Here is a 576,716-nt window from a genome sequence, read left to right as displayed (position 1 = left end):
AAGCAACGCTTAAGTCTGCCCACCAAGGACCAAGCCCTTCACCTGAGAATTGAAGGATGAGTAGGAGTTTGCCAGGCAGTCAAAATGGGCAAAGGCATTCCAACAGAAAGACAGGCATGAATGAAAGACACAACGACCTGAGAAAATGGGTCAGGGTCAAAGAGCAATTAGCTGGGAGTAGACCCTACAGTGTGGAGATTCCATGGAACATGAGCCTAGATAAGTGAGCAGAGGACAAACTAAAATAATGATTCATCATTGAGCACTTATAATGTACCAGGTACAATGAGAGGTATTTCACATAGATTATTTGATCTCCCAAAAAACCCTTTAAAATAAGTACTATTATTATCACCCCAATTTCACAGATGAGGAAAGTGAGGCACAAAGAAGTCAAGTTACTAGTTCAAAGTCTCATAGCTACTCAATGACTTTGAAGCAACATCTTCGTCTCTAGAATCCACAGGTTTAACCACCTTTCAAATTTTGAAGGATCTTGCAGACCAAACATAGGAGCTGAAAAATACCTTTTAAGCAATGGGGAGGTACTGATGAATACTGAGCATGGATACTGAGTAACATCATCTGATACGTACAATAAAATGATCACTGTGGTGCTCTAAAAGATAGATATTTCAGTTTTACTTGTTTGTGTGTTGGGGCAGGGGTAGCAGGAGGAGGGCAGAGCACAAAGGCTAGAATCCCTGTAATGAGGAGAATGCAATTCTTAGTAAAAGAGAAAGCAAAGGCCTGACTTGGGCAGTAGCAGTGTAGATAGGGGCAAAAGGGGTAGATACACAGATTTTTAGGAAGTGGAGAAAAGGAAGACTTGGATATTGGATATAGAACAGGTGTAAGACAGGTAAGTGAGATGCGTCAACTATTAGGAAGGGAACATCTCTTTCCCACTCCAGATATTTCCCTAAATGTGAAAGAACATCAATTAATATAAACTTTCTGGCTTATGTCTGTCCTCCTACTTCCACGCCCTTCCAGCTATAACATTTTATATGATGGTGAATTTGGCAGAAAAAAAAAAAGAGGACATTCCTCTTTCTTCTCTCTTGGTGGCAACTTGCCCTCAGAAAGCACATTTTCTACTCTGCATTTCAACAGAGAAAGGAGCCTTACAATTTTAGAAAATAAACTCAACGCCATCCCCCTCAACCCCTACAACTGATGCATGAACCAGGAATATTGAGAAATGAGAAAAAATGGTGACAGCTGAGGATGCATAAGTCCCAAGCCTTTGGTGATCCCCACGATTTGGGGCTCTTTGGTGAGTAGAGAAGCTTAGATGTTCCATGTAGCAGGTTTTGACAGTTAGGCAGCTGGTTTTTAACTGCCCCACAGGACAAGAGGCCATATGCAGTTTTCCCCTTGGCTGATCTTTGCTTCTTGTGGCTTATTCCACAAACAAGAGACAGAATGGCATGTACAGAACCCTGCAAAGGCCCAGCCTCATCACAAGAGAGCAACAGACCATGGTGGGGGGGGCAGAAAGAGGAATGATTCTTCTTTTTAACTGCACCTTTTAAACTGCAAAGCAACTAAGGTCCATATATACAGAAGAGTCCCATGGAAGTCTGGGTATATAGGGGTATGTTTTCCAGGTATGCTAAGTTTCTAGTGCCCAGATCAGTCGACTGCTAGCTAGAATATTTTTCCCACTGTAATTGCATTTAAGGTCACAGACCGTAATATGTTTATGTATTATTATGTAATATGTTTCAGTGTCTTGTAGGCAGGCAGTACAAAAGGGGAAAAGAAATTTTTAAAAAGTTTCAAATGTATGAGATAACAAAAAGAAAAAATACAGCTCTATTAAGATCCAATGATACGAGTTGTCTCCATTGCACATTTTTATTCTTTTTCTGGGGTCACCAGTGTCTCAAACAGCATGTCAAAGGGAGGAGACAGGTGTTCAGGAAATGTTTCCTCTCAGGTATGCTAGGTTCGCAGTGCCCAAATTAGATGACCTCTTGCTGGAATATTACTTTCATTGCAATTGTATTTAAGGTCACAAGTCGTATGCTTTGGACAACTGATATCAACTGACTGGCTTCCTGACACAACTGAACCCTTCCTCTTTTGGGACTCCACGCAGTTACCATTGTATCTCTAGCTTGTGACAAGTCTTAAGTAAAATACTGTGTCCTGGGAACACAATTTTACCAGGGATAGGGAGCAACAGTTCAAAGGCTAAGGGATGGCTTATTTTCTAACTAATGATCTTGAATACCCTATTCACTTGAGATTCTTGACAAGAGGTACTCATGGAGACTTGGAACTCTATCAAGGCAACTGCTAAGGGACAGAACTCCCCCGTTCTACTTAGATTCTACCTGGGCTACAGTCTCTGGAAAATTCCCAATCTATTCAGAATCCAGAACTCCTCTCTCTGAAACTAATCAAAATAACAAACTGAGGAGGATGAAATATTGATTTTAATTTCCTTGGACTTTCAAATCACTGTAGCAAGAAAATACGATTTTGGACTTGAATTCATCTGGATTTATTAAGGCTTTAGATTTTCATTTCTCCCTAGACATCTCATAGGGAATTGATATTCACTTTGGATGCATCTTTATAATGTTGGTATTTTGGTTTTGAAGTATGGTAATGCTGTCCTTTAATCCCACGGCAGGACATGAGCTATGTGCCATCATCATCTGTGATAGAAAATAGACCAAGGGCAAATAGATGGCCTTGAAGATAGTGGCCTAGGAGTTAATTCTAAGGAACTTGTCTGATCCATGTTAGAGCCTTCTCAGAGCAAAATCTTCATTGCCCACCTGCGGCTCCAGGATGATCTCCCAAGAAGAAAGGGAAGCAGGGAGGTGATGCTTTGCCTCTGAGGACTGGGAGAGCCCTGCTCTAGCTTAATGAACCAAATCGTTCATTAAGACTAATAGAATAAAAATATGGTAACTAATGGAAAAGGAATGACTCTTCCCCACTATTGATGTTCCCCCTTAAGTGAAGGGCCATCAGTTAGAATAACATACCTGGCTTTGTTCTACTTCTTGACTCTTTTAGCGTGAATCTCACCCTAGACCTAGCATCAGAATCTTCTGGAGCTGGGGTCCAGACACCAGTATGTTTTAAAAGCTCCCCAGGTGATTTTAATGTATAGGGAGCGCTAGGAACCAATGAACTAAATGATCTCTAAAGATACTTTCTAACTCTTTTTTTAAAAAAATGCTATGATACTACCAGCAGTTAGAGAAAATGACTTCAAGGCCCTTGGGACACCCTTTTCTAGCAACCCCAAGGCTCCAGTGCATAGTGTGCAATCAGCCTTCTAATGGGAGAAAAACAATACAAGGCTTCGTGTGTTGGTCCCAAAGCTTGCCTCTTCTGTCTGCCCCACCATGTCACTGCCATACAATCAATAGGAAAACTGTTCTTTACCGTAACTTGAGAGGGAGATAATCAGGAACAATCCAGCTACACCATAGCCTAATTACAATGACTGATATTTCTAGGGCTGCATTAATCAAGCCTTCAAGTAGACAGACTTATGGTCAGACCGATTCTAGAATGATTCTGCCTTCATGGTGGGAATCTTTTATAAACGGAAATTCTCCATTCAGCCTTCCATCTCACCTAAGTGCAAAATCCCTCCTAATGGTAGCATCTGTTGTCTGCAGCAAACAGAGTTGATTACAGATGCTCTGAAAGGAATTTAAGTCTTTTCTCTTGCTACTCAGGAGGTGACGGTGTGATGGGAAACAGTAACTCTTTTTAGAAAATAAAAAATCTTTGGCTAAACAGTGACTACAATAATAAGGTAGAAGATACATCGTTGTATAAAATATTAATATTTGCTGGATTTTTATCTCTTTCTTCAGTACTAAATACGGCCAATAACCATACATGCACTGTCTCTTATAGCTACAGAGCAGGTGTGCAGGTAACTGGTTACCAAGCAACGTATTGGCTGGGGATTAGAGCACACACTTGCATGGGCATAACTCTGAATAATGCAAACCTTGTTAAGTGATACATTTTTCATTATCCTAGTATCACATCAAGTTCTATACCACCTTTTTTTCTTCTTCTTTAACGTAGGAAACATATTTCTATTAAGAACCTTGAAGAAACCTTACCATCAGATATTTCTTTTTTATTAAAAACAATGAAAAGAACAGATTCATTATATCTTATCCATCAAACTTGTTATCTACCTAAACATCTGTTCAGTTTTTGTTGTCGTGTTTAGAAAGAATAATTATCCAGCAGACCTTATAAGAAATGAATTCCGATGGAGCGAATGAACTTTACTAATGACTTGCATTTATAGCTCCTTGAGGAAAAAGTTACCTATTCTCATAATCCTGTTTGTTCTTTCAAATTAAAATGTCTTTGGTGGTTATTTTAGAACTTAGAGGGTTTTTGAAAACTAGCTCTCAGAAGCCCTCTGATCCTTAATAAATATGATCAAAATATATTTAAAATGTTTATAACTCCTCAGTCTCTGAGTATAGAAAATGCCTCTGCTCTTTCCCTTTAGCTTCCTAATTTAAATAGCTTGCATGAAGAACTCTAAGTAACAACTAGAAAATTCTTAGTTTATAGGAAATTTCTCTGACATTTGTGGTGACATTATTTTTCTTTTTTAAGTTATAATTAAATGTCATGGAGCAAATTAGCAGAGTATGGAAGGAGGGAGACAAGAAGGGAAGGCAGGAAATAAAGAAAGAAAGTAAAAAAGAAGAAGAGTATTTAAAAGGGGTCTTGATTCCTCCTTTCTTTGGAAACACTAAACAGGTGGGAGATCTGTTTCTGTGACTCTTCTATATATTTCATAGAATGGCTTGGTTTCCTAAACCTCACTTTGCAATTGTTGAAGTGATTTGGCCACTCTAGAGAAGGTATATGAAGTGGAAATGGAATATGAAGAGATACTCATACAAGTGAACAAGGTGTGTATGCCTAGCCTTAATCTTAAGGTTATATGTCTGTGATACTAATTTTATCACAAAAATGGACAAGTTCATTTTTCTAAACCTGGAAAGATGCCAGTGGGGTTCTGTCTTAATTATGAGGACAGAGAAAAAAAACATTTTACCCAGCACTTGGTGCTAAGGTCTTAGTTATGAATATAGAGAAAAGATACATTTTACAGCCTTTGGAGTTCATGCAAGGCTGCATGCAATTGCTTGCCTCAGAGAACGGAGCAGTGGGAACTTGCTTCTGACCTGGTGGCTTACTGAAGCTCAAACTGGCAATTTTATGAAATTTCCAACAGCTTTGTAACTGTGTCTATTATTTATGATTCAGCATCTTCAATTTTTTAATGGTATACTTAACTTGAGCTGAACACTAAAAAATGACAAAGTTCGCAGCTTTAAATTTTGTAGGGAACAAGCTATGAAAGCTATTCCTACTCCCTGTATCTACTCTTTATTTTAGAAAGGTAATACAATATTCTCCATTCTAGGGGTAGGATGGAGAGTCAACACATAATTCCTTGATGTGAAATGGACATTTCTTTTATTTAAATTTAAAATTCATATATTTAATGCTATCCTTATATATAAAATAAGTACCTGGAATTGGTACCTCTACAAAAAAGCAAGGTGAAATAGCTTTTATTCTTCAAGACCCTGCCATAAGATACACACAGCTACGTTTCCTCCATCGCTGTTTTTGTTTGGTTATTTTTTCTCCCAGATCTTTCCTGATAGAATTGTCGTGTGAAAAGGTCTTTTGAATGCTAAGTCATCAGAGTTGTTTTAAGAAAAATACTGGTAACTATAGGCTACCAGATACATGCAGCTTTAATTTTGTTCTAAGGTCTTTCTGTTAAATGGAAAAAAAATACATTGTTATCAACCTATCTTTACTATTTTGGGCATTTTAAACACCATATCTATATACAGAGTCTTCTTATAATCTTAGCCAGTTTATATCAAAAAGATAATTTCCCCAACAATATTATTTCAAGCAAAATCACACTTGAAAGATATTCATTGCAAGGAACTCTAACTTCCTATCACAGATATTTGTGCTGACCCAACACAGACAGATTTATACACATACATCACTGACACCCCAATTCATATACTCATAGAATCTTATAATAATCATATAATAAAGACATCACACAAGCTAGGTAAAATTTTTAAAACTAAAATTTTCTAAAATCATTGTCTGTCTAGTATGTCTTGATTGGTACTATTCTTTACCCCAAAAAGAACTTTTTCTAATTTTGTTTGCCTAAATTTGTCTCCATTTCTCAGAATCCAGTAATAAATGAAAAGGAGAAAAGATGGTCTATAAGCCTCTTTTCTTTTGAAATCTTTCCTGCTGAAAACAATTGTGTTACACTTCAGAATTGAGCCTTTAGATATATTAGCCAATATTGCCTAGCCTGTTGTTATTTAAAAGGGCTATATATACTTGCTGTTTTCTTTACAATAAAAACATCCACATTTTAGATTTGCAATATGCAAAAATAAGTAATAAATTCACATTCTATATCAATTTCAAAACAAAAAAACACATTTGTGAGACTCAAAATGAATTAACAGCTCCTGCTGTTAGTTTCTCCCCTCTTATGAATCACCTGTTCTCCTCTTCTTGTGCCTCCAGACTGCTCGAGAGCCACAGCCAAACTAGTTTCTTTGTTTAGCAAAGAATATGCTCAGTTTCACCTTGAAATCTGAATTTATTAAAAGGTATAGAACTTTCTACTTTAAACATTGTTTTCCAACTCTTTTTCCCTGAGAAGTTGAAATGTAATCTAAACACTATTCTCAGAGTGGACACCTACATAATTACATTTGCAGTTTATTGCATTTTCTTAGGCTGTTTGAATCTTTTCAGAACTCGTGTAGGCCAAATATTTTATTACTGAGAGAAAATTTATTAGAATGTCTACTATGCCTGTATTTAAAATGTCAGCCTCATGATTCATTTTCTTTTGTCAGTTCTCCTATGTGCTTGAACACGTAATTAACAAAGTCTTTCTTATTTGTTTATTTTGGGATGGAGTCTCACTCTGTTGCCCAGGCTAGGGTGCAGTAATTTGATCTTGGCTCACTGCAACTTCCACCTCCTGGATTCAAGCAATTTTCCTGCCTCAGCCTCCAGAGTAGCTGGGATTACAGGTGCCCACCACCACACCTGGCTAAGTTTTTTTTTTTGTATTTTTAGTAGGCATAGGGCTTCACCATGTTGGCCAGGCTGGCTTCAAATTCCTAACCTCAAGTGATCTGCCTGCCTCAGCCTCCCAAAGTCCAAGGATTACAGGTGTGAGCCACAGCGCCCACCCATTAACAAAGTCTTTCTTAACAAAATCTGCTGGCTGGGAGGGCAAGGGTGTCTAGAAGGAAGAAGTTTGAGGGGTAGGAGGGATGCAGATCTGGGATTAGGCCAGGTTAAGACTAAAGGAGGGGTCCCTGGGCCAGCCCTCAGGACTGGAGAACCCCTGAGCTAGACAGGAGCAATGCCCCATCACCCTTACCCCAAATACACCTGGAGGATCTGAGTGTTGTCCTTCTCCTTGACTACTGAGAAAGGAGAACTAGTCCCTGGAGAAACAGATAAAAGAGGTCAGTACCCTGGATTGCATCCTTAGACTACCAGTACTATTTTATCATCTACTAATTAATTCTCTGGGCTCTAGAATGTGTCTTTTCCATAATCAGCTACAAGTTTAGTTTCATATGTGGGTACTTAACAAATATGTATAAAAGGGAATCAGTGTTTAAGTACATTCTTGTACCTGATGCTTTATTTTCATTTCCTTATTGAATCTCCTCTACACCCACGTGTAGTTGTATTCTTACCCATCTATTGTATGAGAGAAACAAAACTCAAAAAGGCCAAGTAGCACACTTATGCAAAGGAACACACTTGTGAAAAATTGGTCTGGCATTCAAATTTAGGTCAGATTCCAAAGCCCCTGCTCTTTCTACAATTGCCTCGTGGAGGCTGGTGAGATGTAGATTTCCTCACAAGCTGAGGAAATTGAATTTGGCATTGAATAGCGTCATCCAAATTCTTACCTCTGAAAATAGTTCTGGCAGCTCCTCAAGTAACTGCTTTGTAATTTGTTGCCTAACATTCATTTTTGTTTGATAACATTTCCAATATTTAAATACATTGAAGATTTTGTTGATCTGCTGACATTTAAATTAGTTTTTGCATCTTTCCTTCTGACAATTTTAGGTCATTGAATTTCAGAACAGAGTCATGATCATAAAAAAAGAGTTTCCACCATATGTAAAAAGACTATGATATTATACACAGAAAAAAAGACCAAAGACGAAAGTTCTGAAACTATATACTTCTCAGAGAGGAATTCAACAAACGCCTTTACCAAATCATGTTGAGAGCTGGTTAGAATGCAGAATCTTGAACCCCACCCTAGAGATACAGATCTGGACATGGGACTTTATTACCTACATTTTCAACACAAAAGTTCAGGAGTCACCGCTATAAACAATGCACTGTGAAAGAAATTATGTTGTAAAGACCCAAACCTTGGAAGTTTTTATATCTGGAGAGTTCCAAAGAGTGCCACTTCCAGTTCCAGAGGTCTTGGATTTGAAATGGACATAAGTGAAACCGACTGGACTTTTTCTGTGCAAATACACTATTTCTATGGGAAAATAAGAGTTTTGAGCATGTTATTATTGGCATTAAGTGTGGTAAATAAGATTAACCAATCTACATTTATCACAAATCAGCAAACTAGCACATGTACAAAAACTAAGAAAGGTCCTAGGCCTTAGGCAACTGGCTCACTGTCTTCCTCTCCTTCCTGTTCTCCCTGAATTAATCTTATCCTTCTATCACTGTGATTATGTCTGCTTTGCTCCCCCCACTTTTTCCTGTTTCATAGTGATTATACTCAAAACCTCATATGTCAACATAAAAGAATTTTTGCCTTATGTATATGACATGTAAAACCACTGGTTTCACACCCCTGTCAACTCCACGCCTGCATCACCTTCCAGCTTTGCTAACCTCTCACTTCAACCTTGCAACAATGCCAGACTGTAGTTCCCTGACTACCTTATGCTCATTCACACTGCATCCTTCACTTTTGGCAAAATGACCTTCAACTCATCACCTTCTTGACCTGATTGATATCAACTTATCTTTCAACAATTACTTCCTGGAAGCCTTCCGTGATGCTCTGGTCCCATTGTGGGTAAAGTGAGGTGTTCTCATTTCTGACTGCACATCAGAGTCATTTAGGTAACTTTCGATAATAAATACAGCCTCTAAAACTCTCTTATGGTTACTGTTTGCAAGGTATATCTTTCTCCATACTTCTATTTTTAACATATTTATGTCTTCGAATCTAAACTACGTCTCTCAAAGACAGGATATAGTCAGGTCTTGCTATTTTTACATAATCTAAACATGTTTCCCTTCTGATTTGAGTGTCTGTTCCATTTACATTAATGGGATGATTGTTATGGGTGGATATATTTGTTTTTCCACTTAATGTAGTAGATGTATTTGCTTTTAGATTGATTTTTTAAATTTTAGTGTAATTATTGATATACTTGAATTTGTTTTTAGTATGCTTCATCATTTTTGTTCCTGTTTCTCCATGTACTGCTTTCTTCTGTGTAAAGATTTTTTAGTATACAATTACTATTCTTCTGTTCGATTTTCATGCATAATTTTGAGTTATTTTCTTAGTGGTCATTCTAGGGTTTATCATATACATCTTTGACTTACCCCAATCTACTTCAGATTAATAACGACTTAATTTTAGCAACATATATCAATTTAGCTTTTGTAGAGTTTTATTTCCTCCTCCCTACTTTGTGCTATTATTCTCAGACATATCACACTTCATCTGTGTTATAAAGCCAAAACTACATTGTAATAGTTATTGGTTTAAATAATATTTTTTTAAAGTTAAGAGAATACAAGAGAAAACAATTATACACACACACACACACACACACACACACACATATATATCCATCCTATATTTACCCACATGTTTCCCATTTCTGGTTTGCTTACTCCTTACTGTGTATTTATGTCACCATCTTATGTCATTTCTTTTCATGAAGGACTTCCTTTAGTATTTGTTGTAGGACAGGGCTGCTAGCAATGAATTTTCTCAGTTTTGGTTTATCTGAAAATGTTTTTATTTTATCTCTATTTCAGAAGAGAATAGTTTCACTGACTATAGAATTCTTTGTTTACAGGTTTTTCTTCTTTTAGCATTTTGACTATGTCACGCCACGGCTTTCTTACCTCTCATGTTTCTCATGAGAACTCAACCACATTAACTGTGTAATGGTTTCCCTGTACATAAGTCAACTTTTTTTTTTACTGTTTTTAACACTTTACCTTTTTGTCCTTCAGTAGCTTAATTGATGGCATATACACCTCTGAATCACATTGTATTTTTCCTTCTTGGAGTTTGTTGTGTTTCTCGTATCTATAGATTAATGTTTTTTTCTCAAATTTAGGAAGTTTTTGGTCATCATTTCTTCAAATATTTTTTTCTGACCCTTTCCCTCATTACTCCCTTTATGGGACTTCCACTACCTGAATATTGTTTGCTTATTGGTTGGTTGGTTGGTTGGTTGGCTGGTTGGTTAGTTTTTTGAAACAGAAAGTCTGTCACCCAGGCTGGAGTGCAGTGGTAAGATCTCAGCTCACCGCAACCTCCACCTCCTGGGTTCAAGCAATTCTCCTGTCTCAGCCTCCAAAGTAGCTGGGATTACAGGTGCACACCACCACATCTGACTAATTTTCGTATTTTTAGTAAAGACAGGGTTTCATCATGTTGGTCAGGCTGGTCTTGACCTCCTAACCTCAAGTGATCCTCCTGCCTCGGCCTCTCAAAGTGCTGGGATTGCAGGTGTGAGCCACCATGCCCTGTCTATATTGTTATTTTTGATGTCCCACAGATCTCAGATCCTCTTCATTTTTTTCTGAAAATTTGTATCTCTGCTCTTTGGATTGAATAATTTCTATTGCTCTGTCTTCAAGTTCACTGATTCTTTCTTCTGTCATCTCAAATCTATTAGGCCTATTTAGTGAATCTTACACTTTGGTTATTTTACTTAACTCTAAAATGTTCACCTTTTAAAAATACAGTTTCTGCTTCTCTGTTCGGATTTCCTATATGTTGAATCATTTTTGTAATATTTTCTTTCAATGCTTTGAATATATTTATAATAGCAGCTTTGAAGTCTTACATAAGTCCAACATCTGGACCCATTCAGAGTCCATTTCTATTGATAATTTTTTTCCTCTGGTGTATGCATGCATCACACTATGCTTTTCTTGACTCATAATTATTTTGTTTTAACTGAAATTTTAGATCATATATTGTAGCAACTCAGGATTGTGATGTATTTTTCTAAAGGCCTTTTTTTTTCTTTTAAGTAACTTGCCTGTGCTTAAACTGTGGACTCTATCTCCCCTGTAGTATGAAGAAGTTAATTCGTAACTCAGTTTTTAAGCATTTATTTTTATTTGTTAGCCTGACTTCTGATGGTCCATCCTTTTATCCACATACTTTAGTGGTGGGCCAATGATTTAGCTGGAGGTTGTGGTCAAACATCTCAAGTGTGTAAAACTTCTACACTCCACCAATCTGTGTATATGTTGAGGAATGCATTCAAAGTTCAACAAGTTTTCAATTCTTCATCGACTTCATTTTCCTCTGGACTCTCTTAGGTCTTCCCTGTGCATGTGCATAGTTTCCCAGTTAGCTAGCATGTGTGGAGAGCTTATCCTAACCTTTCTATTCTGTGTCATTTCCAAGTTTCTTCAGTTAAACGTATGGATGGTCTATCGCTCACCCAATCAGGGCCACAACTTCAAGCTAGCAAAGCTACAGGTTTTCCCCATTTGCTTACAACTAAGTTGGTCACCTTTAACTGACAAAGCTTCAAGTTTTTGCCCTCAGTCCAAATCAAGTCTAACCCTCTGTTAGAAAAAAATGATGGGTATTGTTCCAGCCCTGTACTGGTAAAACTGCTGTTCTTGCTAATCAAGCTTAGATGGAGAGAATGAGAACCTTATAATTTTTTTTCTTGTAAACATGACAGTTAATATTAAATTCACATCTGACTGAAACACAAAGTCAGGCTTTACAGGTGAACAGGTTAATGAACTAAGATGTCTTCGTTTTGGGGGAAAAAAAATAAAAGTACAGGCTCTGATTATTTATCATTAGAAATATTTTAGTTTTTTATTATTATTTTGGCTATGAGGTATTTTTCCTTGTTATTTCCTCTGTAATTTAGCAGTTAGCCAGTTTCCACCTGCCTAATATTCTCCCACTGTACACACCTGGTTGTTTATTCTGACCAAATCTATTGATGATTTTACATATAACCATCATACAGATGGTAAAAGTACTAGGAAAAAATGGGTCAAGTGAACTGGATTCTAGTTTCCAGCTTAGTTGCTAACAAAGCTAAACCATCTCAGCCAAAGTAGACAACATATAGAGGTTAGTTCATGTCCTCTAGTCCTTTCATGCAAGGAACAGCCATTTGTTGGCTCCACTGAATAGCCGAAGTGGGTAAGAGAAGGTGAGTAGTAGCAGTAAACCAAAGGTAAAGAAAGAAAATACTAGTACAAAGTGGCAGTCATAAAAAAAAAAAAAAAAAATCTTTCCCTTTCTGGCTTCCTTTAGATTCTACCTTTTTTTTTTTTTTCAAAGAAACCAAACATAATAGATACGATAAATGCATACATAAATATAAGCCAATGTAGTCAGTGCAAAAATGTATCATGAACTAAGACAGTCAAAGGAAGAAGAGATTGCTTTTTGAGGTGGAGATGAGAGTTGAGAAGAGGGTATAATGGAGCTTAGGGACAGAAAAAAAAATTTAGTGATGTTCAAATTAGAAATGAGTCTTTGTATTAAGGTAAAACTAGATGACTAGATAACAAATGTAGATGATGTCTTAGTGGGCTAACACAACAGAATCATAAATCTCACTCATGTGAGAAACCAATCAGGTGGGAGAAAGAGAGGTCAGGGTGGACTTTGCTTCACATGATCATTAACATTCAAGGATCGAAGCCGATGGAGCCTTCAGCAACTTCAGTATATGGCTTCCAAGATTACTCTGGGAATCAATATCTAGCTAACAGTTGGGGAAAGAGAGGAATGTTTAAGGGAGAGATTTGTAGAACAGACTTTTACTCACATCCTATCATTAGAAAATGAGTCATTTAGGTCCTCCTAGAGGGTAGGGGGATGAAGGAAGAGGACTTGTTGCTACATTTAGTCCCTGGTAAGTCAACTGCTTCCTAGCAAGAATTCTTTCCTTTAAGAGAGGCCCAAATTATGTGGACAGCTAACATTTCTGCCACAGCTTTAAATAACTAGTAGACTTCAGATGATCAAGGATTGGGAAACAATGAGACGCATCATTGCTATTTATGGTTTTGTCTGTATTTGATTTTGATTTTCCTTTACGGAAATAACCTTTACTCTTCCCAGTCCATGTGATTTGATAAGACTCATACCAGGGACAGGTATGGAAACCATGCTTGACCAATCAGTACATTCCACCTCCAACTACTTTGCTTGATTCAAGGGTGGGTAGGGATGTAAGCCAATAAGATTCACATCCAAGATTTTTACAGAAGTTATCAAGAAGGCATCTGAGAGGTGTTCTTTTTTCTTTGTTCCAACAGTTGCTAAGCTGGTGGGATATGTTTGCAACTCCTGGTGCCTACATATTACCTTTCATGGAAGAGCCTATCTAGAAATAATAGTCATACAAAGGAAATCAGAAAAAAAGAGATAGAATAAAATGGCTTTCTTGATCCAGGAATGCCTAATACCAAGGACATTAAATTCCCCTTTTTCTCAAATAAATTCAAGTTGGATTTTTTTTAACTTGCAATTAAGGGCCCTTATTAATATAGGTGAAAAATAGGAGCCATTTGTTTTAAAAAGCAGTCTAATTTGTGTGGAATTAGGAAACATGGAGGAGAATAATAAGGGATAAGACTGAAAAGTCAGTTTCGCTTTGAAGCATAGAATTCTTTAAAAGTTAGGTTAGGAATTTGGGATTTAATGAAAGCCTACTAAACTGAAGCCAGGAGAGGAAAGTAACTCAGGTCACAAAGCTAGAAGGTAGTGAAGTTAGGATTCAATGCATACCTCTGATTCCAGTGCTGCATGTCTAATACAGTAGCTATTAGCCACAGGTGGCCATTAAATTTAAATTTAATTTAAAATTCAATTCTTTATTTGTCATAAACAATTTCAAGTACTCAATGGCAATACAAAACTACTGGATGCAGCAGCGGCCTCCAACCTTTTTGGTACCAAGGACCAGTTTCATGGAAGAACATTTTTGCACAGGGTTGGAGTGGAGGATAGTTTTTGAATGAAACTCCTCCACCTCACATCATCAGGCATTAGATTCTCATAGGGAGCACACAACATAGATCCCTTGCATGCACAGTCCACTATAGAGTTTGCACTCCTGTGAGAAGCTAATGTCGTCGCTGATCTGGCAGGAGGCAGAGCTCAGGCAGTAATGCTCACTTGCCTTTTGCTCACCTCCTGCTGTGCAGCCCAGTTCCTAACAGGCCAAGGACTGGTACTGGTTTGTGGCCCGGAGGTTGAGGACCCTGGGGCTACAGTATTGGACACTACAGATGGGAAGCATTTTCATTACCAAAGAAGATTCTGTTGGATAGCTGTTTTCTAGAGGGGTGTGTGTGTGTGTGTGTGTGTGTGTGTGTGTGTTCATGACTAAAACAGGAAGCCAGATTACCATTCATTTAAGTTACTGAACTATATTTGGGCTGAAATCTCTATTTAGAAAACCTAATCCACAACTTAATATTTTCACTTCGGAAAGTCTTATTTATTTATTTCTTTCTTTTCAAAATGTGGTATGATTTATTATTCTTGGCAACTGTTGAGATTCTTTTTTTTTATTATTATACTTTAAGTTCTAGGGTACACGTGCACAACGCACAAGTTTGTTACATATGTATACTTGTGCCATGTTGGTGTGTTGCATGCATCAACTCATCAGCACCCATCAACTCATCATTTACATCAGGTATAACTCCCAATCCCATCCCTCCCCTTCTACCCTCCCCATAATAGGCCCCGGTGTGTGATGTTCCCCTTCCCGAGTCTAAGTGATCTCATTATTCAATTCCCAACTATGAGTGAGAACATGCAGTGTTTGGTTTTCTATTCTTGTGATAGTTTGCTGAGAATGATGGTTTCCAGCTGCATCCATGTCCCTAAAAAGGACACAAACTCATCCTTTTTTAATGGCTGCATAGTATTCCATGGTATATATGTGCCACATTTTCTTAATCCAGTCTGTCACTGGTGGACATTTGGGTTGATTCCAAGTCTTTGCTATTGTGAATAGTGCCGCAATAAACATACGTGTGCATGTGTCTTTATAGCAGCATGATTTATAATTTTTGGGTATATACCCAGTAATGGGATGGCTGGGTCATATGGTAATTCTAGTTCTAGATCCTTGAGGAATCGCCATACTGTTTTCCACAATGGTTGAACTAGTTTACAATCCCACCAACAGTGTAAAAGTATTCCTATTTCTCCACATCCTCTCCAGCATCTATTGTTTCCTGACTTTTTAATGATTGCCATTCTAACTGGCATGAGATGGTATCTCATTGTGGTTTTGATTTGCATTTCTCTGATGGCCAGTGATGATGAGCATTTTTTCATGTGTCTATTGGCTGCATGCATGTCTTCTTTTGAGAAATGTCTGTTCATATTCTTTGCCCACTTTTTGATGGGGTTCTTTGTTTTTTTCTTGTAAATTTGATTGAGTTCTTTGTAGGTTCTGGATATTAGCCCTTTGTCAGATGAGTAGAATGCAAAAATTTTCTCCCATTCTGTAGGTTGCCTGTTCACTCTGATGGTAGTTTCTTTTGCTGTGCAGAAGCTCTTTAGTTTAATTAGATCCCATTTGTCAATTTTGGCTTTTGTTGCCATTGCTTTTGATGTTTTAGACATGAAGTCCTTGCCCATGCCTGTGTCCTGAATGGTATTACCTAGGTTTTCTTCTAGGGTTTTTATGGTATTAGGTCTAACATTTAAGTCTCTAATCCATCTTGAATTAATATTCGTATGAGGAGTAAGGAAAAAATCCAGTTTCAGCTTTCTACTTATGGCTAGCCAATTTTCCCAGCACCATTTATTAAATAAGGAATCCTTTCCCCATTTCTTGTTTTTCGCAGGTTTGTCAAAGATCAGATGCCTGTAGATGTGTGGTATTATTTCTGAGGGCTCTGTTCCATTGGTCTATATTTCTGTTTTGGTACCAGTACCATGCTGTTTTGGTTACTGTAGCCTTGTAGTATAGTTTGAAGTCAGGTGGCGTGATGTGTCCAGCTTTGTTCTTTTGACTTAGGATTGTCTTGGCAATGCAGGGTCTTTTTTGGTTCCATATGAACTTTAAAGCAGTTTTTCCCAATTCTCTGAAGGAAGTCATTGGTAGCTTGATGGAGATGGCATTGAATCTATAAATTACCTTGGGCAGTATGGCCATTTTCAAGATATTGATTCTTCCTATCCATGAGCATGGTATGTTCTTCCATTTGTTTGTGTCCTCTTTGATTTCACTGAGCAGTGGTTTGTAGTTCTCCTTGAAGAGGTCCTTGACATCCCTTGTAAGTTGGATTCCTAGGTATTTTATTCTCTTTGAAGCAATTGTGAATGGAAGTTCATTCATGATTTGGCTCTCTGTTTGTCTGTTACTGGTGTATAAGAATGCTTGTGATTTTTGCACATTGATTTTGTATCCTGAGACTTTGCTGAAGTTGCTTATCAGCTTAAGGAGATTTTGGGCTGAGATGATGGGGTTTTCTAAATATACAATCATGTCATCTGCAAACAGGGACAATTTGACTTCTTCTTTTCCTAACTGAATACTCTTTATTTCTTTCTCTTGCTTGATTGTCCTAGCCAGAACTTCCAACACTGTGTTGAATAGGAGTGGTGAGAGAGGGCATCCCTGTCTTGTGCCAGTTTTCAAAGGGAATTTTTCCAGTTTTTGCCCATTCAGTATGATATTGGCTGTGGGTTTGTCATAAATAGCTCTTATTGTTTTGAGATACTTTCCATCAATACCGAATTTATTGAGAGTTTTTAGCATGAAGCGCTGTTGAATTTTGTCAAAAGCCTTTTCTGCATCTATTGAGATAATCATGTGGTTTTTGTCTTTGGTTCTGTTTATATGCTGGATTACACTTATTGATTTGCATATGTTGAACCAGCCTTGTATTCCAGGGATGAAGCCCACTTGATCATGGTGGATAAGCTTTTTGATGTGCTGCTGGATTCAGTTTGCCAGTATTTTATTGAGGATTTCTGCATCAATGTTCATCAGGGATCTTGGTCTAAAATTCTCTTTTCTTGTTGTGTCTCTGCCAGGCTTTGGTATCAGGATGATGTTGGCCTCATAAAATGAGTTAGGGAGGATTCCCTCTTTTTCTATTGATTGGAATAGTTTCAGAAGGAATGGTACCAACTCCTTTTACCTCTGGTAGAATTCAGCTGTGAATCCGTCTGGTCCTGGACTTCTTTTGGTTGGTAGGCTATTAATTATTGCCTCAATTTCAGAGCCTGCTATTGGTCTATTCAGGGATTCAACTTCTTCCTCGTTTAGTCTTGGGAGAGTGTAAGTGTCCAGGAAATTATCCATTTCTTCTATGTTTTCTAGTTTATTTGCATAGAGGTGTTTATAGTATTCTCTGATGGTAGTTTGTATTTCTGTGGGGTCGGTGGTGATATCTCCTTTATCATTTTTTATTGCATCTATTTGATTCTTCTCTCTTTTCTTCATTATAGGTCTTGCTAGTGGTCTATCAATTTTGTTGATCTTTTCAAAAAACCAACTCCTGGATTCATTGATTTTTGGAGGGTTTTTGTGTCTCTATCTCCTTCAGTTCTGCTCTGATCTTAGTTAATTGTTGCCTTCTGCTAGCTTTTGAATGTGTTTGCTCTTGCTTCTCTAGTTCTTTTAATTGTGATGTTAGGATGTCAATTTTGGATCTTTCCAGTTTTCTCTTGTGGGCATTTAGTGCTATAAATTTCCGTCTACACACTGCTTTAAATGTGTCCCAGAGATTGTGGTATGTGATATCTTTGTTCTCATTGATTTCAAAGAACATCTTTATTTCTGCCTTCATTTCATTATGTACCCAGTAGTCATTCAGGAGCAGGTTGTTCAGTTTCCATGTAGTTGAGCAGTTTTGATTGAGTTTCTTAGTCCTGAGTTCTAGTTTGATTGCACTGTGGTCTGAGAGACAGTTTGTTATAATTTCTGTTCTTGTACATTTGCTGAGGAGTGCTTTACTTCCAACTATGTGGTCAATTTTGGAATAAGTGTGATGTGGTGCTGAGAAGAATGTATATTCTGTTGATTTGGGGTGGAGAGTTCTGTAGATGTCTATTAGATCCACTTGGTGTAGAGTTGAGTTCAATTCCTGGATATCCTTGTTAACTTCCTGTCTCGTTGATCTGTCTAATGTTGACAGTGGGGTGTTGAAGTCTCCCATTATTATTGTATGGGAATCTAAGTCTTTTTGTAAGTCTCTAAGGACTTGCTTTATGAATCTGGGTGCTCCTGTATTGGGTGCATATATATTTAGGATAATTAGCTCTTCCTGTTGAATTGATCCCTTTACCATTATGTAATGTCCTTCTTTGTGTCTTTTGATCTTTGATGGTTTAAAGTCTGTTTTATCAGAGACTAGGATTGCAACCCCTGCTTTTTTTTTGTTCTCCATTTGCTTGGTAGATCTTCCTCCATCCCTTTATTTTGAGCCTATGTGTGTCTCTGCATGTGAGATGGGTCTCCTGAATACAGCAAACTGATGGGTCCTGACTCTTTAACCAATTTGCCAGTCTGTGTCTTTTAATTGGACCATTTAGTCCATTTACATTTAAGGTTAATATTGTTATGTGTGAACTTGATCCTGTCATTGTGATATTAGCTGGTTATTTTGCTCGTTAGTTGATGCAGTTTCTTCCTAGCATTAATGATCTTTACATTTTGGTATGTTTTTGCAATGGCTGGTACTGCAATGGCTGTTCCTTTCCATGTTTAGTGCTTCCTTCAGGGTCTCTTGTAGGGCAGGCCTGGTGGTGACAAAATCTCTAAGCATTTGCTCGTCTGTAAAGGATTTTATTTCTCCTTCATGTATGAAACTTAGTTTGGCTGGATATGAAATTCTGGGTTTAAAATTCTTTTCTTTAAGAACGTTGAATATTGGCCCCCACTCTCTTCTGACTTGTAGAGTTTCTGCTGAGAGATCTACTGTTAGTCTGATGGGCTTCCCTTTGTGGGTAACCCAACCTTTCTCTCCGGCTGCCCTTAACATTTTTTCCTTCATTTCAACTTTGGTGAATCTGACAATTATGTGTCTTGGAGTTGCTCTTCTCGAGGAGTATCTTTGTGGCATTCTCTGTATTTCCTGGATTTGAATGCTGGCCTGCCTTACTAGGTTGGGGAAGTTCTCCTGGATGATATCCTGAAGTGTGTTTTCCAACTTGGTTCCATTTTCCCCCTCACTTTCAGGCACCCCAATCAGACGTACATTTGGTCTTTTCACATAATCCCATATTTCTTGGAGGCTTTGTTCATTTCTTTTTCCTCTTTTTTTCTCTAGACTTCTCTTCTCGCTTCATTTCACTCATTTGATCTTTAATCACAGATCCTCTTTCTTCCAGTTGATAGAGTTGGTTACTGAAGCTTGTGCATTTGTCACGTATTTCTCGTGTCATGGTTTTTATCTCTGTCAGTTCATTTATGGCCTTCTCTGCATTGATTATTCTAGTTATCCATTCTTCCTTTTTTTTTTTTTTTCAAGATTTTTAGTTTCTTTGCGCTGGGTACGTAGTTCCTCCTTTAACTCTGATAAGTTTGATGGACTGAAGCCTTCTTCTCTCAACTCTTAGCAAATGGCACAGCAGGAGATTATATCCCACACTTTGGCCGGGAGGGTCCCACACCCATGGAGCCGCCCTCATTGCTAGCACGGCAGTCTGAGATCTAATTGCAAGGCAGCAGCCAGGCTGGGGGAGGGGTGCCCACCATTGCTGAGACTTAAGTAAACAAAGCCACCAGGAAGCTGGAACTGGGTGGAGCCCACAGCAGCTCAAGGAGGCCTGCCTATCTCTGTAGACTCCACCTCTGGGGATGGGGCAAAGCTAAACAAAAAGCAACAGAAACTTCTGCAGTTGTAAAAGACGCTGTCTGACAGCTTTGAAGAGAGCAGTGGATCCCCCAACACTGAGGTTGAGATCTGAGAACGGACAGACTGCCTGCTCAAGTGGGTCCCTGACCCCTGAGTAGCCTAACTGGAAGACATCCCCTAGGTGCAGACCGACACCCCCCACCTCACATGGCAGGGTACACCCCTGAGATGAAGCTTCCAGAGCAAGAATCAGACAGGAACACTGGCTGTTCAGCAATATTCAATCTTCTGCAGCCTCCACAGCTGACACCCAGGAAAACAGGGTCTGGAGTGGACCTCAAGCAATCTCCAACAGACCTGCAGCTAAGGGTCCTGACTGTTAGAAGGAAAACTAACAAACAGGAAGGACACCTACACCAAAACCCCATCAGTACGTCACCATCGTCAAAGACCAAAGGCAGATAAAACCACAAAGATGGGGAAAAAGCAGGGCAGAAAAGCTGGAAATTCAAAAAATAAGAGCGCGTCTCCTCCTCCAAAGGAACGTAGCTCATCGCCAGCAACAGAAAGTCTTATTTATAAGCCTCCAAAGAACTTATAGTAATTGTAAATATAAACGAAAAGAAACCTGGTTGATAGCATATAAAGGAACTATAACAAAATTTTGAGAAACTAAAAAAAGGCATTTTATACTGGCAACTATAGAATGATCCTATGACTTCAAAATGTAAAAAAAAAAAAATAGTGATGCCAAAGGTTTTCATTGCTGTCTGACCCTTTTCTTGTTAAGGATGATCTATGCTTTGCCCAACACCTGTTGCCTTCATCATCTTTCCCAAAATTTCCTCTCTGAAATTTTCCAAAGAAGCCATATTGGATCACATTTCACCCTCTTGAAACAATGAGATAATTTACATGAATGAAGCAATGCATAAAACAAAGTACCTCCCATTGCCATGAATTACATATCCAGTGAAATGAAATGAAATGCATAAGTATGCACACGCTAAAAAGTCTTTTCCATAATGAAGACTGACTCATCCTTTGAGAATAATTTCCTACCAAACATTTTTAATCTACTTAGACTTATGGAATAATCACATGGTTCAACCTTTATCTTCACCTAGTTCAACAAGGCCACCTTCATGCTCTCGAGGACCTACATGGCATGCTTTCATAGAAAACGCTTGGACCCACATGTCAAATGCACATTTGAATTGATGACCAAGATTTGAAAAGGGCAGTCCAGTATTACACTCATTCTGCCTCCACTTCTAGAAGAAAGGATGGGCAAGATTTATGCAGTGCTCAACTCTGTTGTAAAGATTTTTTTTATATAATAACTTACAGTTTCTTTCAGTTCCAAGTCTTGACAAAGTCAGATTCTCAAATAATTGGCTTTGAGGTTATATAAGACATCACATGTTCAGCTCTATTCCCTGTGCTCCTGCCCCATAATCTGGGTTTATGTCACAAGAATAATTGGGGGTAGAAACAAGGCTAATAATTGTACATGTTATCATGCCCAGGTAAACAGACTTGCAGCTGGTAGGTTCCAGTGGATTTCTTTTATGTTGTCTGAGAACTTCAACGCAGGTTTTAAGAGACTGGAAATAAAAATTACCTGGCTTGATTGAACCTAATGATTGCTAATGATTGCACAGTTTGTTTAATTATCATCTTAATCCCAAAGTGTGATGGAAGGTGAATTTCCAGTGTGGGAGGAAAAGGAATAAGATACTACTAAGAGAATATTATCATGCACTTACTGTTCTCACCTCTCCTCCCCCGCATAATCAGCTCTTGAGCCTGGGAGGACCTTCTGACCTACCAGAGTGGCACTCCAGAATCACTTTACTGTGACAGTTAATGAGCCTCATTTCCAGAGGACAAACACAGCAGGCTGTTCTAGACTAACGATGATGTTCTTACCTGATGCAAATGCAGAACAGCGCAGCTTTATGAAAAATCACCCCAAGGAAAAGAATCCTCCAACAAAATAAAGTCAGGTGATGCCACAACCCACAACCAATAATCAGGGAAGGCCACTCATGATACCTGTTCTGTCTTTGATGGTCAGGCTCCCTGCTCAGTTTAAGAACAGTAAGTAAAGTTTATCTCAGCTATCTGCTCATCCTCAACGGCATCTCCATCTCTTTGTGTGTGACAGCCACCTACTCTTCCTGGTTATCCAGGAGGGGTCTTATTCTGGTGCCCATGTCTTTCCATTCCCCTCTTTGCAATAAAAAGTTATCCTTCTTCCTATTCCATCCAGGCCCTAGATGACAGGTCCACTCACTGAGCCAGGACACTGATGGCTGATAATTGCTTCGTCTGATTTCCCCTTCCTAAGATACCTGTCTATTTTTAAAAGTCACTGCCAATATCTTTACCTAAAGAAATAAGTAATGTGAAAACTCCTTATAACCCAGCATGATATATTTGACAGGAGAGAGGGAAGAGTTTCTATTCATGTCTCTCAAATCATAACCAGAATGTCTCTCAAATCATCCCTTATACACTTGTACTGTATAAGGGATGCCCAAGCAATAGGACATCCCTGCCCACTTCATATGCACCAAGGCCAAACTCATTTACTTACCCACCTTTGAGATTCTATGGGGCTAAGGACCTAAAGTAAGGCAGAGTATGAGCTAATCAGAGACACAACAAAACTGGGTGTTGGAAGCTAACATTACATGGCCTGTATGTGCCCCATTAAGTTCAATTAAGTGACATATCTTTGCCAGACTTTCTTACAAATTGTCACACAGCAAAATAGCACACATGATATACCATTTCCTGGTATAGCAGGAAAACCAGCCAATGACTATCTGGGTGAGTTCAGCTGGGCAGACATCAAGTCTAAACCCCAGACTCCAGGTACACAAACTAGGAATAACAATATTCAACATCCAGGGCTGTTGGAAAGATTAAATGAGATGGTCCTGGAAAAGCAGCAAGCTCCTCCTGGCACACAGGAGGAGCTCAACAAGTGCTCTTCATTCATCTTGGCCCCCAGCTTCAGGATTAATTTCTTATCTAAAGCCCTTTTAATGTGAACTTGAATACCCCCCAAAAGTACCTATTTTTCTCTTTATCATAATCACTCACTCTCCTCCTTGCACTATTTGGCCAGCCTCTGGGGAGAACCAATTCCTTTCCCAGGGTTCTTTCATGCTGGCTATGGCAATACATGTGAAAGACCTTATGCAAACTCACACTTAGTCAATAAGAATCTTGTGAGAACAGACCCCGAGCCTTGCACAGGTACTATGAGGGCTCCACCAGAGTAAAGACAAGGACCTGTTCCATACAGAGCTTCCACCAGTTGAGAGAATAGGCTAAGCATATGAAAGACATACATATCATAGGACAATGTGAGACTGTTTATTATTTTTACTATGTGTTGTGGGTTGTAGAATCTATATAACAATAATAATAGCTAAAGTTTAATGAGTGCTTACAGCAAACAAGGCACTATTCTAGATACTTTACATATATGTGTGTATGGGACTGTTGTTATTTTTGTTTTATATATAAGGAACTTGAAGCAGAGAAAGGTCAGGTAATTCACTCAAGATTATGCAGTGGAGGGGCTGCCATCATTATTCAATTCAATAGAGAACTACAGAACACTGCACTGAGCACAGGGCTGAATGTGCTGAATTAATGTGAGATCAGGGCAGGAATCACCTCTTCCTGATCTTTATTTCCAGTTTGTTGATTAACTGACTCATGAATGAAAGAAGGCTTGTTGGAAGACACAGGGTAGACTATAGGTAGACCATAGAAAGGCAAAGTGGAGCTTACACATAGTAAGCAGAGTAGGAAGCCCACATGCCCAGAGACTAGATTGAACATCACAGTAGACAGGAACCAAGAAAATTGACCTTAATGAAGCCCCAGGCTTCTTTTGAGGATAATAATGGATACAGGGAGATGGATGAGATAGAGGGAAATAATGAGAATGCCTTCAACACTAAGTAATGAAGTATAGACTTCATGGGCAATAGGGGACACCTACAAATTATTCAGCAAGGAAATAATTTGAGAAAAGTGGTATTTTAGAAAGAACGGTCTGGCAGGAGTGAAAAATTGGAAGGGAGTAGAATAATCCAGGTATGAGGTCAGGATGGGATGAATTTGATTTTGCCAAATGGTTGACTTGGAAGGAAGAGCTACAAGAGCCAAAGCACAGAGAGAAATGGCAATCCAACAATTAGTGAGTACCTTTTATGTGCCTCAGAAAGGGGATGAGGATAAAAGAACAAGGAAAACATAATCCTTGGTGCCCAATCACTAAGAAGACAAAAACAAAGTTGAGAGAGATCTGCCAAGGTGGTCTCAGGCATCAGACTGGGACGGCACCACTAATGCCTAAGACCAGATGTAAGATCAGAAGGGTGAGATACCCATTCCAGACATGCAAACTGATGGAGATACAACTCACATTCTTCTCTAAACCCTTTATAAGTATTTATCTCCCTGATGAGATTTTAATCTTCTCAAGAAAGGAGCTGTATTATTCATCTCATTCAAGGTCCCCAGGGCACTATTAAAAATAAGGAAATCATACAATGAATATCTATCATCAATTTGCTAAATATCTTTAAATCCAATAGGAATTTCTTTCTAAAACTGTTACAATAACCTAGTCTCCATTCCTCCATTATCATTTTACAGTGTCTCCTACCTTTTCTCTTTTCCTTTACCATTCTCTCTCTACTCCTGATGAGATAGGCCTCCTACTGCTCCTGCCATCTGGCATGCTGAGCCTCAGACAATTTATCAACTCATAAAATCATTTTTTTTTAACTTTGAGAAAATTAACATGAAGAAAGAAAGAACTGTATGTGAAAGCTGAGAAGTTGATAAAATACTGTGTGATAGGTGTTAGAAAGGTATATTAGGTTGGTATTGAAGCTTGGGAAGCCGGGACTCCCTCTTGACTTTCTGCCTTATGCCTATACATTTATTTTCTTGGTGCCTAAATTGTTCCATCTGTAAGTGGACTACACTCCTGTCTGACAGACTCTACAAAGAATAAGTCCAGAACCCAGCACAGGCTTCAGCACAGTGTTGGATTAATGGGGAAAGTCCAGGGTGGGTAGGAAATAAATATCCAGCACCCCATCTCATAGATGATTATAAATTCAGCACAGGAACGACAGGAGCTGTTAAAGCAAAGCACTACCTACTCAGTAATAATCTACAGATACATGATGGATGATAAGACTCCAGTTAAATGGCTGATTAAGTTCCTCAGAGCATTCATGCCCACTGCAATGACCCCAAAAACAAAAGAAATAGGGGTACAAACTCCTGAAGGGATGAAAAGTAGGTTTCAATTCTCTTACAGAACCCAGTTGATTGACACTAACTGCCTAGATCCCTGTGTTAGGGACTTGGAGGCTGGTCCTGGGATCATTAAGAATACGGTGCTGTAACTGATGGGTGATACCTAGCACAGAGAAGGAAGAGGTGGTGAAGATATGTATGCAATCAGGCTTGCCTGGTCCTGTCCAAACCCCACCTCCATAATCAGCATAAATATTCTAAAGGATTGAATAAAACTCAGAGAGTGACAGTGAACCTAATCTATGAGTGTTTCCTGAGTCATTACTAGACATAGGGCACCATACATTACAAAGGGAAGCCTTGTGGTGAAGGAGAAAGACTACAGAGGAGAAAAATCTTTAAAACCTGCACATCTACTGCAAAATGGCTTTACAACCTTAAGGAAGACATTTTGCCCCCTGGATTTCCATATGCTCCTCTGAAAATGGGAGAGGGGGATGCACATGCACTTTCTGTTACAAAATCCAATTTTGTTGTTGTCATTGTTTTAATTTCCAGTATTTACTATTTCTTCACCAAACAAAATTTTTTAAAATAAAAAGTTGCATCTCATCAAAATGCATGGATCACTTTTGGGCAAATAAGTCTACCTTGAAGACAAAAGTGAGAATGATCATAGTTTAACCACACTATCAATGTATCTGACATCCCTAAACCTTAACTTTTATCTCTTTTCCCTTCTTATAAAGCATCCTGTATTTATCTTCCACAAAGGCTAGACTTGAGAAATATAAGTAATATTGGCAGTGGCTGGTGAATTATTAACACCTGAGTAGGGGCTGAAAGTGCTGATGGAGAAAGAGATTAGTACTGATTCCCAGATTTCAGCTTTTATAGATAAGAGAATGGTTGGGGAAAAAAAGATAAAGAACTTGAAGAGGAAAGAGCCCCCTTAGTTTCAGATATTTTGATCTTGAGGTGCTTATGAGATACCTAAATGAAGCTGTCCAGTTTGATATGTAAGTCTAAAGTCTGGAAGAAAAATCTGGGCCAGAGATAAGATTCAGGAGTCCTTGGTATATTGATGCTAATTGACATAATGAGAATGGATTAGGGCAGCCAGGCGAGAAAGTATACAGAAAGGGAAAAGTAGTTTGCCTAGGATGAAAAGAATGCCAGAAATTAACTAGCAAGCAGTAGGGGGGTCCCCTGAAGGAAATCAAGAAGGAAGAGTCTTTGAGGTGTCATGACAACCAGGAGAGTGAGGCATCAAGGAAGCCAAGAGGACAGAGATCTTGTTAAAGTAGTGACAAACAGCAGAAAAAGCCAGAAAGGGGATTTTTTAAAAGTCCAGTGGATTTGGTGATTCAAAGACATCAGGGCCGTTAGTATTTCAGCAGAATAGAGTAAGTGGGTACAAACTAAAGTGAAGAAAATCGTATTTTACTTTTATTTGGAGGAGGATGCAGGATTACGCCGATAGAGTCCAAAGATGGAGAGAGAATAAATTCTACATACTTGCTCTTTTCTGTTGCCTGCAACTGGATAAAGGTGAGCTATTTTTTTACTTACTGGTATGAGTCTATCACAGGTTAATTTCAACTGACTCATTGCTGGGAGAACTGACAGACCACACTAAGAAGAAAATAACATCTCAGGAAGGGGAAGCCTTCTAAATCTCATTTCCTTGTCTGCCGTGTTACCTCTGTCAGATTTTAAAACAGTCATTCAGCCTCTTTGTTGATCCATTTCCTTAGCTGTAGAACAGAAAATAATTCCCTTTTAATTGGATCCTAAAGTGCTAAAGGCCTTTCAGACTGCCCAAGACTGCAGTGTTTAGAGACAATATCCTAGCACACAAATTTTCGAGCTACTTTATTCTATTACTGAGAAAACCAATTCTTTCTTCATATGAAATAACCCAAATGTTCAAGACGTACATTTGTTTTTGTGGGTTTATTTGGCTTTGGACCCTAAACTATCTCCTTGTGTCTACCATATGTATCTACAAAAGTAAAGTGGAGAACTGAGGAAATGATCCAGAGAATTCAGCTCCCAGTTCAATGTTTGCCTCAGCCTGTTCATTTGTTCAACCAGAAAACTTTATAAAACCAAATTCCTCCTGCATAGGTTACAGCCTCCGGTTTATTGGGTCTGTGCAGGTTCATTTGCATTCTCTGTTTCTTTCCTCTTGAATTTCAGCCTCTACCAATTTTGTATCCCCCAGGAGCTGTCGTTAGCAGCCATACATCCTCTCTTGTAAATAAACCCCAACTGTCTGCTGGAAATTTCCACTCGCATATCCAGCCATCTCACCAAATGCAACACACCTAAAATCAAATCCATCAATCTCTCCCACAAACCTTGCTCCTTCTCAGATGCCCCTATTTTTGTCAATTGACATCATTCTCCTCATCACCCTGGCTCAGATCCTCAACAACATCTCTGTGCCCTCGCCCTCCCTTGTCTTCTACATCCATACCCCAAGTTCTAAAATTTTTCCATTGAAATGCTCAACCCATCTGTCCCTTCTAGCTTCCAGTTTTTGTGTATGTTCCATGTGTCAGACACCATACTTGGTACTTTACACACCTCACCTCACTTAACTGTGATGACAACCCATTGCAGAGGTTGATGGAATTCCCCCCGCATTCTGCGGAAGGTAGAATTGTGCTTCAGATGGTTATGAGAACAGTTATATACTGAAGGTTTGCATTCCTCCAAAATTTGTATATTGAAACCATAGCCCCCAGTGTGACTATGTTTGGAGATAGGGTCTCTGAGGAGGTGATAAAGGTCAAATGAGGTCATGAGGGTGGGATTCTAATTCAATAGGGATGGTGTCCTTTTAAGAAGAGGAAGAGACAACAGAGTTCACTTTCCCTACCATGGGAGGACATGGAAGGCAGGGGACCATCTGCAAACCAGGAAGAGCATCCTCACCAAGAATCAAGTCAGCCAGCATCTGGATCTTGTACTTCCCAACCTCCAGAATTGCGAGGAAATAAATTTTTGTTCTATAGGCCACCCAGGCTATCATATTATGTTATGGCAGCACGAGCAGACTCAAACAGGGGCTATGCCTGACCCTCTACTAAGGAAAAGAGCTAGGATCCAAACCCAAGACCACCTCTCTCTAGAGAGTGTGTCTGGAGCCAGCAATCTGCACAGCTCCCTGGGCTGCTGTCTAGCACAGGCCTCCACCACCTCACAGGGAAGGCTCAGGAATAGCTTCTTGTTGCCCACCTTGCTTCAAGTCTTCCTTGTCCTCCTCCAGTTAACCTGTGCATGTCACATTTGCTTTCTTCAAACACCACTCAGGTCACAACATTCCTCTGATCAAAGCTTTAGGTGGCTCCCCACTGGCTACAAGATCAGGTTTAATCTCTTTTGGCGTCCAAGTTCCCTTTAGTCTAGCCCAAGCCTTCTTATCCAGAAGGGGCCGACTCCCCTCACAGCTTATCCCAAAGGTTCACTGCTGTGCTTCCAAGTGCCACGAGTTATTTGTCAGTGAGTTGCAATGAGGGCAGGGGCCTTGTCAGTCAAATGTCTGCTTGTCTAGAGTCTGGCACATAGTAAGTGCTCAATCAATAGCTGTTGAGTGAGTAAGTGAATGAATTGGTGCATGCCATTCCTCTGACTTGCTTGCCTATAGCACCAGTCACTCCTCCCATCTGCAACTTGCCAGGCAGCAAGACCAAGCTCAGATCCACCTCAACAGTAATGGCCTCTCCAGCCACCCCAGTCTACCATGATCTCCCCCACCTCCAAGCCCCTCCTCAAGGACTTTCTGCCCTAGTAACTCACTCAACATGTGTCACTTACTGATATGAACCAGCATGGTTATCCATGTCCAAGAATGTTCATTTTACATTGTTTGTAATAGCAGAAAATTGACAATGATCTGTGGCAGAGACTGTCAGCTGTCTCCCAAAATCTCTATCCTTTTTCCTTATTATAAAAACACTGATGTTTAGCTGAGCCCATTGCTGCCCAGCTAAACAAAACAAACAAACAAAACAAAACAAAAATCCAAGTGTCCCATCTTTCATTGCAGCTACTTATGGCCACAGGGACTAAATTTTGGTCAATGAGATGTAAGTAAACATGTATGTACAACATCTGGGAAGTGTCGTTAGGGACACAGCTTTCTCTTTCCTATACTCGGTCCCATTGCCTGGAATTCAGGTGTGGCCGTGGAACTCTACAAACCATATTGGACCATGAGGACAAGGACAGGAAAGGGCAGTGAGCTGAAAAGAGCTTGGGTATCTGCCAGCCTCTTGAGTTGTTACAGCATCCCTGTGCCACCTGCCTCGGCACTTCTTTTTAGGAGAGGGAAATAAATCTCTATCTTGTTTGCACCACCGTTATCTGGGTTTCTCTATTTCATGCTACCAAGCTGGCACACACTGCAAATGCCCATTAGTAGAGGAATGAAAAAATAAGATTAAGTAGATTGATATGAAGGTAGTTGAAAGAAAAGAACTAGATATATCTATCCACTTACCTCTCTATTTACCTGTTTGAGAGAAAAACAGGCCATATGTACATTACAATATTCTTAAGTAAAAGAATAGATTCGGCTGGGTGTGGTGGCTCACACCTGTAATCTCAGTATTTTGGGAGGCTGAGGTGGGAAGATCACCTGCGATCAGGAGTTCAAGACCACCCTGGAGAACATGGCAAGACCCTGTCTCTACGAAAAATATATTTTTAAAAAATTAGCTGGGTGCGGTGGCAAGTGCCTGTAGTCCCAGCTACTCAGGAGGCTGAGGCACAAGAATCGCTTGAACTCAGGAGGCAGAGGTTGCGGTGAGCCAAAATTGTGCTACTGTACTTCAGCCTAGGTGACAGGGTGAGACTTTGTCTCAAAAAAAAAAAAAAAAAAAAAGGAATAGATTCATGTATTACTTGTATAATAACAAATGACAAAAATTTTTATTACAAAAATTGCTAATTATTTCTACTCTGTATATACCTTGCCCACTCAACAATCTTTCAGACTTCCCAGGGGCAGAGAAAAGAACTATTATTTTTCGTGTGCCTGTTATTCTCCCTAGCACATAATAGATCCTAATATTTGACTGGTGAAAACCTTAGGAAATTTGTCAAACATGACTATGTTTACAGAAACACCAGCAGTAAATAGGAAATGAAAATGGGGACATCATTCTCAGCAAACTAGCACAGGAACAGAAAACCAAACATCACATATTCTCACTCGTAAGTGGGAGTTGAACAATGAGAACACATGGACACACGGAAGGGAACATCACACACCAGGGCCTGTCGGGGGGTGGGGAGCTAGGGGAGGGATAGCATTAGGAGAAATACCTAATGTAGATGATGGGTTGATAGGTGCAGCAAACCACCATGGCACGTGTATACCTATGTAACAAACCTGCACGTTCTGCACATGTATTCCAGAACTTAAAGTATAATAATTGTTTTAAATCTGCTTATTTAACAAAAGTCCCAAATATAATATGATTTTATAAATTATAGCCCTCATATTGTACATTAAATCTGTAGACTTGTTCATCCAAAAAAATGAGATCCCTCATCCTTAATAATTGTATAATCTGAAAGATCATTCACTTTCTGTTACCAGCTCTAACATAGATGATATTATGCTCAATTGAATATTAAAACGTTTCACTTGTCTCCCAGTCCTCTACCCTCCACCAAATTTAATTCAGTTTCCAGTTTAAAATAAATAAGTGTTTTGAATTCTAAAATGTTGGTGGTGAAGCTCAATTGTAAGAGAGGCTGAGGGAAACAAAGGCATGAAAAGGAATAACATGGCATTTTTTATAATGTATGCTTTGAGGGATATAATTAAGACTCATCTATAGATCTGCCAGATTCACATCTACTCTTACTCTACGTATTTAGTGGTTATGTTCCAGAGGACAAGATTTGCTTCTACCGACTGTGAAAATCCATCTTAATTTTATACTGTTCATCAGCAGACTTTGTTTGGGGCCCATTGAGAGGTAATAGGGCACAGCATAGAAGTTTATTGGAAAGACCTCCTCTTGTTTATTTCATAATTATACGCTTGACATTTGGAAACTCCTGCTTGTTACTAGTCACTTAATTAGGTGCCCCAAGGTTCATAAAAAATCATAGGTTTAACTTCAACTTAAAATATCCTTTAAGTCCTCTTGCTCTGCAATTCGATCTCATCCACTGTAAATGCAATTACATCCCTGACAAATGATTGCTGATGATAATAGACCTGATTTAAGGGAGAGAAATCTAAGCACGCAATAACCTGATTTTTTAAAAAAAAATCTGTGTGTCCTCAGAAAGAGGGTGTGTAACAGATAAATCAATAATAATTTAAAAACCTTAATCGTTGACTTAACATTCAGCATATCATTATATAAAGCTTGCATTAATGGAAATTTATATAAATAGTCTGAATGGTGGGTGACCTTCAGGAAAATTGCTATAAGACAAAGGTCTTTGCATATCTCTTCAAAGATGCTTGACAAGAGGATGGCTTTCTGCTGCATGTCTTCATTGATTATAGGTTTCATTCACTTCACCAGGAATTCTCCTGAACTATATCTCTTAGCCAACAATATCTGGTGATTTTTGACAGTTTACAAACATACATACATACAATACCCAAAATAATTATGTCTATGAGTGCAAATTAGAAAACAGAATTTTTTTTGTTTTCTCATGAGCAGCCAATGATTTTCAGAGAAAAACGAGAATGACCTGAAAGCACTTTTGGTAACAAAGGGTACTATAAAAAGGGAATATGCTACTCTGAATTAGTATTTCCCAAAATGCATTACTAAAAACCCTGGTTCATCAATATGCTTCACAAAAAAAAAAAAAAAGTTCAGTCGTCAAAAGAATATGAAATATGATGCTTACGACCTCCTTTTAAAGATAGGTCACGTTAGCACATGGCATTCTATAAGCATATTAAAGACTCTGAAAAGCCCTGCAGTAAAGCAATCTATGTAAAGATAACCAGATGTTTTCCCCCCAAATAATTCGTATCACTATTCCACCTTGAGAAAGTATGCTCCAAATTAAGAGTCTAAGGTTGGGTTTTCACTTTGCATTATAAGCCTCAACTGCATGCTATTTATTATGAAGGTTATTTACCAAATACTTGCCATAGTTAAAGTACCACAGGGAACAAGAGGTGAAAAAAGTAAGATCATTAGTCTCCAGGAGCTTACACTCAAGTAAAAAACCCAACATGCAAACACCAAACTAAAATGTATCATGGTAAATGCAGGCAACAATTGCCACACTTAAGTTCAACAGGGAAGGTTTCAGAGTCAGTGGCATTTTGAGCTGAATCTTCAAGAACTAATTGGATTTCATTTGGGAAGAGATTGAGGTTTGGAAATACAAGGCACAAAGATGAAGGGACAGAAAACTCAAGATGTTCTGGGAAATAATGAATTGACTAATTGGCTAGAGTAGAGATTTGGGGTAAAGGGTCAATAGACGAAATGCTGGAAAGCTCACCAGCAGTTTCAAAGAGAAGTCAGATCCTGAGGATGCCTGAATGAAAGGCTAAGGAGGGTGGACATTATGAGGTAGGCAATGTAGAACACAGAAGAATTTTGAGGGCAACACAATTAAAGTCCTTTGAAGAATAGTTTGTAATGCTGCTCTCGGTATGGAAATGCAGCCACCAGAGGGTTCTCAGCCTCCGCTTGGATCACAGCAATATATAATTTGAGATCTTAAACAAATTTGTGTTACGAGGGTTCAAAGAGTGCACATTTTATCAGATATACTCAGAAGCAACCAAGAGACTAGAAAATTATAGTTAAGGAATACCAGAGAAGGATGATAAATTTCTGCTGCCTTTCATAAATCCACTATGATGGTACCACAAATGAGCAAACCTGAAATATCACCTTCTGTAACTCCCACTCTCACTTGGGGAGGTAACCATGGAGTGTCCTGCAAAACTGATGAGATCAGTTTTGCCACTGCAACTTGTATTGGTTATAAGAAGTTACCTTTAGCCCTCAAAAGCCACACACTATTCTAAAAGTCTACATGGGACAGAATTACAGGTTGAGCATCCCTCATCTGAGAAGCTGAAATCCAAAATGCTCCAACATTTGAAAATTTTTGAGCAATCATATGACACCACCAGTGGAAAATTCCACACCAGATCTCATGTGACAGCTCACAGTCAAAACTTTGTTTTATTCATAAAATTATTAAAAATCGTATATAAAATTACCTTCAGGCTATGCGTATAAAGTATACATGAAACATAAATGAACTTCATGTTTAGACTTGGGTCTCATCCCCAAGATCTCTCATGATATATATGCAAATATTCCAAAAATCTGAAAAACTCCAATATCCAAAACACTTCTGGTCCCAAGCATTTCAGAACACATTTCAACCTATTTTTCATGCATAGAACAAACTGGCAACTCCATATACTTGAAGACCAAAAATAAGAAATATACTATTCGACTTCTAAAACCCAGTGACATTGCTTCAGAAAACAGTTTCACTACCAGAATTGCCTGCCCCTCTACCGGGGTAGTTTAAGTGACTAGGACTTCATAATTGTGCTTCATAGGAGAGTGAAAAAGATTGAAATAAGACATGGACGTTTCTTTCAAAATTATAATAAAACATAGGCAGTCTGTTCTTAATATCTAGGGTGGATCTCTTCTTGCAAGGTGTGTTTCACTGGGAAATGAAGCACTTTTATCTAGGAAACACTCTATGGACTTTCAAAACAACTGATCGCAGAACATATTCAAAGTCTTGATTAATTCAAAAATTGGTGTAAACAAGGGTTTGGGTTAATTTACTTTACTAAGTAACTAAAGATCACTCTTTTGTTCTCCTAGTCCTTTGTACTCACATCTTCTTGAAATGAGTTAACTTGTATTGCTGCCTTATCCAGCACATCACCTAGATCAGTGATTCCCAAACGACAACTGACACTGGACTGTCTATATCTGAATCATGATCAGAGCTTCTAAGAAATGGAAATTCCTGGCCTGCATCTATCCTGGCCTGCCCCACGCCCATCCTGATTCTGTGAGAGTCTAAGTGAAGTTTCAGAGATATGTTTTAATTATCCAGATTTTAGAAACCACTCATCTTGATGATCATTGGATTTTTCTTAGATGGTTCACAATATTGGAAAGGCCATAAGAACTCCAGAAGAACTGTAACATTACTGCTATGACAGAGACAGGGCTGGGTGGATACCAAACCCTATCCCTTTTTCTTCCTGGGTACAGAGCTAGGCTACATTTCCCAGCCTCCCTTATGGTTAGGCAGTGTCATGTGACTGGGTCCTGGCCATTGAAATCTGGATGGAAAAGCTGTGTACCATTTCAACCTTGGCCCCAAGAAACTTCCCAGAGAATCTTCCAACTGGTTGCCTTCCTTTGTTTGCCAGTCAGGTTTCTTGGTCTCAGGGGAAGCTGGTGAGATCCTAGAGGAATATTAGAGCCAAAGGACAGAAATAGTCCACGTACCCGCATGAGTATGTGGAGCAGAGCAACCACCACCACCGACTACCATTGGATTGTGGGTGAAGAAGATATCAACTTTTACAGCTGAGCTACTAAAGTGCAGGGATTCTGTCACAGACATTAGCTTACCCTTACTAAAACAACCACGTTCATGTTTTTAGCAGATTTTGCAATAGGCCAAGCATTTCAAAATCAGAAAGAAATATGCTCATATTTTAACATCGAACAAAAAGGCGTAAGACCATAGGCCACATTTAGCCTTTAAAAGAAATGCTGATATGAGCTTATTTTTTCTGTGTTTTTCCGTTTTCTTTTAAAAGTGGAGTATGGAAAAGGTGGGGGGAGTCTAGCTAATTAAGAGTTTTGGGTAATTAGATTTTAATCTAATAAGTTTTTGTAACAGTTATAGGAACAAAAATGAAATAAAGTAACTAATAAATCTGAATTTTCAGAGACCAAATGGATACAAAATGAAAGCCTGTAGAAATCTAAGAATTAATAGAATCACATAACCTGGAGTATTCAAAAGGTCGTGATATTTATTTCCTTTCGAAAAAATCTGTAGGAAGAAATTCTACCACCACTGAGCTCATCATTGTCCTTATTTAGGTGGTGGTTTTACAGTATAATGTAGAATTATGTATTAATATAATGTACCTCTTTCAACCCTTGCCCCAAATAACTTCCCAGAGAATCTTCCAAACTGGCTGCCTTCCTTTGTTTGCTATTCAGGTTCCTTTGACTCAGGAGTGAACAGTGAGATCCTAGAAGAATATTGGAGCCAAGGGACAGAAATAGTCCAAGTACCTGAATGAGTATGTAAAACCCTTGTTAAGAGGACAAGGTCAGGAGTCAGGCAGAGCTGCATCAAAATTCCAGCACTTCTGCTTACTGGTTAGGAAATCATGAGGAAACTCACTCCCAGCATCTGCACAATGTTGATGATATTAACTACTTCATTGGATTAATACTAGGTTTAAATGGGCTCTAAGGCACATTGTAAATATTTAATATTTGCTTGTATTAATATTAATATAGTAGTTACACATGTCTTCTTTTTTAGGAAAACTAGTTATTGCCTCCATACATAAGGAAGATCTTGAGAACCTAAGAGCCAAAATTAGCTAATATTTTTCCCAAAAGAAAGAGGAGAGCCCTGGTGGTGGCAGTGCCTGGAATTCTATAGATTAACACTGTCTTAGTAAAGCAAATAGTGTGCTAATGTCTGTGCATCTTTATCCTTTATCTGCCAACAGTGAAGACCAATAGGTCTTGGGCAAGGATCACTGGTGCTTAAAGCTCCTCTGAAAATGGTAAAACTCTCCCTGTTCTTGGGGAGAAGACTGTCTGCCTGTAATGGTCCTCCAATCTCAGCAAGCTTGAGCTCATACCAAAGACCCTCTCAAACACGCATGATCCATGAGAGGGAGTCGAGATAACTTGACGGGGCTGCATCTGCCTCCCTCTGCCTGGCCAGCCGGAGACAGCAGTGGGAGCTGCCACCTCATTTCTTTTGATAAGCTACTGAGGAGACACAGTGTCTTCCTCAGTTTTCTAAGTTTTAGTTTGAAAATTGAATTCAGGAACTTGTCAACTCTGACAGCAGAGCTTTAAAATTCAGTTCAAAGACAATCTGCTTGTACTTTATAAAATCTGTCTTCTGACTTCAGAGCAATAGGATTTTTCAGAATCTTCACTATGTAGGGAACGAAAAACTTCAGTTTTTCTTCTTTCCAATTAAACTTGGTTCTTTATAAAAAACCATTACGATTTTTTTCTCTTCCTATACCAGTTCTTCTCCTCTAAACTGCCTCTTTCAGCAAACAGAGCTCAGCCCTACATTTCAAAAGCAAAGCTGAGACTTCTGTGCAACGCAGCCCTTTTTCATGGGCAAACACTGAGGACGAAAATAGATAATACACACGAGATTAATCACAAGCCAACACTGTACAAGTGACAGGATTCATGACACTTGAGGTTTTAAAAATAATAATAAGCAGTCTATCAAAGAAATCACTTCCTTCCCTAAAGTTACAAAAGTCACACTTGGCAGCAGAAGCTTCCATCGGAGGCTATATTGAGAGGTAAAATTACCAGGACTCAAAGGGATAGGTCAAAACCCTAAACATGGCAGGGAACCAAAGGTAAAACCATGATCCAATGACAGATGGCAAAGGCCTGTCAATGCCTGGGAAATTACACGGTGAAATTTTTTTCTGACATTTCATTCACACAAAAATAACAGGACCCTGAAGTTAAACAATGACATTCCGAAAGGAAACACCTCCGCGGATGACACTTCTTGCATAGTTCAGCCTCCAGGGTATACACCCAAACCAGAATTTCATATTGCTCAGGTGTGTGTGGGAGGCAGTGGGGGGAGGACAGAAGGGAAGGAGAAAATGGGGAGAGAGCAGAGAAAGTGAAAGCCAGTATCTCTGCAGAGGGAGGAGGTAGGAGAAAGGTGACAGTTAGTTCATTTCTGTTCCTTTCCAAAGGACTTGAGCTTTCAGTTCATAGATTTTTTTAAGTGACATTTGAAAGGTGCCGCTATCATCCATTCATTTGGGTTCTGTTTGGCCTTTAAATGTAATATTTCAACTGAGAGTTCAAGCAGGTGGGGGCAGGGGGGAGGGTTAAGATGTTTTCATGAAAAGCAACCAAGCCAGACAGTTCCTATTGTCAAGAAAACCCACTGAAAGCAGAAAGCTCTAAAATTAACCACTTAAGCTAATTTTACCCCTCAGGTCGAGGGGCACAAGCCCAGTTGTCCGGCCTTCTAGACTGTTTCATTCTTCTGAGCACGAAGGAATCAAAGGGAAGCAATACTGTGATCCAGAAAAATCCACTGAATGTTGGAGAGGGAAGGGTAGCTGTTTCCATTTAACCAACATGGGAGGGAAATATTTTTCAGTAATTGGGACCTTAAGAAAGACAGAGCCCCATTAGATTCCAAAGGCAACTCCTAAGTTTTAGTTGTTAATTTCTGTCACGTTGCCTTGGTTGGAATGATGATCATTAATTATTCCTTTATGAAGATTTACTTTTAAATTTGTCTCAAAATGTCTTGAACAATGGATTCTAACTGAGTATAACTAATATATTGTATTAAAAATCAATTCCTAAAATATGAAAAGTAACAGAACAGATTTTGCATTGTACAGCATAACAAAACACACACATGCACACACACACACACACTCTTACACCTCCAAAAACTTCACATTTGTTTTCTTCTTCTTTAGATAATAAACAGAACTGCTTCTTCCAGATGATACTGAATGGCCCATGCACCTCCCTTCACGCCAGCATAGGCACAACCATTTCAAAAAGGTGATTATAAACAATATTTTATATTCTGATGTTCCTTCCCTCCTGGAACTTCAAACTAAAGAGATTGAGTTTCCCCAGTGAGTCTCAGAAACACAAAACAGGATGTTTAATTTTTTAAGTTTCCAGAGCAATTTACTGGAGACAAAAATAAAATACCATGGCATTTTGCTGGCATCTTAAAAAAAAGAAAGCTTGTCTTGGAAGTACAATGAACCTCGTGAGATCTCAAACACGAATCCCCTATTTGTATGCTCACATATTTTTATGATTTTGTTCACTGAAGAACAGTTTAACATATTCCAACCCATGCACTTAGTGAAAGAAAAGCCTGCAACAAAACAGGTCATTTTATGAGGCAGCCCCCAAGGTCTCCGACAGCTAAACAGATGCAAGTAGCCATGTACAGTCCCTATTCTAACCGCGGTAATCAAATGACTACGTTCACTGGATCATCTTAATTTGAAAAAAGGTTCTCCTGTTTAATGAAATAGAGCACCAAGCTCAGTGTCAGCCCTGATTTTAAAAATCTTTAAAAAAATGTATATGCCTGTGAGTAAGGTCCCATCATCTATGCTTTCATTATTTTAAAATGAAACTTAAAATCGGAAGAATTTTTTTTTAAAGAAAAGAAAGTATTTATCTGCAGCCCCTAGTTTAGATATTGTGCAAAACAGCCCAAGGAGATCAAAGGCAGACATTGTTTAAAAGACGGTAAGTCACTTTATTATTATTATTTTTTAATCTTACTCTTCAGGATTTTCACTTGATCTGCAGCCACTGATGCCCTACCAGCCTGGAAAATGTTTTATTTCCTTGCTTTGGAGTGAATTCTCAGGCAATCATTTGCTTTATTGATTCTGCTCATTATTGCAGTGGTTGCTTGCCCCAGGTCCCTGGAGGTCAAGGCAAGAAACCTAATATATATGTGGATCTCTTTTCTACTGCTTCTGCTTGCTCTAACTTGACCCTCAACCACCAGAAAGTTATGTAAGGACCATATTTAGGATTTGTAAAATACTGTCTATTTAGAAGGTGCCAGTTGACACATGTATGTTAACAAACTGTCCATTATTCCACATCACTTTAGAGTTCTTTGATTGCAAGTAACAGAAAATTTCCCTGGATAATCAAAGGGAAACAAGACTGTATCAAGAGCAGGTAAAGTGGAGCCCACAGAACAGATTGAAAGGCTGAAGACCCCAGCACACCCAAAAGTAGCAAAGAAGAAAGGTCTGAGGAGGTCTAGCTATCAGGAACAACTTGACAGACTTAACGAGGCATTGCTACTCGAATAAATAAGTCAAGTCATTTTTTTGAGTTTGTCACATATTATATCACTGAAGTTTCTGAATTCCAGAGGAGAAGGTCCCGTTGGCACTACTGACATTTTGGACTAGATAATTCCTTGTTGTGGGCTGGGGGGTGCTGTCCTGTGCATTATAGGGTATTTAGTGACACCCCTGGCTTCTACACACTAGATGCCAATAGCACCCCCACTAGCTGAGACAGAATGTCTCTGGACTTTGCCGAGTGTCCACTAGTAGGCAAAATTACCCCCAGGTGAGAACCACCGGCTTAGATTTAATCTAAAACTGCCCACCTCAGGGCTTACGAAAGGCCAGGTACCTTGATGTACAATCCCATAAGACAAAGAAAAGATGGATCGGTTTCCAAAACAGAACCTGGGATATTGTTTTCCAAAAGATAGGGGAATTAAAGCTTGCTGTCCATTTCAATATTGGTAAGTAGAAAGCTGAAGAAGATTATGGTTTTTTAGCCCATGTATTCAGAGAACAGAAAAAAAACTGGAATTAAAAAATATTTGAAAACAAATCATAGAAAAAGTAATGCATCAAAATGCTGTATCAGTCCTTCACAAAGCTTTGATGGTTAGAATTCGCGTGCTGAAAAAGCACAATCCTGGTAAAATTGGTGTTCTTTTCTATTTTTATCCAAATTATCTGTGTTTCCCTATCTACTTTCAAATCCTGCCAGATCTTTTTCCAACTCTTGGTGTCTATGGACTTGTGGTAATTGACATGCCTAATTTAAGGGAAACTGATTCCAAATCCCAGAGAACACCCAATACATCTCTGTATTAATTAGTCAGCTAACTCTGTTGGTTCCAACATGGTGCTAATGAGACCAAAAACATAAAAGCAACCGTCATGCCATATGGGCTTGTTCAGCAGCCAGCCTGAAACCCCACTCTAACCAGCCAACTGAAAAATGTGCACGACTATGGGTGGGGACGAGGTGGGAGAGAGCACGGATGTGTCCAGACAAATCCATCCCCATATCCACATCTCATGTGCACACCTTCCCAGGGAAGGAGCTGTTCTTTTATCCATATAAAATACAGAGCCCGGCACATGTTCATCATGGTACCTCTTTCCTAGCACGTATGATACCACATCTTTTCCTCTTCCCTCTCCAGCTCTTATAACTACTCACATCAGATGCCTTTGCTGCTTCCTTTTTCTTCCATTCATTAACATTTCTTTAAAATTGGAGCACAGAACTTCATCTCCAATCGGCCTTGACTCTAAATTCCCTGATCCTACCATCAGTAGCAAGACTGGACCTGTCTCTCCTTCCATTATCATTTCTGACAGCCCCAAAGAAATCACTTAATATTCATTTCGGTCTTCTTTTTCAGACAGTCTTAAAAATCAATTTCAAAATTTTTCTTCTTGATCCTGTCATTTAGCACTGAAATGGCCCAAACTGATGACTTGGGACATTAGCGTTTCTCCCCTCTACCTTCAGGATGTCAGCTCCACTTTGTGAGTCTGTTTTGGTCTGACTGAAGCTGCCTTTCATTTCAGGGTTGTTGTTTTTCACTGAGAAACATGATTTTTTAAAAAGCTGTATATGTAGAACAACTTTCAATTATCCTTTTCTTTTAAAAAAAAACCTTCAGTAAAAAAAAATAGGCCAAACACTCTGGCTTAGAAAAAAATCAGTTTCGATGGGAGAAAAAAGAAAAAGAAGAGACTTAAAATTGTAATTATTCTAAAATCTTCAAGAATACCACTCTAAAGCTTCTATTTTCAAATAGTAAATTAGTAACAGTAACATCATCTTATTTACTGATAAAAAAGAGAAGTTAAAATAGCCATTCATGAAAAGATGCTAAAAGCTGCAAGGAAGCCAAGAACAGGAAGAAAAGGGTCTGAAAGAGAGGAAAGGTAATGGCAGCTTTTCTAAAGCAGAAAAAAAGTTCTTTGTCTTTGCTGCCATTCTGTGAACAGCCTAGAGAGCTCAGTTCATTGTCATTGTCGCTGCCCTTCTTCCTTGCATTGTTTTGCTTTTTCAGGTTGTCTTGAATTATCCAAGTAACATTATTAGAGAACTAGAGGGGTTGAAAACCACCAGAAGGACCAAAGGGTGAGGGAGGTACCTAACTAAATGAAACACATCCAGCTCATTTTATTCCTTAGCCTGTGTTTTCTCTTCTTAGCAAGCAGAAGAGGGTTTTAAAAGTAAGGAATGCAACAGACATGACATTAAAAGAGAGCCCTGGACCATGCTAAACAGTCCTCCAGCTTGATAACCATAACCAATTTTTGCTCTAAGAATCACTCTGCTATCTTTGTAATTCCACCAGCTTGTTATTTATATATATTATTACAGTGTCCCCCTTCCATGACTCTGGCTTGCTTGAGAAAGAAAATACCTGCTAAAACGATGAGAGAACAAAAGCCATCAGCATGAACTGCAAGAGAGAAAAACAATTGGATTTTTTCTTACAGGATCAAAGAGTCAAAAATCATTCTTTCTGGAGCTGTGGAACATGAAACATGGGGACTTAAAAGTGTCACCTCAGGAATTAACAAACACAAAAATGTGTGCCCAGCCCCAAACCACTTTCTGAGACATAAGATAAATTGTAGGAACCTGTCCACATCACAGCACATGTAATCAAATAGACTTTGAAAAGGCATGATGTGACTTGAGGATCCTAGATCCTGGATCTTTTCTGCCTGCCAAACGTGTGGCCTTTCTGTGCAAAGGAGGTGTCCTGCTAAAGCCACCAGGAGGCCACTCACATTAAACACGAGAGGACTGTCCTGGCTTTCAGGTTCTGATTGCATGAGGTCAGCCCATGAGTACATTGGGCTAAAATCACTGAATGTAACCAAGGGAAGGTGATAGTACTATTGTTTGGATGTTTATTGAACACCAATAATGCATTACACTCCATCTGCAACACAGAATTAGATGCTGCCCCTGACTAGGAATTCATTAATCTACATGGATATACAGGCAACTAGGGGATGCCTTGACAACAAGAAGGGAAAAATAGGAACTGTTTAGATTATCGACTTTTTAAATAAATGAATCGTCTTTAGAGACTGTGGTTGTTGGGAGAAGAAAAACTTTAAGACAGATCCTGAACTAAGTCAGACAGTGAGAACACAGGTTCTGTATCTACACCAGAATTCCCGAAAGTTCTGCCAGACTTTAAGCAAAGTTAGTAGAAGAACATCCAGGCTTTTTAAAATTAGGTTATGATTTACTCTACCAAAGTTCCATTTATTTTAGTAAGGAATTTACTTCTAAATTCTTGCAAATAACATTAGCTCTTTGAATGCATTTCTAATTGAATTAGAATTATAAACACTGCAAATTAGACTCAACTGCCAGAGACAGAAAATTTGTACTACTCATGTAATTAACACACATCCTTAGGCTCACAGGCAGTACTGGCCAAGAAATAAGACCCTGAATTAGGATAACCCACCCTTAATCTAATGATACTATGCTTTTAGCTTGTTGGTCTTCATCTCACATTTCCTTATGATGCTTCAGCATTTGTAAAGCTATCTTAGATTCTAATAAAATGAATGTAATGCAAGTTCAATAAACAATCACAAAACATATTGACAGGTGACTTTAGATGTCACCTAATGAAACCTTCCTCCACAGTTGGGAAGCACCCCAGACACATTCCTGATAACCTCTGCTTAAGCACATCCACTGACAGATGTCCACTTCTCAAGGCTCTCCCGAGTCACTCAACTTCAATGGTGTAGGATCTCATATGGAACAGGCAACATTTACAGATGAATAAGTAAAGTTCTAAAATATATTAATGGGGGAAGAGTAAGAGGGAGAGTATATGTTTATTTTAGTACTCTCTGCTGTGCTGGAGCATTTGGTTTTCTGACCCTTCCATTTCAAACATTCTATGTAACTTCATCTTCTTGTGAATTCTTTCTACTATACTACCTTCAGATTTATTCTCTAAATCAAAAGAATGGTAGCACCAAAAATCCCAAATGCTTATGATAGTTCCTTGCAAATTGCCTATCAGATTTCAATTCCATATCTATTCAACTAAGGAAATGCATGCCATGAGCCTCATAGAGACAGAATGGAGAAAAGCACTTTGGATTTCATATATGCCTTAAAATGTCAAGTCTGGCATTCTCTAACTGGGAATGGTCCTGATCAACAATTCCATAGGTTACCAATGCATTGATACCTATTTATGGGAGATATTTTTGGTTGAACACAAGGCTACTTACTGGTGGAACAGAGGAAAAAATCATCAGATGTGCCTTCTTGTTATAGAAGATCTTCCACAGTCTCACTGACTAGGCTAATACATGAGAAAACTAGACCAATACAGGAGGCCATGTAATAAATCATTTAGCTAACATTTAGTTTTTTGACTTGAAATGGAAGAGGGATACATGCATGGATTTGCTAATTACACTTCTGCTCCATACAGATTAGCTCTGAATAGTTCATCTATGACTTAACTTGACTTCGGGGATATTTCTTCAAGCCCTCTCTAGATTCCTCTCTACACATTTAGCAAACACCATTCCCAAAGCATGGTTTCTCACAGAACACACTCTGTCCTGATGGCTGCTCTCTCTCTTTCCCATTTTAGAAGACACACACATGAGAGTTAAACGCTTTCAACACCTACCCTGTATTAGTTACCACAATTTTCCATGCCAATATGGAAATGAGCTTCCAAAACCTAAAAATCTTTTTCTTATAAATAGATGTTAAACAGTTTTAAATACTTACAAACAGCCCCTTTCACACCCTGTTGCCAGCTTCTTTATGTATACTATTAACTGGGGGCGGGGGGGGGGGTGGAAGAAGTAAATAACAGGAAAAGAAAAATAGCCCAAAGTGAGCAGCAAGTGAAAGCTAGAAAGAAAACATAAGAAATAAATATATGTAAATCATTGCCTGAACCCTTCGTGCTTTCTCTTCTTAGATTTTAGCTTTACACAATTCAATTTCACACTAAACACAACAGAGATGGCTGAGACAAAGGAGGGAGACAGTGAGTTGTTTAATATACATTCTGGAAGAAAATAATGCCATTCTTTTCTGAGCAAATTCATATAAACTTTCCCACCTCTATAAATGAATAAAATCATTTTTGAATAAATAGTCACCATAAATTTAAATGTTGCAAAAATAAATCCCCCAGATGTTTTGTGTAGCTTCAAGAGTAACAAGCTGCCATACTCTGAACATAATATCATACTCTACAAGAATACATTGAGCACCAAACACAAAATATTATTATACAGAAGATACAGCACATTTCATACTTTTTAAGGGGACCTAAGGCCTTGAGTGCAACCTCTCGGGAATATAAAGTCAGACAAATAAACTTTTAAAAACATTTAAAAAATGGGTGCTGTTTGCTTGACTCTGGAGTTAAAACTGAGGAGAATTAGAGATTTTTAAGTCAGGGGCAAATTAACAACATCGGGTTTAATTTTTCAATTTTTTAAAATAAAATATTATAAATGTTAGTTGTTCGCAAATAATAGATTTCCATAACATCTAAATAGATATTAAATATATTAAATAAAAGTATTTCTAATTTGGATACTAGGAATCACAATTACAGACTATAGAGACCCCTTACTCAACAGCTTGGCAACACTGTAGAAACTCAGAAAAAAAAAAAAAAAAAAACCAACAAATTTTTTTTGAGACAGCTGTGCCCTCTGGAGGTGGCACTTGGGAATTGAGTAAATCGTCCCTAAACCAATAACAATGACTTTCCTAAAGAATTGAACACGCACTTGGAAATGCAAAGAAGGCTTAGAAGGTTTCATTCATGTTCCTTTCTTTGTGTCAAACCAGTTTTCAATGAATACTAATTTAGAATTTCAATTTAAAAGTGTTCAAATGGGCACAAAACATTTTGGTAGACGGGATTAAAAGCTTGTGTTCAATATCTGGAATACAATGATTAGGAACATGCTGGATATTATGAAAAGAAAGAACAGTGGTTCCAAATCAAATATCCTCAAAACTGCTTTCGGTGAAATGCATGGAGCTATGGCCTAGCCTCTTCCCATCCCTCTTCCCCCAACTCTCAGAGGCAACTGAATTTTTTTTTTTTTTTGTCCTATCTTTTCAGAATAATTCACCACCTCTGCTTTTTCTATCTGTCTTTGTATACCTGATTCCTAATAAATGGAGCTAAATTTCACCATCTAGGGAATATATTATTCCAATGGGAAAAGTAAGAGATAAATATTTCTTGATGGAGTTTTAGAGAGAAATTAATAAAGTTGGCTTTGTGTGCTCAGAATTTTAATAGGCCAAATAAAAGATAAATAATAGAAATAATTATGCGGGTGGGGGGAGCGAAAAACATTCCCCAAAGTAGATTTTACTTGATGTTAAAAGCAGAACAAAGCCGCCACTTTTAAAGAAAGAAGGTATCTTCTTGATTGTAAGTTTTGCCTTGGATGTGGGGAAATGTGTTTTTAAAGAAACTAGAAGAATTAAGTAAAGGTGCCACACCGGTGGAGAGTCTAATTACGTCGGCGTGGAGGAGAATAACCCAAATATCAATGGGATGCGATAATCTTAAGCAAACAGGTTCCCTGACGCGCTGGGAGTGCACGGCCTGGGCTGCCCGGCAGGACTGGAACAAAGAAGGTTCGGAACGAAGGAGCGAAGGTCCTGGATTCCCATTCATTTGGGCCGCGCTTGCGTCGCAAGTTCTGGCCGTTGTCCCAAAGGCAACTTCACACCCCAAGCCCACTTCCTCCCTCTTCCCCAAAGGCAAGCGATGGACCTAGAGTTCCTAGAAAGAGCCTCGCCCTTGCTGGCTTCCGGCTGCCTCTGGTTCCAACCCGGGGGACAATTCTTAACTCAAGTTCTCCTGCTCCTTCTCCCGAAAGTGCGCCCCCTACCCCTGGCTCCTCAAAGAGGCCAAGAGGTCTCCCGAGGAACAAGAGGTCTTGAAACTCACAGGTGATATCCAGGTCGCACTGAAGGTGCCCGCTCAGCACTTCCAAATATGAAAGCAAACATATAAGGACGCGCAGATAGTTTGGGGCCGACGTGGTCAGCCCTCGCCCCTCTCCCCTACCCTGTCCCCCAGGGCCGCGCACCTGCCCGGCATCCCCGCACAGGTCCGCTCACCTGCGCGTCTGCTCACGGGGCCGCTGCGCCGTCACCCGAGCGCCGACAGAGGGCGCCCGAGGCGAGCCTCGCCGCCCGCTTCCGGCGCTACTGCGGGCTTGGGATCCAGGTGGGGTGCCCAGTAGAGCCAGGGAGATGACAGTGTGATCTGATGGGGGAGGGAATCTGGGTTTTGGCTATCGGAGATGAATTATTTAAATGGTCTGAAGCCTCAGGTTCCTCATCAAAGGAAATGGTCATAACACTAATATCTAAGCCACAGTTCCCAGGTATGATCGTATATTCATTCATTCATTCATTCATTCATTCATTCATTCATTCATTCATTGACAAGAAATACACTTTGAGGTCTTCACAGTGTCCCAAGCATTGTGGAGACACAAGGGGTGCCCTAGAAATCAAATTAGACCCAGCCCCTGCCCTTTTGAAAAGTACAGGGATTGTATGGGATTCACCTGGGGTAGCGCAACGGGTCTTGGCAGGTGGGTCTTCTTAGCCCACCTCCTACGACACGCTCAGCCTTCGGAAAATGTTGGTGCTTATTAATTATTATGACGTGCTAGTGTCGACATCAAGTGCTTCCTCCTCCTGCAGTACAGGAGTTTAGTTCATTCCTGGTCCCCTAGAGCTGAGCACAGCCTTCTTTACGTTAATAGCTCAGTGAGAGTTTGATGAATGAATGGTGTGATTGAATAAGCGCATACCTTGAATCTCTAGAGGAGGGTGGAAGTAATGGAAGGGAAAAAACTTGCCACCTATAAAGCAAATAGCACTGGGGCTGGAGTGGAACCTTCAAGGTAACTTTCCTTCTGGAAGGGGCCTTGTATCTTTGAAAGACTAGCCACTTTCCCAAGAAAAATGGAAGGTCTTTCAGCTAAGAGAGATGTGGACCTGCTCAGGGGCCAATCTCCAGTCCAGATCTTCCTCATTAACAGCTTTCAATGACATTCTCGGTGTTAGCTGCCTCCTGCTCCCTTTTTAGGTATGTTTAGGGGTTTCCAATGGGTTCAGGAGACCAAAAAGCTTTCCCTTGGAATTCTCCCTCAAAGGAACCGATCAGAGATGACAACTTAAACTACTGAAGGGAGTCGTATGTTTGTAAAAACAGATCTTGGACAAATGGGAATGTTCCTTTCAACTCAACTCATTATTAAATGTTTTAGGGTATTCACTTCTCAAACAGCATCTGAAAAAAGGCAGAGTCTGTCTCCTTTTTTCTATCTAGCCCAGCTGAGACTGATTTTTTCTTTAAAATACATTTTATAAAGACATATTCGTCTTCCATTGCTATGTAGCAAATTACCACAAATTTAGTTTAAAATACCACATATTCACTATCACACAGGGTTTATGGATCAGGTATCTGGGCACCAGGTTCTTTTTGCAAGGTGTCACGAAGCTGCACTAAAAGTGTTGGCTAGCTGCATAGTCATCAGGAGGCTACACTAGGTAAATAGGCACTTCTGTGGTCCCTCAGGTTATTAGCAGAAGTTATCTCCTCGAGGTTGTATGGCTGAGGTCTCACTGTCTTGCTAGCTGTTGGCCAAGGATTACTCTCAGCTCCAAGAGGCCACTCTGGTCCTTGCTATATGGTCCCTTCTATAGATCCTCTCACACTCCCAATCTCTCTCTGTGTTTTTTTTTTTTTTTTTTTTTTTTTGCTTTTAATGTTTTATTTTATTTTTTATGTTCCAGGGTATATGTGCAGGATGTGCAGGTTTGTTACATAGTTAAACTTGTGCCATGGTGGTTTGCTGCACCTATAAACCCATCACCTAGGTATGAAGCCCAGCATGCATGAGCTCTTTTCCCTCATGCTCTCCCAATCTCTCTTTTAAAACTCACCTGATTTGATCATCTCCTTTTTGATTAGTTCAATGCAAAATCCACTGATGAGGAGCCTAATCATGGGAGTGGTATCCCATCATATTCATAGGGGAGAGGATTACGTAGGTGTCTTAGGCAGTTCAGGCTGCTATAACAAATGTCATTGATTGGGGGCAAAAGAAACATTTCTTTCTCACAGTTCTGGAGGATGGGAAGTCCAGGATTGAGGTTCCCTAAGGGCCAGCCATTTGGGTTCCTATTGAGGACCTTCTTCCTGCTTTGCAGAGGGACCTCTTGTCACTGTATCCTCCCAGGACAGAGGGAGAGATTCTCTCTCTCCCATCCCTTCTTATAAGGGCCCTAGTCCCATCCTGAGGGCTTTACCCTTATGGACTAATTGTCTCCCAATGATTCTGCCTTCTAACACCATCATATTGCATATTAGGGCTTCAATATATGAATCTGAGGGTCACAAATTCATGTATTGATTATATTCAGTCCATAGCAACAGGACAGGCATGCCAGCGGGTGGGAATCTTGCAAGTCATCTCAGAATTCTCCCTACCACAGAAGAAAACAGAGAAAAATAAACCAAGAAAATAGAAAGTTCTAGGGATGTGCTAATTTACAGATATCAGATTTCTACCTAAAATAACAAATGTCTGAAAGCCAGGGTGCCCACAGGGCCTAAAACACCCCTGCTTTCTACCTGGTCTCGAGCCCCCTTGGCACCCTCCAACCTCTCGTTCCCCTCCTTCAGGCCTGTGCATGACTGGGAGTAAGAACCAATGCTGGAGCTCAGAGGAAAAAGGCATTTATTGGGGGATCAGAGGGAAAAAAGGCCACTGACCTCCCCCTCACAGTGCCTCTGACTCCAAACCACAGCAGCAGTGAAAAGTGGAGAGGTCAGGAAGCCATGCCTGGATTCAGAGCCCAGCTTTGCCACTCATTCACCATGTAACCTTTGAGGCCTAATTTCTGAATCTTCATTTCTGCATCTGCAAAATGAGAAAAAGATTTCCCCCAGGGTTATTGTCAGCTTTGGGTGATGTAATACACCATGCTTAACACACACAGCACCTATATGGTAAGAGTGAAATTGTTGGAAAAATTTAAATCCACTAAGGAAGCAGCTTAGAGAAGGAGGAGCTGCTGTTTCTCATTGCATCTACTGGATGCTCAACACAGTGCTGGAAAGCATGAATTTGGACCTTTAGACATGTATGATCTAGTTGGAAAGACAAGGCAATTTACCCGGTGAACAGCTTAACTTTCACAGAGAGATGGATTATGAGGGCCAAGAGTTTTCTTTCTCAGGAAGGACTTTTCACCCAGGACCTGGATGTGCTAGGCCTCAGCAGATGTTCAAGCCAGGACTGTGGAGGCCTGTTCTGCCTCAGCAGCTCACCTTGCCGTGGCCAGAACCCTCATGGCGATCAGACCTAAAGTCCTGGAAGTCTCACACAGAGAAAGACCTACCCAAGGGACCCTCAGAGACACACAGCCAGCCAGAAGTGCTCAGCCAGCAGTCGGGGGATGGCTCCGTTGGCCTCTGCTGGGTAAGAAGGCCTTGAATCAGGCTGCCTCAGAAAACCTGGTGGGACCAGAGATGGCTAAGGATACTCTATTGTTTTCCTACTAGCACTGTAATAAATTGCCCCAGGGGCGGAGCAAGATGGCCGAATAGGAACAGCTCCAGTCTCCAACTCCCAGTGCGAGCGACACAGAAGACCAGTGATTTCTGCATTTTCAGCTGAGGTACTGGGGTCATCTCACTGGGGAGTGCTGGACAATCGGTGCTGGTCAGCTGCTGCAGCCTGAACAGCGAGAGCTGAAGCAGGGCGAGGCATCGCCTCACCTGGGAAGCGCAAGGGGGAAAGGAATCCATTTTCCTAGCCAGGGGAACTGAGACACACAACACCTGGAAAATCAGGTAACTCCCACCCCAATACTGTACTTTAAGCAAACTGGCACACCAGGAGAATATATCCCACACCTGGCCGGGAGGGTCCCATGCCCATGGAGCCTCCCTCATTGCTAACACAGCAGTCTGCGGCGATCTAACCGCAAGGCAGCAGCCAGGCTGGGGGAGGGGCGCCCGCCATTGCTGAGGCTTAAGTAGGTAAACAAAGCCTCTGGGAAGCTCGAACTGGGTGGAGCTCACAGCAGCTCAAGGAAACCTGCCTGTCTCTGTAGACTCCACCTCTGGGGACAGGGCACAGCTAAAAAACAACAGGGGAAGCAGCAGAGGCCTGTGCAGACGCGAACGACTCTGTCTGACAGCTTTGAAGAGAGCAGTGGATCTCCCAACACGGAGGTTGAGATCTGAGAACGGACAGACTGCCTGCTCAAGTGGGTCCCTGACCCCTGAGTAGCCTAACTGGGAGACATCCCCCACTAGGGGCAGTCTGACACCCCACACCTCACAGGGTGGAGTACACCCCTGAGAGGAAGCTTCCAAAGTAAGAATCAGACAGGTACACTCGCTGTTCAGCAATATTCTATCTTCTGCAACCTCTGCTGCTGATAGCCAGGCAAAGAGGGTCTGGAGTGGACCTCAAGCAATCTCCAACAGACCTATAGCTGAGGGTCCTGACTGTCAGAAGGAAAACTATCAAACAGGAAGGACACCTATACCAAAACCCCATCAGTACGTCACCATCATCAAAGACCAGAGACAGATAAAACCACAAAGATGGGGAAAAACCAGGGTAGAAAAGCTGGAAATTCAAAAAATAAGAGCGCATCTCCTCCTGCAAAGGAGCGCAGCCCATCGACAGCAACGGATCGAAGCTGGTCAGAGAATGACTTTGACAAGATGAGAGAAGAAGGCTTCAGTCCATCAAACTTCTCAGAGCTAAAGGAGGAATTACGTACCCAGCACAAAGAAACTAAAAATCTTGAAAAAAGAGTGGAAGAATTGACAGCTAGAATAATTAATGCAGAGAAGGTCATAAATGAAATGACAGAGATGAAAACCATGATAGGAGAAATATGTGAAATATCCACAAGCTTCAGTAACTGACTCGATCAACTGGAAGAAAGAGTATCAGCGATTGAGGATCAAATGAATGAAATGAAGCAAGAAGAGAAACCAACAGAAAAAAGAAGAAAAAGAAATGAACAAAGCCTGCAAGAAGTATGGGATTATGTAAAAAGACCAAATCTACGTCTGATTGGGGTGCCTGAAAGTAAGGGGGAAAATGGAACCAAGTTGGAAAACACTCTTCAGGATATCATCCAGGAGAACTTCCCCAACCTAGTAGGGCAGGCCAACATTCAAATTCAGGAAATACAGAAAATGCCACAAAGATACTCCTCAAGAAGAGCAACTCCAAGACACATAATTGCCAGATTCACCAAAGTTGAAATGAAGGAAAAAATCTTAAGGGCAGCCAGAGAGAAAGGTCGGGTTACCCACAAAGGGAAGCCCATCAGACCAACAGCAGATCTCTCGGCAGAAACTCTACAAGCTAGAAGAAAGTGGGGGCCAATATTCAACGTTCTTAAAGAAAATAATTTTAAACCCAGAATTTCATATCCAGCCAAACTAAGTTTCATCAGTGAAGGAGAAATAAAATCCTTTACAGATAAGCAAATGCTTAGAGATTTTGTCACCACCAGGCCTGCCTTACAAGAGACCCTGAAGGAAGCCCTAAACATGGAAAGGAACAACCGGTACCAGCCATTGCAAAAACATGCCAAAATGTAAAGACCATCGAGGCTAGGAAGAAACTGCATCAACTAACGAGCAAAATAACCAGTTAATATCATAATGGCAGGATCAAGTTCACACATAACAATATTAACCTTAAATGTTAATGGACTAAATGCTCCAATTAAAAGACACAGACTGGCAAACTGGATAAAGAGTCAAGACCCATCAGTCTGCTGTATTCAGGAGACCCATCTCACATGCAGAGACATACATAGGCTCAAAATAAAGGGATGGAGGAAGATCTACCAAGCAAATGGAGAACAAAAAAAAGCAGGGGTTGCAATCCTAGTCTCTGATAAAACAGACTTTAAACCATCAAAGATCAAAAGAGACAAAGAAGGCCATTACATAATGGTAAAGGGATCAATTCAACAGGAAGAGCTAACTCTCCTAAATATATATGCACCCAATACAGGAGCACCCAGATTCATAAAGCAAGTCCTTAGAGACTTACAAAGAGACTTAGACTCCCATACAATAACAATGGGAGACTTCAACACTCCACTGTCAACATTAGACAGATCAACGAGACAGAAAGTTAACAAGGATATCCAGGAATTGAACTCATCTCTGCACCAAGCAGACCTAATAGACATCTATAGAACTCTCCACCCCAAATCAACAGAATATACATTCTTCTCAGCACCACATCGCACTTATTCCAAAATTGACCACATATTTGGAAGTAAAGCACTCCTCAGCAAATGTACAAGAACAGAAATTATAGCAAACTTTCTCTCAGACCACAGTGCAATCAAACTAGAACTCAGGACTAAGAAACTCAATCAAAACCGCTCAACTACATGGAAACTGAACAACCTGCTCCTGAATGACTACTGGGAACATAATGAAATGAAAGCAGAAATAAAGATGTTCTTTGAAATCAATGAGAACAAAGATACAACATACCAGAATCCCTGGGACACATTTAAAGCAGTGTGTAGAGGGAAATTTATAGCACTAAATGCCCACAAGAGAAAGCAGGAAAGATCTAAAATTGACACTCTAACATCACAATTAAAAGAACTAGAGAGGCAAGAGCAAACACATTCAAAAGCCAGCAGAAGGCAAGAAATGACTAAGATCAGAGCAGAACTGAAGGAGATAGAGACACAAGAAACCCTCCAAAAAATAAATGAATCCAGGAGTTGGTTTTTTGAAAAGATCAACAAAATTGACAGACCGCTAGCAAGACTAATAAAGAAGAAAAGAGAGAGGAATCAAATAGATGCAATAAAAAATGATAAAGGGGATATCACCACCGACCCCACAGAAATACAAACTACCATCAGAGAATACTATAAACACCTCTACGCAAATCAACTAGAAAATCTAGAAGAAATGGATAATTTCCTGGACACTTACACTCTTCCAAGACTAAACCAGGAAGAAGTTGAATCCCTGAATAGACCAATAGCAGGCTCTGAAATTGAGGCAACAATCAATAGCCTACCCACAAAAAAAGTCCAGGAACAGATGGATTCACAGCTGAATTCTACCAGAGGTACAAGGAGGAGCTGGTACCATTCCTTCTGAAACTATTCCAATCAATAGAAAAAGAGGGAATCCTCCCTAACTCATTTTATGAGGCCAACATCATCCTGATACCAAAGCCTGGCAGAGACACAACAACAAAAAAGAGAATTTTAGACCAATATCCCTGATGAACATCGATGCAAAAATCCTCAATAAAATACTGGCAAACCGGATTCAGCAGCACATCAAAAAGCTTATCCACCATGATCAAGTGGGCTTCATCCCTGGGATGCAAGGCTGGTTCAACATTCGCAAATCGATAAACGTAATCCAGCATATAAACAGAACCAAAGACAAGAACCACATGATTATCTCAATAGATGCAGAAAAGGCTTTTGACAACATTCAACAGCCCTTCATGCTACAAACGCTCAATAAATTCGGTATTGATGGAACGTACCTCAAAATAATAAGAGCTATTTATGACAAACCCACAGCTAATATCATACTGAATGGGCAAAAACTGGAAAAATTCCCTTTGAAAACTGGCACAAGACAGGGATGCCCTCTCTCACCACTCCTATTCAACATAGTGTTGGAAGTTCTGGCTAGGGCAATCAGGCAAGAGAAAGAAATCAAGGGTATTCAGTTAGGAAAAGAAGAAGTCAAATTGTCCCTGTTTGCAGATGACATGATTGTATATTTAGAAAACCCCATTGTCTCAGCCAAGAATCTCCTTAAGCTGATAAGCAACTTCAGCAAAGTCTCAGGATACAAAATTAATGTGCAAAAATCACAAGCATTCTTATACACCAGTAACAGACAAACAGAGAGCCAAATCATGAATGAACTTCCATTCACAATTGCTTCAAAGAGAATAAAATACCTAGGAATCCAACTTACAAGGGATGTAAAGGACCTCTTCAAGGAGAACTACAAACCACTGCTCAGTGAAATAAAAGAGGACACAAACAAATGGAAGAACATACCATGCTCATGGATAGGAAGAATCAATATCGTGAAAATGGCCATACTGCCCAAGGTTATTTATAGATTCAATGCCATCCCCATCAAGCTACCAATGAGTTTCTTCACAGAATTGGAAAAAACGGCTTTAAAGTTCATATGGAACCAAAAAAGAGCCCGCATTGCCAAGACAATCCTAAGTCAAAAGGACAAAGCTGAAGGCGTCACGCTACTTGACTTCAAACTATACTACAAGGCTACAGTAACCAAAACAGCATGGTACTGGTACCAAAACAAAGATATAGACCAATGGAACAGAACAGAGTCCTCGGAAATAATACCACACATCTACAGCCATCTGATCTTTGACAAACCTGAGAGAAACAAGAAATGGGGAAAGGATTCCTTATTTAATAAATGGTGCTGGGAAAATTGGCTAGCCATAAGTAGAAAGCTGAAACTGGATCCTTTCCTTAATCCTTATACGAAGATTAATTCAAGATGGATTAGAGACTTAAATGTTAGACCTAATACCATAAAAACCCTAGAAGAAAATCTAGGTAGTACCATTCAGGACATAGGAATGGGCAAGGACTTCATGTCTAAAACACCAAAAGCAACGGCAGCAAAAGCCAAAATTGACAAATGGGATCTAATTAAACTAAAGAGCTTCTGCACAGCAAAAGAAACTACCATCAGAGTGAACAGGCAACCTACAGAATGGGAGAAAATTTTTGCAATCTACTCATCTGACAAAGGGCTAATATCCAGAATCTACAAAGAACTCAAACAAATATACAAGAAAAAAATAAACAACCCCATCAAAAAGTGGGCAAAGGATATGAACAGACATTTCTCAAAAGAAGACATTCATACAGCCAACAGACACATGAAAAAATGCTCATCATCACTCGCCATCAGAGAAATGCAAATCAAAACCACAATGAGATACCATCTCACACCAGTTAGAACGGCAATCATTAAAAAATCAGGAAACAACAGGTGTTGGAGAGGATGTGGAGAAATAGGAACACTTTTACACTGTTGGTGGGATTGTAAACTAGTTCAACCATTATGGAAAACAGTATGGCAATTCCTCAAGGATCTAGAACTAGATGTACCATATGACCCAGCCATCCCACTACTGGGTATATATCCAAAGGATTATAAATTATTCTACTACAAAGACACATGTACACGTACGTTTATTGCGGCACTATTCACAATAGCAAAGACTTGGAATCAACCCAAATGTCCATCTGTGACAGACTGGATTAAGAAAATGTGGCACATATACACCACGGAATACTATGCAGCCATAAAAAAGGATGAGTTTGCGTCCTTTGTAGGGACATGGATGCAGCTGGAAACCATCATTCTTAGCAAACTATCACAAGAACAGAAAACCAAACACCGCATGTTCTCACTCATAGGTGGGAACTGAACAATGAGATCACTTGGACTTGGGAAGGGGAACATCACACACTGGGGCCTATTATGGGGAGGGGGGAGGGGGGAGGGATTGCATTGGGGAGTTATACATGATATAAATGATGAATTGATGGGTGCTGACGAGTTGACAGGTGCAGCACACCAACATGGCACAAGTATACATATGTAACAAACCTGCACGTTATGCACATGTACCCTAGAACTTGAAGTATAATAAAAATAAATAAATAAATAAATAAATAAATAAATTGCCCCAAATTCAGTGTCTTGCAACAACACAGATTTGTTTTCTTACAGTTCTGAAGAGCAGAAGTCAGAAGCCAGTTTCACTGGGCTAGCATCAAAGTATCAGCTGGGCTGCATTCTTTTTTTTTTTTTTTTGAGACGGAGTCTCGCTCTGTCGCCCAGGCTGGAGTGCAGTGGCCGGATCTCAGCTCACTGCAAGCTCCGCCTCCCGGGTTCACGCCATTCTCCTGCCTCAGCCTCCCGAGTAGCTGGGACTACAGGCGCCCGCCACCTCGCCCGGCTAGTTTTTTGTATTTTTTAGTAGAGACGGGGTTTCACAGTGTTAGCCAGGATGGTCTCGATCTCCTGACCTCGTGATCCGCCCGTCTCGGCCTCCCAAAGTGCTGGGATTACAGGCTTGAGCCACCGCGCCCGGCCGGGCTGCATTCTTTCTGTAAGCTACATGGAAGGATTGGTTTCCTTGCCTCTTTCAGCATTTAAAGGCTGTTTGCACTACTTGGCTCTCAGCCCCACATCGCTGGGACCTCTGCTCCCTTCATCACATGCCCTTCTCTGACTTTGACATTCCTGCCTCCTTCTTGCAAGGACCCTTGTGATTACATTGGGCTCTCGAAAATAATCTAGGGTATTCTATCTCCAGATCCTTAACTTAATCACACTGGCAAAGTCTCTTTTGCTGTAAGGTGACAGTCACAGGTTTCAGGGACTGGGATATGGACATTACGAGGACTCATTGTTTTGCTTAGCACAAGTGCCAATTTCTTTCTTTGCGTCCTTCCTACACCCACCACTAAATGATTCCAAAAAAAAAGAAAGAAAGAACTCACCTCTAGCCATTTACCTGATCTACCCCCTACAAACAAGCAAGTGGGGGATTCAACACATTTTCAAAGAAGTAGGTTTGTTGAAGTTTTCAAGAGAAAAAGATGCTGTGCTGCAGACGTCACAAGGGAATAACTGATCACTGAAGCGTCCTTCTAAACGCACCTGATCGGGCACCATTTAATAAGATTTGAAGACAGAACCTGTATTTTAACAGCACTCTAGCTTTCTTCACTCCAATGTTTGCAAACAAGTGTGATCATTGCTAGCACCTATGTTTCCCCACCCTGCCTTCTAACTATTCTGTAAGTTGACTTGATACTGCATTTTTTTTTTTGACAGTTCAGCGACAGGCACAAATTAGTTCACTGTTACCATGGTAACAAAGGCACCTCAAAACAGAGGGAACAAAATAAGATTACAATAAAAGGAGGAAAGGATAGTCCAAACTGGCATTCATGAGTCATTGTCCAAGTGTATTCGAGCACCAGCTGGCCACGCTTTGGGAGCTGTTTCAGTAAGCACCCCCTGAGTCAGTCAGTCAGCAGGGGAAGCCTCCCACATGAACAAGAATGCTTTTCTCCTGCAAGCGGCAATGGTTCAAAGTTTCTCGAACCTTCTACTCTCCTTTACTTATGCATTTCTGTTATTTGGATTGTCTCCTTTGTTTTTCGTCTCCTCCTGCTCTTCCCCTTCTGAACACATTAGTTACTATGGAAACATTGGTGTGAATGTCAGAAGGCTCAGCTCAGAAATGCTTCATAAAGTCAATTTATAGAATGGTCTGACATTTATCTCATGTTTGGGAAATTTAGAGAATTTGTTATATTCATACCACGGACAGAGGTGGGTGGTAAACACTGCGCTATATGTGGATTTTAAAATTTGTTTTATATACACTAAGAAAACACTAGGTTTTGTCTTTTAGGAAAAGAATAGCAACAAAAACAGGAGTCTGGTTTGGGATTTGAAATTGGACTCACTTTCCATCAGTTTGAGAAGGATTTCCACTTTCTAAGTTTGTAAGGCTGACAGGAATCTCTTGTGCCTAAATAAAGGCCTTTTCAAAAAAATATGGTTAGTTGTGTTTTTTTTTAAACTTTAACTTGGCAATAAAACAAATGGTATTATCCGTAGTAATATACACAGGGCAGCCGAACACAGAAATGTTAATGTTCATGCTGTAGAAATTCTCACTTTACTAATGGGAATTTTAGGGTTAGTGTTACAGTAAAGAATAATAATTATAGCTGACAATGACAGCACATTTACTGTGTCAGGCTCCTAGGTAATTGATGTGTATTAATTCGTGTTCTCTTCATAATAAACTGATGAGGTATGTACTATTGTTGTATTATTTTTACCCATGAGGAAACTGAGGCACAGAGAGGGTAAGTAACTCATCGAAGTAAGCAGTGGAAACAAGAGTCACACCAAGGCATCCCAGTTCCAGAGCCTGTGTGCTTCACCATCGTGCACAATTGCTTCTACATGAAAAAAGTAAAATAATACTAACAACATATCCAGAGAGAGGGCTTTGGTTATCAGTTCTGGACTGAAAAGACATCTGGGCATGGGCTTGAAGTATGGCATCTCTGAAGCTATTGCCCAAAACCTTAAGGCACGCCACGTGGTAGCTGAAGATACGATGGGTTCCTAACGAATGACGGTTTGATGATGAGTACAGTTTAGCTTCAATTTGGTTTTAGACTCGCAGGCTCTTACATATTTTGTTATATAAAAGAGTAAAAATAGTTTGCTACCATAAGCCGGAAAGCTAGAAACAGCCTAAAATATATTGAACGTAATCCCATTGTATTCCACCAGAAGAATTTTAATTACAAAGAAAATCCAGGGTCAGTCTTCTCCGTTTTTTGCCACCCAGTGTTTCCCATTTCCTCTCACCACAACTCCTGGTTTGTCTGAGAAAGCTCCACCTGCTCAGTCCACCTGCTTGACCTGCCTGGGCCCAGGATGAATCAGGTGGCCCAAGCCTAAACCCAATCAGGACCTCACATACTCCTGACCTCAGTGATTGGTTCAAACGTGGTCATGTGACTCAATCACAGCCGATAAAATGCCACAAGGTTTTTGCTGGGAATGTTAAAACAAGAATTAAATTGAGGCAGGTCCCAGTGTAGTGCTATTTACAACTAGTTAATCACAACCAGTTACAGATTGCCTTGTTTCTTCTCCACTCCCACTGCTTCACTTGACTAGCCTAAGAAAAAAAGAAAAAAAAATTAAAATGAGAAATGAGCCGCTTTAGCCATGTTTGCCACCACAAGGGGTGACCTAAAGCATACAGACAGAGGCCATTCGACGGAGAGACTGAAACCTTGGGAACACAAGGCTAGTGAAAGATTAAGAAAACCCCAGCCAAAGGCATCATTGGAGCCCTAAATACAACCGTGTCCAAAATCTGCCTGCTAGACTTTTACATTATTGAGACAGTTAGTCACATCCACTTTTTAAAAATTTAAATCTGAACACATTTGAGCTGATTTACAACAAATAAAGAAAGGCCGAATGGACACAATATGAAGCAAGGCAGACCCTACGTTTTGTTCACCTTGTTCACAAGCCAGCAAACCTGTCCTTATCTGAGATTCCAAAATCCATAATCTTGTGAAAACCAAAAATTTTCTTGCAACTCATTTGATGACAAAACAGACATGACAAGTATAAATATGAGGAATCTTTATCCCACTTAATGTCACTATTCCTATGTTTTGTTGCTGAACAATTAATGTTTCTGATTACAGGATGCTGCACAGACCTTATCAAAAGTGTCATGGTGCTGGCTGAGCACAGTGGTTCACACCTGGAATCCTGCACTTTGGGATGCTGAGGCGGGAGAATTGCCTGAGCCCAGGAGTTCGAGACCAGCCTTAGCAAAATGGTGAGACCCTGTTTCTGCAAAAAATTAAGAAATTAGCCGGGCATAGCAGCACATGTCTGTGATCCCAGCTACTTGGGAGGCTGAGGTGGGAGGATTACTTCAGCCCAAAAGGTCGAGGCTGCAGTGAACTGTGTTTGGACCACGGCACTCCAGCCTGGATCACACAGGGAGATCCTGTTTCAAAAAAAATAAAATTGTTTAAAAAGTGTCACGCTGTACAAGGTATATAAACTCTTATCTTTAATAAATCCCCAAAAATTATAAATCTGAAGCTGCACAGACTTCAGATAAGACTGTGAATGTCTAGCCACATTATAAATTGAATGAATTCATCTAATAAATAAGCACCTAATCTCTAAATAGGATGAAACCTGAGTTAGCTAATGACATTATTGTGAACCACAAGATGAAGGCATCCTTTATACCAAAATCGTATTGAAAGTCAAATTATGCTTGCACGCCAACAGATATACATCAAACCAAACATCAGCTTGACAAATACCAGGACAAAGTGAAAATCCTTAAGTTCAGGACAAAAGGAAAAGGAATCAAATGTCTCAGAGAATAGCATCAAGGAAGAGCTTTGAGAACAGATAATCTGGAAAAAGAAGACAGCCCATTGCCTGACTCCACACCAAGTTATACCGTGCTCTACTATCATTAAATCTAAAATAGAAAAGAATTATGGGCCCAACATAGTGGTTCACACCTGTAATCCCAGCAATTTTGGAGGCCGAGGCGGGTGGATCACCTGAGGTCAGGAGTTTGAGACCAGCCTGGTCAACATGGTGAAAACCCATCCCTAACTAAAAATACAAAAAAACTAACCGGGCATGATGGTGGATGCCTGTAATCCCAGCTACTCAGGAGGTTGAGACAAGAGAGTTGCTTGAACCCGGGGAGGCGAAGGTTGAAGTGAGCTGAGACTGTGCCATTGCACTCCATCCTGGGCGACAGAGTGAGACTCCCTCTCAAAAAAAAAAAAAAAAAAAAAAAAAGAATGATGATGCTGAGTGAATGTGCTTATGACATTAACTAAACCTTGAAATACATATTCCATGTCCATGTGGGATTTATTCTAAGTCCTCCTGAGTTCTCATAAGTATAAAAAATGTTATTTACTCTTTATTTGTATCTCCAGCCAAGAAAACTATCATGCTAAGTAATATCAAAAAGAGTCCTGGAAATTAATTAAACATTAGGGTCATAACTCATGTGTTATTCAGCACCCAAAACAGTAGCTAGTACATAGTGTGTATTTCATATGTCCTTCATTAATAAATGAAATAAATGCTACATTCTGATAACTTTGCCATCTGACAACATGGACGAATTGTCAATGGGACAACTGACAGAGGGAGGAAAAAAGTCTGAAGAAGGAAAAAGACTCTCAGAGTTGGTAACTCTGCTAACATGGAAAGATCCTTCTGGGTCTCCCATGGTTGCAGAAAAAAAAAAAAAAAGTTTAGATCAATGATCCCTAAGATGCCTTCTAACCCTATAATCACATAATTTTTTGCATTAAAATCTAAAAGGGTACAGCTGGAAGTCTATGTGACTTACTTAAAACACTGACTAATACAGTATGGCGTAATCCCTAAATTTGGAAAAGACTCTTGAAATTTGAAAGAGAAATGCACACGCACACACAGACATACAGACACACACACACACATATAATAGATATCCATCTTATCTATCCACATATATTTATATATTTAAGAAAAAATTTCTTGCATTTAGTATCTTACTACAGCTAAGAAATGGTACAAACCTGATAATTTGTCTGGCTCAAAATGGCCCACACAGTAGTCTGAGAAACACTGAATCCTTATCTTCCTGTTCATGAAACTTCCAGTGACAAACCACCAAGTTATAAGAGCCCATCCAGCTGTAAGACCTCCACTCTCTCTAGCCATCCTCAGCACCCTGCCAAATTTTTCTACCTCCATGACATTGCTCCAATCCAACCTCTCTTTTCCATGGAATAGTCCTTAAGGGCCACACCCTACTCCAGGCTTCCAATCTTCCAATCTGCCTTGCATATAATTTTTTCCTCCCATCTTCCTTGCACATAATTGTTAAATTGATTTTTCTAAGAAAAAGCTTTGATCCCACCACTTTGTTTCAAAACATCCAGTAGATGCCCATGACCTCCACATTTTCTTGTTTTCTCTCTTACTTCCCCAGCTGCCCCTTTTCAACGTCCAGTACTGAAGCACTCTCCTCTACCTGCCCTTAAATTGTTAGAATCCCTTAAACCCTGGTCATAGCTCCTCTTCTTATTCTATTCTGTCTCCCTAGGTGACCTCATTAAAAGGCCTTCATCAGCATCTAGATGCCACTGAATCTCATTGTGTATTTTTAAAATTATGGTAAAGTACACACAAAATTTACCATGTGAAAGTGAACTATTCACCATCATTGAGTAAATTCATAGTGTTGTGGGACCATCATGAATATGTAATTCCAAAATTTTGTCATCATCCCAAATAGAAACCCTGTATCCATTAAGCAGTCACTCCCTATTCCCCCACCCTGCTAACCACTAATCTCCTTTCTGTCTCTGTAGAACTGACTATTCTGGATATTCCAAATACAATGTAAATGGAATAATACAATATATAGCCTTTTGTGTCTTACTTCTTCACTTAGTAGAATGTTTTCAAGATTGATCATGTTGTAGCAGGTATCATCACTTCATCCTTTGTATGACTGGACAATATTCCATTGTACAGATATATCATTTTGTTCATTCATTCATCTGTTGATGGACATTTGGATTGTTTTTACCTTTAAACTATTGTGAATAATGCTGCTATGAATATTAGTGTACAAGTTTTTGCTTGAATACCTGTTTTGAATTATTCAGGGTATATACCTAGCAGTAGAATTGATCAGTTACAATAGCATTTCTATGTTTAACATACTGAGGAACTGCCAAATTGTTCTCTACAGTGGCTGCACCATTATACATTCCTACAGGCAAAATATGAGGGTTCCAATTTCTTCACATCCTTGCCAACACTTGTTATTTTCTGCTTTTAAATTGTGGTCATTTCAGTGATGTCAATTGTTATCTTGCGGTTTTGATCTGTACTGCCTTAATAACTAATAATGTTGAGCATCTTTTCATATGTTTGTTAGCTGTTTGTATATCTTCTTTGGAAAAAATGTCTTTTTCAATCTTTTGCCCATTTTAAAATTACGTTGACTTTTTGTTGCTGAGTTGTAAGAGTTCTTTATAAATTCTGGGTACTAGACCCTTATTAGATATATTATTTGCAAATATTTTCTCCCTTTCTATGGACTACCTTTTCACTCTCTTGATAGTGTCTTTTGATATACATGATTTTAACTTTGACAAAGTTCAAATTATCATTTTTGTTGTTGTTGTTGTTACTTGTATATTTGGTGTCATATATAATAAACCATTGGCAAATCCAAGGTCATGAAGATTTGCCCCTCTGTTTTCTTCCAAGAGTTTTAAAGTTACAGATTCTAAATTTAGGTCTTTTGAATTCTCATTTTGAGTTCATTTTTGTGTATGACATGAGGTAAGGGTCCAACTACATTTATTTGCATGTTAATATCCACTTGTCCCAATACCATGTGTTAAAGAGACTGCTCTTTTCCCCAGTCAATGGCCTTGGCACCCTTATCACAAATCATGTTACCATTGATGTGTGGGAAATGTCATTTTCGCTCACACAGACTTCTCCTCTGAGCTTAAGACCCACATGTATATAGCAAGCCACTCAACCTTCCCCACAGAAACCCTCCCTTCGTCTCCAAACTTTCCGAACATGCCCATGCTTCATTGTCCTTTCTGAGCAACACCACTCATCTAGTTGTGGAAGCTACAAACATTCCACTCTCCTCCACACTCCATAGCCAATTCCAGCCAACTTCATCCCTATAAATTATCTTGAATCTGCTCAGTTATCTCAAGTTCCTCTGCCCCCCATAGTTCAAGCTACTGTAGTCTAGCCCCTTGCACCATTAACATGATCTCCTAAGTAGAGTCATCTCCCTGGGTCCATTCTGGTGCTCTTTTAATCTATTCTCCAGAGACCTTTCTTTAAACGATAAATTATTTCTCTCTCTTCTCTGTCTTTCTCTCTCTATCTCCCTCTTTCTTGTATCCTTTCCCCAAGTCTACCTTCCTTAAACTTCTTCAATGTCCTTCCATTACTGTAGGATAAAGACCAAAATGTCAAAAACAGTTTGAAAGGCTCCACAAGACCTGATTCTGACCTTCATCTCTAGCCAGATCATATAACTCTCTTTACACTTCCACTTGGTAACTCCTACTCAGCCTTCAAGTCTCACCTCAAATGTAACTTACTCAGGTGACCCCTGCTAGATTAGGGCCCTTTGCTAATTATTATTATAGCAAATATAGCATTTATTTGCTATATAATATAGCATTTTCTTTACAGAGCTTTTCACAATTTGAAATTACATATCTGTGGGATTCTTTGGTTTCTATCTGTTCCCCTCTGGATTCAAATCTTCATGAAGTTCACATTTTCTAGCCTGACAAATTCAAGAAGTTTCACGATTTAGCCTTTCTAGTCTTATTCACAGCTCTTCTCTTTCGCATTCTCATCCTCAAATTCTGATAAAACCCTGTAAAATTGTCATTGTATTCTATTCATGCTGTTGTTTACCTGTTTCCTCTAACTCTCATTTTTCCTATAATTATATTGTTATCACTCTAGCCCATTCTTATAATTTATTCATTCATTTAAATTTAATTTATGGTGTATCTACTCTGTACCAAGTCCTGTGCTGGTGATATGGGACTGGAGATATGGAACAGAGTAAGCCTTGATTCCTGATACAAAGGAAGCAGGGAATCAGGCCTACAAACAGCTTCAACCTCAGAGAAAAGCTGGTATGAAAATGACTTCTGCAAATGATTATGAGAACAGAGAAGGTCATAGCTATCTCTGTCTGAGAAAGTCAGCAAAGTTCCAATACAGAATGTGTCATTTTTGCTAGGTCTTGAAAAATGAGTACAAATGGGAAAGGGAAGATGTTCATGCATAAGCATTCATGCAATGGTAAGTCATGATGAAACATGTCCCCACACCTGATGTGTGTGGGGAAGAGTAAATGGTCCAAGGTGTCTGGCACAAAGAACCTGGGCAGAGGCAGGAGGTCCAAACAAAATGTCCATGGCATTATCCCTGGACACAACTGATAGGTTCAGTCCCAACTAACTATTCTCTTCCCTCACACTAAAAGGAAATGTGTAACTTCGTAATCAAATGTTAATGTATTATAAGATAAAACAAGGGGAGTGTCTTGTAAAGTAAAACTCTGGCTGGATAGATCCTAGGACAGCCCCTCTGAATTCTGCTCCCTATGTTCTTGCCCTCCCTTGATTTTGGGTGGAACCTGTGACTTACTCTTAGACAAAACAATATGATAAAGGAGAAGGAATTTTGCTCTATAATTACTGTCATAAATCAGTTGCTTTTGACTTATTAAAAGGGAGATTATCCTGGATGTAGGGATTGATTTATTCAGGTGTAAGTCTTCAAAAGAGAAACTAGACCCTCCCAAAAGCAAGAAACTCTCCTTACAAGGTTGATAGTGCAGCCAGCCATGTTGGAGAAGCTCAAATGTCAAAAACTTCAACCAGCCTCCAGCTGACAGCCAGCAAAATTCCAGGACCCTCAGTCATGCAGCCACAAGGAAATGAATTCTGCCAACAACCTGAATGACCTCAGAAATTAATTTCTCCCCAGTCAGGCATCCAGATGAGAATGCAGCCCCGGCCAACACCTTAACTGTGGCCCTGTGAGACCCTGAATAGATCATTGAGCCATCCCAGACTCTTGATCTAGAGAAACTGTGTGATAATCTATGTGAGTTGTTTGAAGATTCTAAGTTTTGCCTGATTCATTATGCAAATATAAAACATGAATACAGACTCTAAGTTAAATAAGATGTTTTTACTGTTGTGTTGTCATGTGTTTTTTACATTTTGTCAAAATGGCTTAAATAACTAACCCTTTAGATATTTAACTGACAGAATACACTAGTTAGAACAAAATTTAAATGTGTTTCTAGCCAACTCCCAGATAATGTAGTGACAATATAATTCTTCACCTTGATGTGCTTTACTTTACATTAGGATGTGTAACTTTTGGTATTGTTGTTCAGACTCATTCTTAGCAGGATTTTTTCTTTTTGTTGTTGTTGGGTTTTAATGAACCAGTTGCTCTCAGATAAAGAAAAAAACAAATCAGAAACATAGCAGCTTTAGGGATCAAAACACAGCCATAACGACACAAATAGGAGAGCACATTTACTGCACAACACACGATAGCACATAAAATAGTCAACAGCCTGTTTTTATCTCAGTGTGGTCCTTGCCTTTGCAATTTGAGTCAGTTTCTTCCCATATGAATAATTTTATAATAGGGAGTTGATGACCCAGTATCAAAGAAATCATTGCTATGACTGATATGATTAATTTATATATAATAACAGCAAAGAAGGGATTCAGAACCTCTATGATAATTTTAAATGAAAATATTATGTTTCAGGTTATATTGCTCATCTTGATTACAAAATAAACTCACAAGTAGATAATAAACACATATTCTACAAGTGTTTATTTTATAACATTATAAGTTTGTAACATTCCTTATAACTTTATGACATTCTTTTCATCTTTCATAACGTTGTAACATTCTTTTCAGCTAATACTCTAGACTTGATAAACATTTATTGTTTAAGATAATTTTGTTAAGAAGCTTATACTCCCTGTACAAAAACCTGGCAAGGACAATTTGTAACCTAGATTGTTTATGAAAAATAGCATTGGAACTCTGAAATAAAGTACCAGAGAAAAAGATGCAACAGTAGAAAAGAAGACTAATCCTCTCCAACCATGTTATAGTTTAACCCCCAAACTAAAAGATGAGTCAGTAGTCAAAAATAAGTCATAGAAACTCACATCCATAGGTTCATAAAGGAGAGGACAGCTCGATAGATTTTGGAAGCTGTTATTCCTGTACATATCTTTAATGCTTAAAACTCTGAAAACTAGAGCTAGTGGGAAAGTTATTAAGCATAAAAGTGACTTCTCAAACCAATAGGCCACCTGATGTTTAACAGGTAGCTTTTAGATGCATTTCAGTTTATTTACTACATTTATCCACTATATTTAATCAAGGTCTGCTTATTTTACCTTCTAAACATTTGCTCCATTCTTTTGCTGGTTCAGGCCCATTTCCTACCTAGACTATCAAACTGTCTCCTCCCTGCCCTTGGTTTAATTCCTTTCAAATCTATTCTCCTCACTGTGGTCAGAATTATTTTTCTAAATTTGATCATGTTACAATCTGCTTAACCTTAGATTGGTTCCTGTTTGTCCTCAGAAAGGAACACTAGTGCCTTGGCCTGCACCAGAGACTGCTGGTGATCTGACCTGGTTCATCTCTGCAACCTATATCCTGCCCTCCTGGCTCTTGCAGATCCTGTGCATGACATCTCCAGCCTCCTCTCTGGAAATAGCAGCCTCCTTCCTCTCCCTCTTCACTAGGCCTGTTTCTTCTCATCTCTAATCCCCGGCTCAGCTCTTTTACCTTCTATTTTACCTCCTGCTACCTCTATAAAGCCTTCTCAGATATCACTCTGCCTTTTCAGGTTGCATGTAATATCCCTCTCTGCTGCCTGCATGATACCCTGTGTGTATATTCATTCCCTGCTCCTGGCACGTTTTTATTGTATTGATATATCTGTCTTCTGTAATCAATGAGCATGCTTTTTGGTATGATCCTGTGTTTAGCACATAGGCGGTGACTACTGTTCACTAAATGAATAAATGAATGATGAAAAATGAAGGTGAGGGAACAAAAGAGAACCCTGTCAACTGAAACCCGACTACTGAAGCATAGGTTGAAACAGAATCTCCTGCAGGCATTGCCCAAACCAGGAGAAAATGCTTTTGAATATTACCTACCACTAATCTTGAGAGAAACTCCAACAAAGCCAACCTTACAAATCTCAGATATACTACTCACCTACCAAAATCATTTTATACCCGTACTCAGAGGATATGCTATTCTCCTTTCAAACTTAAAATACAAAATGAGTGTCAGCTACGTTTACCTAACAAAGCTGAAGATGGTGGCCCTACTTAAGAATCCACATTATCTTCTAACAAGAAGAGTGAGGATAGAGATAGCTGCTCACCTCATGCTGTAATGTACAAGCAAATGTGCCTCTGCTTTGTAGATAAAGTCTAAACTTACCCATGTCATACAAAACTCGTTCTGATCTGCTCACACCTATATCCCCAGTCTTCTTTTTCACAGGGTCCTTTGTGTGGCAGATGTTCCAGCAATTTTCTACTATTAAATTTAGACAACTTTGTTCTTTGTCAACTTTGTAAAAGAGAGTTCAATCACTATAGTAATATTTAGACATTCTGATATTCTTCAGCCTCATTTTGGCAGATAAAGATTTAGTGTGATGATCATTTTTAAAATGAGAAATAAAATGTTTTCTCATTTTACTAGTATTCAAAAAATAGAGTAGGTGTCTTTTGACATAAGATGTGCTTCAAATAAATTTTGAAAAGTTCAATTTGTCTGAATGCAAAGTGAAGCATAATTGATTTTTGACATTTTAATTTTAAGTGTGCTGGTTGTCAGATTTCACTTGAATATATCTACACATCACAATATCTACACATCAAGGGCATGTCAACTATCTTCAAATATTGTCATTTTTCTATGTTCATAATTTATTCTACTACTATAAATGCTATTATTTGGTGTGTAAAGAAGGAAAGATTATGATTAATCAAATTTCAGTTTTATCAGGAATACCGTATACACCACACAGAAATCAATAATTTACAACAATCTTTACATGTGTTTAACATTATTCAATAATTGATAACATTTGATCTATATGAGATAATATTGCACCTCAGCAGAGGTCAAAGCATCATGCTAGACATTGTACATATAGAGAGAATTCAGAGACAGCCCCTGTCCAGTGAGACAAATCACCCTGATCCTATAAGAACTGTAATAATGGTAGAAAATAAATGTTTGGGTGCAAAGAAGAGAACATGATTACCTTTAGGTCAAGGAAAAATATCACAAAAGAGGTGACATGTAAGAAGTGTCCTGAAGGATTTGTAGAGTTTTTCAGGCAGAGAAAATAGTGAAGGTGATGGTTCAGAGACACGAACAAGGATGACATTCTCTGGAACCTGAGACTGGAATATGAGAGTGCAGCGTATGTGGAATAGTAAGAGATACATTTTCAAGGAAGGATCAGGAGGCCATGCCAAGGACCATGGATCTTTCTTGTAGACAATCACATTTGCATTTGAAGAAGACAACTCTAGTAGAGTGTACACAACAGACACAAAGGTAAAGGGGAAAATAGGAAATCTAGTTGGGAGACTCTTGGAAAAATCTCAGTAAGATATGATGAAGCTCTAAACGACAACAGCTGGGATAGAGATGAGTCAAGAAGTTTACCTCTTTCTGCATAATAAAAAGGCTAAAAAAAAATCTGTGGCATGTAATGGTATGTTTATTCTTAGCTGGACTGCACTGGCTGGGTTTGGCTTAGCACCTTAGCCAAGGCATCTCTGCTTCACATGTTTCTCATCTTCTTTGTGGGACTAGCAGCTAGCCAAGGGAGCTTTGTGTGTTTATGTGTGCTCTTTTAATGTCCATGTCAGAAGTACAAGAGAGCAGGTGAAACATACAAGACCTCTTCAGTTCTAGGCTTGGAACTGGCACACCATCACTTTTCCTTTATTGGCCAAAGGAAGCCACATGACCAAACTCAAAGTCACAGAGTTGAGAAAATATACTCCACCTCTTTAGTAGTAGAAACAATAAAGTCAAATGGCAAAAGACAGGAATACGGTAGGAATGAAGGATTGGAGATAAAAATGTGACATAATATAGTCTGCCCCATAGGGAATGACTATTCCGGTTCCTCCCAAATGCAATATATGCCCACTCCCATCCATCAATTCTCAAAAGTCACACCTAATCACAGCAGTAGGCTCCAAGTTTAGGATCTTCTGGTCTATAATCTTCATTAGGTCCAGAGGTCTCTTATCTTAATGAGAATGATTGCTGGCAGTTCTTTATAGCAGCATGAGAATGGACTCATACAAGACACAGAACAATGGAATATTTTTCAAAGTAATGAAAATAAATGATCTATGAATCTATATCCAGTGAAATCATTATTTTAGAATTAATTTAAAATAAAGACACTTTCAGATAAAAGCAGTGCATTTACCATCAATAAATCTATATTAAAAGCAAAAGAAAACTCTCCTGATGGAGGCTCAGGCATCTATGAAGAAATAACAACCTCCACAAAGGGTAAATCTGTGTTCAAATCTAAATGAATATTGACTGTATACAACAAAAATAATGGGTAGCAGGGTACGATATATAGAATTAAAGTACTTGACAACACTAATATAAGTCAGAGACATATGGTTAATATTAAGGTTTTTAAAAGTCCTTGAATTGCCCAATAAAAGAAATATACCATTTATATTAGACTTTAAAAGTTAGATACACAATTAATAGAGAAGTTTATATCTAAACCTTAAAAAGTTTGTATTTATAAATAATATATATATAGTATAAACAATATATATAAAACTATAAACTTATTATGCAAGCATACATATAGAATATATATATTCTCTTAACAGTAGGGAACAGAAAATAAAAAAATAATTTTTTTAAAAAGGAAAAGAGAACAAGAATAGGTAGCATAAGAATTTTTGCTACTAAGAAGAATGAAGTTGCTTGCAGCAGACCAATGCTATGGAGAACTAGAGAAGTTGATTTTTCAAAAAATCATCTGTTTAAAGGCATTAGATTGATCCATAACCAACAAGGATTAAAGGAGATATGATTCTTGAGAAAATCATGAAGAACTAATAATGATCTACAGCTACTTTTTCCCTGGGAAATTTTCAATTCTAGGCATGGACAAGAAGCTGAGAATCCTAGTTTTGCCTAAATAACAGAGACACCAGCAAAGCTTTTATCATTTCTCAGGAACAGAGACAAAATTGAAGACTTGAGGAACCTCATACATATGGCTGGTTTTTCCTCAAGACAGTTCCTGAATTTTGAAGCTAAAGCCTGGATGGAATAATATTTTTCAAAGTAATAAAATCTTCTGCAGTTAATGATGTTGAAAAGATGAAGATTACAGTTTAAGACCCACCAGTTGAGGGATCCCAGAGAAAAAATTGAGTTTTTAGTTGACATCCTTGGAGAGTTATATAGAAACAGGGTGAACTAGAGGTAGAAGGAGCCCCACCAAAACCAAAATTCAGCCTTGGCTCACCTAGAACAAAGGGAAAATCCACTCTTGAGAAGGATAAATCATCTCTAGCCTCTAAGTTTATTATGAGTATTGCATCTTTGTTTCTAATAACATAACCTTGATAGCATACTTGATAAGGATATTCTAAAAAAAAAGATTAATCTCTTTCATAAACATAGATGACATAATCTGAAAAACAGCAAAGCAAATCCAAGATAATGAGGATTATTCAAAGAGTGTAAGGATGATATAACATTCAAAAATCAATATAAGTCACATTAATAAATTTAATATCATATGTAAAAGCATATGATAAAACTCAGCACCCACTCATTATTTAAAAAAAAAAAAAAAAACCTCTTGGTGAACTAAAAATACAAGAAAACCGAATATTCCGTGTCTTTCTTCTATCAATTACTTAAATGTATTAAAATTTTCCACAAAAATTGTTGTGAAATTTGTCTTTTTTTCATGGCTATAAAATCTGTTTTACGTATTTCAAGGCTATGTTATTAAGTGCATGAAACATTAGAATTTTTGTGTCTTCCAGGTGAATTTAACCTTACAGCATTATGAAATATCTTCTTTATCTCCAGTAATACTGCTTGCCTTAAAATTAGTTTTCTATTAGTGCCAGCTTTTTGCTAGTTTTTGCATGGTATACCTTTTCCCATTATTTTAATTACTTCTTTCTGTAGCCTAATATTTGAAAATATGTCTCATAGTTAGCGCTTAGCTTGGTTTTGTTTTTTATCTAGTCTGTTGACCTTTCTCTTTTATTAATTTATTTTTTGAGACGGCGTCTTGCCCTGTTGCCCAGGCTGGAGTGCAGTGGCACTATCTGGGCTCACTGCAAGCTCCGCCTCCTGGGTTCAAGTGATTCTCCTGCCTCAGCCTCCTTAGTAGCTGGGATTACAGGTACACATCACCACACCCGGCTTATTTTTGTATTTTTAGTAGAGATGGGGTTTCCCCGTGTTGGCCAGGCTGGTCTCAAACTCCTGACCTCAGGTGATCCACCCGCCTCGGCCTCCCAACGTGCTGAGATTACAGGCGTGAGCCACTGCGCCCGGCCTTGGTCTTTCTCTTTTAATTGGAGTGCATTTTATTTACATGTAATGTGATTACTAACGTACTAGATTTAAGTAAAGTACCTTACCACTGTTTCCTATTTATACAACCTATTATTTTGTTTTGTTTTGTTTTTTGAGACGGAGTTTTGCTCTTGTTGCCCAAGCTGGAGTGCAATGGCGCGATCTCGGCTCACTGCAACCTCTACCTCCCAAATTCAAGCAATTCTCCTACTTCAGCCTCCCTAGTAGCTGGGATTACAGGCAAGCGCCACCATGCCCGGCTACTTTTTTTGTACTTTTAGCAGAAACAGGGTTTCACCATGTTGACCAGGATGATCTCGATGTCCTTACCTCATGATCTTCTGCCTCAGCCTTCCAAAGTGCTGGGATTACAGGTGTGAGCCACATGCCTGGCCCCTATATCTTTTGTTATTATTAAAATATTTTTAATTTTATTGCCTGTGCTTTTGATGTCATATCTAAAGAATCATTGTCAAATCCAATGGCCCAAGGTTTATCCTCAATATTTTATCCTGGGAATTTAATAGTTTTCTGTCTTACATTTTGGCCTTTAATCCATTTTAATTTTTGTATATGGTGTAAGGTAAAGGTCCAGCTTCTTTGTTTTGCATGTGAATATTCAGTTTTCTCAACACCATTTGTTGAAGAAACTGTCGTCTTCCCATTTTGTAGTCTTGGGACTACATTTTTCCATATATGCAAGAGTTTATTTCTTGGCTCTCTGCTCTGTTCTACTGGTTTATATATATTTATGCCAGAAACACTAAATACTGTTGCATTGTAGTATGTTTGAAATCAAGAAGTGTAATACCTCCAACTTTGTTCCTTTTTTTAAGAATTTGTTTTTTTTTTTTTCTATTCAAACCCTTGAGATTCCCTATGAATTTTAGGGTACTTTTTTCTATTTCTGCAAAAAGTTCCATTGGGATTTTCATAGGAATTGTGTCAAATCTGTACATTTATTTGGGTAGTATGGGCATTTTAACATTTACTAAGTCTTAAATCTGTGAGCACTGTATGTCTTTCCATTTATTTCTATACTGTTTGATTTCTTTTAGCAATGTTTTGTATACAAGTATACAAGTCTTTTGCCTCCTTGGTTAATTTATTCCTAAGTATTTTATCCATTTTCATGCTACATAAATGCAATTGTTTTCTTAATTTCCTTTGGGGATTGGTTGTTGGTGGTGTGTAGAAAAGCAACTGATATATGCATGGTGACTTTATATCCTACAGTTTTGCTGGAATTGTTTATTAGTAATAATTTTTTTTTGCATGAGGTCCTTAGGGTTTTGTACATATAAGACCATGTCGTCTCTGAAGAGAGATAATTTTACTTCTTTTGCCATTTGGATGCCTTTTGTGTCTTTTTCTTGTCTAATTGCCCTGGCTAGAACTTTCATACTATGTTGAACAGTAATGGTGAGAGTGGGTATTCTTGCCTTGTTTCTGATTTAAAGAAAAATCTTTCCGTCTTTCATCAATGAGTATAATGTTAGTTATGGACTTTTCATGGATGGCTTTCATTGTGTTGAGGTAGTCTCCTTCTATTCCTAGTTTGTAGGGTATTTCTATCATGAAGATGTTGGATTTTGTCTGAAGTGTCTTCTGTATCAGTTGAGGTGAACACAATTTTGTTCTTCATTTTATGTGGCATATTACATTCATTTTATGTGGCATATTGATTTTTGTATGTTGAACCATCCTTGTGTCACGTATAGATTACACTTGATCATGATATGTGACACTTTTAATGCGCTGCTGAATTTGGCTTCCTACTATCTTTTAAAATTTGGCTTGCTATTATTTTGTTTAGTATTTTTGCATCAACATTAATCAGGGAGGTTGGTCTCTAGTTTTCTTGTCTTTGATCGGGATATCAGTTTAATTCTAGCTTCATTGAATAAGTTTAGAAGTATTCCCTATTTTTTATTCTTTTAGAAGAGTTTTAGTAGAAGCAATGCTAACTCTTCTTTAAATGTTTAGAAGAATTATCCATTGAATTCATCTAGTCTTGGATTTTCCTTTGTGGAAAGGTTTTTGAAGACTGCTTTAATCTTCTCACAAGTTTTACAGATCTATTCAAATTTTCTGTTTCTTTATGAGTCAGTCTTGGTAGATTTTATGTTTCTAGGAATTCATTTTTTCTAGGTTATTCAATTTATTGGTGAATAAAACCCAACTCTTGGTTTCATTGATTTTTTCTATTTGATATGACATTTATCTCTGACCTAGTCTTCCTTTTCTTCAGCTAAATCTGGGTTTGGTATGCTCTTGTTTTTCTAGTTCCTTGGGTTATAAGATTAGGTTATTGATTTGAGATTTTTTTTTTAACATAGGCATCTACCACTATAAGTTTCCCTCTTAGAACTGCTTTGCTGCATCCCGTAAGTTTTGGTATGCTGTGTTTTCATTTTTATTTGTCTCCAGATATGTCTTTTTCCATTCCTTTGTCATTTTTTCTTTGACCCATTGATTGTTTAAAAATACGTTGTTCAGTTTTTATATACATACATATATATATTTTTTTCCTTCCGCTATGGATTTCTGGTTTTATTTCACTGTGGTCAGAGAAGATACTTTGTATGATTTCAGTCTTCTTAAGTGTATTAAGACTTATTATGTGATCTATCTTGGAGAGTGTTTCATGTGCACTAGAAAAAAGTATGTATTCTTCTGTTGTTAGGTGGAGTGTCCTGTATTTCTCTGTCATGTCCAATTGGTCTATAGTGTGTTAAAGTCCTGTTCCTTTATTGATCTTTTGTCTGATTGTTCTATTCATAACTAAAAGTGAAGGATTAAAGTTCCCTGGTCTTGTTTTTTGTTGTTGTTGTTGTTTTGGTTTTTCCATTTTGTTTTGTTTTGTTTTTGTCTAATTTCCCCTCCAGTTCTATCAATGTTTGCTTCATATATTTGGGTGTTCCAATGTTAGGTGCATATATATTTATAATTGTTATATCATTTGGGTGAATTTAACCTTTTATTATTATATAATATCCTTTTTATCTCTTGTTACAGTTTTTGCCTTAAAGTCTGTTTTGTCTGATATAAGTATGGCTGTCCCTGCTCTCCTTTAGATTCCCATTTGCATGGAATATCTTTTCACTCTTTCACTTTTGGTCTGCGTGTTCTTAGATCTAAAAGGAGCCCCTTATAGACAGTATAAAGATCTTGTTCATGCATTCAACCAAACTATGGTTTTGGGGTTTTTTGTTTGTTTGGGGGTGCTTTTTCTTGAGAGAGGGGAGTCTCCCTATGTCACCCAGGCTGGTGTGTAGTGGTTATTCATGGGCAAGATCATGGCACACTGTAGCCTTGAACTCTTGGGCTCAAGTGATCCTCCTGCTTCAGCCTCCCAAGTAATTGCAAACTATTTCTTTTAACTGATACATTTGATCCATTTACATTTAAAGTAATTATTAACAGAAGGCTTACAATTGCTATTTTGTTAATTATTATTACAATTGTTACATAGAACATCTTAAAGTTATAAAAATTTATTTTAACCTGATAACTTCAATCATATATAAAAACTCTATATCTCTGCATCCCCTTTTATGTTATTGATGACACAAATTTCCTTTTATATTGCAAATTTGATAACATTAATTTATGATTATTTTTCTTTTTAAATTTAATTTTCTTGTGATAAAACATTTAACATGTGATCTACCCTATTAACAGATTTTTAAGTATATAATACATTATTGTTTACTCTAGGTACAATGTTGTACAGCAGATCTCTAGAGCTTATCATCCTGCTTAACTAAAACTTTATAACAATTTTTATGCTTTTTAAAAAAGATGTTATGCCAGATTTAAGTGATTTACATACCCATATTACTACACTACAGAATTCTATATATACCTATGTATTTACCTATACCAGGAAGTTTTAATTCTCATATGGTTTTGTGTTGCTGTTTATCGTCCTTTGCTTCAACTTGTCAGGCTCTCTTCAGCATTGCTTTTTGGGAAGGTCTAGTGATGATGGACTCCCTCAGTATTGATTAACTTTTTATCTGGGAAAGTCTTAGTTTCTCCTTTGTTTTTGAGGGACAGTTTTTCCAAATGTAGTATTCTTCATGGCAGGGTTTTGTTTTTTTGTTTTTTCCTCCAGTACTTTTAATATATCATCCCACTCCCTTCTAGCCTGCAAGGTTTCTGCTGAGAAATCCACGATAATCTAATAGGAGCTCACTTACATGTAGAGTTACTTTTCTCCTTCTGCTTTCAAGATTGTGACTTTTAAAAACCTGATTATAATGTGCCTTGGTGTAAGTCTCTTTAGATTTATCCTAGTTGGAGTTCTTTGAGCTTCTTGAATTTGTATGTTCATTTCTCTCCTCAGGTTTTGGAAATTTTCAACCATTGTTTCTTCAAATAGCTTCTCTGCCACTTTCGCTCTCTCCTGGGACTTCTATAATGCATTTTTTTTTTCACTTTATGATATCCCATATGTACCTTAAGCTCTCTTCCACTTTTCTTCATTCTTTTTTTTTTCTGCTCCTCTGCCTCAGTAATTTCAAAAGTTTGCCTTCAAGTTTACTGATCCTTTCTTCTGCCTGATTAAGTCTGCTGTCGAATCCCAGGAGTGAATTTTTCAATTTGGTTATTGTATCCTCCATTTACACAATGTGTTTGGTTTTTCTTCATCATTTTTCTGTCTTGCTATTCTCATTTTCTTTATGCATTGTTTTCCTAATTCTGTTTAGTTGTTTAACCATGTTCTAATTCATTGAGCATCCTATGACTATAATTTTGAATTCTTTTCCTGGCAATTAATATCACTGTTTTAAGGCGTCAATGCCTGAAGATTTAATTTGGTCTTTTAAATGTGCCATGTTTTCATTTCTTTGTGTCATTACTTTTTGTTGGGATTTTTGGCATCTGAAGAATCAGTCAACTTTCCCAGACTGCTTTCACACAGGATAGGCTTTCTCCACTCATTCCATATAGGGATTCTGAAGATCTCCCAAGCTTTTCTGGGTATTGGTCCTCTCTGGGTTTGTGTATGTTATCTCCTAGTTGAAGAGGGTTGCTTGTTTCTTCTTCAAAGTTCACTCTGGATCTGTCTACTGCAGCTTCTTGAATGCCATAGTGAGCCATGACACTGGAGCTTCATCTAGAGTATCTCTTCGGTAATGCATACTCCTGTGCATTTTGATAGTCTGTTTTCAGAGCTTCAGTATGAGGCCTGGTTCTTGTCAGTACTTGGATTTGGGCAAGACAGAAACCAGTCCTTGGGCAGCCACCCTAAAGGTCAGAATACTGGACATACCTGCTACTAATTTCCCTCCCAGGGAGAAGATGGGAGTTGAGGGCTTCCTCTCCATCACACAGTACCATGCTGGAAGAAGGGGCTCTGTTGACAGTGTCGCCAATTTATTTTTCTACTGGGCTTTGATGTGCTTGGCTTCATGCTCCCCTGGGTTGCAGGAATATTTTAACTGGTTCTCGGATTTTTCACAGAGGCATTTGGCCTCTTTACTATCGTTAAATCCATATGTGTATGAAAAGGAGAATTTGGTGCTTCCTATTCTGCCATCTGGCTAACATCACTCCAACTCTTGCTTTTTTAAACCCTCCAAAAATCACAAACACAAGCCACAATCTTATAACAAGCCTCTCCGGAGTTCATCTCACTGAGATGCCCCATGGTTACTCTTGATGTGTGTTCTCCATAATTTTGACTACAGGCATGTGTCTGGTGGTCTTTGACTTTTATATTTTATTAAAAAGATAGATATAAAATGTTTAAGGCCACTAGCTTGAAGGATATTCAAACAATCTGATTCTATAAGATACTGAAATTTCTGATGTTTAAAAGTAAGAAAGAGAACATGTTAAGAAATCAGTAACTTGGGAGGAGGGAGTTGAGGCACTCCTCATGAAGAAAGACAAAAAATAAGACATTAAGTAGAGAATAATACCAGATAATTCCAGCATATCTGGCAAATCACATTATTCTGGCAATATTAAAACAGAGAAAACAATAGGAGACTGAGGCAAAAATTCAAATAAGAGATACAATAGGTCCTTAACCAAGGTAATACATTTGTGAAAAGGAAGAGACTTGTTTCCTGAATAGAAATGCTATTAATTACCTTATCTAGCCTAGAGGACATTATTCTGGCACCTTAATATTAAGATAGAGCATTTCTACCTTCAAAACTTTAATCAATATGTTGCATAACCCTCATTAAGTACTAAATTACATGTGAATTACTACTGCAGAAAGTCTCCAAAAAGAGAATGAATTATTCTTAACTTGGCTGTATATTTGTACTGGTGTTTAGATCATAAAGAGGCATAGATTTCAATTTACATTAATTCTTCACATAGATGTAAAATTTATGGAAAAGTGGCAGGGTAAATACACCATTAAATTTATCAACACATTTACACAAGCCATCAATTTTGGCCTATCTTTACCTTTTTATTAAACTTTGTTTCAAAAATCAGACATTTTATGACTTTTATGATTCCAAGGTCAAATTAAAAAGTCTGCCTAATGTATTGATCAGTACTTTCAATTAAAAAAAATTACATCTGAATTTGTTTGGTAACTTCATCAAACAGAATAAAATATAGTTTGATAGACTACTGGGAGAAGTATATGCAGATATCATTCAGATGACATCAGGAGATAAAATAGACAATAATGCTTGAATTTGTATAACTTTTTGAAGTATTCTCATTTCATGCATCATTGAAGTCTGTAATGACAGTGATGGGCAGTAATTAACAGATAAACCCACGCTTCCCTAATGTTACCACCACTCTTCCCCCACCCTACCACCAAATGCCCAATTTATAAATGCTTGGGAAGTTTTTGCACTACGAAATGTAAAGTAAATTAGGTAGTTGTTAGTGAGAGTGCTACAGCGCTATTATTTGCAAAGGATCTTTCCTTCTAAAAAAATCTAGTTTTTTATTTCTGAAATTAGATCTTGTAAATTTTATGAATAACAAATATGTGAATTTTCATGTTCAAAATTTCATGTTTCATTGGTCTAGATAATTTCAGATACCTTCCTCAGCATATCTGTTAGAAATGGAAATAATATTTACTAACATGTAAACAATTTATTTCAATAAATGATCAAAATATAATCAATAATATCATAGGTGCTTAAGCTTTTTAGTCATTTTTAAGTTGTCAAAACTGTTCTTCAATCTCAAAGGACGGTCTGGTCCAAAGTAATTCTTTTTTTTTTTTTTTTTGCTTGAAATATGTTTTGAATGGTAAAACTCCACAATTTACTGGATAACAAAACTTAATGATCTCCACTAAATAATACTCCTATCTTCCTAACAAATGTCATTATCTACAGTGCCAGGCATTCAATAAATATGAAAAACAAACTTTAGTAAGAGCACTAACATAGTTTCTTGCCTCTATTTCTCTGACAGTGTCTTTAGACCACACCTAGATTTTACCTTTTGAGAAAATACTGCCTTTAGACATGTAAAACTATATTTGATTGCTTTTCCTCTTTAATAATATGTGATCAAAGAAATTTGCTTATTTATAAATATCAAGCATCTGAGTTTCATAGGAAAATATATCAACTTCATATAGAACTTTGTAATTTTCTCTATTCAAAATATTGAACTCATTATTGTTTACTTATAAATATATACCAGGTTAGCTCCAAAAAGAACTTAAGGAAACTAAAAATCGATTAACTGTAGAAATTATTAAACTAGGTAAAATATTCCAAAATAAAATTTTAAGTGAATAGAGGCCTCTAATATAAAGTGCTATTCAAATTTTTAGAAACCAGAAAAAAGGTTTTCATCATAGTTCAGTTTCGTATTTCCAGATGATCCCATTGCATTTCACATTTCTTTAAAACCAGAGATTCAGGAATGCTGAAGTTGTTTACATACTCTGTATTTGTATGAGTATTAATGAAAAATGAGTAAGAGTAGACATTATCTGAATGTAATCCTTACAAGTTCAATACTGATGACCCTCTTACACCTTAGCAGCTATAAATGAAACATGTACAGTGCTACATTGAACCCAAATTATTTCATATTTTGAAAAATATGAAGTATATGAGACATAGGGGGAAAATGGTTCCAACAAACCAATAATGTCATATAATATTAGAAGTGGTCCCTCTTTTATAGAAAAACAGATTGACATAAAATAAACTACACAATTTAAGGCATACAATTTGGAAAATTGGCGTGCATACTCTCATGAAACTGTCATCACAATCAAGATAATAAACAGTAATCACCCACAAGTTTCCCTGTGACTTTGTACAACTTTTTTCCTGCCCTTCCTCAACTGTTTGCAGGCAAACTAATGGCCGTCTCTGTAGTTAAGTTTGCATTTTCTAGAAAACTAGAATCATATGGTATATACCCTTTATTGTCTGGCTTCTATTAGTCAATACAATTATTTTGCAATTCATTCATGTTGTTTACAAAATATAGTTTATTCCTTTCACATAGCCGGGTGGCATTACACTGTATGTACTACAATTTGTTTATCCATTCATCTGCTGACAGATACGGATTATTTCCAGATTTGGGCTATTACAAATATATCTGCTATGACCATTCATGTACTAGTCTTTGTGTGGGCATGTGCTTTTACTTCTTGTAGATAAATACTGATGGAGTAGAATGCCTAGTGTGAATGGTAGGTATATGCTCAATGGTTGAAGAAACTGTCAAAACATTTCCCAAAATGTTTGACCATTTTATATTCCCAGAGTATGAAAATTCCAGTTGTTCCACATCATAGCCAACACGTGGTATGATCAGGCTTTTTAGTTTTAGCTATTTTAATAAATATTCAGGAGTATCTCCATATGGTTTAGCCTGCATTTCCCTAAATGACAATGATTACAAGCATCTTTTCATTTACATTTGCCATCTTCATGTCTTTTTTTTTTTAAGTTTTAGAGATAGTCTCACTCTGCCACCCAGGCTAGAATGCAGTGGCATGATTATAGCTCACTGCAGCCTTAAACCCCTGGGCTCAAGCAATCCTCCTGCCTCAGCCTCCTGAGTAATTGAAACCATGCCACCACACCCAGTTTCATAGCTTCTTTGGTGAAGTGTCAATCTCAATCATTGTCTATGTAAAAAATTGGATTTTTCTTCTGTCTTGAAATCCCTTTATATATTCTGAATACAAGATCTTTATTAGATGTATGATTGGCAAATATTTTCTCACAGTCTGTTATTTGTTGTTTAATTATCTTAACGGTACCTAAGGCCATACTTTAATTGGTCTTTGAAAATCCAGTTTGTATCAATTTTTACTTTTGGAAATTATTCATTTGGTGTCGCATACATGAAATCTACTCCAAACATACGAAGATCTTTGTCTTAGCTTCCAGAATTTTTTTTTTTTTTTTAGGTTTTACATTTAGGTCTATCTATGATCCACTTTGAGTTTATTTTTGTAGATGGTGTGAAGTATGCATCAGGGTTTTTGTTTTTGCATGTGTGTTCCAGCACAGTTTTTTGAAAAATTTATCCTTTTTCTGGAAAGGATTACCTTTCACGTTTTAGGTTTTGAATTACCTTTACACGTTTGTCAAAATCAGTTGACTATATATGTGTGGGTGTATTTCTGAACTTTATTGTGCTACACTGATCTATGTGACTATGTTCATGCACTTTTGCGTTAATAGCTATGCAACGAGTCTAGAAATTACAGCGCTGTAATTTCTAGACCTCTACTGTCAGTTTTATTTTCCCAAAGTTGCTTTGGCTATTCTAGGTCCTTTATATATTTCCAAATTTTAGTATCAGCTTAACAAGTTCTACCAGAAAAATCCTACTGAAATTCTTACTGGGATTTTGCTGAATCTACAAATCAATGTGGGGGAAACTGACACTTAACAATTTTGAGCCTTCTGTGAACATGGTCTCTCTCAAGTTTACTTTCTCAGCACTGTTTCGTAGAAATCAGTGTACAGGTCTTGCATGTATTTTATCAAATTTACACTTAATGATCTCATATTTTTATGCTACATTTTTAGTTCCATTTTCTGATTGTTGCAAGTATATAGAAATGCAATCGAGTTCTGTAAATAGACGTATCCTGTAACGTTATTAAACTTTAATCAGCTATTTTCATGTATTCCATTGGATTTTCTATAGTCAAATGTTATCTGGGAGTGGAGGCTTTTTAAAACTTATTCCTTTGTAATCTGGATGTTGTTTCTTTCTCTTTCTTGCCAAATTGCCTCGGCTAGAAATTCTAATAGAATGTTTAATAGAAGAGAAATATACATTCACTTTGCCTCTGATCTTAGGGAAAAAAACATTCAGTTTTCCAGCATTAAGTTTATTGTTAGCTGATGGGGGTTTTTGGATGCCCTTTTCTGGTTGAGGAAGTTCTCTTTTATTCCTACTTTGCTGAGTTTTTATCAAGAATGAATGTTGGGTTTTATCAAATGTTCTCTCTGCATCTCTTGAGGTGATCACATAATTTTCCTGTTAGTCTGTTTAATATGGTGAATTACAACTGATTTTTAATGTTAGCCCAAATTTGCATTCTTGAGATAAACCTCACTTGGTCATATGTATTCTTTTACCCATCACTGGATTCAAACTGCTAAAACTTGTTTAGAATGTTTACATCTGTCTTCATGACAAATATTCTTCTCGTTTTCTTGTCATGATGCTGCCTTATTTTGGTATGAGGGTAATGTTGGTCTCAAACAATGAGTTGGAAATTATCCCCTCCTATTTCCTGGAAGCTTTTGTCAAAAATTGGGATATTGTCTTCTTTTAATCTTTGAAAGAATTCACCAGTATAGCCATTTAGGTTGGGCATCTTATCAGAAATGTCTACAGAAATTGTGGTGATGTAAATTCTCTCATCCCTGATGTTGGTAATTTTGTCTCTTTTTCTCATTAGTCTAGTAAAAGGTTTATCATTTTTGTCGATCTTAAGGAAACAAAGGCGAAGCAGGGTGGCTCACACATATAATACTAGTACTTTGGGAGGTTGAGGTGGGAGGATCACTTGAGGCCAGTTTTGAGACCAGCCTGGGCAACATAGTAAAACGCTGCCTCTATAAAAATTAAAAAAAAAAAAAAAAAAAAAAGTTTTTAATTGCACTGATTTCCTCAACTGATTTTGTTTTCCATTGATCTCTTTATTCTCTTTTTTTAATTTTGAGGTTCATCTGCTATTATTTTTGCAACTTCTTAAGGTGGACGCAGCGTTGGGCATAGTGTCATGTGCCTATCGTCACAGCTTCTTGGGAGGCTGAGGTGGAAGGATCACTTGAACCCAGGAGTTCAAGGCTAAAGGTAGCTATGATATGATCACTTCAACCTAGGCAACAGAGTGAAATTCCTGTCTCCTTAAAAGAAAAAAAAAGAAAAAGGTGGAAGCTGACATCACTGACCTGAGATCTTTCCTTTTTTAATATATACATTTAATGCTATAAATTCCCCTGTAAGTACTGTTCTAGCTGATTCCTACAAATTTTGATATTTTCTGTTTTCATTTGCATTCTGTTCACTATAAAGTAGGTTTCTTATATTCAGAACAGTTGGATTTAAAAAAAGCAAGACTCAACTGATTATAAAGAAAGGATAACTGACAATTTACATTTAATTATTGATACAGCTATTTAAATCTACTATCTTAGTGTTTATTTCCTATCTGTCCCATTGACTCTTTGTTCCTCTTTCGGATTTGTTTATGACTTCATTTTATCACCTTTACTGGCTTACTAGTTATTTACTCACTGATTTTCTTTTTGTGGTTGCTTTAGGTCTTCTAATACACATTCTTATCAGTTTACTCTCAGGGAATGTTATACTGCTTCACAGTCAGTATAAGAACTTTAGAGCAGTATACTTTTGTTACTATCATCTCAATCTTGGTACTGTCATACATTTCACTTTATGTATGTTAACCACACAATATCCTATTATTATTATTTTGCTTTAAATAATTTATTGTCTTTTAAATCAATTTAAAATAGAAAAATAACTTTTATATTTACTCACATACTTACTTTTGGTGTTCTTCATTCCTTTGTATTGTTGCAGATTTCTATTTGGTATAATTTCCTTCTAAAGGCATTTTTTTTAATCATTTCCTGTGGTGCGAGTCTGCTTGTGACAAACTCTTTTAGCTTTCTAAGTCTGAAAAAGTTATTTCATTTTTGTTTTTGAAAAATATTTTCACTAGGTATAGAATTCTAAATTGAGCTTTTCTTTCAGTAAAGATGTTGCTCCAGTGTCTGACACTCTTCTCTCTGTCCTATGTCTTTTTTCTTTAGCTACTTAAAAAAAAATTCTCCCTTGTTGCTGGTTTTAAGGAATTTGATAATGATATGCCTTGGCATAGTTTTCTTATTTCTTGTGTTTGGGGTTCGTTGAGTTTCTCTCAAGGATTAATATCTGACAATTGCTTCACATATTTTCTTTTTTAATTTCAGGTGGGAAGGTAAATCTCTCATGTCATTTTGGCCAACAATGAAATTTCAATTTCATGTTCCCTATTTTCTGCATCTAAAATTTTATTTTTTATACTTACTTAGCATTTAAATTCCATGACAAACGTTTCATCTGTACACATAATTACTAAAATTATTTTATCCCACCTCTTTTAATAGACATTATGCGCATTTATTTTTCAAAAAAAGCAATAGGAAAATATTAATAGATTTAAACACATCATGTAGGCAAAACACACTAACATTTATGTCTTCTAAACCTGTTAGATAGTGATATACAAGTAAACTTGTTACAAGTCATAATGCTTTCATAATCTGTCAGGAAAAGATCACATTAACATCCCTATATGCTTCAGTACAAATGTATTCTATAAACCACACTGGGTAAAAGTAATATTCCTGTTTTTATTTTTGGAAGTGATTATTAGTAAGTTTATGCTTATTAAATATATCCTTGAAAATTTCCATCACTTCAGAAACCCATAAAGTTAGTAAGCTGAAGTTTTTTTCTTTTTTTTTAAATTTTAGTACACACTTTCATCTCAGAAGTCAAAATGGGGCAGGAGAGCTATACAAAGGTACATAGTTTAAATCTTTGGGACAAGAGACAACAAGAAGGTAAACAAGTCAGTAGCCCTCCCAAGCTTCACTTAATCTAAAATTGTAGATCACCGTAGGTAGATGTATACATCTGTCTATTGCCAAAGAGGTATGAATTATTCTGACAACCTTTCTAAATAATTTTATGGTAAGGCCAGTAATATAAAAATATTATACACAGTACAGAAAGAATTAAAGTTAATGATAAAGACCACAAAATAAAATAAACCATACTTCTTACTTGGAAAAACAAAATAGCCATAATACTATAATATTTAGTGTCTAATATGAAATCTCCACTCATTATAAGTTGTCATGTTGATTGAAATTTTACAGTACAACGTTGCATATTACTAATGAGATAATCAGCAGATAGATAGCTCTTGTCGAGTCCTATGAATCTTAAACATTTTTTATAGGTAAAGATATCTAAAAAATACCACCCAGGAATAAAGATTTGTCAGAAGTACAATATAGTAACATAAATGCAAAAGATATCGTGTAATTTGTGCAATTCAAAATTCCAAAAATTGTCTTATCAAATGTATAATAAATAATGGTCATACTTGACTTCATCAAGTTAACAAAATAATTACTAGCCAACCCTATGCTTTATTAATCAATGGCTTAGAAACACCAATTGCCATTTTAAAATTACTTTCTCCATAAAAATAGAAGGCATATCAAAGTCTTTAAATCTCAACTAGCCCCAAAAATTTGAAAGGCAATTTGTCAATAAAAAATATATGTTAAAAAAAAAGATGACTAAAAAACAAACATAACCAATATTTATGCACAATTTTCTTCTCTTAAAAAGGGCACTTAGTGGATGGCTAAAGCTTTCAAAAAAATAAAGATCCTGTTGACTTTCCTATTGGGAGATGACATACTGTACAATTTTTAATATAAAAATATACATATTTTAAGATGAAACAGTGGTTGGTATAAAATCCCATCACACTTTCACTTGAAAAATTTTTTTCCCTGGAAGCCATGAAAACAATACTGATTCTATGTAGTTCCGTGTTGCCTGAAACTTCCCAAATTATAGAACATTAAGGTATTCACTGGAACTTCAAAAGTGGGCCCGTAGTCTTTTGTTTTCTTCTCGTAGTCTTTCAATTTCAGCCACTAAACCTTCATTCACTGAGTATCTTTCCAGCAAAGAATGCATTTCATTCTAGAAAAAGGGGAAAATGCTTTTTAAATTATTGATGTTTCACATTTATTTGGCAGGCTATGTTTAATATACTTTCAGCTATCATTTCTCTCATGTTCAATTAACTAGGTGAATGATACTTCTTGTACTTAACAACTTACTACTTTGTTAATATAAATGGAAGATCGCTGGTGAAATTAATGTATTTGGAAAATTTGTATTCGCATATTTAAGATGCTTTTTTGCTTACTTATCAGGAAGAAACCCATGGAAAAAAGAAGCCTTAAGTACCTCAGAGGTTAAAAAGGAGGTGACCAGTTAAAATCTATTTTACTTATTTAATTTCTAAAACTACCTATTTACTTATCTTAGAAACTAAGTAAAACAACTAAAATATATTACCTTTAATGAATTTTTAAAAATTCACACAACTCTACTTTCATTTAAAATATTAAAATAAAATTTGCCATACATACCAATTGCATATGAAACTGTTTAATCATCTCCACTTGCAAATTCACAATGTCCCTATGGCATGCTTCTCTAGGAAGAATGGAAAATACTTTTTAGAATTATAATAGTTTAACCAATTCTAGGTCATTCAAGAAACTCACCAAACTTTTTCATTTGCCAAATTACTGAACGTTAATAATTGTTATAATAATAAAAATACCAATGCACTGAGCATTTATTTACTATGTGCTAGGCACTGTTTCTTTTACTTTAAATGTAAATTATCTTCTTTAATTTATATTTAAAGTAAATTTAATATTTACTTTAAATTTGAAATATCTTCACAAGTAGGCGCAATTATTACCTCCATTTTACAAAAGAAATAACCACAGAGTAGTTATAACTTGTTCAAAGTCACACAACCAGTAAATGATGAAGCTATGATGTAAACCCAGGCTATTTACCTCCTGAACTCTCTGATACTATATTCTTTTATTTTATTTTATTTTATTTTATTTTATTTTATTTTATTTTTTTTTTGAGACGGAGTCTAGCTCTGTCGCCCAGGCTGGAGTGCAGTGGCGCGATCTCGGCTCACTGCAAGCTCCGCCTCCCGGGTTTACGCCATTCTCCTGCCTCAGCCTCCCGAGTAGCTGGGACTACAGGCGCCCGCCATCTCGCCCGGCTAGTTTTTTGTATTTTTTTTAGTAGAGACGGGGTTTCACCGTGTAGACCAGGATGGTCTCGATCTCCTGACCTCGTGATCCACCCGTCTCGGCCTCCCAAAGTGCTGGGATTACAGGCTTGAGCCACCGCGCCCGGCCTATATTCTTTTATATAGAAATTGTCATTAAGACACAAACTTATCTTACAATGAAATACACAAAATTCACTAGGTTAGAAAGATCATTTTATTATTATCAGTCTAGCTATTGAAAAAATATACTTTCAGTAGAAAGTGGCAATTTGGGTGGTTATAGCATGGTTTACTCAATAAAATGCAATTAATTCATGTCTACAAAATATATAAAAATTATGAAGTATAATAACAAAAGAAACACTCGGTCACCCACCACATAACTTAGGAACTAAACGTTGCCAAATCATAGAAGCTTCCTGTGTGTTCCTGTCTGATTCTGTCACTTAACTCTTGGGGAAAAGCCCAAGCAAGAAGTCATTACTCTCCTGAATTTTGTCGGACAAAGAAATGCTTTTGCTTTTTTAATACATTTGTATAACATATAATCTGTAGTCAATGTTTTCATTGTGCATGTTTTTGAGCATGTAAGCATTACAAAAAAAGGGTACCATATAGCTTATATTTAAGAAAGAATTCAATATTGTTTTGAAGATTCATGTTTTATATATCCATAAATCAGTGGTTTGTACTGGTGTATCTATTTTCCTGTTAATATTTTGATTGTTTTCAAGGTTTTACTATTACAATGTTGTTATAAACAATCATGTATTATCTCCCAACCCACATGTGCCAATGTCCATTGATGATATAACCAAGTGTAACTCAAATGTATACTTAGTTTTACAAAATCATGCAAATTGTTTTCCAAAGGTAATGTCAACGGATGTCACCAGTATAACAGAGTTCTTCTTGCTCTATATCATCATCAAGGCTTAGTATTACCAGATTTTTTATATTTTCCCATTTACTGGGTGTGACATGATATCTCATTGCATTTTTAGTTCTCTAATTATGAAGTTAAATTATCTTTCCTGTGTTCATATACCATTCCTCTTCCTTGAAATGCTTTTTCATATCTTTTTCTATTTATTTATTTATTTTATTTTATTTTATTTTATTTATTTATTTTTTTTTTTGAGACAGAGTCTCGCTCTGTCGCCCGGGCTGGAGTGCAGTGGCCGGATCTCAGCTCACTGCAAGCTCCGCCTCCCGGGTTTACAGCATTCTCCCGCCTCAGCCTCCGGAGTAGCTGGGACTACAGGCGCCCGCCACCTCGCCCGGCTAGATTTGTTTGTATTTTTTTAGTACAGACGGGGTTTCACCGTGTTAGCCAGGATGGTCTCGATCTCCTGACCTCATGATCCGCCCGTCTCGGCCTCCCAAAGTGCTGGGATTACAGGCTTGAGCCACCGCGCCCGGCTTTCATATCTTTTTCTTACTCATTTGTAAGCGTTCTTTACATAATCTGATCCTTTGTTATTTATATGAGAACTGCAGATATCTTATCCCTTCACTCTGTGATATCGTGTGATAAACAGTTCTTATTAATGTGCTCAAATACACTAACCTAATAATGCAGTCAAATTTACCAATGTATTTTTATAGGCAGTGCATTATTTTATTTTTAATGATTTCCTACCATGAAGTTATAAACTTTTATAATGTCAACTTTTAATCTACATGGAACTGATTTTTCTCAATAGCATGGAATAAGGATCTATACTTATTTTTTACAGGAAAAAACAGATGTCACAACACAACTTATTGATTATTCCATATTTTGCACATAAATCTGCAATGCTACCTATCATTTCCATATATGCATAGGTTTCCTTCCAGCTTATTTCATTCCTTTGGCCAATATGTCCTCCCTGTGCCATGCTATATATCTTAATTATATTTTAATAATTAAGCGTATTCATCTGACAAATAAGTCCCCTTCAGCCTTATTCTTCTCTGAAGTGTCTTAGTTATTCCTAGATTTTTTTTTCCTTCCATACATATTTCAGAATCACTTCATCTTCTTCCAAATCCCAGCTGGGATTTTAATTGGAATTGCATTCAATCTACTGACCTATTTAGGTGAACTAATATCTTTATAAAATCTCTCCATTTATTTAAATATTAATGCTTTTGAACAAAAAATTTTTTTAATGTTTTTCCATAAAAATCTTCACTACCATTGGTAGATTTATTCCCAGGTAACTTATTGTTTTTCTGTTGTAACTGCGAGGGTATTTTTAAAAATTTCCTCTTCTACTTTCAGTTATAGTAAAAACTGTATTAAAAACAAACAAAAACACTGTATCAGGGAACCACCAAGGTGGCCAGGACTTGAAGGGCCATGATCTTGCAAAGGAAAGACTACCAGGTAAGCTCTATATTTGCTTCTGTTTTTCCTTCTAGATTATGTGCTGATTCCACAGTGTGGAGAAGAAACTGAGCTGAGGCAGTGGCATGGAGGTTGAGACAGTCTCACTGGGTGGGGGAGTATTAAGAGTTTGGGCCTACCAAGGTAGTCAATGCTGTAAGAGCCAAGGTCTTGAAGAGGGGAGGCCTGCAGAAAAGTAAGCCTGAAACTGTAATTTCCCCTCATGACAGCTGTTGACTTCTAAGCAATGCTTGCACTGGGTTCGACGGCAAGAAACCAACCATAAAACAAGCAACTAAAGAGCAGAGAAAGATCTGGAAGCCTCGTGATGCTGGCAAAACAGAGGCTGAAGTCTGGGACCCACCAAGGTGAAAAAGACAGTGAATACTCCAGACGTTCAGCTGATGCCTAGAAGAGAAGACTACACACTAGGAATAAAGGCAAACTGGAAACAAACCAGTGCTAAGAAAACCTGAAACCTACTAACTACAGGATCAAAGGGATCTGCTTGCCAAAAGAAAGTTAAATATTCTTAATAGACAACAGAAACAGACGCAGAGATTTCCACTTAGGATGTATTAGGTTGGTGCAAAAGTTTAATTTCTCAACTCTAACAACAAAAACAAACCTGATAACCTACAAAATCATATTTTAATTTCAACTGAGAGCTGAGAATGGAAAGAAATCTAAATGAACTAAAATCCAGAAAATGAGGAGTTCCTCCTAGGAGAAAAGAGACCCATGACTAGGAGAAAAGAGACCCAGCTTCATGCCCTCGACAGAGTAAAAAGAATTAGCTGAATTTTTGGTAAGATTTTTAAAAGCCAAGTTAACACTGCTTGATAGTTTAGAATTCCAAGGGGTCCCAGACACAAAGTAAGTCTGAATTTACTCACCAACTTTTTCCCACAAGCCTTCATTCAGCACTCATGTAAAAAAAGTAGGGACAGGTATAACAGGAGGGGCAAGGGACTCCCTAAGATACAGACGCACAGAGCCTGGTGAAGCCTTACGGCGGTAGAGAAAAACTGAGAGTAATCCCTCTAAGGCTTTCCAGGCTCTTACGGAGAACATGGCAACCACACTATACTGCTCAGGGAGGATGGCTGAGAAAGAGGCCCTCAATACCCTCTCTGTCCTGCCAATGATAGGTGTAGATGAACACCTAGTCTGATGAACACCTAGGCGAAGAGCAAAACAAGTGTATTTACAGAAATCCTCCGAGCTACTCTAGGTCCTCAGTGAGTCCCAGGCAGAGGCTGCCTATGGTCGTAGGGCAGAAGAGCTGAGAGAAGTCCCTAGCCACCACCCCTAGTTGCAGACATGCAACACAGGGCAACAGAACGAAGAGGCACTGTAGACCTTCACCAAACATGCTGCGGCAGCTCTGCAGGGCTGGAAGCGGGACAGACACACTTCTCCTGAGGCACAGAAAGCCAGGAACAGACCAGAAAGTGAAAAACAACCTCTGGCCACCCCAAAAGCTGACAGCAGGGCAGTAACGCACAGCCATTTCAGAGCTGCTCCAGCACTCAGATCCCTGGGTCTGCTGAAGGAAAGGCCCTGAGCCCACTGTCCTCAAATCATCTGAAGCCAGTGGAGAACTGACACCCAAATGCTTGTTGAATAAATGGATAATAAACAGACAGCACCCATTACTCCTGTGCTTAAAAACTCTGATGGCTCTCCATTACCTGTGTGTTAAGACCTTGACAACTGTTTTTTAGGCCTCGTCTCTTACCACGGTGCCTTCTCTCTGCAAACATTCCTAGAATGTATAATCATGTCTCTGCTCAAGCTGTTCCCACAAACGTCAGTATAAAATAAAGTCTCTTCAGTGTACCTTTCTAAATCTGCCCCCGCAGAAGAACTGCTCCCTTTCTGTGATTTCAACATCACTTTGCTCACACTGTATTACAGTCAGTTGTATCTAGACAGTTCTGCTATTATGCCATAAATATTTATGCATTCCTGAAAAAAACGTTATTCTTTAACACTGTGTATTAAAAATAACAGAACTTCGGGAAAAAGGATTGGCAAAGCACTCAAAAACCTATGTATGCAACTTTGTAAACAGAGCACAACAAAAACAATTAAATCCTAATAAAAATACTAGCATAGTTAAAAAGACATAGTAAAAATCTAATAGATAATTATTGAATAAACCCTTACTGTGAAGAAGTGATGGTCACTTAATGGAAGAGAACAGAAGGATTGGGGCTATCCAGTTACAGCTGTGTTCATGTGTACTTTATTTTGGCTGCTATTACATGAACAAACAAAATTTCCTCATCATATTGTCAACACTGTTCTATTTTACTGAACCCAAATGAATTAATTCACATTAAGAGAAACCCACATAGCAGAACACACTGCACCGAGCCCAACTAAATTATAAGGCCTTTGTGGGCAGATCATTCATTTTTGTATCCTTAGTATCTGGTACATATACTAGGCTGGGTAAATGCCAAAATTATAATTTTTCTTTTTAAAAAGTATTTTTCAACATGTAACAATATATTTTACAAGTATTTTTAAACATTAAAAGGAAGCATGCACCAACAAAAACTGCACATTGTCTCCAACATTCTTGCTTATGGTAATGCAAATCTGAGCTAGAATTAACTATTGGTTAGAAAGGAAAAAAGGCACCAATGATTTTAATAATTGAAGACAGCTTCCAAAAATATCGAGATGGTAAGAGAAAGCAGCACTGCAGAACACATTCTGACAATGTTCACAATTCGAAGGATGAGAAAGACAAGGATAAGTCTGAGAAAGAATTTTTTTTTAGATTAAGTATTACATTCTGATGCATTCTATTGGAAAATATTCAGAATTGCTCTTTAAAATATCTTTTTCTACTACATTATTGCACACAGCATACCTAATAGATGATCTCTATGAATATACTGCAGGTAAGAACCCAATTTAAGCTTACCAGAACTTGTCCACATTTTAATAACAAAAAAAGTTCACAATGGCAGTCTGCCTACTAGACTGCCCTGCTGAGTTATCTAATAATTGCCTTAGGTAAATGTGCATTTTCCTGGCTCATAATCAATAAACGCAGTATGAAAAGATCAACAAAACTCATCATGTTTTCTATGGCTTTACGGTTACCAGAACCCAGACAACAGTAACCAACAACATTATCTATAGTTCTGGTTTTACATCTAGAAAAAAACAAGTAAGGTCTAGATAGAAGGAGTAGTTTCTCAATTACTACCTAAAGTCATCCAACGTTTCCTGTATCATGTTCTGAATAAAACGAATTTGAATGGAAGTCAATGGTGCATTTTGCCGGTTATTTCCAATGGTATCGGCTATTTTTTCTGAGAGTGAACTGGCAACTCCAGCAGTGACAGAAGATGCTATCTTTGGATCTAAAATAAAGAATGAAGAAAATATTAATAGTCAACTTGGACTGAGAGACATCAAACATTTCTAAATAAGATTTGGCATGTGAAAACTTGAAAAACTGGCAAAGAAGAGTGTTCCTGTGACATTTAGAAAAATTCACTGTCTGGAATACAAATCTTAGAAACTTTCTATAACATTATTTCTAATAGTCATTCATCTATATATAAACTGCCAGCTGTCTAATGTAATACCACATGACAGAGGGATTAATCTTGAAGAATCTATGAAACATTTCCTCTTATAAAAGATGAATGTGACAAGCTGCACCACAAACTAGATAAACCAAGACTATTAAAAACAAACAGAAGGAAAATAGGAGTAAAGTACTGCTACAGGAAAAGCCTTTGAGTTTAAGCTAATGCAATATCTATCCACAGAAACCTTCAAGTAAAATATAGATATTTATATAAAAGTTGATTCTAAACAAAGAGTTGCTTTGTGTAGATAACTCTTAGAGTTAAACCAAATATTCCTTTAAATGTGATCAAGTCTGTATGGGTCTGTAGCACAAACTCTAAGGATAAGACTTGAATATGAAAGAGAAAAAGACATTTTGAGGTAGTTAACCACCCCTTTTCAAAGGGTCCTACATAATAATTCTATCTCTACCATATTAAATAAATATACATGTTACACTGAAAATGTAATTCACACCAAAAGATCAAATCAATGTACCTGAATTTAACCATTCATATCCATTTCACTGTCTTTAGTAAGACTCACACTATAAAAGTGTGCATAAACTTTAAACTCTTCGAACATTTTTAGTCTATTAGTACTCTATTTCTCCTTTACAAGTTAAACAATTGGGATGATTTTTCAATTAAACACTTTCAAACATCAGAAGGTTCATGTACGTACTTGGAGTTGAGGATCTATTGATTGGGGGTTCACATATCAACTGGGCTTCAATTTCATTCTCTGGCTTTTCAAATTTCTCAGAATTTCTTGTTTGGTTAGATGATGGAGAGGTATTTAGGTTTCCACTTTCAGCACCAGATGTGACCAACTTTGCTAACTTTATATTTAAAATAAACAATGACTTTAATATACAATTTTTTGTTTTACTCATATTACCCATATAATTTTTGCCTACTTCTCTCTTTCGTCCCAGTATGTAGGTTCAGGGAATTGAAGGAAAATAGGAAGGGATATAGAATAAGAAAAAAAATATGAGAACTAGAGGCAAAATAAAGTAACATTTACTAATCAAAAACAATCTCAACAATAACATGATGAGGAAAAGCTCATTTACTAAACACCTGCTTTTGAGTATCATTTAAAATAGACATAACTGGCAAAAAAACCAAAACAAAAAAACAACCATTCATGTGGTAACTAGTCAATAGTATTTGTAAAATAAATCAAAAGATGTTTTTGTACTTCTTACATGGTATCTTTTCAATATCATTCTAAACAATAAATAAGAAAATACAGACATATTGTACACCTAACTGGCTTGGCCTTCCTGGTAATTTTTGATCATTCTGAACCCTTACATAAGAAATTAAATTCTATATTATACACTATATTTTAGCAGAAAGTAACAATGATAAATTCCATTCTTAGCACCATCAGTTTGCTCTAATGATTTAACCACCAACTTGATGTTGCATACTGCAATGAAATACACTTTAAAAGGATTCAGGGATAAAGTGTTCTTGCACACTTCATCAAGCTATATGAAGTATCTCATCTTAGAAAAATAGTGCAACTTTCCATCTGCTGTAACTTTCAACATATCCAAAGCGAGATTTCAAAGTATTCTGTAGTTATTAAAAACTGGCATCAAGACTTAAGAATAAGTGCACAGCACTGTTAATAATTAGGATACATACACTGGCAGCCACCCGCTTTCTACTGATAAACACATACAGTGAGTTCGGTATCATTTTCAGGCATATACCTGTTTGAAGGATTCTTTAGATTCCTGTTTTCCCATATATATTTTCTTAGACTCAGCTGTCAGATCATGATTTTCACTTTCCTCTTTCCCTGGAGATCCCATAAAGACATTAAGAGGACTAGAATGCAATACTGAAGTACTTGAAGTTACTGGATTCTTTCTTGGAGGAAACACTGAGTTCAACTGCGGTAGAAAGTCAAAGCCTAGAAAAGAAGAGGAAAAAACTGCATGTGCACATGGTGTCCTCCAACCTTGGACACTGAAGAGAAGCATTTAATATGATAGGCAGATTCACATGGGAGAAGATATGGATCTGCATTCTGAAGACTGGTTTGTTTCTCAGATATACCCCATAATTGATGTGTATTCTTGGGCAAAAGTCTTAAACTTTCTGTGACTATTTCCCGATCTGCAAATGTGAATGATGATATCCATCTCCCAGAGTGGTAAGGCTTCAAAGATATTATTTGTGAAAATACTTTGAAAACAGCAAAACACAATGTTTTAGTCAGTATTAGTTTTTGATAACTGAAAATTGTTAATTTGGTATATATCTGTGGTATGTATCTTGGAAGGCAATTTCTGAGATGGCTTCTAATGACCCCTGCTTTTGGCGTCCCCATCCTTCAGTAATCTCCTCCCTTTGAACATGGCTTGGACCTAGTAACTTGCTTATAACAAAAGTAATATAAAAAAGTGGTGAGATGTCACTTCCAAGATTAAGGTTATTAACATATTCTTAAGAGAGGGCTTCTATTTTGGATGCCTTCTCGAATTCTCTTGCTCACCGGCTCTGAGGTAAGCCAGCTGCCATGTTGTCGGCTGCCTCATATATAGAGAAACTCATTGGCATGGAACTGGTATCTCCAGCCAACAGCCATAGGAATGAGCATGGAAACAGTTCCCTGCCCAGGTGAGCCTTAAGCTGAATGAAGCTCTGGTTGACATCCTGATTGAAGCAGGAAGACAGACTTGAAGGCAAAGGTACTCAGCCAAGTTATGCTCTGTTCTTAAAACACAGGAATTATGAGATAATACACGTTTTTTTTTTTAAGCCTCAAAGTGTTAGAGTGATTTGTTACACAGCATAGATAATACAGTATCACTTTTCATTTTCACGAAAATACATCTAAGTAGTTCTTACCATCTCCTTTGCCTATGGACTCATCACCTCCCTTGTTAACTACAGCATCTATAACAAAATTAGAAAATCAAATTTTAAAACTAGTGAAAGAGAAACCATATCAATTTAGGCTTCCTATTCATTCCCCAAAGAGTTCAAAGACTAACAATCTTAAAAAGCTAAATATGAGTGAGGTTAAAGGTAGGAGAGTACTGATTTAAATTTCTCTTTTACATTCTTTTAGCTTCATTCATACTTTAGCAGCAAATATGAACAGATAATTCTATAGTACAGTCATTTAATGAGGCAGCAAGGTATAGTGTAACAAGCCCCGGGGTAGGTTATGGAGAGCTATAATCCAGTTCTGCCTATACCACTTAATAGCTTTGTGACCTCGGACAAGTCTCAAATGCAATTAAGTTTCAGTTTCTGCATCTATAAAATGGGATAACATCCTGGTAAGCTCAGAAAATTGCTTTGAGGATCAACTGAAATAATACAAAAATACTTTGCAAAGCAGAACAATGTTATAAGAAACAAAGTTTTATTAGTGTTTATTTCAATGGTAGAATATGTATAAGACTATTTTAATCCTGTAATATTCATTTGCCAGTCCATAACAAAAATTGTAAAATTCAACTTTAACAGGTCAATAAAAAATGAACAAAAGTCATTAACAAATTCACCAGAAATTCAAATGGCCAATAAACACACAATTATATCGGGAGAAATATCATCTATGTGCATGTGTGTATATGTACCCAGTAATTGCACAGCATGTACATGCACACTTTTAGAAGTTATTAGCTTCCTTATCAATACTATGGAACCATAATGAATCTGGAGGGCATATGACTCAAATGCTAATAACATTTTTAAACATAGCAAAAGTAATTAAAGAAAAAAGTAATTTATTCATGTCTTAAAAACTATTAAAGAGAATTTAATTTATAACTCAAACACTTCCAAAAAGCCCCTTTGTACATTCTTCAATGCAAAAGTTGCTCCAGAGGAGTCCCACTGGCCAAAACTCCCAACTCAGCACTAACCCCAGAAATCTTTCTCAACTCCAGCACTAGTCACTTTTCTCTCCACTCACATCCGTCCTCTCTTTATCCTTTACTATGTAGTTTCATTTCTCTTCACTCTTTAACTATGTAGTTTGACTTCTCTTCATCATGAAAGAAAAGAATCCTTCCTCTTTCAGTTTGACTTAGCAATTTAAATAGAAATTTGCAGGCCAGGGTAAGGCAGAAGATCCTCAATAATTTTGTACCATCACGTATGTATTTATTCCTTCTGACTATAAAATCGTAGAAAATTTGGAAAAGAGACAATTTTAAAGTAAAAAATGAAATTGTGTAAGATAATGAGTGGATGAAGCAACTTTGAGATCCTGCTGTTGACACGGTACACTTATAATAAATACACAAATCTTTGTGGGCTTCTCAGTATTTTCTGAGATAAATTTGTAGAAATGGAATTACAAGGTCAAAAAGTATGAATATATTAACTCTGTCATCCATGTTACTGATAATATTGCTGTTAGCAATGAGATAATTCCATTCCACTAAGAAAAACATTATGGATGTTAGTACCAAAAAGACACACCTAAATAATGTACTTAGTTCAGACACTATGAAGAATAACATACATCATCCTTCTATTTATCCAGCTGGCAAAATTTGCTTTTTATTATGGCAACTTTTTTTATGGGATGCGGGGAGGTGTACACCTATACACACACAATTTTTTAAATTAGGAAGACTTTTTTGCATATCAAAACATCTAAAATTTTAGGAACATTAATTTAGAAGTAGATACAAGGGACAGATTGCCTATGAAGGTAAAAACTTCCTTCAAGGAACTTTTGTGAATATTAAAATGCTAACTTGAGAGCTATTTGCATAACTCCCATGTGAAAATTACCAGCATATATTTTAGAATGATAACATTTAAAATATCAGGGCAAAGAAAAAGATACCACCCCAGGGATGGAGAAAATGAGCAAACTGATCCATGAATAGAGTTGGACTGAAGCTATTATTCACATCTTTTAGCCAGAATAAAAATACTGACTACCTGCAAGAGAACAGGATCCTCTGAACAGACTTACCATCTCTAATAGGTGAGAACATGTCACCTAAACTACTTTTCCCAGTATCATCAAGGCTGGAGAAATCCTGATTCTTTCCACTGTCTGTTTCCTTAGATAAAGTGTCTGTGTTTATGCTTCGAGGCAAACCTTATAGGAATTAGATATAAAAATCAATGTCATTACATCTAAATAAATTTTATCATCAGAAGCTAGGTTGTAAAAATCAATGTATCACTCATATTGTTGGTAATATTGTAACTATGAGCATAAGGAGAATAAAACAGAATATGACAAGAGCTAAAGTCAACCAGGATTTTCATGGAACAAAAGGTTCCTCAATAGAAAACAGCTTATTTGTTCATAGAGCAATACCTTATTTTAGCCATTTTGTTGGAATTTTTCTAAAATAATTTATATACTTTGCTGCTTTCTTAAAGTACACTGAACACAACTTACTTTTGCTATTAACTGACTCTTACGATCATCTACAAATGTGATTTTTTTTTTCAGTCTGTAAAGCATATAGAGTGATGCCTAACATACCGCGGGATTCAATTAATGTTACTTTTCTTCCCTGACTTGCAGTGAAGGGGTTTTCTGTCTTCTCTTTTACTAACAGTGGGAGTTTAACATTGCCCTCAGCATTATGGATCTCAAATGACTTCACTAACCTCTGTATTTTCAAAGAGGAAGCAAACCAGAACACCAAACTCATAAAGAATAGTATGGTAGACAACAATAAAGAAGACGGCAGCAGTGTATTTTTTCTGGCAGTATATAAATGCATGGCTTTAGGGTAAGGACCTTTTAAGAGGAGCTCAGCAGGCTCAGTAGCTTCTGTTTCATTACTGGAGTAAGGACAAAGTTTTAGAGCTTCAAAAATTTTGATTAAAGTCTGTCATCAGGACTGGTAGCACGTTATTGTATTACGTTTTAAAAAATGCTTTATTTGGCATCTCAGGCCCAAATGAAAAACTGAAAAGTCTGAGATGAAAACAAAGGACTGCATATTCAAAAATGCCCAAGACTGGCTAACAAACTTTTCTAGTAATAACTGCTATAAAGTTAAAATATTACCAAATCATTTGTACTATTGTTGAAGAGTGTCTATAGCAACAGTTCAGTTGTTATAAGGAAGAAATTTCCTCTCCTTTTTTCTAGGTCCTTAACATGTTTGAATGCATAACTCCAGCCTCTGAAACTTGAGGAAACAGAAGTTTGGTATCATTTGAAAACAGTGCTAAAGTCTTATTCTTTTCTTTTTAAATGATGATTTCCTTCTAAAACTGAGTACTAACAGCAAGTTTAGAGAAGTTCTTTGGAATAACTAAATCTGGACAACTTCAATATAAGCAACAGAAATTTTTTCTAAACTTTAATTTTAATCAAAGCTTAAAATAGTAATAGTGATGATCATGATGACCACAATGGTAGTATCAACACCATAATGTACTGAGCGCCTACCATGTGCCAAGTACTTCTAATACATTTTCTCTGATTTTCATAATAACCCTAAAAGTTAAATATCATTTTAAATGTGTGCAGGAAAACAATGAGACTCAGAAAGGTTAAGAAAATTGCCTAAAGGCATCCTGGCCGGAAGTGACAGATCAGAGACTGAGTCTACTATTCTCAGTGTTTCAGAGGCAAAGAAAAATGTGTGTGTGTGAGTGAGAGAGAGAATGAGAGAATGAGAGAGAGAGAAAGAGAGAGGAAGAGACAGAGAATGATGAAGCAAATGTGGCAAAATTTATAAAGTGCATCTGCCAAAGGGTAATGCTCATGAGTTGTCTGTAGTATTCTTAAACTTTTCTGTAAGATGACAATCATTTCAAAATACAATTAATACACAAACATTGTTAACTTTGTGGGGGCAGAGCACTCACTCACTTTGCCAGAAATTTTGTGAATCTACCAAGAGTTATCATTAATCCATGACCCTGAAAGATCCAAGTCTTTGATTTCCAAATTAATGCTGTCTTTGTTAAACAAGAGCTTTCTTGTTATAAAACTAAATGAATAATGGAGAGACTTCAGAGAGTTTATAGTGAATGACGGAATCTTTATTTTAATTTTTGAAAATTATGAAAAAAGTTAATTTTGTAAGATAATGGCAATTTTCATAATTAGTTAATTCAACATGTTGGCAGACATTACTCAAAGTTATATTTCAAAAATAATTTCTCCTTAACTAGATATGAATTATCTTTGTCTCCAGGAGTTCCTAAATAAGAACCTAATTATTTTTCTAATATATAATGGCTCTTATATAAGGATGATATAGATATTCACAGGAAATTTATAGTGAACATACTTTAAAATACTACTCTACACTATCAAGATCAACAAAGTTTTGCTTCTACTTGGAAATGGCAAAATCATGCTACAAAAACACCAATAAATATTTTTGCCCAAGTATTTATCCTGAAAAATTTAAAAGACATCAATATATGTATTTCTACTGAGCACAATATTTTGGAAACATACTAGTATACCATGTAGACTTTTTAAAGTATTTGCTGCACGTTGACAGTATAGCATAACTTCTTAAAATAAAAATGAAAAGGTTTTCAGGAATTTACAGAATATTTTCTTTATTGTGAGCAAGAAATATTTTCTACAATAAGTATGGGAAAACTTATCATATAACACATCAATAAAGTCTAAATGAATCCTGTTTCAGATCTGTTTCATCAATTATATCAGAGAAGAAATAATTAACAATTGCAACATTCTCATTTGTTTTTATTTAACAAATTACGAATATACTGCTTAATATGTGCCAGGCACTATTTAGCACTTTAAGATATTCATTTCATCGCTTGACTTACTTTTCATTCTAAAATGTGAAATAAAAAGAGCCATTAATAGCTTTTTTTTTTTCAATGAAGAGATCAAATCATAAGACAGTGTCAAAGTTTCATATTCTCTACTGGTTAATCTGAAGACACAATGAAAAGCCATTCAGTATGTAGTAGTATTAAGGATGAATAATTTGAGTTAGCCTTCTTCCATTTTTAAGATAATATTTCTCACCAGAGAAGTTTAGCTAAACAATACGGGCCTTTTAACATTTTTGAAATTAATAGCTAAAGTTACTATTTTCACTTCTTCAATGATTTTCACTTCTACTAATTTTACCTAAATACTCAAAGAAATTTGAATTCTAGGTTCTTGAAGAATGTGCGAATTATATGTAAGCCAAAAAACAAAAAACAAAAACAAAAAAACCCTCCAACAATATATAAGCAATATTTACCTCCTTTTTCTTGAACAGCAACTGTTCCTTTCCCCACAGCTGACGTCATAGGCTGTGGTAGAACTGTGGCAATGGACGTGGTGGGTGCTTCTCTCACAATTCCGGAATTCTGAACTCCTCCACTAGCAGCATTCACATTAACACTTCGTTTGTTCACTGTTGTGGGCTTATTTGAACAGCCTTTATTTAAACTTGACTGAAATGTAATGGAATATTTAAAAGCTCAGGTTACTAATGTTTCATACTATACATTAATATTTTATAAATTCCCTGTTAAAAAAAAGGTATTTTTTTTCCTTGCAAATCTTAAGCTTACTGGCAGATCTGAGTTTCCCTCTAAATCAAAATGTCATTTAAAATACTTTTAAAGAGAGAAATATATAAGAATAAAAAAAAGAAAAAAGGTTTTATACTAAATATCAAATGGCTTTGTACTAAAATTATTATATAATATTACATGTAAAATCATTATGTAATTATGAAACAAAACTATACTGTGTTTGACAACATATAATTTCCATATTCTGAGTTAGACTTATTTAATAAAATCAAAAATGCTGAAAAGAAAATGTCTCACCTTAGTAAGAACAGTGGAGTACTGAAATGCTATACATTGCACAGATGTCTTGTGAGCACTGATGGTCTTAACTGGTGATTTCAACATTCTTAAATCATATTGATATATTTTCCCTCGGGAAGATCCAATAGCCAAAGTGGCTCCATCGGGCATGAAATCTACTGCAGTTAGAGGAGTGTCAGCCACTAAAGTTTTCACCAGCCTTTGGGAAGGAGAACAAAGTATGTGTAGTATGTTATTGTGTACGGGCATATTAGCTTATATAAGTAACTATACCAAAACCAGAGTTAACACTTCAAACTGATCAAAGAGCACACATTTCCCAAATATTTGTTTAAAGCATAATTTCAGAATTTGACTTAGAGACATTTCTAATAAAATGGCATGTAGAGAACTGCCAAACATTCCATCTTACTTTTCTATTCACTTCCAATAAGTACATTCCGCATCTTACAGAAGCAGCACCTACTTCTTGAATTATTACTCTGAGAGTGAATGTAGCAGAACTGTCTATTACGCCACAAACAGGGGCTCTGGCCTCAGGGTTGAGGAGGACCTAAGTATCCACTTTCCATTATTGACCTGCTTAGGCCTCATGAGGACTATAACCTTTCACAGGGGTGCAGCTGTTACTTTGTTCTTAGTTGTGCAGTTTTGACCAAAAAGCTAAGAGAAACACAGTTCACATGCTTGATCCTTAGGAAGCTAATAAAGAAATATGGATGGTGATCTGCTGAAGCTGAGCTCTTTACTGGTGTGTCTAGTATAAGAGAATAATGGCTTACTGGGCTCTCAGTAAATTGTTCCATAAAAGAAGACAGCAAATAAGTCCTAACAGTAAAAATTCTAGCATCATAATAAAGGCTGACAGTGGGACCTTCCCTTGTAGTATCATTCATACTCCACATGATCTACAGACAGTGTTAAGCATCTTGAATACAACTGTATCACTCTTGCATTCTTTTTTGTTTCTTTCAGCTAACTAAGCATACCTAAATTTAACAAGAAGAGGGTACAGTGGGCCCGAATGCTTAGAAGATTATGTACACCAGTACACAATCAGTATTTCTCAAGTGGGAGCAACCAGGGGATATCTGGCAATGTCTGGACACGATTTAGGCTATTTGTATTTAGTAAGCAGAGGCCAGGGATGCTGATGAATATCCTACAATACCCAGGACAGCCCCTCACAACAAATAATTACCCAGCCCAAAATGTCAATGGTTTCTAAACCTTCCTCTAGATAATTAATCAGTCTTAAAGTAAATTAATCATTTGGGTTAAAAACATATGCATTTTATCATATTTTGAAAAAGATTCTAAAATTAAAATGTGAAATCATTAAGCTTTCATCTATGTTCATGTTTCAGAAGTACTCTAAATACTACCTGCAATCCATCTATTTTTTTCTGCATGAAAAGAAAATTCTTTCTTACTAGATTCATCAACTGTACAAACTTTAGGACCCCTGGACATTAGTCAGAGGTCTATACAAATCACAAACATGCCTGCTAATGGAATAATAGCTATTTGTTACCAAATTAAAAAATAAGCATGTCACACTTACTTCTTACTTGAAGTGTCATAGAGGATGATTCTTTTATCCAAGCCTATGGTTACACAGAGCAATTCATTGACAGGAGAAAAACAGATGCCTGAAGCTGGAGCTTTGTGTACACTGTCAAAGTTATGGTATGGACTCTGACTATTTACATCCCAGAGAGTTACTATTCCATTATCCGAAACACTGCCCAGCAGTGATTTCTTAAACAAGGAGTACTTCAACTGCCGAACAGACTATAAAAATGAAAGAATAAATTTTATGTAACTATAAGCATTCACAAGGACATTTTATATAAGCCATATAAATTATGGGGTTTAGGATTTCTCTGATGTGTAAGAGTGACACATCACGCCTGTAATTCCAGCACTTCGGGAGTTTGAGGCAGGTGGATCATCAGAGGTCAGGAGTTCAAGACCAGCCTGGCCAACCTAGTGAAACCCTATCTTTACTAAAAATACAAAAATTAGCTGGGCATAGTGGTGGGCACCTGTAATCCCAGCTACTCGGGAGGCTGAGGCAGGAGAATCACTTGAACCCAGGAGGTGGAGGTTGTAGTGAGCCAAGATCACGCCATTGTACTCCAGTCTGGGTGACAGAGTGAGACGCTGTCTTAAAAACAAAACAAACAAAAACAAAAACAAACAACTCTGTCTTAAAAAAAAAAGAAAAGAAAAAAAGAGTAACAAACTTCAATCATGACAACCACCGTGTCACTCAGTGGACCATAAGATGACATACCAATAACTGAAACATACCAATCAATAGTCTATTAATATTCGCCATTTTATTATCTTGGAGTATAGCTACCTCAATCTTCCCCTTTTAGAGGAAAAATATAATACACTGAGATTATCTACATGAATTCATCAGGGTTAGAACATTCACTATATATAAAAGGCCTAGTCACAGTCAAATCACGAACAAGTAAAAGGGAATACTGGGGGAAAAAAAAGCAATAATATTTTGTATTTGTTTTTTATATCTTAGATAATTGGATGCATTCGTTTGAATCTGAGCATCTGATGCACTGATAATTCAACACTTGAAGCATAATTTAAAAAAAAAATTAAACCACAAAGGAAAAACTGGCAACACTCTAGACTGGGAATGGACTATATCCACTGTTTCAAAACCATCAGCCTGAGGGCAATGCTGGCCTTTCTCTAAACACAAATCCCTGCGGGTAGTGGAGATATTCTCTCTTCTTAGTTTCTATGGACCAGAATAAACAAAGATTTAGTTTGAATAAACTGATATTAGATTAAAACTAACTGAATTTTATCTACTTTTTTAAAAATTAAAATGTTACTCTCAAACTTGTATTGATGCTGTCATTTACTAGGCTGAGAATTAAGTACTTTACATTTAAGCTATTTTTTTCCCTACAAATTTATATTCTACTTAACTCTAAAATGTCTAAAATAATATATATCAGATCTCAATAACAAAAAAAAAAAATTGTCTAGGAAATACAGACTTTTTTTTCGTAAGAAAAAAAAAAGGAGTATTAGTCACCTGGCACCTAAGTTAAGACAATTGATATGTTAACCCATTAAATATGGCTCATTTTCAATGGCTAAAGTACAAAGAGAAAATGTTGGTTTATATAGTTTTTATTTTTGTTGGGAAAAAGTATATCCAACTTGAATAATCAAATCTTTTCTCTGGTCTATATTCAAGAAAAATAAACTACATGAATGTTAACTTTGTAAAAGACACAGAGCTCCTTAGTGCATTATGTTAATGATTACAGAGTCATACACAACATACCAAAATATAAGGCAAAACATGATTTCTAAAAAGATTTCTACAGCACTTTAGGAGTTCATATAGTTATGGTCCTTCACATGATCTAAATTTAGACTAAATATACAAGTAGAATTTTTTAAAACACCATAAAAATCATAGACCTGGTAGATTCTCAAAGTTCATAAAGTTTAACCTTTTAGCAACAGCAGCAATTTTCCTAAAACATCCTTAAAACATGGTTATCCAGAATCTGCTTGCATGTAGCAAGGAACAAGAAGTTTACCACTGTCTATAATACAACTTGATAACCAGTTAAAAACACATTCTTGATCAAGACAAAAAAAAAAAAAAGGCTAAAGATAATGATAAATTTTCCTTTCAGATAAACCTAAGTTCAGTGAACACTCAGCAAACCTCTGTATGATTTAAGTGAATTACTTAAACTCTCCAAAACTCAGCGTTCTCATTTACATAACAGAAAACACTCTTGTTTTCCTGTCACAATTATTTTAAGGATTAAATAGCATTTCTGTAAAGAATCAGGTACACAGCAGCTGTCACCACAATTTTCAGAAGTTCATAACTTACTTGCTCACCACTGCTTATGTACCCACCATTCAAATATCTTTTACATATATTTTAAAAGACCCTTAAGTAACCACACTGAATTCTTTAAATGCCTCCAATTATTTCTGTGATAATACTAACAGAATTTCATTTCTTAACTTTCTACATCTATTAAATCTTCTCTTTAGAATATTATAAGATATTAGCTAAGAATCCTGGATAAACAAAACACTGATTTACCACATTATATATATATATATAATTTATATATATATTTAATTGTGTGTGTGTGTGTGTGTGTGTGTGTGTGTGTGTGTATTTTCTTTTTTTTTTTTTTTAAGCGACAGGATTTCGCCATTTTGCCCAGGCTGGTCTCAAACTCCCAGATTCAAGCACCCCACCTGCCTCAGCTTCCCAAAGTGCTGGGATTATAGGTGTGAGCCACCACGCCTGGCCTCCAAATTATATTTAAAATAAATATTAACTTATTTTAGTATCAGCAGCACTTAAGTCATTAAGTCCCTATCTTGTTCCAGACTAAACTATTTATAAGGAAAGAATTAAATCAAGAAGCTTATGGGGGGAAAAAAAATCCCGGCACTATAAGCAACAATGCTATTTTTTCTTGTAACACATTATTGGGTAAGAATGTTGCGTGTTTATGGAGGAGGGAGACTGTTTCTAAATATAAAAAGCATACCACTCACTACAGGTGAGGGGAAGGTTTCAAAAACTTATTCTTAAAGGGCCAGACAGTAAATATTTTCTGCTATTGTACTGAAAAGTAGTCACAGATAATATACAGATAAAAAGCATGGCTGTGTTCCAGTAAACTTTACAAAAATAAGTAGGCTACACCATTGGTTATAGTTTGTCAGTCTCTACTAAGATAACTATTTAATAGAAAAAAGGTTTTTTTTGATCACAAAGAAGAAAAATCATCCATAATCCCACCACCCAGAGAAAAGCTGGTTGACATTTTGAGGGGATGTCCTTTAAGTATTTTTCTGTGTGTATGTATGTTTCTGTGTATTCAGTATAGTATCAACAGAAAACCTGGAATCACACTTTATAATAAACAGTCATGTTAATGTTTTCTACATGATTTTAATAGCTGTTTAAGATATGAATGCATGAGTACACCAATTTATCTAAATAATGTCAGACATTTGGGTTACTTCTGATTTGCAAGTACTCTGATTACTATGCTTTTTTAAAATTATTAATTTATGAAAAAAATTGTAATTCATTGTTGTTCATGCCTTAAAGGTTCTCAGTTGAAAATATGAAATGACTATTTTGTCTTTCTTCTTTTGCAAATTGCTCATTATTCTACTTTGCCTATTTTCTATCGGGGTATGAAGATTTTTAAAATACTAATTTGCAACTTGCTCTTAATACAGGAAGAACATTAATGCTCTCATAGATTGTAAATACCTTCCCCATTTCATTTAAATTTTGTGAATTTTTGTCTTGCTTTTTGTCAGAAGTTTTAAATTTTTATGTATTTAAATGTATCAAACTTGTTGCCAGTGACTTATGACTATACTTCTTTATATTTATGCTTATAAAAGCCTTCCCTTTGCATAGATAAAAATACACAGTCACATCATTTTCTTACTATGCACTATAAAGCAGTGAGAAATTAATATAAACATCTTAACATACATATGTACATACACACATATATACGGTCATAAATATACATAGTGTTCCTTTGACTCCATACTAGCTTCTTGATTCCCAGAGCCTTATTTCAAGCACAAATCATCTGTCACCTAAGCCACTGCATAGTTATCCTATTTCCATTCTCAGTGGCTTACTATCCATCCTCCACTCTGTTGCAATAACTAACATCTTCAAACCTGAAAATCTCAACATATTTGTCTTTTGCTTAAAATCCTTTCAATGGGAGGTCTCTGAGAAGTTACTGGTTATGGTGGTGGCAGAGTTTCTGAATGGCCGTCGATACTGTGAATGCATGCGCGAGTGTGTGTGTGCGTGTACGTATGTGTGTGCGTATATGCACGGGTATGCAGAAAAGCAGGCCTGAGACTGCCTATCTTTAAAAAGTCCTGCACTCAGGGTTGGTCCTTGGCTAGCATCTGCGAACTTGGGTTTTGGAAGGGGTCCCACTGCCTTAACTGGTAAGAGTGGCTCACTCACTCTGCCTAAACTTATTTGTGACAGATACGGTTTAAGGCTGAACCACAGCTGAATACCTAATTTCCTTCTGGGAGTTTGGAATTTTGGTATGTGCTAGGCAGTGGGCTCCTAGATACAACCAGCTCGCCAGTAAAAACCCTGGGCACTGAGGCTCTAACAAGCTTCCCTGGTAGATAACATTTCATATATGTTGTCACAATTTGATCCTGGAAGGAGTTAAGCACATCCACTCTAGGAGAAGACTCTTGAAAGCTCACATCTGGTTTCCTGTGGCCTTCACCCCATGCACTTTTCTCTTTGCTGGTTTTGCTACTTTGTATTCTTTCACTATAAAACAAATCATAGCCATGAGTATGACTATACACAGAATCCTGTGAATCCTCCTAGAGAATGACCAAATTTGGTCTTAGAAATCTCCAGCACAGCATGAGTGTGAGCATGTGTGTGTTTGTGTGTGTTTTACAACAGATAATAAACTAGATGACCAAAAACTAAAATCCCACGGAAAACATTTACAACAAATTAGATAATCAGGTATCCCCCACGAACCCCCAAATACATGCTGAGAGGTCAAACAATTAATAGCCATAAGTCTTTCATGGTATTGGTGTCTCTGCAGAAGGAAGTAGAAGGAGATAACAAGGGGTCTGAGATCTGAGAACAGAAGCAGCCCATAACAGTCAAAAGGTATTCACAAAAAAGCATGTTGGCCAATTTTACAACCTCAGCCGAAACCCAGAACATCCACTTCATTAACGGGTCTGTGCTACAGGTTTGCAGGAAGGTCAGAAGGACAAGAGCAGTCCAGCCAGAGAATTCCAAAACTGACGAGCCAAAGTGTGTCCCTCCCAGGTCACAGCCCCACACTGAGGAGATCTGCTATGAGTGGAAGCAAACCTAAACAGGTTGGAGGCAACAGAGCTGAAGGAAACAAAGGTTCACAGATAGGTGGAAAAGCAGAGCAGAGCCAGGGAATCCCAGAAAGCAAGCAGCCATTAAAAAATACATATATACACTTTTACATATATATGCACACACATATATATACATAAACATATATACATATACATATGTGTATTTTTTACATATATTTATTTACATATATACATATACACACATATATATATATATAAAAGAAAACAATGGGGAACTCTGTGAAGTTAGAAAAGCCACTTGACCCCCTTCTGTCTAGAAGTTCAGGGAAACTAAAACTAATTTCACAGACATATCCCACACAAACTTACGAAAACAAAGAGAACAAGGAGAAAAACGTTCTCAACAGATGACCAGAAAGAAAAAAAAAAATACAAGACATTAAGAAAAAAAACATAAATTTAAAACTCAGAAACTAGATGTCAGAACTTGGGAAAGAATTAGAAATTTTTAAAATCTCTTCAAAACTGAAGGCTAATTTAGAAGGAATTCAAAAATGAATAAACAACAGACAATACCTTAAAGACAGGTTAAAAAGGAAGAAATTTTTAAAAATCAAAAAGAAGTAAGAAAAAAGTTTAAAAACACTTGAGAAAAAATGACAAACCACTGAAGAAAATGCAGCAACAAAAAATCCAAAGAGAGAAAAAGAATACTAAAAAATTATAATTTAAGAAAAATTTCCAAAAATAAAAGATTTGAAACTACATATTAAGAAACATACTATGAGCCAGGCATAGTGGCTCATGCCTGTAATCCCAACACTTTGGGAGGCCGAGGCAAGCAGATCACGAGGTCAGGAGATCGAGACCATCCTGGCCAACACGGTAAAATCCCGTCTCTACTAAAATAAATACAAAAAATTAGCTGGGAGTGGTGGCGGGCGCCTGTAGTCCCAGCTACTCGGGAGGCTGAGGCAGGAGAATGGCGTGAACCCGGGAGGCAGAGCTTGCAGTGAGCCGAGATCATGCCAGTGCACTCCAGCCTGGGCAAAAGAATGAGACTCTGTCTCAAAAAAAAAAAAAAAGAAACACAAGCTACATGCCTAACAATAGCAATATATATGAACAACATCAAGATCTATTCTAGAAAAATTAAAAATTACTTGGCTTTAAAGAAAAAAAATTCCTTCGAATAACCTAGGAATAAAAAACTAGTGATTTAGTGACTTAAAAGGGTTTCAAAAGCTATGAAATCACATGACACATTTGAGACCAAAGATAATAGAGTAACACTTAAGCTCCTTAAAGAAAATGTAAGCCTGCTACTAAATTACATTTAAAGAGAACTTGTACTCTCAAAGAAAAAAGTCAAAAAGCAGAAGATACATACTTATGAAAACAATATTGACATGCTCATTTTTATTATAAAAATTTGGAAAATAAAACAATAGAGGACTGTTTAGGTAAATGATGGCACTGAATAATGAAATACATGCAGTCATTAAAAAGTATGGTTATGAAGACTAATAATATCTTCATATCACTAATGAGAACAGGAAGAACAGGGTAGATCACTAATGAGAACAGGAAGAAAACATGACTGGACAAACAGAATGAGTATAACTATATGGATGGAAGACAGGAGATATACATAGAAACACTGTAAGAAAATATCTTTCAAGTACCTTTCCATTAAAGAAAATTTAGAAGAGAAAAATAGAAGGAAAAAAGGCTTTAAGAAGAAATATACAGATCATCCATTTATTTTATGCCTAAATGTCAATTATAAAACTGCTCAAGAACATATTATATAGGCTTGTCAAGTGTATACAAATACTATGGAAATATACTGAGAATCAAAGAAATGTTATCATGAAAACATTTTATACCAATGCTCCTATATAACATAAAAGAGACCACTTCTAGATAAAAAGTCTTTGTAGTCCAAGTTTTTGAGTGCTGCAATTCTGGTATAAACAAAACCAGTCAATGAAACAAACCAATTTAGAATAGACTCATTCTTGAGAAAACTGTTATTTCTAAATATGTAATTAATATTTACATTTACCAGATCCCCATACTCAAGCAGACTATTAATGCTTACAAAATCTATACATAAATATTTCATTTAGGAAAAGCAAATGGATTTAACATATACTGAATAATATATACTGAAATGTCACACAAAACCTACATTTAAAGATCGTTTTTTAATCCAAGGAATCAATACAATAGATTGACATTTGTAATTGCTTTGCAAAAGGCTGCAGCTTGAGAAAGGTAACACAAGTTAACCTATTTGTGAGCCTAAGATGCTGAACTTGCCAAAGAGTGACATGCAATTATAACCTAAGCAGTCTGTCAGCCCAGCAGTTCTGCAGAAGCACCAAGGCTCTTTTCCCCTGCAGAAAGACACTGTGATCCACATAAAGCGAATAACTTTAATTCAGCTCAGACATTTCAAAGCTGGATTCTAAATATACTCAGGAAATCTTATTTCCAATATAAAATTCAGTATGATGCAGATTCTGTGAGATTCTACATTCCTGTCACTTTCACTAAGACACTAATTTGACTAATTTTTAAAGATTTCAAATTCATGATTGTTCATAGAGACAAAAACAGAAAAATTTTTATTTAATCATAGATGTGCCCCATTTACCATTTTCTCAGTAAGTAAAACTTATCAACACAGAAATTGGGCTTAAGTAACAGACTGAATTCAATTATGTCAACTTTTTGACAGATTTGAAGTTGTTATAAACATTGTTTAAACTTGAATGAATATGACATATATTATACACACACACACACACACACATTTTTTTTTTTTTTTTTTTGAGATAGGGTCTCGCTATGTCACCCAGGCTGGAGTGTAGCAGCACAGTCATGGCTCACTGCAGCCTCAATCTCCCAGGCTCAATCCCTCCTCTCACCTCAGCCTCTTCAGTAGCTAGGACTACAGGCGTGCACCACCAAACCTAGCTAATTTTTGTATTTTTTGTAGAGGTAGCATTTCACCATGTTGCCCAGGCTGGTCTCCTGTGCTCAAGCAATCCACCTGCCTTGACCTCCTAAAGTGCTGGAATTCCAGGTGTGAAACACTGTGCCTGGTCACAATATTTTTAAACTGAACTGAATTGAGAAATTTTAATAAAAGTTTTTTTAATGAATAAACATTCATTAAGTAGCAATTTGATGCTTTGGGCCACAATCAGATAAAACAGGCAGTACTACTTATAGGAAAAACTAATTTGAAAAAAAAAAATTCCAAAGGTTTAAATTATGCTGCCCATAAAAAGGAAACATAAGTATGTAAAATCATGAAAACTGTCTTTCCTCACTAAGAAAACTGGGACTGCATCCTTACCAGCAGAAGCCAACTTATATTTCTGAGCCCATGTATTCTGTTTTAATGGCATAACTTATTGAAGAAAAACAAAATAAAATGGTATACACAACAAATATAACCATTTGTTCCAGGGAAAGGGGAAAAAAACCAACAGACTCTAGTCAAATTTTTCACCATCTTTCATGCTCTCATTTTTAAATCAGTCTAAAACACAAAATAGGATTACCGGGGTCAACTTGCAACTGGGTTTGGAGGGAACACATTAAATCTAAAGATGTTCAAATCATTTTAGAGAAGTAAATCACAAAAGGTATTTTAATAGATTGGTATTCATTAAAAGCTCACAATAACAGCTAACACTCACTGACCTCTTACCAAATGGTAGGCAAAGTGATAAACACACTCACCATCTCATTTAGCCATCAAAAAAAAAAAAAATCCCATTGAAAGTATATTATTCTCACTTGACAGATAAGGAAAAGGAGGCTTGAGAGTTAAGTAACTTGTTCAAGTTCACTCAGCTAGCTAAGGTGCTTTACTCCTAGTGCTCTCCAAATAAATGTGGGACTTACCATGTAAAGCTACATCAAAAGATCCTACAGAGATGCAGAATGCCCAAGCAGGAGGCAGCAGGCCCATGAAGATCTCAAGTTCTAGTTTATCTGACCTTAGATAAGAGATAAGCTTTGAGCATTACTGTTTTCCTAAACTAAAAGATACATTTAATTCAGTTCCCTGTGCAAAGTTATCAATGAAAATCCTTTCAAAATCAGTAATACAGCAACCTATCACCTAGAATTTTAGAAGATACTTGTGTGAGGAAGAGGTATAAGTACATATTGGACTCCTGCACAAAGAGACAAGAAAATACTGTAAAGTTTCCATAAGCTTTTCATCCTCAAATCCTTATACATTCAGCTGCTCCTGAGCTAGATATACAAAAGAAAATGCTACCAATTCTGAGGAGCTGATATGTAAAATAGTCAATTAAGAGTTGTATGATCTGAAAGTCCTGGAATCTGTTTTCTCATTTGTAAAATGAGAACATATACCTCACAAGTTAGTAGCAACGATTAAATGAGAGAAGGTAATATAATGCAATGATCACAGTGCTGAAACACAATATATGGTGGTAAGCATTCTATGCAGTGATCACTTCTGCTTACAGTGCTCTCCAAATCCTCTCACCACTTTCTCTGGTCCCTCCCCAACAACCCAGGTCTGAATAACTTGCACCCTTCCTCAGGCTGCCACTGAGACATCATTTCCTTTAAAATGCTTTTCCATTCTTCCCAAATGGCTTAGGTGTCTCTCCTGTATGTTCCCTTGGAACTCTGCAGTTTATTGCTTTCACAGCACTCAACATTGTATTTGGTTAACTGTATACTTACTTGCTTATTGCTACTTTCATCTAGGATGGATAAATATGAATTATAGGAGCTAAACAATGTAAAACTTCCAACATAAGTAGTAAAATTTACCCACAATATACAGCACCCTAGTAAGATAAAGGATATCTACAACACAAACCTTACAATTACTATCATGCTTGGTAGTAAACTGTGAATGCTTCTTCCTGAATTTGGGGACAAAATAAAGATGTCCACTATCATCAGTTCTATTCAACACTGGATTGGAGAGCCTAGTCAATGCAATAAAGAAAAAGTAATAACATCTATAAAGATCAGGAAATAAGAAATAAAAACTTATTATTCACAGATGACAGACATGATAGTGTATAAACTATAAATGCAAAAAAAAAAAAAAACTACAAATTCTTTCAAAAGAATCAAGACTGTCCCAGCTATTAAGTGAATTTAGCAGAATTTTTGGATGAAATGACAAAAGACAAATATCAACTATGTTTCTCTACAAGCCACAAAGAATTGGAAAACAAAATTTAACAAAAAATGCAATTAAAATATATCATCAAAAAATCAAATGCATAGTAATAAATCTACTAAAAGATATGCAAGACTTCTACAGTAAAAACAAAACACTGCTAAGAAAAATTAAAGACTTAAATAGATAGTTATACCATGTTCATGGAAGAATTAATATTGTTAAGATAGTAGTTGTTCCTAAATTGGTCCATAGATCCAATATCTCAATCAAAATGAAGCAGATTTTTTGCTGGAAATGGGCAAGCTGATTCTAAAATTCAGCTAGAAATGCAAAAGGTCCAGAGTAGTCAAAGTGAAGTTAAAAATATCACGATTTACCATAAAGCTACAATAATCAAAACTAGTAACAAACTAGACCAATGTAACAAAATAGAATGACTACAAACTAACAAATACAGTTATCAGTTGTGTAAGACGGCATTACTGTAATTCAGTGGGGATAGGTTGGTCTTTGTAATAAACAACACTGGCACAATTAGATATCTACAGGGAATGTAGGACCTTCTCTCACACAATACACAAAAATTAATTTGAAATGGATCATAACAAACATAAATAAGAAAGATAAAACAACAAAGCTTCTAAAAGAAAACAGAATAGTATCTTCAAAACCTTGGGGCAGGCAAGATTCTCAAGAGAACACAAAAAGCAGCAAACATAAAAGACTGACATATGAGACTTGACTTCATTAAATTTAAGAACTTCTGTTCATTAAAATACACACACACACACACACAAAACCAGGTATTAAGGAGTAAAACGGCAAGCCGTGGCTGAAGGAAGACATTTGCAACATGCATATCCCCAAAATGAATCTACCTGCAATACATAAGAAATCATAAATAAATTTTAAAAACACATATAACCCAACATAAAAACAGGCAACAGATTTGAAAATGCCTTCACAAAAGAAGGCATATAAAAATTTACTTAACATCATTCAACATGGACAAATGCAAATTAAAACCACCATGAGACAGCACTAAATAACCATCAAAGTGGTAAAAATAAGACAGATAATGCCAAGTATTAGCAAAAATGTGGAGCAACTCGATCTCACATCCAGTTGGATTTCACTTTAGAAAATGTTTTGGCAATTTTTCATAAAGTAAAACTGTATGCCTATGCTACAATCCAGCAATTCCACTCCTAAGTATTTACTCAAAAGAAATAAAAACATAATCTTAAAAAAAGACTTGTACAAAAATATTCACAGTAGTTACCCTGTAACAGCTAAAACAAGACAATCCACTGCTCATCAACAATAGAATGGATAAATGGTGGCCCATTCATATAAGGAAACACTACACAGTATTAATACAGTATGAACTACTATTCCACGCAACAAAGCAAACGTAATGATGACTAAAGAAACCAGACACATGATATTCCCTGTTTTTCTTTTCTTTTGAGACAGGATGTTACTCTGTCACTCAGGCTGGAGTGTAGTGGCACAATCAGAACTCACTGCAGCCTCAACCTCCCAGGCTCAAGTGATTATCCTGCCTCAGCCTTCCAAGCAGCTGGGTCTACTGGCATGCACCACCATGCCTGGTGAATTTCTTCATATTTTTAATAGAGATGAGGTTTCACCACATTGCCCAAGGTGGTCTTAAACTCCTGGGCTCAAGTGATCCGCCTGCCTCAGCCTCCCAAAGTGCTGAGATTACAGGTATGAGCCACCACGTCTGGCCCACATATGATTCCTTTTATAAAATACGAGGTAGTGACTGGAAAAGGCAAAATTAAGTCCTCTGGTGTGCTGGCAATGTTCTATATCTTGATTTTGTTAGTAGTTACACCAATGTATTTACATATACATAATTCAACAAGCTGTACACTTAAGATATATGCACTGCACTTTATTATAAAGTTACACCTCAATTGTTTTAAAAAATGTAAATCTTTTACACAAAATTAGGCCAAAAGGTAGAGTCAAACCTAATGTTTTCAGGAATATTCCTTCATGTCTGATTTTAATAAGAAAATTATCTAGCAAGATATAATAAATATAAAAATTGAAGTATAAGAATATACATAGTAGTATCTGGTCTAATTTTTATGGTATTGAAAGGTCAGTCCAAAATTTATAAAATTTATAAATTTGTCATGCTTCTAACACACACAAAAAAGAAAGTTACTCTACGTCCTTAAAAAAGGTACTTGAACATTAATGATTTTTTTCACAATAGTTTCAAAGTTTACACTTTATGGCTCCCCTTTATCAAAATATAAATAAAAAAGAAATCACCAAAACAAAATATAAGTTCCTGCTTCTATGACAATTTAGTACATTCTAAAGAGCATCCCTTTGGCAAATCATTTATCTTCATCCATAAAATGCAGAAAGCGAGATTACCTCTAAAGGCTATTTTTAATGTTCAAGGATTCTATGATTCTGACATTCAAGTAATTAAAAACTCTGATTAGTTTCCCTAAATACCTTCCAAAACAGAAGTCTTTTGTGTGACATTCAGTCTTAAATCAATACTATATTCATATTTACCCTTTTCCAATCTTTTCTCACATTGGCCCTATATAAAGCCCATGCAATTTCCTTTCTCCTTATTTTTGTTAATGTGATTTCCTCCATATAAAACATCCCTCTCCCAGCTGGGTGTGGTGGCTCATGCCTGTAATCCTAGCACTTTGGGAGGTCGAGGCAGGAGGATCACTTGAGGCCAGGAGTTAAAGACCTGCCTGGACAACATACTGAGACTCTGTCTCTAATATTAAAAAAAGAAAAAGAAAAAAACTTAGCCAGGCTCCTGCTTGAGCCCAGGAGTTGGCACTGCAGTGAGCCATGATCATTCCCCTGTACTCCAGCGTGGGCAACAGAGTAAGACTCTGTCTCAAAGAAAAAGAAAAAAAGAAAGAAAAAAAATCCCTCTTCTAAAGCTTTATATTTGCCTAACAAAATCTTTGTCATCTCTAAATATACTCATACATTAAAATATTCATTATGCATCTTCTCCATGTAAGGCAAGAAACTAGACAATAGACTGAGGACAAAGAAACAGGCCATGGTTCCAACAATAATGTGGACATGTGAAAAAGACTAACCCTGGTTGGGTGCGGTGGCTCATGCCTGTTATCCCAGCACTTTGAGAGGCCAAGGCGGGTGGATCACCTGAGGTCAGGAGTCCAAGACCAGCGTGGCCAACATGGTGAAACCCCATCTCTACTAAAATACAAAAATTAGCTGGGCATGATGGTGAGTGCCTGTAATCCCAGTTACTTGGAAGACTGAGACAGGAGAATTGCTTGAACCTGGGAGACGGTGGTTGCAGTGAGCTCAGATTGCGCCACTGCACTCCAGCCTGGGCAGCTGAGCGAGACTCCGTCTCAAAAAAACAAACAAAACAAAGAGTAACCCTAATACAAGTTAGAAACAAATATTGGCAAAAAGGCCAATTTATATTGTCATAGTAAAAACAAAATAAGTAAGCCTTAGACCTAGCTGCAACTCCCAACCCTTTCAATTTTCCCTATTTTATTCTGAGATAGTCTTCTCTCAACTGTTCTGTATCACCATAAGACTGTTTTATATCACTTACTCATAATACCATTTATATATCTGTATTATTCCCCCAATATATATGAAACTTAAAAAAGACTTTTTCCTGTATACTTTTCATATCCACTAAATTTTTTAAGCACTAAATACATTCAAGTAATAATTTTAAAAACTACTTGCCAAAAGTGAAGATCTCCCATATTTTATCTGATAATAATTATGGCCAAAGAGATTATAATTAAGTAAAAATTAAAAGAATTTGCACCTCACTGGAAATTTCTAAGGCAAATTTTATGGAAAGTTAACCAAGAGTTAGGTTCCTTGAAAAACTGAATTTATTCTTTTAAACTTTTTCATAAAGGGAAAAATTGACTTATTTTCCTTTTAAAAAGTTTCCCAAAACACTATTATATTAACCTGAAATATATAAGCTTTGATACTTTATCATATACCTACAAAAACAAAAATACAAAACTTAAATTACCCTCTGCCTAAACAAACTCAATCATTCCATGTTCACAAAACAGTATTTCTGAGTGTATCTGTCTTGCAGCTGACAAAGTCTGAGCTATGTGACACATTTCTATAACAGTAGTGCTATAGAAAGATTAATATCCATTTTTTACATTTAACCTATTAACAACTATTTGTATTTTATTATGCTGTATATAGTTATAGTCTAGAAGGATGTGACTATTTGATCACATAATCAAATTTACATAAGCACCATAATCTAGTACGAATTAGCTTGCTATCTGAATATTTCAAAACACTACCATTTAAAAATAGCTAAAGTTTTTCCATCAAGCATTTCAAAAACTTAAAATTCATAGCCTTATGTAAGATACAATTCAAAATCTATCTCACCAATTTTACTCTGAATAAACTCATACTGTACCTGGTTGCTACCATGGCCAAAAGGAGTACTAGATAAATTAGTGGTTACACTGTGCAAAATAATTTCACCACTAAGAGATCCAGAAGCAATGTAGCAATCATTCCAATTGTATGTTACACAAGTTACTTCATCTTTATGATCCTGAAAGAGAGAAATGAAAGTAAGTAGGCTGCCCCATAACCCTCGAACAGCCCATTTTCATGTTTCTGTAAATACCATATATTATGTACTTATCAATCTAATATTTGCTTTAACATTTTCCTCAAATACACAGAGAATTATTTTCAATAATGAAAAAAATGGTCCAGGCACTTTACAAAAGAAAGAGAGACATTATGGAAAGGTAATTTTCTACATGGCATTATGTCTACTTTAAAGAATTTACTTCCTCTGACAAATAACAGGTATTGCAAGTTGACTATTTTGAGTTCCTGCTTTAACATGAAAATGGCAGAGAATATGCTAAATGAATGATGGAGGAAAGTGTCAGAGGAAAGAGAAAGAGCTACTGCGAATGAAGTTGGCAGAGGAAGCTTTATGGAAGACATAAAGCTGGAGTTCAACCTTAAAGAAAAGAGAAAAATCATGGGAAGGGGAAAGAAACCAGACATTGCAAAACGGAGGAGGGGGAAGAACAAATGAGCGAGGCATCTGTGAGATAACAGCAGCTGCTTCCATTTGCTCAGAACCTACTAGTGCTAGGACCTTTATACATTATTTAATGCTTAGAAAAGCCTGAGGGGCAAGGTTATTTTGCCCATTTTATAAACGAAATACATGAGACACAGAGAGGTTAAGAAACCCGTGCAAGCTCACATAACTGCTAAGTGACCAGGATTCAACCCCATGTCAAACTCCAAAGCCTCTGTTCCTTCCACTATACCAGGCTGCCTCTCAAATCCAATTAGGAATACACTTTGAGGAAATAAAACTTTCAGGTTTTAAACAAACTGAGTTCACAAGGACTATGTTTTCCAACATCAAATTAGAGATGTCTAGCAGGAGCAGAGAAGAGTTATCAAAATTGGGAGAAGAGTTTTTAACAGGAAGATGCCATATCTCAATAATAACAACAAACTAAGCCCTGTATCTAATAATTACTTATGTAATGGCAAGAATAATAGCTATGATATTCCACTTACATTACAACTTTTTCAAGTGGTCCTTCAAGTATTTTCAGAGATTTCTTTACCTTTTATTCCATTCCTAAAACCAAGGAACGCTTGCTATCTTGAGGAAAAAATGTTTGATGAAAAGAAAAAAGGAAGAGCAGACATTTTGGGTATCGTTCCCATTTGGGAAATTAAGAACATGGGGTCCAATGTAATTTCTATGACTTTATAAAGAGGCAAGTGTCTTCCTAATTTCAACTGTGGAAAATAAGTCATTCAGCCAACATTTACTAAGAACCTACCAAATGCCAGAAATTGTGTTAATCACCACAGAGAGGACTGTAGAGATTCAAAGGTAAAACATTAGATTTCCCACTATCACAATTAGTCAAAATATTCATTAACAGAATGAATGAGGGAGCTAAACATTACAAATTTCACACCCAAAAGACAGAAAACCATCCAGAGTAACTGGGAAAGCTGAAAATGGAAAAGTGTATCAAATTTTGCCATGCAGGGATGGGGTAATTGAAGCTTACATGGGTGATGGGTTAAAGAAAGCTCTTCCTCTGTGTATGTGTCTAGATATATGTTTATATTTTTCATATTAAAACCTTTTTAAAAGACAAAAATTAAATTTAAGATCACCTTCTAAATATTAAAAAGACAATATAATGAAAAGTAGAATTCCAAAAATATAACCAGAGACTTTGTTGTGCTAAATACTTTATTTTCTGAAACTACCAAAAGCTAATTATTAAAGAAACATTAATTGTAAATAGTAAATCAGTTTACAAAATATTACCAAGTTAAAAATACAAACAGATAAAAAATAACACAAACAACAGCAGCCAAATATACTACATAACTAAAAAGCTGATCCCCCAACTCTGATTACTATATTGAATACTATCATCCCAAAACAACTCTCATTTTTTCCAACTTGCCCTAAGGAAAGATCCCTGATGACCACAAACCATAGTTTAGAAAAAAATGAGTAAAGTGGTTCATTCAAATAAGAGTAGAACTAAATGAAAAAACAAGAAAAAAGTTTTAAATGTTGATCATAGGCATTAATTCTATACATGGAAGAAAAAAGACATAAAAACAAGCTTCCGGCTAAATAGCACCTTTATTTTCCCTAACAATTCTGAAGCCCCTTATTTTTATCATAAAAGCTCAAAAATAAAAGCTTGGTAAGTACTCTAAATGCATTAAGATATCCATTTTTTGTAAAGATTTTTTTTTAATTGCTTACCTTAAGAGATCGATGAATTCTTTTTGACTTTAAATCCCAAATATTAACAATGTTATTTAGGCCTCCGCTTACCAAATACATAGATGTAGAATTTAAGTTGACACATGTCTGCTTTTGCTATTTAAAAAAAATAAAAATAAAAGTTACCTTAATTTAACAGAGCTCAGAGCTGACTTTCAGGTCTCATTCAACACTTAGTAAGCATGTGATAAATATTTGTTAAATTAAATACCAAAAACATGCTAATCTTGTACTAAAGAGCCACTCTCTCATTGTCTTTCTTCCACATGGATCCAACAGCTTTTAAGGGGGTCAAAAATGCTTCAAGGAAATCAAATAGATTTGCGTTCACTTCTGTGGACTGGTGACAACACAGGAAGCTTAGGAGACACTGGCAGTCCTGGTCTCCCATCACGGCTTGTTTGCCCATCCTATCTCCCCTTGATAAAGCCTGTTCTTGTATTTCCACAGAATATCCTACATTAAAATCAATCCCCAGCTCAGAAATGCTAAAAATAGAAGAGACTTCAAAGAATTTCCAGTGTAGAGTCCTCATTTTACTGATGGGGTAAGTTTTTTAAAAGAAGTCAAGATACTTCCCCTAAGTCTCCCAGCAAATCTCCCTGTTAAGGAGACCAAGTCTCAGACATCAGGTCATCAAAGTCCAACCTCACTTGTTCCCCATCTCTGTAAAGACACCTCCAGTTTCTAAAGACAAAAACCCAGAATAACCCTTGATTTCTTGTTCTCCCTCCCCTCCAATCGATCAGTAAGCTCTCTAAACCCCAACCCAAGAATGAATCCCACATGGGCTCCCTTTATCTATAGCTACTACTAACACTAACCCAAACCTTGCCAAACTATGACAGCAGCTTCCTAACTGGTTTCCCTGTTTCCACTCCTGCTTTCCTATATTCTGTTCTTCATAAGTAGGGTGGACTTTACAAACATAAATCAGATCATGTCTCCTTCCTGTTTAAAAATCTTCAACGGCTTCCAATCACACCACGAATAAACTCCAAACATTTACCTGGCTTTCGAAGTCCTATTATCTGGGCCCTACCTCATCTGTTACAATTTTCTTCCTCATCCACTAATTCTCCAGCCATACTGACCTTTCATTCCTTAAATATACAACCCTATATTTGCCTCAAGGCTTCTACACATCTATTCTCCTTGCCTAGAAAGCTAAATTCTCTGAACCTTGTTTGGAAGACCTTCTGGTCAACAGATCAACTTAAGTGCCACCACACTTCAAGGGAACTCCACTGGCTACTTAATGTAACTTGCTATTGCAATATCTTATTTTAGTTATCCGCATGATAACTTATCAATATCTGGGTATTTTTTGTTTACTAGTTTACTGCCTGTCCCCTGCCAGAATGTCAGTTTCACTAGCACAAAGCTATATCCATGCTCGATCTTTATAGAATGGCTAAAATACAGATGTTATCAAGTTCTTCTCAATGAGTATCTTTGAGTGTCACCAATCTGGTGGTGCCATCAGTAACTATGCTACACAGAACACAATGGTGCATTTTTTTCCTATGTAACCTTCAGATGCACTACCAAGTTACATTAGTTGTAACTTCCACAGTGCATCCTTGGATTCTTCAAATTCAAAGGGGACATTTTATGACTTCGCTAAAAGTTAAAAGGCAAGCTATGTAGGTTTACGCAAATCATCTCACCTTTCTGAGCCTGTGTTTCTGCATTTGAGAAACGAAAGGTGAAGACTAGATCTACTTTCTTACTTTGAGAGTCTATGCTTCTCAGAAATATCCTCTGCTCAAAAGAGATTCTTTAAAGGGTGCAGATGGTACCCTTCCTCTAGTCCTTCTCCCCCATTGCATGTTTAAGTACTATAAACATGCTAATCTTGTACTAAAGAGCCACTCTCTCATTATCTTTCTTCCACATGGATCCAGCAGCTTTTAAGGGGGTCAAAAATGCTTCAAGGAAATCAAATAGATTTGTGTTCACTTCTGTGGACTCCAGGGTTCCTTCTAGCTCTGAAATTTTGACCAAGAGTATCAACTAACATATACAAATAGCAAGATGCATACAACATCAATGTTTCAGTACAGTTGCTGTAATTCTCCTGCAGATACCATTCTAGGAATTGACTTTGGTGGAAGCAGACTAAGAAGATTTAAAATCTGGTTGTCACTGCAAATCAGGACAGTTTGCTAAGAACTATCAAAACAGCCTTTAAATAAAAGAGAAAAAGATGGTGTCCACTGAAGATCAATGTATTGGGACTCCAATCATCACAACAACTACAATTACTCTTAAGGGCTCAAAATAAAACTTATATTTAGAGCTGGCTAACCCTAATGATAGATCTTTTTTAATGATAGTGTATTATTAATGCAACTAATGAACTTAAATAATTAATGGAAATTGTGTGGTTAATACAGGAATCCTGTACTGCTCAAGGTGCAAGGCAAAGGTACATTCTACTTTAAAGAGGTGAAATACAAAATCAAAGAAAATAAATATGAACTTAAAGTTCCACTCTAAAATTTTTAAATGAGTAGGATCATAATTTATTTTCTCAAGTAGAAAAGGTCTAATGCCTCAAACAATACACGAGTAAGAGGATTTGGAAGTTACAAAAAGGTTATTAGCACATAAATATGTTACTTTAAACATTACTAGTAAAAGCTAAAAAACCAATGTTTGCAAATATTTTTATAGCTAAATTAAAACAGACTGAAAATTTGAACTCAACTAATCTTACTTTTATCTACCAGCATTATGGTATGATTTGTTAACTATGGGAAAGAGGGCTAAGACTCATAGCAACTAATTTGGAATATTCACAGAACTCTTAGAATTATGGAACACTTGTAAATACCATCTGTTATTTTTATACTTAAAAAAAAAGCTCCCAAACACCGATTCACTGATTTTAAGGCATAATGCATAACAGTAGTACATATATATAGTGGTAGAGTAGAAGTTAAAATGGTTTTGACGTTGACATTAACAAGTGTTTTTTGAACATCTTAGGATACAAAGATCCAAAGATGGTTAAGATGTTTTGCCTGCTCTTGAAGACTTCAGTTTGCCTTTTATTGACCAGGGACATTCTATGCCTTGATTTCGCTTAAGTCAGGTTAAACAGAGTGCCTCAAACTCCATTTCTACTGTTAGCAGATGTTCTCTCTGTCCCAGTCTCCAACATCTGTGGGTTAGAACTGAAGTTCAGGTCAATCCCACCGGATACCTTTAGGAGAGGATTGATAAAAATCATGAGTCCTCTTTAAATTAGTTGAGCTTTTATTCAATTGTCCTGCTGCTTTCTTTCTAATTGGGCTACCTTACCTATCCCAGTGTGTAAAATTATGACAATCCATAATAATTTAAGATTTGCTATAAAAACTTTGAAACAAACAAACAAACAAAAAACAAGCTATCAACTACTCATACCTTTTTATTTAAATCCTATTCTATTTAAAAAAGAAATAGCTTTCAAGGAATGTGACTGGAAATGAAGAAGCCAGTATTATCCTCAATCAGAGGGATTAACTTATAAAACAAAAGGATAGGCTGCCACGCCTGTAATCCCAGCACTTTGGGAGGCAGAGGCAGGAGGATCACAAGGTCAGGAGTTCATGACGGGCCTGGCCAACATGGTGAAACCCCGTCTCTACTAAAAATACAAAAATTAGCCAGGTGTGGTGGTGGGAACCTATAATCCCTGCTACTTGAGAGGCTGAGGCAGGAGAATTGCTTGAACTCGGGAGGTGGAGGTTGCAGTGAGCCAAGATTGCGCCATTGCACTCCAGCCTGGGCAACAGAGTGAGATTCCATCTCAAAAAACAAAACAAAACAAAACAAAACAAAACAAAACAAAAGGATAAGGCAACAGTATGCAGTGACAGCTTCATTTAAATGCCCTGGGACCTAAGCTTATTTTGACAAAAAAAAAAACCTGTTTAAGGAGCGCATGGGGAGGCTCAGACAGGCCCCTCAGTACAGGTGGACAGAATCTGAAGCAGAGGGCTACCATCAGCTATGAGTCTGTTCCTGATGGTCCTGAGCTCAAGATCAGTAAAGTAGTGCTGTGTCATTAGAGTTCATCTGCTCAGGTCAACCTAGCAACCTGTGTGGGACATCGTCCTAAAATAGCAGCAACAGGAATCCTCTCCCACAGAAGGAAAATGAAGAAATGAAGGGCCTAGTTAACAAAATTCAAGTCTTCAATTGTTCCCCTAATATTCAAAACTATTTTACCTAAAAATACCTCAGTAAGTACACATATCTCACTTTTAAGAGTTACTGTATTATTTTGAGCTTAAGTTAAAAATGATGCTTTTAAAAACCTTTATATTTAGTTGCAAGCACCACAATAAACAACCAATTGCCAGTCAAGCAAAACTAAGATTTTTAACAGTTTAAAAAAAAAAAATCACTTACCCCTTCAGCAAGCTCTAAAAGTGGAACAGGTTTACATTTGCAACTTGAGACAACTATTTTGTCGCCACTGGAAGATGCTGTTACTAAAAAGTTATCTAAATGAAGAGTTATGGAGCATCAAACAATCCATGAACATCTATAGCACTAGAGACTATTATAAGAATTGCAATTATAAAAGCAAACACACTAAGAAGACAATGAATGAGTAACGCTTATAGAGTAGCTTTCAAAAGTAGCTCACATTACTATTAATAATTACTAAGACTAATTCTCTTTGCTACTACTGCGGGGAAGAACTAGCCTTCCTTCTGGCTCTGCTATCAACTCAAAAGCTATTTAACCCATGTGAAATACTACTCTGTTTTCAACGAGTAGGCCAGAAGGGCTAATTTTATCCTTCAAGAATGAGAGCATGATAAAAGCAGCATCAGCAAATATCAATCAACCTTTTCATCTACAGAAACTGTTCAAGATATTTATTAACCTAGTGCTTGGTACCAATCTAAACTAGGCAGCAAACATCCACACTAGTCCCGTTTTTCTATTTTTTAAAAAAAAGACCTGATATTTTCCCAGAACATGAATTTTTGTGATAGAATGTTCCAATTTTAAATTAAGAATGGATATTATAGTAACTTGCAAATATTTTACAAATATGTATGGTTAAATAGGAATTGTTTGTGTCATGAGTTTTAATTTTTAAATAAAATTTAATTGAATCTTAATTTAAAATTTTATTTACCTTCTGTTACATGAATCATAAGTGGAACAATCAGTAAACACAAAACAGTAAGTATTTTAAAACTAAAATGATTAAGTACAACAATATAACCAAGAATAAGAGTCTGATTTTGAGAGCCATAACAAATTAAAATATCAGAAGTTTAAATCTGTGCTTTTCAGCAATTAAAATGTGAGTAAAAGTAATGGAGAAAGGTTAATTAGACACTAAGAATCCCTAACTGCATTAACTTTTGAATGTTCTGCATAACTTTCAGGTATTTTGTAAACAGAGCATAGACTGTAATTTTATTATGATACATGATGCAAATCAAATCATTTCTACCTAGATATTACCATAGTGAGAAAAACCATTTCCCTTTCCTTGACTTCTTCCTCTGTTTACCACTACTTTTCTCCTTAGAATATAGAAAAAAAAAAAAGAAGTGAAACATAATGTGGGTGGCTAATCTAGCTACTTTTGTATTTCTCTTGTAGTTTTAGAAATCATGAGAAAGTGAGGAACATAAGCTAAATGACAAAAACCAAAAAACTAATCTCTCTGGCGTCCCACATTAACCCCATTCTTGGAATCTATGCTATGTGGACCCCAAGCTGCTAAGGCTGGGAACTCTTTCATCTTCAGTAATTAACCTTCATGGAAGTGATCAAAGCCTTATTAAGAGTAAGACTGTGTGAAGGCTTTCAGTGCACATCTGCTCATGCAAGAAAACGATAAGACCAATTTCCAAAAGTCATACAACACTATCTCATAGCTACATCAGTTTTGTTGTTAGACTATTAAGTAGCACATTAGTAAATGCCAACTCCTAGTAAAACTCCTTAAAACAAAAGTCAACCAAAAAATAATCTTACTACAAATTGCTACTTTTATATAATAAGAGGGAAAATTAAGCTCTAAACATAATGAAAATCTAAAAATAGAGAACAGCAACTTCATACCCTTGTCACTCTCTTTAAAATATTTTCCCTACTAAATATCTGGAAAGTCCTTCAAAAATGCAGTCATTTCACCATGAGTTTGACTAACAGAGTACCAAAGTAATTTGTTGTACTGCTTTAACACAAAATATAGGAATGATAAGGAGGTAAATTTAATTCAATAAGAAAATTTGTCCTTCTTGTTATAGACATGCAAGAATAGTAAGGCTCACATAAAACTTTTAATATTTTTGTTCCTGAACCAGTCGTATTTTAAAGCTTTGATTTTTTTCCTTTCATCAGAAAGTAGAATACTTTGGTGTTGATAAAAATCAGACAAATGTTAAAAATTTGTTAAGAAATTGCATATGAGTTTCACAAAAGAAAATTTCTAACATACCAGTTATATAAAACATTTTCATATAAAAGGTGATAGGAGTACTGTGGTTACAGCAGTGGTTCTCTACTGGGAGTGATTTGGGTGATTCTGGAAATATTTTTGGTTGTCACAACTAGAAGCTATTAGTACCTAAGGAGAGAAGACCAATAAACCTTCTCCACATGGTACAACATACAGGAAAGATCCACAACAAATTTCCTGCCCCAAAAAGTCAATAGCACAGGGTTCAAAAACCCTGGTTTACAGTCTTCACTCCCTCATTTTATTTTATCCACATTTAGGAGCTCACCAAGACAGGGAAGGTGTCAATCAGAAACATAAAAAGCTTAGAAAAATTCAATCTAGATAACTTTACTATGTCTGTTTAGGAAATAATGTAGTTTTCATCATACACAGAGAGGAAGGAAGATATGGAGAGTACATCAGTAAGATGAACATACTGGACAATTTTTTATCTCCTCCCAAACTTGCTTCTGCTTTCATGTTCTGTCTTTAATTTTCAGTTCAGATCCACAAATACCTAAATGCAGATGCAAAAACTCATTCCAAAACCTTTTGGAATTATTTCCACAATTACCAACCTTATTCCATTTGGTTCAATAAGAAACTTTTCATAACTAATTCTATGGTGTAGACAGAATATACTTTTTTTAATAGCAATGTTTTCAAATGAAGTGGGCTGTAACTAAATTTTTTTTAAAATGAACCCAACACATAAAATCAGAGTGCATTCATATGATATATTGTTTTGTAAATTACTATTTTACTATCCTTGGTAGCAATGCAAAATACATTACTCAGTATGAGTCACATGCAAAAGTTTCATTGACAGTGGCTGTTTAACCTAATAAGTGGTTTGTGTGTGTGTGTGTTTTTTTAAAGGATACTATTGCTGCTCCAACATATTGAGCTGATTCCATGTGGTGATGTGTGTGGGTTGAATTTATCCACCAATGTCATAGATGAAGCATCCCATATTTTAATATCATCTCCTGATGAAGCAAATCTGAGGTTTTCCTGCATGACTGCGCCTACAAATAGTTTAAAACAATATATTTTTAAAACATTTAAAAAGACACACTCAAAAAAAGGTCAAAATCTAATCTAATACAAGTGGCTCTAACTCATCCATTTTTGTTCCAAACAGTGCACTCACCAAAGTAGTTGAAGTGATCTTCCTAAAACAAAAGCCAGATCACATTCTCTCAGTTGACCCTTCCAATGGCTCCTCACAGTAATGATAATGAAATTGAGCCTCCTTAGCCTGCCTTACATGTCCTGGCCCCCATGTAACTCTCCTCTTTCTTTTCACTGGCCTTCTCTCTGCCTCATGCAAAGGCAAGGTTATTCTCACCTCAGTGTCTTTTCATTTGCTGCTCCCTGTGCCTAAGATGCTATCCCCAGATTCCCACGGTCATCTTCTTCTCATCATTCAGGTCTTAACTCAAATGTTTCCTCCTATGAAAGACCTTTCCTGACCACCCTGACTAATGCAGCCCCTTCCTTACCTGGTAAGGGACTTACCAGATTACCCTATATCCCAATACCTGATTTCATTTTTTTCATAGCACTTCCTACTATCTGAATTTTTTTTTTTTTTGAGACGGAGTTTCACTCTTGTTGCCCAGGCTGGAGTGCCAGGGCGCGATCTCAGCTCACCGCAACCTCCACCTCCCAGGTTCAAGCGATTCTTTTGCCTCAGTCTCCTGCGTAGCTGGGATTACCGGCATGCACCACCACGCCTGGCTAATTTTGTACTTTTTGGTAGAGACGGGGTTTCTCCATGTTGGTCAGGCTGCTCTCGAACTCCCGACCTCAGGTGATCTGTCCACCACAGCCTCCCAAGGTGTTAGGACCACAGGCGTGAGCCACCGCGCCCAGTCATTATCCGAAATTTTTATTTGTTCTCATAATAATGTCTGTCTCCCCACACCAGTCTTGAAACATTCCTGGCACACAGCAGTTTCTCAACAAATAACGATTAATAAGTAACTTCCTAATTTTTTAAAAAAATGTATGATAAAGTAGCATTTCTGCAGGTCAGAATCCAGTCACACCAGTTTTTCCAAAACTCTAAAATTAGCAATATGGTCAAATGAGATGCCACTAAGTCCCCACACCAATTCTTGGACTACAATACCTTCAATCATTTATTCAGAGTATACAGTTGAAACATGTAATTCTAACAAGGTGATTTCACAAACCAAGGAAGTCTAGAAAACAGAAGGCAAGGAAGCCGCTCTAGGCAGGCACCTTAAAGAGCAACAGGTAGTAATGAACGATAGGTGAGAAAAGAGAGGCTCAAAAGTACATGGGAGAAAAGGAAAGCAAGAGTTCACAGAATTATACCTCCCCCACACCTTCCTAGTATGGAAAGTGCAAGACTACTACACAACATTAGTGATGTCACAGACAGGTCCCCGAGTCACCAATACACGTCTAGTATAAGCCATTTCAGAGGACAAGTTAAAGACATAATTATAGAAACGTTTCCTTCTCGAGACAAAAAGTTAAGGTAATTCACTCATGTGCTTCCTTACGCTCCATTCATCTAACAAAGTGCTACTAAAAGCCATTAAAGTCACCTGTCGAAATGTAACACAGTGTTTGGATTTGGAGCCTTAAACATGTGTAACACGTTCCTCCTTGGTTCCCAAGTCAAGGAACAACGAATGAATTGCTGGAAATGCGATCTCTAAGCCCTGTAAACACAACTGCAAGCTGTGTCTACCTGCATCTTACACCAGGCCTATTGAGATGCGGGGTGTAGTGGGTAGATCACTGAGGCCAGGGCTCCGAAAAACTGTGTTCAAAAAACCCGCTCCAACTTAGGAGACAACTCGCTGAGTGATTTAATGTTTGTTTCCCGCTCTTAAAGCGGGGCAGGGAAGAGGACTATCCGCCCACCTACTCCGGTCTTCTAAGAACTGAGCACATTTAAGGAAGACGCTTTACATCAGTCCCACAAAGAGGGTCCCATCGAAAGCGAGACGTCGGCCTGGGTTTAGGGACAGCTGCTACAGGAACCAATTCAACTACACTACTCAGCTGAAATGAAAGTTCTCCAACTTTCAATCACCAAAACTGCACTTTACTTGCAGGACAACCGCTCAACTGAGGCTACCCTGTAAAATGCATCCGAGTACCTGCCAAAAGAGAAGTACTTGAGGTTGACAAAAAAGAAGACAGACTTGTGGAGACGAGGCAAACTTTTCGGGGGCAGCACAGCCACCAGGGCCGCCACCAACCTACCCTAGTTGACCTGGGCCGCCTCTCGGGGAGGTGTGCGACCCCGGCCCGCGGCTCCCCAAACACTTCCCAGCTCAACGCGCCGCCGCGCCCCTGCCCGCAACCGCTCGCGGCGTGCGAAGCCCAAGGACCTCCGCCCCGCCCTCTAAGGGAGACGGAGGGGGTTTTGGGATACGTAGGGTGCACGGACGCGGCGGGCGGGGCCCCGCTGACCTCAGGGCCTCCGGAACCTCACCTCTCCGCAGCAACACAACAGGGGGCCGCGGCCCGCTCGGCGCTGGGCTTCCGGCTCCCGCCTGGACTGTTAAACTTCGGCGGCCGGAAGTCCCGCCCCGAGTGACGTCAAGGGGCGAGGCGCCGCGTGCGGCTGTGGCTCCTGGCCGGACTGGACTTGGGGCACAGAGGGTCTGGCCAGGGCGGCGCTGGGCATCCGCGGGAGAAGTTATCCCAGTGCCAGGGCGGGAACTGCGGGCCGGGGCGACTCTCTCCACGTCCCAACGACGGAGCTCCGGCCACTGTCAACTGCTCCTTTGTCATTCACTTGCTGACTGTCGACTGTGTGCCAGCACTGTGCTAGACTCTTGGGTGTACAGTGAAGGTTTAGCCTGGGGATACAAGAGTACGGTGAATTCTCGTGGTCCTTGGCCTCGTGGAGCTTACAATCCACTATAGGAAGCTGACGTTATTACTTAAATGAGAAGTGAAACTATGATAATGAAAGGTATAAGATGCACGAAGACCCATAATAAGGGAAACTATTGTGGATGTGGATTTAGGAAAGGATTCCTATATGCAATTTACAAGCCAGGAAACGCGCTCAGGCTGAGAAATAACCCGAAGAGTAGGCGTCTGCACTAACCTACTTCAAAACCCATGATCTTTTTTTTCATCATGCTGCGAGCTCGGTCAGGAACATCAAACATCATCTGGTTGGGAATTCTTTTGAAGGGGATGCTTCAAGGTGGAAAAGGAAGTTGCTGAGCCGAGTTTTCAAGTGCCCTTCCAAAGGGCCTTTTATAGCTCTACTGACAATTTTTGCTGAGAATATTTATCATAAATATGGAGCATTTCTTGTGCAAAAAGTGTTATTCTTTCATCACAACTACATGGGGTGTGTTTCTGAACTAGGTACATAAGCCCCAGTTATCTGCATTCATATTGCAGATAATTGGAAAATTTTAATAAGTGCATTTTTTTCAGAGCAGAAATTGAAATCGTAGCCAAGTTATTGAGGTTCATGGGGGAGTGGGAAAAGGAGAAAGATAGCAAGCAGCAACTACCTTAATTGTACAGTCTGCAGTTCTTGAGGCTATGAAATCCAATTTGGGCAGGGAGGAGGCCCAGAAAGTTAGGAACTAAGAAAGCAGAGTAAGGGAGTGGGGCCAGGGAGAATGGGAGCAAATGGAGAAAAGAAAGCTTCAAACAAAAAGAACAATTAAATCTCTGAAAATTGAAGCCAGTAGGAAAATTGAGACGACTCTATGAAAATACATATAATAATACTTGTAATATAATATATACATATGTAATACTATACATATAAAAATAAATATTGAACACTTTACTAAGCACTGTATTTGTGTGTATACATGTAATGTGTATGTATGCTATATATATATATAATTTCATCTTTCTGAAAACACATGAAGTATGTGCCATTATTTGTCTCCGCTTTACATATGAGGAAATAGAGGTTAAGTAACTTAAGTCACAAGTTTAATAAATGGTAGATTCAGAAGTTAAACCTGGGACCATAAGACTGCAAAGACTGTCCCAAACCATTCTGCTATACAGTCAAGAGCCATAATACAGTGTAAAGGGCCAAAAGGAAACTTCCACTCCTCTGTCCCCACTGATGCTACAGCCTCATCAAATCTTACTGGCCTTGGAACAGTCCTGTCATTTTTGTCCCTGCCTCTGTGCCTATGTACATACTGTATCCTCAGTTCTGTATAATAGTTTAACGAACAATAGATGCCAAATGTTGGAAGCCTTGCTAATATGTGAATTATATAAACATATACAGATTTCCAAAAGTAGCCATCATGACAAAGAATATTTCTAGAAACAAAGAGAAATATTTCATAATGATAAAATGGTAAATAAAACCACAAGCCATTATCAATTTTAAGTGTATATGTGAACATAAGAGAATTTTGAAGCATATGAAGAACAAGTACCAAAGCTGAAAGGGGAAAAAGGCATACCCATAGTCATTGTTGGAGACACTGACAGAATTTTCTCAGTAATTCATAGAACATCCAGATAAGAAAAAAAAAATCAGAAAAGATGTAGAAGATCTGTATACTACCAACTATTTTAACTGACATCGGTAGAATACTAGAGCCAACTACTTCAGGATAAACATTCTTTTCAAATTCACATGAAGATGGAGTATATATTGGGCTATAAAGCAAGTCAATAGATGTTTAACAGAATAAGTCTTACAGAGCGTGCTCTCTGATCACAACAGTATTAAATATAAACTAAAAAACAATAACACATCTAGAGAAGCCTCAAACGTGAAATAAAACAACCTTACTTCTAGTAGCCCATAGGTGAAGGAAAAAAATCAAATCACAAATATTAATAATAATAGAAAATATTTGAACTGAGTGATAAGTAAAATGCAACAATAAAAACTCATGGAAACAGCTAAATCAGTGCTTATATTATGAAATCAGTGTTTATATTATGAAAAAAAGTCCAAAATCAATGATCTATGCTGTCTGTTAAGAAACTTAGAGAGAAAATTAAACACCAAGTAAAGATTAGAGTACAGAACAATGAAATTGAAAAAAGATGAACAATAGAGAAAAATCAATGCAACCAAAAGCTGGTTTTTGAAGTGATTAATAAAATTGAGAAATCTCTAGCTAGACTTATTAAGAAGCAAGAGAAAACACAAATTACCAATATCAAGATTGAAAGAGAAGCCATCAATACAAATCCAAAAGATATTTACAAAAATAAGGGAATAGGATAAACAACTACATGTTAATAAATTTGGTCACAACTAAAACAATTGAATACCTTGAAAGATGAATATTAAAACTGACACAAGAAGAAATAGATAATATGATAGCCCTATATGCACCATAAAAATTGAATCCAAAATTAAGAAAGCCATCTCACAAAGGAACCCCAGGATCAGATGGCTTTACGGTTGAATTCTATCAAACACATGAAGAAATAATACAACATTTTAGGAAAACAGAAAAGAAGAGAATATTTGCTAAATCCATTTTTTAGAGGTGATGTTACTCTGATACTAAACCAGAAAAAGACATCACAAGAAATAACCATAACTCATATCCCTTATGCATGGAGACAAAATTATATAGATACACATATATATGCAAAATAAATCCAATAATTTATAAAAAGGATTATGATCAAGTGAGATTTATTGGAGAAATCCAAGATTGGTTTTACACTCAAAAATCAATTAACATAATTCACCATATTAACAAAATGAGGAAGAAAGCCCATATAATTATATCAATAGATGAAGCAAAAACATTTTTCTAAAATTTAACATCTACCCATGATTTTAAATGCTCGACAAACTGAAAAAAATGAAGGAAGGAAACATCCTAAACTGGTTCAAGGGCCTCTACAAAAAGCCTGCAGAGAGCACCTTAGTTAATAATGAAAGACTGAATGTCTTCTCCTAAGATTAACACAAGAATACCCAGTCTTACTAGTACTCCTAGTCAACATTCTTCTGGAGGCCTTAGGCGGTGCAATAAGACAAGAAGATGAAAAGAAAGAGAAGAAGAAATAGGAAGAGGAGAAAGGAGGAGGAGAAGGGAGAGAAGAAGAAAACACAAGTATACATAATGGAAGGGAAGAAATAAAACTCTCTTTATTGCAGACAGCATGATTGTGTACTGTAAAATCATAAGGAATCCAGAAAAAAAAACTCCTAGAGCTATGTGAACTCAGCAAGGCCTATGGAAGGTCAATATACAAAAACAGAGTTCTATATACTAGCAATAAACAATCAGAAAAATAAAAATTACAATTTCATTTCCAACAACATCCAAAAGTATGAACTATTTACACATAAATGTACTAAACTATATTCAATAATTGTACATTGAAAACTACACAACGTTACTGAGGGAAGTTAAAGACCTAAATAATGAAGAGCTGTATCATGTTCATGAGATAGAAGACTCAATATTGTTAAGATATCAGGTTTAAATAATGCAATTTGTTGTTTGCATATTATGCACCAATAATTTTATTTTTAAAAAGATCTCAGGAACAAACAGTTCCTAATTATTAAGAAATAAAGTGATGTTCTTCACTTGTAAGAGAAAAACAAAGTCTTAAAAAGAAAGACACAACAAAACAAAAATTTTCAAATTTAATAACACTGGCTTGAAAGCCCTTAAATATTCTCAAAAAAAAAGTTGCTAAACAAGTTTCAAATATCAGAATGGCTTTTTCACAACGGGTTTCCTGCCAGAACACAGGTATTGTGAAAACCACTCCTAAAGGCTAAAATGGGAAAGGAAAAGACTCATATCAACATCGTCGTCATTGGACACATAGATTTGGGCAAGTCCACCACCACGGATCATCTGATCAACAAATGTGGTAGCATCAACAAAAGAACCATCAAAAAATCTGAGAAGGAAGCTGCTGAGATGGAAAAGGGCTCTTTCCCATGCCTGGGTCTTGGATAAACTGAAAGCAGAGACTGAACTTCGTATCACCATTGATATCTCCCCATGGAAATTTGATGTCTCAGGACACAGAGATTTTTATCATAAACATGAATCCAGGCACATCTCAGACTGACTTTCCTGTTCTGATTGTTGCCGCTGACATTGGTGAATTTGAAGCTGGCATCTCCAAGAATGGGCAGACCCATGAGCATGGTGTTCTTGCTTGTACACTGGGTATGAAGCAACCAATTGTTGGTGTGAACAAAATAAATTCCACTGAGCCACCCTATGGCCAGAAGAGGAAATTGCGAAAAACGACAGCACTTATATTAAGCAAACTGGCTACAACCTGGACACAGTAACATTGGTGCCAATTTCTGGTTGAAATAGTGACAACATGCTCGAGCCACATGCTAACATGCATTGGTTCAAGGGATGGAAATTCACCTATAAAGATGGCAATGCCAGTGGAACCATGCTGCTTGACACTCTGGACTGCATCTTACCACCAACTCATCCAACTAATAAGCCCTTGGGTCTACCTCTCCAGTATGTCTGCAAAACTGATGGTAGTGGTACTGTGCTTGTGGGCCGAGTGGAGACTGGTGTTCTCAAATCCAATATGGTGGTCACCCTTGCTCCAGTAAATATTATAACTGAAGTAAAGTTTGTTGAAATGCTCCATGGACCAGGTGTGGTGACTCACGCCTGTAATCCCAGCACTTGGGAGGCCGAGGAGGGCAGATCACATAAGGCCAGGAGTTTGAGACCAGCCTGGCCAACATGGTGAAACCCTGACACTACTAAAAATACAAAAATTAGCCAGACATGGTGATGCATGCCTGTAATCCCAGCTACTTGGGAGGCTGAAGTGGGAGGATCACTTGAGCCCAGGAATGACCCACCAATGGAAGCTGGCTTCATTGCTCAGGTGATTATCCTGAGCCATCCAGGCCATATTGGCGCTGACCATGCCCCTCTAATGAATTGTCACACAGTTCACATTGCTTGCAAGTTTGCTGAGCTGAAAGAAAAGATCGATTGCTGTTATGGTAATAAGCTGGAAGATAGCCCTAAATTCTTGAAATCTGATGATGTTGCCATTGTTGGTATGGTTCCTGGAAAACCCATGTGTGTTGAGAATTTCTTGGACTGTCCTCCTCTGGGTTGTTTTGCTGTTTGTGATATGAGACAGACATTTGCTGTGGATGTCATCAAAATAGTGGACCAGAAGGATGCTGGAGCTGTCAAGGTTACCAACTTTGCCCAGAAACCTCAGAAGGCTAAATGAATATTATCCGTAAGACCTGCCACTCCAGCCTTAATCAGTGGTGGAAGAACAGTGTCAGAACTGTTTGTTTCAATTGGCCATTTAAGTTTAATAGTAGAAGACTGGTTAATGATAACAATGCATTGCAAAACCTTCAGAAGGAAAGGAGAATGTTTCGTGGACCATATTTGGGTTTGTGTGTGGTTTCTTTTGTTGTTGTTTCTTCTATTTTTGTGCATGTGGCAGTTTTAAGACATTAGTTTTTAAAATCAGTACTTTTTAATGGAAACAACTTGACTAAAAACTGTCACAGAATTTTAAGACCCATTAAAACAAAGTTTAATGAGGAAAAAAAAGAATAAGAATGACTTCCATTCTTAATAGTAACACTAGAATTTACAAGACGGTAGAACAATACTTCGATATTTCTGAGCAAAAATGATTACTACTCTAAAATTCTCTAGCTGTCTTATCATTCAAGTGTCAAGAAGGAATAAAAACATTTTCAGACATGTAAAGCCTCAACAAATTTTCCTTCCGTGTACCTTATCAAGGAGCTACTTGAGGCCAGGAGCTGTGGCTCATACCTGTACTCCCCACCACTCAGGAGGCTGAGGTGGGAGAATTGCTGGAGCCCAGGAGTTTGAGACCAGCCTGGGCAACATGGTGAGACCACATCTCTAATGAAAAGAAGCAAAGAAGCTGCCTGAGGAACTGGTACACTGAAACAAAGGAGTGAACCAAAACAGAGGAAGACAGGACATATGGTCTCAGAAAGGTGAAGAAAAATCCCAGGATGACAGGTGAGCACTGGGCCCAAAGAGCAACCAGGGCAAGTAGCAGGTCGAAAGATTCTAGTAGTGCTATCATCAGGACACACACACACACACACTTCACATGTCTAATTGTATTAGAAGAAGTTACAGGACTGGGAAACAGTAGACTAGAAGCTTAATTCATGACAGACACAGAAAACTAGAAAACCAACCAATTAACCAAATGACAATAAATAAATAAATAAATAAATAAAACCACCACTAGGGAAACAAAAAGTTGTGCAAGAAAGGAAAAGTGGTAATAACAACCATAATATACCACATAACCTGGTGTGAATACTATTTACATAGCCATTAAAATGTGAACCTGCAATGTTAATTTAACCAAAATTATGACACAGCTATAATGGGTTGGTAGGGATATGGGCAGTGTGTATATGTGTGTAGTTCAGGTGGAGGAGGGTGTAAAGAGAAGTGATTCTTCATCTTCTATGATGGAAAGTCAATAGGTAAAACCTAAAATTGAAAAAAAAATCACAAATTAAGTTATTAGAGAGATGGAGATGAATACCAAAAGATGTCAAAGAGAAATACGTAAAACTACAGGGCTTTAAAACATAAAGTTGTTTTTTATTTTTTTTTATTTTTATTTTTTTTTATTATACTTTAAGTTCTAGGGTACATGTGCATAACGTGCAGGTTTGTTACATATGTATACTTGTGCCATGTTGGTGTGCTGCACCCATCAACTCGTCAGCACCCATCAGGTCATCATTTATATCATGTATAACTCCCCAATGCAATTCCTCCCCCCTCCCCCCTCCCCATGATAGGCCCCAATGTGTGATGTTCCCCTTCCCGAGTCCAAGTGATCTCATTGTTCAGTTCCCACCTATGAGTGAGAACATGCGGTGTTTGGTTTTCTGTTCTTGTGATAGTTTGCTAAGAATGATGGTTTCCAGCTGCATCCATGTCCCTACAAAGGACGCAAACTCATCCTTTTTTATGGCTGCATAGTATTCCATGGTATATATGTGCCACATTTTCTTAATCCAGTCTGTCACAGATGGACATTTGGGTTGATTCCAAGTCTTTGCTATTGTGAATAGTGCTGCAATAAACATACGTGTGCATGTGTCTTTGTAGTAGACTAATTTATAATCCTTTGGGTATATACCCAGTAGTGGGATGGCTGGGTCATATGGTACATCTAGTTCTAGATCCTTGAGGAATTGCCATACTGTTTTCCATAATGGTTGAACTAGTTTACAATCCCACCAACAGTGTAAAAGTGTTCCTATTTCTCCACATCGTCTCCAACACCTGTTGTTTCCTGATTTTTTAATGATTGCCATTCTAACTGGTGTGAGATGGTATCTCATTGTGGTTTTGATTTGCATTTCTCTGATGGCGAGTGATGATGAGCATTTTTTCATGTGTCTGTTGGCTGTATGAATGTCTTCTTTTGAGAAATGTCTGTTCATATCCTTTGCCCACTTTTTGATGGGGTTGTTTGTTTTTTTCTTGTATATTTGTTTGAGTTCTTTGTAGATTCTGGATATCAGCCCTTTGTCAGATGAGTAGGTTGCAAAAATTTTCTCCCATTCTGTAGGTTGCCTGTTCACTCTGATGGTAGTTTCTTTTGCTGTGCAGAAGCTCTTTAGTTTAATTAGATCCCATTTGTCAATTTTGGCTTTTGCTGCCGTTGCTTTTGGTGTTTTAGACATGAAGTCCTTGCCCATGCCTATGTCCTGAATGGTACTACCTAGATTTTCTTCTAGGGTTTTTATGGTATTAGGTCTAACATTTAAGTCTCTAATCCCTGTTTGCAGATGACATGATTGTATATTTAGAAAACCCCATTGTCTCAGCCCAAAATCTCCTTAAGCTGATAAGCAACTTCAGCAAAGTCTCAGGATACAAAATTAATGTGCAAAAATCACAAGCATTCTTATACACCAGCAACAGACAAGCAGAGAGCCAAATCAGGAATGAACTTCCATTCACAATTGCTTCAAAGAGAATAAAATACCTAGGAATCCAACTTACAAGGGATGTCAAGGACCTCTTCAAGGAGAACTACAAACCACTGCTCAGTGAAATAAAAGAGGACACAAACAAATGGAAGAACATACCATGCTCATGGATAGGAAGAATCAATATCGTGAAAATGGCCATACTGCCCAAGGTTATTTATAGATTCAATGCCATCCCCATCAAGCTACCAATGAGTTTCTTCACAGAATTGGAAAAAACTGCTTTAAAGTTCATATGGAACCAAAAAAGAGCCCGCATTGCCAAGACAATCCTAAGTCAAAAGGACAAAGCTGGAGGCGTCACGCTACCTGACTTCAAACTATACTACAAGGCTACAGTAACCAAAACAGCATGGTACTCGTACCAAAACAGAGATATGGACCAATGGAACAGAACAGAGTCCTCGGAAATAATACCACACATCTACAGCCATCTGATCTTTGACAAACCTGAGAGAAACAAGAAATGGGGAAAGGATTCCCTATTTAATAAATGGTGCTGGGAAAATTGGCTAGCCATAAGTAGAAAGCTGAAACTGGATCCTTTCCTTACTCCTTATACGAAGATTAATAAAGTTGTTTTTTAAAAAAGCAATCCCTTGTTCCTACTTATCACCAACCACTTACCACTCCCCTAGACATCAGTTTTACCTTCGCTGTGTCCTGTTGTTTGTCGTTATTGTTCTGTCAACACACATTTGTGGACTGGCTCCTGACACACTGTGCTGATTATTGAGGTGACCAAGATGAACAGCATCCCTAACTTGGAGAAGCTCAGATTATACCAAGGTAACAAATACTAGTGATACAAAGTTGCCAGTGCTATATTTATCAGAGGCTGGGAAGTGATGGTGGAGGAAGAAATTAGTTCTAGGGTTGGCTTCAAAAGGAAGCAAGATGATACACTCGAGACATCAAGGTTTTTAGGTACTGTTAGAGGTCCTATTGTGGGAACATCTGCATCCCTTTCCCCTCCCCCTCTTTCCCACAGCCTCTGCCACCCATTGCTTAGGGAGCCTGCTGTCCCACATGGTTCTTCTTGCATATTCTTCCCTTGAATGTTCCCATGGCTCCCTCTGGCACTTCGTTCAGGTTTGTGCTCAAATAGCACCTCTTGAAAGATGCTTTTCCATGGATGCCCTTATCTAAAATATCCCTCACACCCCATCACACTTTGTCTCCTTGCCCTATCCTAATGTATTTGTCTTCAAAGCACATATCAAGAGGTCATTATGCATTGCTTTACTTGTGTGGTTTGTTTAGTTTCTTCACTGGAATGAAGGTGCCACAAGAACAGGAATTTTGTCCTATTTGGTTGCCACTAGAACAGGAATTTCATCCTGTTTGGTTGCCACTATCCCTGTGCTTAGAACAGTGCCTGGCATGTAGTAGGCACTCAACACCTATTAACCAAATGAGTAAATGGATGAAGAATGAATGCCTCCAGTCCAAATCTCTCACCTGAATGCAGACCATGTACTCAACTGCCACCATCTTCCCTCTACCAAGCCATTTCCCGTTCCATAACCTCTCATAGCTTCCCAAGGGCTCAAGCCAGACATTTGTGAGTCAATTCTGACTTTTTCCCCTTCCTTCCTTCTCACAAACATCCAAATAGGCAATCACTAAACCCAGTCCATTTTATTGTTGAGTTCTTCCAAATCTGTCTGCTGCTCAGCACCCCTACTGCTCTTACCTTGATTTAGGTTATCCTCATGACCAAATAGTTGAACCAGCCTCTTCCTAACCTTATTTTCAGTCTCCAGTCTTTCATCCCTCCAGCTCTCCTCCAAACTCCTACCATAATGATCTCCATAAAATGCAAATCTGATCTCATGACCACTGTTCTTAAAACATATGTCCTCAGAATAAAGTTTGAACTCCTTTGCGTGGCACCCGTAGGCCCTGTGCCACTACCTGGTGCTGACTCCTGTAAATCTTCTCTGACCGCCTGGCCAGTCACACTCACCACACACACCATGTACCACCCTGCTTAGCTTTGGCCCTTGCTACTCCCTCTGCTTAGAACATCTCCTCCTGTCTCTTAACAGTTGGACCAGATAGCAAGGGCTCTGGGGAAATTTTCTTCCCTGATGGATGCTGCCAGGGCATCCTGTGCCCACCCCTGTACACTGTAAACCATGTGTCTACTTGATGGCTTCCTGCACTGAACTCTAAGCTCCAGAAACATAGTGCCTGCCTATGAAAAATTAGTATTTGTGTCCCCAGTTCCTAGCATGATGCTTGACACAAAGGAGATACTTAATGAATGTCTGATGAATGAATGAATGGAGGCATGAATCTGTTTTTAGAATTTAGCAGTAAAGTAGAAAATGGATTGCCAGTGGGGAGTCTGAAAGCACACGGACTAGTTAAGAGGTAATTGACATATTCTAGACAAGATGAAGAGGGCCTGGACTCAGGCAGAGGCAATGGGAATGGAAATGAGGAAGCAGAATCAAGAGACTTTTGTTAAAAAAAAAAAAAAAAAAGATATTTTATGAGCAAATGCAATTGATTGAGCACTGTGTATTTTCTGAAGAATGGCTCCAGTGTTTTAAATTTAGACAAAGGGCTGGAAAGCCAGTCGTATCCATGAGAAGCAATCAATCAACAAACTTCATCAAAGTGAGAAGAGGTGATTGAAGTAGACAAAGAGGTTAGGGAAGCACACAGAGTTTCTGATACAGAAATAAAAGAGAGTGTTTTAACTGCTGAAGAATCAAGAGACTGACAAGGAGAGTGAAGATTTTACTGCCGAGGATGTAATAACTGGAAAAGTTTGCTTCAACCCTTAATATAGTAATAAAATTTGTAGACAGCCTACAATATTACACTGACTGGGAAGTTATACATTATACAGGCTGCCTTCCATTTTGATGAGACATATATAAAAGTAAGCAGGCAAGTTTCTGGGATTTATTGGGGAGAAATAACTAACTTCCAGGGCATGTCACAGGATCAGTGTAGCCTCATCCCATTTACATTTGACATCTCTAGAGCCATAACGTGATAGGGATGCTTAAGGGATCTCTGAAATGTGGAAAGATTCTATTATGACATCTGTGCTCTTAGTCAAAGTGTGGGGAAGGGAAAGAAACAACTATTTCTTAGGAACCTACTACTGTGTAAGGCCTTGTGATTTTACATCCGTCTTCCACCTTCACATAGCTGACTTCAGGAAATTCTTTATAAGAATTGTTTTCTTCAAAGACAATGAAAACTTGTAAATACAGGTTTTTTTCTAAATAGGTTATGAATACATGTTGCAAAACATTTAATCAATACAAAAAAGTAGAGTTAAAAATAAATCTTCTCCAGCCCCTGATGGTGAGCCACAATTTCCTCTCTCTAGAACAATAACTAAAAACAATTTCTTGTGCATCTTCCAAGAATATTCTATGCATAAGTACAATTTACATAATTCATTCAAAATTCATTTAATATACACTGAACACCAACATTAACTCACTACACATCTATTCCATGCTTTATTATTTTTTTTAACTGAATGATATCTAGCGGAAAGCTCCCCATCTTAGGGCAGACTGTTCTCATTCTTTTTTCAGTCCACATAATATTCTATTGTCTGAATGTATCATATTTTATTTAGCAAAGACTCTATTGGTGAATATTAAAGATTTTTTCAGATATTCTTTATACATACATAATTTCTTATGTATGCAAGTAGAACTATATATGCTAACAAGGTTCAAAAGGAATATAATGTGAACAACATATGTAAGTTTCAATGTTCTAGCAGCCACATTTTTAAAAGTAAAAGAAATAAGTAAAATTAATCTTAATAGTATATTATATTTAACTCATTATATCCAAAATATGTCATTTCCAACATGCAATCAATTAAAAAATGAAATATTTTACATTATTTTACTTATACTAAGGCTTTAAAATTCAGTGTGTGTTTTACACTTAAATTATATGTCATTTCAGATATACCACATTTCAAGTGCTCAGTAACCAAATGTGGTCACCGGCTGCTATACCGGAGAGCACAGGTGTGTACATTCCCAGATGGGAAATTGCTCAGAGGAGTAGTATATGGTTAAATTGTTATTTAAAAAATTGCTGTTGTCAAATTGCTTTTCAGAAAAAGTTGTACCAATTTACACTTCCCTTAATAATACGCTTACTTCCCTTATCATTTAGGAGTTAGGTGAAAATAGTCTATTATTGAGTTTTACTTTGCATTCATGTTATATTTATGTTACATTACAAGTGAGGTTGAGCATCTTTTTTTTTCCCCCTTTGAGACAGAGTCTCTCTCTGTCATCCAGGCTGGAGGGCAGTGATGTTATCTTGGCTCACTACAAAGTCTGCCTCCCGGGTTCATGCCATTCTCCTGCCTCAGCCTCCCTAGTAGCTGGGACTACAGGTGCCCGCCACCACGCCTGGCTATTTTTTTTTTTTTTTGTACTTTTAGTATAAACGGGATTTCACCATGTTAGCCAGGATGGTCTTGATCTCCTGACCTCGTGATCCACCCACCTTGGCCTCCCAAAGTGTTGGGATTACAGGTGTGAGCCACTGCCCCTAGCCCGAAGTTGAGCATCTTTTTATATGTTTACAAGCTATTTGTATTTCATTTTCTATGGAGTATTTTTATGTCTTCTGTCCATGTTTTCAATAAATTGGTCTTTTTCTTCATCGATATATGAGAGAATGAAAGTAATTTATCTGTCATAAATGCTACAAAAATGTTTTCCAGTTTACCCTCTTATGGCTTTGGTTATGCAAAATGTTTACATTTTATGCAGTCAAAATAGTGATCTTTTATGGCTTCTAGGTCTTGTCACGTGTATAGAGGACTTCCTCTCTCTAAGATCATTAGAAAGTCTTTTGCATGACTTTCTTCTGATCCTCATAATAAAGTTATGAAGCTGATGTCATTATTTTTCATTTTGCAGATGAAAGAGTAGATTCTTAGAGATATTAAATAAGCTGCCTGAAGGGACCCAGCTAATAAACAGTAGAGCTAGGATTCAAATACATTTTGTCAAATTCTAAAGATTGTGTACTCTTTTGGCTACTCTGTAATCGATGTAACCTATGTTAGGTGTCTTATTATTGTCCACTTTTTAAAATTCCTTGCATTATACTAAATATATCATTGCTATTAATAACTAAAACGATGCATTAATACTGACACTATATTCCCACAAAACCCTATGTAATCGAAATGAGGAGTTTGGGCATTCCTGTGGCAGGAGGGTGACGGGTTTATCTTGGGTAGAAGAAGCCAAGGATATGGAACAGGATTGCAGCAATCAGGGAAGCCTAAATGGGCTTAAGGACATTCACTCAGTGTCTTAAAAGAAAGGTAGAAATTAGACATGGAGAGAAAACAAAAAAATAAAAAACTGTATTAGTCTGTTTTCACATTGCTGATAAAGACATACCTGAAACTGGGAACAAAAACAGGTTTAATTGGACTTACAGTTTTGCATGGCTGAGGAGGTCTCAGAATCATGGCAGGAGGAGAAAGGCACTTCTTACATGGCAGTGGCAAGAGAAAATAAGAAAGAAGTAAAAGTGGAAACCCCTGATAAACCCTTCATATCTTGTGATACTTATTCATTATCACGAGAATAACTCAAGAAAGACCAGCCCCTATGATTCAATTACCTCCCCCTGGGTCCCTCCCACAACATGTGAGAATTCTAGGAGATACAATTCAAGTTAAGATTTGAGTGGGGACACAACCAAACCATATCATTCCACCCTGACCCCTCCAGATCTCATGTCCTCACATTTCAAAACCAATCATGCCTTCCCAACAGTCCCCCAAAGTCTTAACTCAATTCAGCATTAACCCAAAAGTCCATGGTCCACAGTTTCATCTGAGACAAGGCAAGTACCTTCTGCCTATGGGCCTGTAAAATAAAAAGCAAACTAGTTACTTCCTAGATACAATGGGGGTCCTGGTATTGGGTAAATACAGCCATTCCAAATGGGAGAAATTGGCCAAAACAAAGGGGTTACAGGGCGCATGAAAGTCCGAAATCCAGCAGGGCAATCAAATTTTAAAGCTCCAAAATGATCTCCTTTGACTCCAGGTCTCACATCCAGGTCATACTAATCCAAGAGGTGGGCTCCCAGGGTCTTGGGCAGCTTCGCCCCTGTGGCTTTGCAGGGTACAGCCTCCTCCCTCCCAGTTGCTTTCACAGGCTGGCATTGAGTGTCTGTGGCTTTTCCAGGTGCACAGTGCAAGCTGTCAATGGATCTACCATTCTGAGGTCTGGAGGATGACGGCCCTCTTCTCACAGCTCCACTAAGCAGTGCCCCAGTAGGGACTCTGCATGGGAGGTCCAACCCCACATTTCCCTTCCACACTGCCCTAGCAGAGGTTCTCCATGAGGGCCCCACCCTTGCAGCAAACTTTTGCCTGGTCATCGAGGTGTTTCCATACATCTTTTGAAATCTAGGTGGAGGTTCCCAAACCTCAATTCTTGACTTCTGTGCACCCACAGGTTCAACACCATGTGAAAACAACCAAGGCTTGGGGCTTTCACCCTCTAAAGCCACAGCCTGAACTATATGTTGGCCCCTTTCAGTCACAGCTGGAATAGCTGGGACACAGGGCACCAAGTCCCTAGGCTGCATACAGCACAGAGACCCTGGACCCAGCCTATGAAACCACTTTTTCCTCCTGGGCCTCTGGGCCTGTGATAGTAGGGCTTGCTGTGAAGGTTTCTGACATGGCCTGGAGACATCTTCCCAAAGATCTTGGAGATTAACATTAAGGTCCTTGCTACTTATGCAAATTTCTGCAGCTGGTTTGAATTTCTTCCCAGAAAATGGGTTTTTCCTTTCTATTGCATAGTCACATTGCAAATTTTCCAAACTTTTATGCTCTGCTTCCCTTATAAAACTGAATGCTTTTAACAGAGCCCAAGTCACTTCTTGAATGCTTTGCTGCTTAGAAATTTCTTCCACCAGATACCCTAAATCATCTTTCTCAAGTTCAAAGTTCCTCAGATCTCTAGGGAGGACAGGGGCAAAATGCTGCCAGTCTCTTTGCTGAAACATAACAAGAGTTACCTTTACTCCAGTTCCCAAAAAGTTCCTCATCTCCATCTAAGACCACCTGAGCCTAGACTTTATTGTCCATATTGGTATCACCATTTCGGGCAAAGTCATTCAACAAGTCTCTAGGAAGTTCCAAACTTTCGCACATTTTCCTGTCTTCTTCTGAGCCCTCCAAAGTGATCCAACCTCTGCTGTTACCCAGTTCCAAAGTCGCTTCCACATTTTTGAGTATCTTTTCAGCAACACCCCACTCTACTGGTACCAATTTATTGTATTAGTCTGTTTCCATGCTGCTTATAAAGAGATACCCAAGACTGGGAAGAAAAAGAGGTTTAATTGGACTTACAGTTCCACATGGCTGGGGAGGCCTCAGAATCATGACAGGAGGAGAAAGGCACTTCTTACATGGTGGTAGCAAGAGAAAATGAGAAAGAAGCAAAAATAGAAACCCCTAATAAACCCATCAGATCTCATGAGACTTGTTCACTATCACAAGAATAGCACGGGAAAGACTGGCCCTCATGACTCAATTACCTCCACACTCAGTCCCTCCCCCAACACGTGGGAATTCTGAGAGTTACAGTTCAAGTTGAGATTTGTGTGGGGACACAGCCAAATCCCATCAAAAACCATAGAGAATGAACAGAAAACATTCAAGAGTTCAGTTTATTGGGCTGAAAGGGAGGACAAGTAACAAGTTTCAGTAAGAATGGAAAGAACCTAGACTTCCAGACCAAGGGGTTTAGACATTTTTACGTGAGTACCCCGAAGTTACTGACAAGTTTTGAAAAAGATAGTGACATGATTGGAATTACGCTTCATGAAGATTAGTCTGGCTGGACTATGCAAGAGCTCCTGGAAAGAAAGGGAGGGAACGAGAGAAAGGCAGGAAAATGGAGCAGATCATTAGGGCCCTAAAGAGGAAAAACAATCCATTTTCTTATAGCATGACATGATTGTGTTTCATTATTGTCATTTACTTTTTCCACCAAACTTTATTACAAACAACAACTTGGATTGTTTTCAAAACTTAAATTTGTCTAAAAATATGAACTTTTACCCTTTCAAGCTGAGGCAAATTCAAAAGAGAATCTTCCAAAATGTCTTGTTCAGTAACATCCTTGCTAGGATAGATGTACAGCCTCCCAAAGTGAATATCTTAGCAAGTCTCCTGTTTTTATTTTATTCTTTTAAAAAATGAGTCACTTGATAATCTTATCTGATACCAAAAACAAAGTTAAATTATCATAAGGGAGAAGAAATTCTACCTTTCTTATGTGTGGCTTGTAGGAAATGCATACATCTTAATACATATGCTTAGTTACTTTAGGGGTACACCAGCAGCTCAGTATCTGGAGAGCTTAGGCTCTATGAATGCTGCAGCTTCCCCTGCCAAACAGAGAAAAGCTTAGGTTCAGTTCCCCTTCTGGGAGTAGGGGTACATGGGTCCCTGATCCCAGCTAGCTTGGTATCCAGGTATCCTAGAATAAATACCCACGGTCATTTGTGGGCAATCCTGTTCCTTGTGTCAGTATTTTTGTCCTCTGCTCAACCTCTAAATGTCTGTATTGCCTGTGGTTCTGCCCTCAGCCCTCTGGATTTTCATGCTACACCTTTTTTTTTTTTTTTTCTGTGAACAAAAACATCAAAACCCATGGCTTTAATAACTGTTTCCACTCTACTGATTCTAAATCAGACATCCTATAGGCACCTCAAGCCTAAAGAAGCTACTGTAAACTCACTGTATTTGATACCTAATCTGTTCCTCCCACTACTGCATTTTTTACCTCAACCATCTGTCCCATCACTCATTCAAAAGACCAAACCAGAATCCCAAGAATCATTTTTAGAGTCCTCCTCTAGTATTTTCTCTCTCCCTCCACATTCCATCAATGACTAGATCACATAGATTTTACTTTTTAAGTATCCTTTAAGTCAGTTTCTACTTTTCACCTTAACCTGTGCAACCTTAGTTGAGACTATCACTTATTCTAGTCTGGACTAGGACTATTGCCTCCCAGTAATACCTCCTGGTCTGTTTCTCTAATATATGCTCCATACTATTGCCAGAAGGAGTTACCTATAGAGGAAATCTGGTCATGTCACTCATTTCCTGAACATGCTTCAACGGCTCCTAATCATTTTTAGGAGAAAGTTCCACACAATCATTCATTCAATTATGAAATATTTATTAATCAATTACACTGTCCCAAGTGCTGTGGGAGATGCCACAGGTAGAGAAAGAAAAAAAAAATCCATGGTTTTTACCTTAAAAAGCTCCTAGTTATGTTTATGTGGAATTAGGTTTCAGATTCTTTGGAGAAAGTTGTGAAACAATGGAGACTTTACTGAAATTGGCAACACAAATGCTAGGATTCAAGCTTTCTTCACCCTTTCTAATTCTCCAGAAAAAAACAGCATCAAATCGATGATCCATGGGGTCCCAGTCTGAGTTCTTTGCCTACTGAAGATCTACTCTTACTTTTACTCATTCTGTTTGAATTGTGATGAGGATTTTCTCAGAAGATTAAAGGAGGACCTAGTGCAAAAGTGTCTTTAGTATTTCCTGTAGCTACTGATTGATATTATCACTCAAGGAGACTTAAACATCATTCCTCTGAATTCCTATACCTCGATGGCTGCTTTGCCTGTCGGTATCCACATTGATTCACCTTTGGGTCAGATAGCTGTCCTGTGCGTTCTAAACATAAAATAAAAGATTCTGTACATCACTTGGTTTCTAATAACATGCCACAGCTTTGATGCAACATTATGAGGTTATAGTATCTAATTGGTTCGGTGCGTGTTTCCTGTCTACTACCGTAATAAAGACTGCATTAGGTTTGCTTTATGTGTATGACTTGACTTTAAATAAGAACAGCCGAACTCATTTTAAACTAGAGAAAAGGTAGGAATTATGTTTGAGGGAATAACCCTTTATGTGATGAACTAATGAATATTTTTTTCTTTCTAATTTTCTTTTTCTTTTTTCTTTTTTGAGACGGAGTCTCGCTCTGTAGCCCAGGCTGGAGTGCAGTGGCACGATCTCGGCTCACTGCAAGCTCCGCCTCCCGGGTTCACACCATTCTCCTGCTTCAGCCTCCCGAGTAGCTGGGACTACAGGTGCCCGCCACCACACCCAGCTAATTTTTTGTATATTTTTTAGTAGAGACGGGGTTTCACCATGTTAGCCAGGATGGTCTCTATCTCCTGACCTCGTGATCTGCCCGCCTCGGCCTCCCAAAGTGTTGGAATTACAGATGTGAGCCACCGCGCCTGGCCACTTTCTAATTTTCATGAGTCTAGACACATCTTTTGTGAGGAAAAAAATGCTTTCTCACTGTTAATTTGACAGCTGGAAATTTTTACTCTGGTTCACCTGGACGTTAATCACTGTTTAGCTTGTGAGGAGGGAGAGAATTGTCTCAGAGAAACTATTTTTGAAGGCTAATAATGGTCTGAGTGACTCATGATGCAGGAAGGTATGCATTAAGCAGATTGTTGAAACAGAAAAAAAAAGTTGTTTGATGTACTTCCTCCCCTCTGCGAAAGTGTAGACAAGAAAAGGGATTCTTGAGTGCTAGTAAAATTCTGTTTTTTTCATCTGGGTGCTGGTTATAGAGTTCAATTTTAATAAATTCATTAAGCCATGCACTTAGGATTTGTGCAATTTTCTTCACATGTTCTACTTAGTACTTTTTAAAAACTATAGCACTCCCTCTTCATCTGGAGGATGAATAGACCTATGTGTGTATATACACACAGGCACACATACATGCTTCCCCTGCATGCAAAGGGTTTATATTTCTAAAAGCAGCTTTTTGTTTTATTATGTATTTTTAAATTTTAATAGAACAAGGTCTCACTATGTTGCCCAGGCTTGTCTCAAACTTCTGGACTCAAGCAATCCTCCCGCTTCAGCTTCCCAAAGTGCTGGCATTACAGTCATGAGCCACTGTGCCTAGACTTATCTTCTATCAGACTATAAATTTTCTCTTTTTCATTAGACTTTAGGGCAAATGTCTTATTTAGTTTGTACTCTCTATTGGAGCTAGCACATAGAAAATACTTCATAAATATAGGCTGAATGAGTGAGCAAAAGAACATATAAGTCAGGGATTCCCAACTCCCAGGCTGTGGACTTGTATTGGTCCATGGCCTGTTAGGAACCAGGCTGCATAGCAGGAGGTGAGTGGAAGAGGAGTAAGCATTTCCACCTGAGCTCCATTTCCTGTCAGATCCATGGCATCAGATTCTAGAGGAGCATGAACCCTACTGTGAACTGTGCATGCGAGGAATCTAGGTTGCGCACTCCTTATGAGGATCTAATGCCTGATGATCTGAGGTGGAACAGTCTTATTCTGAAACCATCCCCACCCTGGTCTGTGGAAAAATAGTCTTCCACAAAACTGGTTCCTGGTGCCAAAAACATTGGGGTCCGCTGATGTACATGACAAAACTAAAGACATTAGAAATAGATTTTAGTGACTCAGAATAGAAATATAGTAAATTAGTATTCTCTACATTGTAAACGATAAATTACATCCGTGTCTATCTTAGTTGTTGGCCAGGTTCAATAGGCAGTTTGAATTTCATAATCCTGGTTAAATATTTTTATTTTTTATTTTATTATTTATTTTTATTTTATTATTATTTTTTGAGATGGAGTCTTGCTCTGTCACCCAGGCTGGAGTGCAGCATTGCAATCTCGGCTCACTACAACTTCTGCCTCCAGGTTCAAGCAATTCTCCTGCCTCAGCCTCCGGAGTAGCTGGGATTATAGGTGTGTGCCACCACCACACCTGGCTAATTTTTGTATTTTTAGTAGAGACGGGGTTTCACCATGTTGGATAGGCTGGTCTCGAACTCCTGACCTTGTGATCTGCCTGCCTTGGCCTCCCAAAGTGCTGGAATTACCGGCATGAGCCACTGCACCCAGCCAGTAATGCTGGTTAAGTATTAAATATGTTTGACCAACCAAACCAGCCTATTCCTCAATATTACCATATAAATATCAAGAAGAGTAAGGTCTCTGTGACTTAGCAATAGGCTTTAAGGAGTGTTGGAACCAACTACTGTAGGGTTAGAAGGGCTTAGTGCTGGAGTGGAGGGCACAGCACAGCATCACCCTCCATGTACAATCTGCATGTATGCCATGAGAGAGACCTGATATGATATGTGTCCAGTTTAGTTAGCCTGTAAGGTTTTTTTAGTCATTGTCTTAAAATAATTGGTGCTTGTACTATTAAGGAACCAATAGAACAAGTTATGACCTTTACCATTATTTTCTATTCTATTAGGTTTTAGAAAGTCCCTCTGGAATAATGTATATTATACCATGATTTCAAAAGTGAGGTGGGGTGATAATACATTAGTTATTCATTTATGTATAACAAGTTACTCCAAACTGTAATGGCTCAAAACAACCATAAACATTTATCTCCCATAGTTTCTGTGAGTCTAAAACTTAGGTGCAATTTTGCTGAGCAAATGAAGGTTCCAGAGAGGTTAAGTCACTTGCTCAAAGTTATATGGCTAATAAGTAGTCAGGCTAGGATTTGGAACCAGTTTCTAATGACCAGCAGTGACACTGGTGGCCATGATATCAGTTAGGAAGCTATAGCAATAGCCCAAGTAAAAAATAACTTGGGGAAGTTCCAACTTATAGTACAGGTAGCAGAAGTGGACATATTTTGGCAGTTGTTTGTGAGGCCACCTTGAGAGCCAGATAAGAGGGTGTCTGGCTCAAGGCACAGTGCTTTAGAAAGCTGTGTTCTGGCCACTGCTCTCCTCCCCACAGAACCAGGTTCACAGGTCTAAGGGGACTGAACTGCCTGGAGCCCACACTCTGCCTTTTTTAAACTCAGGTACATAAATTCCTGGAATTCTCTGCCCAGACTGCCACAGGATTCTTAGATTTTCCCTGCAGAGGCCAGACTTGCTATTTGTACACACAACTCTGAGGCCTGAGGAGTGGCCAAGGGTGGCTGTTGGCCAAGGGTTTGGACAGAGTTTAACATTGGGAGAACGGTGGGAGGTCCACATGCCTGGGTAGGCCTCACAGTGCTGGAAGGAGCCAGTGGTAAAAAGAGAAAGAAAACAGGGCACAGCTGGGGGCCATCTCTCCTCAGGTAGCCTAGTCCTCTGCAGAACACCAAGGAATGTGAGAATCTTACATTATAATCTGACCTTCTAGGTCATTATGCAGTGCATTTGTCAAGTTAGGAGGACTGAATACATTTTAGTTAAAAATAATTAGAGCTTCCTTTGTAACTTTTTTTTTTTTTTTTTTTTTTTTTTTTTTTTTGAGACGGAGTCTGGCTCTGTCGCCCAGACTGGAGTGCAGTGGCCGGATCTCAGCTCACTGCAAGCTCCGCCTCCCGGGTTCACGCCATTCTCCTGCCTCAGCCTCCCGAGTAGCTGGGACTACAGGCGCCCGCCACCTCGCCCGGCTAGTTTTTTGTATTTTTTAGTAGAGACGGGGTTTCACCGTGTTAGCCAGGATGGTCTCGATCTCCTGACCTCATGATCCACCCGTCTCGGCCTCCCAAAGTGCTGGTATTACAGGCTTGAGCCACCGCGCCCGGCCTCCTTTGTAACTTTTAAGCATTTGGATATACACTTTATAGTGCCTCTTGTTTGTACCCTGGTTGATCCAATGGGATCATATTGGAGATGTATTTTTCTGACCATATTGTTGACTAGTTAATTCCCAAATTTGCACACTGTGAACTCCTAGAAGTACTGGATAAATATAAAAAATATTCCTTTAAATTACAACTAAGCTTGTAAGAAAGAAAAATAAATCCCCAATGAAAGAAAGGAAGAAATAAAATCCAAGGTGGTGAGGGAAAGAGGAGGAGGAAGGAAGAAAAAAAAGAAGAAGGAAGGAAGAAAAAGAAGAAGAAGGAAGAGGAGGAGGAGGGAGAAGAGGAGGAGAAGAACAATTCAGAATAAACCAGATTGAGCAGACACAATAAACAGCAAGATCAATATCCCAAAAGTATCATATTATAGAAAAATATGACAGGGAAAGAAAATTAGTATGTTTTAAATGATCGGCTGCATAAAATAAATAATCCAAAACACTAGACAAGATGCTGTGAGAAAAAAATGGGCAGATTTAGTGGAGAAGCAAATAGAAATTCCAGAAATAAAAAGTGAAGCCTTTGAAACAAAAAATTCTATGAATAGATTAAATAGCAGTGTTGACAGAATAAAAAAGAAAATCATCAAACTGAAAGATAAATTAGAAATCACTATCCAGAATGCAGCCTGACAGAGGAGAAAATGATGGAAAATAAAGAAAGATTAAGAAACAGAGGGCTGGTGCAGTGGCTCATGCCTGTAATCCCAGCACTTTGCGAGACTGAGGCAGGTGGATCACCTGAGGTCAGGAGTTAGGACCAGCCCTGCCAACATGGTGAAACCCTATCTCTACTAAAAACACAAAAATTATCCAGGTGTGGTGGCGCACACCTGTAATCCCAGCTACTCAGGAGGCTGAGGCAGGAGGATTACTTTACCCTGGGAGGCGGAGGTTGCCGTGAGCCGAGATCGTGCCCACTGCACTCCAGCCTGGGCGACAGAGTGAAACTCTGTCTCAAAAAAAAAAAAAAAAAAAAAAAAAGATTAAGAAACAGAAAGAATACAATGAGACGATCCAAAACATATGTAATAAGAGTCCCCAGAAGAGAGACTAGAGTGAATGGGGGAGAAAGAATATTTGGAGAGCTTATTGTATATGTCTTAACTCCAACAACCATATCAATTAGAGACCAGTGAAGAAAATGAGATGGTAACAGTCTCTTGACATGCATGATTAAATTAAATAAAAAACCACAAATTGAATAATTATGCTCATTCTTTTCTATACTGCATACTGTGTGTTTATTCCCTGTCAAAGTATAATTTTCAAAAGTTAAAAACATGATACCTTTTAAAACATAAAATAAATATGGGTTAAAAGTTTTATTCAGCTCATTAATTAGAGAACTTGTAAATGGCAAGGTTTATTGAAAGAGCATATTTTAAGCATAAGAATAATGATAGTAGGTTAGACACAAAACCTACAATAAATGATAACCTTTGGGTTGTATTCACATCGCTTGCATCTCTTTGGGACAAAATTTGTTTATATTATTATTGAAAAAGAATCACTTGAATTGTCATCAGTTTTTTTACAAGCTTACCTCTGTCCTTAAAGAGATGTAAGATTTCCTATTTAATAGCAAATAAAATGTCAAACAAAAGTTTGGGAATCAGGTAGCCCCCCTTGTAATGGTTAACTTTATGTGTCAACTTGGCTAGGCTCTGGTACAAAGATATTTGGTCAAACATTAGTGTAGATGTTGCTGTGAAGGTATTTTTAGATGAGATTCACAATTAAATCAAAAGTCTTTCAGTGAAGCAGATTTTTCTACATGAGTGGATCTCATCTAATTGGTTGAAGGCCATCAAAGAAAAGACTGAGACTGCCCAGGGAAGACGGAATTCTGCCTCCAGATTGCCTTTGGGTTTGAGTTGCAGTGTGAACTCTTCTCCGGGTCTCCGGACTGCCAATCTGCTCTGTAGATTTCAGGTTCATCAGTCATCACACTTGCATGAGCTAATTTTCTCTCTCTCACTTATATATATATATATATATATATATACACACACACACACACACACACATGCACACACACAGTTATGAACAATATAACAACATTTTGGTCAATGATGAACTGCATACACAATGATGTTTCCATAAGATTATAAGGGAGCTGAGAAATTCCTATCCCCAAGTGATACTGTAGCCATTGTAACATCATAGGGCAACACATTACTCACATGTTTGTGGTAATGTGGTGGTGCTGGTGTAAACAAATCTACTGCCCTGCCAGTAGTATAGAAGCACATGCAATTCTATACAGTGCATAATACTTGATAATGAATATGTTACTAGTTTACATATTTACTATGGTATACTTTTTATTGTTATTTTAGAGTGTACACCTTCTACTAAAAAAGAAAAGTTAACTGTAAAACAGCCTCTGGTAGGTATTTCAGGAAGTATTCCAGAAGAAAGTGTTATCACAGGCGATAACAGTTCAATGCGTGTTATTGCTCCTGAAGATCTTTCAGACGAACAAGAGGAGGAGTTGGGAGACAGTGATATTGATGATCCTGATCCTGTGTAGGCCTAGAATAATGTGTATGTTTGTGTCTTAGTTTTAAACAAAAGAGTTTAAAAAGTAAAAGAAAAAATTAAAACTAAAAGCTCATAGGATAAGGATACAAGGAAAGAAAATATTTTTGCACAGATGTATAATGTATCTGTGTTTTAATCTATGTGTTATTACAAAAGAGCCAAAAAGTTAAAAATAAAATAAGAAGTCTAAAAAGTACAAAAATTAGTCAGCTAAGGTTAATTTATTATCGAAGAAAGAATTTTTTTTTATTATTATTATACTTAAAGTTCTAGGGTACATGTGCATAACGTGCAGGTTTGTTACATATGTATACTTGTGCCATGTTGGTGTGCTGCACCCATCAACTCATCAGCACCCAACTCGTCAGCACCCAATTCGTCATTTATATGAGGTATAACTCCCAATGCAATCCCTCTCCCCTCCCCCCTCCCCATGATAGGCCCCGATGTGTGATGTTCCCCTTCCCGAGTCCAGGTGATGTCATTGTTCAGTTCCCACCTATGAGTGACAACATGCGGTGTTTGGTTTTCTGTTCTTGTGATAGTTTGCTAAGAATGATGGTTTCCAGCTGCATCCATGTCCCTACAAAGGACGCAAACTCATCCTTTTTTATGGCTGCATAATATTCCATGGTGTATATGTGCCACATTTTCTTAATCCAGTCTGTCACAGATGGACATTTGGGTTGATTCCAAGTCTTTGCTATTGTGAATAGTGCCGCAATATACATACGTGTGCATGTGTCTTTATAGCAGCACGATTTATAATCCTTTGGGTATATACCCAGTAGTGGGATGGCTGGGTCATATGGTACATCTAGTTTTAGATCCTTGAGGAATCGCCATACTGTTTTCCATAATGGTTGAACTAGTTTACACTCCCACCAACAGTGTAAAAGTATTCCTATTTCTCCACATCCTCTCCAGCACCTGTTGTTTCCTGACTTGCTAATGATTGCCATTCTAACTGGTGTGAGATGGTATCTCATTATGGTTTTGATTTGCATTTCTCTGATGGCCAGTGATGATGAGCATTTTTTCATGTGTCTGTTGGCTGTATGAATGTCTTCTTTTGAGAAATGTCTGTTCATATCCTTTGCCCACTTTTTGATGGGGTTGTTTGTGTTTTTCTTGTAAATTTGTTTGAGTTCTTTGTAGATTCTGGATATTAGCCCTTTGTCAGATGAGTAGATTGCAAAAATTTTCTCCCATTCTGTAGGTTGCCTGTTCACTCTGATGGTAGTTTCTTTTGCTGTGCAGAAGCTCTTTAGTTTAATTAGATCCCATTTGTCAATTTTGGCTTTTGCTGCCGTTGCTTTTGGTGTTTTAGACATGAAGTCCTTGCCCATGCCTATGTCCTGAATGGTACTACCTAGGTTGTCTTCTAGGGTTTTTATGGTATTAGGGCTAACATTTAAGTCTCTAATCCATCTTGAATTAATTTTCGTATAAGGATTAAGGAAAGGATCCAGTTTCAGCTTTCTACTTATGGCTAGCCAATTTTCCCAGCACCATTTATTAAATAGGGAATCCTTTCCCCATTTCTTGTTTCTCTCAGGTTTGACAAAGATCAGATGGCTGTAGATGTGTGGCATTATTTCTGAGGACTCTGTTCTGTTCCATTGGTCTATATCTCTGTTTTGGTACCAGTACCATGCTGTTTTGGTTACTGTAGCCTTGTAGTATAGTTTGAAGTCAGGTAGCGTGATGCCTCCAGCTTTGTTCTTTTGACTTAGGATTGTCTTGGCAATGTGAGCTCTTTTTTGGTTCCATATGAACTTCAAAGCAGTTTTTTCCAATTCTGTGAAGAAACTCATTGGTAGCTTGATGGGGATGGCATTGAATCTATAAATAACCTTGGGCAGTATGGCCATTTTCACGATATTGATTCTTCCCATCCATGAGCATGGTATGTTCTTCCATTTGTTAGTGTCCTCTTTTATTTCACTGAGCAGTGGTTTGTAGTTCTCCTTGAAGAGGTCCTTTACATCCCTTGTAAGTTGGATTCCTAGGTATTTTATTCTCTTTGAAGCAATCGTGAATGGGAGTTCACTCATGATTTGGCTCTCTGTTTGTCTGTTACTGGTGTATAAGAATGCTTGTGATTTTTGCACATTAATTTTGTATCCTGAGACTTTGCTGAAGTTGCTTATCAGCTTAAGGAGATTTTGGGCTGAGATGATGGGGTTTTCTAAATATACAATCATGTCATCTGCAAACAGGGACAATTTGACTTCTTCTTTTCCTAACTGGATACCCTTGATTTCTTTCTCTTGCCTGATTGCCCTAGCCAGAACTTCCAACACTATGTTGAATAGGAGTGGTGAGAGAGGGCATCCCTGTCTTGTGCCAGTTTTCAAAGGGAATTTTTCCAGTTTTTGCCCATTCAGTATGATATTGGCTGTGGGTTTGTCATAAATAGCTCTTATTATTTTGAGGTACGTTCCATCAATACAGAATTTATTGAGCATTTTTAGCATGAAGGGCTGTTGAATGTTGTCAAAAGCCTTTTCTGCATCTATTGAGATAATCATGTGGTTCTTGTCTTTGGTTCTGTTTATATGCTGGATTACATTTATTGATTTGTGAATGTTGAACCAGCCTTGCATCCCAGGGATGAAGCCCACTTGATCATGGTGGATAAGCTTTTTGATGTGCTGCTGAATCCGGTTTGCCAGTATTTTATTGAGGATTTTTGCATCGATGTTCATCAGAGATATTGGTCTAAAATTCTCTTTTTTTGTTGTGTCTCTGCCAGGCTTTGGTATCAGGATGATGTTGGCCTCATAAAATGAGTTAGGGAGGATTCCCTCTTTTTCAATTGATTGGAATAGTTTCAGAAGGAGTGGTACCAGCTCCTCCTTGTACCTCTGGTAGAATTCAGCTGTGAATCCCTCTGGTCCTGGAATTTTTGGTGGGTAGGCTATTAATTATTGCCTCAATTTCAGAGCCTGCTATTGGTCTATTCAGGGATTCAACTTCTTCCTGGTTTAGTCTTGGAAGAGTGTAAGTGTCCAGGAAATTATCCATTTCTTCTAGATTTTCTAGTTGATTTGCGTAGAGGTGTTTATAGTATTCTCTGATGGTAGTTTGTATATCTGTGGGGTCGGTGGTGATATCCCCTTTATCATTTTTTATTGCATCTATTTGATTCCTCTCTCTTTTCTTCTTTATTAGTCTTGCTAGCGGTCTGTCAATTTTGTTGATTTTCTCAAAAAACCAACTCCTGGATTCATTGATTTTTTGGAGGGTTTCTTGTGTCTCTATCTCCTTCAGTTCTGCTCTGATCTTAGTTATTTCTTGCCTTCTGCTAGCTTTTGAATGTGTTTGCTCTTGCTTCTCCAGTTCTTTTCATTGTGATGTTAGAGTGTCAATTTTAGATCTTTCCTGCTTTCTCTTGTGGGCATTTAGTGCTATAAATTTCCCTCTACACACTGCTTTAAATGTGTCCCAGAGATTCTGGTATGTTGTATCTTTGTTCTCATTGGTTTCAAAGAACATCTTTATTTCTGCCTTCATTTCGTTATGTACCCAGTAGTCATTCAGGAGCAGGTTGTTCAGTTTCCATGTAGTTGAGTGGTTTTGATTGAGTTTCTTAGTCCTGAGTTCTAGTTTGATTGCACTGTGGTCTGAGAGACAGTTTGTTATAATTTCTGTTCTTTTACATTTGCTAAGGAGTGCTTTACTTCCAATTATGTGGTCAATTTTGGAATAAGTGCGATGTGGTGCTGAGAAGATGTATATTCTGTTGATTTGGGGTGGAGAGTTCTATAGATGTCTATTAGGTCCGCTTGGTGCAGACATGAGTTCAATTCCTGGATATCCTTGTTAACTTTCTGTCTCGTTGATCTGTCTAATGTTGACAGTGGAGTGTTGAAGTCTCCCATTATTATTGTATGGGAGTCTAAGTCTCTTTGTAAGTCTCTAAGGACTGGCTTTATGAATTTGGGTGCTCCTGTATTGGATGCATATATATTTAGGATAGTTAGCTCTTCCTGTTGAATTGATCCCTTTACCATTATGTAATGGCCTTCTTTGTCTCTTTTGATCTTTGATGGTTTAAAGTCTATTTTATCTGAGTCTAGGATTGCAACCCCTGCTTCTTTTTGTTCTCCATTTGCTTGGTAGATCTTCCTCCATCCCTTTATTTTGAGCCTATGTATGTCTCTGCATGTGAGGTGGGTCTGCTGAATACAGCAGACTGATGGGTCTTGACTCTTTATCCAGTTTGCCAGTCTGTGTCTTTTAATTGGAGCATTTAGTCCATTAACATTTAAGGTTAATATTGTTATGTGTGAACTTGATCCTGCCATTATGATATTAACTGGTTATTTTGCTCGTTAGTTGATGCAGTTTCTTCCTAGCCTTGACAGTCTTTACGTTTTGGCATGTTTTTGCAATGGCTGGTACTGGTTGTTCCTTTCCATGTTTAGTGCTTCCTTCAGGGTCTCTTGTAAGGCAGGCCTGGTGGTGACAAAATCTCTAAGCATTTGCTTATCTGTAAAGGATTTTATTTCTCCTTCACTTATGAAACTTAGTTTGGCTGGATATGAAATTCTGGGTTTAAAATTCTTTAAGAACGTTGAATATTGGCCCCCACTCTCTTCTGGACTGTAGAGTTTCTGCCGAGAGATCTGCTGTTAGTCTGATGGGCTTCCCTTTGTGGGTAACCCGACCTTTCTCTCTGGCTGCCCTTAAGATTTTTTCCTTCATTTCAACTTTGGTGAATCTGGCAATTATGTGTCTTGGAGTTGCTCTTCTCGAGGAGTTTCTTTGTGGTGTTCTCTGTATTTCCTGAATTTGAATGTTGGCCTGCCCTACTAGGTTGGGGAAGTTCTCCTGGATGATATCCTGAAGAGTGTTTTCCAACTTGGTTCCATTATCCCCCTCACTTTCAGGCACCCCAATCAGACGTAGATTTGGTCTTTTTACATAATCCCATACTTCTTGCTGGCTTTGTTCATTTCTTTTTCTTCTTTTTTCTTTTGGTTTCTCTTCTTGCTTCATTTCATTCATTTGATCCTCAATCGCTGATACTCTTTCTTCCAGTTGATCGAGTCAGTTACTGAACTTGTGGATTTTTCACATATTTCTCATGTCATGGTTTTCATCTCTGTCAAGAAAAACATTTTTTATAAACTTAGTGTAGCCTTTGTACAGTGTTGATGAAGTCTATAGAAGTGTACAGTAATGTCCCAGGCCTTCACATTCACTTCCCACTCACTCAGTGAGTCATCAAGAGCAAGCTCTAGTCCTGCAAGTTCTGTTCATGGGAAGTGCCCTATAACAGGCATACCATTTTTTATCTTTTATATCACATTTTTACTGTACCTTTTCTATGTATATATAAATTTAGATACACAAGTACTTACCATTATGTTATAATTGCCTACGGTATTCAGTACAGCAGGCTGTGCAGGTTTGTAGCCTCAGAGCAATAGGCTATACCACATAGCCTAGGTGTGTAGTAGTAGGCTATACCATCTAGGTTTGTCTACATACACTCAGTGATGGAACTGGCTAATGATGCATTTCTCAGGATGCTCTAGCCATTGCATGACTGTATACACACTCATATCCTATTGGTCCTGTTTCTGTGGACAACACTCACTAGTACATCCTTCCCTCAGCAAGTTAGACAATGCCAAATACTAAACTGAAAGGATTTCCAGAAATCCATTTTGCCTATTTCAACACTTCAGATAATTCTTAACACCCCACAGGGTTAGAAAGGCTCCCAATAAATTCCATTTAAATATTTATTAACACCAAAATTAGCCCTTTGTTGTAATTTTGAGTCAGTCTCATAGTAACTTTAAAGAGAATTATACTTGAATTGGTAGTAAGAAATAATATGATTGGACTATTTAACTAAAATTGGTATAGCTAATGTATAATAGGCTACTTCCATTATATCATAACAATTAACACCAATACCACAACCCTAGTGTGCCTTTGCAAAGATTACAACATCTTCCCTGCTCACTTACAGTCCAACCTCCCTATTGCAGCCAGTGTGATCTTAAATGCAAATCTGCCCTTGTCACTCTTTGGCTTCAAATCCTTCTGTAGCTTCCAAGCCTCCTTCTCATGGCCTACTCAGTACTTTGTGAGCAGATATACCTCTATCCTCTTCTCTCACAACCCCTACACTATCACCCTAGGTTTATTCTCTAGCCAAAGTGAACTTCCCATTTCTTGAAGTTCCAGTGCAATGAACTAAGTTTTTATGTTCTTCTAAAATTCGTATGCTGAAATCCTAACTCCCAAGGCAATGGCACTAGGAGGTGGGGCTCATGGGAAGTGATTAAGTCGTAAAGGTAGAACCAACATGATTGGATTAATGCCCTTTAAAAAGAGACCCTAGAGAGCTAAGCAGTCCCTTCCACCAAGTGAGGACACAGCTAAACGTCCCATCTATGAACCAGAAAACAGGCTCTTACCAGACACCGAATCTGCTGCACTTTGATCTTGGACTTCCCAGCCTTCAGAACTGTGAGAAATCAATTTCTGTTGTTTACAAGCTACCCAGTTTATGGTATTTTTTCATAGCAACCTGAATAGACTAATATAAAAACCCACACTCACTTTGCCTTTAGGTCTCCAGATATACTATTCTGCAGGCTTAGGATATTTTCCTCCAGTTTCACCAGGTTATTTCTTATTTATGTATCTGGTATTGGTTTAAAAATCAGTTGTTTTAGCCCAAGTTTCCTAGACAACAGAGCCTAAGGCATGAAATCAGTGTGATGCTTTATGAAGGGGGCAAGTGTGTGTAATCTGAGGCGAGCAAGTGTGAGAAAAAATTGAAAGATGCAAGAAAGGATGTGAAACATGTTACCACACTTGCCACTGCTTCATGATGAGCCTTGAAGAGATACATAAGTTTTCTCATCAGATGTTGGGTACTCAGAACTTCTCAGGGTAACTGTACACAGAGAAACCACGCCTCAGAATGCGAAGAATGGAGAAATGGAATCGATTTGCCCTGATCCTTCCTGTCTCTTGTTTCCCACTGGACAGAATTCATCCACGTGGAGTTAAATCCTTTACTCCTCAAGGCCATGCCATCTGATCCTTCCTGCAGCCTCTCAGGATACCGGATCCTACACCCAACAGTATAGTGTGTAAGGAATCAAAATTAACACCTTGGCATAAGGATTATTTTCAGCTGAAGACATTTGATATTCAACAGATACAGAAAGAAGCCTTCCTGGAGCTTCCTTTATTTGACTGAAAGTAGAAATTTCTGAGAAATGAGGAGCTGCCATAAATCTCTCTCGTGAAAGTTTTATGTCCAAGAAGATGGAAAGTCAGTGCCGAGAGATGGCCCCACACAAACAAATGTTGCTCCATGAGTTTTCCCCGTACATTTATCTTCCCACAGTTTGCCACTCTTGGAAGCCTAAAATCTTTTCCTTTGTCTTGTCACCTCTCTACAGATTTACTGTTCTTCATTAAGATGCCATATATACCCATATTCTAACCATATCTGTTCTGTGGGGGGCAGGCCTATACAATTATGCTCCCAAAGTCCAAGGAAGCTGAGAGGCCAACCAAAGAGGCTGACCTATCCATTTTCTCAGAAAGAAACATTTAATAAGGACTTATAAACAGAAGCCATGTCTGTGTCTTGGCCGGCTTCAAGACAAGATGGTGGATCCCTGTGCCATCACCCCCAAACCTGGAGCTTATATAGCATAGGAAAGGGGTGACTCTGAAGGGATGTGTGGGACAATTAAAATGTGATAACATTAAGGTTGTCTGACCTAAGGGCAAGGTAACACAAGGAACAATAGATAAACTATAGATCTTAGAGGCCTTTGAGGAACTGGGATTAATCAGAAGTGAACACAGCAGATTAGCATCAAAGATGCTTTCGCCTCCACCATCTTTCAGTGACTCATCACTGTGTTTCTCCTATATGTATTCACACTACAGGCATTCATAAATTTTGTTATTTTTCTCTTGTTATTCTGTCTTTTGTCAGTCTAATTTGCAGGGCCCAAGCCCGTGGAGAACATAGGAGGAAAGGAGAATTTTTTTTTTTCTTTCCCTAAGTGTTCCCAAAGCGAGTGGTAAAATGTGTTGATTTGGGTCCTCTGAGAAGCAGACATCAAGACTAGATTAGAGGCCTGGCGCCGTGGCTTGCGCCTATAATCTCAGCACTTTAGGAGGCCAAGGAGGGCAGATTGATTTGAGCCCAGGTGTTTGAAACCAACCTGGGCAACATAGCAAAACTCTATCTCTACAAAAATTACAAAAGTTTAGCCTGGCATGGTGGTGCATGCCTGTAGTCCCAGGTACTTGAAAGGCTGAGATGGGAGGATCAATTGAGCCCAGGAGCTCCAGGCTGCTGCGAGCTGTGATCACGCCACTGCACTCCAGTCTGGGTGACAGAGCAAGACCCCATCTAAAAAAAAAAAATACTGGATTAGATATCCAAGATATATAAGAGATTTACTTGGTGAAACAACTACAAGGGAGAAAGGAGAAGGAACTTGAGAAAGCAGGGAATGTCAAACCATGATAGAGACAGGGAAGGAAGTTCCCTGGGGCACTAGGGAAGCCTGAAGCCTATGCCCAAGTCACCCCACAGAAGGGTCCTACATCTCACAGATATGGGCCTGCTTTGCTATCCCTGCACCACTTAGTCCCTGGCTGGGTACAGACTGGGGAGGCAGGCATCCGCATTAACACAGTGGGGTTTCGGAATACAGAAGCTGTGGTCATGTCACTTCCATTCCCCTCAGCCTGAGATCTGAGTGGTGCATTTCCTGGTCACCACAAAGAGCTGCAATCTCTAGGTGAGTGACGGAGGCCAAGAGGGAGGGCCTGGCACTCTCAGGACCACTGAGTGGTGGGTCCCTGGCATTGGCAGCACAGTCCAGGGTAAAGACTGAGAAAACCTGAGGTGGCAGGCGATTCCTCTAGGAGGCCTGCCCTCATGCATACTGATCTTTCATCCTAAGTTACGGGCTCCTAGTTTGTGCTGTGATTCTTCTATCAAAGTATTATTACACTTTGTTGTAATTGTGTATTTGTTAGCAGTCATTCCTGATAGTACAAGCTGTAAGGGGGTAGGGGCCATATGTGTCTTGTTCATGGTCCTCAGAAGGGGTACATCAAAGAGAGAGTTGAACAGATGAGAGGCAGAATCTCTGGTTTCTGTCACTCACACTTTAAAGACTATGCAATGATCTGCAAACTGTTTTATAGCTAACATTCTGTCTTTAAAATGAGTCACCTTTAGAGGCTATGAAGTATAAGATTATAAAAACATGTGCAATGGAATTTCTGTATTCTCAGAATTTTTACTAAGCCCCAAAGATAAGACTAGTCATTAATCACATTCGATTCCATTCCCACTCTAAAGAATGCAGAAAAAGAGCTTCTCATCACCCCCTTCCAAGACTTGCCAAAAAATGGCATACGGGCCCTCCCACCTCACTCGTTCCTGCCACCCCACACATCCTATGCAAGCAAATGAGAGCTCATTTAATAAGGAAATTTGTTGGAAGTGGAGTGCTGTGGCTTTTTGTTCTTCTCTTGTCTCTCCATGGGTTGGGGGTGATGGAGAAGAGTGTTCTCTCTGCAAATTGAGGGCTCTAGAGAGTAGCACAGTAGAGATTAGAGTGCTGGCAATAGGGTAAGACTGTAGTCACTTGTCAGCTTCATCTGGGGCCATCAGGTGTGGGCAGAGATATTGGGAAGAAGGATTTGTTATCTCTTGAGGTTGGGGCTATATGTGAACATGGAGTGTGTACTCCCTGCCTGCAGAATTCTGAAGGTGGAAGGCTGCCCAGGGCAAGGACAGAAGGCAGTGGTGTGCGCAACCTGCATACTCGGTGTTTGGTGAGATAGGATGCCACAGAAGGGACACCAGCTCTGAGCATCTTGAAGGAATCCCACTCAAGAGGGCAGCCTTCTGGAGCAAGGGGACCCCACAGTAAAAGGCTATGGGTGTATCACAGGGCAGGGATGTAGAAGCTGAGGAGGGATTGCCGAAGGTCAGCTGGAAGTGCAATGTTCCTTTCAGGAGACATGCCCATGTCCCAGCACAGTTTCAGATGGACCCAAAGATCCTCCCTGGCTCTCTTAGGACCATTGGTTTGGGGGCACCTGGGAGTGTGATGAAGACCAGGGAGAGGCCATGGGAGGGATCCACGTCTGGGGGGCCACTCAGAGGGCACAAGCAAGCTCTAAGGGCATACGTCATGTGAGACTTTCACCCTTATCTCATGTGGCTTGTGTCCTCCTGGGCCTCACAAATGGAAAAAAAGAAAATATTTGTGTTGGATGTAAGACTGAAATTTTGATTTATACTGGACTGGACCTCATAATACATGGAAGTAAATCTCAACTCCCAAAATGGGATATTGAAAGTGACTGGAAAACATTATGAGGATCCTGGCAAGAAAATATCCACAGTCAAGACGGGAGATTGGACAGAGCTCATCCAAAGGTAGCAGCTGGAGTAAAATAACAGGTTAGAAGGATAAGAGAATAGTGAGAAAAATAAAATATTTAAACAAATGAAATCACTATGCAAATTTCCATTCTAGCTGTCAGAAAACAACTTCCTATTGCATTTAAAAAACACATTTAAAAAATTATATATGTTTCTATTCCTGTCTTCTGCAAAGATTTTCAGAATAGAATCTTTTGAAGTTGTAGAGTTTTGATAAGGTACTTTGGAGTTTGCTCCGTAGAATTTATAGACATATTTTAAATTTGACTGAGAACAGCATCTCTAAATGGTCCTTGTGCAGCAAAACCAAACTCATATTTAAAATCTATATGTCACACTAAAGTAACAGCCAAGCCAAAATTAAAAACCGTATTTCAGTGTGCACTCTTAGGTGAATGACCTCATCATTAAGGAGTAAACTTGGCTGCAGTTGCATCCAGCACACAGCAGGATCACTGTCACCTGTCCTCCCCACTGCAGGTTGATTTCTGCCTACTGCATGCCCTGTGTAATTCCAACACTCTGGGATTGAAATGTAGTTTAGCATTTTTATATCACCTTTGACTCACAGTCTCTATGACTCTCAATTGACTCACAGTCTCTATGACTCTCAATCGGTTCAGTTTATGGTTCATCCTTCCTCATCAGGCTCTTCCCTGACTCACCCTAAACACGGATCAGCCATGTGTCCATTTCTCACAGAAGGTATCTGCGTGTAGCAGAGGAAGGGGGCTTTATGCCGCTCTGTTGCTTCTCATCTATTGTCCCTCCAGGCTCTTCCTTTTTCTATTGGCCTTCTCCATGGGTCTCCCCAAGAAATTAATTTCCCTTTACCTTGTCCTATAAAACAATTTAGACTACCACCTCCCACTTGCTCAGGGCTTCCACTTTTCTATACATAAAGTGTTCTGTCAATAATGGCCATTTTGTCCAAAACTTCACCCTTGAGCAGCACTAAGAACTGTTAGAGGCTTTGCAACTTCAGCCTCTTTCTCCTTTCTCTGCTACCAGTCTCTAAAATCATTCAGCTGAAGCAAAACATTCAGAGCTAATGGGAAAATAATGGATAAGCCGCTTCCCTCCTCCACCCTCCCTAGCTTCCTGGAGAGGTTGGTGAGGGGGCACGGTGCCCCCATTATGTTTAGGATGCATCTTTAGGAGACCTCAAAGGGGAAGAGAATAATCTATTTGTTTACCCACTAGGTAAACTAACCTTCCCACTCCCACACTTTTGAAAGCAGATAATGCTAAGACAATTTTGGTTTTAAGTAACACGTTTTCATCCTCTTCATTTCACATTTGTCACTTGAACTATTCCACATACATTTAATAAAGAAGTCTATGCTAATAATTATGATACCAATATACCCATTGTATTTTATTCTAATGTAACTCACACTTGTGGATTTCAAAGAATTTCCCTAGATTTAATTAATCCTCAGCTTTGCTAATGAAAAGCATGGCTTCTAACTGGCATGAGTGTGGGTTTCTAATCTGTTCCTTAAGGTCACCTCATTTTTCATGAAAATGTACATTTATAATTTAACATTGCAGATCTTTCACATTCCCTATTAAGCAATTATTTTGATTACTTTATTATCTTTCTTTTTTTTCCTAGGCTATTTAGGTTGGTTTCTGCCTATCATGAGCCAAGTATAATTCTAAGATTCTCTTTTACTTCCTTTATTAGCATGATCTGCATTAGCAAGGGATTCATTTTCATTCTGAAGACTGAAAACAATTTCATTATCTGATAAAAATTATCTTCTCATATGCTATAAGAGGCAATTCTCGTCATTTATGGTCTCATTAGGTATTTCATCTACCCAATACATCTCCTCAATATTTCTTCCCGGAAGTAATCAACTTGTGGCTCAACTAACAATATTTTGGACTAGGGATTCTTGTTTCTGTCTTCCTTCTTTCTTTTTTCCTATGCTTCCGCCCCACCCCCACCAATATAGTTACTGCATCATCTCCCATGAATCCTTGCTATTTCCCTGTCTTCCTAAAACATTTTGTGGAGGTTTCATGTTAACATCTATCTGCATTGTTGTACTGTGAATTGTAAGTTTGCATTTTTGTTGCCTTTAATATACTATCATCATCTTAAGGGATGGGCCACAGCTTAAGGATCTTTGTGTTTTTAGAGCCTGGAACTATGTCTAATACAGAGCAAACCTCCAAAAATGCATATTGAATAAACAAAGGACTAAATACACATGCATGCTCATTTTTATCAGAGTGTAGTTTTAATTTACTGGAGAATTTATTCTTTTCAAAACACAGGGAGAGTAGGGAAGCCAAAGCAACTTGACAAAGAAATAGATCAGCTGGACAAATTGAGAGCAAGCTGAGGAGATATACAGGCCTTGAACTCACAGAAAAGATAGTAGTTAAACTGTCCTACTGGGAGCTAAAGCACCTATGAAGCTGCAGAAGGCCAGTGATCAACAGCAAAATCTCAAAGCAATATCTAGAGTATTTGTATATATCAGAAGAAATCAGATGGGGCAAGATCCAAGTTTGAACTGGAGGCTTCTGTGCAAGCAAGACATTGAATCATGACCACTTCTTCTCGCCAAATTTCCAAAGGCTGACAGATATTGCTGAAAAAGTCCTCAGTTTGTTGTCACACTCTTGATTTATTTCTCAGTTTTATCATCCCTAGAGGAGGAAAAAAGAGTAATACCTTGAATTTCATATAATTTTCCTCATTTCAGAAAGTGCATACTTCATTTCACCTCACCTGTTAAAAATTATGCTCCTGCGCTAGTCCCCAACAGACCTGACCAAACCACAATGGAGTCACTCATGCTGAATGCCACATCATCAAACCAAAACTTTTAAAAAGCAGAGATCCCAAAACAGAACAGAACAATTTTTCCTGAAAACAGAAGATTCCAGTTTACCTGAGTGAGTGTAATAGGGAAGTCCCTCTGTTTGAACTCTTACAAAAAAGCAGCCTGATATTAACCAATCAGGTTTTCTTTTCTATTCTTCTGTTTCCTTGTTCCTACCTTATAAAACCCACTGTTGCGCCATTGTCCAGTAGGAGATCTCATTCTGTTCTGCAGAATGGAGGCTGTCCCTGATTCATGACTTGCAAATAAAAGCAAATTAGATCTATAAATAACTTTGTTGGAATTTTGTCTTTTGACACTATATGCATATTAGAAATGTAAAGAATGTTGAAATACCATACTGCGGAAATGAGATCAATTGCACGGGAGTGTCAACGTGCCCCTACTGGCTGCTTGGAGCTGGATCCATTTTAAGGAAACAGAGTTCCCCAGAGGATTTTGATCATGTTAAGTTTAAAATTCTATTAAACTTCTAAATGGAGACGTTAAGTAGGCAGGTGGGGCTACAAGAATCTGGAGATAGGAGAGCACTCTGGGTTGGAGATAAAAGACTGGAGGATTTTGGCATATAAATGGTACTGGATAGGGTTATCTTGAGTGGGAGTATGGAGAAGACAAAAGAGAACATATGCTATGGAGAAGCGAATTTTTTGTAATTAAAGTCAAGTAATCTTTGAAGTCTTCGGTCAGCAAATCATAGCCCCCAGGTTAAATTTGGACCACTGCCTGGTTTTTGTTCAGTTCCTGAGCTAAGAATAATTTCAAATTTTTTATGGTAGGGAGAAAAATGCAAATAATATTTCATGGCACATGAAAATTATAAGAAATTCAAATTGATTTTTAAAAGTTTTATTGGAACACATCTATGCCTTTTGTTTATATGTTGTGTATGGTTGCTTTTGCACTGTAATGGCAGAGTTGACTATTTGTAATAGAGACACAAAGCTAGACGATTTACTATCTCACCCTTTATAGAAAAAGTTTGAAGACCCATGTATTGTGTGAGAATGTGTCTTGGAACTGCTGTGACCACTGTTGCTGCCAGCAGGAAAACTAGACTGAAGACAAAATGTCACAAGGAAGAGGGTTGCTGAGATAACTGCTGAGAAATGAATGACAGCTCAGATGTGAATCATGTACTTCTGGATTGAGTCAAGCCAGAAGCCCACCTTACCTCCGGAATCTTCAGTTACATGAACAAATAAATTTCCTTTAGTGTATGACCCAGTTAAAGGTAGATTTTCTATTATCCAAAACCGAATGATTCTTAACTAATACAGTTGTAAGATCCAGATATAATCTCAGTTCTTTTTGCCCTTAATATACCCAAACTTGACTCAAACCTCCCATTTCATAACCTATGAAAGTCTAAAACTATTTCCATGATTCCTACAAATTCCCCAAAACTTAAGTTCTCATGATCCTTACTCCAGAAATACCATGTTCAGGATGCATGCTACTTTTCAACCATTATCCCTCATTACTAGCTTCTCAAACATACAAACACATTTTACAACGATCATTTTTGTGAGTTTAGTAATTTTACTTAATGTTTGAGGGATCACTGTAATGGGTCACTTAATCCACTGTACAACCTTCTGTCATCTGATGGCTATCTATTCTTTTCTTCCCTTTCTCTTTTATTTCTCCAATTTCCAAAGCAAATAAATTCTTCTCTTTGCAGGATAGGCAGCCATTCCAGTTTACCTGGAGCTGTCTCAGTTTGGGGATAGTCCCCGATTTTGCACCGAAAGTCAATCTCAATTCTGGAAAAACTGGGAAGATTTGTGACCCTATCTCCTGTCTCAAGTAATTTTACCTGCTCCTCTGAAGCATCAAAGCTACCCCACATCAATGGCTCATAGAGACCACTTATTCCAATAGACTTATCAAAATACCTTTCTAACCAAGGCACCTCTGTCCTAAATGAGAATTACTGTACCAGATGTTTAAAAAATAAAATATCTCATCATTAAATGCAAACACATTTAGAACTATGTCATCTTAACAAAGTGATGCTTTCATCATTATAAAACATTTTATTTCACCTCTGGCAGTATCCATTTTTGAAATATACCTTAATGACGATACAGCGACACCAACTTTCTTATGCTCAGTGTTCACATGGTCTCCACTTCTCCATACTTCTATTTTCAACCTGTTGGTGTCTTTTATTTAAAATAGAACAATCTCTGCTTTTAAATGAAAGTTGTGGTCAATTTACACAACATAATTAATAATATGGCTAAATGTAAGTCTAGTGTAAGTTATCTAGATTAATAGGCTGACTTTTTTTTTCTTTCAGCACTTTTAAGAAGGCAACTCATTATCACTTGGTCTCCAATGTTTCTGATGAGAAGTCAGCCTTTATTCTTATTGCCCCCTTCCTTAGGACTCTGTTTTTTCCTTCTGGTTGATTTTAAGATGTTTTTCCTATTTTTGATTTTCAGAACTGTGACTATGATTTGCTTGGGTGTGGTTTTCTTTTTACTTATCTTGCTTGGAGTTCATTGAAATTCCTAAATCTAAAGTTGGTTAATATTTTAAATCAAATTTGAAAAAAACTTTTACCATCCCTTTTTCAAAGGACTCTTTCCTTGCTATCTAGAACTTCAGTTGCTTCCTATCTGGGACTCTTTTCTATCTTTCCTTCCTGTCTTAGACTTCAATTTCACACATGTTGAAACATGAACAAGCCATCATAGCTCTGAAAGTTTTGAAAATAATTTTTTTCTCAGTGCTGAGTTAGATAATTTCTACTGATCTGTTCAGAAGTGTACTGTTTTTTTAAAAAAAAAATTCTGTAGCAACCTAATTTGCTAAGTCCATTCAATGAATTTTTAAATTTCAGATATATTTTTCCAGTTTAAGGATTTCCATTTGGTTATTTTTCTATTTCCATATCTATCCCGATATCCCCCATCTCTTTATCCATTATAGCAATCTTTTTCAATGGATTATTTTACATGTAAAGTATAGTTATTTTAAAGTCTCCATCTGCTAATTCTAACACCTGGGACTTCTGGAAATGTGTTGACTGTTTTTTCCCTAGATTGTGGATGATATTTTCCTGCTTCTTTGTATATAAAGTAATTTTTAATTATTTAAAGTACATTGTGGGCAATATTGTTGAGTTTTGTTCTAGCATACAGTTAAATTACTTTTATCTTATGGAGGTTTGATGGGTGGGCGTATTTTTGGTTTGCTGTCAGTTCTCATTTGTAGTCCTTGGTTCTAAAATTCTTCTTCTTAAGGTAGTCCCCTACTAGGGTTTTAATGAAAAGCACAAATAATTTCTTAAGTCCCTTTTCCTTGACCGGACTTAAATTACAAAATGTGTCTCTCCAGTACCATGCATCTGTTGAAATCTCTGGGGCTTAGTTCTTTTAGTCTTTCAGCTATGACTCTGCATTGAATTCTCTAGAGTCTCATCATGTGTATGTATTTTTGGTAGTCAGCTAATAGTTTTAGGAGAATTTGTGCACAGATTTTGGGGCTCGCCACACTGTCTCCCTCCTTGTTGAAACATCCCCTCCTTTATTTCTAACTACTCTGGCAGACCCACACCCTGACTTCTGAATCCTCAGTCCAGTCATTCAGTCTCTTCCTGATTGCACTCTGTCCCTTACGTATTTTGCAAGATGAGGTGTGCCCTCAGAGAAAAAGCTGTTTAAATTTGAACCTCACTTAGTTTGTTTCCATATTTCAAGGATTACCATTCCTCTGGTTTCTGCCTATTTTTAGTCATTCCCCAGGGACTTCAAACAATCATTTTAATTCTGATTTTATGATTGTTTGCACTGTTTTTAGATCCAGAGTTCAAAATTGCTATTGGCAAATGGTAGTTCAATAAAAGCCACTCTGCTATCACCAGAAATGAACTCCTATCACTATCATAAAAAAAAAAAACCAACACAAAACAATAAATAACCTCTGATCCTTCTAGATAGAAACGAACTTCCCCCAAAGATGTATGTAATAATATAAGAATGTAATAATGGTAAGAGCTACCTGTTACTGACCATCCAATATGTGTTGGACATTGTTCTAGGTGCTTTATATATCCTAAATTTACAGATGAGAAAACTAAACTACAGAGAAGTTAAGGAACTTGGCCAAATTCATGCAGGTGGTAAAAGGAAAGCCAGGACTATCCGATGTCATAGCTAACTCCCTCATCCATGATGCTATACTGCTATTCAAAAAACATAGGGTAATTATCCCTTGATGGAAACAACTTAGAGGAGACTTAACCTTGTAGTACAGAATTCAACTAAATAACTTTTATAGTTCCTTTAAACGTAATAATCTATTTTTTTCTTTTTTTTTTATTTTTTTGAGGCGGAGTCTCACTCTGTCGCCAGGCTGGAATGCAGTGGTGCGATCTTGGCTCACTGCAACCTCCACCTCCCAGGTTCAAGAGTTTCTCCTGCCTCAGCCTCTGGAGTAGCTGGGACTACAGGCGTGTGCCACCACACCCAGCTAATTTTTGTATTTTTAGTAGAAATGAGGTTTCACCATGTTGGCCAGGATGGTCTCGATCTTTTGACCTTGTGATCTGCCGGCCTCAGCATCCAAAAGTGCTGGGATTAAAGGCGTGAGCCACCATGCCCGCCTAAACGTAGTAATCTCTTTTCTTTCTTTCCTTCCTTCCCTTTTTTCCCTTCCTTCCCTTCCTTCCCTTCCTTCCTTCCTTCCTTCTCTCTCTCTCTTTTTGACGGAGTTTCGCTCTTGTTGCCCAGGCTGGAGTGCAATGGCACAACCTCGGCTCTCTGCAACATTTGCCTCCCAGGTTCAAGCGATTCTCCTGCCTCAGCCTCCCAAGTAGCTGGGATTACAGGCATGCACCATCACACCCAGCTAATTTTGTATTTTTAGTAGAGAAGGGGTTTCGCCATGTCGGTCAGGCTGGTCTCCAACTCCCGACTTCAGGTGATCCACCTGCCTTGGCCTCCCAAAGTGCTGGGATTACAGGCATGAGCCACTGTGCCTGGCCCATAATAATCTATTTTCTTACAAAAATTATAATTTCAAGTCAACTAAAAGTATTAATTTTCATGTCAGAGAAATTAGTTTTCCTCAATCACCAATCCAGAAACGTATACATCAAATAGTATTCCCATATCAACTCAGCTCCTGCAGAACTGTTTCTCTTTTCTCTACTTTTGAATTTGAGTTGTAGCACCTCAAGCAGAACTATGTACTTGCAGTTACCTGAACTGCTGAAGCACTACTTGTATACTGTGTTTATTCTGGATGCAATGTCAAGATTGATCAACCAACTTATTGCAAGCAGTTCGAAGATTCAGCCTTTGAAGTCTTGAGAAATAGCCATTTTGGTGTGTTTTTTCTATACAACCCAAAATATACTTGAAAAATATTTTTAACCAGCAAAATTGTTCTAAGAAAAACAAAAAACACATTATTTTTCCTCATACAAAAATTAAACTGTTTTTAAGGTCAATAAAAACATTTGTTTCCTTGATATCCCTCCCTTGCTACATGTCTCCCAAATAGTTTTAAACTAATTAGTCAGAAATTAATATTGTTTTGCAAAAATAAAATACATGACAAATCCTTGAAAGAAAAGTCTACAGTCCTTGAAATGATCTATAAAATGTGTGTTATTTTCCTGGGGGCTGCTATTGAAGACAGTTTTTTTTTTTTTTTTTAATGGGATGTTATTATCAGGATTCACAGGAAAACTCATTTTCTGGAATGAGTACCAGGATCACTAATAGCAATGCATCTCCTAAGTATGTGGTCTGTTTTTTCCTTAAAATGCTGTTGATCTTATAAAGCACTGTATTTACTTGTTAACAAGTGCTGCAGGAAAGCATACAGCCAATCTATGGTTGACTCCTAGTGAATGTAAAGGATGAATGGCACGTTTAAAAAATTAAAAGAAAAAGAAAAGGGCTCAATTCCTGGCTCCATCTTACTTTTCTACCACGTTGTCTTTGCTTAATTTTTCTTGTCTGGTTTTAATTAATCTTACCATTATTTTGAATGCATACTTATAAGCTACCTTAAATTTTTTGAGCAAGTTCAAATATGAATAACTAAATGGTCTGGATAAGACTGCCACAATTTAAAAAATAAGAACCACTGAACCATAAACAAAAATGGAAAGGAAAATGAGAATGTAAAAAAAAAAATTCACAAAAATACATAAAAAGAGTTTGTATTCTTGTTATTGAGGGATCTTGGAAATCTCAAAAAAAAAAAAAAAAAAAGATGAACATGCAAGTAAAAAATTGAGCAAAGATCCTGAAGAAGCATGACAACAGAAAAATATATAGTGGACCAAACAATGTGTAAAACATTCAACCTCAGAAGTAGTCAAATAAATATAAATATAAACTTAAGAATAAATTTTTGTACAAAGTGGAAACATAAATTTATTTGTTTCCTTGAAATCTACCTACTTTGGTTCCTGACCTCAAGGAGAGGACAGATATGCAAACAAGCACATGCAAAATAGAACGAGTGTGATAAGAGCACCTATGTGTTACATGGAGACACCAGGGAGGAAGTGGTACGGACAGGCTCCGTGGTGGAGGAGACGCCTGGGTTGAGTCCGGAATGAAGACTTGAGGCCATTAGGTATGAGTCTTTTTAAAAAAATTGATGAATAAAAATTGTGTATATTTATCATGTACAAACATGTTATTCTGAAATATATATATACATTGATTATTATTATAGAATAGCTAAATTGAGCCAATTAATATATGCATTTCCTCACATATTTTTTGTGGTGAGAACAGTTAAGATCTTCTCTCAGCAATTTTCGAGTGTACAACACATTGTTACTAACCATAGTCATTATTTTGTACAACAGAACTCTTGAACACATTCTTCCTGTTAAATGGTAATTTTGTATTTTTTGACCAACATCTCAACAGCCCCTCCCCTAGTCCCTGGTAACCACTCTCTACTTCTATGAGTTTAACTTTTTTAGATTCCATATATAAGTGAGATCATACAGTATTTGTCTTTCTGTGCCTGCCTTATTTAACTTAGCGTAATGTCCTCCAGGTTCATCCACGTTGTGGCAAATGACATAATTTCCTTACTTTTTTTTTTTTTTTTTTTTTTTTGAGACGGAGTTTCGCTCTGTCGCCCAGGCTGGAGTGCAGTGGCCGCATCTCTGCTCACTGCAAGCTCTGCCTCCCGGGTTTACGCCATTCTCCTGCCTCAGCCTCCCGAGTAGCTGGGACTACAGGCGCCCACCACCTCGCCCGGCTAGTTTTTTTGTATTTTTAGTAGAGACGGGGTTTCACCGTGTTAGCCAGGATGGTCTCGATCTCCTGACCTCGTGATCCACCCGTCTCGGCCTCCCAAAGTGCTGGGATTACAGGTTTGAGCCACCGCGCCCGGCCAATTTCCTTACTTTTTAAGGTGGAATAATATTTCATTATGTATACACACACATTCCACATTTTATTTAGCCATTCATTCATTGATGGAGACTTAGTAGATTCCATATGCTGGCTATTGAGAATAATGCTGCAATGAACACAGGAGGGCAGATATCTCTTAGACATGTTGATTTCATTTCCTTTGGATATATAGCCAGTAGTTAGAATGCTGGATCAGATGGGAGCTTTCTGAATAAAAGGACTGCCTAAGTGTCACTGCTTGTGTGCACAGTCCCTGGCATAGTACTAGAATTTGATACATATTTTTTAAAATAAAGAGAAAGGACATTTTTGCCAGCAAGCAAAGGACCAGACTAATGAATAAGATCTATCAAATGAACAAATGTATGCTTGAATGAATGAGCTCAGTTTGTCAGAGAAATACTAATGTATCTATGAAAAAGAGATTAAATGACCAGCCTCCAAAGGACAAAATGAAGATTTAATTTTTTTCCTCCTATGGATCATTACATATACTTTATTACTAGGAAAACAAACTCTGGACAATTCCTTTGGCCCTAATTATATCTTGATCATTCTAACTGCATTTCATCCAAACCCCAGCAGGTCTAAACATTTTCAACTTCAGCATTTTCCCAGTCAATAAGCTCTGAAAAGGCCTGTCTATGTTACACTCAGGGAATATAAACAGTTGACTCAAATCTCAATACTTTTCTGAACATTGTTTTGTTTTATTTCTGGCTATTAGGGAAAATAATTAGATAGGCTATAGAAAATGTATTTAAATATTAACAATGGTTATTTTACAGTGGTCGACTTCTGGGTAACTTATTTTCACCTTTCAATATTTTGTAGATTTTCTACATTAGTTCCAAATTGCTTTTATAATAAGAAATCAGTCCAATAAATTCTTGTGAATCTTGTGGGGAAAAATTAAATTAGGCAAGTTTTGAAATTACTTAGAAATACTTGAATTTTCTAGAAATCTACTCAGTTTTCACATCATGTACAATTTAAAGGGATGGTTCAGGGTGGTTTGTACTTGGGCAGAATCTGGTTTTAGACCTATTCCATTCTAAGCTGTTAAATACAAAATGTATTAAAGTTATCTTAAATATCAAACAGGAACAAAAGCAATTAATTTTGAATAGTCTCCAAAGTTCCAGTTGAAAATGGTTATTTTTACAGGGCTCATATATTACAGGTTATGTTACAAATTATTACTTGTTGTAAAAAAAAATTCCCATGCCTCTTAACCCAGCTTTTTAACTAATGAATTTAATTATGAAGAAAACTGCTGTCACTGAAACCTTCTTCTTTATCATGCCTGTACTTATAACAAAAAATATCTGTTGCTATGGAAATTTTAGAGTCAAAGTTGCAATTCATAAGGCTCTACTGAAGTGAAAAGTGGAAATAGAAAATGAGTGTTGGTAAAGAGAAAATTCTTTCTTAATATATTTTTTAACATCAATATTATGGATGATAGATGGATTTTACAAGTAAATCTCATTTTGCATAACAGTCGTGTAAAAAGTTCTGCATATATCTAATTTTGGAAAATCAAATAATTTAAAGTATAATGATGAACTTACAATGGATAGGAATTGAACAGGGAATCTGACTCAATTTAATTAAACATTTATTAAGGCTCTACTATCTCATATTAAAATTTAATATTTTCATAGCTTGAGCTTTCTAAAATTGGGCATATGTATATAGTTTAACATTAGTTTCGAAATGATTTTAGTTGTCATTAAAACCCAAAATAATGAAACCAGATGTGAACTACTCAGTTCCAGTCATACAATGAGATGAGAATCGTAGTTCAATTTATTAGTTATTTACTGATAGGTGAGCCAATAACTATACAAAGCTTGCCAGCCAACAAGATGAAGGGAATCGATGTGTTTGTTTTTAATTTATGAGACACATTATGCATGCAAAAGAAGTAGAGACCAGTATAACAAACATTCAGCTTAAGAGAGAAAATTTTACAAAGACAAGTGAAACCTCCTGAGCATTTTTCCTAGAGTTCATCCTCCCTCCTTTATCCAAGAGGTGACCACAAACCTGAATTTGGTGTCAACCATTAATGAACTTGTGTTAAAAATATTTTTAGTATATATGTACTCAGCCATAAATACTATATTATGTGTTTTGCCTGTATTTAAGCTTTATACAAATGGTATATTACATATATCCTGCAACACTTGATTTTCTTTGACTAAACCTGCTTTTGAGATGAATCCAGATTGACATATATCTCTGTTATTAATCCATTTATGAATGTTGTTTAGTATTTCATTATTTATTTATAACTTCTATAAAATATTATCCTGTATGACTATGCCACTATTTCTTTATCCATTCCACCTGATGGATATTTCATAGGTTTTCCTTTGTTTTTACTATTATAATCAATGCATCAGAAATTTGCACAAGTCTTGTTGGGCAAATAGGTCAGAGCTCATTTTGTAGAATATACTATAGCATTTCAAATGAGAGAAAATGGCAAAGAGTAGTTAAGCAGTGGACTTCTGGGTTCACTGTTTTCTCCCCTAACCCCATTAGGCGCTTGTTCAATCCTATGCATACGTAGATAATATTAAATAAATAATAATATTCAAATCTTTTTTATGGATGAAGATGTGCTGGATGACATGTATATTTCATTTAAGTTTTCAGGTACCCTATAAGTTCCATGATGCATTAGGAAAAACAATGTGCCCAGTCTCAAACTGAATGTAACCTAAAGTAATGTGGAGCAGGTTCACACACTTATGACACTCTTGAGCTACTGTTTTAAGGTTGTTATATGAAAACACATACAAAACTATGTGTCCAAGGACACTGTTAAGAGCCAAATGAGCAGGGCACCTTGAAGTGCTCTAGGAGTCCTTGGAGGCAGACACCCTTCTGCATGGTCATTTGAACTGGATGGAGGGATTTGCATGATGTTGCTCAAAAGGGGAAGGAAGGGCAATGCAGACTGCAGGCAGAAACCAAGTTTCTGGACAGTACATTTCTACTCTCCAGAAATTTACCATTTCCCCCCTGCAATTCAGTGACGAACAGGTCGGCTGAGCTGGGGACTGTGAAGTGCCTATGCATGAAGTGAACCAAGACCACCACATTTAAGCCTCTGAATAGCTGGCAGGTGGTCAATTTCTAAAGCAATCTCTTGGAGGTTGATATGGAGAAAGATACGGGAAGTGCTGCAGTTTTATTACCTATCACTTAGCTGCTGGCATGGGCTTCTCTTCCCTCTTTCCTGACTTCCCTCCCCTGTGTCTGCTCCCCTTCTTCTCCCCCTTTCAGCTTGCCTCCTGTCATTCTCTGTTATAATTAAAACAAATAGAAAACATTGCAGGTGTCTACTATAAAGCATTTGCAGATACTGTATATTTTTAAAAACCAGCTGCAAATTGTGTAATTTGGTCTTTAAAAAAAACTCTGAAAGACATTTCTGGAAATAAACACATCTTTCATCCTGCAGATTTTGAATTTTCTTTTTGTTTGTACTTCAGCCCAGTTCATCGTCATTTCCTTACTGCCTTGCACAGAAAGTTACAGCTTTAACTAGTGACTGTTGCTCCTATTTTAGAAAAGATGGGGAATTTTGAAATGATGGTTTAAAATGGGGAAACTGTTACTGTATGGTCTGGTGCAGTTTTAGACAGTATTTTTCTCAGGCAAAACAACACTCAAGAATAACAGCATCTGTAAGAACTGAAAGTGAAGAAAAAAATAAAAGAAAAAAAAAAGTGCTGAAATGTTATCCGCAATAGTTGGAAGGGATCTGCCTTCCCCAGAGGAAACCAATATATTAGCACAGATAACAGATAACATTGGGGACCCCCTTCCATGGATTCTTGGGGCATCCATTCAGATCTGCAAGTCATTTTTTAAAATCTGCCCCCAGGGCAGATGACAGGTGTCCCAGTTTTAGCTTGAACCTCAGCTATGTCTTCCTCTCCCTTTACTATCCAATTTCCTAGAGCTATGGAGTGGGTAGAAGAAAGGTGCAGAGGAGCCCAACTTAATGGTGAAGAGCTCAGATTCTTCTGGGAGGATTTAAATCCTGGCTCTACTTCCGACTAACTGTGATTGTTAGCCAAGTTATTTAACTGCTTTTTGTTTTTGTTTCCTTGTCTATAATATGGGGTCAGTAATACTATGTGCATCATGGTCATTATTCTTGTGAAGACAGAGGGAGAAAATACACTGAAGCACTTACAAACATGTGCCTGGCAGGTAAATGCTCCAGAAAGGGTTGGCAATAATGGTAGCAGTAATGATGGTGGAGTGTTGGTGATACCTCCACCTCCTTCCTTTTTTTAGAACTCCACAGTGCCATCTTTCCTGGATTATATCCATCCATTCATCCATCCATCCATCCATCCATCCATCCATCCATCCATCCATCCCTCCATCCATCCAACAAATATTATAGACCTATATGCCAGGGTTCTATGTTCTAGGGTTCTATAAAAATAGTACAAGCACTTACGTTCACTAAAGTAAAGAAAAATGAAAGTATCTAACTAGTAAAGACTTATTAGTGACAAAAACCAGAAGATGGGCATTTGCATTCACAGGAAATTAGCATGAGGTTGAGGTAAGTGGTCTTGGTTATGAGTCACGCTGTCTCCATACCTGTAATAAATGTGTAGGTACTTTGTTGCACCTTTCTTGACCTTGGTAACTAGCTTTGCATAATAAATTAAACTCCCACCATTGAGAAATGCAAACTCTTCAATGTGATCTCTAACCCAGTAAAGAAATGTGCAAACCCCAGTCTCAGACCAAAGGACTCAGAAGCCATCTTTGTATAAGAGCCACTACCATCCAAATGGCTTTTCTGTTTGAATCAAATTTTATTTCATATGAGGGTATAGACATCAGGCAACAATTTTTCCCTTTGAATTCATGAGTAAATATTTCGTTCTTCTTCTCGTTCATTAAAACATGGTTTCCTATCGGTCTTCTTGTCTTTTGTTTCTTTCCCTTTCATTATATCTTGCATTCTTATCTGCCCTGGAGACCAGGCCATCATTCATTCCACTCATTCCTTTCATTCATCCGATATTTATTAAATGCATACTAGTGTCAGGAACTTGTCACTTCTCTCCTCAGTCACTTGTAATGGCACCCTATCATCTACTGATTCAATCCTGAAGTCTTCATTCTAGTGCTCCTTACAGTTTATTTTCCATCATGACTGTGCACACTCCAGGTAAGTCACAGTCAAGTCCTTTGAATATAAACCATGTGTATTTTTATTTTTATGCCTCTGTTCTCCTCTAGTGCGCCCCCTTCTAGCAAAATTTTTTAGCAAATTTTCACCTACCAAAATCCTTCTTATCCTTAAATGCTTTGCTAAAGGCTTGTTTCCTCTACATTGTATTGTAGAACAATTCTACCTTCGCTGTTCCCAGACTTTAGAACTTCATAGATGTCTACATTTAAAAGCTTAGGGACTGACATAAAGTTGCTATTTTTTCTTATATTATCAAAGGAGACTATTTTAAAATGCCAATTGCCAGCTACTATTACTGTTGCTTCATTTTTTTAAAAAAAGGTCTTTTTAATACTAGCAGGAAATTCAGAATAGAGGATGATACATTAAACCAATTTAGCTTTAGAAAAACACATTTGTGTTGTTATTTTTTTTAAACTAGGAGTATTCATTCACTGACTAGCATGTGGGAAGAATTCGCATGTGGCATTTTTAGATGATAGACAAAATGAGTCAGAAATGCAGGTCCTTTTCCAATTTGGCAAGGAAACAATGCTCCCAGCACTCTATTATTACATCAGGCATTGTGCTAAGCACCTTATTACTTCAACTCACCTAACTAACACACACAGCAATCCTATAGGATAGATACTAACATCCCCATTCTACAGATGAGAAAATAAAAGCTTACAGAATTTAAGTTAATTCCCCAAAGTAGCAAAGCTAGCAAATGGCAAAGTTACTATTTAAACCCAGGTTTATACAAAGTTCTAAAGCTGGCACCCTAAAATTCTATGCAATATTGCCTCTCAGAAGTATAAAATATAGAAGGTCTCATTTGCTTCCCAAACCATTTAGAGAATTTCCAAAATTGAAATTAACACATGTTGGGGTTTAATCGAGGGTTCTTCAAGACTAGCGTTAGTGACATTCTGGACTTGATAATTCTTTGTTGTGGGAGCCGTCTTGTGCATTGTAGGATGTTTACTCACTGGATGCCACTAGTACTCTCCAGTGCTAACAATCAAATACATCTCCAGACACTCTCAAATGTCACCTAATGGACAAAATCACTCCCAATTGAGAACTACTGGTTTAATCCAATCTTGCTTTATGGACCTGTCCAAAAACAACCTAAATGACTCCAAACGTGAAAACAGTTGCACTGTGCAAAAACTTGTTTTCTATGAATAGCTCTGTAATACAGTTTTAATAAGCAACAGCAGTGTCATTTAATTCAAGTACAATTTAAGACATTCCTCAAAATAATAATTTTTTAAAAAAATTTAGCTTGTGTAAAAAAACGATTTTATTTTTGTTGTTATAAGAGGACCATCCCCAAAACTTAGTTCAAACCATGAGAAACAACAATTAAATCCTTTATAAGGTTACCGTATAATGTTCAGGGAATAATTGACACTATCCAGTTGAAAAGGCTTCCTCCTGATAAAATGCAACCATTAGCCAGATCAAAAAGTCTCTCAAGATTGAATATAGATGGCAGCGAGATATCAAATGGGACCTGAGGAAAAGCATAAAAGTGTTCATGAAATGCATTGTTTCAAACTGTTGACAAAGTTTTCAAAATACCCAAATACCAATTTCTAATAATTTTATATGAAAGATAGTTAACTTGTGTGCCTCAGGTAAGGCACAGTTTCATACCTCTAAACTGCCGAAATGGCACATATATCATTCTACATCCTATTAAGATTCACACATGAGCCTATAAAACAGCAAACACTTCTAAAAATATAGACTACTTGTATTTAGGTAATCACTGTACATGGTTCTAAATGTAAGACTTTTGGCCCTTCTCCTAATAAACGCTTTCCTGCATAACAGACTGACCAGCTGACAAATCTCCCTCTCTCATTTGGAGCATAAGTCTTGACACAGTGAAGAAGGACGCAACAGGAAATTATGTTTGGAGATCAATGCATCTGAAAGAGGCACCGTGTTACCCCGAATGAGAGCTAGTACAGCCAAAGTCATTCTGGGCAGGCTGAAAAATGGAAAATAAAGACTGCTTTTGTGGTCATAGCATTGGTTATTGATTGGCAGAAGGACAGGGAGGAGAGAACAAAAATGAAGGAAAGAAAACAAATGTTTGCTGGGGACCCACTTCATGCCAATCTAGGTATATACTTGTGTAGAATGACCACAATGAGTTACAGCCTTGTGGGTCCAAATCCTGGTAAAATAATAATAATAATAATAATAATAATAATTAGAGAACAAGTTTTTATTAATTTCTTGTCTACCTGTTAAATGAACCAGTCATTCGTCTTATTCTTAAAAAAACATAATGAGGCCGGGCGCGGTGGCTCAAGACTGTAATCCCAGCACTTTGGGAGGCCGAGACGGGCGGATCGCGAGGTCAGGAGATCGAGACCATCCTGGCTAACATGGTGAAACCCCGTCTCTACTAAAAAAAAATACAAAAAGCTAGCCGGGCGAGGTGGCGGGTGCCTGTAGTCCCAGCTACTTGGGAGGCTGAGGCAGGAGAATGGCGTAAACCCGGGAGGCAGAGCTTGCAGTGAGCTGAGATTCGGCCACTGCACTCCAGCCCGGGCTACAGAGCGAGACTCTGTCTCAAAAAAAAATAAATAAATAAATAAAAATAATGAACCTAAATGTGGATATTCCATTTGGAGGCTGGTTTTTGTTAACTTTTTTGTCACTTTATTGGATTAAAAAAAAGATGAAGTATTCCAGTGTTTTCCATAACTACAAACAATAAAGAGGTGAATAAATTAAAAATTAATAATATTTGCCTTCCTTGATCAATCCTAATACAATCAATGTTTCCAGATTGGAGGGTATCCTTTCAGATGTTTTTTTTTCTTTTTTTTAAAAAAATTGAATTATTAGGTCCATTATTTGCTTTTTCAATTAGCAATATGTAAGATAAATCCCTCCTTAATCAATTCAGGGAGGCAGAATAATTACATGGTGTTAAGAATGTGCATCCTGGGGTCTGACGTGGTGGCTCACACCTGTAATCCCAACACTTTGGGAGGCTGAGGCTGGAGGGTCACAAGGTCAGGAGTTCAAGACCACCCTGGCCAACACAGTGAAACCCCGTCTCTACTAAAAATACAAAAAATTAACCAGGGCATGGTGGTGGGTGCCTATAATCCCAGCTACTCGAGAGGCTGAGGCAGAAGAATCGCTTGAACCCAGGAGGCGGAGATTGCAGCAAGCCAAGATCATGCCATTGCACTCCAGACCGGGCGAAACTCCATCTCAAAAAAAAAAAAAAAAGAAAAAGAAAAAGTGTGCATTCTGGAGTAGGACTGCTTGGTTCAAATTCAGACCTTACCACTTACCAGGTATGCGAAACTGGGTAAAATGTTTGATCTGTTTGAACTTTAATTTCCACATGCACAAAATAGGAATTATCTATTTTGAATTGATTTTTGTATATGGTATAAATAAGGGGTTCAACTTCAGTCTTCTGCTTATGGCTAGCCAACTACCCCAGCACCATTTATTGAACAGCAAGCCTTTTCCCCTTGCTTGTTTTTGTCACCTTTGTTGAAAATCAGATGGTCATAGGTATGTGGCAATATTTCTGGGTTCTCTATTCTGTTCCATTGGTCTATGTGCCTGTTTTTGTACCAGTGCCATGCTGTTGTGGTTACTGTAGTCCTGCAGTGTAGTTTGAAGTCAAGTAACATACTGCCTCTAGTTTTGTTCTTTTTGCTTAAGATTGCCTTGGCTATTCAGGCTCTCTTTTGTTTCCATAATTTTAGTTCCATTAATTTTAAAATAGTTTTTTCTAGTTCTGTGAAGAATGTTGTTGGTAGTTTGATAAGAATAGCATTGAATCTGTAAATTGCTCTGGACAGTATGGCCATTTTAATGATATTGATTCTTCATATCCATGAGCATGGGATGTTTTTCCATTTGTTTGTATCTTTCCTGATTTCTTTAAGCAGTGTTCCATAATTCTCATTGCAGGGATCTTTCACCTCCACGGTTAGCTGTATTCCTAGGTATTTTATTCTTTTTGTGGCAATTGTGAATAGTATTGCCTTTCCAAAACTATACAAACCCTGAAAGATAACCTAGGCAATACCATGCTGGACATGGGAATGAGCAAAGATTTCATGACAAAGACACTAAATACAATCACAACAAAAGCAAAAATTGGCAAGTGGGATCTAATTAAACTTAAGAGCTTCTGCACAGCAAAAGAAACTATAAGAGTAAACAGACAACCTAGAGAATGGGAGACAATATTTGCAAACTATGCATCTGACGAATGTCTAATATCCAGCATCTATAAGGAACTGAAACCAAATTTACAAGAAAAAAACAATCACACTAAAAAACAGGCAAAGGACATGAACAGACACTTCAAAAGAGGACATACATGCACCCAAGAAGAATATAAGTTCAATATCACTGATCATTAGAAAAATGCAAATCAAAACGATTATGAGATACCATCTCACACCTGTTATATTAAAAAGTCAAAAAATAACAGATGCTGGTAAGGTTGCAGAGAAAAAGGGAACATTACACACTGTTGGTGGGAGTGTAACTTAATTCAACCATTGTGGAAAGCAGTATGGCGATTCCTCAAAGAGCTAAAAGTGGAACTATCATTAGACCCAATAATCCCATTACTGGTTATATACCCAGAGAAATATAAATCATTCTACCATTAAGACTTCAGACAAGCACACAAATGTTCATTGCAGCACTATTCACAATAGCAAAGACATGTGTATTGGTCCATTTTCATACAGCTGTAAAGAGCTGCCTGAGACTGGGTAATTTATAGGAAAAGAGGTTTAATTGACTCACAGTTCCACATGGCTGGGGAGGGTTCGGGAAACTTATAATCATGGCAGAAAGCAAAGGGAAAGCAAGCAACTTATTCGCAGGGTCAGAGGAAAGAGAGAACAAAGAAGGAAGAGCCACTTTTAAGCTATGGGATCTCATGAGAACTCACTATCACAAGAACAGCATGGAGGACACCACTCCCATTATCCAATCACCTCCCACCAGGTCCCTCCTTGACACATGGGAATCACAATTTGAGATGAGATGTGGGTAGGGACACAGAGCCAAGCCATATCAACATGGAATCAACCTAAATGCCCATCAATGACAGATTGGATAAAGTAAATGTGGTACATATACACCATGGAACACTATGCAGCCATGAAAAAGAACATGATCGTGTCTTTTGTGAAATATGGATGAAACTAGAGGCTATTATCCTCAGCAAACTAACACAGGAATAGAAAACCAAATACCACATTTTCACTTATAAGTGGAAGCTAAATGATGAGAACTTATGAACACAAAGAAGGAAAAAACAGACACCAGGGTCGACTTGTGGGTGGAAAGTGGGAGACGGGAGAGGAGCAGAAAAGATAACCATTGGGTACTGGGTTTGATAAGGTTTGGCTGTGTTCCCACTCAAATCTCATCTTGAACTGTAGTTCCCATAATCCCCATGTGTCACGGGAGGGACCCAGTGGGAGGTAACTGAAACATGGGGACAGCTACCTCCATACTGTTCTTGTGATAGTGAGTTCTCAAGAGATCTGATGGTTTTATAAAGGGCTTTTCCCTCACCTCACTCTGCACTTCTCCTTGCTGCTGCCATGTGAAGAAGGATGTGTTTGCTTCCCCTTCCATCATGATTGTAAGTTTCCTGAGACCTTCCCAGCCCTGCAGAACTGTGAGTATATCAAACCTCTTTTCTTTACAAATTACCCAGTATCAGGTATGTCTTTATTAGCAGCGTGAGAACAGACTAATATAGTAAGTTGGTAACAGAAGTGGGATACTGGTGTAAAGATACCTGAAAATGTGGAAGTGACTTTGGAACTGAGTAACAGGCAGAGGTTGGGGACAGTTTGGAGGGCTCAGAAGAAGACAGGAAAATATGGAAAAGTTAGGAACTTCCTAGAGACTTGGAGGGCTCAGAAGACAGGAAGATGTGAGGAAGTTTGGAACTTCCTAGAGACTTGTTAAATGGCTTTGACCAAAATGCTGATAGTGATGTGGACAATAAAGTCCAGGATAAGGTGGTCTCAGAAGGAGATGAGGAACTTCTTGGGAACTAGAGTAAAGGTGATGCTTGTTATGCTTTAGCAAAGAGACTGGCAGCATTTTGCCCCTGCCCTCCCTAGAGATCTGTGGAACTCTGAACTTCAGAGAGATAATTTACGGTATCTGGCAGAAGAAATTTCTAAGCGGCAAAGTGCTCAAGAGGAAGCAGAGCATAAAAGTTTGGAAAATTTGCAGCCTGACAATGCAATAGAAAAGAAAAACTCATTTTCTGGAAAGAAATTCAAGCCTGCTGCAGAAATTTGCATATGTAACAAGGAGCCAAATGTTAATCACCAAGACAATGGAGAAATGTCACAATTTATGCTCCAGGGCATGTCAGAGACCTTCAGGGCAGGCCCAGGGCCTAGGAGGGAAAAATGGTTTCAGGGGCTGGGTCCAGGATGGCTCCTGCCGTGTGCAGCCTAAGGACTTGGTGCCCTGCCTCCCAGTTGCTCCAGCCATGGCTAAAAGGGGCCAAGGTACAGCTCAGACCATGGCATCAGAGTGAAAGCCCCAAGCCTTGGCAGCTTCCACATGGTGTTGAGCCTGTGGGTGCACAGAACTAAAGAAGTGAGGTTTGGGAACCTCCACCTAGATTTCAGAGGATGTATGGAAACACCTGGATGTCCAGGTAGAGTATGTTGCAGGGGCAGGGCCCTCATGGAGAACCTCTGCTAAGGCAGTGCAGAAAAAAAATGTGGGGTCAGAGCTCCCATACAGAGTCCCCACTGGGGCACTGCCTAGTGGAACTGTGAGAAGAGGGCCACCACCCTCCAGACCCCAGAATGGTAGTTCCACTGATGGCTTGCACTGTGCACCTGGAAAAGCCACAGACACTCAACACCAGGCCATGGGGGTGTTGGGGGTCTATACCCTGCAAACCCACAGGGGCAGAGCTGCCCAAGGCTGTGAGGGCCCACCTCTTGCATCAGCAAGCCCTGGGTGTGTAACATGGAGTCAAAGGCGATCACTTCAGAACTTTAAGGTTTAATGACTGCCCTATTGGATTTTGGACTTGCATGGGGCCTGTAGCCCCTTTATTTTGGCCAATTTCTCCCATTTGGAATGGGTGTATTTATCCAATGTCTGTACCCCCATTGTATCTAGGAAGTAACTAACCTGCTTTTGATTTTACAGGTTTATAGGTGGAAGGGCCTTGCCTTGTCTCAGATGAGACTTTGGACTTGGACTTCTGAGTTAATGCTGGAATGAATTAAGACTTTGGGGGACTGTTAGATGGGCCTGATTGTGTTTTGAATTGTGAGGACATGAGATTTGGGAGGGGCCAGGGGCAGAATGATATGGTGTGGCTGTGTCTCCACCCAAATCTCATCTTGAACTATAGTTCCCATATTCCCCATGTGTCATGAGAGGGACCTGGTGGGAGGTAATTTAATCATGGGGGCAGTTACCATCATACTGTTCTTGTAATAGTGAGTGAGTTCTCATGAGATCTGATGGTTTTACAAGGGTCTTTTCCCCCACTTCGCTCCACACTTCTCCTTGCTGCCCCCAAGTGAAGAAGGACATGTTTGCTTCCCCTTCTGCCATGACTGTAAGTTTCCTGTGGCCTCCCCAGTTCTGCAGAACTATGAGTCAATTGAACCTCTTCCTTTACAAATTACCCAGTCTTAGATATGTCTTTATTTAGAACGGACTAATAACAGGCTTAATTCCTGGGTGATAAAACAATCTGTATAACAAAGCCCCATGACATGAGTTTACCTATGTAACAAACCTTCACATGTATCCCAAATCTAAAATAAAAGTTAAAAAAGAAATTATAATAGTTCTTATACCATTTTGTTACAAGGATTAAATGAGTTTATTCAAATAAAACACAGAATGGTACCTGGCACACAATGATGACTCAATAAAGGCTACATATGATTATTATTATTGAACATATCCTTTTAAATGGCTACCTAATACTTCATGGACTGGCTGTATCCTGATTTATACAATCATTTTCTATAGAGGTTTTTTCTAGTTTTTGTACATGCTTGCTTATTTATATATATTCTTGCGTACAAATGCTTTCAATTTTTGTACTATTGACTCTCTAAAGTCATTTTATTTAGTCATATGCCATTTACCTTTTGCACTTTAACATGTATTACCAGAACTACTTTCCAAATACGTTGGGGCAATTATCACTTCAACCAGCAATATGTGAGGGCTTCCCTACACTCAAGGTAATATATTAGAGAATGTTACACATCTTTGTTGTTGTTGTTGTTTTGCTATTTTGCTACTATTTTTTATTCAGAAAAATACAATAAATATTTTGGCAAGCTAATGTTAATTGGTTTATTAATATGTTGAAATTATATGTGTTTACCATGATTATTATGGTTGTATCTCTTTGCTACTTAACCGCACTAAATAGTCCACCTATTTTACAGTAACGAATTATCTCATGTCTGACTTAATCCTTTTAGCAGATAATCAAGGTAAAACAAAGAAATAATAATTAGCATTAATATATTTGTATTTTGTTTTGTGCTCTATTGCTTTCACTGTGGAATTCTTTCCATGTTAAAGATAGGAATGGCTTTTTTAAAAAAATCAAGTGGCTACATTAATTTTACTTAACATTAGCGTTATCTTCATGACATAATTTATATATCAGATACAAATAGAACATTTTGGTCTTTGACTTTGTCACTGAACCTCCAGAAACAAGTGGTCATTTGTCAAAGGATGAAGATTAATTGCTTAGTTTATTTATGGAGGCCATGAGTGAAAGCTACAGATTAGAAAGATAAAATAAAGCAGTTGTCACCCAGGAGTTATTCATCCTTGTTGGTCCTCAGGAGAACACAAACTACCCTAAAATATCAGAACCAACCCTTGTGTTATTATGCCTTCCTTTCTAGACGTTCCAGGCATTTTAAGCCCCCTGGTAGACAAATCAGATACTTCAAATTTTAGTTATTTCTATCATGCTAAAATACAGTGTTCTATATTTTCCTCTTGCCAAACACAATTCTTTTAAGTAAAAAGCAAAAATTCTTTTAAGTAAAAATTCTTCTGATTGGATTATAACATGTAGACAGAAAAGTAGGAGAAGTCATAAATGTGCAACTTGCATATACACTTTTTTTTCAAAATGAACATATTCATGTAATCATCACCCAGGTCAAGAAATAGAACATGGTCAGCACTCAAGGAGTCTTCCTGGTGCTCCCTCCTAGTCACTGACCAGGGGTCTGTGTGTGTGTGTGTATATATATATATATCTTTGTTTTTACTGTATATGAATAGAATCTTGCAATATGTAATCTTTCCTGTCTGGCTTTTTTGAGTTTCATCCATGTTGTTGAGTAAAGCAATAGTTTGTTCATTCTTATTGATACATAGTTTTCATTGTATGAATGTGACACAATTTATTCATTTTTGCAGTTGATGTTCAGTTGAGTTACTTCCAATTTTTTGGTGTTATGAATAAAAATATGTTTTGATGCATACATGTCACATTTCTATTAGGCATATACATGAAAATGGAATTTGCTGGGCCATCAGGTACATGTATATTCCTCTTTAAGCTGATTCTACGAAACAGTTTTCTATTTTATATTTTCCACCATCTCCAGTTTTTCCACATCTTCACAAACTCTGACAATTTCTGTTTAAAACTGTCACTATTCTGGTATGTTTTGCATGTGTCATATACCATCGTACTATGTTTTAATGTCACATCCCTGAAAACTAGTAACACTGAACTTAAGTATAGGTCTCTGTTGACATACAGGTCTTTGGTCCAATTTATATTGAGGTGTCCTTTTCTCATTCATATAAATAGGAATTCTTAATATAATCTAGAAACAGGTCCTTTTTGGAGTATATATAAAAATTTCTCCCACTCTGTGGCTTGCCATTTTGCCCTTTTGATGGTATCTTAAAATATAGTCCAATCCTTCAGTCTTTTCTTTATGATTCGTACTTTCAAAAGTATATCCTATTTATGAAAGCTTTGCTAACACCAAGGTCATGAAGATAATCTCTTATTATTTCCTCTAGCTTTATTGTTTTATCTTCCACGTTTATTGCCACAATCAATTTGGAATTCACTTTGTATATTCGGTAAAGTAAGGGTTGAGGTGCATTATTTTTAGATATCCAATTGACCCAACTCATTTATTGAAAAGATGAGTTACCTCTGTCATAAATCATGGGATTGCATATGTATGGATCTCTTCCTGGACTTATTATATATAAATACAATTAGAGAGTCCAGATAGATGAAGAGAGAGCGTCTCTATTCTATAAACATATAAAGACTATCTACCTACCTACCTACCTATCCTCTCTAAATCTATTTATCTATACTTCCTGCAATCTCACGCAGTGTTACTGTAGTTCTTTAATGAGATTTGATAGGTAGACGTTTAAGTCCCTCCACTTTGTTCCTTTTAGATGGTCTTAGCTGTTCTGGGTCCTTTATATGTCCATGTGAATTTTCTGGTACTACTATAAATGAGAGTTTAATTTTTTTAATTTCTGAGTATTGCTTCTGCTATATAGAAATAAAATTTATATTTCCAGTGATAGTACAGATAGCAACTTTGCTAAATTCACTTATTCATTCTAAGAGTTATTCTGAAGACTATTTTGGATTTTCTATGTCTGTGAATAATGAAAGCTTTCTTTCTTTCTTTCCCATACTTACACCTGTTAAAAATTCTTCCTTTATTTCACAGGCTAAGAACTCCCATACAATGTTAATTAGAAGTGATGATAGAGTATTATTAACAAATGATTAGCTGATTTTACAATTCAGGAGACAGGGGAAGGTTTTTTAAATGAACAGTACAGAAAAATTGTCTGTTATTAAAACTATATCTTTATCTTTACTTATATCCTGTACTATTTTTGTTAAATTTATTCCTAGGCATTTTATAATTTTGCCACTATTTTTAAAATTTCCATTTTAAATTATTTTCCATTTTAAATTATTATTCCTAGAAGAAAGAAATTATTAATTTTATATCCAGCCACTTTATCAGATTCTCTTAGTTCAAATCATTTCTAAAAACTCTTGGGTTTGGGTTTTAAAAAGATAGTATTTACAAATAAATACAAGTTTACCTGTTATTTCTTAATATTTATGTTTACAGATTTTATTCTCTTGCCTTATTACAAGAGCTAAAACTTCCAAAATAATCTGGATTCACAGAGGAGATAATGAGCCTTATTATTTGTAAAACCGCTACTTAAATTAGGAATAGAATTAGAATTAGGAAACCACCTAAATATAGTCAGGATACATTTATGAAGCAAACATTTTACTAAATATTAAAATTAAAAAGCCACTACCTTCAAAATCATGAAGACAAGTTTTTAGAAAGTTAGGTGAAAATGCTAAATTTATTTCGTAGTCACAGCACATCAATGTCATAAATATTAAGTGAACCTGAATGTGCTTTAGGAAGTCAGAGTTATACCTTCTCCTCCAGAGTTCAAGACTTTTTAAAAAATAATAAAATTTACATAATTTCAAATAAAATAATAGCATTAAAAGGTAAAGTATTTCTTTCAGGACATTTCTTGACCTGTATTAAAGTGAGCCCACATAACTTTTCACAAAGTGATACGGTTTTTACACTGATATGGTTTGGCTCTGTGTCCCCACCCAAATCTCATCTCAGATTGTAATCACCACCTGTCAAGGGAGGCACCTGGTGAGAGGTGATTGGGTCATGGGGGTGGTTTCCTCCATGCTATTCTCCTGAAAGTGAGGGAGTTCTCAGGAGATCTGATTGCTCAGTAAGTGTCTGGCATTTCCCCTGCTTGCTCTCTCTCTTGCCTGCTGCCATGTAAGATATGCCTTGCTTCCCCTTTGCCTTGCGCTGTGATTGTAAGTTTCCTGAGGCCTCCCCAGCCATGTAGAACTGTGAGTCAATTAAACCTCCTTTCTTTACAAATTACCCAATTTCAGGTAGTATCTTTATGGCAGTGTGAAAATGAACTACTACACACACCCATGAGACCTGGAGACTTGAAGGGACTTGCCCAAGGTCCCTCAGCTATTTAGTGTCAGAGCCAGGATCCACACCCAGGCAGACAGGCTCTCAGAACATGTCCCTCTCCAATCTGCAGCACTGCCACTCCCCTACCTGACAAATACGCTCTGAGTTCCCTTTCACCATGTCTGTCAACCATTGGCCAGTCCAAGACTCTCCATGAAACACTCCTGCTTCGTGCAGCCTCTCCCACTCCCCTGACTGAGACTCCTGCTCCGCCCTTGGCTCAGTGCTCTCTGTTTTTGTTTGTTTGTTTGTTTGTTTTTGTTTTTGAAGACGGAGTCTCACCCTCTGGAGTACAATGGCACGATCTTGGCTCACTACAACCTCCGCCTCCTGGGAGGCCATTCTCCTGCCTCAGCCTCCCAAGTAGCTGAGATAACGCACCCAGCTACTTTTTTTTTTTTTTTTTTTTAGTAGAGACAGGGTTTCACCATGTTGGCCAGGCTAGTCTTGAACTCCTGACCTCAAGTGATCTGCCCACCTTGGCCTCCCAAAGTGCTGGGATTACAGGTGTAGCCACTGTGCCCGGCTGTGCTCTCTTGACAAGCTTTTCCAGCTCAGCTTTTGGAAATTTTACAGTTGACTCTAGGGTTGCCATAGGGAATTAGAAATCTTTTATGTTTGCTTGCTTGTTGTAAATATATTTGGGCCCAAATTGTCCGGGAAAGGGTACAAAGGTTCCATTCCCTAGGTCAGGAAAGGCTTTGTGGAGATGAAGGAATAAAACAGACTGGCAGATAAAAGACTGTGCATTAGTTAGCTCAACTAGGTTACACTTGAAGGAGCTATTTGAAAGAAATGGTGATGATTTTGTCTGCCTAGAGAGGATGAAAGTCTGAAATAGTAAGAAAAAGGGAAAGGAAATTAATCAAGTGGGGGCATACTGAAGGGGGTTCATTAATATCTGGCCTGAATTGAACTTGTTTGGAAAAGTTTTGAAAGCCATTAGAGAGTTAAAGGTTATTTGCGAATGCTTTATTTTATATGAGTTTCTACATGATTACTAGCTTCTATCATAATAAAGATTTTATTACTTGTGCTCTTGTGTTCCAACAATTTTCCTTAATCAAAAGGAAAATCATGTAGTCTTCAAAGAATCTATGATTTTTCTCAATCCAATTAGATTTTGTTGAGCACCTCCTCTGAGGCCTCTTCCTTCTCTCTGCACACTGTCAGTTACCTTTTCATCAATTCTAAGCGTTCCATGACCAAAAAAAAAGAGGGGGAGGAGCCAAATTCTTACTAATCAATTAGGCTTGCCTATTCTTTTAATTGATAAGTGCGATATTGAACAACTGAGAGATTTGTGATATGGATGGATTTAACTTTGCCTCCTTTCAAAAACCTTAAAGCACAGGGAGCAAGAGCCATGAAAAAAACTTTAACAGCTTCAAGGTAAGAAAGCAAATAGTATTTTCATCCAGCATTCTCACATATAAGTTTCTCTACCATGTTTTCTATTTTTTCCTAATACATCACTTTTCTCTGAAGTTAATGATTTATTGGATTTTTTTCTAGACTCGGGAAAAAATGCATTCTAAAGTAGAAAGGATAATATGACACTAGCTTACTTAAGAATCAATATCATGAATGACTGGTGATCCATCTCACAAAAGTTCCAGATGAGAGGGACCTAGATATATTTGCTTCACTGCACTTTATATGATTAAGAAAAATCCCAATACCAGCAATAATAGATATTATTCTCCCCAATCTAACAGGAATAGCATCCAACTCTTAGGAAGGTAACGGCTTTTCCACAGCTCTGCCAAACCACAGAAATTTCACACTTTGTGAAGAAAGAGATTATCTTTTCATCACTCTAACTTTTGTGTTAATAAAACTTTAAACATGACAAAAAAGGTGTTTTATTTAACATAATATGAGATCAAATGGTTATATTGGTGAGATGGTAGAAATCTTTTTTTTTTTTCTTGAGACAGAGTCTTACTCTGTCGCCAGGCTGGAGTGCAATGGTGCGATCTCAGGTCACTGCAACCTCCGCCTCCCAGGTTCAAGTGATTCTTCCTGCCTCAACCTCCCCAGTAGCTGGGACAACAGGCACATGCCACTACACCCAGCTAATTTTTGTATTTTTAGTAGAGATGGGGTTTTACCATGTTGGTGAGGATGGTCTTGATCTCTTGACCTCATGATCCACCCGCCTTGGCCTCCCAAAGTGTTGGGATTACAGGCGTGAGCCACTGTGCCCAGCCAGTAGAAATCTTTTAATATTAAATATTAAATAAATAACATTATTTTGGTTGGTCACGGTGGCTCATGCTTGTACTCCCAGCATTTTGGAAGACTGAGGCAGGCAGATCACTTGAGGTAAGGAGTTCAAGACCAGCCTGTCTAACATGCTGAAACCCTGTCTCTACTAAAAATACAAAAACTAGTCAGGTGTGGTGGTACATGCCTGTAATGCCAACTACTCAGGAGGCTGAGGCAGGCAAATCACTTGAACCCGGGAGGTGGAGGTTACAGTGAGCCAAGATTGTGCCAGTGCACTCCAGCCTGGGCAACAGAGCAAAACACCGTCTCAAAAACAAAACAAAACAAAAATAACATGATTGTAAAAGGCATTTTGCAGAGTATAAGAAAATTGGAAATTAGAGAGAAGATGTAGGAGAGAAAGCATTTGTACAGGGAATTGGTTCAAATGTTACATTATCTAAGAATAGAAGAATAGATTATTCTTGAATCATCATCACCATCACTATCATTGTCATTGTCACTTTACAACAACTGAGCCACAGCTGGGCCTGGCATTTCCTTGAGCTCTAGAGCAGAATGCATCTATTAATAAAGGACAGTTCTTGCTTAGACACATCATCCCACATTGCAGAGATAACCAAACATTTCAGCCAAATCCAAAACATTTCAACAACATGAGGGGTTCTGTCTCCCTTCTCACATCTAAGTGGATGCTTTGAACAGTGGCCTCTTTATTGGAATGCATGAGAAGCACCTCCATGAGACAAGATACATTGCAGGAAACTGCAGCCACTGAAATATATTTTTAAAAACCAATTTCAAGTTATGTTCATTGTTTAGAGTTGTGGTATAATAAAGAATAAACATTTGGTCTTTGTCATGGGTTCCTGGCACAGAGCTCCTAAAACAGCTGGAATTGACAATCTTTTATATACTAAGGGGTAGGGGGAGTGATTAAACCCAATCACTAATAGCTGATGATTAAATCAATCATACCTACGTAATAAAACTTCCATAAAAACTCATAAGGATGGGTTTGGGGGCACTTCTGGGGTGGTGCACAAGTAGAGCACTGGGAGGGAGGGCAGCTCACCAGGAGAGTGCTGGGAGGAAGGGCAGCTCACCAGGAGAGTGCTGGGAGGGAAGGCAGCTTACCAGGAGAGTGATGGGAGGGAGGGCGGCTCACTGGGAGAGGGCATGGCTGCACCTTGCCCCTTTCCTGTGCTCTGCCCTATGCATCTCTTTTATCTGGGGTTTCTGTATCCTTTATAAATTGGTCATCATAAATAAAGCACTTCCCTGAGTTCTGTCAGCTCTTCTATCAAATTACTGAATCTGAGGGGAGGGTCCTGGCAACTCCCAAATATGTAGTTGGGCAGAAGTGTGGGCAATCTGGGCACCTCATTTGCAGCTGGCATCTGAAGTGAGGGAAGTTTCATAGGACTAAGCCCTTAACTGTGGGGTCTGTGCAAATTCTGGGTAGTTAGTGTCAGAATTCAATGGAATCATTGAACACCCAGTTGGTGTCAGAAAATCACAGAATTGCTTGGTGTCAGGAAAAGCTGTACAACTGTCATATCTGGTATTATGCAAACCAGGGCAGTGCTCAGCTAGAGAATACCTTTGGGGTCACTGGTGCCTTTCCCTCCTTGGCACCCAGTCTGCACGCACAGTCCTTCCTGCCCTATTCCAGGCTCAGCCAAGGCACCACTTGATGAAAAGTGATAGAGTTGACAGTATCACCTCCATCATGGGTATATGCTCTTTATAGGGGACTATTTAAGAAAACGATTCTATAAGACCAAAGGAGACCCTTAAGAAAATAGTGAAAGTTTAGGCCGTACATATCCAGACTTATTCTGACTGCTCCAGACTCCCAGGCCCAGAGAAAAAGGCCTTTGAAATCTGACACCCTATTGTGCAGAAGGAACAGCAGCTCTCTTTCCACAGGAAAGAATTTTTCCACCTGTACAGAACTAATAAAGGGTCCCAAATAGGGAACATTCCCTTTAAACCACCAAAAGCTCCAATTAGGCAGGAAGCATGAGTTACACAACCAACCCTACAATAAACTGCACAGGGTGTAGAGGCCTGATGCAAGTTCAGGGCCAGTGGTTCAGGGCTCATAACTGGGGGCAAAGGAAGAGTTAAATGAAATGGTTTCTTGGACGGAATATTTAAGAGAAATGGCTATATTCAATGTGTTAAAAAACTCAATGTCTATTCCTCATTCTCTGTGATTAGATGTGATTAATTACATCTTTACCTTTATTTTCAGGGAATGGTTTTAAAACTTTGCTAAGACTTCATTTTTATACTCTGAGAAAATAGTCTCTGTGAGAAAGGAAGCCTGAGTTTATTGACTGGATACAGACCAGGGTCTGGTTTATGGAGTTTTATTTCATTCATAAATTAACTGTTATACTGGAGGTCAAAAGCGAATGTGATTGAACTATGGGTCATGTTGTATAATGTATTTTTAATTCCAAGTGAGTGACATGTGTATGTTTCCCCTTCCTTCTACATTACAGATAAACCTTAAGCCAGGAAGCATGTTTCCTAGTTCCTTTAGAATCTTCTAATTCCAATGAATAGGGATTACGTATTCATCACCAGTCAGGGATCTTCATTTTCTATTTTTTGAGTTCATTGCTGAGAAGCAGACTCTGACATGGAACTTAGCTGTCAGAGAGTTTATTAGGATTAGGGAATACCCTTGAGATCACAAGCCATGGGGAAAGGGAAGGAAGCAGAGTTAGGCAGAGGGAGAAGCTAGGCTGCAATGCAGTCACAACAAAGGGCTCAGCCAACCCCATGGGGAATTTTGAGGCTGGGGTGGCCCTTCAGAGTGGTCCTGAATTGTGGTGGTGGTGGGGTTGGGTCTTTGTACTCCCACATCAACCAGTAATTGGATGTGGGCTTCCCTCCAGAAAGAGTTCATGTCCTTCAGTTGAAATAAGTTGCTAGAGAGGGTTGAGAGTTGAGGGCTGTCAGCCATCACATTCCCAGAGCTGAGAAAATGAAGTTTTCAATCCTCAAGGGGGAGGTTTGGGTGGCTCAATGCAGGAGCCACGACAGGCACGAATATTTAATGTAGTGGTTATACTACCATTAAACATATAGCAATATGGCTACATGCATAGTACTATATAACCAATACAAGCTATAAGAGATTTAAAGTAATAAATAAGAACTAATACCAAATTTCCAGATGCTTCTTTTCTGGGTCATGGTAAAACAAGCCCAATACATTCCCAGCATCACTTCTATTAATCTATTATTTGATTACCCTTAGGAATACTCCATGCTCTAGAGTGTAAGAGGAACTAGAGATTAAAGAGGAGTAAAAATTAGATTCAAACATAATATCTTCCTGTAAACTTAAATATGAAGAAATTCAATAATTCCACCTGAATTCTAACTTTACTTGAGAAGTTCTGTATGGAAGCTCTAGAACTTTCCATAACATTTCCAAAAGTTGAAGCTAGAAAAATATGGGTGTCCAGAGAGCACTGAGCCAAGGGAAGGAGCAGGAAACTGAGTCAGGTGGGAGCCGGAGAGGCTGCACAGAGCAGGGGCATTTCATACAGAAGCTTGGACTTGCCAGTGGTTGACAGGAGCTGGGGGAGTGCCCGGGTGTGGATCCTGGCTCTGACACTAACCAGCTGAGAGACTCTGGGCAACTCTTTAGGCCTCAATTTCTCACATGTGAAAAAAGGATGATAACAGTATCTATCTTAACTAGAAAAAGGAATTTGAAGTCACAGGCTTAACTTCAGAATGTACTTGTGTATTCATTTCCTACTGCTGCTGTAACAAATTTACCACAAACTTAGTGGCTAGCAACAATACAAATTTATTATCTTATAGCCCTGTAGGTTGGAAATCTGAAATCATTTCACTGGGCTAAAGTCAGCAGGGCTGGTTCCTTCTGGAGCCTCTAAGGGGAGAATCTGTTTCTTTGCCTTTTTCAGATTCTAGAGGCTGCCTGTATTTCTTGACTTGCACCCCTTTCTTCACCTTCATGACTCATCACTCCAGTCTCTGCTTCCGTCATCACATGGCCGTCTCCTCTTCTGGTGTGAAAACTCCCTCTAGCTCCCTCTCATAAGGATACTTGTTATGATATTTCGGGATCACCTGGCTCATCTGCCCCTCTCCCCATCCTTAACTTGATCACATCTGCAAAGTCCCTTTTGGCATATAAGTAACAGGTTCTGGGGGTTAGGATGTGGACCACTGTGGAGGGCCATTGTTCAGCCTACCATGACATGTATGAAATGTAATGGTTCAGTCAATAAAAATATAATATTTATATTACATTTGCTCCAAAGAGCTTTGGTAGTTGAAGTTATTGAATTATTTCTATTTACAAATTCATGGCATGCCTGCAAATGCCTATTGTGCCAAAAATTATTAGGTCCACTAAAGTATATACTTGCACCTCTTCAATGCTCTAATTACATCCTTGTGTGTTAGATTGAGACTGATAGGGTATAAGCAAAAACTCTGACAGCTACTCTAGGCAGCCTCTTAGAAATGTTCACCCTAATTTATTGTCTAAACTAGGATTTTTTACAGAGTAAAAGGAACTTACGTACTTATGAATCACAACTCCAACTTGACACACGTAAATTGTGATTGTGCCTGGCAAACTGGGATGTATGGTCACTCGATGTAAAAATATCCTATAAAATCTTCTATCCCTCTTTTCTCCTGCAGTGGTTTCCTTAGAGGTCGTGCAGTGCAGACAGCACAGTTATAAGTTGAAGGAGAGTCACCCAACCCTCACTAGACTTTGCATGAGAAAGAAACAACCCTTTATTGCCACTGAGATTTGGTGCTTATTAGTTAGCACAGCAGAACCTACTCTATCCCAACTACAACTTATGCCCTGGCAAGCTTGTTCTATCCTCACTGTATTTCTGAAAAGGGGGAAATTCCATTACAGTAAAGGTTTAGTTCCATTTAAAGGTCAGGGATTTGAATCCTCAGCAGCAAAGTTATAGGAAGAAATGGTATTACTGGTCTCATAACTGGGTTCCCTCCTGAAGGGCTCTGTGGGCTCTGCCTGTGGGTTTTTGACCTGGGATACAGAAATGAAAACGCCAGAGTTCTTACAATACTTGGCATTTCTCGATGTTTTTTTATGAAGGAGCTCACTGGGCCTAACTTCTAGCAACTAGGAAAGGGAGGTTCTGTTTTAGAACAAAGGCTTTATAAAGAACATGAACTAAAGTTTGCATTTTGTTCCTGGGACTTTGTTGCCTAGAATCAAAGCATGACAGGCTTTGTTAGCAGCTCCCACTGCAGTAGCAAACCAGAGGACAGACCTTGTGTGTCCAGTGGAAAGAAATCCTGCTCATGCTGACTTCTTTATTCACATCAGTATACACCACCAGAAGCTGCAAACTTTTCTTATAAGGCAGCCAACACCAACTGGCAATATCTTATAGCAACTCTGGTAGAGTCTACAACTTACAAAGAAATTGCACATAAATTATTTCGTTTAACTTTAGTATTTCTGACTTGAACAATTAGTCTTTGAAAGTTAATATTAATAAGACGATGTAGAGAAGTAAAGGGCAAGAAAAAAGTAGTAGGAAGGAGAGAAGAGGAAGCGGAGGAAGGGTAGTAGGCAGAAGAGAAGCACCCTTGCTGAGTGCCACTGAACATTCATTATTTACTATGTGCTAGGTACTGCATCAAGCACTTCGGGCTCATGATAATTCTGTTGCCAAAATAAAATGTGATAATATTCTTAATTTCTTTTTGTTCATCAAAAGAATAGTTTAATGGCTTTCCACAGTATTTAGCTGAATGAAAAGAGGCCAATCTCAAAATGTTACATACTGTACAATTCCTTTCATGTAACATTCTTGAAATGACAAAACTGCCAATATGGAGAACAGATTGGTGGTTGCCAGGAGTTAAGGAGGGGACAGGACTATTAAAAGACAACAGAGGGGATCCTTGCTGTGATGGAAATGTTCTGTATCCTGATTGTATCACTGTCAATATTCGGGTGTGATATGCAACACTTTTCCTAGATGTTACCATTGGAAGAAACCGAGTAAAGGATACACAGTCACTGTATTATCTCTTGTGACTACATGTGACTCTTTACAATCATCTCAAAATAAAGTTGAATTTTAAAAGGATGGTTGAAAAATAATATCAAGGATACATGTGTTACCTGCCACAAATACTTACCAAAAAAATGATGATACATATCAAAATGGTCATTTACTCTTTGAAATTTACAAACATTTAGATAGGCTAAGTAAGAGTTACTAATGAAGGGAGTTGTTAAAGGTCAAATGAACAAATGATTCACTTCACATTATTTTAAGGCTGGAAAAATAAAGATGACCACGATGTACTGAATGCTTACCACTGGCATTGTACTGGCGCTATACTAAATGTGTTAAATATTGCTTCTAACATAATCCTATGGGAGAAACAGCTTTCACCAATTTATAGATAAGAAAGTGATGCATAGGGAAGTAACTTGTCCAAGGTCACACAACCAATAGGTGGCGGAACCAAGACTCAAACTATGTTTTTGTCAACCAAGATACATTGCTTCAGAGACTTTCAACAGAATCTAGTTGACCTGAGGTCTTTCAGGACTACTGACTTGTTCACAAGGGCAAAACTGGGATTAGAACGTGTGCTGAGTGCTCTTCCTAACGTACTATGCTACCACAAGTGGTTGAGAAAAGGACATAATGGCATTAGCAGCTTAAGATATAGGTAGAATAGATGCAAAAATCTCAAATGGCTCATGCCCAAAGTCAACAAGGGAAATGGGTAAATTCATGCCTGCTTCTTTTTTATTTATTTAAATTTAAAAACATCTGTCAGGAGACTTTCCAAAGCTTTGCCAATTGACTCAGCTCTATGAGGCAAAAATCAAACATCCTCCTAAGAGGAAAATATAATTCCATTGGTAAAGGTCCAGTTTTCCAGCCAAGGTGAAACTATTTGGTAACCTGAATGAAGGAAAGGAAACTAAACATTGAACTTGATTTCCAGCAAAATAGAAAGCAATGAACAGATTTGCTAATGACTCCCCTGTCTCTCACCTGCTGTGAAGGTACACAAAATGACTAAACTTCAGGAAAGTGTGCCTTTGAGGCTGCAGTGCAGTTGTATCCAGAATGAGACCAGACTTGGTTTATCAAGGCGTGCATATACTTCTCATCACGTTCACAGTAAACACACAGTATCAGGTTCTTCATGATATCTCAGTTTAAATTATATCCAAGTATTATACCCCCAAACTGCACATCTAACAAAAGTGGAACTGCTACTTTGAGCACAGATAACACAAAGGCTCCAGGTTCCTTGATGAAGGACAGCATATTTCACCCTGACACCATTGCTGGCCAATCTCTGAGAGATGAGAGTTTTGGACATGCTATAAACAGCTTAGCCTTTTCTTAGCATTTTGAAAAGCACATTAATAGCCTGGCCTTTTCTTAAGGTCTTTCTTTTTGCCTTAGCCAAATTTGACAGTTAGAAGTGAACAGTAAGTGGATGGAATCAAAGTCAGTGCTGTGTTTTAAAAGTGTGTGGAATTGATGTCATCTGGCATTGTCTTCAAAAGAATATAAGAATATTAAGTGGATGTCTCATGAACTTACATACAAAGGATACTCTTCACTTGAGGACAGAATGATAATGTCTCACAGAAGAAAGATGTAATTATAGATGCCCATAAAATTTATTCAGACATGTCTTGGTTCATACAAAAAAAAAAAAGAAACAAAGAAAAAGAAAGAAAGTCTGTAGCTCTCAACTTAACCGAAGGAGGTATATTAATATAATTAATTTTTAAATATTTACTAATTACCTACTACAGAATATGTGGAAGCTTGTAAATGACAGTTTAGAGAGTACTGTCATTACTACCATTTGGGAAATCTTGTTTCAAAGAAACCGAGGGTCATACAGTAATGTAATGAAATTTGCCAATGGATATTAAATAGCCTAGCACCATCCTCCAGGATTTTACATGCTAGAAAAAAATGAAGTGGAAGCTTTTCCACATCAATAGGGGTACATGCAAGCAAACCTCATCCAGCACCCAGAAAAAACTGCATAGATTATTTCAAAGGTTGCTTTGAGAATCCATCTAGTTTATCCTGTGGGTCTAAACACACTCAAAAATTGCCTAAGCAGGTTCCTAAAAGACCCCCTTGCTCAGAGGAGGAAAAGACCTAGTTTTTTTGGATGTCATGGTAGATTGCATTTTTCCCAAATGGCTGCAACAATAGTTTGCAAACCACATTCCCTTCTTAAAAGTTGACTACAAGCCCTCCGGTGAAGGAGTAGAATCTATGTCCAACCTTGAATCAGAGTGGATTCTGCACTACTGAGGAAGAGTCATTATGTGATTTTAAGGCTAGGGCATGGATGGTGATAGAGCATCTTCCTCGTTCTCTTGTGAGGCTCACTCTTGAAACTCTGCTACCACGTTGTGAGGAGGCCCAACCAGTCACAGAGAGAGGTCACGAGTTATGTTCCAGACCACAGCCCAAGTCTGTTCTCAGCCCCCAGCCAACAACCAACAGCTGATGGCTGACAACCAGCATCAAGCACCAAACTAAATGAGCCTTCAGTAATTCCAGCCCCCAGCAGTTGAATCATCCCCAGCTTTCTAGTTTTCTCAGCCAAACTATCTCATATCCCAGATACTGTGGAGCAGAAATAACTTACTCTACTATGCCCTTCCCAATAAGTAACCCACAGAATCCTTGAACTAATAAATGGTGGTTGTTTTACGCCATTAAGTTTGGGGTGTCTTGTTACATAACAAAAGGAACAGGGACAGATGGGAGTGGGAATATGCGTGGTTAAAAGTGATGCATGCAGCCATTCCTTGCACTTGCATTATTCTAGCCCTGTTTCATGAGTATACTCAGGGGCTTCCTCCTACACTTGGTGGTGTTCTTCTGCCACAGCCACTCCTTAGGGAATTAAATCTACTTGTAAGGGTCTCATTCCAAGTGAAATCAGATAGCTCTTCAATGAGAGTAATAGTAACTAACTATTTTGCTTACATTGTGGCAGGCACTGTTCTAAGAGTTTTACATGGATTAACTCATTTAATCCACACAACAACCTTGTAAAGTAAGCACTATTTTCATTCTTATTTTACAAACAGAGAAATCAAAGCATTGAGATTAAACAAGTTGCCTAAGATTATACAACTAGAAAATAGAGCTGAGGTGGGATTTGGAGCCAGGCAACTCGGCTCTCCAGAGTCTGTCCACTAATCACTATGCATATTGCTTCAGAAATCCTGATTCTAACTCTCTCTCAGGGACATACTATTAATCTAGCCCCTCCATTTGAATAAGCAAGAATCCTCAGACTGAAAAGGCTCAACAGAGCTATCTTAAGTATATTGACAACAGTTAACAACAGGCTCTGGAGTCTGCCCGACTCGGCTATGACAGTTACCAGCTGTGTGGCTTTGGGCAAGTCTTTTCACCTGGCCCACCTCATTCTCCCCATCTTTGTGCAAAACAATCATCCATTTTAAACACAAAACCATTGTCTTTGTAAGTAAGCACAAGCCACATCCCTTCTTTCTAGACTGTCAGCCTTTTTGGGTCAAGGACTCTGTCTTTCCCATCTGATATCATTAGGCTTTGTGTCCCCACCCAAATCTCATCTTGAATCATAATCTCTAGGCGTTGAGGGAGGAACCTGGTGGGAGGTGATCGGATCATAGGGGCAGTTTCCCTCATGCCATTCTCATGGTAGTGAGTGAGTTCTCATGAGATGTCATGGTTTTAAAAGGGGCTCTTCCCCCCTCACTTTTTTTTCTCTCTCCTGCCACATGTAAGATATGACTGCTTCCCCTTCTGCCATGATTGTAAGTTTCTTGAGGCCTCCCAAGCGATGTGGAACTGTGAGTCAATTAAACCTTTTTTCTTTATAAATTACCCAGTCTTGGGCAGTTCTTTATAGCTGTATGAAAATGGACTAATACACCACCTCTGATTCCTCCAGTGAGTCCAGCCTAGTGCCTTATACTCAGCTGCAGCTTGTAAACTGAGTTGACTTTTTTTTTCTAACTTCTCTCTTACTTTGTCTTTGCATCCAGGGCTTTTAGGATTTGTCTCATTATCTTCATCCCCTGAGCAAAACCATAAATTATACCCTCACCACTGAGCCTACTGCCAAAGCTAAGGCTTATTTTCTGCTTCGTCTTCCAAAAGTCTTCCTAATCAGAGGAAAATGCTTTCATAAATGCCCTGATCATGTGTGTATCTTTCTAAGGATATTCTACTACTTTCCAATCATTTTCCAAAGCAATTAAAATTTGTAATGATGGGCCATAAGAGCACCCACTAACTTAACTTCATAGAGGGAACTAGTGAACCCTTCTAAAAACATATCAGAAGTGTATCATCTGCAGAGAAATGGTGAAAGAATGCTAGAAGAACCATGGAGTGCTGCTTAATTCTCAGGCCTCTTTTCCCAATCATGTACTGTAATTGCTTCTATAATTGTCTGTCTTTCCCACTAATCTGTGGGCCCTCTTGAAAGCAGGAACTCTGGCTTTTACTCCTGTACGCCAGTATCTAGCCCAATGGCTGGTACAAAGGTGGCACTTCACATATGTTTACTGTACAAATAACTGAAATCGATGGCCTCAAAATCACTGTTAATGGCAGGACTAGAACTGCAGCCCAGGGCTATCTCTAGAAGATGTATCATGAGTCATTCATTCATTTAACAAACATTTTTTTGAACATTTGTTGGAGACTAAACACTGGGCAAAGCACTGAGAATAAAACATAGCAAGACTCTATCTCATTGTGTAAGACCCAACCTGCACTTGTACAGGAGACAAATATGGAAGCACATCATAATAACACATTTATTTTGATAAAAACAATTAAGTACAAAGTTATAAACCATGGGCTGGAGAGGAAACTGATGAAAAGAAAGCTGTTTGAGTTAGGTTAAAATAGACTGGATGTGTTATTACTAATTTTTACATGGTAACTCACTACCAGATAAGATGCTAGCACTGCAGAGCAATCACTGCAGCTGACAGGCAGGAGTCATAGAGGTTATGGGGGGTGATAAGATACAGATAGTCACATGATAGAATCAACATACGAGACATAAAATTAAAGGTGCAAATGCCTAAATAAAGTATGTTAACATACTGGAATAGTAATTATTTTAGTAACCAGCATGTGGTTATCAATATCTGATCATAAACATATCAAATTTATAATTTTGGGTTGGCACAGTGGCTCATACCTGTAATACCAGTGCTTTGGGGGAACAAGGTGGGAGGATCACTTGAGACCAAGAGTTGGAGACCAGCCTGGGCAACACGATGGGACCCCATTGCCATAAAATAAAATAGCTGGGCATGGTGGCATGTGCCTATAGTCCTAGCTACTCGGAAGGCTGAAGCAGGAGAATTGCTTGAGCCTAGGAGTTTAAAATTAAAGGGAGCTATAATCACACCACTGCACTCTAGCCTGGATGACAAAGTGAGATCTTGTCTGTAAAAAACAAAACAACACAAAAAACATAATTTTAAAAATCGGAAATAAGAGACCATAAACGTACTAAATTCAACCATATAAAATGGAACGCACATTAATAATGCACTTGATAATGTACTGTAAATCAGTAGAATTTAACCATTATTAAGGATGTTTAGATTAAATTCAAAAAGAAAACATACTGCATAAATTAATTTATGTTCAACAGGAGTTTGAGAAAAAAATGGAGATATTACGTTGTAGTGATGTTTTTCAGAGTAAAGGACAGGCATTTTTTATTTATCACAGCACAGATTCTTAGCTGCTCCGTTCCACCTCAGCCTCTCGCACACTGTCAACTGTCCTGCTAGTAATCTTATCTCCACGTGCCTCTGCTTTCCTCTTGCACCTGCCCAATAAAACAACATGCTTCTACTGGCATTTTCAACTCCATTCCTACACTGAGGAAGCTAAGTGTAGTTAAAGAAATATCAAAAGCCAGGAAGCCTAATGCCCCAACCAATTTACGACTTTTACATTTCAATGTGGCCCTCAATCCTTATATTTTCCCAGGATCAGCTTCCTCACTCATTACACTCAATGACTATGAGATTCAAGATCTTCATCTCTCTGAAGACCATTCCCTCAGCCCATTGCCTGACTCCAACAGTAGATAAACTTGCCTCTAGTTCACTGAAAAACTGAAAACCACTGGGTGAACTCCCCAGCTTCTCCTGCCCTTTTGTTACAAACTTACATCTTTTTCCACCTTGATCTGCCACTCAGAGACCTAAAGAAAGAGATGTTTTTCCTCTGCTTCTAGTCAACTATCCTACTTGTGCTGTGGCTGTCTTTCTGTTCCCTACCATGTCACTTAGGGCTCTGTTCCATCATTTGTCCTTCTCTCCCCTATACAGGTAATTTCTATCTCTCCTAATTCTTTTCCCTTATGACTGCTCCTATCCTAATGATGGCAGCAACCACTCCAGATCGCCTACCACTGCCATCACACCAGCTGCAGCAGGGAGGCATGGCTGGGGCTGCACATTCCATGGAGCCAGTGGGAGCCCCACACTCTCAGGGATAGCTGCAGCTGCCCAAACCAGGGCTGTAGACCTGGGCCTCTCACTCCATGGAGCAGGCAGGATCCCCACTCCAACCTCCACCCTCCTAGCACACCTGCAGCTGCCCAAACTGCAGCTGTAAACTCAGGCATCCCTACACTCTTGGAGGCCCAGGCAGTCTTGGAAGTGCCTGCTCCCACTGCCTGGCTTCTCCTTGCTGTTGGCATCTGCTCCAATCACAGAGCAAAGTCAGGGCCAAGCCTGGATGTAATGAATGGCAGCAGGAGGCAGACAGGTTCCTGGGCAAAAGGGGGCAGGTCCCTGGCAAGGTCCCACTTTCAGGCCAGGGAGGGCCTGAAGGCTGGGGGCTGGGTTGCCAGTACCATTCACCAGAGTGGGGACTTGTGGTGCCTTTTCTGGGCCCGCCCATGGCCACCTATGGACCAACTGGCATGTGCTTCCTTCCCTCTGAGGCCCATACAAGCCCAGGGTTCAGCCAGGGCAGAGTAGATGATAGGACATCCAGGTGCAGAGAGGAGCTACCCTCTCTGCTGATAGCAGGAGACATCAGGATGACCAACAGCAGAGAGAAGCTACCCAATCTAGGACCTCTTCTCTGCTGAGAGCTTCAGAGACCTGCAGAGACGTTGGGACTACCCACTGCAAAGAGGAGTAACCCACTCCAGGGCCTATTCTCTGATAAGAGCTGCAAACATCAGGCCAACCTGCCTACAGAGAGGAGCAACCCAATCCAGAGCCTCCCCTCTGCTGAGAGTTGCAGAGACGACATGATGACCTGGTTGCAGAGAAGAGCTTCCCACTCCAGGGTCTCCCCTCTGCTAGGAGCTGAACACTCATTGGGACACCCTGGCTGCAAAAAGGAGCCACCTGCTGTAGGTCTCCTGTGAGCTGTTCCATTGCTCAATAAACCTCCTCTTCATCTTGCTCACCCTCCACTTGTCTGCCTACCTCATTCTTCCTGGTCATAGGACAAGAACTCAGGACTGCCAAGTGGCAGGGCTGAAAAAGCTGTAACACAAACAAGGCTGAAACATGCCCTTTGCTTGCCATGTTGCAGAAGAAAAGAAGAAGAGAAGAGCTGCGTTCCTTCTGGGAGCCCAGGCCTGGGAGATCCCCAAGCCAAGGCTGTTACTTCCTCTTTGAGGTCCTGCAGTTCCTGGCATCTCCAGGCTTCTGGACACCACTTTTTTCCCCACTGACAACCAACGAAGCTGCTTCTGGTGTGCCTGGTCCAGCTGCAGCCTTGCAAAAAGCTGGTGCCCATCCAGCACCTAGAGCTGCCCGCCACACTGCAGCAGCCAGCATGTCTGACTGCACAGTGGCCAGACCCCATGCTTGCTCAAACGCTCCTTGCTGCTCCACACCTCACTTGCCCTTGGCAGGCATGGGATCCAGGTCAGTAGCATGAGCCAAGCGCAGCCTGCTATTGGACAGAGCAAGCCCAGTGGGCCCAAGCAAAACTCAGGCAAAGGCACCATTGGCCAAAGGTTTCAGGCCGGAAAAGCGATACCCCAAAGATCTGTAACACTAACAGCCTCCCTTGACTGCTACTATCCTAACACCCTCCCATGACTGTGTCTCTCTCAAGCTGTTTTCTTACCCTCTCAAATCTTCTTAAAGACTAATCTACACTTTCAACCTTCACTTTCTCACCCCTACTTTCTCACCCCTTATTTATTCCTCAATTCCCTGCAGTGTCTTCTCCTACTATTCTAGTAAAACATCTACTGAGTGTAGTCTAGTTAGAAGTATAGAGTTAAGCAGACCCATATTTGACTCCTGCCTTCTACTTTTATCAAGCTGCGAGACCTTGTACATTCTGCTAAATTTTCCTATGCATCAGTTTCCTCATCTCTAAAACAAGGATAATAATGATAACCAACGTCATACGGCTCTTGTCATATTAAATATTTAAAATATTAACTTATTTAAAATAATGTCTGCACATGCCATGTGCTCAATAAGTATTTAGTATTAACTATTAATATTACTAGCTGTAGAAATATTTGCATTTTCATGACTATTATCATTATTGTTTGTCACGCACTATGCTAGGCCTGGCAAAAAATCTTGAATTAAAAAAGAAAATTCTACCAAACTCAAGCAGCCAAGAAAAACTGCTTTGCAATCTCCTTATATAATATATCTGATATCTTGACCTAGGATAACCTTTTCCACTTTCAAATCATGATCTGCTCCTAGGCACCTCCTCTCCATACTGATTCTGTATGAATCCAGTTCGTTCAAATCTCACACACACACACACACACACACACACACACGTATGTGTGTGTAACTGATTAGGCAAATTTATCTGTATCATGGGAACAATATGAAACTATTTCATTTTGCTAACTACAGGAACCTTAATCTACACCTCTTTTGCAGCCACAAAAGTATCTATACCAGTGTTCTATATGCAGCTGGTGGTCAATAATTACCGACAGATAGGAGATTCTGTTAAAGAACTTAGCCCATTCCATGGTCAGTCACCATGAGAACAAGAATATTTTTAGTGTCATGTTTGAATCCTACCTGACAACTTAGAAACTGCAACAATTGGAACCTACACAGGCAATTAAAAATGCTTTTTATTGCTGCCTTACCAGAAATCATATGTAATGGTTATTGACATTCCATGATTAATCACTAACAAGGAGAGCATGGGGCATTTGTTCCCTTCCTTCATCTTTTTGCTATTCTCAGTTTCTTTTTGTCACAGGCCGTGCATGTCAATATTTATTTTAATTAGGAAGAGTTAACATAGGCAAAGGTAATTTGCAATAGGTATGTTCAGTAAGGAACCAAATTGCACAGCAAGAGCTCCTGCTAGTGACAAAAACAGCTTCACGAAGGCGTGTAATTTCATTTGCCTAACCATTTACCATCCCAGCACTGTTGGTGAGTCTTGTTTTCAGTGGAAGTTAGCTGGAAGCCATCTTCCATCTTGGATGGGCAGCTCTTTCACCGCTGGGATCTCATGTTGGGATCCTGCACACAGACCTAATTCTTACAGGATTCAACAATAATCCAAATTACAGGCAAAGAAAATAGTACCTTTCACATTTGTCCTCTCCTTTTCTATAAATATTTCAAAACAAACTTGGATTCTAAAATTGTTCTTAAAACTAGTTGACTAGGGGATGAAGAATTCACACATGGAGGGTAAAACCATAGTGGGGATGATGATAATAATGATGATGATTATTATTATACAGCTAATATTTCCTAAACAATTATTTTTACTAGGCCTTATGACAAATTCTGAAAATATATTATCTACTTTAATCTTCACAACAACTATGAGAGGTTGGAATCTGTACTTTTTTACATATGAGAAAACTGAGGCTTAGAGAAGTTAAATAACGTACCCAAGTTCACAGAATTAACAAGACTCAAGGCTGAGATTCCAACCTAGACCTGTCAGAAACCAAGGTCCATTGACATTATAAATCATATATTTTATTATAACAAATTATTCTTTATAACCTATATTTTTTTAACAAAAGAAAAAGCTTTAAATAACTTATAGTTTCATGTGGCTGGGAGGCCTCTCAATCATAGTGGAAGGCAAGGAGGAGCAAGTCATGTCTTACATGGATGACAGCAGGCAAAGAGAGAGAGCTCGTGCAGGGAAACTCCCATTTTTAAAACCATCAGATCTCATGAGACTTATTCACCATCAGGAGAACAGCACGGGAAAGAACCACCCCTGTGATTCAATTACCTCCCACTGGGTTCCTCTCATGAAACATGGGAATTGTGGGAGTTACAATTCAAGAAGAGACCTATTTTTAACTGCAATTTATCCAAAATTAGACTTAAGCTTGATTTTATTATCAGTGGTCTACCACAGTAAGTCTATACATTTCCATAATAAACAATTAAGTTCCCTGTTTAAAAAGTGGGAAAGGACATAAATGGCCAAATGAATAAGTGAAGCAAAGATTAAATTTCAGATGTTCAAAATGAAAGGAAATTCAATTCAATTCAAGAACCAATGACCAAGAGATGTGGTGTACAAGGCACTGTAAGAACTCAAAAGATGAAGATAGCATCACCTCTGCCCCCAGGAAGCTAATGAGCTAATGGGAAAAAATACAGTATAATATTTCAGGTCTTACTTCAAATGTCACCTCCTCAGAGAAGTCTTCAGTCTTCCCTAACCACCCTATATAAACTGTGACTCCATTCCCTGTCACTCTCTGTCACAGGGACCAGCAAACCTTTTCTGTAAAGGGTGAGATAATAAATAAGTTAGGCTTTGTAGGCTATACAGTCTCTGCCAGAATTACCCAACTCTGCTTTTGTAATGTGAAAGCAACTATAGATCATAAGTAAATGAATGAACAAGGCTGTGTCCAATAAAACTTTATTTATAAAACAGGGAGTCACCAGATACAGCTCATAGGCTATAGTTTGCTGACCCCTACTCTAACATATCACTCTGTTTTCTTCCTGCATAGCACTTAACAAAATCTAAAATTATCTCGTTTATTGATTTGTTTACTGTCTATTTCCTGCCACGAAAATAGTAGCTCTAGGAGAGTGGAATCTTTGTTGCTGGTTCACAGCTAGCTCTTCAGTGCACAGAAAGGAGTTACTGACACAGAGGTAGTTCATTCTAAACATCTGTCAACTGAGTAAATGAATAAATACCATTTTGCTAAAGGAGAAACACGAATGCCAACCAACATAAGAACTATTAACCAAAAAAATACAATAATGACATACTATTTTTCATTTGTCACGCTTTCAACCATTAGAAGAGGAGGAGGAAAACTAGTGTAGATGGGCTGGGCACAGCAGCTTACACCTGTAATCCCAGTACTTTGGGAAACCAAGGCTGACGGATCACTTGAGGTCAGAAGTTCAAGACCAGCCTAGTCAACATGGTGAAACCCTATCACTACTAAAAAAAATAAATATATATATACAAAAATTAGCCAGGTGTGGGGTGCTTGCCTACAGTCCCAGCTACTCAAGAGGCTGAGACAGGAGAATCACTTGAACCAGGCAGGTGGAGGTTGCAGTGAGCCAAGATCGCACCACTGCCCTCCAGCCTGGGTGACAGAGCAAGACGCTGTCTCAAGAAAAACAAAAATCCAAAAACAAACCCAGAAAACTAGTAGAGATGAATATGTGGGTAAATGGTCTTCTCATCTACTATTGACAGGAGAGAAATGTTGGTGCAACATTTCTGGAGGATTAATTTGCTGTAATACATCAAAATGTATATACCAATTTTAAAAGGGGTGAATAATTGAAGAGATATTTATCTAAAGAAGACACACAAATGGTCAATAAGCCCATGAAAAGATGCTCAACATTATTAGTCATTAAGGAAATACAAATCAAAATCACAATAAGATACCACTTCACATCCACTAGGATGACTACTATTACACACACACACACACACACACACACACACACACACACAAACCAGAAAATAAAAAGTGTTGGAAAGAATGCAGAGAAATTAGAACCTCTATGCATTGTTGGTGGTAGTATAAAATTGTGCAGCTGCTTAGGAAAACTATTTGGAAGTGCTTTGAAAGGTTAAACATAGAATTACCATATGATTCAGCAATTACACTCCTAGGTATATGCACTAAAGATCTGAAATCAAGGCTTCAGATTTGTACACTAATGTTCATAGCAATATTACTTACAATAGCCATAAGTGGAAACAACCCAAATGTTCATTAACAGGTAAATCCATGAAGAAAAGTGGTATATACATACAACGGAATATTAGTCAATCTTAAGAAGGAATAAAATAGTAGGACATGTTACGACACGGATAACTTTGAAAACATTATGCTAAGTGAAATAAGCCAGACACTAAAGGACAAATATTGTATGATTCTAATATGAGGTATCTAGGACAGACAAATTCATAGAGACAGAAAGTAGAATAGAGGTTACCAGGAGCTGGGGTGGTGGGGGAGGAGGAATTGAGGAGTTATTGTTTCATGGATATAAAGTTTCTATTTGGAAGGATGAAAAAGTTCTGGACAGTGACAGATAGTGGTGACAGTTGCACGACATTGTGAATATACTTAAGGCCACTGAACTGTATACTTAGAATGGTTAAAACTTTAAATTTGTATTATATATATTTTATAATAAAAATGTACATATACTTTTTCACTCCAAATCCAATCCCTAAGAATTAACTCTGAAGAGGTAATACAGAAGAATGAAATATGTATGTACAGGATCAATCAACTACAGGACCCATCAATAAAGATCTAGCTATGTAAATGGTACCTGACACAACAAATACATAAAAGAAACCATTATGCAGGCATTAAATACGACAAAGTAGACTTTTCACATAAAAATTTATCCACAAAATTATTTGATGAAAAAAGCAAGTGACACAATGCATGTAAAGCATGATACCATCGATATAAAAATTCTAAAGTTTATCTGTACATAAGGAAAATTCTAGATATACTCTAAATGTTAATAGGGGTTATTCTGTGAATGGTAGATTTGAGGTGATTTTAAAAATTATCCTGTTTATAGTTTTTTGTATTAGTTAAATGTTTTTTGAATACAGAATATTTTAACCTAAATAACGTGCTATTGTAAACTCATGTTTATCACTTTTTCTCATTAATAAGGAGGGTTAGGCTCTTGATACTTACAATTAGATGTTTTCTATATTTCCTTTTCCATAGCAATAATAATTGTGAGTGAATTTGACACAATTTAAAAGGAGAAATACATACCTCAGATAGAGGTGTTGGCTCTTTATCATTCAAAAACAGAGATGCTATTTCAGAGCAACATTGAATAATCATGTCCTAGAAATAAGAAGATAGTAATACAGTGAGGTTGATATTATTAGAAACCTAAATATTACCTATTTAATTATAAACTATTTCATTTGTCTTTTCTTGATCATCACCTAACCTTTGTTTCCAGGATAAGACAGAGGGCTCAGAAGTCATAACCCCTTAAGTAATTAGGCTTGTTTGAATTGTATCTAATTGTACAAAATAAGATTTTGAAAATAATTATTTTTCTAAATAAGGTTTTGAAAAATTACTTTTCTTCTGAGAAGAGAGCCCTGGAATAAAGAGTTTCAGATGCCTGAAAGGGTTTGCAGCAAAGAATGACTGGGGATTACGGAAGACAGGGGAAGAGCAAATGAAAAAGGAAGAGAGTCAACAGCATGATGACACTGCCCACAACCCTGCTGCAGCCATGTTCACGTGTGGACACCCAATCCACAAGGGACCTACCCATAGACAGTTTGAATCCATCAGATTCCCTATCATATGATTTCATGTAAGGAAGAACAACATGAGAGACACACAGTCAGTATTGACAGCATGAACTGAAAGGTCCAGGTGCAGGGTTGGAGAAGGCAGCCATTAGGCCAATGTGGGAGAGGACAGAGGAGAAAATGGAGATGAGTGAGAACTCACGCCCCCTGCAGCACTGAGCACAGTCTTGGCTCCTGATCCACCAGTTCAAATTTCTGTGAGGCCACTGTTTCAGGTTCCAGTCTTTGTCTATGCATGACCATACTCAACTCATCCTGACAAACACTACCTACCTACCAAACCTAATTGACTTGAGTTAGTGTGAGTAGTTTTTTCCTCACTTACAACTGAAGAAGTCATAACTACATGATTGTCAGGGATTAACTATGCCTACTTCACAATGTTGCCAGTGTCTGACTGAAGGAAGCAAAAATTTGCTTTCTGATAATATATTATATATAATACACACATATATATAATATATATACACATTTACCAGCATTTAGAATACTAAAATGATAAAAGTACATTAATTTTTAAATAACTGAGCAATACTGGTAAAAACTTGAAATAAAAAAGCAAACAACACCTGAACTCAAAACCCCAAAACTCCATTATATCTAAGTTTAAACAAATGCAAAAACAAGGAAAAGGCCAAATTTCAGGGTTCTAAAACCATAGATAATTCAATTCAATTTAACAGACATATTCAAGGCATTATATTAGGTGCTGTGGAACACAAAGATGAAGAAACAGACCTTCTCCTCCAAATATTTATAATTACTCAGAAAAACAGATTCATATATAACTAAATAAAATACCAAGCAGAATGTGCTCAGAACACAGGCAGTTATGACAGGGTCTAGGATTCTAGATGTGGAAGAGAATAATTCTTAGTACTATAAACATGGAAGACTTCCTGGAGTAAGGGTCATAGGAACTAACCCTTGAAAAAAATAGTGCAATTTCAACTGGTAGAGACTGGGGACCAGGGCATCGTGGGGCCGGTGGGGTGGGGAGAGTCATACACAAGCAACGAGCAGGGGACATTCAAGGAACACAAGGAATTTGCTGATATGGTGATATGATCTTCATTGCAGGTGTGTATAGGAACCATGGCAGTGAGAGTTCTCACCGGAGAGGTAAATTTTTAACAGGTCATGTGAAAGTAAGGAATTTGGATTTTATTGTATAGAGAACAGAGCAGGACTGGTCTGAGGGCATAATGGTAGAGATTGCTTTGAAAAGATAATTTGACCACAGTTTAGCAGTGAACTGCACTGGAAAGAGACAGAGAAATCAGCTAGGATGCCACTCAAACAGTTTGGGTAGGAAGTGATTACGTCTAGAAGTGGGCTGGCTTCTGTGGATCTAAAAGTGATGGAGGGCAAGCAGACTACCCAGCACTAGTCAGGGTACACCAGTGTCCTGTGCTGATCTTGCCAGGCCCCTGGTCCACTTTGCCAGATAGAGAGGAACACACATCCACTCCTATATATCCCTTATGGATCTGTATTTCCAACTGAGTGCTTAGGTAAGGTATGCTTTCAGTCTAAATAAAAGAGTTCAACAGCATGATGGGTTACTGTAAGGATTTCATCAAGAGCCATGAAACAAAATGGACACTGTCCATGAAACAAATGGACACTGTCCATGTCGTTAATCAATTCACATCACAGATGAAGAGAGCAATGCTACCTGAAAAACGCCTTTGCCTGCTTCAGCTCAACATTTTGCAAACAGAAATTTTCAAACAGAAATTTGCTTCAATGACATACTTTTACTCTGGCATTACTTGAGGTAAACTGCATACACATGTTCTGAAATTGGCTGACTTGAGGTTGGGGCTGTGAGTTCCTTGTGCGACCTTGCTACCATAGAGATGAAGAAGGGGAAGGCAGGGAGCTCTCCAGTCCCAGCCGGAAAGCGGTTGGATGCACGTGTGCTGCAGCTAGCGAGGGGCTGGGAGGCACAGAATGACCCTTGCTCAGTCTTTGCCATTTCTCCCTTAAAAAGAGTATCTGCTATTTCTATGAGCAGTGGCCCTCTGGGTGACTCCAAGATACTAAATCCAATTCTTAGATTTAGTTGAAATCATCATTCTCCTCCTTCTATAATATGTGTGGGAGGGAAATACTCCCTAAGTTGCTTTCTAGCCTCCAAACTCTTGCTTCCCTCATCTCTCCTTCACATGCCACCATGATTGTCTTGGCAAATCACAGGGTGGATCATGAGCTGCTCTTCCAGGTGAGGTGCTGCCCCTACCTTGTCCTAGCCCCCAAGATCCAGTCCTGCTTTCCCACAGCCCTCTCTTACAGAACAAAATCTTTTTCACCATTTATCCATTCAACATCAATCAAATTCCTCCTACAGGCCACAAAAGAGGAATAGGAGATGAAAAAAACACAGAGATCACATAAGGAGCTCATGGCCTAGTGAGGGCAATTGGAGAGACAGTCTCTTATAGCACTTGGTGGTGAGATCAGAGCAGAGGAGGCACATAATTCCACCCAGTCTTCCTGCGCGATCATCTCCCACTACATTCACCCTGTACTTCTGCCACAACTGATGTCTTATTGTTCCCTGAATATGAGATTCAGTTCCACGACTTCATATCTCATCTCTTGCTGTACCTGCAGTCTGGAATGAGTTTTCTCCACAGGTCTCCAACTAGAAGTTTCACAAACAACTATTAAGGAAGCACTAAGGTTCAGTTACTGGGCTAGATATTGGCGATATAATGATGAATAAACCCTCTGAGCAAATCACAGTCAAGAGAGAGGAAGAGACAAGTAATCAGCTAATTGCCTAAACAGTATAGGATATTTGGGTATGCAAGGAAACATGGCCTTAATTTCCATCTAGAAGGGCTAGAAAATGCTGCTGAGCTATTTAAGCAAGCACAAAGTCTAGCTCAACTTTCTCTCTCAACACACACACACACACACACACACACACACACACACACACACACACGATCTATGTAAATGAGACTTTAAATACAATCGGTTAGAAGAGTTTGCATCAATAACCCCACTGCCAAGAAGGAAGGATTCTACAACTCTACCCTTCCATACAGTGCAGAATGAGGATAATGGGGAAATAGGAAAACTGGAAGAAGCCAGAGGTACTAAGTTGAATGACATAATAAATTGCTGAGCCAGACTGGGAAGGAGAAAAGAAACAAAAATCTCTGTATAGACTAAGTTGGAGGAAAAGGTGTAGGAGTTTCAGCCAAATGAGACAGATGTTAGAGACCTGCTACGGATGCCAGAGAGCTGTGAGAGCAAGATAGCTGGGGAAAAGAGGATTTAACAGAAACTTTTCTGTGTATTCTAAAGGATTCCCCCTGAGATGTTCCTATAAGAGACTGGAAAGATTTAGATTATTTTCCATGGTTCTGGATGTCAGACTGACTGCCACACTTTCTTAAGACAGATCTACTGGGTGGCTGGGCTCATTAGGAATGACATCTGGGTAACTATGGCCATATTCGTACATTGATTAAGCTCCTCTGTGACAGGGACCTGGCTATATTGATTTATGTACATTCTCACCTCCTCAAGCCTGGAAATAGTTTGCACATAATAGTTCCTCAAAAAGAATTTGTTAATGATGCCAATTTCCAATTGTATCTTGCTCTGCGTTCTCACAGTACTTTAATAGTTGGGACATACTGCCTATATATTAATTTTAATTGTCTTACAATCAGGCATTTCATAAATGTTTGCTGAACTAACCTTAGGTGACTTGGCAAACATATTTCAAACTTTTCATATCAGTATGCTACCATTCCAAATAAGGTGTATGCATCTTAAAATCAGGGTGGTTTGCATCTTCCATACACTTTAGAACACCTGACAGGCTCTGAACACTCCCGTAAACTATGAATGACAGATTAAAGTAACTCAGCCATTCAGAGCCAGTGTTGTTCACTTTAGAAAAAAGGACACACAGGTTTTCAAGCCAACAGTGATTGGAACAACTGTTCTGTAGTCCTCCCAATACATCTTAAATTAATATATGTGTTCTGAAGTTCTTGGCTTATTCTGGACCCCAGGGTTTTGGGGGAAAACCATAAAAGGGAGTGAGTAGGAAAATAAGATTCACTACCTTCCCCCCATATCAATCAAAGACACATTTTCTGCACCCTTATATTCAATAACCCACCAACAATCTACACTGTAATAGAAATAAATATATTAGATTATGGAGGCTATGAAATCCTGTCCAATTCCAGACCAGAATCAATCTCTTTAGAAGTGTCCTAGTTAACTTCTAATTAGCTCCGTGTGAAGGTTGTCATGACAACAAACTAGCAGATTTAGTCCATGGAATTTATTTGATACAGCCCAGAATCGAGCTTCTTTTTTTAAAAAAATTAAGTGCTCATTAGTATTGTGGAAAAAAGAAAAATTTATATGTAATTTCATTTCTCAACTTTCAAACGCTGTGAGCTAATTTGCTTGCCAATTCACCTAAATGAATATTAGCGTTCCTTCTTTCTGGTGACATTCTTCTGTATATAGAACTAACAGAGCCAGAAAATATCTAAAACACCCCACGTTAAAGCTGAAGAAACATTTTCTAGGTCGGAGAATAAAACAAATTCAAAAACACAAGGAAGAACATCAAGAGTGAAAAGAGTTTGTTCTACTTGAGGGTTGACCTATGCATGCCCACCATTTCAGCTGGAACAGGAAAGCAAACCATAAGCCTTTGTTAAGGCAAGGTAGGCCCTCCAGATTCCTCCCTCCACTTCTCTTCAGACACCATCATACCCTCGACCTCATTTATTTCCTATTTGTTCATATTTATAGTCAACCTCTTGGCTCAGATGCTGGGTTAGTTGTGATGAATTCGATATCTACATCTGCCCACCAAGGATGTTTTGGTGACTCTCAGTCCACCCAAAGAGCCCGTCTCTCCATCTCAGAGCAGGATTTGAATGTAAAGATCATTTTGGAGTTGAGAGGAAAATTAGCTCCAGGAAAAGCTAAGAGACAGACCTTCAGTAGTAAAGTTGAGCGGCAGAGGGCACAATCTACAATCCTTACTCTAACAGATGCTCACTCTCCTGCCTCAGACAATCTAAGCTGAAAACGGGTTCAGAGGAAAACAATAATTTTCCATACATGAACTATATAGTAGTGAATTTAGGGACGATTTCAGCAAAGAATATTCTAGACTATGACTCAAAAACAGCAATATGGTAAATTTGGTATGTGGCTTAAAAACTGTCATTGTAGGTATTCTACCAAAGAAGAATAAAAATAGAGAGCTGAATTCTTTTTGGAAATAGACATGAAAGGGCAATCACGCACTTTATAAAATAAGTCTGTATCTACAGCTATAGCTATAAAACCTACCAAGTTTGAGATAGTTTGAGCTATCTGATATATTGAGGGATTATAAGCACTCAGTACATCATTAAGCATCATAATTCATATTGCAACATTTGAGGACACTGAAAAGGATGTGCAACCAAAATTCTAAGACATCTGCTCCATGATATACCCAGGCACAGAGCACAGAAAACATAAATGCTGAAAAGTGGCATTTTGCAAAGGCTAACTGTGATTGCACAGTAGATTCTCTTATGGTTAGGCTTGCTGTTTTTACAGTAATGAAAAATGCATTCATTCACTCTACTGATGAATTCAGACTAAAAATGCCAACAAGTATCTTCTAAAAATCAGGAAAGTTGCTGATTTTTACACTTTCACATAATAAAAGTGTATAGATGAGGTAAATAAGAAAACAAAGCCAAACCAATAATATTCTTTCAGAATTAAAAATGTTTTGTTATTGACACCCAATTAAATATTCCTAGCAGAAAATGATTTAAGTAAAAAAGATATACTAGACCAAAAATAAAGAGAAGATCCTAAAGGCAGGAGAGATGGGTAGAATTAAGTACTTTCTCTGCTCTGATATCAGCAGAGTGAGGCAAGAGTCTGCCTCTCCCATTGCTCTCACTAGACCATAAAGCTCCTAAGGGCTCTCTCTGTGTCTTGCTCATCCCCGATTCCCACACCATGGCAAGTAGGAGGCATTCAAAAGATGTTGAATGAAGAAATGATGAATAAACTTTGTTTTGTAGGCAAGAGTTGTGGAAAAGTGAGACCGGGACCCAAGTAGCTGGGAACTCAACCCAAAAAGTGTCACAAGGAGGGCCCAGAAGCAGGGCTATGCAGCAGGCATGAAAGCATTCAGTCTTCAACTGGGTGGGAGGCTTCAGAGGAAAATGAGTTTGAGACATTATTTGATAAGTATGAATACTTGAGTAAAAAATCTATAGATGAACATATGAAAGTTCTGATATAATGACTGAGAAAACATTAAGAATAAAAGACAAGTCAAGAAAAATTCAAACACAAAAGAAAGGAAAATAACTATAGTACACTACTTGACTCAGTTGTGAACATCATTTACAGGGTCATAACACTGAATATTGATTTAATTAAATTTTGTGATGTAACAATATATAGAAGGGAAGGGAAAAGAAGTTGGGGAGAAGTATAAGTGAGCTAAATCCATATATATCAGACAGGGATTCAATACATATTGTCTAAAATTGATACCTCCAGAAATAGACAATAATTTCTGGCTTTCAGCATGATTCTTCATTTTGTCTGGCTTTCTGTCTTCCAAACTGGTGGCACAATTGTTGGTACAGCATATAAATTATTTGGCTAATGAACTAATTGTTAGTGGAAGTGATATGATGGAAGTTTTATGAGCCAGTGTGTAATGTGCCCCTTCTTTCCCTCCTGCCACAGTGACTGGTGATGTTTCATGATGAATGTGCCACCCACCTTGATGCTGGCATGAGGAGACATGAAGCAGGTCCCCAGCTGACTCACTCAGATTTGGAGGCTTTTTGTTACCCCATCTTTCATGACTGATACTGAATATTATTTGTAGATGTGAAAGCAAATAACAAAAGCAGCAGCTAAAAGTGGAAAGTGGTTGCCTCTGCAGAGCAGAATTGTGGAGTGAGCAGAGGTTGGGCAGCAGATTGCTTTTTTTCATTTTAAGCCTTTTAGATCTATCTTTTAAACAGCTACAATAAGTACAGAATATATTTCTCAAGAAATTAAGGTACAAATGGTAATTTAAAGAACAGGTAATTAGGGGAGAGCATATATTACCAACCCTTCTCATTTCCATAAAGGGTAAGGAATTTCCATATTTCTCCCAAAGAAGGCAAGACACTTCCAGCTTCTTTTGGATTTACCCACAAAAGAGTAGAGTGACTTATCAGTGAGTTTGGGAAAAGCAACAGAGCATGCTAGGCTCAGCTCCTTCTGGGCTATCTTTGTTTATACTTTTTGGAGACACCCTACCTGCAGAACTATTATTCTCTGCTCTCCATGCAGTAAACTTGAGTGGGGCAGAAGAGAAATAGGGAAACCCTGTGGTGACACAGGTGTGCCAGATGACTACATGACTAGGTGGGCAAGTCTGGCTAATTCAGGGGTAAAATATTAATGTGCTCATTTGGCCACACATCTAAAGCCAAGTTCACCAATCAGCTTTATCAGTAATGATGCTGACATTTTGGTCTCCATATAACTGTCTCCTGTGCCCCAGGACAACTCAGAACTCAGGACGGGACAGAAAACCCCCATCTCCTCCAAAACACAAACATTGGTCATCAGAAAAACAACTCAGCTTTGTGATCAGACTTAATAGCATACTATGTGGATAACAGCCTTTTTTGTTAGAAAAATATATATACATATAAAAATTCTGAAAAAAATATGCTTATCTATATTTTCTAGTTTTCCTTCACATATTATTTGGGTAATAAAAGTGTTTCATAGATTTAGAGTGAAAAAAGATAAAAGTAATATTGCAAAGTCACAAAGCATTATTTATTAGGATTCACAGTTATAGCAGAACGATTAATCTGGATTGGTTTGTGTTCATTCACCATCAAATTCTTGTAATTCATATGCTTAGAAGACCCTCAGACCTTCAGAAGACACACTACATATGTGTCAAAAAGTTGAGTCATGTCTCATACTCTGAATAAACTAGAGGCAGAAGAATCACAGAGTTCAAGTCCTGTCACACAGTTCTGCTTTGAGGATGTAAAAGGTAATCTACAGCAATGTCATTTTCCACTATTTAACAACTTACTTCCATTTCATTATCAACTGATTCCTCTTCCACTTCCATTTCATATATATTTTCATTTGAGGTAATTTCAGGAGCTGCAGGCAATGATATTTCAGCTATTTGAGCAAGATTAGATAATTTCTCATGAATTGCAATAACCCTGAAAATAATATATACGTATTTTATTTGAAGAGTTAAGAAAGGTATTTGTTTATTTGCAGAATCAATAACTTATATAAAGTAAGGCCTCAGTTATTTAACGAATAGATTTCTGATACAGCCAAGTTCAAGAAACATGAGCAAAGAGACAGTCTTAACTTTCATTATGTTTATACATGCAGATAAAAACATAATTAGAAACTGCAAAAGCACAATGAAAAAAGCACACATCTAAAATATTGCTGAAGATGAAAATAAAGAAAATAATTATCTATGTGGTGAAACAAAATCTAGGCAATAACAAAAGACTGACTCCTGTGGAAGTCTTAATGCCATGCTCTGACTGTCTGGCTGACCTGCAGGTAAGAATTATGACAAGTTAGCAATGACTCTAAAAGGTCAATTAAGGGACCCACAATAATTCAGTGTATTGCATGTGTGTTGGGAATAGGAGTGAAGAGGGTGGAGAAAGGGAGGTGGGGAGAAGAATCAAGAAAAATGGAAAAGTAACAGCCAAAGGAGGGCACCAGCAATGATGCTGAAGACAGGGTTCACAGGCCAGCAAACAGTGATGCCTGAAGGCAGAGTGGACCAGGGTAGTGGAGGCAGAAGGTGGAAAGGCTTACAGTTGAAGAAGGCAAACAGCCACCTGCATGGCCTCGGTGACTCCACACTACAGGCACAGCACACATATGTTTACATATGTGTGTGCACATGCATGTCTCCATTCAAGGAAGGAAGAAAATTTTTATGCAAAAGAAGCAAATGATCCCAAAAACAAACTGACATCAGGAACATAGGCAAAAAATTGTCAAACTTCCAATTTTCCACAGCATCCTCATCTACAGCATTGTGCAATACTTGATTATCCTAATGATAGTTCTCAGCACTAAAAGGTTAAAAATGTAATTACATATGAGAGGATGTGAATTTATATAGTATGCCTTAGAAACTTTTCTGTTAAAAAGGCAACAGTTAAATGCAAAGATTTGTTGTTAAAGTTTACTTGAAAAACTTACCCATTAAAAAATGGGTCATCCTATACACCAATAATAGACAAGCAGAGAGCCAAATCATGAGTGAACTCCCATTCACAATTGCTACAAAGAGAATAAAATACCTAGGAATACAACTTTCAAGGGACGTGAAGGACCTCTTCAAGGAGAACTACAAACCACTGCTCAAGGAAATAAGAGAGGACACAAACAAATCTTAAAACATCCCATGATCATGGATAGGAAGAATCAGTATCATGAAATTGGCCATACTGCCCAAAGTAATTTATAGATTCAATGCTATTCCCATCAATCTACCATTGACTTTCTTTACGGAATTGGAAGAAAACTACTTTAAATTTCATATGGAACCAAAAAAGAGCCCGTACAGTCAAGACAATCCTAAGCAAAAAGAACAAAGCTGGAGGCATCACGCTACCTGACTTCAAACTGTACTATAAGGTTACAGTAACCCAAACAGCATGGTACTGGTACCACAACAGATATATAGACCAATGGAACAGAACAGAGGACCCAGAAATAACACCATATATCTACAACTATTTGATCTCAAACAAACCTGACAAAAACAATCAATAGGGAAAGGATTCCCTGTTTAATAAATGGTGTTGGGAAAACTGGCTAGCAATATGCAGAAAACTGAAACTGGACCGCTTCCTTACACCTTATACAAAAATTAACTCAAGATGGATTAAAGACTTAAATGTAAAACCTAAAACCATAAAAACCCTAGAAGAAAACCTAGGCAATACCATTCAGGACACAGGCATGGGCAAAGACTTCATGACTAAAATACTAAAAGCAATTGCAACAAAAGCCAAAATGATAAATGGAATCTAATTAAACTAAAGAGTTTCTGCACAGCGAAAGAAACTATGGGCAACCTACAGAGTGAACAGGCAACCTACAGAATGGGAGAAAATTTTTGCAATATATCCATCTGACAAAGGTCTAATATCCAGAATCTACAAAGAACTTAAATTTACAAGAAAAAAAACAAACAACCCCATCAAAGAGTGGGCGAAGGATATAAAAGACACTTCTCAAAAAAAGACATTTAGGCAGCCAACAAACATATGAAAAAAAGTTCATCATCACTGGTCATTAGAGAAATGCAAATCAAAATCACAAAACCACACTAGTTAGAATGGCAATCATTAAATAGTCAAGAAACAGCAGATGCTGGAGAGGATGTGGAGAAATAGGAACACTTTTACACTGTTCGTGGAATGTAAATTAATTCAACCATTATGGAAGACAGTGTGGCAATTCCTCAAAGATGTAGAACCAGAAATACCATTTGACCCAGCAATCCCATTACTGTGTATATACCCAAAGGATTATAAATCATTCTACTATAAAGAAATGTGCACACATATGTTTACTGCAGCACTATTTACAATAGCAAAGATTTGGAACCAACCCAAATACCCATCAATGATAGATGGGATAAAGAAAATATGGCACATATACACCATGGAATACTATGCAGTCATAAAAAAGAATGAGTTCATGTCCTCTGCAAGGACATGCATGAACCTGGAAACCATCATCCTCAGCAAACTAACACAGGAACAGAAAACCAAACGCTGCATGTTCTCATTCATAAGTGGGAGCTGAACAATGAGAACACATGAACAAAGGGAGGGGAACATCACACACTAGGACCTGTCAGTAGGCTGGGGACAAGGGCAAGGAGAGCATTAGGACAAATACCTAATGCACGTGGGGCTTAAAATCTAGATGACAGGTTGATAGGTGCAGCAAACCACCATGGGACGTGTATACCTATGTAGCAAACCTGCATGTTCTGCACATGTATCCCAGAACCTAAAGTAAAACTTAAAAAAAAAAAAAAAAAAAAGGGTCATCTCCAATAATGCTGGAAAAGCTGCCTGATGCATTGGAGAGAAAAGAAGATGAGGAGGTGAAAGAGTTGGTGAGTCATGCTTGGTTCCTTCAAACTCTAGCCATGAAACCTTCGACTACTCACTTAACCTCTCTGACCCTGAGGTTCCTTCTACTGTAAGACTGGAATAAGAAAATCCACTTCATCCAATTCATAAGGCTTTTGTAAGGATGAAATGACATAAGTATGTATGTTCTTAACCACAAGGAACTACATGAAGGAAAGATAGTATTCTAAAATGCCATTTTTTAAATTCTAATACGTAGAGAAAGAAGTCTTACTTGTCTTCCACAAATAGCATAGCTTTCCTTTATAATACCTGGGATTCTAGGAAGGATAAACCATTCTTTGACATTTGAGTTGCAGATTGTAAATGAGTGTCCAGCACTTCACTGCCTGTGCTGGCAGAGTAAATGGCCCCATCTAGCTCCACAAACAGCCATCTGGGACCAGGCAAAGCAGGCTGAGTCCTCATGCAAAGAGCTACATCGGATGACCTGAGTCTTGGTGTGAGGCCTGGACCCCATGACTGCACCTGCCTACATCTTGCTCCCTCCCTTTGCGTTCTGGCATGCATTTGCCCCTCACCTCCCTGTCCTCCCATGTACTTCTTCATTTCTGTCCTCTAGGTCAATGCCTGCTCCAGCTTTTTAAACCTTGGCATCACCATCCCGTCTGGGCTCCCCACAGCCTCTGCTCTCATTTATTGACTCCCAGGCACTCTTTCCCAGAGTCTGCCATGGCCTGGAGTGCAGGACCAAGTTGCAAGTAGAAACATGGATGACTGGAAGTTTAAAGGCAGAGACAGTAGGCAGGGAACTTCATCTTGGTCACAACAGCACAATTTAGATAGAACTACACACAAGGCTTTATGTCTGTTCATTAAGAACACTATTGTTTCCTTTGTTGCTGTAAAAAAAATGCAAAGGATTAAAATATACTTTTTCTTATGCGCACTTAACTAGGAGATGAGGAAGTGAATTATAAAAGGAGGATTTCCCAATTTGCAGGTTATCCAAGTTTCTTCTTCTCTGGCCTATGTTTTTCTGACCTGTTTTACTCCTACTTTGCTTTACTCCTACTCCTACTTTGGTCCAAAGGATGATTAGGACCAGTTTCCCATGTACTAATCTCGAGCCTCATAAGAACACAAGGAATGCCACCCAGGATGAGAGAAATAGTTTATTTTCACAGTGCCACCAAAGGACAAGGAGATAAAAGATTGTTAGGCATGGTCCTCTGTGATGGCCTCAGTGGCTGGGGCTTGTCACTAATTTTAGTAACCCTACTATTGATCAGAAATACACCAAAATTCAAAACTTTTTGGAATAAAAGAAAGAAACTTATCAGTTTGATGACTTTCTACTTTATAGAAATTATAATCATTTTCATCATGTGGGGCTGGAAAAAATCTACATTTCTGGATTTACAAAGCAAGTGCAGAATTACCTGATTTTGTTGCTTAGCTAGGCTGCTCTATAGCCTGTACCTAAGTTTTCAATCATTTCACTTGGAAAAGAAGAAAGGAAATGTAAAGGAAAAGGAAAACAAGGAAGAAAATAAATTGAATGAAAATATAGAGGAGAGGAGTGCAGGGAAGGAAAAGAAGAAGAGGAGAGAAGAGGAGAAAAGAAGGAACAAATAAATTGACTGAATAACTGAAAATATGCCAGCTCTTGAAACAGCCTTTGTCTCTTTCATGGTGATGCCAAGAAATCATTCAAAATGAAAATCATGGAACATAAACAAGACTCTCAAAGGAAGGACAGAGAAGCACTAATTCTCTGTTTACCAAGCCATTGATGGAATAGCCATTAGTGGTTAAGCTTTTCAAAGCATGTTCACACACTGTCTATCTTGGTCCTAAAATAACCCTGAAAGGCAGGCAGAGCAGTTATGATCATTTCCATTCTAAATGAAGGAAATGGAGGATAAGGTCAGAAGGGCAATGAACAGTGAAGTCAAAAATAAACTAAGTAATAAATTAAAAAACAACAACAAGGAAATTTGTAAAGTGAAACAGGAAGAGAGAAATGAGGCATGAGCAAAAAGAGAGATATGACCTGTTTGATGACCTGTTTGATGGAGAGGGAGGAAAACAACCTAGATGAAGCACAGACTTTAGATTGGGCACAGAGGGAAAGGTGGGCCAAGGGCGGTAGTAGAGCTTGGGCTTAATTTTGAAACTCCATACAAAGCCACATTAAATTATTTTTTAACCACACTGAAACTACAGGCAAAATATAGTACAGACAACATCCTTGTGCTCTCTGTAATCTCTATGAAGCATGTATGAACTGTTCCTTCGGCAACCCTCTGTACTATTATTAGTATTATTCCCATTTTACTAATAGGAAACTGAAGTACAGAGGTGACATAAACTGCCCAAGGTTGTGAAGAAAATAAGGGGCACAACTGGTATTTGAATGAAGCAGGCAGGATTCAGAGTTCATGCTCTTAACCGCTGCAATATAATATTCCTCTAAACAAAAGGAAGATTCTTCTAGAAGTGCCTTTTAGCAGGTCTCCTACACTACACCTTGCCAATTACTGAAAGAGTCTATTCTCATGAGAAATAACAACAAAGACAATTGGAGTTGTGGAATTTTTACTTGCCTGTTCAGTGGAATCCATAAAGAGCCAACACATGTACTGTTACAAGTGGAATGTCTAACATCTGAAATCTTCAGAGGCTTCAAATTATATGCATACAATAATAAAACCTATAAGAAAAATAAAAGGGGTATACAATGTGACATCAAAATTAGAGTTTACCTCAGAAAATACAGCAATAGTTCACAAAATAGTATCACTGTACGTTAAAAAGTATTTGTTTAGAAGAGAAAAATTGGGTTTTCAATTCACTCAAAAGAGAAATGATATGAACCAGAATTATACAAAGGTTGTAGGATGAAAATAAATACTATTTGGTAAAAATATGATATTATTTTTTGAAGAGTGACATTTTGTATTGCAATTAAGTTTATATTTCAGCCTCTGAAGGCCCTCTACAGTAAGTATTAAACATACACCTGGTAAATAGCCAACTTTGTTCCTTGTTACTTCTCAATATGTACCATTCCCATAAGTGGGCATAGTCATTTCTATGAGTTCACTTATGCCGTTCCCTTCCTCTTCTCTCCATTTATCCAATCCACATGCAGCTTTCTAGCCATCACGGCTAAGATGAAATGTCCCTTGATGATTCATGCTCCAGTAATTTCCCTGTTGTTCGGATTCTGACAATTCTTAGAGTCAGTTGCGTATGTTATAGCACCTACTTAGTTACGGATTTGTAGTGTTTGAGAGTCACAGAACCTTAGAGATAATCTGGTCTCATTCTTTCATTTTAGATATAAGAAAGCTATTGTCCAGAGTCACAAATCAAAACCGAGTAATTAGGCATATTGAGGCTCAGAGAACAGAGCCCCAAAGTAACAAAAGACATTAGAAGGTCTTAGAAACTATCTCAGAACCAAGACTTTTTAACCCAGCACAGGTAGGGGCTCTCTCAGGAGGTTCCTGAATCTGCCTGAGAAAACTTCTTCCAAAAGAAGTACAATAGTCTTGAAGCTCCCTTTCTAGGAATCTCATTAAATAACCACGAAAGATTAAGCACCAGAGAGGAGAAAAGACTAAACGTCATCACCTTGCTCACACAGAGATTTTGTCTATTCTTCTGAGGGCAGCTTGGAGAGATTGCCTGGGAGACTCTATCTGCATAATCAGACAACCTTTGTTTGCAGTGTTGTGCTACCCCTCTTCTTCCCATAACTTCCCACAAGCTATTGTCATTCTTGGTCCCTTTACACAGATCATTTAAAAACTATGGTCTGCCCTTTGGGTCCATTCAGTTCTGGTAAAAATCAATGATGACTCCTCAAAATTGCCCATATCCCCAACTTCCTCTCCCTGAAGGAAGAAACCTGAAGAAGGGTATATAAGCTTCTGAATCTCTCTGGGTAATTGGGTAATCATTCTTTTGTTATCTTCCTGTGCTTACACACATTACTAAATTTGTATGCTTTTTCTCCTGTTAGTCTATCTATTGTCAGTATTATTTTGGTAGACTTTAGACCCAAATCTTTAGAAGAGGAAGAAAAAAACTCTCTTCACCCCTAAAGGTACATGCCTTTACCTCTGCTTCCTCACAAAGTAAACTAAGATAAGAGTAAAGGTATTTTTAGGTATTTTTAAAAGGCGTAAGTCCACAAGGACAGAAAGAACACAAGAGGAGATGAAGCAGACAAAAGATGTTAGCAACACTATGAAGGGCAGAAAGCACCTAGAAGAACAAAGCTGACTCAGCAGAGAGGAAAGGCTGTGTCCTAAGTGTTTTCAGAGGGGTTGCCAACAACAAGCATGACTGAGATCCCTGACAAGCTCAGGAACTGAAGGCTTAGGTACCTTTAAAGGCAGGAATAGGTGGTACTGCAAACAAGGAGTAACATTAGACAACCTCCCTTTCATCTGGGTGGGTACAACCTGGAGACTCCTCCTTTCCCTTGCCTCCTCTCTCCTGGCTGACCTTCTTCTATTTTGCTCTCTGCTCATGTTAAATCAGAGAGGATCTATGCTGAGGGACGTTAGGTACAGGGCTCAGGTGCTTTACTAAAAACATTGTAATTAAGTGCAAGTCTGCATTCTGAATGAGAGACATCCCCCTACCCCACAACAGCCACTTCTCAGAATGCAGTAAATTAGGCAGGTGTATAAGAGAATCGTCTTTGGGGAAACTGATAGGTCAAAAAGAAAAGACCTACAGATACTGAAATGTCATCATCCTCCAGTGAAACTACTGGCTCCTTCCGCAGTTACCCTATAATGAGGCCCACAAATCAATGTCTAACCAAATATGCTTTTTAGTGCTTCACTTCAAACATAAATGGACAGTCAAGAGTCACTAGACAGGAAATGAAAGGCAAAAACTAAAACTAACAGAAGGGAAATTGCAGAATAAGATATGACAAAGATCAGGAGAAAACTCCAATGAAACCATAATTAATATCCTCAGATAGAAGAAAGACAATATTGCATCTGTGAAACAAGAACAGGATACTATCAAAATGGGACAATCAGAGAACAAGGAAGACCACTTAAAAATAAAAATATGATCAAAACAACTAAATAATAAAATATTCAAAATATAAAGTTGAATCCATCTCCCCAAAAGTGAAACCTAAATTTAAAAACATAGATAATAGGGGAAAAATGAGAAAAGTAAACACTTAATCCAATTGGTTCAATATCTGAATAAAAGAAATTCCAAAAGGTAATAAGATAATCAGAGGGAGGAAATCATTAAATAAAAAAAATTTCCATGAACTGGAGAATATTAGTTTTCATTTTGAAAGGGCCACCCTAAATATCCAGCACAACAGATGAAAGACTCACACCAATGCGCATCATGAAATCTCAGTACATACTGGACAGACGGAAGACTCTGAGAGCTGGCAGAGTCACAAATAATGAACTAGGAACCAGAATGGGATCAGCCTTCTCAACAGCAATGCAAGATTGCCAGAGACAGTGGAATAATACCCCCCATGTTTTCAGGGAAAATAACTGTCAGCCTAGAATTTTAGGCCAAGAAAACAATGAATTAAGCATTAAAATAAAGATATTTTGTTAGACATTCAAGGTCTTTTTACCTCCTGGGTAATCTCAGTTAGTTTGCTGCAACCCTGTTACCATATAAGGGCAATGTAGTCATGATATTGGCCTTTGGCCAAAACTGAGTAAAATGTGTTAACTAGTAATTAATACAGTCCTGTTCAAGGGTCTGAAACAGACCAGAGAGCAGCCTGTAACATCTGGTCTGCATTTTTTATAGAAAATGTGCATACTGATGATTGGCAGCTAGATCTATTATCTTCAATTCTATTATTGAGTCTGGGCCCACACGTGTTTTTGACTACACAAATAGAGATAGAAAAGGCTCCTCCTCAGATAAGAGAGCAGCTTGAGACGAAGATATGCCAGATTTTGGTGGTTTATAATCCATAAATGAACTGTGTCCTATGTGACTGAGACACATGAAAGCTGCCCCGGATATCCTGAGTCTCTCGAATGATTACCTGTGCTTTCTTTAGCCTTCTATGCCTTATCCTTTCTTTGTGAAGTCTCATGAATACTCTGAAAAATTAGAACCTCTAATACACCCTTTTTCAGGAAGCTGAAAGACATGTTCATCTGACCCAAGAGAGCAACTCAAGACAGAAACAGGAGACCCAGGGAACCCAACTTAGAGAGAGGGGAAGGAATACGCAGTAGGGTGATGAATGGGACTCTTAAGATGATAGTTGAGCCATAAAAGCAATCAATGTGGAGCATGTCTCTGAAGAAGAAAAACAAATGGAACTGAAAGATAAGCTGATGAGTTGGACCAAATGAAGAAGACTGTATAGTTCTTTGAAAGTTTGGGAAGAATTAGAGATCCCAAAATAAACAAAAATAAGACAAAAGACTGGTTCTAAGTTAAAGGTAACTTTTTTCTTCAGGAAAGAAGAAGGCAGAAATAAAGGAAGCAGTAACCTACTTGGCTCAGCCATCAATGATACTTACATAGTCATAATGCAAATGCAGACTATGGGCAAGTCAACATTCATGCCTCTGGCTTCCTCATTTGTGAAATGGAGATGTGTAATCCCCATTCCATGAATTGGTAGTGTGAGGATTCAATGAGTCCATGTGAAGTGCTTAGAGCAATAATAATGCTCTAAGGCATTATTTTAGCTCATGATCATTCCTGGCTCCTTACTCTTCCTTGGTGCCTCATTCTTCATATTCTCTTAGACCTAATGCTAATCCCAAGATGACTTCCCATTAGATCTCCCAGCCAGTCCTTGCCTAATCTACTAATCCTTAGTTCTATTCCGGCTTGTCTTCACTCTTCAAGGGACAAGATTCACCCTATATCACCTTCATACTTCAGGGTGGATTCAGGAGGAGACAATACACTCATGATGGAACTTTCAATGCTCTCTTACTTCTGCAAAGACTAGTTTTCCAATGGCAAAGAAGTGATATGGTTTTGAAAAACACTGAGGACTATTGTATTTAAAATGTGTCTTATGTTCAGAATTCCTTACAGCCCAGGAATGAGTGAAAGAAGAGCTCTCTTGTACTAGATGGAGTTGATTATCTGACTTCCTCATCTTTGTATCTTAATCACCTAACAAAATACCTGGCATATGGTATGTACTCAATAAATCTTTTATTACTTAGTAAGCAGCTAAATTATATGTGTTTGTAAATAAATCAATAGTAGGGATGAGAAGAGTTTGGTTCTCATTCCTATTTTTGTCACTAACGCGTTGTGGCATTGGTCAAGTCACTTTACCCACATGGGACCTTGCTTCTTCCTCTGTAATATGTGAGCATTGAATAGATGTTCTCTTAGTTTCTTTTCAGTTCTGAACTTTGCCTTGGGTAGTACCAATAGAAGTCAGAGAAAGTTTCCAATGCAACCTACTATATGATGCAGCAGTGGAGAATCAACATTAGAACTGTAAGCTGCATTAGTAGCAATGGCCCAGACCATTGCTTCTCAAACTTGAATGTACATAATAATACTTGGGAGATACTATTAAAATGCATATTCTGACTCAGTGGGTCTGAACTGAGAGTCTACATTTCTAATGAGATTCCAGGGGATGCTAGTGCTGCTGGTTCTCAGCCATACTTTGTGTCGCAACAGCTATTTCAAATGTCAGTCCCTATCTCCCTTATACAGCACAGCTTTTGCCTTTCCAAGCTCCCTGAAGCTGGATGTTATTTTGGGCCCCATCTGAAGGACCAGGCTCTAGCTAATCACATGGTCAACAAGGCCCAAAATCCAGAGCACCTCAGAGGGACTCCCTGGGCCTCTGCATGATCCCTGAGTTACAGCACTCCCAACATCTAGGTTGGTCATTGGGCTTCTGCTTTTATTATGACTTGGTAGCTTTCCCAGGAACCCTAACTCTTCCTTCAGTATCTTGCTAGGACTGAACTGTCTTAAATGCACAGCTTGTTTATTTGGAAACCTGAAACAGAGTCTAGCTTTTATTAGGGGCATAAAGTCTTCCAGAAAAGAGTACTAGGTCCACATATCTTGTTCGTAGACTGGCTGGATTCCTGCACTAAATAAACATACCTCCAAATACCATTTCAGTTGCATTCAAGTTTGTGTTTTCACTTGGCAGAGTCTTGCTCTTCAGTGATGTGCTTGCTCAAACTTCCTGCCCTTGATCATCCTTATCCATCTGAGTCTTCTATGGCCTTTGAATACCTTGCCTTGGACTGTCCAACTGCACTCAATAAAACGGCCTTTGTTTTTTGCTTTTTTCCAAGTTTATTTATTTTTTCCAACTTTATATATAGAGAGAGTTTGGCTAGTGACAAAGTCTTGGCTTTTAGAGTACTCATCACCTGAATAGTGAACATCGTACCCAATAGGTAATTTTTCAGTCCTCACCCATCTCCCACCCTCCCACTCTTCGTCATTTCCAATGTCTATTATTCCACTGTGCATGTCCATGTTTACTCATTGTTTAGCTTCCAATTCTAAGTGAGAACATGTAGTATTTGGCTGAGTTATTTTAGTTAGGATAACGGCCTCCAGTTATACCCATGGTACCACAAAAGACATGATTATTTTTTATGGCTGAGTAGTTCTTTATCCAGTCCTCTATTGATGGACACGTAGGTTGATTCCATATATTTGCTATTGTAAATAGTGATGCAGTAAACATACAAGTGCAGGTATCTTTTTGATATAATAATTTATTTCCCTTTGGTTATACACCCAGTCATAGAACTGCTGAATCCAATGGTGGTTCAATTTTTAGTTACCCGAGAAATCTCCCTACTTTTTTCCATAAAGATTGTACTAATTTACATTCCCACCAAAAGTGTATAAAAGTATTTCATCTTGTCCAATTCTGCAATTCCATCGTGCCAATATCTGTTTTTTTTTTTTTTTTTTTTTTTTTTTTTTTTTTAGTTTTTAATAAGTCATTCTGACTGGTGTAAGATTATATCTTATTGTCATTTTAACTTTCATTTCTCTGATGATTAGTGATGTTGAGTACGTTTTTGCATGTTTATGGAAAACTTGTATATTTTCTCTTGAAAAATAAATGTTCATGTTTTGAGTCCACTTTGTAATTTTTTTTTCTTGTTGAGTTGCTTGAGTTCCTTGTAGATTCTATTTTTTATACCAGTACCATGTTGTTTTGGTTACTATAACCTTGTAGCATAATTTGAAGTGAGGTAATGTGATGCCTCCAGCTTTGTTCTTTTGGCTTAGATTGCTTTGGTTATTCTAGCTCGTCTTTTTGTTCCATATGAATTTTAGGATTTTTTTTTTCTAATTATCTGTGAAAAACTTTGAACCTGTAGATTGCTTTGGGCAGTGTGGTCATTTTAATAATATTGATGCCTCCAGACCATGAAGATGAAATGTCTTTCCATGTTTGTGTCATCTACACTTTCTTTCATCAGTGTTTCGTAGCTCTCTTTCTAGAGATCTTTCATGTCCTTGGTTAAATATATTCCTAGGTATTGTTTTATGTAGTTATTACCAATGTGATTGCCTTCTTGATTTGGTCCTTGGCTAGATCATTATTGGTATATAGAAATGCTACTGATTTCTGTATGTAAAAAGAGGTTTTATGGTGGAGTCTTTAGGATTTTTAGTTATAAGATCAGCAAACAGAAGTGATTTGACTTTCTCTTTTCAAATTTGTATGTCTTTAATATTTTTCTCCTGCCTGATAGCTGTGGTGAGAACTTCCAGCACCATCTTAAATAAGAATTGTGAAAATGGGCATCCTTGCCTTGTTCCAGCTTTCAGAGAGAATGTTTTCAACTTTTCCCCTTTCAGTCTGATATTGACTGTAGGTTTGTCTTAATGATGTCTTCATCATGTTGAGGTACGTTCTTTTATGCCTAATTTGTTGAAGATTTTTATAATAAAGGTATGCTAAATTTTACCAAATGCTTTTTCTACATCTGTTGAGATGATCATATAGTTTTTGTCATTAATTTTCTTTATGTGATGTATTACATTTATTGATTTCCATATGTTGACTTATAATGGCATCATTGGGATAAATCCCACCTGATCATGGTGTATTATCTTTCTGATGTGCTATTGGACTTGATTTGCTAGTATTTGGTTGAGGATTCTTGCAACTATATTCCTCAGGATATTGGTCTGTAGTTTTCTTTTTCTGTTATGTCCTTGTCTGATTTTTGGTATCAGGGCAATACTGGTCTTATACAATGAGTTGGGAAGAATTTCTTCTTACTCAGTTTTTTGGAATAGTTTTAGGAGTATTGGTATAATTCTTCTTTGTATGTTTGGTAGAATTTGGCTATGAATCCATCTAATTCTGGGTTTTTTGTTGATGCTTGGAGATTTTTTTTTTATTACTGATTCAATCTTGCTACTTACTATTGGTCTGTTCATGACTTTTATTTCTTCCTACTTCAATTTCAGGAGATTGTATGTTTCCAGGATTTTATCCTTTTCCACTAGGTTTTCTAGTTTGTCACATATAGTTGTTCATAATAGTCTCTGGTCATCTTTTGTATTTCTGTAATATCAGTTGTAATGTTGTGTCTGGAATTGGTGGGTTCTTGGTTTCGCCAACTTCAAGAATGAAGCCGTCGACCCTTGCAGTGAGTGTTACAGTTCTTAAAGATGGTGTGCCTGGAGTTTGTTCCTTCTAGTAGGTTCGTGGTCTGGCTGACTTCAGGAGTGAAGCTGCAGACCTTCACGGTGACTGTTACAGCTCTTAAAGGCAGCATGACTCGAGTTGTTGATTCCTTCCGGTGGTTTTGTGGTCTCACTGGCCTCAGGAGGGAAGCTGCAGACCTTCGCAGCAAGTGTTACAGTTCATAAAGGTAGCACATACGGAGTTGTTCATTCCCCCCATCCAGAGTTGTTCTTCCCTCCCAAGGGTTTGTGGTCTCGCTGGCTTCAGGAGTTAAGCTGCAGACCTTCCTGGTGAGTGTTACAGCTCTTAAAGGCGGTGCAGACCCAAAGAGTGAGCAGCAGCAAGATGTTTTGTGAAAAGCAAAAGAACAAAGCTTCCACAACATGGAAGGGGACCCCAGCAGGTTGCCCCTGCTGGCTTGGGCAGCCTGCTTTTATTCCCTTATCTGGCCCCACCCACATCCTGCTGATTGGTCCGTTTTACAGAGAGCTGATTGGTCCATTTTTGACAGAGTGCTGACTGGTGCATTTACAATCCCTGAGCTAGACACAGAGTAATGATTGGTGCATTTACAATCCTTTAGCTAGACATAAAAGTTCTTCAAGTCTCCACTAGGTTAGCTAGACACAGAGTGCTGACTGGTGCATCCACAAACCTTGAGCTAGACACAAGAGTGTTGATTGGTGTGTATACAATCCTCCAGCTAGACATAAAAGTTCTCCATGTCCCCACCCCACTCAGGAGCCCAGCTGGCTTCACCTAGTGGATTGTGCACAGGGGCTGCGGACAGAGCTGCCTGTCAGTCCCACAGTCCCACCCTGCACCCACATTCCTTAGCCCTTGGGTGGGTGGTCGATGGGACTCCATGTCCTGGAGCAGGGGGTGGTGCCCGTTGGGGAGACTCGGGCCGTGTGGGAGCCCACGGGGCGCGGTGGGGTGGGGGCAGTCATGGCGGGCTGCAGGTTCTCAGGTTCCTGCCTGTGCCTCTCCCTCCACACCTCTGGGCGAGCAGAGGGAGCCAGCTCTGGCCTCGGCCAGCCCAGAGAGGGGCTCTCACAGTGCAGCCGCAGGCTGAAGGTCTCCTGAAGTGTGGACAAAGCAGACACGGAGGCCAAGGAGGCGCCAAGAGCCAGGGAGGGCTGCTAGCACATTGTCACCTCGCGATGTCTGCTTTTTAAATTATGATTGTGTTTATTTGGTTCTTCTATTTTCTTAAGTCTAGCTAGTGCCTCATCAATTTTGTTTATCTTTTCAAAAAAAAACCCTTTGTAGTGTTTTTTAGTCTCTACATCATTTAGTTCTGTTCCGAGCTTTGTTATTTGCTTTCTTCTGCTAACTTTGAGTTTGGTTTGTTCTTGTTTTTTTAGTTCCTTGAAGTGTAACATTAAGTTGTTACTTTGTGACTTTTCAACTTTTTTGATGTAGGCATTTAATGCTATGAACTTCCCTCTTAGCACTGCTTTTGCTATATCCCACAGGTTTTTTTCTTTTTTTTAATGTTGTTTTCATTTTCATTCATTTCAAAAAATTTTAAATTTCCATCTTTATTTCTTCATTGATCTAGTAATCTTTCCAGAACATGCTGTATAATCTCCATGTGTTTGTAAGATTTTGGAGCTCCTCTTAGTATTGATTTGTAGCTTTATTCTATTGTAGTCTGATAAATTCTTTGACATGATTTTCATTAAAAAAGTCTGTTAAAACTTTTTTTTATGGTCTAATAGGTGGTCTATCTTGGGGAATGTTCCATGCACCAATGAAAAGAATGAATATTCTGTAGCTGCTGGATAAAATATTCTGTAAATCTCAGCAAAATGAATTTTGTATGAAGTCCAACATTTATTTGTTAATTTTCTGTCTTGATGATCTATCTATTGCTATGAGTGGGATGTTAAAGTTGTCCACTATTATTGTATTGCTGTCTATCTCTTTCTTTAGGTTTAGTAATATTTGTTTTGTGAATTTGTGTACTCTGATGTTGTGTGCATATGTATTTCAGACTGTTACATCCTCTTGCTGAATTTACCCCTTTATCATTATATAATGATCTTCCTTGTCTTTTATTACTGTTTTTTTATTTAAAGTTGGTTTTGTTTGGTATAATGTAGCTACTCCCACTTGCTTTTGGCTCTTATTCCTTTGGAATATCTTTTTTCTCCCCTTTACTTTCAGTCTATTATGGGTTTTTATAGATAAGGTGAGTTTCTTATAGGTAGCATATAGTTGGATCATGGTTTTGTTTTGCTTTTTAATCCATTCTGCCAATCTGTATCTCTTGGAAGAGTGAAAGTGGAAGATTTAATCCATTTATATTCAAAGTTAATATTGATATATGAGGCTTTGTTCCTGTTATATTGTTAATTGTTTTCAAGTTGGTTTATAAATCGTTTCTTTTTCTCTTGTTGTTTTGTGGTTTGATAAGGTTCTGCCATGTTGCCACTTGATCCTTTCTCTTCCTCTTTTGTGTGACTGTTTTATAAGAACTGCAAGTAGTAAGTGGTAAGTATCAACCTTTTGTTTCCATGTTTAAGACCCATTTGGGCATTTCCTGTAGGGCCAGTTTAGTAATGACAAACTCCATCAGCATTTGCGTGTCTGGGAAAGATTTTATTTCTCCTTCATTTATAAAGCTTATTCTGGCAGTATATAAGATTATTGACTGACAGTTTTTTCTTTCTGTACTTTGAAAATGCCACTGCATTCTCTTCTGCCCTGTAAGATTTATGCTGAAAAGGCCACTGTTAGACTAATGAGATTTCCTTTATAGATGACTAGACACTTCTCTTTTGCTAATTTTACATTTTTTTTCACTTTGACTTTTGACTTTCCGAAGATAATATGCCATGATGAAGTCCTTTTTGCAATGTATTTGCCTGAGGATCATTGGGCCTCCTGTATCTGGATGACTGACTCTTTGCTATATTTGGAAAGTTTGCATCAATTATGTCCTTAAGTAAGTTTCCTAATCTTTTTGATCTCTCTTTCTCCTTGGAAATACCAACATTCATAAGTTCTGGTGATTTACATAGTCCCAGATCTCTCAAAGACTTTGTTCATTCTTCTTCATTCTTTTTTCTTATTTTTGTCTGACAAGAGTATTTCAAAAGACCTGTCTTCAAGTTCTGAGATTCTTTCTTCTGCTTACTCTAGTGTGTCACTAAAGCTTTCAAGTGTATTCTGTATTTCCTTCAATGAATTTTTTAGTTCAGAAATTCTTTGTTTTTAAAGATATTTATCTTCTTGGTAAATTTTTCATTCATACCCTGAATTGATTTTCTGATTTCTATGTATTGGTTTTCAGATTTTTCCTGCATTTCACTGAGGTTCTTTCACACCAATATTTTGAATTATTTAGCCAGCATGTCAAGGCATTTTTTAAATTAGGATTTATTGCTGGATGATTGTTGTGGTCCTTTGGTTGTATCATATTTCCTGCTTTTTCATGTTTACTATGTCCTTCCATTGATATGTGCATCTGATGCGGCAGTTGCTTGTTCCAATTTTATGAAATTGATTTGGAGGGGACAACTATTTTTTCCTGAGGGTGTACATATGTTGTTGATTGAGTAGTCTATTTTGGCTTTGATTTTGGGTGACTGCAATAGTGTGAACTTTGTGTTACTTCTTTGACAATACACAAGGTCACTAGTATCCCTGATTTCCTCGGTGGCTTAGGATAGAGTTACTAGTTGAGGATGCAGTGAAGTTTTGCTGCAGATTTGGACACAAACTGAGCCATCTCCAGACCCCACTGGTGGCAGCAGTGGGGTAAATGTGCTTGTTTTTAAGCCTCAGAGCAGGTTACACAGGCTCCAGTGTTAGTGAATCCTGGAGGGCTGAATCATGGGCTTCTAGGTGGCTTGCTTAGAAGTTAGTAGTGGGAATGAGATTCCATCTCATGCCAGCTAGAATGGTGATCATTAAAAAGTCAGGAAACTACAGAGGCTGTGAGAAATAGAAACACTTTTACACTGTTCATGGAGTGTAAATCAGTTCAACCATTGTGGAAGACAGTGTGGCAATTCCTCAAGGATCTGGAACCAGAAATACCATTTGACCCAGCAATCCCATTACTGGGTATATACCCAAAGGATTATAAATCATTCTACTATAAAGACACATGCACACGTGTGTTTATTGTGGCACTATTTACAATAGCAAAGACTTGGAACCAACCCAAATGCCCATCAATGATAGACAGGATAAAGAAAATGTGGCACATATACACCATGGAATACTATGCAGCCATTAAAAAGAATGAGTTCATGTCCTTTGCAGGGACATGGATAAAGCTGGAAACCATTTTCTCAGCAAGCTAACAGCACCAGAAAACCAAACACCACATGTTCTCACTCATAAGTGGGAGTTGAACAATGAGAACACATGGACACAGGGAGAGGAACAGCACACACTGGGGCCTGTCTGTGGGTAGGGAGCAGGGGGAGGGAGAGCATTAGGACAAATACCTAATGCATGTGGGTCTTAAAACCTAGATGGCAGGTTGATAGGTGTAGCAAACTGCCATGGCACATGTATACCTATGTAACAAACCTGCACGTTCTGCAAATGTATACCAGAACTTAAAGTATAATAATAATAATAATAATAATAATAATAATAATAATAAAGAAGTTAGCAGTGGGAGTAGTGGGCTAGATGTGTGGGCAAGTTCTCAAGCCCCTAGGCAGCTGGTGTCATATGGGTGGTGGCTATAGTACTGATGGAGCGACCTACTGGGACCCGAGGAGTCTGTGTTGGTGTTCTTGGTAGCTGCAATGGATTGAGTGGACTAGTCCTCAGTCCCACAGTTGCCCATAGCAGGGCAGTGGGTATTGTCCTAAGTGTGCTTAGGATAGTTTGATCTCCCCTGTTCCTCCCCTGGTTGGGTGGCAGCTACAGCTTCATTGCCTCGAACTCAGCCCAAGAGTAAGGTAGAGCCCAACATTCAACTCTCAAAATGGTGCCAGTTGTGGGTTTGTGACCAGAGTGGGTGGCCCCGACCCCCCTCAGGAGAGCAGCATGGGCAAGAATCAGTAAGGTATGCAGTCTGCTTGAGTCTTGATCTCACAGCAGCCTGTAGCAGGGTAGTGGGTATTGTCCTAGGTATGCATAGGAGAGATTGGTTTTCTTGTTCCTCCTTGGTCAGGCAGCAGCTGCTGCCACATCAACTCAAACTCAGTCTGAAGGTGGGGCACGGCCCAGCGTTAAACTCTCAAAACAGCACCTTAGGCCTGCAGTCAGGGAGGGCAGGACCCTTTCAAGCCATGCAATGTGAGCAAGAAGCTGTGGGAAGTGTGGTCCACTCACTTTTCAGTTTCACAGCAGCCCATTGGAGGGCAGTGAGTATTATCCTAGATATGTGTAGGAGAACCTAGTTCCCTGCCCCTTCTTGGCCAGCTGGCAGCTACAGTCATGTCAGCCCAAACTCAGACCACACAACAACCTTTGTAGCAGCAATGATTCCCTCCAAATTAGTTCTCAGGCGCCCAAAGGAAGGGCCAGCTACTGATTCCTTATTATCCCTCCTCCCTATTAGTTGTGACTTGTATTCCTTGAGCCTTCCCAAGTTATAAACATAATTCAAATTTATTCTGTTCCTCAAATGGGCTAGATCCTCCTAGGAGTGCTGGATTCTAAAAAAAGCAGGAAGATGAGACAGGATAAACTTAAAAGTCCTAAGGTACAATCTGGGGACAAATTTGGGCAATCAAACCTTTAGCCATGCTTACATCTTCTTACAGTTAAACTGTAGTAGTATGTTTCTCTGACTTAAATAAACCACTCTTTGCAGCTATTTTTAAAGCCAGTTGTCTGGGAGGTTCATTAAAATGATAGTCCCTGGCAGCCTAGTTGGTATTTGTCCCTATAAGATTTTGAAATTGTTCAAAAGATGTTTAGTTTGTACAAAGTTCCAATGAATAACTTGTAATGTGGTTCTATTATATTCTATTAAAGACAATTTTGTCAACCAGGAGAGAACAATTTCTACCTTGTATACTCAAGAAGCTAAGATTTTCAAAGTTGTGAACTTAACTCCGAAGTATTGTGTCATGGAGTATTAGCCCTCTGAATTATTGAAAATTTTCATATCAAAATCCCCAATGCTAGAATTTCAACTCTGCTGCCGCTAGCATCCCTAGTTCCTATTGGTATTTATGCTTCAATGTGGTGAATAAACTAAAGGGACCAAGTGGGTGGATCAAGGGATGTTAAATTGCATTGTCACACCATGATTCTTTTTGTCCCTGAAAACTCCAAACTCCAAGTCAGTTATTAATTTTCATTACCATCCTTTCAAGAAGCTAGAAGCGCCCATAGCCAGGAGCATCATCTGAGGACTCAATACAGCACCATGCTCAGATGTGCAGACTCTGGAGTCAGATTGCTTCAATCCTGACTCCTTGCCCACTAACATTCTTCCATCCTGTGCCTCACTTCTTTTTTTGTAAAAGGGGGCTAATGAAAGCGTTTATCTTATAGAGTTGATGTGAAATGATGGAAGTAAAGTGCTTGGAACATAGTGAGTTCTACATAAGTTTTCTCTCTTATTATCTTGTGGGTTTCACGAGCTTCAGCCAGTTATTCAACATTAAACTCAATGCTAAAATCCTGAAACAATGAGTAGATGAATGCTTAAATACACCCATATTTAAATCATCAAACTAATTTCAGCTTTTTTTTCCAAAACAATAAAATCTGCAGTCTGAGATCTAGTGCATCTAGGTCAGTGTTTCTTGACTTTTTGACTGAGCATTATGGCAGCAACTACATCTTTTATCATGACCCAATGCATACATGCTTATTGTCAAAGAGGAAAAATATTCTCAAACTAAAAAATGGAAAAACTGTGTGTTCTGCATCTTTTCTTGTGACTAGAGAAAATCACTCAAGCAATTTGCTTAAATCTGAATTTTTTAGTTGGTGTTCTGCTTCTAATCTCTGCCTGACACTAGTTCATGTTTCTATGTTAATTGTCAGACACAATTGTTGATGGATAAAACCTTGTTACTCGAATTATCAGCCACAAAGATATTCTTAGCATTTGCTTCTTAGATATTGCTTTGTTTTGTTTTTCCAATAGCAGCATACAGACATCTCAAATTATCCTGCCACAAACTGCCCTTGTAATAACTGATATGGATATGATGTTTCTGTGACCTTGTGAAATAAGCTTTATGCTTTCTTCCTCTTTTTTAAAACTAACTGCTTAGCTAAACATTCTGTTTCCCAACTATGTATTCCTCCCATTTTAAACCTTCTCTGAATGGATATAATCTTTTATTAGCTCCTTGCCAGTAAGTAAATAAAATTTGACATATGCTGAAGACCAACCTAAGAAATTTTGTCTTTAACAGTATATATCATAAAACAAAAGTTTCAGGAAACATTTTTATATGCAATGCGTTCTAGTGTTTTTTGTGTTTCATTTCTTTTTAAAAAATTCTATTTATGATCCACTATACTCCTTGACCCATTAGTATTTTTAATCATAATTTGAAAACTACTGCACTACATTCCCCTAAAAGACACTACAGATTCATTATTTTTAAAATGTATGTGGAATATCTGGCAAGGATTTAACTGGCAAAGAGTGGAAGGGACAGTACTTTTAAAATATGGGAAATAGCATGAAAGGTATCTGGAGAGTTATATGCTAAAGTTTCTCTTTTGTATCTAGATAGGAACAGAATTATAATTGACCAAGAGTTAGTAGCAGATTTCCAGCCTAAGGTAGCAGAATGAAGGGGCCAAAGTGAGAAATGGTGCTGGAGAACAAAGAGAGGCAGGCCCGGGAGGTTTCATGATTTGACATGGGTCACATAAGTCAAGGAGTTGCAGAAGCTACCAGAGGCACAGCTAGAGGGGACAGCACTCAAGAGCTGGGAAGTGTAAGAACAGACCAATGCAGAACACAAAAAGCAAATAAAAATGCTGAACAGGGCAAAACTATAAGGCAAATGTTTTATGGAAAAAAGCCTGAGGCTCTTCTTACCCAAAGCAGCAATCAAAGGAATTCTATAGTGGAATGTCCCTCTGTGAAAGGCTGTATTGACCAACTGCTGGGTTTTTAAAAGCTTGACCCATTTTCAAGGCTATCCTAAAATGTGAATTACTGTTCAATCTCCAGTAATTCATGGATTGATACTGAACTGCTCCTAAATACTTGTCCCCTTCTTCCTTCTGTCCCCCAATTAGCCCTAATCAAATGCCCATCCATATGGATATAGATATGAATAAATATATAGATAATGGATATAAATATAAGGATAACATACATTAAAATGAATTATATATATGATACAAATTTATAAACCGCATTTAGAGGCAAACTAAGGTTTTCTTTTATTTGCTATGTACTTAAATTTTGCTGGTTAGGCACAGTTTACTCTTTTCTGCAGAATGTTGGAAGCTAAAGTATCTATAAGGAGATATTACTGATAAACATTAAAGGTGCCTTTAAATAATGATTACGAAGTATATTTAATGTATATTTGAAGCTATTAAACTTTAAAAGCATAATAATTTAAAAATAATTTCACATAATAATGACAACTACTCTTTATTGAGTTTAGGAGTTTATAGTTATGTCTAATTACAGATGAGGGTAACCTTGATGCAGAAAAGTTAACTAATCTACTCAAGATCACAAAACTGTTAAGTGGCAGATATGAGATTCAAACCTAGGCAGTTTAGTTCCAGAGAATGTGTTCTTACCCACTAAAACAAATAGAAAGAAGACCAGTCCCAGTAAAACTGTGCAAAAAATAAAGAGGGAAATCTCAAAAGAAACTGGTTAAAGAAGTCCTAAAACTTCCAAAGCAGCAGTGGCTTTCTTCTCAACAGGAACAATGGACATGAGCAGATGAGGTTTTGAATGTGTTGAAACGACATGATTTCTGAAAAATTACCCCATGAAAATTTATTTCACAAATAAATGTAAAATACTGACATGTATAGGCAAACAAAAATTGGAAGTGTTTGCTTCCAGAAGATCCTCGCCAAAGGAAATTCTAAAGCATGTACTTCAACAGAAAGAAGTAGTCCTAGAAGAAATGTCTAAAATGCAAGAGGGAGTAAAAAACAAACCAAATGGTAAATGTGTACGAGATTCATCAAAATAAAAAAAAAATTTCTTGTATAAAACAAGAAAAACAAATACATAAAAATAATATTATTTTGAGTTAAAAAGGAAAATGTACAGTAATGCCATGTAAGCCATTAGGGGAGTAAAGGTATACATCAATGTAGATTTTAATAAGTTAAGTATGTATGTTATCCTGAAGGTAACCACTACAAGCACAGAAAGAGTGCATAATTTCAAAACTTACAGTGAAAAAATGAATGATAAATAAATCAATCCAAAAGTAGATATTAAAGGAGAGGAAAAACAAAATCCAGGACAAGCAAAAGCAAGGTAGATTTAAACCGAATATATTAGTATTTACATTAATGGATTAAATTCTTCAGTCAGAAGGTAATATTGTTAGACAGTTTTTTAAATATCCAAGAACATACCTTTTGTAAGAAGCAAAATTAAAACACAAGTACATGGAAGGGTTGAAAGAAAAAGGCTGGAAAAATATTACCACAAAAATAATAAGCAAAATAAAGCCACTTTCCTATGTTAACATCAGATAAAGCAGGCTTTATGGGAAAATGAACATTATTACAAAAAGGTCATGTAATTTAAAAAGCATAATTAAGAAAAGTGCTATTATCAAAATGATAAAATGTTCAATTCATCAAGATGATATAGCAGCTATCAATCTGATTGCACCTAAGAACACAGCCTCAAATTAAGTAAAGCAAAATTTGAGAGAACTATAAGAAAAAAACTAAACAATGACAATCATAGTGAAAGATTTAAACATACTTCTCTTAGTAATTAATTTTTTTAAAAAAGGCAGACCAAATGGAAAAATCAGCAAGCATATAGATGACTTGAACAAGACTGGCCAAACTGACCGACTACACATAAATACTTCCTCAACAGCTGAAGAGTATATATTCTTTTAAAGAGCAATAGATTACTTATACAATTAACACTTTCCTGGTGAAAAAAAAAATCAAGTTTCAACAAATAGCAATCACACTAAGAATTTTTTATTACCACAAAACAACACAACCTGGGAATAGATAACAAAAGATAACTAGAAAAGCTCCACATAGTTTGGAATTTTAGAAACACATGTCAAAATAGCCCATGAGCCAAAGGAGAAATCATAATGAAAATTTTACAAAACTATTTTTAACTGAATGATGATGATGTCAACACTATAATAAAAAACTTGTGTGATGCAGCCAAAATAATGTTTAGAGATAAATTCATAGCTTCAGAATGCATTTATTAGGTAAGAAAAAGCTGAATACTGAAACAAACATCTATTGCAATAAGTCAGCAGCTAGGAAAATAACACAAAAAAGTAGAAAAAGATATATTAACCAAAACTAGCTAATTAAAAACTTCAAGAAAAAGAGGAGAATGCACAACCAATATAAAAAATGAAAAAGGGTACATCATTACAAATACATTAGATAGACTTAAAATATGAGAGAAATTTTAAATAAAATGGTCAAATTCCTAGAAATATCAACTTAAAATTGACTCAGAAGAAATAGACAACCCAAAATGTCTTATAAACAAAAATGATAGAATATTTAAAACTTGGTTTAACATAGGCACAAACTATCAGAGAAAATACTGGCTCAATCAGAACTGACACCAACTCTGAAAACCAGTACACTAGTACTGTTGCTTATAGACTGCATAAAACTATTAAGAATGATATCGCTATTTATCAGAAAGAAAACATTAGTTTCCAATGGCTTTACGGATGAGTTCTAACAATCAAGTAAAACAAGGTACTCCAAATTTACACAAACTTCACAGAAAATAGTAAAATACAATATATTTATCAATTCATTTTATGATTCTAGCAAAATCGTGATACGAAAAACATCTAACAAGAATAGTATAAAAGCATAATGAGAAAGAATGGCAGATAAGGGATAGGCCGAACTTGCAGTTTCCACTCAAATGGACAGAGCGACCTGTGGAGGCTCACATCATTAACTTTTGCTCCAAGAACTAACACAGGAACATACCAGGAATTGAGAGAATCCACAGACCCTTTGAAGGAAGTGGGTGGCTTGCTGCTACAGGCTCCATAAGATAGCCAAAACTGTGAGTGCCCAATGTGTGAAAGGGGGAATGTCCACCCTCAAACAAACATCCTTACTGGGGTATCTGAGAGTTCATATCACAGGAGAAGGATTTGACCTTACCTGGAGCTGAGATAAATTTAGAGAGCCAAGCAAAATATAGGGTGGAGGAAGCAGCAGAAAGAGCCCTGTGGGCAATCTCAGTCCCCAGGGAAGACATTTCTAACTTGATCTCACAGGGATCCTTGGGGAGGGCTGTCAGTGGAATTGGGGAAAGACCACAGGGATAAGGAAACTTCCATCTGAACTTTGTAACAATTTCAACCAAATATAAAGTTTCCTGGACAGAATCTGGAGGAGGGGGCAAATGGGGAGTGCAGATACAAGCACAGAAGCCAGGCAGGTAGGGGGACTCAAAACCTGAAAGCCCTGCTTTTTTTCTCAGCAGGGAGGCTTGTAGTCTAGGGCATGTTCTCAGCCCTGCTCACCAGCTGCCTAGAAATAAACTCAGTGCTGTTGGGAGGGCATGGTGGGAGTGAGACTGGCCTTTTGGGCCATATGGGAGCTGGGTGAGGCCTGTCACTGCCAACTTTCCCCCACTTCCCTGACAACCTGTATGATGCAGCAGAGGCAGCCATAATCTCCCTGAGAATGTTACTCTATCCACCTGCGAACCACACCATCATCTCCCACAGCAGCCACAGCAGCCACAGCAAGCCCTGCCCAAGGAGAGTCTAGGCTTAGACACGCCTAACTCTGCCCCCACCTAATGGTTATTCTATACTGCTCTGGTAGCCAAAGACAAAGGCCATAATCTCTTCAGAGCTCTATGGCCCCATCCACCACCTGAGAAACCCAAATACTTATCCAGACAACCCTAGGGCAACCTTGTGTCTTACCTATACTATCACAGCTGATGCTCTCTTGAAACCACCACCTCCTGGCTGGAGGCCAACCAACACAAAACCTGTGCACTAAACAAAAATACAACCAAGGACCTTCACAGAATCCACTTCACTCCCCTACTACCTCCACCAGAGCAAGTGCTGGTATCCATGGCTGAGAGACCAGAAGATGGATCACATTACAGGACTCTTTGCAGACACTCCTCTGTACCAGCCCAGAGCTTGGCAGCTTCAATGGGTGGCTAGACCCAGAAGAGAAATAACAATCACTGCAGTTCAGCTCTCAGGAAGCTCCATCCCTCAGGAAAGGGGGAGAACACCACATCAAGGGAGCACTCCATGGGACAAAATAATCTGAACAGAAGCCCCTGAGTCCCAGATCTTCCCTCTGACACAGTCTACCCAAATGAGAAGAAACCAGAAAAACAATTCTGGTAAAATGACAAAACAAGGTTCTTTAACACCCCCAAAAGATCACTCTAGCTCACCAGCAATGGATCCAAACCAAGAAGAAATTTCTGAATTGCCAGAAAAAGAATTCAGAAGGTTGATTATTAAGCTACTCAAGGAGGCACCACAGAAAGGTAAATAACAATTTAAAGAAATGTTTTAAATGTTACAGGATATGGATGGAAAAATATTCAGAGAAATAGATAGCATAAATAAAAAACAATGACAAAGCCTGGAAATGAAAGGCACACTTAAAGAAATACAAAATACAATGGAAAGTCTCAACAACAGAATTGAACAAGTATAAGAGAGAACTTCAGAGCTCAAAGACAAGGCTTTCAAATTAACCCAATCCAACAAAGACAAATATAAAAATAAAAAAAAGAACAACATCTCCAAGAAGTTTGGGATTATGTTAAACAACGAAACCTAAGAATAATTAATATTCCAGAGAAAGAAGAGAAATCTAAAAGTTTGGAAAACTTATTTGAGGAAACTATCAAGGAAAATGTCGTTGGCCTTACTAGAGATCTAGACATCCAAATACAAGAAGTTCAAAGAACACCATGGAAATTCATTGCAAAAGTATCATCATTTAAGCACATAGTCATCTGGTTAGCTAAAGTCAAGATGAAGGAAAGAACCTTAAGAGCTGTGACACAAAAGCATCAGATAACCTATAAAGGAAAACCTACCAGATTAACAGCAGATTTCTCAGCAGAAAACCTACCAAGCTTGGGGTCCTATCTTTAGCCTCCTTAAACAAAAACAATTATCAGCCAAGAATTTTGTACCCAGTGAAACTAAGTTTCATAAATGAAGGAAATATACACTCTTTTTCAGACAAACAAATGCAGAGAGAATTTGCCACTACCAAGTCAGCACTATAAGAACTGCTAAAAGGAGCTCTAAATCTTGAAACAAATCCTCAAAATACACCAAGATAGAACCTCCTCAAAGTATAAATCTCACAGGACCTATAAAACAATAATACAATGGAAAAAAACCAAGGTATTCAGGCAACAAATAGCATGATGAATAGAATAGTACCTCACATCTCAATACTAACTAATATAATACTTCTATGGCCTAAATGCTCCACTGAAAAGATACAGAATGGGAAAATGGATGAGAATTCACCAAGTATCTGCTGTCTTCAAGAGACTCACCTAACACATAAGCTTAAGGTAAAAGGGTGGAAAAAGATATTCTATGCAAATTGACACAAAAAGTGAGCAGGAATAGCTATTTTTATGTCAGACAAAACAAACTTTAAAACAACAATAGTTAAAAAAGACAAAGAGGGACATTATATAATGATAAAAGGCCTTGTTCAACAGGAAAATATCACAATCCTAAATATATATGTACCTAACACTGGAGCTCTCAAATGTATAAAACAATTGCTACTAGACCTAAGAAATGAGATAGACAGCAACACAATAATAGCTTCAATACTCCACTGACTGCACTAGACAGGTCATCAAGACAGAAAGTCAACAAAGAAACAATGGATTTAGGGGGCGGAGCAAGATGGCCGAATAGGAACAGCTCCAGTCTCCAACTCCCAGCGCGAGCAACACAGAAGACCGGTGATTTCTGCATTTTCAACTGAGGTACTGGGGTCATCTCACTAGGGAGTGCCGGACAATCGGTGCTGGTCAGCTGCTGCAACCTGACCAGCGAGAGCTGAAGCAGGGCGAGGCATCGCCTCACCTGGAAGCGCAAGGGGGAAGGGGATCCGTTTTCCTAGCCAGGGGAACTGAGACACACAACACCTGGAAAATCGGGTAACTCCCACCCCAATACTGCGCTGTAAGCATACAGGCATTCCAGGAGAATATATCCCACACCTGGCCGGGAGGGTCCCACGCCCACGAAGCCTCCCTCACTGCTAACACAGCAGTCTGCCGCGATCTATCCGCAAGGCAGCAGCGAGGCTGGGGGAGGGGCGCCCGCCATTGCTGAGGCTTAAGTAGGTAAACAAAGCCACTGGGAAGCTCGAACTGGGTGGAGCTCACAGCAGCTCAAGGAAGCCTGCCTGTCTCTGTAGTCTCCACCTCTGGGGACAGCGCACAGCTGAAGACCAACAGGGGAAGTAGCGGGAGCCGGTGCAGACGCGAACGACTCTGTCTGACAGCTTTGGGGAGAGCCGCGGATCTCCCAACGCGGAGGTTGAGATCTGAGAACGGACAGACTGCCTGCTCAGGTGTGTCCCTGACCCCTGAGTAGCCTAGCTGGGAGAAATCCCCCACTAGGGGCAGTCTGACACCCCACACCTCACAGGGTGGAGTACACCCCTGAGAGGAAACTTCCAAAGGAAGAATCAGACAGGTACACTCGCTGTTCAGCAATATTCTATCTTCGGCAACCTCTGCTGCTGATACCCAGGCAAACAGGGTCTGGAGTGGACCTCAAGCAATCTCCAACAGACCAACAGAGAGTCCTTCTGACTGTCAGAAGGAAAACTATCAAACAGGAAGGACACCTATACCAAAACCCCATCAGTTCGTCACCACCATCAAAGACCAGAGACAGATAAAACCACAAAGATGGGGAAGAAGCAGGGCAGAAAAGCTGGAAATTCAAAAAATAAGAGCGCATCTCCCCCTGCAAAGGAGCGCAGCCCATCACCAGCAACGGATCAAAGCTGGTCAGAGAATGACTTGGACGAGAGGAGAGAAGAAGGCTTCAGTCCATCAAACTTATCAGAGCTAAAGGAGGAATTACGTACCCAGTGCAAAGAAACTAAAAATCTTGAAAAAAGAGTGGCAGAATTGACAGCTAGACTCATTAATGCAGAGAAGATCATAAACGAAATGACAGAGATGAAAACCATGACACGAGAAATACGTGACAAATGCACAAGCTTCAGTAACCGACTCGATCAACTGGAAGAAAGAGTATCAGCGATTGAAGATCAAATGAATGAAATGAAGTGAGAAGAGAAACCAAAAGAAAAAAGAAGAAAAAGAAATGAGCAAAGCCTGCAAGAAGTATGGGATTACGTAAAAAGACCAAATCTACGTCTGATTGGGGTGCCTGAAAGTGAGGGGGAAAATGGAACCAAGTTGGAAAACACTCTTCAGGATATCATCCAGGAGAACTTCCCCAACCTAGTAGGGCAGGCCAACATTCAAATTCAGGAAATACAGAGAACGCCACAAAGATACTCCTCCAGAAGAGCAACTCCAAGACACATAATTGCCAGATTCACCAAAGTTGAAATGAAGGAAAAAATCTTAAGGGCAGCCAGAGAGAAAGGTCGGGTTACCCACAAAGGGAAGCCCATCAGACTAACAGCAGATCTCTCGGCAGAAACTCTACAAGCCAGAAGAGAGTGGGGGCCAATATTCAACGTTCTTAAAGAAAAGAATTTTAAACCCAGAATTTCATATCCAGCCAAACTAAGCTTCATAAGTGAAGGAGAAATAAAATCCTTTACAGATAAGCAAATGCTTAGAGATTTTGTCACCACCAGGCCTGCCTTACAAGAGACCCTGAAGGAAGCCCTAAACATGGAAAGGAACAACCGGTACCAGCCATCGCAAAAACATGGCAAAATGTAAAGACCATCGAGGCTAGGAAGAAACTGCATCAACTAACGAGCAAAATAACCAGTTAATATCATAATGGCAGGATCAAGTTCACACATAACAATATTAACCTTAAATGTTAATGGACTAAATGCTCCAATTAAAAGACACAGACTGGCAAACAGGATAAAGAGTCAAGACCCATCAGTCTGCTGTATTCAGGAGACCCATCTCACATGCAGAGACATACATAGGCTCAAAATAAAGGGATGGAGGAAGATCTACCAAGCAAATGGAGAACAAAAAAAAGCAGGGGTTGCAATCCTAGTCTCTGATAAAACAGACTTTAAACCATCAAAGATCAAAAGAGACAAAGAAGACCATTACATAATGGTAAAGGGATCAATTCAACAGGAAGAGCTAACTCTCCTAAATATATATGCACCCAATACAGGAGCACCCAGATTCATAAAGCAAGTCCTTAGAGACTTACAAAGAGACTTAGACTCCCATACAATAATAATGGGAGACTTCAACACTCCGCTGTCAACATTAGACAGATCAACGAGACAGAAAGTTAACAAGGATATCCAGGAATTGAACTCATCTCTGCAGCAAGCGGACCTAATAGACATCTATAGAACTCTCCACCCCAAATCAACAGAATATACATTCTTCTCAGCACCACATCGCACTTATTCCAAAATTGACCACATAATTGGAAGTAAAGCACTCCTCAGCAAATGTAAAAGAACAGAAATTATAACAAACTGTCTCTCAGACCACAGTGCAATCAAACTAGAACTCAGGACTAAGAAACTCAATCAAAACCGCTCAACTACATGGAAACTGAACAACCTGCTCCTGAATGACTACTGGGTACATAACGAAATGAAAGCGGAAATAAAGATGTTCTTTGAAACCAATGAGAACAAAGATACAACATACCAGAATCTCTGGGACACATCTAAAGCAGTGTGTAGAGGGAAATTTATAGCACTAAATGCCCACAAGAGAAAGCAGGAAAGATCTAAAATTGACACTCTAACATCACAATTAAAAGAACTAGAGAGGCAAGAGCAAACACATTCAAAAGCTAGCAGAAGGCAAGAAATAACTAAGATCAGAGCCGAACTGAAGGAGATAGAGACACAAAAAACCCTCCAAAAAATCAATGAATCCAGGAGTTGGTTTTTTGAAAAGATCAACAAAATTGACAGACCGCTAGCAAGGCTAATAAAGAAGAAAAGAGAGAGGAATCAAATAGATGCAATAAAAAATGACAAAGGGGATATCACCACTGACCCCACAGAAATACAAACTACCATCAGAGAATACTATAAACGCCTCTACGCAAATCAACTAGAAAATCTAGAAGAAATGGATAATTTCCTGGACACTTACACTCTCCCAAGGCTAAACCAGGAAGAAGTTGAATCCCTGAATAGACCAATAGCAGGCTCTGAAATTGAGGCAACAATTAATAGCCTACCCACCAAAAAAAGTCCAGGACCAGATGGATTCACAGCTGAATTCTACCAGAGGTACAAGGAGGAGCTGGTACCATTCCTTCTGAAACTATTCCAATCAATAGAAAAAGAGGGAATCCTCCCTAACTCATTTTATGAGGCCAACATCATCCTGATACCAAAGCCTGGCAGAGACACAACAAAAAAAGAGAATTTTAGACCAATATCCCTGATGAACATTGATGCAAAAATCCTCAATAAAATACTGGCAAACCGGATTCAGCAGCACATCAAAAAGCTTATCTACCATGATCAAGTGGGCTTCATCCCTGGGATGCAAGGCTGGTTCAACATTCGCAAATCAATAAACGTAATCCAGCATATAAACAGAACCAAAGACAAGAACCACATGATTGTCTCAATAGATGCAGAAAAGGCTTTTGACAAAATTCAACAGCCCTTCATGCTAAAAACGCTCAATAAATTCGGTATTGATGGAACGTACCTCAAAATAATAAGAGCTATTTATGACAAACCCACAGCTAATATCATACTGAATGGGCAAAAACTGGAAAAATTCCCTTTGAAAACTGGCACAAGACAGGGATGCCCTCTCTCACCACTCCTATTCAACATAGTGTTGGAAGTTCTGGCTAGGGCAATCAGGCAAGAGAAAGAAATCAAGGGTATCCAGTTAGGAAAAGAAGAAGTCAAATTGTCCCTGTTTGCAGATGACATGATTGTATATTTAGAAAACCCCATCGTCTCAGCCCAAAATCTCCTTAAGCTGATAAGCAACTTCAGCAAACTCTCAGGATACAAAATTAATGTGCAAAAATCACAAGCATTCTTATACACCAGCAACAGACAAGCAGAGAGCCAAATCAGGAATGAACTTCCATTCACAATTGCTTCAAAGAGAATAAAATACCTAGGAATCCAGCTTACAAGGGATGTAAAGGACCTCTTCAAGGAGAACTACAAACCACTGCTCAGTGAAATAAAAGAGGACACAAACAAATGGAAGAACATACCATGCTCATGGATAGGAAGAATCAATATCGTGAAAATGGCCATACTGCCCCAAGGTTATTTATAGATTCAATGCCATCCCCATCAAGCTACCAATGAGTTTCTTCACAGAATTGGAAAAAACTGCTTTAAAGTTCATATGGAACCAAAAAAGAGCCCGCATTGCCAAGACAATCCTAAGTCAAAAGGACAAAGCTGGAGGCGTCACGCTACCTGACTTCAAACTATACTACAAGGCTACAGTAACCAAAACAGCATGGTACTGGTACCAAAACAGAGATATAGACCAATGGAACAGAACAGAGTCCTCAGAAATAATACCGCACATCTACAGCCATCTGATCTTTGACAAACCTGAGAGAAACAAGAAATGGGGAAAGGATTCCCTATTTAATAAATGGTGCTGGGAAAATTGGCTAGCCATAAGTAGAAAGCTGAAACTGGATCCTTTCCTTACCCCTTATACGAAGATTAATTCAAGATGGATTAGAGACTTAAATGTTAGACCTAATACCATAAAAACCCTAGAAGAAAATCTAGGTAGTACCATTCAGGACATAGGCATGGGCAAGGACTTCATGTCTAAAACACCAAAAGCAACAGCAGCAAAAGCCAAAATTGACAAATGGGATCTAATTAAACTAAAGAGCTTCTGCAAAGCAAAAGAAACTACCATCAGAGTGAACAGGCAACCTACAGAATGGGAGAAAATTTTTGCAACCTACTCATCTGACAAAGGGCTAATATCCAGAATCTACAAAGAACTCAAACAAATATACGAGAAAAAAACAAACAACCCCATCAAAAAGTGGGGAAAGGATATGAACAGACATTTCTCAAAAGAAGATATTCATACAGCCAACAGACACATGAAAAAATGCTCATCATCACTCGCCATCAGAGAAATGCAAATCAAAACCACAATGAGATACCATCTCACACCAGTTAGAATGGCAATCATTAAGAAGTCAGGAAACAACAGGTGTTGGAGAGGATGTGGAGAAATAGGAACACTTTTACACTGTTGGTGGGATTGTAAACTAGTTCAACCATTATGGAAAACAGTATGGCAATTCCTCAAGGATCTAGAACTAGATGTACCATATGACCCAGCCATCCCACTACTGGGTATATACCCAAAGGATTATAAATTATTCTACTACAAAGACACATGTACATGTATGTTTATTGCGGCACTATTCACAATAGCAAAGACTTGGAATCAACCCAAATGTCCATCTGTGACAGACTGGGTTAAGAAAATGTGGCACATATATACCATGGAATACTATGCAGCCATAAAAAAAGATGAGTTTGCGTCCTTTGTAGGGACATGGATGCAGCTGGAAACCATCATTCTTAGCAAACTATCACAAGAACAGAAAACCAAACACCGCATGTTCTCACTCATAGGTGGGAACTGAACAATGAGATCACTTGGACTCGGGAAGGGGAACATCACGCACTGGGGCCTATCATGGGGAGGGGGGAGGGGGGAGGAGGCAGGGATTGCATTGGGGAGTTATACATGATATAAATGATGAATTGATGGGTGCTGACGAGTTGATGGGTGCAGCACACCAACATGGCATAAGTATACATATGTAACAAACCTGCACGTTATGCACATGTACCCTAGAACTTAAAGTATAATAAAAAATAAAAAATAAAAAAATAAAAAAAAATAAAAAAAATAAAAAATAAAAAAGAAACAATGGATTTAAACAATACCCTAGAACAAATAGACTTAACAGATACTTAGAGAACATTCTACCCAACAACTGTAAAATATACACCCTATTCATCAGCACATGAAACAATTCTCCATGACAGACCATATGATAGGCCACAAAACAAATCTCAATAACTTTAATAAAATCAAAATTATATCATGTACTATCTCAGACCAGAGTGGAAGAGTTGGAAATCAACTCCGAAAGGAACCCTCAGAATGCAAATACGTGGAAATTAAATAATCTGCTCCTGAATGATCATTGGGTCAACAATGAAAGATGGAAATTAAGAAATTCTTTGAACTGAATGACAATAGTGACACAACCTATCAAAACTGTGATACAGCAAAAGTGGTGCTAAGAGGAAAGTTCATAGCATTAAATGCCTACATCAAGAAGTCTGAAAGAGCACAAAACCAAACCCAAATCCATCAGAAGAAAAGAATAATGAAGATCAGAACAGAACTAAATGAAACTGGAAAAAAAGTACGAAAGATAAATGAAACAAAAAGCTGGTTCTTTGAAAAGATAAATAAAACTGATAGACCATTAGTGAGATTAACCAAGAAAAGGAGAGAAGATCCAAACAAGCTCAATTAGAAACAAAATGAGAGATATTATAGCCGATTCCACAAAAGATCATTCAAGGCTACTATGAACACCTTTATGCACACAAACTAGAAAACCTAGAGGAGATAGATAAATTCCTGGAAATATACAGCCCTCTTAGATTAAACCAGGAAGAAACAGAAACTCTGAACAGACCAATAACAAGCAGTAAGATTGAAATGGTAATTAAAGGGCCGGGTGCGGTGGCTCACCCCTGTAATCCCAGCACTTTGGGAGGCCGAGGCAGGTGGATCACTTGAGGTCAGGAGTTCAAGACCAGTCTGGTCAACATGGTGAAACCCTGTCTCTACTAAAAGTACAAAAATTAGATGGGCATGGTGGCACATGCCTGTAGTCCCAGCTACTTGGGAGAGTGAGGCAGGAGAATTACTTGAACCCGGGAGGCAGAGGTTGCAGTGAGCTGAGAGCATGCTGTTGCATTACAGCCTGGGCAAAAGAGTGAGACTCCGTCTCAAAAAAAAAAGGAAAGAAAGAAATGGTAATTAAAAAACTGCCAACAACAACAGCAACAAAAAGTCCAGGACCGGGTGGATTCACAGCTGAATTCTATCAGACATTCAAAGAATTTGGTGGGTGCAGTGGCTCACACTTGTAATCCCAGCATTTTGGGAGGCCAAGGAGGGCCAATCACTTGAGGCCAGAAGTTCAAGACAAGCTTGGACAACATGGCAAAACTCCCATCTGTACTAAAAATACAAAAATTAGCTGGTCATGGTGGTGCAGGCCTATAATCCCAGCTACTCAGGAGGCTGAAGCACAAGAATCATTTAAACCTGGGAGGCAAAGGTTGCAGTGAGCTAAGACCATGCCACTGCACTCCAGCCTGAGTAATAGAATGAGACTCTGCCTCGAAAAAGAAAAAAAAGACATTCGAAGAAGAATTGGTACAAATCCTATTGACACTATTCCAAAAAATAAAAAGAGAATCCTCCCTAAATCATTCTATGAAACCAGTATCACCCAAATACCAAACCCAGGAAAAGACTTAACAAAAAAAGAAAACTACAGACCAATATCCCCAATGAACATAAATGTAAAAATCATCCAAAAAATACTAGTGAACCAAATTCAGCAGCACATAAAAAAGATAATCCACCATGGTCAAGTGGGTTTCGTACTAGGGATGCAGGGATGGTTTAACATACACAAGTCAATAAATGTGATATACCACATAAATAGAATTAAAAACAAAAATCACATGATCATCTCAATAGATGCAGAAAAAGCATTTGACAAAATCCAGCATCCCTTTATGATTAAAACCCTCAGCAAAATTGGCATAGAAGAGACATACCTTAAGGTAATAAAAGCCATCTACAACAAACTCACAGCCAACATTATACTGAATGGAGAAAAGTTGAAAGCATTCCTCCTAAGAACTAGGGACAAGACAAGGATGCCCACTTTCACCACTTCTATTCAACATACTACTGGAAGTCCTAGCCAGAGCAGTCAGACAAGAGAAAGAAATAACGGACATCCAAATTGGTAAAGAGGAAGTCAAACTGTTGCTGTTTGCTGATGATACGATCATATCTCTAGAAAATTCTAAAGACTCATCCAAAAACCTCCTAGAACTGATAAATGAATTAAGTAAAGTTTCAGGATATGAAATTAATGTACACAAATCAGGAGCACTGCTATACACCAACAACAACTAAGCTAAGAATCAAATCGAAAACTCAACCCCTTTTGCAATAGCTGCAAAAAAAATTACTAAGGAATACGCCTAACCAAGGAGATAAAAGATCTCTACGAGGAAAACTACAGAACACTGCTGAATGAAATAATAGATAATAAAAACAAATGGAAACATATGCCCACAGAGAGGTAGAATCAATATTACAAAAATGATCATACTGCCAAAAGCAATCTACAAATTCAATGCAATTCCCATGAAAATACCACCATCATTCTTCACAAAAGCAGAAAAAGAAAATCCTAAAATTTACATGGAACCAAAAAAGAACCAGCATAGCCAAAGCAAGACTAACCAAAAAGAACAAATGTGGAGGCATCTCATTACCCAACTTCAAACTATACTATAAGGCCATAGTCACCAAAACAGCATGGTACTGGTATAAAAATAGGCACATAGACCAGTGGAACAGAATAGAGAACACAGAAATAAAGCCAAACACTTATAGCCAACTGATCTTTGACAAGGCAAACAAAAACATAAAGTGGGGAAAGGACACCTTCTTCAAAAACTGGTGCTGGGATAACTGGCAAGCCACATGTAGAATAATGAAACTGGATCCTCTTCTCTCACCTATACAAAAATCAACTCAAGATGGATCAAAGATTTAAGACCTGATATCATAAAAATTATGGAAGATAACATCACAAAAACCCTTCTAGATACTGCCTTAGGCAAATACTTCATATTCAAGAACCCAAAAGCAAATGCAACAAAAACAAAGATAAACCGATGGGACTTAATTAAACTAAAAAGCTTCTGCACAACAAGAGAAATAATCATTAGACAACCCACAGAGTGGAAGAAAATCTTCACAAACTGTACATCTGACAAAGGACTAATATTCAGAATCTACAAGGAACTCAAACAAACTAGTAAGAAAAAGAAAACAATACCATCAAAAAGTGGGCAAAGGACATGAATAGACAATTCTCAAAAGAAGATATACAAATGGCCGACAAACATGAAAACATGCCCAACATCACTAATTATCAGGAAAACACAAATCAAAACCACAATGCAAATACCATCTTGCTCCTGCAAGAATGGCCATAATCAAAAAATCAAAAAATAAATAGACATTGGCATGGATGTGGTAAAAAGGAAACACTTTTACACTGTTGGGGGAAATGTAAACTAGTACAACCACTATGGAAAACAGTGTGGAAATTCCCTAAATAATTAAAAGTAGATCTACCATTTGATCTAGCAATCCCACTACTGACAATCTCCCCAGAAGAAAAAAAGTCATTATACCAAAAAAATACTTACACGTAAACATTTATAGCAGCACAATTCACAATTGCAAAAATATGAAATCAGCCCAAATGCCCATCAATCAGTGAGTGGATAAAGAAAATGTGATACATATATGCACACATACACACCATGGAATACTAATGAGCCATAAAAAGGAATGAAATAATGGCATTCACAGCAACCTGGATGGAATTGGAGACTATTATTCTAAGTGAAGTAACTCAGGAATAAAAAACCAAACGTCATATGTTCTCACTCATGAGATAGGAGCTAAGCTATGAGGATGCAAATGTATAAGAATGATACAACAGACTTTGGGGGCCCAGGGGAAAGGGTGGGTGAGGGGTGAGGCAGGGTACAGCATACATTGCTCGGGTGATAGGTGCACCAAAATCTCAGAAATCACTACTAAAGAACTTATCCATGTTACCAAACACCACCTGTTCCCCAAAAACCTATTGAAATTAAAAAATAATAAAATTTTAAAAAGAATAGTATAAAATTAGCCCAGTATTACTCTGGAAAACAGAGGCAAAAATCTAATACAAATAACAGCAAACTGAATCCAGCAAAATAAATATATCATGACCAATCTGAGTTTATCTCAGAAACACAAGGTTGATCTAACATTATAAAATCAACTAAATATTAAAAAGAAAAATTATAAAAATCATCTTGATACAGTAAAATATTCATGGTAAATATTCTTAGCAAAATAGCAGTAAAAACATTATTTAACATGATAAAGAATAACTACCAAAAAAAAGTTAAACATCATATATAATGGTGACACACTGAAAATTTTCCCTATGGGATCAGGAAAAAGAAAAATGATCAGCCTGAATCAGACTTTCCCAAATTTCTTGGTTATTTTCAAATTTATTCTACTAGACAATATAGATTATATATTGCTACCTGTTCTCATCTATATGATAAGAGAATGTCCTCTACTCTTCAAGTTATAATGGCCTAGTTAAGCTTTATATCTAAATGAAAGATTGAGTTCTATAATTATATTACATACCATAGGTTCTGTCTCCTTGGGAGGTCTATCCAAGGGAGGAATGTACCACTGAAAGCAAAGTTCTTTGTTTGAAGCTTGTGTTACCATTTCTATTGGCATTATTTCCACATAAGATGAGCTTGAAACAGGCTTAAAAGATAAAATGGATTGTAGAGAACTATCACGATACAACTAGGGAACAAACAAAAACATCAGTTTAATTACTGGTTACATTTGTTACATATATAAAACAAATTATTTGGCTATACTGAAAAATTCTGGGATTGTCTCAGCTTGTTTTATGGAGGTAAATCTTAAAACTAACCCTGGCTTACTAGAGAGAAGATTCTCCTACAGTAAAAATATGCTGGCCAGGCACAGTGGCTCACGCCTGTAATCTCAGCACTTTGGGAGGCAGAAGCAGGTGGATCACACAGTCAGGAGTCCAAGACCAGTCTGTCCAACATGGTGAAACCTCATCTCTACCAAAGAAATACAAAAATTAGCTGGGCATGGTGGTGTGCACCTGTAATCCCAGCTACTCAGGAAGCTGAGGCAGGAGAATTGCTTGAACCTGGGAGGCAGAGGTTGCAGTGAGCTGAGATCGTACCATTGCACTCCAGAATGGGCAACAGGACAAGACTTCGTCTCAAAAAATATATACATAGATATAGATATAGATATAGAGATCTATCTATCTATATATAGGTATAGATATATATAGAGAGATATAGATATATATGCTTCAGAACCCAGTGAACTCAACAAATCTCTTCCACTCTGGTAAGTCTTACAGGATGAAGATCTAGCAGGGAAAATGCCCATGCCACCATTTCAGTCTCAACATCACCACTGTTTCTAGGAACACCTATTTGGTTTCTGGTTTTTTCACTGGTGAATATACTAAGGGTGTGGTTATAAATTACTATTATTTTTCCAATAGTATTTTTTTTGCAATGCCATATGGAAAATAAGACAAATTTTGCTCCAAAGTCTAAAATCCATTCCTCTAAAATCCACTTGCTCTGAAAATTTAAAATCCTCCTCTCCTTAAATGAATGTGGCTGATTTGTAAGTTTGGTCCGTGATGAATATGAGCCCAGCTTCTTTTATGTAATTTTGGTCACTGACTGAGGAATCTTCAAGACATATAAATGTATAGAATGCAATTGCCAAGTTGGTAAATTACTTAGTTTTTTAAGGTAACTGAAAAAGCAAAGCATGGTTGCTAATGATCAACAAAACAACAGGCTAGCCATAGAGATAATAATGGTAAAAACAATATTTCAAGTCTAAAAAGGACCGTCTGAGATTGCAGTGAGCCAATATCATGCCACTGCACTCCAGCCTGGGCGACAGAGCGAGACTCAGTCTCAAGAAAAAAAAAATGACCTTCTTCAATGAAGTGCAAACTACTTTCAATATTAACTTCTTGTTATGCCCAAGATTATAGCATGACAGCTGGGAAGTGGTCCCTCTATTTCAGTCTTTTTGATATCTAAGGCCTGTCAAGGTTTGATGACCAAGGAGTATTTGTCAGTGGCCAAAAAGAAATGCCTGGCGTTTCTATAAGGCTTTGTCCTTCCCATTATTTCTGAGCCTATTCAAGATATAATATGACTGTGAATGTAAGTCTTCAAAATAAAATAAAAACGGAAATAAAAACACTGACCTTTCAAGTTGTCTACTGATAAAAGAAAAAATGTTTTGACTGAAAGGTAATATTAAATGTGAAAAGTTTTCTAAATGTCTAGAGACAATCATAAAAGGCTATTATAAACCAGAATCCTTGCTTCTAAAAGCATGACCAAAATACACAATAAGCAAGATTAGCAGGGTTAAACAATCATTTGTAAGTGCTTAATTAAGAGTAATTTTATGTCAGGCAGTTCATCAAAAGAGAAAAAAACAAATAATTGATTCAAAAAATAATTTCTTAAATTTCTTCATATCTGAGTGACTTTCAGAGGTTCTGACAACTATTTTAGCAAATACTTCATATTCAATAACTAGATAAGTATTGAAAAGTAAAAATACCTTTTATTTCAATATGTGCATTGTTTATTAGCACAGCAGTCTAATAATGATAAATTATAAACATAAGTCAACATCAAAATAGGTATTTAATTTTCCATTACCTTTCAAATACTATAATATGTAGTTGCCAAGAGGACTCATTACATATGCTAATTGATGAATTATACACTGAGTACTTTTATTCTATTTTTTTTATTCTTTGAAAGAAATAAAACAACAGGCCTACCAGGAGAACCCTGGTTTGCCACAGTCCTATAAACAATAAAGCAGCTCACGCTAGTCAGATATTTAACCTTACACTGACTGTCACAGGCATACAGTCCAAGCATGAATAACTCAGCATTACAGACAATTTTAATCATATTCTTTTTGGGGAATTTTTAATGTAACTTGTTTGCCACCTTTGTTTTTCCATCACAAAGCTCCGAAAGACTTCACAACATGCAGAATCACACCACTGATGAGCACAACACAGAGCAATGATTGTTCTGGAAAGGCATCTACTTCTTTGTGGGGGAAAGTAGGTTTAAGTGTCAAATTATGGAACGAGTTTGATTGAAAATAGCCTCCTGAGTGATTAAAGGTTCAAAAATGTTATTATAAAAATCAGCCAAGCTTGGAGTTTATATATATATATATATAAATCCAAAAGGCTTTATGCTCATTAGCTGTCTACCCCAGTGAAACGAACACATGATGAGGTGGTTTGCACCTGTCAGGCAAGAGACAGTGATCTCCAGAGCTGATTATCCTGGGGAGTGTTAAACTAATTATATCAAAAAAGAGCAAACAGGGTGAAACAACTCTTTGATAACACTGCTGCCATTAGAAATATCACATGTATTTACAATGTATTCAAGCTTGAACATTTGGAGCATAATCTTTGGGAAATGGGTAATGATAGACTGCCCTTAATACTAAAATACTCAAGCAGAGTTCCTTTTAGAATAGTATTTAAGAAATCACACCTATTAGTTTCTGAACTCTTAGATAATATTCACAAGAATAGATCAATTGAAACTATTGTTCTCAGTCTTCCTGTCCTCTGCCTCCTACTCCAAAATGCCTGAGGTATCTGTGACACCTGGCAGTAATCCTCAAAGACAGTCTCAGTTCCCAGGAGGGGTGAATCTGAATCTGGTGTTAGATGGCAACGATGTCATTCTACTCCCACTGAGCGCTTCTGTGTGCAGGGCCAGACATTAACATGACCTTCCCGGCCTGCTCACCTCCTCACTCACTCCTTCCCATGGAGGAGTGTTGCTCGATTGCTGAATCTAGGAAAAAGAACTTTGGGCATGCCTATTTCTGTGTTTTCTTCCTGGGAGTAAAATGTTTGCAGGAAGTGAACACTCTCTGCTCCTCATGTAACAGATTTTAAGGAGCCTGTCCCCACGTGAGGAGCCTGAAATGACCCAATAATATGAGGCCAGATTAGTAAATCTGTCTACTTCGGTACTCATTACTATGAAGATCATTTCACCAATAAATATAAGTGACATCCTATAATATCAACTTCATGACTCCTAAAGATGAGCACTTTTAAATCCCAATCTGTTTTACTCTTTTATCTTATTTCCTGAACGATTTAGAATCTGGGCACAGAATGGGGTTGCTAAGCATCGGGCATGCCACAATATCCCAGTATCTGGGAAGAGAGAGGAAGTCGTTTGAAAAATCTTCCAGTGTGCTTTCAATACATTGCACTGAGGGCCACTGCATGACCCCAACTGAGAATCATTTCTTTAACTGGATTCTTAAAAATATCTTAATAGGTCTTTCCACTACTTTTAAAAACTTACAATTTATTAACAGTCATCTGACTCTCTTGAGTAGGGAAGAAATGTTCAAAAGAGTGATGTTTTTAAAAAAATGTATAATTATTGGCCAGGTGCGGTGGCTCATGCCTGTAATCCCAGCACTTTGGGAGGCCGAGGTGGGTGGATCACGAGGTCAGGAGATCAAGACCATCCTGGCTAACATGGTGAAACCCTGTCTCTACTAAAAATACAAAAAATTAGTTGGGCGTGGTGGTGGGTGCCTGTAGTCCCAGCTACTCAAGAGGCTGAGGCAGGAGAATGGCGTGAACCCGGGAGGCAGAGCTTGCAGTGAGCTGAGATCGCGCAACTGCACTCCAGCCTGGGCGACAGAGCAAGACTTCGTCTCAAAAAAAAAAAAAAAAAGTATAATTATCTACCCAAAACATAAGGCTGCTATATTCTAGTAGGATAAGATAAGCAAGGGTCACCATTCTGGAACAAGCCACATTATCAGTTCTCTGGGAACTTCTCTGGGAGAGCTGGCAACAGTAACATGAATTTATCTTATATGGGAAAATCTATAGCTTTAAAAATTAAAGAGTTCAATGGTAAAGTCCAAAGTAGAGATAATTCAAAATACATCAGTGATTTTTTTTCTAGTTTTGAAAGAATTCTGTACAACTTACTCATTTCACAAATATGTATTGGAAGTTTACAATATGCTATATCCACTTGAGTTTTCTACAAGAATCTCCAATTCTGTATCTACAAAGCAGAAAAATGCGCTCATCCTCCTGCCTCCCCTGTATGTGCTAATGATGTCACCATGCACTAATGATCACAGATAGAAGTTCCAAATGGTACAAGAGGCTCTAGTCATTTCCTCTTCACTTTCCAGGTTCAAAGAGTCACAAAACTGTTGTTGTTGTTTTCTTTTTTTTTTTTTTTTTTTTTTTGAGACGGAGTCTGGCTCTGTCGCCCAGGCTGGAGTGCGGTGGCCGGATCTCAGCTCACTGCAAGCTCCGCCTCCCAGGTTCACGCCATTCTCCTGCCTCCGCCTCCCAAGTAGCTGGGACTACAGGCGCCCGCCTCGTCGCCCGGCTAGTTTTTTGTATTCTTTAGTAGAGACGGGGTTTCACCGTATTAGCCAGGATGGTCTCGATCTCCTGACCTTGTGATCCGCCCGTCTCGGCCTCCCAAAGTGCTGGGATTACAGGCTTGAGCCACCGCGCCCGGCTGTTGTTGTTGTTTTCAATGTTACTTAAGCAAATATGTTTTACAGCCATCTCTTCCTTTCCATTCTTGTGTCATAAGCTTCATAACTTCATCACCTGTCTCTTAAATAACTCACTTTTTCAGGAGGCTGAGACAGAAGAATCACTTGAACCCAGGAGGTAGAGGTGGCAGTGAGCCAAGATCACACCACTGCACTCCAGCCTGGGCAATAGAAAGAGACTCTGTCTCCAAAAAAAAAAAAAAAAAAGCCTCACTTTTTCATCTATCCTTTGCCAATCAGCCCTATTGAAAGTAAAACTAAGATGTACTAATTTTCACATTATTTCTGCTAGTATTAATCCTGCCATTTTCTCTTAAAAAACATCTCTGAAATAAAGTAACTTTCCTCTGTTTTAACCCTGTCACTGTTTCTCTACCACCACACTAAGACTATATGTACAGGGACTATGCTTTATCCATCCTTTGTTTCTCCACCAACTAAGAGTGTCTCTGGCACATAGTAGGTATTCAACATAGGTTGGCTGAATACCAATTTCAAATACATATTCTTATTTTTAAATAAAATCCTTTACTTTTTCAGTATCTTTTATCACATTCATTTTGGAAGTTTATCCAAACTACTATTATTCAAGACTTTAGTAGCTTTAATTTTTAAAAATCTCCATTTATATTCCTCTTTCTATGTCTCTACAATCAGTATCTTAAAATGTTTCCATATTACATATCTTGGGAAAATGTATCCAATTTAATAACACTTTTCCAAATAAAAAGCCTTTGCACTTTTATTTTAAAGTGTTACCTCTATTATTTATTCACACTCACGATTGCAAAAAGTACCCACAATGAAGAATTTTTATCACGCATTTAAAACCAAGGTACAGAAATTGGGCACGGATTTAGACACTCTCAGTCTAGCTTTCTTATAGGGTGATGATACTGAAATTTGTGTAACTTCTTGGCAAAATGGTCGCTTGAGAGATGCTGTTTTGTGCAGAATACAGAGACTTCTGAGGCACTTTAAAAGACTCATGAAAACAAGACTGAACAATTGAAATGTGAACTGTCCTAAAATCCCAGGATGTTTGGTTGGGCTATCCACATGGCAACACAGGAAAGAGCCTTCCCTAGAACTGTGAGGGAACTAGAAATCTTTGTGCCAGCATGGAAGCTAATGTGCTTCCTTCTGAAATATAAGGATGATTCCAATAAGTTTTATGTAAACATATGATATTTCAAAACATGTTACCTTGGCAGATGATTCACGTAATTCTTTTTCTGAAAGAGGGGGATTTTCCAGTTGACAAAGAAGTTCTTTTGGAAATTCATCAATACAAGAAGAAGAATACAGCTGTAAGAATTTTTTAAGGAAAAAATGCACTTCTTTCTGGCGCAAAATCAACTCAGAGTTGTAAAGGGATGTGAGAAGTGTATCATCTGGCAAAGAAATTCCAGATACTGGTGTTGCAGATGCTTAGGAAAGAAAAATACCTTAGTTTAGGTTAATGTTAGAAAATGGGATGATCTCAACATTGTTGGTATTTGCTCACTAACCACTATCTTTACATATTCTCACCTCCACTAAAGGCTGCTAATGACCTTCCTCTGTTTTTAGGGCTTATACACTAATGGAATTGTTTCTTGCCACGGAAGGAAAGAAAACTTCAGGCCAGGTGCAGTGGCTTATGCCTATAATCCTGGCACTTTGCGAGACTGAGATGGAAGGATCACCTGAGGTCAGGAGTTTGAGACCAGCCTAGCCAAAACAGTGAAACCCTATCTCTACTAAAAATATAAAAATTAGCTGGGCATGATGGCACATGCCTGTAATCCCAGCTACTCAGGAGCCTGAGGCAGGAGAATCACTTGAATCTGGGAGGTGAAGGTTGCAGTGAGCCAAGATTGCACCACTGCACACCAGCCTGGGTGACAATAAAAAAAAAAAAAAGATTAAAAAAAGAAAATTTCAGAGGCACATGAGGCTAATGCTTAGTTTTAGGTATTAACAATGGTGTCATATATTCCATGTAGCTATTTTCTTTTGGGTTCCCCCTAAAACAGATTCTAAGGTAAGAATTTGTAGACAGTTTATTTGAAAAGTCATTTCAAGAAGCACAAGTGAGGGAATGGACAAAATGTGACAGAGAAAAGAAAAAGAGCCAATAAGGGCGAGTAAATGAGTGGGTTACAGCCTTGGGCAGTGAGGGCTCAGTCCCACTGGGGACCTTCTGACAAACCACGTACAACTATCCCATCGAGAGACTGAGAAGCTGGTATGTTTATCTAGGAGCTCCCTACCTCAATAGTTGAAGGTTACTCCTGTGTCTGTGGAAACCCTGTCTGCAGGCTGGTCAAACCTCAGTAGCTTCAAAGAAAGCCCAGGGCAGAAAAGCAGTACGACATGGCACTTGTGGTGGGAAGTGCCAGCAGGTGAATTCAGAGGTGATCAGAGTGGCTGAAGGGCAAGGGATCACCAGAGCTGGCTGCACTGGCTCTTCTTCATGTCCTTTCCCTCTGAACTTCCCTTGCTCTAGCCCTCGTCACCATGAACCTTTTTGTCCTGACACCTTTCAGAGGGCTTGTTAGTTCCTGGTAACTGTGCTTAGCAACTCTGTGACTCAGCCTATTTGCCCTGCTGGTTTCCCCATCACAGTGTCCTGACATGGGTCAAATTACCTATTCTGACTGTTTGCACTGATGGGTAACACTGGATCACCAACATCATGAGCACAGATAAAACAACAATGTCACACAATCACAAGGGGGACTGATGTGAAGCAGATTTTATCAGTTTTTCTGGATATTTTTTAGATAGCACCAATGATTTAAAAAAAAAAAAACTCCATGGAATTAATATCCCATCTGAAGTCTTGCATTTCTTCCCTTTGACATACTGGCTACTGGACCACTCTTTCTCTAAAGCCAAAATGTCATCTTGTTCATTTCATAAACTGTCACATTGGAATCACTAGTTCTTAACTGCTCTGAGCCATGGACCACTTTGGCAGTGGTCTTAGAAAGCCTCTGGATGCCTCCTTATCATAATGTTTTTAAACATATGAAATAATATATAGAGAATTTCTAAAGAAACCAATTACATTGAAATACTATTCTATCCAAAGATGCATGTATCCCAGGTTAAGAACCCATGAAATTTTCATCTTCTGATGACAGTCACTCAGAAGGATGTCAAAGTATCTTATAATTCTCAACAAGAAACACGACTTAAACAGGAATTAGAAAGAAATATGTTCTCTCTTAACACATCAAAAACCTACCTAGCAGTTTGCTCAGATTATTAATCCTCTGAAGGTGAATATAGTAGCGCAGTAGAAGGATCCATGTAATATCCACTTTGGTCTGAGTCTTTTTTCTACCATCTGTGCTGTCACACACATCATCATTTTGGTACAAAAATGTACAGGAAGTCTGGAAGAGGACTTGGTAGTTGTCTGAAAGTGAAAAACTTTTTTTTGTAATACAATGGTATGCTTTCCTTGAAAAACAATCATGAACAGAAAAAAAGCACAGCTCATAAAGGAAATGCTGACACATGATACTACATTCAATAAAAGTCTTTTGTATCACTGCAGACACCAAACACCAAGTTAAAAGACCAACCACAGACTGAGAAAAAGATATTTAATATATATATGTGAATTATCCTTCTCTAATATGTGTAAACACCTTGTACCAATCAACAAACAAATGTCAAGCAACACAATTTCAACAGGCAATTCATAGAAAAAGTGGGCAAAGAATATCAACAGGCAATTCATAGAAAAGTAAACCCAAATGACCAAAATTTTTAGCATCACTAAAAATTAGAAAAAGGCAAATTAAAATGAATTACCATTTCATATCCCTTAGGAACTGATAGATACCAAAATCTGAAAATAATAAATATTGGTAATAATGTGAAGAAATTGGAATGTTCACACATTACTTGTGAGGGCAACTATTTGGAAAGCAATTTGGCAAGATCTAAGAAAACTGAAAATGCAGATACCCATAAATGTGTACCAAGAGGTTTCCACAAAGTACTGTTTGCAATATTAAAAAAAGGAAACTTTAAAATATAAACAGGAGTCTAATCATTTGAAGCCATTTAAAGTGAATGAATTAGATCTATATGGGAGAAAATATAGCGTGGAATCTCAGTTCAGATCCCAGCTGTACACTCACTAGTGTGTGACCTTGAATCTCTCTGTGCCTTGGGCCTCTCTGGGCTTTTGATTCTCCTCTCCTCCCCTCTCCTCCTCTCTCGTCCCCTCTCCTCCCCTCCTCTCTCCTTCCCCCCGCCCTTTTTTTTTTTTTTTTTGAGATGGAGTTTCACCTTTGTTGCCCAGGCTGGACTGCAATGGTGCGATCCTGGCTCACCGCAACTTCCTCCTCCTGGGTTCAAGCGATTCTCCTGCCTCAGCCTTCCGAGTAGCTGGGATTGCAGGCATGTGTCACCACGACCAGATAATTTTGTAATTTTGTGTTTTTATTAGAAACGGGGTTTCTCCATGTTGGTCAGCCTGGTCTTGACCTCCCAACCTCAGGTGATCCGCCTGCCTCGGCCTCCCAAAGAACTGGGATTACAGGCATGGGCCATTGCGCCTGACCTCTTACTTTTCTTTAAAATGGGCATTATAAGAGTAATGATGGATAGATCCTGACAACATATACTGAGTCAGCACAGGTTCCAGGCAATATAGAGTATGATACCATTTGTGTAAGTTTGAAAACAATATGATTATTTGTATCATTTACATGCAAATAAATAATATTTGATTAGAATAGTGGTTGTCTCTGGGAAGCGATAAAAGGAAGATAAATAGAATCTTCTATGGTTAATGGCCTATGCATGTTTTCTTGAATAAGATGAATCTCTACATACTCACCATCCACCTTGGAATACAAATTCCCAGTACTTTGGGAGTATCTTATAAGCCTCTCTCTACTTCCATTTCTCTCTCACTGCCTGAGCTCATGTCCCAGAAATAATCCCTATCCAAAATTTTGTGTTACTAATCCCTTATCTGTCCTTTACTCTTTAAACATATACATTACATAACATGTAATAAATAAAACATTGCTAACTTTATCTTTTTAGAACTTTATAGGAAGAGAATCATATTGAGTGCATTTATCTATTATTTTCTTTTTCCTTTAAACACTAGGCTTTGAAAATTCAGCCAGGCTACTGCAGGTAGATGTTATTCACTTTTTTTTCTGTTATTATGTAGTATTTCAGTATAGGAATATACCACAATTTATGTATCTATTCTACCATTGGTGGACATGTGATTTCTTTCTAATTTTGTTTTATTTTGGTCTTTACTGTTATGAACAAGGCTGCTATAAATTTTGAGTACATATTGTCTGGCGCATACGTGCACAAATTACCTGGAGGTGGAATTAGTAGGTTGTTCTTTTTTAGGTGTCTTTTGATCAATCTTGCCTTTTGTCCTTTTATATAAATTTTGACCAATCTTGCCTTTTGTTCTCTTATATAAATTTTAGCATCAGTTTGTCAAATTCCACAAAATAGAACCTATTACTAAACTACATTAAATCTATCAATCATTTTTAGAATACTTGGCATTTATCAATACTGAGCCTTCTTAACTATAAACATGGTATGTTTTCTTGTCTCTTTCAATGAAATTTTACAATTGTTTCACAACTTTCATTAGATTAGTCCCTAAAGGTCTTATGTTTTTTTGTAGTTACTGTAATAACATCTTTTAAAAATACATTTTCTGTTAAAAATGTATAGAAATAAAATCTTACATCCAGCAACCTTGCTAAATATTTTTTATTGCCTATACATCTTGGGAAGTTTCTATGTGAATAATCTGTAGTGAAAGATGGATTTTTTTCTTCTTTCCCATTATTTGTACTTTTTATTTCTTTTCCTTATATTATTCTGCAGGGTAGGACTTCCAGAACAATTGTGAATCAAAGTAACAATAGCATTTTTCTTACTCTTGATTTTAAAGGTAATAGTTTTAGCATTTGAATATTGATTTTAAATACAGTTGGCATGTTTTCCCACTTGTAACTTTTTCAAATTAATATTTTTTAATTCCCAGTTTTAGAATCATAAGTGGTTGTTGAATTTTATTGAATTTTTCTGTACCTATTTGAGATGATTATTATTTTTCTCTTTCAATCTATTAAAGTAGTGACTTAGTTCAACAGATTTTCTGATGTTGAATTACATTTGCATTTCTGGAAATAATCCAATTTGACATGATGTGTCTTTTAATATGCTGCTTATTTTGATCAAAGTCAAACATTTACATAATCAAAAATAAAATTCCCTCTCCCAGAGACAAGCATTTTTAACCATTTGTACTTCAGTTCTTCTAGCAGTTAGTTCCAACTCTTAAAATAATTTCCTTATAGCATTTTCCTAAACTATCAGTTTTAGAAAACATATCTAGTGACTTTTTCTGTGACAGATGAAATATGAGCTCATAAAACCATTCCTCTTCACTTCAAAATGTTTATAGTTATATCACCATTTTTAGTTCCCCTATTTTTATACATCAACAATGTTCTAAAAGCTCTTTCTGGTTCCACCAAATACAAGTCGTATCTCTTGATGTCTTCCTTTGTATTCTAATAGTACCTGCATCCCTTTATGGCCTTCTCCTTGCTCGGCTTTCTATTTCCAAAGTTGGTAACATTTACATTCTGTTCTATACTCATAACAAACCCTTCATTGTTTTGTCAATAAGTTGAAAATCAATAAATAATACATTATTATGATTGTATAGGAATTGTTTGCTTCAATATGATTAAATTACTTTCACTAAGGGTCACTGTCAAAACTTGTGACCCACAAAGGGTAAAATTCTCAGCATAAAGGTCAAAGGGATCGTTTTTACTCACACCAGTCTCTAAATCAGGTCATATTCTAATTCACTTCATATTTGGACTATGAATACTTAAAGAATATTTTTCCCTAGAATTTCTGAATGTCTTTTCTTCCTTGTTGAGAGAAGTAATATTTGCACTCTTCACCGTATTCCTAATATCATCTAGCTTTTTAGTCATTCTATCTGCTGCCTAGAATCCATTCATGCTATTGGAGACATACTTGAGATCACAAACTTGCCACTCCAGTTTGTACTGATGTATTTCTAGACTACTGCACAGCTGGCAACTCTGATGGCCCTTTCCTCTCTTCCTCTTTCTTTCTTTTTTCTATATTACATCTACTTCTTTCTTCATTTGCAACTCTGTGTGCTAGGGTGCATTCCCAAGTAACTTTTTTTTTAAAAGTTCACCAAAAGTTAACCACTGGCATCTTTACAAGGCCCTTGTACTTGATTGATCATTTAGTGAAATATATAATTTTAGTTGACACTCATTTTTCCCTTAAACTTCAAAGGCCTTGCTCTGTGGCTTTCCAGCATCTACTATTGCTGGTGAGAAGCCTGATGCTAGTCAAATTCTCATTCCTTTCTCATTGGACTGAACTTCCCCATCTGGAATATTTTTTGTCAACTCCTCGTTATCTGTGATTATTTAAAATTTCATTTTGGATCTAGGTATAGTCTTTTTCATTCATGCTGCTTGGAACACAATAGGCCTTTTCAACTTGAACTGATCTCTGTTCAATCCTGCAAACTATTCTTGTATTTGTTTCTGTAATGATCACCTCCTATTTTTTCCTTTATCTCTATCTTGAATATCAGTTAGTTGAAAGTTGAAAATTCTTTGCTGAGTCAGTCCTTTTCTCTTTCTCTCTCCCTCTCCTCTCTCTCACCCCACATAGTGGACACTTGATTTATGACAGAGGTAACACTGCAGTGTTGTAAAGAAGGGGTTTTCTAAAATACACTGTTCTGGGTTAAATGTGTATACATACAGAAAAAAGTTAATATTAATTTCAGCCTCACACCACACACAAAAATAGACTCTGGGTGAACTGTAGATCTAAATGTGAAAGATTAAAAATGATAAAAACATAGAAGGTACCTTTATGATTTTTGTTTAGGAAAAGATTTCTGAAACTGAACACAAAAAGCATACAAACCATTATAAGGATTAATTAATTTGGCATAAAAACTATAAACTTTGGATAATCAAAAGAAACTACTACTGAATAAAAAGGTAAAACAAAGAATGGGAAAAGATATTTGCAATAATCTACCAAAGGGTCATATCCAGAGTATATCAAGAACGCCCCCATATCTCTAAATCAAAGACAGAAAACTCCCAGGAAAAGTAGACATCATTTGAGAAAAAGTTCACCCCCCAAAACTATGCAAGAGCCAATGTACCATATATAATAGTGTTCAATCTCTTTTTTTTTTTTTTTTTTTTTTTGAGGCAGAGTCTCACTCTGTCGCCCAGGCTGGAGTGCAGTGGCCGGATCTCGGCTCACTGCAAACTCCGCCTCCCGGGTTCACGCCATTCTCCTGCCTCAGCCTCCCGAGTAGCTGGGACTACAGGCACCCGCCACCTCGTCCGGCTAGTTTTTTGTATTTTTTAGTAGAGACGGGGTTTCACTGTGTTAGCCAGGATGGTTTCGATCTCCTGACCTCGTGATCCGCCCGTCTCGGCCTCCCAAAGTGCTGGGATTACAGGCTTGAGGCCAGTGTTCAATCTCTTTTGTCATCAAAATAAATTTCAAATTAAGACCACTTAATCTTAATTGCAATCTGGACTACTGCATAGCTGGCAACACTGAGGGCCCTTTCCTCTCTTCCCTTCTTTTTTCTGTATTACATCTACTTCTTTCTTCATTTGCAACCCTGTGTGCTGGGGTGCATTCTCAAGTAACTTTCTTTTTAAAAAGTTCACCAAAAGTAAACCACTGTAGTCTTTACAAGACCCTGTACTTGATTGGTCATGTAGTGAAATATATAATTAATATACATGTTAATATATAAATTAATATATAAATAATAAATACATAATTAATATAAGATTTCATGTAGTGAAATCTTAATTGCAATTAAGATTAAGTGGTCTTCTTGGCAATACCCACTAAAGCTAAAATCATCTATGTCTTATGACCAGCAATTCCACTCCTTGGCATATTATAAAAACACATACATCTGTGCACAAAAATGTCACATACAAATATATTCATAGCAGCATTATTCATAACCCCAAATGTTTACCAACAGTAGAATGGACACTCAATTGTGCTATTATGCCCACCAAAAGAAAGAATCACACAAACATAAGGGTGAACAGAAGTCAGACAGAAAAGAATACAGACTATATGATTTCATTTATACAAAATTCAAAAGCTGGCCAAACTAATCTATCCGTTACAAATCAGAAAGAAGAGAGGTTACTAGGGGCCAGAAGGGAACACGATGTAGACTTTTGGAGTGCTGGTCTTATTCCATTTCTTGACCTAGTGATGGTTACATGGGGTTTCCTTTGTGATAATTAATGAAGCTGTAAATTCGTAATTTGTGAGGTATTTTTGTTTTTTGTTTTTTGAGAGGGAGTTTCACTCTTGTTGCCCAGGCTGGAGTGCAATGGCATGATCTTGGCTCATTGCGACCTCTGCCTCCTGGGTCCAAGAGATGCTCCTGCCTCAGTCTCCCGAGTAGCTCGGATTACAGGTGCCTGCCCCCACGCCTAGCTAATTTTTGTATTTTCAGTACAGATGGGGTTTCACCATGTTGGCCAGGCTGGTCTTGAACTCCTGACCTCAGGTGATCCGCCCACCTTGGACTCCCAACGTGCTGCGATTACAGGCGTGAGTCATTGCGCCTGGCCATGATTTGTGTTCTTTTCCGTATATATTGTATAATAGAGTAAAACGCTTAGTTCTTAAAAAACAATTTTGTGGTGACTTCCAATCTGAAGACGTTCATATAATATTGGCACATCCCTTTTTCCCCTGAAAATTATCCCAAAACAACAAAGAAAACAAGTAACAAAAACACAAATTCCATTTTCAGTAAATCAGAGAAGAGCTAAAAATCCTAAGCCACAAAATGTGTAGAATAATGCCCAAGGCAGTTGTTATCAAGTAGAATGTACAAAGAAGGATGCAGGTGATGCTACTAAGATGTAAATCTCAGGAAGAAATTGCAAAGTATACTTCTTGATGATGAGCTGTGCATTTTTGAAAAGTATTATAGTGACAGTCAAGCTGAAGAATTGTTTTGAGACCAATTGTTCATAGTTTAAAGAAAAAAGATTTTAAAATTGTAAACCTATATGTGATGAGCCAAAAAAAATTATTTGTTGCAGCCTTTCAAACTAAAAGCTAGATAAATGCATTAGAGAAATGTACACAAAAACCTAGAGACTAATAAAATTTTATATAGTTGATACTGATGAATGCACATTCTGAGGTCTAAGACCAAAATATTCCATTTGCAGTAATCACCCATGGATAAAAATTTAGTCGATGAAATCATGGCACTTTCCAATAATAAAATAACTTGCTAGATTTTAAATGTAGCTGCAAACATAAAGACTCAGTTCATAACTCATCTGCAAAATTATACTTTTGCCTTGTAAATGGCTGAAAACTTTTTAAAGAAGCATGATTAGATTACCTTTTGTTTTTATTTTTAAAATTTGTATGAGTACATAACAGATGTACTACAAATGGCTCACATTTACAGATGTGGCTAGACTTGCAGTTTTGCTTATATTTGTCTAACAGTATCAGCATACACTATTCAAAGAAGATCTCTTCCTATGTGAATGACTGGCAACTTTTTTTGAATCTAATGGTCTATCCTGGAACACCTGTGTTAGCATTTGGCATTGATGGCACAAAAGCAATGGTAAATTTAATGGCCAGTGCCTTAGCAGGAATGTAGGAAGGTAGTGGCACCAAACCATCCTAGCAGTGCTTGCATTCTTCATTGCCATGCCCTCACAGTAGAATGAACACATTGATTTAAATGTCAGTTTCATTTAAGAATATCCTTGACAGGGCGGGCGCAGTGGCTCACACCTGTAATCCCAGCACTTTGGGAGGCCAAGGCGGGTGGATCACCTGAGATCAGGAGTTCGAGACCAGCCTGACCAACATGGAGAAACCCCGTCTCTACTAAAAATACAAAATTAGCCAGGCGTGGTGGCGCATGCCTGTAATCCCAGCTACTCGGGAGGCTGAGGCAGGAGAATCTCTTGAACCCGGGAGGCGGAGGTTGCGGGGAGCCGAGATCGCGCCATTGCACTCCAGCCTGGGCAACAAGAGCAAAACTCCATCTCAAAAAAAAAAAAGAATATCTTTGATGAAGCAGTAAAAGTTGTTAATGTTATTAACTATTGACCCTTGAGCACACACCTTTTTGATCTTTTCTGTGATAAAATGGGAAGCACACAAAAAGCACTCCTGCTGCATACTGAAGTACAATGGCTGTCTCCAGGAAAAGCACTTAAGTGATTCTTTGAGTTGCAAACTGAATGACTACTTTTACTTTTTTTTTCATGGACAGCCATTTTTACTGAAAGAACAGCTGACAAGACAAAGTGTTTTCAGACTTAGGTAGGAGGCAAACATTTGTTCAAAAATGAAAGAAGTATTCCTGACTTCCAGGGAAATAACTGACAGGTGTGCTGCCAAAGATAAAATTCAAGTTTTGAAGTAATGGAAAACTTATATCTACCACTATGAACGTTTCAATACTTAGAATTTTCTGATAGGAATTGTGGTGACATTTTCACATGTTTTATATTGTTCAATAAAATGTATACATGTTTAGAAGACCTGCATATTTGAAGTCCATATTTTCCAAATGCATAATACACACTGTTACAAAATCATGCATGGGTAAAAGATGTCATTCAATTACAAGACAGACTAATGTATTTTGATATAACAGAGTTCAAAAAATTTAATGATATAGTTTCAGATTCTACTTTGGAACTAACTTTTAAGAAACTACCACTTATCCAGCTTCTGGTTTAGTTTCAAAGAAGACTATCGATAATTATCTGAAAAGGCTGTTGAAATACTCCTCCATTTTCTAACTACATATCTGTGTGAGGCTGGATTTTTTTTTTAATTATTTCAACCAAAACATCATATTGCAGCAGATTGACTGCAGAAGTAGGTATGAGAATTCAACTATCTTTTATTGAGTCAGACATTAACGAGATCTATAATATGTTATTTATGTTAACTTGTAATGAGTTTATTACTATACTTTTCTTTTTTTTTTTTTTTTGAGACGGAGTCTCGCTCTGTCTCCCAGGCTGGAGTGCAGTGGCCCGATCTCAGCTCACTGCAAGCTCCGCCTCCCGGGTTTACACCATTCTCCTGCCTCAGCCTCCCGAGCAGCTGGGACCACAGGCGCCCGCCACCTCGCCCGGCTAGTTTTTTGTATTTTTTAGTAGAGACGGGATGGTTTCGTGTTAGCCCACGATGTTAGCCCACTGTGTTAGCCCGGATGGTCTCGATCTCCTGACCTCGTGATCCACCCGTCTCAGCCTCCCAAAGTGCTGGGATTACAGGCTTGAGCCACCGCGCCCGGCCTACTATTCTTTTTAAATTAGTTAATAAACTTTAATTTTTTAGCTTTAATTTCTAACAGAACTGTATATTTTCTATACTAATAGATTTGTCTAATTATTTTACCTAAAGTAAATCTGGGTAAATTATATTTTCCCAGGAAATTACAAGTTGCATAGAAGTTTTCAAATTTGCTTAAAGTTGAACCGAAAAATCTTTAAAAATTTAATTTCTTAAAATCAGTGATTACTTTTTTCTTATCATTTGTGAGAGGTTTTCTTTTTGCTATAACTAATTTTCCTGAAAAAGTTGGCTAATAGTTTTTCCCCTAAAATTACAACTTTCTAATTTTATTGGTTTTGTTTCCTAATTTAATGTATACATATTGTAAAGTTATCTGAAATAATAACATCAAACATACCCCACATATCAATACATTTACATTTAAATCACCTATTACAAGAAAAATACTATCAGGCCTTATAAGAAAGAAAACCCAACTCTATGCCCTATATAAAAGCATATTTAAAATAAAATTATTTCAACAGTTTGAAAATAAAAACATGGGAAAATGTGTAGCAAGAAAATGTAAACCAAAAGAAAGCAATATTTGTGATCTCAGTACTAGGCAAGGTAGAATTATGGCCAAAAAGTGAAACAAAAGTCGGGACCTTTATAATGTTAAAGGGTGTCATTCACAATAAAGATATAATACTTAAGAATATTCACAGTCCAAGTAACATCTTGTCAATAAAAACAAAAACTAGAGATATAATAGGAGGAACAAGTATGTGAGCAGCAGAGGACCTCTGTTCACCTTGTCCAGGTGTTGTCAAACTCTAGCCCATGGGCGAAATCTGGCCACACGTGTTTACGTGGGACTCATGAGCTAAAAATGGTTTTTACATTTTTAATGGTTGGAAAAAAATTAAAAGAATAACATTTTGTGTTACACGATAATCATATGAAACTTAAATGTCAATGTCCACAGTGAAGTTTTTTTTTTGGGGTGGGGGACGGAATCTCACTCTGTTGCTCAGGTTGGAGTGCAGTAGCGCCATCTCAGCTCACTGCAACCTCCGCCTTCTGGGTTCAAGCGATTCTTCTGCCTCAGCCTCCCAAGTAGCTGGGATTACAGGTGCCTGCCACTATGCCCAACTAATTTTTTGTATTTTTAGTAGAAACGGGGTTTCACCATGTTGGCCAGGGTGATCTCGAACTCCTGACCTCATGATTCGCCCGCCTCAGCCTCCCAAAGTGCCAGGATTACAGGCGTGAGCCACCGCGCCCAGCCCACAGTAAAGTTTTAATGGAACACAGCCATGCTCATTCATTCACACTGTGACTATGGCTACTTTCATGCTACAACAGCAAGTTGAGTATGTTCAGCAGAGACCATAAAGACTTAAATAAGTAGACTTAAATATTTACTATCTGACTATTTACAGAAAATAATTGGTGACTACAACCTTGTTCATGGATGATCAAGTGGAGAAAAATACCTAAGGATAATAAAGTAAATATAGTGGCATCAATAACCTCTGTACATAAAAACAACTAATAGAAATAATTTTTTGAATTACAATACAATAAGAAGACAACATCTCTAAAAATAAACCTAACCAGAAAAATACAACATTTATTTGAAGAAAATGTTAAAACGCCCTAAGGGATGTGAACTAGAAAATACAAAGGGCATATAATATTCTTGGTTAAGATCTTTCAGTAGAATAAAAATGTAAGTTATTTCTAAGTTAATGTCTAAATATAACATAATCTCAATAAAAATACAGCAGGACTTTGCTATTATGTACACACAGATGTATGTAATAGCAAAAGAGTAGAAACAACATAAATAGCTATTTTTTTGAACTAGACAAGCTGCTTCCAGACTTAACACACAAAAAAGCCACAAAAGACAATTCTGAAAAGAGAGAGTAATTAATGAGGACTTACCCTTATATGAAGTATATTATTATAAGGTTACAAAAATTTTAAAAATGTATTGAAGCCAGAATGGACAGATCAATTAGAACTGAAAGAAAAGTACAGAAATAGGGTAGCCACCTGGAAAAATTAAATTTATATCCACTTGTCACACTTTACATATTCCAAATAGATTTCTGTGAGTTAAAGAATTTGAGTAGGGAGGACTTTTCTAACTATGACAGAAATTCAAAATCTATCAAAAAGATTAATAATTTCTACTATATAGAAATAAAAAACTTCTTCATGAAACAAATCATGTAAAATGTTAAGTAACAACTGAAAAATTAGAAAGATATATTTACAAATATCACAACTAAGATGTTGATTTTCATAATAAAGGACTTCTACAAATACTTAAAGGCCAAATTTTTTTAATGGGGAAAGATTATGAGCAGAGAGTTCACAAAAACATGTTCAACCTTCATCCTCACCAGAGATGTGCAAATTAAATCTGAACCTTTTGTTCTCCCACCATGTCAACAAAAGTTTAAAAAAGGTTTATAATGTACCTCTGTCAGCAAGGGTGTTGAAAAAAGACCATTTATTAACTGCTGACAAGAGTACAAAGTGGCATAACCTTTTTGGAATGATTTTGGCAAAAATTACCAAATTTACAAATGAAACTACCCTTTGATCTAGACATTTGCTTTATGGGAATTGACCCAATAGATATACTGGCCTATGTACAAAATGATATAAATGTATAAGATGTACAGATGTACGTAATAGCAAAAGAGTAGAAACAAGACAAATAGCTAGCAAAAAGAGACGAATGAATTTAATTATGCTGTACCTATATAAAGGAATATTATACAGCCATAAAAAAGCTGCTTATGTGATGATTTGAAAAAATTGTTGATACATTTATATTAATTTAAAGAAAAAAGAGCAAGGAGCATTATTATGTGTGCAATTATACCACTATTTGTATTTTTATGGGAAAAATCTGTCAATGTATCAGTGTATATACCAGGTTGGTTCACTCAACATCTGTCTTAACTTCCAAATGTGCTGTTCTATACTGTAGAAATTATGAAGATAAAAATGACACTTCCCCGATTTCCTTGCAGCTATTGTCCTGGATGGGATTTTAGGTATTATAAATTCAGTGCATTCATGCAAAACTTGGAGGTGGAACTGGGTTAAGTGGTGAAGGGGACAGGTGATTAAATGTATCTCTTCGGCTGGTGTGATTCTAGCAGAGGAAGTGTGGTTCTTAAGCCTACAGCTGAGCAGAGGCTTTCTACCTTGCAGACAAATTCCTGATCTACAGTTTCCTTTATAGAAAATAAACAAAAGCTGCACCTTGGTGGTCCAGTTACATGTGGCTTAGTCATTTCTGGACACTTAACCTAGAAACTGTTTCTTTAGCCCTCCCATTGACTTTGAAAGTCCTTTGATAAATCTCATTCTATTTGAGTGAATTGGAGTTCATTCTGACCTCTGCCATGGAACTCTGACAGGTGATATAAGCACATAATATCTCTGGTGGGGAACACAAGAAAATGACTCTGGTAGGCAGAATGATGGTCCCCTAAAGATGTTCATGTCTAATCCCCAGAATCTATGAATATGTTAGATTACAGGGCAAAGGAGAATTAAGATTACAGACCGAGCTGGGCATGGTAGCTCATGCCTGTAATCCCAGCACTGTGGGAAGCTGAGGCATGTGGGTCACCTGAGGTCAGGAGTTTGAGACCAGCCTGGCCAACATGATGAAACCCTGTCTCCACTAAAAAAACAAAAATTAGTTGGGCATGGTGCTGGGTGCCTGTAATCCCAGCTACTTAGAAGGCTGAGGCAGGAGAATCGTTTGAACTCAGGAGGTGGAGATTGCAGTGAGCTGAGATTATGCCATTGCACTCCAGCCTGGGCAACAAGAGCAAAACTTCGTCTCAAGAAAAAAAAAAAAAAGATTTCCGACCAATCACCTATCAACTGACTCTGAAATAAGGAGATTAGCCTGGGTTATCCAAGTGGGCCTAATGTAATCACAGGGTCTGTATACGCAGAAACGAAGTCAGAGGAGTATGTTTCCGGGTCAGAGAGATTTGGAGATGCTACACTGCTGCCTTGGAAGATAAAGGGAAGGGCCATGAGCCATGGAATTCAGGTGGCCTCTAGAAGCAGGGAAATGCAAGGAAACAGATTCTCCCTCAAAACTTTTAGAATAATGTATCCCTGGTGACACCTGAATTAGCCCAATAAGACCTGTTTTGGACTTCTGACCTCCAGAACCATAAGACAATAAATTTGTGGTAATTCGTTATAGCAGGAATAGGACACTAATAGACTGGTAATTGATTGCTTCTGGGGGGAACTGAGAACTGGACACCTGCAGAGAGGATGGAAAGATACCCTTTTGTATCGTTTGAGTTTTGATTCTTGAGAATAAATTACCTATTCAAAAAATTGAATTAAACTAAAAGGAAAAAATACTCCATACATATTTGACCAATGTAATCCGGTCTTTAATGCTGCAGAGAAAAACTAAGAACAGTTCAATGTTTGTTCCTTTTTATTCTGACTGAATATTACAATTATTTTCTCTTCCTAATCCAAAGATGTTACCAGAGTTTGTCCAGATACAATTTGTACTATAACCATCGTCAGAAGAATTGGGGAGGATGGAGGAAGAGTCCCTTATGCCCTGCATGGAGGAGGATCCCTTTGCAATAGCTTCCTATCAGCCCAGGCCAGAGCTCCCTGATTCTGGGCCAGTATTTAAAATGCCAGTTTCCATGTATCATTCAGGTGGTGTGAATTACAACCTTACGACCTAAAGTGGGTTTTAATGTGGGCACTTGTCACGTTTCCCTGAATCTACTCAAGCCAGTGGACAGTGTATTTCCAGTCCTCAGTTTCTGGAGAAGCCCATTCTGAATCCCCATTTATACAGTTATCTTGTTTCTGACTTTCCCTACCTGCAGGGCCCTCTTTCCCGACTGCTCCATGAGTCTGGTACTGAAGTCCCAGTTCCATCTGTTAAAGCCTAATTCTAATCCCTCTCCAGTGAAGTCCTCAGGTTCAGGCCCTGCCCTGCCACAAATCCCCAATTTGCTTTGGCAATTTGGAATTTTCCTTTCCTGGTTTCCAGCTCAGCTACCAATTAAAAAAAATTTTGTACTATTTACCCACCACCATTATGTGTTTGGATTGGGTAGGGCAGAGGCATCGCTCATGTCAGCTCCATCCAAGCAGTCCAGCAGGCTGACTAGAAGCATCAATTCTGCATTTTGAGTTCCTGGCAATACTTGTTTATCACACCTAACATAAAGCTTAACAGCACAGCCTTTAGAATTGGATAGATCAGGATTTGAATTAGTAGTGGAATAGTATGCAAGTTACATAACCTCTCTGAATGAGCACCTTGCCTCATTTATAAATGTGCATAATGACACTCCCACAGGATTTTCCTGAAACGTAAATGAAATCAAGTAAGACAGTGCTGGCACACAGCATCAGGTGCCACTCATCCCATTATTATCTGGTACTTCCTGAGTCATCGCTTTCTGCCGTTGTGTAATGGCCTGCGCCCTGCTAAGGGTAGCAAACAATCTTGTTATGTCTCCTCCAGTTCAATGAAGGGTAATCTATCTCTCAGTCTCCAGGACAGCATTCCACCGTGCTCTTCTGAGAATGTTTTCTCTCACATGAGCCATTTGTTGTTTCTCGTTTTACCTTGTTGACTCTGTCTAGAATAAACATGGTCTCCTCCTACCTAGTGCCTGACAATTGATAGGGTGTGTGCTCTCCTCTTAGCCATGGTACTGTCCCTTCTCAGATTTAAATGATCAATGTATGAATCTCTGAGGGGAGTTTCTGGACTCTTGCAGGCATTGGACCAGGACAACTCTGCTTCACTGAGGCTGGTCCTTGTCATGACCCAATTGTCTCATCTCTAATACTCGGATGCAACACACACACACAAATTCTCACACACACACACACACACCACCTTCACTAGCACAGATGGTTTTTCTCCATTCCCACCTATAAGTAGTATAATTATTTGGGATTTGAGTAGTAATATGCCAATCCAGTTCCGCTACTATGGGGAATTGTGTGTTAGAGGAATAGGAAAACAGAAGATAATAGTAGAGGAATTGCATCCCACTTTTTAGTTAGTTGTCATTGACCCTGTATCTCTGCACCAGGGGCAAGATGGCATGGGAGGGAAAAATCAGATTTATTTTCAGGTTGGAAGCTTTGCTCTGTTTCAAGAGGCAAAACATACATTAAAGCCCAGTTGTGATTCTCGGCTCTGCTCCGTAGATCTCTTTTTGTATTCTGACAATAGGTTCACTCTAAGGTAATGGATGTGCTTTGGTCAAGGATAGGGCAAAGCAGGATGTTTACATCCTGTGTGACTCAGCGAGTTTAGAGCGCAGGTGTATAACTCCACTTGTTATCACAGCCATGTAGTCATAACATGGGAAGGCTCATCATTTGGCTCTAAGTCACTGCTGTCTGTAAAAGGTATAATTGCCATGTTGACACTGTATAGGTGCACTCATGCCCAGAGAAAGAAAGAGTTAAGCTGCTAACCCTGAAGGGAGAGCTGGCTATGCAGCTGTGTGTAGCAGTGGCCAGAGCAAGAAGCCAAGACAGAGCAGTCTGTGTAAGAGAGTTGCTGATGAGACAGCTGCTGAATAAAGCTGTATTTCATGTACCTACAGCCCCTCTGAATGTTCTTTCAGCTCCCTGTTCCACGCTCCCCGCTCCCCATCCACCCACACCCCTCCGACCTCAGCATGGTCTGGAACCTGACCCTGGACCTAACATTCACTGACATTACTTTTTAGTATGACAGGCATTTGTAGTTTTCTGTATATGTGTTTATGTAGTAGTAAGAGGCTGCATCTTAGACCAGTAATCCTAAATGTTACTTTGAATTCAAAATTTAAATACAGAATTTAATAATTTTAATCCCAGCTGAATTTTTTATCAAGGCTACAAGAAAATCAAGACAAAATGATAGAGTATATACTTGAATATAACTGGACCCAAAGTAGGTAGCACGAAATAAATGTTTCTTTGCATTGAATTTAAACATGGCCCCACATTGCCAGTGCCATCATTTCAAAGTGTCTGTTCCTACAGAGAATACCTCAGTAATTGTATTAGGTGCATCACTTCAACTCTCTTACTGTGCTATAGGTGTCATACAATTGCTCTCTGGTCCTGGCAGGATGATCTATAGCTCACTCTCCACACATGACTAGTCCATTCTGTCATGATGCTCCTGTCATCAATTGCTCTGTTGATAAAATTTGCTTCCCCTGCGTCAATTTACACCTGCCCCATAATATACCTCTCCCAGAAAACAATGTTCTTAATTAACTCATATGCCATCCTGCCTGTGTCCAGCTCCCCTAGAAGGCATAGATGGATTTAGCTTGTGGCACTTTAATTTGCCTTCATTACTATGCGCTCCTTTTTTTGTTTTGTTTTGTTTTTTGAGATAGAGTCTCACTGTGTCACCCAGGCTGGAATGCAGTGGCGCGATCTCGGCTCACTACAACCTCTGCCTCCCAGGTTCAACCTATTATCCTGCCTCAGCCTCCCTAGTAGCTGGGATTACAGGTGCCCACTACCATACCCGGCTAATTTTTGTGTTTTTAGTAGGGATCAGGTTTTGCCATGTTGGCCAGGCTGGTCTTGAACGCCTGGCCTCAAGTGATCCACCTGTCTTGGCCTTCCAAAGTGCTGGGATTATAGCCGTAACCCACCGCCCCCAGCCTATTATGCTCTTCTTAAAAGATGAATTTTGTTTTTTATATTTTATTTTTTGAGACAGTCTTACTTTGTCACTGAGGCTGGAGTGCAATGGTGCGATCTCAGCTCACTGCAACCTCTGCCTTCTGGGTTCAAGCGATTCTCCTGTCTCACCCTCCTGAGTAGTTGGACTACAGGTGTGCACCAACACACCCAGCTAATTTTTGTATTTTTAGTAGAGATGGGGTTTCACCATGTTGCCCAGGGTGGTCTCAAACTCCTGACCTCAAATAATCCACCCACCTCAGCCTCCCAAAGTGCTGGAATTACAGGCATGAGCCACTGCGCCTGGCCAAAAAATGACTGTCTATCATTTCAGGGTATATGCCTGTTCTGATTGCCCATGACTAGAAGCTCATGGAAGGTAAGACCTGCTTCCTTGATGTGTTCTCTGATTCTTCCTTCTCTCTGAATATGAGTATCTGGTACAGTACTCTGCATACAATAACAGTAAATGTTGTTCATCACCTCATGTGTAGATCAATGCTAGTATTGTTTAAAGCTAAGATTACTGAGGAGGTTTTTTGCTGGGTGCTAATTTATGCTAACGCAAGGAAAATCAAACAAGTTTTATTTGTTGTTGTTAAGGAATTTTGCCCTTTAGCAAGCCATTATAATATGAACCTCATTGCCATCTGGGTATTTGCGGCAACCAAGTGGGAATTCAGAACCTCCTTCTAACCCAAACACTGAAGTGAGGGAAGTCATCAGCATGAATTAATTATCAGCCTGCCAGGAAAGGACTGGAGGGCAAAATTATTATTCTTAAGGCAAGGCAAAATGCAAAACAGATTGGATTTTAAAATTTGGTAATTTCATAGTTAAAATAGTAAAGAAGGGCTAATGGTATAAAATGGAAACTGAAAAAATGTAATATGCTATGAAAACCACTGACACGGAACAAGAAAGCTTAGGTTCTAGTATTAAACTGAGATGAAGACTACCTACTCAACTGGATCAACAAACATGGTTTGGTTTAGAAGATGCCATTTTCCCCTGTGCCCACGGCTGAAATCATTAATTAATCACAGCACCTTTTTCATGTCTTTCCTATGGTTCTCTCCTCTGAACCATACAGAGGTTCTTCTCAGGTAGCCACTGGCCATTGAATTTGTCATACGCGATAATTTCAATTATCATTTGGCAAACATCCATGCCTCTCTCCCTTCCTGCTCAAGCAGTGTATATTTCCCTAGCTCACTGATACTGGACTTGGCCCTATGACTTGCTGTGGCCAATGGGATGGGATGTGAAGAGAGGCGTTAAATGCATTTGAGTGATTTGTTTTGTGGTTCTTTCGCTCTGGTATCTACCATGAGAAGATCATGCCCCAGCTAACCACTGTATCTTTAGCTTGGGCCTACGACAAATGGTACGTAAGAGTGCACCTGAACCCGACCTACAGCCTGAAGCAGAACACATGAGCTGAGTGGAAGAATGAGTTCCTGTTGCCGTAAGCCACTGAGTTTTAGGGTGGTTTTTGGTCATCCCTGCCCTAAAAATTGGGAGGACACAAGGAAATGATTAGGATAAAGTAGACACATCATTCAGAAGTAATAAGGAGGCAGTATGAAAAAGAAATAGCCATACTGGAAGTTTGAATTATCGTCTAAGATTTTGACTAATCTCTCAGTCTACAGACAAGAGACTGAGCAACTAGCCTCAGATTCTACAGTAGATTAGTCTCTAACGAGGCTGAGAGAAATGAAATGGTTTGGCAGAGTTAGGATGTCAACTGAAGTCTCTTGATTATTAATACTGTACAATAATGTGTGCTTCTAACAGGGATGCTTTCCGGGCATTCTGAACCAGGAAGAATTGAGCTGCCAAACAGTGTCAAGCAAAAGTGGGCTGCCAGACTGCCCTGTGTTGGGTCAATGGCTTTGTCCTCAGAGAACCCATCTATGGGGAACTTAAAGAAGAGCAAGCACCCAGTCCGACGTTCAGGCTGTGGCTCAGAAAGTCGATAAAGCAAAATTCTACCAGGCACGATAAATAAGAAAACAAAGCTTCAGCGTAAAAAAAAAAAAAAATCTATAAAATAGTTCACAAAATAATTTGGGACACAAATGCTTCAGTAAAGAGCCAAAGAAGGGGACGTTAGACATTAACACCTTAACTAAGGCTGACCCAACAATGCAGCAAAGTAAGCCGCTGTCTACAGATGTGATTCCAGAAGTATTAGGATGATCACTCCCACCCCTGTCAGGTTAAAACTCTTCTCCTTTGGTTCAATGCTGACCTAGCACCAAGCAAAATTAGAGATGGATGTTAGTGAAATTCCAGTCTGGAAGTAAGACTAGTATCTTACTTCTTAGCACCTATCCAAGTGCTTAGCACACAACAAACACTCGATAAATGTTTTTTGAGTGAAATAATGGAAAAACACATAAATGAATGTTAAATGCCTGTTACCAGTTATCTGATATAGAGGTTTATATTATAGTTTACTATCAAAGGAGTAACTAAGCAAAAACATAAACAGTATTGCAGTCAAGTTTAAATTTTGCTAACCTCTTTCATTAATTCTTTTAACAAATGTTGATATTGAATGTCTGCTATGTGCAAGCACTGTGCAATCTGCTGTAGATGAAAATTGAATAGATGAAGACCCTGCCCTCAGGTAGCTGATGATAATTTAATGAGAGAAAGAGCTTAAAGATACAATCAAACATACATACAAATACAAAATAACTGAGGAAAAGAGGAGGGAGGCATATGAGAGTGGGAGAGTCAGTGTAGATTTTGGATTAAAGAATCAGAGAGGCAAAAAGGTCCCACTTGATATGTGTGAACTGGAAAAGAAACATGTAAAATATCATTTTTTACAAGAACATGCATCTGAAATGCAGCAGCTGACTAACACGTACACATGTGCAGTGAGCTAAGGGCTCTCTATTTTGGCCCTAGAACCCCTGTGATCCCCTGGAAGTACCCCCAAACATTACCGCCATCTAAGCTAAAAGCCAACAAATTATAATTAAATCTTTGAAACTTGATTCTATATTACATATGTCAGTTTTTTGCATAATATGTAAATCTCCAAACATACCAAGCAAATAATCTGTATACGAAGACAAAAGATCCAGAGCAGCAAATTCTGGGATATTTGGCAATGCCACTTGGTTAACTTTATGGGTTCTAGTATTCTTCTTTCCAATAAGTAAGTTAATTGCCAGCACAGCTTCACTGACCTACAATTAATGCATAAATTAGAATTATAAATGTAAGCTTTCTAATTCATAGATTATCTATTAGGTAAATAATGTGAAAAAAGTGAATTCATAAAATAATATTCCATATACATTGGAAGAAAAAAAGGACAACCTGAAAAAATAATATGTGATCCCTGACATGTAGAATATATCATAGTCAAACAAATAATTTAGGGTTGACAATTCAATTAATGGATAAGTCACTTTAAATAAGCTACCTCACCTAGCTATAACAGATATCTGCCAAAATGTCAAATATGTGCACATGTGTATCTGCCAATAGTTTCATTGAGAAAAGGTGAAACAAAGGGAACTAAGTCTGGCTAATACAGAGATTGAAAACACTAAACATAACTAGTATTTCTAATCTTTCCAAAGAAACATAATTGGCACAAATCCCAAATAATGTAATTTTTTTTTTCTTGTTTTCTTTAGAGACAGGATCTCACTCTGTTGCCCAGCCTGGAGTGCAGTGGTGAGATCTCAGCTCACTGCAGCCTCGACCTCCCAGAGTCAAGCGATCCTTCTGCCTCAGCCTCCTGTGTAGCTGAGACTACAGGCATGCCACTATGCCCAGCTAATTTTTAAATTTTTTGTAGAGCTAGGCTCTCACTATGTTGTCCAGACTGGTCTCGACCTCCTGGGTTCAAGTGATCCTCCTGCCTCAGCCTCCCAAAGTGCTGGGATAACAGGCATGAGGTACCACACCCTAACTCCTTTCTCTTTTATGGGTATACTGTTTTCCTTAAAGGCAGAGAATACAGATAAGACGGTAAAAAGAAAGATTAAACAAAAATCACACTAACCTGTGCAGCAGCTCTTATTGCAATCCAGGCTAATGAACTGTACATTTCAAATTTACTTGCTGATGTTTCTTTAACAGAACTACTTCTTCTGAGAGGAGGCTAAAAATATGGCAAATGTGTTACGATATAAAGTTTTGTAATAACTCTTCTCATCTTCTAAAGATGACATTTTAGTGAAATATTGTGTAGTCACTAAGGATAATAACGTACCTATTGACATGAAAAGATATTCAAAATACATTGAGGAAAGAAAAGTGTAGGTTACAAAATTGTATGAAAAGTACAATCCTTCTTTTTAAAAAATATGCACACGCATACATTCCCTGTACATAAATACAGGGAAAATTATTAACAGTGGTTATCCCAAATTTTAAGGTAAATTATTCTTATCATTTTTTTCTAATTTTCTATAATGAGTTTGCATTATTTGTGTAATAAGTTAATAAAAATTATATATATATATTTGAGACATAGTCTTGCTCTGTCACACAGGCTGGAGTGCAATGACACGATCTCAGCTCACTGCAACCTCTGCCTCCCAGGTTCAAACAATTCTGCCTCAGACTCCCAAGTAGCTGGGACTACAGGCATGCATCACCCCACCCAGCTAATTTTTGCATTTTTTATAGAAACAAGGTGTCACCATGTTGCCTAGGCTGGTCTTGAACTCCTGAGCTCAGGTGATTGGCCCACCTGAACCTTCCAAAGTGCTGGGATTACAGGCGTGAGTCACTGTGCCCATCCAAAAATGGCATCTTAAGTAAAATTAAGTGCCATTATAATAGAAGACCTATAAATTGAATATATTGTGTAACAGTGTCAGAAATTAGAACGTTGCTTAAAGATTTTTGGCAGTATTTGCTGTCATATTTCCTGCTAAGAAAAATACTAAAGAGACAGTATTATCATAAAGTTCCATAGAATAACAAAACAAACAAACAATGATTGAGGATTTTTTTTACCATGGGGGTTTCTTTAATAAAGAATATATATATATTTTTAATATACATTCAGTTTTTAAACATAAGTCAATGCTACAGAAGTGAACAGAACAAGTAGCTAGTCCACCAGTAGCTAGTATCTGTTGTACATTTTGATAGACAACTAAAATAAGTAGTAGTAGTTTCTTAAGATTTAAATCATCTGGATGGAGCTAACTATTCAATTAGCCCCACAGGTGCTAATTCTTTGATGCCCATATTTTGACCAATTCTTTAATTTTCAATGAACCTGCAGAATAAAACAAACAATAACAAAAGTATATTTCTTTTACTTCTGGCGAGAAGAGGCCCAGAGAAAAAGAAAGGCTGTGTACAATGCTGATGCCAAAGCAACAAGTATAAGGCATAAATGTGGCCTTGCCTAGCTCTAGCATTAAGCCTGGCAGAAGATGACACCTGGAAAGATCTGCCTATGGGTAAATCTAAGCAATATAGCCCCATTCCAAGATAAAACAAACAAACAAACAAACAAAAAATCCTAATCATTAGCTGCAATGGGACTAATCTGGGGTAACAATTACTAGCCTACTGACTACATAAGCATGGGTAATTTATCTACTTAAATTCTGGAAACAAGACTAATAGGCATGTAATGAAGAATAGAGAACAACATTAAATAACTATAATGTAAGACCAACTAGTGACCCAGGCATTTAAAGAAAAAAGAAGTCATCTCGAATGGAAAGGAAACCTTTATTGAGGAAGCTGGGCTTGAGCCCACCGTAGAAAAATTTGGAGTGGAGAAACAATATGGTGGGCATTTTCCAGTTGGGGGAGATATTCGACATTGCACAGGAGATTCTAGGTTATGTAAACAGGAAAGAAAACCCAGGCAGGGGGTGTGGAATGCATGTAGATTGGAAATGAAGAAGTAAAGTGTCTTTGTTTGCAGAAGACATGATCCTATACGTAGAAAATCCAAAGGAATACACAAACAGACACACAAACACAACTAAAATTAATAAACCTGTTTAGCAAGGTCACAGGATACAAAACTCAATACATACAAATCAACTGTATTTTTATATGCTAGCAATAAACAATCTAAAAATTAAAATAAAAATTCCCTTGACAATAGAAATAAACAACAAAAATGTGTAAGACTCATACACTAAAAAGACATATCTTTGTTGAGAGAAATTAAGATCAGAATAAATGAAGAGACAGTCCATATTCATTAATTAGGGGACTTAATATTGTTAAGATGACGACAAAAATCTCCTTAGTTTTTTTTTTTGCAGAAATTGACAAACAGATCCTAAAATAGACAGTGAAATGCAAAGGAGTCAAAGTAGCCAAAACAGTTTTGAAAAAGAAGAATATAGTTGAAACATGTACTTTACAATTTCAAAATTTGCTAAAAGCTACAGGAACCAAGACAGTAGACACTCAAGTAAAGGTAGACTTATAGGTCAGTGAAACAGGATTGAAAATCCAGGAATAAACATTTACATATATAATTAATTTTCAACAAAAGTGCCAAAGCAATCCAATGAGAAAAGGATAGTCTTTGTAACAAATGGTACTGAGACAACTGCATATTCATGGACAAAAAGATGAATTTAGAGTTTAGAATCTTACCTCACACCCTACACAAGTATTAACTCAAAATGGATCATAGACTTAAATGTAAAAGTTAAAACTATACAACTTCTAGAAGAAAACATAGAAAATCTTCAACATCTGCAGTTAGACAAAAGGTTCTAGAAATGCCACAAAAAAACACAATCTTATAAAAGAAAAAAGACAATTTGGACTTCATTAAAATTTAAAACTTTTGTACCTCCAAAGACACTACTAACAATATGAAAGAACAAGCCACTAACCAGGAGAAAATATTTGCAAATCATTTATCTCATAGGGGGCTTGTATCTAGAATATATATATATTTTTAAAAAGAAAACTCTCAAAGCTCAATGATGAAAAAAGACAAATGACCCAATAAAAATGGGCAAAAGATCTGAATAGACATTTCCCCAAAGAAGATATACAAATGGCCAACAAGCACATGAAAAGATCTCAGCATCATTAGCCACTAGAGAAATGCAAATCAAAACCACAATGAGATACCACTTCATACCTACTAGCATGGGTACTATCAAAAAGGTAGACAATAACAAGTGTTAGCAAGAATGTGGAAAAATTGCAACGTTCGTATACCACACTTCTCCACCTTGACAACTTGTGATTATAGTCCTTGTCACATTGCAATACAATTATTTATCTCTCTTGCTAGCCTCTGTGCTCCTTAGGAAAAGAAAGTGGTTAGCATACATTATGCCCTCAGTAAGTGTTCGGTTCATAAGTAAATAAATGAATGTTCAAGAAATAGTCAATTCAACTTAGCCATCCATTATTGAGTACCTGCTATTAACAAAATAGAAAGAAGAATAAAGATGTTTAGCTGATGTTACATAATGAGAAATAATAGTTCCATTTATATAAGTACTTATTATATACTAGTCCATTATCTTGTTTAATTCTCAGAGCCACTCTAAGAGGTAAGGATCCTCATCTCCATTTCACAGGTGAGGAAACTAGGCTTAAAAAGACCTCAGTTACATAGCTAGTAAGTTGTGAAGCTAGGATTCAAACCCACACAGGTACTATGGTCACTCTGCTATATGGACACTACATAAAAGAGCAACAATAGTGCTTTCTTTTAAGGGCTTATAATGTGTTATCTTTATTAGGACATATTTCAAATGTTATATTTCCATGGTCTGAATATGTCTGCATGAATTTTTTTAATTGGTTTTGGCTGTTTTCTGTGCTTCTAATAATTCTATGACTTGCTAAAATATTTACACTATGTCAAAACATACAGAAAATAATGATCATATTGTAAGGAGTTACACTACTGTTTTCATTCAGATCCTAACTTCTTTATGTTCTTAATTATAAGCACTTCTCTAGTAAGGGCCAGAAAGGTGATATATTATCATCCTAGCATCCTATTAATTTGTATTGCCACCTGCTATAAAAACAAGGGTTTTTTTCTGTTACTGGAAATAAACATGTTTATCAAACAACAAAAAGTAACTTTTTCTAGTTTGTAATTATTTCGATTTAAAAAAGTGGGGCCATTTACCTAAGGCAGCTGCCATATGAATAATTCAATTGACTGAGAGTCTAGTTGCCTAAAGGTTTTAAATCATGTTTATGCTGTCTCAAAAATTAAAGATTTGATTCCAACATTTTCTGAAAAGATCTCTTGGAGGGTGAAATGATTATTCAATAAGGATGAAACAGAAAAGCCCACTAAAATTTTAAAAACAAAAAATAAAATTACTGGGTTCATATACCTCAAACCCACCCAAATTATTCCTGCCTCTGGGATCTCCCTCAGTCTAGACCCTTGGTCCTCATGTGTGAACCACAGACCAGCAGCATCAGCATCACCTGGGAGACTCATTAGAAATGCCAAATCTCAGAGCCCATCCCTGATTTACTGAATCAGATTCTGTCATTTCACAAGATTTTCAGTGGTGTTTCCACACCTTAGTTTGGAAGCACTGCTCTAGTTAGAAGACGCGACCCCTCTGCAACTCTTTGCTGGGGTCCCTCCTCATCCATCAAATCCTACTTCAAACATCACCCCATTCTCAGGTCATTCATTGAAAATCCCACCTATGCAAGTTATTCCTAGCTCCAAATTTCACTACCTAAGTCACCCCCTGACATGGTTTGGCTGTGTCCTCACCCACATCTCATCTTGAATTGTAGCTCCCAAAATTCCCACACATTGTGGGAGAGACCTGTTGGGAGATAACTGAATCATGGGGCAGTTTCTCCCATACTGTTCTCGTGGTGGTGAATAAGTCTCAGGAGATCTATGGTCTGATAAGGGGAAACCCCTTTCACTTGGTTCTCATTCTTTCTTTGTCTGCTATGTAAGATGTGACTTTCGCCTTCCACCATGATTGTGAGGCCTCCCCAGCACATGGAACCATGAGTCCATTAAACCTCTTTCCTTTATAATTACTCAGTCTTAGGTATGTCTTTATTAGCAGCGTGAAAATGAACTAATACACGCCCTTCCCCTCCTTCTCCCTCATTTCCTCCCACCTTTCCTCCTCTGGCGTCCTTTGCTTTACTGGTTTATTATATTTTCCTCTACTGAAAGGTAAGCTCCATGAGAACAGTGACCAAGTTTGTTTTAGACACTGCTTTAATATCTTCCTCTGGAAGAGTGCCTGGATCATAGTAGATGCTAAAAAGATATGTGATGAATGAATGAATGATTCCATCAAGAGGAAATCTATTTACAGGCCATATCAGTATTGAAAACTTCACTTGTCCGTTTAACCAATATGTCATTTCTTGAATTTTCCTGATCAATACTAATGACTCACTCATTGCCTTGCATTTATATGTTATCCATGAAATATAACTGTATATTTATATATTAATATTAAGTATATACTTATGTACTCTTACATTTCATGGATAACATTTTCACAGGCAGAAATGTGTATATAAAAATAATTTCCAAAGCCCTATATAAAATGTCCAAAGAGGTATCTCTTTGTAACATATAGTTACAAGTGTAACTACAAAGCAATGAATTAATTTCTCCAAGCCACATAGGAAAATCAGCCTCAATGTTACCAAAATAGCAAGCTCAAAGGCAATTAACTCATAATTTCAAATAAAATAGACTCTTACCTTAAGTGTTAATGGTGATCCTGAAATTTTTATCTTTGGCTTCTTCAGATGAAAATACAATAGAGCCATTTCTAGGTAGGAGTCTCTTATCAATCTAAAATGATATAGCAATGTACTTATTAAATAGCTTCACCATGCATAATCACTGGTATCATTTGCCAACAATTTCTGAGCTGATGAAAGGAAAAACTGGCAAAACCAGCATCTGTCACAAACACACTCTCTTTTCATAGCCCTTTTGACCATAGATACTAGCATCTTCCTCCCTACTAAAATTGGAAGTTCTTGAAGAAAGCTCAGCATTCTGCCTTGTCCTGTGCTGGCAACACTCCATGTTATAACTGCCATGAAGCCTGGCATCAAGACCATTCTGGAATATTCTAGCACACAAGACACTAAATAAGTGAAGGTCAGGGCTGGAGGACTTTGCCTTGAAAATGTAGGCCCCTCTCTATCCTCCTCCACTAATTAAAATAGAAAGAAACACATAGAGCTATGCAACGCCAAAAGCAGAGACTTGCTATGGGTTAGGTCTATGTATTTACTATCAAATCTGTCAGCTGGGGATCAGTGCACCTGGATCAGTGCCGTTGTAACAAAGGCAGCTTACTCAACATTGAGGTTATATTCACACAGAATTAAGTTGACCGGTCCTGGTCCTGATGACCAGAGTGAATAGCCACACGAACCTCTTCTAGACACAACTGCACATTTAGGGAAGGATCTTCCAGTTTAGAAGCCAGTCATCCTGAGGAGGCCCTAGCAATCCTGGGACTGACAGGAGATCTGGGTACAGGCCAATATGCCACTATGAGGACGGTCATTTACCATTATTTTAAAGGAGGCTTTTGGTCAGAACAAAGAGCAACAAGCTTGAGATGGACCCCATGAACTAGCCTGCTTTGAGAAGGCATCCCAATCAATCCAGCCTTGAGTGGTCAATATACTACCAGAACACAGGGTTCAAGCCAAACACACACAGCTACAACAATGGAATATCCTTTTACCCTGAGTTTTGATCATTTTTCAGGCTTAGTTGTATAGCTTCATATAAACTCTCAAGTTGAAAACTTGGAGATTTCTCTTCCATTAGTATTTGACGTTCTATTTTGCCTGAAAGAAGAAAAAGATACAAAGATGGTTTTCCCTTTTTCTAGCACTTAGAACTTAAGAACAAATATTTCATGTTGGAAATTCAGAACATTTGGTGTGCTGTCCTTTTGTATGTCTGTCTATTTCTTCCAGAAGGTAAGCCAATAAGGAAAGACCCATTGCCGCCTCCTTCAGAACTCTCAGGCCTCCCCTGCATTCAGGAAGCAACGTGAGGCAAGCCTCCTTTGGCTTGCCCTGCACAATGGTCTTCCCATCTTCCCATCTAACTTTTCTCTCCATTCCCTTATGCTTCTCCCTCCTCCTGTATCTTACATTCCCTTTTTTGACATGCATTCTCCTCTTTCCCCTGTCTCCTTCACAGATATCAGAAAACATCTACCCTCTCATGTTCATTGTAGCATTATTCACATTATTCACAATAGCCAAGATATGGAATCAATCTAAGTACCCTTCAACAGGTGCATGGATAAAGAAAATGTGATATGGCTGGGGGTGGTGGCTCATGCCTGTAATCCCAGCACTTTGGGAGGCTGAGGCAGGTGGATCGCAAGGTCAGGAGTTTGAAACCAGCCTGCCCAACATGGTGAAACCCCGTCTCTACTAAAAATACAAAAATTAGCCGGGCATGGTGGTACATGCCTGTAATTCCAGCTACTCAGGAGGTTGAGGCAGGAGAATCGCTTGAACCTGGGAGGTGGAGGTTGCAGTGAGCTGAGATCATACCACTGCACTCCAGCCTGGGTGACAGAGTGAGACTTAGTCTCAAAAAAAAAAAAAAAGAAAGAAAGAAAATGTGATATATATACACAATGGAATACTATTCAGCCATAAAATAGAAAGAAATCCTGTTATTTGCAGACATCATGGATCAACCTGGATGATCTTATTCTCAGTGAAATAAGGCAGGTACATAAAGACAAATATTGCATGATCTCACTTAACTGAAGAATCTTAAAAAGTCAGGGATGGTGGGGAAATAGGGAGATATTGGTCAAAGGGTACAAAGTTTAAGTTAAATGGGAGGAATAAGTTCTGGAGACCTATTGTACAACATGGTGACTATAATAATAATTACAGATTTTAAACGCTTTCACCACAAAAAAAGATAAGTATGTGAAGTGATGGATATGCTAATTAGCTTGATTGAATCATGCCACAATATATATATGTATCAAAAACATCACACTATACCCCATAAATATATACAATTGTTACATCAGTTAAAAATAGATTGAAAACACTTTTAAAATTTAAAACACACACACACACACACACACACACACACACACACACAAACCTAAGGAGAAAAAATAAATCCCAAAAAGTCAGCAAATGGCTGAAAACTCTCTATGATAATGCAAACGCGCTAGCCCTCGCAGCTCCCAGTCCTCATGGTGAGCTGCAGCCTTCAAATATAGGCACTAGCAGGCCAGGCCTGGTGGCTCATGCCTGTAATCCCAGCACTTTGGGAGGCCGAGGCTGGTGGATACCTTGAGGTCAGGAGTTCAAGATCAGCCTGGCCAACATAGTGAAACCCCATCTCTGCTAAAAATACAAAAATTAGCCAAGTGTGGTGGCACATGCCTATGGTCCCAGTTACTCAGGAGGCTGAGGAAGGAGAATTGCTTGGACCCAGGAGGCGAAGGTTGCAGCGAGCCAAGATCATGCCACTGCACTCCAGCCTGGGCAACAGAGCGAGACTCCGCCTCAAAAAAAAAAAAATGTAGGCACCAGCAGGGCACACGGGTAGCAGCAAGAATAGGAAGGGAAACTTCTATAATCACTGCAGAAAGGATTCACAGCTTTCATGCAGCCAGTGGAAAGGGCACAGAGCTGGCCAGCATTGAGCTCACATCTGGGCACTATCATTTAGTGGCTGTTGACTTTCGGAAAGTCTCTTAACCAGACCTCACCTAATTTTCCTCATCGTCAAGTGGGATTTGTTATGCCTACCTTGCAGAGCTATTTTAAGAATTAGCACTATGAGATGTAACATATTCAATACAGCACCTAGCATCTAGCAGACACTCAGTAAATCATAGCAGTCATCCTCATCTTTTTCTCAGACGTAAAATGGCCACAATAAAAGTATATAAATGTATTAAGTAAATAGGTGTTATATATAAGTTATAAGTATAGGTATGCTGTAGCTATTTAATTTCAATGAGTGTGTATCTCTTATTTATAAAAATTAATCAAAATGTTTAGCTAAGTAATGAAATGATGCAGAAAAAAAGTCTTCCAAACATTATTTAAGTAATATTATTTATAGCTAAAAGGCTATGCTGCCATTTTTCAGTCAAACATGAAACTTTGTATAAGAAGAATCAATTATAATTGTAAACAAAATGAAGTAGTCGTACGTTTTTCTTTCTAGACATAAACTTAAAATAAGCAGTGTTCTTTTACCTAAGACTGGATTTGGTGGAGGTACCATTGTGTTAACCATCTCTAAGCCCTTTGTATGTCTGTAATTTTTATAGTCAAGGACCAAATTTTCAAGAATTCTGTTGTTAATAGAAAAAAGAATTCCACAAATTTTATCATAGTTCTGACCCCAGCTGCATTTTACCTTTCTGAAAAAGGATTTCAGCTTCCACCTCATGTTCCTCCACTGCTGTTGTTCTACAGAGCTTCAGTGCCACATCAAACAGACGAAGAGCAGGTAACCACTTCGAGGGGTCCTTCCTTTTATTCTTGTAATATACTTGCTTGGCCACTGTATGTCCTAAAAGAAAAACGGTTGGGTGGGGAAGAACAATACAATACACAGCGTTTATATAACAAGCCTCCAAGTTACCAGACTGCTCTCACAGTAATGAAATCTATCAAGAACTTTGGTAGTTTTTACAGGTTTTAGCATCCAATAAATGTTTTAAAGACTTATAATACCCAGTATTTCAATGAATTACAGTAATAACCCTTTGAAATTTTTTCTCTGATACATTTCTAACATGTTTTCTTATTTTTTAAATGAAGGATAATCTCTCAAAATCCTTTCTTTCTAAAATTTCACAATGCTCTACACAACAACTTTCATGCTGCTAAGATGAGGTTGTTAATAGGGAAACACCCAGAAATTTTATGTTGTTCCCAATAAAATGTGCAAATAGTAACAGGCAGTAATTTTCTTTCTATTAAGCATTATAGTGGTTACTTGCTTTGTGTGTTTTGTTTTGGTTTTTTGTCATCTCCACTAGACAGCAAACCCATGATGGTCAAGGGCTACATGCTACGTTTTTATTAGGCCCCATCATTATTTAACATGTTTTTACTAAAAAACCATTGTATGGAAGAGACATTAGACTTTATCTGTGTGACCCCAGAGCCAGACAGGCAGACACTTATTCAACAAATATTTTCTAAGTGCTTAGGTACTTGATAAAAACGAAAACAGAAAATAGTAAGAGCTAAGATTTATTAAACATGTCCTACGTGCCAGTCACCCTCTGAAGGACTTAAATGCATTATTCATATGATCCCCACAACTCTGAGTGGGCACCATTATCAAGCTTATTTGACAGAGGACAAAGTAGTAGTTCAGTGAGGTTTCAGCAACTCTCCCAAGGTTAGATGGTTAGTAAATAGAAGAGCTATAATTTGAACCTAGGTAGTCTGGCTCCAGGCCCACAGTCTAAACTACAACATTGCACTATCTCTTAAGAGGGAGGTCATGAAGCCTAGTGTTTTGTTTAATGGAGAATATGAATAGCCAGACAGGCAATCAAAATACTGCATGGCCAATTGTGCAGCAGATAAAGCACGGGGTACTTTGCTAGCAGGCCCAGATTGGGGAAGGTCAGGGAAACTGTCTCAGAGAATGTGGCTGTCTAGGCTGAAAGCAGATTAACAACTTCTCTTTGGTAATTTTAATGAACAAAAAAGTTGGCATAAAGAGGAGAAGGCAAGTAGGGGAAATAATTAATTGATAGGATAATGGAACACACGATAAAGCAATATAAACAGAAATGCAGTGTAGGACTCTGATACAGATACTGAATTCTAGCTGAAGCACTGGATCCTGGCCAGTCATTGGTGCTACCACGTCACTGAGGCTTTAAACAAGTCCCCACATGCCTCTAAACCTTGAGCGTCCTCTGAAAAAATGATTGAAATATTGGGTATTATATGTCTTTAAAACATTTCTTGGCTACTAAATGATAAAAAATAAAATGCAGCAGAACTACAAAATCGTGAGGTATCTTTAGGTTCTGAAATTTTCTAATTCCAAGCTGCTATGCCCTACAAAGGATGTATTTTTTTAAACCTAGAACTTTTTGTAAACGTTTAATTCAGGAATGTGCTATGTGAATGGCAGGATGATGGACAGCCTCAGTCTCTCTCTCTGTCTCTCTTTCTCTCTCATCCAGGAAGAAGTTACTGAGTCCTTACTCTGAACCAGGCAGGAGGGCAGCACACTGATGAGAATACAGTGATGACAAAGTGAATACGGAGAAGAAGAAGAATATGCAGATGAAAAGCCCTGCTTCTAGGAAGCTCCCAGAAGAGTAAGGAGGCCAGGCACGGAACAGGAAGAACAGCTGACATCTACAAAGCTCTTAAAACAAGGGAGGAGGTGCCCTTCTAAATATGTTATGCATGCCACTCACATCATCCCAGAGGCCAATGACATTGGCACTCACCCACATTTTATAGGAGAGGAAACGAAAACAAGGGAAGTTAAATGACTTCTTCAAGGAATTGAATAAGAATTCCTTCTTAGAGCCCACACTCTTAACTTCAACAATTATCAACTGTGATTGGATCCCAGGTTAGAAGGGAAATAAAAGATATGCCAATTTGTTCAGCACAACCATATTTCAACATCTCCCCTTTTAGTATATTTCACTTATTGTTTCCAATTATACCAAATATCAATGTAAGACAAAAATAACAAATACTTTATGTCATCATGCCACATATATGTATATATAATGTATATTAGTATTATATAGTTTATATTATATATTAGTGCCATATGATGAGATATATATGATATGGTATTATATATAATATGATAATGTCACTAATATATAAAAATAATACTTGAATTGTCTTCTAGATTTTTGTTAAAATTAGAATTGTTACAGAAATTATGAACTATTTTCTCTCCCTCCCTAACCAGATAATAGGCTTCCTGAGGGCAGAGATGAGGACTGGCTTCCTAGTACATCCCCACTCCCCAGCATCGTTCTTGCATATAAGTGGCCCTCAATGAATGTTTGCTGATTAAATAAACACAAGAAATGCAAGTAACTTTCATTCACTCCTATTATACAATCAGTAATCTACTTTTTCATGTAATAAGGAAGCTCAAGGTTCAGTCATTAATTTTAAAAAGATTTTAAATAACCATGATGTTTATTTTTGTATTATAAAAATAATCTCTAAATGCCTTTTTCTATCAGAGACTTTCACATGAAAAAATTTTTAAGTGGCCCATTCGTGTGACATAATCTATACTATAAAGGAAAATTGTCAAGAAAGCATCAAGCCACAGCTGATTTTATGCTTTATAATATTTAAGTGCTCCTTTTTCCAGTAAACATCAACTCTGTGAAAAAGACGTTATAAAACTGATGTTGTTTTGACAGAAAAGCTGCTTTGGGTTTTGTTTTTTAAGTCTGTGTTTAATATAATACACCAGGACGCAAGCTGTTCAGCCTCAAGTGACTCTAAAACATAGCAACAGTATTGTCATTGAGTGGTGACACATCCTCAAGATTAGTAAGTCAGAAAGTACAGAATATATTTGATTTAACACAATCTGTACAATTTAACACAATCTGTACCTTAAGCTCCTGCAGAAATCAAATGTCCTGATAATTGAAGAAACTGTAGACTGAAAATACAGAAAAATAGCTCTCATGAGATCAGCAGGCTGGAAGGAATTCAAGAGGCCAATTAAGTCAGCCTAACTTCATAAAGGAGGAAACGTAATATAAAGGGGAAGCAATGCATGTAAAGTAATAAAATTCATATCTGATGATGATCATCAACATATAATAACAATGATCAATAATAATAATGAGAGGGAGGAATAGAAGGGAGTTGGGAGATTCTGCACAGATGATAGCTTGGGCATGCCCTTGCTGCCCTCCCTTTCCCAATCCAATCCAACAATCAGCTTCTCCAGAGCTGCTGCTGCTGCTGCTACTGCTGTTGCTGCAGGAGGCAGGTGGGTCATAGAAGGTGACAGGTAAGAACAGATAGAGCTGGTACAGGATCTTCTGCACTCTGGGATGGACAAGACCCTGGGAACCAGGTGCAGGCAGCCATGGATCAAAGATCAGGGACAGCATCCAAAAAGAGCTTGGAACAAGGTCTCTAGTTCCAAAGAGTGACAGCTCTGGCTGGCTGCCTTCTTGGTTTCTCAGGACCTGTGAGGGGCTTGAAGGTGGCCTGAGTCCTCTCCACTCCTGAAACTAAAGAATATTGACCTTTGCTGCTTCTCCTGGTGCCTTACAGGGAATTGAACTTTTGAAGTCTGGTATAGAACTAACCCATATAGGCAGAATTAGCTATTCTTAACCACCACTTGCAGCATGGCCACTACTGAAATTAATCCAACAGCTAGACATGACTCACAACAAATGGACAAAGGGAAACAGCCCAGCAAAAAAGATCCAGCAGCTGGCAAGAGGAAGAACAAATACAACCCCCAGAAAAGGTGGCAGCAGTAAAATAAAACTATTAAAATTCAGACAACAAATCAAAAAAGTAAGAGTATGTATAGAGATATAAAGTTTTCAGATAATTTTGAGAAGATGGTCAATACTGAAACCTAAATTAATAATCAGAAAGATCAAGTGGAAGTAAAAGAGTTCAAGTTATAGATGATAAAAATAAATGGAAATTATAAAGGAAAACATAATAGACTTAGAAGACAGATCAAGACTTGACATATAAATTATAATAGTCAACACTCAATAGTGCTTACTATGGTCCAGGCACTGGTCTAGGCATTTAACATCTTCTTAACAATCCTATCAAGTAAGTGCCATTATTAACCCCTGAATGTTTGTGTCCCCTTAAAATTCTCATGTTGAAATGTAACCCCCACATGATGCTATTAGAGGTAGAGACTTTGGGAGGTGATTAGGTCATGAGGGCTCTGCCCTCCTGCATAAGATTACTGTCCTTATGAAAGACAAGAAGACAGACTTGTCCTTATAAAAGACAAACTTGAGAAAGCCCATCTGCCCCTTCCACCATGTAAGGACACATAGAAGGTACCATCTATAAAGCAGAGCCATCCTTCACCAGACACCAAATCTACCATTGCATTATTCCCTTGGACTTCTCAAACTCCAGAGCTGTGAAAAATAGGTTTCCACTGTTTATAAATTACCCAGTCTAAGGCATTTTGTTACAGCAGTCAAACAGACTAAGACACTCTCATTTTTGAGATGAGGAAATTAAGGCATAAAGAAGTTAAGTCACATGCTTAAGATCTGAACCTAGGCCAGATGGTTCTCGATGTACTAGTAACTGAAGAAGAAGAAAGAACAGAGAGTTACTAGGCAATAATTAAGCAAGAAGAAATTTTCTGACAGCTGGAAAGAGATTTACCTGCAGATTGAAAGTGCTCACTGATTTCTAGGCAGAGAAAGAAAAGGCATATACCCAGACATATGCTGGTAAAATTACTGAGCTACAGAGACAAAAGAGAAAATCCTGTAAGTTTTCAGAAAGAAAGAACAAATTTCTTACCAAAAGAAAATGGAAATTAGACTGACACTGCAGTTCTCATTTGAGACACTCAAAGCTAGAGATGATGGAATAATCTCTAACAAACCCTGAGAAAAAACAGCCACACCCAAAAATTCTGGTACTGAGTTGAGAGCACATCACTCACCTGGTAGGGTTCAAGAAAGGTATTTGCGGAGAACATGGAATCAGAATATAATCTGAGGAAAACACTTAAAAAGAAAGAGAAAAGGATCCAATCAATAACCTATGAAGCAGAACAGAGACTGAAAGACTCTAAAGGCTTTGAAGATGAATGAAAAGAAGGAGGCAGGAAGAACAGCAGCACTTTCTCAGTGGTATAATGACTAGGATTAGATATTAGAAATTAGAAATAGAGTTTCTTTAAAAAGGAAAGAAATAGTTCAAAGGAAAAGCATCAGGATACTTTGATTAAAAAGTACTAAATTATCTCAGTAAAATCTAGGAGATAGAGTAGAGAGGAAGGAGCAAAAATTCTAGAGATTTCTAGATGGTGAGATTAATGTAGGAAGGTAAAATTCATCACAGTCTCATCTAATTGGGGATGGCCTATGAGGGAAACAGGTAAGAGCCTCTTGGTGAGAGGAAAGTTGGATCGGGTATTACAGTAGGGAACCACATGTCTGAGTCTGCAGAATGGGAAAGGAAAAGTACAATGAATGTCTAAAATAACAGAAAAAAAGGTCATAAAAACAACTTGATCAAACTGACAAAGATAAAGAAAATAAAGTAAAATAAGTAGTAAAGATAAAGTAAGATGTAAGAAATAACAACAACTGTACTACCATTTATTGCATGACTGTTGTGTGCCAGGCACTGTTTAATACTACATATATTTGATTTTATTTCATTATTTCAAATATATAGGGCATATAGCCTACCTCCATTTTGCAGATAAGGCATGAAGTCTAAGAGCTTGGATAACTTCTAAGATCAGACAACTAAGAAATAGTAACGCCAAGATTCAGGCCTAGGTCCTTCAGATCCCAAATTTTCATCTAACCAGCTTGCTCTGCAGTTTCCTATTTCTAATAACCTGCGCGTTAGTTTTTTTTCCACAGCCCCGTCCACTAGATCCTTTTCAAATATTTGAAAAGGAGCTAACATTTACTGAGCACATACTATCTGCCGGAAATGGTAATTGGTGCTAAATGCTTCATTTTCATTAGGTTTATACCTTCACTGAAACATTTTTCTTGAGCAATTTTTTGTTACAAAAGTTAAATGTATTCATTGTACTTCACTGTAGCAGATTAAAGGACAGAGAGAAGCAAAAGAAGACAATAAACATCATCCATAATCACACCTGCCAAGGGGAGTCCCTATTTTCCAATGATCTTTTGATGTATACAATGAATATTTTATAATTTTGTGTTATATATGTTCCAATGTAGTATGAACACCTTTCCATTGTGTAAAAATTATTCTGCAACATTATTATTAGTGGTTGCATAGTAGTCTAATGATGAATGAAATCTGAAAGCACCATTATTGATTGATTGCTTGATTTCAGGCACTGTGCTAGGTGCCCGGGATATCAAGTGAACAAAACAAAATCGTTGCCTTAAGAAGCTTATGTTGTAATGGAGGCTTCAAACAAGCAAGTAAGTTGTCCTTAACAACCAACGTGGTGAGCGTTACAATAAGAATAACCAGTTAGAAGGGGGGTGAGACACCTCAACCAGTCTTGGGGTTCAGGTAAAGCTTCCTGGAAGAAGTGATACTTAACTGAAATCTGAAGGATGGACAAAGTTTAAGGAAATGTATTTGCATGAGTGGGAGCCAGTGGGTAGTGGGGAGGAGAGGGAAAAGAATGATATGGTAAGAATGAGATTTTGGGGGAAGATTATTCCTAATGGAGAAAATCACATGTGCAAAGGTGTAAAGCAAGCACACATCACCACATGCATCATGTGCAGTCACAGTGATTCAGTGTGACCAGAGGGTTGGGTGGGAAGGGGCACATGTCACCTTGGACCACATCATAAGAAGCCTTTTAAGCTAGAATAAATAGAGATCATTTACTTAAAGGATAGCCTAGGGAAATAGAAAGGTAATTATGGGTAGGAAACCAGAGAGGGAGATGGAAAATTGGGAGAATGCAGCACCTGAGAATCCAGAGAGAGCAGAGTTTCAGGAAGTTGTGATTGGTGTCAGCAATGTTAAATGCCTTGGAGGGTCTGAAAACTACTTGTTGGAATTATAGATTAAGTCCTTGGTGACCAACTCAAGAGTGATTTCTCTGGTCCAAATCCAGAATGAAGTGGCATTAGGGGTGAATGAGAGGGGAGGAAAGAAGAGGAAGAGAGCAGACTCTACCCTTAAGGAGTCCGGCTGGAAGGACATTTTGTGAGAATGACAGAGGCTTACAGTAGGTTTGTTATTGTTTTGCTGTTGTTGTTGTTCGTGTGTTTGTTTAGTTTGGTTTTTTACTGGTGGATATTTGAAAATATTTACAAACTGAGGGAAGGAGGGAAAAGGATGTGTTGAGTAAGGAAGGTAGAAAATATGTGAGAGAGGGGTAAAAGTGCCACAGCAATGTCTCCAGGAAGGACAGAGCCAACTAGGAGCTACAGCAAGGCCAAAAGGCTCAGCAGCATTGATAAAGAGGCAGGCTCCTCCCCTAAGAAAAGAGAGAGGCAGAAGGAGGCTGGAGTCATTAACCATGATCACAAAACAGAGTTAGGCCGATACATGGTTTTCCCACTGCAGGGAAACTATACCACCCACCTGGGATTGAAAATACTATTATCAGCCAGTCCACTAGTTAAGGTACTAACTAGAGTATTGTGAAGGAACATAAGATGCTGTCTCTTCAAAGGACCTTGACTCATAAAAATATGAAGACTTTTGACAGTTCCTATATTTGTAAGATACAATTTTATTTCTTAAACTTTTACAAACGAATTATCAGAGCTTCCAAAAAAATGAATATCACATTCATTAACACATTTATTTAAGCTATTTTTATTGACAAATGGTATCTAATTAAACTAAAGAGCTTCTGCACAGCAAAAGAACCTATCATCAGAATGAACAGACAACCTACAGAATGGGAGAAAATCTTTGCAATCCACCCATCTGACAAAGGTCTAATATCCAGAGTCTACAAAGAACACAAACAAATTTGCAAGAAAAAAAAATTTAAAAATGGGCAAAGGACATAAATAGACATTTCTCAAAAGACATGCATGCAGCAAGCAAACATGAAAAAAAGCTCAACATCACTGATCATTGGAGAAATCCAAATCAAAACCACAATGAGATACTATCTCACACCAGTCAGAATGACTATTATTAAAATGTCAAAAAACAACAGATGCTGGCAAGGTTGCAGAGAAAAAGGAACGCTTTTACCCTGTTGGTGGGAGTGTGAATTAGTTCAACCACTGTGGAGACAGTGTGGTGATTCCCCAAAGACTAGGGGCAGAAATACCATTTGACCCAGCAATCTCATTACTGGGTAATATCCAAAGGAATATAAATCATTCTATTTTAAAGATACACGCAAGCATATGTTCATGGCAGGACTATTCACAATAGAGAAGATATGGAATCAACCTAAATGCCTGTTAATGATAGACTGGATAAAGAAAATGTGGTACATATACACCATGGAATATTATGCAGCCATAAAAAGAAACGAGATCATGTCTTATGGATGGAGATGGAAGCCATTATCCTCAGCAAACTAACACAGGAACAGAAAACCAAACACTGCATGTTCTCACTTGTAAGTGGGAGCTGAATGATGAGAACACATGGGCACATCGGGGGGGATGACACACACTGGGACCTACTGGGAGGTAGAGGGAGGGAGAGCATCAGGAAGAATGGCCAATGGATGCTGGGCTTAATACCTAGGTGATAGGATGATCTGCACAGGAAACCATCATGGCACACATTTACCTAAATAACAAACTCGCACATCCTGCACATGTGCCCCTGAATTTAAAATAAAAGTTGAAGAAAGAAAATAAATAATAAAAATAAACTATTTTTTTTGTTCACAGGCATTAAATTAGCATTTTTAAAGATATAAGTACTTCATGGCATCAGTTATAAAATACATAATGCATTTAACACATTCCTTTCCAAAATCTTCTTTAACAGTTAGTTATAATTTAAATATGCTAGATAACAGATTAGTGAACAAAAAAAGTTTTATTTAAGAAATGTATTTTGTGTTTGTAGGATTTTTTTCAGTAAAGTTACTGAATTGCACAGCAATTTTGAAGTAAATTCTGTGGGCATAATTTTAATCCAAAAGACTGATGACCTGGATAAAGTGTGTAGACCAAGTAGTTACACATGTTATATTAAGGTAATCAACCACATACTTTATTCAAATATAAAGACCATCTATACATCACACAGTCTGGCATATGATAAGTGATCAAAAACTATTATTGGTTAAATAAATGGAGCCTGAGCATTCATAAATATTGCCTCTTTTAAATGCACTCATATGATAGCCTGTCTAAAAATAACTTAAAATTTTTTATCAGTTATTCTAGTGCAATATAAGCTTAAATGTTCTTACCAATTCTCATTTTTACTTTGGCCAATAACATGACATGGGGAAGATAGATATTTTTCAAAGGCTGTAATGGATTTGCATATTTAGTGTTTGATGAACAAAATTCAATTGTTTCTCCAAAAGTTAGCATCTATTAAAAAAAATTGTAATGAGCAATTAGTTGATGTGGTTTGGAATAGGAAGAAAGAGAGAAAAGTAAGTTTCCATGTCTTGTGGACACAAAAGGATTCTCACCTGTTCAGTTAGAATGCGATGAGCCCGAGTCAACAAATTTAATTTTCCTGTTTTTGAAAAGGGAGATTCCTTGAATTTCTCAGCTTTGGTTAAGTCATCCAGCAAAACTAGGCTTCTTGCCAGGGTTAGCCGTGATTGAGGAGAAATAAATTCATTTCCTTCCAGCAAATGTATTATATCCTATTAAAATAAAATTATTCATTGTGATAGTACTGTTTCCAATTCACTGAAACAAGAGCTGGTCATGTTAATTGTTATGCATTCAGTACCTAATGGAATTTGAAATTCTCTCCTTTTGTTCTAACAGGAATCCCTCCCTGACTATAAATATGAACAAAGCTTCCTTTCTACCTGAAGGTTTGTTATGATTTCTGCCCTTAAATGCTTTTCTTGTAGGCCAAGAATTACAGCTTGAGTCAAGAATTCAGCCTGCAGTTCCGTGTCGCCTGCACTTTTTGCCTCCATACACACTTCATTGATGAGGCTCCGGCAATCTGTCATATCATCCTCTAAAATAAACAAATGCAGTTATTTAAAATGCATTGAAAGAGTAAGAAGTTATACATGTGTAATAGCCCCAATTTTCATCACTGAAATATTGTATAATATCAAAGAACAGGACAGTATATTAAGATGGAAAACAGACTCTACATGAAACATAGAAAATAAATGTGTTGTACTTTGTGGGAAAGTACTTTAGGAGTTTCTAGTGCTCCAAAAATGATGATATCGCATGAGATAATTTAATTTGGAAGATGGATAGAAATGAGTGAACAGATAGGTATACAAATAAATAATGATTAATCACTCCAAGAACTAACATTTACATGTGCCAAGCTGTGATCTAAGACAGTATAAATTTAACCCATTTAATTCTAACAATAATCCTAGAAAGTACGTACAATCATCTCCATTTTACAGGGTAGGAAACTGAGTAAGGAGGATTTAAGAGACTTGGCTAAGAAAGGCTTGGCAAGGAAGTGGTGGATCCAATATTTGAACCCAAGTGGGTTGGCTCCAGTAATCTGTGCTCTTCGCTTCTACACTAGTTGCCTTCCCAGATGACAAGAAGACCTGGGCATTCGTATTTTGAAATTGCTTTACCTGTTTTGCATACATTAGTAAGATATATGCCACTTTCAATGATACAAAGGGCTGTTAAAAATATTCTTATATATTAATAACCTGAATTTTTAATTCTATAAGCAGATCAAGCTAGAAAGTTATAAAAAGTTAACATAATAAAATACATCCCAATAAACCCCTCTTCACCTATGTAAAATTAATTTTTATGAAAACATTCAATAAGCAAATGTTTATACCTTTCACAATTCCAATGCCATGAATCTGTGCAACAAACGCAGTCACCAATGCTAAGCGGCACCTCAACCACAGATGAATATTGAAATACTCTCGGGCATTTAGGGAAATAGGATCTAAAAACTCATTGTCATCTTTATTTTCAGTGGCCTAAACAATATTAAAATGATAGTTATCTTTCCATTTAATAATGTCAAGGTTCTAAACTAAGACTAAATGTAAGTTTAAAAGGCATCTGGTATCATTCCACAGTATCAAAATTTTTAATTTAGAAATGATTCTTGCACATTCTATAAAATATAAAAAATATTCAAAACAAAATCATCCACAATCCAACAATCCTCTATTAACATTTTAGCATACTGTTTTTCAACTTTCCTTTTCTCTCTGTACCCATTGTTGAAAAATAGTTTTGCAGTGTGAATTTCTCACTGCAAATTATATTATCAGCAGTTTCTATGTCATGAAAAGTTTTTGTAAATGTCATTTTAAGGGCTAAAAAATAAATAATATTCACTAATATTCATTTAGTTATTATGTGTCAGGTACTGTGCTACATGCTTTGTATATATTATCTCATTTAACCCTCCTAACAGCCAAAGAGGTATTATAATCATTTCCATTTTACAGTTGGGAGAACTGAGACCTAGGAAGGTTAACTATCTTGCCTAAATACTGTCGTATTTTGATGGAGGTGGGATTCCAACCTGTGTCTTCCTGCCTTTAGAGTCCATAGTCTTAATCCACTGTGTCATGTTACTGTATGCTGCTCATATTCCAAACAGGTATTGTAATTAATTTGCCACCCTCAATATTACACTTTACAAAGAGGTGACAAATGTCCAGAGCTGAGAGCTAGGAGAGATGTGCAAAGAAAGCTATTTCTGGGGGAGTAGAGTCCATTGTAGACACTGGAAACTTTAAAATCGTTTAGAACAACTGCCATTTGTTCTAAGTATTTCCTGCTATGCATTTCTGACAGCTCCTTGTGTACAACCAATCAGCAACACGTGCTAGCCAGGAGTAGCTAATAGGGCCTAAAGGGGCTCAAATGCAGGTGGGTAGTACAGGAAAAGTAGGGCAAGCTGTTCCCTGGAAACAAGGGTAAGTAGTCAACAGGCCTGGCACCATGGCTCACACCTGTAATCTCAGCACTTTGGGAGGCCAAGGCAGGTGGATAACCTAAGGTCAGGAGTTCGAGACCAGCCTGACCAATATGGTGAAACTCTCTAAAAACACAAACATTAGACAGGCATGGTGGCAGGCTTCTGTAGTCCCAGCTACTCTGGAGGCTGAGACAGGAGAATTGCTTGAACCCAGGAGGCAGAGGTTGCAGTAAGCTGACATTATGCCACTGTATTCCAGCCTGGGCGACAAAGCAAGACTCCGTCTCAAAAAAAAAACAGAGTAAGCAGTTGACAGAGGCCCACAGGGAGGATAGTGATTCGAATGGGCACAAGAAGTACTCAAAGAGTCTAGTATGTAGATTAGCAATACAGAAAAAAATGCCCATCAGTATAACTTAATCACTCAAAGCTCAGATTTCCTGTCACTAATGAAAAGACAGGTCACATTAATCTTAATCAGGGTTTCTCAACCTCAGCACTACTGACCTATTCTGGGCCAGATAACTGCTGTGGAGGGCTGTACTGCAGATTATAGGAAGTTTAGCAACTTCCCTGGCCTCTACCTAATAGATGCCAGTAGCACCCCTCTCCACCCAGTTGTGACAACCTAAAATATCTCCAGACATTGCCAAATTTCCCCCAGGAGGCAAAATCACCCCCAATTGACAATCATTATTCTAAGTCAATTTTTAGAGTTAGATTGCTTTTAGCATTTTTATTGCTTTCAATATAGTAAGAAATGAGTCTCTACTGAGGACAATTAGTTTTGCTAATTTGTAATGATGCTAGATATTAGCGATTTTATTAGTAATGCTTGAAATAATGAGCAAGGGTTCTATGTGATGAATCTCTATATTTCAGTCCTAAACAATCCTGTATTGTTAAATTACTTGGTCTTATCAAAGCCTAATCAGAGAATATGTGACATCAGTTGTCAGATTTGAGAGCTTAAATGGAAGACTCTAACTATGAGGAATCCAAAGCAGGAAACAGCACAGGTATCTGACTGGCAACGCTAAGGCAATAGATTCAAAAGCGGAATGAGGAGCAAGTCTTGGGAAACAACTTTATTTGCTAGGTAGATCAAAGCTAGATTAATATAATGGTACATCTGGGACTTTGGATGGGACTTTAGTAATTATTATATCCCAATTCCATCAGTTCACAAATGAGATTATAAGTTTTTTTAAATTAAGAGATTTGTCCAAAGTATGCCAATAAATAAATAGCATTAATAGGACCTAAATCTTTTTACGCCAAATTCAATGTTTTTTCTACTTTACTCCTTTGCTTCATCTAAATAATTAGACAATTTCCTAGCATGCCAATAGTTCTTATATGATAAGTATTGTAAGGACAGACATTAAGTCATACTTACAGAAGTTCCTGGAGAGACAGGATTCTCTGTGTCATCCTGTACTACCTTCTTTTTAAAAAGTTTTGAATCCTGGAGAAGTGTAAGTGTAGAAAATACTATTGCAGCACTAAAATATAGAATATATTTTAAATGTTATCAGTATTATATTTGTGACATCTGTATGTTATTTCCTAAATCTCTTTCTCCAAAAAACATTCTCACACGCCCCCCCAATAACCCCCAAAACTGTCAGGTGCCATTTCTGCAGGCCCTAATAGCACCCTGGTCTTAACCACACACTAGTACTTGTCATATTTCATTGTCTGAGTATTGCTTCACAGCTAAATTTGTCTTATTCCCTATTGAAATCCAGCATCTAGCATAGTGACTGAGACATAATAGAAACTAAAAAATATTTTTAAATGAGTGAATAGAAGAATAAAGGAGTGACATTTCCAAGATCTAAAACAAAATGTATTGGCAATCACATTTTAATATTTTGTATTTTATGTACATCGGAACGTGATTCTCCAGCTTTCTGAGGTTATAGAACTGTGTTACTTAATGCTATTACACTTAGAAACTCAAGCTTAATTATTGCTTAATCTGTGTCTAGCAGTGCCAGAAAGGAAATGTACTCTATCAAAAAAATGGAGACCAGGAGTTAATAATTTTTTACTTCCTGTTGCTCCATGCATAAATTTGTCTGCATTTTAAGCCATTATATCCTCCTCCCCTGTAGAATAGTAAATTTAACATTGGCATCACACTTCTTCAAAATATTTTAATGGTATATATTAAGAGCCATCTTCTTTTGAAAATGTATTCCAAAACAAAATTCAAAATACAGAACATTCTGTATGTCTGAAGATGCTCATCATACACACATCAAAAAAAAAAAAAAAAAACTGGATGAAGGCCTATGGACAATATGACAATATATCCATCCAATTTCCCCATTTAACAGCTCCACTTGAAAAGTTAAACGACAGTCACATTTAACAGGTGTTATGAGTTGAATTTTGTCTCCCCAAAAGGTATGTTGAGGTCCCAAGCCCCCGTACCTCAAAATGTGACCTTACTCGGAAGTAAGTTCGTTACAGAAGCAATCAAGTTAAAATGAGAACATTAGGCTGGGTCCTAATCCAATATGACTGGTGTTTCTATAAAAAGGGAGGTTTGGGCCGGGCACGGTGGCTCACACCTGTAATCCCAGCACTTTGGGAGGCCAAGGCGGGCAGATCATGAGGTCAGGAGATCGAAGCCATCCTGGCTAACATGGTGAAACCTCATCTCTACTAAAAATACAAAAAATTAGCTGGGCATGGTGGCGGCACCTGTAGTCCCAGCTACTCGGGTGGCTGAGGCAGGAGAATCGCTTGAATACAGGAGGCGGACGTTCTAGTGAGCCGAGATCGCGCCATTGCACTCCAGCCCGACGACAGAGTGAGACCCCGTCTCAAAAAAAAAAAAGGTGGGGGGGGTTATTTGGACATAGAGAGACATGCACAGAGGGAAGGTGATGTGAAGATATACAGGGAGAAGACGGCCATGCAACAGGACTGATGCACCTACAAGCCGAGGAACGCCAAGGACTGCCGGCAAATGCCAGAAGCCAGAAGAGGCAAGTAAGGATTCTCCCCTAGAGCCACCAGAACAAGTGTGGCCCCATTGACACCTTGATTTCAGAAGTCTTGCCTCGAGGACTGTCAGACAATGAAATTCCTAGCTTTCAGCCACCCAGTTTTTGGCACTTTGCTACAACAGTCCTATGAGACCAGTAACAGCAAGTTAAAAGCAGACCCCTCTCGCTTCTATCTCCTCCACCCAAACCCACTCCTCATCCCTGTCCTCCATCCCACAGGCAGAACCCAGGAGTTGCCATGACTTCCTCTCTGTGAGTCGCACTTTACATTCAATCCCTCAACAGACTTCGCCTTCCAAATAGGGCTCCCTCATCTCCTCCACTGCTAACGCCTTCATCCAAGCCGCCATCATCTCCAGGCTGGATGACCACAGTAGCTTCCTAACCAGTTTCCTGCTATGACTCTTGCCCTTGCAGTCCTGGTCTCCATACAGCACCCACAGTGATTTCTTCAAGCTGTAAATCAGATTTACACATTCCAGGGCCCTCCCAATCCCCAGGCTGCAGTCCGTGCTCCATCCTCCTTTGGATCAGTCACTGAGATTCTGGTGCAGTATATGTTCACCTTCATCAGTGTTCATGGATCCTGTAAGAAGGCTCTCAGAATGGGTACATATGCTCAGTGTTTAAATTACATTTCTAAAGCCTATATTTTTGGTCAATATGTTATATTAAAAACTGAAAATATTGTGCTAACATTGGCCACAGAAATGGTCTTTTTTCTCCAAAATGCTTAAAAAAAAAATCATAACTGGTATTTACAAAGTGTTTCCCACCTGACAGGTACTCTATTAAGCACTTTCTGTGAATAAATTCATACACTCCCCACCACAAGTCTACAAGGAATATAAATACAAGTTGAGTATCCCATATCCAAAAATCAAAAATTCTTCAAGATCTAAAGCTTTTTGAGTGCTGACATGACACTCAAAATAAATGCTAGTCAAGACATTTCAGATGTCAAATTTTCAGATTTGGGATGCTCAACTAGAATAATACAAATATTCCAAAATCCCCCCAAAAAATCTGAAATCTGAAACACTTCTTCCCTCAGGCATTTCGGATAAGGGATCCTCAACATGTACTATTATCATCCGTATTTTCCAGATTAGAAAATGAAGACACAGAAATGTTAAATAATTTGATCCAAGTCACACAGTTAGAAAGAGGGGCCAGGTTCAAAACTCAGGCAATCAGCCCCTGACCCTGTACCCTTATTCGTTATTCCATGACACCATCTCTGTCTTTTCACAGTTTCTAACAAGTTTGGTTTTGTTGAATTTTTGCTATCCATATAGAGTTAGTGCCATATTTATGGCTGTTATATAGTCACTGTTGACTGTATCTTTCATCAATATCAATGGTACTCTTGGTGCAGTTCAATGCTTTTTGCCTTGCATCCTATTTAGCATAATACTGATATTGCCATCTTTGCTTCTTTACCTTTTCTTAGTATCTTTGATAACTAAAAATCCTTTTAGTATTAAAGATGTCTGGACCATTTTTGACAGTGATTTATAGTTCAATTTTATATTTACTACTTTGAGTAGCATTCTTCTTCTAAGAAAAGCATCAAACATCCCATCCTTCTGGGACATTATTCTCCTTCTTTTGCCTACCCCCTCTTCTTAGTTCTTAGTGAGGGCTTCCATATTCTTTCATGACCCTGCCTCCTTGGCCATGGTGCTTGGGACCAGGGATGAGCACATGAGCCAAGCTGGGCCAATCAGCTTCCCTGGTATCTGAACCTGAAGCAAGAGACAGTCTTGTGCTCTCTCTGTGGTAAATTTGGGAGCATTCGAAGTCTTGATCTAGTGGCAGACATGTATCCAGTACTGTAGAGGAAGCCAATCTGATCAAATAAAGCTAACACATAAGGCTGAAAGAAAGAAGATGGAATTAGGTGATTCCAGGAGCACTCAAGCCTTTGCTCTCAGTAAACCCTCAGGCCCATCCTTACATCTGTCTTCACCAGCTTTGTAGTCACATGAATCAGAAAGTTTCCCCTTTTGGCTGATTTGGCAGAAGTTGGGATTCTGTCACTTGCAAACAAAACATCCTCACAAATCAAGTGTGTTTCAACAATTTTACATTTATGGGCATAATTAACATGCCTTGTTTTCTTCTATTATTTTATGCTTTCTGAGTGTATTCTTCCTTTTTCCTTTCTTTTGTGTCTTCTGCCATGAGACTATTTCCCTTTTATTTTCCACACTGATTTGAAATATATATATTCTGGTTTAGATTCTAATAGCAGTTATGTTTAATATCTTCCAAAACACACTTCTCCATTAATCCATCTTAAAAACATAATTTCTCTACTCTGCTTCTCTATTTCTCAGTGCATAAAATGAACCAACATATTTTGATTCCCTACACATAGGATGAAGAATTTCAGAATTTTTAATTACCCTATCTCTCCCACATCCACTTGGTTACTATAATCTGATATATTATCCCCAGGTCATTGTTAGTTATCTTTATACTTTATCACCTTTTTCAAGAATTAGTTTTGACATCTGTTTTCAGTTTTGCAAACTTATCATTATTTACACTGAGCCCAAACTAGCTCCAGTACCCACCACTAGTCATTTTTACAGAATCACTGCCTCATTCCTCAGTCTTAACTATGAGACGGATCTCTTCTGTTGGCTGGAGTAGTTCCTTAAGCCCCCACACAGTGTTAGGGTACCTGCCCAGGTTTTTGGATGGTGAATCCCTTCTGAGTTATGCGCTTAGAAGGCAGAGGGACCACTCTTCCTTCCTGGCCCACGATGCTGCTCCTTTCAGGGAATAAAGTGGATGTAGATGATCCCTTGTGGTTCTGACTCCCTCTTCATCTATGGGTACCATTTGAAAAAAAGTTTTCCCATTTCTTACAAAAGTTGAATTACTATGCTTAGTTTTCAATTCTATTAAAGCTTTTGTATTTTTCTATCTCCATGGGGCAACATGTCTTTCAATGGGAAGTTGGTAGAGAACCTATCAGGGAATACTACCCCAATGCTATTTTTCAGGTAGAAATCTGAACCTCATTCATTGCTTTAACTTCACTTTGTAAGTGGATAGATATTTTTCCAGGTGTATACATACTAGTTATAATTTCTTCTTTTTGATGAAAAGTTTATGGTATTTGACCATTTATCAACAGTGTCTTTTTATCAATTTTATCAGCAATTTTATGTAAAAATGAAAGGAACTAGTTGTCATATTTACTGGAAGTAAAGTCTTGTTTTTCCATGTATTGTTGGTGTAATTGTTTTTGTTGTTATTGTACTTATAAAAATTAAAATATTTCACAGATTAAATCAGTTGACATTTTTCTTTCTAGTCAGTTGTAATTTTAGAGATGTATCTTTCTAGAGATTCTCTTATTTAATTGTATTTTTTTCTACTTAAAAAAAACTTTTTAGTTCATGTGAAATAACCTAATTTTTAAAAATTCATACACTGGAGAGAGAGTGGTCAAATCCCACTTTTGCCATACATTAACTGTGTGATCTTGGGAACCCCAATTAACAATCTCATCATCTATAAAGCGGTAATGATGATAATAACAGTGCAAACTTCATGACATGAGATTATTATAAGGATTAAATAAGATCTTTCATAAAATAAAGATCTTATTTAATGCTTATAATAATCTAAAAGTACATATTGAGTATCTGCTATGGGCCAGGAAGAAATCTAGGGGCTATGAATACAGTAGTAAAGAAGACAAACAAGAATCCCTGTCTTCATGGAGCTGACATTCTAGTAAGCATGGAGTGTGCTTAGCAAATAGGAGTGCTTGGCAAACAGAGGCACATAATGCACGCTAGCCATTATCATTATTAGTGTATTGAATTGCTCAGGAGAGGTGGGGAGAGACTAAATTGATTTTTTTTTCTAATTTGTTAACATCCCAATCTCTTAGCAGTTACTGAATTTTAAACTCTCAAGATTTTGCTGAGCCATTAAAACGGTTTAGATGTTTGTAGAACATTTTCTAAGATATCATAATTAACTTGTTTTTTATTTAAAATAAAACTAACCAAGAAAATAACAACAACAACAACACACATAGCATGGAGACAGTGTGTGCACAGGAAACGTGCCCTCCCCACACTCTTCCTCCCTCAAGGCTACACACATTTCGGAGGCACCTCATTTACTCAGTAGCTTCCAAGGCTAACTCAGCATGGCTGATAGAAAACCCTGGAAAAAGAAAATGGTACCCATTCCATTCTTCTCATTTTGAAACCCAAATTCTGATTTTAAGAGAAACAAGCTGTGAGGTATGGCATGTTGCTAACCCAAAAATTTAATGAATAAAATATAAGACAAACAGTATGTCCTAATCCACTTGGTACTGCTCAGTTGCAGAATGGATAATTTCTTGTTTCTCCACTACACTAGACAGATAGAAAGTATGCAAGGATTACCTACTGCCAACAGTCTAAAATCCCAAAAGAAAATTTCATTCTGACACAAAATTAAAAGGCCCAAATATTTTTCCATTTAAACAATAGATTAAATATAAAGGAGAATAGGAAGGAACACTTATTAAAACAAACCCCACAGGATTTTGAAAGAAAGAGGCAGCCCTAGAAGAAGTAGAAATACAATTTGAATAACTTTGATCCCATTTATTTCTTATTAACATTCATGACAAAAATGGTCAGTTTGTTCTCATAAAATCTATGCGGCTCACTCTACCTGTCACCCTAGGGAATGTGCCTTTCAATTTCTTTGACACATAGTTTTATTAGAAGTATCATGAAATGTCAAGCTAACCATCATTTGGAAAAGAGACTGTCCAACACTCTCAGCAGTGCCCAAACAGAAGCTCACAGGGGGTAAAGTTCACATGAGAAAAACTCATTCATCTTGACAGTAGGCTTCCCCTAAATGACAACTCTGCTCCAAAAAGGCAATAACATCAAAGTTTTTTGCAGGTTTGTCCCAAGGGCCAGGTTCATGTATTTAAAATAGGAGCTATTCTGATATACTTGAACACTATTTGCATATGTCTATCTGGTTTTCAAATTAAAGTTCTATTATGACAGTCCTTTCTACGGCCATTTTGTAATTTTTAGTTTCTCATTTCATTCTTCCTCCCTAAAAAGAATAAAAACCACTCATATCCTTCATATCAAAAGGGTATAGGATACACAGAGAGCTGAGGAAAGAATGAAGGTAAATGATAAATATTTTCTAGGGCTGCTGTTGCTCTCTGACACATAGTTTAGAAAAAAAAAATGTTCTATAGAGAATTATATAGTAAAAATTTATTCTCCCTTCAAACTCCAATGGGGAAAATGGTATGTTATTACGCTAAGCCTATTCTACTATCAACTATCATATGTCCTTAAAGATAGCTATACATGTGACAATATTCTAAGCCAGTGGTTCTCAAGCTTTTTATTCTCAGCACCTCTTTACACCTCTAAAAATTATTGAGAACCCAAAAGAGCTCCATCAACATTTGCCAACATTAGAAATTCAGCTAAAAATGTCTTAGTTTCCTTAACATTAAATCCTCTTCAAATAAAAATAGTAAACCTATTACATGTTAACATAAATAAAATATTTTATGCAAACAATTATATTTTCAAAAAAGTTCATGAGAAGAATGCCATGGATCTCTCTAATGTCTGGTTTAATAAAAAACAAACTACCAAGTGGCCAGACATGGTGGCTTATGCTTGTAATCCCAGCACTTTGGGAGGCCAAGGCAGGTGGATCACTTGAGCTCAGAAGTTTGAGACCAGCCTGGCCAACATGGTGAAACCCCACCTCTACTAAAAATACAAAAATTAGCCATGCGTTATGGTGTGCACCTGTAGTCCCAGCTACTGAGGAAGCTGAGACATGAGAATCGCTTGAACCCGGGAGGCAGAGGTTGCGTGCGATCAGCTGAGATCCTGCTACTGCACTCCAGTCTGGGTGACACAGCAAGACTCTGAACACACACACACACACACACACACACTCACCCCTACTTAACAGAAGATTGTTCATATCTTTTTCTACACTCAGTCTTTTGTAAAATATTGTTTTGGTTGAAGTGTATGAAGATTAGGAGTCACACAGTCATTGGAAATGGGAGAAGTACATTAACAGCTGCTTCAAATAACTGTTTTAATATTCTTCTTTGATACTACACCAACGTAGTATCAAAGTGACAATTATCATGCGACAAGTGATAGTTTTTTTTTAAGTTTGTTGCAATGTAGAATCTAATACCACATATTGATGAACTTTTCCTACTTTGTTCCATTAAAATCTACTGCTCTATCTTGTTCACTGGGATTTTGTAACATTATGCATCAGTCATTTAGGAAATATTGTCTCCCTGAGTTATATAGATTCACCAAATGTTGAAGTATTTTATTATACAATATTTTTAAAAGTCATGTTTTTAGTATTTTACCAATCTGACAGAAAAAAATCTAAACATTAGAAAATTGTCAAGCTTGTGGTGGCTCATACAAGTCTCCCAAACTTCTAGTTTTCCTGTGAAAGTTTAAATTCTATCATTGGCAACAAATACTATCAGTTCTTTCCCTAGAAGTGGCATACTCACTTTGCTCATTTTCAATAAAATGTTTGCCAAATACTCAAGTCTGAATAACCACAGTTTGTCTGTTGTTTTTCCAATGAAAATGGTATTCCATGTAGAAAGCAGCCTGTCCAACTCTCAATTCAATCACACACATTCTTCTTCAAGTCAACCATCAGCTTTCATAAGCAGCAGACATACCTAGGCATATTTCCCCTATAATATTCCCATAAGATGTTAAAAATATATATCCAAGGAGAGAGACTTATAAGCTCAAGATTTTACTGCCTCACCAGGGGCATTCTTAAGTGAAACTGGCATTTTTTTTTAATTACAAGTGTGCAGGAGTGAAGACAGCAATGACTACTAGTACAGTTTGGGGCTGCTGCTTTGATTCATGGTGAGGCGCCAGAAGTCTTATCATTGTTGCTTCTGTAGCATCAACGTGAAATACACAGTGAATAAGGCAAACGCTGTCTTAGTTTTATTCATACGGTTCTGACCTCATGTACACCCCCATGCCCACGGGGTCTGGGAGACACCCCCAGAGATCTGCAGAGCACACTTTGAGAATCACTGTTCCAAACATTCTTTACAGATTTTCATCACTGTTTAAAAACTACAAAAACTTATAAATCTCCCAACACCTCTGCTGTCATCTAGATTTAGATGTGGTTAGTCATGGAACAGTCTTTAGTCAAAGCTTGTAGGCTCATACTGATGAGATGATTATATGTTTCCAATCAAAGCAAACGAGGATTTCTGCTGAATTGATTTCCCCTTTGGGAAACACATAAGTGGGATTCTCCTGTTTAAAGAGAATGACAGTCAAAGTCTTAAATGTAACTCCTCTTCCAAATTTCAGTTTGAATGGGGTTTAATGTATGGAATTTCATTACAAATGAAAAAAATAAGGAGAGAAAAAAATATTTTTCATCTAACTTGATCATTTCTTTTCTCATTCAGTGACTATATTTTTTCATTTACAGAATTTCTATTTGGCTGTTTTCCAAATTCATTTTATGTTGTCTCATTGTTGCTTTGTAGATTCTCTTCTATCCTTCCTATCTTTGAACAGTTTATTTCTTGGGCTGTGAAGTCTGCCATTTATTGTGTCTGCTAACTCTCTGTTATGACTGTTTCTTCATCTGATTTATAATATTTGACTCGGTGCTATCTTTAATGGGAGTTATTTTCCATAGAAGTCTTGCATTTCCTGGGTTAACCTCTATGAGACTGTTCAGGGTTTACCTCTGCTCCAGCTCTATGATGTCAGGACCATTTTAAACTAACTTCTCAGGGTTTCTGCATTTCATGGATGCTGCCAATTTCGACCCCACAATTTCTAATGGCATCAGCCTGGGGAACTGATTTATCTTGGGTGACATTTTGCAACTGTGTTCCTGGCAGGCAGCTAGTCTCCTGGCTAGCCCCCAGAGACTATTCTGTATTCCCAAAGTAGAGGATAACTTTATTCTGTATCAGAGAAAAAGAGAAGACTGGACTGGCCTCCTAGTCTGCTGTGTGCCAATCATATCAGAACATCTGTACTGGGTCTTTTTCATTATCATCTCTCTCATCTCAAGAGAATTTGTCTTCACCCTACTTCTACCAATTGCAGTCACCATCTTTCTCTACTCTCCTTCATAGTAAAACTCTTCTAAAGAATCATCTTTATTTGTGGGCTCCGATTTATCTCTTCCCACTCTCTCATAAATCACTCTAAACATAATCTTTCCCAAGCATCTTCTAAAGTTACTCCTGTGAAGGTCACCATTGGCCTCCATGCTAAATCCAGGGGTCCAAACCTCTATCCTTACCTTACTCAATCTATCAGAAGTTTGTGGCACAGTTGGAGAATGTGGTCACTCCATTCTCCTCGATCACTTTCTTCACTTGGCTTTCAGGATTCCATAATCTCTTGGTTTTCTCCTATCTTACTGGTCACTTCTTCTCAGTCTCCTTTCCTGGTTCCTCATTTTCTCCCCAGTCTCATAAAGTTGGAATACGAAACTCAGGGCTTGGTCCTTGGTCCTTTTCTCTCTTCCATCCATTTATACTCCCTAATGGAACTCATCCAGTATTAAAATGCTGTCTTTATTTTTTTTTTTTTTAGTTGTTATACTGTACTTTTAAATTTGTATCATTTTTATCACTGTATTTTTTATTGATGCTTAATAGACATATATATTTCCAGGGTACATAAAATATTTTGATACATTACATAATGTGTAATAATTAAATAGCGGTGATTGGTATATCCATCACCTTACACATTTATCTTCTCTTTGTGCTGGGAACATTTGAATAACACTGCGTATATTCTAAAGACTCTCAGAATACTTGACATCTTCAATTGTACATCTAAGGGACATCTCAAACTACATGCATTCAAATTTTAACCCCTGATGTTTCCGCTAAATAAGCTGCACCCCCACAATCTTCCCATTTCAGTTAACGACCACTTCTTTTTTGACTCCTCTCTTTTTCTCACAACTTATATTCAGTATCTGTAAAATCGAATGGTTCTACCTTCAAAATTTACTCAGAATCCAAGTACTTCTCATTACCTCCATGGCTATCACACTGGTAAGAACCACCACCATATTTCCGTTATTATAATAGCCTCCTTAATTCATCTCCTTGCTTTCACACCCTTTTCCTCTTATAATCAATTCTCATACTAGCAGCAAGAGCCATCCCTTTACAATGAAAATCAGATCATGTCCCTCCTCTGCTCAAAACTCTACAATGACTCCCCACTTCACTCAAGGTCAGTCTTTACCCTGGCCAAAAGGTCCTATGTAATGTTCTTGTACACCAGTTTTCTCTCTGCAGATCTCCCTTGCAACTCTGCCCCTCACTCACTCCACCCTAGCCACAAGAGATCTTGAGCTATCCCTCAAACATGTATCAGGCATGTTTCCATGGCCTGTAACACTTTCTCTATAGATATATTTGCATGGATAATTTTCTCATTTAAGTACTTTGTTCAGATGTCACTTCATCAATGAAGCCTGCCTTGACCACCCAAAATGTGGTTCAGATGTCACGACTGATCCCACATACACACACGTCAAGAGGGTATGAAAGAGGGTACTGCTCACATAATGAGACCTTCCAAGAAGATCAGAGCAGGTTCCCAAACAGGTGGGAAAATGTATGGAGAGAGCAAGGAAAAGAGACTGGCTTGGAGTTTTATGGTGGTTGGTGGGTGGCACTGGGGTAAGAGTTCCTGCACATGGGCCAGGACTTACATGGCTTGAGCTTTCCACTAACACCAAAGGAGGGAAGAGATGGGCTTTCTTATCTGCTTGCTCAGGTCGGGGGCAGAAAGAGAACGGGAGTGGTCGGGCTTGAAAGCTGGCAGCCATCGAACATCAAAATGGAGTCACACTCTTTATTACAACCATACAATTTTAAAATGATAACTCCTCGCCCTCCAATCTCTACTCCTTATATTCCCCATAGCACTTACCATTTTTGTCCACACTCTGTAATTCACTTGCGTTTATAGTTTATTGTCAGCATGTTTATTATCTATTAGAATACAGGGCAAGATTTTGGAAAGTATTGTCATATATTTTGTCTAGATTGTATATATGAGTATTGGGCCACTGATACCTGCCAGGAGCTTGGAACAGTGCCTAGCATATTGAAGGTGCACAAACTTATTTTTTAATGAATTAATGAATAAGAAATGTATGCATTATTAGATGAATCATTATTGAATGTGTCAGAGGACCTCATGATAGAAGTGTTTATCACAAATGGCATGGAGAAACTCTTGAATGTAGATTTCCATATTATTAAATATGAAAAAAGCACTATAGTATTATTTTACTACTCTACCTGACTGCTTATATATCTGTGAGCATATGGATACAGAAATTGTATTCTATGCATCTTTATATCTTCACTGCCTAGATCAGATTCTGGCAGTGACAGAGTTAACAGATACTGGTTGACTAAATAAATAGGTCGATGAACAAACTAAATGAAAGAGCTGACACTAACAACTGCAGCACATTTAAATATTTAGCCACCTACAAGTTTCTTAAATAGTTCAGTGCAATATGATGCAGAAACTGTTACTTTTTCAAAATAGGTTTGTTTTTAATATTTTAATTCAATGTTTTAGAAAAAAAATTTTAGGCTTTATTTGTAAAAAGGTTTAGTCTTTTTAAAAAGTAAATTAAATGTATTTAAAAAATCAAAGCATTGTTAATTTGTTCATTCTTTTTTTATATACTTTTTTTGTTTTGTTTTACTTTAAATTCTAGAGTACATGTCCACAATGTGCAGGTTTGTTATATAAGTACATATGTGCCACGTCGGTGTGCTGCACCCATTAACTCGTCATTTACATTAGGTATTTCTCCTAATGCTATCCCTCCTCCCTTCCCCCACTCCCTGGCAGACCCCGGTGTGTGATGTTCCCCACCCTGTGTCTATGTGCTCTCATTGTTCAATTCCCACCTATGAGTGAGAACATGCCGCATTTGGTTTTCTGTCCTTATGATAGTTTGCTCAGAATGATGGTTTCTAGTTTCATTCATGTCCCTATAAAGGACATGAACTCATCCTTTTTTATGGCTGCATAGTATTCCATGGTGTATATGTGCCACATTTTCTTAATCCAGTCTATCATTGATGGACATTTGGGTTGGTTCCAAGTCTTTGCTATTGTGAATAGTGCCGCAATAAACATATGTGTGCACGTGTCTTTATAGCATCATGATTTATAATCCTTTGGGTATATGCCCAGTAATGGGATGGCTGGGTCAAATGGTATTTCTAGTTCTAGATCCTTGAGGAATCGCCACACTGTCTTCCACAATGGTTGAACTAGTTTACAGTCCCACCAATAGTGTAAAAGCATTCCTATTTCTCCACATCCTCTCCAGCACCTGTTGTTTCCTGACTTTTTAATGATCGCCATTCTAACTGGTATCTCACAATGAGATGTATCTCATTGTGGTTTTGATTTGCATTTCTCTGATGGCGAGTGATGAGCATTTTTTCATGTGTCTGTTGGCTGCATAAATGTCTTCTTTTGAGAAGTGTCTGTTCATATCCTTCATCCACTTTTTGATAGGGTTGTTTGTTTTTTCTTGTAAATTTGTTTAAGTTCTTTGTAGATTCTTTGTCAGATGGGTAGATTGTAAAAATTTTCTCTCATTCCGTAGGTTGCCTGTTCACTCTGATGGTAGTTTCTTTTGCTGTGCAGAAGCTCTTTAATTAGATCCCATTTGTCAATTTTGGCTTTTGTTGCCATTGCTTTTGGTGTTTTAGTCATGAAGTCCTTGCCCATGCCTATGTCCTGAATGGTATTGCCAAGGTTTTCTTCTAGGGTTTTAATGGTTTTAGGTCTAACAGTAAGTCTTTAATCTATCTTGAATTGATTTTTTGTAAGGTGTAAGGAAGGCTTCCAGTGTCAGCTTTCTACATATGGCTAGCCAGTTTTCCCAGCACCATTTATTAAATAGGGAATCCTTTCCCCATTTCTTGTTTTTGTCAGCTTTGTCAAAGATCAGATGGTTGTAGATGTGTGGTATTATTTCTGAGGGCTCTATTCTGTTCCATTGGTCTACATCTCTGTTTTGGTACCAGTACTATGCTGTTTTAGTTACTGCAGCCTTGTAGCACAGTTTGAAGTCAGGTGGCATGATGCCTCCAGCGTTGTTCTTTTGGCTTAGGATTGACTTGGCAATGCGGGCTCTTTTTTGGTTCCATATGAACTTTAAAGTAGTTTTTTCCAATTCTGTGAAGAAAGTCATTGGTAGCTTGATGGGGATAGCATTGAATCTATAAATTACCTTGGGCAGTATGACTATTTTCACAATATTTATTCTTCCTATCCATGAGCATGGAATGTTCTTCCATTTGTTTGTATCCTCTTTTATTTTGCTAAGCAGTGGTTTGTAGTTCTCCTTGAAGAGGTCCTTCACATCCCTTGTAAGTTGGATTCCTAGGTATTTTATTCTCTTTGAAGCAATTGTGAATGGGAGGTCATTCATGATTTGGCTCTCTGTCTGTTATTGGTGTATAAGAATACTTGTGATTTTTGTACATTGATTTTGTATCCTAAGACTTTGCTGAAGTTGCTTATCAGCTTAAGGAGATTTTGGACTGAGACGATGGGGTTTTCTAAACATACAATCATGTCATCTGCAAACAGGGACAATTTGACTTCCTCTTTTCCTAATTAAATACCCTTTACTTCTCTCTCTTGCCTGATTGCCCTGGCCAGAACTTCCAACACTATGTTGAATAGGAGTGGTGAGAGAGGGCATCCCTGTCTTGTGAATTTGTTCATTCTATATATGAAATTAAACAACCCAGTTGTGTGCCTTCATAAATAATCACTTTATTGAGAACTGTAATTTTTTTTTTTTTTTTTTGGAGACAGACTCTCGCTCTGTCACCCAGGCTGGAGGGCAATGAGGCGATCTCAGCTCACTGCAATCTCTGCCTCCTGGGCTCAAGTGATTCTCCTGCCTTAGCCAACCCAAGTAGCTGGGATTACAGGCGCCGCCACAAAGCCTGGTTAATTTTCGTATTTTTAGTAGAGATGGGGTTTCGCCATGTTTGCCAGCCTGGTCTCCAACTCCTGGCCTCAAGTGATCTCCCCACCTCAACCTCCCTAAGTGCTAGGATTACAGGCATGAGCCACTGCACCCAGCCAGAACTATAATTTCAAGTGTAATCACGTATGAACACTTCCCTGAATAATAAAAAGTAAGCAAACTATGGATACAGGAATTTCTAAAACTTACATAAAATTTAAGTCTATTTAACAAACTAGGGTGAGGAAACTCTCTTCAAAGGTATCCCTCCCCTGTGCATGGAGAGACGTACCTGTATGCTGCCTGGTGCCTCTGCAGAGCAACCACAGCCAGCTGAAGCCTGGCCTCCACCACAATCTCCAGTTCGCCAGCGGAGCACTGAGACAGGGTCTTCTGTTCCACCTCGGACAGAAGGAAGTTTAACCTGTCCTCAGCTTCCATCAGTAACATCGACTAAGGAAAGGATACCATACATCACGTGAGTTCAGAAATAATACAAATAATGTCTCTTTCTTCTTTAGCAAATATTTTTCATGTACTGAAAAGTAACAATGAATGGAAGACCAAAAAGGAACTCGGTATCTAATCATCAGAGAAGAGAGTTCAGCAAAAAGGAAAAAGGCAACAGAAAATGAAAAGGAAAGTGAAAGCAAGCGTCAGCATGAATGACAGTGACCTTTTCTTTTATGCACAGCTGGTGCTTACTATTCACAGTAGTTATGTTCTATAAAGTTCTCGCAAACACTTATTACTGGACACTGAGCCATTGCTCCTAGGGGAGATATGGAGAAAAGTACCTGAGAGCCTCTGGTCACAACATTTTCATTAACTGCTCAATACATAGCCTTGTTTAATGTGTGTTTATGGCTAAGGATATGTAACAGTATATTTAACATACACTGTTAATTCGCTAACCTTCAACTCACAGCCAATAGCACTCACTTCTGAAGGAAACTTATCTAACACACATAGTTTCTCCGGGTCATCACAGCCCTCTTAACTTAGAAATGCTCCACAGCACTTCAGCACTATGCTGGAGGGTCACTGTAAATATTGACAAAAATGCAAAAAGCATGGTACTAAACAGACCATGAAAAGGACACTTGTTTACAGTACGAGAGTGGCAACAAAAAGTCAGAGCATCTCCTTGTTCGACTCAGCTGGGAATGTGTGATTGGGCAGCTCAAATTTTTCTATGCTCTGTATGTGTTCACGAATAGTCACCTAAGTGCCAAGAGTATTGATTTTCAGACTACAAATAAATTTCAGTGGATCCGTAAATTAGCAAACACAGAATCTGTGAATAATGCGGATCAACTGTATTTCAAGTTACAGTATGGTCACCTAGTTGGTAATGTGAAGATAATGAGATTTTTACAGTAGACAATCAATAGTAAATAGCAACGTGACATGGCAGAAGATAAAGGGACCAACCAATCTTTCAAGTGACAGGCCACTAAAAATGTACTTGTGCAGAGCAGTGAATATTACATAAATATTAGGGCAATTTAGCATAATGTTTAAGAATGTGAATGTGGATTTTGAATCAAAAAGATACAGTCCTCCTGGATCTATATTTTATTAGTTGTATGATGTTAGTCAAATTGTTAGACGTCTAAGTCTCAGTTTTCTCACGGTTCAGCACACCACAGTTCAAAACTGATTACTACCTACGTCATAAAGTTATAAAAATTAAATAATCATGCAAAAGCTGTTGTTGCCATTGTCATCACTATTATTGGGAAATGATAAACAGGGCATTGAATACTCATATTCCACCAAATAATGAATCATGTTTTTTTTGAAATGGAGTTTCGCTCTTGTTGCCCAGAGTGGAATGCAGTGGCGCGATCTTGGCTCACCGCAACCTCTACCTCCTAGGTTCAAGTGATTCTCCTGCCTCAGCCTCCTGAGTAGCTGGGATTACAGGCATGCACCACCACACCCGGCTAATTTTGTATTTTTAGTAGAGACGGATTTCTACATGTTGGTCAGGCTGGTCTTGAACTCACGACCTCAGGTGATCTGCCCACTTCGGCCTCCCAAAGTGCTGAGATTACAGGTGTGAGCCACCATGCCCAGCCAAATCATATTTTCTGAAGCACTTTAATCAGGTTGTGAAGTCAAAGCTGGACATCCACTTTTCTCATGAGGAGTAAACTCCATCTCTGACTCCAACCCATTCTTACGCAAGAAAAGGTAATTGCTCTCACAAGAGCAAGAATAACTGATAGCACGCCCATCCAGGGCCTAATAGTGCATTTTTGGTAACTAACTTATTATGGTTTGAAAACAATTTCAAACTTACCTTTAGCATGCTAAGAGTGATCTCATCTTTAAGTTTTGTAAGATTATAAAATGAACTTCCATCATCCTTTGAATATATCTCTATAAAGACACAAAATTTTGGAAGGACCAAGAATACCTATAGTTAGTGTAAATATTAATTCTAGGTTTATTTTTTTGAGACAGGGTCTGGCTCTGTCACCCAGGCTGGAGCACAGTGTCACAATCTCAGCTCACAGCAACCTTTGCCTCCTGGGCTCAAGCCATCTTCTCATCTCAGCCTCCCGAGTAGCTGGGACTATAGGCCACCACCATGCCTGGCTAATTTTTGTATTTTTTGTAGAGATGGGGTTTCACCATGTTGGCCAGACTAGTCTTGAACTCCCGAGCTCAAGTGATCTGCCCATCTCGGCCTCCCAAAGTGCTGGGATTATAGGCATGAGCCACTGCACCCACACTAATTCTATTAATAGTTTTTTTTTTTTTTTTTTTGAGACGGAGTCTCGCTCTGTCGCCCAGGCTGGAGTGCAGTGGCTGGATCTCAGCTCACTGCAAGCTCCGCCTCCCGGGTCCACGCCATTCTCCTGCCTCAGCCTCCCCAGTAGCTGGGACTACAGGCGCCGCCATCTCGCCCGGCTAATTTTTTGTATTTTTTAAGTGGAGACGGGGTTTCACTGTGTTAGCCAGGATGGTCTCGACGTCCTGACCTTGTGATCCGCCCGCCTCGGCCTCCCAAAGTGCTGGGATTACAGGCTTGAGCCACCGCGCCCGGCCTATTAATAGTTTTTAAAATTCATCATTCACAGGAAAACTATCCATAAGTTTAATAATTTTTTTAAAAAACACAATGATAATATAGAAACACAGGAATATAGAAGCATATTCCTACATCAAATAGTCCCTAATGTCATATATTAGAAGGCTGAAGCTGATTCTTACAACAAATCAGACAATTCTGAAAGAATTCTTTAGGTATTTAGTGATGTTATTCAAGCTACCGGCTACTGATAAGTTTCTCCTCTAATATTTCAATAAGATCTCTGTGGAAGCACCAGTTCTTCTGCTGTGCACATGCCCCTCAGTCTAAGAGCTGAGCGTGAGACCAGTTGGAACAGCATAATCCACAATACTCGAATATCTCTTTCAAAATCTCCATCCACGATCCAAAGTCTGCTTTTATTCTGAACTGTGGAGAAGTGAGAGAATTCAGATCACAGTCTTTGCCTGCTTCATTCAACTGGGCTTCTAGACTATGGGAGAGAAAGATGAACCACAAATCATTTTACTACAAATAACAGAAAAATATATCCACCTGAAAAAATTAAGTTTGTTAAGTGCGTAGAAGAATTCTAAAATAACATGGAACTTAATACACCTAACTTCCTCTCCTCTTTCAACACCAACCTTCCCTACCTGGCTAGTCTCCTAAATTATGAGGGTCTGAATCTAGGGGTTAGCTGAGGATGAGGGAGGGCTAGGGCTCTTGGAAGGCCCAGCAGGAGGATCTGGGACTGGGCTTTCTCACCTAAGGGAGAAAGTAAGAATGAGAGAGACAATGATGGAGAGAAAACAAATGCTGGAACATGGTACAAAAGAAGCCTGGAATGCATGTTACCATACAAAAGACCCTAGGAAGAGTTTAACCTAGACATTTTGATGAACCTGTGTGTGATAAAATTAACACGGGTCCCATATGAGTGTTCCCCTGTAGAATAAAAAGAAGAGCTAGACAGGCCATCCATAGGCAAAGAGATATAGGAGTCCTGATGTCTTAGGAGAGGCTGGTTACCTGCCTGCCACTGTACATCTCACTGACTTCACCTTCTCCATTGCATAGCTGATGCCAACATGACAGGAACTCCAGTGGGATGACCAGTAAAAATAACACCATATCCAGGATCTGTGGTTCAGACTAATCACGTTCACTTAATGCATGCTCCTCTCCTTTCTGAGCACTTGGCAAGCCATACTTCCTCCCCTCTTTGCACTTAAATATGGTCTTATCCAATTAAATAAGAATTCCAGACTAAATTTCAGAGTTCCATTTAAGGCCTCATGTGCCACCCTATGCCTTTCTATGCAAGGTCAGAGCAGAGTGTTTCAGATGGTGCGCCTCCAAGATAGTAGCACTTGGGTACCTGAGTGGCTTTGCAAAATACAGCCCCTTGTCAATCTGAGCAAACACTAAATCCTTGCTGTGGTAAGCTATGATATTTAAAGACTAATTTGCTACAACAGACCAGCTTAGCCCGACTTTTACAGGGGCTCAGTAGGCAAGGAGAGGAAACTCAAATGGGAAATAGAACTGCTAGGAGGCATGACAAATTGAAACCAAAATAATAAGAACACTTAGGGAAGTGCAAGCAGAGTACCAGAAAATGCTTTCTGGAATGAAATGCTTTGTCAACATGCAGATTCTTTCAATGTTTAGGCAGGTATCAGGCAGATGTGCTTCCAATCAAATCCCTGATCTAAAAGAATTAAGAGAAACATCTCCAATCAAAAAATCAAATTTTCTAAAACAAAAGAAATAGATCTCTTATCTGCTTTTATGGAAGCCAGAAGACTAGGAATACTGAGGAAAGCATAGAAAATCTACATATTTAATTCTAAACAGGTAATTATGTATGTAAAAAGGTAGTACTAAATAAAGTTATTGAAATAGAATGGACATGCTAAAGGAAAACTAATAAGAATCTAGAATTAAGTTGGATGTGAAGTGAGGTGATGTCACCTGCTGAAGGGAAAAGCATGGGAGAAAAGGGGAAACTGAAAGTTTTTCCAGGTCTTTGATTTGAGTGGAGTAGCTTGGTAAGTGAACTAGCTGCTATGTTATATACAAATGATAGTAGAGAATATGGGCCTAATTGTAAACTCCAGGAAGGGAAAATTAAAAGGGCACAAAATATGAAAAAATGAGAAAATATGTTCTTGGACAGGAAGACAATAAAAATATATAAATTACATTAAAATTAATATAAGCATCTTAATGAATTCCAATGAAAAAGCCAAAAGTGCCTTTTGTCTTTTGTTATCGCAGTTTTCTTGTTTAGAATCAGATTGAATTACCTTGAAGTATGCAGGTAGAATATTCCTAAGAATATATAAGGAAAATAGGAAAAAGTGAAGGGTGAATAGTGATGACCTTAACAGACAAAAGTACTAATATTTTTCCAGATTGTTCTTTCAGGAATCATGAATCCAGCAATATCTCACCCCTTCTAGAACCCACAATCCATTGACACTACCAGTGTTTCACTGTTCCCTTTCCCTCTCTTCCCCCTGCCATCTCATCCCTCCTTACCCAGCTTTAGTTCCTTAGTTCATCAAACATAATCACTCTTGCAAACACCTTAAATTTCCTTACCCATCTCTCCTTTATGGCACCCACCTGGTCAATCTCCAAGCCCCAGCAAATCCAATTCTCTGTTGACATCAGCACCCCTGAATTTTAATGTGGCTAGGAAAAACACCATGCTAACTCTTCTCACTTTAAATTCATACAGAAATACAAAAAGGCTCTGCAAGCTGCCCAGCAGCCCTGCTCCATTTCCCTAGTCCATCTGCCCTCCTATGCTCTCAGACAACTACTTCATCCCTTCTCTTCTCTCCTTAAATCTCCAACACTTCCTCCCTGGTTCTCACTCAGTTGACGTCTTTGTTTCCTATTCCAATGAAGAAACCAAAGAAATTACCAAATAACTTGCAAACATATGTACAACACATCTATCCATCCATTAGCATGTGAACCTATACACGCTGCCCTTCAACTTGTCATTATAGGTGAATTTTATGTTGCCATGTATGGCCAAACCCTCCACTTGAGTGCTAGTTCCATTCCCATCTTGCCTACTAAGGGTATCAAGTTAGAAATCTCCTCACTCCACACCTTGCATCATCATTATTTTCCCTCTTTCTATTTGATGATTCCCATCAAAACAAAAACAGACTGCTACTTTTTCAGTTTAAAAACAAAAACAAAAAACCCTCTTTTGTCCCTTTCAGCAGCCTCCCCATTTATCTCCATTCATTCTGATTCCCCTGCACACATTCTGTTTGATTCCACTCCAATAAGGGTTAGTTCAACAAAGTTCATCTTCTAGATTCTTCAATGACATTCTTTTTGTTAAGTCCAACCTCCATCTTCCTTGGCCTTTTAATTCAATTGATCACTCCTTCCTCCTCAAAACACCTTGTTCACTCATCCTTTCTCAGTCTCCTTTGTGGGTTCTCCCTCATTTATTTGATCTCTTGTTGACGAAACCAAGCATTTCTCCTGTCTCTTCTCCATCTAAACTCATTTCCATGGAGATGACGCGCGGTCTTAGGCCTTTAAATACCATCTATAGGCTAATGATTGAGAAACATTTCTTCAGTGTGCACTTCTCTCCTGAGCTCCAGAATCACATCTCAAACTATCTACTCTTTAGTTCCATTCAGGTGCTTAAAAGGCATCCCACACTTAACCTGCCCCAAAGTGAACTTCTGATCTTCCCTTTCAAATCTTTGTGACTCCACCTTCAAGGTATATCCAGAATCTGGCTACTTCTCACCACCTCCACTGCAACTACTCTTGTTGAAGCCATCATAAGCTCTAATTGCATTATTCAATAGCCTTCTAAAAAGAAATATGATTATGCTCTTCAAATTATTCACCCTGTTGTTTCCCCTAACCCCATAGCCTAACCTAGTCTCAATACAGAAACCAGAGTTAGGCTTTAGAAACTTTTAGTTCTTCCTCTTAAAACTTTTCCAGTGGTATTCCAACTTGCTCAGAATAAAAGCCAAATATTTTATAATGACCTTCAAATCCTTTCATAATCACTCTGTTATCTCCCTGACAGCATCTCCTAGAACTTTCAACTTTGTTCACTCTGCTCCAGCCATACTGGGCTCCAGCTGTTCCTCAAGCATGCCAGCCACATGCCCATCTCAGAGTCTCGGTATTTGTTCCCTTAATCTAGAATACTATTCCTCAGAAACTCACATCTCATTCCCTCTCCTCTTTTAGACCTGTGCTCAAATATCACCTGCTTATTAAGACTCTTCCTGACAACCCTATTTTAAATTACACCCCACTCCTGTACTCCCTAACCCCCTTTCCTGCTTTCCAAAGCACTTGTTACCATGTAACCCACAATGCCTTTATTCATTTAATTTACTGTATTTTTCTATCATAACAAGTTTTAAGAGAGTATTTTTGTGTGTATTTCCACTGTTACATTCTCAATTCTCAAACAACATAGGAGGTAATAAATAGTTTTCAGTTATAAAATCAAATTAACTATTTTATTAACACAAGAAGCCAGGAAAATCAGTAGTAGAAATAGAGAATCAAGAATCATACCCTATTTCACTTAACATAATGTCCTCCAGCTCTATCCGTGTTGCTACAAATGACCGGAGTTCATTCTTTTTTATGGCTGAATAATATTCCATTGTGTATATATACCATATTTTCTTTATCCATTCATCCATTGCTGGACACTTAGGTTGATTCCATATCTTGGCTATTGTTAATAGTACTGCAATAAACATGGTAATGCAGGTATTCCTTTGATAAACTGATTTTCTTTTCTTTTGGATATATAGAAAAGATTTCTGGATCATACAGTAGTTCTACTTTCAGTTTTTTGAGGAATGACCATACTGTTTTCAATAGTTGTACTAATTTACATTTCCACCAACAGTATATGGGCATTTTCCTTTTTCCACATCCTCACTAGCACTTGCTATTTTCTGTCTTTTTGGTAAAAGCCATTTTAACTGGGGTGTGATTACACCTCATCGTGGCTTTGATTTGTATTTTCCTGATTATTAGGGATGGTAAGTGTTTTCTCATATGCTTTTTGGCCACTAATATGTCTTCTTTTGATAAATATCTACCCAGGTCTTTTGCCTACTTTTTATTTTAATTACTTGTGTTTATTTTGCTGTTGGGTTGTGTGAGTTCTTTATATGTTAAGTGAAACAAGCCAGGCACAGAAAGAAAAACATTGCCTGTTCTCACTCATATGTGGGAGTTAAGAAAAAAATTGTTTTCATGGAGGTAGAGAGAATGGTGGTTACTAGAGGCTGGGAAGGGGAGATGGGAAGGAGGGATGAAAAGAAGTTCATTCGTGGGTACAAACATGCAATTAGATAGAAGAAATAAATTCTGGTGTTTGATAGCACAGTAGGGTGACAACTGTTAACAATAATTTATAGTATATTCCAAAACAGAAGAGAAGATTCAGAGTGTTCCCAACACAAAGAAATGACAAGTGTTTGAGATAAGGGATATCCCAATTACCCTGATTTGATCATTACACATTTTATGTGTATATAAAAAAAATACCCCACATATGTGTACAACTATTACATATTAATTTTTAAAACTGTAAAATGAAAACAGAATCATAACCTAGTACATATGAGAATTTATTATATAATGAATTTCTTATTTCAGTAAGGAAAGGATAGATTTTTTAAATAAATGATAATGACACACTAGCTATTCATCTAAACTTACAAACGATATAACATCTCAGAGAAAAGAGATGTCCAAAGTCTGAAACACAATAAGTAATGGTGAGCAAAGAAAACAGCAAATAAGTAGGTAAAGCTAAACAACTATTGAGTGGAAAAAAAAATAATATAATGTCTAAATATCAAATTAACAAAAAAAACTCTAAAACCTAAAGCTATCAAATTATAAAAGTAGGAAGGGGTGATCAGAGTAAAATGATCTATTAAGAGGGTAGAGATACTAATTAACTTTAAAGTTTAAGTTAAATATGACACATCAATTTCATTCCTAGATATACAGAAGCTCTTACTCATAAGGACTCAGAGACATGTACAAGAATGTTTATAGAAAACAGTCTAAATGTCTATCAATCATCAGTACATGAAACAAAATGAAAATAAAGGAACCACAGCTACAAATATAAATATAGATAAATCTCAAAAACGCATTGTTCAGATTAACTTCTGGCATCCCAATGTGAAGAGCTTTCCCATTAAATTAGTAAAAATTATTGGTTTTTTTTCCCATTAAATTAGTAAAAATTATTGGTTTTTTAATGCTTGAAGTCTCTGGAAACGATTCTAAAGCCATACAGCAAATGATTAAACATCTACTCAAAAACACTTACTAAAATGTGGTGAGAACAGTACTACAAGTCTGCGGTATTTGGAGAAAGATGACTACTTCTCTTCCCCCCGCCTGTTTAGTGAGATGGAAACTTCACTTCAAACCGGCACAACTAAGAAGACGGGGTTCCCTTGTTCCACCCAGCCCCACCACCTTGTGGGACAGAGTCTCTAGCTTAAGCAAAGTAACACTGATAACACAGGAGCCCCTCTAAGTTTTTTTCCCAACTCGTAAGGGTAGTTAACAAAGAAAATAATAAAGACTGAAATATATAATAATAAAATAGAAAACAGAAGAAAAAGTAGAAGAAATCAACAAAATCGAAAAACCTATAGCTAGACTGAGAAAGACAAAAGGAGAAAAGACTCAAATTAATAGAATTGGAAATGAAAGAGGAAACATTACTGCTAATCTTACAAATTTCAAAAAAAGAATTATAAAGGAAGACTATGAAAAACTGTATGCCAATAAATTAAATAACACAGATGAAATGGATGAATTCCTAGAAAGACACAAACTATCAAAACTGAGTCAACACTCATAGGTGGGAACTGAACAATGAGATCACTTGGACTCGGGAAGGGGAACATCACGCACTGGGGCCTATCATGGGGAGGGGGGAGGGGGGAGGAGGGAGGGATTGCATTGGGGAGTTATACATGATATAAATGATGAATTGATGGGTGCTGACGAGTTGATGGGTGCAGCACACCAACATGGCATAAGTATACATATGTAACAAACCTGCACGTTATGCACATGTACCCTAGAACTTAAAGTATAAAAAAATAAATAAATAAATAAATAAATAAAATTACAAAAAAAAAAAAAAACTGAGTCAAGAAATAGACAATTTTAAGAGAACTACAAAAAGAGATTGAATTACTAATCAAAATGCTATCCACAAATATAAGTTCAAGCTCAGATGTCTTCACTGTTGAATTCTACCAAACATTTAAAGAGTTAATATCAATTCTTCACAAACTCTTCTAAAATATAAAAGAGGAGGGAATACTTCCCAACCTCATTCTATGAGGCTACATTAATTATGTCTTTACATTTTCTGTACATCTCAAGACCAGCCTGGCTAACATGATAAAAACCCATCTCTACTAAAAATACAAAAAAACTATCCAGGCATGGTGGCAGGCACCTGTAAACCCAGCTACTCAGGAGACTGAGGCAGGAGAATTGCTTGAACTCGGGAGGCGGAGGTTGCAGTGAGCCTAGATTGTACCATTGCACTCCAGCCTGGGTGACAAGAGCAAAACTCTGTCTCAAAAAAAAAAAAAAAAATTCTGTATGTCTGATGCAGAAATGACAACATTTGGGGCTTTGCTGACCTCCCAGTTCCTAGAGATGGTAAAAGACTCACCTGTGAGCACACCTTTCGTGTGCAAACTAAAGAGCCCATGCCCTCACCACCTCCTTTATTAGGCTCTTACTCTAGGCCACTCTTCCCCTAATCACCCCAAGCCCAGTTATCAGTTATCTAGAGACTGCACCTATCCTGTCAGGGCTCACTGAAATTATTCAAACTAAAATTATTCAAATACTAAGCCTGTTCATCCTGCCTTACCCATTCATTTACATAGCAACCACAATAAAGGCTCTTGCTCATGTTTCCCTCCCACTGCCCTCTGCCTCCTGAGACGCAGCCCAGCTCTCCTATGTTTCCTTCTCCCACAGTGGTGTGGCACACCCTTCCTCTTGGAAACTGTAACTATTTTTTCTATGGCAGTCATCTGATCTGTTGGTCTCACCATAAGAAAAACCTACATTTTAAAATAGAGGCCCCAGAATTACTCTGATATCAAAACTAGACAAAGACACTACAAGAAAACTAAAGACCAATATGTCTTATGAGTATGAATGCAATAATGTTTAACAAAATGCTAGCAAACAGAATCTAACAAGTAAAAAGAACTATAGGCCACACGCAGTGGCTCACACCTGTAATCCCAGCACATTGGGAGGCAGAGGCAGGCAGATCACTTGAGATCAGGAGTTTGAGACCAGCCTGGCCAACATGGTGAAACCCCATCTCTACGAAAACTACAAAAAATTAGCTGGGCATGGTGGTAGGCACCTATTGTCCCAATTACTTAGGAGGCTGAGGCAGGAGAATCACTTGAACCCGGAGGCAGAGGTTGCAGTGAGCTGAGCTTGCACCACTGTGCTCCAGCCTGGGCAACAGAGTGAGACTCCATCTCAAAAAAAAAAAAAAAAAAAAAAAATTATAAACCATGATCAAGTGGGACTTATCCCAAGAATGTAAGGTTTGGTTAAACGTCCAAAAACCAATTAATGTAACACACCACATCAACAGAATAAAAAGCAAGAACCACATAATCATCCCAATAGATGCAGAGAGAGCATTTAATAGAATTCAGCATTTCATGATAAAAATCACTTGACAAATTAAGAATAGAAGAGAAATTGCTCAACCTGATAAAGCATATCTATGAAAAACCCACAGTTAATATCAAACTGAATGGTAAAAATCACCTATTTTTAAGGCAACATCTAATACCATTGAAAATTTCTCTATGGCCCATAAATCCCACCCATGGGTTATATACCCCATGGAAAGATACACTATGCCATCCGGGTATGTTGCACAGTGGCAATGTTCCTTGGAAATGAAGTGCACGTGCACTAGTGGAGGGGCACATTCCTTCTTATTCAATCACTCCTCTATTGGTGCACATGCACTTTGTTTCTAAGGAACATACATGGGGGATGATCATGGCCTAGAATACTATACAGTCAATATAACAGACCAAAGCAAAGCAGTAGACTTGGAGTGATTTCAACGAAGTTTTTCTGCATGGGAAATACCAAATGCAGAAAAATGTGAACATACCATTTTGTAAATAAATGATAAATCCTATCATGTATGTGTGTGTATATATATATGATAGTGTATTATATATAAAGTATATGAATATGGATATATATAAACAGGTATGTATATGCATACACCTAGATATAAGTACATATGTGTGTCATTATATGAGCTTAGAGAAAGATGTGGAAGAATATATACTATATCATTTATATAGATTAGTGGGGGCTGGGAGAATAGTTAGGGAAAGGGAGGAGAAAGGGAAATAAGCAAAAAATAAAACAACTACCTTTCAAGTTTGGTAGGTTTGGTTTGCTCCTGTCGGTAATTACTGTCTTAAATTTATTTTCTGGGACACAATTTATTGTCGCAGCCACACTTAGGAAAAAGTATGCTTTAACAAAATTAAACTTATTTAAGAGATGCGGCTGGCCAATTGTAACCAGAACTGCAGGCAAGCCTTTATTTCTTAATTCATCCATTGCCTAAAAAAATTGGAAAAAAGGAAAAAGAGCAAGTTAGAAAAATACTTTTTCAGATATTATTAGCTTCATTCTTTTGCAGTCCACATTTGGTGTTGGATGAAGGAATATAGGGCTGGGCACGGGGTATTGTAAATGGGAGGTCTATTGAGAGAGACATGTCACGTTGGAACCATCTCAACAGTTCAACAATGCTTCTGCTGTTCCCCACCAATTTCTGACCTGTGCCTCATGAGGCCAGTTCTGCCATCATGGCAGAGTAAACCTGGTGCTCAGAGTGAAGGATGGGATCCTTTATCAAAACAGATAAACTGGAAGCTCATTAGACACATACACCGGCTACTCTGCTTTAGTGTGAGTAAATCAGAGATACTATGACAGGAAGAAGAAAAGATGGGCAGACAAGCAATCTCCCTACCCTGCTTAGAGTCCACCATCAATCATTAGAACCCCTTCTCATATACACCCTCAACCCCCTGGGTCCTTGCCTATCCAAACACACTTCCTTAGCAAAACCGCAGCTCCAACTCTGAAATCCAACTCTGAGCCCTCTTAGGGTCTGCGTCCCTGGGGTGGAAAAGGGATGGAGAAAAATCACATAATCACACAAATTATCCCATTTTAAGTACCCAACCAAACCTCAATGCTGCCTGGTAATATTCCAATATTTTGCCAGTCCATTCACCCTCTCTTTCTTTCTTAGACAATGATTTCGCACCCTTCTCTCCTCCGAATTCTAACCTTTCCTTCCCTGGTTTCCTCCCAGCCAATGGCCTTGCTTCCTCCACTTCACTAGGAAAACTGAAGCAGTCAGAATAGAGCAAACTCCTCCATCTGTTTCACCCACCTGAGCATCTGCCCCCACAGCTCTACCTTCCTTTCTGCTATCTAAGGCTGGCATTACCACTTAGGCCATCATTCCTTTCTCCAATGGCCTACTCAGCCATTCTCTCCTATATCATAAATATGCCACTCTCTACAGAAACATTCCTATCAGCACACAGTCATGCTTCATCTCCTCCATTTCAATAACCCCAAAACTCTCTATACCCCAACTTCCTTCTCCAGCCACTACCCCATTCTTTCCTCCCATTCACAACAACACTCTGAAGAGGTCCAGTTTCTCTCCTTTCATTTGCTCCTAAACCCACTCCATCCCTACATCTTAACCCTTTGGTCAAATTCACTGATAGCCTACACTTGGCTAAATCCAATGTTCAATTATCAGTCTTCAAATACCATGTTACTTCTGATCTGATGCCATTATTTTATATGCCAATTAAGCTGTCACATGCCATCAACTGTAAAATGCATTCTGATTTTAGAGACATTAAAAGTGAAAAAAATTCATGTTTAAGATTCAGTATATTATTATGTTTGATTCATCATCAAAATTTGATACTACTGATCACCCACTCTTTCTAAACATGCTTCTCCTCTTGGCTTTCAGGCCACCACACTCCCTTGATTTCCTTCCTATCCCACTGGCCTCTCCTTTTCTGTCTTCTTTGCTGGTCCCTCTTCTTCTCCTATACCTCTTAATATTGGACTGTCCTGGAACTCAGTGCTCTTCCTTCTCCTCACTCCCTCCCCTTAGGTGATCTCAATCAGGCTCATGGTTTTACTCTCATCTGAATACTGATGAAATCACAACTTTTTCGCTGTAGCTCCAACCTCTCTTCTGAACTCCAAATTCACAGAATCAACTTCTGACTCAATTCCTTCACTTGGATGTCTAACAGATATCTCAAATTCAACATCTCTAAACTCAATATCTCCAACACACACACACACACACAGAGGCAGAGGGAGAGAGAGAGAGAGAGAGAGAGAGAGAGAGAGAGAGAGAGAGAGAGAGAGAGAGAGAGAGAGAGAAATGTAAGCGCTTTGAGGTTTGGGAATTTGTATTATGGTTGACTGATGTATTTGATTGACAGCATCAGAACAGTACCTGGCACATGGCGGGCACAACAGATTAGGAAAAGTAATCCCTTTATGGCATAAATCAATCAGGACACACTACTGCTCAAAACTCTCCTGTGACTCTTCATTTTGCTCAGATAACAGCCTGGTTACAATGGCCCTACAACCCCTTCTCAATTTGACCTGTCTGACCTTATCTCCTACTACTCCCATCATTCACAGAGCTCTAGCCACACTGGCTTAGATGTCCCTCACCAAGCTAGGCAATCTTGTCTCAGGGCCTTTGCACTTACCTTTCCCTCTTTTTAGATTGTTCCTTCTCCAGATTTCATATGACTCGCACCTTAGGTTGTTTCAGGTCTATTCACAAAAGCCACTTCAGCGAAGACTAACCTGATTACCCCATTCAAAATTACCATCTCCAACCTAGCCCCATGCTCCCAATTCCCTTTAGGCACAGCTGCATTTATTTTCTCTCATAGCATGGTTCTCCTTCTAATGCACTATATAATTTATATATTTATAACATATTCACTTATATATCATGCTTTATTACTAGTCTTGCTCATTAAAAAACAGGCTCCATGAGAGCTTGGAGTTTGTCTGTATTGTTGATTGATTAGTGTTGATTGACAGCATCAGAACTAATGTTGATTGGCAGCCTACCGCCTTGCACACAATAAGCTCTTGATTTTATTTGTTGAATTAATACGTAAGGCAGATGTTGGGGCTATCTATTCTAGAAAAAAGAGAAACTATTTGCCTTATGTAAACAAAAAAAATCCATTGTAGCACTCGCTTCTTTCCCTCTATGCAAAAAAACATAAAGTATAATCTGAAGAGTCTTAAGCAGACCAACAGTACTGTTTTAACTAATTAGCTAATAGAAACCGAGTTTCCATTATACTGTTAGTCTCTTTTTGCATAAAAAGAAATCATCAGACAGACATTCTTTTTATACCAAAAACCACTCCCTAAAGAAGTGTTTTAGGATGCCCTGGCATTTAAGATAGGAAAGGAATAAATATTCTTAGATATCCAAAGGTCTTGGAACACTAAAATGAAATATGAATATGTATTTCTATCTTCCTAATACCAGTTATTTCATTTCAGGCAAATTGTTTATAAATTAAAACAAATTTTTATGAAAATAAAAAACAATGAATCATCTGAAGGATAATTAAAAGTGAACTTTGTGAAATAAAATGCACAATAATAGAAGAGTAATAAGATTACATGTAATAAAAGTTAGATATATTCCTATTAAAATTATGGAAGACAAAAATAAAGCAATTTTGAGAAAATATCTCTCAAAATTATTTAATTAAAAATAAATACCTTACTTAATGCTGTTTCTTAGCACTTAAAAAAATAAAAACCATGTGTATCTATCTGCATTAACTGTCGCCTGGTTCTATGAACTCCTTCCTCATCCATAGCCCCCTTTAACAATGGTTGTGCCACAACTCTCCTGCTCTAACACTTCCTAGGAGAGACAGACTTCCAATACTCCTAAGATTTTTAAAAATTATTATTTCAAGATATTCAAATATTACTAGGTCATCAAGTGCTTAAGTCCCAATCATTCCATTTGTGACAGGAACAAATGTATTTAGATGGCCAGTAGAATCCTCTTTTTGTGAAAGAAACTGGGCAAAAAAAAGAATATTACACAGCAGATTTTCAGAATCAAAGACTGTATCAACCAAATAGATTAGAATGACTCAAAAATTATCCACACTTAGGAAAACCACGTTTATAAAATATTATTATCCTTACCTGTATATTTTCTTTACTGGTAAGAGGTTTTCCTGAGTCAAATGATTGAAACATCTGTCAAAATACAAATAGTAACAGCAAGAACAAGATTGAGTATTCTTTTAAATAAAACATTTAATGTGTTCTAAAATTATTTTAATTATCATTTTTATTGAAAAAGTAATTTATGCTCTAGTCAGAAAAGATAAGCATAGTATAAAGAAAGTAAAAATCATACATACGCCAAATTCCTTTAAGAAATACAATGTTAATATTTGATGTTTTTCCTACTAATGTCTTTTTGATGTATTTTAAATTTTTAAAAATAGATTTGTATTCCATGTTCACTAAACTTTTACATCATAATTTTCTTCACATATCATTAAATTATTTGTAAACTTCAGTCTAATGAGTAGGTGATACTTTATCCTATGAATGCAGCCTAATAATCTCTTTCCTATTGCTGGACATCTCAGGGAGCCACTTCCCCATCATTATCCCATCATTCAGCCCTAGTTTAAATAACACTGATGACTATTTTGTCTATATTTCTGATTACTGCCTTAGGATAGATTCCTGGAAGCAGAATTTCTAGGTCAAAAGATATGAATATACTAAGAAAATTGAAAGAATTTGGCTCAATTTACACTCCCACCCACATTGTATGAAAATGTCAGAATTATTGCACTTTTAACAACAGTATTATCACTTAAAAAAAATCTTTACCAGTTTGAGACAAAATTGTATTGCTATTCAGAATAAATATTTTTGGTTGTTTTTTTCCTTTTTTGGTATATTATTTGTCATTATATTTGGCCTTAAATATAATGTTGCATTAGGAAACATTTAGTTTATTTGCCACAGGAGACTGATGTATCTAGTAGGATGCATCTCTCTTGGTATAGAAGACCCTTTTTAAAAGATTCCCATTGGTAGAGTCCAACAGCAATGTCCCTCTGCCCCTTCCTCAACCCCCTTCGTCACCAGGAAGTCACTAACAGCTTCCATGGACAGGTTGCTCACATGTAGATGGTGTCCTACTCAAGTACCTGTACCTCTTTGCCTGACCATAAGAATGTTCAGGAGAGACTAGAAGTGCAGAAAATAAACCTTGCCAAAGAAGAACAACAGAAGTGTTCTACCTAGTCTCTCTGAGAGCCCCAGTTACCCATATTGGTGACCTTCTCATTCACGCTGTCTGGATTGGTTTTCCCCACTTCCCTATCTAGCTTTCCTACTAGCTCACCTTACTTCCTTGAATCACTTCCCAAAGACACTATTGTTCCCAAATCCTAGTCTCAGGATCTGCTTTTGAGGGAACCTCCCAAAACAATACATAACAGATAGCTTTTATTGAAAAAGTATTGGTAAGTGTTTTAAAATTTTTTCCCTTCTTTGAAGATATTTTTTATTATCCATAATACATTGAAAAGTGAGTAACTGAATCCAAGGGGAAATCCTTGGTGGTATAAATTAAAGAGAGTTTAATAATGGGACTTTAGATTCGGTGATAAGAGCAGAATACCAATATAATGCTAAAATAGAGAATTTTTTTAAAGGCCTGTGAAAAGTTCAATAGTAATCTGTAGGACTTTTTCAGTTACTTCCTTTACAAGTGAAACTTCATGCATTAATCCCTTCTTTAAATAACTAGCCCGCAGCTTAATACCATTGGCACCTATTTTAATTATAAATCTTGAACACATTTTCTCTTTTAATTACACTTTTTAAATTCCCAACTGAAGCTGGAAAGCTGCAAATTAACTTTGAGAATACAAAATCTGAAATCAGAATCTATCGGGAGATAGATTCACCCATACATTTATCTTATGAAAACTAGTTGATAAAAATGAAGTTTGGAATCTATTTGTAAAAATTAGTTTCTGACCTTTTCATTTATTTCAGTGAAAGCAGTGACCATTGAAAACTCTCTCTTGTTTCTCATCCTACCCAACTGGTTTCTCTCCTTCTCATCCTCCCGGACTCTAAATGTGACTGACCTTAATGTCTAGTCCTCCGACTTCTGCTTTTCTCTATCTGCCTCATCCCCAGCTGATTTCATCCAGTTCTCTGATTTTAAATCTCTCTTCTAGCATTCCCAAATGTGTCCCTGCAACCCCAACCTCTCCCCTGAATTCCAGACCCTATATGATCTGCACCTAACTATGCTGCATTTCCACCTGGATGTCTACTGGGAATCTCATACTTAACATGTTCAACCCCTATCTGGAGCAGTATTCCCCATCTCAGTACATGAAAACATCTTCCTACCAGTTGCTCAGGTTGAACACTCTACAGTAATCCTTGCCTCCTTTCTCTTACATCCTGTATCCAAACCATTATCAGCAAATGCAGCTGACTGTACCTTCACAACACACCCAGAACCGGACTGCTGCTCACTCCCTTCACCACAATCATCTCAATCATTATCATGCCCCACCCAAATTATCTGCAACAGCCTCCTAACTGGTCTCCAAATGTATACCCCTGCCCACCCGCAGCCTCTTCCCCAATAGTAAGCAGTGTCCTTTCAAATGTTTAATTCCTATCATGTCGATTCTCTGCTCAAAACTCTGCGCTATTTCTCATCTTATTTAGAGAAAATTCCAGTCCTTATCAAGCCCTATGAGGTCTTACATGATCTGACTCCTAGGTCCCTCCTCCTCCTCCTCCTCTTCCTCCTCTTCCTCTTCCTCCTCCTCTTCCTCTCCTCTTCCTCTTCCTCCTCCTCTTCCTCCTCCTCTTCCTCCTCCTCTTCCTCCTCATTGCAGCCTCACTTTGCCTACTTGGCTTTCCTTAACCACTTCTTGCAAGCATCCCTTTTAGAACCTTTGCCCTCACAGTTCCTCCTACTTGGAAGGTTGTTCCCTCAAATCTTTCCATGGCTCACTTCCCTCAAAACTTGCTTATTATAGAGATTCTCCAAACCACTTTGGATAAAACAGCACCTCACTGCCCTGGTCACTCTCCATCCCCTCAACTCTGCTTGATTGTCCTTGACAGCTGTGTATATACCTGACATATACTTATGTGCTTAATGTATTTGGTGTTTGTCTTCCTCACTGGACTGTAAGCTCCAGGAAAGCAGGAGCCTCCCTGTTGTCTTTCATCTGCTCTATCTCCATGCCTGGAATGGCACCTGTGTTCAGTAAGCACTCAAAAAATATATTTTAACTAAGTAAAGTGTAATTAACTGAGGAGCAAGCAAGAAAATATTGCTAATTTATTCCAGGTAAGATGATGCTTAATTTATGCCACAGAAAATGAGCAAAACAATCAACCAACTGACACCAATCTCACTCTCTGTCCCCTCTCTGTGTATATCTCTCTATCCATCTATCTATCAATCACACAGATATATGCATACATATGGATGTATATACATACATACCCATGCACATGCATGTGTCCAATTGCCTAATAAACATCCCTCTTGAGATGTTCTGTGGATAGCCTCACACCCTATTACAATAAGTTATAATGCTGTAGCAGTCATATGGAGTAATAAGAAGGTACATTTTAGGAGAATACTCTGAAGTAATTATCATATTATATGTAAATATGATGTCAGCTTATGCTAGTTGTTTTCAAGACTTATAGCTCATTTCCCAGGTTGCTTTAGGTCCTCCAAATTTGAATCCAACCAGCTGGTATTGTGCCTATCAGTCTCACTCCTCACACATACACTCTCTCCCAAGCAAACCAATTTGCTACCTTCTCCTATTTCCTTTATTGCTGGTCTAGGAGGGTCCAAGCATCTGCCTGAAGCATGATCACCCAGCGATTCCCAGATCACCATGAAGACCAAAAGAGAGGAAAATAATAGCTCCTTCTGATTTAATTTATGCTTTAAACATCAACTCCAGTATTCATTTTCAAGGGTGCTTCAATTATCCAGTTTATAAATATAAATTAAACAAGCCAGGTAAAAACTATCTCCTAAAATCAAAAAAGGTTAGACAATATGGAGGAATGTTCTCTCCTCACAGAAATCAGAAGAAATTTGAACACATTCTTAAAACTTTGGTATAAAGTATGAAAATCAAAGAGATCCAAATAAGACATAAGGAAAGACTATTTTGATTTAAAATATTAACCAGAAATTGTAATGTCAGACCCAAAAAACTAAGCAGTAGTGGCTGATAAATGTGCCTAGTGAGACTGCCCATGGTAACTATAATAAAAAGCAACATGCAGCATTCCTGAGCCAGAATTTGACTGCAAAAACTACTTCAAAACCAGGCTCCCTCCCCCATGACACCCTTCCAACCCAGACCAATGAAACCTCATAAAATCCTGATGTTAGTTGTAACCAGACTTAACAAAGAGGTCTAAAATACCAGAGATTGTAAATACACTTTCGTGGGAGTGTTCCCTACATTTTAGGAACGTATCCCTCACAGGTAAAGAAATTGCTTTGAATCAAATTGTCAGGTTACCTTTGTTTTTCCAGTAGCTTTATAGCCTGCGGGTATTGAACAAGGCATGTTTTTTCCATAGAAAATTTGGGATATCTCATAAAAGGCTTCAGAAAAGAATCTCAAATCTATAAGGACTTCTATCTGTAAAGGAAAGGAAACAATGAGGTACTTAATTAAACAATTTGTTTTACTTAGAAAACAAAGTATAGAGAAAATCATCAACTTTCTGAGATCCAAAGTTTCTGCTTAATGTTGGTAATGCATTATGAATTAATGTTTACTAGACATAGTGGAGAGAGATCCAAGTGTCTGTGTGTGTGCCCACATACATGTGCAATGGACCAAGAAGCTAACAACAGCAGGCGGCTGTTCAAAACAATGGACATTTATCAGATGCTGCTTACTTCATCAGAGGCAAACACATTGATATTTTTATAATATGATAGCTGTATAAAAGTTTTTTTAATGATTTTTTTTTTGTTCCCATTAACTATAGCTCAAAAGAAAAACAAAACAAAAACACTCCTAATGTTCTCCAGCCCAACGAGGAAAGTCAAACTGGGAGACTAACTCCACAATGTATCAACATAGAGACAACTACTAATTTTCTTTTATTTTTAACTTTTAAGTTCAGGGGTACTTGTGCAGGTTTGTTACATAGGTAAATTGCATGTCATAAGGGTTTGGTATACAGATTATTTCATCACCCAGGTAATAAGTATGAGGTAGGAGAATAGGGTCTGGAGGAAGGGAATCGAAGGCTGTCTCACGCCAACTTCCTCGAACTAAATTGAAAGGAAAACCCTAACCTTCCACACCTAAGTAACAAAAGGACCAGAGGCTACTCCCTTTGCAAACCCCCACCTTTCCTGCGCGGCAGATAGGAAATTGGCTGTCCGCAACCAATCAGACTGATTGCAGGTGAGTCTTCGTTTCCATAGAAGTATAACTTTGTAACTTCACCCTAGCCTCTGATTGGTTGCCTTTTGCAACCAATCAGATGTTTGCACAGGACAGTAACCTTTGTAACTTACTTCAGTCTCTGGTTGGCTGCTTTCTGCAACCAATCAGACTGATTGTGGGCCACCACTTCATTTACATGGGGTGAGCACGAAGTGGTCAATATGAATAGGGGACGTGTGGACCCAAGAAAATTCTAGGGAATATTTGGACCCAAGAAGATTCTGTATCCAGGCCCTTGAGCCGCTGCTCACGCCCACTCCCACACTGTGGAGTACTTTCATTTGCAATAAATCTCTGCTTTCATTCTTTTGTTTCATTCTTTCTTTGCTTTGCTGGGCGTTTTGTCCAGTTCTTTGTTCAAAACGCCAAGAACCTGAACAACTTGCAGTCACAACCCTCTACTGGTAACAAGTATAGTACCCAATAATTAGTTTTATGATCCTCACCCTCCTCTCACCCCGTACCCTCAAGCAGGCCCCAGTGTCTATTGTTCCTTTCTTTGTGTCCATGTGTCCTTAATATTTAGTCCCTGCTTATAAGTGAGAACATGTGGTATTTGGTTTTCTGTTGCTGGGTTAGTTTGCTTAGGATAATGGCCTCCAGCTCAGCTCCATGCAGGTTGCTGCAAAGGATATGATCTCATTCTTTTTTATGACTGCATATTATTCCATGGTGTATATGTATCACATTTTATCTAGTCTATCGATTATAGTCATTTAGGTTTATTTCATGTCTTTGATATTGTGAATAGTGCTACAATGAACAATTTTCTTATCCATAATTAATGGCCACTGTTAATTTTAAATACATATATTTAATAATATTAATCAATTTATAGCTATATATTTTATACAGCTTAATTTGAATATAATCCAGCAGGATCATCAATCAGAAAATTACAGAAAAAGTCGTTCTTATTTAAATTCGTTCAACATATTTATGGAGTACCTCATATGTACCAAGTCCTCTTGGAGGTTATATTCCCTCTTGGAGGGATGCATGTTTAGCTAAGTTTCAGTGACACATGAAGATATACACAAATACAAAGGGATACAAGGCACTCCAAATGCTATTTTCAAGACTGTGGTCAGGAAGGAATTCTCTGTGAAGGAAACCTTCAAGAGAAGATTTGGGAATGGCATTAAAGGAGACAGACATGAAAATCTGCTAAGGGACCTTAGTGTAGAGGCCATATGGCAGGACTCAGGGAGCAAGGGGAGGAGGTCAGGAGGTGAGTGTGAATGCTGGCCAAAAAAGGTCAAGTAGAACCTGAAGACCAGAGTAGGGATTTTGCACATTCTTCTTTGTGTGATAAGGAGTTACTGGAGAGTTTTAAACAGGACAGGGCTCTAACCTGACTTAAATTGTGAAAACTATCTAATGACTTTGTAAAGAGCAGAGAAGGGTAAATGTGGAAGCAGAGAATAAAGTACGAAATTAGATGAACATGTAAATATATAACATTGGAAAAGAAAATTCCATTTATCCTCAGCATGTCCACCCATCATACTCTCTGTTTCCCATTTGTTATTATCTTAGGAATCTCAAGAGTGTGCGAATTTTAAAGAAATAAAAAGGTGTGCTAGTGGGAAATTGGATACATAAATAACATGAAAATAAAATATAAAAGATCAGGAAAATATTTTTAATAAGAAAGAGAAAATTGCTTGTCTATCGAGTTGCATACTTTGGTCTTTGACTAAGGTACCTTGATGTCTAATCTCCCCAGTGCCATATAATATCAAAGGAGGCTCTGGGGGAGACATATAAACTCTTTCAGGTTTCTAGATGACCATTTTTCTCATTACCCCTAAGAGGAAACACTTCCCTATATCTGTATGTGGTTAGTTTCCTTGAGTCTTGACTATAAGATTGCTGAACATGGACTCTTTCTGGCTTCAGTTTATCATACCAATCTGACCATTTGAAAAAGCAATTGGGTAAATAATGGACATATATTTTCAGAGGTGACCGACACTGCAAACACAAACAAGCCAGAGAGCAAAAAGAACTACCCATAAATCAACCATTCACTCACACAAATATAGAATCACTGGTACCCTTCCTAGGTTTGATGTGTTGAGAGTGACAAATCTTTCAAGATGTTGGCAGTTCTAAAGTGAAGCCAGGCCAGCTGATCATGAAGAGGTCTTAAAGCTTTCCCTGAAAGACACTAGGACACTACAGAAACTTCAGTGTGTGATCGATTGCTCTTTGATTTGTCAGGAATCATCACTGCGTGTTATTTCCCAACTATGACTTTTCTCTCTTCCCACTCCCTGACCCCAGTTTACTTCAGAAAGGTCAGGCAAACTCTGCTCACACAGGCTGTCATTCCTTCCTCTGTAGGATCCATCATTTGTCCTCTTTCATTGCTCTGTCAAAACCCTAGTCTGGTTTTTCAATCCTACTATGCCAATAAGATCCCACTGCTCACTCTACTCCTGACATTGGTACCAGACACCAGATAAGATCATGTCATTCTCCTGATCCAAATTCTATAATTAGTTAATTATATAAATAATAAGATTCTATATAAATTCTGTAATTAATTATCCAACCCAGTTCTCCAGAATTGAGTCCACAGTTCTTCTCTGGTTTTTATGCTACTCTAGGACAAAAACAGCTAACAAGTGCTAACAATATGATTTTAAAAAAAAGTCATCTAACCACTTTGTTCCAGATTATGTCTTTTGGTGCCCCTCTAGATCTCCTCTTGATGAGTTATGATCATTGTAACCCTTTCATGCTTCTTGCCTCTTAAGGACAGACCAGATTGTACATGTTACAAAATTCGGATATTGCAATCTCTTAATTTCTCTTATGGCTCCACCTCCAAATTACATCTCTTCAGAGTTGGGAATTCAAGACTAAGTCCCTGGTATTCTCAATGTCATTGACCTCTAGTATACTCATGTTATCTTCTACAATCTGCCTACCTAAAACCTCCACTCTAGTGTAACTGAAACACCCCTGGCCCCTAAACAAGTCAGTTATTTTCTCACCTATCTTTCACACTGACGGCCAAGAAATGTTCCCTTTTTCCTCTCTCCTGCTCCATGAATTCTACTCTTTTCAAGCCTAAATCTTACCTACTTAGTGAAACCTAAAGACTCAAAGCCATTTTTTCCTCTTTCAAACTCCTGGAGAGTCTTCATCACACTCATTTGGAAATGATCAAGTGGCAGGTGCCAACATTATTATCTTGGGTATACGTCCTGTCTTTCTTCTTAGTTTTCACTTCCTTATAAGCAAGGATCATTGGTTACATTTCTTCAACTGGAGTTACTAACGTTGTGCTTTTAAATAGGAAGTACTCAATAACTGTTGTTTTAGAGTTAAATCAATAAATATCTGCCAAGTATTTTCTAGGTGAGTTCCCACTAAACACTAGAGAGAGTGCACGTAGGCACTTGAAAAATGTCTGCAGATTTTAAATTCAATAGTTAATTACTGAATTTCACCTATGTGAATGTATTACTCAAGACACTACAGGGAATTAAAAGATGAATAAGATACAGATCCTAGCCTCAAGAATTTTGCAATATTGAAGAGAACATTATCTTTTGGAAAAAAGAGAGAAAAGTTACATTCAGTTTCTTTTAAAAGTGTTGGAATTAAAAAGCAATAGAACTCATAAGAGTTCAGTAACTCAGAGAGGGTGATTCAGAAATTTTCATGATCAGTAACAAATTATTTATTCCCAGGTTAAAATCATTAATAATCAGCACCAGAATTCTTCATTTCTTTACTTAGAAATAGCATGCCACAAACTATTTAGGTCTGAAAATATAGGCCCCAGGGCAGGGTTTAGACACGAAGAGAAATTCAAATGGAAGTCTAATTTTCCCTTATTAGAAAATGGGAGAAATTTGGCAACAAAAGGCAGAGAGTATTTCCACAAAAGCAGAAGTATAAATTAAGCCAGTGGTGTATTGGAGCCCACTCACTCCAACTTGCAAGAGCTGATCGTGCACATCTTGTCCCTGATTCCATCATTAGTGATGTCTAGTCGGTAGCTTGAAGTCAGACATAGAGGGAGTATTCACACCATGGATGGAAATTGAAAATGCCACAAATGAAAATTTTGAGGTGTTTTTTTGTTTTTTGTTTTTTTTTTTTGAGATGGAGTCTCACCCTGTAGCCCAGGCTGGAGTGCAGTGGTGTGATCTCAGCTCACTGCAACCTCCGCCTTCTGGTTTCAGCGATTCTCCTGCCTCACCCTCCAGAGTAGCTGGGATTTCAGGTGCCCGCCACCACACACAGCTAATTTTTTTTTATCTTTAGTAGAGATGGGGTTTCGCCACGTTGGCCAGGCTGGTCTCGAACTCCTGACCTGGAGATCCATCCGCCTTGGCCTCCCAAAGTGCTGGGATTACAGGCATGAGACATCACGCCTGGCTTTGAGGTTTATTTTTTTAGCCAATTGTGATGTTTACCAGCCCATAGCTGATTGCTCCATTCAGTAGGTGGCAAAAGCATGAGATGATGGCCAAGAAAGATTTTAAGCTCAAGAAAGCCAAATGTTCTATCTTCAATTGTTTGTTTTGCCTCAACTTAAATTTCTGTCTTCCTAATTTTTAGTAAAGTCCACTATAGAAAAAAGCGTGAATACACATTGTGTGTGTGTGTGTGTCTGTGTGTGCGCGGGTGTGTGTAAAATATAAAATAGGGTTGAACTCCATATTACAGTTGAGGAGGTACAGAACTGGGAGCAAATTTGCTGGATATTGAGATGATCCATGTACAAAACAAATTCAACAAAAGTGGGAGCAGGCAACATGAGTGATTAGGAAAGAGAACAGAGAGCATAAGGTGCTTCCCATCCCATGTGGTGTTCAAGTCAATCAATTGCACATGCATCTCAAAAGCAGAGAACCTTAACTGACTTCTGGATTACAGGATTTTTTGTAATTTAGCATCTATCTGATCTTGTTAATTCAATTACCTCTTCATTGAAAAATTCTTGTGTACCATGATATCCATAAAGGTTCTTAGGAATACATTCACAGAAGCTTCAGAAAACTGGTTCAGTTGGTCTTCACCAGGAAGCCAGTCTCTCAGAAGTGGCAATTTCCAGGTCAATTGGTGTTGGGTGAACCTTATTTCCATGTGCAGCTGTTCCTCACTTTACTGTGGTCCAAGCATAAAATAATCTATACCTTTCTAACTGGCTCTTTCTCATACTTTATTATAATAATGGCTAAGTCATTTCTTATATCAGTGTAATGCCATATTATTATCAACTTGTTAATATAAGTCCTAGAATCAAATTAATACATGACAATATCTTTAAGAGTTCAAGAATATCAAATGTCTTAAAAGCTTGTAACATACCTTGAGGATTCTTGCTTCTAGACTTCTGATTATGTCTTGACAAATTCCAGAAACAAAATATTGATACAATGCAAGGAGAGGAAGAACCTGTGAGGAGAAAAACACTCATTTCAAAATATATTTTATCAAACTAATAACCTAATAATCAAATTTAGCCAAATATTAAATATAGGATATGTTATATATTGATTTACTTTCCATGCTAGGAAACTATACTGTTGAAAATAAGTGAAATAATCTATCTAGCACATGCTTCATAAGTTTATCGGAACTTTAAGGTGCTATCAGAGACTTACAGTTCCCAGTAGATGCCATTTGGTACCCCAAATCTAGGTTGCACATCTCTTTAAGCAGGAAGAGGTAAAAATCCAATCAATTATCTTCCTTGAAAACAATTAACTCAACATAAATATACTAATCACTGTGGCCTGTGGAAAAATTCTAGCAAATGAGCTACCAAATAAATGCAAAATTTAAAGCAAAGGAACTCAATCTCTGCCCCCAACTGGATCCTACTTGCTCATTTTAATGCCAGTTGCTTTTTGTCTTCAATTAGAATTTTTCTATCAACAAAAAATATTTATAACATGCCTATTATGTGTTAGGCACTGTTGAATGAGAACAAAATCTAACAAATCCCTGCCTTCGTATAGCATATATTCTACTGATTAAAACCCAAGCTTACTCTTCACATAATATTTTTATTTTCCTAGAATTCACCCCAAAGTTCAGTTGCTCTTGAAGTCCCATGGATATATGTGAAGGCTTATAGACCATCAGTATTTCAAATGGCCCAACCACAATCCATCCAGAGAAAGATGTGGAGAAGACAGTTTTGCCTAACATTGGAACAGCTCCTGACCTCAAATCAAACCTTAAGCTCAGTTCCTGCAACTGTAGCCTTCCCTGCCAAAGGAAGATGGAGTGGAAGGAAGATTGTGAACCCCATTACTTAGCAAACTATTTCCCATAGCTCCATAGCTCTGGGTCACATAGCAAATTTTATATTCCACAGAAGTCCCCTTAGCCACTGGGCTTCTTCTGGAGAAGTTAATGTAATACAAAATGGAAATTGTTTACTTCTTGCAATTTCAGCTGGGGAACCTCTAATTGTCAGGTAACTGGCAGCTGCTAATAGCAACAGCTTTTTTTAAAGGATTAGAACTGGTCTTAAATGATTTCAAACATAAAACATTTTTCTATAACTATGCCTAACAAACATAACACAATACCTTTTTCCACAATTAATGCAGCACAAAACATTAAGAGTTGGCGATTACCTTTGAGATTTAGTTTCTTTTTCTTTAGTGAGAAATAAAAACACACCATTTTATTGCTGCCAATTGCTCAATTATTCAGAAAAACATTCTCAATTTCTTCAGCTTTAGAGAAAAAAAAAATCTCATTTCTTTTCCAGCACAGTGATATGTATTATATATGAATATGACTAGGTAGCTAAAGGTTACCCAGGGGATAGAACTATTTCTTCAGCCCAGAAATGAATCCCTTTAACAGTGAGAGGGGCACTATTTTGTTATTTTTTAAAAATAAACAATTTCTCACCAAGTCCACCAAGTGTTAAATGCACTTATCAATCTGTTTACTTTAATACATGGTTTTATAAGCTAACAATTCATATCAGGGGAAAATAAATATTTTAAATATAAAGACAGAGTTGAATTTAGAAGGATAAATATACCAAGAGAATAGAAAACAATATATGGGAGAAAAAGTAAGTAGGTATGAAAATCACGGAGGAAAGGGAAAGAAGCAGAAAAAAGAAAGAATAGATATAAAGAAGCAAACAAAGGGAAAAAAGAGATGTGAAAAAATAGAGGAAAGAACATAAAGAAAGTAAAAAGGCAAAATAATGGAGGAAAATATAAAATGGCCAACAATTCTAATAGAACATATTAATTTTTTAATGCAACCAGCTTCAAATGTATGACATATACTGCGATTTCTTTCCCCAAAGGAGAGGAGAGCTGTATTTGGATTTTTTTATTTTCTAGGACATTAAGAAATGTCTGTCTTTTATCTCATGCTTAGAATCTGTTTTCCTCTTAGATGCACCATTGACAGAGAAAAGATAAGAGACATAAAGATAAACTTATCTCAATAAAGAAACACTCTCACAGTTTTGGGATTGATATAACCTGAACAACTTAATGCAGTGGCTTACAAATACACTAGATTTTCGTGTTTGAGATCAGTGATTCATTGTGATTGATTTCACCAACTATCTTAAGAAAAAAATATAAAGTAACACAGTAAAAGGAGAAAAAAACAGTCTGCTTTTGTATCCAAAATGACAAGAAAGAATATTAATTAATACATTTTAGTTTGAAGTGTAATTAAGAATCCTACATATGCAGAGTTTAAAAGTTAAACAGTAACTGACCAAAAGAATATTAGCAAAATTTGAAAAGTATGAGGTAAGTGGAGCAAAATATCCCAGTGATACATATTTTTTAATTTTACAAACTACTTACTATTAGATTTTGCCTAACAAAGTGCAGTTCACGTATAATGTAATACAGACTTGCAATTACGGAGCAAATGTCAGCCCTGTATCTATCTGAAAAGAGTTCGATGCCTGGGAGAAGCTGAGTGATTTCATATTGAGCATAGCAACGTTCAGCTTTGGGATGTGGAAGTGTGGTTCTAAGCAAACCCTGAAAATGAAAAAAAAGTGAAATATAAAGAGCTATAGATTGCATTTTCAATAATGAAACAAAAAATGACAAATACATGTAGTGCTTTATAAAATGCTTAGTATATACCTACTTATCATTTATATTATCATCATTACAGGTTCCAAATGCTTTTATCACTCCAGATGGGCTTTTTAAATTCCATGGTAGTTGGATACCTCTTATTTTCAAAGAAATTATCATTATATTAAATTATCTTTTGTTGAGGGTCAATGTTATGTTAAGTACTGCCGGTAAGTTCTTTATAAACATATCTCATTTAATGTTATTTTAACCTGCTCTTAGAAGGGAGGATTATATCACAAATGATATAATTGAGGCTTAAACAATTTATCTGAAGTCACACAGCTAACAATGGCAGAAAGGAGATTCAAAGTCATGTCTATTTAGCTAAAAAAAAAAAAAAAAAACTATGTTCTTTCCACTATACCAAGCTATAAGTAGAGGAAATGACTACTTGTTTCAGAAGTCTCAATCACGCAGAGGTAATTCTAAACTTCTAACTGCTTAAATGAAAAGACTATTGTTATAATTTGACCAATAGTTTTTGGTAATTTATGTAACCAACATTACACTAGATGTTGGGGAGACAAGATGAATATGTAAAACCACATTTTTCATTTAAGGGTGCTTCTTTTGTTATTTTAACAATTAAAATTTCTTAATGACAAACGCATTATGAAATTATTTTAATGTATATATCAGAAAGAATTTCAATCCAATGGCTTATTAAGGTCATGAGATATCCTACTCTAAAATACTTTGTAGTTGTCGAAATTTTTACTATTATACATTTGTTTTAAAATCATAAAAAGAATTAATAGGCTTTTAAGATAAATCCCACCAGCTAATTTTTATTTTAGGTATAGTATTACTAAGAAATAATACACACATTATTGTCCACATTAAGCAAAAAGTTAAATATTTGTTAAAACACATACTTTCTAAAACATAAACAGCATTATCTTCAAGAACAAGGAGTATCAGAAAGTAAAGAATGCGATGTAAGAAGTCAGAGTTGGGTCATTTCCTTTATACCTTTGCCTCTTGTACTTCTTCCCTTTGAAGCCCAGACAAGAGGTATAAGGAACATAAGAAAATTGAAAAGTCTGGCCTTACATTCAGAGAAGCCCTTCCTGAAGAACTCACTTATTTAGATTTCATAAGCTATGAGACTTCTCTGATACACAGAACAAGAGTGCCCATCCTTCCAAGTAAATAGAACCTTTAGTAGATTGCAAAGGTCCCTGGTTACATTTTGGAATTTCAAAATGTCTTGTATTTCAGATAAAAGCTCCTTTCTTCTTCAGTGAAGTAAAACCAAAATTCTGAGAACTGCAAGAACACCTCTCCTGTAGTCTTCAAGTTATTTCTCACCTTCATCATAAGATAGATTTTATATCATATAACCAAGCAAAACTGAATTTAGAGATGAGGTAACCTAAGGCAACTATTGAAGTCAAACAGACTGGCTTCATACAGATTACTAGTAACATGATCTTCCTAATGACAGAAGACTCAGTTTCCCCATCTGTAAAATTCCTTCTTCTGTAGTGTAAAGGAGAAAACTGACTCTGTTAAATATTAAAGGTGGGCCAGGCACGGTGCCTCACACCTGTAATCCCAGCACTTGGGGAGGCCAAGGTGGGTGGATCACCTGAGGTCAGGAGTTCAAGACCAGCCTGGTCAACATGGTAAAACCCTAGCTCTACTAAAAATACAAGAAATTAGCTGGGTGTGGTGGTACGTGCCTGTAGTCCCAGCCACTTGGGAGGCTGAGGCACACGAATCGCTTGAACCTGGGAGGCAGAGGTCGCAGTGAGCTGAGATTGCACCACTGCACTCCAGCTTGGGCGACAGAGTGAGATTCCATCTCATAAAAAAGAAAAAAAGAAATTAAAGGTGAAGGTCTCACAGGGGTTCAGCGAGCAAGAGAAAGATGGGCTTGTGATATTTAATCAAGATTCATGCTATTTTGCTACCTGAGTTTTCTGAATATGATAAACTTTTTTTACCGATCCAATGAATGGTTGTGCTACCATGGAAAAACATACATAAATAAAGCGTTACCTGAAAGAGTAATGCAGACAAAATGCAACAGTCAGTTTTCTTTTCAACATTCAATGACTTAATAAATCTAAGTAAGTATAAGAAAAATAAACTGATTAGTGGAAATTTTCCAAAAACATTTTGATATAAATACATCTTTACATACATATTTAGAACACAAAATGTATAAGAAAAAATATACATATAAATATATAAGAAAATAAAACGAAAATACATTAAAGAAGATAAAAAAATCCCCTGTAATCCTACCGCCTAAACATGATTACTAGTAACATTTTAGTCTATTTCCTTATATATATTTTTTCTGTATATAACTATACACACAGAGAAACACATACATACACATTAAGAGTAGAATTAGGCAATACATACGACTTTATAAACAAATTTTTCATTCACAGACATAACGGACTATATCATTATTCTAAAGAACTTTAATGCTTTATCATACAGATGTGCCATAACATAAAAATATGAATCTCCACTTTGGCGTTTTCCAGTGCTGAGGTAAACATTGTTATGCCTACACTTTTGGGCACTTATCCTGCTGGTTCTACTGAATGAAAACCTGGAAGTGAAAGCTTTTGGTAAAAGAGGGTGCACAGTAAAGGCTTTTGATGAGTGCGGTTAAATAATTCCACCTGAAGACTGAAGCACTGTATTTTCTCTCTAGCTGTTTATTATGGAGCCATTCACAACATTAAGTATCTCCACCAAACATTAATGTCTCTCCATTTACAACTCTTTCATTTTATGTCCCTTACAAGAAGAGTTTGAGTTTTCTATATATGAGTCTTAAAATTCACATTTGCAACTACAAACCACATTACCTTCTCCTAAGTCTTTCTTAGATAAAACCAGTCAGGTTCACTACATTAATAACAATGTCTACCTCAGTTCAGCTTCACTGTGTGGATCTTCAAGTGTGGTATTTTACAGCGGGGAGAAGAGTTTCCTCTACTCAGGGAGTCTAGGAAAACATCTAAAGCCCCTGTAGAATGACATCTCCTATGACAGTCAGACTTCCAGCTGGGAAACCAGGAAATGACTTTCTGTTTGTTGAAAATCACTAGGTAATAACTTCAGAAGCTCAGAGAAGCGGAGGTGCCCTCTGGCAGGAAGGCTGTAGCTGTTCCTTTCCAAGCTGTTCCTTTCCTTGGCTTTTCCATTCCCAATTGCCAAGCTTCACTAAGTCATAAGCTCAAACTTTGTTTCGGGAGACAAAGAGACAGAGAGAGAGAGAGAGAGAGAGAGAGAGAGAGAGAGAGAGAGAGAGTTCTATCCCAGGAGCACAAAAAAAACTTGACAGAGGTCTAAATCTTTGACATTTAATACTTTTAAAGCAGTACTTTCTTACTTCCCCGACTGAAGATGCGAATCTGAAAGCAATGTGATCACTACCTAGGAACAGTTAAGTGTTTTAAGTGTGCTCTACAGCTTAAAACACTATGCAGGTTGTTGCTCACCACCTCCGATAGGTCAGCTAAAGAAGTAACTGGAGAGGTGAAAGAAACCTATACCTCTAATCCCTCCATACTTTTCAAATTACTCATGTTAATCAGAAATTTGAAATACTGAAGATATTTGTGAGTGCTAGCTATGCATAAGCCATTGTTAAAGACATTCACATGTGTGATGTGTGGTAGGCTAAATAATGGTCCCCCAAAGATATTCATGACCTTATCTCCAGAACCTATGAATATGTGACCTTATAGGGCAACAAAGACTTTGCAGATGTGATTAAATTAAGGCCACTGAGATAGGGAAGATTATCCTGGATTGTCACAATGGCCTTTATAAGAGAAAGGCAGGAGGGTCAGAGACAGAGAAGGAGATGTGAATATGGAAGATGTGAGAGACAGACAGAGAGGGGCAGGTGTGGGGGAAAGATGCTAAGCTGTTGGTCTTAAAGATAGAAGGTGGGGTCATGGACCAAGGAATGCAGGAGGCCTCAAGAAGCTGGAAAAGATAAGGAATCAGCTTCTCCCCAAGAGCCTCCAGAGGAAGCACAGCCCTGCTGACACACTAATTTTATGATTTCTGAACTCTATAACTGTAAAAGAATAAATCTGTTTTGTTTTAAGCCACTAGGTTTAGGGTAATTTGTTACAGCAGCAAAAAAGGACAGTAATACAGTATGTATTATGGGCTAAATTGTGTCCCCTAGAAATTCATATGTTGAAGTCCTAACTCTTAGTGATATAGTTTGAATATACATCCCCACCAAATCTCATGCTAAACTGTAATCCCCAGTATTGGAGGTGGGGCCTGGCAGGAGGTGGTAGGATCACGGTGGTGGATCCCACATGAACGGCTTAGTGCCATCTCCTTGGTGATGAGTGAGTTCACATCACATCTGGTTGTTTAAAAAGTGTGGCACCTCCCACTCTCTCTCGCTCCCATTCTTGCCATGTGAGATGTGGGCTCCCATATTCAAATATGGCCTTCTGTCATAATTGAAAGCATCCTGAGGCCTCTCCAGAAACCTAGCAGATGCTGGTACCATGCTCTCTGTACAGCCTGCAGAATCAAGAACCAATCAAACCTCTTTTCTTTATAAATTACTCAGTCTTGGGTATTTCTTTGTAGCAAAGCAAGAACAGCCTAACATACCCAGTAACCTCAGATTGTGACCATGCTTGGAGACAGGGCATTGAAAGAGGTAAGTAACTAAGTTAAAATGAGGCCACAGAGTTGGGCCCTAATCCAATACGACTGGTATCCTTATAAGAAGAGGAGATTAGGACATTGACAGGCCGAGGACAGACCACATGTGGACATAGTGGTCTTTCTACAAGCCAAGAAGAGAGGCTTCAGAAGAAACCGATTAACAAACACTTTGTTCTCCAACTTCTAGCCTTCAGAATCATGAGATAACGAAGTTATGCTGTTTAAGCCACCCAGTCTGTGGTACTTTGTTATGACAGCCTAAAAACTGATACAGTATGGCATGTAATTTTTACCACCTTGGCTTAGAGATAAGGACACTGAGTCTCAGAAGGAATGTGAAACTTGTTGAAAGTAACGGATTTCTAGTACACTTTCGGATGAGGCCCATGCCTGACTGCCTCTACACTGTTTTCCTGCTCTCTTACCAATTGCTCATTCATTTGACCACTCAAAAAGTCATTGTTGAGCCAGACGCCATGGCTCACGCCTGTAATCCCAGCACTTCGGGAAGCTGAGGTGGGCAGACCATTGGAATTCAGGAGTTCCAGACCAGCCTGGCCAACGTGGTGAAATCCTGTCTCTACTAAAATTACAAAAGAATTAGCTGGGCATGGTGGTGGGCGCCTGTAATCCCAGCTACTCAGGAGGCTGAGGCAGGAGAATCTCTTGAACCCAGGAGACGGAGGTTGCAGTGAGCCGAGATCAAGCCACTACACTCCAGTCAGGGTGACAGAGTGAGACTCCGTCTCAAAAAAAAAACCAAACAACAAAAAAACCAAATAGTTACTGAATGCATATCTGGAACCTGGGATCCATGAGTAAGCAAAGCAAACACCTGGGCCCAGGTGGCACTGCTATTTTGCGGCAAGAGTTGTGTTACAGGAAAAGGAGATAATCATAAGCAATAAACATCACAAATAAGTAAATAAACTGTAAGGCCCTTTATGATATGGATATAACCTCCCAGAAATCCAGTGTGCATGAGGCACTGCATTTTGCATGGCACAGGGGGGCACCCTGCAAGGAAGCTGTTAGCTAGTATGCGGATCCTTCAATCCTCACACTCACTGTGCTATCTTTGCTGATATGACTGCTCCTTGTAAACACCCCCAGATGCCAACTCTTGACAGAAACTCCTCACTGTAGTCTTTGAAACCCAGAGGTGAATGGTTGTTGGTGACAATGGTGAGCGAGGAGCCAAATTCTTTCCATGTGTGCAGCACGTCTGGTTTTCTGAATATGTCATCAAGAGCTTGACACCAACACTTAAAAGCAGCCCTAAAACAGAGACAAAGCATCAAGCAGTACGTTTTCTGAGACCCATTATTAAATCTATCTTCCAGAAGGGAAAGCAAGTACACCGAAGCAACATCAATTAACATATGTATAACTATATATACATTCACTGTTCTTAATGGTTTCTCTCAGGTAGCATTTGATGAATAAAATGTAGCAATGAAGTATTGTTGAAGAACTAAAATTTATGAATGACAATGTTTTTTCATAATCATTGAAAATTTCTTCAAACAAGAAAATAAAAAACTTTTGCCCTTGTTCTACAGACTTCTAAAAATCTACCTTTTCTTTTCTGCGAAGATGAGAAGACTTCCAAGTGAATGCAACGCCTGAACTTTAAGACTTCTTTGATTGCTGGCTTGGAGAACATCTATATTTTTAATCAAGTAAAAGAACAAATGTCAGTTCCTAGAAAAATATTTTCTTTATATTTGCAAGAATATTTTAAACTGCACTATTCCTTATCTGTGTAGATTGCAGTAAGCAAACTCCAAGTTAACAGCGCCTTCAAATGTCACACAATATATATACACAGGGAGCAAGCAAATGTTCTATTTGATTACAGAATGAAAGACTGGCTCTAACAGATAGTAATAATGGGGCCTCTTGGAGAATAAAAGTCATACAGGTAGAGACAGGAGAAGAGAAAATTAGAAATGGCATGTAAGGGAAAATGGCTGGGTATGTATAGGAATGATGGGCATGACTGGCGTATGGTTTTCTGGAGAGGGTGAACTGAGTCTGAAGTGGGAGGCAGTGGTCAGACTGAGGGCCTCTGACTGCAGCTTGGAGAAAAGTGGATGTTATCCTATAGCAGATGGGAAGGGTCAAAGGGTTTGTTTTTTAGCAGACGTGACAAAATCATCACATATCAGATTTCTCCTTTTACCTGAAGGCAGAAAATATCTTTAATATCACCTAATTGGACCAGCAAGGTGCTCATGCCTATAATCCCAGCACTTTGGGAGGCCAAACCAGGCAGATCACCTGAGGTCAGGAGTTTGAGACCAGCCTGGTCAACATGGTGAAACCCTGTCTCTACTAAACATATAAAAATTACCCAGGTGTGGTGGCACACGCCTGTAATCCCAGCTACTCAGGAGGCTGAGGCAAGAGAATTGCTTGAACCCAGGAGGTGAAGGTTGCAGTGAGCCAAGATCACGCCACTGTACTCCAGACTGGGCAACACAGTGAGACTCCATCTCAATCAAAAACAACAAAAAAAAATCACATACTTTTTTTTTTTCTAGTGAATGCATCCATTCTGGGATGTGTAGCCAAAAACCCCAACCAACATGGCAGTGGTTTCTAATGAGGACAATACTGTCCCCTAGAGGATATTTCAGAAATGTGAGAAAGGGTTTTGTTAGATGTCACAATGGGGGCATCTTTTGGTAACTCATAGGTTAAGACCAAAGATGTCAGATGGCCTGCAAGGCACAGAAACTTCCCCTACAGTGAAGGAAAAGATGAGAAGCCTGTTCATAACTATCTGAATCTCACATCGAACTTTGTTTTCCACATAAAAAGCGTATTTCTGCATGATTTCTAAATGTCCATGATTTCTAAATTTTCCAGACATTGCAATCACTGTAGTACTTTGTTTTGCTCAGGACTTTACCAAGATTTATTTGCCATTTTAGAAAATGTCACAAAACTTAACCATGTTGATAGTATTTGAGTCACCAATACAACATACTTGTCTCTGTCTGCATACGCAGCTGTCACATTCATGGTGATTCCATATCCAGGATATAAGCATCTGATTATTTCTTTACAGCTTCTAATGCCTGAGCATTTACATACCAACAAACTGATTCTTTTATGATAAAGTGAAGCTATTTCTCCCCTATTTTTATATTTAGAGCTTCATAATAATTTTTTTCAAAATAATGTGTATAAGAATATATTAAACATAAATTTTATTTGAGGAAGTAAAAGTGGCATCATAAAATGTCTGTTAGAAAGAAAGAGGACATTGGGTCTATTGTATGGGTTGGAAATATACTACGGAAGCTGTAGAAAAGCCAAATCAAGGGAAAGACAAGGCAAATGGAATTAGCTGGGACTAGAAAAAAAGAACATCGTCTCCATCCCCACAAGGGGCTCACAGCTCCAATGAAAGAGGAATAAACAGAAGGGTGGCCTAGAATTTCACAATGGTGATGGCCAAGCTAAGAAAATGGGTAAAGGGAGGAGGCTCGAAGCTTCTTCTGTCTCCAGGCTGTTCTGTCACTGCTGCAGGGGTATAGGTTCTTTTATCTTTCTTTTAAAGGTAAGATTTCAGGACCAGATGCAATCTCAGCATTAATGTAGAAGATCATATAGAAAATGGAGACATAGCCAGGTACAGTGACTCACTCCTGTACCAATATTTCGGGAGGCTGAGGCAGGCTTATAGCTTGAAACCAACAGTTCGAGATCAGTCTGGGCAACATGGCGAAACTCTATCTCTACAAAAAATATGAAAATTAGTCAGGTGTGGTGGTGTGAGCCTGCGGTCCCAGCTGCTCGGGAGACTGAAGTGGGAGGGGATAGATTGAGCCCCGAAGGCTGAGGCCGCAGTGAGCTGTGATAGCACCACTGCACTCCAGCCTGGATGACAAAATGAGACCTCGTCTCAAAAAAACAAAACAAAACAAAACAAAACAAAAAAATTAAAGAAAATGAATACATAATGGCTAACTCTTACCAATAGTTTGATGATAAGAAGAAATTACAAGTCCAAGTTGTGAATATGGAAGTTTGCTTTTCTCCACGGAACTAAAAACTCTAAAGTGCTCCTGAGAAAGGTCAGGGGGTATTGACATATGCATCTCCTCTGTCCCCAGGCAAAATTCCACCTTTCCAGAAGTACCTTTTGAATTGTTTATTCCTCCTCTCTCTCCTATATTCATGAAAAAATAAGAAGAAATAAATTTAAAATGTAGAAAGAAGGGAAGTTGGGAGGGAAGGTAGAGAAAATGGAAAGCAAAAAGAAAGGAAATATTTTGTATAGAGCTGAGACATTTTTGTAGTTTGAGGGACACTATGTCCTTAAACTTAGTATCCAGGATCATATCTAAAGATCCTAGGTATGTGTGGAGAGGCTCCATGTCTGCCTTATTTCATCAAAAGCACTACAGAGGGGCCAGGCACAGTGGCTCATGCCTATAATCCCAGCACTTTGGGAGGCCGAGGCAGGTAGATGACCTGAGGTCAGGAGTTCAAGATCAGCCTGACCAACATAGTGAAGCCTCATCTCTACTAAAAATAAATTAGCCGAGCATGGTGGTGCATGTCTGTAATCCCAGCTACTCTGGAGGCTGAGGCAGGAGAACTGCTTAAACCCAGAAGGCAGAGGTTGCAGTGAGCCGAGATCGCCGCATTGCACCCCAGCCTGGGAAACAGAGCAAGACTCCATCTCAAAAAAAAAAAAAAAAAAAAAAAAAAAAAAAAATCGCGCTACAGAGGACGGTCAGCCAGAAAGCAAATATTGAGATAATGCATTGCTCTTGGGGGACTGGTGGAAGTTGCATAGTCTGAGTTTGCCTTTTTTAAATAGCTTCCAACAGTAAGGTGTTAGAGTGCCTCTGGGGCAGAAACCTCTGGGATAGAAGCAACACACGGGCAGTTCTGGCATGAGACCAAAAAAAAAAGAAAAGACTTGTCTCTTTATAAGATCAGAGAACACATGGGAAAAAAAAATCTATATTCTAGGGGAAGCAGTTAAAAGTAATAGAGAAAGAAGCTAGTATAGATTTTGAAGTCTACAGCCTGAGGACTAGAGATAAACTACTGAAAATATTTTGGTACCAGGTGAGATTCAGAGTGAGTTGGTGTAAACCATTCCTAGGAATTGTATTTGCCTTTTTATTTATGCCCTTACCCACTTTTTTTTTTGTTGGGCAGGGGGGTGCGTTTCTGTTTTGCTTTCTTTTGTTTTGAGATAGTCTCGCTTTGTTACCAGGCTGGAGTGCACTAGCACAATCTCAGCTCACTGCAACCTCTGCCTCCCTGGTTCAAGCGATTCTCATGCCTCAGCCTCCCGAGTAGCTGGAATTACAGGTGCACACCACCACACCTGGCTAATTTTTGTATTTTTAGTAGAAACAGGGTTTCACTATGTTGGCCAGGCTGGTCTCGAACTCCTGACCTCAAATGATCTGCCCTCCTTGGCCTCCCAAAGTGCTGGGATTACAGGCGTGAGCCATGGCGCCCAGCCAGTCTTACCCACTGTTAATGTATGGAGCAATTAAAAGAAGCCAAACAGGATATGGAAAGCTAATTTAACATAATGTGAGTCTGCAGACAATATAACCAAAAACTATAGATACATATCATAGAAAGTGTGGGGGGTGGGCAACAATAACAGACAAATAAATATGTAAATAAATAAAACTCTGCCTGTGGTTGTAAAAAAAAATTGGTCAAATTTCTAAAAGATCATTTCAGTGGAAATTAGCATTTTAATTAAGTAGAAGTCTAAATCTATTTTTAATAACTTTATACTATTTTACATGTATTTGTCTATTATTTAAATGTATTCTTATTATTCTGACCAATTTGAATAGTGAGAATCATAAATATAAAATAGGATTTTTAAAAATTTTAAATAACTTAAGAATAGATAGTTCAGGATTCTTCCAGCCTAAATTTGAATGCACTCTTCTCTGAGGTTACCATTTAATCACTCAAAGCCAGCTTTGCTTGAATTCACAAGCAGATAGATGTTAAAAGAGAAAACAAATAAATGCAATGCAACCAACAATAGTGAATATCTTACTTTAAGCTAAAATAAAACCCCTAAGATCAAAATCTATAGTATTAATAAGAAATCTTGTTGATGCTTGTTTTAAAAGGTATCCATTTCTTTGCCACTGATAAAGTAGTGTTTTGGTAAAAGGTTCTAGTTAACTCAGTATGATTCAATCCATCTACTCATGAAGTAAAACAAGACTATAGTGCCACACCTTCAAAGAAAACTGTAAGAAGAACATAAATGTACAGAGTCTAAAATTAATGAATATTGTCATATCTACTGCACTCAAGAGAGTTTGCTAGTTTCACAGAAAGCATAAAAGTAAGTGAGTGAGAAAGCACATTGGTTAATGTATAAGACAGAGACTAGATCCACTAGACAAGAGGAAAGTGAAAGGCATCAGGGAGTGTTGCATGTACATGGGGGGAAGAACGAGAGGGCAGAAGAGGGATATCCGCAGGGTGGTCACCCCACATAAAGAAAGATTCAGAGATACAGAACGTGCATTTTACCTTGTGTCTGTGCAAGAAATAATGAAAGCAACTTTCTGCTGTGTCGCATTGATCTGTTATGGTATTTGGATTTTTCCAGTGTCTCTCTAAAACACCTCAAGGTGTCTGTCACGTCCACGGGCACGCAGACAAGCGCTTTAGCTCGGCTGTATTCTGAAAGGAAAGAAAAGAGGAACGCTGGGGATGAAATGCTGCACCAAGCCAAGGTAACAGCCAGTAAGTTTCGAATTCAGAGAATTTCTTGGTCCCAACCTAAAGCCGCTAAATTCAAAGCCCCCGGATCTGCAGCAGGTGTTTCAACATTAGGATCAATTTTTTTTCTTTTTGTATACTTGAAGGTCCTTTAAAAAAAAAACTTGGAAAACTTTTGATTCCTATGAAATGCAAATAACTTTAGATCTTGCCAATTTTCCCCATGAAGCCTCCTTCTTTTTCTTTTGCTGATCATAAAAAATGAAATATTCTACTCCTTTTCAGCAGCCTCTTCAAAGCAAAGGTGTCTTGGGAAAGAGACGAAAAGAAGAAACAAAGAAAGGAAGAAATAAAGTTGCTTGGAGATGGGCATCCGCTCTCTGAAGGGAAGGAAAAGACAGGTTCCTAATACTGGAAGGTGCAGAGGAAAGGAAGAGGGGGACCCAGGAGTGGGTATAGAACTAACTGTCCTGAAAAGTGCCCAGAAAGGGGAGATAGTGGGAGAGAGTTGCTTCGAGGTCTCTGAAGAGTGAGTGAGGGCCTGAGATTTCAGCTGCAGAATTGCTGCATACATCATGAAGCAGGACCAAGACTGAGGAATCACAGTTTGCAGAATTGAATAACAAAAGAATGTGTTTCTTCAGCAAGTTGAACAAGTAGAAGCCCCCCCGTAAAATCTAAGGTCTTAGCAGTATAGCAACTCACACGGTAAGCTGGAAGAGGCTAAGAGGCACAATCTTTGCCCTCAAGAAATTCACTATCTAGCTGAAGGGATGGGACACTCCAACATTGGAGTAATAAAGTCACATTTGCAGGGAATATTTGGTTACATACCAAAATAAGGGAAAGATGGAAGACAGAGATCAGTGTAGGCAGGGAAAGGTGAGCAACGAAGACCTTGTGGAAGAGAAGATAGGCCAGCTGTGCCTTCAAGGATAGGGAAAACTTGATTAGGACAAAAGAGGCAAGGGGTTTTAGACAGTTAGAATAAGAACAGGAACAGTTAGGCAGGGCGAGGCAGCTCACACCTGTAATCCCAGCACTTTGGGAGGCCGTGGCAGGTGGATCACTTGAGGTCAGGAGTTTGAGATCATCCTGGCCAACACAGTGAAACCCTGTCTCTACTAAAAATACAAAAATTAGCTAGGCATGATGGCACATGCCTGTAATCCCAGCAACTGAGGAGGCTGAGGCAGGGGAAATCGCTTGAACCTGGGAGGTGGAGGTTGCAGTGAACCAAGATCCCGCCACTGCACTCCAGCCTGGGTGACAGAGTACGTGAAGACTCCATCTCAGAAAAAAAAAAATAATTAAAAATATTTTTAAAAAGGGGCATAGAAGTTAACAACTTCTAAAGGTTAATCTCAGTTGATCCTCACAGCACCTTAACCCCTGTCACAATAACCCCTGTCTTCATAAAGCTTACATTTTATCAGGAGGAACAGATTAGTTATCAATAAATACAAAAAAACAAACAAAACTAAATTATACCATATAATAGATGGTGAGAAGTCCTTCAGAAAAAAAGAAAACATATGGCAGAGTAAAGGGAATTGGGAAGAAGCAGGCAGGGTGCAGTTTTAAACTGAATGCTCAGGCTGGGTGCAGTGGCTCATGCCTGTAATCCCAGACTTTGGGGGGCCAAGGCAGGTGGATCGCTTAAGGTCAGGAGTTTGAGACCACCCTGGCCAACATGGTGAAACCCCGTCTCTACTAAAATATAAAAATTAGCCAGGTGTGCTGGCATCTACAGGGGTTCACCATATGCCTCTCTGTATATACTCCTAGAAGGTAACATTAAAATTATGTTTTCTGACTTAGAAACAACCCACAGAAGCTTGCACCAAGACAGAGATTCCATCGTGATGAGCAGCCCAGGATTCAACCTCACTGAACACAGTAGCATGCACAGGAAACAGACTTTCCTTTGTGTTAAAGCTGAGTGTTATCTCAGTTACTCAGGAGGATGAGGCAGGAGAACTGCTTGAACCCAGGAGATGGAGGTTGCAATGAGCTGGGAAAGCACTACTACGCTCCAGCCTGGGTGACAGAGCAAGACTTCGTCTCAAAAAATAAATAAAAACTGAATGCTCAGGGTAAGCCTCATTGAAAAGATGGAGGCACATAACAACATAAAGGAGATGATGAGCTCATTAGTCAGACACCTAAATTGAGAAAGAGCATTTTAGGAAGTGAAAACAGCTAGAACAAGGCCCTATGTTGGCAGTGTCATAGCAAAAAGGCCAGTGACAATGACCACCTAAACTGCCAAACAAAACAGTCTGTCCTCATCTTATGTGACTTATCTCTCTCTCTCTCTCTCCTCTCTCTCTCTCTCTCTCTCTCTCTCTCTCTCTCTCTCTAAGATAGTGAACTGCTTTCTTTTCCTTAGCACTGCCTCTTGCCTTGGCCTTGTTTATATCACTCTCCTGTTACATTTCCCAGCTCTTAGGCCTCATCCCAATCTCTTTCAAATCCTGCTCTTCCTCTGTTCATTCTCATGACAGTCATTAGGGCCTTCACACACTCTGTACCTCTTTATCCTGAGCACAGCATAGGAACATACTTATCTACCCCTTTTGAAGTTAGGTGTGGCCATGTGACTGTGGCTAATGAAATGTCAACAGATACGACCTGTGTCACTTTCAAGTCACAGCTTTAAGAGCTAGAGCAAGATTTACAACATCTTTTTCCTGCCTGAAAAATAGAGACAATAACGAACCTACCTCATCAGGTGACTGTAAGCTAATATTCACAAAGCATTCATAAGAGTCCCTGATGTGCAATGCATAATTATAATTCTTTTATTGGGGTTATTACAGTAATTAAATATGATAATTCATGTAAAGCCCTTAACATAAAGCATACAGTATATGCACATATGGTCTGGCAAAGGCTGTGCCCATAGCCCATGCCTCTACAGGGGTTCACAATATGCCTCTCTGCATATACTCCTAGAAGGTAACATTAAAATTATGTTTTCTGACTTAGAAACAACCCATGGAAGCTTGCACCACGATGGAGATTCCATCGTGATGAGTGACCCAGGATTCAACCTCACTGAACACAGTAGCATGCACAGGAAACAGACTTTCCATTGTGTTAAAGCAATGACACTTCTTTGTTACTGCTGTATAGCTGAAGCCTATTTTGACTGACACAGTTTCCTAAATGTTGGTGCTATCCAGGATGTCATCCTCAAGTTTACGCTCCACATTACTCTCCCTGGGTGACCTCATCCAAACCCCTGACTTCAACCACCACCAGTATATTGCTGACTAAAATACAAATCTCCAACCTGCTCTCTCCTAAGTGCCGCATTAGTATATCCAATCATACACTGGATAGCTCTACTCATTGTCATCCACAAGTTTGGATGAACTACATCCAAGCAAGTAATTCCAAAGTGACCTTTTTCTCTAACCTGCCCCTCTCTTCAGTTTTCCTGTCTGGGTGAAGGCATCATCATCCATCTGGCTACCCAAGCCAGAAACCAAGATGACTTGAACTCCTCCTTTCCTCACCCATCCCCCACCTCCAGCCAGTGCAGACCACAGTCCTGTGGACATCTTCTATCTCTCCTTCACATCTGTCCCCTCCTCTATGCTGACCACCCAAGTCCAGGTTTTCATCATCTCTGCTGTAAGACATAAGCAAGCAGTGGCCACTCTCCTACTTCCATTTGGTCTCCTTTCAATCTGTTTCCCATGCAGCTGACAAAGGTTGTCAAAAACACACAAATATATCACTTCTTGGCCTTTGGGCTAAGATCAAGTGAAAAGAATGCCAATATGATCATTTCACTTTCTTTCTTTAAATCATTTTAACTAGCTCCCCTCAGTTCTCCAGATAAAACTAGATCTCTATCCTTCCCTCTAAGACAGTTTATTATCTAATTTCTGCCAACCTTTCTAACCTTAGCTTTTGCCTTTTCCTTTGATGTTAGCCCCACCAGATTTCTTGCAGTCTCACAAAAGCAGATGCTAGCTGTTAGCTATTATTGTTTATGGCAGCAGCAGTAGTAATAACATCACATATCTTATCACTGTATACTATAATCTCTGGGTTTTTTATTCATCTCTTTTAATGGATCATAAACTCCTGGGCAACAAATCTTTAGTCTTATTCATCTTTATATTCTCAGTACCTAGTACAGCACTTCACACATAGCAGATACTCAGTAAATGTTTGTTGAATGACTAGCTGACTGACTCCATAAATAAATGAATGAATGCTTACATTTATACACATATACACACATAAAAGGAATAGATGAATAAGTGAAAGAATCCTAACACTTCAAAGGGAAGACTTACATGGCTTTTTGATACCAGAAACAGAGACACATGAAAAGTGTAATTTAGAGAAGGTATTGTTTCCATTTTCACCTCATTCTATAGAATCATTCCTACAAGCTGCATGGCCAAAAACATTCCAAAAGGGCTTAATATAGTTTGGTATGTCCCCACCCAAATCTCATCTTGAATTGTAGCTCCCATAATCCCCATGTGTCATGGGAGGAACCCAGTGGAAGGTAACTGAATCATGGGGGTGGGTTTTTCCCCTGTTGTTCTCATGATAGTGAATACGTCTCATGAGATCTGATGGTTTTATAAATGGGAGTTCCCCGGCACACGCTCTCTTGCCTGCCACCACATAAGATGTGCCTTTGCTCCTCCTTCTCCTTCCACCACGATTGTGAGGCCTCCCCAGCCATGTGGAACTGTGAGTCCACTAAATCTCTTTTTCTTTATAAATTACCCAGTCTCGGGTATGTCTTTATTAGCACCATGAGAACGGCCTAATACAGTAAATTGGTACCAGGTAGTGGGGTGCTGCTATAAAGATACCTGAAAATGTGAAATCAACTATGGAACTGGGTAACAGGCAGAGGCTGGAACAGCTGGAGAGCTCAGAAGAATATAGGAAAATGTGGGAAAGTTTGGAACTTCCTAGAGACTTGTTGAATAGCTTTGACCAAAATGCTGATAGTGATATGGACAACAAAGTCCAGGCTAAGGTGGTCTCAGATGGAGATGAAGAACTTGTTGGAAACTGGAGTAAAGGTCAACCTGGCTATGCAAAGAGACTGGCAGCATTTTGCCCCTGCCCTAGAGATCTGTGGAACTTTGAACTTGAGAGATGATTTAGGGTACCTGGCAGAAGAAATTTCTAAGGAGCAAAATGTTCAAGAGGTGACAGAGCATAAAAGTTGGGAAAATGTACAGCCTCACAATGCAGTACAAAAGAAAAACCCATTTTCTGAAAAGAAATTCAAGCAGGCTGCAGAAATTTGCATAAGAAACAAGGAGCCACATGTTAATCACCAAGACAATGGGGAAAATGTCTCCGCATCATGTCAGAAACCTTCGCAGCAGCCCCTACCATCACAGACCCAAAGGCCTATGAGTGAAAAATGATTTCCTGAGCCAGGTCAAGGGCCCCAGTGCTATATGCAGCCTAGGGACTTGGTGCCCTGCATCCCAGCTGCTCCAGCCATAGCTAAAAGGGGTTAAGGTACAGCTCAGGCCATGGTTTCAGAAGGTGCAAGCCCCAAGCTTTAGAAGTTTCCACATGGTGTTGAGTCTTCAGGTGCACAGAAGTCAAGAACTGAGATTTGGGACCTCCACCTAGATTTCAGAGGATATATGGAAACACCTGGATGTCCAGGCAGAAGTTTGCTGCAGGGGTGGGGCCCTCATGGAGACCCTCTGTCGGGGCAGTCAGAAGGGAAATGTGGGGTTGGAGCCCCCACACAGAGTCTCCACTGGGGCACTGCCTGGTGGAGCTATGAGAAGAGGGCCACCGTCCTCCAGACCTCAAAATGATAGATCCAGTGACAGCTTGCACTGTGCACCCAGAAAAGCCACAGATACTCAATGCCAGCCTGTGAAAGCAGTTGGGAGGGGGGGCCATACTCTGCAAACCCACAAGGCTGTAGGAGCCCACCTCTTGCATCAGCATGACCTGGATGTAAGACATGGAGTCAAGGGTGATCAGTTTGGAACTTTAAGGTTTAATGACTGCCTTATTGGATTTTGGATTTACTTGTTTTGGCCAATTTCTCCCATTTGGAATGGGTGTATTTATGCAATGGCTGTACCCCACTGTATCTAGGAAGTAACTAACTTGCTTTTGATTTTATAGGCTCAAAGGCTGAAGGGACTTGTCTTGTCTCAGACGAGGCTTTGGGCTGTGGACTTTTGAGTTAATGCTGAAATGAGTTAAGACTTCGGGGGACTGTTGGGAAGGCATGATTGGTTTTGAAATGTGAGGATATGAGATTTGGGAGGGGTAGGGGCAGAATGATATGGTTTGGCTGTGTCCCCACCCAAATCTCATCTTGAATTGTAGCTTCCATAATCCCCACATGTCGTGGGAGGGACCCAGTGGGAGGTAATTGAATCATGGGGGTGGGTTTTCCCATGCTATTCTAATGATAGTGAATAAGTCTCATAAGATCTGATGTGTTTATAAAAGGCAGTTCCCCTGAACATGCTCTCCAGCTTGCCGCCATGTAAGATGTGCCTTTGTTCCTCCTTTGCCTTCTCCTGTGATTGTGTGGCCTCCCCAGTCACCTGGAACTGTGAGTTCATTAAACTTCTTTTTGTTTATAAATTATCCAGTCTCAGGCATGTCTTTACGAGCAGCATGAGAACTGACTAATCCAGGACATATCAGTTAAATGCAAAGAAGTCATGACATTCCCAAATCTTCTCCTGTGCTTTAGTTAAAAGATCTACAACTTAACCATAGTAAAACCAATAGAATAATCTATATTGATTATGGAAATGGAAGTTATTATGGGAGTCAAAACAGAATAAAGAAAATAGCAAAAGGCCAAATAGCAAAAGCATTCATAAGTAAGATAAAAAGGAGAAAAAACATGTGTAAAACAACCTTTTTCCATCTTTCTTTTTTCCCATCAATTTCTCTTTTCATTTTATTTGTCTTATCTAACATACAGATTGAATGTTTTAAAAATGCATTTTAAAAAAGGAATAAAATATTTAGGAATACAGCTAACTATGGAAGTGAAAGATCTCTATAAGAACTACAAACCACTGCTCAAAGAAATCAGAGATGACACAAACAAATGGGAAAACATTCCATGCTCATGGATAGGAAGAATCAATATCATTAAAACAGTCATATTGCCCAAAGTGATTTATAGATTCACTGCTATTCCTATTAAACTACCATTGAGATTCTTCACAGAACAAGAAAAACCTACTTTAGAATTCACGTGGAACCAAAAAAGAGCCTGAATAGCCAAGGCAATCCTAAGCAAAAAGAACAAAGCTGGAGGCAACACACTATGCAACTTCAAACTATGCTACAGGGCTACAGTAACCAAAACAGCATGGTGCTGGTACAAAAACAGACATGTAGACCAGTGGAACAGAATAGAGAGCTGATAAATAAGACTGCACATCTACAACTATCTAATCTTCAACAAACTTGACAAAACAAGCAATAGGGAAAAATTCCCTATTCAATAAATGGTGCTGGGATAACTGGCTAGCTATACATAGAAGATTGAAACTGAACCCCTTCCTTACACTATATACATAAACTAACTCAAGATGGAATAAAGACTTCATTGTAAAACCCAAAACTATAGAAACGCTGGAAGAAAACCTAGGCAATACCATTCAGGACATAGGCACAGGCAAAAATTTCACAACGAAGATGTCAAAAGCAATTGCAACAAAAGCAAAAATTGACAAACGGCATCTAATTAAACTTAACAGCTTTTGCACAGCAAAAGAAACTACCAACATTGTAAACAGACATATCTCCCTATGATGGGAGACAATTTTTTCAAACTATGCATCCAACAAAGGTCTAATATCCAGAATCTATAAGGAACTTAAGCGAATTTACAAGAAAAAAAAAACCATTAAAAAGTGGGCAAAAAACATGAACAGACACTTCTCAAAAAAGAACACACATGTGGCCAAAAATCATATGAAAAAAAGCTCAGTATCACTGATCATTGGAGAAATGCAAATCAAAACAGCAATGAGATACCATCTCACACCAGTCAGAATGTCTGCTAGTAAACAGTAAAAAAAAAAAAAAAAAAAAAAAAAAAAAAAGATGCTGGCAAGGTTATGGAGAAAAAGGAACACTTATAAACTGTTAGTGGGAGTGTAAATTAGTTCAACCATTATGGAAAACAGTGATGCAATTCCTCAAAGACCTAAAGACAGAAATACCATTTGACCTAGCAATCCCACTATGGGATATATATATATATCTCTCTACAAAGGAATATAAATTGTTCTATTATAAAGACACATGCACACATATGTTCTTTGTAGAGCACAGCTGGAAGAACATTAGACAAGTTATGTAGAGCAATTAGCAAAGAAGTGGAATGAACCTAAATGCCCATCAATGATAGGCTGGATAAAGAAAATGTGGGACATATATACCATGGAATACTATGCAGCCATAAAAAAGAATGAGATGATGTCCTTTGCGGGAACATGGATGGAGCTGGAGGCCATTATCCTTAGGAAATGAATGCAGGAACAGAAAACCAAATACCACATGTTCTAACTTATAAGTAGGAGCTAAATAATAAGAACACATGGACACATAGAAGGCCTATCAGAGGGTGAAGAAGATGGAGAAGATCAGGAAAAACCACTAATGGGTCCTAGGCTTAACAGCTGGGTGATGAAATAATCTGTACAGAAAGCCCCCATGACACAAGTTTACCTATGTAAACTTTCACCTGCACATGGACCCCTGAACTTAAAAGTTTAAAATAAAAATAAACAAAATGTGTTTTAATCCCCCTTAAGTAACATTTATAGCAACATAAGATGGCAAAAATCAAATGCATTATTTTCAGTCAACTAAACCTGCAAAAGAAATTTTTACAAACATACTAATTATGGAAGGTTTGACATGCAGAACACAATGGCAAATCTTGATTTAGAGAAAATAAACCTTCAAGCTAAGACTGGTTCTGACCTGAAGAGATAAGCATTTTTAGTAAATCTGTGCAGTTGCTTGTTTCTTCAGTGGTTGAAGAATTAATCTTAAGCTGCTTCCCAACGAAATTTCGGCAGGTTATCTTTAAAAAGAAAGATGAAAATAAATATTAGTCGGGTATTTATAGTTAAAAATTTGGCTTACTTGAAATGTTTCTCTCATTTTTTATTTATCAGAATAAAGAGATATATAACAATGCTACAAGTAAAAGCTGGCAGAATAGCATCTAATCATGAGAACTTTCATGAAAAAAAGCAGCTCCATAATTTTTGTATTTCTTTTGTACAGCACAGCTGGAAGAACATTAGGCAAATTATGTAGAGCAATTAGAATATGATTTTCTAATATTCTATAAATTCACTGGTCTAAATATATCTTCCATTATATAAGTTAAAATATAATCTGCTTTCCCAATGGCAGATTTTTCCACCCTACTTATAATTAATGCAATTTTAATTTCCCTGGTGAAGTTTTTCAGAACTAACTTCCTCTGTAGTATTTTGATAATTTATTTTCTAACAGATGTATGAGTCCTAAGATAATAAAATATCAGAAAACAGAAAAGTTTTAAAGAGAAAAAAATATTTTAAAGGGCCCAAGACCCTCTTCTCTCCATTTCTTCACTCCCATCCCTTGAACTAACCTATCACTCTAAATGCAGCCCTCCTGGAACCCCAGTCTGATATAGATGCTTCTTCTTTATTGTCCTCTGTGGGTAGTACTTTTATAATGAGACGTAAATGCAGCCTAATAAAATACAAATTCCTTCCCACAACCTCATAAGGCCCTACTTGATCTAATCTTTTCTATTTCTCCGGGTTCATTAAACGGATCTTTACTGAACACCTATTATGTGCCAAACACTGGGACAAGAAGAAGGGATGATGTAGCAGAGAACAAAATAAACAAAAACTCTTACTCTTGTGAAACATCTTAGTGGGAGAAGAGAGATAATAAACAAATAGTGTGGTACATTATATAGTATATTAAATAATTACAAATGATCTAGCGAGACATAGAGCAAAAAGGTACATAGTTGTAAATAGAGTAGTACGGAAAGGCCTCACAGAGAATGTAAAATTTAGCAAAGATTGGGAAAAGGTGAGGGATTCAATGTGGATGTTTGGGGAGCAGCACTCCAAGCAGGGGCAACAGCAAATGCAAAGACCCTGAGGCAAGAACACCTTATGCAACAGTGTGGTAAAAAACCTGCTGGGGAGTAATAGGAGTTACTGGAGAGATCAGGGGGATATGTCATATAGGATGTATTATATTAAGATCATGACAAAGATGTTCACTTTACTCTAAATAGGGTGGGAAGCCACCACAGGGTTTTTAATAGAGGTGTGACAGGACCTGACTTGGGGTTTAAAAGGTCATTGTATCTGCTGCATTAAGAATAGATTACAGGCTGGGTGTGGTGGTTCACACCTGTAATCCCAGCACTCTGGGAGGCCAAGGCAGGTGGATCACCTGAGGTCAGGAGTTCGAGACTAACCTGGTCAACATGGTGAAACCCCATCTCTACTAAAAACACAAAAATCAGCCAGGTATGGTGGCTCCCACCTGTAATCCCTGGTACTCAGGAAGCAGAGGCATGAAAATCACTTCAACCTGGGAGGCAGAGGTTGCAGCGAGGCGAGATCGCTCACTACACTCCAGCCTGGGGACAGACTGAGACTCCATCTCAAAACGACAACAACAAAAAGAATATATTCTAGGCTGAAAGTGGGGTTGCAGGGTGATTAGGAAGTCACTGCATTAACCCAAGCAAATACAACAAGGTCCTGGATAATAAACAAATAGTGAGGTACATTCCATAGTATATTAAAGAGTCAGTGTTGGAGGTAGTGAGCAGTGCTCCAGTTTGGATTGTATTTTGAGGGTAGAGCTTTTGGTTACCAGTTGGAAGGTGGTGTGAGCACAAGAGAGAAGGCAGGGATGTCTCCAAGGTGGCTGGCAGCCAGGACAGGGGGCTTGTCCTTGAAGAAGACTTAGCAGAACAGGCTTGTTTGAGATGTGTTAAATTTAAGAAGTGTATTCCTCATCTAAGAAATGATGTTGATTGGCCAAGTTTCATGGATCAACTTGGTTTCAGATAAACTATGAGGAGGAAAGAGAGGGAAGCATCCACTTTCTGGCATACACACACTTCACCCCAGTTATTCAATCAAACTAGGTGCTACTGTGAAGGGATTTTTGAAGATACTAATTAAATTGACTTTAAACAAGGGAGATTACTCTCAGTGGACCTGACCTAAGCAGATGAGTCTGACATGCCCACAGTCTCCAGGACTTCAAACACCAGTAGCAGCTGCTTCTACAACTGTCCTCTCCTGGCTGGATCTTCCCTCACTGACCGCCTATGAGTAACAGCCTCTGTCCATCTGGGGTTCCTTCCTGCTCATGATCCTGATTGCCTGCCCTATGGATTTGAAGCTTGCTTAGATGGCCTCCACAATCATATGAGCCAAATTCTTATAGTAAATCCTTTGATGGATAGCCAGCTAGCTAGCTAGACAGATGTGATACTGTAAAATATATATTTGGTCTTGTCCCTGTTTCTTGACATACAACTCCTAAAATCCTTGGAATCTCCAAAGTGGTATATTTTTGTATGCTAATAAGTTGATTGATGGCTGGCAGCCCCTAAGTAGCTTCAGGATAGGGGCTGCTCACCAGAAAGACCACGGCAGGATAAGAACTTTCAGCCCTATTTCCCAACCTCTGCAAAGAAGAGAAGGGTGGGTTAAGTTGATCATCAATGGCCAATGATTTAATCAATTATGCTTTCATAATGAAACTCCATTAAAAAAAACCAAAGGACTGGGTTTAGGGAGCTTCTGAATAGCTGAACACGTGGAGGTTCCTGGAAGGTGGTGGATCTGTGAAAGCTCTGTGCCCCTTCCCCTCTGCCTCAGCCTATGCATCTCTTCATCTGTATCTTTTGTAATTTTCTTTATAATAAACTGGTGAATGTAAGCAAGTGTTTCTCTGAGTTCCGAGAGTCACTCTAGCAAATTAATCGAACCCAAGGAGTGGGTCATGGGAACCCTAATTTGTCGCCTGTCAGTCAGAAGCACAGGTCACAACCTGGGACTTGAGATCGACATTGGAAGTCAGAACAGAGCTCCCAACCTCTGGGATCTGATGCTATCTCCAGGTAGATTGTATGGAAATTGAATTGAAAGACACCCAGCTGGTGTCCACTGCAGAACTGATTTCTTGCTTAGTGGTGGGAAGAAATCCCCACACATCTGGTGTCAGCATCATGTTGTAAGAACATAGTGGGAGACACTGAGTTTATTTTTTCCCCTAGATTCTATCTAGATAAGATAGACCTGTCTTACTAGTTTTGCTCTTCTGGTTGAACTTTGGCTGATAGAGGCAGTTAGATATATCAACACAAAATTCAGGAGAAAGGTTTAGAGTGCAGATGTAATTTCAAAATTCATCATCATAGAGATGGTACTTAGACACACAGACTGAATTAACTCACTATGGGAGAGTATGTGGATGGAGAAGACAAGGAGTCCAAGAACACAGTCTTCGGGCACACTCACATTGGGACATTGGGGAGAAGAGGAAGCAGCAACAAAAAATCCTTGGAAGGAGCAGCCTCTTCTTTCTCCCATGCCCCTTGTTTGCTACAGGCCTTCTTTCTGTCCCACTCCAGAGCATGGGCCATTCTTCTTCTCTTGGGCTACAATGCTCTTTCCCTAGATCATTGTACAGCTGGCCCCTCTCATCAAATGCCATCATCTCCAAGAGGTCTTCTAGATCATCCTTACTAAAGTTAGCACCTCTCACCCAGTTCATCTCTATTCCATTGACTTATTTTCTTCAGAGACCTTATAATGATTATAAGTCTTTCTACTCATCTGTTTACATGTTGATTTTCTGGCCCTATTTCTAACCCTCTGAAATTAAACTTTATGAAGCAGGAACTCAGAACTGTATTCTCACCACATAGAATATGCAGGAGGCAAGGCTACCACTGGGCCACAAGGAACCTTTGTGAGAAGAAGAAAACGGAGCCCTTGCTGGCTGGATGCAACACCTCAAGCACATAGGCCGGTGTGGCAAGGAGGGGTTGGATTTCAGGCCCCACATATGCCAGGGGCCCTTGGGCAGGTCACACACAGTACAACCATGTGCAATGGGTCTGACTGGGTAGTCAATGTACTTTGTTAAATTAGTCAATGGAAGAATGTTTTTATCTCTTTTCTCTGCCAGATTCAAGATATACCATGACTTTCAAGGGCCCTGGGTACTTTTGCCTTCGTGAGTCTGTTTCTCCATTGAAAAATATTAAAAATGGTATTTTATAATTGTGTTGATATAAATACAAGAATATGAAAGTAGAAATTCAAACACTTTCTTTGCCCTGAAAGTTATTTTTTTCTTCTTATTTTAAAAGAAATTAATACATTTAGTGGGCCCCTGAAAGCATTGTGGACTCTAGATTACAGGGGCTCACGCCTGTAATCCCAGCATTTTGGGAGGCTGAGGTGGGAGGATCACTTGAGGTCAGCAGTTCAAGACCAGCCTGGCCAACATGGTGAAACCTCATCTCTACTAAAAATACAAAAATTAGCCAGGCATGATGGCAGGCTACTCAGAAGGTTGAGGCAGGAGAATCACTTGAACCCAGGAGGTGTTGAGATCAACATTGGAAATCGGGGCAGAACCCCCAGCCTCTGGGATCTGATGCTATCTCCAGGTAGACTGTGTAGAAACTGAATTGAAAGACACCCAGAAACCCGGGAGGCGGAGGTTGCAGTGAGCCAAGACCGTGCCCATTGCACTCCAGCCTGGGCAACAAGAGTGAAACAATTTCAAAAAAAGAAAGACACCAAGCAGGTGTCCACTGCAGAACTGATTTCCTGCTTAGTGGTGGGGAGAAATCCCCACACATCTGGTGTCAGAATCATGTTGTGAGGGCATAGTGGGAGACACTGAATTTATTTCTTCCCCTCCAGAGATAAAATAGACCTGTCTTTAGAAGTTTTGCTCCTCTGATTGAACCCGGCTGATACAGGCAGTTAGATATATCAACACGAAATTTAGGAAAAAGATCTACAGTGGAGATGTAATTTTAAAAGTCATCATCATAGAGATGTACTTAGAGCCACAGACTGAATTAACACACTAAGGAAGAGGTGGAGGTTGCAGTGAGCTGAGATTATGCCACTACACTCCAGCCTGGGTGACAGAGCAAGACTCAGTCTGAAAAAAAAAGCAAAAACAAAAACATTACAAAAGTATCATGGGCTCTAGACTCCATCCCCATTGTGCTTTATGGCTAAATTAGTCTTGGCCTGATATGAACTTATTGTGGAAAGGGAACTACTGTTTGCCTTGATTGCAGGCTCTCAACAATGTTTGTTGATTTGAATGATAAATGCCAGTAAGTAGAAACACTAAAGCAGAAATAATAAGATTTATCTGATTTCTAAATCCTCGTACTTTGTATGTGGACTAATTAGAAATCACAACAGCATGAATAATAGAACTAACTTAAACTTACCTTCTCTCCATATTCAGCCTCATACCTTGCACAAGGTTGCTGGGTAATATCTGGGCCCTTGAACTTGTGTATTCTCAGCAGAAGCTGGCGCTGTGCATACACCAGGAGTGGTGTCACTTGTTCTGTATACCTCTCACTAGACAGGGGAAAAGAATACATTAAAAAGAAAACATTAGTTAAAAGACTTTTCTTTTTCAATGAAGTCTGTTACTTTTAATTGTCCTTAGATGAGTACTTACTGTGAAACCGTATTGAACTGAATGGCAAGCGATACTAGTGTTTCCCATTTTTCCACTTGATATAAAACTTCCAGAGATTTTAATACAAAGTCGTGGATCCATTTCAAATCAACCACATTTACATCATCCAAAGGATGCTCAAAAGTAAGACTAGAACCACCGTTATCATTTTTAATATTCCCATAACAACTTGGAACACTGAATTCTCCTTTCTCTTCAATAGGCTGCAAGTAGCACAGTGAAAAAAAAAATGTGTAATTTCAGATTTTACTCCATATTTTTTCTGAAAACTGAATGTGATAAAAATGTAACATGGAAAAGAACTCAACTGAAAAGAAAAAATATTTTTCTCATGCAAGGCAAAGCTTGATAATTTGATACAGTATTATCCAACAAAGCTTGCTGTGATGATGGAAATGTGCTATATATTTGTGCTGTTCATTATCGTTCCCTATAGCCACTAGACACCTGCAGCTACCAAGCTTTCGAAATGTGATTAGTGCAACTGAATTTTTAATTTCATTTAATTTTAATTAATTCAAGTTTAAATTTAAATAGCCACATATGGCTAATGTTTACCATATTGGACAACACAGATTACCGTCTATAGTTCTTGGTATACAGTCACTATCCATTTAAGTAAGGATATGAAATCAACTACGGTAAGATTTTTAGGAAAAAACAGACTTTAGTATAAACACATAACAAAGTCCCCTAATATACATTGGTTACATTCATAAATTTATACAATAATATGTCCATTCCTAGATGCAAATGTCACACCTATGGAGGATGAAAGCATCAAGGAGACCCTCTTTTTGACTAAAGAGTTACTATGTAACAATCGTGTTCATGTCCTATGAGTTCCTAACACATTTATGTAGACCTCTGGAGATTAATAAGGTAAAACAAAGCCTCTTAGATCCATATAAGGGCCAGATTATAGCCCAAAACAGTTGGGTAACTCGAGTCCAGCCTTCCCATCCCAATAATACCATTAAAAGTAACCTATATACACGGGTGGGAAGTATCAACAAAAGTAAAGGATAAACATCCCCTCTAACAAGAGCTGTAGTCTTGGAAGTTAGAAGAGACTTTGTAAGTCATCTGGCCGTGAAATGCAGTATGCATACCTGAAGTCAGGCTGTGTAGGTATGAATAGCAGGTATAGCACCAGTGACTTACATGAATTTGCTTCCTCAGCATCGTGCCCAGCACATGGGACATACTTTTAGAAAGTAGTTGACATTTTATTTATGCTATGAGTTCAATACTTGTAATTCACTGATTCTACAGTAAGTCTTCTAGGAGCACAGACCTGCTATCAGTTAGTCATGCCTATGCTTTATTTCTGGGATGAAGGACAGGGAAGTCCTCTGTAGTTATTACATTATCTCATATAGTGTTTATCAACAACGAAGCTGAGGGCCAGGCATGGTGGCTCACGCCTGTAATCCCAGCATTTTGGCAGGCCGAGGCGGGCAGATCAACTGAGGTCGGGAGTTCAAGACCAGCCTGACCAACATGGAGAAACCCTGTCTCTACTAAAAATACAAAATTAGCAGGGCGTGGTGGTGCATGCCTGTAATCCCAGCTACTCAGGAGGCTGAGGCAAGAGAATCGCCTGAACCCGGGAGGCAGAGGTTGTGGTGAGCCAAGACTGAGCCATTGCATTCCAGCCTGGGCAACAAGAGTGAAACACAGTCAAAACAAAACAAAACAAAAAGCTGATATTTTATCTCAATTGTCTTGTTCAGCACCTATCTCTCAGTTGATCGCAATCCAAAAGGGGGCGGGGGGGAAGAGAATTATCTATTGACCTCCTAAATTTGGCAATATTGAGAAATAAACAACACTGAGAAGAAATAAACAAGACTGATACTTGGAGATCAAAATAGCATATGGAGATTGAGGATTCTGGCACAGACAAGGCCAGACTCTTTTAAAATTTTGAAGATTTTGTATGGGCCATGTGTGATTTTTTAAAAACTTTTTATTAGAGAAAATTCCCAACACTTACAGAAGTAGGGAAAGTAATATAATGAAACCCATGTGCCCACCACCAGCTGCAATAATTATCAACTCTTAGGACACACACACTTACCCCATTATTTTGAATTATATCCCCAAAATTATATGAATTAATCTATTAATATTTTAGTATGCATCTCTAAAAAAGTAAAAATTAGTTTTACAAAAACATAACCACAATACTATAATCCTACCTAAAAAAAGACATTAGCAGAAGTTCCTTTAAATCATTATTGAATAATTACACTGAAGAGTGTTTCTATTTTCCTTATTGCCTTACAGCTTTATTTTTTTAACTGTATGTGTTAGTTTGATTAAAATAAGGTCCAAACATTGCAATTGGTTATATCTCTTGTCTTTTTTAATTTATAGATTTCATCTCCTCCTTTATTAAAATTTTTTGTTAAAAAAATTTGATTGTTTTCCTGTAGAGTTCCCACAGTCTGAATTTTACTGAGGATATTACCATAATTTCATTTAAAATGTTCTTCTGTCCACTGTATTTTCTACAAATTGTGGGATAAATGTAAATATTCTATCTGATTCCAGTTAGATTTCTGTTTTTTGCAAGTATACTCCATAAGGTGTTCGTGATCCTCCAATTCATTCATTAAGAATCACAGAAACCTAATAATTCTAATTCCAACATCCTTTCTTCATTTATTACTTGGATACTTTTGTAAAGAAAAATTCCCCTTCATCAACTATTTGGTCATCCTCAGATATAGTTCATACAGGAGGTAAGGTAGTCAAGCATTTTTTTTCCCAAAGAAGTCCTGTTTCCTTTAGTGATAAATGGTTTTTAAAGGCAACAACAGTCTAGGTCCTAGAGTTGACATTTCTTTTTGAAACCTCTGAACTGCTTTGACTTCTTTGGTGGAAAAAAATCGTATGTATGGGTCTATTTTCAGATTCTCTATTTGTTGCATTGATATATTTCTCTCTTTAGGACAGTATCATACTCTCTTAATTACTGTAGCTTTAGTATGCCTTGATATCATATATATATAGTGAGTCCTCCAAATTTGTTCTTTTAAAAATTTTTTTTGGCCATTCACATTTTTTTGCATTTGCTTATAAATTTTAAAATGAATTGTCAATTTATACACCAAAGAATGCCTATTGGGATTTTCATTGAGATTTCACTGAATTGACAAATCAAATTGGGAATAATAGGTTTATTGATATTAATATATGTCTCTTCATTTATTTAAGTCTTCTTTAATTTTTTGTAATGTCTTATAGCTTTCAATGTAGAAATATTGTGTAAATTATACATATTTCTAGATATTGATATTTTGGATGATATTTTAAATGAAATTGTTTTTAAGTTTTCATTTTCTCATTTTCTGCTAGTATATAGAAATACAATTTATTTTTGTATATTGACCTTATATCCTACTTTTTTAGTTCTAATCATTGCTTTGTAGAACACTGAAGAGTTAGAATTCTCTATGTAAAAAATTATGTTATCCACAAACAAAAACAGTTGTATTTCTTCCTTTCTAATCTGTGTGCCTTCTGTTTCTTTATCTTGCCTAATCGCACTGGCCAGGATTTCTGGCATGATGTTGAATAAAAATGCTATGAGCCGACGTCCTTGCTTTGTTCCCATTCTTACAAAGAAGTTCATAATATTTCACCATTAAGCATTATGTTATCTGTAGATACTCTTTTTTCAGTTTGAAAGAATTATCCATTCCTCGTTTGCTGAGATATTTTAACATGAATGGACACTAAATTCTGCAAATGCTTTTGACGCATCTACATCAAAGGCCATATTTTTTTCTCCTTTATCCTGTTGTATTGCTCCATTTTCACACTGCTGATAAAGACATATTCACACATGGCTAGGGAGGCCTCATAATCATGGCAGAAGGCAGGGAGGAGCAAGTCACATCTTACATGGATGGCAGCAGGCAAAGAGAAAGAGCTTGTGCAGGGAGACTCCCCCTTATAGAACCATCAGATCCCACGAGACTTATTCACTATCACGAGAACAGCATGGGAAAGATTCAATTACCTCCCACCAGGTCCCTCCCATAACACGTGGGAATTCAAGATAAAATTTGGGTGGGGACACAGCCAAACCATATCACCTGTTAATATGGTGAATTATATTGATTAATTTTTTTTTTAGATGGAGGTTCACTCTTGTTGCCCAGGCTGGAGTGCAATGGCGTGATCTTGGCTCATTGCAACCTCTGCCTCCTAGGTTCAAGTGATTCTCCTACCTCAGCCTCCTGAGTAGCTGGGAATACAGGCATGCACTACCATGCCCGGCTAATTCTGTATTTTCAGTAGAGTCAAGGTTTCAGAATGTTGGTCAGGCTGTGCCGCCCAGTTCCCAACAGCAGTTGGGAGTCCTGTTTAGAGGGGGGACTGAGAGGAGGTGCCAGCTGGGCTTCCTGGGTCGAGGAGGGGCTCAGAAAGCTGTGAAACTCACTCATTTCCTGCATCACGACTTACTTCAGTCCTGGATGAATAATATTGAAGATATATGCTTAAAATATTCCTAACACCAGGATGTGTGCATGTGTTTTCTTCCCCAAGAAAGCTATAAACAGCAAAAATTTTGCTGTAAGTTTCCCTGTGTCCTCTCTCCCTCTCTCCCTTCCCCCTCCCCTGAAACTAAAGTAATAGGAATGTTAACTGCCCATTTTTCTGTGACCAGCGGACCTTATCTATACTCCCAATTTCAATTTCTTGCAAACATACTTTGTACAGTCCTGTAAGATCCTGTCTCCTTTGCCATGCCGCTGCAAGGTCATAAAGTAGATAAAACCTAAGTTGCAATTCCGGTTTTCCTCAAAATCTAAGACATGTCACAAAATAATTTACTGCCTTTGTTTCTCATTCTGGTTAACATCTTCCTGCTGCATGTATTTCCCGCTTTAAAGAGTTTAAAAGGCAATCGTATAATCTAACTCTGGCTACCCATTCAGGACCCCTTACACGCTGCAGAAGATTTGTACTTTCACTCTCTGCTCAATAAAGCCTACAGTTTAAAAAAAAAAAAAAAAAAGAATGTCGGTCAGGTTGATCTCGAACTCCTGACCAAAGGTGATCTGCCTGCCTTGGCCTCCCAAAATGCTGGGATTACAGGCATGAGCCACCACATCTGGCCTGATTGATTTTCAAATGTTAGCCTTAATTTCTGGGATAAACCCTACTTGATCATCATTTGCATATATTTTATATATTATATCATCATTTGCATATTCTATATATTGCTACAATTGATTTGCTGACATTTCATTTAAAAGTTTTGTGTCTATGTTCATGAGGGATATTAGTTCACACTTTTCTAGTTGATATCTGTTAGGGTTAAGCTGGTCTCATTTCTAAAAAATAAAAAAAAAAATTAAGTGAAATAAGCCAGACACAAAAAGACAAATATTGCATGCTCTCACTTATATGTGGCAGCTAAAAAAATGTAAGCATATGGAAGTTAACACTGAAAAGGTAGATAACAAAGACTGGGAAGGGTGGGGGCTAAAGGTGAGAGGAGAGGATGAAGACAAGTGAGTTAAAGGAGCAGTAAGATAAAAGGAATAAATGCAATGTTTGATAGATGAGGATGACTGTACTTTACAAAAATGTACTGTACTTGGGTGATGGACACCCTGAATACCCTGGCTTGATCACAACACATTGTAGACATGTAACAAGTTTTCTCATATACCCCATAAATTTTCACAAATAAAAATCATTGGTATAAAATTTATTATTTCTTCCACGTGTGTTTGCTCAAATTTTCCAGAGAAATACTGTGGGTCTGGAATTTTCTTTATGTGAAGGTTTCTGATTATGAAGTCAAGTTTGTTATAGTATATTTAGGGCAATTCATATTTTCTGTTTCTTCTTGTATCAGATTAAGTTGTGCTTTCCAATAAATATGTCCATTTCACCTATCAAATTTGTTAACAAAAATTGATATTTCCTTTTTTTAATATGTATAGGATTTGTAGTTATATCCCTCCTCCACTACTAATATGAGTAATTTGTGCTTTTCTCACTTTTGTTCTTCATCAGTATTTCTGAGTACACCAGATTTAATAATTTTAAATTTAAAAGATCAAATTTTGACTTTATTGTTTTTGCTTTATATGTATCTAATTGATTTCTGCTCTTATAAATTCCTTTATTTCTTTTTATTATTTCCTTTCTTCTCTTTATTTAGTTTAGCTTTAATTCACTCTTCTTTTTCTACATATAAACACTTAGATAATTGATGTTATATGTTATTAAGCATTTAAAGCTATAAATTTCCTCTATGCCCTGCTTCATTTGAATGCCATACATTTTGATGTGTTATTATTAGTTTCAAATATTCTTTAATTTCTCTTGTGTTTTCTTCTTTGACTCACGGGATATTTGGAATTGTATTATTTAATTTCCAGATAATTGGAGATTTTTCTTCCTATATTATGGCAATCCATTTATAATTTAATTCTGTAATGGTCAAAGAACATACTCTTCAAGAGTTCAGTCTTACATTTTTGAAGACTTATTTTTGCCTCTGCATATGACGCATCTCGGTGAACACACCACGTGCACTTGTGCTCTGTTTCCATTCCACCTGGGTTTACTGTACCACAGTTTTCACATTAACTACCCAGAGTTAGCATCAGACTCCACAGGTTTAAGGGCTCCAGCCTCCATAAGACTGCCCTCACTTCAGATACCAGCCACAAGTCTCAGGTCACCTAATCTTCTGACAGACCAGCTATAAATTCATGGATTTCCATAGCCCCTTCAAGTTGATAATTCACTAGAATGACTCACAGAACTCACTGAAAGCACTGTACTTAAATTACAGTTTTATTATAAAGAAAACTCAGGAACAGCCTAGTGAAGAGGTACATGGGGTGAAGTCTGAGAGGGTCCCTGACACAGAGCTTCCATGCCCTCTCCCTGTGGAATCAGTGCATGTCACCCTCCTGACACATCAATGTGTTTATCATCCAGGAAGTTCTTCAAGCTTTGGATGTCCAGAATGCATTTTGAATTTTTCTTATCAGATGCATACATATTTATGATTGGTATGTTTTCCTGATTAATCGATGCTCTTCTTTTTTTTTTTTTTTTTTCCTTTTTTTTTTTTTTTTTTTTTTTTTTTTTTTTTTTTTTTTAATTATACTTTAAGTTCTAGGGTACATGTGCATAACGTGCAGGTTTGTTACATATGTATACTTATGCCATGTTGGTGTGCTGCACCCATCAACTCGTCAGCACCCATCAATTCATCATTTATATCATGTATAACTCCCCAATGCAATCCCTCCCTCCTCCCCCCTCCCCATGATAGACCCCAGTGTGTGATGTTCCCCTTCCCGAGTCCAAGTGATCTCATTGTTGATGCTCTTCTTAACACTAAATGTCCCTCTTTATCTCTCATTTGCTCCTTGATTTATATTATCTTGTCTAATAATATAGACTCATCAGCTTTTTTATCTTTACTGTTTTCATGGTATATCTCTTTCCCTACTTTTATTTTCAATCTATCTGTTTATTTATATTCAGAGTGCTTCTCTTAGTAGACAGGTACATGTGTCTTGCTTTTTTATCCAGTCAGACAATCTCTACCCTTTTTTTGGCATCTTTAACCCACTTATATTAAACATAGTTATTGATATCATCAAGTTAGAGTGAATGTTTTCTACTTGTTTTCTCTTTGTCCCATGTTTTGTGTTCTTCTGTTCCTTCTTCCCTGCCTTCTTTTGAGTTAATTGAGCATTACTTAGTCTTCCCTTTTACTTCATTGACTTTTCAGCTATATCTCCTTTTTACTAGTTACTCAAGGGATCATCAAATATATCCTTATCACTTAGAGTTAATATTGTGCCACTTTATATAAAGTGTAAAAGCCTTAATAATTTGCCCTCTTTGTCTTTTCTGCTATTGCCAAATATTTTCCTCTAGAAATGTTGTAAGTCTCATGGTGCATCGTGTGTATGTGTTTACTAATCTTCAATGTGTTTAGGTTACATTCTATTTATATTACTTCTATTTTATTTCCATGCTTTAAACTACAGTGTGATAAATTTTAAATGGCTGTAAATTCTAGCAGACCAGAACAATAGAACAGGACAGAGAAGCAGTGGAATAAAGATCAACCGATCACATCTTTATTCAAGCTATGTGATCTTCCTTGGAATCTATTTCTTTATCTGGCAAAAAAATGTTATAAGGATTAAGTGCATTAAGGCTAATTTATGTAGGGGCTGGAGTTCAATTAATGTTACTTTCCCTTCCCTATAACAAACTAGAGTTTCAGGCTAAGCTATTGTTAGTTAACATCAATGCGAGTTATATATTGTAAACAAAATTATAATGAGAAGCAAATGAAATGTACACAAACCAAATGAGAAATCAAGAAAAATATCAGTTTCTACTTACACTGAGATGCACAGTACAATGATATTTTTAACTGAACATAATAAAAATAATTACCAAAGTGTCCTTACCTTAATAGAATTGGTATTTTGTAGTTGTATTAACATGTCAATAAGTAATTCCGCTCCCAAATAGAATGGTAAAACAGAGGTGCAGAGGAAACCATCTTGGCTAATAGGAAATGTTTTATCAAGATCCACTGCCTGTTTAAGAAGTATTTGTAGTTCCTGAGTAAAGTTCCATAAGGCCCGACAGCAGTTCTGAAGCAGAGTCCAATAGCCACCACGATGAGCAAGAACCTATGACAAACACAAAATTTAAAAGACCTCAAAGTTCCAAAAGTTAGAGATCTCTGAACAAACTTCATCTTTTTGCAAATATTATACGTCAATAGTAAAAATAATTAACATCATTTGTTAGTGTCACTTATATGAGTTAGACACCGTTATATGCATTCTCATTTAATTCGAACAAAAATTTCCTTAAGTAAGTGTGCACTAGGTACCAGTATTTTACCCAATTTACAGATGAGGAAATGGAGCCATGGGTTCAGCATTGATAACTTGCTGAAGGTCATGTGACTTGGAGTCATCTGACTCCAAAAATCCCATTGTTCTAGGTGTGAGAATTCAGCAGCGAGCAAGGGAAACTGGGTCTGCCCTCACGCTGCTTATGTTCATTTCGGGAGACAGACACTAGAAAAGTAGACCTATGAAAGCATAATTTCAAGCAATAAGAAGTTTTATAAAGAAAAATAAAGCAGAAATGAGTTTGAACCTGACAGAGCATGACAAGACAGTTTGCTTTAGACAAGGTGGTCAGGAAAGAAGTCCTCTCTGATGAGGTAGCATTTAAGCAAACATCTGAATATTGAACAAGTCATGTGAAAGTGGCAGTGAGGGTGTTGGGTGGAGAAGAACATTTGAGGCTCAGGGAACAACAAGGTGAAACTGAGGGCTGAGGATGGAACAAACTAAGTGCTTTCAAGACTGCTGACCCATGGGAGTGGGCTAAACAACAGCAAAAGCAAGAGGAGCTGAGTTCTGCAAGGTGCTCAGGACCAGCTCTTACAGGGCCCTGAAGCTGGAGGCCAGGATAGGATTCAATGCTCATGGTCAAAGCAGGTGATCCAGGTTTACATTACATTATGTAAAAATCACTGTCCACTCCATGGGGCATATGAGAACCTGTCTTCCTTTCTTATATAGAAAGGATAGATTTCTCCTTACCTCTTGAGGAGTTTAAAGTATATGCCCTTCCTGCCACGAAAAAAAGAAACTGATTTCTCTGTAGCTAACAATTCCAATTCTGGGTTTAATCATGTCTCATATAATATTTAAAAAGAAAAAGAAAGAAAAGTATCTGAGAGAACATGGAAGTGATGGGAAGAAGGAGACCGGGGGCAGGGGCAGGGTTCTCCTGTAGCCTAGAAAGATCTTTCCCTGTGCTAGAAAGAAGAGAGAGATCTATGGTACCCCCAAGAGAGATCAAGTCCCCATAGAGGAACCCCTTGCATTATGAGCGAACCCCATGTCTCGGCAGAGAGGTGCACGCATATTCATAGGAACTGCATGAACAGGGACAAAGGCCACCTGGGCTCTGGGTGGATGGATGACAACGACTAAAGAAGCTTCCCTGCTCTGCCTGACAACTGGAAAACACATGCCCTCAGTATCACTGTAAGTACACCTCAAAAGTGACTTAGGCTACACCCAGCAAGATGAGGTCTCAAAGTCACAACTAAAATTATGTATAGTAAGAAAATAAACACAGTGTATCTTACACGCCCGAGTTCATGGGCTGAAATTTCGGTCTACAACACTGCAAACAAGAAAGATTGCATTACCATTGCTCTCCTGCAGTATAAAAAGATTTTCATAAAATGATCCATTACACACAAATTTGCTCCTCGGTCCTTTTCTTTAGCACTAGAACCTGATTGAGAGTCTGAGTCATAAACTGTTTGTGTCTTGGACATATTTTCATCACTCATTTTGGAATTAATAAATGTAGAAAATTCTTCAGCATCTACAGTACAAAAATAAGATATGACATGATTAAAAACATAGAATTAAGTTCCAAAAAACACAGTAGGTGATAAGGATCAAATGAGTAATTCAGGTAACAAATGGTACACAAATTTGGAGAAAGGACAAGATTATCAGAGATACAATGAACCAGGGAAAGTTTCCAGAGAAGGAGACATTTGGGTCTTAAAGAATGAGCATGATTTAGCTATATGGGCAAATACAGAGAACGTCATTTCAGACAAAGTCGATGGCAAAAGGAACAATGCAGAAGTAGGAATGTACATGATTTTGAAGGGAACAATAGAAAATACCACTGTCCTTTCATTTCCTGCCAAACAGGCCATTCCTAAGACACATATATCAGAAAGTGAGCTGCACCTCTGGAGTTAGGCAGTGCAGCAACCTCGGCTATGCATTCCCCTGCTGGTGTGACATAAAAAAGAAGGCTTTCTCCTGCCACCAACTTCCTCTTAGAACCCTACATTAGACAGTAAGTCTCAGTAGCAAAATATTCCATTGCCAATTTCATGGTCGGTCTTAGGTAGAGAGCCAGTTTAAAAAAAAAAAAAAAACTCAAGAAACTATATCCTACAATCTATATTCAAAAATCAGACTCTACAGCTATGGAATTCACTTTCAAATACTTCACTATACGCAGTTGATATGCACATACCTGTGAAGTCTAATCTATATCCTACAAGAAATCAGAAAGCATGCCAAGTACTTCAAACATAAATTAACACTCCTGGGGCAGTTAACTGGCATACCAAGAACTCTAGTTGGCAATAAATCCCACAGCACTTAAAATGTCATTACTAAAAGTCTATATAAGTGAGTCTGTAAGAGCCTAAAGGTATTAGAAATAAATTTTTATTTGTGAAATGAACCATATCATTGGTTAGAAAGTGTCCAGGTTCCACCATCTTTGCAGAAAAGTGGTGTGGGAATTAGTCAGGTTTGCTGGACTACAGTTTCCAGAGCGCACCCTGATCAAGAACCCTGTTTTTGGCCAGGCACGGTGGCTCACGCCTATAATCCCAGCACTTTGGGAGACAGAGGCAAGTGGATCACAAGGTCAGGAATTGAAGACCAGCCTGGCCAACACAGTGAAACCCCGTCTTTACTAAAAATACAAAAAATTAGCCAGGCGTGGTGGCACGTGCCTGTAATCCCAGCTACTTGGGAGGCTGAGGCAGGAGAATCGCTTTAACTCAGGAGGCGGAGGTTGCAGTGAGCCGAGATCGCCACTGCACTCCAGCCAAGGTGATAGTGCGAGACTCTGTCTCAAAAAAAAAAAAAAAAAAAAAGAACCCTGTTTACCTGCATTGCATGTTTCTACATTTTGGAGCCCCCTGTCACCTGACTAGATAACAAGGCTTCATTCATTTTAGAGGGAGCTTTCTTAAAAGATGCTGGCTGGAAATCCTAGGGCAATGGTGGATTCTCCTGAATACAAAATCAGCTATCATGATAGTTTGGGTGCCTGCTTGTAGTAGTATGTTTGTAGCAAGTCTTCACCTATCTTGAACCACCAATATTTAATTTAAAACATTATATTTGCTGAACAATCAAATCGGCTAAGGTTGAAATACAAAATAGATATTTCCAAATATATGTAATATCATAAAACTATAGAAATTTTTTAAAATAGAGCAAACAAGAATCTCCTACAAAATATCAAAACTCAACTAAATTGCTGGTCCTCTGGAAAACTGTGCGTATACCTTTGTGTGTCCACGATGTGTATGTGTGTTGTGTTGTTTAGTGAATAAAAATCTAGAGGTAACTTGATAATAAACTAACGTGTTTATTTTACCTGATGGTAAGTTGGCCTTTCTTTTTTTAGCTGTAAGGAGGAAATCAAGCATTGCTTTATAATTTTCCACAGTCAATTTTCTTGTTGGTAATACTGTTCCTGAATTATACAGTGAGAATATGTTAGGATCAAATGATCGGAAACTGCAAGGGGGGAAAACATCACATTAAAAAACAATATAAGCAAAATTGAATTAAAACTGTCAAATGCAATCTATTTTTATTTTAAAACATTTGTGAGTACTCCCAAATTTTAAATCATGAAGGATTTTGGCACTTAATCAAAGCCCAACATGTTTTCATTAACTTTTAAAATTATACAATGTAATTTTGCCCTTAGGAATTTTAACATCAATATATATTTCTCTGAAAGGGCCCTTGAAAATGGAAATAAAAATATCTGTGCCCACTCTGTGAGCTCTGAAAGAACAATTTATTTCAACTTAAAACCACCTGATTTGAACAGAACTCAGTGACAATGATTACTATATAGAGCAATGTGTCCATAATTAAGGTCATTTCTTTTTTTATTTTTTATTTTTTTTGAGATGGAGTCTCGCTCTGTCACCCAGGTTGGAGTGCAGTGGTGTGATATCAGCTCACTGCAAGCTCCACCTCCTGGGTTCATGCCATTCTCCTGCCTCAGCCTCCAGAGTAGCTGGGACTACAGGCGTCCACAACCACGCCCAGCTAATTTTTGTATTTTTAGTAGAGACAGTGTTTCACCATGTTAGCCAGGATGGTCTCGATCTCCTGACCTCATGATCCGCCCACCTTGGCCTCCCAAAGTAATGGGATTACAGGCGTGAGCCATTGCACCTGGCCGTTGTTTCTTTTTAAAAATAAGGTCTAGGCATTAAACAATCTTGCATCAAAAATAATAAATAGTTTATATTCATTACTCATTATTTTTGATGCAAGTTTGTTTAATGCCTAGACCTTATTTTTAAAAAGAAATAACATTGATTCAAGTAGAACTACCATTTGATTCAGCAATCCCACTACTGGCTATCTACCCAGAGGAAAATAAGTCATTATTCAAAAAAGAAACTTGCACGTGCATATTTATAGCAGCACAATTCACAATTGCAAAATCATGGAACCAACCCAAATGTCCATCAATCAACGAGTGGATAAAGAGATTGTGATAGATAGATAGATAGATAGATAGATAGATAGATAGATAGATAGATAGATGATAGATAGAGACAGAGATAGATAGATAGACATAGATAGATAGATAGATAGATAGATAGATAGATAGATAGATAGATAGATAGATAGATAGATAGATAATGATGGAACACTACTCAGCCATAAAAAGGAATGAATTAATAACATTTGCAATGACCTGGATGAGATTGGAGACTATTATTCTAAATGAAGTAACTTAGGAATGGAAAACCAAACATCAAATGTTCTTACTGGTATGTGGGAGCTAAGCTATGAGGATGCAAAGACATAAGAATGATATAATGGACTTTAGGGACTTGGGGGGAAGAGTGGGATGGGGGTGAGGTTTAAAAGACAACATATATGGTGCAGTACTCCTCAGGTGATGGGTGCTTACTCATGTAATCAAATACTACCTGTACCCCAATAATTTATGGAAAATAAAATAATAACAAATACTGAGTATATGTTAACAGATTTAAAAAATCCAAGTTAGCACCAAGTTATCCTGACACAAATTTGATCATTGTGTTATTGTGTTGCCAAGTGATCATGCATGAAGGGTCATGTACAACTGGGAGCCCAGTGACTTCTCAGAATTCAGAGAAGGGTAAGGAAGCCCATCTGTTCTGAACTGTTTTCCCTGTTATGGCCCTCTGAAAGGCTTCCTTTGCCAAATGCCTTCAAAGTCAGTCAGGCTGCTTCTTAAATGCCAGTCTGGTCAAGCCCACACAGGAAAATGGTCTATCTGGAGACATTTTTGCAAAGGTTCAGTTTGGTAGTGAGCTTAACCAAAATTCTGGAGAAACAGAAACTGGGACCAAGTTGATTGTGAGCTTCAACCTGCATTTTTTCCTCACTGGATTACTGAAATAAATACCCTCTAATTCATGTCTTGTCTCCAGTCTTTCCTTCCTCCAATCTACTTGGTAAGTTGCTGCCAGAGACATTTTTATCATGGCCCTGCTCAAAAACCCTCAATAATCTTCTACTGTATGTAAAATAAAGCTCAGATTTAATAGACATTTAAGACCCACCTTGATCTAGTCCCAGCCTCCTTTTCTATCTATTTCACACCACTCTCTTTCATATACCCTAGATTGTGGTGAGACTATTTGGGGTTCGCATCCTGTGTTTTCTACCTGGGCTCTGACTCATGTTCTTCCAACTATTGAGAGTGCCTATTTCCTTCTCTGCACATTTCTTTTTTTTTTTTTTTTTTTGAGACCGAGTCTCGCTCTGTCGCCCGGGCTGGAGTGCAGTGGCCAGATCTCAGCTCACTGCAGGCTCCGCCTCCCGGGTTTACCTGCCATTCTCCTGCCTCAGCCTCCGAGTAGCTGGGACTACAGGCGCCCGCCACCTCGCCCGGCTAGTTTTTTGTATTTTTTAGTAGAGACGGGGTTTCACCTTGTTAGCCAGGATGGTCTCGATCTCCTGACCTCGTGATCCGCCCATCTCGGCCTCCCAAAGTGCTGGGATTACAGGCTTGAGCCACCGCGCCCGGCCTTCTCTGCACATTTCTAAACCTTGCCTATCCATCAAGACCCAGGCCCAGTGGCTCCTCCCTATGAAACGTGTATTGCTAGTTCCAACCTAGAGGAAAAGCCTTCTTCCAATAACAAAGAAGATTGGATTTGTACTTCCCTTTTACCATTCATTACAAGCTATTCATGAGCATTTGTGACATACCCTATCAGACCCTAATTAGTATATCTGGTTCATCTTTGTATAGCCATTGCACCTAGCTCAGTGCCTTGTATCTTATAGGTACTCAATAAGTATTCTTTTTTTAATGTGTGACTTTACATCATCCTTTTAATGGCTACAAAGTATTCCATATTATGTATGTATCTTCTATTTTTATCTCCCACAGCACTTAGCCAAAGACACTCAGTAAGAGCTTAAAAATGTCTATTGGGTAAATGATAGAAAATTGACATTGGATGAGTAACTACGATCTCTGTTTATAGAGGCTTAAACTATGCCTCTATGAAATAGACATTTGACTAATGCCTACTAATATCTACATTTATTCTATAATTCATATTAAACTTCTCTTGGAATTACATTTTACCCTTGCACTGAAAGCTAGATCAACAAACATATTCAAGCTGTAATAAATTATCACTTATATCCAGCAGGTAATTGGGAAAGATTCTGAGATTAAAACTTAATAAATAAATCATTGGTCAGTGATATAGTTTGGCTCTCTGTCCCCGCCCAAAGCTCACCTTGAATTGTAAAAATCCCCACGTGTCAAGGGCAGGACGAGGTGGAGGTAATTGAGTCATGGGGGCAGTTTTCCCCATGCTGTTCTCATGATAATGAGTCTCACAAGATCTGATGGTTTTAAAAGCATCTGGCATTTCCCCTGCTTGCACTTCTCTCTCCTGCCACCATGTGTAGGAGGACGTGTTTGCTTCCCCTTCCACCATGATTATAAATTTCCTGAGGCCTCCCCAATGGAACTGTGAGTCAAACTAAACCTCCTTCCTTTATAAATTATCAGTCTCGGGAAGTTCTTTACAGCTGTATGAAAACAAACTAATACAGCCAGTATAAAGATGAGAAGTACTCTGTAAACCTCCTTAAGTTGTTAGCACCATTGGAGCTCTGAACTATACAAATACAATCCATGTTCATGAAACTAAAAAAGTATTTTTCATCAATAATATACTATACCTGACCATCATATGTGAAGTGCCAAATTTCATCTTCGTACGCTCCCCTAGCTTTTGTAAAACCAGGTTAAAGTGTGCACCTGCTAGATACAGGTTCATCTGAGCTCTCCAGGGCATCTCTTCAAGTGATACACGATGGAACCTCTTTCTTTTAACATAACCTAATATTAGAGGATTCAAGTAATCTATCAGGTATCGTTGTGCTGCTTTCCTAACACTGGTTCTCCTATTTCTGTCAAGGGAGAAAGAAGTGTTGAAATTACACAAAAACTTTCAGATATTTAATAAAGAAGAATCATTCCAATTTAGAAAGAATACATCAAGAAGTCACTTGACTGCCCTTATGCAAACGTTTCTGGCTTATTTATCATTTCTGCAGTGCTAAAAATATGAACCAGGGTGGTTAAAAAAAGGCACAGAGATAAGCACCAGGGACAAAGACACCATGTATTGTCTTCAACCCTCTCTGAAGTCTGTGTCCTCAGCTCAAACCAAACAGAGCTTTTCTTTTTCATAACCAAAAGGCCACTGAGATTAGACAACAAAATTAGGATATGATGTTCACATTCATCAACTAAATTCAATATTAAACAAGAAAATCATTTCTCTGTATTGGTCCTTGAGGAAGAAACAATGTAGCAAAATTTTGTCTAACATTAGTTAGACTCTAGAGGAAATAAAACATCAGTTGAATATAGATGAGATGACTTCATAACTGCATATTCAATACACTCCAGAAAAAAAATATACTCAAATTTTAGCTAATAGTTTGGATTTCAAGTATAATATATATTCAATTTTTAAAAATCATCCTAGCTAAACTTAAAGTAGTCCAACTATTTGCATATATAGTTGTTTATAGAACATATCGTTCCAAGCATATTTTCAGTTTTTTTGTTCTGTTAGCAATGTTGCTAACCCATTGGTCCGCACCATTCTACCTGATTTATGTTGTTCACTTATATATTGTTCAGAATCTAAATCAATACACACACACATACAAGAAGAAAAGAAAGATGGATAGGAAGAAGGCAGGCAGATGTTGTTGAAACAGAGGAGGAAACATTTGAAGAAAGAATGAAGGACAGCTTTCTTTTATTGTGTAGTGTTTACATTATCACTCAGTTCTAAATATTTTTTAGTTTATTGATGATTTGCTTTTAATCCAAGAGTTTTAGGGCTTTTTGTCATTGTTCAGTTGGTTTTAGTGATGTTATTTGGTTTTCCAATAAACGTGAATCTTTTTAATAGCTGATCCTGAAAGTTAAAAATATAATTTCCAAAATGAAAATCAATCTTGTCCCCATGTCAGTAGATCAATTCTCCTCAAAAGGCCAAGATGAGTCAACAGTCGGTTGCAACTTCCTTGCTACGGAGAGTGTGATAGTTCAGGGAGATCAGCGACAGGATAGGCTTCCTCCAGGTATCTTGGCAAGGGAATGACAGACTCCAGGTGGCTTGGAACGGAATTCACAGCCAGCCCACAGAGGATACAGAATGCTTTTCCTCTATCATCTGAACAGTTCTTAACATTCAGGTGCTCCAGTAACCTGATTTGTGTCTCCATGAGCAACAGGTCTGAGTACACCCACAGAGAGGGAGCTCCACAAGGACAATCAGCACAAATGCTCAGTGATGTGAAGCCACAAGAGGAAGCAGATAAACACCTGAATTAAAAAATATTTAGGAATCCTGAAACTACCTTCTATACATTCTAGCTTAAGGAAATGAGCTAGCGTATTGACATTAGCAGAATCAGGATTCTCACCATTAGGGAAAAGAGTTACAATTAGAAAAAGAGAAAACTCTGGAAAGTATCCTGTGGTTTTGAAATGGAATTCCAGGTATTAGAATGAATTTATGGTTTTAGATACATATATATATAGAGAGAGAGAGAATGCTATATTTAGATAGATATGTTTAGACAGATGATTGATAGATTTAGATAGACAAATTTACCTGAACAAATATATTTCCTAGCTCAGTCTATCGAGAGGAACTGGAAGCAAAGCCACATTAGTAGCCCTCACAACTTAGATTCTAAATACCACTTCTCACTAAAAGAAATCACTTGACTCCAGGGCTATACAAGGTGTGTACAAGACGAATATCTTGTGGTAAGAAGTAGCTCAACGAAATGATGGAAACATGTCAAAAACTGAAGAGCTAGCCAAATCTAGAGCAATTTGAGAATCAAAATAAACAATAATATTAATTTGATAAAGAATATCCACAGAACAAAACCTACCACAAATACCATTCTCAATGCTAAAATGTTGAAAATACGAAAGTGTTCCCTATGAAATGGGAATCAGACAAACATGCTCACTAACATCACTTTTATTTTAGCATTGTATTGATGGGCTTAGCCAGAATAATAAGGAAGAAAAAGGAAAAGGGGAAAAGGATTGGAAAGTCAATATACAAAAATAACTCTATTTCTACATATCATCAATAAACAAAGAGTTCTAAAAGAATCATTCCCAGTAACTTCAAAAACATACCTAGAAATTAATCAAAGCAAAGATATGTAAGATCTATTCACAGGAAGCAGCAATTACAAAGATAATTTAAAAACATATAGAACTAAATGAGAATGAAAACACTTTTAGTAAAAATTGTAGGATGCAGGCCAGGTGCAGTGGCTCATGCCTGTAATCCCAGCACTTTGAGAGGCTGAGCCAGGAGGATCACTTGGGCTCAGGAGTTCAAGATCAGTCTGGGCAACATAGCGAGGCCCTGTCTCTACAAAAAAAAAAAAATTAGCCAGGCGTGGTGGTACATGCCTGTAGTCCTAGCTAATCAGGAGACTGAAGTAGGAGGATTGCTTAAGCCCAGGATTTTGAGGCTGCAGTGAGCTATGATGGTAGCACTGAACTCCAGCCTGGGTGACCAAAAAATAGATAGATAGATAGATAGATAGATAGATAGATAGATAGATAGATAGTTAGATAGATAGACAGACAGATAGATATACACACACACACATATACACACATATATATGTATATATAAAATGATGCAGCTAAAAGATGGTTAGAAGAAAACTTAAATGTTCATGTTTTCTGGATTCAAAGCAATCCCAACCATACTTCTAGCAAGCTCTTTGGTTTTAAATTACCATTGTACAGTGTGTGTCACTTCATGACAGGGATACATTCTGAGAAATGTGTTGTTAGGTGATTTTATTGTTGTTTCAACATCATAGGGTGTTCTTACACAAACCTAAATGGTATAGCCTACTACACACCTAGGCTACAAACCTCTGTAGCAGATTAGGATAACAAACACTGTAGGCAATTATGACATGATGGTATTTGTACATCTAAACATAGAAAAGGTACAGTGAAAATATGATTTTATAATTGTATAGGACCACCGGTATACATGCAGTCCATCATTGATCAAAATGTTATGCAACATGTGAATGTAATTTCAATCTTTCCTCATTAATTATTTCTCTGTTTCTCCTTCAGATTTTTAAATGTATAGAATCTTTTTGGTTAACTTTTCAAAAACTGGTTTTATCTTAATTGCATTGAAATAAAATATGGTTCACATGATTCCAATTACTTGAAATTTCTTGAGACTTGCTTTAGAGCCAATAGTATAAAAAAAAGATTACAGACTCAAAGAGACATAGTAATCTCAAAGAAATTGAATCTGTTGGTAAAAATGTGCAGGTATGGTGTGGTATACTACAAACACATATTTGGTACCTGTCCCCTGGTTTCTGGCACAGAGATCTTAAAACCCTTGGAATTTCCAGAGTGAAAGAAATGTGTTACTCACCGAAAGTCCCTGTGGAATATATGTAAGTCTATGCTTAGGGGGCGACTCAGGGTAGAGCCTCTAGCTAGGCTCAGGATAGAGGTTATCTTAATCATCACTAAACACATGATTAGAGGGTGAGACCTTTCAGCCCCACCCCTCCCACCGCCTGGAGGGGAGGGTGGCTGCAAGCCAGGTTATGAAAACTCTTGAACTAGGAGGTTCAGGGTGCTTCCAGGTAGGTACAACCACAAGCTAGGAGGGTGGTGCCCTCAATTCTACAGGGACAGAAGCTCCTGTGCTCAGGACCCGTCTGGACTTTGCCCTTGGTATGTACCTCCTGACCTGGCTGTTCATTTGTATCTTTTACATTAAGCTAGTAAACATGTAAGGTGTTTTTCTGAGTTTTGTGAGCTATTGTAGCAAATTTTTGAACCTGAGGAGGGAATCTCTGAATTTATAGTCAGCTAGGCAGAAGTGTGGGTATCCTGGGATCACATTTGTGACTGGCCTCTGAAGTGGTGGCAGTGTTGTGGAACCAAGCCCTTTAACTTGTGGGATGTGCTGCTAACTCTGTGTCGACAGTGTCAGCATTAAATTGTCTTTTCATACTATAATTATGCAGGATGTTATCCTAAGGAGAAATTCCATGAAGTGCATATGGGGCTGTCCGGTTGGCGCTGGAGAATTGGCTGGTGCTGGAAAACACCATATGGTTTGTGTCAGAAGTGGTATCAGCAAAAAGATACCACACATCCTTTAACATTTACGTAATAATGCAGTTTGTTGCATGATCATATTAAAGAAAAAAAATCAATGAAAAAGAAATATTAAACAAAATTCAACATAATTTATAACAAAACTCTTAGAAAATAAAAAATGGATGACAGTTTCCTAAATGTGATAAAGGATTTCATCCCGAACCCCAAAGCAAATACAGTACTTAGAAGGGAAATAATAAATATATTTTTAAAATTCATATTACAGACAAGTTTATTCTAAAATGTATATGAAATAGTACAAGAAATAGATCTTTAAATTCATGTTACAGACAAGCTTATTCTAAAATGTATATGAAATGGTACAGATCCTAGAATAGCTAAAAAAATTTTGTAAAACAATAAAGTGGAAAGAATCACTCTACTTGATTTTAAGGTTTACTCTATAACTACAGTAATCAAGAAAGAGAATGTGGTATTGGCAGAGAGAAGCACATAGATCAACGGAACAGAATACAGAACTCAGAAATACATCTGCACAAATATGTCCAGCTGATTTTTTACAAAGGTACAAAAGTGATTCAATGGAGGAAGGATAGTCTTTTCAAGAAATGACACTGGAACAATTAGATATCCGCAGGTAAAAACATGAAGTTCAATCTAAACCTCACATCTTATGTAAAAAATTAACTCAAAATGAATCACAACTTAAATGGAAAACATGAAACTATAAAACTTAGCAGGGGAAAAAAAGGACCTACGATTAGGCAAAAAGTTTTGAGGTTTGCCACCAAAAGCACAACCCATTAAAGGAAAAATTGATAAGTTGGACCTCATCAAGATTTAAAAATTGTGCTCTGCCAAAGATTCTGTGAAGAGGATGAGAAGACAAGCTACATACTGGGAAAAAGTTTTGCCAATAACATATGCAACAAAGGCCTTGTATCTAGAATACATAAAGAACTCTCAAAATTCAACAGAAAAATAAAAACAGTCCAATTAGAAAATGAGCAAAAGACATAAACAGACATTTCACTAAAGATGATATATAGATGGCAAGTAACCATATAAAAAGATGTTTGGCTGGGCACAGTGGCTCACGCCTGTAATCCCAACACTGGGAGGCTGAGGTGGGTGGATCACAAGGTCAGGAGTTCAAGACCAGCCTGACCAACATGGTGAAACCCTGTCTCTACTAAAAACACAAAAATTAGTCAAACGAGGTGGTGGTACATGCCTGTAATCCCATCTACTCAGGAAGCTGAGACAGGAGAATCACTTGAACCAGGGAGGCGGAGGTTGCAGTGAGCCGAGATTGCGTCACTGCACTCCAGTCTGGGCGACAGAGCAGGACTCCATCTCAAAAAAAAAAGATGTTCACTATCATTAGCCATTAGAGAAATGCAAATTAAGGCCATGAGATATCACTATGCACGTATTTTAATAGCTAAAATTTAAAAAAACGTAATAATACTCAATGCTGGAAAGCATGAGTAGAAACTAGATCATTCATATACTGTTAATGCGAATGTAAAAATGAGGAGCTAGTCTGCAAAAGAGTGGAGGATGTCTTACAAAATTAAACATGCTTACCATTCGACCAAGCAATTGCACTCTTGGGTATTTATCACAGAAAAATGAAGATTTATGTTTATGTAAAAACTGCACATGAATGTTCATCACAGTATTATTCCTAATAGTCAAATGCTATTCGGTTGGAAACAATCAACAATCTAAGTGCTCTTCAATAGGTAAATGGTAATAAAATATGGAACATTTATGCCATGGAATACTACTAAGCAATAATAAGTGAATTCTTGGATACACACAGCTTGGGTGACTCTCAAGGGAATTATGCTAAGTGAGACAAAAAGTCAGTCTCAAAAGGTTACATACTGTAGTGGTCATACAAATTCTACAGATTGCGTAGAATACACACACAGACACACAAACACACACACATGTGCATGCAAACTTGCTGTAATCCAAATAAGGTCAGTGGATTATATCAATGTCAATTTCCTGGTTGTGATATTGTACTATAGTTGTACAGCTATCATTAGAAACTGGATGAAGGGTATATGGGATCTCTCTGTATTATTTCTTATAACTGCACATGAATCTATAATTATCTGGAAATAAAAAAGTTTTAAATACGCATCTTACAAGGATGTCCACAATCCACAAATGCTTTTCCTGATTAAACTCTTAAGTCCTAGCCTGTAGGCTAAATATGAAAAGGAAAGAAGAGGCTGGAACATTAGAAAGGAATAAGCAAAACATTATCTCTTCAGATTATGACTGTCCACAGACACACAAAAAACTGTATCTACAAATAAATTATCAAGTTGTTTAGAAGATCAGTATGCAAAAAAATCAATTATACATCTATACAAAGAATAGAAAAATTCAAAAATGTAATTTTAAAATAGCATTTACACTAATATCAAAAAAGAGTTCCTTCATATATCTAACAAAAGATATATAACATGGTTATGGAGAAAATCATAGAAATTTATTGAAAGGCATTAAAGACCTAAGAAAGTGATCTGTCTACTAATAGAAAAACACAACAGTGTAAAAAAAAAATAAATAATTTTTAAAAACCTTCCTATACCAATATATACATTCAATTCTATCTTTATCAAAATCATAGTAGAGTTTTTTGTATTAATCAAAAAATCATTCCATTTTGTGGAATAATACCCAAGACTTGCATGAAGGAAAAGAATATTCTGGAGAAACTTGTTCCTCAGACAGCAAAACTCAATTTAAAGCTAGAGTAATTACAATGGTTTGATATTGACTCAGGAATTAGTTAACAGACTAATCAAACAGAGAAGAGATCCCAAAGCTACATATATGAAAACTTGCTAAGTGATAAAGTTAACAGTGAAAATAGAATAGACTACTCAATAAACTGTGCTGGTCAACTGAATACCGGTTACAAAACTAAAAAAAGAGAGTGAAGGGGACTCATCTTCTCACCATACGCAAAACAAATTAATGAAATTCCTAAATGTGAAAATCAAAAATTTAAATTCACAAAGAGAGTATCTTTACTACCCCAGATTAGGAAAGAATTTCCAAAACAATAAAGGGAAACATTGATATATTTGACTCCATTAAGAATTAAAACTTCTGAATTAATTATTAAAGAACTTTAAAATGTGAACTGATGAGCCACAAACTGGGAGAAGCATTAGCATCCAAACTTATAAAACTAAGTAAGAAAACAAAAGTTTTTAAATGTGCAAAGAATACAAACAAGCAGTCCTGAGACTAGAAAAACCGTTGGGCCAAATAAAAATATGAAAAGATGCCTAACCTTAGGAATCAAATAAAAGGAAAATTGAAACGACAATGAACAACAATGAGGCAAAATTTCATACCACATAGTTCCACAAAAATGTGATAATAAAATCAAGCGTTGGTGAAGACCTTGAATAATGGAAAATTTTCACAACATTGGTAAAAATTTAAGAGCAACTTAGCAATATCTAGTAATGCTAAAATGTTCATATCTTGAAAACCACAACCCTATATATTTACCCTACAGAAACTCTCACACATACATAAGGAGATATATACAAGTTATGTCCTTTGTAACATTGTTTACAACAGTGAAAAGTTAGAATTTAAATGTTTATTTATGGGAGACTGAATAAATCATTTAAAAAATTTATTATACAATGTATAATATATATTATATAATATATGCGTAATAAATATATATTATTTATACTATGCATATTAAATTATGTGTGTTATTCATATTTGTGTATATGTATTATGCATACAGAAATATGCATACAATAAATACAATGCATTATACTATTACTATATAATTTATTTATTATATGATATTTATTTAGTATATAATGAAATACCATTCAGCAGTGAAATTAAGAAAGTGGACTTATGTATAAGTGACATTTCAAAAAATCACAAACATAATGTTGAGAGAAAAAAAGCAAATTTCCAAAGCAAATCAGAAAAAATTATAGCATGCATTATTTGGGGCTATATACATATGTGGTTGACATACGAATTCACTCATCAGCATAAGAATAACGAAATTTGGGGATAGTATTATTTCCAGGATAGAGGAAAACAGAAATGCATACCAGGATGGGTACACGGGGATTTCAACTGCGTTTGAAAGGTTTTACATGTTAAATGACATAGTTGTTATGTTATTTTTTATACCCATATGTCATAATTTAAATAAAGAAAATGAAAGAATAATCAAAGAGACAGTGGGCAAATGCAAATAAAAACAAAGCAGAATTTGTTCTATTAATATCTATGTTGTGTAAATTAAAATCAAAATCACTAAACAGGTATAGAAAAACATTAGATCATGAAGGTAAGATATATAATGTATAAGAATTAAAAATTCTTATACATATGTACTTATAAAAATAGAAACTACTAAAAACATGTAGAGGTGGAGCAAGATGGCCGAATAGGAACAGCTCCAGTCTCCAACACCCAGCGCGAGCAACACAGAAGACCAGTGATATCTGCATTTTCAACTGAGGTACTGGGTTCATCTCACTAGGGAGTGCCGGACAATCGGTGCTGGTCAGCTGCTGCAGCCTGACCAGCGAGAGCTGAAGCAGGGCGAGGCATTGCCTCACCTGGGAAGCCCAAGGGGGAAGGGAATCCCTTTTCCTAGCCAGGGGAACTGAGACACACAACACCTGGAAAATCGGGTAATTCCCACCCCAATACTGCGCTTTAAGCAAATGGGCACACCAGGAGATTATACCCACACCTGGCCGGGAGGGTCCCATGGCCACGGAGCCTCCCTCATTGCTAGCACAGCAGTCTGTGATCTAACATGCAAGGCAGCAGCGAGGCTGGGGGAGGGGTGCCCGCCATTGCTGAGGCTTAAGTAGGTAAACAGAGCTGCTGGGAAGCTCGAACTGGGTGGAGCTCAGAGCAGCTCAAGGAAACCTGCCTGTCTCTGTAGACTCCACCTCTGGGGACAGGGCACAGCTAAACAACAACAAAAAAAGCAGCAGAAACCTGTGCAGACGCGAACAACTCTGTCTGACAGCTTTGAAGAGAGCAGTGGATCTCCCAACACGGAGGTTGAGATCTGAGAACGGACAGACTGCCTGCTCAAGTGGGTCCCTGACCCCTGAGTAGCCTAACTGGGAGACATCCCCCACTAGGGGCAGTCTGACACCCCACACCTCACAAGGTGGAGTACACCCCTAAGAGGAAGCCTCCAAAGTAAGAATCAGACAGGTACACTCGCTGTTCAGCAATATTCTATCTTCTGCAACCTCTGCTGCTGATACCCAGGCAAACAGGGTCTGGAGTGGACCTCAAGCAATCTCTAACAGACCTACAGCTGAGGGTCCTGACTGTTAGAAGGAAAACTATCAAACAGGAAGAACACCTATACCAAAACCCCATCAGTACGTCACCATCATCAAAGACCAGAGGCAGATAACACCACAAAGATGGAGAAGAAGCAGGGCAGAAAAGCTGGAAATTCAAAAAACAAGAGTGCATCTCTCCCTGCAAAGGAGTGCAGCTCATCGCCAGCAATGGATCAAAGCTGGTCAGAGAATGACTTTGACGAGATGAGAGAAGAAGGCTTCAGTCCATCAAACTTCTCAGAGCTAAAGGAGGAATTATGTACCCAGCGCAAAGAAACTAAAAATCTTGAAAAAAGAGTGGAAGAATTGATAGCTAGAATAATTAATGCAGAGAAGGTCATAAACGAAATGACAGAGATGAAAACCATGACACGAGAAATACATGACAAATCCACAAGCTTCAGTAACCGACTCGATCAACTGGAAGAAAGAGTATCAGCGATTGAGGATCAAATGAATGAAATGAAGCGAGAAGAGAAACCAAAAGAAAAAAGAAGAAAAAGAAATGAACAAAGCCTGCAAAAAGTATGGGATTATGTAAAAAGACCAAATCTACGTCTGATTGGGGTGCCTGAAAGTGAGGGGGAAAACGGAACCAAGTTGGAAAACACTCTTCAGGACATCATCCAGGAGAACTTCCCCAACCTAGTAGGGCAGGCCAACATTCAAATTCAGGAAATACAGAGAACACCACAAAGATACTCCTCGAGAAGAGCAACTCCAAGACACATAATTGCCAGATTCACCAAAGTTGAAATGAAGGAAAAAATCTTAAGGGCAGCCAGAGAGAAAGGTCAGGTTACCCACAAAGGGAAGCCCATCAGACTAACAGCAGACCTCTCGGCAGAAACTCTACAAGCCAGAAGAGAGTGGGGGCCAATATTCAACATTCTTAAAGAAAAGAATTTTAAACCCAGAATTTCATATCCAGCCAAACTAAGTTTCATAAGTGAAGGAGAAATAAAATCCTTTACAGATAAGCAAATGCTTAGAGATTTTGTCACCACCAGGCCTGCCTTACAAGAGACCCTGAAGGAAGGACTAAATGTGGAAAGGAACAACCGGTACCAGCCATTGCAAAAACATGCCAAAATGTAAAGACCATCGAGGCTAGGAAGAAACTGCATCAACTAACGAGCAAAATAACCAGTTAATATCATAATGGCAGGATCAAGTACACACATAACAATATTAACTTTAAATGTAAATGGACTAAATGCTCCAATTAAAAGACACAGACTGGCAAACTGGATTAAGAGTCAAGACCCATCAGTCTGCTGTATTCAGCAGACCCATCTCACATGCAGAGACATACATAGGCTCAAAATAAAGGGATGGAGGAAGATCTACCAAGCAAATGGAGAACAAAAAGAAGCAGGGGTTGCAATCCTAGTCTCGGATAAAATAGACTTTAAACCATCAAAGATCAAAAGAGACAAAGAAGGCCATTACATAATGGTAAAGGGATCAGTTCAACAAGAAGAGCTAACTATCCTAAATATATATGCACCCAATATAGGAGCACCCAAATTCATAAAGCAAGTCCTTAGAGACTTACAAAGACACTTAGACTCCCATACAATAATAATGGGAGACTTCAACACTCCACTGTCAACATTAGACAGATCAACGAGACAGAAAGTTAACAAGGATATCCAGGAATTGAACTCATGTCTGCACCAAGCGGACCTAATAGACATCTATAGAACTCTCCACCCCAAATCAACAGAATATACATTCTTCTCAGCACCACATCGCACTTATTCCAAAATTGACCACATAATTGGAAGTAAAGCACTCCTTAGCAAATATAAAAGAACAGAAATTATAACAAACTGTCTCTCAGACCACAGTGCAATCAAACTAGAACTCAGGACTAAGAAACTCAACCAAAACCGCTCAACTACATGGAAACTGAACAACATGCTCCTGAATGACTACTGGGTACATAACGAAATGAAGGCAGAAATAAAGATGTTCTTTGAAACCAATGAGAACAAAGATACAACATACCAGAATCTCTGGGACACATTTAAAGCAGTGTGTAGAGGGAAATTTATAGCACTAAATGCCCACAAGAGAAAGCTGGAAAGATCTAAAATTGACACTCTAACATCACAATTAAAAGAACTGGAGAAGCAAGAGCAAACACATTCAAAAGCTAGCAGAAGGCAAGAAATAACTAAGATCAGAGCAGAACTGAAGGAGAGAGAGACACAAAAAACCCTCCAAAAAATCAATGAATCCAGGAGTTGGTTTTTTGAAAAGATCAACAAAATTGACAGACCGCTAGCAAGACTAATAAAGAAGAAAAGAGAGAAGAATTAAATAGATGCAATAAAAAATGATAAAGGGGATATCACCACCGACCCCACAGAAATACAAACTACCATCAGAGAATACTATAAACACCTCTACGCAAATCAACTAGAAAATCTAGAAGAAATGGATAATTTCCTGGACACTTACACTCTTCCAAGACTAAACCAGGAAGAAGTTGAATCCCTGAATAGACCAATAGCAGGCTCTGAAATTGAGGCAACAATTAATAGCCTACCAACCAAAAAAAGTCCAGGACCAGATGGATTCACAGCTGAATTCTACCAGAGGTACAAGGAGGAGCTGGTACCATTCCTTCTGAAACTATTCCAATCAATTGAAAAAGAGGGAATCCTCCCTAACTCATTTTATGAGGCCAACATCATCCTGATACCAACGCCTGGCAGAGACACAACAAAAAAAGAGAATTTTAGACCAATATCCCTAATGAACATCGATGCAAAAATCCTCAACAAAATACTGGCAAACCGGATTCAGCAGCACATCAAAAAGCTTATCCACCACGATCAAGTGGGCTTCATCCCTGGGATGCAAGGCCAGTTCAACATTCGCAAATCAATAAATGTAATCCAGCATATAAACAGAACCAAAGACAAGAACCACATGATTATCTCAATAGATGCAGAAAAGGCTTTTGACAACATTCAACAGCCCTTCATGCTAAAAACACTCAATAAATTCGGTATTGATGGAACGTACCTCAAAATAATAAGAGCTATTTATGACAAACCCACAGCCAATATCATACTGAATGGGCAAAAACTGGAAAAATTCCCTTTGAAAACTGGCACAAGACAGGGATGCCCTCTCTCACCACTCCTATTCAACATAGTGTTGGAAGTTCTGGCTAGGGCAATCAGGCAAGAGAAAGAAATCAAGGGTATCCAGTTAGGAAAAGAAGAAGTCAAATTGTCCCTGTTTGCAGATGACATGATTGTATATTTAGAAAACCCCATCATCTCAGCCCAAAATCTCCTTAAGCTGATAAGCAACTTCAGCAAAGTCTCAGGATACAAAATTAATGTGCAAAAATCACAAGCATTCTTATACACCAGTAACAGACAAACAGAGAGCCAAATCATGAATGAACTTCAATTCACAATTGCTTCAAAGAGAAAAAATACCTAGGAATCCAACTCACAAGGGATGTCAAGGACCTCTTCAAGGAGAACTACAAACCACTGCTCAGTGAAATCAAAGAGGACACTAACAAATGGAAGAACATACCATGCTCATGGATAGGAAGAATCAATATCGTGAAAATGGCCATACTGCCCAAGGTTATTTATAGATTCAATGCCATCCCCATCAAGCTACCAATGAGTTTCTTCACAGAATTGGAAAAAACTGCTTTAAAGTTCATATGGAACCAAAAAAGAGCCCGCATTGCCAAGACAATCCTAAGTCAAAAGAACAAAGCTGAAGGCATCACGCTACCTGACTTCAAACTATACTACAAGGCTACAGTAACCAAAACAGCATGGTACTGGTACCAAAACAGAAATATAGACCAATGGAACAGAACAGAGTCCTCAGAAATAATGCCACACATCTACAGCCATCTGATCTTTGACAAACCTGAGAGAAACAAGAAATGGGGAAAGGATTCCCTATTTAATAAATGGTGCTGGGAAAATTGGCTAGCCGTAAGTAGAAAGCTGAAACTGGATCCTTTCCTTATTCCTTATACGAAACTTAATTCAAGATGGATTAGAGACTTAAATGTTAGACCTAATACCATAAAAACCCTAGAAGAAAATCTAGGTAGTACCATTCAGGACATAGGCATGGGCAAGGACTTCATGTCTAAAACACCAAAAGCAACGGCAGCAAAAGCCAAAATTGACAAGTGGGATCTAATTAAACTAACGAGCTTCTGCACAGCAAAAGAAACTACCATCAGAGTGAACAGGCAACCTACAGAATGGGAGAAAATTTTTGCCATCTACTCATCTGACAAAGGGCTAATATCCAGAACCTACAAAGAACTCAAACAAATTTACAAGAAAAAAACAAACAACCCCATCAAAAAGTGGGCAAAGGATATGAACAGACATTTCTCAAAAGAAGACATTCATACAGCCAACAGACACATGAAAAAATGCTCATCATCACTGGCCATCAGAGAAATGCAAATCAAAACCATAATGAGATACCATCTCACACCAGTTAGAATGGCAATCATTAACAAGTCAGGAAACAACAGGTGCTGGAGAGGATGTGGAGAAATAGGAACACTCTTACACTGTTGGTGGGATTGTAAACTAGTTCAACCATTATGGAAAACAGTATGGCGATTCCTCAAGGATCTAGAACTAGATGTACCATATGACCCAGCCATCCCACTACTGGGTATATACCCAAAGGATTATAAATCATGCTGCTATAAAGACACATGCACACGTATGTTTATTGCGGCACTATTCACAATAGGAAAGACATGGAATCAACCCAAATGTCCATCTGTGACAGACTGGATTAAGAAAATGTGGCACATATACACCATGGAATATTATGCAGCCATAAAAAAGGATGAGTTTGCGTCCTTTGTAGGGACATGGATGCAGCTGGAAACCATCATTCTTAGCACACTATCACAAGAACAGAAAACCAAACACCGCATGTTCTCACTCATAGGTGGGAACTGAACAATGACATCACCTGGACTCGGGAAGGGGAACATCACACATCGGGGCCTATCATGGGGAGGGGGAGGGGGGAGGGATTGCATTGGGAGTTATACCTGATATAAATGATGAATTGATGGGTGCTGACGAGTTGATGGGTGCAGCACACCAACATGGCACAAGTATACATATGTAACAAACCTGCACGTTATGCACATGTACCCTAGAACTTAAAGTATAATAAAAAAAAATCATAATAATAAATAGAAACTAAACATTTTGCCATATTTTGTAATGAAGAACTTTAGGTTCACTGATAATTTACCAATTTGTTCTCCTAACCACCCTATCTAAACTGTTGCCACCACCACCTTCATGCCAAGCCAAATATTCTATATTATTTCATTTACTTTATAACATTTATCAACATTTTTAACTGTCTTGTTTTAGGTGTTTACTTGTTTACTATGGTTTTTTCATTAGTATGCAAGTTCCTCGAAGGCAATGATTTCACCCGTCTGATCCACCAGTGTATCCCTAGTACCCAAAATAATGCCCAACACATAGTTACCCTCAAGTAAACTTTTATTGAATCAATTAATTAGTTAATACCTTTCATGTGCCACCATTTCAGAAATAGCTGGATTTTTTAAAATGAAATCTCTTAGAGTTTCCTTTTTTTTACTTCTTATTCTTTGTGACATTTCTGCACCCTTAATAGAGGAGATAAAATTTTACAAGTTAAATTCAAACTTTAAACACAGTAGTATAATTTATTCATACTCTAATGCTTATCTCTTGACATTGAAATACAGTAGTTCATACCCTCAACTAAAATTATTATCAAAGGCAACAGAAATACCCCTGTAGACAAAAACTCTGATTATAACATTATCTACATGTTAATCTAAAAGTTGTACTGTGTAATTATAAAATTATGCTTGTTAGTATATCCGTTTCATATTATAATGAGTTTAAATGTAGCCAATCATCTCTAGATACATGAATCTCTCAATTTCATTACCTAAAATTCAAAACTCATACAAAACTTACTCTTCCAATTTCCATTACTGCAGCTCTGAACTTTAAATATTTGTTTACTTTTTTACTCAAAGCACTGTTCTTATATTTCACTTTTATTAGTCCAAGTAGAGACTCATTCCTCCTAATAAAAAAGATAAAGTCCGTCAAAAAGACCTGCAAAAATGTGCAGAACTACCCCCAAAGTAATATGTCTTTAAAGTTTTCACTGAAATTATGCAAGAATATCCAAAACTGCTTGTGTTCTATGCATAAATTAGACTGTGATATCTCTGTTCAGCATGAAATAGTCAGTTTCTCAAAATAGCAAAGTGTAAATCACATCATAAAATGTGAGTGTCAGTGAAGATGTTGAATAACAGAAACTTTTCACTTTGATAAAAGTTTAAGAGCAACTTAGCAATATCTTAACTAAGCAACATCTTAACTAAATAACTTAATTAAGCAATAACTTAGTAAAGTTAAAATGTTCATATCTTGGCAACTACAGCCCTGTATATTTACAGAAACTCTCACATATGCATAAGGACATATGTATAAGAATGTCCTGTCCTTTGCAGCACTGTTTATAATAATAAAAAATCAGAAAGAATTTAAATGCCTATTTACAGGAGACTAAATAAATAAGTTTTAAAATGTATTATACAATGTATAGGAAGGCCGCAGTGGCTCATGCCTGTAATCCCAGCACTTTGGGAGGCCAAGGCGGGTGGATCATGAGGTCAGGAGATCGAGACCATCCTGGCTAACACAGTGAAACCCCGTCTCTACTAAAAATACAACAACAACAAAAAAAAATTAGCTGGGCGTGGTGACGGGTGCCTGTAGTCCCAGCTACTCGAGAGGCTGAGGCAGGAGAATGGCATGAACTCGGGAGGCGGAGCTTGCAGTGACCCGAGACAGCGCCACTGCACTCAAGCCTGGGCAACAGAGCGAGACTCCGTCTCAAAAAAAAACAAAAAATGCATTATACAACATAACAGAGAACATGTTGTATATTATAATCATATAATAAAAACTCCCATAGGGCCTTCTATAGGGAAAAAGAGGAGTTGAAGGCATGATGTAGATGGAACAGAACTGGATTGAAAATAAAATAACCATGGACACTTCTTCCCTCATAACTCAGAGAATACTGTAAAAGTAATCCTAGACAAGCTTCCTTGCTTCCAACAGATTTCAATCTCTTTGGTTCTATCTTTTGCAAGCTCCCAGCCACTGCTGCCCTCTGAATACCAACAGGAACTGAGCTGATCTTTTCCCAATACTATAGTCTCTCACTGTCCCTTTATTGATACTTGCCTATTTTTCCTGAAATTTCTATTTTTTTATTTATATTTCTTCATAAGTACTAGCCAGGTATAGCAAAACTGCTTAACATGATAAATGGGATCCCAAAACTTGAATAAAATGTAGGGTCTTATTAATGCAAGGCCAATGAAATGACGGGGTGAGCCTGGATAGCTAGTTCCAGGGGTTGGACCTTGACCCAAATCCATCTTGGCCCCTTCGCTCCAGTTTTGATGAAGATGATCCTAAGCCCATGGTTGTCTGGAACCCCAGTTCAGCTGTAACAATCCTAAGAATCACCCAGTTAGTTGACTTTCACTTGGGCAAATGTTTTGCTGCCTAAATTAGAAGCCTTTGATCAATGACCGTAAGGGACTTGGGGAGCCATCCTCCACAACTCGAAGCCTAAGACTGCCTTCCATTTCCAACCAGCTAGGTCTCTTCTCTACAGCCTCTCCTCTCTCTCTCCCTCACTACCAGCATGCTTGACCTGGTTGTTATGTTCTTCCAGAAAGAGATGGGAAGGAGAGGAGGTCACATTTAGACTACAGTCTTTGCCACCATCTCAGCATTCTCCTCCATGCACAGCAGAACCTTCATCCATTGAATAAATTAAACTCATCCACTCCTTGATCTGTTCACTGCTCTGTGGAGCTCTGACTGACCGCTTTTCATTGTGATAAACAGTATTTTAAAATTTTTATGCAAGTCAACGTTACTGAGGACTTGTTCATTGTTTTAACATGTTTATACAGTCACGCGTCACTTAGCGGCAGGGATACATTCTGAGAAATACTTTGTTAGGGAATTTTGTCATTGTGTGAACATCATAGAATGTACTTATGCAGGCCGGGCGCGGTGGCTCAAGCCTGTAATCCCAGCGCTTTGGGAGGCCGAGACGGGCGGATCACGAGGTCAGAAGATCGAGACCATCCTGGCTAACATGGTGAAACCCCGTCTCTACTAAAAAATACAAAAAACTAGCCGGGTGAGGTGGCGGGCGCCTGTAGTCCCAGCTACTCGGGAGGCTGAGGCAGGAGAATGGCGTAAACCCGGGAGGCGGAGCTTGCAGTGAGCTGAGATCCGGCCACTGCACTCCAGCCCGGGCGACAGAGCGAGACTCCGTCTCAAAAAAAAAAAAAAAAAAAAGAATGTACTTATGCAAACCTAGATGGTATCACCTGCTACACATCTAGGTGATATAGTACAGCCTATAGCTCCGAGACTACAAACCCGTACAGCATGTTACTATACTGAACGCTGTAGGCGATGCTGTAACATAACAGTCAGTATTTATGTTTAGATACATATTCAAACATGGGGAAAGTACAGTATAAATACAGTATTATAATATTATACTCTTCTTCCAGAATATCTCTTATTCTTAGGTTAGACTTCCACAGCCAGCCCTCCACATTTGCCTGCACACTGAAAGTATCTTCTGTTTTTCTTTGGAATCAAAAACATTATTCAACTCTCCTAAACATCTAATTTTAGCTGTTTTTTAAAAAATTTAATAGAACTCTAATTCTGAACAATTATGTTATTATCATGGCCTGTTTCATTTAATATAAGCAATTTCTTCTTTTATCTTTGGAAAGTATGAAGCACATATAGCCTCTAAGCTTCTGTTCTAATAAATGAAGTACCTATTTTAGAAATAATATCTTTGTTTGTTTTTAAGGGAATGTTTCTCTTTTGCTACCATTTCAAAAACAGGTTTCATGTTACTGATGTTTACTTTTATTAAAATGGGATGGACAGATCAATGCCCAGTGAAGAAAAGCCCACTCTCAGTTGGCAAAAGAAAAGTTGGATTAATTTGGCATCTCTCATAATTGGTGTGAAGCACTATCATTTTATTTGGGAGCAAAGAGAATCATTCAGGCTTAGAGAATAGGAGGGACAGTTTTAAGGTTTACTGCTTTTATTTGAGGAACTCTCTCTTCACATATACAAATGGAAACTCTAAGAAATGGCTCTATTTGTTACCACAGAATTAGAAACAAGTGGGAAATGACCAAACTGGAGCTAAAACCTTGTGTGAGAAAGAACTGATGGCCTAGAGATACTATTATCCATCCTGACTCAATAGCAAAAGACTTAATCTGTTTCCAGCTAGAGATATGAACATGCTCTATTCTCATTTGTGAGTACACTGTATATATATTTTTAGTTTTAGTTATTTCTTTACACAGACATAAGTTTTTACTATCTCTTAGGTGGTGGTTTTAGCTGTATATACTCCACTCTCTTTTTCATCGACCTTGTATTTCTTAGAACTAATAATGATATTCATTTTTTAAAGTTGTTAATATGTATAAAACTGATAATTGCAAGTACCTTTTCAAGAAGTCATGGACAGGAGCTGTTACCTCTACCAAAAGGTGAAATTTTTCCTCATTCAGGCATTTTAGCATAACTTGCGTAAAGAATTCCAGAAATCTTGGTTTTTGCTTAAATTTCATAACTGTAATAACAAGGAAGTTCAGATATAGTTACCAATATACTCAATTATTAGTACCGAAGGGTTGCCAGTGCTAGCAGTCATTTTGTTCCAACAGGCAAGTTTATTAATCTGTTTTTTAGATTTCTCCATTTTAAAAGTATATAGGAATAAATGTGGTGTGAACTATTGTTTTTCTAATATCAATGAATGTTTCACAGCCTATATTAAATTTATTTTCTAAATATCTGAACACTGAGAAAGACTTCTCAATTTCTCAAGTGACCATACATTAAGGTCACTTCTAATGTATGACTAACTGGGAGAAAAAGTTATTGATAATTATCCTAACTAGTGATCCTAATTTTTATTATATTTCACTCTGAATCAATTATGTTGCCATTTCTCATCAGCTAAACTTGAAATTCACTAACACATTTTTCTTTTTTTCTTTGTTTTTTTTTTTTTTTTTTTTTTTTTTTTTGAGACACAGTCTCACTCTCTTACCCCGGCTGGAGTGTAGTAGCATGATCTCAGCTCACTGCAACCTCTGCCTCCCAGATTCAAGCGATTCTCCTGCTTCAGCCTCCTGAGAAGCTGGGATTACAGGCGCCCACCACCCAATGCGAGGCTAATTTTTGTATTTTTAGTAGAGACGGGGTTTCATCATGTTGCCCAGGCTGGTCTCAAACTCCTGACCTCAGGTCATTTGCCTGCCTCGGCCTCCCAAAGTGCTGAGATTACAGGTGTGAGCTTCTGTGCCCGGCCACTAATACATTTTTCAATGCCCTAGTTTTCGTAAGCTTCATAACAACACCATTCACTACCAAAATAAGCCACCATCAAGATTCTGTCTTTCCAGACTTTAAATCAGGTACCTATTTAGGTCTCTTTCATTACTTGGCAATCAAGATTCTGCATTATTCTGAGTGGGTAAGAATTCAAAGTATTCTGCCTAAAACAGGCGAAATCTTCAAGTAGACAACAGAAACAAAATCCACAGAATTAATTCTCTTCGGTGATAAATCGAGCGAACAGCATATACACATCCAGTTCACCTACCTTCTTTCACGGCACCTTTGACCGACCAATTCAAAACTACGGGATAAAGAAATATAGGGTCCTCTCCTCCTGAGAGTTCAGATGTAACATCTAAGGTTAAAAAATTCAAAAGTTGTATGATCTGTTTAATAACCCAAAATAAAAGTTTTTTTGAGTGATTCACAATAACAATTATTTGAAAGAGATGGAAAAACAGGAAAATACTAAAGTATTTATTCTAAATTATGTGCCTTAACATAGCAATTATAGCATTACATTTTGGAAATAAAAATAATCTGATGAAATTATTTGCTTCACTCTTCCCCCTAAAAGCTAAGAGGTCCACCACCAAATAGGTAAAGAGTTTCCAAGGCAAGATTCTCTCTTTTTCAACAGCTGTCATATATAAGCAAACCCAAGACTCAGAAATCTACCAATTAGATTTACTCCATTTTAGCAAAACTATCTTTAAAAGGCAGTAAAGTATAACACAGCCTGGAGCCAGACTGGCTGGGTTCAAATTCTAACTATGACAATTTTTTAGTTATGAAACCTTGGAAAGTTATTTAGCTTCTCTGTGCCTCAGTTTCCTTATCTTTATAATGAAGATAATAATAGTACCTTCCTCATATGGTTCTTATATACAGGTTGCATGAGTTTTAATGTATATATTTTATAAAAATTGTATATTTTATAAAATAGTAACTGGCACACAGAAAACACTGTACAAAACTATCATTTTATTATTGTTATTGAATTTACTATTCTTTTTCTAACCATTAGACCACCAGGGAGAATTTACTATTCAGCTAGTTATAGACCATTGTGCTTCTTGGTAAAATATTTTTACTGATATTATGAAAATAAATAATTCACATTTCTAGAACACTGTATATTTTAAGGAATTATACTTCATATAGTAATAAGATGATTACAGCTTTCCCAAAGCTAGGTTAACCAATTATGGGAATAATCAAATAGTTCAATTCATAAATCCATGCTTGAAACAGGCATGGAACATATTAAAAGAGAGAGATCCAAGTCAGCGAAGCCCACAAGACAGAACTGAGGCACACAGTAGGAAAGGTGAGGTAGGGACATGGAATTCTACAAGTGTAGCCTCGTCCCCAAAGGCCATGGGGCAAAAGTAGAGCCTTATGCTTGGTTTAAGGCTCAAATTTGGACACTCTCTTGTTCTAGAAGATTTGAAATACCTACTTTTTAAAAATGTGACAACACTAATCATCACCAGAAACTAATTCAATTCCCCAAGTAGCCTTCCAGGCTGCAAACTCCAAAATACCAATCATTGCATTAACACATTGGTTTATTATGAAATTACTACAGTACAATGACCTAAAATTAAACTAATCTTTCACTCTGCTTTCTACTCTGGAAGGCACTGGTTCAAACCACTTACACATTAACACTCACACTATTCCTTTATTTCTCAGTTGCACTTTTTACTTCAAAGCAGTGATTTTTGTGCCACCATAACCCCCTCCCACTCTCCCACCAAGGATACCCAGATGGTTGTCACAACTAGGGGGTAGTGTGCTGTGCTTCTGTGAGTAGAGGCCAGGGATGCTACTCAATATCATACAGTGCCAAGGACAGTTCCCCACAACAAAGAACTACCAGGCCCCAAATGATAATAGTGTCGAGGTTGAGAAAACTTGCTTTAGAGTCAGAAGACACAGGCTCAAGTCCAAGTCAGCTATGTAATCCTATGTAAATCACTTAATCTTTATGAGCCACATCTGTAAAAAGTGGTTAGCAATCCCTTATTAACAGGGTATTGTTAGGATTAATGATATAAAAGCACTGTGTAAACCTTAAAGGGTTTACCAAATGCTAATCTCATCTTAATCCTTTGAACAAAATTTTTTCTCGTTTTAAAAAACTTAATGCTAAACGGAAGTATACAGAAAAAAAATGATTACATTGCTTTGTCAGTTTGAGTAGGTGTGTTTCCAACAAGGCCAGCTGTTCATTTATCTTTTCAGGCAATAGTATCTGCTGTGGCTTCTTAGTCTTTAAAGACTTCTTAGAAGAATCCTAGAAACATTGGTTAAATGTCAAAATGTACTTTAACGTGTTGTGACAACTGTCATTTTCAAACAACATTCTTTAAATTCTGTTTTCATACTTTCATACTTGGTAGATAAAACTATGATCCACATAACAATATTAATTAATAACAATGAATAGTAACAGTTATTGCACTCTAATTAAATGTAGACATAGTACTGTGTTTCATGGAGATTGACCAAAATACTGCTTCTTTTCCCTCTCCCTTTCTCCCAGTAACTTTCACCTACCTAGCCAGCCCCCTCCAAAACCTGCATTCTCAAAGCAGCCGAGGATATGTCTCTAAAAATCTTAAAAAGACAATTCCAAGCCTGCCCTCAGAAATGTACCCCTTTATTCTTTTTTCCCTTTCTTTTTCCCAGAAGGAGCTTCTTTACAACTAAGCTAATTGCCTTTGCTACTTTGCCTTTCATTGAAACATAAGGAGATCAGTAATTAGTGGATTAAGAATTAGCCTGTCTGCGCACTCAGGCTCACTACCATGTTTTTTCTGTCTGAGCCTGAGAACTGACCTGTTAATGTCTCTTGTTTAAAAAAAAACCTTCCAAGCCCCTTCAGGCTTAAAGGAATCTTGAGTAGCTCTAATAATTTCTGACTCCTATAAATTAACAAGCTCAACAATCTTAGAAGAAAGAATCACAACCTTCTGCTGGACTATAAGCTTTAAGGAGAGAGGCATAAGGCCTGTCCTACCATGATGTGGAAGGCCCTGAGTCAAGGCCTGGGTGACATAAAAGGGCTGATGGACTCTGAGAGTAGACACTGCATGGCACAAAAACAAACAAACAACCCTCAAATTGCTTCCAGCTTAATCAAAAATCCCTCTAGACAAAACATCCTCCTAACTAGAAAAAAAAAAGTATTATAGCTTAAAAAGTCATCCAGTAAAACAGTAGTGATTTTTTAAAGATTTTTTTGGCAAACAAATGCTTACTTGGAAATTCAGCATATCACAGAGATAGAAATGGAGCTACTCTAAGTGAGACAGAGTCAGGGATGAGAGCCTCTACCTCCACCCAAGCCATGGAAGGGACTTCAAGTAATTCCTAGTACCCTCAGAAACCCAATGAACTGGCCAGGCACGATGGCTCACGCCTGTAATCCCAGAACTTTGGGAGGCGAAGGTGGGAAGATCACCTGAGGTCAGGAGTTCAAGACGAGCCCGGCCAACATGGTGAAACCTCATCTCTACTAAAAATACAAAAATTAGCCAGGTGTGGTGGCACATGCCTATAATCCTAGCTACTCAGAGGCTGAGGCAGAAGAATTACATGAACCCAGGAGGCAGAGGCTGCGGTGAGCCAAGACTGCACCACTGCGCTCCAGCTTAGACTATAGAGTGAGACTGTCAAAAAAAAAAAAGAAAAGAAAAGAAGAAAGAAAGAAGGAAAGAAAGCAACCCAGTGAACTAAGTAACATTTCAAAACTTGATCTACAAAAATATGTAACTACATAGTTTCAAGGAAAGGCAACAAGCATAAGCTCTTGTAAGACTCATGCTTGGAAGGCAGATATTAAAAGTTCATCTCAAAAATTAGCAGTCTCATAAAGAAGAGAATGTAGGTGTCACAGTGAGTTTCAGAAATCTACTTTGAACACAAAGTAAAAAAATGCTGACATGTATTTGCTACATTCAATGATCCACCCAGAACAGTAAAATCTTAGATTTGGAAGAGACTTTAGAGAGCTTTTAAGTCCAGTGTCCAGCTGGGTGTAAGAAGTTCTCTATCATCACCTAACTGATGGTTGGGACTGGTGATGGGGACTATTCAGTACGCTAGCAGAGATTCCTTTTTCATTTTCTTGACTATAACAACAACAAAAATAAAACCCAAAAGCTCTTTACTATAATACTTTACTTATATGTAAATATAACAAGTGTAAAACTTATCAATTTTCTAATATGCTTAATAATACTACCTTAACCCTAAAAGACACAAACTAAACATAGGTTTAAAAATGAGAAACAGAAACAGTTACCTCCTCTGGCATTTCTTCTTGTTCATTACTACCATCAAACAGAGACTTGCATCCCGGTGTGATGTCCAACATTTTTTTCCCATAATTTATAATCATTACTGCCAAGTCATATTCCCTCCATGAACGAAGAATCTAATTTAAAATATTTATTAATTATCTCTGTTGGGCATTCTTGTCTATTTTCAAGTATAATGGATCATTTTTCATAAATTCAAAAGCCCCATAGAGTTTTCAGTCTAAGAATCCCCCTTTTATTGTTAAGAAAACTGTAAGTTTACCTCCAGATCGTATTAACACATTGAGTGCAATTAAAGATGCATAATTCAACTATTTTAAGTAAAGGACTAATAACGGGATCTTGTCAATAATAGACTTCCCATATCTCTGAGCCATATAGCCATATACCTTCTGATACAGTGAGTTAACTATTGAGAAAACAATTCCTTTCAAAAAATTCATATTTAAAAAGTCATTTGTAAAGGCCACATCACCACTACTTCTTACATTGAGTTGCTTTCTATGGGAAATGGCACAATTACTAACCTCATGATGTCTTAAGGAGCATTTACATCACTAAGTGATTTATAAGACATTCTGCTAGAAGACTAGGTTAGATACAAGCTGTTTTTGGCAGATTCCCCATCAACCCTAGGGGAAGTGTGCACTGTAGTCATAAGGGGAAGAGGCCTATTTAGCCTCTCTCACATCCCCTAATACTAGTTCTTTGGCCTTATCTATTCTGGCCCTTACCTACCTTTCTAAGGTAATCTTCCACTACTCATCTCCTTGTACTTTAATCTTACAAAATATTGAGCCAGTTATAAAATCTGACAGTCACCATTGTGTTGCAGGACTTCATGTCTTCCCACAGCTGAGCCATTTCCCAGAACAGCTTTCTGCACCTTGTTTATACAGCTTCACCTTGCCATTAAAACCTTGGCTCTAGCATCAACTTCAGGAAAGCTGCCCTGGTCAGCAATCTGATTTGCATATATTCTGCTGTAGGGAAGGGTCAAAGAAGGGGACACACTCATTGTGAGCCCCTTAGAGTGACTGGGGTATAAATAAGTTTGTGTGAATTTGTTATATGTAGATATATTCTGTTGAGTATGTTAGTATTTAAGACAAGTATATTAGTTTGTTCTCACACTTATAATAAAGACATACCCAAGATGGGGTAATTTATAAACGAAAGAGGTTTAAGTGACTCACAATTTCACAGGGTTGGGGTGGCCTCACAACCACGGCTGAAGGTGAATGAGGGGCAAAGTCACGTCTTACACGGTGGCAAGCAAGAGGGCCTGTATAAGGGAACTCCCCTTTATAAAACCATCAGATCTCACGAGACTTATTCACTATCACGAGAACAGCACGGGACAGAACTGCCCCCATGATTCAATTACTTCCCACCAAGTCCCTCCTACGACATGTGGGAATTATGGGAGCTACAATTCAAGATAAGATTTGGGTGGGGAGACAGCCAAACCATATCAATAAATAACAATTGTTACTTCTCAATTAACAATTGAGTGGCTACTTAGACCTGAGAAGCCCTATCTAATGCTAAGAACAGGAACACGTTTCTTTGGGACCAGGGCAAAGGCACTAAACTAATAGTGACTGTGGAACAGAGTGTGGGAAAGAAAGTGCCAAAATAAATTTTGTGAGTTTTTAAAAAATTTTTATTTGTTTACTTATTTTATATTTTGTAGAGGCAGGGTCTCTCAAAGTGCTGGGATTACAGGCATGAGTCACCATATCCAGCCAAAATAAATTTTGAATAGGTAGGGTTAGGTCATGCAAAACCTTGAATGCTCAGCAAAACAGTCAAATCTCATTATGAAATGTATATGAGAGGGAGAAAGGTTTGCTATAAGGAAATAGAATTGAGCTAAGTTTTGCTATAAGAAAACAGAAACGAGTCTGCTCTCCACTCTACTTAATTTTGCTTTCTGACATATTTAGGTCCTAAGCTTATAGATAACTGGGCAATCTTTTCCCCTTCTCTTAATATGCTAGTAGAAAATAAATGATAAAGAATTTTTTCCAACCAAAGGAAAAACAGAGGACCAATTCTATTTAACATACCAAATGATGAACAGACACAGAGTATGCCAGATGTTTAGCATAACAATTTTTAAATCATGCAAAAGTAATGACATATTGAAGATGGTGAATCTCACAAGTAGCATGTTAGAAAAACATACCGATGCTTAAAGAAGAAAGACTCAACCATCTGAAAAGATTACCAATTTTTAAAATAGACAGAGGAAAGAAACACAGCCATTTGACTAATCAGGTTTTACATGTCCTAAGAGAAAATCCAACGTTCTTTATATCAAATGAAGCACTGAAATCTGGGATTCAGGGTTAGTCCAGGATCCTGGAACTGTAGGCTAGACTGGAGGAAGCTTCTAGAATGGCAATTCTCAACATATTAGGGACTAAAGCAAGTCAAATATCAAAATCCTGACATTAATGTATTATTTGTTTTTGAATGTTCAGAACACATTCAGGCTGGTCGCAGTGGCTCATGCCTGTAATCCCAGCACTTTGGGAAGCGGAGGCAGGTGGACTGCGTGAGCTCAGGAGTTGGAAAACAGCCTGAGCAACATGGCAAAACCCCATCTCTACAAAAAATACAAAAATTAGCCGGTGTGGTGGCACGTGGCTGTAGTCCCAGCTACTCAGAGGCTGATACACAAGGATTGCTTGAGCCAGGGAGGTTGAGGCTGCAGTGAGCTGAGATCGTGCCTGATCTGTGTCCCAGAAACAAACAAACAAACAAACACACATTCAGGGTCATTTCTACAGTAACATCACTTGTATTTCAATGATTCCTCCAATGGGACAAGAAGGGTGTGGGGGTCCTGGCCAGCAAGTCAGGAAATGCACAGAGCCAGCTAGAAGCTGTGTGTGCAAAGACAGAAAATTCATCCAAATCTGAGAAAGGCAGCATGTGAATTCCAGGACATCAACCTCCACTGGGCCCCAAATGCTGGTTGGAAGCCCAATTTATTCTAGGTCAGCATTCTCTCCCATCTTCTTCAGTGGCTGGCCCAAACCAACCTATTCTCAAATCTTTGAAAACCACCCTTACCCATCACCTCCTAACTGTCAGCAAATGACCTTGCTTCCTGTCCACAGAGAAAATGTAAGGGAAGTAGCTTATCTCCCATCCACAAACCCATCATCACACATTTGTAACTACAACCACCCTTCCCTCTTTGAGAGAAGAGAAGCCAATCTCCTGTCCAGACTAACCCTTCCCACACGTGCTGGGATCCCACGGCCTCATGCCTTCAGGGATCCTGCTCTAGTCCTCACACCACCTCTCTCAAGTCTTCATCCTTTCCCTTTCCTGGTCCTTCCTCATCAATATTTCAATGTTTTGGAGTACCTGGATAAGCTGAATTGGTTTCTTTGGATTGTTTTTAGCAGAAGTTGCCACTGGCAAGATGCAAGTCACAAGCTGCCTTGAAATACAGTTTCTTTCTTCTGGAAGACATTGCAGTAACCACTGTTAGTTACTTAAACGTAAATACTTGTGTTCAGTGCCCTGGAAAGAGAGTGTAACCTGGCCTTCCCTTATTTGAAAAAGACACACCCTCCCCTGGAAATACTCACTGATAGAAGAGCTTTTTGGGGGTCGGAGTAGGCCAAGCAGATAAATATATTCCTTCCTTCCTTCCTTCCTTCCTTCCTTCCTTCCTTCCTTCCTTCCTTCCTTCCTTCCTTCTTTCTTTCTCTTTCTTTCTTTCCTTCCTTCCTTCCTTCCTTCCTTCCTTCCTTCCTTTCTTTTCTTTCTTTCTTTCTTTCTTTCTTTCTTTCTTTCTTTCTTTCTTTCTTTCTCCTTCCCTCCCTCCCTCCCTCCTTCCTTCCTTCCTTCCTTCCTTCCTTCCTTCCTTCCTTCCTTCCTTCCTTTCTTTTCTTTCTTTCTTTCTTTCTTTCTTTCTTGAGACAGAATCTTGCTCTGTCACCCAGGCTGGAGGGCAGTGGCATAATCTTGGCTCACTGCAAGTTCCACCTCCCGGGTTCACGCCATTCTCCTGTCTCAGCCTCCAGAGTAGCTGCGACTACAGGCACCCACCACCTCGCCCGGCTAATTTTTTGTATTTTTAGTAGAGATGGGATTTCACTGTGTTAGCCAGGATGGTCTCGATCTCCTGATCTCATGATCCGCCCACCTCGGCCTCCCAGAATGCTGGGATTACAGAGCCACCGTGCCTGGCCCGCAGACAAATATATTCTAAAGAAAAGTAATCTTGGAAGATAGACTTTGGGCCCAGCATAACACAAATTAATGTGTGTGTGATTATAACACTGGAGAAAGAAAAGGGTGCTTTGGATTGCATGGGACCCGCACTTTCAATGGTATCACCATGTGACAATGACAGAACTAACAGCAGCAGGAATGTTCTTGAGGTTGGGAGGGGTTAGGAATGACAGAATAGCTTTAGACTAATCAAACTCTTCAGTTATCCCTCTTGCCTAGTATTTGGAAGAAGGATTGGCCTTTTGGACTAAGTGCACTCTTGAAATTGTTAGAAAATTCTCTTCCCTTCTCACTCTATGCACTGTCCCCTGCTGGTGGCATCTATTTCTACTGCTTCAGTTGCAGTCTTGATACTAACAACTTCTTTGTCTTTACACACATATCGCATCTCCCGAGCTCCAGCCTGATAGGTCCTGTTATATAAAGGTCACCTCTTTGGATACCCTATCGACTCCAAAATTCAATCTGTTCAAAATTCATTACCTTCTCCCCCTTCACCACACAAAATTACTCCTCATGCAGGGTTCAGTGAGTAGCGTTATATTCACCCAACTGCCCAGGCCAGGTAGCTGAGTATTACTGCTGCCTCTTCCCTCTCCTTCCTTTATTCTTATCTATTAAAGTTTCAGATTCTCAATTCTATCTCATAAATAACTCGTGAATCCTTTCCATTCTCTCTACCTCCACTTTTTCCATACCGGTTTAGTTTATCTTCTCTCATCTTTGAACTCATCTCTGCCTCAGGTCTTATCTCCTCTAATTGTTAGCTGTTGTACAATAACAATTTCTTTTTTCTAAAATACAGATCTCTTTATGTCATTCCTGGGTGTGAAACCCTTCAATGGTTCCTCCCTGGCCTCACAAGGTGGCCATTTATCACCTGGTACCTGTCCATTGCTTAACCTTTTAAGGCAACTGAAATATTGCATTATGTCCTCCATAATAAAAGATAAATTTGATTATTTTCCCAAATTCTAAAATTGTTTCATATTTTCTAACTGATTACTCCCTGGAGTGATCAATGTTAATAATCCTATGCCTTCATATATTTTCCCAACCTAATATTTGCCTTTGAGCTTTGCTTATAGTGTCTTGCCATAAAAATGTTTTAATCATCATGTAATCTAATTATCTATCTTTTTCTGTTTATCTTTTGAATTTTGTGGCTTATCAAGGAAAGTGTCCCTTGACTCCGAGGCCATATAAATATCCTTAAATCCATCTAGACTTCATTTTGTTTATGGCATGAGATAAGGTTCTGGCTTTGTTTACTTTCAGATGAACAGTCAAGTTATACCATCACCTTTCATTAAATAAACTATTATAACACACTATCATTTTCTCAGTGAAACAAATTGCTACCTTTGTCGTATATTAATTTATTCTGTAGACTTGGGGGCCATTCCTGGACTTTCTATTCTATTGCACTGAACTGTTTGCCCATTACTCTGTGACATCATTTTTTTATTAAAGTGACTTTATGGCAAACTTTAATATCTATTGAGAACTTTTAAATTAATCAGCTTCAGAGAAACCCAATTAGAATTTTAATTAGAACTGTATTAAATTTAAATATTATTTTAGGAAGGATCTGCACTTCTGTGACAATAAGTCTATCTGTTCAGGAACTTGGCGTGGCCTGTCCTATGTTCAGATCTTATTTTGTGTCCCTCAGTAAGATCCCACAGTTCTTTTAGATTATTTAACATTTTGTTAAATTTTAAATATTGTGTATTGTAAGTGGTATATTTTACCCTCTCCATTTCTAATTATTGCTAGTATTTTTAAAAGCCTATCATTTTGTAAGTGTATTACGTAAAATCACTTTATACATTCTCCTTGTAATCCTAGTAATTTTTTACCAGATCTTCATGGGGTTTTGAGACCAGTATAATTATAGATAAATTATACTTTTCTAATATTACAAAATTATTTTCTATCCTTATCTAGAACATGAGAAAGAACCTCTAAAAACACTGAATCTCACTGTTAGGAGTCAGCATCTATTTCCTGCGGCTAATTTGTAAAGAAATGACTCCAGAAATTTGCCATTCAGTATGATATTTGCTGTAAAATGTTGGTAAATGTCTTTGTCATTATTTAATAGCTTCTTTCCTTTCCTAATTTATTAGAAATTTTATGAGGAAAGGTTACTAAGTGTTATCAAATGCCTTTCTGGCATTTTTCATATAATCTTATTTGTCTCCTTTACCTTGCTGTTGCAAAAAATTCAAGTTTTGTTTTAATTCTTGACAATGAGACTGTCCTAAGACCAGAAAGTGACCAAATGCCATTCAGGAGCAGAGAAGGGTGATCTGACAGAACAGATTTGAAGGACACTACATAATGACTCTCTTTGTTCTGATTAATATTTTGGGCTTTGAACTCTGCTTTTTCTGATATGAAAATTGCCACTCCTCCTTTAATTTGTTTGCATTTTCCCAGTACCATTGTCTATCCATTTTTTTTTTCAAGCATTGTTTGTCATCGTGTTTTAGGACTGTTTCTTGAAATAGTATACATTTTAACTTAACTTTTTAGCCTATCTGGTAATTTCTGTCTTCTGAATTCATTCAGCTGAACTGAAATGATCAATATACTTAATTATATTCCTTCCATCTTATATCTTCTCTTTTTCCTTCTTACTTTTGCTGAAAATTAGCCATTTTTCCTCTCTGTCAGTTTTTCCTGTTTCTGTTTTCTCTCTCTCATTCCTCCCAGTTCATGTTTTCTCCCTGTCAATTTAGAAGTCCTACTATGCAGCTGGGAATGGTGGTTCATGCCTGCATAGTAGGGAATGGTACTATGCAGCTGGGAATGGGTGGTAATCCCAGCAGTTTGGAAGGGTGTGGCCGGTAGATGACCTGAGGTCAGAAGTTCGAGACCAGCCTGGACCACATGGTGAAACCCAGTCTCTATTAAAAATACAAAAATTAGCCAGACATAGGGTGCATGCCTGTAACCCCAGCTACTCAGGAGGCTGAAGCATGAGAATTACTTGAACTGGAGAGGCAGAGGTTGCAGTGAGCTGAGATTGAGGCACTGCACTCCAGCCTGGGTGATAGAGTGAGACTCTGCCTCAAAAAAGAAAAAAGAAAAAAAAAAAAAACAGAAGTCCTACTATGCTGTAAAGTTCTGCTCATGGTTACATATTTCTCTGAGTCACCTTTAAATACATATAGAGAGAGACACATTTATATTCTATCAAAAAATAATTTTATATGTATGTGTGTGTGTGCGTGTGTGTGTATATATATATGCATATATAAAACACACAACCATGCACCAAAAATCTTTGCCTGCTCATACCTCCCCTTATGCCAAACAGATGGAAGTTTTAGTTCTAGGTTACTAACAAATGTTTCTTTCAAGGATGACTCTTCTCTTTAAAGAATCCCTACTTAGCATTTATATTACAAAGTCCTAGTCACATCATTATTATCTATTTAATTTTAATAATACACATATTGCAAGATTCATTGCTCCCATTATTCCTCTCCTTTTTGTCTTTCCCTGTCTTGGGATTTCTGTTCTGAATCAATTGTCATTTGATAGAGTATTTCCTCAAGTGTTTTCCTCAGATAAGTACATGGGCAGAATACTTTTTAAATGCCCACACTTCTGAAAATGTTTATTTTGCCCTGACAAATGAATGATATCTTTCCTGGTTATTAATTTTTGGACCTCGGTCTTTTTCCCTCAGGATTCTACAAATGTTGTTCCAGTGTTTTAACCTCTGGCATCGCTGATTGGAAAAAAAAAAAAAGTCTGAAGCTAATTGATTCTCTTTCCATTGCAAATAAATGTTCTTTGGGTCTCAAAACTTTTAAGATTTGTCCTTATCCTTTGATTTCAGGGATTTCACCCACATGTACTTCCATGTGTATTCTTACATTAATCCTGCCTGGGACTCAGGAAGCCTATTCCTTCTCCATTTGCTTTTCTTTTCTACCTCCAGACTTCTTTTGTTTTCATGTTATGACTTCTGGATCTGCCTTCTCAATTTATTTACCACCTCTAGGTAATTCTGTACTATGTTGGAGGGGGTATTTCTTGAGCTTTCAGATTTGACTCAAGAAATATCATAACCATACTCTTCATCTATTTGATTTTTTTCAATCAAAAATCAAATTCATTTATTCAGTTACAGAAGGGTTTTTTGTTTGTTTTCTTTTATATCACATGATTGTATCTCCTTAAAAGTTTTCTCTGCCTTTTTTTAAACCAACTCTTCTCTAGTCTTTTTCCAACATGGTGAGAGTAAAAACACAGTGATTTTGGTGTCTGACTTGCTCTTTTTGCCTTGGAGTACTGAGTCTCCTTCAGCAAGTAATTGCTTTTTTCTTCCTGCTAATGGCTTATGTTCTCTCAGCATCTACACAGACCAGGTCATAGCAGTCTCTCCAGCACTGGTAAGTCAGTGACCAACCGAACGAATATTATTTCCTGCTATTGAGGTCAGGCCATGAACAGACGGCAAATAATGGCTTCTTTGCTAAGGTGGAGGGTAGAAGGCTCTCTGTTGCCAGACCTCCACAGAAGCAAGCTTACATCCTAACTAAAGCAATGGATCAAATGAGCTCACCTACACAGCGTTCTTCCAGATCTCTGGTCAAATCGCAAAGGTCCTATGAGAACCACATAAAACAGCCAGGCAGATATGGACCTTCTTTGAGGGAATCACTGGATTCTGTCAACGAAAGCCTTTGAGGAACCACACAATGCTGGTCTTTGAGCCAAGCAACGAGAACAAACAAGCCGACCTCTCTGCCTCTTGCTCCTTAGTTCCTTCTCGTTTGCAAGGTGAATGAGGTCCCATAAAAAGCCTTTTACTCAGATATTCTGGCCTAAGATACCCCCTCCAGCCTTTACCAACTGGCCTGCTCAGGCTACTATAATCTGCCAAAATAAAAATTGAAAAAGAGAAAAGTCAGGGATGTGTGATTAAGCTGCCATCTATTCAGAATTGCTCATCTCTTTACCTTAAAACAAATAGCATTCCTGCAAGCCTTTGAGCTACGATAAATACTTTCAAGTATTTCTTCTCATTAAAGCATAAATAAATTTTGTTAACTTTTGTTTTCCCATATTTTTGTAACAAACGCAAAACACTTGGGAATACAGTGATTCTGTTTACAAACAACGCTAAGCACAACTATGGCTCTATAGACCTCTTACAATAACTCTCAAGTCAACAGGTTGGGAATCCATTGCTCCACATGAATGGTCTGTCCTGCTTAAACTTGCCCACTCAACTGTAGGCTAAAATTGGTCATGAACCTCTAAGTCCATTCACTTGCATAGTCCTTCATGCCCTCTGCCAACAAAGCTGTTCCTCCTCCATCTGTCTCAGCTCTACTCTTCTTCTTGCTACAAGGTTATCCTGTCTAAAGTAGGCTCAGCCCCATAAATCTGTCTCCTTTAACTGCTTTTATTTTTGCTGATAACACTTAAAGCTTCATGAAGTTATATTTTATGTGTATGTTTGTTTTCTGTCAACCCCCACTAAATCACAAGCTCTGTGAGACAATGTTGGTTTCTTTTTAAATAAAGAATGCCTACAGGTAGGTATACCTAATCTCTAGTTTGTCTCAGGACCCGACAAACCTTGTCTTACATTCAACCAATTCACCAATTATTTTACCTGCTTGGTCTCAGGAGGCATTTGAGTTGGTAACTCCTGCTCAGAGCATACCTAAGTCTCATCCCCAGAGTGAAGCCTGCCCCAATCATCCCATCCCTTAGTGGTCATCTTCCTGTATCCCTGTTTTGTCACCACCATCCATTCATCACCTAAGCTAGAAACCTGGGTGTCATTCATTATTCATTCTTCTCCTCCTACAATTACTAAGGAGTTCTCTTTAATTCTTCGTGCATATGTCAAGAACCCAAACCAGTGCCTGACACAAATAAGTAATTGTAAATATATATTGAATGAAGGAATAAAACAAAAATGAAAATTCTGTTTCTACCCTGACCATACTCTTGCCTATGTCTTCTCCCAGGTTTAGATATCCAGACACAGCACTCGACTGGCACAGTCTGAATTCACCTCTCCAGTTAGTCCTTTGTTGAGTTCGGGGTCCTGCATACCAATCTCAGAATCATCCTTAGACTCTGCCTAGTCAGCCCTTTCCTTCAGGCCTAACATCATTGTTTACATTCTAATGTCATGAGATTAACACACCCCTCCATTAGTCACTGACTCTTCACTTATAATCTGGCTGTTTGGTTTCTTGATATCTTCTAAGCCCCACTATCTCAATGGCTGGGTTAAGATACTTAAAGTCTGCCTGCAGGTTCCACTGAAATCACAACCTGATAAGATGATATGCAGGTTTACTGCAGTATAATAAATATATAATTAATGTTTTAGGGTTTTGAAACAAATATGTTCTGTGTGACCATATATAATGCCTATAAAATATACAAATGCAGTCACTTCCAAGATGGCCGAATAGGAACAGCTCCAGTCTACAGCTCCGAGCGAGACTGACATAGAAGACAGGTGACTGCTGCATTTCCAACTGAGGTACCTGGTTCATCTCACTGGGACTGGTTGGATAGTGGGTGCAGCCCATGGAGGGCAAGCTGAAGCAAGGGAGGGCATTGCCTCACCCAGAAAGCATGAGGGGTTGGTGGATTTCCCTTTCCTAGCCAAGGGAAACCATGAGTGACTACACCTGGAGGAACGGTACACTTCTGCTCAAGTACTGTGCTTTTCCCACAGTCTTCACAACAGGCAGACCAGGCAGGATATTCCCTCCCGTGTCTGGTTTGGCAGGTCCCATGCCCAGGGAGCCTTGTTCGCTGCTAGCGCAGCAGTCTGAGATCAACCTGGGATGCTAGAGCTTGGCGGGCAGAAGAGCATCAGCCATTGCTGAGGCTTGAGTAGGTGGTTCTATGCTCACAGTGTAAACAAAGTGGCAGGGAAGCTCGAACTGGGAGGAGCCCACCGCAGCTCAGCAAGGCCTACTGCCTCTCTAGATTCCACCTCTGGGGGCAGGACATAGCAGAACAAAAGGCAGCAGACAGCTTCAGCAGACTTAAATATCCCTGCCTGACAGCTCTGAAGAGAGCAGTGGGTCTCCCAGCAAGGCGATTGAGCTCCGATAATGGACAGACTGCCTCCTCAAGTGGGTCCCTGACCCCCGTGTAACCTGACTGGGAGACACCTCCTGCCAGTAGGGTCCAACAGACACCTCATAGAGGCAGGTGCCCCTCTGGAACAAAGCTTCCAGGGGAAGGATCAGGCAGCAATATTTGCTGTTCTGCAGCCTCTGCTGGTGATACCCGGGCAAACAGGGTCCAGAGTGGACCTCCAGCGAACTCCAACAGAACTGCAGCTGAGGGGCCTGTTAGAAGGAAAACTAACAAATAGAAAGGAATAGCATCAACATCAACAAAAAGGATGTCCACACCAAAACCCCATTTGTAGGTCACCAACATCAAAGAGCAAAGTTAGATAAAACCACAAAGATGGGGAGAAAACAGAGCAGAAGTGCTAAAAATTCCAAAAAACAGAATGCCTCTTCTCCAAAGGAACACAACTCCTCTCCAGCAAGGGAACAAAACTGGACAGAGAATGAGTTTGATGAGTTGACAGAAGTAGGCTTCAGAAGGTCAGTAATAACAAACTTCTCCAAGCTAAAGGAGTAGGTTCTAACCCCCACATGGAAGCTAAAAACCTTGAAAAAAGGTTTGACAAATAGCTAACTAGAATAAACAGTATAGAGAAGACCTTAAATGACCTGACAGAACTGAAAACCACAGTACAAGAACTTCGTGAAGCATAAACAAGCTTCAATAGCCAATTCAATCAAGTGGAAGAAAGGATATCAGTGATTGAAAATCAAAGTAATGAAATAAAGCAAGAAGACAAGATTAAAGAAAAAAGAATGAAAAGAAATGAACAAATCCCCTGAGAAATATGGGACTATGTGAAAAGACCAAATCTACATTTGGTTGGTGTACCTGAAAGTGACGGGGAGAATGGAACCAAGTTAGAAAATACTCTTCAGGATATTATCCAGGATAACTTCCCCAACCTAGCAAGGGAAGCCAACATTCAAATTCAGGAAATACAGAGAACACCACAAAGACACTCCTCGAGAAGGAGTGTCTCCCCAAGACACATAATTGTCAGATTCACCAAGGTTGAAACGAAGGAAAAAATGTTAAGAGCAGCCAGAAAGAAAGGTTGGGTTACTGACAAAAGGAAGCCCATCAGACTAACAACGGATCTCTCGACAGAAACCCTATAAGTCAGAAGAGAGTGGGGGACAATATTCAACATTCTTAAAGAAAAGAATTTTCAACCCAGAATTTCATATCCAGCCAAACTAAGATTCATAAGTGAAGGAGAAATAAAATCCTTTACAGACAAGCAAATGCTGAGAGATTTTGTCACCACTAGACTTCCCTTACAAGAGCTCCTGAAGGAAGCACTAAACATGGAAAGGAACAACCGCCACCAGCCACTGCAAAAACATGCCAAATTGTAAAAACCATTGATGCTATGAAGAAAGTGCATCAAATAATGGGTGAAATAACCAGCTAGCATTATAATGCAGGATCAAATTCACACATAACAATATTAACCTTAAATGTAAATGGGCTAAGTGCCCCAATTAAAAGACACAGACTGGTAAATTGGATAAAGGGTCAAGACCCATTGGTGTGCTGTATTCAGGAGACCCATCTTACATGCAAAGACACACATAGTCTCAAAATAAAGGGATGGAGGAAGATCTACCAAGCAAACGGAAAGCAAAAAAAAAAAAAAAAAAAAAAAAAAAAAAAAAACAGCAAGGGTTGCAATCCTGGTCTCTGATAAAACTGACTTTAGACCAACAAAGATCAAAAGAGACAAAGAAGGCCATTACATAATGGTAAAGGGATCAGTTCAACAAAATGAGCTAACTATCCTAAATATACATGCACCCAATACAGGAGCACCCAGATTCATAAAGCAAGTTCTTAGAGACCTACAAAGAGACTTAGACTCCCACACAATAATGATGGGAGACTGTAACGCCCAACTGTCAATATTAGACAGATCAATGAGAGAGAAAATTAACAAGAATATCAAGGACTTGAATTCATCTCTGGACCATGCAGATCTAATAGACATCTACAGAACTCTCCACTCCAAATCAAGAGAATATACATTCTTCTCAGCACCACATCGTACTTATTCTAAAATTGACCACATAACTGGAAGTAAAACACTCCTCAGCAAATGTAAAAGAACAGAAATCACAACAAACTGTCTCTCAGACAACAGTGCAATCAAATTAGAACTCAGGATTAAGAAACTCACTCAAAACCGCACAACTACATGGAAACAGTCACCTGCTCCGGAATGACTGCTGGGTAAGTAACAAAATGAAGGCAGAAATAAATAAGTTCATTGAAAACAATGACAAAAAGGACACAATGTACCAGAATCTCTGGGACACAGCTAAAGCCATGTTTAGAGGGAAATTTATAGTACTAAATGCCCACAGGAGAAAGCAGGAAACATCTAAAATTGATACCCTGACATCACAATCAAAAGAATTAGAGAAGCAGGAGAAAACAAATTAAAAAACTAGAAGACAAGAAATAACTATATACCACTGCTCAATGAAATAAAAGAGGATACAAACAAATGGAAGAACATTCCATGCTCATGGACTAGGAAGAATCAACATTGTGAAAATGGCCATACTGCCCAAGGTAATTTATAGATTCAATGCCATCCCCATCAAGCTACCAATGACTTTCTTCACAGAATTGGAAGAAGTTTTATATGAAACCAAAAGAGAGCCCACATACCCAAGACAATCCTAAGCAAAAAGAACAAAGCTGGAGGCATCACACTACCTGACTTCAAACTATACTACAAGGCTACAGTAACCAAAACAGCATGGTACTGGTACCAGTACCAAAACAGATACATAGACCAATGGACTCAGAAATAACACCACACATCTACAACCATCTGATCTTTGACAAACCTGACAAAAATAAGCAATGGGGAAAAGATTCCCTATTTAATAAGTGGTTCTGGGAAAACTGGCTAGCCATATGCAGAAAGCTGAAACTGGATCCCTTCCTTACACCTTACACAAAAATTAACTCAATAAAAGACTTAAATGTAAGACCTAAAACCATAAAAACCCTAGAAGAAAACCTGGCAATACCATTCTGGACACAGGCATGGGCAAATACTTCATGTCTAAAACACTAAAAGCAATGGCAACAAAAGCCAAAATAGACAAATGGGATCTAATTAAACTAAAGACCTTCTGCACAGCAAAAGAAACTATCATCAGAGTGAACATGCAACATACAGAATGGGAGAAAATTTTTGCAATCTATCCATCTGACAAAGGGCTAATATCTAGAATCTACAAAGAACTTAAACAACTTTACAAGAAAAAAACAACCCCATCAAACAGTGGGCAAAGGATATGAACAGACACTTCTCAAAAGAAGACATTTATGCAGCCAACAGACATATGAAAAAATGCTCATCATCACTGGTCATCAGAGAAATGCAAATCAAAACCACAATGAGATACTACCTCACACCAGTTAGAATGACGATCATTAAAAAGTCAGGAAACAACAGATGCTGGAGAGGATGTGGAGAAATAGAATGCTTTTACACTGTTGGTGGGAGTGTAAATTAGTTCAACCATTGTGGAAGACAGTGTGACAATTCCTCAAGGATATAGAACTAGAAATACCACTTGACCCAGCGATCCCAATACTGGGTATATACCCAAAGGATTAGAAATCATTCTACTATAAAGTCACATGCACATGTATGGTTATTGCAGCACTATTCACAATAGCAAAGACTTGGAACCAACCCAAATGTCCATCAATAATAGACTGGATAAAGAAAATGTGGCACATATACACCATGGAATACTATGCAGCCATAAAAAAAGATGAGTTCATGTCCTTTGCAGGGACGTGTATGAAGCTGGAAACCATCATTCTCAGCAAAATATCACAAGGACAGAAAACCAAACACCACATGGTCTCACTCATAAGTGGGAGTTGAACAATGAGAACACATTGACACAGGAAGGGGAACATCACACATCGGGGCCTCCTGGTGTGATGGGAGGGATAGCATTAGGAGAAATATCTAATGTAAATGACGAGTTGATGGGTGCAGCAAACCAACATGGCACATGTATACCTATGTAACAAACCTGCACGTTGTGCACATGTATCCTGGAACTTAAAGTATAATAATTAAAAAATTATATATATACACAAATGCTATTTCTAGTTTGTGAACTAAAGTTTCATCAAAAAGTTCAACAACAGATTGCTATTCTATAATGTTTAACCTCTACATTTGCTTTTGATCTAAAAATGCTTTTGGGGTGCTATTTTTAAAATAGTTCTTATTGTGATTAAAAGTAGACTTTCCAAATCATCATTGCTCCTAAATTTTATAATACTAGATAAAGAATGAGATAAATACCTTTGTTATGTAGAAGATACAACAAGCTATCATGTGCTGTATACTTTCAAAGCTCGCAGTATGTTTCTTCGAGCAGACAACATTTGGTAGTCCTTGCAAAACCACTATACACTTTATTAGGATCTAAAAATTAGAACCACAATGATTTCTGTTTTAAAATGTCATCCTTACTCATTTCATTACAAAATGTTCCATTCAAATCATGCAACCTTTAAGACATAAAATTTTATTATTATCAATAATTATTGATAAATTGTTTATTAGGTATAAAGGAAAGTACACTTAGATAAAGTTGATACATTCAATTTTGGGATTAGTCCTTCATCTACAGCAACTTGAAAATTAGTGGAAAGAATAAAATAAAAACACAAATGACTATAAAACAAAGCATATTTTGATAAATATCTTAAAAGATATAGTCAGAATGTTGTATGTATTTGAGAAACTATCACATCCAGGTATAGAAGGACCTTGAAAAAGCAGATGGAAGATTACATGGCATATTAAATCTTACATAGTGATTCCAGGTACTTGAAATAATAGTTTCTTTAAAATTAAAACCAAACATTTATACCTCAGGAAATCAATTAATATTGGTGTTTACTTCCTATTCTCCTTGCTTCATATTATATGATCTTAAATTTGATCAAGAGCTAGACGAGTAAGTTTAGCTTTTCAAAAGTAGCGCTGAGATTGCATCAATCTATTCATCATTTAGATTAACCCAAAGGACAAATTAATATATGAATGTTAGTTCTTTGGGGGCACATTAATTGCTTCAAGCTCTCATTCTAACAATACTGTTACTATTGTTACAGTACACTCATCTCTAAGACTTTTTAAATTCCTCCCCACCCTAATCACCCTCTCCCACACTACCATATCATATCCCTAAATCATGTGAACACCCTAGTAGTTTTGGAGTTTTCCCAAGGCTCATATAAATATAAATACATATATGTGTATAAAAATATACAGGAGGGTTGCTGTTTTACAAAATGGGATTTGCATATACTTTTAGGAATCATGTATTTTTTCCTTCAACCATGCCTTTGGTTGTGAACATTTCTCATAAGACATGGTTTTTGGACAACCATGTCTGGTGAGAAATGTTCTAAGTCTACAGGTATAGCTCTAATTCATTGTTTCTAATGGTTGCATAATATTATTTGGTGTGGATCAGGCATAATTTACTCAGCCTTTTCCAGGACTTCATGGTGCATATTTTCATGGTTGTACAATCTGGGAGTACTGTTACTTCTCTTTGTCACCAGCTTTTTTGCCGACACCAAGAATGTCACAGTAAATACCCTTTTACATGCTCAGTTGCCAACTATGATTAGCAATCAAGATGCTGGCTTTGAGATGATACCCAGTGAAGATGAGATACCAACCTCCAGAACACAGTATACATTCTAAACCAATGACAGTATGTAGCACTGTGTCCCAGTAGGTTCCGCAGGTCCAGGAACCAAGAGGTGGAACTAGGAGTGACATTATGTCAACTGGAGGTTTTATTCTATAGGATAAATTACTAACAGAAGAATTGCTGTGTCAGATAAATGTATTTTTAATTTTATTAAAATTTTATTCTATAGGATAAATTACTAACCGAGGGACTACCACATCAAGTATATTTGTTTTTAATCTTGTTTAAAATGAGATTTAATTTAATTTAAAATTACTTTACCAAAATTCAAATGCTTGTAACAATTCATATTCCCCCCATGTATGAATGAGAATGCAATTGTCCCACATCTTCACCAGCAAATCTTTTCAATCCTGCCAGTGATATTCCATTGTTAATTTAATGTGAATTTCTATGAATATTCAGAATTTGAGCATCTTTTCATATATTTCTCACTCATCTGAATTTGCTCTCCTGTGAACTGCTTATTCATATCCTGTGCCTATTTTTCTATTAGGTTATTGTCAGTTTGCAAGACTTTTTGTTATACATGTATATATATTTGCCCTCTGTCACATTTGGAGATGCTTTTTTTCCAAATCTATAAATGTTCTTCTATCTTTGTTATAGTACTTTTTGTTACACATAGGTTCTTTGTTGCTGTTAGAAGTTCAGTCTTGGTTAGAAATGTTTCCCCCCAAACCCTGGACTGCATATGTCATCTCCTGAGATATTTTTTTCCTAAAGTTTTTGCTTTATTTTACACTTAAGTCTTTGATAAATCGGGACATTTTGTATATGGTACAAATAGGAGTCAAACTCGATTTTCTCTCAGGTGAATATCCAGGCATTTTACCATCATTTAGTAAAAATGTCCATTCTCTTTCCACTGAATGGGAATGGCAACTCTGTCACATATTACATTCTCATATATATTGAGGCCTATTTCTGGAAACTCCCTTCTGTTCTACTCATCTTTTCTAATTCCAAACAACACAATTCAATTAGAGACTTCTTTCCTAAGACTTCCCATAGCTATAATCCATTCTGTAGCCAAAGGTATCCTGAATCAGTGGGATTCTAGAAAGTAACAGTGGATACTGTAAACTCAGTCAATTGAGCGGCTGCTGTTCCCAATGTGGTATCTTTGCTAAGCTAACACACATTAAAAGGTATGCATTGATATAGCTAATGTTTTCTTTTCTATCCTAGTTCCCATTAACACTGGACAGATAAAAGTATGCATTTCAAGTCTTGTCCCAAGACAATGAATGTTCTTATAAAATCTGACACAATTTTATGTGAAAGGACATAAACTTTCTGGACATTCCTCAAAACAAAACATTGGGCCACTATATCAATGACATTATGTTGATCAGACTTAATGATCAAGAAATGCCAAGTACATTGAAGACCTTGATAAACACCTTCCAATGGGTACAAATAGACCCAATGATGATTCAGAGGGCTGCCACATTAAATATCTGGGGGAGGCTGGGATACCCCCTCCAAAGTAGGTCTGACATCTGGCATCTCTCACCTTTAAAAAGAAAGACCATGCCAGGTCAGCACCTTTGGCTTTTGGAGGAACCATACTCCACACTTGAGAAAACGGCTCCATCTATTTACAACTGACCCAGAAGGCTGTCAACTATGAGTCTAGATTTTGGACTCTGGAGGCAGATCTCCAGCAGCTGTGGGGAATGTAGGAGAAGGAGACACACTTATGCTCCGTAGAGTCCCTCCAAGGTGAATCTTTTTTAAGTTACTCGAGCTGTCTAGTTAGTTTTCTCAATCGAGTACTAAAAATTTTTGGACTGTGTATGAGTTCACTCACATCTTCTAGAATGACAAAAATTGTCTCAGTGATGATGATCATGATGCTGACGATGACAGTGACAATGATGGCGATAACTTTCTGCAAGTCTCAGCAGCAAAATCTTACATCTCTCATTACTTCCCTGTAGTAAGCCGAATTCTAAGATGGTCCCCAGGATTCTTCCCCATGGTGTACATGCCCTGTATGATTCCTTCCCCTTGAGTGTGAACGGGGCTCCTGAATGTGATGAGCTCATCAGTCTCGTGATTGCATTACCCTAGATAAGGCTCCTCACAGCATACTGGAGGAGACTCTCCTACAGCCTTGAAAAGGCAAAGTGCCATGATGTGGAAAGGTCATGCGGCACAGAATTAGTAGTTGGCCTTTAGGAGCTAAGGACCTCCTATGTAAAACCTCAAGGAAATGAATTCTCTCAATAACAGTGAACTCAGAAAAGGACCTCAAGCCTCAGAGGAAATCACAGCCCTGGCCAACACTTTGATTTCAACCTCATAAGACCCTAAACAGAAGACTCAGCTAACCTATGTCCAACCTCTTAACCCACAGAAACTATGAGATCGTAAATAAGTGTCCTTTCAAGCCACTAAATCCATGGTGATAAGTTAAGAAACATGAAAAACTCTACAATCCCTTCAGCCAGGTCTCAGCTGCTCTTTTTCCATAAATCCTAACTCCTCCATCACCAACACACCCGGTATTTTGTCTTGGGTCTTCCACCATATTTTTCCCCAGATGATGGATTTAACAACATCCCTTGAATAAATATTGTTGTTTCTGATACTACAAGAACATAAAAATTAAAATAACTTTAAAACTCTAGAAAGGTAAATTGCCAATATTTAAATATGGACAGGAACAAGGACAAATATTTTCAGAGAAACCCATTTTGTGTCCTTATCTATATTTTCCCAGACATAGAATTTATTAAAGTGTTTTTCAGTTAACTCCTAAAATTTCATAATACTGGTTCCTGACCTATTTGCCCTTTATAAGAGATACATGGCTTTTCTTTTCTAAAATGAATTGTTAAGTTGCTGTTATAAAGATTCCCTTCTCTTGGGGAGAGGAATACCCTTACCTGTACAACAGGTACCAAAACAATATTGTGATAGATTATGGGAGCAAGAAGGCCATAACACTGAGTCACAGCTTGAAGCGTATAGCTGCAATCATTTAGGAAGTTGCTAAGTTCCAATGCCACTAATACTCTCTCACATTCAATCAGTCTGGCAACCTGTAAAGAAACAGGCATTGTTACTCAGATTCAACATAGGTGCTTAGCTTATGTGTCTCTAAAAAGAAGAAAGGGTAGAAAATGTGATCCTTCTGGCTAAAAATAACATGAGTTTTTGTATTTTAGAAAAATCTAAATTCAGAAACAACTCTAACTCTCCAATAATGCTACCTATAGATAGCACGATCTTAGAATTAAACTTCAGAATTTTTCATAAAACAATACAAGTACCATGAAAGAAGCCAGTTTTTTTATCGATAAGCTAAAAAGTTGGCTATATTTTTATATTTTAAAAAATCTAGTTTTCAAAAATATAAATTATAATAACAATTAAAATATATAAAATCTCTATAATATTGCCCCCATTTGATTAACAGGTTCTCATTTCCTTTTTTGATTTGAAAGAAAACGGTAAATTTTCAGTAAACCAAGCTAACCTCCTATTCTGCTTCTGCTAATTATACTTTTGCTACTTAAATTTAAATGATAGTAAAATGTAACATTAAGGTTTTGAGAGTAAATGCCACTTAAAAAGAATAGTAATCCTTTCTTACTCCTCTTTTTCCTTTCCTGGGAAAGATTTCATTATATATATATACACACACACACACACACACACACACACACACACGCACATTCAAGATTATGTACAAAGAAACTGAGTGGTAACCAGAAATTTCTATATAGTCAGTTTTTACTAAAATGGTAGTCTAGCATTCTGGAATTCATTGAAGTACTTGAAAATTGTCTTTGTTTTCAGATTGAATATGCTGAAAGAAGAAGCTGAAGGCAATTTAGTAGGAACAGGTTGATGATGGTTGTGAGTACTTGGGCTCTACAGGACAGTGAACTTGTCTTGGGCAAAGAATCATTTTTTTCACTTTTATATCCCCAGAAACTGGCATAGTCCCAAGTAACAATGTCTTGGTTAATTAATTAGTTAATGGATGGGTAGGAAATAGCAACTGTAAAAAACATAGACAGCTAAAGCCTCCATACCTAAAGAAGGAAAGAGAGAAAGTGAACTTTGAGAAGGAATGAAAAAAAATAATGTAGGATCATTACTAAATGCAAGAGCATTATACAGTTGCAGATGTACATACAGCAATGTTCATAACCACACTGAGAACCTATCAATAGGAGATAGGTTACATTCCTGCCTCCATGAAGACAATATTATAATTGAAAAAAAAAGTGACAGATTGATACATACCAGCATGAAAATATGTGCAAGATATACTATAAAAGTGTTAAAAAGGCAAGTTGCAGAATAGCAAGTAGATCATAATCCCATTTTCCTAAATAATAATAACAGATTTGTCTAGGTATATGTTCTTAGAGAAATCATATGAAAGCAAAATTGTTATATTCTTAGAGGTAACAAGATTACAATGGGTTTCACTTTATATATTATATATTTTTGAATGTCTGAAATATATAGTATTTTCGTATACAGGGGGGAAAGAAATAAATTGAAAAGAAGAGAAAAAGCATGAAACTCCGGTCTGTGAAACTTACATGAAATATCACATAAAGTTGCATAATCAGACAATGTCCTTTCAGTCCATTCACCAAACAAGCTACGCAATCACTCAAAAAACATGACCTTAAAACATCAAGAAAATAATACAGTGAATCTGACATGTTTTTAGTCACTTTAATTCACTTACTTGTTGAGATGGGAAAATCTCATTGCCTTTAATATTATCACAGAAAAGATTTTCTTCTTTAATTTTGATGTCACTTATTACAAAAATATTTCTAAGAAAAAGGTACAATAGGATTGAAGAAGTCTCTGCCAAAATATCTGAATGTAATCTGCAATATGAAATAAATGGCAGGTATAAATATAAAATGATTTAGCAGGTCAACTTGTCTTTTTACATTGATTTGTTTTCAGTATCTACACAATGATCCCAAAAAAGCAACAAAAATATTTAGAATAGCTACTCTTGCACAGACAAGTTCACAACTAAGAAAATTAAACTACTGAAATATTATGTCACAGATACATAAAATTAATTAGTGGCAATTTTTGGGGGTTCTAATACATAAAGTTATTTTTTATCAAGATAACAAAATCACTATAGATGTTCAGAAGGTTGAGAAATAGGTCCAATGTTTCAATTAATGCATTTCCTGAAAATGAGGGTCATTTACAGCAAGCTCAGCCTTGCTTAAAAAGAGAATCTTAATAACTCTTGGATGATTTCTAATTATCTTTTCTAAATTGCAGTTGACAGAGCCAACCATTGGCAAAGCTGTGAAATATGCAAAGTCTTCCCTGTGTCCAGTATTCCACCCCTTGCCCTTAGCCTTCCTTGGTGACAAACCCTCCCTCTTAAGCTTTGGGCTTAACTACTCGCTATGCCCCCATCCCTATAAAACAGGAAAGCGCTGATATCATTAATTCACACTGGAAGATGATCCCTTTCACCACCATGTTAAACTTTAAAATGATCTTTACCAGAAAGATTTTAGGTCTCCCACGATTGTGACTCATACTAAACTTGCTCTTTGACCTTCAGCACCTTGACACGCGCAATTAGTACAAGTTGTCACCCCCTGGCTCCATTTCCTTCTCTACCTAGCTCAGACACTGGTCAGTCTTTTCAATAATAATCTTTCTAGCAGGTTAGGTTCTGTCACCTCCTTATTTTGTGCAATAATCAATTTGCCTGACCTTGCATAGATGTCAACTGTCCAATTTTTCTCTCTCTCTGACAACAATCACTTACTGATTTTGCTCACTCATTCTTTCATTCATGCTAGCAATTGCTGAATGCCTACTATGTACAAGACACTGTTCTAGACCCTCGGGTATAAAGATGAATCAAATGGGGTCTTTAGCACCAAGGAGCTGGGCTTCAGTACAAATTCATGTTCAATTACATCAACTGAGTCATTACTGCATCTCAACAACACTTCCATTTATCCCTGATGTCTCCTTGTTCACATTCCCCCACAAAAAAATATTTCTAAATCCTTTGTTCTTTCCACCCATGAGCTCTTATGTCCACCAGGCTCTACCACCATAGTGTTATCATCACCTACATTTTCTTCTTCAGTGTCTCCCTCTCTACTGGCTGCCTTCTCTCCACACTCCACAATTCTTTCCTTCAGCCTGCCTCCCCACTAAGCTTCTGCCTGCTCTCCTCCTCTTTACCACCATACTTCACATGAGTAGTCTTTGCTTGTTCGGATGTTTCATTTCCTTTTCTTCCTTAGCCAATTGCAAAATGGTTTCTGGCCTCTCATGCTACAAAAGTGGCTCTCTGGAATTTACCAATGGCCTCCTAATTGCCAACACTTCTTCATTTGTGTTCTACTCAACCCTCTCTGTGGCATTTTATTGAGCAGCTGCTCTGCCTGACCTGGTGCTGATATTTAATATCGCTGGTCAGTCCCTCTTTGGTGATACTTTCACTTTCCCTAGCAATGCACTTTCTTGGACTTTCATTTTCTGGACAGCTTCTTTTCAATATCTTTCCTTGGTTCCATCTTCTACTTCTGCTCCCTAAATATTAAGCAATGCCTAGGGTTCAATTCTGGCCTTCTGTCTTTTCTGTTAAACAGTCGTTTCCTGGGAGATATCATTCATTTTCAAGACATTGATGATGAACTCAATGGACAATTTCTAAATCTATATCTCTAGCCTTGATGCTCTCTTGAGTGTCAGCACTAGATAAATAAACCTACTGGCATCTCATATTCACAAAGGCGTCCTGCTGGAAAACCAAACTCAAAATATTCTCAATCAAATTAATTATCTTCCTCCAAGAACTTGTTCTATCTCTCATATCCCCTTAGTAAATGTCACAGACTTCCCAGTCAGTTAACACTAGAAATCCCACTTTTCACTTTCTCTGTTACCCCACAAGTCACATATCTAAGTCCTGTCTCTTCCTCCTTTAAAATGCCTCTGAAATCCATCCCCCCATAGCACATAGCATCCTTGTACATAGAAAATGCTAAGTCTGCATTTGTTTAATTGAATGGAATTATCAATGCCTTGCCTGAATCAATATTTGCATATATAAGCTCATTATTTTTGATTGAGGAATGAAGGGTTTTGTCTCCTTATTTTAAAACTTTCAGGCATTAACAGCCAGGTGAGGGAGATTCTTGTTGCTTTTGAATTTGTTACTGAGACCGACTGAAATTACACTAAAGCTCATTTCTGAGCCTGCTTCAAAACTTTGTTCTTTTAAGGAAAATGGCAGTAAAGACAAATGATAGTAATTCTATATGGCTTCTACTGGCCTATTTGCAGTTGCCAATGGTGTAACCCTGGGAGCCTCTTCTAGCAAAGGAAAAGCCTTCTTAACCTAACAGTCAACCTGTCAGACCATAACCTTAACCCCAATTTGACCTTTCTCTGGTACAAAAGTTCCCAATGCATATTTGTGTTTTAGGATATAACTGATATTACTTTGGTTTGTAGTTGGTATTTTTATTTCATAACCTTCAACCTTAGGCCTCCAGTGTTTTTGCTGACTCTAGAAAGAAAGTTTGTCGGCCAGGCACGGTGGCTTATGCCTGTAATCTCGGCACTTTGGGAGGCTCAGGTGGGCAGATCACTTGAGGCCAGGAGTTCGAGACCAGCCTGGCCAACATGGCAAAACCCCATCTCTACTAAAAATACAAAAATCAGCAGGGCGTGATGGTGCACACCTGTAATCCCAGCTACTCGGGAGGCTGAGGCATGAGAATCTCCTCAGCCCAGGAGGCGGAGGTTGCAGTGAGCCAAGATCATGCGACTGCACTCCAGCCTGGGCGACAGAGTGAGTGAGTATTAAAAAAAAGAAAGAAAGAAAGAAAGTTTCTAACAAGCACATGAGACCTTGCAATGTATACTTTTATTACAATAGTTATTAGAAATCATTTTATATGGACTATCTGAACATGATATAAAAAATAATTCTAGGCTTCACATCCAGCATCTATATTTTCAATAAGCAAATTAGTATTTTAGAAGGATATTTCTAATTACCTTCTCTGTGTAATAGTAATTATATTGCTTAAACAAATAACAGATTGTTCATCCTGAAGTGGCGAAGCAACAAAATAATCCCAAACTGGTGAGAAAACTTTCTTAGCCAATTCATAGTTACCAACTTGATAGGCAACCTATAACAAAAAGCATATATTTATGTAATAGTTTTATTTGTGAATGAATGTTTTAAACAATAATTCTTAAAATATACAATATATGACAGCATTTTATAAGGTGTGATCACACACTCATTTCAGATACAATTATTCACATTTGCTGTTCTGTTCTATAGTACCATAGTCAGGTAATGGCTACTGGCAAGGGAGACAAGACACATTTTTGAAAACTCTTTTATTTCTAAATTGCATGGAAATTTGAAACTCTGTAAGGTTGTTTCAAATCCTCATAAGCAAAACAAAGATCACATCTGAGCCAAATTAATTTCATTTCCATCTATCTCGGCAGTGCACTCCATTTATTACAGATACTGTTATAATGAACAATCTGTTCCAAGAGAAACAATCAGATTTCCCAAGCCCAATATATGAAAAATACTTTATTCTTTTCTGGTTCTGACTGACACTTTCAGAGCTTTGTGCAACAAAAAGTTCATGAGCTGAAAAGAGTACAGAATAAAACAGAGAAACTTCCCAAGAAGACAAGATATGTTTTAAGTTTAACAAATTTAACATTGGACAAAATAAATAATTTTGTGAAGCCTAGAAGCTCAAAAGAAAAAAACTGACTTACCTATTTTTTATGGTAGAATATATTTCTTTAAAGACGTTCCTAAAAAGCACTCCATTTAAATATGCAAATAACAATACAAAATCTCAGCAAATGAGTTCTACACTGCTTCAAATCCTTTATGGAAACAGCTAAGGTATAAAGTATAAATGCATTCATGGAATGAAGTAAGTGAATGACAAGTTACTAGAATATTCTCCACTCCAGGGAATAACTTAGAGTGCCAGAATTTTTCAAATCTGCCAATGAATACTCATGATCTCCAACCAGTAAGCTTTTATGAAGTTTCTAGTCTGTGTTAGGCACTGTAGAGATAGACTCTTCAAAGTTTAGATAGAGATGGTATCCGACTCTATGAAACTGGAATTAGGTTAAAGGCATAAAACCCATAACATCACAGAAAAACTACAAAGAATAACATAATAATTGCAGAGGCTTTAGAAAAGGAGATATGAAGACTTCAAGGAAGACTGCAGGGCTTGAGCTGAACCCTAAGGCAGAGATAAGATTCTGATTGGCACAGTTAAAACAGAATCTGCAAAAGGTCCAGTAATGGAAATGACTCTAAAGTACATTTAGGAGAGACTGGAGAGGCAGGTCAGAGTTTGGAAAAAAAAAAAAAAAAAGTAGACATTTCATCCCTGCAATGTCTGAGATGAAAAAAAATGAAAAAAAAAAAAAAAACAAGTGGGTAATATGATTGGACAAGTTCAAGTGGGACATGATTTCAGAAGGCCTTGAAAATCAGGTGGAAGATTTTAAAGCTGTCAAGTACTGGACTAAGCACTTTATGTGTATTGCTGTATTTATTCTTCATCAAAGTTCTACAAAGTGAGCTCTATTGCCATCCCTATTTGTGAATGAGGAAACTAGAACATTGAAAAGTAGAATAATTTGTACAGAGCCTGACAGTCAGTAAAATAGTGAGGCCAAGTCTTAGAGTGGTAAATGAGTCGCTTTTCTGGGCTACATTAATCAAATGACACAGCTGTACTAAGTGGTCACTGAAATATAAATATATATAATTAAAATATATAATTATTAAGGTTTATCATGGAAAGCAATAACAGATGATGTGTAAGAGTGTTGGTGCAACTATAATTAACTGTTCTTTTCTTGTAAAAAGTATCCTTTTTAAAATAATGTTATCTGTTCAATCAGTTAACAGTGCAAAACAAGAAAAGATACCGTGATAAAACTAAGGTTTATAAAATCATGAGGTTTTGTGAGGTTTCTTTAACAAAGGAGTGCCATGATATAAGCATGTTCAGAAATGGTTAATCTGGTCCTGGTAATGATGTGCAGAACAGATTTTAGAGGGGCTGAATTAAAATGAGAAAGAAACACTAAAAGACGAATGAAATAATGAAGTACAGTAGATGTACAAAGTACATCCTCTTTGATGCCTGACCTTGGCTTGGCTTCCCGAACTCCACTCTTGGTTTTCCTTTTACTTCTTTTCCTCGACCTCTTTATATTGGTATGCCCGAGGGTTCACTCTTTGAACTGCTCCTCTTTTCTGTCTACCTTCATTTCTTATTGATACCACTTAGTCCCATAGTTTTATCACCTTCAAATCCCTCTCCTGCCCAGACCCCTTCCCCAAATTCCAGATTTATACATCTAACTGACTACTCAACAATTCTCTCCATATACACTAAACACCTTACCTCAACATGCCTCGAACTGAACTGATCTCCCATTCCCCCGAACCTCCACCACCCACAGCCTTCCCTAACTCAGTTGATGTCAACTCTGTCCTTTCAGTTGGTCAGATAACACCTTAGGGTCATCTTTTATTTTTCTCTTTACGGACTCCTGTTAGCTCCTCCTTCAAAAATGTCCAGACACTGACTACTTCTCACCACATCAACTACTACCACACTGACCAAGCCACCTTCACTTCTCACTGGGTTACAGTAGTGGATGGTGCTGCCACTCTACCCACTTATGGTCTATTTCCAATGTAGCAGCCAGGGTGAACCTTTAAAAACAAGAGTCACATTACATCATACCACTACTCCAAACTGTCCAATCACTGTCCACTTCACTCAAGTCAAAAGCCAAAGTCCCTGTAATGCCCTGGAAGTCTTTTCATGATCTGCTCTCCATCTACCCAGTCACCTCTTAGCTCCCCTGGGTCCCTCTGCCCCAGCCACACAAGCCTCCTGCTGTTTATCAAGCATACCAGGTACACTTTTGAAAACCTTAGGGCTTTTGCTCTAGCTGTTCCTTCTGCAAATGCTCTTCTCCCAGAGAGCCATTCCCTCATCTCCTTCAAGTCTCTGCTTAAATCTCACCTTCCTTGATCACCCTATTTAGTATTGTAATCTACCTTCCATTCACCCACTTCACATTTCTAATTCGTTTTACATACTCCACTTGGTTTTTCCATAGCATTATCTTCTGAAATACTAGATAATTCACTTGTTTACTGTGGTCATTGTTTATTACCTGTCTCCTACCATGGCATTCTGTTCATGTTGCTTGGAACAGCAGTTCTCATAGCATGGTCCCTGGGCCATCAGCATCACCCAGGAACTTGTTAAGAAACGCAAATTCCCAGACCCAAACTCAGGTCTAGTGAATCATAAACTCTGGCAGTGGGACCCAGCAATCTACTTAACCAGTACTCCAAGTCATTCCTATGTGCACTCAAGTTTTAGAGTCACTAACCTGGGCAACGCCTGGCACAGAGTAAGCCCTCAGATACTGTGTCAAATTAATTTAAAAATCCTCTTTTGCTGATAATATCCCTCCACCCATAGAGAAGGACACCCAGCAGTTGTACTAGACTATAACAGGGTTGACAGGGCCAGAGTGAGTGCCTGACTCAAGTTGGGTGTTTTAGAGACTCCGCTGCAAAGCAAGATGGGCCCCCATCCAAAGTTACATTCTCATGTTAAGATTGATGACACTCCACACAGCAGGAAAATTTGAGAGAAAGTATATTACTCACACAAGGGACTTCTTGGGAAAGCTTAACAGGCACAAGCCTGTCTGGACTGGCTTGGGCAAAGCAGAGGGAGAAAGCAGGTTGGGCCTTCATAGAAGTTGAGAGATAGGACTGGGGAAAGTCCATGCTGACTGGAAGGTTTAAATTTCCTGCTGTCACAAAATGAGAAGGTGAGCTCATAGGCCTTCTTATCATCCTGCCCAGATGTGGGGCCAAAGGCAAAAAGAAGGGCAAGTCACAGCCAGGCACTGTGACTCATGCCTGTAATCCCAGCATTTTGGGAGGCCAATGTGGGCAGATCACCTGAGGTCAGGAGTTCGAGACCAGCCTTAGGTCTGTGAAGTGGGGGAATGGAAGATAGATTACAACATTAAATAGGGTGATCAAGGAAGGTGAGATTTAAGCAGAAACTTAAAGATGATGGAATGGATCTCTGGGGTAAGAGCATTTGCAGAAGGAACAGCTAGAGCAAAAGCCCTGAGGTTTTCAACCAACATGATGAAATCTATCTCTTCTAAAAATACAAAAATTAGCCAGGTGTGACGGCACATGCCTATAATCCCAGCCACAAAGGAGGCTGAGGCAGAACCGCTTGAACTCAGGAGGCAGAGGGTGCAGTGAGCCACAATCACACCACTGCACTCCAGCCTGGGCAACAGAGTGAGACTCCATCTCAAAGAAAAATAAATAAATAATAAAAACAAGTCAATAAAAAATAAAAACAAGTCACAAGTCAGTTGTTAAACACCAAAAATGAGATCAGGGCATTCCAGCCTTGGCAACAAAGTAAAACCATCTCAAAAAAAAAAAAAAAAAAAAAAAAAGGAGGGATCACACTCTTTATTATGCTAGGTGAGCCAATCACATTCTCTTTCCCAGGAGTTTGGAGCCACAATTAGAGGCCAGTGAGCTGATCTCCATTTATAGCTGAAATTGAGTGATATATAAAAACTCAGGAACTGCCATCTTTCCTCCAAAGATGGAGAAGTAATGAAAGCCAATGTTTAGAGAAAAATACAAGAAAGCAGACATATAGGAAGAACCAGAAGTATGAGACCTAGAGCTGCCTGGACTCTGCTGCATTCCCAGGGCCTAGCTGCATTACCCCAAGCTGAGCTGGTTCCATGACTTGCAATCAGGGTTTTAACTGAAACCATAAGTCAGAATTATCTAAACAAGTATTACTGTCATCGTAATGAGATTGATTAAAAAAAAAAAAAACATATTTCAAAGGATGAAGTGATGACATCTAGCATATAACCTGGTACAAGATAAACATTGACTAAATGATTCATCCATAAATAGATGAGTGGAAAGAGTGGTAATATTCAGTTAGAGGATGAGAGGGAAAAGAAGAGTTAAAACTCTTTTTGTTGCTGTTGCTGTTGTTGTTTTTAAGACAGGGTCTCGCTCTGTCACCCAGGCTGAAATGCAGTGGCATGATCTTGGCTCACTGCAACCTCCACCTCCTGGGCCCAAGTAATCCTCCCGCCTCAGCCTCCTAAGTAGCTGGGATTACAGGTGCATGCCACCATGTCTGGCTAATTTTCGTATTTTTAATAGAGACAGGGTTTCACCATGTTGCCCAGGCTGGTCTTGAACTCCTGAGCTCAAGCAATCTGCCTCCCTCAGCTTCCTGACGTGCTGGGATTACAGGCGTTGAGCCACCATGCTGAGCCTATTTTTTTTATCTGAATAAAAAATAAAATAGACAAAAGACAAATCATTATTAATAAAAGGGATTTTGATTAATAATGGGTTTTAATGAATTCACATACAAAGTGGGAGTCGTGTGAACTTCATTTTCCCTTCACCTGCCACCATCGTGATTGCTGACAAAGCATTCATGTTCCAACATCAAACTCTACTGCCAACACAGATCATGAAGACCTGCTGATTAACACCAACACAGGGAGAGAATAAAAAGGAAATTGAGAGAGGAAGAAGTAAAGACAGTGAAAGGGAGGGAAGAGGGTTAAAGAGAAGAGGAGCTCTCTAAGGAGAAGAGGGTCACTTAACAGATTGGAGAGATGCAGGCTCTAGAAGACTTGGTACATGTTAGGTGTCCAGTATGTGACTTCCTGGAACCTGGACAGAGCAGTCGAAAGGCATGAGCCAAGTGTCAGGCTTGACATCTGCTACCTGAGCAACCTTGGGTACATTTCTTAACCTCCCTGAGACAACCTTTTAGGGATACAGTGGGTTTGGCAGAGGAAGGATTAAATTAATCTGTTCCCTCAACTATAAAATAAAAGTAATCATACCACCTCATGGAGTTATTATAATAAGTGGAATAATAAATTTTAAGTGCCTGGTACACAGTAGTTTTTAAATAAATGATATTCCTCCTTTCCTTATCTCAGTAAGCCATTGTGCCCACTCACTACTTGATCTGGTAGTTCAACAATTCACTAGAATATGGCGTTTTATCTTACATCCATTTTACAGATAGGAAAATTGAGACCAAACAATTTGCCTAAAATCAGTCTCCAAGGTCAAGATCAGAATCTTGCTCACAGATTTCTACTCTTCTACATTTATATCATATTATCTAGTCATTTTCTACTTAACAAGGAGGAATAAAAAGAAATAGTCTAAAAAGAAGAGAAAATAGACACAGAAAATATATAATTCAAAAAGTTTCCTCAAAAAAAATTTCCAGATACACTAAACTAATAGCCTCCTACATTTAGGGAAAGCCTAGTACAGATTCACTTGATTGTATTAATATTTACAGAATATTGCTGAGTAAAAAGTACAACCTAAAGTCCCAAAAGCCAAGTTAATCACAGGCACTTAGTGGAATGTCTCCATGCTTTACTATCAAATATTTATAATAATATGTTTTAAAGAAAAAGAACTGTCCTGAAACTAGAAACTAGCCACTCTCATGAAAATTAGATTGCACTTACAAAATAGAGGTACATTAACTTGTTGAAACTTAAAAGCTTACATTTAAGTTGTAAATTAAGGGGGTTTAATAAGTGAGAAAGCTTTGCTTTAGCCACTTAACATTATGAGACAGAATACGCATAAACTATCATAAATAAACTACAGAACTGCAAATATAGTGTCAGTAAAGAAACACAGGTCATTACTTCATGACACTTCTCATTATCCCAGCAGTATAGCTCTGACTTAGTTTTATTAACTTTCAATGAAAGTTCTGCCAAATTAAGCCCAAGAGTCAAACCACTCCCTGGAGAAAAATTAGGCCTTGATGAAATATTCAGTTCCTCACAATAACTCCATCATTGCAAATTAGGGAATATATTAGATTCCAAAGATATCAAAACATCAGAAAACCATGAGCCAGTATGACACGCTAAACCAACACTAGACAAATCCCAGTAATTCTCTCAATTTAATTTTCTTTGAAAAATACGACATAAAATGCCACTAAGATCTTAGCTTATAATATTAATCAACTATTAAAAGAAAAATAGAATAGAAATATGACAAAATTTAGAAAAGCCATCAGCCTACAGCCAACAATAGGCTTAAAATTAGATACTTGAGACCTAGGTCAATGAGTCACTCTTCCTAGCATCCTCTTCACTGGGGACATGTTTTAAGTCAGGCAACAACTATTTCGACAAAAAACATTAATTCATGAGCATATCCCTAACTAAAAACAATACTATTTATTCAGTGCCTACTGTGCAATAACTGCTACCATTAAATATTTGCCAGGCATAATTCCATTTAATACTCATTATACCTCTGGGAAGTAGCTACTACTGCTACTCCTGCTTCACAGATGAAAATTACTTGTCCACTATCACGTGGCTAGTGTGAAGAGCTGGAATTTGAACTCAGGTCTCTCTGCCTCTACTGATCCAGAAGTTTTACTTTTATAAATTTACCCTAAGAAAGTAATCATGGACGTAGGTAAAGATTTACTAACAAAGTTGAGCATCATAGCTTTGTTTATAACAGCAAAAGACTGGAAAGTATCCAGATGTTTAGCAAACTATTATATATCCATAAGATTCAATACCATGGAACCATTAAAAATTATGTTTTGGAAGAATACTTAATGGAATAGAGAAATGTCAATTATATGTTAAGTGAAAATATCAGGATGTAAAATAATATGTATACTATGATTTAAATTATACATTGTACATAAATTCATATACACGTGTGCATATATATATATACACACTAATTAGCTAGATAAATAGATAGGCAGATAGATACACAAAAATAAAAGGATATCTCTGGAATAGGGTTTCTCAGTCTTGACACCACTGACATTTTATGCTGGATAATTATTTGCTATGGGGGCTATCCTGTACATTGCAGGGTGTTTATCAGCCTCCCTGGCCTCTACTCACTAGATGCAACTAGCACCCCTCTAGTTAGTGACAACTGAAAATTTCTCCAGACATTGACAAAATTGCCCCAGGGGAAGAACTCTGCTACTCTGGATGATAGGATAACAGATAACATTTATTTTCCTCTTTATGCATTTCAGTATTTTCCAGCATTTCTAAAATTAATATATATGTGTTACATTTGTAATCCAGGGAAAAAATGTTATTGTCAAAAAGCAAATTTACTAAGAAGAGAAGGAATGATTCATATTTTATGAGACAAAACTGTAGCGATGGAAAATATGTGTTATAGGAGCTGTAGAATATCTGCTGTGATTTTTATTTCTATCAGAAATTACTTCATAACTGCTTAATGGAAAAAAACACAGTGGAAAAAAATAGCAGAAATCTATTCTACCTGTGTCAGGAACATCCGAGCAGTAATAGTAGAAAGAGGTGGATAAACCAGAATTGGTTTAGTTGTCTCCCCAATAGCACCACCGACAAGCTTTCCACTGTTAGAATAGGCAGCAACTGCAAATACATACTTTTCATTGGTTTCCAAACCTTTCACTTCAAAAATGCTTTTACCATCAGCTGGTATCTATTAAGAAAAACATATTTCAAGTTATACATGGAAAATTAAAATAACATGACTTTTAAAATACAATTAAGTAAACCTTCTATTTAAAAAAAAAAAAACTTTTTCTTTCACTGTTGGATTTTAGTTATGATTCAAGTGGAACTTAGAGAGATTCACCAAAACAATGACTTCATTAAAAAATGTAATTATCATTAATAAGGCTTCAGTAAGATTTCCTGACATTTAATTTGACGTACCGCTTCTCCTGAATTTGGGAGATGATTATTGTTTAGCCGTACTTTTCCATAACTTCCTTCTGCTTTGCAACCCAAAATGCAGTACCAGGAGACCTGCCGAGGAGAAAAATGAGCCTGTTTAAAAGGCATTCTTTTACATCAATGTAGCAAAAAAATACTTTTCTAAATAAGAATGTAATGATTCAAGTTTTAAAACATGAAATCAAAGTTTACAAATATACTTAGGTTTAATCTTTAAAGAGTACAAGTAACCTTAGCTAGTTTACTGAGACAATTAAGACTAAAATATTATTCATTATTAATTATTTTAACCACCATTAATTGAACAGTTCCTACTGCTAAGTACTGTTAGGGAATTTACAGATATTTTCTAATATGCACAACTCTATGATATGGGATTACTATTATCATTTTGCTTCACAGGAAATGGAGATGCAGAGACATTAAATAACTTTGCCCAAGATCAGACAGAGAGTGGCAGGGGTTGACTCCTAAAATGACTTAGTCTTGATGTTAAAAAAAAAAAAAAAAAAGATTAACACTCAAATGAATTTCATATTTTACATGACAATGTATGACCAAAAAAAGCAAGTGGAAAGAGAAGCAAGATACTAAAATATAGTATTTTAAATAAAATATAAAAATACATATGAAAAAGTCTGGAAGAAAACACCCCTAAATAAGAACAGCAGTAGGATTTGGATGACAAAATGGTAAGATAACAGGTAGATAATGGGTCCATTTTTTCCTCCAATTTATATATTTTCTGAAACATGATATTACTTTGATAATTTTTATATTTAGTTTAATTTTATACTTTAAACATTAGACATAAATCAAACACAAAATATAAATCCCACAGAAACAGCTAAACTTAACCTTGATTAAATAGTTAGACAATGATCCTTTTGCCGAGGTGTCAAGATAATGAAGATTCATTATTGGAATGAACTATTCTCCCTATAGAGAAAAAGGGAGCTAAGTGACACTTGACGGGGTAGTATTATGAACGAGCCATACTGCTGGGGGTCGTAGGGGTGATGGCTGTGTCATTACCTTCTTCCCAGAGGCAACTCCTAAACTACAAGGCAAGCTGGAAAGAAGGAAAAATACAATTGTCTCTAAAAAAAATACAATTGTCTCTAAATACAAGTACCTCTTACAGCTTGTGCCTGCTACTCTTTCCTCCAGGTCAACAGAAAAATACTAACCATATCCAATTGACACAAGTGGTTCTCAACACTGACTGTGCTCCAGAATCCTTATTTAAAATACAAATTTGTACAGAATCAACCATTTTTGTAAATTACAGATACCCAAGCCTATCTAGCTTCAATGAATTAGAATTTCTGATGCAAGTTTCTGAATCTTTGTATTTCCAAAGAATATTTCTCAGGTGATTGTGATATGCACAACTGATTAAAAAGCGCTAGTCAAAGGCAGAACAGGACAAAGAGAACACAGAAAGAACCTGAAGCTGGAGGGTAGGGTAAAAAATAATAATAATAAGATGAATCTCAGAAAAAAAAAATGTAAAACTAACTTCCTTTGATTTCCCATGCAAAAAGATACTATTTTTCAAAGAAGAAAAAAGGCAGAAAGACTATGTTCTATGACTTACATCATTATTGCTCCAAGTTCTATTATACAAAACAGAATTTGGAGGGTAAAATTCTCTCTAAAAGCATTTTTACAAGCAAGCTTTATATTTTTATTTTGTTCCACAGATGAAGACATTAGTTTGTGCAGCTCTAAGAAACAATGTGTAATTAGAATCTACATAAGGGTAGAGACATCATGAACAAATCAGCAATAACTTTAGAAGAGTTTATACGTAATATAAATAACATTAGCATTTTCAACTACAAAAGTAGATTTTAATGAAATAAATGCCTCAACAAGAGATTTTGAGAAAACAAAAGATGGCTAAAGCCTCAAACCAGAAAACTTCTTTAAGCCCATAGCACCATCTAGTGCTGATGAGAAGGTAACAGATGGTGATAATTTCCTGGAACTCTAAATGTACATAATACACATAAACTTCCTATAATGTGCTCATTGATGAGTCCTAAAACTACAGACCAAATGTGAGACTCTTATATCTTCCTATTTCCAAGAATTATGAAATGAAATCAACTAATCATTAAATTGAAGTACATAAAGAATAAGATTTTGGTTAAAGAAATCCAAATATTTGAATAAAAGCAAACAAAAACTCTTAGTAAAGCACGTGGTCTTAGTTCTGTACTAATGTTCCAAATCAGTGAAGCTCTATTCTTAAACAGATTCCAAAAATCCAAAGTTTAACTTTAAAACCACTATCAATAGCAATAATCCATCTATCATAGCACAGTTAGGTATAAGATGAATGTCACTTCTATTCCCCTCCTCTCCCAACTATAAAGCACTATGAAGGTGGTTATCAGTTCTCACTGATGTCCATTTGTCATTTATCTGAAGCTCCTCAAAGTATGCAAGCACATTTAATCCATATTTACCTTAATACCTCAATTACCTTGCACAGAGCTTGACAACTATAGAAACTCAATAAATGCTCATTGGACAGAATCCACAAAAAAAATCATCAAATAATGTAATCACAGTCCATCACTTGATTACTTTTTTTTTTTTTTTTTAGATGGTGTTTCGTTCTGTCTCCCAGGCTGGAATGTGGTGGTGTGATCTCGGCTCACTGCAACCTCCACCTCCCAGGTTCAAGCAATTCTCCTGCCTCAGACTCCTGAGTAGCTGGGATTACAGGTGCCCACCAAAACGCCCAGCTAATTTTTCATATTTTTAGTAGGGACGGGGTTTCACCATGTTGGCCAGGATGGTCTCAAGCCCCTGGCCTCAGGTAATCTGCCTGCCTCAGCCTCCCAAAGTACTGGGATTACAGGCTTGAGCCACCACGCTCAGCCCATTACTTGTTTTGCGTAAGCTTTACTACTTACATATCATACAATTAAGTGGAAAGATATCAGTTAATATGCCAAGAATATTATACATTATCTCATTTAATTTTCACAGTAAACACACTTTACAAATGCAAAAAATAAAACCCTCAGAAAATGTATTTAGCTTTCCTAAGGTCAGACTTCCAGGAAAGGTTGGAGCTAGAATTACAAACCTAAATCTGTCTGACTCCAAAGCCTGTGTTCTCTCTACTATACCAAGTTGACAAAACTTCAAGCAGAATATCCTAAAGAGAATCAAAGATAAAACTTTATTTTTATGTAACATCAAAGAGCATGTTGTTGATCATCCCAAAGAGGAAAGTGTAGTTTGTAAAACATAAATTAGAACTAAATTCTTGTGAAGAAACTTAATCTCAACTTTTAGTCACATATAGGCCGAGTTCTGAGGTATGAGGGATGGGAGAAAAAGTTCATCCTCCAATAAATGCACAAAGATGTATGGTTTATAATACGGTTGGAGTTGTCCTTTGTTTGTGTTGAAAGAATCTACAGTTACTTGGAAGGACTTTGGACAGAACCTCTAGACTCATCACCTCCAAATTTCCACACTCTGCTGCCTCATAACCATCACTGACTCTGAAGTAACTTCTACCCTCTTCAAATGTCTGATTCCACTTCAAGTGAGACTTCCATCTTGAGCACACGAGGATGTCAGCATATGGTGTGTCATGGTGACAAAGATACTTACAAGGAAGTGTTTCTCTACTGTTTCTTCTAACAATATATTTGGGTATAGCAATGCAATACAGAGCATATCACAAATATAACAGCATAAGGGGCTGTCATGAAGAAACTAAGTATAGATAAGACATTGGAGTATTAATCCAGTGTTCAGTGCTTATGAATAAGACTATCCAGTTCCTAAAAGCAATCAAAGTATGAATCGCGGTAGTCATAAAAGTACTTATGTTGCTTTGCATGAGGCAAAAATAACATTGGACACCATACCTTAACCTCTGAAGTAAATGGAGCAGGTTTGAGTGTCACAGAACAATGAGTTCGAGACAGCAGGATAGGTGGAGGAGGGACTCTGCTTTTCTTTCTTTTTGAACTTTCCAAATATTTCTGATAGGAATATAGGGCATTTTGTTCAGCTTCAATCCTTTCAATTAAAGAACATGCTTCCTATAATGAAATATGAAAATAGAAAAATACACGTCAAGAGCTTGAACTTTATTTACATTTATAGAATTCTAGTGATGTTAAACAATGTTATCTTTTTATATGCAGTTTTTCAAGCCTCAGAGGCTCAAATATATACATATATATTTCAACTATTTAATGACTTTGCAAAAGTAAAAGATGCCTACTAAATAAGGTTAATCATGCTCACCAATGGCATTATATTTATATATCTTATATGTTTATCATTATTATCATACATGAATATGAGACATTACATTTCTAAATTGAACCTTCTGAATATCTACCATTATATTTCATTTTCCCTAAAAGGTTCATACCACAATCATCTGCATTTATGCTGATGAATTACACACCTACCCTAATTCAGCTAAAGTGTGACTCTCAAATAATAAGAATATTGGTATATGTGGTTTATGAAATAAATATTATTGAGAGTTTCTTTCTATCAGCAAGAAGAAATAAAATAGAAAAAACATATTCCATGAGGCTGACGGAAAGGCATCCACTTTTTAAAAAGGTTATGCACAGAGAAATGACACATAAAACAAAAGAGAGATATAAAAATCAGACCTAAATAACATTTCAAAAGTAGGGCTAAATACATAAGCAATAATAATAATACATGTAAATGGGTTATACTTCCTTTTAAATTAAATTAAAAGGCAAAGACTCAAACTGAGCTCTAAGTAAAAACCCATGTAAAGATTAAAATTGAAGTGTTGATAAAGAAAGAACAGTCTTTTCAACAAATGCTGCTGGGACAATTGAACACTATATGCAAAAGAATAAAGTTCAACTCCTACTTCACACCATAGACAAATATTAACTTAAAATGAAATATACATTCAGATGTAAGAGCTAAAATTATAAAACTCTTAGAAGAAAATATATGACCAAATCTTTGTGACCTTGAGTTACGCAATGGTGTTTGGAAGATTCAATACAATGATGCATTTAAAATGCTTAGTATTTGGAACCGAGTAAGCAGTCAATAAGTGTCAGACATTATGATTATAATTATGATTACTACTACTCCTCCTCTTTCTTTCACTTTAAGCACTCTGGAACATTCTGTTTTGCCATATCAGAACTATTATTATTATTACTCTTTCATTTTAAGTGTTCTGGAACACCAAAAGCACACTGACAAAGGAAAAAGTAGATAAGGTAGACTTCATCAAAATCAAAAACATTTGTGTTTCAAAAGATACCATCAAGAAAGTGAAAAGACAGCCTACAGAATGGGAGAAAATGTTTTCAAATCATGTATCTGATAAAAGACTTGTATTCAGCACTTATATGCACTGTTATAACTGAGAATTGTTACAACTCAATAATAAAAATGCAAATAACTCCTTTAAAATATAGGCAAAGAATCTGAATACACATTTATCCAGAAAAGACACAAATAGCCAATAAGCACATGAAAAGATGTTCAAAGTCATTAGTCATTAGGGATGAAAATACAAAATCAGCAAACTGACTCAAAAAGCAGGAACCTAAATATAGAAATAATAATGTTCAAAGAAACTGGAAATGTTATCCAAAAATTGTTTCATATAAAAGTGTCAGGCTCAAATGAGTTCATAAACAAAATACTTTAAATCTCAAAGAACTGATCATTCCTATGCCATTTTAAATGTTTCCAAATACAGAGAGAAACAGATATCCTCTCAAATAATGTTACAAAACTGTTTTAACTTCAATAACAGTCTGAAAAATGACTATATATAAAAACACAGACTAGTCATTTCACAAATACAAATGCAAACATCTTAAATAAAATACATAAAACACTAATACATTTACTCTAACAATATACTAACAAAATAATGAACTATAATAATATTGTCTTTTTCCCAGGAATGCAAGGACAGTTTAATATTAGGAAGCATATAAATATAATTTAATATATCCATAAATTAAATGAGAAAAAACATGATCATAGTGCTCAATGGCCAAAAAGACATTTCAAACATTTTTTAGCATTCATTACAGATTTTTTTTAAGTCAATAAATTAGGAAAGCTTTTTTTAGCATTATTTTAAAGTATTAATTTTAGCCAATAACCAAAATATTACTAGCACAAAATGGCCCTCTTAGTGCTAAGAATGAAGCACTAATAGAATTATCAATAAAAGCCAGAAAGAATGCCACTATTCCATTTTATTCTGGAAGTTCTAGTAAATTCAACAAACATAAGAGAAGAGATACTGGAAACGAAAAGACAACATGTCAGTGGACCAAATTTCAAATGTATTTCACTCTGACAGAAAAAATCTGTGCTGTTTCTCCTACAGAAGACATTCTGAGGCTGAAGTTTCCAATTAGAAACCTGAGCCTCAAGCTCAAAAGAGAAGGTAAAAAAGTGGAGACAGGATCTGAGTATGTGTTGGAGTCATATTTAAAGCTGAGTGAGGAAACCAGCTCCCTGTAGAAGCAGAGATTATAAAACTGCAGCATCACATATTATTTTTCTAAAATAATGAAGGCTGGCCGAAATTGAGATCATAATTAACTTCTCATTTTTATTTTTTATTGGAAATGGCTGACGTTAAGGTCTAAAATCATTAATCGTGATTAAAATCTATCTGTGATGATGAATAGTTTTTTAATTCCATTTGTTCAGTGCCAGGAGGCCTTGAGAAATCTTTCTGCATATGCAGGTCAAGAATCTTAGGTATCTGCAAAGACAATCATTCCTTTGTATGGGAAGGGATGTGTTACATGGTAACCATGTTTCTAGAGTCTGTATATCAGTCCTTCAGTATTTAGACCTAAAAGCTCATTTATATACACATAGTAGGTATCAGTGTAACTGTTTGAATCATTGAATGAATGAATCAAGGAGACAGGATGACATCAGTGTCCTCCATTGCCTCCACTTTTTCACTCATTCAACCAAACCGATTTTTAGAAATTATAACAAATGGATGGACAAAAAGGTCAGGGCCAGATGGTGAGGGAGCAACGTCATAAAAGGCCGTAAGAGAGCCAGTTAGATCCAGAGCACACAATCAGCACAGGGCTAGGCAGAGGCTCATTCCCTCTTCACCCTCTTCCACAGACAACAGCACAGCTTTGGCTCCCTGAGGGGACGAATGTACCACAGAACAGGACTCCCTTGAAGGGCAACAAAAGGTAAGAGCCTTGATGAGGAAGAGGCCAGAGACAGAAAAGATGAGTGGATTTCCCCAGTAGCTGTGGAAAAAACTTTGAGGGAAGAAAGTCCTACCTGAACAGAAAGGAGATAAAATGCTATTATATTTTGAACATTAAATATTAATGTATATTCATTTGTATCACAGGCTGTAGAGACCAAGATATTTCAGGTTACATAAGACAGACAAAATCAGCCTAAGGAAAAATTATGCAACACAAGGAAAGGAGACCAGTGTCCCCACTTCCCTTGAAAATTTGGACACATATCCTTCCTCGGGATTATGTTCGGAGCCTGTAAAATGTATCAGCAGCACTGGCCCACTGGCTCTTATATTCAAGCAGACTGCCTTTGGCCCCCATCTCCACTGACCAGCCAGCCTCTCTGGGGTCCAAATTTGATCTCAAAATTTGCCTTGGTAGTTCCTGATTCAGTGAACCAGTTGAATACTAGCACCTTCTGACTTAATTCTTGCATCTTCTTTCTGCACATCAATGAATCCAACTGGGGTAAAAAACTTTCTGTGTTCTGCCATGGCTATAACATAGACATTTCCCAACTGGGCTGTTGATCAGTATCATCCATGAAGTTTATTTAAAAATCAGAATGGTCCATTTCTACCCCGAAATAGACATTTCCAGGAGTGGGGCTTGAACATCTGTATTATTTACAAACACCAAGGATAATTCCAAAGTACAGCAAGAACTGGGAACCACAGATTCAGGCGAGTAAATCTCCTTTTCCCTCCTGCCTTTCTCCCAGTCTCTTTCTAGTCTCTTCAATCTCCAGTCTTCTAGTCCTTCAATGGCTCCTCTAATACTTGCCAGATAAAGTGCAAACTTTTCCAAAGCCCTTTTCATTCTGATCATGACTATATTTTCTAGCCTTATCCCCCTTTCTACTCTTTCCCTCTTTCATACCTACTTCTCTGTCCAACTTAACCTCTGCAACCATAAAAAAAATCACTCATTTCCTAAAATGCTGTTATTTCACACCTCGGAATTGCCCATGCAATTCCCTATTTCTGGAGCATCTCGTGTCCTCTTCTCTGCTTTAAGATCCACACAAATATCACCTCCTCTGACATCTTCTAGTTAGCCCATGTATTTAAATAAGTCATTCCCTTCATTACATAGTATCTTTATTTTAGCAGGTATTACATAATATGTTACCTCTGTACTTGACTGTCCACACCCTCTAAACATTGAGTGTCTTGGCAGGAAGGACAGTGCTTTATTTATCTCTTTAAGTTCAATCGATGTGTTTGGAATATAAAACACACAAAATTATGAAAGAGAAGGGTGATCTTTATTATAATGTCTTTTAAGATGGCATCTTTAAAATGTTCTGATTGGCTCTTGATCAATTTTAACTTTAGAGTCCTAACTCAGATCCTATGGCCCAATTTGAAATCGGTTAACAGAAGTATTAAAGTTTTAGTGAATGGTAACAAAACAAGAGTTTATAACAAAGCCCTTGATTTAGGTAAATCAGATAAATTCCATAACAGAATTCAAGGCAAACCCTAATGCTAGTTAAAAACTAGAATCCTAATATAAGAGAGCCAATTCATTGAGCTGCTAATAAGATTTTGTTTATGAGAAAGTGCCTGGGGCTTTTTAAGGGGGTTCTTCAACTATTTTTCTAGTTGAAGAACTAGAAATAACATCAGAAAATCCCCCAAAAAAATCAAGAAGGAAAAATTCCCATGAAACCAACACTACTTAGTTATGAGGAAGTATTATCAACATGGACCTGAATGTTGTCTATAATAGCAATGCTCTAGAATACCAAACTATTACAATTGCAAAACCTAGACAAACCATTCCCTAATCAGAGGTCAAGAAGTAGGCTTTCCATGACATATCAGATAATGAAAAATAACTATATCCTCACATCTTGCACTGTCTACCACAGTGCCTAGCAAATTAGAAAGGTTCAGTAACTCTGAAAAAAGAAATAAGCCTTTACCTTTCACAGGGACTCAGCCAAGGAATCTCAATGGAAAGGGACTTGCCCACCAACTCACAATAAAAATAAGCTCTACGGCCGGGTGCGGTGGCTCAAGCCTGTAATCCCAGCACTTTGGGAGGCCGAGACGGGCGGATCACGAGGTCAGGAGATCGAGACCATCCTGGCTAACACGGTGAAACCCCGTCTCTACTAAAAATACAAACAAAATTAGCCGGGCGAGGTGGCGGGCGCCTGTGGTCCCAGCTACTCGGGAGGCTGAGGCAGGAGAGTGGCGTGAACCCGGAAGACGGAGCTTGCAGTGAGCTGAGATCCGGCCTCTGCACTCCAGCCTGGGCGACAGAGCAAGACTCCGTCTCAAAAAAAAAAAAAAAAAAAAAAAAAAAAGCTCTAAGGCGTTCTTTCAATGGTGGTTTCCACTGCAACGTGCCGCCAAAACCACAGTACTGAAGTCCAAAGTATTTTTGTCTGAATGTAAATTTCTCTGGCATATAGTTTCCATTAGAGAAAATGAAACCTGCCTCTCCTCAGAAGTTACTCAATGCTTACGAGAACAGATTGATGTTAAATACATTTGACGCAGGCTTGACGCCCACAGTGCAGCAAAACACTAATGGAAAGATGCAATGCAATCTTGAGGGTGTGACTAAGACATATGTAAACAACTGTCACAGGACTAGAATGATAAAGTGCCATATTTCCTACGTATCTGGTAGACCTCCCTGAGGTATATTCTGGGTTCTCAACATCATAATGTACATTGCAGAAAAAGATGAAAAGTAGATTAAGTCATATCCAAGAATCCTGAGAAGGAATATTGCTTAGAATAAAATGTACAAGTAATAAGATAAATCTAAGAGAAAATACAGAAAGAAATGTATAGTCTGATGGAGGAAAATATATCTAAAGCACCAAAAAGTAGCTCAAACAGAATGTCTCAGAGTGCTTAAAGTGAAAGAGAAATAATAATAGTTCTGATATGACAAAACAGAATGAAAAGCAGAGTAATAATAATAATAATGGTTAACATTGACTGCTTATTCTGTTCCAGACACTAAGCATTTTATATGCATCATTGCACTGAATCCTCCCAAGAATCCCTGTTTCACAGATGAAGAAATTGAATCTTACAAGAGCATAAATAACTTTACAGGTCATACAGCTAATCAGTGGTAGAACCAGAACTCTAATCCAAGACCCTTATACTCCTAACCACTATGTTATCTTGTTTTAATAAAAAACTGATTTAAAAGAAGTTTGGAAAGGCAACCTGGATGAAGTTTCCTATGTAATACCCTTAAATCACTTAAAAGAGAAAAAAAATCCAAAATGTAGATATGCTAAATATTCTGTTAGCAGTTTGAAGCCTGGGAGTCAAAACATGGCCTTATAAGAGGAGGGGTCAGAATGAGAAGTTGGCTCTTTGATTAAAAAAAAAAAAAAAAAAAAAAAAAAAAAAAGACTTGAGCACACAATTACAAACAGCTGAGGCTGGGCACAGTGGCTCATGCCTGTAGTCCCAGCACTTTGGGAGACGGAGGAAAGCGGATTGCTTGAGCCCAAGATTTTGAGACCATGCTGGGCAACATCACGAAACCCCATCTCTACAAAAAAAATACAAACAGCCAGGCATGGTAGCACGGGCCTGTGGTCCTAGCTACTCAGGAGGCTGAGGTGGGACAATGGCTGAACCCAGGAGGTTGAGGCAGAGCCATGCACACCACTGCACTGCAGCCAGGCTGACAGAGCAAGACCCTGTCTCATAAATACATAAAAATAAAAGTAATTTTTTAAAAGCCAATGTATATTCTTCTCCCCTAAAAAAAAATCAGATAGAATTGATTTGACTTGAAATGCTACAAAATAGGAAAAATAATTAAATCCAACTACTGCTAATATAGTTAATAGACTGGTATTTAGGGGATATCAAGACATAAATTCAGGAAATATTAAAGCCAGGGGTTATTAGAACTGCTAATACCCCTGAGTTTCTTCATTAGTTCTGGTCCAAAATGGTACCATAAATTAGATTCTGTGTTGATTATAAATAATAACCTGCTAAATCATAATGCTCCTTTGCTTAGAGTGGAATTTGGAATTGTTGACATCATCTCAACTACAGATTTGTTTAGGTTCCTACAAACAGTACTAGCAGAAAATTAAATGAAACAGTTGGGTTTCTTTGAAAGAGAAACAACTGGAAAACCTGGCTTATGACAAAAGTAGCCCCTGAGAGGAAGGAGGGTCTACAAAACCCAGTTATAATGGTGTAATCGGAACACAGCTATCAGAATGGATGAATTGCCAAAATTTCCTTAGAGAAGACAAACTTACTGTCCTAAGCAATAATTTTCTACATTAGGGTGTACAAAACTAAGGTCTTTTAGTCTTTGTATCCCTCTACTCAAGACTGGAAGGGGCAGTCAACTGGCCCAGCTGGCATCACTAGTCTTCCTTTTGAGGACCAGTCCCACCTGATTACATCTGATGGGGAAAAAGAAATCCTCAAAAGATGAGTTTGGAAGGGGAAATGGATGCTGTACAGAAAACAACAGCATCTTCGAAATCCCCAGCACTTGGATGGAGGAGCATTTCTGCCTCTTTCCTATGAGAAATTACATCTGCAAAGACACTGAATGTTCTGTTAGTGGACTAAGAGCAATGACATAAGCCACATGATGAATACTATATTTGACCAGAAGTAGATCAAGGACATCCAGTATGGATCCTAGGTGCAATCCTTTAATATAATCCTATGGAGTAACATATAAAAAGCCAAAATGGACTTCCAGAGGTCAAATAACCAAGACAAGAAAATGGAAAAATTAATCCCCATAATTTAAAAAAATTCCAAGTCATCTCACTTGGAAAGCTAATGAGTTATTATCAAAGGTTTGTCCCTCATTTGTGGGAACAAATTGGTCCATCTTAATTGATTAGAAATAAAACAGACACCTGATGAGATTATCCAGATCCACAGAGTCAGAAAATTTCTGAAAAACAGAGACAGGATATGAATTATTTAAGAGTTCTAAAGAGACTCAGCTTTTTCAAACCTTTTTATGATATCGAGTGACACATCAATTACTGATTTGGGGATAATTTTATTACAAGATCATGATATTGTAAAACATTCTGTAACGCACCCCAGTTGAAAATGATTGCCAAGGGAAATAAATTTATTTGTCTTCTTTAAAGAAAGAAAGTTTGACAATTATTTGAGCCATAACATCATTGTTTAGGAGAGTACCCTGAGGACTGATCATTAAGCCTTAACACTTGGATAAAACTACCACTGAGGAGCAGACGTGGCTATAGAAGATTTCAGGACTTCTAAATAAATATTCGACATGTTCTTCGTTGGTGAAAATTCTTTAGAGGACTCCTCATAAAAAACAGAGCCTCTTAATGCATCTCAAGAGTCTATCCTAATAGGACATTATACTCATAATTTTTTCTGGAATTAAAATAGTTTCACTTTTTGTTTTGTTTTGTTTTGTTTTGAGATGGAGTCTCGCTCTGTCTCCCAGGCTGGAGTGCAGTGGCGCGATCTCGGCTCACTGCAAGCTCCGCCTTCCGGGTTCACGCCATTCTCCTGCCTCAGCCTCCTGAGTAGCTGGGACTACAGGCGCCCGCCACTGCGCCCGGCTAATTTTTTGTATTTTTAGTAGAGACGGGGTTTCACCGTGGTCTCGATCTCCTGTCCTTGTGATCCGCCCGCCTCGGCCTCCCAAAGTGCTGGGATTACAGGCGTGAGCCACCGCGCCCAGCCTAATAGTTTCACTTTTTAAGAAATAGAAGAAATTTTGTAAATTTTAAATTTTTTAAAAATGAAAACATAAAAAGAGCTGAGAAGATCTCTGAAAAAAAAAAATCGTCCATGCATATTCTTCTTTCCCTTAAAAAAAGCAAATAGAACTGATTTGACTTGAAATGCTACGAAATAGGAAAAATAATTAAATCCAATTACTGCTAACATAGTTAATAGAGTGGTATTTAGGAGACAATAATACATAAATTCAGGAAATATTAAAGCCAAGATTTATTAGAACTTCCACTACCCGTGAGCTTCTTCATTTGTTCTGGTCCAAATGTTTGAGTCGTAACACTGTTGTTTAGGAGAGTACCCTAGGGACTGATCATTAAGCCTTAACACTTAGATAAAAACTACCACTGAGGAGCAGAGGTGGCCAAAGAAGATGTTCCTGCCCATACTGGAAACTTGAGATGTCTAGGTTTCTCGGTTCGCGAATGTTCCCCAGTTTCAGTGGTGGGAGGCAGGTACATACAGGGGAACCAGCACACTATGGCAGTACAAAGACCAGATTCAGTCATCATAAAACAAGGGGAAACCTCTCTTCAGGCTCTAAGAAGACCTGAGATTAGTAGTGAGACCAATATTTCTAAAAGAAAGATAAGGTTTATTTGCCATAAAAATAGGACTGAAGTACCAGTGTCCTCCAAGCACTAGACAATAGCAAACAGCTATGGAAACATCAGCTGAGAAAATGGATCTGAACACACCCCAGAAGTCTTCCAACAAAGACCAGACACCACTTGGCCTTGTGATCTCATACCACCCAACACCACCATCCAACTTCCTCATTCAAATTCTGGAAATTCAAATTTAACCAGGCTCTTCCCTAACACTCCCAGGACAGACTTCCTCACCTTGAACATTGATAGCAACTGTCCATCCAAAATTCTTAGGTTGGTGAAAAAGACTTCTCATGAACACATCTTTACTTCCTCTCTCGTCTCCCAAGCTACTATCCTCTCCCCCACCCTACTCCTACCCTTATTGCATCTATGCTTCTGTCGCACAGAATGACCTATAGAACTACAAGCACTCTATGACATTTCTAGCCTTGGGACGTTGGCACATTTGTTCTCTCTGCCTGGAATGTCCTTTCTACTGTTTGCTCTCCTGTTTTTCTGGCTCTCAGTATCGTTTCAGTATTCAAATTCAAGCCATCTGTCTTTCAGCTTTCAACTTCATGTGTTCCTTAAACATTCCCCACTGTTAAGTTAGGCACTCCCCTGTTAATTTTCCCTAGCCCTCTTGCAATTAAAGCACATATTTACTTGTCTACGTCTCCACAGAGTGGAGTTTTATATGAATAAATCCAGGGACCACAAAGGCAGAACCACAAAAAGAAGGCAAATCAATCAGTATTTGTTGAATAAATAAAAGATTCCCCACTTCTATACTCAGCATACTACCAGGCACATAGTGAACTTTCAATACATAATTGCTAAATGGATTGAAATTATTTCTTAGATGGATGAATAGAGTGACAGATAACAAGTAAGTGCTACATACCAGAAATCTTGAATTTCAGTATTCTACTTTCTAACCTTCAACACCTATCCTTCTAGCTCCCTCAGACCCTCATTTTCTGGTCCTTGACCAGATGTCCTTGACCTCATAAAGATGTCCAGTCTCTTGATATTTCCATAGACATCAAGTCTTTAAATGCCTTCATGCCTTCCCTCCCTACTCAATCTGTATCCATCTTTTTAAAGCCATAAACTTTTAACTCATACCTTCATTTTTTAAAAAAAAATCTAATCCTCCACAAATGTCTGCTGTCACAAATATTCTGCTGGCATTAAGAACACCACATTGGCCAGGTGCGGTGGCTCAAGCCTGTAATCCCAGCACTTTGGGAGGCCAAGACGGGTGGATCACGAAGTCAGGAGATCGAGACCATCCTGGCGAACACAGTGAAACCCCATCTCTACTAAAAACTACAAAAAAAAACTAGCCGGGGGAGGTGGCGGGTGCCTGTAGTCCCAGCTACTCGGGAGGCTAAGGCAGGAGAATGGCGTAAACCCGGGAGGGGGAGCTTGCAGTGAGCCAAGATGGCACCACTGCACTCCAGCCTGGACGACAGAGCAAGACTCCGTCTCAAAAAAAAAACACCACATCAGGATAATGTCATACCACCATGCAGACCAAGATGTCTAAAAATTCATGGTCTCCAACTTCAGCTAGAACTTGGTGATGCTGGCCAGTCCCTTTACTTGGAGTCAACTCCCTCATCCATTCCTCCCCACTCTCCACATTATCTTTACTTTCCCCCTTCAATTATCCAACCTCATGCTCCATTGATGGCAGATATCCTTGCCTCCCACTGTATCCGATACAGGTAAGAAGGTATATTAGTTCATTATCACACTGCTAATAAAGACATACCTGATACTGGGTAATTTATAAAGAAAAGAGATTTAAAAGAGACTCACAGTTTTGCATGGCTGGGGAGGCCTTGGGAAACTTACAATCATGGCAGAAGAGGAAGCAAACACATCCTTCTTCACATGTCCGCAGGAGAGAGAAGAATAAGTGCCCAGTGAAGGAGCAGGTCTTTTATTAAACTATCAGATCTCGTGAGAACTAACTCACTTTCATGAGAACAGGATGGGGGAAACCTCCCCCATGATTCAACTATCTACACCTGGTCCCTCCTACAACACATAGGGATTATGGGAACTACAATTTAAGATGAGATTTGGGTAGGGACACAGTCAAAGCATATCAGAAGGCATCAACTCAACTCCCTGCCTTCACACCAACAAACTTTTCTTATCTACATCTGTCTGTACCTCCTTTCCTTCTATATAAAAAGGTGGGCTTCAGGGCTGCCCTGAAGCCCACCCATCAATGAAGATGAATCCCTTTATCTGTGCTTTCAAAATCATCCTCTCTGGGCCTTGGCTCTGTGTATTAACCTCTCCCTCTTATTATCTTCAATTTCTCTTTGTTCTGGCTCTTCATTTTTAGCACACTATTATGCCAAATGTTCTCTATTAAACCCCTTTAGCTCCATATCCCCCTCCTAGGTTTGACCTACTTTTTTCCTTCTCTTATCAGCCAAGACATAGCATTATTCTCTACATCTTCATACATGATTCACTCAGCTAATGCCACCATAGCAAGGATCTGACTCTACCAAAATTTTTTTTTAATATTCTGGCATGGTGGCATGCCTGTAGTCCCACCCACTGGAAGGCTGAGGCAGTAGGACCATTTAAACCCAGGAGTTCAAAACTGCAATGATCTAGGACTCTGCCACTGCATTCCAGCCTAGTTGACAGAGTAAGACCCTGTCTCAAAAAATAAACACATAAAATCAACATATAATGAATTAGCAAGAAGGTAGAAGAATTTCCAGGCCAGAGTGAGACCTGATTAAAAATATCAACAAGGGAATTGGTCCATAAATTAGCAGTATCCATCTAAGAGAGAAGGTACCTCAGACAATGGACTTTAAGAATTTTAATTCCATTGTAAAGAATACACTAAGCTGGTAAAGTGTCACTCCAGTTCTATAATTTCCCTCATTTTGAGTCCTTCTGATTTTATTTGGCTTCTCATATAGATTGCATGAAGTTCTGATAAAAAGAGAATCTCTCATTTCAGAATTCAGAACTGGAGGTACAGATTACTTCCCCTGGTCAGGATGAATTATATACAGTGAAGCTGAAAGTTCATAATTAAATGTTAAGGTCAACACATTATTTTTAATAAAAAAATGAATCATTCATTTTAACAGAAATTTTATGTCAGGATTAAAAAAAGAAATGAAATACTGTTACCATCAAAAATTCCCATGAAGATGTAGAGGTTGCATCTTTCTCGAATATTAAAAGAGCTTTCTGCATTAAGTAAATTGCTTTGGATAATGTATTCTTCTTTATTTTATTCATTAGATTTAATTCTATAAAAACAAACATTTTATCAAAAAGGTGAGATTAAAAACTATCTTTCAAATTTTTTAGAAATACCAGTTATCCCAATTTTAATTACCTGTAAAACAATCAGTGCTTCCAGATTGTTTAAACTTTTCCGGACTCTTGGTAGAAATATCTTTGCTAACAGTTGGAGTCTGCAAAACTGAAGAAGATGACTGTCATAACAATTAAGTATGTATCCAGGACAGGAAATATTTTTTAAATACTAAGGAACAACTATTCATAAAGCTACTGCTTCCTCTATCATGTCATCTTTTTTTCATTAATAGATAAAAATTCATATAAATCTACTACAATGCAGTTTTATCAAATCCTCTTTTATTTGCCACAGTATACCTCAAGGCAGAAGAAATTCCAAATTATAAAAATATTTGATTTTCTATCTCATCTTGAATAAAATCATCCTAAGGCTTGATAGAATCCAACCTACTTCTGTTGACTTTACCTTTTCACAAAGTACAGATGGCAAGTCCTGATACCAATACCAATAAGCTGTCAAAACTCTGTCCTCAACGCCCCTTCTAGAAAAACTGGTTTCATCCAAGGTCCCTTCAAGAGCTCTGGGTACCACACGAAGACCTCCACTCTCTCCCAGCTGTGACTGAAGAAATCAGAGCCTCTCTCAAGATTTTGAAGTAAAACATGAACTTGCCAGTTGTTCATACTGGTATACAATTGGGACTGACCATCATGGTGGTTCCGTAAAGACAGGAATGTGGATGAGGGGAAAAAAGGATACAGCTATACTAGCCCAGGGAGATGGAAACTGTAGCACTGATTCTTGATTTTTCAGGTCTGGTCCTTAAGAGACCTGGTAATCTTTTGGTCCTTGGAGGTATGTGAGCGTAGCTACAGTAACCTTACAGTAAACCCCTTTTACTGAGTTTTAATTATTTGTGCTAATGCACATGAGCCACCATGTTATGGTAATTGATTCATGAAAAGATGTTAACAGACACCATTAAAGAATAGAACACGTCTGCAGTGGCAAAGGGTAAGGAAACATCTGCATGGAGATAGCAATGCAGAGCAGAAAATAGTGCATCATTCTCTCAATACCAACGATATTATAAATGCTAATTAAGCTTTCCTGATTATAATTGTTGGAGATAAGAAGGATGAGACTGCAAAAAAATTCTGAATGCCAGATACAGATGCATCATATTTATGTCATGGTCATCAACAGGCAACCATTATTGAATAAGAATGCTAATGTAGGGAACATTAGTCTGGCAACAGCATACTAAAGAAAAACAAGGTAGGGGAACAAAGTGATCAGCTGTGCTAGGATGGCAATTCAATAAAGCCAAAACAAAAAACAAAATCAAGGAAACCCAGAGATATTGCAAGGAAATAATAACTAATTCCATTTACATTTGAACTTAAGTCTTGCATCAATATCTTTAAGTGGTCTATGATCAAAACTCATTTGGTCTTCAAAGAATTATGGATGACAATTAGAGGAAGAGGTATTTAGTAACTCCATGAGTTTAAAAAAAAAAAAAAATCTAATCCTCCACTAAAGGAAATAATACAGTTACTACGTGAGAATCATGGGCTAGTTTCTTAAAACCGACAGAAAAATTCTATTTACATTCTGAAACATATTTCTGAACCAAGTATTTTCAGCCCAAAACATGTTCAAGGTTATTATGCTAAGTAATTCATTTATGTATTAGAAAAAACTTAACTTATACATGATGACACAGAGATATTTTAATTATTACTTACTTCCCTCTACACCCAGCAGGTCATAGGAGAAGTAGTTTTTGAAACTATGTTAATGTTAAAATAAAATGTAAAAAGATGAAGAGTATAAAAAAATAAAAGTATGGGGAAAAAAGAAAATTTTATATAAACAGAATGCAGGCAGGGCATAGTGGCTCACACCTGTAATCCCAGCACTTTGGGAAGCCAAGGCAGACAGATCATTTGAGGTCAGGAGTTCCGAGACCAGCCTGGCCAACATGGCAAAACCCCATCTCTACTTAAAAAAAAATACAAAAATTAGCCAGGTGTGGTGGCACACGCCTGTAGTCCCAGCTACTTGAGAGGCTGAAGCAGGAGAATCACTTGAACCTTGGAGGCAGAGGTCACAGTGAGCTGAAATCACATCACTGCACTCCAGCCTGGGTGACAGAGTGAGACTATCTCAAAAAAATAAAATAAAATAAAAAATAAAAATAAAAAACGCCACAGAATGCAAATACATAAAAAGCAGTCACAAGTCCATATCAAATTGAAAAAAAATCTAAAAATCGAATTAATTCAAGTAAATTTGGACACAGTTCTCTGATGTACGATATTTTTTAGAGACCAAATGAACTGCAAATAAATCCTTAATTTACTTAGTAGGTTTTTAATAGCAGTATTGCTTTAATAATTTTGAAAGTACTCTGTTAATTTGCCAGGATAAAACAAATGAGTAATTACATTGATGTTGTTAGGAACCAGAATGCTCAATATGGGAGAAGGAAAATACAAAAATGGAGAAGGTGAGGAGAAACCTTTTAGTGTTGGAATTGGAGATATCAAAAAGAACTTGTGGTCAGGCGCAGTGGCTCACAACTGTAATCCCAGCACTTTGGGAGTCCTAGGCAGGCAGATCACTTGAGGTCAGGAGTTCGAAACCAGCCTGGCCAACATGGTGAAACCCCATCTCCACTAAAAGTACAAAAATTAGCCGGACATGTTGGCATATGCCTGTAGACCCAGCTACTTGGGAAGCTAAGGCAGGAGAATTGCTTGAACCCAGGAGGCCAAGGTTGCAGAGAGCCAAGATTGCATCACTGTACTCCAGCCTGGGCAACAGAGTGAGACTCCATCTCAAAAAAAAAAAAAAAAAGAACTTGTGATTTAAATATATGTGTGTGTGTGTGTGTGTGTGTGTGTGTGTGTGTGTGTATTTCTTAGCTCTAGCTACTAAAAGGAGCCATTGACATCCCAATAGCAATGAGCACTCTTAGCTTACAGATCTTGGTTTCTAAATACCATTTTCTACCAAAAGGTACCAAATATCATTGGAAAAATAGCTTATTCCAGATCTGGGGGTAGGGAAAGCAAAAGATAGGTCTAGAATATTTTGTTGTAGAGAAAGCAAAAAAAAACTCAAAGAATAATGGGGACTATATTAGTGTGTTTTCATGCTGCTGATAGAGACATACCTGAGACTGGGTAATTTATACAGGAAAAAGGATTTAATGGACTTACAGTTCCATGTGGCTAGTGAAGCCTCACAATCATGGCAGAAGGCAAAGAGGAGCAAGTCACATCTTACATGGATGGCAGCAGGCAGAGAGAGAACTTGTGGAGGGGAACTCCTCTTTATAAAACCATCAGATCTTGTGAGACTTATTCAGTATCATGAGAACAGCACGGGAAAGACTTGCCCCCATTATTCAATTACCTCCAACCAGGTCCCTCCCACAACATGTGGGAATTCAAGATGAGATTCAGGTGGGGACACAGCCAAACCGTATCAGGGACATATCAAAGGAACACAGGATCCAGTATGAAGGGCCTCCCTCCCACTGGCAAAATTTATGACTTTAAGCATCACAAAGAACAATAATGGCAAGTGACTTTAACAGATTAGTAAAAAAGGAATCTGATCCATACTGTTACTCAAAAAATTAAAAGAGGCAAAGTGGGGACAGCTCTTGTTTACAGAAGAATGTTACCAAATAAATCTAGAAGGAATAATTCAATTAGAAAATCATCACGTACAAACACTGTAACAATTAATTCAGGAAGGTTCACCAATGGAGAGTAAGATCATCGGGTGAAAGTCTGTTGGGGAACAGGATATTCATTCCTACATCACCAACAGCACCAATTAGTTTTTCACTACAAAGGGGAGAGGGACATTTATAATGCAGAGATCTGGCAGACATCAGCTTAATAAAACGACAGCACTTTGCCTCACCAATGATAAAACAAATGGCCAATGTGTGCAATCTAATGTGATACAATGGGGTATAAACAGCATCACCTGTATGGTCATGAGGAAACTACTATGAAAGATCACATTGTGGAACATGTCTTCAAAAATATCAATGTTATGAAAGAAAAAAAAGAAGTTGGAGGAGTTATTCTAGATTAAGGAAGAATACGACAACCAAATGTAATAAGTGATTTTTGATTACTTCCTAGATCATTTTAAATAAAACCCATTTTCCCCAAAAAGGATATTTGGGAACAATTATGGCAATCTGAAAATTGGATGCATAATAGAGCATGTTCTCAGACATACGTGAAAGCTAAAAAATAAAGTTTATCTCATGGAGGTAGAGAGTCGAATGATGGTTACCAGAGGCTGGGAAGGGATTGGGGGTGGGGGGATAATGAGAGATTGCTTAATGAGTACAAATATATTGTTAAATGGAAGAAAAAAGTTCTAGTGTTCAATAGGACAATAGGGTGGCTATAGTTAACAATAATTTATCTTACATTTCAAAATAGCTAGAAGATTTGAGATGTTCTCAACACAAATAACTGATAAATGTTTGAGATGATAAATATTCTAATTACCCTGGGTTGAGTTTTGTACATTGTATGCACATGCTAAATTTTGCATGTATCCCATAAATATGTATAATTATTATATGCCAATTAAAAATATAAAACTATAAAACATTTAGAAGAAAATGTAAGAAAATCTTCATGATCGGGGGTTAGGTAAGGAGTTCTTAGACAAGACACCAAAATCACATTACATAAAAGTAAACAAATGATCAATTGGATGCTGAAAAATAATTGACTGTATAATCAGTAATATTATCGTATCAGTGTTAGCTTTCTTCAGAGTGATAATGGTATTATGGTTATTTAAGAGAATGCCCTCGTCATTAGGTGATAAATACTAAAGTTTTCAGGGCTAAAATATATCATAATGTCTGCGACTTCTCAGCGTATGGATATGTGCATGTATATGTATATATCTCTACACACACATAATATATTGATATCATAGGTATATACATCTATAGATGTATATACATAGATGTACAAATATATGTATTTATATGTGCATGTAAAGAGAAAGACAATAAATGTGGCAAAATGTCGTGACTGGTGGATTTAGGTGAAGGTTATGTGGATGGTCACTACACTATTCTTTCAACTTTCTGAAGGCTCAAAAATTGTTAAACAAAAAGTTGAGGAAACAGTTTACCACAGTTAATTTGGTTTTATCCATATGGATATCCAATTATCCAATGAATATGAGGTATTCTATCACTTTGAAATAAACCTTGAATTACATTAGAGCAAGATCCCCTACACTCACCTGATTTTTTTTCCTTCAGGAATGTCTTAGCTATTTATGTCTTCTACCTACATTTTGTAAAAAGATTGTAAAGATCTACCAAGAACAAATCCTACTGGAATTTTTACTGAAACTGCATTGAGTCTATAGATCCATTTGAAGAAAACTGAAATCAGAATAATCTTTCTGATTATTTCGTCTTCTTATCAATAAACACAATCTACCTTCATTTATATTGTTCTTTAACATTTTTCAGTAAAGTCTTAAAATTTTTTGCATACTTGTAGCTCTTTGGTTAGATTGGATCCCTTGGTACCTTACAGTTTTTATTGATAAAAAAAAAAGTTGTCTTTTTATTATATTTGCTAACTGCTTGTTGCTGTCCTATAGAAATTACATATTATATATTACATGTTATATATTATATATTATTATTTTTGTATATACTGATAGTTTCTTTTGCATTTTCTAGGTAGACAATCACATAATCTGGAAATAACAGTTTTGTTTCTTCTTTTCTAATGCTTATATCTTTATTTTTCTTATCTTCTTGCATTGGCTAGAATTCAGTATAAATATTTTTTCATCTTCCTGCACTAATCAGCAGTGTGTCTACATTGCCCACTCTTAAATTAACCAGGATTTGAATAAATCTGTGTAGCTCTACATATAATATGATTTGAATGCTTTACACACCCCTTCCAGGAACTCATCCCTTTCTTATTCGATATAGATATTTCTGTGTGCCCATAATACTTTGAGCCCACCCCTATTACAAAATGTATCAATCTCAATTGATATAGTTGGCTTACTTATCTAGAAGCTCAAAAGTAGAGACTGTCTTATTTGTACCTAGCCTAATACAATGCCTGGATTTTAGTAGGTACTCAATAAATATTTGCTTGGTTGAATTAACAAAACTTAATTTACTATAACACAAACAAACATAATTAATTAAACTTTTTAAGATCTTCTTAAAAACTAACTGATTTAATATGCAAAGTGTAAAGCAATAAGGAAAGATTTAATCATGCTTTTATTGATATTAATTAGGAAAGTAGAAAAAAATGAAATTTATCTGAAAATGTCAGTCAACAAGAACACAGTTTTCAAATTAAATTGATTCTGTACTGGAGTCTGACTTAAAATTGATTCAGAATAGTTACTTGCTTTAATGACTACTACCTTGCAATTTGTCCAGAAGCACAACAGCTATTCGATGCTGAGCTTGAATTAGTTCAAGATGCAAATCCATCATGAAACTATTTGAGGCAAGTTTGTAAGTATCTCCATCTACATGGTGGGTACGCTTTGGTCCAACAGAGTTGAAATAAAAAGAAATATGGTTATCAAAACACACAAAAATAGCTATATACTATTATCACTCAAGTTATCATCATCTTATTTTTAACCATTACATCCTGCTCACTTCTTAGCCCTTTGCAGTTAGCTTAAACACTAATAAATATGCTCTTAGAATTCATCAGTGTCCTCTTCATTAACAAATTCAAAGACTCCTCACTCTCCTAGATCACTTCTGGGAAGAGGGAAATATATTTCTGGCCTATGAGCGGTAAGCCACCACAAGTCATGCTTTAATTACCTACTTTCAAGGCCAGTCCTCTTCCCAGTTAAGTAAAACTTCAATCTAATTTAAGACTTTTCCATTCTTACCTTGGCATAGCAGTGGTCAATTACTGATGATCCATTTGGCAAAGAGGTTAACATGCAATTCAAATTTATTCCACCGATTGCTTTGTCAAGAAGTTTATAAGCAAAAAGTAACTGTTCCACAGGATTTTTCTAAAATAATTTTATAAATAAAAAAGAAAAATAAAACTTAAGGGAAAATCAAATGCAACATTTCCAATTTTTGACAATAATTCAAAACCATATAACAGAAATTTAAATAGTCTATCTAACATTAACAATCTTATGTTTCTAAGTAAATGCATTTATCTGTGACTAAATGTGGAGTGCTATCAATATGGGTGAAAATAATAAATAAATTTCACCATTTTTCCAGATACAAATTAAGCCTTTCACAAACATGTATTAATACATATAACTTCCATTTATGGTTTGCAAAATTCTGATTGTACCAAATACAGGTAAATTTTTAAAACAGAGTTCACATAGTTTGTCACTTTCACATATCTAATTTGAAAAGAATTTTTTAAAACAATTTCAGAATCTCAGACTAGAAATTTAGAGTCCACCAACCCAACAGTCTATATTAGTCTACATAATGATTTTCAAAAACTAAATGCTTTTTAATGTAATCATTCTCACAGACAGGCAAATATAGAGAATATAAAAAGCAACCAGTTTTGCCCGAACTTTCAAATTTTCCATATTTTTCCAGATTTTTTTAAGAAAATAAAGCATACAGATATATGCATGCAATTTAAATCCCCTATATAACTGTCCACAGTGCCACTCCTCTGCCCTAGAGATAGCCACTGTCCTTGAATTTGGTTTTACTGTTTTTGCATGTTTTTAAACTTTTACTACATGTATATGTATCCTTAACCATATGCAATATCACTTTGCATATTTTTAATTCTTTCTTATAAAATTCTGTAGGCTTCTTTTAAAACTCAACCATATGTTGTTGAAACTTATTCCTGCTGGTATATGTAACTCAATGGGTCAGTCAGGGATTGGTTATGAACACAAAACTACTCTACATATTTCAAGCAAAAGAAGACTTAATACACAGAATTAGAGGTGTTCATCACCATTGCAAGGCATGGAAGAGCCAAGATCAAGAAAGCTGCCAGTGACAATTTTGCTTCATGCGATTCTCAAGAGTTTGCTCAGAAGCCTCTGTGAACTTAAGAATCTAGGAGGTAGCTGACAACAACCTCAAGCACCTAGTACACTGAAGCAGGTGAATTGCAAGAGTTTGCTCAGCATGCCTGGTAAACTCATATCATCCATCTGATACTGTGGATTAAGAACTATCTCTTCTCTTCTGCATTACAAATTCATGCAAATACCCCTCATTGGAAGACTAATTTAAAACTGTACATAAATGAGACGCTGGAAATATAGTTCCAGGTTTCCCCCCTATAATGCGAAGGTAATTATAGAAGGGAATTGCAATGATGCCAAGTTTACTCTAGTACAAGCCTACTCCAGTTCATTCATCCTCACAGCTACAATGAAATGGTATTACTTGGAGGAATATATCACAATTTATCCACTCTTCTGCCAATGGACATTTAGATTACTATTTCTAAGGCCAGGCACAGTGGCTCACGCCTGTAACCCCAGCACTTGGGGAGGCCAAGGCAGGTGGATCACCTGAAGTCAGGGGTTCAAGACCAGCCTGGTCAACACTGTGAAACCATGTCCCTACCAAAAAATACAAAAATTAGTCGGACATGATGGTGCGGACCTGTAGTGCCAGCTACTTGGGAGACTGAGGCATGCAAATCACTTCAACCCGGGAGGTGGAAGCTGCAGTGAGCCCTGATCATGCCACTGCACTCCAGCCTGGGTGACAGAATGAGATCCTGTTTCAAAAAACAACAACAAAAAAGATTACTATTACTAAATATGCTGCAATATATTGTACTTGTCTGTGAATAAGCACAAAGTTGATAGTTTCTTTTTTATTTTTTTTTTTTTTTTTTTTTTTTTTTGAGATGTAGTTACACTCTTGTTGCCCAGACTGGAGTGCAATGGCATGATCTCAGCTCACTGCAACCTCCGCCTCCCAGGTTCAAGCAATTCTCCTGCCTCAGCCTCCCAAGTAGCTGGAATAACAGGCATGTACCACCATGCCCAGCTAATTTTGTATTTTTAGTAGACACAGGGCTTCTCCATGTAGGTCAGGCTTGTCTCGAACTCCTGACCTCAGGTGATCCACCCACCTTGGCCTCCAAAAGTGCTGGGATTACAGGCGTGAGCCACCATGCCCAGCCCAAAGTTGATACTTTCTTTACAGTTCTTACACCTTTTCTCTGCTTTCTTTTTTTACTTATCTGTCTAAGACTTCCAGGACATACTGAACAGAAGAATGACAGATATCTTTATGTGGTTACACCACTATTAAAGGGCTGCTTTTAATCTTTTACGATAGATATAGCATTTACTTAAGGTCTTTGGATGACACCCTTTATTAGATACAGAGGTTCTTGTACATTCTTAACTACTAAGAGTTATTTTTTTAAGGATGGTTGTTTTTAAAGAAGATGGTTGTTGAATATTATCAAATGCTTTTTTTGCATCTCTTTGTCTAAGTGAAGCAGTCACATGTTTTCCTTTAATCAGCTAATGCAATGTATTGCATTATATATTTCTGGTGTTAAATCATCCTGGCATTCCTAGAATATAAACAATTTTACACTATATACACACACACACACACACACACACACACACACACACACACACATTCAAGAATTGCAGGCTCAGGAAGGTTCTTAAGTAACCCAAGTAGTGTAAATTCAAATTAAAAACCTACTTGAGGGCAGGCCCCAAGATTATAAATCATTAGGAGGAAGAATTTTCTCCTATCCACTCCTCTTCTCACTACCCAAGTTGAGGTATCTCCTTATATACATAGGCAGAGGCAGGATTTTTTGGTTTTGGGGAGGGTTTTTTGTCTTGTCTTGTTTTGTTATGCAACAGGGTCTCACTCCAGCCTAGAATAGAGTGCAGTGGCACGATCTTGGCTCACTGCAGCCTTGATTTCCCAGACTCAGGTGATCCTCCCACCTCAGCCTCCCAAGTAGCTGGGACTACAGGCACATACCATCACACCCAGCTAATTTTTATATTTTTTTTCTAGAGTCATGGTTTCACCATATTGCCCCGGCTGGTCTCAATCTTCTGGGCTCAAGCGATCCACCCACCTTGGCCTCCCCAAAGGGCTAGGATAAAAGGAGTGAGCCACCATGCCCAGGCCAGAGATTTTTTCCTAGTCTACCTTTTCCTAGGATATAATCTTTTGTAGGTTCTAACTTTATGTACAAGTCTCCTTTCTAACTCCCATCTTTCATGTGCTGAAGCCTCATCTCTTGTCCCTGGATGGTTGTCAAAAATCTAAGCATCTTTGTATAATAGCTATGCCCATCAACCTACTGCAGCATCCACTCATAAACTTACCATGCTAGTTTTCAGTTCCCTTTTCTATTTTGGCCCCTGGGATTTACCTTACTTTCTCATGAGCTCTGCAACATGCTTGAGGATATTTGTTCAAATCTGTCCAAAATCTCTCTAAGTGTTTTCTCCCGGGAGGATGTTCAGGTCATCTTGCCATTTTGCTAGAAACAGAAGTCTCTAAAGATATCCTTATATATATATATATATATAAGGATATATATACAGAGAGAGAGAGAGACAGAGTCTCACTTCATTGCCCGTGCTGGAGTGCAGTGGTGCGATCTCAGCTCACTGCAACCTCCGTCTCCCAGGTTCAAGCGATTCTTGCACCTCAGCCTCCCAAGTAGCTGGGACTATAGGCAGGCACCACAACGCCTGGCTAATTTTTGTATTTTTAGTAAAGACGGGGTTTTGCCATGTTGGCCAGGCTGGTGTCAAACTTCTGATATTAAGTGATCTGCCCACCTTGGCCTCCCAAAGTGCTGGGATTACAGGTGTGAACCTCCGTGCCCAGCCAGGGTATCTTTTTAACATCAAAAAATTTCGAAGACCCCACACATTCACATTCTATCATCATCATCATCACCATCACTAACACCACCATCTTCATCTTTATGATCTTCATCATCCTCATCACAGTCAACATTTAACGAAAACATGCTCCAGGTATAGGGCCAAATGTTTTACTAAAAATCTTTTAGTTGACATAGCCCAGTATAAGGTAGATACAAATTAGTTATAATTTTATAACTCATTTGTTGAAGAAAGAAATGCTCTGTGTTCAGCAAAACTTTAAAATAAGTTTTCTTTCATTTAATCACAATAGCGTCTCATACATTTTTTAAATAGTAGCATGTATATATGCAAGTTACATAATTTATCCCACCTACAGATTCTGCTGGGTGAACATATGAATTGTGGATTCTCCTTACAATAAACTGTCATTTTTCCCCCCAACTCCATTCCCCTTTCAGTGAGTCTAAAAAATCTAAGTTGAGATTCAGTGCTTTACATAAGACAGAACAGAAAAACAGCAGCTATCATGTGCCAGGTACTAGTTTCCATATTACAAATATCTCATTTAAACTATATAACAACTCAGTGGAATAGGTACTATTATAATTTTCCGGATGAGGACACTTATCCTCAAAAAGACAAAATAATTCATTTAGAATCACACAAATAGTCAATATCAGAGTCCGAACTCAACCACAGTTTTCCACACCAAATGCTGCGCTCTTCGACCATGCCAAATAAACTATGTCTACCATATGCCCAGTACAGCTGAGCAGACTGCGTATTGCATAACTTTAGGGGGTAAAATTCACACTGTTGTCATCACAGACTTCTCTGTATTTATTTTGACGATTTCCCAGCAGATGGTAATAAATCATCTTTCAGGGAGGGTACATTTTTCTTATTTAAATAATAATATCAATAGTTCATAAATGGTCTCTTGTTTCTTTGTTGTGGGAAAATTGCCACCTTAAAAGAAATCCATTTCTTATAGTTGTTTTAATTGCCAGAAAATTTCTCTCTCAAGGCAAAATCTAGCACTCTGTACCTATGAGTAGGATTTCTATATCTGCCCTACTCTGCCTCAGAGAATAAGTGCTAGCCCATAAGCCAGTGATTCTCAAACTCTAATGTCCTTAAAAATCTACCAGAGAGGCTGGGCGCGATGGCTCACACCTGTAATCCCAGCACTTTGGGAGGCTGAAGTGGGCGGATCACGAGGTCAGGAGATCGAGACCATCCTGGCTAACATGGTGAAACCCCATCTCCACTAAAAATACAAAAAAATTAGCCAGGTGTGGTGGCACACACCTGTAGTCCCAGCTACCCAGGAGGCTGAGGCAGGAGACTCGCTTGAACCCGGGAGGCAGCGGTTGCAGTGAGCTGAGATCGCACCACTGCACTCCAGCCTGGGCAACAGAGCAAGGCTCCGCCTCAAAAAAAAAAGAAAAATCTACCAGAGGAACTTTTAAGAATCTCACACCTGAAGTTATGATTGCACATGTCTGGAGTGAGAAATAGGAAGCTGCATACTTGGCAGACACTGTAAGTGATCCCTGGGAAAAACACTGGCAGACAGCTATTATGCCACCTCATATCTCTTACGCATATCAGTCTCTGTTCTCAATTTAAGATTTCTCAAATCTAGCTCTCTTCAGAAGACACAAGACAGCATAAAGTATGCAGTTTGCATCCCCTGAAACTTAGCATTAGAAAAGGAACATGCATTTGGAAAGTAAATTCAGAATGAACCCACAGTCCTCCTGTACATTCATGATGGTATTTGATTGGTACCATTTCTTAGGACTTTATCTATTATACCAAGTATGGAAGAGAATAGATAAAATAACACTTTTAAAATTAGCACTTGTTCTTATATTTCAGAGGGCTCCCAGATATAAATGTGAGGGGTGGTGGCATGTTATTAAAAATCAAGAAAAGTCATTTATATCTTGCATTATATAAATATCTTTTATATAAATATCTTGAAGACATTATTATTGAGGACAGGGGTTACTCCTAGGTAGGGGAAAGGCAAGGTGATCAAGAGAGGTTAGCAGAGAAGGTGAGTTTTATCTATACTAGTAATATTTTGTTTCTTAAGCTAGCATATGAGGAAATTGCAAATTATAATGGGGCTTCATTACAATATTCTTCATAAAAGGTAGAAAAATGTCCCTATAGTTCTCAATATATAAAACCATATAATCCTCAAATTTTAAATATTCAAAATTATTTCTACAATTAACCATTATGCATTTACAAATTTAATATTTGAAAATAAAAATTCATGTTTCACCTAAATCTTCTAAATATGTAGTAATACCTGTAATATTGGAAGAATTTTTGTGGTCCCTTTTGGAGCTCCAAGGAATTCATTAGTCCCTTCTCTTAAAGGTACGTCTGGAAAAGAAAGAAAAGAGAAAGGGAATGAAGGATGGAAGGGAAGGAAAAAGAGGAGATGAAAAAAAAGGAAAAGTAGGAAGAGGAAGAGGACAAGGCAAGAGCAAGGAGGAAACAAAAGAAGGAAGGACCAGAGGAATAAAAAGGAGGAAAGAGAAAAATGGAAAGAAAGCAGTGAATCATAATCATAAAAAACTTTATGCTACATTACTTTTTAATTACCCATAATCTTAGAAATGATTCACACTAGAATGTGACTAAGCACCAAATTATTTACTCCATGTAATTAAATTTTTTTCTTCTATAAGGTAATTTTTTAAAAATCTCGTAATGTAACAAACCAAATCAAATATATATCAACAAATCAATATCATCTTTCTCTATATTCTATAAGGTCCATTTAAAATCTTTCAGAGGCCAGGTGCGGCGGCTTACACCTGTAATCCCAGCACTTTGGGAGGCCGAGGCGAGTAGATCACCTGAGGTCAGGAGTTCGAGACTAGCCTGGCCAACATGATGAAACCTCACCTCTACAAAAATACAAAAATTAGCCAGGCATGGCATGCCTGTAATCCCAGCTACTGGGGGGTGCTGAGGCAGGAGAACTGCTTGAACCCAGGAGGAAGGGGTTGCAGTGAGCCAAGATCAAGCCACTGTCACTCCAGCCTGGGCAACAGAGCAAGACTTCATCTCAAAATATAAATAAATAAATAAATAAATAAATAAATAAATAAATAAATAAATAAAAAGCTTTCAGAAAATAACAGCATAGAAACCTTATCAATTTGGACAAATATCAGAGAAGACTTGTACTTTATGTTTTATGTGGCAACAAGGTGCTAAGAATAACATTCTTAGAAGTTATAAGAATTTATATATCTAAATGGGGACAACCCCTCATTACATAAATATAGAAGTTTTCAAATGTATAAATGGATTATGCTCCAATATTCATTAGCTCTTCAGAAATGAAACATGTTGACAAAGAATCAATTAACTTAAATTTTATTTAGCCCATTTATAATGATATAAAACAATAATCTCCCCCACAGTAACTAGTAAATAAAACAGTAACATTAAGTAAGAAATAGACTTTTTTTTTTTTTTTTTTTTTTTTTTTTGAGATGGAGTCTCACTCTGTTGCCCAGGCTAGAGTGCAGTGGTGTGATCTCGGCTCACTGTAACCTCCACCTCCCAGGTTCAGGTGATTCTCCTGCCTCAGCCTCCCGAGCAGCTGGGACTAAAGGCACATGCCACCATGCTTGGCTAAGTTTTGTATTTTTAGTAGAAGCAGGGTTTCACCATGTTGGCCATGCTGGTCTCGAACTCCTGACCTCATGTGATCCACCTGGCTCAGCCTACCAAAGTGCTGGGATTATAGGCATGAGCCACTGCACCTGGCCAGAAATAGACATTTTTAAAAAGTAATCAGTAATGGATAATGTAGAAAAATTCTCTTGGCTGAAGAAAAGCTGGAAACTATATTTTTAAATCTACAAGCTAAGAAGATGGTGAAAATAAATAAATAAACAAATAAATAAATAATAAATAAATACATGGCCAGGATCTTAGGAAGGAAGTATGGAGAAAAAAACAAACTATTTTTCCCTGCTCTCATACCACAACAATCAACACAGATTTCTGTGACCAAATGTGGAGTGGGGGGTCCCCACATACCAAACATGCAACCAATTCTGCAGTGGACACCAGCTGGGTATTTTCCAACCCTGTTCACTTCCAACACTACCTTGCAGATAGAGTCAGATCACACAGATTGAGGACTCAGTCCCATGAGACTGCTGCTTCCCCCACCCTGCTCCCTGCTTCTAATGCTGACCATAAGCCCCAGCTGGTTTTACCTGTGCTTCTGACCAACTGGCTACAAACTAAGGTTCCCATGGTCCCCTCCCTGGGTCTGATTAATTTGCAAGAGTGGCTCACAGAACTCAGGGAAACAGTTATGTTTATCATTTTATCATAAAGGTTATTACAAAGGATACAGATAAAGAGATACATAGCACACGGCATAAAGGAAGGGGCATGGCACTTCCTTGCCCTCTCAGGACCACCAACCCCCAGGAACCTCCAAGTGCTCAGCTATCCAGAAGTTCTCTACACCATGTCCTCATGGACCTTTTATGGAGACTTCATTAGATACGCATAAATTGATGGATGTACAGCTGTGCAGAAAAGTGATTGGACAAAAAGGGTATGATCTAATACCCTTTAGAAACCCATTGCTACGATTTGAATATTTGTCTCCTCCAAACTCATGTTGAAATTTAATCCTCAATGTGGTAGTATCGAGAGATGGATCCCATAAGAGATGACTGGGTCACGAGGGCTCTCCTCACATGAATAGTCTAACTCATTCACAGACTAATGGATTAACAGGTTAATGGATTGATGAGTTATCATGGGAGTGGGACTGGTGACTTTATTTTTTTTTTTTTTTGGAAATATATTAAGTTTATTTTTTAAAAAATACCTTACACTCACTCATATTTTACTTACTGGCCCTGTTTTATGTCATTTCAGAGTTTTGTATCTTTTTTTAATTTATTATACTTTAAGTTTTGGGATACATGTGCAGGATGTGCAGGTTTGTTACATAGGTACACACGTGCCATGGTGGTTTGCTGCACCATCAACCCAATATCTATATTAGGTATTTCTCCTAATGCTATCCTTCCCCTAACCCCCACCCCGACTGGACTGGTGACTTTATAAGAAGAGGAAGAGGTCGGGTGCAGTGGCTCATACCTTTAATCTCAGCACTTTGGGAGGCCGAGGTGGGTGGATTACCTGAGGTCAGGAATTCAAGACCAGCCTGGCCAACATGGTGAAACTCTGTCTCTACTAAAAATACAAAAAAATTTAGCTGGCGTGGTGGCTCATGCCTGTAATCCCAGCTACTCGGGAGGCTGAGGCGAGAGAACCACTTGAACCCAGGAGGCAGAGGCTGCAGTGAGCCAAGATCGTGCCACCGCACTCCAGCCTGGGCGAAAGAGTGAGACTCCGTCTCAAAGGAAAAAAGAAAAAAGAAAAGGAAGAGATTCCTGAGGTAGCTTCCTCAGCCCCCTATCATTGATGCCCTGCACCACCTCAGACACTGCAGAAAGTCTCCATGAGTAAGAAAGCCCCCACCAGATGCAGCCCCTAGACTTTGCATTTCTCAGCCTCCACAACCGTAAGAAATAAGGTCCTTTTCTTTATAAATTACTCAGTTTCGGGTATTCTGTTATAAGCAACAGAAAATGGACTAAGATATCCAGCAAGGCCTGTCTGTTCAGATTCTTCTTGGCCTCTCTGTGCCACATTCCTTCCTCCTGGGTATGGGGCAGGACCCCTTCTGAAATGAGTCTTATGTCCTACAATCAGGCAAGGTAGGTCAGAGAATTTCTTCATGATCAACTCCAAGACAGAAAGGCAGGAGAAGATTAGAGTATATTTTCAGTTTCTATGGCCATCCTTGGAGAGAAAAAGGAGCAGGTGAAAGGAGGAAAGTAGAAAGTCAGAGAGAGAAAGAGAGAGAGAGTTTGTTTTCTGAGGTCTGCTTCTGAGGCCTAAAGTGCCCCAACATTATAACAAAAGACTCTCTTTCACTTTTATTGCTCCAAAGCTGATCTGAAACTACTTCAGGAACCAAGGACAAAAAGCCACTCTTGAACAAAAGGTATGTATGCTTGTTGTTTTAGTCACTTAGGAAATGAGAACTATGGGAGTCATGAGCCAGGAACTGTGGACAAAAATAATTATTTTTATATATATAGCATACAAAATATATGTGTTCACTGATGGTTTATGTTATTGGGAAGGTTTCCAGTCCACAGTAGGCTATCAGAGTTAAGTTTTGGAGGAGCCAAAACATGGAGTTAGGATGGGTGTCCCTAACCCTCATGTTGTTCAACGGTCAACTGCATATATATATCTCTTAGTGTGTATATATACATATATCTTAGTGTATATATCTCTCTCTCTTAGTGTGTGTGTGTGTGTGTGTGTGTATATATATATATATCTTAGTATCACAGAGTCACATCTGAATCTTGGAAAGGGAGGCCAGAGAGTATAGAACATTCCCACTGGGGCTTATGTCAATTCTGGAGAGAGAAGCTGAGAAACTGAGTGATACCTCTGATAACCTTGAGAGAAAAGCAACAGGGATTGGTATCCAGGGCCCATCAAGGATGAGAAGCAAAAGAAGTTAGGGTGAATTGAAAATAGATCTTCAAGGAGAAAGCATTTCATCTTCAAAATATCTTAATCCCTCAAACTGGAATAATGGGATCCTAGAGTATTAGTGCCTTCATGCATCTAGTAAAAGCAAGCATAAATCTTCCCTAGAAAAACATCATCCAAAGCCTCAATTATTTCTACAAAATATTTAGAAATAATAATGTCCATTACATACTCAAAAATAATCAGACTAGCCAAACAGGTGATGAAGTAAGTTCTTCATTGAAGACTTCAGTATAATAAATGCAAAAGGAATGACAGAAGTTAGGAGTCCCTCCTGGCTTCTTACCCCCAGTCTCCTAACAGCCCTCTACCAATGGCAGATAAAATCTGTAGAAATACAACTTCATTGTATTTGTTCTGTATGGTCTCCTAGAGGTCCCTCATGGGAATAGGCCCTGAACTCACAACAGCAGCCTTCTCATTAACTTACCATGCGTTACCTGGGGCTTCCTTTCCTCCCCGGTCTCACTTCTCCACTGTGCTTCCCTGGATAAAGTCCCAAACAAACTACTTCACTCAAATCATTATCTCAGAACCTGCTTCTGGGGAACCAACCTAGACCTGAACTCACAGATAAATCTTTATAGCACAGAAAGTGGGATAACTAGGCATGGTGTGCCTCCTGATTCAATGCAAGGGAGTAAATAGCACTACCTATGAAGTACTGTTGCTGAAAAATAAGACAATTGGCAAGAATTCTTCTTAACAAAGTATCACCAGAATCTAAGTAAGCATCCAGATCTAACTACCAGGTGAGAAGCAAGTTAACCAACATCACATGGAAGGAAATAGCCAAATCCAGAATGTGGAAAATCCCACAGGATAATGACTCAGCTTCTTCAAAAGATAAATGTCTTGAAAGGGGAGTAGGAAGGAGAGAAACCATTAGAGATTAGAGAGATTTAAGAGACATGTCAAGAAAATACAATGTGTGGGCCTTGTTTGGATTCTGATTGGAACAAACCAACTTTAAAAGATATTTTTGAATACAGTCAGGGACATGGGAATTATTCCCCATTTTGTAAGATATAATAATAACGGCACTTTGGTTTTATGTTAAAAAAAAATCCTTATCTGTTAGATAAATAGTTGGATACACATACATACACATGGTGGGGTGGTATTTGCTGGAAAAATTACATATCTGTTTTAAATTACTCATAGAGGGGGAAATGTTGCAGAGAGAGATGAAATAAGATTGAAAAAGATGTTGATAATTATTGCTGCTGGATGATGCATAATGGTGATTTATTTTTTCTCTCTATATTTAAAGTTCTGCATAACAAAAGTTTTTAAAAGGAAAAAAAGCATTTTCAGCCAGGACATTTCAGAAATATGACCTGAGGCCAATGAATGTGTTCGATGGCAAGAGACTTTTAACTGATGGTTGTCAAACTTTGATCTATATCAAATTCACCTGGGAAACTAATAAAGACTGAGAAGGTCCAGGCTAGCTGAAATAGAACAGAGCTTGGGCCTTACGGTTTTAACAACCTTTCAGATGATATTGATAACAATCAAAATTTGAGAACCATGGCTCTAAAACTCCATCTGAAAAGCCACACTCAACAGCGGAAGACAGGCAGAGCCAGATTAGTGAATCTCCGAGTAAACAATAATTTTATTATGGAGTCCTCCAGATGTCATACATGCTCTATAAGTGGGGTGAAACAGCAAAGTAAATACCCTCTATGGAGCCCTCCACATTATTCCCCACCCCATTAAATACAGTACAGGGCTGCAACCAGAGGCAGAACAAAGAACAAGGAGGTCAGAGCAGAAGGCCATCCTTTGAGAGAAGACATCTCCTGAATGGAGAAGAGAATGAAGGAGAAGAAAAAGGGGTTGAGACAGGAAGAATGGGGGCTGGGGGACTAGGAAATGAAAGCAAAAAGAGGAAGACGATAAGGATAAGAAGAGAGAAAGTGGTGGAGAAACAATAAATGAAGAAAGAATTTTAAGAGGAAGGAATTAGAAGAAAGAAAATAAAAAAGGAGATAGAAAGTAGAATGACACTGATCCATTCAACAAATACTTACTTGATCTCCTACACTGTGTAGATGATGTGGTGAGTGCCAAGAATATGACAGTGTACAAAACAGAATCTTCCTTCAAGCATTCACTCTTATGGGAAATGGAAGGGGAGGAAAACAAAGGAAGATAAAAGAGAGGAGAGGTGGCCAGGTGCGGTGGCTCACATCTGCAATCCCAGACCTTTGGGAGGCCAGGGCAGTTCAGAAGTTTGAAAGCAGTGTGGCCAACATGGTGAAACCCCGTCTCTACTAAAAATACAAAAATTAGCCAGGCATGGTGGCGGGCACCTGTAACCCCAGCTACTCGGGAGGCTGAGGCAGGAGAATCGCTTGAACCTGGGAGGTGGAGCTTGCAGTGAGCTGAGATTGTGCCACTGCACTCCAGCCGGGGTGACAGAGCAAAACTCCGTCTCAAAAAAAAAAAAAAAAGGAGAGAAAGGGAAAAAAGAAAGAAAGAGAGGGGAGTAAAGGGGAGTAGGTAGTAATTAGGAACAGAGAAAAAGAGAGAAAAGGAATATGAGAAGACAAAAAGGGTTTTGTCCCTCATTGAATCAGAGAGCATGAAACCTTCCTAACATCCACTGGATGAAACTATATTATTATCTATCTCTGATTATAAATCCTCAATGAAGCATAATATTGAAGTGCCTCGTTTCCATTACTAGAAGTTATCCTGTATTTGGTATCATACCTATATATTTGTATTTATGTATGTATACAATTTTTCAGCCAACATTTTACCTAGAGATTGTTTAAATTTTCTTCCTGGCCTTCCTAAAGATTCCAGTATTTCACTTAACCGTAATGTGACTTCTGCCACTACCACAATGTCAATGTCTTCCATTTTATAGCAGTGAATTACTTCATTTATCTGCCACAGAAGATAAATCCACTAAAAAGAGAAAATACACAGCAAAATCAATTAAGAGTATATGAAACTGTACAAACAGTCACATTTTTCAAAACTTATACTTCCTTGAAAAAACCATCTTCTAATCATATGGAAATATTACACAGGTACCCCTCCTTATTAATGTCTTAATTATAAATAAAACTCAGTAATCCTTTTAAAATGATATTTAGTAATCAATCTGTTTATATAAATTCATAAAGTAGATTCATTTAAGTTTAGAGTCTGCACATCTATAGCCATTATGGGAAATTTATGATCTGTTATTTGTACCTATCAGTGAATAGTATCTGTATCCTCAAAAGTTCTCACTGTCCATTCAAAGCAGCTATTATGATTACTATCAACATCCTCCTTATGAGTGAGGGGGAAGTAGGTGTTTCAGGCTCCACATCAGGCGCCTTAGATTGTCTTTCATGGCCAGGTACGGTGGCTCACGCCTGTAATCCCAACACTTTGAGAGGCTGAGGCGGGTGGATCACTTGAGGTCAAGGAATTCGAGATAAGCCTGGCCAATATGGTGAAACCCCGTCTCTATTAAAAATACAAAAAGTAGCCAGGGTGGTGGCGCATACCTGTAATCCCAGCTACTCTGAAGGCTGAGGCAGGAGAATCGCTTGAACCCAAGAGGTGGAGATTGCAGTGGGCGAGGATCGTGCCTCTGCACTCCAGCCTGGGCAAAACAGCGAGTCTCTGTCTCGAAAAAAAAAAAAAAAGAGAGAGAGAGAAAGAAATTGTCTTTCATGCCTGTATCCCCAAAGCTTAGCACATAAAACCAACTATCACATTTTGGGACCTGAGATGATAAAACGGTATTTATGTACTCACATTATTACTTAACAGAGTACATGACAAAAATCACACCTATGCATACTAATGTAGCTAATCTTATGCAGCTTCCAAATTACCAAAGCTACGATATTTATAATTACTAAAATTTTTTCTCCTAAGTTTCCAGGTTATAATATTCAAATGCTCACCCTTCTCCCTCCTATAAAGTAGCTCTTTTAAATGGTCTAAATATATTATTACAGGGGGGAGAAAACCTGACACTCTTACTTCTCTGTATTCTCTATTATTAATCTTCTTTTTGAATTTAACCAAGCTTATATGACCTCAGATACACTATATTTATTTTTTATTTTTATTTATTTATTTTTTTGAGATGGAGTTTCACTCTGTTGTCCAGGCTGGAATGCAATGGGGCCATCTTGGCTCACTGCAACCTCCGCCTCCTGGGTTCAAGCAATCCTCCTGCCTCAGCCTCCCGAGTAGCTGGGAATGCAGGCACACACCAACATGTCTGGATAATTTTTGTATTTTTAGTAGAAACAGGGTTTCACCATGTTGACCAGGCTGGTCTCGAACTCCTGACCTCAGGTGATCCACCTGCCTCGGCCTCCCAAAGTTCTGGGATTACAGGTGTGAGCCCCTGTGCCCGGCCCATACTATATTTATTCTTCACTTAAAAGCTTGAGGCCAGGCACAGGGCCTCACACTTGTAATCCCAGCACTTTGGGAGACCAAAGCAGGTAGATCACAAGGTCAGGAGTTCAAGACCAGCCTGGCCAAGATGGTGAAACCCTATCTCTACTAAAAATACAAAAATTAGCCGGCCATGGTGGTGGATGCCCGTAATCTCAGCTACTCCAGAGGCTAAGGCAGGAGAATTGCTTGAACCCGGGAGGCAGAGGTTGCAGTTAGCCAAAATTGTGCCACTGCACTCTCCAGCCTGGGTGACAGGGTAAGACGCCATCTAAAAAAAAAAAAAAAAAAAAAAAAAAAAAAAAAAGCCTGAAAAGACCAAGCGTGGTGGCTCATGCCTATAATAATCCAAACACTTTAGGAGGCTGAGATGAGCAGATTGCTTGAACCTGGGACTTTGTGACCAGCCTGGGCAACATGGTAAAACCCCATCTCTACAAAAAAAAAAAAAAAAAAAAATTGCTGGGCATGGTGGTATATGCCTGTAGCCCCAGCCACTAGGGAGGCTGAGCTGGGGAGGATCACTTGAGCCCAGGAGGCAGAGGTCGCAGTGAGCTGAGATCACGCCACTGTACTACTCCAGCCTCCAGGACAGAGCAAGACTCTGCCAAAAAAAAAAAAAAAAAAAAGACCTGAAACACCTCTTCACACCTCACAACAAACAAAATTAGAACAGGAGTGCAGGGAACACACATTAAAATAAAGGGTCACTCAGCACTAGAAAGAATATCTTCTTTATATATGTATATATGCAAATGAAAGTCATTAACCAGGTGAAAAATAGGAAAAAATTAGATTTGAAATGTGTATGGCAACTTGAATTAGCAATAGCAAAAAACATGTGAAAGGAAATGCAAAAGGAATACTTTGTTAGTACTGATTTTCTGGGTGAATTTTGCATAGTCATTTCTGGATATATTGAGCCGCTGAATTCCTAATTTGCATTTCTGCCATAGGAACATTATCGTGTCCACAACAATTTCTTTATCAGGTTGAACATCCTAAAAACAAAAGTGAGAAGGTAAATGAGTAGGAATAATAAAATATATGTATATAACATTTACTGTCTGCCGAGCAACACTCTAAGAGCTTTACAAATACTAACACATTGAATCTTCATAATGACCCTGGGAGAGGAGTCCTAGTATGATCCTCCCCATTTTACAGAGGAGCAAACTGAAACACAAGGAGATTAAGTGATTTTCCCCAACAAGAAATGACTAAAGAGTGGCAGATGGGAGGGATTCAAACCTAAGTTGTCTAGCTCCGGAGTCCTCACTCTCTTTTTTTTTGAAACAGGGCCTCACTCTGTTGCTCAGGCTGGAGCGCAGTGGCATGATCTTGGCTTGCAATCTCAGCTCACTGTAACCTCCACATCCCAGCAGGTTCAAGCGATTCTCGTGCCTCAGCTTCCCAAGTAGCTAGGAATACAGGTGTGCACCACCACACCCAGCTCATTTTTATATTTTTACTAGATACAGGGTTTCACCATGTTGGCCAGGCTGGTCTCAAACTCCTGGCCTCAAGTGATCCACCTGCCTTGCCCACCCAAAGTGCTGGGATTACAGTGTGAGCCACCGTGTCCCACCTAGATCCCTCACTCTTAATGAACGCTCTATGCTCTTCTGCCTCTCTAAAAAGAAAAGTCCCAAACACTTTTAGGCAAGTTTGCAAACCAATTACTCCCATCCGACTGTGAAATTTACATATACTTTTCTCTTTTTAAAATTATTGCATTAAAATAAAAAGGAATTGGATGGGCGTGGTGACTCAGACCTGTAATCCCAGCACTTTGGGAGGCCAAGGCAGGTGGATCACATGAGGTCAGGAGTTCAAGACCAGCTGGGCAAACATGGCGAACCCCCATTTCTACTAAAAATATAAAAAGTAGCTGGGCATGGTGTCGTGTACCTGTAGTTCCAGCTACTTGGGAGGCTGAGGCACGAGAATCACTTGAACCCGGGAGGCAGAGGTTGTGGTGAGCCAAAATTGTACCGCTGTACTCCAGCTTGGGCGACAGAGCAAGACTGTCTCAAAAATAATAATAATAATAAGGAATTGGAGCAGGGGTAGATGAACTAGTAACTAGAGAAGCAATGGGGAATTGGGAAAGTGTAGAGACAAGAAGGAAAGGGAAAAGCTGAATAGAACCTCACACTGAGTGTCAATTGATGAGCCAGAATGAATATGTCTTCTCTCATCCAAGCTACTTGCCTCTTTGCAAAAGAAAATTGTTACTCATTATAGTTAAACTAGAAAAATAATAAGTTTATGATTAAAACATACCAAACCTGGAGCTCTCTGAGGCCGCTCTAAGACCTAATTTGCATATGTAGCACCTTCCTACAATGTTTGGGAACACGACAGATATCAATAAATGTTTATTGAATTGAATTAAATTGAATTGAATTGAATTGAACTAAGATTCAATTTAACTAAGGTCATTTTAACAAAACAGATAAATGAAGGCCAGGCACAGTGGCTCACACACCTGTAATCCCAGCATGTTGGGAGGCTGAGGTGGGCAGATCACCTGAGGTCAGGATTTTGAGACCAGCCTGTCCAACATGGTAAAACTTCATCTCTACTAAAACCACAAAAACTAGCCGGGCAAGGTGGCGCATGCCTATAATCCCAGCTACTCGGAAGGCTGAGACAGGAGAATCGCTTGAAACTGGGAGGCAGAGGTTGGAGTGAGCTGAGATCACACCACTGCACTCCAGCATGGGTGACAGAGTAAGACTTTGTCTCAAAAAGAAAAAGGAAAAGGAAAAGAGAAAGAAAAACGGATAAAGGAAAGTTCCCTACCTTTTTAAGCCTTGATCTCTATTTTATGGTTAGCTCTCCCACTGTAATAATGTATTTACTGCCAAATGCCTTTCTTTCAAAAATTAAATATCTGTCACAGGTTATAACTTATCCTGACAAACCCAGAAGAAATGAAAAATATTATAAAGCAGAACTTCTCAAGTCCCTTACTGTGCTTCACTTACCTGGGCAAAAGTTAATACGGTGCTCTATAATTATGGTTTACATACTTTTCAAAAATGACAATATAACCAAATTTTCAAATGAAATTTCATCAGAATCCCAGTGTTATATACAAAAGTAACAAAAACAGATTAGTTGTTTTTACTTAAACAGATTAGTTGTTTTACTACTACTTAAAGTTGGGCTTCTCCATTATCCTCAGCAAACTAACACAGGAACAGAAAACCAAATACCACACGTTCTCACTTACAAGTAGGAGGTACAGCAAACCACCATGGCACACGTTTACCTATGTAAAAAACCTGCATGTCCTGCACATGTACCCCAGAACTTAAAATAAAAATTAAAAACAAATAAATTAATTTAAAAAACAAACAGAGTTAGGCTTCTGAGGATCCCTGAAATTTGTTTAATAACCATTGCTATATTATAGTAGTTTTACCTGAACATTTGTACCCTCATATAGGTCATTTTTTAAATACTGGCCATTGTGTGGAAAGTGGCTTCCAATAATAACAAGGCTTTGTACTCATGGACTGAAAGCAGTATTTCATTAAACATATTAACTCTTCTTAAAAACCACTGCCTCCTTTCCTTCATTATTAGAAACATAGCCTGAGAATTTCCCAAAAAGGAACAGACACTCAACAACAATAATAAAAAGAAACTTAAAACTACAAGTCAGAATCTAACTTAATCCTATATTCTAATGATTAAACAAAATAAAATTTTAGCAAGGTGTAATTGCTGTGATATTTTAAATCTGGCCTTAAGTTAGGCACAAAAACCTACTTCCACACTAATAAAAATTATTTAAAATAGCTATTTCACCTGGGGAGTAGTGCAGACACAGAAATACAAGGTTGCTGCCAAATGGAAAATATCCTCTGAATATCCACAGGTCTTCAAACAAGTATCTAAATTCATAAAGTAGAGGAAAATGAAATAAAAAATCACTTCCAAAATTTCAAATAGAAAAGGCACAGAAACACAAATATGCTACAAAAATGACACAAATGATAGGCAGGCAAATATCATGTTAATAAGACAAATTAAATCCTTCTATATGAAAACTAATCTTGACTGGGAGCAGTGGCTTATGCCTGTAATCCCAGCACTTTGGGAGGCTGAGGAAGACGGATCACTTGAGGTCAGGAGTTTGAGACCAGCCTGGCTGACATGGTGAAACCCTGTCTCTACTGAAAATACAAAAATTAGCTGGGCATGGTGGCAAGCCACTGTAATCCCAGCTACTCAGGAGGCTGAGACAGGAGAACCCAGGAGGCAGAAGTTACAGTGAGCCAATATCGTGCCACTGCACTTCAGCCTGGGCAACAGAGTGAGACTCTGTCTCAAAAAAAAAAAAAAAAAAAAAAACAGAAAAGAAAACTAATCTTAGTGGCTCTAATCCAATAAAAATAGACCATTATTATCATAAATCCAACATTTGTATGCTATGTCCAAAAAGAAACTGAAGAGGCTTATAATATTAAAATGCATACAAAATAAGGTAGTTGAAAGAAAAATAATAAAAACATTGATTCAGAAATCACTAGAAGGCATATATATCATTACTTGGTACAAATTACTTACTGCAACTGATAAGCCATACAATGCTTTAAGAACATGACAAAACATTAAAAACCTGGAATTAAATAGTTCTCTTTGGTGTAAAAAGTAGACACTGCAGATTTTCAATTACACACAAAATAACTTCTAGGATTTGAAAAGTCCTAGAATGGCAAACACTGCAGGCTGGAAAGAGACAGGAGATTACCAAACCTTCCCTTCCTAACATGAACTGATGACTTTGTCCTCTGATTCATTGCCTTACGGGCCTCCCTCTTATCCAACTAAGCCAGAAGGTAAACAGAACCTCATTCCCCTACTCAAAACTGTCACTCAGAATATAATCTAGCATCCTTACAAAACCCAGGAACCACATCATCTAGCACCCAGCTACTTCTCTAGCTTTGTCACCTACCACACTCGGTCACACATGCCCCCATGCCATTCCTGCAATCACCAAACACACTCTTGTCTCAGGGCCTTTGTATCTCTTGCTCCCTCCGCCTTCAATGGTCTTTCTCTCACCACATCTATAAAAGAGCATATTTCGTCAAACTAAATTTTTGTTGGATAAAATAAATTCATGGATACTCACCATGAACAGCAATTTTTTTTAAATAAATTTGAACCGACTGTCCTTCTTTATAGTTTTCCAAAGGAAAGATCAAACCTTTGTTTCTCTTTACATTAATTAGTGGTTCCATTGCAATTAGAAGAGTTAAATCCTTCTCTGCTTTCTTTGACTCTGGATCATCCTGCCTCTTGGAGAAGTATATCCCACACGTTAATTAGTAATTGGATGTCATTTTAACAAAACAAAACCAGGAGGATGATTTTGCATATATTACCTGGAGAAAATAAATAATATGTGCAGCAGAAGATTCAAATAAACTCCACTCCTCATAGGTAAAAGCTAATTTTACAAATTTTACAGCAGCATCCACAGAAATAACATTTTTTCTTTCTATCATAAGTTCCAGAAGAGATGTTTTTGGAAAATCAAGCATTCCATCTGCACCAATATTTGACACTAGGAAAGGAAGAAGAGAGTTTTGAATATCATTCATGCAAATAAATATTTATTAAATATTCACTATACTTCCAGACACCAGGAAAACACAATCCCTGCTTTCATAGGATTTACGTTCTAGTGGGGGAAACAAGAAATCTACAGGGTAGTGCTTTGAGGACAAATAGGAAGGGCATCCAACAGATCTGGAGAAGGAGGGCAGTTAGGAAAGGATACTCAGGGGAAAAGGAATGGAATTTCAAACACAGAATGAGCAAGAGTTCCTAGATACAGACTGGAAACTTGGGAAAGATATCTAAAACGGGGACAGAGCTTTTAGAGTCATCATTACATATCCGCAGTAAATAGTAGATTCAGCCACGGATCACGTTGCCTTGCACAGAATAATAAGAAACGCCAACATTTAAGAGAAGAGCAGAGGGAATAAAGGCTGCAAATGTGAGTGTTTAGAGAGAAAGGGGTATTCAACAGTAACACATACATACAGAAAGTAAAGAAGAAAAGGACTAGCCAGGCTTACTGGCATGCACCTATAGTCTCTGTTACGCAGAAGGCTGAAGCAGGAGGATAACTTCAGCTCAGGAGTTCGAGTCCAGCCTGAGAAATACAGCAAGACCCTGCCTCTTAAAAAAAAAAGAAAAAAGAAAAGAAAAGTAACTAAAGTGACCCCTGGATTGAGCAATGTCCATGACATTCTTAGTAGAATGCTAGGGTCTGCCTAATGTATAAGTAGAAAGAAAATACTTAGGAACAATGAAAACAGACAATTCCTTCAATAAATCTGGCTGTGCCAAGAAGAAGACGTATAGGGAGGAAGTTGACAGAAAACACAGAAGCCCAGGCACAGTGGCTTATGTCTGTAATCCCAGCACTTTGGGAGGCCAAGGCAGGTGGATCCCTTGAGCCAGGAGTTTGAGACCAGCCCGGGCAACATGGAGTAACCCCGACTCTACGAAAAATACAAAAATTAGCCAGGTATGGTGGCATATGCCTGTATTCACAGCTACTCAGGAGGTTGAGGTGGGAGGATCGCTAGAGCCCAGGAGGTCCAGACTACAGTGAGCCATGATCGCACCATCGCACTCCAGTCTGGGTGACAGAGTGAGACCCTGTCTCAAAAAAAAAAAAAAAAAACGACGACACAGTATAATGGGACCACTTGGACACTTAGAGGGATTAGTCTTAAAGACACAAAGAGAAACATCCCCTCCATCTAAATCAGAGATGGTGGAAAAGGATCTATATGCATGAGGGTAAATTTGGGGGTTTGAGTGAAGAAAGTCAAGGAAATTCTTATCTAAAAACTTGTATTTTTCTTGGGAAGAGAAGAGCCCAAACTGTGGCAGCAGAGGTTCCCTGCATTCAGATGGGCATTTGCACACACATGTGCACCCGCATGTGCACACGCACACACTAAACTCACCTAAAGGCATAGGAGCTAACTCAAGGCTCTTCTCCCTCCTCTCAGGTGGACACTGAAGCCAAGTCAGCTAACTGTTCCAAGAAGGAAAGCTCATGGGAAAAAAAATTAAAAGCAAAAACACCTTGAAAGAAAAACCACAAATGAAGCATCCTTTACCACAAGAAGCAGGAAAATGGAACAGCACAAACAAGAACTTAAGTGAAACTGTTCTCTCAGAAAAATAAAAGAGGATATTAGAAACATGAGGCAAAAACAACTCCTGTGAAAAAGAACCAAGTGGATTCAAGGTATAAAGTATATCATCGTTGATGGTTGGGCGCAATGGCGCACGCCTGTAATCCCAGCACTTTGGGAGGCCAAGGCAGCCAGATGACCTGAGGTCAGGAGTTTGAGACCAGCCTGGCCAACACGGTGGAACCCCATCTCTACTCAAAACACAAAAAATTGGCCTGGCGTGGTGGTGCATACCTGTAGTCCCAACTACTCGGTAGGCTGAGGCAGGAGAATCGCTTGAACCTGGGAGGCGGAGCCTGCAATGAGCTGAGATTGTGCCACTGCACTCCAACCCAGGCAACAGAGCGAAGACTCTGTCTCAAACAAACAACAAAAATAACAAAAAAGTATATCATTGTTGAAACAAATAATTAAATAGGTAAACAGAAGAGTAGAACAGAGAGAATCAAAGATCAAATTCGTGACCTGAAAAATCAGATAGCGAAAGCTTCCCAGAAGGCAACAGAATAAAGACATGAAAAGAATAAAATAAATAAGACATGGAGGATGAACATCTATCCTGTTAACATCTATCTAATGGCATTTTCAATGACTTGAAGGATTTTTTTTAATAATGAATATAAGGAACGAAATTTAAAAGTAACATGAAAAAATGAAAGAAAGATATAAGACCTCAAAGTATCTGCTGCATTACTAAACCCACCCTTAGATCCAGTAGAATAAAATGTAAGAATGTCATAAGAGAAAATTGTAAAAGATACATCTATAAAACAAGAAAATTTAAACTGACATTAGACTTCTCAACAGAAACACTATATATACAAGACTATTAAGAAATAGCATCAAAATCTTAAAGAAACTTGTAAATAAACTATTATATCCATCCAAACTACTTCAAAATTCTTGGAGTTTGTATTTGAGCAAAAAGAAGTGAATTTAGAAAGAAGCAATGAAAAATGGGAAGCAATGATGAGGAGAAAAAAAATCTTAATAAAGGTATTTTCTGTCTTAAAAGCAATGACCAGGACTTGTATTCAGAACAGAAAAAGAGCTCTCATAACTCAAGAGAAATAACTAACAATGCAATGAGAAAGTAAACAAAAGACACTAGAGAAAAAGAGAGTATGTAGATGGCAAATAAACACATGAAAAACTGTTTAACATCTTTAGCCATTAGGGAAATGCAAATTAAAGTCACAGTGGGATATTACTACACACCTATCAGAATGGCTAAAATAAAAAACTGATGACACACCAAATTCTGTCAAGGATTTTCTGAAACTGGATCATTCACACATTGCTGGTGGAAATATAGCAGAGTCATCCTGGAGAATAGTATGAGAGTTTCTCACAAAACTAAATACTAACTTATCATGTATCTGAACCACCAATTGCACTGTTGAACGTTTTATTCCAGAGAAATGAAAACTTACCTTCACACAAAAACTTGTACTCAACTGTTCATAGCAGCTTTATTTCTAATAGCCAAAAACTGGAAATAATTCAAAAGTCCTTCAAAGGGTAAGTGGTTAAACAAACTGTGGTGTATCCATATCATAAAATAATACTCAGCAGTAACAAGTGAACCTTTTTTTTTTCTTTTTGAGACAGAGTCTTGTTTTGTCACCCAGGCTGGAGTGCAGTCGTGGTGATATGATCTCCAGTCACTGCAACCTGCGACTCCTGGGTTCAAATGATTCTCTTTCCTCAGCCTCCCAAGTAGCTGGGACTACAGGCACAGGCCATGACGCCTGGCTAATTTTTGTATTTTTAGTAGAGACAGAGTTTCACCATGTTAGCCAGGCTGGTCTCGAACTCCTGGGCTCAAGGGATCAGCCCATCTTGGCCTCCCAAAGGGCTAAGGTTACAGGCATGAGCCACTGTGCCCGTCCAAGTGAACTATTAATATACACAACCTGGATACATCTCAAGAGAATTATGCTGAGTGAAAAAACAGACAACACACATACGGCCACCTAATTTATGACTAAGGGATACTGCAGCCAATGAAAGGAAGTTATCTTCAATAAATGGTGCTCTGTCAACTGAATATACATATAGTACTACATAAATCTTGATCTCTACTTTGTATCAACAAAAAAGATCTAATTTCTAATTAAAGACTTCATGTGAGGGGTAAAACAATAAAACTTATGGAAGAAAACATATGAGAATATATTTACATTGGGGTAGCTGAGACTTCTTAACCACAACACACAAAGGATCAACTATATAGGATATATCGATAAATTGGACTACATTAAAATTAAGAATTTCTGTTCCCCAATGGATATCATTAAGAGAATGAAAAGACAAGCCGCCAAGTAAGAAATGATATTTACAATACATGTATTCAATAAAGGACATATCCAGAATATATAAAGAATTCCTGCAAATCGACAGAAAAAAGGACAAAAGGTTAAAATAGGCACCTCACAAAATAGGATATCCGATAGTGAAAAAAGTGTATGAAAAGATGTCTAACTTTATCAGTCATCAGAGAAATTTAAGTCTATACTGCAACACCACTGAATTCACACCAAAATGGACAAAATGAGAAAGACAGAAAATACTGTCAGAGAGATTTTGGAGTAATGGAACCCTCATAAAATGTTAATGGGTGTGCAAACTAAAAAAACCACTTTGTAAAACAGTATCTGATGAAGCAAAATAGGAATATCCCATGCTCTTGCAATTCCACACTAACAGAAATGCATAGCAGATGTTTAACATATTTCTCTGAGTAATTTATAAAATAAAAAGATGAAAACTATCCACAGGGATAGAGAAGATCTAACCACATGATTTACTAGCTTAACTTAATCAACATATATATAAAGCAATGCACCCAACAACAACAAAAAAATATATAGTCTTTCAAGTACACACAGACTATCTACCATAGCTGGCCATTTGCCAGGCCATCAAGCCTATCTTAACAAATGTTCACAGTTCCAAATAATACATAATATGCTCTCTGACCATAGTATAATTAACATAGAAATCAGTAACCAAAAGATAGTTAGAAAATCTCCCATATTTTGATTCAGAACCCATATATCAAAGAATAAATCACATTGCATATTAAAAATATTCTTGCCCGGGCGCGGTGGCTCAAACCTGTAATCCCAGCACTTTGGGAGGCCGAGACGGGCGGATCATGAGGTCAGGAGATCGAGACCATCCTGGCTAACACGGTGAAACCCCGTCTCTACTAAAAAATACAAAAAAACTAGCCGGGCGAGGTGGCGGGCGCCTGTAGTCCCAGCTACTCGGGAGGCTGAGGCAGGAGAATGGCATAAACCCGGGAGGCGGAGCTTGCAGTGAGCTGAGATCAGGCCACTGCACTCCAGCCCGGGCGACAGAGCAAGACTCCGCCTCAAAAAAAAAAAAAAATATTCTTAACCAAATAGTAATAAAGATATATCAGAACTTCAGATACATAGCTAAAGCTGAATTTAGAATAAATGTCTTAATATGCATTTAATGCAAATAATAACAAATCCTAAAAATCAATGATCTAAGCTTCCAAGTCAGTAAGTTTCTTAAATCAGTAAAGCAAACCCAAGAAAGTACAATAAAGGAAGTAATGAAGAGCAAAAATCAATAATATGGAAAATGGATATACAATAGGGAAGATCAACAAGGTCAAATATTGTTTCTTTGCAAAGACTAATGAAATTGGTGAACCCTTGGTAATAAGAGAGAAGGCAAACTGATCAATGTTACAGTGAAAAAAAGGACATCATACAGATTCTACAGACATTAAAAAGATTATGATGAGATACTGGAAATCCTTAATGAAAATTTTAAGGCTGGACGCAGTGGCTCCCACCTGTAATCCCAGCACTTTGGGAGGCCAAGGCAGTTGGATCACCTGAGGTCAGAAGTTTGAGACCAGCCTAGCCAACATGGTGAAACTCCATCTCTACTGAAAACACAAAATTAGCCAAGCGTGGTGGTGGCACATGCCTGCAGTCCCAGCTACTTGGGAGGCTGAGGCAGGAGAATCACTTGAACTGGGGAGGTGGAGGTTGCAGGGTGCAGAGATCATGCCATTATACTCTAGCCTGGGCAACAAGAGCAAAACTCTGTCTCAAAAAATTAATTAATTAATTAATTAATTAATTAAAATATTAGATAAAACAGAAAATTTTCAAGGAAAACACAATTTACTAAAGAGATAGTTTTTTTTTAAAAGAATGAAAAGAAAATCTGAAAAATTTTATATCTATGGAGGAAACTGAATTCATTGTTTAAAATATTCCCACACAAAAAATTCCAGGTACAGATGGGCTGCACCAGAAAATTCAACCAAACATGTAGGAAGAAATAACACCAATATAACACAAAACATTTACAGATAATGGAGAAAGAGGGCATACTTCTCAACTCATTTTATGAGGCTAATATGACCTTGTGAGCAAAATCTAAAAAGAACATTACAAGAAAGAAAAGTCTGTCCCATCAACAGAGAAGCTGAAATATTAAACATTACCAAACAAATCAAGCAATGTATCAAAAGGCTAATCCTTACCTCCAAATTAGGTTTATTCCAAAAACATAGGATGCTTAAAAATTAGATAAACAATCCATATAATCAACCACATTAATACAAAGAAATGAGAAAGCCATCTGATCAACTCAGTAAATCTCAATAAATTCAGAGAGTGGCCGGGCGCGGTGGCTCAAGCCTGTAATCCCAGCACTTTGGGAGGCTGAGACGGGCGGATCATGAGGTCAGGAGATCGAGACCATCCTGGCTAACACGGCAAAACCTTGTCTCTACTAAAAAAATACAAAAAACTAGCCGGGCGAGGTGGCGGGCGCCTGTAGTCCCAGCTGCTCGGGAGGCTGAGGCGGGAGAATGGCGTAAACCCGGGAGGCGGAGCTTGCAGTGAGCTGAGATCCGGCCACTGCACTCCAGCCTAGGCAACAGAGCGAGACTCCATCTCAAAAAAATAAATAAATAAATAAATAAATAAATAAATAAATAAATAAATAAATTCAGAGAAAGCTTTTGTAAAATTAAACTATTCAAGATTAAAAAAAAAAAAACACTTAGCAAACCAGGAATAAAAGAAATGTCTGTGATCTGCAAAAGGGTATCTATAAGAATTATTCAGTAGATATCTCAAATAATGGCAAAATGTTGAAAGCTTTCCAACTGAGGAAAAAAATGAGACAAGCGAGTCTGCTATCACCACTTCTTTCCATGTGTTATTGGAAATCCTATACAGTGCAATCATCAAGAAATGCAAGAAAAGAGAAATTAAAAGATTAAGGATTGGACAGAAATAAGCCATTCATAGATGATTGTATATACAAAAAAAGTCCCTCCAAAATCTACTAATACATTATTTGAAACATCAATTGACCTTAGCAAGGTTGCTGAATTCAAGATCAATATAAATTGTATCAGCTGGGCACAGTGGCTCACACCTGTAATTCCAGCACTTTAGGAGGCTGAGATGGGTGGATTGCTTGTGCCCAGGAGTTCGAGACCAGACTGGGAAACATGGTGAGACCCCATCTCTACAAAAAATACAAAAATTAGCCAGGTATGGTGGCAAATACCTGTAGTCCCAGCTACTTGGGAGGCTAAGAAGGGAGGATCGCTTGAGCCAGGAAGTTGAGGCTGCAGTGAGCCATGATCATACCACTGCACTCCAGCATGGGTGACAAAGAGAGACTTTATCTCAAAAACAACCAACCAATCAAACCAAAATAAAATAATATAAATTTTATCAGTTTCCTATGTATGGACTACCATGCTAAAATTTTTGTTACTCATGTCTATCATTCTATCATAAAACAGTATCTTAACATCTTATTTACTTATCAAAAGTTCTCTTCCTGCCATAAACAATTCTGAAACAACATCATGAATCTCCACTTCGTCTGTAACAATGGGTCCAGTTTGCAGTATTCGCCTGTTTGAATCAGAAAGAGCTTCCAAGACAGCCAGAAACCGGGATGCAGTGCTATCAAACATCTCATCCAATAGCCGCTCTGTGACAGTACGTGGCCATGATAACTGAAATTGAGAAAAAAAAGTTCAGTCCATTTGTTAAAGCTATTATATTGTGGGCACAGTGGCTCATGCCTATAATCCCAACACTTTTGGAGGCCAAGGCAGGAGGACTGCTTGACCCAAGGAGTTCGAGACCACCTGGGCAACACAGTGAGACCTCCATTTCAACAAAAATTTAAAAATTGGCCAGGCATGTTGGAATGTGCTTGTAGTCCTAGCTGCTTGGGAGGCTGAGGTGGGAGGATCACCTGAGCCCAGGGAGGCAGAGGCTGCAGTGAGCTAAGGTCATGCAACTGCACTCCAGCCTGGGTGACAGAGTGAGACCCTCAGGCAAAAAAAAGAAAAAAACCTGTTATAAGGCAAAGAAAAGTAAGGCATGCTTAATCAATGCTAAAACAGAGAGCAGTTGGTCTAACAACAAGCAGGTAACAAAAGATACCTGCTTTTGTGTTCTCATTTTTTGAGATGTCACTCCAGATTTCATCAGAGGTATCATGCTGCCATTACATCAAAGACTTTGTTGTTTCTTCATATGCTTGTGTTTCCAAGGCAGCATTAAAAGGTTGTTTATTATGGTTTGCTTATTAAGCGAGCATAAATCTTCATATGCTTTATAGTATCTTCATTATAGCCTTAGGAACTGATATTCAAATTTTGGTTACCTAAGAATTACTCAGGGGTGCTTTGTAGATTCAAGACCAAATTTCCAGAGATTTTGTGTGTCTGGACACTTTTAATAAGCACCGCAGGATATTCTCATGCAGAAGGTCCTCAAGCCAAAAGTTGAAGCAATATTTAGCAGTATAAATAATAAGGTTTGTGGTAATTAACTCTAAGAAAGAATTGATCAGCTTTATGCTAACAGGCTAGTGACTGTTTAGAACCTGTGTGGGTTCCCAGTCATTATGCTTTGTACTGGCCCCAAATGACTGCACTTCCTGCACATGCTTCCTGCCACACTTCATTCTTCTCTCCAACAAATGACCTGTTCTCTGCATTTAGTTTGCCAGCAAATAAGAACTGTAGTTCTAGTTGACTTTTCTAGAAGCCTTATCCAGCTGGAAGATATCCTCATAATTCCCTTGCTTTTATTTCTCTTATTAAGGCAAAGTCAGAAAGACAGAAAAACAAAAGCAGGGATAAAGTTGGCTTGAACTACTTTCCTGCAAACACTAGCTTCCCTACTCATAAGCTTCTGTACCTTTTCAATCCATAGGCCAACTGGTGTGTTAAAAGCTTCAACAAGAGGCCAGGCGCAGTGGCTCATGCCTGTAATCCCAGCACTTTGGGAGGCCGAGGTGGGTGGATCACGAAGTCAGGAGTTCGAGACCAGCCTGGCCAATATAGTGAAACCCCGTCTCTACTAAAAATACAAAAATTAGCCAGGCATGGTGGTGTGCGCCTGTAGTCCCAGCTATTTGGGAGGCTGAAGCAGAAGAATTGCTTGACACAGGAGGCGGAGGTTAACGTGAGCCAAGATCATGCCACCACACTCCAGCCTAGGTGACACAGTGAGACTCCATCTCAAAAAAACTTCAAAAAAATTTGAACTTCATGCCCTGCCTTCTCTTTTCTTATAGAGGTAAGAGTTTTTCCTAAGATTTTTATTTAGGTTAAAACAGAGCTTTTAAAAATACATACTGAAACAGCATAATCAACTTTATGAATAATTAGAAGTATTCAAAATGAAATAGTAAAACCCAAGTGAATAAGACAATGAAATTACTTATAAAATATCATAGAAAAACTAGCAAAAAGAATGGAATATTTATCAGAGCTGTAAATAAAATATTAAGTAAAAGATTTTGAAATATAAATATTTAAAAGATCTATAAAAAAAGAATTAAAGCTGAAGCGATAAGGAAAACAATGGATTGTCAAGTATAAAAAGCAAAATAATAATGTCTATAAAAATAATGAGCTCATTCAAGTATATTTTGAAAATTGAAATCCCTAGTAGATAAATGGTCAAAGACTGAAAAATAATTCACACAATGAAAGAAAAGCTGGCTCAAAAAAACAAAGTTAAAATGGCAAGCCATCTTATGAAAACTGAATTAGCAAAAAAAAAAAAACCAAACAAATAATAATATAAAAATAATAATAGCTTGTGGTAAAATAATTGGTACTTGCAAGTTGTCACCTTGAAAATAGGAATACTTGTTTTGGAAAGCAAGTTGGCAATATATATCAAGGGAAATAAAATGTTTATGTCCTTCGATTCTGTAATCCTACACCTGGAATTTTATCCACAGGAAATAAAAGAAAGAAAAAAAATAAGCATGTCTGAAGATGTGGATGATATCAATACTTAAAATAGCAAAAAAATTTGAAAGAACTAAAATAATAATGATAAAATAGACAAATTATGACATATATACTGTATAGGATACATTATATTATTATTTAAAATGTCAGGATGAATGAAAATCTGAATGGCACAACTGTACAGTTTGGTTCCATCTCTAAATACTATGGTCTCCATGACATCTACTCTGGGAGATGTATTATGTTAATTTCCCAACATCATGTGTCTATTCCTAGTGAAGCTCTATTTATCACTGACCCCCAGCAAATTTTGCCTACTCTGACTTCTAAGTTAGCTTAAAAGCTTATCCGAGGAATTGCCTATAATTTAATTAATTACTCACCATTTAATAGACTGTTGGTTAGTAAGGGATACATCTTAAAAGGGATGTATAAAAGGTACCTGTGGGCTCAGTAGTCAATATTGTCACACTAAGTAGCAATGGAAAGGTACCATGTCCAAAAACCATTTGTATTTAAATATAATAATTCATTTAAAAGAAAGAAAAAGGATTACTCCTAAATGTGTTAAGAAGAAATGAGGAAAGAGAGTAGCAGTGATTGGAGTAGCGGCTGAGCACTGGACTTAAGAGATGCAGGTGCTGGTTCTGGTTCTGCCAGCGGCTGCCTTTGTGATCTTGAGCCAGTCATTTAAATACTGCAGGCTTTATTTTCCCATCTGTAATATAAAATGACTGAACCAGATAATTTCCCAAATCCTTTCCAGGTTCTGAGATTTGATACACCTCTTCTGTAAGAAACTGCTCATCTCCTTCACCATAGATTCATTTTCAATCCCTACATGGAAGCTCGCAGAAGAGGGTATATATCCATCTAGAACAGTCAGGTAGAGCTTCAAAACGATATAGAACTGGGCTCTGGGGGATATTAAGAGTCAGGAAGGCAAAGGGAAGAAGAAGAAAAAAAAGACAAGGGGAAGAAAAAGGGCTGAGGGCCCCACAGGCCTGACGTTGCCTACTCCCTGCCCTATGGTCATCTTTACTAGTGTTTGCTTGTGGTTGGGAGAGGCTGTGTGGCTGGTTACCACATATGAGAAGAACAGACTCATGTCACTTCTATGCTGAGCATCACTAGATGTGCAAGGTTCCCCAGAGCTCTCTTTTATCCCCTCTGGCCAAATGACTAGCAATGTTTGAAACGAAGGCTGCTCTTCAGCCTGGCCCTGAGCAGCTTTTGTAAGGCAGAGCCCCTGATAACTAAAATAACATATGACTCCAGTAGACAATAAATTGTTTTAAGCCACCTGAGGTACGGGGGTTGTTTGTTGCTACTGGATAACCTAGCTCCTGAACATTCCCAAGGGTAAAACCTAAGGCTGATGAGAAAAGGTGCCTCCATCTTCTCTGCAGCCTCAAAGCCTGCTCGCCTGCTCAGCTCACCCTAAGCGGTCAAAGACAAAGGCATGCGCAGAACCACTCAGAGGCCTATTCATTTGCAAGAGCCGGTTCATTGAAATCTTTCACTGGCTCCTCTTCAGCCTCTTGTCCTTTAAGGCTGCAAAACTGGGATTGTGCTAAGACACAAAAGCTTTGAGAAAGAGATGAAGTGAGGCTATGTGCAAACTAGAAAAACACTCTTCTCTCTATTTACCCATTGAGGCAGAGAACTGGGGGCAGAATTTAATGAGTGACTAGGCTTGAAAGATATCAGAGCATAATACAAATACACTGCAAAAAGAGTCTTAAAGAGAGAAGATACGTTTAGACTTACAGTTTGTACTTCCCTTAGGTTAATTCTTATCTTGGGTCTAAAGACAGCTTTGTTTTTTCTTCTAGATTCAAAGACTCCTCTTTTGAAGATCATCACTGCCATCTGCCTCAAAAAGCAGAATTATACATGAAATAACAATGAGATATACTTCCCAACTACTAATATTAAGTATTTAACCAGCTGTGAGTGTGGTAAATTTCTTTTATTTCATGAAATTTTTATACCTTTATTGTGGCCTCTCTAAAATATCTTCGCGATTCTTCCTGGGATTTTGAGGAACTCATTAATTCCAGTTGTCTTAACTCATCAATTTTAGCCAAAGCACGCCGAGCAAATGCCTACATGCGATTAAAATAAATTTAATTCATAAATCAGAATATAGTGATTAAAATGTATAAAGACAATATGTTTTGTTCTCCTAGGCATTTGATTTAATCTGTGAATTAAGCTCTAAGTTAATGCTGACTCCTTTTATCTAGTCTCATTTTCTTTAAGAACCATTAAACTCTCCAATAAACGGTGAGATAAGGTAACTTTGTGAATTAAGAAATTTTAAAAAGGAAAGCTGAAATATGACTTAAACAGTAGCTCCATACAGACTATCACTTCTCAGCATTTGGCACTGCATGTCCTCATGTGCGCACAAACACGCGCGCGCGTCCTCAGTTGCTCTTCTCAAATCCTAACCTTCCTATCATGACATGCTGTATTATCTACTTAACTGTTCACATTGACCACCAAACTGTGACTTCCTGAAAGGATCTTACTCATTTTTGTGTCTCCAGTACGCAGCACACTGTGTTTAATAAATATCTGAAGGAAGGAAGAAGGGAGGCTTTCTTATTTAATCATATCACCATTATTATAATCCTCTAGAGATAACAAATGAGTTCAAGGGAGTTATTAAGAACTCAATAACAAGAGTTCATGTCCCTTATTTCACCATCTCTTTGAAATATTTCATTCACCATTTGTAATTTTTAATGAAGATGCTTCTAGACCAACCACAATATTAACATATATGAAGGGTTACATTTTCCAATAAAGAAAAATCCCAAATGGGATCAAATGGCCAAAACACTATAAAAGTTTCATTCCCTAACTAATCTTAATAGCTACAGAACAAAATATGCCACCACTAGTACACTGACGTTAACTCTCTCTCTCTCTCTCTCTCTCTCTCTCTCTCTCTATATATATATATATATATGACGAGTTGTCTTTCTGGAATCTATCTTGAGCTACACAAGTAACCCGTGAAGGTTGAATTAGGCTGTTCCTCTGCCTATGTGCCACCAGCATCTAACCCTTCAGAATTAGTTCAGGCAGGAAAAACTAAATGGAACTGTGAATTGGCCAGATGATTTATTTATGGTTGTCAACAAGATATGAACAGGCATGTACACAGCCATGAAGGCAGTCCTACACAGGACTTCCAGCCAAAGAGGTTGACTAGAGCAGAAGTCCAGCTTATGCCCCACATACCAAACCATGTACCCTCATGCAGGAACGTGTTGGCCCAAAGGAAGGGGTGCTTATTTCTCTTTCTCACCAAGGCCCCATCCACTGACCAAGCCAGGTATCATGTAATGTAGAGAAGGTGCCTTTTTCAGATTTACACTGGGGCACTCTACAGGCCAATAGAAGCCCTGGAGTATATATATATATACACACACACACATATATATATAAATTTTATATATATATATAATTTTTTTTTGAGATGGAGTTTTACTCTTGTTGCCCAGGCTGGAGTGCAATGGTGCAATCTCAGCTCACTGCAACTTCAGCCTCCCGGGTTCCTGCCTCAGCCTCTTGAGTAGCTGGGACTACAGGCACACACCACCATGCCTGACTAATTTTTGTATTTTTAGTAGAGACAAGGTTTTGCCATGTTGGCCAAGCTGGTCTTGAACTCCTGACCTCAGGTGATCCACCTGCCTTAGCCTCCCAAAGTGCTGGGATTACAGGCATGAGCCACCATGCCCAGCCTGAAGTTAAGTTATATTTCAAGTACTCGATCAAAAAGATATGAAAGAAGGAAAAACAAAAAAATAGAGTGTATTAAATGGTCATTAGAAGGTGTATTCAATTAGCTGGGCATAGTGGTGTGCATCTGCAGTCCCAGCTACTCCAGAGACTAAGACTGCAGTGAGCTGTGATCAGACCACTATACTCCAGCCTGAGCAACAGAGCAAGACTCTGTCTTAAAAAAGAAAGAAAGAAAACAAAAGAAAAAGAAAGTGTATTAAATGGTGGTTAGCAGAGAAAAGCAAGACAAGAGCGTGCTAAGTGATAAGGAACACAAAACTAAACGAGGAGGGAAGGCGGCTTGTGTCCAAGAGCAAAATGAGGATGGAAAGACAGCAGACAGAAATTTTTGAGATCTACTGCACAGCATGGTGATCATAGTTAACAACAACGTATTACATATTTCAAAATTGCTAATGAATAGATTTTAAGTGTTCTCACTACAAGAAAAAGACATGTGAGAAGATGAATATGTTACTTAGCTTAATATAATCATTCCACAGTGTATACATTCAACAAAACATCACATTGTACCTCCTAAGTATATACAATTATTATTTGTCATTTAAAAATAAAAATCTTAATTTAAAAAATTCCAAAAATCTTAGAAATGGAGCAAAGAAGGTGAAAGTGAATAGAGAATAAAGGAGAGACCAGAAAGGAGGGCAAGAGAAACAGAATGGAAAAGCCAAACAAATTTGTGCAAATAAAGCCTTGAACTTTTGTCTTTGCTTCCTTTCAATTCTTTGGTTGGGTTTTGCTTTTCCCCTTGTAGACATCTAAGGAAGAAAATGCTGGATACGCTCTATTTTAAAATATTGGGCCTGGGCATGGTGGCTCACACCTGTAATTATGAGAAGCCAAGGCAGGCAGATCACCTGAGTTCAGGAGTTCAAGATCAGCCTGGCCAACGTGGAAAAACCCTGTCTCTACTAAAAATACAAAAATTAGCTGGGCATGGGTGGCGTATGCCTGTAATTTCAGCTACTCAGGAGGCTGAGGCAGAAGAATCACTTGAACATGGGAGGCAGACATTGCAGTGAGCCAAGATCACGTCACTGCACTCCAGCCTGGGCAACAGAGTGAGATTCCATCTCAAAAAAAAAAAAAAAATTGACTCCTCAGGGTTAAAAAGCAGCATACCTCTCCATGAATTCCGGCTTGGCAGTCATAGCAGCACTGGCAAACAGCCGTGTAGAGAGTAGTGCGCCATGTCAAGTACCTGAGCGACAGGAGCGGGACCAAGGACTCCATACACATGCTGGCCCACAGGAGATACTCTAAGGCCTGCAAAATAAAGGGCACCATTGGATTCGTTTTCATTTTAAGCTAATAATGATAATTGTATTAAATATAATCAAATTCTAAGTTGTGAGCACAAGTTGCTGATTACTTAAACCAAAAATACCATAAATAACATGTCAAGAAGAAACAAGCATTTAAAAAGTAAAAGATAATTTAAAGAACTCAAAATTTCAAGCCATTTTGGAGGACATTCTAAAATGTCTTTTTGTTTGTTTGTTTTTAGAGAGTCTTGCTCTGTCACCCAGGCTGGAGTGTAATGGCACAATTGCAGCTTACTGCAACCTCCGCCTCCTGGGTTCAATTGATTCTCATGCCTCAGCCTCCTAAGTAACTGGAACTACAGGTGTGCACCACCACACCTGGCTAATTTTCTATTTTAGTAGAGAGGAGGTTTTATCATGTTGAGCACTCTGGTCTTGAACTCCTCACCTCAAGTGATCCATCTGCCTAGGCCTCCCAAAGTGCCGGAATTACAGGCATGAGCCACTGCACCCGGCTTATCTTGTCTTCTTACAAGCTTCTCTGCTCATTTTTATTAGTATTTATCATGTCAACAGTAGTCCAGGAATTAACTCCAATGATACAATTGTTATTTGTTAGCGTGGAACCAGTATATTATTCTGAAGATTAGCTGGTATAGGAGGTAAGGAAAATGAAAAAGGCTTACAGCCTGGGGCCTGCAATGCTTAGTAGAAATGGTCCAAGATTAGAATTAAACAAACCGGGATTTCAGTCCCAGTTTTACCACCTAGTGACTGGATCATTTTACCTCTTTAGGGCTCAATTTTCTCATCTGTAAAATGGGTATTTTTTCACATCACAATAGTGTTGTTATGGAGAAAGAGATAATGTACATGACATGCTAGGAAAATACTTCCACAATCTAAAATAAAATCCACCTTGATATACCTCCAGTGCATTGGTCCTCATCATGCCTTCAGAACAACACAAAGCAGTCCAAAACTCACTTCTAAATTACAGCCATCCAGAAATCTAAAAACACTTATGCAGCCTGCCCTCTCCCTCGGCTCTCTCATCCAGGGTAAATATCCCCAAGTACTTCCATCCCTCACGGAACTGCACTGCCCTTCTCCACCATGATTGGCCTTCTGTGGCTTTGCCTCAGGTTGCCAGCATCCTTTCAGGGTGTATGGCTAGACCACAGTACAGTGAATGCTCTCAGTCCCTGGCTGTGGACACTGTACCTCTTCTAAATTAGACTGAGGTTGATTCATTGCTGTTTTTGTTGTTGCTGTCATTGTTATTGTTGTGAACTTTGTGAACTGATATGAAATTAATCAGATCACCAAAAACCCTTGAATTTTTCTCACATTTGCTGCTCCCTAACAATCTCTATTTCAGATTTTTGCATTTGGATTGTTGTGGTTTGGGTTGGGTGGTATATGATTAAGCCATGCCTAAATTTCCCCTTTAAATTCACATCTTTCTAAAATCCTTCAGGACTCCTGGTATTAGAAATGTCACATTTCAAAATAAAAATAGCTTCAGTTAACAATTGTTCACATTGCATTTGATTTGTTTATGGAAAATCAAAGTTTTTTGTGCCAGAAGGGATCTTAAAAGTAATCTAGCTTGACTCCACGAGGCTAAACTCATTCTAAGCAAAAGAGCTGGGGCTGAAACTCAGATCTTTGAACTCCCAAGTGCAGTGTTCTTTCCACTACACAGAGGAGCCTTGACAAAGGGGAGAAGCTCACCATAAACTACATAGGGTTATGAAAAACTATCTTTCAAGTTTAAACAGGAAAAGCCATTTTCAAAATATGACTCAATTTGTAGCATTTTTTTCTTACCCTTAAAAGCTACAAATAATTGTTTCCATTAATTAAAAAAAATTAAAAGGATACATCAGGACTATTCTCTTCATGGGAAAAAAAAAAAACTTTGAAAAGTCAAATGATATCCATATCCAAAACATGGTCCCAGTAAGAGCATGTTGTAGGTGTTCAGTAGGAAACATACACACGATTAATCAGCTCAGCCACAGGATGGCGCTGCAGCCTCATTTATATCAGCTTACACCATTTAAAGAAAATGACAAGCAATTTCAAAGTTAGGACTTAAAGTTTATGTAATGGTATGTGAAATAATTTGACAGTAACTGTTCAAGCCACATACACTGTCAAACTACTTCAGTTTCATAGTAAAATGAAACAGAAATCAATCGTTTCTTAGAATGAACTGATTATAGATGTATTCTTTAATGTTTGCTGAGTACTATACTACAGTTTTAAATGCCATCAAAGAAACTACTCCATAAACAAAAGCAAAATGGTCGTATGTCCTCAGGGAAAGAGGTTTCAGAAGTCTGACCACCTTCTATTCCCTAAGCTTATGCTGGTGACCTCCTGCAGCACTAAGGAAGAGCCCCTGGTTAGTTCTCGCTTTCAGGATGTCTTTAGGAAGACAGGGTTATATCAGAAAATATCAGCTCCTTCTCTGCAGCTTCTCCATTTGAGTAAGTAAACCAAAATAGAATGGGTCATGATGGGATTCCATTTAGTCAACAGACGTGCATTATTCTAACGGTACAGGGTCACATTGCCCCTGGTCTCAGTACATCTCTGACTAGATGTGTGACCCTCAGCAAAGTCACTTTTCCCAGCCTCAGCTCGCTTATCTATTCCATAAGATAGAGGTAATGGCCGGGCGCGGAGGCTCACACCTGTAATCCCAGCACTTTGGGAGGCTGAGGTGGGCAGAACACGAGGTCAGGAGATCGAGACCATCCTGGCTAACACAGTGAAACCCCGTGTCTACTAAAAATATTAAAAAATTAGCCGGGCGTGGAGGCGGGCGCTTGTAGTTCCAGCTACTGGGGAGGCTGAGGCAGGAGAATGGCGTGCACCTGGGAGGCGGAGCTTTCAGGGAGCCAAGACCGCACCACTGCACTCCAGCCTGGGTGACAGAGCAAGACTCCGTCTCAAAAATATATATAGAGAGAGAGAGAGGTAATAACAGCAGTTTTCTCAAAGTGGTGCTGTTAAGATTACATGTGAGGATAAATGAAAGTGCTTACAAGCATGCTTGATGACCGCAGATTTATTTAATCAACACTAATGATGATGATGCTCCTGCCCACCTCATAAGTCTTTCACAGGACCTAGCACACACTACAGATTCAATAAAAATAACAAAAGCCAGCCATCATGCCTAGATCCTATATAAACGGGAGTTTAGACAGTGTGAGGAGCCCAGGTCTATTTCTCCTTCCGTCTTATGCTATAACATACTTGAACTCTGAAGTCACTACAGGATTCAAATCCCTCAGACCCAGGACATCTCACACACGGTGGGACCTCCAAGGACTTGTCTCAATTAAATGGACCCATCAAATCCATTTTTAGCCTCAGCTCAGGAATCAATTTACCATCTGGGGGTTTGGGAATTACTGGTGAAAATTATTAATTTCCTTGAAACATGCTATATTGAACAAACAGAAAGAATGTCATTCAGATCTTCAAGTGCCAAATGTACAACCACCCACCACCCCAAAATTATTGCATCCCTCACCTCCCATTCCCATCTCACAAGACTGGCATCACAGAACTATACTCAATTTGGGCTAGGCGCCATGGCTCACGCCTGTAATCCCAGCACTTTGGGAGGCTCGAGGCGGGCAGATCACTGGAGGTCAGGGGTTTGAGACCAGCCTAGCCAATATGTTGAAACTCCATCTCTACTAAAAATACAAAAAATTAGCCGGGCATGGTGGTGGGTGCCTGTAATCCCAGCTACTCACGGGGCTGAGGCAGGAGAATCACTTGAACCCAGGAGGCAGATGTTGCAGTGAGCTAAGATGGCGCCACTGCACCTAGCCTGGGCGACAGAGCAAGACTCAGTCTCAAAAAAAAGAAAAAAAAGAACTATACTCATTTTAGTCTCATTTTACAGGCAATTTAAGTTTTGAAATATAATTAACAAAAGAATAATTTTAACGGCATAATTTATGTACCCTGTGCTTTTATTAATTCATATAAAATATTATTGGTTCCCATGGTTTCCTTATGGTTGAAAAACTGAAGATTTATCTCCTAATAAGATTAGAATACATATTTAATCAGCATGACAAAATACTCAACTATCCTTATTTTACCAGAGACAAACTCATGGTATATGAGGCAGAGAGGAAATGTCTTACAAAGGTTATGAATAAGAAATTATTTTAAGATGACTGTCACTTTAAAATTCCCTCAGCATTAACAAGCACAAACACTAACAGTCAAATGTTGGCACAGACATCTCTGCCCTTCAAAGCTTTGGCAGCAAGCACTGCAGCAGACCAAACTATGATGGTCCTGTGAAGCCGTGTTTGTTGTTGTTACACCAAAAGCAACCAGAGTATGCAAATTCTCTTTAGGAAATCATGTGGAACTGAATGTAGCATCATTGCAATAGTCTGTAGGCCAAGTTTACATTAGACCTGGGACAGTCCCCCTCAATTTAATTCACACTCAGAAAGCTGGCACAGAGCTTCAAGTCACTGTCTGTCATAGAGTTTTTTAATTTGAGAAGCAAAACAGAGAACACGTAATTAATGTCATCCATTGAGCATGCAAATTTCTTTACTTCCATTTTTATTTTTCAAATGTTGTCAACTTTTAAGATACTTGGCTATGCTTTGAGGAAATAAGAAAAAACGTATCTCTCCTGAGTGTTAGCATATTCAGGGTAAGGTTCTGCATGGAATAAAGAATAAAAGTAGTCATGTTTCAGATGCCAGCAACAACTCAAGCTGGGTCTCAATGGGAGTATGTTCGCCCTTCTTGGCCTACATTCCAATAACTGGAAAATTAATACAGGGAATAAATATGTCTCCCACAGACAAAAACGCTACCAACATTGTAGCGAAGTCAATAGAAGTGTCAGCAACTTCCTCAAGCTAACACTGAGCAGTGAGTACTGGTAAGAATCTTATTATAGGCCGGGCGCGGTGGCTCAAGCCTGTAATCCCAGCACTTTGGGAGGCCGAGACGGGCGGATCACGAGGTCAGGAGATCGAGACCATCCTGGCTAACATGGTGAAACCCCGTCTCTACTAAAAAATACAAAAAACTAGCTGGGCGAGGTGGTGGGCGCCTGTAGTCCCAGCTACTCGGGAGGCTGAGGCAGGAGAATGGCGCAAACCTGGGAGGCGGAGCTTGCAGTGAGCTGAGATCCGGCCACTGCACTCCAGCCTGGGCGACAGAGCGAAACTCCGTCTCAAAAAAAAAAAAAAAAGAATCTTATTATAAAATAAAGTCTCCTTGCCTTCGTCATGCAGCTGGGTTAGAGTTTAAGTGTGCATTCACCCAATTAGCATGCAGGCCAGAAGTGAAAGCACTTCAAGCAGAATAAAATCCAAGCTTCATATCATGAAATAAAGGGGGTAACCATAGTTTATCATCCAAACCAGGACACCTTTTTTAAATTTTCTATTTTATTTTATTTGAGACAGAGTCTTGTTCTGTCACTCAGGCTAGAGTGCAAAGTGGCATGATCTCGGCTCTCTGCAACCTCTGCCTCCCAGGCTCAAGCAATCTTCCCACCTCAGCCTCCCAAGAAGCTGGGACTACAGGTACGTGCCACCAGGTCCAGCTAATTTTTGCATTTTTTGTAAAGACGGGGTTTTGCAATGTTGGTCAAGCTGGTCTCTAACTCCTGGCCTCAAGTGATCTGCCTGTCTAGGTCTCCCAAAGTGCTAGGATTACAGGTGTAAGCTACTGCACCCGGCCCAGGCCACTTTTGCTAGTAAAAGTGGGCACTACTGATAATTACTAACAGGAAAACAGGCATAAACCAGGACTTTGCTGGGCAAGCCAGGATGGGTGGTCACCCTACCTAAAGCTATACTAACCAGATGGATGTTCACTATCAAGTGTGACAAGTACGACTATCTGAGACACAGAGAATACTAACATCTTCAGGAATTTCCTTTCTTTTCATTAACATTTTATCATCTATATTTTAACATATGATCCCTATTAAAGCAAAACTAGGAATAATAATGCTATATAATATATATTTACTAAATTTTATATTATATAATTATCTAAATATTCCTTGTTTAACATTCAATATACTGCGTAATGAAAGCCTTAAGAAAAATAAAACAGGAAATAGAGGGGAAAATATTTGGTCAGTACATTTCATACCTTGGAAGACTGACCTATGGCCATCAGTTTTCTGCAAATGGTGTAAATATAAATGGTACCTGGATGGAGAAAACGATTGTTAACATGTTGTACAGTCAAATGGTAGAAATTTTATATTCCAATTTCTGTGGTTCAAGTCTGTAGTTCCCAAAACAAGTGATCTCATGAGAAAGTCTGATAATGGTATACAGAGTCATACTCATCATAATTTTTCGTGTAACTTGTAAACAAAATCATTAAAATAATTAATATGGCCATATTTTAAATATGTTGACACAAGAATCTTTTAGTCTCATTTTCCAGGCAATTTAAGTTTTGAAGTATAATGAACAAAAGAATAATTCTAGTGGCATAATTTATGTACCTTGTGCTTTCATTAATTCATATAAAATATTACTGGTTCCCAGCTGGGTACAGTGGCTATGCCTGTAATCCCAGCACTTTGGGAGCCTGAGGCAGGCGGATCACAAGGTCAGGAGTTCAAGGCCAGCTGGGCCAATATGGTGAAACCCCGTTTCTACTAATAATACAAAAATTAGCCGGAGGTGGTGGCACGCACCTGTAGTCTCAGCTACTCGGGAGGCTGAGGCAGAAAAATTGCTTGAACCTGAGAGGCGGAGATTAGAGTGAGCTGAGATCGTGCCACTGCACTCTAGCCTGGGCAACAGAGCAAGACTCCATCTCAAAAATATACATATTATTGGTTCCCATGGTTTCCTTATGGTTGAAAAACTAAAGATTTATCTCCAAATAAGATCAGAATACATATTTAATCAGCATGGCAAAATACTCAACAAGGAAACTCATAATAATTTTAAAATTGCAATGCATAACAGGTCACATTATATTCACTCTTGGACTCATATAACATTTTTCCCATTATTATGGTGTGTCCTATAAGCATTCTAATGAAAAACAGCATTTCCAACACCTAAGTAAGGTTATTCAAGTATGCTTTTTTGTCAGACCATTAATTAAAAGAGGATAGAAGGCTGGAGGGAGGGTTGAAGAGAGGAGTGGGGAACATCACCATACTTCTCTCTGTATACAAGCAGTTTATCAAGCTATAAACATAACCAAAAGATGGTAACATGCTTTTAAAAGGCATGTAATTATAACAGGAGTCTAAATATTTTCTATAAAGTATCTAATATTTGTAACCATAAAAGTTCAACAGTTATGAATTCTATGTTCAGGTTTAAACTTTAAAAGTTTCTGAAGGCCAGGCATGATGGCTCACACCTGTAATCCCAGCACTTTGGGAGGCCAAGGCGGGCAAAACACCTGAGGTCAGGAATTCGAGACCAGCCTGGCCAATGTGGAGAAAACCCATCTCTACTAAAAATACAAAATTAGCTAGGCATGATGGTGTGCACCTGTAATCCCAGCTACTCAGGAGACTGAGGCAGGAGAATCACCTAAGCCCAGGTGACAGAGGTTGCAGTGAGCCAAGATTGCGCCACCACACTCCAGCCTGTGTGACACAGCAAATATCCATCTCAAAAAAATGAATAAATAAAAAGTTTGTGAGAAAATGGCAACTGCACCAAAACATCTATCACTTGATTAAAACACAACTGTAAGCATCATAAACATCAATTACACAAATCAGTGACCCCCCCAAATTGAACAAACTTTAAACTTAAATGTATAGTACCCTAAATTTCATAGAGAATGCAATTGGTCCTTAATACTCAGGGACTCGGCATTATTCGTGTGACTACCCCCAGCACCTGCAGTTATTCATTCCACTGAAGATCCACTGGGGAAGAAACCACTCGACTAATAACAACTCGAGCTCAGCAGACTTATCTCAATGAGGCTTTGTTGACCTCTACTCTTCACCTTTTTCATTTCTGTCTTTTTTTTCTTTTTTTTTTTTTTTTTTTTTTTTTTGAGATAGAGTCTCGCTCCGTCACCCAGGCTGGAGTACAGTGGTGCAATCTTGGCTTACCCCAACCTCCACCTCTTGGGTTCAAGCGATTCCCGTGCCTCAGGCTCTCGAGTAGCTGGGATTACAGGCACTTGCCACCACGCTCAGCTAATTTTTGTATTTTTAGTAGAGACGGGGTCTGGCCATGTTGGCCAGGCTGGCCTCAAACTCCTGACCTCCAGTGATCTGGCTTCCCAAAGTGCTGGGATGAGAGGCATGAGCCACCATTCCTGGCCTCTACTCTTCATCTTTAAAAATAAAATTGTATAAGTGTTTCTTTGTAGGAAAAAAAAAAACAGTCACCAAGTAAAAATATGCACAGGAAACACGTGCCTGTCCACAAAACATGTGATGAGGATGTAAGCCAGGAGCCTATATAAACATACCAGTAACGGGGAACTGGGGAACTCAGGGAGGCCTCAGGAGACTGCCCTCAAGAATGACAAGGGCCTTCTGTATTTCAAAAAGGTGCCTTTAACCTTTCCAGCCCTAAAAGGTTCTAATTGTAACTGAGTCCTTTGACAGTTCAAGATCTTGGCATGGCTCACAAATTCCTGCTGCAAAAGCCAGACTCAGAGAGTAAATGGTATCAGATGGAACACAGACTGAATCTTTATGATCTCAGGGTATTTCTGGAAGTTTATTTGGCTTTGTTCCTTTTTGAGATGGAGTCTTGCTCTGTCACCCAAGCTGGAGTGCAGTGGCATGATCTTGGCTCACTGCAACCTCCGCCTCCCAGGTTCAAGCAAATCTCCTGCCTCAGCCTCCCGAGTAACTGGGATTATAGGCATGCACCACTACTACATCCAGCTAATTTTTGCATTTTTAGTAGAGACCCAGTTTCACCATGTTATCCAGGCTGGTCTTGAACTCCTGACCTCAGGTGATCCGCCTGCCTTGGCCTCTCAAAGTGTTAGGATTACAGGTGAGAGCCACCGTGCCCAGCCTAAATTTTTATTTAAAAACCAAGATTGGTTAAATATTTGAAGAAACCAAGGGTGTGTGTGTGTATAACAGTCAATTAAAAGTAAATACAGTAAATGTCTAACTGAAAAGGTCAAATGTATTTTGATAAGTTATCAAGGCACATTTGACCTTTTCAGTCAAATATAGTTTTGACTACTTAAATTCCAAATTGTCAAAACTTCAGGGTCTTTGCACTTGTTGATCCCCCAGCTGGAATGCCCTTCCACCAAACACCCAGAAACTTCACTATCCAAACTCCTTCAGGTCTTTGTTCCCCAGTCATCTCAGCAGCTCAGCCCCTGCTCTCTCTATCCCCTTCTGGCTTTGACTTTTCTCCATAGCACTCGTCACCATCTGACACAATTCAGTTTTGATTTGTTTAGCATCTCCCTGCAATGGAAGTCAGCATGAGAACAGATTTTGTCTATTGTCCACTCCTGTGTCCCTAGCACCTAGAACAATGCCTAGCATATGGTAGGTATTCAGTAAGTTTTAGATGAATAAATTAAAACAGGGAGAGTAGTTACTGAAACTAAGTATGTGTATCTCCCAGAACCCAGTAATTCCACTCCTGGGCACAGATCCCAGAAAACTCTCGCACAGGTCTATAAAAGGACATGTGTAAGGATATTCATTGCAGAATTATTTATGCAGTTAGAGAGGTCAGGCAAACCAGGTGCTCATCGCCAGGCCTGTATGGATATCTGGAATATAATTCAGCAGGCTGAATTAATGAATTAGATTTACATACAGGAACTTAGCTAGATTCTAAAACCACAATACTCAGCAGGAAAAAAATAGGAAACAGAACAAAATCTAGAGCACAATGCCATGTGTATTAAAAAAGAGAAAAAGAAAAAAGCACATACCAAGAAAAGGGTATCAAGGATACAGAAATAATCTTTTTTTTTTTAAGACTATTGAGAGAGGCCGGGCATGGTGGTTCACGCCTGTAATTCCAGCACTTCGGGAGGCGGAGGTGGGCAGACTGCCTAAGGCCAGGAGTTCAAGACCAGCCTGGCTACCACGGTAAAAATCCGTCTCTACTAAAAATACAAAAATTAGCCAGGTGTGGTGGTGCATGCCTGTCATCCCAGCTACTCGGGAGGCTGAGGCAGGAGAATCACTTGAACCTGGGAGGTGGAGGTTGCAGTGAGCCGAGATCATGCCACTGCACTCCAGTCTGACAACACAATGAGACTCCATCTCAAAAAAAACAAAAAACAAAAAAAACAAAAAAAAAGACTGTTGAGAGAAATGTAATTCCAGTGCTTTGGAAGGCTGATGCAGAATGGCTTGAGACAAGAAGTTCAAGGCTCAAGGCTGCAGTGACTGTGCCACACTGCACTCCACTCTGGGTGAGAAAGCAAGACCCTGTCTCAGACAAAAAAAATAAAAAATAAAAAAAGACTTGTTTGGGTTGTGATCTTAAAAGGGGTAAAGACAGGGAATCATACTCATTTCCACCACTCAAACAAGGGCTGACCATAGGGCTCAACCACTGGGCCTAACACAGAATTGCTACTCCTTCTCTGTCCCTGCCAAGATGTGTAAGAGATGGCAGTGGTGGTGCAGGTAACATCGAATCTCTGGAGGATGATCAGACACAAAAGCTTAATAATCACTGGACTGAAAAAATCTCATCAAAGTTGGCCTCATCTCTGGCAGCAAATGCAAAGTCTGATTTCAATCAAAATGTCAAAACATGACTCGGGGGTGGGTGAGAAAGGAAAAGGCTAGAAAATATACTTTCAGTTGCCATGGATGAGGGAAAATCCAATATGTTTCCTTGAAGTTATTTGATCCTGGCTTATGTACATCGAACACACTGTCATTATTATTTTCCTTTTAAAAATATATTATCCAGAGAACAATACAGTAAGTTGCAACTTTAAAATACAGAAAAGCAAGTATTACATTTTTTAGCTGAGATTCATTTCTTTGGACATACACATAATGTACGTGTGTGTGTGTGTGTGTGTGTGTGTGTGTGTGTGTGTGTGTGTGTGTGTTCCTCAGCGCTTCTCACTCAAAATCAAGTAGGAGGAGAAGGTCACTTTGTAGAAACCCAAAGCCAAGTTGTTTGAGGACAGGGCCAGTAAATGGGTGATGCTTAGAAGCAATCTAACCTGCACTGGTTCTTTGACCTTTCCCCATCTATATTTACTCGTTAACTCTGCTTTTTGAACACCCAACAGTGATTATTCCCACAGTCTCTGACCCTTTCCCCAGTGAAAACCCAAAGACATGCTTTATCCATCCCAATTTACAAGGACAAACATGTCATACAAATGTTGAAAAAAAATACAATCATCCTATTATGAAATGCATATGTTTTAAATCACAAGGTACTCAAGCTACCGTCAAACTTAGCACTGAAGTAACTTTCTGAAAGACACAATGGAAAATAAAATACATCAGCATATACCATTGAAGATAATCCAGCAAAGATGCTCCTGTGGCAGAGCCACCTGCATGATGAGCCTTAAGGACGACAAGATATGCAGACACTGGACCACAGATTCTTTATTCTGCAGGTTTTCATCATTGTCACAGACCAGCTGGTAGTTGCACATATTTTTGCCACTCAAAGCATGAAACTGAAACACATGGGATAATAGAAATAGAAATAACTGACCAGGAACAGTAGCTCATGCCTGTAATCCCAGCACTTAGGGAGGCGAATCACCTGAGGTCAGGAGTTCGAGACCAGCCTGGCCAACATGGTGAAATCCTGTCTCTACTAAAAATACAAAAATTAGCTGAGCGTGGTGGCACATGCTTGTAATCCTAGCTACTTAGGAGGCTGAGGCAGGAGAATCATTTGAATCTGGGAGGCAAAGGTTGCAGTGAGCCAAGATCATGCCACTGCATTCCAGCCTGGGTGACAAGAGTGAAACTCCATCTCAAAAAAAAAAAAAAAAAGAAAAAGAAAGAAAGAAAAAGAAAAAATAAATAGAAATAGAAATAACTTAGGAAAGCATTTCTCAGAATGTAAAAATCTAAAATGGAAACAATTATGAATAATTAATTTAATAGTGTAGAAAAAAACATGATAGATAGGGTTCTTTAAAACATCCATCCAGTTAAGACTAGCTTTCCTTAGTCAAAAGAAATTCAAAAAGAAAAAAAGAAAATCCTATTACCAAAAATACAGAATTGAATCAATTGTTATAAGCTCACCCAGTGGCATTTTAACTTATTTATTAAATCAGATGTGATTATAACCATTTACACAATTCACCCAACAAAAGTTTCTTGAGCACCTCTATTAGCCACACTCTGCTAGGCAACAGGGACTCTAGGAGGAGGAAGAAACGGACGCTGCTCTTAGAGGAGGGAAAACAGTTATAGGCTCATGCCTCCAAGTTCAAGCAGCATTGAAAGGACTGCTGTGGTCACTGAATTGAAAGTATTTTGTAAGGTTGGATGAGACAGTTTAAAATAAAGAAGCGAGGCCGAGGCAGGCAGATCACCTGAGGTTAGGAGTTCAAGACCAGCCTGGTCAACATGAAGAAACCCCATCTCTACTAAAAATACAAAAATTTGCCGGGCATGGTGGTACACACCTGTAATCCCAGCTACTTGGGAAGCTGAAGCAGGAGAATCACTTGGGCCCAGGAGGTGGAGGTTGCAGTGAGCCAAGATTACACCACTACACTCCAGCTTGGGCAACAGAGTGAGCCTCTGTCTAAAAAAAAATAAATAGTGAGGCTACTATAGGGGTGACCCAAGCTCAGAAAAATAGACAGCATTCCATGTATTCCAAGGAATTTGGAATTTAGCCAAAAGGCAAAGTCAATGGGTAGTGGAACAAAAAGACAGATTTCTACTTTAGAAATTAATTGGCCAGGTATGGTGGCTCCCACCTATAATCCCAGCACTTTGGGAGGCCAAGGCAGGCGGATCATGAGGTCAGGAGTTCGAGACCAGCCTGACCAACATGGTAAAACCCTGTCTCTACTAAAAATACAAAAATTAGCTGGGCATGGTGGTGGGCGCCTGTAATCCCAGCTACTCAGGAGGCTGAGGCAGGAGAATCACTTGAACCTGTGAGGCAGAGGTTTCAGTGAGCCAAGATCACACTACTGCACTCCAGCCTGGGCAACAGAGCAAGACCCCATCAAAGAAAGAAAGAAAGGAAAGAAATAAAAAGAAGGAAGGAAGGAAGGAAGGGAGGGAGGGAGGGAGGGAGGGAGGGAGGGAGGGACATTAATTCCAGTAAAGTGTGAAAAGCAAAAAGCAGAAGGTGGGGGGGTCAAGGCTACAAAAAGGGGAGTAGGAGAGACCTTTTCCCTAATGGGGTGCCAACTTACATTGCCCAGTATTCTCATTCGTGTACCTATGGTACAGCCAAATTGAACTGTTCAATCATCCCCTAAACATGCCTTGAGAGTTTCTGCTTATTAACCACATACTGTTCCCAAGGCCTTGAATAGTCCTCAAGTTTGAAGTAACATAGATTTAGGGTCAGACTGATCAGGGTTCAAACACCAACCCTGCCCACTGCCTTAAGCAGGCTAATAAACTTCCATTTCCTAATCTGTAAAAGAGTCTCCTCTTAGGACTTTAATGAGGCTGCAAGATGATAATTCATACAATATATTTAGAAGAGTATTTAGCACATGAAAACTGTTCAATCCATGAATCAATGGTAGTAATTAACAAAATATTGGTATACTAGAAAAAAAGTATAAATTTTTATATCAATAGATTTATGCTTAATCTCAAGAGCCACTTTTTATACTATGTGATAAGCTTTATTTTTCTCTTCTGTAAAATAGGGATAATAGTATGTACTCATAAAATTGCTTTATCAAATTTGTTTTCCAAAGCACTTTATAAACTAAAAGCACTCTACAAATATTAGCTATTAAATAACAACTGCTACATGAATGAGTGACTGCAGTGACTTAATCTCCAAACATCCTTACAAAGCTTAGTAAGTTCACTTTCTTATCCAGCACTGAAAGTATTTATTAAGCAACTTATAGCACACAGCTAGATGCTATGCTAAGCCAACAGAAGACATTTAGAAGCTATCAACTAAAAGATATATTGCATAGCTAATCATAAATTGTAGCTATTTCAGCTGCTCTTTCATCTTACTGTAAGTCCAGCAGTTTTATCTCTAAAGCCTTTTGGGAAAAAGGCAGCCTTGAATTGAGTTACATCCACTTTATTCTCATCAAAATTGGTATTGAACTGCTGAAGATATCTTCCATAGCATTGTAAAAGGGCCAGTTTGTATTCCTGAAATAAAAAGAGGACTTGATTAAAATTCCAAAATATCATTTAGCTCATCATTGTTAGGTAATATTCATATTATTCCTAATAGTATCAATGTTAATTATTACAATTATACCATTACTACTGGCTCCATTTTCCAAAAACATAGTATATGACAGATACTGCACTATACAATGTATGTGCATTATTTCATCTAATTCTCCTCACAATGAGCCTATGTGAGATGGGACCATCATGACCACAAGGATGAGAATATTTACTATGGCACTGTGTGTGGTAATACCTACATATACTCAAAATCCAGGTTCCAAAATTCAGCATCATCAGATCATGGTAACCCACATACCCAGAGAGGTGGATGAGTAGTCTTGCTTCTCTGATACCTCATAGGCTTGAAAAAGAAAAGAAAGGAAGAGTGAGTGAGAGGAAGGAAGGGAGGGAGGGAGGGAGGGAGGAAGGAAGGAAGGAAGGAAGGAAGGAGGGGAGGGAGGGAGGAAGGAAGGGAGGGAGGGAGGGAGGGAAGAAGGAAGGGAGGGAGGGAGGAAGGAGGGGAGGGAGGGAGGGAGGGAAGAAGGAAGGGAGGGAGGGAGGGAGGGAAGGGGGAAGGAAGGGAGGAAGGGAAGGGAAAGGGATAGGAAAGGAAAAGGAAAAGGAAAGGGAAAAAAGGAAGGAACGGGCAAAGGAAAGGAAGGAGAAAGAAAGGAAGGGAAGGAAAGAGAGAAGGAAAGGAAGGAAAAGAAAGGAAAGGAAGAAAGAGAGAGGGAGGGAAGGAGGAGGGAAAAAATAAAATAAAAAATAAAGGGAGGGAGAGAAAGAGAGAGAAAGGAAGGGAGGAGACAGACAGGGAGGAAGGAGACGAAGGGAGAGGGAGGGAGAGAGGAAGGAAGAGAGGAAGAAAGAGGGAACCAAAGAAGAGAAGCTAAAAGAAACAAATGCAGAGTGAGGTGAGCTACCTGCCTCTCTTTCATCTGTCAACAGACTCTGAAGCTGCATCAGGACAAATAAAAAGCATTTGAGCAGTGGGATATTTATTCATTCAAAGTCATGCTTGTCTTCCCATAACAGAATCAGATGCCCCATTTCTGTAACCCACAGGGCTCAGTTACCTGGAGGGTTTCAGGGCAGAGGATGTAAGCAGTCCTTTCAAAATGAGTCACTTGCAACCCTTCCTCAGCTCCCTCTCCTGCAACTTCATCCCCAGGAAAAGCAACTGCCCCAAGTGTGAACTGCCTGTCCAGTTACCTAGCCCCTTGGGAGGCATCTTCAGTCAAACACTGTTTTATTTAAATTTCTATTATAGATTTGTTTTTTGCTCACTAATTAATCCTGAATCTTTTCTACTCTAACTTGAGTCATATAATAAATTCAAATCTAGGTTTAAAACAAATATTCCACAAGACGATCTTTACTACAACTAAAATAAAAATAGAGCCTAGAAACCAAAGTAACAAGTTCGTTTTCAGAATTATACATACCTTTTTTTTTTTTTTTAAGAGACAGTGTTTTGCCATGTTGCCCAGGTTGGTCTCAAACTCCTGGGCTCAAGCAATCTGCCCTCCTCAGCCTACCAAAGTTCTGGGATTACAGGTGTGAGCCACCATGCCCAGCCTGGCCAACATTTCCTTCAGTGAAAAGTAGATAAAACTTTTCCTTTGTTCTTTTAATTAAATATTAAAATATACTATCTAGGCCTTTCTATCTAAAACATCTTTAACTTGCTTTATCAGCTTTTAACATACACCTCCCTTCCCTCCAGCAATATCCACTGCACCCACACAGATATTTCTCAAACAACCCTACACTGTGCTTTTTAATTGTATTACTAGCTTCTTACACTGAAAAGTATAAGGATGGAGAGGGGGCTGGCTTCTAATTCTTGTCAAAACTCTTATTCCACTTACATGAATAAAGCTTACAAGTTGAATCTCACCTGGGTTTCTTTTCTGTAGCTTACCAAGCCCTGTTTTTCAAGTTTCTAAGACCCATAGTTCATTTATGTGGAACTATGGTTATTCTCTATTTTTGGCAGAAGAAAATAGATCTTAGTTCATCATTATGAAGTTCCACCACTCATATCCTCTATTTGGTAAATTTGTCTCCCAGACCAAGAGGATTAAAGTCCAGAATATAGAAACAGAGGGGAAAAATCAAGTTGAGAAACTGAAGATTGAGAAAACACTGAACACTGCCCACAGCTGGCCTAAAATCCCATTGTCTGATGTTCACATAATTTAGAATAATTTGGATCTAGGCCAGAGTTTAAGGGAGAAACTCACATGATCATTAATGGAAAACCCAGCCATGCTGTGGTCTCAGCAAACCAAGTCCACAAGTCCACAGCATTCCAAGCCCTAGACATTCAGGTGAAACTAAAAGTAGGACACAAACTCAGTCTGGAATACAATACTGAGCAAGAAACAGGGTATGTATGGAATGACTATTATAATTACATATAGCAAAACATTAAGAAACAGTTGAAAGAGCTTAATAAACAGGGCACTGAAGCAGGCAACAGAGCTGCAAGGCCAAGAGCCCTGAAGGTTGACCACTGGGCAAGGCCAGCCATATGAAAAACAACAGGAAGTGGTGTCTGGGCTCCTTTGTATAAGGTAGGAACACGATGATTCAGCATTTCCTGTTGTGCGCCTACCACACCCTCTGTGAACCCGGCCACACTCCTGCCCATCCACAGCCAGCTGCCTGGCTGTCCAGGAATGTCTCACCTCTGGGAAATCTCAACTACAAAATTAAAAAGCAAACACTTTTTTAGTTACTGTGCCTTATTAAAATTTTTATGTACTCATTTATTTTTTTCTAAGAGAAAAATCAAAACATGTAAAATAGGAAGGGTATCAGACTAAATACTGTAATAATAATTAGCCAAATGAATTTCTTTTTGGCTCTCTTTCCTCCAGAGGCACTTACTTTCATTTGACAAAGGCTATCTCCAACCTTCAGAAGCTTTTCGTTGTAATAGTCTGCTGGCAGCCTGGGGGCGTATTTAGTCCAGATATTAAACAAAGAAGTGGCACTGTAAAAATCATAAAATAAAACGACATTGTCAAAGTCTGCAAGAAACCTCAATTAATTTGCAAGCAATCCTTTAAAACTTACCTTGTGCTAAGCCTTTCCAATGTGCCTTACTGTTAATCTCCAATTATTAATAATAAATGTAATTACAGTTAAAATTATTGCTTCCTATGTACCAAGCATTGATTGCAGCTCTTTACATATGTTTTTTTTTTTAGATACTTTACTTCATAGAGCAATTTTAAGTTCACAACAGAATTAAGCAGAAGGTACTGAGATTTCCCATTTATATACCCTGTGCCCCCAAACATGCGCAGCCCTCCCCCATTATCAACAACTCCACTAGAATGGTACCTTCGTTATGATGAACCTACATTGACACATCATTATCACCCAAAGTCCATAGTTTAGGGTTCACTGTTGGTGTCATCCATTCCATGGGTTTGGACAAATGTATATAATGTCTATTCACTGTGAAAATATCACAGAGTAGATTCATTATCCTAAAAATCCTCTGTGCTCCACTTATTCATCCCTCCTTTCCCGCTCAATCTCTGTTAACCACTGATATTTTTACTGGCTCCATAGTTTTGCCTTTTCCAAAATGTCATACAGTTGGAATCACAGTAGGAAGCCTTTTCAGATTGGCTTCTTTCACTTAGCAATATGCATCTAAGTTTCCTCCATGTCTTCTCATGGCTTGATAGCTCATTTCTTTTCAGCACTGAATAATATTCCATTGTCTGGATGCATCAGTTTATCCACTCACATGCTGAATGACATCTTGGTTGCTTACAAGTTTTGGCAATTATGAAAAAAGCTGCCAGAAATACTGATGTGCAGGGGTTTTTGTGTTTTGTTTTGTTTTGTTTTGTTTTGTTTTGTTTTTTGAGATAGAGTCTTGCTCCTGTTGCGCAGGCTGGAGTGCAGTGGCACGATCTTGGCTCACTGCAACCTCCACCTCCGGAGTTCAAGCAATTCTCCTTCCTCTGCCTCCTGAGTAGCTGGGATTACAGGCGTGCACCACCATACCTGGCTGATTTTTGTATTTTTAGTAGAGACAGGGTTTTGCCATGTTGGCCAGGCTGGTCTCAAATTCCTGACCTCAGGTAATCCACCCGCCTAGGCCTCCCAAAGTGCTAGCACTACAGGCGTGAGTCACCGCACCAGGCCCGAAGTTCAGGTTTTTATATGGACATAAGTTTTCAATTCCTTTGGATAAATACCAAGGAGCACAAGGGGTGAATGTTATGGTAAGAATATGTTTAATTCTGTAAGAAACCACCTGTCTTCCAAAGTGGCTGTACTATTTTGCATTTCCACCAGCAATGAATGAGAGAATTCCCTGCTCTACATCCTTCCCAGCATTTGGTGTTGTCAGTGTTCTAGATTTTAGCCTTCCTAATAGGCATGAAGGGTATCTCATTGTTGCTTTAACTTGCATTCACCTGATTACATATGATGTGGAACATATTTTCATATGTTTATTTGCCATTTGTGTATCTTCTTTGGTGAGGTGTCTGTTAAAGTCTTTGGCCCATTTTTAAAATCAGGTTGTTGGCCAGACACAGTGGCTCACGCCCGTAATCCCACCACTTTGGGAGGCTGAGACAGGTGGATCACTTGAGGTCAGGAGTTTGAGACTAGCCTGTCCAACATGGTGAACATGGTGAAACCTCGTCTCTACTAAAAATACAAAAATTAGCCAGGCATGGTGGCACACACCTGTAGTCCCAGCTACTCAGGAAGAGAATCATCTGAACTCATGAGGTGGAGGCTGCAGTGAGCCGAGATCAGGCCACTGCACTCCAGCCTGGGCAAAAGAGCAAGACTTCATCTCAAAAAAATCAGTAAATAAATAAATAAATAAAATTTTTTTAAAAAGTAAAATCAGGTTGTTGTTATTGCTGAGTTTTCAGAGTTCTTTGTATACTTTGGATAACAGTCCTTTATCAAATAAGTCTTTTGCAAATATTCTCTCCCAATTTGTGACTTATCCTTTCATTCCCTTGACAGTATCTTTCATAGAGCAGTAATTTTGAACTTTAATGAAGTCCAGCTTATCAATTCTTTCTTTCATGGATCATGCCTTGGTACTGTATATTCAAAGTCATCACCAAACCCAAGGTCACCTAGATTCTCTCCTATGTTATCTACTAGGAGTTTCTTTATTTTTTATTTTTTGTTTTGAGACAGAGTCTTGCTTTGTCACCAGGCTGGAGTGCAGTGGCGCCATCTCAGCTCACTGCAACCTCTGCCTCCTAGATTCAAGTGATTCTCCTGCTTCAGCCTCCCAAGTAGCTGGGACTACAGGCACGCACCACCACACCCAGCTAATTTTTGTATTTTTAGTAGAGATGGGTTTTCACCATGTTGACCAGGATGGTCTCGATCTCTTGATCTTGTGATCCGCCTGCCTCAGCCTCCCCAAGTGCTGGGATTACAGGCGTGAGCCATGGTCCCTGGCCAGGTCATAATAACTGCATTTTATATTTAGGTAGGTGATCCATTTTGAGTTAATTTTTGTGAAGGGCATACGGTCTGCATCTAGATTCATTTTTTGGCATGTGGATATCCAGTTGTTCCAGGACCATTTACTGAAGACGCTGTTCTCCATTGAATTGACTTTGCTCACTTGCCAAATACCAGTTTGTTGCCAGAAAAGGGGTTTTGATCCAGACCCCAAGAGAGGACTCTTGAATCTCGCACAGGAAGGAATTCAAGACAAGTCACAGAGTGCAGTGGGAAGAGATCATTTATTGAAAGCTATTTAGTTACACAGTCGGGCAACCTCAGAAAGCAGGAAGATGAACACACTCTCTGTTTTAAACTCTTCTCATATAGGGGTCTTATCTATGTAAAAAGCCAGGCTAAGTTAGGTCTACATGCAGGTAGGCCAACAGTGTGACAAAATTTATTACTCTGTTGATTTAAAGGAAACTATCCTCAACATTTTCATGTGCAGTACATCAAGGCATAGCTATAATTATCTTGAAGGCATATATTGTTATGGGTATTGGGACATCTGGACCTTCTGCTATTGTAGGTGTTTGTTTTTGCAGGCATCTTTAGGCTGTTTCTTCAACGGTAAAAAATTTATAACCATGGGTCACGCCTGGCAAGGAACGTGCCCTGCTAATTTTAAGATGGAGTTGATTTTAAAATGCCATTACTCTGGTTCTCCTATGCTCCTGTTTCCCTAACAAGTTGACTATATTTATGTGAGTCTATTTCTAAGCTGCGTATATTGTTCCACGGATTTGTCTATTCTTTCACCAATGTCACATTATCTTGAATACTGTAGCTTTACAGCAAGTCTTGAAATTGAGTCGTGTCAGTCCTCCAACTTTCTTCTTCTCCTTCAATGCTGTGTTGGCTATTTTGGGTCTTTTGCCTATATGCGTACCTTTTTTCACTTCATTTTCACAACAACCCCAAGAAAGGTAGTATCAATATCCCAAAGATACAGCTGATGAAGCTGAGGCTCAGTGCATCTATGATCTTAACGACTATATGAATGAGCTTTCCAGTCCTCTGGAAAGTAAACTCCCTGAGGTCAAGGACCTCAACAATATTATTCATTGCCCAGGCCCAACAGTAGTGAATACCTACTGCATGTAGGTACTCAATAAATATCTGCTGAAAGATGAATGAATGAATGAATGAATGAATGAATGAATGATAGGGAAGAAAACATTCTTTGTTCTTGTTTTATTTTTTCCTGTGAAGGGCTCAGGGTTCAAACAGCCAGTCAATCCACTTAGAGCTATACTTCCCTCCACCAAGTAAAACAAAAACAAAACAAACAGTATTTTCAAAATGCTTTCTAACCAGAGTTTCAAACGGTAGCAGATCATTGCCTATTTTATTCATCCATTTCGTTAACATTTATTTCTTTCCTCTCTCCCAGAAATTATATATGCCTCTAGGAAAAATCCAAATATCCCCTAACAGGTGTCCAATCCTATCTCATAAATTTCTAGATAAGACTGAATGTTTGTGACCTCTCCCCCACTGCCCCCCAATTCATATGTTGAAATCCTAACCCCCGGTGTGGTTGTATTTGGAAACAGGGCCTCTAAGGAAGCAATTAAGGTTAAATGAAATCATAAGGTTAGTACCCTGGCCTGATGGAATTAATGTCCCTACAAGAAGAGACTCCAGAGAGCTTGCTCTTTTATGATATGGTCATAAATTGTATACAGTCTCCATGCTTGAGGACAAAGCAGTCTTCTACAAACCAGGAGACGAGTCCTCATGAGAAACCAATCCTGCTGGATCTTGATCTGGGACTTCCAGCCTTCAGACTGTGAAAAATAAATAAATGTCTGTTGTTTAAGCCACCTGGTCTATAGTATTTTGTTATGGCAACCTGAGCTGGCTAATACAGGACCTAAACTTAAGAACTGAAGATGGCTGTAATACTTATGATGTACGTGTTGGAGTAATAATGAAACATCTAAACAGAAACCTGTCAATTAATTCATTTGGGTAATTAAATAATATTGATTGAGTCACTGATTGAGTGAAGGACGCAATGCATTCCTCCTTCATGAACTGATTCATCATATATTTAGGTAGAAAAATATATGCATGTACCAAGTAATAAATAACAGTGCCAAATAAATATGGCAAATATAAACCACAGACATTTAAAAGGGGAGAGGTGTTTTGTTTGCTTTATTACTTCTTTCACTTTCATTTGATGCTTCATGAAATGCCATGGTATTTGAATAAATATAATGAATCCAAGAAATTCACCATTTCTTACTAGAATTCTTAAATTATGTAGATGAAATAATTAATTCTTCTAAAACTTACAGATGAGATAATGATGACTAGGCTTGTTACTCATAAAAGAAAAATATCAGCTTTGTTAAATCAATCAAGATTATATAATAAGAAAGAAAAAATGTCTTCTTTGTTGAACTCTAAGTTCAGGTTAAGGCTGCTCATTGGGAATAGCTTACATAATGCTTAAACCAAAAATATATAATATATACTATAGAATGTACATCATTTGAGAAGAAAATGTTAATGTACTTGGGATTGCTGACTGTTGCTACATATGTAAAATGTTCTAAAATAGAAAATTATCCAGGTGCGATGGCTCACGCCTGTAATCCCAGCACTTTGGGAGGCCAAGGTGGGCAGATCGCTTGAGGTCAGGAGTTCAAGACCAGCCTGGGAAACATCACAAAACCCTGTCTCTACTGAAAAAAAAACAAAAATTAGCTGGGTGTGGTGACACGCACCTATAGTCCAGATACCAAGGAGGCTGAGGCACGTGAATCGTCTAATTGACTGAACCCAGGAGGCAGACGTAGCAGTGAGCCAAGATCCGGCTACTGCACTCCAGCCTGGGCGACAGAGCAAGACACTGTCTAAAAGGAAGGAAGGAAGGAAGGAAGGAAGGAAGGAAGGAAGGAAGGAAGGAAGGAGGGAGGGAGGGAGGGAGGGAGGGAGGGAGGGAGGGAAGGAAGGAAGGAAGGAAGGAAGGAAGGAAGGAAGGAAGGAAGGGAAGGAAAGAAAAGAAAATCATAACTGTTTAAGCAGAATACTTTAATACCTCAATCTTATGTGCTTATAGCAAAAGCACATTTTTTAAAAATGTATCACGCTCTTATTTAAAGACATTTCTGGTACGACAATAATTTATATTTTAAATACTATGAATTTTATGCTTATGGAAGTTACCATAGTTATAAGGAGAAACACATTTTGATATAAAAAATAATCATCTGTTGGCCGGGCGCAGTGGCTCACACCTGTAATCCCAACACTTTGGGAGGTCAAAGCGGGCGGATCATGAGGTCAAGAGATTGAGACCATCCTGACCAACATGGTGAAACCCTGTCTTTACTAAAAATACAAAAATTAGCTGGGTGTGGTAGCTCGCATCTGTAGTCCCAGCTCCTCAAAAGGCTGAGGCAGGAGAATCACTTGAATCCGGGAGGCAGAAATTGCAGTGAGCCAATATCACATCACTGCACTCCAGCCTGGTGACAGAGCGAGACTGTCTCAAAAAATAATAATAATAATAACCATCTGTCAAATATATTATAAAAGCAACTCCTACCTCCTATACTCCTAACTGGTCTCTACACTGCTATTCTTGTTCCCTTTGGATATGATCATCAGAATAATATCTTAAAACAAAAATTAGGCTGTGCATGGTGGCTCACAACTGTAATCCCAGCACTTTGGGAGGCTGAGGCGGGTGGATCACTCGAGGTCAGGAGTTTGAGACCAGCCTGGCCAACGCAGTGAAACCCTGTCTCTACTAAAAACACAAAAATTAGCCAGGTGTGGTGGCATGAGCCTGTAATCCCAGCTACTCAGGAGGCTGAGGCAGGAGAATCGCTTGAACCCGGGAGGCAGAGGTTGCAGTAAGCTGAGATTGTGCCACTGCATTCCAGCCTTGTCGACAGAGTGAGACTGTCTCAAAAAAAAAAAAAAAAAATTACATAATCCTTCCGCAAAACTATCCAATGGAATAAATGCAAACTCTTTAAAATGGCCTCTAAAACCATCCAAAGCCCTATTATTCCTCTAAATCTCACCTCATACTGTTGTACCTCTTTCACTGTGCTTCTGCTAAATGGGATTCTGTCCATTCCTCTGAAGTAGGAATGGATCTGTTCTGCCAAGGATCTTCCTGCATTCTTGTCCCCCTATTCATCCTCTGCATTTGGCTAGTCAAATCCCTGGTGTCCTCCTAATCTCAGCTTAATGGCACCTCACTTATCACTCATTCAAAAGCAAGTCCCCACTACATTCTCTTTAAGCCTCTGCTTTAAGTGTCATCTACTCTGACCACCTTAATGAAAATTGCAACTTCCTGTCTTCCACTCTGTAACCTCTTCTCTTTTCCTTTTTCTTTTTTTTTAATTTCTAATAGGAATAGAGTATCTTCTTTTTCTCTCTAGCATGTATCATTTCTTTGGTTTTTTTTGTTTGTTTGTTTGTTTGAGACAGAGTCTCACTCTGTTGAGCTGGAGTGCAGTGGCGCAATCTCGGCTCAATGCAACCTCCGCTTCCCAGGTTCAAGTGATTCTCCTGCCTTGGCCTCCCGAGTAGCTGGGATTGCAGGTACCCGCCACCATGCCCGGCTAATTTTTGTATTTTTCGTAGAGACAGGGTTTCATTATGTTGGCCAGGTTGGTCTCGAACACCTGACCTCGTGATCCACCTGCCTAAGCCTCTCAAACTGCTAGGATTACAGGCATGAGCCACTGCGCCCAGCAGCATTTATCATTCCTAAATTACCATAAAATACACGTAATTGATGCTTATTGTCTAGTTCCCTCTCTAGACTATAAACTCTAAGAAGGCAGAGATTTTTGTCTGGTTCACTGCTGTAGCCACAGTGCCTAGTAGGATGCCTGACACATATAAGTGCTCAGCAGTTACTTTCATAGCATTTCTTGTTTGCATATTTACTAATGACTTACTGAATGTCTATCTCCCTCTCTAGACTATAAGCTCCATGAATACTGACTCCCATATCTATTTTGTTCACCACTGTGTAACCAGTGTCTAGTACATTGCCTCACACATAGCAGGCACTCATTAAAAATTATTGTATAAATAAAGGCCAAAATTGTGTGAGAGGTTGGACTCTTAAGGCATGTGTCAATCCAACACTTGTGATTCTTACAGTCTTGTTAAAGATGGCACAGATACTGTACATAGACTGGCCCATGTCTACTTTCCTATATGTAATATTCACAATTACTGAGAATATAAAGATAATAACTTTTTTTTTTTGAGACAGAGTCTCATTCTGTCACCCAGGCTGGAGTGCAGTGGCATGATCTCGGCACACCAGCAACCTCCACCTCCCCAGTTCAAGCGATTCTCATGCCTCAGCCTCCTGAATAGCTGGGATTACAGGCGCACACCACCACGCCCGGCTAATTTTTGTATTTTTTAGTAGAGAGAATTTCTACATGTTGGCCAGGCTGATCTCGAACTCCTGACCGCAGGTGATCTGCCCGCCTCGGCCTCCCAGAGTGCTGGGATTACAGGCGTAAGCCACTGCACCAGGCCAAGGATAATAACTCTTGAATTCTTTCAATACTAAATATTTATTGAATGTTTACTATGTCCCAATCCCCAGGCTTAGTGCCAGAAATACAGCAATGAAAGAGAGACACATTATCCAAAGTCACCAGGGAGCTTACATCCTAATGAGACAGACAATGCACAAGAAAACAAATCAATTAAAAAATATAAACCTATGAGTGAATCTGCATTAGACAGGAAAGGCCACTCTAAGAAGGTGACAACTGAGCTGAGGCCTGAAAAAAGAGAAGGAGCCAGATTTTTGAAAAGCTTAGGGAAGAACATTCAGACAACAAAGATAGCAAATATAAAGGCTCTGGGGTGAGAAACAGTAGGACCTGTTTCTCTGGAAAGTCCTGAGAGAGAAGAGAAGAGAGCTAAGAAAGGCAGGCAGGGTCAACACCTCAGCCCCTGCAGAGTATCAGAATTCTTAAGTTTATTCCAAAAGCAATGGAAAGCAATAGAAAGACTTTAGATAAGATTTGCAAAGATCATCCTGACTGCTAGGTGAAGGATAGATTTGAGACAGAGTGGCTGCAGGGAAAATGTGAAATGGTGGTGGTCTGGACTGGAATGCTGGTAGTGGAGATGGGTAGATGAAATTCAAAGATGGAAACTATTTAAATATAAATGTATAAACTGGGCACAGTGGCTCACGCCTGTAACCTCAGCAATTGGGGAGGCCAAGGCAGGTGGATCTCCTGAGGTCAGGAGTTCCAGACTAGCCTGGCCAACATGGCGAAACCCCGTCTCTACTAAAAATACAAAAATTAGCTGGGCGTGGTGGCAGGCGCCTGTAGTCCCAGCTACTCGGAGGCTGAGGCACAAGAATCGCTGAAACCCGGGAGGCAGAGGTTGCAGTAAGCTGAGATCGCGGCACTGCACTCCAGCCTGGGGTACAGAGTAAAACTCCCTCTCAATAAATAAATAAATAAATAAAGCATATAGGGTAGGTATATAATGGACTTTCCTTGGTCAATTCTTGGTTCTCATCTTACTTGGCCAGTCAGCAGAATTTGCCACAGCTGATCATTCCTTTCTTCCTGAAATACCTTCTCTACCTGCTTCTAGTACACCAGGCACTTACTGGTTTTCCATTGGCCACTCCTCCTTAGTGTCTGTTGGTTTCTTCTTATTGCCTCTCCCTGTCCATGCTGGAGCATCCCAGAGCTCAATCCTTGGACTCTTCCCTTCTCCATTTACACACACACTCTCTTAGCTATTCATCAGGTGTCATGATTTAAATATCATATGAATCCCAAATGTATATCTCATCTGACTTCCAGATTCAAATGTCAAACTACCTACATAGTAGCTCCACCTGGATGCTGAATCACATCTCAATTTTTATAAAATTCTAAACTCTTGATCTCCCTCCCTCTTGCTCTTCCCACAATCACAATTCCACCCCAGGACTTTCCCATCTGCCATTCTCCTTGTGTGACCTACTCTGTGCACAAAAAGCCTCATCAATTGTTCCCATATATCCTTCTCATCATTCTCAAAAGCGACTTTTCCTGACCTTCCCTAACCATGCTTCCCACCACCCCATTTAAAATTGCAACTCTCAGGCCAGGTGCAGTAGCTCATGCCTGTAATCCAATACTTTGGGAGGTCAAGGTGGGAAGATCCCTTGAGCCCCCGAGTTCAAGGTTTCAGTGAGCCAGGATTGAGCCACTGCACACCAACCTGTGCAAGAGTGACACCCTGTCTCAAAAAAAAGATAAAATTGCAACATTCATCTCATATCCTCCATCACGATTCCCTGTTCTATTTTTCTCCCTAGCAGTCTTCTCCTTGTAAAATTATTTACTTACATATTTGTTTAGTGGTTGTTTATATTCACAAAAATATATGCTCCATAAGGACATGGATTTTTATGTTTTGTTAACTTGATGTTTTCCTAGTTCCTTGAACAGTACTTGATATACACTATGTGCTCAATAAATAGTTGTTAAATGCATAACAGAAAAATATTTTATTTTATTTTATTTATTTATTTATTTATTTTGAGAGTCTTGCTCTGTCTGTCGCCCAGGTTGGGGTGTAGTGGTGTCATCCCAGCTCACTGTATTTATTTATTTTGAGAGTCTTGCTCTGTCTGTCGCCCAGGTTGGGGTGTAGTGGTGTCATCCCAGCTCACTGCAGCTTCTGCCTCCCAGGTTCAAGCAATTATCCTGCCTCAGCCTCCTGAGTAGATGGGAGTACAGGCATGTGCCACCACGCCCAGCTAATTTTTGTATTTTGTATTCAAGTATAAATTTTTGGCTCACTCAAGGGTTTCACAACTTTTCATATTATAAGTATATAAAATTTGTATATGGAGAAAAAGGAATAACTTCGAGGTAGATTAGGTTCATGAAGTTAGCTCTTGATACAAAGAAGTATGTCATCCCGTGAACATGTGCACTTTAATTCCTTCTTATATTGTTATTAGGATTACAGTGACTTTTTTTTAATTTTGCGATTCATTCTGCACAACTGTTTACCTTTTGGGAGTTCTATCACCACGTTATTACTGCAAACTACGAACTCTTTTTAAGGTTCTTTCCTGCTTATCTTACCATCTTTCTTTTCTGGTCAAATAACAAATAGTGAGTTATGAAACATTTCTATGTAGATTTTTATTTTGACCTGAGCAGGAAGCCAAGATACAACATCTCTCAGGAATTAAGGATTGTTAAGAGTGACGAGTCTCCACCTCTTAAACTCTGTTTATCTCTCCTGGGCCCTTCAGGCAGCCCCTGCGTCCGCAACGCTGAACCAGCTCTGGGGCCACCACCTGCATCCTCAAGCCCTCTCCAGGGGCCCTCCCCAGTGCCCCGCCAGCGCTTTGGCCAGCGCCCTCCCCAGTGCCCCGCCAGCGCTTACCAACGCCGGCGGAATTCGTGCTTCTCTTCCTCCGTGGTGGCTAAAGCCTTCTTTTTCCTCATAAAGCCTAACAACTCCCGGATCTCCTTCTCACAAGAGGCCAGGAGCGGGTTTTTCGCGTCCAGCGGCCCATAAAACACGGCTAGGGGCAATGAGTCCTCGGGGCAGGTCCACTGAAGCAGCGAGCTCCGGGAGCTCCCCTTCGACTCTGGGGACGACCTCGAAGTCGCGGTCGCTGTCGGTGGCAGTTCTGCCAGCGACCCCGAGGCGGTAGAGTTGTCTGACGGAGAGCTCGAGGGGGCGCCCTGCGCCGCCATATTGACGCTCCCCGGCCCGTCTGGATTGTGTGTACACGCGGTTGCCTGGCGACGGTCTCGTGGCAACCGAGCATCCCGCGCGCTTTCCGAGAAACACAGCGGCCCCTGGAGGGCAGAGCGAGAAAGAACCAGGTCCAGAAAAGAATGATGCTCCTGAGGGTGTTGCCTCGCTGCGCGCTGGCACTGCTGTATGAAGTGCAAACAGAGAATGTTCTGAGTAGAGCCCTGGCGAATATTAGAGCCAAAAATTTAAGGTCACAAATCCAGACTATACTCTTTATCCATGCTAAAACGATAATGATGATGACCATGACCATTAACGTGTGTCAGGCATTAAGCATTTGAAACATGTACTTTCATTTATCTCATTTAATCATCATAACTACTTTACAACTTAGGATACTATTAGTATATCCATCTCACAGTTTAGGAAACTAAGGCTCAAGGAGGTTAAGTCATTTGACAAAGGTCAGCGTACAGTCGTAGTGTCAGGGACCAGGTCCTCAGCTTGTGACTCCAAAACCTGTGCTCAAAATGAATAGGCTGTATTGATCACTCACCAAAACAAAGCTTATTAATCAAATTGAAATTAGAGAAATATCTGACAAGCAGTTTCAGAATTAAATGCAGTCGGCCTTCCAAATCTCAGATTCTTCATCTGTGGATTCAAGCAACTGCAGACTGTAAATATTCAGAAAAAAATTAGAAATAACAATACAACAATAAAAATAACACAAAAATACAACAACTATTTACACAGCATTTATACTGTATTAGGTATTACTAGTTATCTAGAGATGATTTAAAACATCCTGAAGAATGTGCATAAGTTGTATGCAAATACTACTGCATTTCATATCAGAGGCTTGAGCATCCATAGATTTTGGTATCTGCAGGTGTCATGGAACTAGTCCCCCACAGATAGCCGGGGAGTACTGTATATGCAACTGATCTATTCTCTTTACTCTATTTGTACCTTGAGGTCTGTAACTGTGGACATGATGTCTGTGCCTCTAATAATTATGATTATATCTATGCACATTCCAGCCTTACTTTAATGATCTTGTATTCTAAATTAATGTACATTTTGCTCAACCTTAACCATAGGACATTAATACATACTAGTGGCCTGAAGTGTTCACTCTCAAAATACTTTGCATTTTAAACGGGGATTTTAGGAGACTTTGCTTCTGATGGGGAAACTACAGACCTCCAGGGAAATACTTGGGGAGTTTATTCTTTCCCTATTTATTATAGGCAAAAGTCAGAATTGAATTTATTAAAGTATGAGTATTGAGAAAATGGAGAACCTTCTTTTCTTATAAATTATGCAACACAATAAATTATCTAAGAGAAGAACCAGAAATATTTGGTGGCTTAGAAAAATCCGTCTTTAACGCTGAAAATTGTTACCAGTTCTATCACACTTAAATAAAGACAGTGACCCTAACACCCTGTGAACCCAATTTTCCATTTCAGACTAAGAAGCTTATTGGATCACAGCCTGATATCTTTCAAGTCTGACCTAATTTCATGCAGGCTCTGTGGGCCTGTGCTAATTTGTGAGGCTGGCCTAATATGTCATGTCTACTGTACCCTAATATTCTTTGAAGGAAGATAATTTTGCTCATCGGCGCAGTTAATTATAGCCAGAGAAACTTCCTGGCAAGCAGTGAGATGCAATGACACCTCACCGTAGGAGTCCAATTCTCTAATCAGGATGTGGATATCATCCTTTGATCAACAAAGATTTTATCTTGTTCTCTAAGTGAGCAATAAAAATTATAAGACTTTAAAGAATGTAGTCCTAGAGAAATAATTCATCACTGGGCATTTGCAAAAATATTAATAGGCTTTTTTAAAAGTCAGCTTGGTAAATTCTCTTTTTTCTCATCTTTTTCTTGTTCTAACATGGCAGACTTGTCCATTGCAGATCAAAAACTGGTATAATTTGCCACTGAGTAGTATTTATTATATTGATGAAAGTGAAACAGCAGGATAAAATTAAAGTGGTCACAGAAGAGGAAAGAAAAAAATGGAAGACAAAGTGGTGTTTTTCCTTCTATTCTGGCTACCCTCACAAACAAACGTTCTCATAGGGCAGACACTTATATTTCAAAGTCACTGGTGAAAGAAAATGTGTCTAAGCAAATTCAAATACCTGAATTATGAAACATTGCATCTTAGTCACTTTCCTCCTTGCACACACTAAAGCTAACAATGCTTAGCTTCCAGTAGTTTTTGGAAGCTTGTCTGAATATTTAAATGGATGTTATATTCTGAATCATCATTATGATAAGATGGAAGTTTACACTTTATTTAGTTTAAATTGAATTGGCTGGGTGTGGTGGCTCACACCTGTAATGCCAGCACTTCAGGAGGCTCAGATGGGCAAATCACTTGAGATCAGGAGTTCGAGACCAGCCTAGCCAACAGGTTGAAACCCCGTCTCTACTGAAAATACAAAAATGAGCTGGGCGTGGTGTCAGACATCTGTAATCCCAGCTACTCAGGAGGCTGAGGCAGGAGAATCACCTGAACCCAGGAGGTGGAGGTTACAGTGAGCCGAGATCATGCCACTGCACTCCAGCCTGGGTGACAGAACTAGACCCCATCTCAAAAAAAAAAAGTAAATAATAAAAATAAAATAAATAAATTGAATTCAAGGCATTTTTAACATTTTAGAGGTGTTATCTTCCTTGTAATTAGATGCAGCCATTATAATATCTTTTTCCTTGTCACTTTGCTTTATTCTTTTCACTGTAATAAAAGAATGGAGCTCTGCAACTACTGTGTCTGACAAGGCTAAGTACTGTAAATAGCTTCCTTATAAATAATGTAAATTGCTGTTTCTTATAATTAACATCTTCGCAGGCTGCAGGGATGCTTTTTGCCCATCCGAAAGTCTTTTTTATCTAAAACTACTGACTGTTAAAGAATATGTAAGGTTAGTGCTCTTTCAATTCTTAATTTAGTTGTTAATCATTTGTACTATCCCAAATAGATACAATATATATGGTCTACCTAATATGTAGACTTTTTTTTAACTTCTTCATCCATTTATTCAGATAAATGCAACCATTTTGTTAGTGTCCATACAATGCATAGATGAACCCATACATTCCCTACAGGAAGCAGATAATACAAACTCAAATAATCATGATTCAAAGGTATGTTATGGATTTGCTGGACATGGTGGCGTGTGCCTGTAATCCCTGCTAGCTAGGAGGCTGAGGCAGGAGAATCGCTCCATCCCGGGAGGCGAGGTTGCAGTGAGCCGAGATAGCACCAGTGCACCCCAGGCTGGGCGACAAAGTGAGACTCCATCAAGAAAGAGAAGGAAGGAAGGAAGGAAGGAAGGAAGGAAGGAAGGAAGGAAGGAAGGAAGGAAGGGAGGGAGGGAGGGAGGGAGGGAGGGAGGGAGGGAGGGAGGGAAGGAGAGAGAGAGAGAAGGAGAGAGAGGGAGAGAGAGAGAGAGAGAGAAAGAAAGAAAGAAAGAAAGAGAGAGAGAGAGAGAAGAAAGAGAGAGAGAGAGAGAGAAAGGAGGGAGGGAGGGAGGGAAGGAAGGAAGGAAGGAAAGAAGGAAGGAAGGCTGTGGAATGTGATGTGAGAAAGGTTTAATAAATATGGGACTGCCAGTTGTGGTCACTAATGCCTGTGATCTCAATACTTTGGGAGGCCGAGGTGGGAGGATTGCTTCAGGCCAGGAGTTTGAGACCAGCTGGGCAACATAGTGAGACCCTGTCTCTAATTTAAAAACAAACAAAAAATAAAAAAAAACACCTTTTTAAAATTAGCCTGGCATAGTCACACGCACCTGACATTCCAGCTACTCAAGAGGCTGAGGCAGAAGGATAACTTGAGCCAGGAGTTTGAGACTGCAGTGAGCTATAATCACACCACTATATTCCAGTCTAAGCTACAGAACAAGATCTTTTCTCAAAAAAAGGAGAGGGGAGGGGAGAGAAGGGGAGGGGAGGGTGAGGGGAGGGGAGGGGAGGGGACTGCAAGGGGGAAGGAAGACTATGGGAGTTCTAAGATGAATCCCGGAACTGGAAAGAGAACAGAGAATTCTAAAGGAGATGATGTTTTAGCCCTAGATTGTAAATGCCTCTCACTCACATAAAGATCCTTGCAACAAGCATTTACCTTCTTACCATGGTAACCTAGCACCCAAGCCTGGCACCTGGCACAGAGTACAACTCAATACATCTTTGTTGGAATGAGCAAATGAAAAAAAAAAAAAAAAAAAAGATGAAGAGCATTTAGAAGGATGTACCTGACTGAGAGAAAAGCCTGAGTAAGGTACAAAGCCATAAACACACACAGCAAGTGTAAATAAACAAGCTGTCTAGTGTGGTGAGCCACAGGCTGCCATAGATCCAGAGGCAGAAGGTGAGGCAGAAAGGGAAGTTCGATGAAATACATTGGGGAGTTGGAAGGTATGCTAAGTAATTCTGACTTGGTTTTGACTTGGTTCTGTATTCAGGAGAGAGGCTTTGTAGTTTTGTTTTGTTTTTGAGACAGATTTTCACTCTTATCACCCAGGCTAGAGTGCAATGGTGCAATCTCAACTCACTGCAACCTCTGCCTCCCAGGTTCAAGGGATTCTCCTGCCTCAGCCTCCCAAGCAGCTGGGATTACAGGCACCCGCCACCACGCCCAGCTAACTTTTGTATTTTTAGTAGAGATGGGGTTTCACCATATTGGCCAGGCTGGTCTCAAACTCCTGACCTCAGGTGGTCCACCTACCTCAGCCTCCCAAAGTGCTGGGATTACAGCCATGAGCCACTGCACCCGCCCAAGAGAGGCTTTGTTAAAAAAAACAAAAAACAAAAAAAAACAGTACATTAAAGATGTTAAAAGCCCACACAGTGGCTCACACCTGTAATCCCAGTGAAACGGGAAAAGTTCCCTTGTCCCCCTTACAGGGCGTGTGATAGGGGTGTGGCTCGCCTCTTGAGTGATCCACTGCTCAAACCTCTAGGGGAGTATACAGACAGGCAGGCTATGGGGCTCCGACCCCACGACAGTGTCTAGGGGTGAATGTTTACAGCTGAAGCCCCAGTGGGCATGTGTTACAGGGTGCTCTTTTAGTTTAGTCATCCATGGGCAGCTTGTGTTAGTCAGCTCAATTAGACCCCTGCCTTAATGCAAGGACAGAGGGCTTTCTGTATCCTGGGGTTCTTGCCTTGGTGTACAGGAAGAATCGGATCACATGTGGGCTTGGAGAATGACTGCAAGGTTTTATTGAATGAAGTAGCTCTCAGCAGATGGGGGAGCCAGAAGGGAGATGGCTTTCCCCTGGAGTCAGGCTGCTTAGTGGCCTGGGCTCTCCTCCGACTGCCCCAGCCAAACTCTGCCTCGTTCTGCCAATGGATGGCCTGCCGGCGTACCAGCTTCTATCGGTGTGCTCTTCTGCTGTCGTGCTCCCTCCGATGTCCTCTCGACATCCAGCTACTTGTGCCTTCTTCAACCGATGTGTTCCTCTCGACATCCAACCACTTGTATGTCTGCCTGCTAGGGTCTTGGGGGTTTTTATAGGCACAGGACAGAGGCGTGGCAGGCCAGGTTTGTCTTGGGAAATGGGACATTTGGGCATGAAGGCAGGAGTGCCTGTCCTCACCTAGGTCCATGGGCACAGCCTGGGGATAGAGCCTTCACCAGGGACCATGCCCTTCCTTTCCCAGCACTACCCTTCCCTGCTTCCGTATCACCAGCATTTGGGGAGGCCGAGGCAGGCAGATCACTTGAGGCCAGAAATTCGAGACCAGCCTGACCAACATGGTGAAACTCCGTCTCTACTAAAAATACAAAAATTAGCTGGGTGTGGTGGCATGTGCCTGTAAGCCCAGCTGCTCAGAAGGCTGAGGCAGGAGAACTGCTTGAACCCAGGAGGTGGAGTTTGCACTGAGCCGCGATGGAACCATTGCACTCCAGCCTGGGCAACAGAGCAAAACTCTGTCTCATAAATAAATAAATGCTCAAATTCTGAGGCCAAAGAGCATGGTTTGAATCCTCACTTCTTCCAAGTTACTTAACCTCATTGTGCCCCATTTTCTTAATCCATAAACCAGGTGCTGGGTTCTCAGGACATACGTAATGAATCCAGCATAACATCCCTACTTCCTTGAGCCTTCCGACCTTTTCTTCAATATGATATCGAGGAAGTTCTGTCATCTCCACTTCATTTGATGTAGAGCATTATCAGATCAGTGCTTCAAGAAGTCATCTCATTAAGTTATTAGGAATTCTGAATCATGGGTGAGTATTCCCATATTAATGAATTCTACCCTCGTCACTTTTGCATTCTGTCCCCCAGTCTAACATATTCAAGATTCACTCCTACACATGTTCTCTGCAGTTTCAGCTACTACTTATTAGCTGGATCCCACAATTCCTTTGCCATGTAAGCAATTTCTTCTTACAGCAAAGCTTGTTAATTTCCTGCTCAGGCTGTGCTGTAACCTGACTTTCCTTTTCAGCCAGAAGGCAATGAAGTGTGCTGGGGGCGCATCTTGAGGAAAACAAGCCTCATCATGAAAGGCACCTGCTTCAGATTAGGTCATTATATGTTCCCCCAGGCAAGCAGAGATTGTTTTTCTCTGGCAAATGGTTAGAGGCTATTTTTGCAAATATAGGGGGCTCAGAGAAATTGACAGGTTCAAAGTTCTTGGGCTTGTCTACCTAAATGTTTCCACTTCAGGTCTCTGGGCCTCCATCTTTTCTTGGACTTTCTGCTGCATAATCAGATCCTGGATCCAATCTTTAGCAAAATCTACCCTGCAGCTGTCCTAAGCTGCAACAGAGGTAATGTCTTTCAGAGCATGCCTTCAGTTGTGAATTCACTGTCCTAAGACAGTCTGGTCCCTGTCGCCTTTAGATAGGTGACAATTCAACTCTAAAATCCCACCCTGAGTGTCCTTTTCTTTTTCTTTTTCTTTTTCTTTTTCTTTTTTTTTTAAGATGGAGTTTCACTCTTGTTGCCTGGGCTGGAGTGCAATGGCGCTATCTCAGCTCACCACAACCTCTGCCTCCCAGGTTCAAGCGATTCTCCTGCCTTAACCTCCCAAGTAGCTGGGATTACAGGCATGCACCACCACGCCCAACTAATTCTGTGTTTTTAGTAGAGACGGGGTTTCTCCTTGTTGGTCAGGCTGGTCCCGAACTCCCTACCTCAGGTGATCCGCCCGCCTCGGACTCCCAAACTGCTGGGATTACAGGCGTGAGCTACCATGCCCAGCCGAGTGTCCACTTTTTACACCTCACTTTTATTGTGTTAACCTGAGTTTCCTAAAAAACAGAGTTTGAGGTAAAGGCTTAGGTGATAATGCTTCATTTAGTAGTGTAATTTCCGTGAAGCAAGAATGAGGAGAAAAGAAAGTGGGACAGGGACAGATGAAAAGGAAATATAATGCTGGCCTTCTTCACATCATGAAGAAACACAAGTTGCTCAGTCTTGCAGGATGCGTCCCAACAGGCTGTCTACATCTCTATACACTGTATCTTAGTGGAGTTTGTAAGAGGAAAAGATAGAGGGAAAATATACCTGCTGCCCTTCTCCTGGTCAAGATTCACCACTCTACTTCCAGGTTGGATCACCTTGCCCCTTCAGCAGCTAGTGACGATGCCAAATCTCATACCTTGTGATATAGTGTTTCATCCCAGTTCAAAAGCAGTGAAAGGGCCAGGTACGGTGGCTCACGCCTATAATCCCACACTTTGGGAGGCCAAGGCAGGCAGACCACCTGAGGTCAGGAGTTCGAAACCAGCCTGCCCAACATGTGAAACCCTGTCTCTGCTAAAAATACAACAATTAGCCACAAGGTGGCGGGTGCCTGTAATTCTAGCTACACGGGAGGCTGAAGCAGGAGAATCACTTGAACCCAGGAGGCGCAGGTTGCAGTGAGCTGAGATCATGCCACTGTACTCCAGCCTGGGCGACAGAGCAAGAGTCTGTCTCAGGAAAGAAAAAAAAAAAAGCAATGAAAGGAACTGGACACAGTGGCACATGGCTATAGTCCCAGCTACTTAGGAGGCCAAGGTGGGAGGATCATTTGAACCCAAGAGTTCAAGTCCAACCTCGGCAACATAGTGAGGCATCATCTCAATTTTTTTTTTTTTAAGTGGCGAAAGGAGCCAAAAAAGCCACATAGTGGCTTCAGGTGGTAGAACCAAGCAGGCCAGGATGGAGGCAGTCACCAGAGCAGTTGCTGGAAGGCAGCAAGTGATGGAGGGCCCAGTAGGTCAGTGAAGACAGAAAACCCAAGTCTTTGCATAAGGTGTGTCCGGTATACAAGTCCTCTTGGAGGCTAATGCCAGCAACACCCTAAGGAAAACAGAGCAGCAAGACGGAAGGAGCCTGGATTCCTTCACACTGTGAAGCCCTAATACGAGTCCTAGACCACTCATCCAACTTACTATGTGAGAGGAAAATAAACTTTCAGCGGATGGGCGCAGTGGCTCACGCTTGTAATCCCAGCACTTTGGGAGGCCAAGGCGGGCAGATCACGAGGTCAGGAGATCGAGACTGTCTTGGCCAACATAGTGAAACCTCGTCTCTACTAAAATACAAAAAATTAGCTGGACGTGGTGACGTGTGCCTGTAATCCCAGCTACTTGGGAGGCTGAGGCAGGGGAATCACTTGAACCCAGGAGGTGGAGGTTGTAGTGAGCTGAGATCACACCACTGCACTCCAGCCTGGCAACAGAGCAAGACTCTGTTTCAAAAATAAAATAAAATAAACATAAATAAATAAACGTTCACCTTGTTTCAAGTACTGGGATTGGAGGTCTTTGTAGGAGGGGCCAACCTTTACTACAACAATTGTACCCTTACACTTTGCAGTTTTATTTCTTGGGCTGGGTGCAGTGGCTCACACCTGTGATCTCTGCACTTTGGGAGGTGAAGGCAGGTAGATCACCTGAGGTCGGAGTTCGAGACCAGCCTGGCCAATATGGTGAAATCCCATCTCTACTAAAAATACAAAATTAGCCAGGCGTGGTGGTGGGCACCTGTAATCCCATCTACTTGGGAGGCTGAGGCAGGAGAATCACTTGAACCCGCGAGGTGGAGGTTGCAATGAGCCGACATTACGCCACTGCACTCCGACCTGGGCAACAAGAGCAAAACTCTGTACCCCGCCCCCCAAAAAAAGAAAGAAATTTGATTTCTCGAAATCAGCTTTAGAAATCACACATATGCACAAAGATGTATATACAGATATATACAGAACATACAGCAGATGTTCATTGCTAACCTTGAATGCTTACAATAGTAAAGCATTAAAAATAATCACTGGGCACAGTGTCTCATACCTGTAATCCCAGCACTTTGGGAGGCCAAGGCAGGCAGATCACCTGAGGTCGGGAGTTCAAGACCAGCCTGGCCAACATGGAGAAACCCTGTCTCTACTAAAAATACAAAATTAGCCGGGCGTCGTGGTACATGCCTGTAATCCCAGCTATTTGGGAGACTGAGGCAGGAGAATTGCTTGAACCCGCGAGGCGGAGGTTGCAAGGAGCCGAGATTGTGCCACTGCACTCCAGCCTGGGCAACAAGAGCGAAACTCCGTCTCAAAAACAAAAACAAAAACAAAACAACACAATCTAAATGTACATCAATAGAGTAATGCATAGATAAACTATAGTTTAGCTATAGTATTCAATACTAGTCAGCATCCTAAGGGAATGTAGTGGATTTTTATGTCTTAACATAAAAATATTTTTAAGACTTTTTAAAATTAAAAAATTGCAATATAATGTAAACAGTGTACCAACAGTTACCTATATGTACCACAAAAATGATACTGTAATATTTGTTTATATGTATGTTTGTATATAGTATGAGAGAGGGAAGAAAAGAGAGAGAGATAAAAAATGAGAGTGAGAATAAATGTATTGAGAAGTTCTGAAAGAAAACTCAATACATTGTTAACAGTGGTTACATTTTGGAATGAACTGGAATTGCAAATATGGGATCAAATGACATTTTAAACTTGTCTGTATTGTTTTCCCTTTTTTTTTAAACTTTTATTTTAAGTTCAACGGTACATGTGCAGGATGTGCAAGTTTGTTACATAGGTAAACATGTGTCATGGGGATTTAAGAAAAGACCTTCCTGTATTATTTGTGTAATTAAAAGTTAATTTTAAAATATAAAAGTCAATGTAGGGCCGGGTGTGGTGGCTCGTGCCTGTAATCCCAGCACTTTGGGAGGCAGATCACTTGAGGTCAGGAGTTCAAGACCAGCCTGGCCAACATGGTGAGACCCCATCTCTACCAAAAATATATATATATAATAATAATAATACAAAAAAAGTCAATGTAAAAGTAAAACTATTAACAGTTTGTTATCCCAGGTACATGGGATTAGAAGGAATCTTTGCTCCATGTTCTTTTCTGTACCTCAAAATTTTTCTACCATGAAAATATACTACCTTTGTTGTAAAACAAAATAGCTTTTTATGGCGGGGGGTGAGGGACAGAATGTCTCTGTGTTGCCCAGGCTGGAGTGCAGTGGCACAATCTCAACTCACTGCAACCTCCGCCTCCCAGGTTCAAGCGATTCTCATGCCTCAGCCTCCTGAACAGCTGGGACTACGGGTGTGTACCACAACACCCGGATAATTTTTGTATTTTTAGTAGAGATGGGGTTTCACCATGTTGGTCAGGGTGGTCTCAAACTCCTGACCTCATGATCCACCCACCCCGGCCTCCCAAAGTGCTGGGATTACAGGCGTGAGCCACTGCACCTGGCTAAAATACTTTTTTACCTAAAGCATAAATATATAGACACATGACAACAGTACTATAAAAATAAGACCTCTATAGACCTTAATTAGACAAAATTTCCACTAACTGCATTATTCTGGTGAAAGCATTTAGGAGCACATTCTTGGATGATATACTATTTGCTTCATTTATTGAATCTCAAAAAAATAGGCAGAAAATATTTTGACTCATTTATGCAGTTTTAAGAGCAAACTCCAAGACTTAGTGTCTATACAAACCCCCAAAATAGGCATATTACTTTAAATGTACATCCTACCTTTCACTTCAATCGTCTTTCTCAGCTTCTTTAAACATGAATTTAAAGAACAGACAAGGTATGGTGGCTTGCACCTGTAATCTCAGCACTTTGGGAGGCCAAGGCAGGAGGATTGTTTGAGGCTAGCAGTTCAAGACCAGCCTAGGCAACATAATGAGACTCTATCTCTATAAAAAATACAAAAATTAGCCAGGTGTGGTGGCGCGCAACTGTAACCCTAGCTACTCGGGAGTCTGAGGTGGGAGTGGTTGAGCCCAGGACTTGGAGGTTGCTGTGAGCTGTGATCACACCACTGCATTCCTGCCTAGGCAACAGAGGGAGAGCTTGTCTCTAAAAAAAAATAATAATAAAAACAAAGAGTACAACTCTTGTGCTTACTACAAGGCAGGAAGTAAGGGGGGGGATGTGCAAATAGAGATTGCAATCCACAATGCTAGCTTCCCTAAGGAAAAGCTTAAGCAGAGTGTAAATTGGAAAAGCACTGAGAGGAGAATGTTCTTGGGATCTGATCTGTCACATAACATGCTGATCAAAGAAAAACTGAACATTTTATCTGAGTCTCTGAGTTGGTGAGAAAACCCTGGTCTAATGATTTCCAAACCTTTTTACTATAATGAGCGGTAAGAAATACTGAGTATAATGATTATACTTTTAACTTGGTTCTTGCCAGAAGGCTGATTGTTAATTGCCGTTGATTTTGTCTGTTACCAAATTGGGATGAGAAACAGCTGTATCTTTCAATCCTGCAAAGTCCCAGAGTTTTTGGACTGTTTCATTGTTCTTTGTTTGAAAATCAGGTACTGTAATTATTTTCTGAGCCCCTCTCTTTTTTTGTATTACCTTGGCAAATATAACCACTAGCAACCAACACTTTTTTTATTCCCCAGCCCTTCACCTAAAGCTCCAAGTTTTTTGTTTGTTTGTTTTTGTTTTTTGAGATGGAATCTTGCTCTGTTGCCCAGGCTGCAGTGCAGTGGCATGATCTTGGCTCACTGCAACCTCCATCTCCCGGGTTCAAGCGATTCTCCTGCCTCAGCCTCCCAAGTAGCTGGGATTACAGACATGCACTACCGCGCCCAACTAATTTTTTGTATTTTTAGTAGAGACAGGGTTTCACCATGTTGCCCAAGATGGTCTTGAACTTCTGATCTCAGATGATGTGCCCACCTCAGCCTCCCAAAGTGCTGAGCCAGGCGTGAGCCACCATACCCCCAAGTTTATTAGGTATGTTTTATGCTACCAAAGTATTGCAGGTAACAATTTTACTAAATGTTTCATTACTAAATAGCATAAGTTGCCATCTTTCTAGGCTTCCATGAACAGTATCCTTGCTGCTCACTATGTGGCTCTGTTAGGGAAACAGGAGCATAGGAGAGCCACGGTGCCACCATTTTCAAATCAACTCCATCTTAAAACTCACAAGGCACATTCCTTGCCGGTCACGACCCATGGCAGTAAGATGTGTAAGACTGAGGAAGCAGTTCAGTAACACCCGCAAGGACAATCTTCTACAAACACAGAATGTCCAGATGTCCTGATACCCATAACAACATATGCTTTCAAGATAATTAGAGTTATGCTTTGATGTACTTACACACTAGAATGCCAAAGGTAGTTTTCTTTAAACGAATAGAATAATAAATTTTGTCATGCTGTCAGCCCACCCAACATAGACACAGATTAGTTTGGTCTTTACATAGTTAAGGCCCCTATATAAGTATAATAAAACTTAAAGACAAGGCATTCCTCTGCTTGCTTTCTAAGGGCGCTGTACTCTGTATCTGAGTAACTTTCAATAAACTATATCTTCTTATTACACTCTGTGACTCACCTTGAATTCCTTCCTGTGTTACATCCAAGAACTCTCTCTTGAGGTCTGGATCAATACCCCATTTTCCGGCAACAGCTCTGAAGCCAGTGCCATGCATGATAAGTTTTTTGTTACCCCAACATCCCAATTCCAGTACAAAACACCATGAAACACTACAACAGTCTCCTTAGGCTAAATTACGATACAGTAACAAAAAAATCCCATATCCCCATGGCTTGCAAAAACAAAGTTTTATCCCTTGCTCACATTACTGAATAATGTGGGTCCCAGGCTGAAGGACCAAACCATACCTGGGACATTGCCAGTCTCAGGGCAGAGGAGAGGAAATGATGGAGGAACCATTCAGGGTCTTCTTGGTACCCAGCACTTGCACTCACATTTCATTTTTTAAATCAACTCAAATGGTCAAGGCTGCTCTCAGCGGGGCTGAGCAGTGTAATCCCCCACAGGGAGAAGCACCTACTATTTTGAACAATGATACAATCTACCAAAGTATCTTAAATTTAACATAATGCGGCCGGGCGCGGTGGCTCAAGCCTGTAATCCCAGCACTTTGGGAGGCCGAGACGGGCGGATCACGAGGTCAGGAGATCGAGACCATCCTGGCTAACACGGTGAAACCCCGTCTCTACTAAAAATACAAAAACTAGCCGGGCGAGGTGGCGGGCGCCTGTAGTCCCAGCTACTCGGGAGGCTGAGGCAGGAGAATGGCGTAAACCCGGGAGGCGGAGCTTGCAGTGAGCTGAGATCTGGCCACTGCACTCCAGTCTGGGCAACAGAGCGAGACTCCGCCTCAAAAAAAAAAAAAAAAAAAAATTAACATAATGCAAAGTAACAATATCTTTTTCCCAACCTACTTCTCTCTCCTTTATCTGTTTCTCAGCAAGTAACAGATGCCATGAGTGGAGGCTCCAGAATTTTCTTACTAGAAGAGGGTTAGAAGGAATTAATTTCTTGCTAGAAGAGGGCTGTGGCAATTAGGTTAGAAGGAAGAGCTAGGAAACTAGTTTTGAAGCTGCATCTTGCTGTTTGTTTGTTTGTTTGCTTGTTTGTTTTTAAGACAAAGTCTTGCACTGTCACCCAGGCTGGAGTGCAGTGGTGCAATCTCGGCTCACTGCAACCTCCGCCTCCCGGGTTCAAGCAATTCTCCTGCCTTAGCCTCCTGAGTAGCTGGGATTACAGGCACCTGCCACCACGCCCGGCCAATGTTTTGTATTTTTTTTTTAGTAGAGACGGGGTTTCACTCTGTTGGCCAGGATGGTCTTGAACTTCTGAACTCATGATCTGCCCACCTCGACCTTATAAGCAAGCACATTGTTTTCATTTAGATCGTATGATCATTTAAGTTGGCTTGATAGCGCTGATGGAAATTATGAAGTGGTTAATGTTCCCTCAACTCACTGCCTCTGCCCTTCACTGGATACCACTATTGCAGTTACCCAAGCAAGAACAATGGTATCTTTGAATCCTCTTATTCCATTTCCAGTCTAGTCTCTAGACCTGTACTTGTCCAATTCAACAGTCACTAGCTACATGTGACTAATGAGCACTTGAAATGTGGCTTACTTACATTTAGATGTGCTCTAAGTATAAAATACACAACAGATTTTAAAGACTTTGTACAAAAACTACATATATATCTTCACAAAATTTTATATTGATTTTTTTTTTTTGAGATGGAGTTTCGCTCTTGTTGCCCAGGCTGGAGTGCAATGGTGCGTCCCGGGTTCAAGCAATTCTCCTGCCTCAGCCTCCCAATTAGCTGGGATTACAGGCATGTGCCACCATGCCCAGCTAATTTTTTTTGTATTTTTAGTAGAGAGGGGATTTCTCCATGTTGGTCAGGCTGGTCTCGAACTCCTGACCTTCAGGTGATCCACCTGCCTCGGCCTCCCAAAGTGCTAGGATTACAGGCGTGAGCCACTGCACCTGGCCATATTGATGGTATTTTCAAATGACAATATTTTGAGTATATTTGATTAAATAAATAAATTATTAAAATGAAGACTACTTGTTTCTTTTTACCTTTTTCAGGTGGCTACTAGACAATTTTAAATTACACAGATGGCTTTCATTTTTAGCTTGCATTGTATTTCTCTTGAACATTGCTACCCTAGGCTGTCTTTTCCTCTTCATCGCCACTGTCCCAGTCTTAACTTAGGCCTCCATCCTCCTTCAAAAGGTTTTGGGAGGGTTTTGTGTTTTGGGGTTTTTTTTTTTTGGTTTTGGTTTTGGTTTTGAGACAGGGTCTTGCTCTGCACGCAGTGTGTACTGCAGTGGCATGATCACAGATCACTGAAGCCTCAACCTCCCGGGTTAAAGCAATTCTCTCACCTTAGCCTTCCCAGTAGCTGGGACCACTGGCACGTGCCACCATGTCCAGCCTTCAGTGAAGTTTCTGCAAAAACCTCCTAATTAGTCTTTCTGCCTCCAGTCTGGCCTCTCTCCAACCCATTCTTCAAAGTGGCCAGAATGATCTTTTTAAAATGCAAATCAAATCATGCAAACTCAACCAGGTTTGACATCCTTTCATAGGTCTCCATTGCCTTTAATTGTGTATCTCCATACAGAAAGCCCTCCCTAATGATCTAGACACCTGGTTTTCAACCTGGGGTCCTTCTAGCCCTGGAATACACCAAGACTTTCCAAATGTGTGGGCATGTCTGATTTCAGGAGAGTCCATTTCCAGATCCTTGACTTTTGTATTTTCTGCATATTTATTTACCTTCGAAGGCACTTGCACTCAAAGTTCTTGTCTCTCCTTCCCTTTCACCATTGCTCTAATCTCCTAACAAAACAAAAGCATCTGGAATCTTACTATGAGGCATTGATGGAACAATTAAACAATTTATTTAAGCAAGGCACATTACAGCCTTCCTACATGTTGTAAGATGTACTGCCAATATAATATTTATAATATGCTATACACTTATTTTAAAATATGCAATAAAATACAGAATTTGGAGAATATTTTTAGGGGACAAAGTAAACAAAAAGTTTGAAGACAACTATGTAGTTCCACTGTCATGACACCTCACCCACGCTACCCATACCGCCACCAGCACCACCACCCCACAACGCTCACACTTTCCTATCTTCAGCTTGATTCCAGGGGCTCAGCCTATCAGACAGTCTCAGCCTGGTAGCCTCAGAACATTCTCCGTCACTCTCTTTCCCCAGTTCTTTATCACTTCTTGTTTCTGCTTTTTTCATGGCATCATCAGAAGAGGTTACTTTTCAGTTTTGCTATGCAGGGACTTCTTGGAATTTTCTCTTATTATGTGAACTTCGACTTTTACTGCACTTTATGAAATGACATGGAAGGAAGACGCAAGTGTTACTTATCTGTTCAACTTTCATTATCATTGTAGTACTCTTTGCCAAGACTTCTCTTCTTTTTGTAGTCAAAGAAAGCTGTTTGTGTTTCCCAAATTGGCATTTTTTTTTTTTTTTTTTTTTTTTTTTGAGATGGAGTCTGGTTCTGTCACCCAGGCTGGAATGCAGTGGCACCATCTCAGCTCAAGGCAACCTCCGTCTCCTGGGTTCAAGCAATTCTCCTGCCTCAGACTCTCAAGTGGCTGAATACAGGTGCGCACCACCACGCGCGGCCAATTTTTTGTATTTTTTTTTTTTTAGTAGAAACACAGTTTCGCTATGTTGTCCATGCTGGTCTCAAACTCCTGACCTTAAGCGATCTGCCCACCTCAGTCTCCCAAAGTACTGGGATTACAGGCGTGAGTCACCGCGCCCAGCCCCGACAATGTATTTTTTTTTTCTTCTTCTTCTTTTTGAGACAGAGTCTTCCTCTTATTGCCCAGGCTGGAGTGCAGTGGCTCAATCTCGGCTCACTGCAGCCTCTGCCTCCTGGGTTCAAGCAATTTTCCTGCCTCAGCCTCTCGAGTAGCTGGGATTACAGGCACCCGCCACCATGCCCAGCTAAGTTTTGTATTTTTAGTAGAGTGGGTTTCACCATTTTGGCCAGGCTGGTCCCGAACTCCTGACCTCAGGTGATCTGCTGGCTTTGGCCTCCCAAAGTGCTGGGATTACAGGGGTGAGCCACCACACCCACATGATTAGTTTTAAGTGTTGCTGAAAGAGCTGTTTCACATAGTTATTACTCAGGATTTAAAACAAAAAACAAGAGACACCAAGGTCTAACTGTTAAATTCACATAGTAAGTAAACATACATGTATACCTTGTGCTGTTTAGATTGACAGCTGCTGCTTATTCATTCCCTCATTGTGGTTGTTCTCTGCTGTCACTAAATTCACTGCCAAGGTCACTGTGGGAACAGTCACAGGGCATATAAAAGAGTGGTTAGGGATGCGGGCTGCAGAGCCAGAGTGTCTGATTTAGCAACCCGTTGGTTGTGTAACCTGGAAAATTCATTGAACCTCTCTGTGCATCAATTTTTCCCATCTGTAAACTGGAGATAATAAGGACAGTAACTACCTCATAGAGCTGTTATGAGAGTTAAATTAATAAAGCTGTTGAAGTGCCTAAAATGTTGTCTGGCACAGAATATGCACTGAATAAATAACATTTTTTAAAAGTATGTGGGTCAATACCATATTTGACACAACCCTTAATGACTTCAGATTTCCCCTCATGATCCTGAATATTTTCAAGCTAACATATCAAACTTCTGGATTTTAACCAATAATCCATGTTTCTTACATTGTTAAAGGATAAATAAAAATTGACACTAAATTCTTCAAACCCAGAAATTCCAATAATTTTATGTCCTCAGGGACTCACTGTGTTCTGAAGTGCAAGGATGTGGACTATGGGCCCTGGACCAAATGATTAAATTCAAATCTGACACCACCACATTGCTTGCTGTGGAACTCTGACCAAGGAACTTAACTCTCTATGCTTCAGTTGACTCATCAGCGAAATGGGGAGTGCTAGACATTTGTCTGTTTGCTTCTAAATCCATTCCTTCCCTCCACTTCTCTGCTCTGTGTCCCAGGGAACTTCATCTCCCATTTCCCTTCCCAATCAGGTTCTAGTTTGATTTGGTCAATGAGAGGCACCGGTGAGAAATTTGAGAGTGAAAGAAAGAGAGAAACCAGAGTGTTTGTCTCTATGTCCTCAATAGCCTAAGGCAGCAGCTCTAACAACCTGATCCCCGTATGACTCCAGTTCCCACTGGCCTGGCCCTCTGTGATCATGGTTTGGATGAGCAACTCCTGACCTCCCTTTGTCCCTCTGGCATGGCTTCCTTCTGTTATTAATGTCTAGGATGCCTCATTGTCCTCTATTTGGCTTTGCAGTCCTCCCATATAACTAATTACCTACATTAAATTCCTATTCTTGCTATTTAAAATAACTTACTGGGGAATTTTGCCTCCAGAAAGATGGAGTAGATATACTTTTCCCTATTCTTCCAACAAAGTACAGATAAACATCTTGGACAGTATGTGTAAAAAAGGGGCCAGGCACGGTGGCTCACACCTGTAATCCCAGCATTTTGGGAGGCCAAGGTGGGCAGATCACGAGGTCAGGAGTTCAAGACCACCCTGACCAAGAGACCAGCCTGGTCAACATGGTGAAACCCTGTCTGCACTAAAAATACAAAAATTAGCCAAGCTTGGTGGCAGGCGCCTGTAACCCCAGCCACTTGGGAGGCTGAGGCAGGATAATTGCTTGCACCCAGGAGGTGGAGGTTGCAGTGAGCCAAGATCTCAGCATTGCACTCCAGCCTGGGCAACAGAGTGAGACTCTGACTCAAAAAAAAAAAAAAAAAAAAAAAAAAGAGGGCAGACTCTGAAAGGTAGAAATGGAATGTGGGACCCAAGCAACAAGAAGATGGCAGTGGGTTTTCTTTTTGCTTCACATATTCCAGGTGGGGTGCTAGAGAAGCTGGCAACCTAGAAACTCCAATGGGAGCAAGAAGAAAAAAAAAAAAGAAGGTAAGGAAAGCCTGCTCTTCCCAGACAAAGGACCTGAAAGGTCCTAGCAAGACCATAAGCTTGTAGACAGTAATCATTCTATTCTAGCCAAATACCACAGAAGAAACTGCAACTCCCACTTTCAGCCCCACCAGCAAAGAACAAATGGGAGCCTAGAATTTTCACCCTGGATGTAACAAGGTGCCTCAACTACCTCCAGAGAGACCCAGTAAGAAATCAGGGTATTTCTCCTCATCTGATGGTAATAAGGCACTCTTCCCTTTCCTGACTGGGATTGTGTCAGCAGAGGGCTGGTGAAGGATCAGGATTTTCATCCCCAACCAGGGGTAACAAAGTCTCTCTCATGGGATCAGTGTGTGGAAACAGTGGCAAAGTACCCTTGTCCCTCTCATGCTGATATCAGTAGGGACTTTGAGACCCAATAGGGACTTTGACTTCCCATGACCAACCATCAATAAAGGAGAACCTCCTCCTGCCAAAGTGGTATTGGAGGAAGCTGCTGAAACGGGAGATTTAAATAACACACAGTGTCTCATAATATAATTGCAAAAATGTCCAAATTTCATTTCAAAATCACTCATCGTGCCAACAACAAAGAATATCCCAATCTGAATTTTTAAAAAATTAGCAGACACCAACATGACACAAATGTTAAAATTCTCAGACAAGAATTATAAATCAGTCATCATATGATTCAGTGAACAATTACATGCAAACTTGAAACAAATGAAAACATAGGAAGTATCAGCAAAGAAATCGAAGTTATAAAGAACAATCAAATGGAAATTTTAGAACTAAAAAATATAACAAATGAGATGAAAACAACTTGCTGGATAGGCTCGACAGTAAAATGGAGAGGAAAGAACCAATGAACTTGAAGAATAAAACAAATTACCCAATTAGAACACCAGATAGAAACTACACTGAAAAAAAAAAAAGGAATAGTCTAAAGACATAAACCTACATAATAAAAAAGCAGATAAACTTGGTTTATCCAAACAAAATAAATCCAAAGAAATCCACAACAAGACACATCACAGTCAAACTTCTGAAAACTAAAAACAAAGAAAAAAATCTGAAAGCAGCTGCAGTGAAACAATACCTTATCAATAGGAGAAAAACAATTTGAAAGAATATATTTCACACCAAAAAGTGTGAATGCCATAAAGAAGTAGCACAGCATTTTTCAAGTGCTGAAAAACAAACAAACAAAGTGGCCAACCCAAAATTCTATATCCAGTGAAAATATCCTTTAGAAATGAAGGAGAAACACTTTGGGAGGCCAAGGTGGGTGGATCACCTGAGGTCAGGAGTTTTAGACCAGCCTGGCCAACATGGGGAAACCACGTGTCTACTAAAACTATAAAAATTAGCTTGGTGTGGTGGTGGGTGCCTGTAATCCCAACTACTCGGGAGGCTGAGGCAGGAAAATCACTTGAATCCGGGAGGCAGAGGTTGCAGTGAGCCTAGATAGTGCCATTGCACTCCAGCCTGGGCAACAAGAGTGAAACTCTGTCACCCCAAAATATATTTTAAAGAAATAATGAAATTATATGGAGCGTGTTCTGTGACCAAAATGGACTCAAACTAGAAATAAATAGCAGAAAAATAACAGAAAAATCTCCTAATACTTGGAAACTAAACAACACACTGCTAAATAATTCATCAGTCAAAGAGGAAATCTCACATGAAATCAAAATATGCACTGAACTAAAAGAAAGTGAAAATACAACATATCAAAACTTATGGGACCTGGGCAATGTAGTACTGACACATTAAATTTATAGCACTGAATGATTACATTCTAAAGGAGGAAAAGTCTCAAATTGATAATCCAAACTCTCCTCTCAAAAAACTAGAAAAGCAGGATCAAAATAAACCCAAAGCAAACAGAGGGGAAGAAATAATAAATATTGGCCGGGCGCGGTGGCTCAAGCCTGTAATCCCAGCACTTTGGGAGGCCGAGACGGGCGGATCACGAGGTCAGGAGATCGAGACTATCCTGGCTAACATGGTGAAACCCCGTCTCTACTAAAAAATACAAAAAACTAGCCGGGCGAGGTGGCGGGCGCCTGTAGTCCCAGCTACTCGGGAGGCTGAGGCAGGAGAATGGCATAAACCCGGGAGGCGGAGCTTGCAGTGAGCTGAGATCTGGCCACTGCACCCTAGCCTGGGCGACAGAGCGAGACTCCATCTCGGAAAAAAAAAAAGGGGGGGAAATAATAAATATTAGAGCAGAAATCAATGAAATTTAAATAACTGATTGGACTTGACTAACACAAAGGCATAAATTTAAACTTCGTGCACATATTTGTTGTGAGGATTGAATGAGTTGATATGTGCAAAATGTTCATAACAGTATGCACCCAGCCGGGCGCAGTGGCTCACGCCTGTAATCCTAACACTTTGGGAGGCCAAGGCAGGCAGATTACCTGAGGTCAGGAGTTCAAGACCAGCCTGGCTAACATGATGAGACCCTGGCTCTACTAAAATACAAAAATTAGCCAGGCATGATGGCGAGTGCCTGTAATCCCAGCTACTTGGGAGGCTAAGATGGGAGAATCACTTGAACCCAGGCCACAGTGGTTGCAGTGAGCCAAGATCATGCCACTGCACTACAGTCTGGGCAGCTGAGGGAGATGCCATCTCAAAAAAAAAAAAAAAAAACTGGAACGCACCTTAAAGTAAATGTTCAATAAATGTTAGCTTTTATCATTTGTTAACAAAATATTTGAGTGAGAGCAATTGGAGCAAGAAGTTATACAAGCCATTGATTTTTTGAATAAAAATATAAAAGCGCAATTGTTAAGGTGGCAAGTTTATTTATTTATTTATTTATTTATTTATTTATTTATTTATTTATTTTATTTTATTTTATTTTATTTTTTGAGACAGAGTCTTGCTCTGTCGCCCAGGCTGGAGTGCAGTGGTGTGATCTTGGCTGAATGCAAGCTCTGCCTCCTGGTTCACGCCATTCTCCTGCCTCAGCTTTCCAAGTAGCTGGGACTACAGGCGCCCATCACCACGCCCGGCTAAATTTTTTTTGTGTGTGTGTGTGTGTATTTAGTAGAGACAGGGTTTCACCGTGTTACCCAGGAAGGTCTCGATCTCCTGACCTTGTGATCCTCCTGCCTCGGCCTCCCAAAGTACTGGGATTACAGGTGTGAGCCATCATGCCCGGCCCTTATTCTTTCAAAAGAGTTGTTTTGGGGACTCTATATAAACTCACAAAGAAACGTTACACTTCTGTTTACTATCATATTTTCAATTCTCATCCTCATAATAAACCCTATTCACAGTATCATGAGTACAATGCTAAAATCACCAGGTTCAGCTGAGCGCAGTGGCTCACACCTGTAATCCCAGCACTTTGGGAGGTCGAGATGGGCAGATCATGAGGTCAGGAGTTCGAGACCAGCCTGGCCAATATGATGAAACCGCTGTCTCTACTAGAAATACAAAAATTAGCTGGGTGCAGTGGCACATGCCTGTAGTCGCAGCTACTCAGGAGGCTGAGGCAGGAGAATCGCTGGAACCTGGGATGTGGAGGTTGCAGTGAGCTGAGATCGCGCCACTGCACTCCCGCCTGGGCAACAGAGTGAGACTGTCTCAAAAAAAAAAAAAAAAAAATCACTAGGTTCACTGTCAACAAAACCAGTTTGTTTTTTTTCCAGTGCCTCATCACATATTAATGTCTTTCAACTCTCTGGGTGTGAAGTTAAAATCAGTAAAACATTGATAAACGTGATAGTGAGGCCAGGGATTGTGTGTGTGTATTAATTGTTGTATCCAAAACGCTTAGAACAATGCTTGACACTTAGTTGTTGCTCCACAAATATTTGTTGAATGAATGGATGAGTGAATAAGCACAGAAAAATGAATGACCAATATGAAAGGTAAAGGAAAATGGAAGATTTTAACATAAATTCAAAAATTCAAGCCTCACCACCTGCACGAATTCTAATGATTTTAATAGTCAGGATAAGAACTTAAGAGATGGCTTGAGGCAGTTGCTATACAACTTTCAGGCAGGTAGCCAGTGCATGTAAACTTCCTTTACTCCAAAAACCATTCCCCACTCACGCAGCAGTCTTGTACAAAATGACCTCACCACCAGTCATGGTTGATTGGACCAGGGATAAACACTAGACCTAGTTGGATCAATCGGATTCTTTCTCCTGGGGAATCTGACACTGAGATTCTGCTGGGCATAGTGGAACTGAATATACCGGTGGTCAATTTCTGTCAAGAGCTTGGAGAAGCAGAGAAAGCCAGTCTGGAGAGAGAGAAATATGATGTCTCAGAAAAGCAAAGGCGGAAGCTAGAGAGAAAGAATGGCCTATGTTAGTAAGAGTTTTCTGGTCTTGACCGTAATCCCTCCAGAGGTCCTTCCTGCCTTTGTTTCTGGATATCCTCCCAACAAATTCAACTTGTGGGGGAGAAGGGCAAGTAAGTAGATTTGTTTTTTTATGCACTTAGGCAAAAATCATTGATTAGACATGCAGGAAGGTGATTGATTCATTTTTGGACATGTTAAATCTGATTTATTTTCCTTTTGCAGAAATATTGGTATATTTGACCATAGCTGTTCTACACTCTTCTTCATTATATCATTTGTTTATTTGTTTGTTTGTTTGTTTGTTGAGATGGAGTTTCACTCTTGTTGCCCAGGCTGGAGTGCAATGGCGCGATCTCAGCTCACCGCAACCTCTGCTTCCCGGGTTCAAATGATCCTCCTGCCTCAGCCTCCCAAGTAGCTGGGATTACAGGCATGTACCACCATGCCCGGCTAATTTTGAAATTTTAGTAGAGACAGGATTTCTCCATGTTGGTCAGGCTGGTCTCGAACACCCAACCTCAGGTGATCTACCTGCCTCAGCCTCCCAAAGTGCTGGGATTACAGACATGTTCTTTATTATATCTTTAATACATTTCCAGGCCTTGTTCTTCCTGTCCTTTTAGAAGATATCTAATATTACAACAAAGTGTATTTTTTCTACCTTAACCTCTAAAGACAAAATATCCTTAACTTTCTAAATCCATGAGTACGTTATAGTCTCCATCCGTTTATAGTGAATAATCCTCAAGAAGGAATAGCTTTCAAGAAGGGAATGATCATCAGAAACAAACACTGTAGACAGAGTGTTTTTCTCTTGTATTCATGTCTACAGACAAGATGTTATTCTCTTGGAATAGAAGAAAAATGGAACAGAAAACATATGTAGAGAGCAGGGAAATTTGAGCTACAGAATATTATACAAGCAGTGAAATGCATGTCATTTTCTAATCGCTTCGTGATGTCAACATGTCTTCACAATACCTTGCAAAGAAAGTCTGCAAATTTCAAACCACCTCTTTGCAAAGTGATTTCTTTATGTCACTAGGCTGCACATACTCACAGCCCACGCTCTTTCAGTTGCTAAGTGCTCTGGATTGCCACAGTATGTTCCAGAGGCTCCAGATTGCTCTCAAATGTGAAAGATGTGCTTCTAATTGGAAATAAAGTTCTTGCCTTTCAAATAGAATATTCTCTAAAAACAAAGAAACAGTACCTATTGGATTTCAACCAGTTCAACCAATTTCCCAAAGCAAGGGAAAGTTCATAAACTCTAAAATTCAATAATATGATCTTACAACTTGGAACTCAGAGATTTTTAATAGATTAGTTTTATATTATTAGCTTCCCTTTATTAGGAATGAAAATCATAGTATGTCACTAAAAATATTTATTCTTAATATGCACTGATAACTTCTATTGATGAGATGTGTTACAAGAGGCTTTGAGTTTTTTTAAGTCAATAACATAAATGAAATATTAGGCAGTTTAAGGTTGTGATTAAAAAAAGAAGAGAAAAACAGTTATGGCAAGAAATAAGGAAGAACAGTTACACTTTATGGGTATATAAACATAAATTTGACCAATATTTATCGAGTGAGAGCACTATAACAGAGTAGGGACCGATTACAGATATAAACTGCAGTCCCTAGATCTGAAGAATGTGGAGTCTACTAGAAGAGATTGGCCATTCTTCCATATAAGAAGTTTTCATCAAGTATTTGCCATAAACAAGATGTTTTGCTGGGTACTAAATCTTAATTGTGGCATTGTAGCATTGGAACACTTCAACATATGTCATCAAACTTGTAAACTTTTACTTTAAGATTTGTGTTGCAAACAACATATGTTTTTTGAAAAGTCCAAACCATACAGAAGCAAAAAGTATAAGACTCTCCACCACTAGGTGGGGTCGTCACCACCATTACTTTTTTTCTTTTCTTTTTTTTTTTGAGACAGAGTCTTGCTCTGTCGCCCAGGCTGGAGTGCAGTGGTGTGATCTCGGCTGAATGCAAGCTCTGCCTCCTGGGTTCACGCCATTCTCCTGCCTCAGCCTCCCGAGTAGCTGGGACTACAGGCGCCCACCACCACGCCCGGCTAATTTTTTGTATTTTCGGTAGAGATGGGGTTTCACCGTATTAGCCAGGATGGTTTGATCTCCTGACTTCTTTTTTTTTTTTTTTTTTTAAGAAGGTGCCTAGGCTGGAGTTCAGTGACGTAATCTCGGCTCACTGCAACCTCCACCTACCGAGTTTAAGCAATTCTCAGTCTCCGGAGTAGCTGGGATTAGAGGCATGCACTGCCACGCCTGGCTAATTTTTGTTTTTTCAGTAGAAACGGGGTTTCACCATGTTGGCCAGGCTGGTCTTGATCCCCTGACCTCAAGTAATCCACCCACCTCGGCCTCCCAAAGTGCTGGGATTACAGGTGTGAGGCACCATGTCCGACCCCACCATTACATTCTATGGTATCTTTTCACACTTTTAAAAATAAGCACATACAAATACAAATACTTTAAAAAATATGTAGGATTGTACTATACACAGTCAGTATAGCATAGTGCTTGAGAGCATAGGCTTTCAGCAACACCACCTTGATTCAAATCCCAGCTCCACCAGTACTCGCTATGTTACATTTTGCAAGTTACTACACATCTCAGTGCCAAAATATTCCAATCTTTAAAATGGGACTAATAGTAGTACATAGCATTGTTGTGAAAATTAACACTCACTCACTGAAAGCAGAGCCTGGCATACCGCAAAAACTCAGCTGATGTTAGCTATTCTCCTTCAGTTTGTGTTATTTTACTCAATATTATATTGTGGACCTTCTTTCTCCACTTCTTCTTTTTTTTTTTTTTAAAGACAATAGTATTTCATGGTAAGAATTTGTTTTAATACATGCAATGCATTCTCCTGTTATTATACATACAGATTGCCCAATATATTCATGAAGAATACTGCAAATATTTTTATGCCTAAACTTGAATGTTTCGGAAGAGTAAATGCCTAGAAAAGAAATGGATGGGCAGGGCATGGTGGTTCATGCCTATAATCAGCACTTTGGGAGGCCAAGGCGGGTGGATGACCTGAGATCAGGAATTCAAGACCAGCCTGGTCAACATGGTGAAACCCCATCACTACTAAAAATACAAAAATTAGCTGGGTGTGGTGGTGAGCACCTATAATCCTAGCTACTAGGGAGGCTGAGGTAGGAGAGTCACTTGAACCCAGAAGGTAGAGGTTGCAGTGAGCCAAGACCACACCATTGCACTCCAGTCTTGGCAACCGAGTGAGACACTGTTTCAAAAAAAAAAGATGGACCAAAATGGATAAATATTTTAAAGATTATTCTAGATCCTTCTGAATTTCCCTTCTAAAATGTGCCAATTTATATTCCCTTCATAATATATGGAAGTGACCTTTTCTGTGTGTGTGGGTGTATACGCATGCATACATGCGAGCACATGAAGGTGAGGGCTGAAAAATGATTATGAAAATATCCTTCTATATTTTCTTATGGTACTGTACTGTTTTGTGTTTCATGTTTGGATTTTTAATAACCTAGATTTTTAGGTATGGAATAAAGTAGAAATCTAACTTTATTTTTGTCCATATATGTAGCCAATTATTTTATTACTATTTCCTGAGCCAGTATATCCATTCCCAACTAATTTGAAATGTCACTTATTAGATACTTCATTTCCATATGTGCATAGTTTAGTTTCTACTCATGGTTATTTTCTAC

At 38.3% G+C, this 576,716-nt stretch overlaps 2 protein-coding genes and 1 pseudogene across 5 annotated transcripts; 1 reads left to right on the top strand and 2 right to left on the bottom strand.

The window, feature by feature from the left end:
- Window positions 1-85,102: 85,102 nt before the first annotated feature.
- NEDD1 (NEDD1 gamma-tubulin ring complex targeting factor) lies at window positions 85,103-131,735 on the bottom strand. Of its 3 annotated transcripts, none has more exons than XM_010383883.2 (15): window positions 131,655-131,725; window positions 129,058-129,201; window positions 126,109-126,203; window positions 121,684-121,800; window positions 119,314-119,454; window positions 104,289-104,518; window positions 102,722-102,923; window positions 102,145-102,340; window positions 98,904-99,032; window positions 96,809-96,856; window positions 95,665-95,867; window positions 94,620-94,776; window positions 93,565-93,721; window positions 87,288-87,354; window positions 85,103-86,832 (listed from the first exon to the last, which is right to left on the bottom strand). In XM_010383883.2, the coding sequence occupies exons 2-15, from the start codon at window positions 129,191-129,193 to the stop codon at window positions 86,728-86,730; spliced, it is 1,983 nt and encodes a 660-aa protein (XP_010382185.1). In that variant the 5' UTR covers window positions 129,194-129,201; window positions 131,655-131,725; the 3' UTR covers window positions 85,103-86,727. The 3 variants fall into 3 exon arrangements, with proteins under 3 accessions (XP_010382185.1, XP_030795518.1, XP_010382186.1); XM_030939658.1 differs by lacking the exon at window positions 131,655-131,725 and adding an exon at window positions 131,423-131,550; XM_010383884.2 differs by lacking the exons at window positions 126,109-126,203; window positions 129,058-129,201 and having other exon boundaries at window positions 131,655-131,735.
- A 4,198-nt stretch (window positions 131,736-135,933) lies between these two features.
- Window positions 135,934-137,389, top strand: LOC104678566 (annotated as a pseudogene).
- Window positions 137,390-169,134: 31,745 nt separating this feature from the next.
- Window positions 169,135-549,865, bottom strand: CFAP54 (cilia and flagella associated protein 54). Of its 2 annotated transcripts, XM_030939210.1 has the most exons (69): window positions 549,520-549,865; window positions 538,477-538,582; window positions 535,411-535,554; window positions 532,730-532,901; window positions 527,403-527,461; window positions 521,086-521,229; window positions 518,136-518,249; window positions 517,912-518,013; window positions 513,678-513,876; window positions 506,001-506,182; window positions 505,748-505,913; window positions 504,415-504,500; window positions 501,459-501,593; window positions 498,939-499,089; window positions 491,846-491,922; window positions 485,563-485,691; window positions 485,074-485,197; window positions 478,678-478,764; window positions 478,467-478,588; window positions 465,539-465,715; window positions 461,616-461,708; window positions 461,194-461,379; window positions 452,751-452,887; window positions 449,428-449,575; window positions 447,602-447,757; window positions 443,276-443,398; window positions 427,509-427,640; window positions 425,381-425,495; window positions 423,459-423,548; window positions 422,294-422,420; window positions 418,673-418,784; window positions 418,232-418,332; window positions 402,768-402,998; window positions 398,914-399,056; window positions 396,914-397,095; window positions 395,139-395,366; window positions 386,638-386,861; window positions 386,399-386,534; window positions 380,848-380,950; window positions 371,668-371,820; window positions 369,107-369,301; window positions 366,697-366,784; window positions 366,187-366,396; window positions 362,449-362,515; window positions 360,157-360,339; window positions 357,665-357,751; window positions 351,383-351,505; window positions 346,965-347,018; window positions 343,070-343,265; window positions 332,820-332,899; window positions 330,804-330,964; window positions 315,775-315,880; window positions 313,272-313,419; window positions 312,301-312,458; window positions 311,950-312,129; window positions 311,719-311,845; window positions 302,017-302,172; window positions 299,339-299,444; window positions 298,332-298,425; window positions 292,663-292,761; window positions 291,694-291,835; window positions 271,708-271,881; window positions 269,679-269,902; window positions 263,421-263,591; window positions 230,430-230,536; window positions 224,751-224,889; window positions 216,063-216,137; window positions 183,778-183,907; window positions 169,135-169,561 (listed from the first exon to the last, which is right to left on the bottom strand). In XM_030939210.1, exons 1-68 carry the CDS (start codon window positions 549,834-549,836, stop codon window positions 183,788-183,790), a joined length of 9,483 nt encoding a protein of 3,160 aa, XP_030795070.1. In that variant the 5' UTR covers window positions 549,837-549,865; the 3' UTR covers window positions 169,135-169,561; window positions 183,778-183,787. The 2 variants fall into 2 exon arrangements, with proteins under 2 accessions (XP_030795070.1, XP_030795071.1); XM_030939211.1 differs by lacking the exon at window positions 369,107-369,301.
- Window positions 549,866-576,716: the final 26,851 nt, after the last annotated feature.

Source organism: Rhinopithecus roxellana, chromosome 10 (assembly GCF_007565055.1).
Source record: "Rhinopithecus roxellana isolate Shanxi Qingling chromosome 10, ASM756505v1, whole genome shotgun sequence".
Lineage (NCBI taxonomy): Eukaryota > Metazoa > Chordata > Mammalia > Primates > Cercopithecidae > Rhinopithecus > Rhinopithecus roxellana.
Note: the sequence above shows the minus strand (reverse complement) of the source record. Positions and strands in the feature narration are given on the sequence as shown.

Bases quoted from the DNA above. Each gene is read 5' to 3' on its own strand.
- NEDD1 (XM_010383883.2), bottom strand. From the start codon at position 129,193: ATGCAGGAAAACCTCAGATTTGCTTCATCAGGAGATGATATTAAAATA. The intron at 99,033-102,144 runs GTAAATATTGCT...AATTCCTATAAG, and splicing joins TGCTGTTCAAGAAAAAGGAG to GTTTGCCTCGAAGCATAAAC. The intron at 86,833-87,287 runs GTATGTATGGCA...CCCTTTTTCTAG, and splicing joins AACAGTTTCATATGCAATTG to AATGAAATGCATTCTTTGCT.
- CFAP54 (XM_030939210.1), bottom strand. From the start codon at position 549,836: ATGGCGGCGCAGGGCGCCCCCTCGAGCTCTCCGTCAGACAACTCTACC. The intron at 449,576-452,750 runs GTAATTAGAAAT...TTCATATTGCAG, and splicing joins ATTACTATTACACAGAGAAG to ATTACATTCAGATATTTTGG. The intron at 418,333-418,672 runs GTAAGTTTTGTA...TCCTCTATTAAG, and splicing joins CAGTAATGGAAATTGGAAGA to GGTGCAGAAATGTCACAAAG.